We start from the raw sequence: 576,716 nt of genomic DNA on the forward strand, positions 1-576,716 counted from the left end.
TTAGTAGCTGACTTTGAAATTCTCAAGCCTCTAGGTTCGTTTATGTGTTTACTTTGCTCTTTTTTTGTTTTTTTTAATAAATAAGACATAAAAAATTCCTTATAACCTTCTTTTACCTTTTTTTGTCATTGCTATTTTGATATACATTTTAAACTTACAGAAAATTAGCTAGAAGAGTACAAAGAATCTCTGCTGCAGATATAATGCTGCTTTACCCCTAAATATTTTATAGTGTATTCCCTAAGACAAGGATATTTTCTCACATAATCACAGTGAAATGATCAAGACAGATAATTTAACATCAGTACAGTATCATTATTTAATCCACATTAGGTGATTCACAGGATTACTCAGATTTCATCAATTATGCCAAAATGTCCTTGATAGCTGAACTGAATTCAGGATTAAACATTGCCTAAACTGTCATAGCTCTTCAGTTTCCTTAATCTGGAACAGCTTCTCATACTTTTTTGACTTTCATGACATTTGCATTTTTGAAGAGAAATAAATAACAATAGCAGTAGATTATAGATTATATAAACATTATAATTTATAATATAAATATATAATCTGCAACATATCTAACATATATAATATGTACCATATAATGCATAACTGAACATACTCGTGAATTCTTTCATAATCTATAATCTATTGGGAACAGGTCTTCGAGTAAGAGAGAACAACAAGGCCAAAGTCCCAGAGGCAAGAGAGGACATAGTTGGTTGGGAACCCAAAGATACTTTTTGTGTCTGTTCTGTCCAATATGGTAGCCATATTGAATATCTATACATAATAACCTATTGCATAGATGACAGATGATGTAAGAATTCATGAATCCATACTAAGAAATAAATATAAACATAAATAAATAAGAGAACAGGGAAATCTCTTCTTTCTGTAAAATAATAACATACAAATGTAAGAAGGAATTACAGAATTATGAAATTACCATTTTGCAACCATTATAAGTAGTAACAGATTCAGGCAAGAATCATCGATGAACATTAAAACTAGCAGACGAAAGTTTGAAAAGGAAGAAGATATTTATATAGCCTTAAAATATTGCTCCATAAATCATATCTTACTTAGAAAGGAAAAGACAGTAACTTTACAGTGGGTAAACCAAATCGTCGAAGTCAATATCACCAATGATAGAACAAACCATCACCATGTGCCTCTTGATATGATGCATTACGGAAGGCCATAACTTCATGTATGTGATATTTCCTTTAAAAATTAATCCTATTTATGAGAAAGCAGACAAACTCCAAATGACAGCATTTGCTTGTTAAGGACAAGCTTGCGTAACCTGAGAGCTGCATCAAAAGTTGCATTATCAACAAAGACCACTAGATGTCACTGTGGTTCTGCAAGTTGCACAAATTTTATCAGTGTCAGTAAAGAATATAAACGCCTTTGTGGCCTGCCTCCCCGCTTTGACACCGTTGTGGACTGGACACATTTAGCCAATTCCAACACGTCTAGCTTTTGAGAGCCCTACAAGTTAAGTAATGGTACAGCGCTGGAGGAGGAGGTAGCAAGCTTAGGTTAAAGCTTGTCTCTGCCATTACAGGCCGTACTGTCAATTCTTTGGCAAGCCCTGCCCTGTCTCTGGGCCTCATGTAAAACGAGAGGATTCAGATTGCCTGCTCCTAGTCGCCTCTAGTTCCAACAGTCTATGATTTTAAGCTGATATTTTCTTAACTAAAATTATGGCAGAGCCTCATACAGGAATTTTGCCCAACCACATTTGACCCACAATGGTTTTCTTCGTTTTTTCTCCCACACTCTCATCTATCTAATGATTGTCTTTAAGTTGACTGTTTTTTTAAAGCAAGTAAAGAAAATAATTTATAGGCCGATCACAAATAGAAACCAGTTCACTTGCCAAAAATAGGAGGTAACCATAAACATAAGTATGATAAAAACAACACAATGTAATTACATTTGAGTTGGATGCTGTCGTCAACTAAAGGCTCAGAGCCTGTGGCCTGCTCTGTTTTTCCTCTTCAAAGGAAGGTTTGAAGGTATTAAAGATGAAGACAGACTAGCCCAGAGACGTTCCTCTTGATGTAAGTAAAAGAATTGGGACTCCGAAGACCTTTCTCTCTGTGCAGCTTAGTATTATTTATTTCATTCACAAAACCAATGTCAATGTTTCACATATTATCTAAAACCAGCTCCATGCTTTCATAAGCTGTTCTAAGTTATATAATTTGCTTTTCTCCTCCTTTCTTTCTTCTTTCCCTCCCTCCTTCTTTCCTTCCTCCCTCCCACCCTCCTGCCGTCTCCTTTCTCTTTCTTTCTCTTTCTCTCTTTCTCTTGATTCTTCAATATTTCTAATGGATCAGAAAGAGTTTCATTAGAAATAATACATCATTAATTGTCTTCTTCAATCTTGTTTTTAAGCTTTCATTTTATTTTGATATTCCTTTCAGTTTAGTATTGGTTTAGCTTCCCTTTCGTGTTTATTTAGATTTGCTTTTATATTCAGTCTTCTTCCATTTAAAACACTCGATCCCCTTTTAACAGAGATGATATACACCCCTCTGCTGTCAATGTTGAAGCAATTATGTGCCACCAAATGGCTTGTGATTTGGCATCTTCCCCTGATAAAGGCTTATGATAGATAGGATGTGGCAGAGGTCAGGAATTCTGCTGAGTACAACCTGAGGGTATGCTTCCAATTGCTTGAGCTTTATCCAAATCTCCCAGGACACAATCAGAGAACTGGTCCCCTTCAGTTTTGGTGCAGAGGTTTTTTTCTTCATTCTTCACAGAGATTCAGAGTGAAGACGTCCAAGGCTAAGGCACCTAATTGCACTCTTTACTCCCTAACATTAGTGAAGCTCATCCCTGCTTTGTATAATCTGTTATAATTACTAATTTTCTGGCCACAATTAGCATAGGGGGTTTTGTAGGAGCAGAGACAATTTCTTAGCTACCCAATGTTACTAAATAATTTTAAAAGGGGAAGACAAAGAACTTCTGTCAGATGTGTTTTGTTTTCTTAATGCCTGTGTCGCCATTAAGGAAAACCATTACAAGGTAAAGAAATCAGGAAATTCGTAAAGATCAGCACACCAATTATTTTCTGTTTTATAAAAGTTTTTTTTTTCTAATTTTCTCTTCTTAGTGAGATGGATTTAATTTGCTATTAGAAGCCCAAAAGCTGAGAAGTCAGTTTCCATGTTCAACAAAACAGAATGCTTTTTCTCTAGCGCAAAACACTGTTCCTATCTGTTAAAAAAAACTATCCAGAGAGAGACCTTTTCAGAAGAAAATTTCATAAAAAGGTTTATTTTGAATCAGAAACTTTTTTCTATACCAAATTCTGCAAAACTGTACTTTTACCACCCACCCACCCCAATTCAGAGGAGAACCCCCTGTTTTTTTCTTTTCTCAGTGTTTGTCGCTGTAACTCTGCAGAGACTCAAATCAAGGTGAGCAGATATTAAAGATTTCACGAGACATACTAAATATACAGATGAAAATCAACAATGAAGCATGATTTTATGGTGAGAGGCCTACTTGAGATTGACCAAGGGATGCTTCAGGTTTCCTCTAACCTCGTTTGTTTCTGATGCTGATGCATGTTTACGAGTCCATCATCTGCTTCCCGTTTGCAGATTCCTGCCCCACCTCCCCCACCCCCAACACTCACTCCATTGTCTTATGATGTGTTGACATCAGTCTTAATGGACGATGGTACTCTGGCACAATCTCCTTCCAAGGTTTTGAAGATCACTAGTAAGTGTACTTTGAGCCCATTTCTGGAACTATATCCCCAATATATCCCTAGGGCTGCAAATTATACTTTATTTCATTGTTTTAAAGTGTTTAGAGCCAGCATGTCTGCTTGAGATACGGAGCTAAGCGTTGTCTTCCCAGCACATCTATAACTATTGATTCCTATGAGAGAGGCCTAATTATATTTGTGCCTATCTTAGGACCACAGCATCGAAAGAGGCTTTAAAGATCCATTTATCCCATCTGGTACCCGGGTCCTCACCGTATTAGCCTTCTGTAGTGCAAGTAGTAGAAACCGACTCTGGGCACTTTGTACCAAAAATGGTGTTTATTGTATTAATAAAGGGTGGCTCATGGAACAAATAAAAGCAGGCTGGGAAGGGTCAAAACCCATACTGACACTGGGGCTGTAGGTAACAGGTGCTAATTGGCACTGTCTTTAGGAGTTACCCAGTGGTGCCTCCTTTGTTTGAGGGAGATTTAAATTGCCCTCCAGCCCAATTCTTAGTCTGGGCACTTGAGGTTCCTTATGTTTATTCAAAGTGCTATGTCAAAGTAGTTTACCATTGTCCCCCACATCCCACCCTTCACCAGATCGCCACCCTTCTGCACAGAAATGTTAAGGCTGCCATTGAAACAACCACTAGGGGGAGTCAGCTTTTCCTTGTCTCCCGGACTCCACCCTGTACCACCACAGAGAAGGGGGTCCTGGGGGAGAGAGTCCACTGGGCTCATCTTAGGTCATGATGTGACCACCCTTTGTTCAGGGCCATTGTTAGGTCCAGTTTATCACCATAGGGTCAAGAGATCATTCTCCTCCAGGAAAATTAGAGGCTGTTCTGCTAGGAAGGAGGAATGACCAAAAAACATGTGTTCATTAACCCTGTAAGAGAGTGACAATCACTTACAGTGACATGAACTGTGATGACTCCTCATGTACCTCTGATGGGGTTCTTCGAGTTAATATAGGGTTACCAAACCTATCTTCCAAAAAGAGTGGGACATATATATTTTTTTATCTTGAACCATTTTTAAAAGCTTCATCAAAGTATAATTTATATGTAATAAACTCTACATCTATTATTTGGTAACTGTTGACATACATATGTACCTGTGAAACATCATTGTAGCCATGGTAATGATCATATCTATCAATCACCGTATATTTGCCTCATGTCCTTTTATAATCTCTCTCCCTGCCCTCCACAGCCCTCCAAATAACCACTAATTTACTTTCCCTTACAATAGATACCTTTGCATTTTCTAGAATTTACATGATTGGAATCCTAAAATGTTTACTTTTGTTTTCTGAATTCTTTTCTGTTTCATAATTACTTTGAGATTCATTATTGATGTGTGAATAGCTCATCTTTTTTTTCTGAGTAATATTCTTATTCCATTCTATAGAATATTCTTCCTCTATTCTTATTCTTTTCTAACCACTATTAGTTTATCCAGTCATCTGTTTATGGACATTTGAGTTATTTCCCATTTTTGACTGTTGAAAATAAAGCAGGTACAAACATTTGTGTACAATTCTTAACATGGGGAAAAAAAGGCTTTTTTCTTCTGCCTCGAAGGAAATCTTTATTAATCATATATAGTTCACACATGTTCTTTTAAAAAAACAAAAGCTCAGCTTTCTAGGGAAGCACAATTCACAGGAGTGGCTTCAGCTTTGCATCAGGAGTCTTATTTTAAAAGAAAAAATGGTATAATTTGTTTGTACTATGATACTTTCTAGACAAGATCTTTTAAAAATAAAAAGTCTGGTCTTTCCTTAAATGTTACAGTAACAAATAGACAACAAATTATACTTTGTATTTACAGAAAAGCTACAAGTGCAAACAGTTATAGGTTATAAATATATTTTATTCAATCAGTTCAGTATGAAATGGGTTTCCTAGTACATGATTGTGAAAAGGACATCTAAAATATATTCTAAGATTTAACCTGAGTCTTACTTTCCACAAGGGAAACTGGTGATGTCAGTTCATAAGCAGCACACCCACCCAAATGCATTCCTAAAGACCGGGACGCCCCTTCTTCATTTTGTCTCCTTTGTTGGTTCTAACCCTGTGGACATGGTACCCTGTACAGTAAAAGGCAAAGAACCATTTTACTGAAATAGGTGAGGTATTAGAAGTAGTGTTCCTGCAGTTAGTGCACTTTTCCAAGAGTTATTCCAAAAAAGAAGGTAAACAATGACTTTCCCATGGTTTATCATCATTAAAACAATGCCTATTAAAAGATGCTTCTCACCCCTTGTAGCCTCACTTCAGCGTAAAATCTGTCTACTTTAAGTTCTTATGGTGGCAAATCCTGCCCTTCCTCGAGCAGAATCCAGCCTCCCTCCGCTTTCACCTGCTGATCCTTACTCCACCTCTTCGAGTCCATCCAAAGCAGATCCTTCAGATGTTTGATGTCAGCTTGCAAGTCCCTCCCAGGTCACTTTCTCCTCCAGACTTCTGAGTACTGAACTTGTTATTTTCTCTCCCTGAAAGTCACTTACTACAAATCGTTATATGAGACGCCTCTCACTCTCCAGTTTTCAAACGTCATCTCCTCAGAGAGACCTGCTTTGACAAATTTGACTCAAGGCTCTCATCCCTAACACCTCCTTTTATTGTGGGTAGCCCTATTTTTTTATACTCTTTATTGTAACCCTAAATTACTTTTTTTTGGCTTACTTTTTACTCTCTATCTCCCTACAATGCTGTAAGCTCCACGTGAACAGAGACCTTCTCTTTCTATTACTGTATGCTCATTGGAACTGTGCCTTTCAAACTAAAGTTGCCCAATAAATATTTATTGAACAAATTAACAAATTAGTAGTATGAGTTCTGCTATTTCTATTGTGAAATAGTTAACCCTTGAACAACATGGGTTTGAACAGAATGGGTCCACTTAATATGCGGACGTTTTTTCAATAAATATAGTACTTGCATTTTCATTTTACAGATCTTTAAGTGTGGGGAATAGTTTGTGTTCAATTAGAGATCACAATATGTGGAATCGGAAGAACTAGGGTTTGAGTCCTGATTCTATCCCCTTTCAGCTTCATGCCCTTCGGTGAGTCGTTAATCAATTCTTTTGTTTTCGAGGCAGGGATTAAAATACCCCTATTTTTGACAGCGTGGGGTTGTCACCCTAATGCCCGCGCTGTGCAGGAGTCACTTGTAATATACATACAGAAACATGCATACAATTATATATATTGTTTAAGAAACAGCTATAGAGTGAACATTTGTTAACCGCCATCCAAGGCAAGGAATAGAATGGTATTGGCAATTCCGGAAACTATCCCTGGGCTCCGGGTATCCATCTGTAACCACAATGTGTTCCTCCTCCAAAAGGTAACTACTGTTCTCACTTACAATATAATTATTTACTTGCTTTTCTTCATAGTATTACCACTTAGACACTCATCCCTAAACCATGTAGTTTAAGAATTATGGAATTATACTCTATGTAGTCTTCTGCACCTTATTTCACTCCAGGTTATGTTTTTAGTCTTCTAACGTCTGGCATCATGGAGTAAGAAGGTGGACAATGTTTATCCTTGAAAAAATAACTACTGAGTTTAAAAACAGCCAGTTCAGTGCTCTGGAAATTGACCAAAAGAATAACACAATCTGATTGAATCTCCTGACCTTTGGGTAAGAACAGCATGAGTCTTTGGCATTGTTGCCTGGGCTGCTCCCGCTCCCTCCCTATCTGACCCCCAGCTCGGAGATGCTGGTTTACCTGGATTGGGCCAGCAGCCTTGTTGCTGCCACCAGAAGGAGCTCCTTGATTTGGAGCATTGTTCATTAAAGTGGCAACCTCAGTGCCAAACACATAGGAGGAGCCAGCAGCCCACTAGCCTGAGCTTATGGTCCTATATGGGGGTAAGCAATGGACTAGCAGGTTGCCAGGGATTTAACGGGGATGCCCAGACGTGAGATAGCCATAGGCACAGAATATATATTCTTTTCAAGTGCGCATGGAACTTTCTCCAGGATAGATCATATAGTAAATCACAAAACAAATCTCAATACGTTTAAAAAGATTGAAATCGTACGATGTTTGTTTCCTGATTACAAGAGAATTAAATTAGGAATTCACAACAGTAAGAATTCTGGGTAAACTTCAAATATTTGGAGATTAAACAACATACTTCTAAATAACCCCTGGGTCAAAGAATAAATCACAAGGGAAATTAAAATATTTTTTGAAGTGAATGAGAATGAAAACACAATATACCAAAGTTTATGGGATGTATTAAATAAGCTCTTAGTGGGAAATTTTTAGCTGTAAGTGCTTATGTCAGAAAAGAAGAAAAGTCTGCAATCAATAACTTAAGCTTCTTCCTTCAGAAACTATAAGCAGAAGGAGGTAAAGAGTAAAGATTAGAGCAGAAATCAATGGAATAGAACCTCTCTCCCAACAGAGAAAGATCAATGAAACCAAAATTTGGTTCTTTGAAAGTATTAACAGTCGACAAATCCTTAGTGAGTCTGACAAATAAACTAAAGGAGAAGACAGAAACTGCCAGAAATTGGGAATGGAAGAACAGACATCACGACCAACCCTATACAAATCAAAAGGATTCTATGGGAATATTATGAATAACTTTATGCCAACAAATTAGATGACAGATGAAATGAACACATTCCTAGAAAGCCACAAATTGCCATAATTGACTAAAGAAAAAATAGAAAATATGGATAGACCTATTAGAAATAAACAAATTGAACACCCATGTTTATAGCGGCATTATTCACAATTGCCGTAAGGTGGAAGTAACACAAGTGTTCATTGACAAATGAGTGGATAAGCAAAATGTGGTGTATACATTCAATGGAATACAAAATACTCAGCCTCAAAAATGAGGACATTCTGACACGTGTTACAACATGGGTGAACCTTGAGGACATTACGCTAAGTGAAAAAAGTCAATCACAAAAAGGTAAATACTGTGATTCCATTTATATGAGGTGTCTAAAGTAGTCAAATTCATTGGTGTAGAAAGTAGAATGGTGGTTTCCAGTTACTGGGGGAGGAAAGAATGGGAGTTGTTGTTTAATGGATATAGAGTTTCAGTTCTACAAGATGAAAAATGTTCTGGAGATTGGTTGCACAACAGTGTGAATATACTTAACACTACTGCACTGTATACCAAAAAATGATTAAGATGGCAAATTTATGTTATGTATTTTTTGCCACAATTTTTTAAAAAAGGAAAAAGAAGCCTACTTGGAGAGCACAAGACTTCAACTTCTATTTAAAGAAGAAATAATAGCAATCCTTCACAAACTATTTCCAAAAATAAAGGAGAGGGGACACTTCTAAACTCATTCTATGAGGCCAACGTGATCCTGTTACTAAAATTAGACAAAGACCTCACAGGAAAAGAAAAGTACACACCAATTTCCCTTATGAACATAGATACAGAAATTCTTAACAAAGTATTAGCAAATTAAATTGAGCAATATATAAAAAGGATTATACACTATGACCAAGTAGGATTTATCCCTGGAACATTGGGTTGATTTAACATGCATTTCTGTAGAATATATACCTGGGAGTGGAATTTCTGGATAGTATGGTAAAACAGACTGTTTTCCAATGTTGTTGTAATTATTAGTAGTATATGAGAGCTCCTGTAAGTAGTAGGCAGCACTTAGTATGGTCAGCCTTTTAAACTTCTGCCTATTTGATGGGTATAGTAATATCTTATTTGGGTTTTATTTTGTATTTGCCTGAAAGCTAAAAAAGGTGAGTACTTTCTTGTCTGTATATTGGTCTTTTGAATATCTTCTGTGTATGTGTGTGAAAAGCCTGTTAAATTTTATAAATAGTAGTAACAGGTATCATTCTACTGAGTGTTTGCTATGTGCCAGGCACTGTTCTAAGTGCTTGATACAGATTCACTTTATCAGCACAATAACCCTGGGAGGTAGGTACTATTAATTATCTGCATCAAATGCTACTTTCTCTGACATATGATGATAATATGATTTTTCTCTTTTAATCTATTAATGAGGTGATTTATATTACTTCATTTTTGTTATGTTGCATCAACCTCAAAATCTTCCTATATATTGCAAATTCAATTTGTTAATATTTAAAAAATTTTTTAAAAATCTGTGTTCGGGACTTCCCTTGCGGTCCAGTGGTTAAGAATCCGCGCTTCCACTGCAGTGGGTGCAGGTTCCATCCCTGGCCAGGGAAATGAGACCCTGCATGCCGCACAGTGCAGCCAAAAAAAAAAAAAAAAAAAATCCGTATTCATGGATAAGATTAGCCTGTGACCGTCCTTCCTCATACTGTTCTTATTAGTTTTTGGTATGCATATCACTTTTCATCTTGAGTATTCATAATTACTCAGTTCATTTCTGCTGGTTTGGAAGTAACAGTCTAGTTCTACAATTTTTATTGTTACATTATTGATGGGTTGAATTGCGTCCGTGCCTTCCCCCCGCCACAGGATTTATTGAAGACCTAACTCCTGGTACCTGTGAACGTGACCTAATTTGGAAATAGGATGTTGAAGATGTAATCAAATTTAGGTGAGGTTATTAGGGTGGACCCTAATCCAATATGACTGGAGTTCTAAAAAGAGACGATGAAGACACGAAGGCACCCAGGAGGAAGACGGCCCCGAGAACGCAGAGGCAGAGACGGGAGTTACGCCACCACAAGCAAGGGGCTACGAAAGGATGGATTCTTCCCTAGAACCTTCAGAGAGAGCCTGGCCCTGCCAATACCTTAATTGTGGATTTCTAACCTTCAGAACTGTGAGAGGATAAATCGCTGTTGTTTTAAGCCACCTGGTTTGTGGTAGTTCATTATGTCAGTCCTATGAATCTAATACACCTGCATAATGATTTTACCCAGGTCTAGAAGTCATCAGAAATGTTATCTTTTCCTGGACAAATAAGCAACATAAGGAAACTACAAACAAGCACCTTTTCATCATTTCTCCATTTCCTCTCTTTGAACTCCTGTGCTTTTGTTGTCGAACACTTTGTCAATCTCTTTTTTCCCCACTAGAAATTTTCATTATCATTTTATACAGCCAGTGCTTATTTTTTTTAACCACATTCTCTACTTTCTTTGTTCCACAAACTTTCTTGCAACTCGAATCTTCTTTTCCCATACCATCTCTTTCTGCCTGAAGCACATCATCAGAGCTCTGGTAGTGAGAATCTGCTGGTGACAAATTCAGGTTTAGTGTGTCTTTCTCTGGGTGCAGAATTCTGTGGTGGCAATTATTTCCTTCTGATACATTGAAGATACCAGTCCACTGTCTTTTTAAAAAAAAAATTAAAATTTTAATTGAAGTGTAGTTGATTGACAGTATACCATGTTAGTTTCAGTGTACCACTTATGTACCACTCAAGATGGCTGTTCTCTTGCTCTTTGTACATCCCCTGCTTGACCAGTCCCTGCTTTACCTACACCTACTTATGTGAACCTGCTTGCTTCCTGCTCCAGCTAGTGATTGTTATAAGCCCTACTCCAGAACAGCAGTTCCACCTGCTAGGTTTTCTGTTTTTGGCCATGGTGCCCAGCATGTGGGAGTATAGTTCCCAGACCACGGATAAAACCCATGCCCCCTGCATTGGAAACACAGGGTCTCAACCACTGGACCACCAGGGAAGTCCCCACCTGCTAGTTTATTAAAGGGAAACGTTTGCCCCAGTGATCGTTAATCCGAGGGCCTGTGGAGGACACGCCCCAGCTGCTGGTTTCTTTGGTAACTGATGAACCAACCTGACGTCACTTCCGCCTATAAATGGTAGCCTCCTTCCTCCGAGTAGCGAAGATGGCTCAGCTCCTGTGGCTGGCTTGCTGTCTGCCGTTACGTGGTGTAGTGCTGCTCCAGGATCCTTTTGCTTTGGAAGTGTAAGATCCCCTATTGGATCTAGTGGTCCCCAACCTTTTTGGCACCAGGGAACGGTTTCGTGGAAGACGATTTTTCCATGGACTGGGATTGAGGGGATGGTTTAGGGATGATTCAAGTGCATTACATTTATTGTGCATTTTATTTCTATTATTTATCGCATCAGCTGTCTTCCGGCTTTTTCTTTGGTCTCAGAGCTGGGCAAGTACAGGCCTTGCAGGCTTGTGGAGTGCAGCCCACCAACCACATAGTGATTCAATATATTTATAGATTATACTCCATTTAAAGTTATAACAAAATAATGGCTATGTTTCCCTGTGCTGCAAAATATATCCTTGTTGTTTATTTTATATATAATAGTTTGTCTTAATCCTATACCCCCATCTCACCCCTCCCCCTTCCCACTGGTAACCACTAGTTTGTTCTCTGTATCTGTGAGTCTGCTTCTGTTTTGTTACATACATTGATTCATTTTATTTTTTTAGATTCCACATGTTGGAGAGGATGTGGAGCAAAGGAACCCTAGTACACTGTTGGTGGGATTCAAAATTGGTGCAGCCATTATGGAAAACAGTATGGAGTTTCCTTGCAAAACTAAAAATAGAACTACCATTTGACCCAGCAATTCCACTGCTGGGTATATATCCAAAACAAATGAAAACACTAATTTGAAAAGATACATGCACCCTAATGTTCATACTAGCATTATTTACAATAATCAAGATATGGAAGCAACCTAAGTGTCCATCAACAGAGGAATGGATAAAGATGTGGTATGCATATATATCAATACAATGGAATATTACTCAGCTTTAAAAATCATGAAATTCTGCCATTTACAGCAGTGTGGATAGACCTAGAGGGCATTATGCTTAGTGAAATAAATCAGACAGAGAAAAACAGAAAAATGCCTTCCATCATTACTGCTGAGAAAACAGTTGACTGTTGGTTAGAGATCAGTCTAACTGCCATGCCTTTAAAGGTAATTGTCTTTTTTACTCTTAGGATTTTTCTCTTTACCTTTGTTTGTTTGTTTGTTTTTATTTTTTTTGTAATTTTACTATCATGCTAGTTGCAGATTTTTGTTTTATTTATTCCTTCCAGTTTTATTGAGATCTAATTGACATACAACATAATGACTTCACATTCATATATGATGCAAAATGATTACCATAGTGTTTAGTCCATCTCCTCATACAGTTACAATTTTTTTTCACCTTGTGATAACTTTCAGGATCTACTTTCTTAGCAGATTTATTTTTATTTATTTGCATGGGGTTCCTTGGATCTCTTTGATCCATAGATTAATGTGTTTCTTCAGTTTTGGAAAATTCTCAGCCATTTTCTCTTCAAACATTTCTTCTGCCTCATTCTCTCCCTCTAGAACTTGATCAAATGCACGTTAGATCCCTCACTGTACCCTCCTTGTGTCTTACTCTATTTTAAATTATTTTCTACTCCATGTTTCATGCTGGATAGTTTATTCTAATTTATGTTTAACATACATTTATATATTATACATAATTAACATAAAATTAGATAGTTTTATATCTAAAAATATGTCTAATTAATGACTTCATTAATTATTCCTATATTTTATCCAATCTGCTGTTTATCTCATTCACTGAATTTTTTTTATCTTCTCTGCAACCTGCCCCGTCTCTCTGCCCTTAGCTCTAGTAATCTGAGTTCTGGCTCCAGTGCAAACTCATGGATTTATAGGGTCTAATTTAGACTCACAGTTGGTTAGAAAATAGGACCCGTAAACCCAGGCTCATCTTTTCTGAAGAGAGAAATATAATTGTGTGTTGTCGTGTGCACAAAGGTTGGTGTGGGAGTGGGGAGTTGAGTGGAGGGAGGGAAAGGCAGCACATCAAGTACCGGTGGCATTGATGTCAATGTGAATGGCTGTGGTGCTGTAGCTGCCACACAATAGCATTTGGCCTAAGGTTATGTTAATAAAGATATTGTCTCTATACTAGGGAGGTGCTCTACACTGATCATTCATTCAACTGACATTTGCTGTGTGTCAGATATATTACACAGTATTTTTGCATCTAGGAAAACTCAGTGAACTAAAAATAAGCAAACATTGCTGGCTTCGTGGAGCATATGTGCTATTGGTAAGGGGCCGACTGTGTGTTATAAGCATAGTAAGTGAGGGAGGTATTTATGTTAGAAGTTGATAAGTTCTTTGAAGAAGGTGGTTCAGAGTATAGGTGTGTGGGGAGAGGGAAGATGGCTGTTGTGGTCAGTGTGGGCGGCATTGAGAAGGTGACTTTTGAGAAAAAATTGAAGGGCCTGAATTATCCAAGAGGCTGTCTGGGGCATGTTCTTTCCAGGCAGGGAGGACCTCCAGTGCAAACGCCCTAGAGCAGAAATGTGCCTCTGTCCATTCACTGCATGTTTAACATTGGCTATTTTAATACGTTTACAGCATTAAACACATTCGTTCCTTTTTTCAAGTTTGCTATGACAACTTTGATAGTTTCCTATAATATAATCTGTTTGCTACGATATACCTGTTTCGTGCAGGTATTTCCATGTTCGTCATTTAATTCTTCAAGCTTGGTAATGAAGGTGCTGTTTTAGTCTGTTCAATAGTCTCCGTGTCTGAGGAGAGTGGAGCTGTGCTTCTGCTTTTCTGCTTCCTTTTGGTTCTCCTGGATCTCAGAATGCAGGGGTGCTTCTTTCTGTTCCTGCTAACCTTCGACTGCTGGTCTTCGTTGCCTTTGTGGAGTTACTCGTAGGGCGAGCGAGGCCTGGCACAGGGGTGCCTGCCCCCGAGAAGCTTTGGGTTTGCTCTTACAGGGACCTGGGTCACTCCCATTTGGGTATCACCTTCAGCCATTTTCACAATCTGAGATTCCTTAGCCAACTCAGGTTGTGAGGCCCTGGGTGTCAGTCCTCCTGAGGCCCAGGCTGGGCCCAAAAGTTCCCTGGTTTGGGGGGAAAGAGGGACGGGTTTCCAGGAACTTTGCCCTGATGTTGAAAATACAGCTTTTTGAAACCCCAGCTTAAAGTGAGCAGGTTTCCTAAAAATTTGCACCTTGCCTAGGCTGTGTGCCCTGACCTTTGCTGCCCCTCCCCCCACGCAGTCCCTGAGCAGAAGCCCAAGTCAACAATAACCGGAAATGCCTGCAGGCGTCAGCACTTCCAGAGTTCCACTTCTCTCTCTGGTTACGTGTCTTTCTCCAAAAACTGGTCTGGGAACTCCCTGCTGCTGTTTGGGCTCCTCAGTCCTTTTCAGGAAATGTTGAAAGTATTGGAACCGGTGTGTGCGGGGTGTGTGTGCAGCGGGGCGGAGTGAGCTGAATGATGTAGCTGCTGTGATCGGGAACTGGAAGCTCAGTGGTATTGTTTTTAGTCTCTCATATCCTTAAATGTGTCCAAGTTGGCATGGGCTCCTCTGAGTGTAATGGAGTTTGGGTGCTTAAATGCTTGTGCAGTGCTATACACATGGCCGTGGACCAGCACAAGGGAAAATGCACTTTGTTTAGACTTCGTACCTAATTCCAGCTGTTTAAGAATATGGTTTAAGTCTTTACTAGACAACTGCTTGCGTGTCTCAAGGCTGTATGATTTCCATAAGTCTTAATACAAGAAGCTGAGCTTATACAGTCTTTAAGTGTTAACATATTTGTTGGAGAGAAAACAGATTCATCTGTACAAATGATCAGGCTTGCAAAATGCAGCCTTCAGGGACACGCAGTTAAGGAATCAACAATTGCTCTTATTTATTAGGAATACAGGCTGTATTTTATATTTTAAAAAATCAGTTTTCTCATGCTCTTAGGCGAAGTTAATGAGAGAATATTTTCATTAAAATATTTTAAAATAGCTATGTTATTGAAATTAAGACTACTGTGAAGACTAAAAACTATTTAACCCAAATTATAAAGCATTTTGTTCTGAAGACATACGTGTACTCTTATCGTCCTGTGCTTACTTACTATGTTGTAGCGTTTAAAATCCTTGTGAAAATTGCAAGTGTCACGTTTCCTACTGATGTGGCCCACAGATTTCAAAATCGAGCCTTTGTTCTGTTCTACAGTACATGCTTTTTGAAGGGCACAGTCCATCACAGAAGAAAATATTTTCTTTTTCTTACTTCTACAACATGTGTTCATGCCATGCAGTTTTAGAATATAAATAGTGAGTTGATTGTTCTTCAGTCTTTAAAAAGTAAAGCGAGATAATAATGGCCTTCAAGTACATATTATAGGAAAGTTACTTCCTTTCCCCGCGGGTTCCAGCAGTGACAATGAAGTCAGAGCAGGACCACGAGTGAAGGTCGTGGGGGCCTTTCCAGGGCCCAAGGCAGTGGTGTGCAGCAGCAAGGGCTTCTCTCCCTGCGCAAGAAGCCAGGCCAACTCAGCCCTTCCTGCCTCCATAGCTTCTAGGTGACCCACCTCAGGTTCCAGAGGCCTGAGATGCTCCATGACCCTTGAGTAGCTGACTCATGTCACCCTGGGGGATTCTTCCACATTGGATTTTACACATTTCCTCAGAAATTAGAATCTTAAAGGGGAAAGCACATCTGTCTCTTCACAGTCAGAGTTGGGGAGGAGGCAGCGCGGCCTGGGGGTGGGAGACTGGGATGGAATGTTGATTCACCACTTACGGCCTTTGGAACTTAAACAAACGCTCTCTCCCTTCTCTGCCTCAGTTTCCTCACTTGTCAGAGAAGAATGAAGGCTGTTTCCACCTCGTGAACTTGCTCTGAGGAAAAAATGAGGTCATAAGGGGGAGGGATTTAGTCATTGGCATATAAAAAGTGCTCAATAAATGTTTGAAATTAATATTCAGACACGAGAAATGTTTTGCACAGATTTGGTTAACTCACCTGGGGAGAGTAATATTCTTGAGAGAGAGTTTTGAATGTAGTTCAGAAATAATTAAATGCCTTCCTTGATTGAAATAGAAAGGCAATTAAGACAACGAAGCATTTTTCTCTGTGTTATCTAGGACATATTTTTCTCATTTTCTTCTTGTAATGGGAAAATTTGAAACTCACGCAGAATGGTGACAAATTACTCATCCTGAGGTTAATTGTTCCCCAACAAATACATTTCGAGTAGAGAAGGTAGATGAGATGCCAGAGGTTTCAGAATCCAACTCTGGGTCACATGATGCTTGGGACTCACATAGGCCTGAGTTTCTGGTATGGCCGGCAGAGGACTTTCGAAAAGTTTTTTTTAACCTCTTGAGGTCTCAGGCTCCCTGACTATAATTAGGGGTAAAAGTACCAGACTGCAGTGGTGGTATCGGCAGGCCTGTAGGTGATGGGCTATCACATGCTATTATGTTATAGCTGAGCCACAACCAAAAGCTGACTTGGCAGTATGTTCCAGGGGATTATTTATTGTAAGAGGTAGCAACTTGTTCACATAAAATGAACCAATTAACCAAACTCTGTTCACTTTACCCAAGCAAGCTCGCTCCCAAATATGTGTCTCTGGTTATCTGGGATGGGGCACAAACAGGCCAGATATGTGTCTAGGAATAGGGTGATGGGATGGAGAGAGGGGCCAGAGATGACTTAGAATGTCATAGCTGCTGCATCTATTAATTTTCCCATGCACATGGTTATCCATTTGATGGTGTTTTATTTATTTCACTAACATGTATTGGGAAGGCTTTGTGACAGATGAATAACCCACAGTCCCTGTCTTCAAAGGAACATAGGGCAGAAGATGAACTTTGGTGGTTGGGTATGATATCTGTTGGTTTAAAAACTCAGGAGCTTCCCAGGTGATCTCTGAAACTGGCCCCTGTACGCAGAGGGCAAGGAGACACCGAAGAAAGAGACAGACCACTCCAGACAGGCAGGCGCAGGTTTGATAAGCAAGAGAACTTATATACGAGGTTTGTCTTGGGCGGCTGCAAGATGAGTAGATTTGTGCACTTGCCCATCCGAATCTTAAAAGTTTAGGTAGAAACCTTAGTGGGATTCAGTCACGTATCCTGTCCAGATGGTCTCAACAACACATTGCTCTCTCAAGGCCGCGTCCTTGAAAACAGTTCCCACTGTGAACAGAGGGCCAACGTACATTTCAAGGACAGGGGAGGGGGTAAGGAAGCTCCGATTGCCCCGATTCAGCTCGAGGGTAAACAGGTGGTCACGTTTTCCCTATGACCTCCTCCAAAAACGTCAGAGTAGGCCAACACCGACACAACCCTAAAATCTCTTATGAGTTAACATGAGTTTATTTCTTGCTTGTATTAAAGTGTATTTCCTCATGCAGTTTTAGGGACCCAGATTCCTTTGACCCTGTGATTCTGACATCCTAGAGCAGGGGTCCGTAAACTTGGCTCGTGGGTCAAATTTGAATACTGTTTTCATAATTTTTTTGTAAATAAAGTTTTATTGGAACACAGCCACATCTGTTCATATGTATAACCCGTGCTTTGTAGCTGCTCTCACACTACGATCGATGGCAGAGTGAGTGCTTGTGACAGAGGGAGCATAGCCCGTGAACCCTAAAATACTGACTCTCAGCACTTTACAGAAAAAGTCTGTTAAGCCCTGCCCTAGAGCATTGAAATCTTGTCTTGGTTTCTCTGATTCAGCTCACAGAGGGTGGGCAGAAGAGTGAAAGATTCTGTGGGAAGTTTTTATAAACTATATTTGGAAATGGCTTCCATCAATTTCACCTACATTTTATTGGCCAGAGCTCAGTCAGAGCCATACTTAGCTGCTAGGGAAGCTAGGAAATGCAGTCTTAGCAATGCCCCAGGAGGAAACACACAGCAGTTCTCCACAGACTGGTACTGTGCTAGACTCTTCCATTTACTCTATCTTCTTTGTTCCTCAAAACAACTGTTTAATGAGTATAGTACTACTTTGCTGATGAGGTACCTGAGGTTTAGAGAGGTTAAGCAACTGGCCTCAAGGTCACCTAGCATCAAAATAGTGGGAGTGGGGATTTGATAGTCAGGATATGTTGCTCTGAAACTTGCACTATTCTCTCTGAAAAAAAACTTTTTAAAAATTGTGCTAAGATACATATAACATGTACCACTTCAGCCATTTTTAAGTGTACAGTTCAGTGGCATATACAATATGCTTAAGAGAGTGGGGAGTTTCTTAGATTTTGATAGGAATTTAAAAGCTTGGGCTTTCATTTCAATGATAGTATTAAAAAGTTAAGCATGGTCAGATTTATCTGGGTAATTTCCATAAAACTGACATAAAATATCCAGTCTCACCCTTGAGTTTGTGTTTATTGGTGCCAAGAGTGATTCTTAATTGTCCTAAGCTGGTAAGAAAGGGACAGGGGTGGATTTGTTACTGAAATAACTCCTTTTAGCTTTTCCTGTACCACATGAATTAAGGAATGCTTTGTGGTGGTTCAAAAAAAGAGAAAAATGGTAGAAGAATTGAGACATTACACAAGACGTAATTATACAGACATATCAGTCTCAAAGAACCAACTTTATTGAACTCAGAACCATCTTGACATTTGAATGGCAATTTAGTTTCCACCAAACAATGTTTTCCAGCATTTTATTATTGTTCATTCGAAATCTTTGCATTTGTGGTGTTTTTCTTTTTCATTATTTTTGTAATTTGGTTTCATAGTTGTTTGTGCCATATGCATAAAGACTTTATCCCTAGTTTTATGCTTGTGCATATTTAAGTAAGATAGTAAAATTAATTTAAATAAAAACATGAGGGATCCAGGAGAATATTTTCTTTTTAAAAGCTATGTGTCCAGTTGTCCCTTGGTATCGAGGGGGGTTGGTTCCAGGACCCCACAGATACCAAAATCCAAGGATGCTCAAGTCCCTTGTGTAAAATGGTATAGTCCAGTCAGCCATCCTTATCCACGGGTTCCACATCCAGTGGATTCAACCAACCTTGGATCCAGAATGCAGGGATATAGAGGGCTGATGGTATATGACTCAAGTTTACAAAAGTCCACCCTACAGAGATAGTTTTCTTTTACAAAAGACAGATTTGAATTAGGAAACTGTATCAGTCAGGACAGACTAAGCTAAGCTGCAATAACAAGCAAACCCCAAATCCCCAGTGGCTTAAACCACTTGCTTACATTAAATCTGTTGCGTATTGGCAAAGACCTCTGCTCACTGTGATTATGGACAGCAGGACTGCAGCTGATGGATCTACCCTTGGTAACACCTCTGGTTGAGGGGAGTGACTACCCTGGGTCCTCTCACTTCTAAGTAAATGCTCTGGCTCAAGTAGGTCAGATGACCACACCTAACTACAAGGAGAGGACTGTAATTTTTGGGGGGTGCCCAGAGGAGAGAGAAAGCAGGAAACCGCCAACAGCAATAATGTGAATAACAGAAAGCATCCCTCATCCTTCTGTAAGGGAGTACCCTGTGCCCTGGTTTCAACACGTTCTCTTCCCTGGTGGAGTTGCAGACAGCTTTCTTAATGTCATGGGCAGCTGTGGCTTTTGGGTTATAGCCAGACCTAGCTGCTTACACCACGGGGCAAGGGCAAATCTCAACCTCTGCTCCTCCCTTGTGAAATGACGGAGAAATGTCACTTGCATGGTTTGTTGAGAAGAGTCAAGGCAGTAACTCATGTGTAAACTATTATCCAAAGGAAGGTAACGGTACTGCTTCTGGGAATCAGTCTTGCCACACTGAGGATAAAGAATAGATGGTAATGATTTCACCCTACAGCACTTGTTACACGATCAATATTTTCTTAAAAAAATTGCCTGAAAATTCACAAGAAATTTCCTTAGGTGATCTGCTCACCAAACCCGAGGAGAGCAGCTCTCCAATAAAAAAGCAAAACTTTCCTCTTGGCTAGAAAATGACAGAGCATTTTACATAGCCCCAAATCTACATGGTCTAATTTTCTAGCAGATTCCTACATTAAGAAGTGTGAGGTTGAAGAAAAGAAGCACTGTTTATTTTCTTAAGAAGCAGCAGCTTTAAGTTGGGGATCAGTATAAAAAAAATTACAAATGTCTCACAAAATAATGCTGAAGAGAGAAACACCGGAAGATTCTTGTACTACTATAGCATCGATTCCTGAAACTGAAATCATCCAAGTATCTTGGAGTTCTAGTTTAGTAGAACTGGATGGCATCCTAAAGATGATCTTGTCCAGCACTCTTATTTTCCAGATGAAGAAAGTAAGGTCTGGAGAAGTTAACTGATTTGCCCTAGATCCTGTTCCTTAAACACAAGTTGATAAGTCAAGTATTTTTTCCCTTTCCCCAACCTGAAATTATAGACAGGAGAACAATGGAGGAAGAAATGTTTCTCTGTTCCCTCATACAAATGCTAATAAAAATTTCTTCTAATCAGAACCTATAAAACTCCCTTCACTGTATATCTGCAAGTGGACAGAGGGCCCACTGGAAATTCTTGTGAAGGTCCTGCAATGATGTTGAGATTCCTTTTCTCCTCTAAAATTCAATTGTTTTCCCCATTTCAGAATTTTCAAAATGATGTTTCGATCCACAGGAAATGTATGAACTGAGTAAGAAAATGAGATACTGATTTCTAGTTGAATAATTTAATTATCTATTCTATTTAATTAGACGTGGAAGTCTACTTTTCATCCTAGGAGAAGAATTTTCACATTATCCACAAAAAGAAAAAGAAAGATGTTACCTTCCTAGGCATCTTATTTGGGAGAGGCTCAATTATGCTGCATTAAAAAATCTCTGGGACATACAGTAGCAAAGACGATTTCCCGTTCATGGTAAAAGTCCACTGTGGGTTGGAGGGCTCTTCACTCCACATCATCTTTGCAGAGTGGCAGGCGGAGCGAAACTCCATCTGGGGGTGGCCAGCAGCTGTGACACGGGGAAGGCGATTTGGTGAATTGCACACTGGCTCTTACAGCTTCTGCCTATAAATAACACATACTACTTCTTCTAATTCCTCATTTGTCAAAACAAATTACAAGGTCACATCTAAGTGTGGAAGGATCAGAATACTTTAATCTTACTATGCAGCTGGAAGATGAAAAATCATAATTTTGGTGAGCATCTCAAATGACTACCATAGTAGGAATAAAAGAAGAAGAAAATAAACAGAACAGACTCCCCCCCCCCACAACCCAACTATGGAAAAGCCAGTGTCCCACATCATCAATATGAGTCAAATCCCCAATCAGAGGTAATAAAACATCTGTCAGCTATACAACAAACTCTCTTAACACATTAGTTTGCGACAGGTAAAATTTCCTGATTCCATTTCTTCATCTTCATACATTAGTATTACATAGAATGGGAAGCAGTTCCAAACAAATGAAACTAAATGTGGGGATGGGATGAAGTTTCTAGAAATGCATTGTGGGCCAGCTAAATGGGGAGACACATTTATGCCTTTTGTGGATTTTATTAGATTCATTTCTCTGAGGAGAAATCGCTTCTTTATGATATGATTATACCAGTCAATAGAGTCTTTCTAAAATAATTTGACAGCAGGAAAGTTAGAACCTGATCAGTCAGAAAAGTTCATATTCACTTAAATTGCTAATAAAAGTAATTGTTTAACGGATCACTCTGTAAAGAGACCGTGAGCCTTTAAAACTTTAGCCTTTTTGGGAAATGTCTGAAGGTCTGGAATATGTTTAAACAACCCTCATTTGTTTCTTTTACTTGGGTACAGTTATTTGCTTAGATACATATTTTTAAACTTTTAGTGTATTACTAGCAACAAAATGTTTCAAGTGGGGAAAAAAACTAGCTCAGAACGTCCCCTAAATTAAAAAATAGTTTTGTACTTTCCAGAATAATAAGCACTTTTATAGTCTTTCTTTAAATCCTCTTGGTAAAAATCTACAAAGCAAAAGGAAAGGGTGAGAGTCAAAGTCTGCTGATTTACTGTTTAATTATATCTTTCCCCCCTGCCCCTTAAAATTTTATAACAGAGCAGGGTGAACATTAACACCCCAACCACAATAAACCAAACATATTTTATTACATATTTTATATTCAAGATGAAAATGAAGATATAATAGTGAGATAATTTTATACAGAGGTACCATGAATTCTCTGTGACTAGGGGTAAGTTAATTTTGTGTTTTGTGCTTTAGTTTTTTAAACTATCATTACTAGTTATATTAATAGCAAATTTTTATTGAGTATTGACTACAGTATGAGGAACTATATCAAATACTTTACATTTTCCCCTCACTTATTCCTCACAGCAAACCTACTTTTACAAATGAGGAAACTGAGGATGAAATGACTTGACTAAGGTGACCTGCCTAGTTAGCAGTGGAATCCTCTTTTGGGATAAGTCATTGTGGTAACATTTCAACCAAGGTATCTGATAATTGCAGTGTGTTTCTAATTCAACTCTCTTGGAGAGGATAGAATTTAAACTGGCAGTGGTTCCTCTATTCATAAATATATGAATGCCCACTCTGTGCCTAGTCCTGTCTTAAAGGCTGTGGATATAGAGCTGAATAAATTTGCAAGGCACAGAGGTTAAGAAAAGTGGGCTCTGGCATCAGACCAAAAAACTTGGGTTGGGCTTGGCAATGACCTTGGACAGGAACTCTAGCCTTATCTGCAAACTGGGAAATTATACTGATTCTTACTTCGTGGTTTTACTGGGTAAATTAAATGAGATAATGAAAGTCAAGTGTTTAGAACAGTACATTGCTTAAGATGCTCCATGGCATGGGCTTCGTAGGTACTAGGTCTTATTTTTGTTATTGTCTAGGTCTTATTTTTGCTTACTGTGTATAAGCAACAATAGACATTGTCGGGGGAACTCTCTGATTAGGGAGGAGGGGGAGACATTGAAACGATATTTCCTGTCCAATATGACATAAGCATTACGCGAATCAGGGGGAAAGGCGCGAGTGGCTGCCTAGAGAATGGGTTTGGAAAGTTTTCGAGGAAGAGGTGAGCTCCAGACGGTGATTGCAAGAGGAGAGGAGCTTCTCCTGGTGGAGAAGGGTGTAGGCATTCTGATGCTGTACAAAGATGCGGCGGCAAAGGTGTGGTTGGGGAACCTCCAGGCTCTGGCGAAGGGGAACGGTGTAGTGAGGGAAAGAGGAATGAAAAGTGAACGGAAAACCAGTAGTGGGAACTTGGGAGGTCTGGACTGGGAATGACTCTGCGTTGGGAAGCAGTGACGGGATGGAGGCTGGGTGATCGCGAGGTGGCGCTGTGGCTCCACGGAAAGGGAAGGCTCGGGCGCCGGCGGGTCACTGCGCGCCCAGGGCGGCCTTGCAGAGGCGGGGCGGGGCGGTCTCGGTGGGTTTGGCACCATCTTCATACAGCCACCAAATAACGACGGCGGTGAAGATAATAGATGCTTACGCAGATAACCCGAAGCAGTCTCTTTTAGGACACACGGCATCAATAATCAGAAACTGTCCGCGAGGAACAATGAAGCACGCGGAACTGTCCAGCAGGGGTCCGGGTGATTTGTGGGCCCCGGCGGGAACCTGCCTCGCGCGCCCGGAGCGGAGCTGGGCGCTAACCTTCAGCCTCCGGGCGGCTCCTGCGCCACGCAGGCGGCTCCTGCTACCTATGGGTCAAAGGAGCCACAGTTTCCACGCCTGCCGTGGGGCGCTCGATCGGCCCGCATCCTGCCTGCACCTTTCCTTTGATGGGACCTGAGAGTCTTGGGGACGACTTTGCAGGGTTTCCCATGCACATGTGGACACAAGAATCACCTAGGAGCTCAGGCTCAGACACGTATACGATGCTCTTTGCACACACACATTTCTGTACAGGCACACCCCCCTCACACCAAAGAGACACGTCTACAAGTGACACATGCTCACACTACGCACATGCACTCGTGTACTCACGGTTGTGTGCAACAGAACTCCTCAAGCACACGCGCACACATGCACCCAAGAGCGCGATGTAACTCGCTGCCACACACTCGTATTAAACAGGCCCACGGTACGCCACCACTCTTCGTTTGTACAAACATATTTGCACACTCACATCACACACATCCAACAAAGACCTCCAAGCGCGGAGCCCTACGCCAAACGTCTAGTGAATTTCACCCTAACGAAAACACACGCGAGAACTTTCTGTGACTCGGGCATCTCGAACTCGTCTGCTAAACTCCTCCTCCCTTCTCCTACTTTCCTCCATGCAAACAGAGGTTCTCCTCCTTCCCTTCCGCTCCAAATCCTCGAAGGCCTCAGTTTCTTTTTTTTGGATTTGCATTACTGAAAGGATGCTAATTTCCAAGCAGCCCGGCAAACCGGTTCTCCCACCCGGAAGTCTCCTTCCGAGTGGGAGCGAGGACAATTCAGACTCCAGAATCAATCAGCCTGATCAGACTCCAATCCCGCGGGCTGTGGGGAAGGGTCGGGGAGGGGTAAGGTCACGCCCTGGAGCAGCCTTTGACTGGGATCTTTCTGGCAATGCCCCCCAACTGTATTCTCTCTGCACAGAACTTCAGCTTTTAGCTATGGTCATTCCAAGGCTATATGGCCTTCCTCCATTAAAGCACATCCTCAGGCGTCCAGATTTCTGTCCTCTGATGGGCGTCCCGGGCATCCCTGAAAAGTCTTGTATTTAGTCTATTTCAATTAGGCGCCTGGAGCTCTAAAACTTCAGCCAGGGCTGGGGAGAAGGGGCTGACTGGAGGTCATATAGCGAAAGTGGCAGGGCCAGGGCTGGAGCTGGCACGACCCTAGCGCGCCCTGTTGCGGGCGGCCCCGAGAGGCGCGCGCTTCTGTATCTGACCGCAGGAATGCATATCCAGTCCGCGCATTAGGGCTTTTCAGAACCGTTTACCCTTCTCTCTACTCTCTGCTGCCTGCCCTCGGGGGCGCAATTTGCGCCCTCGCTCCTTTGTCAACCAGGATACCTACAGGCTCGAAAGATAAAGGGATCTTCGAGCCAAGGGTGGCAAGCACCAAGGCGAATGCGGCAGATAAGCGCTGGAAGCTGGGTGAGTGGTTTGGAGCCAAGGTTCAGAGCGCGGGCTCTGGAGAAATTTCGGCTCGGCGACTTTATTAGTAATGCGGCCGTGGACACTTTCATTTTAATCACAGAGCGTCAGTTTTCTCACCTGTAGAATAGGGATCTTACCTGCTTTCTTTGTCTGTTGAGGGAATTCAGTGAGTTTATGCCCATAAAACCGTCAACAAATGGGACTCTTCTTATCTGGGGGCCAACCCCGGGGGAAACCCGAGGGTCTGCTGGCTCCATCCAGGAAGTTTGTTCGAACCCTTTGCCTCAAGCCCTCGTCCTAGGCAGCCTACGCGCTCCCCAGCCAGAGCCCCAGCGTTGTTATTTGCCTGATCTCTACCTCCTAGCTCTCTGTGGGTGACTTTGTCCTTCTCTAGGCCTCAGTTTCCCTGTCTGTACCATGGGGAGAGGCACGCTTCCAGGGTCTAGAAGTGTCAGCCAGACTGCGCGAGCACACCGGGCCTTCTCTGCAGCGCTGGGGGTCGAATCAGGGTTCATCGTCCAGGGAAAGGCCCCCTTCCCTTTGCCGCTTGCCTGAGAGGACTGAGAGCAAAGAAGGAGGACAGACGGATTTCCGGTGGAACCCGGGCCTCAGCTCCTACGCATTCCCCGAGGGCAGCGGGCAGAGGTCTTAGGAGGGCAGGGGCAGGGTGTTGCCGCAGGCTGCCGGGATCGCTTGTTTGATCCCCGCTGCCCGCGGTTTGGTGCTGCTCGGGGGCCGCTGCGGAGCTGCGCCCCGCTCAGGTCCTCACTTTCCCAGGGCGCCGGCTCACCACACACTCCTACCCCTCTCTTCTTTCGGGCAGCGCCTTGGCCTCTGCCCACCGCCGCCCGTGACTGCGAGCCGCGGATTGGCGCCTCCGGAGCCTGCCGCCTGCGGCGGGACTTTGCGCCTTTGGCCTTCATTGCCCCAATCTTTCCCTTTCCCTTCTTCCCAGCACCGAAGGAGGCATCTTTCCTCCGGCTTCACTCTGAGTGGTCTCTGGCTAGCGGCGACAGGCAGGGGGCATTTCCCCGACGGGCGGCCCTTCTGGGGACGCGTCTTCGTAAGGGGGACGGAGACGAGGGCGTTTTCTAAATGACAGGTCCCAAGTCTGGCCTCCTGGGGGCGGACGAGCAGAGCAGATTCCCTCTTTGCCTGGGACGTCCCCCTGGTCCTAGCTCGGCAGTGTTTATCTTGTCTCCGCTCTTTTGGGGAGCGGGTGTGTTTCCATCCGCACCCCCCAGAAGTAACCGCAGCAACTGCTGCTCTTCAGGAAACGGAATTGATGTCTCCGTGCCTTAAGCGGTGTTAGGATAGCCAAGAGCCAGAAGGTTTCAAAGTCCAGGGTGGGGAGAAGGGCTCGCTCGCTGGGCCTGAGGTGCCGCCAGCGCGGGGAGACCCCGAGGGCTGGGCAGTCCTGTCTACTGTTGGGAGCAGCTGAGAGGGAGGGGGTGGACGCTAAACCACCCCCACCCCACCGCCCCGAGAAGGTCTGAGGGAGTCTTCACCCCAGAGGAAATATCAGGCCTTTCCAAGTGCTCCTTCCACACATAAACTCAGTATGTGGTATATTTCCCCCTTGTACCTATTCTTTACCCCTCATTTCTTCCTCCTTAATTCTGCAGGTCGGGACAAGGCCTGGAAATCTGCATTTCTAACAAAATTCCTCCTTCCCCCATTTGATTAAGCTGATAACCTGGGTTTGGGAATTATCCTTATAAGTACCCTAAAGTCATATCACAGATATGCTATAAAGCCTGGGTGATGCTATACATACATGTTTGTCTCTCCTCAGGAGATGTGACTATAGTGTAAAAAGGATGAAGACAGTCTCAGTACATACTTTATACTCACCCCTGTACACACACGTTTTGCTTTCTGGAGGTGGTGCACACCTTACGTGAAGAAAGACTGAAAAGCATTTAAGGGATTTTTCAACGTTTAAAACTCCCATTGCTGGTTCAATATTCACCAGAGGAAAAAAGCTACCATTCTGCTGTCCTGGGTGTCATTCCCAGTTTTCTATTACCCTCTTCGTCACTTTTCCACCTTCTCTTTAGCTTCCTTCCTACTTAAACATTTATTACTGGCTGAGAAAGCCAGGTTGAAAGCACAAGGACACCAAGAAGAAAAGCTACGAATATACTCTGCTTGATTAAAATAAAGTCCACTCACCATCCCAGGTGAATTATCTGCTGCCTGTGCATAGCCAAATGGACTTAGTCGTATCAAAATTACCTGCCCCCTTTTATTTTCCCTCTTATGGCCTGGCGGATGTGGAGGTTGCCTTCCCCTTGTTTAGTTCCTGGAGATTACTGGCTCTGGGGCAGGAATTGGGCTGCTGAAGGCTTCTTTCTCTGGGCCAATTTCTCTTTTGGATCAGGCAGCTTCAGCCCCTCCACAAACACATCATTTGCAGAGTGCTTCTAGATTTACTTGACCCCCTAGAAATCCATCTTTTGTGTTACTCTCACTGATCCTGGTCCTCAGAGTGGCTGTGTCTCTCCTTTTCTCTGTCACCTTTGGCAGTGATCTGATCCCTCATTGTGTGTTCCTCATGATTGGGGTGTGTAACTCACCAGATTCAACTTGGAGTCCTGAACACTGTTTACTGGAGAGTAAAATGGAGGCTCAGGTGAGAGGGAGGTCTTGGTCTTACGAAGTGCTATCTGGGACTCTTTGATAGGAGGGTGGCCTCTGCTTCCTGGTCCCCCTTCTTTGAAGCATCCCCTCAGAGAAGGCAGGGGATGGCCCAGGAAGGGGAAGGGATTGGCTCTGGGGACCTTTTGGGCCTTGGAGGTTAAACTTGGAGCTTTGGGAAGTTTTCAGCGGGCCAAGTTACAATCGTGCACTTAAATTCTATAGAGATGGAGAATGTCCAGCTTCCCCTTTCCCCTTTTCACAAACCTATAATCCTTCCAGTGTTTCCACCAACATACCCCTCATGAACATCTACTGTGTGCCAGGAACTCTGGTAGGTGGTGTGGGGATCCTGATGAATCAAATAGATCGCTTCAAGAGCATCTTGGAGGAAACGGCATTAATTATGGTGCCAGGGAAAAAGAGCTCAGCACATTAAGTGGTCCATATTAAATGGTATGAGACTTGGCAGGCTTTGTGCACAAGAGATAAAGTAGTGTTGAAGACAATGGCCACGCATCCTCAGGCCTGAAACACAGTCTTTCAACTAGTTTACGAATCTGGAAGTGGCTCCCACTTTCCTGCTCTGCCAAGAGCACAAAGTTTAACTTCTGCCTGTCTCCTTTCTATTCAACATGGGCATGTGTACTTTTCCATCACTGACCCCATGAGTTTCCTAAATCAAAGGGCCAAAAAAGGCCGGCAGAAATGGGACCTGGATTTCTGGCAGAGAATTTCCCCGAAGGAGCCCTTAGCAGATTTGGCTGCAGTCAGGGAGTTCCTTTGAGGGCAATGAAACAGAAGTTCACCATGTGCTTATTAGAAGTTACAACCTGCTGAAAAATGATGAGGCATGTTACCCAGAAACATCTAGCTATTTCCTTTGCCAGCCACAAGCATATATGTTGAAAAGTCTGGGAGGAGACCATTTTGACTTCCCTTCCTTCCTCCCTTCTCCCCTTTCTCCCTCCCTTCGTTCCCTCCTTCCTTGATCTCTCTCTTTCTTGACAGGTGGCAGAGGCAGAAGTTGGGGGAAGGTTTGTTCAAGTCCCCCATTTTAACAGAAAGAATGAGGAAGAGAGAACCCCTACACCAAGTAACTAATCAGAGACGTTGTTTTTGCTTTGGTAGTTACTCTAAGGAAAAAACTACTTGGGGGGCGGGATGAGGGGGTGGGGGTTGAATCTGAGCAAATTTTAAAACGCAGTCCGGCACAGCTCCAGTGAGAGCATTCGCTCCACCGTTTACCTATCCCGCAGAATGCTCCAGAGAAGTTAGCATTTGAGGACAGTGCCTAATGCCAGCGGTCTCCAGGCTAGCGGCCAAGCGAGAAGTATTTCAGAGGCTTGACTAGGGGCAGAACCCGGGTCCCCCACACCCTGGGGATCTACAGGCTTTGCTTGCCGGGGCCCAGGGTCCACCCCTCCCTCCCAGCGCGGGGGCAGTGCCCTCCGCGAGCTCCCAGCGCCAATCTCACGCACCCATTTTTCCAACCCACCAACCCCTCCTCAAAGCGAAGAGGTGGGCACCTGGGATGCGCGTCCTGCTTTTTCTGCCTGGGCTCTCCCGTCTCCTCCACTTTTGCCCCCGACGTCCCAGAACAGCGGAGCAGGACACGGCCCTGGGAGGGCGCAGCCTGTGCGCCTCGAGCGCGCTCAGGGCGCGGCGAGGATGCTAAACGGACTGCAATGGCCGGGATGCAGACTCCGGCTCAAATCCCTGAGAAGAATATCCTCCTCCCCTTCCTTCTGTCTCCCTTCTCCTGCCCGGCTCTGCCCAGTTCAGCCCCGTTCCTCTCCAGCTCGGACGCTGGTACTCAGCGATCCTTCGCTCGCCACTTTGCGAGGAACTTTGGCCGGCTCCCCTGCGCCACCCGGGGAGGGATGTTAATGAGGGAGCGTGGCCCTGAGCCGAGAGCCCGGAGGCTCCTGCACCGCGATTGGCTGCGGCGAGGCGGAAGGATGACGTTATGCAAATGAAGGGGTGGGCCCTTGAGGCGCGGGCCCCGCCTCCCCCCTTTGGGGTTAGTGTGCTTGTGTTTAGCTCTGGGGAGAGTCAAACTGGATTCCATAGGGAAAGCCTGCAAATCACTTCTATTTTAGCAAGGAGAAAACAGAATCTCCATCCAGCAGGGTCCACCTCTCTCTCTTTCTCCCTTTCCTTTCCTCTCCTCTCCTCTCCTTTCCTTTCCTCTCTCTGTCTTTCCCTTCCCCCCCTCCCCCTTCCCCCCACTCCACTCTCCCTCTCTGGTGTATCTGTCTACGGCAACCAGCGTCCTCCTCATCTATACGCACTGAAAGGAAAGAAACATCTTTGGTTGGGAGAGAAGGAGGAAAAAAAAAAAAAAAAAAGAGAGAGAGAGAGGAAAAACTTGCCTGGTTGTGGAAAATGACACTTGAAGTAGCAAAGCCGGCAGCGCGAGTTGAGTCTATTGTTTCTTAAATTGCCATCAGGGGTTTTTTTTTTTTTTCTTCCTGCTTCTTCAAGTGAACGGTACCTCTACAAAAGGAAACTCCAGCCCCTCCTGTCCTCCACCGGCCTGTGAGCATTACAAAAAAAAAAAAAAAAAAAAGAAAAAAAAAGAAAAAAAAAAAAAGAAAAAAGCACCCAAACCAAAAATTAACCAACCAAACAACCCCCAACAGCCAAGCATACATCTCTATTTTTTTTTTATTTTGGTCTTTTTGTTGGATTTTCCCTTCCTTTTTTCTCTGCTTTTTTTTTTTTTTCGGATTATCGCTCAGTTTTGAGCGAAGGTTTACATTTTAAAAAAATTTGCTTTACAGCACGCCTTGATCTTCTAGCGCGAGTTCATCGACTCAAAAAAAAAAAAATCTCTGGCTGGCGTTTTTCTTTTTTTTTTTTTTTTTTTTTTTTCAAATTTTCAAGGGGGAGGAGATTTTCCACAAGAAAAGGTTGTTTTCATGTTTGGGATTCAGGAAAGCATCCAACGGAGTGGAAGCAGCATGAAGGAAGAGCCGCTGGGCAGCGGCATGAACGCGGTGCGGACGTGGATGCAGGGCGCCGGGGTGCTGGACGCCAACACGGCGGCGCAGAGGTGGGTACCGCTCGGGGACCGCGGCCGGGGAGGCAAGCCACGAGCAGCAGAGCCGGGAGGCGGTAGCGGCAGGGGCCGCCGCGGGGCTGGGCCGCGCTCCTGCGTCTGCCGCTCGGCTCTGCTCGCCTCCGGGGCTCCGCGCTCCCTGGCCGCTCTGTCTTGGTTGCCTGCGGCCGGAGAGTCGGGAGCTGCCTGCGAGGAGCCCACGCTTTACCGGCACTTTTCCCTGCCTGGTCTGTGACTGTTTTCATTTTGTTTTAAGCCAGAAGAGGCGTCTCACCAGCATGATGTTGGATATCTGTGTTTTTCTGTGATTGCTCTTTCTTTTCAGGCCGGCTGTCTTTTCTTTCTTTCCTTTCTTTTTCTTTTTTCTTTTCCTTTCTCTTTCTCTCTCTCTCTTTCCCTTGCCTTTTTTCTTTCTTCTCTATTTCTTTCTTTCCTCCTTCCTTTATCTCCTTTCTTCCTTTCATTCCTCCTTTTTTCTTTTTCCTTCCCCCCTTTTAAAAACTTTATTTCCTTCTCCTTCCTTTCCTCCCTCCCTCTCTTTTCTTCCTTCCTCCTTTCCTTCTTTCTTCTTTCCTTTCTTCCTCCTTTCTTTACTTCCTTTCTATCCCCCTTTCTTCTCCTCAGTCCCATCTTCCTTCTTTCCTTCCTCTTCTTTCTTCACTCTTTCTTCCTCTTTCCTCTTTTTCCTTCTCTTAACTCCTTTTCTCTCCCTTTTTCTCTTTCCATTTCCCCCTAGAATCATCTCTTATTTCTCCTCTCTGGTTCTCACTCCCTCTCTCTTTAGTTTTCAGTTTTTCTTGGTCCACGGGGAGAACAGCAACTCCTAACTTTAATTTTGACATCTCCTAAAAGTCTTCCAAACCATCTATTACCATGGCCCCTTCTAGCCCCTCTGCCACTCTCAGCTCCCGGGATGCTAGACTGTATGGCCTGGAGGCACTGCTCTTGGAGGTTGACCAGGGGAACTTTCCTGGGCACCCTCAGTACCCTTTTTTGGGGACTCCTGGTCCCAAGTGAGAAATGGTCCCCCCCTTTTTTTAGGCCATCAGCTGGGCTTGGGGGAGTGGGAGATCTGGTGGCCTCAGGATCTGTCCGTCCCAGAGAGGGCGGAAGGGGAAGAAGGAAGATGACTAATTACATCATCCTCATCTTCTCCAGGCTGGGGACAAGTGTCCACAACACTGTTCCCATCCCCAATGATAATAAGGATGGGGGTGGTTGGTAGTGAGAGTGAGTTGGGTAACTGGGCTAGAAGCGAAAGTGTGTGTGTGTGTGTGTGTGTGTGTGTGTGTGTGTGTGTGTGTGGCGTGTGCGTGCGCACCCTTGTGTCGGGCAGGTCGGGCTGTCAGTGGCCGCCCTGCGCCCCTGGCGCCCCAGGCTCTAGCCCCGGGGAGGGCGCGCTCAGCCTTCAGCCCTTATCCATACGATTTCTGGAAAGAGTGTGAGGATTTCTGCGGAACAGCGAAACTTTGTCAGGACAGGTCTTAAAAGTAAATCCCCAATTCCCTTTCCCACAGCGACCACCCCTGACTGCTCTGAGTTCCACCCACTGATACTTTTTCTCCACATGCTTTATGGGGGGGGGGGGGCCGGGACACACGGCTTCCCAAGGCCGGGCACCCGCGGCTGGCCGGGGGCGGGGTGCGGGGGCACATGAGGTTTCCCGGAGGATGGCTGCTGCAGCGAGGAGCTGAGCATGTTCCCCATCCATTCTCACCTGCCCACGGGAGACTCGAGGGGGTGGCGAGAACCAACTCCCATGCCCACCCTCCCTCTAAGTTGTAAACGACCGGCTCTATTCCGCGATCCGGGTTCACCTCATCCACCGCTACTTTTCTTCCTCGCCACGCAGCGCGCGTCAGGTCGGAGTAAATGCGTGCAGCATTTTATCTCTTGCGCAAAACCCAAACAAAACTTTCACACCTCTTTGTCGAGCTCTAGGGGCGCGCCGGTGCTTGGGAGGACGGGACAGGCGAGAGCACGCATGTCCCATCGCCGGGTGGGCCCGAGGCGTCGGAGGGGGCATGTAGTGAGAGTGTAGGGCATGTAGGGCGTTTGGGGGGCGGAGAAGGTGGGTGTTTGAGGGTTCGCGCGTGTGTAAGGGGTGACAAGCGGTCTCGGGTTGTTGTCCCGCTTAGCCGTCTAACTCTGCGTCTTTGGCCGCAGCGGGGTGGGTCTGGCCCGGGCTCACTTTGAGAAGCAGCCGCCTTCCAATCTGCGGAAATCCAACTTCTTCCACTTCGTCCTGGCCCTCTACGACAGACAGGGCCAGCCCGTGGAGATCGAGAGGACAGCCTTTGTGGGGTTCGTGGAGAAGGAAAAAGTAAGTGGGCGCAGCGCCGCTGCCCCTCGTCCCCGGCCGGGGAGCAGGCCCAGGCGCTTCGGGAGGCGCGCTCCTCCGCGAGTGCAAAGCATCCACACACACTCCTGCGCGGGCCCCCCCCAAGCCACTTCCCGTTCTGGGCGAACCCGGGCTCCTCGTTCCTGAGGCTCTGCTCCAAAAAAGTTCGTGCTGAGTCCCCAGAGGTGGAGAGAGGCGAGCCCGGCTTCGCACTCCAGAGTCAAGGGCGCGGGGAATGAACCCGCCCTCGACTGCGCGACCACGCGCGGCTGTTGCCTCTGCTGGCCGAGGCTCGAACCCCCAGGCCCTAGGAACGGGATCGCCCGTGCGCGCCCCCATGGAATTTTCTGGAAAGTTAGAGGGAGCAGTAAGGGTCCGGAGGGCGGCAGAGGGATCACAGTTGGTCGCAATTTCTGCTGCTCCCGGGCCTGTCCGGCTCCCCGGCCGGGGGTCCCTGCTTGGGGAAAGTTGCCTCGAAGTCGGTCCACGAGCTCACACCGACCTCTCTCCTGCGTCTCTTGTCTCTTTGCGTCCTGCTGCAACCCAGGAAGCCAACAGCGAAAAGACCAATAACGGGATTCACTACCGGCTCCAGCTCCTCTACAGCAATGGTGAGGCTCCTGTCGGGTCCGCGCCGGCACCCTGGGGCTCCGGGTGAGGGTAGGGGGCGCGAGGAGCTTCAGGTGGACGACAAGCCCGAGCAAAGGTCGGTCGTCCGCCATGTTCAGGATAAAGCGGCCTCTCCTAAGTTTCGCCTGAAGAGGTTTCACCTGAGGAGGCCCTGAGTGGCCCGAGGGCGGCCGCATCCGCTGGCACGTACCTGGGGCCAGGTGTGGCGCCTTGGCTTCCGCTGGGCAGCTTGCTTTCTTCTTCCCCTTCCTAAGGCCGGGTTCCTCCGCTTAGCATAGACTTCCTGCCCAAAGCCCCTTGAATTCGGGGGGCTAGAGCGGCCAGGGCCTCGGTGGCTCCCGGAGAGCGCGCAGAGGGACTCCAGCCGTGGGAAGGGGGCGTACCCAGGTGGGGGTCCGCTTTATGCCCAGCTGCAGGGCTCGGGGGCTGCCTTCCAAATGCGCTCGGGCTAGGCCAGAGGCCCTTCTCTGGGCACTCGGGAAGGGGGTCCTGGACGTGCTCCGGGACAGTCGGAGTTCCAGCAGCCTTGGAGCCCCATTCTTTGTTCGTTTCGTGCGGATCCTCTCTCACTTAATTCTCCTTCGTTCCCCTATCCCCCGCCCTTTCCCCCAGGAATAAGGACGGAGCAGGATTTCTACGTTCGCCTCATTGACTCCATGACAAAACAAGTAAGTGTCTTCATTTCGCGCCGCTGGGGTGACTCTAGGGGCCGCGAAATGTGGGAGAGTCAAGAAGCTGGCTACTCCTTAGCGGGAGGGCTGGGACTCGAACTGTCAATGCCAGGGCAGACCACGCTCTCAGCGCAGCCTTGCAAATGCCCCAAAGCGCGTTGGCTGGCCGCGTGGGGAAGATGGCTCGACGGCTCCTTCTTTACAAGGGAAATTCGGACCTTGTGATTTAAGACTGTGGGGTGCTGAGTGGGGAAAATATGGGCTGAACTTCCTTTGACCCGGCCGGGGAGCCCCAGGGGGCGCAAAAGGTGCCCAGGGACCCTGGTGCAGATTGGGCTGAACTTGTGAAACCCAAACCATCAGGGCCTCCCCGGGGAGAAAAAGGGTAGAGGAAGCGGGTGAGGGGCAAAGGCAGCTTCCCCAGGAATGGTGAGATGGACTGAGAGCGCAGTTGACCCACTGTACACATTAAAAAAAGAGAGAGAGAGAGAGAGAGAGAGAGAGAGAGAGAGAGAGAGAGAGAGAGAGAGATGGTGGTGGTTATAGTGTTGGAAGAGGGAGCGACAATGGTTAGAGGATATTTTGCAAAAATCCTCCCGCTTTTGCCTCCAAGTTTGGCAAGAAGCCAGGGAGCCTGAGCGAGCTTGTGGTCTTAAAGGTACATAGACGGCATTTTCTTAAGCTCCCAACACACGGGTGCCAAGCAGTATACATTAAGATTGAGTTATGGTTTAAAAGATACAATTATGAGCCGAGTCAGAAAAGAGGTCTGACGTTTTAACGAGGGGCAGGAACTTTATTTTTTTAATTTTAAGAAAAAGTTTAGTTTAGGAATTAAATATCTGGTTAGGTAGTTGGAGGATTTAGTAACAAGAAGACAGTTTTATTGGGTGGGGGAAAGAAATCAGAACAAAAAGTTACCCATTGTGTATTAACCACCAATTTAGTGAGAGGGTTAAACTCATTTGCTTGATTGGGATTTTAAAATATTCCTTTTAAAATAAGGGATGTAGTTTTCATAGTTACTAGCTTGGAAGTTTTCAAATTAGGGTATACATGCATATTTTAAAATTGTTTTTAGATACCCATGGCTTAAATATGTTATACAAAATGCGAGTTAATAAGCTGTTGAGTGTTAAAATCTACTCAGCAAGAACCAATTTAATAACAGCTAATTGTAATTATTACCTTCATATTTCACTGTGAACCAAGTAAAAAAACATGAGGGTATGAAATGTATTTTTAAAAAGGATAAATACATATCTCTTGAAATCTATTTCAAGTTATTAGCCTAAAATATTTGACTTTCTTGAAGATCTGTTTTATGTCTTAGAAATAAATGCACATTTCAGAGTAAATGCACATTTATACTTTTACTCTTGGTATTATTGTTTATTATTATTATTACTGTACTGGTTTTGATCATTACATAGGATAATTCCCTTTGATTTGGACACTCTGTATTTTGTTAAATTTTTTTCCTGCCTAGCAAAAAAGCACAAAAGCCTGATTTCAGTAACTTTAAAAAAAATGATATCAAAACAAAAATGTCTTAAGTGGAGTTTTGTTTTAAAAAATTGTCTTTCACACCCTGGATATCTTTTCCTGCCATTCCCATCAGAGGAAAGAAAATATGGGAGGGGGAGAGGGAAAGTATGATTTCTAATACATATTCCTTATGTACTCATTCGAGTTTATTTTTTAAAGGGTAAAACGTCCCCACAAATCAGTATATAAGATCTGTCTCCTTGTGAAACATTGGCTACTTAAATAGTAAATTATAGGCAACTCTGTGAACAGTTGTAAGCAGCACAAAATTAGGACATGTTTGAAGTGATAACTTCCCTTGAAACTTTATTTTAGGCCCCTTAAAAAGTGCTACAAGAATTGATTTTCCCATTATGAAATGAATTGACTATAGACTCTTCTACGGTGGAAGAATAATCTTGATTTTTATAAAGCAATACATCTAATATCATTTTACTAACAAGGTCATAGAGCTTAAGAAAAACTATAGCTTAAGGCATTCTTTGCTTGGTTTCATAAATTCTATCAGCTGTTGGGGTGGGACCAGAATAAGATATAGTGTAGTAATAGCGGGTATAAGAAAGTTACTTGCCATAATATGACGTCTCACTGAAAGTTAAAATTATAAATGTAGGCAATTATATATTTTGGTGGGAAGTGACCTAAAAAAAAGGCTTACTAATTATCTGAATTCAGTCTAAAAATATCAAGACATTTCCAGGCATACCTGTTTGCTTTCATAATAGTTGTCTGATGCCTTCTCTGTAGCTTTTACTTTGAAAGGCAATCCCTGCCCGTTATCCGGTTGCTTGTTCCTTGATTATGTGCTGTAAGAGTTTGGGAAGTAGGTTAGCTTCTTGTGTACACAGCTAATACAATAGTCTTCAAAAAGCAGATCAGCGTGAAGAGCATGACTTTCCTTAGCTGTGACGTAATTATTATGTTTCAGCTTTGGTTAGTAAAACAGTGGATTCTCATCTGGCTTAAAATTATTCTGCGATAATTAAATGCCGTCTGATTTTTAAATTTCTTAAATTTTTGATTTAAGTTAAGTACGCACTGACCCGCTTCAATCAGAAGTTAAGTCTTGACATAAGGTGACCGATTAAGTAGTTCTTTTTATTTTCTCCCCCTGTGAAATTCTTCCAGGTGGGCTCAGGATTTTGATATTTGGAGTGCAGAATGGAATAATTTTGGTGATGTGATTCTAATAACATCATAAATTTCAGAGGGAATAGCTAAGCATAGTTCAAGTGTCTTCTCTTAGCTACTTATTTATCATAACATTTTTCACATCAGAGATGCAGCTTTATGTGTGTGATGTCATATCTTTGACTCACAAGTTGGGGTTAAAACTTGAAGGGACTCTTTGGCAAGCGAAATTCAAAACTAGCTGTGTACTTTATATTTTCATAGAATGTTCCTGATCTTGAGTGGAGTTAGCAGCATTGAGATCAAACAGAAATGTACTCAATCAACCAAGATGTATTGGTATGACACAGTATTTCACACCTTTTCAAAGTGTCTCATTACACTATTGTGGGTAATGACGCTTAATTTTGGACTTTACCAGGAAAGGGGAAGCTTTATTAGAAGTGAATGTGTAAGGATCTGAGCCCTCTTATCCCTATACTTTTCTTATAAAACACAGAGGATATAATTATATTTAAAATATTTGTCCACCAAGTAGAAAATAAGACGCTTGCTTTTGGGAAAGGTTTTTCAAAACCAAGTTTAGCTGGACTAAAAATAGTTTTTTGTTGTTGTTGTTGTCATTGCTGTTTTTGGTATTCCATTAGTGAGCATGCAGGAAGGCCTGTAGGATCCAGAAGTTTATGGCTGTTGCACCCAGAAACAGTATCTACTGCAGAAACTCAAATGAACTCAGTGGGAGAGGTCTGAGGTTTAATGTACCTCAGTTCAGATTTTCCTGTAGTATTTGAAATACGATTGTGTTCTGTGATTGCTTCAGTGAGTTATCTTTAGTTTTTTTTTTTTTTAAAGCCTTTAACTTAACTCACCTCCTACCGTCTTGCTTTGAAAAAAAGTGACATTTTTACAATTCAAAGAAAGAGTACCAAATTCCATAAAGTTATCAAAAACAAAACATTCCCTGCCCCTAAACCAAAGCTCTTTTATGGAAAGGGAAAAATAATAATCACATAATCCTTGTAGGTATGGATTTTAAGGTGATATGGTGAGGGGACCCTTAAAAAGTCCTAGCACAGTGGGAAGTCCAAGATACAATAATCAAAACTGCTGTCATAGTTCTCTTCTCAGCTGATCTTTATATATTTGTTTTGATGTTCCAAATACTTTAAGTTATGGGTGCAAGTGCATTTTTTCCTATTGATTTGTTTCATCATATCCTGCCACTGCTACATAGATTTGATTAACAACCCTTTCTGTGCATGGTTCTTCGTTGGTAGATAAACACATTTTTAGTGTATCAATAAGTTCCCAAGGAATTCAACTAGGCCAGCAGAGAGGTCCTTTCATATATTTGGGGAAACAAACAAACAAAAAAGGACACGGCAAGTTTACAGTTAGGAGCTATATTTTCGCAGCTTTCTCTCTTCTTTGGTAACATGTCAAAAATGCAGGTGATTTAAATTTCCTTGCACATAGAGGAATGAAGAAGTTTGGAATTTTTATGCATGATCAGGACCTGTGTTTGGGAAAATGTAAACTCATCACAGTGGAAAATGTGTTGTTTGGAGTCTGGGGGTGAAAACAAAGCTGATGGTTTTGGAGAGATTGCCGGAGCCAGATGGCCTAGTACTTTCCCAGTCTGGCGGTCCAACTGCTCCCTCCTGGATAATATACAGCCATTTGTTCGGGGATATTTACGCTAGAGCTGTTTCCATGTGAATGTTTGAACAGCACTAAAAACGAATGTATTAGTAGTGATGCATTTATCGAACTTGTATGACTACGAGGACTGTCTGTTCTTATATCTTATATTGCTGAGAGGAATGAAGGAGTGTCTGGATGTTGGTGAATTGTTTATATAGTTGTTGAGCAAGAATGATTTGGTCTTAGTGAGTTATTAAAATATGTAAGCATTTGGAAACTAATTGAAGTAATGGTAGCACCTACCTGGAAGCTCAGTTGTGAAAATTAAATGAATTCGTACATGGAAAGTGCTTAGAACAGTGACTGCAATACATTAAGTGCTTAATAAGTTAGCTGCTTTTACTATTTTATTATTATTATTATCACATTGGGTTGACAAAGCCAGTTGTATCTACTAATATAGATATAAATGTAGTTATCGTATGAGTGAAATATCTTTTATTACTGCTTGAAAAAGAAATATCACATGATATTGTTAGAATGATTCAGTTTTTATCTTGGTGTTTTAATAATATGAGAGATTTTATTTCTTTGAGACACAAAAGATACATTCTGAAGCTAACTGCTTTTGGTACACAGTCTCTTCTTACTCAGGGCTGTGACGTAACTGCACAGCATACTGAATATGATATCATTCCTTTGCAACTTTCCTAATTCAGTTCTGCAAACAGGCCTACTTAGCCGCTGAGCTTAAATTACGTCTTTGTAGTTTGTTCACCAGTAGCCAAGCTGCTAATTGAAACAAAATAATTTTTTAAATTTTATTTCACTATTAATTTTGGATTGCTGTTTGACACAATTATTTATGAAATGTCAAAATTGTAGTGTTTTCTTTGGCACCGTTTAATTTTTAGCTAAGGCTCCCTCACCTTCTGGAACTTTCCCGAACCACATTAGCTAACACTTTTTTTTAAATGACAAGCAATGGAACTTGGTGGTAGAATGTAATGATTAATATTACAGTACGTTGATAGTGTAGGTGTTCATATTATTATTATTTTGATATTATTTTTTGTTTGGTTTCAATTTTTGGTAATTTGCTGCCAAAGTCGTGTTGACAGTCTGTATTTAGAGGACACCTTACTTCTGGTTGAAGGAGATACTTTGTACATTCATAAATATATTCTTTAAGGTGACAAATTAGGTGTGGCCTTTTATTATGTATTTGGAAAAAAGAGTGACATTTTCAAGGTTATTGTTTTGATTTAAATGGAAAATTAGGGGGTTTTGTTATATGTAACCTGTCTACCTGTCTTCCTTCCTTCCTTCCCTCCCTTTCATTCTCTCTTTCTGTCTTTCTAAATTAATAAGTCTCCGATTGTTGGTTTGTAAACGTAGAAAGATTCCTAATGAAAACATTTTGTTCCTGAAACCCTTTAAGATTTTGATGAACCAAAGTCAAAAGTATTCCCTTTACCCACTTTATTTTGGGTTGGAACACAAAGAGTTAAAATTATTAGAAAAGTAAACAAAGAAAACCATGCTCGATTCCCTGTATTTCTTTTGGCATCCTACTGAAGTGTGATCCCTGTGTTAAGTTCACCGTGTATTTTTTGTTTTACTGTGTGGTCTTTACCCATAGTAAGTGTCAATTAACTTTTTAGACCCAGTGATATTTTAGAAAAGCAGAGATGAACCACACTTCACAAGATGCCTTCTAAAACAGTGGCAACAGAGGCCAATTCTCTCTATTGACTGATTTATTTCTTTTCAAAGGTGGTATAAATTAATGTATAATTAGGCATTTGAAACTGATGGCATTTCATCCTATCACAGCAAAACTTCTGGCACTGTTGTGTAAAGATGTGAAAGTTTAACAATTACTATTTTTTCCTTCATTTTTGTTGATTATAAAAAAATAATTCTTGAAAAAACGCTCAATCTGAAAGTCAATGGAGTATTAAAAATAACTGTGATACTTTCATTATGCTCATTAGAAGAGAATATTAAGAAAAGGGAGGCTAGCATACAGAAGAAGAAATCTGCTCCAAATATGTCATTTTGACAACTTATTTATCAATTTCACTAGGTTTTTAAAGTTGACATGAAGTTTGTGCTGTTTATTCTTTTACTTTTTTTTCCTGTACAAGCATTCCTGCCACCTTAAGGGATTTATTTGCATTGGCAGGATTAATGTAAACATTGTTTTCTACTTGATATTGTATCTTTGTTTGTTTGTTTCTTAGGTTAAAACCTCAGCTTGCTTCACCATCAGTTCATTTATTTAAATAATGTATTTCATATGCTTTCTCTCCCCATCCTGCCCATCTCTGTAACAGGCATCCCATCCTTACTCCTGATGAACACATTGATTTATTTAAACCACTGTTGTCTTTGTCACTCTCACAGCAGACTACCTTCCTCCCAGTGAGCAGACGCATGATTTACTACGGAGGATGAAAATAAGCCTTCTTCTTGGTGTTCCATTGTCTAGGTCCTAAACCAGCTGTCTATTAAAATGGTTTCACTTAAAGTAGTCGATGCTGTTTATATGCTTCTGTGATCTCCCAGCTGATCCAGCCTCAACGAACTTTACTTACATCCCACAGAGGCACATATTTAAATTAGGAAGAAAAGCAGAAACTTCTCCCTAGGTTCGCGTTAGAGGATCCCTTTCCTTTTAGGCTTGAAGTCTGGGTTTGCTGAACTGTGAACCAGTCTTGACGTGTGTGCTAAATGTAGAGGGTAGAGATTTGATGTGTGTGAAAGCTAGAGGGAGAACTTGGCATTTTTTAAAAGTCTGTTTTGTTGTTGACACTCTATATCAGAGACATTCATCCTGTTTTCCTGTGTTGGATCTCATCAGAATGTTGATTTCTTGGACCATACTTTCATATGATAGTGTCGGGTGCGCATGTGTCTCTGTGTGTTTTAACAAGCTTTTTCAGTAATAAAAACTGCTTAGGCGAGGTTGGAGGTGGAGCTGCCTTTGACGGAGTTCCACTGTATAGCTAACTCTGTGACACTGAGGTTCTAGATTGCTCTATTTCCAGGATTTTAGTTCTACTTCTTAGGAGAGAGAAAAGACTCTGTTTCACCTGCTTTTATTTCAGAAGTCACAGAAGCAGCAAGCACTTCTTTATCTGTGTTTGTGTGCTGAAAAGTATTATTCTGTTGAGGCCCCAAGGAAAGGGACAGAAGAAACTTCATGCTTCCATCTGTCCCCAGAGTTTAACTATTTCTGAGCAATTGCAAACTCATGCTTTCATTTTTCTATGCTTGATGTAGAGAAAGATTCTCCATTTTGACTCTGCTGCCAGAAGCGAAGTGGCAGGTTGACATTTGGTAGAGATGTATTACAGAGGCCCTGGGCCTTCAACAAATGATGTTCAGTCACCAAAGATAAAAACATGGAATTCCTAGGAGACCATGGATCATCTACTGTTTGGGGGAGTCGTCAGCATGTTTTCATTGCAGCATATCTTTGGGTATCATCATGGGCCCACTGATTTCAGTGGAACCAGCAGCCTCGGTTAAAAAATAATATTGGTATTATCTAGAAAGAATCAAAATGAGAAGGTCTGATGTAATTGATACTTCTTTCTCTCCCCAAACTGAATTTTTTTTTTTTTTAAACAGGAGGGAAAACCCCATTAATACCTGTGAATTTTATTTACCAAGTCACTTGCATTGGTTTAGCATGACAGAAAACTAAAGTTGAAACAGAGGTTTTCGGGGGGTATTAAGAGAACATATAAAACATGGCGTGATAAGATTTTGCAGAAATGCATGATTAGAATTTTTTAGCACCATGTATGAGGTCTAATCAGTTATTTACAATGTGTTTTTGATTTTTTTTTTAAAGCAGTGATTATAGTAAATAAAGCAGGCAGATATGTTTTGGTTTTTAAAACATTTTCAATTTACTTAATGCATTTTCTTGAGTAAAGCAACTTCTTGGGTATTTAAAAGCTCTTTTAAGATTGCAGGAATGCATTATCAGTGCATGCTAAAACTAAGGGGTGAAAATTTAAGTCATAATATGTTAACATAATCTAGATGATTTCCCCAGAAGATAGTTATGAATTACATAAAGTGAAGTAGTAACTTTACAGTACACAAATCAGGCTGTGCTCTCTGGTGGGTGGCAGGCACCCCCTTAACCAAGTGGTCAGAGTTAACTGCCATGAGTGGAACTAGTTGACAGTGTGATGTGATACACTGAGAACTCAGCGTCATGTCTGTGGTATTCCAGCCCTAAATTGCATAACTTTAGTCTAAGTCTGAGGAAACGTTAGACAAACCCAGTTGAGGATGTTCTACAAAACAACTGGCCTATATTCTTCAAAAATGTCAATGTCATGAAATACAAAGACTCAGGAATAGTCCTTATTGAAGGAGATATGGCAGCTGAATGCAGTGATTGGTGTTGGGTTTTTTGTTGTCTTTTTTTGCTATACAGGACATTATTGGGTATTTGGTGAATCTCAGGTGTTTAGATTAGATTATTGTATTGTATCAATGTTAATTTTCTGATTCAGATAGCCATGCTATGGTTATGTAAACAAATTCCTTGTTTTAAGGAAGTACATACTGAAGTGTTTAGGGCATGTCTACAGTTAACTAATAAATGGTTCAGGAGAAGAAAATAGAGAAAGACAGAAGAATAAAGCAAATTTACTGAAATGTAAGCACTTGAGGCATCTGGGTAAAGAGTATCTTGGAATTTATACATTCTTACAACTTTTCTATACATCTAAAATCATGGCAAAATAAAACATTAAAAAATACAGGGTTATAACAGGCTAACCATAAGAAATGCTTTTGATGGGCTAATGGTAAAGAAATGTTTTTTCCTTATGCAGGCAGTGGTTGTCATTTTTCAATTTGTTGCAGTTTTTGTTTTGCAATGGAGTTAGGTAACAAAATCAGAGGCTGCCCTGAGGGTTTGCACACACAGTGTCATAAACTGTCCTCCAACATTTACAGTTCTGAAAGTCCCACGTTCATAAAAAAAGCACATTCCCGCCAACTACAAGTTAGTTACTGCAGTTTCTGTGTGTCCTAAAAAATAGGATAGTCTCTGGTTAATTTGAGTGGTTTCGTCACCAAGAAATTGAGAGTTATCTGAAAGTGTGAAAGTAATTTTCTTAACAATTGGAAGCTGTGTTATATTAGTATTATGCAGTGCTACATTGTTAAGTTAGTTAAAATGTATGCCCACAGCAGAGCAGTGCTCTATCCATAGCTGTGATTTTTTCTTTGGCCCAGGTATTAACATGTAGATCTTCTAGTAAGCAGAGGTCTCAGGGAAACTTCCTGGTGACCTTAAGTAAAATGTTTGTACACATATTACTAAAAACAGACAAAAACATCTTGGCTGGTGAGGTGGTTTGGGACTCCAAATTTTGAGAGTCAGATGTAATTCTTCTTAGTTGAGGGAGATAACTATGGCTTAACTCCACCCCTCCCCCATGCCTGCCCTTCCCCCAGCATATGCAGGTGAGTATTACTGTTTGGGTAGGTATACACCCCAGAGAGCACATGCTTTCAACATGTAGGCGGGAAGGATTTCCCCTGATTGATGAATCATCTCAAAGAAGACAGTGAGTGGACTCATTAAACCATACCCTCACTTGTTTTCTACTACTTACCTCTAGAACATTACATGTTGGAGCTGGAAGTAGTAAAATGAGATGACAGATATGAATCATTTAAAAATAAAATCTATATGTGCTTTTCTAGATTTTAAATCACTGGTATCTCAATCTGCTAAACCTTCTGGGTTTTTCCTTCCCCATTGATTAGATTTATTTTTATTCTGAATCGAAGAGAGAACTGTGGTTGTCTTGACGACAGAAGCCCATCTCATACAAGGATCCACAGATGTGCGTTATAATAAGGTGGTTGACGGGACAAAGGAACATAGCCCCTTCCACTCAGTTTGGGTTGATCCTTAACAACTGTCTTAAAGCAATCAGCCCAGTGAGGCCTTCAGCTCTGAAAGCTAATTGGCCTGCAGCAGTGGTGAATGGTCAAGAACTTGATTGTGGTAGTTTGTTCTCTGCTGTTTGGTTCCATTCTTAGCTCAAATCGTGCCTTTGTTTACAGGCCATAGTATATGAAGGCCAAGACAAGAACCCAGAAATGTGCCGAGTCTTGCTCACACACGAAATCATGTGCAGGTAAGAAATACCTTGTTCTCTCCATTTAATTAGCAAAGATAAGATGAATTTGTATCTGAAATCTGGGTGAATTCAGGTCTCTCTTTGGGTATATGTTTATCTTCTGTTAGACCATCTAAAAACTCTTAGATATGAGTATTTGGTAGTAAAGTGTCAGGCATCACAGTGGTTCTCAGTTATTTATTAGATTTCATCCTAAAAGACAAACACTTCCATTTTGATATCTCACTGTTCAAGGGGCACAAAGCCCCTTTTTCTTTCCATTGAATAAAATACAGTATAACCCTTTTAGTGTTAATATATGTGCTCAACTGCATTGCTAGTAAAATGAGTAAGAGTTCTATTGATGTCAGCAGAAGCGTCTGTTTGGATAAGACTTGAAAGTTATAGTTCCCCTTTTTAATTCCTCCACTTAAAAATATGACCATCCGAACACAGGCATCATTCATCCTTAAACTGTGTGGTTCCCCCCCAGCCCCACCCCCGTCCCACATCTGATCTCTTAATCTTAGTTACATTTATATAACTATGACAATGTAGCTAATATTTCTTAAATGTAGTGAGCTTTTGGAAGGATGGTAAAGGTGAGTCCCTGAAAGGTATAAACATTCATGTTGTCCACAAATGAGTATCTTTATTTTTGTCTGAAGCTACGTTTGAAACCAGGCAAGCAGGCCAGTTTCACTTGCATGGCCTCAGCCAACCCTCCACGTGGGAGAGAGTAAACCAGAGAACAGCCTTTTAACTTGCAGTTTAGTATTCTTATTCTTCATAAAATAACACTGGCACTTTGCTTCCGATGTTCTGAGTAATTGGATAAAGCGTGAGGAAGACACCCGCGTCAGGGAAGGGCTACTAACTGCTGTGTTAGCCACGCAGGCTCTCCTGGCACAAAGCGTGCTTGGCTCCTGACTACTATTGACCAAACCATTTAGGGCTTTCGGCTGCCACTTCGGCATGGGCGGGCTGTATTTGCTGCTCATGGACTTGTGGGGAACGCAGTCGGAAAACTCTACAGGTAGAAATAAAATAGGAAAGAGATTAATGTGTTTCCTTAGTGCAGTCCCAATTAGTAACTTCTTCTATATCTATAATTATGTATGTATATCAAAATTATTTTCTCCTTTTAAAAAACATACTGCTAATATATTATTCTAAAATATACAGGAGTTTCACAAGTTTTCACTTTCATGATTTGTAAAACTTGTTAATTATTCCCAAAACAGGTTGCTTTTCTCTAACTTGAAAGCAGCAACAAAATCCAAAAACATGGTCATGGATTTCTTAGAAAATACTATTAGGTAAAATTGGTGTTATACTGTATATAACAATTGCACAATTAAAGCTGAGCTGCGCTTTTCAGAATAAAATGAGTAAAATCATTTTGAAAAGCATTAAAAAAAGACCTCCTTCATATTACTATTTTTCCAACCATATCTTTACTTTACCTTCCCACAATTAGCATATTGTTAGAATGAATTTTCCATATTCTATTCCGTGTGATTCTAGCAAATAGGAGACAGACAGGAAGATGGATCTCAACCAATAGGCCAACTAATATCTATAAATCATAGATTTGCATCTCATATCTGTAAATGTTTGGACTATGCTAGAATAATTCTATTCTTAAAATACTTAAAGATATATTATGCCTTTCACACACAAGCCTACACTCTATTAATACAGTTTATATTTTTCTTGTTCTTAAAATTCATTGGTCCAGAGTACTTTATTATGCTGGTTGATGTGCTTTACTGCTGATGTTCTTTCTATTTTTTAGAAACATAAAAATAGCAAAAAATAAAATTCTTAAGCCTCTGAAGGCAAATGATGTTTGTATTGCATGGCTAAGAGGGAAGAGCCATATTCAAAATGTCATCCTGCTAATGTTACAGATGATGGTTTTCCTGACTGCCTATAGATGTGTAAGGGGTACTGTTTGTTTACCAGGCTGCCATGACCCTATTACACAAGCCTGTCATCTATTGTGTGGCTAACAGTCTTTTAAATTGCAAATCTGATGCTCTTTAGGGGGCTTTAGGAAAAAAATTCTCACTTTCCAACCATCCTATTTCTCTTGATTTCTTGCCTGTTGTAAGTGGAAGTTGAGATGTGCTGAATTTGCACCAGGGGTGCAAATGCAGGCTCAATTATAAGCATAAAATTAGAGTCTGTTCACCATTAATCAGCCTGGCTAATTGCTATGCACCACCATTAACCATATGGTGTGAAAGACAGCTTGCTCTCCCCAAGATGAAATTTCTTCATTGCAGCCATGAAATAGTGAGGGCCCTGGATTTTAAAATAGCTTGTTTTAGATATTTAATTTGTAAACAACTTTCTGCAGTGCTTTCTGTCAAGGCTAACGGCACAATAAAACTTTGTGTTTATGTCACAAAAGAGGTATATTCATAGTATGTTGGAGCTATGCTAAAGGAGACACAGAGAATTTAGATTGACAGGAAAGGGCTTGGGATGATTCTGTTTTGCTGTCATCAAAGAAAAAAGAAAAAAAAAATCCCAAAACACCAGGGAATTGTGTATTAGGTGGCTGCAAATTTAAAAAATCAGTTTTGTTCTGTTGAGAGGGTAACCCCGTTGCATGAGCTGTCTAAAGGACTTGCTGCCATGGGATTATAATTATTTTCTCTCTTTGAGACAAAACCCCCTTGACTTGATAACATAGAACTCTTTTCCATGGAATTCTGGGAAAGGTTCTGCATTTTTGGTAAACTGGAATATATTATACCAATCATCATAACATTTTGCTAATACTTTGTGATTAAGCTCTTAAAAAGTATGGCCCCACGAAGGATTTTTAAAAGCAGGATTCATTCCACAAAGGATTTGATTATAAATACATCTTTGCATCCTATGTTTAAAATGGGAATGGAAAATAGGAACTCTGCTTGGTAGGTGAGTCCAGTTCCCAGGCCTGCAGGCAGGGCGAAGCAGATTTTCTCCCTTTCCAGTGCGCGGGACAATTGCAGAGGATGGGTGCTGTGTTTAGGAAAGCAATCTTTTCCCATTGTTAGTGCCTAACATCTTGTGGACCATGAGCTCCCTGGGCTAGCCTGGTCCCTTGATATGGCTTGTTCTTCCTTCCTCTTTGCCTGGCTTATTCTTGTTTTTTTCCTTCAGATTTCCACTTAAGCATCCCTGGTCCTTGGCCTGAGCGAGGTCCCCTTATTGTGCATTCCTATGCCATCCTGTGCTTTTCTTTCACAGCACGCAGCACATTGTAATCGTGTGTCCAGGGCCTGTGTTTCTTTGCTGGACTAAGAGCTCCTTGAAGACAAAGAAGTTACCCAGTTTTCCTCTCTGCTTTAGTTACCCATGTGTGAAATGGGGAGAAACTATTACTTCTCTCATAGGGTGGTTGTTAAGATTAATGCTATAATTCCCATAAATGCTTATCCCAGTAACTGACACCTAGTTGAGTGCCGAATGTCTATTTTTATTAATAATAGTAGCAGCAGTAGTATCAGTATTGATAGTAATAGAAGCAGTGGAGGTAGTGGGAGCAGTAGTAGCAATATCTGCAGTGTCTAGCTAAGTACCTGGCACGTAGCTGCTCAAAGGGAAAGATGGTAAGAGAATATTGAAAGGAAGGGAAGTGTCTACTAAAACGTTAACACAGCTTGTGTATTCTAGGTGTGCTGCTTAAGGATATTTTCATTCATTCTTTTAGCACCTACTATGTGCAAAGCACAGTGGAATGCAGTGCCGAAAAGGACTGGCCCCTGTAGTAGGAGAGCTGACAGGTTAGCCTGGGAGAATGAGACCCATAGAACAGATAACTAGACAGCACTGTAGAAAGGGCAGACTGAGATGAGAGCTGAGGCCAAGTACCACGGCTGCTCAGGGAAGGGAGGACATACTTGCAGGTGGGTTGTAGCTGAAGGGATTGGGAGGAAGGTGAGACAGCACAGGGAGTTTAGAGGGTGCATGAAGGAGTGCTTTGGTCCATTTGTTGGCGGTCCAAGCAGGATTTCTCTGAGGAGAGGTCCGCAGGTGGTGGGCCTCTGGCCTGGAGCTGGGCAGAGAGTCAGGGCGAAGGGTAACCAACTTCTGATGTCTTTTCTCAAAGGTGCGAGGTGAAGTTATGGGCTTACATGGGGTTAACAAGGATGGGGAATTAGAGACGAGGCCATGGATACATTCTTGGGGAACAATCTCATTTAGTGTGTTCGAGAATTAGGAAAAAGAACCTTGAGCATACCGGACGTAGAAATAAAAGGAGGGTGTTTCAAAGACAGGGAGCCATCCGTGTAATAAGTGTAAGGAGATCCAGATGGATGTGAAGACTGAGAAGAGCACCAGAAAGTCGCTGGTGAATTTCAGGAGAGGACATTCAAGTTGGTGCTGAGGGCCAGAAGCCAGGTTTTATGGGGTTCAGGTGGCAAGGAGTGATGGGGACTCTGGCAAGGAAATAGTTGGACAGTGAAGAAACCAACTCAAGAGAAAAGAAAAGGAGCGAGTCTTTTTTTTTTTTTTTTTTTTTTAAAGAATGGGAAAACTTGATTATGTAGGTTAACTGAGGGAAAGAATGAACCTATTACTATTAATCAGACTATTCAGAAAATTCATATATCTCATTCTCTAGCCACTTTGGCTAAATGGGTAAGATAAGCTTGCTCTTTGTTGGAAAGCTTAGTGATGGAGGTGATGCTTTCCTCCACTTGAGAGAGCCTCTACTTATGGGAAGAAGTTCCAAGTCCCTAAGATGAGGATCTGCAGATCTCATGACCAGGAAACATGTAAATGTTTCTTGCCCTGATTTATGAAGCCATGTATCGGTGCACTAGAGATGTGCCACTTGTGCCATGCTGCTAAGGAAGAGACTCACAGCTTGCTTTCTCCTGGACTAGCTTGTCTGAAGGATGCACAATCTTGCTGGGGAAAGTGCTGCTGTTTTGAGTCCACAGTGAATGCAGGACACCAGGTGCTGGGTCCCCAATCCTATAATGGGCCACATTGCTCTCCTGCTACTTGGGTTGCAGGTTGAGAGGGATGTGAAGTAGTAGGAAGCCCCCTGACAGATGCCTGCTTTAGGGAGCAAATGCCAGGTTTGTGCCTGGTGCAATGCCTGACACACATAGTAGAAGTCTAAAGAACAGCAGTTGAAGGGATGAAGATCCATCAGTCACACAGTAATGAGGACGTTATTAACACTCTGATTTCTTCTGTTAACATGGTAACTTTTCCCTTGAAGTGCTTTTGTGTCTGTTGTTCCATGTACTGTATTGTTTCAGCCAGAGACCGCTTCTGCCTTAACCACAAGTGAGTCTCTTCTCCCTTCATCCTGTCCTTCTTGGATAATGCCTGCCTTATGTATGGTGGAGGTTGGTACACACCTTTCTTGGTCCTTCTGAGTTCCGTAGAGGGAACTAGGGAGCAGTTCAGCTTAGAGAAGGGAGGAAAGAGAAGGCAAGAAAGACCATCACAGGCAAGGAAAACAGGTCCTTGCTCTGCTTGGCTCTGGGTTAAAACTAGGGACCTTCAGGGGGTTAGATGGCAGCTCAGCATAAAGGAAGACCATCCTTCCCCAATTTGCAGTTGATTTTTAGTTTTTTTAATAGGAAAATAATATTGCAATACAAAGCGGAAGACTGCAGAAGTACAGAAATAAAATATATACCCTCTATTCTTCCCCACTTATTCCACTCCCTATGGGCTCTTTCTTTGAAGTTTCTACTGATTCATTCAAAAAATACTCCCAGAGGGCCTACTGTGTGCTGCACTCTGTTCTAGTTGTTGGGGACATAGGGATGAACAGAAGAGTTTAAGACCCTTGTACTCACAGACAGACAATAAAGAAGAAGACAAGTAAATATAAAATATAATGTGATAAGTGCTAGGAAGAAAAGTGAAGTGGGATGAGGGGCTACAGAACTCTGGGAGCAGTAGTCAGGGAAGGGTTTTTGCAGGCCGACTGTGCAGAAATTTGAGTGAAGTGAGGGTGTGAACTGGCTTGTGACGGTTTATCTCTTCCCCTCCCTCCCTCCCTCTCTCTCACTCTCCTTTTTTCCCTCCCGGAAGTAGGACCATACCATACATACTGTTTTGCAGCTTGGCTTCCCCAGGTCATAATATGATGTAGACTTCTTTCCGTGATGGTGTGTACAAACCCACCTTCGTTCTTTTTAATGCTGCGGACAGTTCCGTATTTACATGTATATATGTACACACACATATATATATATGTGTGTGTGCATATACTTTTAAAGTGGGCTTAAACTGTAGACACTATTTTGTCGCCACCCCAGACGCAGAGCCCAAGAATCATGTTTTGGGAATGATGACTACGTGATGCAGTGACATGACCTGAGAGACGGGAAACCTGTTGGGCTATTTTTCATACTTTGTATAAGGTTTTCTTTACAAATGTTAAGTGACCTCCAGCCCTTTGGTCTGTTTTCCTTTCTTCGTTACCCCTATTTTGTTCCTATTCTATTAGTCCTTCTACGCTTCTGTTCTTCGCATCTGCTGTCTTCCCTGGGCCCCTTGGGGCACAGCAGAGAGGGGGTGGTTCTCCCTTAGGCTGTGCTTCGATTCAGCTGGCTGCACTCAAGGGCATTTTTATTTTAAGGGGATGAAGACGGTGCTTAAGGCACAGGGCGAATCTCAGGCCTCGCGCGGCACTTGCTTGGGGAGGTGGTCTGGCGTGTGGGGTGGGGTAGGGGTGAACGTTGCTTCCTTCAGCAGTGTCTGTGCAGAGGGTCAGCTTGGCTTCCTCCGTCTGTTCCCTCCCTGTTTTCTTGGATTGTATTTCCCCCAGTACATTACATTCGTTGACGAAGTCATCCAATCAACCAACCAATATTTGAGCTTCTCTCTCCTGTCCCAGGCCTTATGCTACTCGTTAGGTAAATGAAATTGACACTGTGTTCCTTTATGAAGAGTAGTGAGGGAGGGGGTGGGAGGAGAAAGATAGTAACAAAAAAATACACAAATATCTATGTAAGAACATAATTTGCTTTGTGTTTAGTGTCCTGAAAGGAAACACCAGGGGGAATCTATCAAGTGTCAGGGCCATCTTCTCTGAGGAAGGAAGGAGCCTAGAGGCTGATGCCTGCAGAGGGGGTGGAGGCTGGCTAACTAGGGAGGGCTTGAAGGAGGAGCAGTCTAGGCCCGGAGGCTTGTCCAGACCTGGGCCTGAGGTCAGACTGAGTGTGGCCTGTTAGAGAGATTGAAATTGGCCAGTGAGGCTGGAGCTTGGCGAGTTGGAGGAGAGTGACAGGAGATTGGGAGGTGGTCTGGCACCATGGACTGCCATAGATGTGTTCTCAGTGCAGTGGGAAGCCTTTAAAAGGTCTTGGGCGGTGAAGTGACACAGTCCCATTGATGTTTTAAAAAGATCACTCTGGGTGTCGCAGGGGTTGAAGACTGGAGGCAGAGAGACCAGGTCTGAAGCCACGGCAAGAGTCCAAGCGAGACGTGAAAGTGACTTGGATAAGGGTGGTGGCAGTGAGGAGGGAGAGAATCGTATCGTCTTGAGATATAGATTCTAGTCTGAGATTATCATCAGGCGAGCTGGAAGCGTGGAAGGCATTCCGTCTGGGCAGGACAATGCTGAGGGTCTGACCGCTGGGGATTTGCCCAGTCGCTGTTTTGAAAAAGGAACAAATGGAAAATAGAAAGGAGAAATACGCCTTCCCATGTATTGCTTTTCTCCCTGGGTAAAGACTTGGGCTCTGCTGATGGGCTGCTTTTGGAGACCTAAGCCCCCACCCTTAGAGGTGGGTACCACAGTCACTCCATTTTACCTATGAGGAAACTGAGACTCCAGGAGGTGGAATACCTTGCTCCAGATGCCACAAGCAGCTTGGATTCCAGAGTCAGTGTTCTTAACCACTGTGCTTTTTGGCAAGCCCTTGAAATGTAGGTGCAGGGGAGTAGAGTTCAGGAATGATGGAGTTTAGTTTTTAAATTATATTTTTTTTTGCATGCATTTCAACTACTGTACTTCTTGTTCCCTTGTTTCTTCATCTGTCTCGTAGGTATTGGGATCCTTTGGGCTTGCTTGCTTTCAATAAATTTATTTATTTATTTATTGGCTACGTTGGGTCTTCGTTGCCGTGCACAGCTTTCTCTAGTTGTGGAGAGTGGGCGGCTGCTCTTTGTTGCGGTGCATGGGCATGGGCTCTATGCGTGTGGTCTTCAGTAGTTGTGGCTCATGGGGTCTAGAGTGCAGGCTCAGTAGTTGTGGCGCATGGGCTTAGTTGCTCTGCAGGATGTGGAATGTGGGGTCTTGCCAGACCAGGGATCAAACCCATGTCCCCTGCCATTGGCAGTTGGATTCTTAACCACTAGGCCACCAGGGAAGTCTGGGGATCCTTGGGGCTTTCTATCTCCAAAGTACTAGTATGGCAGAACTCAGGCCTGGAGGAAATAGTTTCCTCTGAATCAGAAAAGTATCGGCTCTAAGGCAAGTGGTGTGGTTTTTAGCGAGGGCTTTGGCAAAGGAGATACCATTATTGTTGTTGTTTTCTGAAGAGATGAGAGACAACTGGAATGAGCACCAAATTTGGAAGCTGATTCTCTTTTCAGAGATATAGTTACAGCCAGGAGAGAGACTTCCTAACTTTGGTTCAAGACTCCCTTTGCAGGCGTATAGTTCTGGGTCCTGAAAATGAAGTTCAATGTTTGTTTCTCTCTAGCAGCTCTCTAAATTTAGGCTCTATGATTCACTAAGTCGAATGAGTCTGTGTGTGCATGTCTGTTTGCGTGTGTGCATGCGTGCTTGTGTGAGAGAGAGGGAGAAAAGTGCATACTTTATTTGTGGCACAAGGTAATGTATAATGCTTAGATAACTTCCTCACCTCCTTGACTGATCAAATATGTGCTTTTATAGTGTGCCCTTGGGTATAGACTGGCCAGTGGACACATTTCTTATTTGCAAACAAGTCTCAGATGGACAGGTTTCTATTGACCATGGGTAATTTTCAAAAACCCTAATTTTTCACTCTTTAGAAGCATATCAGTTTAAGAAAAAACTAGCAACTTGAAAGTCACATGTGGGGTGGAATTTTGATAGAAGGTGCTTTTCTTGCCCATGTCTGCCCTTTCTCTGACCTAAAGACCGTCCATTGTCAGGCTTTTGCCAGGCTTTGGATCAGCTGTCCATAATGCTTCCAGAAAAGTTACACAGTGACCAGAGCAGGGCACAAAAGCCAGAGGATGTGTGGATCTCTAGTTTCTCTTCTCTTACCTCTTTGTCTCAATTGTTGCACTGTACTTTTATTCTTACATTTTGGACATGGTTCAAAAGCAAACAGTTATAGTTTTAGGATTTTGGGAAGGCTGTGGTTGAAGGAAATGTCTCCCATAAAAGAGAAAGGAGAAGAAAAAGAAATCCATTTAATACAAAATGACTGGAGGGGGAGAAATCACTCATACCTCATTATTGACGCGTTCCACACAATTAGTGTGATCTTGAGGGAAGAGTGTTTAAGCCACCCACAACCCTGAATATTCTCACTGGGTAGATGTAATAATAATGCATTTCCCAGTGAACTCTTCCGATCCCGCGGGCAGTGATGGGGAGACCCCATCTTAAGGCTGTCAGTCCTCGCTCTGTGAGAGTCCCTCTCCCTCCCTCTTTTGTGCAGGGAGAGGTTAAGCCTGGCCATTAACCCATAGGTGACCCAAATAGAATGTTCTGTCCCAGGGATCCGTTGATTGCCAGGTATGGCTTTGTGGTAATTCTAGCATTTGCAACCCAGCAATTTGAACCTTCTGTCTGCCTAAATGATGATTTTACATTGTAATGGTTGTACTAAATCCTCTCGCTTTTGCTCCGTAGCCGCTGTTGTGACAAGAAAAGCTGTGGCAACCGAAATGAGACTCCCTCGGATCCAGTGATAATTGACAGGTAGGGACCACTCTACATTCACTCGGTTCTTTTGCCTCATCATAATGAAACACCTGCCTGGTGTGGCTCATGGGTGAGGGTTGGGAAGGCATGTGGCCGAAATTTGCCTGTTGGTCATGACTTCAGCTGCGCCGAGCTATTGCGATTCCTGGGAAAGCCATATGGAATGTTCTTTGGAGGCCTGTTTTCTTGGATTGCTCCAGTTTTGTGTGTGATTCATGCTCCTAAAGGAATATTTTCTTCTTTTTTGACTTTCTGTGGCTCAATCCTCGTGCTGTGCCAGGAAGCTTCAGAAATAAAATAATAATAATTTGTGATTTATGAAATGCGGTTGGGTGCTTATAAATATTTAAGTTTTATTTGAAAAATGTTTGAATCATTTTCACTTTTAGCTACAGTAGTTCTGTTGGATGTAATCCATCTACATTTTAAGGTTTTATTTATGCATAAAAGCAGTTTTAAAGAGATCTGTGAACCAAGATTTTCTACAGTAATTTCCCGCGTTTGACTGTAGCTCATACTGCATTGTACGTTGATTAATTTATCCTGCTTGTCTTAATTATTGTGTTTTTAAACAGATCCATATTACTAATCTGACATGACCAAGTAAATCACTGTAGAACAATAAATCTGTTTTAGTTGTTCGGTGCAATTTCGAGTCAGTGTGTGCACAGATTATGCAAAGTTGCATTCCAAATATTCGTTTTACATTTTAATTATTGAAATTCATTGTATGGAAACATGTATGATAAACCATTTGTTACATAGTGTTACTCATTGGGAGTTAAATGGCCTGGAAGGTTTATAGATACTGTCAGTTGTCAGCTAGGAAGAGAGCTAGCACCCTCTGCTAGCTGGAAGAGTCTTGCAAGTAAGACTGACTTGATCCCTCATTGAGGAAATCAACAGCTGAACAAAGTCCCTTTTGGGGTTTGGAAATACTGCTTTTTGAGACCCCCCTCCCCTCCCCCCCAACCTATCTGTCTTTCCAATTCTTTACTTTTTGGAGGCTTGCTCTATCATTTTTCAGTTAACTGAGAAAGTGTTTGCTTCATTGTAATTTATGACAAAACATCGGTGGTTGATTTTGACTTATGTGATTCTTCAGGCTTAAACCCAGTTTTGATTACCAAGTAGCTTTATAAAGCTTACATTTCAATCGGATATTTTAACTAAATATCTTTCACTAATATTCACCCAAAACATATATCTTTGCTTGAAAAGTGAGGATTAATGTCTTTGATTCAAAGTTAAAAACATCAGTGGTTTAGTGTGTAATGAAGTTGTGTGCTGCCTATAGAATTAGCATAGCATGTTTATCTACAAAAGCAGACGTGCCATTATGTAATTTCTTTTTTCTGCAATGGCAGATAAATCTTCAAATGAATAAGATAAAAAGTAAACATAACCTTTACGCTGTTTGTTTCACAAATACCTCTCTTCAAAATACCATTTGTTATTTTAAGCAGATTTTACTCTTCTATTAAAAAGAAAGTGTTCTGATCAAAGGACCAGCCCAAATATTCCCCCAAACTTTGAAACTAGCAGCATTTGGTTCTGCCACACGGTTTATTTTGGTTTAGATGATAACAAGAATCTTACTTTGCCACCCGCAATGAAAACACTTCTTTTGCTTTTGAATGGGTTAAGCTTTTAAGTTCTTCGTTTGGTTTTAAGCCGTGACTCTGATATAGAAGGTTGATATGACTGTGGTTTGAATAACATTTGATTTTGACCTGTTTCTGTGGGTTGCAGTGGCATAAGAAACTTGACTCAGCAGCGCTGTAATTAGCCCGGCCTGTGTTTTTGAAACAGGATTGTGTTACCTGGATTGCATTAGTGTGGCTTCTATTGTTGCCGCCTTGCATCTGTCCCAGTAGGGTACTTAAAACCTTTTCTTGGCTGGGATAGTTCAAACAATTTAGGCAAAATAAGGGTGCACTTTATACTGTTGGTGGCTTTAGAGATATTACTCATGACATTTATCCTTTTCATTTTTTTCCTTTTTGGTTTGACAAAGCAAAAATGGTGTTAGCCAATCTTGGTCTGTTAAGAGAGGAGTACCTGAAAAACAGCTGAAACGCAGGGTATCTACACGAGTCCCAACATATGTTTATTTGCTGGCTGTTGCCACTGTCTCCCATGAACTGTCTTTTCAAGCAGCGATGCCAGCTGATATGCAAAACCCCACTTAGCTATTTTTACTTGCATCTGAGTTTTCAGAATTTATTTGCCCTTCAGTCGGCCAAAGGTTTTAAAAGCGCCGGTCCTGTCTGTGCTGATATGTGAAACTTCCATTTTTAACAACAAGAGAAGAGAATAACAACAGGAAAAGAACTTACACAAGGAAGGGCAAAATAGAAAAGATGTTTAATTCCATAAAATTGCTGCAAAGGAAAAAAAATGATGGGAACCGTGTTTGAATTTCATAGTTTCCAATTTGATTCTGTGTTACCGATTGCATAATATCTGCGTTACATGCTTAGGGTTTGATTTGCTTTCAGATTTATGCGAATCCCTGCATATTTTGTAAAAATAGGTTATGGGGCCTGCATTCAGTAGCAATAGTAACTGTTTTTACAAAATTCATGCAATATGCAGTTATAGAGCTGAGGGTACAGGCAATCCTTGTGTTAGGATTTAGCATAGTTTTAACACGCAGTCACCTCTTGGGCACCAATAATTTTTAGCTCCCTTTGCTTGTCCTTTGGATTTTGGAAGAACAGTGCTATTTTTATCACTCAAAAGACTTTTAGCAGTGGTTATTCAGGAAAACTATTTATAGGATTGATAGAAGAGGCTTTCTGGTCATACGGCAATGGTGCAGGATAAGCTATTTCTGTGTTAAATTTTGGCTGTATTATTTGCTGCCAGCAGTTTGGGGACATCAGCTTGGCATATTCTATCAAGAAAGTGGAATTAACAAAATCAGCAGTTAAATACTGTGATTTAGAAAATGTGTTTCTACTTCATTCTTTTATAATGGCATGCAGCAAAGTAAGAAAGATATGACCCCAACTCTTTTTACAATTATGACAATTTGTCAAGTCACTTCAAAAAAGTTTGGAGGAAAATTTCTGTAGATGTACGAATTGTGCATCTGGAGTTGGCTGTCAGGTTATATTTCTGCCTGTTGCCAAATTGTTTGAGAAGTATAAAAACCAGGCTGTGTGCGATGGTCTCATATTTGGGCTGTGTAGACGTGGGAAAAGTCAAATGTGTTATGTTTAATAGCTGGTGACCAGGAACTAATAACAGCAAATTTCATTATCATTGAGGTAAAGGGCTATGTGTGGTAATTATTGTTAAAGTAAAAAGCAAAGAATGACTTGCAGTTATTGGATTAAGGTGGAGATTGATCTAACATATTCATACCGTAACTCATATTTGAATTTAAAAGGTTTGCAATAAAATTCGTGTTTAGAAATTGAATAAATTGTAGTTTTATTACCACATTGGATATCCTTGAGTCCTAACCTTTTTCCTTGGAGTTATCTTAGTTCAATAAATAAAACCTCATTAGACTATTCCCATTTCAACGAGTTTATTAAATTTTGCAGGAGTAATTAGCATAAGCTGTGCTAATTTTTCTGGAAGACTAATGAGGGAGGTTCTTAATTAGGTTTACTTGGTAAGAATCAGAAAAGATGATAATAACACAAGTCACATAGGGTCGTCTGAATTGGGAACCCAGTTTTTCTGGATTCATAAAAAAAAAACCTATTTTCTCTGTGGAAACTTCTTTATAAATGCTTGACTGAATATATGAAGTGTGCAGACTGCTTTTTCTCATCTAGTTAGTTAGGATTACCGTCCATTCTAGATTTGCTTCGCAAAACTCTTAATTTTCCTACCCTGGCTCACTAAACTGCCTTTGAGCAATGACATGGATGAATACAGATGGTCTTACAAAAACATTTGTTTCTCCAAATTATGCTGCAGGATTTCTTTCACATAGAGCCCTAAAGTTTCTGGCCAGATTTGTGTCGCTTACTTCCAGTAGGGCGGGATAGTGGACAGCTCACTGTTTGTTTGGTTGGTTTTTCAATTTAAGGTCAGTGTGATTGATGAAACAGTTGGATCACTAAATAAAGGGAGAAAATAAGAGCCCATTTCTTCATTTCCTGGGACTGTGGATCCTGAGAATTGACAACTGGACTTTCTTCTTTTAATAGATAGAAATAATGAAGGATGAAATTCCTCCTCAAATTACTTCCTCCTGTCTCATGTGAATTTAGATATAGTCCTTTCGGGATACAATGTGACTTGAGGAACTGGCAAGTTTTGAGTTCCTCACAGCCAATAGTAAAAACATGGATTTTTAAAGCCTGCCAACTAATATACCTCTGAAGGTTTTGCGTTTGCTTATTGAAGCTTTAACAGATTTGTCTTTCTTTTCCACTTATAAGAATCTCTGTATCTATGTTTGAGACATAAGCCCTGACATGTAACATTTAAAAAAAAATACATGAATTTGTAACATAAAGAATTTAGCCTCTTTGGAACTAGTTCTTCAGGCCACACTTACCCAAGGGTCTCCTAAAAAAAAAAAAAAAGTGTATATTTGTTTTTATCCAGGATTTTCTAAAGGGCTTTCACATCTAGATCACTTTCACTTAGGTAACACCAAATGGATTTGTTGTTTGATTGTTGTCTGAAATAGAATGTTCAGGAGCGAAAATATTGGAATGGCCATTTTACCTGTTGATTTACATCAGGATTGTTCAGAGAAACAGTTTTACTTAAGATCTGCTCTTCATCCAAGAGATTGAAATGCTGTGATAGGACTTTTCAGAAAAGTGCATTTTGTCTTATCACCAAGCTAATTTCTTGATTGAATTGATCCCCATGTATTTATGTAACATATGTGTTCATCTGTGTAATAGGAAGACAATAGTAAAACTTTAGAATTAGGAGGTAATGGAGTTTTTTTTAAACCATTGAGCAGGGTGGGCTATATTCTAATTCTTATATCTACAATCCTAAGATTGTGAAGGCATCAGGGCCCCTTGACAATAAGTGATTTCCTTGTCTTTTATCATCAGCTTTGATCCAAAAATTCTCTAAAATTTTTTTCTTTATCTTTGGTAAAAAGAAAGTCCTCAGCTAACGCAAACATAAACATATACTTTTGTTAAAGTTGCAGATGAGGCTTTTAGTCAGAGTTTCATGGCTTTTCATTGACCTTTCAACTCTTATTATTTTGGTCTTAAGTTTTTAGAAGGACCAACCACTAAACGTAATCACTCCCCAAGGTGCATAAACAGCTGTCTGAGGCTTGAGGAACCAGAGCTATAAATGCATTTTCAGAGCTCTGATATGCCTTTTATATCATCTGATTTCCTATCTTTGAATGCCCCACTAAAATAAAAGGAGGAGAAATTCACCCTCTAAAATTGCTGCATGCAGAATAATTGCTGTCCTCTTGGTTGGTTTGAGAGGTTTGCGTTTTGCCAAAAGTGAAAAGCCAGCACTGACAATGAGCAGGAATTTATGGTTGTTTATTAATCCTACTGTATTTAAACATTTGTTTTCTCAGTGGGAATTCATGTGATTATTAGCGATGAGACTTATGTGAGAGACTATCATTCTAAATTTTATCACATATCAGATAATACCATTCTGAATATGAGATGAGCCTGTACATTTGTGTGCAGTTTGCTACAGTGATAAGAAAATAACGAATACAACCAGCTAATAGCAGTCTATAATATTCCATTGGCTATCAGCTATTTCCAAATACACACCCAGGATACTTTCAAATGGATTTCAAATATGCTGACAATATATCAGAATGCAAAGTACTTTTACATGGTATAATACTACTGCAGACACTGTATAATGAACAACAGTGGTTTTCCTGTAAAGGAAATAATGGCAGCAACTTCCAAGAAATGTATTTAACGGAGCTTCAGAGAATCAGCAGTGCATATGTGTAACTGGCCTGGGTGTCAGCCCATGGTGTGGGTTTTTAATCCTATGTCTTCATAACTTTATTTTTGTAACAGTTCTGGAAAAATACAGAAAAGCAGTACAAAGTCCCTTGTGTGTCATCTAACAAGTTTGCACAGTCAGTTTGTGATGAGAATATATCACTATATTAAATATGCTTTTACTTTTCTAAAAGAAATTGCTTAGAATGGGAAAAAACCCAAACCCCTCCCCAAGTGCAACTCTCCATTGATAAATTTCCCTTGTTTTTCCTTACTGCCAGCACCTGACCAAACTCTTTAATAAAAATTGACCAGATTTTAAAAACTCCATTTAGAAGCTCCTGCATATGAAGAGGTGGTATTTTGGTCATTTTAATTTGCATCAGGTATTATCTGAAATAGACCATTAATTTTTCCTTCTCTCTTCCCACCGTCTCATCCCTCCCTTTACAAACAGTAATTGTATACCATCCTGGACAATATAAAAGTGACCTAAATACTCCAATTGCAATCAATGAAATATGGTGAACAGTACAGGTTTGTCTTTGGTTGCTTGCTGCCTTTAAAGCTGGGGGTAGATGGAGATAAAAATCCCTCACAAACTCTTTCTCCAGTTACAAGCCTTTGTCCAGAGGTAAATGAAGGTTTTAATGTTACAGTACTTATTGTAATAGAATTTTAATTGCCTTAACCCTGCTAATGTGTGAAGCTGAGTGTGTGTGTGTGTGTGTGTGTGTGTGTGTGTGTGTGTATTTTTCATGAGGAAGAGAATCAAGCCAAAAAAAAAAAAAAACAAAATAACAACCCTGCGTATTTGCGTATTTTTCATGGGGGGGGGGTGCGGCAGGGGGTCACATATGGTAAATGATGCAAACTTAATGAAACTGATTCTGGGGAAGAGAATGCCATTGGCGTTTCATCTGTGTAATGTATATTCACTTTCAGTGGGAACAGAGGGGTCTTCAGTGTGCTTTGGGGATTTTTATTTTTGAAGGTGAAGTGCTTGTTTCCAGTTCCAAACTTGCCTCCAAACCCTACTTGGAAAGGTGTAACTAGACAAGCTGGCAAATCATATAGCTCGATCCCACACAATAACCTCCAAAATGGCACTTGGTAACTATACCATCCTGCTAACTGTTTGAGGCACAATAGTTTTGTAATATAATATAAAGTAATAGTGTTAGCCAACACATCTTTAATAAGATATTGTGCGTGCCTTTGCCATATGCTACCGAGCAGCCTCTCCCTCGGTGGGCCTTTTGATTCCTCTCAATAAGATTATTTCAAATACTCTCATCCTGAATCATTGACATGAATACAAAAGCCTAGTGACATCTAATAGATGCCTCTTAGCTTTGCTTTTCCTCTTGTTCCTTTCCTTTTTCTTCTCTTTTTTACCTGACAAAAAGCTTATAGACACTTGGGCTCTGTCTCTCAGTAGCAGCATGGGGGGCTCCTCATGAAATGTAAAGGAGGAAAAAGGACTGACAGAGGCCCGATAAGCTACAGAGTGAAGGGCCATAAGATTAAAAGTAAATGTCAGTAAATCCTACCCTGTACACTTAACTTGTCCTTTTATTGTTTTCTTTAACACTTTCTGTGCCAGGAGAGGGAGAAAAGAGAACGTAGTAATCACATCGCCTGTGTGCATTTTTAGTCTGGACATGGTCCCTATACATGGCGTATAGGGTTTTGGCAAGATTCTCAAATTTTGGTTCATGTCAAGGTTATGGTGGTTTTAAAAAATGCTCCTTTGGTCAATATCAAGAATCCCTAAAGACCTTTTTTTTTTTTTGCTCATTTGCTGCTTGATTGACCAAATATTGATACTATCTATGTCTGGTGGGAAGGTCAGGAGAGCCCTTCCGTAGGGTATGAACACTCATGATATAGCATGTCCAGGTTGAAGTAACTTTTTTTTTCTTTTTTAATCAATAACTTGCAAATGATCAAAGATTAGGATATCATGTTCCATGATGGTAGCTGCTGCTTTTCCATGTGACCTTGCTTTCTGCTTGTGCCCCGAGGTTGCCTGCGCTGGAAGGTGCCTCCTACGCAGGCTGGAGGTGAGACTGAGGCAGTAGAGTGCAGGCGGATGGCTTGACTAATGATCAGACATTGTTCATCCTCCACCTTCCCAAAACACCCGTGATTTGACTAAAGCTTTTTTTTTTTAAACGCTATCTAAAGGTCAGACTATCATGCTACTTGCGATTTATTTATCATTGTTCAATAGAACATAACTTCCCCCTATTTTGAATATGCTTCCCATTCATTAGTATTCTGATCTGTTAGTAATATATTAAAGCATCATTTTTGATAGTCTTGGATGCACTATTGGTTGAAGTCCCCTCACAAAGCGAAAAATTAGTTTGAAGAACCCTGGACCTGTGTCAGGTTTCGTTCCTCTCGCTTGTACACAGACACACACACACACACATTATGAAGACAAAAACAAAGATAAAAAATGAGGTCTCTTTTTTATTTATTAGGAAGTTCTTTAAAAAAAGAAAGTTGGTTAAGACTTATCTTTGAAGCTATTAGAGTGTTGAAAATCCGTGTTTCGCTACACAATCTTTTTTTCTTAAAGCCAGATTCTAATCTCAGGTGTATGGCGTACATCTCGGAATATCTTTCAAAAAATTGAGTAGTTAATTCTGTGGCTATAGGAGTAGGAGTGTCCTCTTCTGGCTGTCCGGCATATTTTCTTGAAGACCAACATCTGAATCTGGGCCTATGAGCGCCTTAAAACAAAACAAACAAAATCCCTGACCATTGTGAGTTTAATAGTAATTTACATCTGAATGGAATTTGCAAAGTTATCAGTGACCTTTAAGGTGTAGTATTTCAGAGAATTCTCCTTACAGAAATGTTAGGGCACAAATTAACCCCGTTTTACAGATATGTAAACTGAGGCACACAGCTGAAGGAACTTTATTAGTGACAAAACAAGTGATTAGAAACTCCGTGTCCTAGCTCTAAGCCTGATCTTTTCTCTTCTCTATTTCATGTAGCCTCATTTATTTTTCTTGGTGTCCATATTTCATCCTGTCCATGAATTAATCTAAATCTTGTTACCTAAACAGTTTTCTTAGTAGATCTGGCACTTAACTTTTGGGATTAAAAATAATAGTAATAATATAAGTTGTTGTACCCATTGCTAGAGCAATATTTCAGTTCTTGTGTCCTCATTTAATTTGGTGAGTAAACCATTGTGTGTTTCACTCCGGGTGGGGCGATAAAACAGGCACTAATCCAAAGAGAAATGTGGGAGAAGGCAGAGTATAATGGAAAAGGCCTAGAATTTGGGGTCCATTGGTAGACAATCAATCCCCCCACCATCGCTTCCCAATACCTGAGCCTCAGGGGGTTCAATTTTTCATCTTTGAAATGGGAAAATCATCTCAATTTTGAAGAATTGTGTGGGTTAAAATACTTAGCACAGAGTTTGGCACATATTAGGTGCTTGAAACCAGGCAGCTCTTGCAATCTAAGCATAATATATATTCCATATGGATTGTTACTCTTAATATGATGATTGCCATGGTACTGAAGTTTACCATGGTGGCTAAGTCATCTTGGTGAGGAGTTACTCATTTTTTTTTCTTTCCACAAATATTTATTTAGCATCTACTATATGCCATGCACTGTTTTCAGAGTTGGTGATATAACAGTGAGTAAGACACACATCGTTCCTGCCCTCTTGGGACCTCAGAGTTGAAGAAAAAATGGAATAGTAAGTGTAGAAAAGAATGTATTGACTTTTTTTTTTAAATAGGAGAATGTTATTGCAGATAGATAAAGATCATGATGCAAAGGAAAAATATCCCTGGGTTGAAAGTTGCCTGTTAGCTCTTATGCAGTGGTATTGAACTCAGGCAAACTCTGTGGTTTTATTGAGCTCCTCTGAGGCAGTCTACACATTGGTTAAGACCACAGGCCGTGGAGTCAGACCAGCTGGGATCAAATCTGAGCTCTGCCAGTGTTAACTTCGGGCTGTGGACAGATCATCTCACTTCTCTAAGCACCAGTTTCTTCATCTGTAAGACCAGGATAGGAGTAGTAGTTCCTACTTTGTAGTTGTGGTGAGGAGTAAGTAATGCATGGAGAGCACTTAGCACAATGCCTGGCACATAAATCACATTCAATAGAAGGTGGCTGTTATTTTTTTTTAAAAGGGCTGGAATGAAAAGATCTCTAAGATGCTTTCTAGCTGTGAAATTCTAATTTTAGTTCCCGTTGGTATTGGTGAGGCAGATCAGCTCTTTAGGAGGTAGACTGTAAACCCCAGAGGGCAGTTTGAGTGTATTTGGTTGCTGCTGCATCTCCAGGACTCAGCACGGTTGCCCCACTGCTGTGTAGTAGGTGCATAGAATGTGTTTCTGTGAAGTGAAAGAAACAGAGGAGTTAGAAATGGAGTTGCTGAATCTGGTGGTCTCATCTCTCTGCCGAAAGACAGGCTTGTTATAACTACACAATAAAGTGAAAAAGCACCGCCATTAAAGAATGATGAGAAACAGAAAATGTAAGATAAAATATTAAATTTGTTACACTTAAAAATGTTAATCTTCACACGATTACCATGCAAATCTGCTCATTGCCTAACTGTTTAATTGATCAAGTAAATCACAGAGCAGACAAGTAAGTGAAAAACCCTGCTGTTGACATTCGCACAAAGCACATTTTCAAGAATATATTCTGTTAACTAGTATGTCTGTTATACACGATAAATGTGAATTTAACACACACACACATACACACACACAGGGTATCATTTGCAAGCAAGCAGATTTCAGAGAGTTTGGGGGGAAAGCTTTATTTTTGTATAGCAACTTGGTAGTCTTCTATTATCATATCAAATATGAAATCAGTGTTAGGGTAACATATGTTTCAGCAGTGCCTTTGTTTTATATAATGTTAGAAGACCAGAATTCACCGTTTTTTCTTTCAGGCAGGTATAATATTGACGTGCTACTCTGGTGATTGAAGGGTTAATGAATCCCCCAACCCCCCTATCCCCAACCACAATCCCATCATGTGCCTGGTTGACTCTGAAAGAAGAGGCTTGAAGTTGCCTACAGGGCATCCCTTTTCTCAGCCTTCTCCAAGGCCACCTGGGCAGACGGGAGCTTGCCTCCTGTCCTTAAGACACAAAATCCAATCAGGCCCCGTGTGTCTGCGGGTCTCCCTGACCTGCGTGTGAGCCAGCCCAGCCGGGAAGAGGGAGGAGAAGCAGAGGCCTTTCACGTTTGATAGGCTGTATCCTTGTGGCTTTGGGGGCTCCTGTGTGTTCTCCAGGAGGGAAGTTCTCCCTTATTTTCAAGGTAAGATGTCATTCGTGAGAGCAATGTGCTGAACTAATCAGGTTAATTGGGAGACCCCAGATTGTCCTCATTGAGCCCCTCTCTTCTTCCTGTTAAAGGCAGATTGTGCAGACAGATAGATGACATATATTTTAGTTTTCCCCAAGCCCGTGAAATCTGTAGGCGTTCAGGAACGTAGCTTCAGCAGAATGTCATTCAGGCTATGGGAGCATGGGTTCTTATTGAGCAGCACAGTGTTAAAGCAAAACACAAAAAATAGGCTCTTCTTCAAAGGCCTGATATCTTTCTTTTTTGTTTGCTCTTAACATTGAAATAATGTCAATGTTTCAGATCATCTGGAATGACTATTTGTTGAAAAAATCCCAATGGATTCCTCCCCGACTATTTTATTTAAGATTGAAACTTAAAAAAAAAATCTCATTGTGACATGCCGTCATTGACAAGGAGTTTCTTGGGCTGTGTTTTGATTGATTCTTCGGTGTCCAAGCCGGACACTGGGGGCTGTGGCCCTGACTGATGGCATCTCGGCCTCCCCCTGGAGCTGCGGAGTGGAGAGAAAAGAGAGCTGCTTCCACCAAATTCCGTGAAGGGCAGGGATTCCTCCTCCTCTTCCTCCTCCTCCACTCCAGATGATTTGTCATAGTTTAATTTTAAACACTATCATTGACTATTCTTTCTTTCAATCCCACCTCTTTCCTCCTTTTTTTTTTTTTCTTGGAAGTTCCAGGAATGACTTTAATTATCTCCACAATCAAATTCTCATTGCTGCCTCTGTGAAAGTGTGTAGTCATAGATGGCAGGGATTATTTTCTTTAGCACTTGGGGATAGAGAAACCGGTTGTTTCAAAATGAGAACCAGCTGCTTCCACAGAGCCCTATTTAATGGGGAGCCACTTTGTACACAAACCTTCACTCAGGTCGGTCATTACGCCAAGCCCCAAATCAGCCGTGTTTGGTCTATCACCCTTTATTAAATGTTGACCGAGGAGTGATTTAGCCGATAAGATAATAATAATAATAATTTAAAAAACGCACACCCCACATCTTTAATTTTGCTTGTGCTAAACAAACCCTTGGATTTAGAAGGAGCACATCTCAAACTTCCTCCTGTGGTAATTATACTGCAGGCTAGTTTACCACTTCTCCTAGATGCCTTGTGTATGTGTGTGCGCGTAGCTTTAACCCTCTCTAAATCTAGAAAATAAAATTAAGCTCCTCTTTCAACATAATCTCTCATCAGACAGGCACAGTAGATAGATGAAAGGTAGATAGCCAAATTGTGGGTCCCATTAATAGAACCAATTGGAGGGCAGAGATAACCACTATTATCAAACATCTTTTATGCCATCCTGTAAAATAACAATGAGGGTGATATACCATATATATTTTGCTGTCTTTCTAGCTTGTAGAAATTGGTTTGTTGTCATACCATATTAATCTCTAGCAGCACCAAATTCAATTTGAAATAAGGAAAGTACTTTCACTAGTTAACTGTACAAAATACTTTTGAAGCATACAAAGAAGGAAAGAAAAAGCATAAAAGACACATAAAGCCATGATAGATATTCACTTATGGGAATGATTTGTTTTTGAACCCGGGTTGCATTTTTACAAGATAACCTAATTTTGGGGCTGCAACATTTATTAAATCAGGGTTTGAAGGATTAAAAAAAAAAAAGAGCAGCTTCATAAAGATTTTTATAAATCTAGTTTAACCAAATTTTGTCTTACAAAAGTGAGAGATTACTTTGCATTATTAATAAAAAATATGTGGCTACTTTAAAAAATTATAATGCTTTTTTTTACATTAACACAATAAAATAATGTGAAGAAAGGGTAAAAATTTAGAAATTTATTCTCACAGGGAGTTTGATCAGTAAGCTGAACACTGATATACATGCTTTTACTTGTTTATTTTTAGAATTTCCATGTTGAACATGGTTTGTGGAAAATCTTACCTAATGATTTTTTTATTTCTTTGTTTATCAACTACTTTGATTATGTAACCTCTCTTTAGTTCAAACTGTAATTCTATTGTATATTTCCTGTATCTGTATTTTAAAAAAATTCTGTGGGTTTTTTAATATAAAAACAAATAACTGTTATATTTCCAGTCACTCAAATTTGAACTGAATTTTACTTCCTGTTTCAAAGGTCAAGGCAGGCTGACCTCAACAGCAGTGTGGAGGCTGCTGAATTATTCATATCATTGACTTTGTGTCAGCTTCCACATTTGTGGAGAGGGATGTTTTATTCATTTATCTCATTTAGGGTTCTTCTCTGCACCTGTTTCTACCATTAAGTACCCTGTAATTTGCATTTGATGCTAATTTAGTTTCATATCAGCCTGGTCCCCCCTTGTTAATTTAATTTTCTAAGACCCTTTTCATTACAGTAGAACTGTTTTCCTCTTTAAAGCAAACATCTATACAAGTAATTGTATAAACTGCCTTTTAAATAATATCTTTTAGAAGATTCCATCGTTTAATTCCTTAATTCCTATAATTAGCCAAGGTTTGATTAATGTTTCAAAGGGTTAAATTAAAATGCAGAATTACTCAAATGCATACGTGAATAATTTCTTATATACAGCAGTGTTAGTGTTTTGGTGCTCTTCCTGATAATTCTCAGAACTATGTCTTAGCAGTAATTTTCTTTATTTAGAGTTTAGTTTACTAATAGTAGTTTCTTTCAAATCACAGTGCTCTTAACATTTCTTGTGAGATGTTAGTTTTTTCTTTCATCAAATTGCTGATAGACAGTGGCTTAAAAATGTTCCTGCAGCATTAATAATGACATACCCCAAATAATCAGGGTGGAATTAGGTCTGATTCCTTGACATGTCATGGAAGTTTGGTATACTGAATTTCAGGAAACTGTGTTACATTATATGTCTGTTTCTCCTCTTCCCAAGTCTTTTTATTTCTGCCTACTGCTCAGAGTAGATTGCCTGGGAATGTCTGTTTCCCAGACACGGTGGTTTTAGCAAGCTTTTGTTTGTATCTACAAGTACCCACTGGGCTTCATTTGCCACCCTAGATATTGTAGAAATTAGGAGTAAGTTTAGTAAGGAGTAAGCTAGACTGAAATGGCTACTATAGTCCGAGTGGCCTTGTCCCTGGAGTGTCCATTGGGGATTTGGAGGTCATATAAGCCAGGCATGCAGACCCCCAATCTGGGAAGAAGAAACTCTACCTCAGTCCTTTCCCTGTAACTGTCTGGAAGGTCTTTGACATAAACGTGTCCGTATTCCTTATAGGCTCCCTTAGAGGTGGAAATTTAAAACAGGGGTATGAATTACGAAGTCAAATTCTAAGGTACACGGAAATGGCAGAAGAATTTGTGGCAGAAAGTTTGTGTTAGGGGCTGAATGTTACTAAGAAATTAGCCCAAGCTCTGCAGTGGCACTTCTCTCCACTGGGTTGGATTAGTTTTATTTCTTGTTCGTATTCTCCAGGGATACCAAATGGTGTAGCCGCTTTGGGTTTCCAGAAGGATTTCAGGTCTATTGAAACTGGAGTTTGAAGGTGGCTTCTCTTTTTCTTTCAGTTATAAATGATTCCGGGGACTCCCACAAACAACTTAGTAATTGTGGAAAAGTGAAAGGGAATCGGTTTTCTAGCAGACTGTCTGGTTTCAAGGCAGGGCTGTGGGTAAACTGTTTCCCAAGCTGGGGGACATGTTGGGTATGCACCATCACCGTGAGTTTTTTGCATCCTGTGGTGTATTAAGCTTGTTTTGTGTTCTTTCTGTTGATGGGCCTAAAGTAACGTGCGAATTTCCAGCAATGAAATGTAGGATCTTTATTTGTTAGCAAAACATGTAATTGCTGATTTCCTCCCCTCTTCCTCACCTCATTTAGATATCCTTTGTAGTTTGAGCAAGTCTGTGAGCTCTACCAGACACGTCTCCTTGAGGTTTGATTAAACAGCTGGATTTAAAAACAGTAAGGAATATTTGCAGAGCTCTTAAGATGGCAGGCAAGGTTTTCCCACCCAACTCTGGCTGATGGTGGGAATTCTACTGTTAGAGACTCATCCTTTAGCTAAGAGCTTTTGATCTTTACTAAGACATACATAATTTTGGAAAAGCTAACACTTTAATTCTATCACTCATTTACCTCTCTGAGGGAATGAAATAAAAATTTTACATGGGTTTGGCTGTTTTCAGTTTACATTCATACTCTTTGGCCTATATCATTTTAGTTCCCATGGCAACCCTGTGAGAGAAGCAGGGGATTTTGTACCCATTTCCTGGAGATGGGGAATGAATAGTTTAGCTTCATCAAGCTTATCAATAAGCTAGCCAGGTCTCAAGGGCAGGTTTTCTGAGGAATCCAGGTTGTTGGAGGAAGAGACGAGGTTTCTATCAGAGCTGAATGAACTCTCAGAGATTACAGTCCAGTCCCTTCATTTCACAGATGAGAAAGCTGAGGCCAAGAGTAGCTCAGTAATGTTGCCCAAAGATCTAATTAGCCTCAGAGCCAGGACCTTAAGCCAAGTCCCTGGCTCTGATTCCAGTGACTTTTCTGCTACTACCCTGGGCCATCTGGGTCCTGCTCTGCTCTCATTTCACCTTGTGGGAGACCAGCTTCAGGGAAGTGTATAACTTGTATTTTCTGGATTTGGGTCCAAGGAGACCTGTGAGCTCTGTATCTCCAACAAGGCCCAGCCTGGTGCACCATACACACAAGGAGCACGTGTTAAATTGTTTCTAAGAAATTATAGCAGTCATGGGGAGGAGGAAGCACAGAATACCCCATCATATTATATTACTTTATTTTTAAAAGCTCACATATTTCATTCACTTGCAACTGTGCTTGTTCATGCTATGTCATAGCATTATGCAAAAATAGCAATTTCTGCTTGTAGTTCATCCGTAGTCATCTTTCAGCAGGAATTTTAGAAAAGTTCTTTCTATTCTTGATGTCTCATCGTGAGCAGTTGTCTCTATTATCTTTCTCTGGAAGGTGCTGACATACATAAATATAGAACTTGGCAATTTTCAAAGTAAGTCCTAATTTAAAAATTATCTTATATTTAAACCTAGACAAATTTAATAAACTGTCCTTTCCAGAAATAATAATAAAGGAAATGAGGTGTTGTTGTAGAATATAATTCTGAAGAAATCATAGTGAAAGGGGAAAAAAAGTACATTGAACTTCCCCTGCTCAAAACTGCCTTTGTGTACAGTGTTTCCTGAGCACGTGTGTCACACCTTCTGAACCGCCAAGGAGGGACAGAGATCTGGGGTGTGGTGCTGAGAGAGATTATCCCCCTGGCGTAGTCTCAAGCCAGGCTGCAGGAGAGTAATTCCACGAGGCAAAGGGGGATTCGCCTGGTAAACTGGGGGTGGAGGTGGATAATCGGCAGCTTGTGTACTTCTTCAAGATGGGGAAAGGAGGAAGCGACAAATAGCTCAGCCTCTGAATTACATGCCTGTCTGGCCTGCATAAATGGTTGGGCTGATCTGGAAGAATTTTAGTTTTTCTGTCTTGGTTCAGCTATGTGATTGCACGTAGCCAAGAGCTAAGTCTTTCTTTCCTGCATCCACTATCTGGTCATTTAGGGCCAATGCTCTAGTTTAAAAAAGATGAGAAAAGAGATCTCTTCCCTCCCCTCTCCTCCCTTCCCCTCTCTTTTCTTCTTCCCAAAGTATCATAAACAGTTAAAAAAGCTGAATTTGTTTGTACTCCCACATATTTGGATGTTGGAACCCAGAAATAATAATTCTGCTAAACCTATAAAAAATTGTTTCATTGTGGGGTATATTCTTGTTTTTAGTCACAGAGGCGGTAAGGACAAACACCCATTGATTTCATTGACCTCAAATAGGAAAAACGAACCAGCATGTTCATTTGTTTGCTAAATGTTCATGAAGCATCTACGGTATTACATGCATTGTAACCCCCGTCCCTGAGTGCGGACTGCCCTGGAGGTACCATGTGGCACTTCTAGGGCACTCACTTATAAGAGACATTACATTCAGTGTAGAATCCCTTTCTCTTTTCCAAATCACCACCAGTTCCATTGAATCATTCATCTTTCTCCTGCCATCACCTGGCCCCCTGCCCCACTCCCGATATAAGATTTGAAGTAATTCATTATACATCAGATTCAGTGTAGGTTAATGCCCTACTGTGCTAATTTTTGGTCTGCAAGATACCCAAATTCAAGAATGTCCTTCTGTTGTGAGCCAGCATGCTTTGGTTCTGTTATAAGCCTGATATGTTAACTTGCTCATGCTGAAGTTGGGTTTTTCATTTATAATGAAAATGAGAAGCAACTTGGTATAGAATGCTGAACCAGGACACAGGAGACGTGGTTTTAATACTGCTTCTGCCGTTATTTAGATATGTGAGCCTCAGCAAGTCTCTTAACTTCCCTGGGTTTCAGTTTTCCCATTTATAAAATGAGAGAATTGGACACTTAGGATCTTTAAGGTTCCTTCTCTCTCAACGGTTTTAATCCTCTATACTCCTATAAATCTGGTCATTTCTTTCTCATGTGTAACATTGAATAGTAGCCTATTATTAAGCATTTGCTTGGGCAGCACGTACTATACTACAAACAGCAGCCTCACAGTTAGAATTAAACAACCAGCAATATTCTCAACCAACTTTTATTCCTCCTTTATTACCTTGGTCCAGGTATCAGAAGCTAGGTGATAAGAAAGTAAGGCAGTAAGCACAGCCCACATCTATTGCTGAGATTTATATTAAGGCAGACGGCTTTGGGGCAAGGTCTTTAGATGATGTACCTTACAAGGCTAATTGAGTTGGTATATTTAAATTTATTGGTAGCATAACTTGGGCAAGATGGGGAAGGCATCTAGTAAAATGAAAATTGTGGGCTTGTAAAATGTGAGGCACGTGGACAAACACATTCATCTACATGAGGTGGTAACCCAAAAGGGCATCAGCAGAAGCTACCTACATGACATCCCAGAGCTGTCTAACCAGATTCTTCTGGTTTAGACTTGGCTTCCAGGTGAAACCAACTAAATGTTGGTATATGTATGAACCTATGTAATGAGTTGCACATAGCACGTGCTCATGCCATAATTCTTAGTTGTTAGCATATCTACTTTGTATATGTACTTTTGGGGAGAATAATGTTCTTTCAGGCCAAATAACTCTATCTTTAGAATGAAGCTATGAAATTATACGCTCTGCTAGTATCCTGTACTTGTATGTGAGAATACAGTGGATATCCTTTAAGCTTAAAGAGATTAGAATGTCACAAAATCTCAAAAACTTCATTTTTTTCCCATCATTATGTGCAGAGTTAAGAGACTAAGAAACTTTGTCCAGAATAGCAACAAGATTCTATATATCTATATCTATTTTTAAATTTGAAATTCTCGGGTCCTTTCATAGAAACATTGTAATATTTTGACAGCTCCTCAAGGAGACAAACTTGTGAGTCCCATGGATAATGACTTTCTGAGAATTCCAAGTACAGAATAGGCCCTCTAAGGCTTTCCTGTTTTTTTGTTTGCTTTCCTTCATTTCTTATTTTATGTCTAATAAACTTTTACTTTAAGCAAGATCAATTGTTAAAACAAACCAACTACAGAGCTAAAGTATAGAACATTAATTCTATAGTAATGCCCTATAAAAACCAAAAGAAATAAGATTAACTATTAAAAGAAATCCATATGTCTCTGGAATTTTTATTTAAGTTTATATTAGCGATAATGACCTTGGTTCTAGGGAATTCAGAAACAATTAATGACCAGCAAGGGGTCACTGGCCCCATGGTGCTTTGGGCCAACAATCCCTTCCAACATGGACAAGAACTGGTCATTTATCCCAAGGAAGTGGCCCGAGGCGAAGTCCTTATCCTTTGCCATCTGATTATAATTTAACCTCAGCTTTTAAAGGGCCCCAAGGAGCAAAGATACAACGGGGTCCATGCTTTCAGTCTTTTGAAGAGTTTGTTTTTGCCATGCAATTCATAATTGAGTATAATTGAATTGACTTGTCAAAAAAAGTTGATAATTATATTCCTTTCTTGGGTGTGTGTACTCATTTTCTGTATCCATATCTGCTGGCTTTTAATAGTGTAGAAAGCATCTCTGTATATTCTTATATTTGTGTTTGTTTGAGGGAGGGACAGAGAGAGAAAGAGAGAGCTGTTAAAATACTCAGTGAAGTATAAACAGAATAAAATAAAATTTAGATTATAGGAACCTTCAGTCAAATAAGTTTTATTTGCCACTTGGCAAGGATGTAGTTCTGTAATATGTAAAATACGAGACTAGAGGCAGAGTAAAATTAGTCTTTTCCTGGGGTACAGATGACCCATGGCATGGGAACTGACTTTGGCTTTTACGTGTTCTATGTGTTATTGTTGTAATTAGTCTAATTACTGTTGATGATGGTGGATGAAAATAGCTAACATTTATTAAGCCATGAATTTGCTAAGTATTCTCTCATTCAGTCCTTACAGTAACTTTGTTGGGGGTATTCTTATTTCCCCCCATTTTATAGATGAGGAAACTAGGGCTCTGAGAGGTTAAATAACTTGCCCAAGGTCACCAGAGCTATTAAGTGGTAGAGCTGGGATACCAGCCCTGCTGTGTCAGACCCCAAAGATCAGGGTCTTAATCATGACACCATTCTGCCTCTATTTAAAAACTAACATTTCCATTTTCTGAGCACAGCCTTTAATATATTCATTTAGGCAAATTTCCATCCTTTGCTGGCATAATCACTATTCCTTTTGTTGGTCATTGCTCCCCTGGGCTTTCCTCAAACATGGTCAGAGGTGCCCTGGACTTTTTAAAGATGGAAGAAAGGCCACATGGCCCTGCATAATTTGACCAAGACAGCTGTGCAGTTGGTTGTCTCATTTAAATTACAACCACAAAAAAGATGTGCCAAGCTTCATTGACACAAGGCTAAGGGCAGGAACACGAAACAGTTTCCTGAACCTGCCCTGGGTTACTGCCAGAGGTAAGCAGCCACACTCAGCAGGGTCTCATGGACCACTGAAGAGGCAGCGAGCTTCACTAAAACAATTATCCCTCCCTGGGCCTCTTCTGAAGGTTTGCAGCTCCAAATTCTCAGGGTAAAGGATCTGTCCGGTTCTTAATTCGAGCTTGGAATGGCTGACCAGGCAGGAACTTGAATACCATTCATCTGAGAGTTAGGGAGAAAAACAAAAGATGTGAGATTTAAAAGGTTGGTGTGGCAAAGGATCATCCTGATAGGCTGTGGCTCTGATTTAGAGAAACCCCCAAACTGATTTGCTGAAGGCTGAACGCAGAACCTTGTAACCACAGACCACGGAGGCATTCATGAGACCTGACAAGCCTACTTTTAATACAGAATCTGGTACAAAGTTTCATGTGTGTATTTTTGCTGAGGGTTTTTTTTTTCTATATGTCTTTTGGGGTTGAGTCTGATAGTCCAAATGGTGGCTTTCATGTGCAGTATTTCCCCTCCTTGCTTTGAGATAGTTTAGGAGCTTTTCCAGGGATGTGAAGCAATAAACCTACATCTACGGAATATATGATTTCTTCTTTTTTCAGTGGAATTTTTACTTAGTATATTTTTCCCTGTTAAATATTTTTTTTTTTAACATCAGTTACTTTGTTTTCTTTTTCACCTTTCCAAAACTTCATTCATAGAAGATGCTTCCCAAATCAGGTTGGGTTTTATTAAAATTATGTCTTTGGGAAACAAACATATTAAACCTTCCAGAAAAGTTCATTATAGTGATATAATTTTTTTTCTTTTTGCATGTGAGTGTACTATGAGCCCGCGTGCACGTGTGCCATGTAGGTTTCTGTAAACATATGTGTGTAGGATGGCTTTTCCATTGCAGCTATTGATGACAAAGGAACATATTTTGAGACTAGTGATTTTTTTTTTTTTTTTTTTTGAGTTGTGAGTTTAGTTTTATTTGGGGCAAAATGAGGACTGCAGCCCTGGAGACAGCATCCCAGATAGCTCTGAGAAACTGTTCCAAAGAGGTAGGGGGGAAGATCCGTGCATATGTGATTTTGGTGAAAGGGGAAAACAGGCAATCAAGCACAAATTGTTTACAGAAGGTTTCTGGAGACGAGTGAATTTTTAACTCATTATGATAAAAGGGAGGTGGCGGAGATTACCGTTTTTTCCCCTTATAGAGAGAAAAAATTACATCAAAATGAATGAGAACAAACCGCGCGCGTTGTGCTGCTGGGGCCTGGGCACCTCTGCGAACCGGGACGGGCTCGCGGGAGGCCCGGGAGCGGGAGCGCGCAGCCGGCGGCCCCCGCCCGTGCTCTCAGTGGTGGTATTGTGGGGACTCATGAATTACTTCTTACAGTCGGGGCTCCTTGCTATAAATCCAGCCTGGTGCCGAGAGCACTGTGGGCAGCGGAGCACAGAGCAGAGGCCGCGGTGTTTGTGTTGTTGTTAGCGACACGTAGCGAGTTCCTCCGAAACGGAAAGGCCCCGGCTCCAGTTTGTCGCCAGTGAAAGCCGAAACATGAGTCGCACATGTGCGGCGGGAGCCGCAGGCCGCCCGGCGCAGGGGGAGCGCCACCGCCCACCGGGGCGTTTGCTGCGGGGGAGAAGGGGAGGGGAGGGTGGGAGCAAAGAAAAGAGCTCTGGGGGAACCGCGCGAAGGATGCCCTGACCCTTAACTGTTATTGGTCTCCCTATTACTTGTCCGAATACTAGAGAGAATTAAAAAAAAAAAAAAAAAGAAAGAAAAAAAGGTATCCTTTGTGATGTGGCTTTAAAATGGCTTTCTTTTTCAGAATATTCTGTGTCTGTCTTGGGTTGGGTTTTTTATGGATTCCTTGGTTAGGAGATGTCTTCTATCCCTTTAAGAGGTAAAAACATGAAAAAATGTAAATGTAGGGACTTTAACACTTCCCCCCTTCCTAACATTCATATAATTGCTGTTAAGCCACATTGAAAACCCTGGGGCCTGGTGTGCACCAGGGTAAAGTTACATTTCACAAGCAGAAAATTGACTCACCACTTAGGAAAATTGGCTACCAATTATGTGTCAAAGGCTCTAAAGTCAGACCTGAGGTTTTCTTTTTTGCCAGAAAGTGGAATTAAAAAGAGCACAGGCGTCCAGCTTTGTCCCCTCTCCCCTCCTCCCAGAGCGACCTCTTTCTTGTCGCTGAGTTTCTGAATTTCCTTCTGAGGCTTCTGGCCGGGGAGGAGGGCTCCTGGCCCACCGAGGGACAGGCTAGCAGGAAGAACAGAGGCAGGAGGAAAGGAGTCCATCACTGGTTAGAAGTTCATTCATGCACAAGGATTTTTTAAAAATCTTCTTTATGGCACTTGGGGAGAAAGTTGCTTTTGCCCCAGAACAGTTGGTGCAGGGTCTGAAAGCTGTGACCGAGGCTCCTGGGGCCGAGGGGTGCTGGGGGAAGTGATGCTGGGGAAAGGAGGTGTCCTGGGACATCTGCTCTCTCTGGTGACTTGGCATCATGTACAGAGCCCATTCAGGAAGCGCACTGGTCCCTCCTGTTGTAGGAGGAGTCACCTGGGCAGGAGGGGGATGGATCCACGGTTCTGGGGGTAGATATGAGGGGTGGAAGGCTAGAGAGAGAGCAAGAGAGTCAGGGATACAGAGACCACCAATGGAGGGATGGGAGAGAGAGAGGAGGGAGGGGGGCAGAGAGAGAGAGAGAGAGAGAGAGAGAGAGAGAGAGAGAGAGAGAGAGAGAACCTGGGAGAGAGGCGGGGGTATATGTGGAGGAGAGAAAGCAGAAGTAGATGGAGACAGGAGGATGCAAGCCAAGAGAGCTGGTGTTCTGTACATCACCTTTAGTCTCGTCACCCCTCCTCAGCCACTGTCCTTTGTTTCTCCTCTGTACAATTTTCTTGTCACACTCCTTGCCTTCCTTCAAGGCCAGCTTTCTGTTCCTGTTGAAGTGGCTTATCCCAAGTTTTATTCCTAATGCCTTGAAATCAAGCCTTATTTAGTGCTACATTTTCTGCCTCTAGAGGGAGAGAAAGAGAAAGCGTTAGGACTTGCCAAATTGAGTGAATCTGCGGTGGTGTGTTGGAGAGAGTTTTCGAGGACAACCGGGATGCAAATTCGAATTGGAGATGATCCCAAGATAAGCACCCCTCCTGACAACAGGATATGATATGTAATAATTTTAGTGAGAAAAACCATCCTTGTTTTGCCATCTGGGAAATTTTATACTAGCTGTTTCTGTTTGATTCTAGCTTTGGAAAATTTTCAGACTTCTCAAGAACCTTAAATCCTCAATGATTTTGACAGAAAAGACTGTTTTGTCTAAGGGACGGCAATTCTAAGGCTGAGTCTCACTCAAAATATCAAATTTCAATTTAGTACTGGCTTCTTATCTGGAACAAAGAGAGAAAGAATTTATACTTTGCAGAATATTTAGTTCACCTCAGAGTCTTTATTGGGTTAAAAAATATGTGCGTACGTGAATTTTTCTTATGTAGCAGTTCAGAATGCATAAAAGTTTGTTTTTCTAATTAAGACTAAAACATTTTGAGTGTTTTTTTCCCCTCTGCCGTATTACATATTTAAGAGAGCTTTTCTAGCTTTAAGAATCTCACAGGCTCCCTCAAGTGATGCTTAATTAGAGAAGCCTTCTATCCACTAAGTATTTTCTTAAATGTATAATTGATTGTGCAAGGAAGGAAGAGCTGCAGGAGTGGAAATCATACATCATTTCATTATTAATGGCAATTTCTAAATAAAATGCAGACTTTGTCATGCTAATGGATAGCTGAGTATGTTTCAATCAGAAGCTTTTGTTTTTTTTCTTTACTGTTCTGGGATGATTTTAGGAAGTTTAAGTAGCATTTAATATGTTGGCAAATATATTCTAACACATTGGGCCAAGGGTGGAAAAAAGAGCCAAATAAAACTGAAAAATGCAAGGGAATGTTGTGACAAAACCAGTAATTTGGGAAGCCACATACATTACTTCCTATTTACTCTAGTGAAGAAGCTGTATTTTTACCTGGACTTAATTTGCAAGACATGCGGTTAGCACTTACCATGTGCTCTTTTCACTGCAACGTTCCACAGATGTCCTCTTCATAGAACAACAGAACTGGAAGAGTTTCTCAATGGCCCTCACCCTGTTTTCAGTGTGGAATTCATTAGCCAGAGTGGATGTTGGAGTATTTCATGGATACTGAAATCGCTGCTGTTGATCTTATCAAATAGTTTGAACTTCTCCTGAAAGCAAAGGTAGTTGATGTGGGCATGATCCTAGGAAGCAGGGTGTGAGGAGAGGGAGAAGAGGTAAAGAAGAACAACTAAGATAATGGTGCATTATCAAAATCACTGTGTAGGCAATAGGTGTTCGATCCTGTTGGGATCTCCTAAGAGGCAGAGTTAAATATGCCTCCTAGAATTATTGTCCCGAAAGACGAGAGGCTGGGGCATCCATTTCCTGGCTCCTGTCCCCCACTGGTTGAGGGTCGTTCCTGGGTGTGCTGGCACCTTGACAGTTGTAGGCTGTGTTTGTGTTCAGGCCAGGCAGTTCCTTCAGAGTTGGCCTGCCACAGAAGGAAGCCTTCTTGTGATGGCATGAAGTCAGGGTGAGATACGTGGCTGAAGTCAGAATGGACCACAGAGATGGAAGGCAGGTATCAGACACATCTGTTACAGAGGCTGAGTATGAAAGCCTATGAGGAGGGAAGCTTCTGATGCCTAATAGTCCATCCTTTGTTCTTTATTGAGCACCTGCTGTGTGCATGGGCATCGTAGACATTCAGTGATTCTTCGCTGACTCCATCAATGAGCACACAAATTCATATTCAATAAATGTTTGATGAGTACTTATTGTATGTGTGAAAGCCAGTCTGTCTTCTTCCTCTAAGTGTATTCATGTCATCAGACCAGGTGCTGTGATTTTGCTTTGAAAAATATGATATCAGAATATGGAAATATGGTCCCCATCTCTTGACAGGTCCAGGAGATACAAAGATGGATGAGACATGATCTGAGATACATGTCTTCAGCCTGAAATATAGACAGTTCTGGGGTGGGTGACATCTGTTAGATGTTGACCATTTGCCTCTCACCAAGCAGCAAGGATTAGAAAGCAGGTTTTGATGGGCAATTTTGGGGAAAGAATGCAGATTGGCTTCCAGGAGTTTCCTAGAAGTTTTGGGAAGAGGATACTCCTGAGGGAGGGAAATAGCATGGCAACTGGTGGGAAAGAAGACTGGTGAGAAGGTTGGGGTTACTGTGCGAAGGGCCCTAAAAGCTGTGATAAGAGGTATGGGTTTTCTGCTTGTAGAGAGCCACTTTCACCTAAAGAGGGGGCATAAAATCTGTGTCCAAACGTGAACTTCCAATTCTGGTTCCCAAACCACATCACCTTCCTTTTATTATGGATGGATTTCTCTAAGTCTTCAGTTGTAGAAACATGGGAATTATCCTTTGCTGCTGCTTTCTCCCTCATTTTGCATAGCCACACTAGGCATCTCTCACCTCTGTCCTCTCCATACCATCCCCACTCCTGCCATCACTCGCCTCAACTCCTGCCCTGTCGCCAGGTTGGTATCTCTGCATCCATTTGGCCTCTCTAGAATCCATTCCTCTACACAGGAGCCAGAATAAGCTTTTCAGAATTGACATCTGTTAGTGCCCTTCTCAAGCTTAGAACCCATCAGTGATTTCTTATTGCTCTTAGGATAAAGGCCAAATTCCTTATATGCTGTTCCCATGGCTTGTGTCAGGGGCGTTCCCTCCCTTTTCAATAACTTCAGTTCAGCTCATCCATTCGGTTCTAGCTGCCTTTCTTTGTATTCTTAGACTTTTACTGACCTCTCCAGCTGCGTCGGTTCCCAGCATAGCGTCGTGCAAGCTCCATGAGGCCAGGGGCTGTGACGGTTTCACTCCTACCCCGTACAGTGCCTGACACTCGGTAGGTGTCACATTCTACTTCTGTTGTAGAAGCATGTTTAAACTAGCAGGATTCTTGTCGTCACGCACAACTCGGCACAGTTAAATGAATGGCTAAATTCCACAGTATAGCTAATGGGTTCAATACAATGAGGTTCTTGAAGGTCTCTTTTGTGGGAGAGCCTGTTGCTCGTAAGCTAGTGAAACAGAGGCTTTTCCTGCTCTCATGTTGTCTATACCCTTGAGAGGTGTAGATATATGCAAACAGAGAGCTCACCAATGGATGTGTTAGATGGTGTCATGGAGTATCTGGGAGCACTGATATCGGCAACTGATTAATTCTGTGTGGGGCTAGGGAAAGCTAGGAAGAAATGATATTTGAGTTGAGTTTGGAGGGATGAGCGGAGCTGTAGAGAGTGGGGTCCAGAGGCAAGGGGACCAAACTAGGAAGTTACTGTGATAGGAAGGCCCAGAGGTGATGAAGTCTTGGTGGCAGGAGTGGAAGGGAGTGGGCAGTGAACAAAGGGTCAGATTGGCTGTGAGGGGTGAAGGAGGGAGAACCAAGGCAACCCGCCTGGATCACTGTCTCATCCATCGCTTTTTGTGGTAGGAGATGGGAGAATTGAAATGATCTAAATATGGTTTCTTAACGTTCATGTTATCTTGACTAATCTTGATAGGACTTTATGACAACTTTGTCTCAAGCTGCAGCAGTTTCATAGAAATTGGATTGTAGGAGACACAATTTGATTTTGCCAAACAGCTTTGGACTTGCATCCTATTTCATTGTCCCTGAGTTTCATTACTGTCATTGTCTGCAACTTAATTCCATTTCTATTTGGATCACTCATTAAGTACCTTAAAATTATGCACGTAATAAATTCACAAGATAACCTATGCAAATAAGAAGCACCTTTCACCCTAGTCCTAAAGAAACACTGTAGGTTGTTAAATAAATTTGGGAGTTACAGATCATTTCTTTTATGTGATGAAATTGTAGCCTCACACTTCCAATTCAGCTAGGACTGTGTTTTTTTTTTTTATTCCTTTAAATTCAAGGAGAAAAAAGAATATAAATATTTGCCTTTTGAGTCAGCAGGGGAGGGGCATGTAGAGGAGAGAGATGAAGGGGAGGGAGGGAGGGAACATATACAGCTTCTTTTTAGGGTTTTGGCACGAAAGAGTAATTCCCATCAACTCAGCTTGGCTAAGAGAAGCCTTTGGATAAGAATTTTTGAGATCTTTGACTCTTTTCCACATTAAAAAAATTTGAAAAAAATAATAAAAAAAAGAAATTACAAATGATCTAGTCTTGAAGGCTAAAAGTCTAACCTTTGATGTTGGCTTTTCGGAAGTTAAATAATAAACCACAGCTTCTTTTTTTTGTTTCATTTCTTTCGTTTTTTTTTTTTTTTAGAGAGGACTACTTATAAAGCCTATCTTTATAATAAAAAGAATGAAAACATAAATAAAAGACAGTCAAATATTTATACAGTTATTCAAAGGATTAAATGTATTTAGTAAAGTCCTAAGTTTGTTTAGTATTTTCCCCTTCTTTGGAGTCTTTGTTTTTAGCTCTGGTATATTGAGGATATTTTTTTCCCTGTGGTTTTGTTTACAAAAATTAACTAATTCCCTTATGATCCTGGCAGAAATTTAGAAATTTGCAAATGCAAATGAATGAGAGAAAAAGAGAACGTATAGATGAGATAAAGAAATATATATTTTTAAAAATTTATCTTCTTGAAGTGTAGTTGATTTACAATGTTGTATTAATTTCTGCTATACAGAAATTAATTCTGAGCAATGTAACTCAGTTATACATATATATATTCTTTTTTCATATTCTTTTCCATTATAGTTTATTACAGGATGTTGAATATAGTTCACTGTGCTGTACAGTAGGACCTTGTTGCTTATCCGTTCTGTGTATAATAGTTTGCCTCTACCAATCCTACACTCCCAATCCATCCCTCTCCCACCTGCCCTCCCCCTTGGCCACAAGTCTGTTCTCTATGTCTGTGACTCTGTTTCGTAGATAAGTTCATTTGTGCTACAGTTTAAGTTCCACATATAAGTGGTATCATATGGGTATTTGTCTTTCTCTTCCTGACTCACCTCACTTAGTGTGATAACCTCTAGGTTTATCCATGTAGCTGTAAATGGCATTATTTCATTCTTTTTTTTATAGCTAAGTAGTATTCCATTATATATATATATACACACACACCACATTTTCTTTATCTATTCATCTGTCAATAGATCTTTAGGTTGTCTTGGCTGTTGTAAATAGTGTTGCAGTGAACATTAGGGTGCATGTATCTTTTTGAATTATAGTTTTCCTATATAAACCCAGTAGTGGGATTGCTGGATCATATGGAAACTCTATTTTTAGTTTTTTGAGGAACCTCCATACTATTTTCTGTAGTGGCTGCACCAATTTACATTCCTACTGTTGGTGTAGGAGGGTTCCTGAGATAAAGAAATATTTTAGTAATTGCTGTGCTCTTTATATTATACTGTTTAGTTAACACCAAGTGTTATTGAATAAATGACAAAATAAAAAATGAGTAATAAGCTACCTGTTTGACTTGTAGATAAGAACCTCAGGGACCTATACTCTGGATTAATGTAATTTTGCTTTAAATTTTATATTACGTGGATATTCTCTGTGGCAGTGTATATGTTCACATGCATTTTCTCCCACTGAAATTGGGAAAGGAAGGAAATAATTTGTTTATATGTTAAAAATGCAGTGAGTTTCTATTTTTCATGTGTCTGGGCTAGTTCTGGTAACTGCTTTTCTTACACCACTGCTAAGATTTCTCTTGTAAAAAGATCAAATTTTTTTGCAGAGTTTTGGTCTGTTTTATTACCTCCAGGCAGCAGTGTCTGGTGGATTAAAACAACAACAATAACACCGACCGCAATACCTTGATAAACTTACAGCTCTTTGAAAGTCTCAATATAGTAATTTCTTAGCCATTTAGTAAATTGGAGGTTGGAACCAAATATTTTCCACTAAGATCAGCATCACTTCCCACCTAGAATGAATTAAATTTCTTTGAAAAAAACGTGACTGGGTATTCTGTATAATTAAACATTCTGTTTAGTAGATAATTTCATATGGTACATACAGAATATCTCTTTTAGGTATGATAGCACGGATATGATCAATATAGTTTTATTCAACAATTATGTCTTGTATAAAGTCCCTGGGAGAATTGTGTAACATGGTTTCAACTCTCAAAGAACTTCTCACCTAATGTCATTTTTCTGTGATCCAGAGGATACTTTGGTGACTTGCTGTGAATTAGGGTCATAATTATGACCATCATTTATCATTGTACTGTGATTGCACAAGTGCCGGTTAATAGAGGACTCAGAATGGTAGAATGCAGGATAAATCACTTCACCTTTTCCTGGAGCAGTGTCTTGGTGAGCCCAAGCAGCAGCAGAGATATCATTTCCATCTGTGAGCCCTTATGACGTATGAAGTGCCGTGAGACATTTATGGTTTTGTTGCTACCATCAAGACCTTTGGCAAAGTTCTAAACTTATTCTGGTCTCTCTCTCTCTCTTTCTTTCTCTCTTCTTTTTTTTTTTTGGTTAGCTATTTCCAGCTGTTTATTTTTATCTTGCTTTGAGATGTTTAAATGAAAGACATAATTTGAATCTAAATTTTGGTTATCAGATCTGGCTAGAACAAGAAGACAGTGATAGCAATTTGGGTTCTCCTGGCTATGTATTTTGTACTGAATTCCTCACAGCAAAGGTAAGTTTGAAGTAGTGGTTCATTCTTTCATCCATTTAGTGAGCATCTACTATGTGCCAAGCAAAGACTATTGTAGACATTGCATAGACTTTACAGTGTAGTGGGAAAGATAGTTATTCAAAGAATCACATAAACAGCGGTGAGATTACAATTATGTTAGGTGCTATGAAGGCAGGTGCAGGAGGATGATATAAGTGCACACGTAAGTCAGGGAGGAGGAGATCTGACTTACTGAGGGAGTCAGGGAACGTGGCTCCAAGGTTGTGATGATCAGATGGAGAGCATATCTTTATATCCGCCTGCTCAGAATTCCATGTGGCACAGTAGAAATAGCATGGGTGTTGGGATCAGATTGACAAAGGTTTCAAACTTGTCTACTAACTAGCTGTGTGACCTTGGATGAGTAACCTCATCTCTTCGAAACTTAGGCTTTTAAAGCTGCAAAACAGGGAAAATAGCATCTATCCTGCTGGATTGTTCAGCATTGTAGAAATAATATTTTCCTTAAATGCCTGATTCTGTTAGATAGTAGGTGCTAACTACTATTATGCCATCTATGATAAGATGTGAGTTATATAAATAAGGGCTTTTCCTTTCCAGAGAAATGTTTTTAAAGGGACCTTTCCTGAACACCTAACCTAAAGCAATTTCCTATCATGACATTTTGTTTAACTTTTTTTGTACTGTTAATATTTGATAAATAAAAATAATATATGTAACACTTATGCCATGAAGCATAATAATAAATCAAAACCTGAGAACACTTTACTGAACTTAATAACTCAGTCTTTTTGAAATTTAAGCTATTAATACATGTGAGATCTATGGTATAATTTGGTTTAGAAGATGGATTTTCTTTTAAGGAAGGCCAAAACGATGATAATTATTTTAAGCTTCAATACAGCTTCTATTGCTTGGGGACCAAAAAACAAACACATGCAAAAATGTACATACACACAAAGAAAACATTTTTTGTTTTCCTTTGGGAAAACAGTAATATACCTAAGCTGGTTTGGAAGAAGTTGATATTTTTCCCAACCAGAATGACATTTGGGATAACATTTGAATTGGTTAATCATGGTTTGAGGTAAATAAACACTGAAGTAGGATCGGTTTTAGATGTATAGAAGAGGAGGGGCTCTGGGCTAGGGTGCAGGAGGAACACTGACTTCTGGTCCTGGCTTTGCCTTTGCCTTTGCCTGTGTACCTGGGACATGTTTACTTTTGCTTTTCCAGGCTTCAGTTTCCTCACCTCTAAATCCAGTGGATGGAGAGTTTAACAGTCCAGAGTTTCACACTCCCTCAGCCCATGCCTCTGTGATCTGTGTTCTTTCTCAGATCTTTCTATGCTCGGCGAGCAGAAGATGCAGGCAAAGGCCAGGCCCCTGTGAGTGGGAGAGGCCGCAGGTGTGTGTCCCTTAACGCCAGCGTACCGTCTCTGATGGATTGGCGCTGACAGCAAGCTTCTTTGCATGGGAAAAAGTTCCCTTCCAATTACACAGCAGTTTTGTGGTAGCTGAGGGCTATAATGGGAATGCTTTGCAGCCAAAGCACTCTCATTCATAAATTCCACTGTGCCACTCTCTAATTTTTTTTCTCTTTTGGATAGATCAGTGTGTTGTGGTTCTCTCTACCACAGCCATGCAAGCAAATGTGAGTCGTTAAATATTGTCATGGCCTTTAAGTCTCTGCAACAGATGGGCATGACAGTGTCAGTCATAGCAATATTTGGTGCAGTAAATAAAAGTGGACCGACCCTTCCAATGTCTTTTAGAAAGCTGACTTTAAAATGAAGTACAGGAAGAAGCTGCAGATGGGGGCTTGTGTGTTTCTGGTTTATTTCTTTGGAAATACATATTTTATCTTGGTAAAAGCCCTGTGTTCATCACACTCAGCTACATGCATATGCTGATTGTCAACCCTTGTGCAGGTGTGAATATCTATTGTAAATTATGGAAATTTAGCCTGCCTATTTTTTTTTTTAATATTTCCTACATCTGTTTTTGCAATGTGCATTATTCCTGGGTTCCCTTCTTGGAAGTGAATAAAATGCAGAAAGCATATAAAAGGAAATATTGTTCAAGAATATAAATATATAAAATCACACAGAATCCATATGTGACACAGACTATTTTAGTATTTATTTTTTAAACACAAGAAGTATATTCCCTTAAAATCAGGGTATCAGTCCCTTTGGTGGTGGTGATCTGAAAGATTTACACTTCATGAAAAACCCATTCCTTTGAGAATCTATACCCTGTGTTTGTGTGGGCATGTATGTTACACAGAGCATTTAGAAAGTTAACATTTGCCTTCTGCCATGCAGTGTTTGCTATGTTTTCATTGCAGTGAAGAACAAACTTGTGTAATTTCAGAATTACTATTACCTTATTAAAGCATCGAGAATTGGTCCAGCTCGGTTCAGATGACCATAGATGTGTGTGAGGATGGGTACCACACTCAGGTGTAGTGAACTTGTAGATCATAACTCTGCCCAGGGTTTGCCTCTGTATTTCCCCTTGAAAAAGATGACTCTTCCTCTGTAGATATGTAGCACAGAATCTGTTTCTGAACAGCTCCAATAAAATCTGTTTATTGGTGTCTCTTGTCTACATACAGCCACCTGTCTAAAAGCATAAATTCACGTGTATAGAGTGGTCTATTCTCCCCTGCATAAGTATATGTCACCCTCATCGGCATCAATGAAAGCTGTGTGCTTACCAGCAGGAGAATAGATTCATATGCTGTGAAAAGGTATGGAATTCTGATTTATGGCCTGTGTTGCTTTTAATGGATATACCTGCAACAGCCACAGAGCTAAAAACTGTAAGGTGTTAAAATAAAACATTTTACAGTGCAATATATTGCCTGCTTGTTAGTTAAAAGCACTACCAGGGAGCGCATTTTAGCTAAATTTGGTAGTATTAAAAATACATGGGGAGTATCTTTGCTTTCTCTTCTCCACTCTTCCTCCCTGTATTTCTCTGAGCATGCTTTCCCTGTTCAGGGCCTCACTGCCTGTGACCTCTGGGGCACTGAGGGTGGACATTCTGTGCGGCTTGAGACAAAACTAAAATGAAAGATTAAAGCAATTCTGAAAGATATCAAGATAGGCTGCTGCTAACTCGGCTTTAGAAGAAGAAAAAGGGAAAGAAACTAGTTTCTTGAGTCGCCCGTACTGTAGATCATAGATAGCCATTTTGGTGGTATCCTCAATGGATGCAAAGTAGCTAGTGCTTTCAGACTCTTCATGCCAGGGCTCAAAAGCCTTTGCAGAATCATTTATTAAATATTTAAGCATTTCCTCTTTCTGCCTCTCACTCAGCCGCTCAGAGAGCCGGAGAGGAGCATTTCCTAAGTCAGTGAGGTATCAGTGTGCAGCCGTAGTTCCTTTGGTTTATAGGCAAGGGTCAGCTTTGTTTTGGAGGATTATCCCACAGCAAGCACTCCTCACCCATAGCTGAGGGCTCTGTGGTCAAAGATACAGGTGCCAGTGAAAGCACCTGGACCCATGTCTTCTGTGTAGCCTTTAATCGAGGTGGCTTTTTAAAGACATTCATGGCAGTTTAGAGAATGGTTAATACGATGTTTGAGCAGAAAACAATTTCAGGCAGAAAATTTAGGATTACCTCAAGCAAAGCTTTTTGTTTTGTCATCATTTAGAGGTACTCCAGGAAATACTTTAAACTTAACCGTATACACCAAGAACTGGGGGGCCTCATGATTAGAAATGCTGGGCTGTACGTATTCAGTATTTTATGCTTTACATGTTTTGCTCTCTGCCCAATTCTTGCTTTTAGATGAGTAAAAATCAAATCCAAAGGGACGTGTTTAGCTATTTCAAGAGCTCTTACAAAGGAATAATAGTATGAGTTGGTTTTAAGTTTCATGGTAAAACCGCTCTTAATATTTAAATAATTTTTCTTCTGAAGTGGGGGAACTTCAGTAAGAAAGTTATTTAATAGCTAAGTTACTTTCACAACTGGCTTTCTTAAAATCTGGAACAGTGCTAAAATAAAGTGTGATATAATATTTAAAATAAATGTACCTGAGACCTGTGAAAATTCTACTTCACAGCATTTGTAGGGAAATGTAATGCATGCAAGAGTATACAGCAGTTTATATAGTAGTTTTATTTTACCTAGTACAATATAACAACCTGACATGCTGTGAAAAATAAATAACTTTTTGAAAATGCATTTTCCAAGGATGAAAGTCATATTGAAGAACGACTGAGGTAATCACTTTTGTATAGATTCTGAAAGTGGAAGAGGAGGGAAGAATAATTTATGATTTAATGCATAGAGTTATACTAAGGTGTGAAAGATTTTCTTTCCTGTGGGACCAGGAAGAATGTGCCAAGCCATTTTGCAAAAAGATTCAGGGAACACGGCTGACATGTGAGCAAGTGCTTGCAGGAGTCTGGGCCAACTCATGTATACCCCGGACTCTCTTTGTTTTGGTTTTGGCTTAGCAGATTGAGTAAGTGCATTTCTTTTTATTCCTTCATAGGAAAAAAAAAAAAGACTTTTGGCTGTTAAATTACAGTTTTCCAAAGGAAGTAAACATTCCATCTTAGGCTTCTCACACATTCCAATAAACAAGCCACTTTGAATCACATAATGTTTATGCAAAGGAAGTAGCCTCTCCATTTTATGGACGAGGGACAGAGAAGAGGAGACTTGCCCAAGGTCATACAGCTAGCTAGCTTCGGAACCAGAATCTTTCTACCCAGTCCTGTTCGCCTTCCCGGTAAGAGTCACTGTGGAGTGTCTGAGACTTTCACAGGCAACTAGGTGCCCAGGCACTAGATTGAGGGCAGCATTGACAGCGTTGCTGATAGGCTTCATAGTATAATAGGTCAGGCAACACAAAACAAACCAAATATCACTAGGTCATTGGCAACCCTAGGAGTGGCTCTGGGTCTTAGTTCTCCTGCCTTAGTCTCTATCAGCTCCTCCCAGGCCTCCTCAAATAAACATACACTCTAAGTAAAAACTGCTTGCTGTGGAACTTGGCTTCCAGATAGATGAGTTTTTGAACTCTCCTCACCCCATACTCCCCAGCATAATCGTGACTTAAACTCCTCTTCTGTTGTATTCTAGAGCCACCACTGCATTAGATTTTGTTTAAATTGTTTTGACCCTGAGTCTTCATATCTCTCTTTGGTATGATTAGCTAGGTCCATCTTGATTGGAGAACATATACATAAAAAGTTATTTTCGTTGGCCCTAAAAGTGTGAAATATCTGGGCTGTTATACAAGTGTTCAGTAGACAAGGTGGGGGTGAGGGTGAGTGGGTTTCCCTCTGCTGCTTCCTGTCTCTTTTTGACTTTTTTTGTCATGAGGTTTGTAGGTCAAAGGAAGAGGAAGGTGAGTCTACTTTTTTATCTACCAAAAGGGGTGGTGGTGGTGGGCATGGGTCAAGGGAGAGTAGAGTACTCAGATAAGAAAAGATCATGAATCCTTTGCATAGCAAGGAACAAAGAAAGATGGGGGACGAAATAAAAGTTAAGGTACTCTTCCTTTACAGTTTCCCCAAGAACTGTGATAAGTCCTTCAAAAATAGCCTTGGCGGCCAGCATCTCCTGTCACTCTGGCAATGCCCAGGTGAGGGCATTTGCATGGAAATAGTTCTTGCAAATGAACATGGACCCCAGTCCTATTTTGCTAGAAGATCTAAGGTGTGATGTGCTGGGTGGGAAGGTGACAGTGGTTCTCATTGCTAAGGAAGCTTGGGGAGTCCAAGAAGTGAGTTTATCTTCCTTCCTTTCAGAAGCAAGGTATCCAGAAGTGCTGGCGTGTCCCTGATGAGATGGTGGTGCAGTTGAAGCACAATTCTGGAATCCTTTCCTTCTGATCTTTTACCTGCTTTCTTCAGTCTCTTTTCCTGCATCACAAAAAGACTCCATCCTTCATTCTGCACACATGAGCCAATGCGCCCCAGGACCCAAGTCTCTTCTGACCAGATTCTGAATAGAGTGAAATAGTTTCATGTTCTCCACCACCGAGTTGGGGCAGGAAGAGGAGAACTTCCATTTTAGATATTTGGGGAGATCAACCCAAGAACGGAATCTTTAATGGTAAAATTCAAGGTCCTCTAAACCCAAGAGAGAGATTTTAAGGAGTGGTTGGTTATCACAATACTTTTATGTATACATGAAACTGGGAAGATCAATAACCTGGAAGGTAAATTCTGATCCCCTACATCCTTCAGTACCCCCCCCCCACTCATAAAATGAGACTGAAAAAATACTTCTTACCTATGCATGTAAAATAGGGCATCTGGTTAAATAAGGTAGCCAACATAACTTATTACATGTAAGACTATTGTGGTCATCCTTAGGATAGATGAGGAAGATTGAAGCTTAGAGAAGCTAGGTGGCTTGTAAAAGTCTACAGCTAGTTAATAGAAAAACTGATAGAATCCAAGTAGTTTAATTTCAGCATCTGTGTACTAAACCACTAATTTATACAGCATCCTGCAAGTATGTTCTAAGATCTTTCCTTCCTGTGATTTAGAGCATCAAATTTCAGCTGATAATTTAACCTTTGGTATTGTTTAATACCCAGAACCACCAACTGGATTTTCTGACTTGGAACTCTCAGCTTCTTTCTGGCATTTACTTTTTGTTTATTTTGGTGGTTTTTACTGATGCTCTGTACAGCAGAAGTAAAGCTGAGAATTTTTTGATGATTTGGGAATTTTCCCTTTTGAATAAGCTTTCAGTTGCTGGTAGTTGATAAGCCTTTGCTTATCAACCCTTATTGCCCTCTTGATGAAATAGTGCCTAAACTCAGTTGGCTTGGTTCCTCTGTCTCTGTCTCTGTCTCTTTGATGGCTTTAGTGAGCCAGTAATATAATTAAGCACCCGAAATAGGGAATACCTAAGGCTTCTGGTTTGTTTTTTGATTTTCTAGTAGGAAATATCCTCAGTCCTTGATGTTCTCTCATGTGTGCTTTCCAAAAAGCTCCATGTTGAGCCAGGTCTTTGTTTATTAGGGAAATAATTGGGGAAAGGGTACCATCCTGAGTGGATCAGGTAGGTAGGAACCATAGGGCAGGAGGATTCTGTGCTTTGCGCTTGGCTTTTGTTACCTGGAGCTCCATCAGGAGTCTCAGGGTGGGTTGAAATCCTATACTGAGGCCAAAAGTGAAAGGAAAACCAGGACAAAGAAATCTGCAGGGCACAGGGCGGGGCTTGCTTAGCAAGAGAGATGGAAAACAACAACAATGAAGTAGCTTGTAGCGTGCTGCCTAATATGTGTAAAGCCTTGGTACAGGCAAGATGGAGTTAATTCAATAAAATAAATATAAAATACTCTCTCCTCTGTCAGGCCGCGCTGGAAGCGGGTCAGAGGTCACTGAGCCGCTTCACTGGAGCACTAATCGATTTGCTGTCAAGGTGGCCTGCTGGGGTTTCAAGCCGGAGAGGAATTGAGAGGCGCTCTGGCCCAATTTCCATAATTGCTCACTGCCTTTAGTGTACAACCTTTTATGAAACACAAAAAATATATCATGGAATTGTATTGATTAGCCATTGGGCTGAATAATTCACTTAGTATTTATTACCTGACCCCAAGAGGTTAAATAAATCCACTATCTAACTTGGGTTTGTGAGAAATATTACTTATTCATTGAAATGTGGGCTGATTATTGCACAATAGGCCTGTATCTTTGTTTCTTGATTTTGCAATCAAGGTTAACCCTTCTTGCATTCGGGGGGGCCAATAAGTTGGAATGCAAAAAGCATTGTTTGAGTGCTCCCCAAAATAAGCCTAATGAGATCACTGCTGAATATCATTCTGAAGCAGTTTTTTGATCTCGAACTTGAGTCATTTGAGTCAAGTTTCAAAATGGCCCTAAACTTTACGCATAATAATTGAATATATACATAAACCTGGTTTTCATTGCAAATGCTACATTTTATAATAACAGATTTATTAATGATGATGACATCCAAGCTCATTTTTATTACATCATTTTTGGAAGATTGTCCTGTTAGCCTAAACACTCATAAATGAATTGTTTCAGAAAATGAACGGGTGTTGGCAGTGGGTGGGTAGGAAGACTGTCTTAAAGATGAATCAGATGGACAGATGTGATATTCATTCCAAGAAAGATGATTTCAAGTAACTTGAAAATATGATGGAATTTAATCTGTAGGGCATTTTATGAATTTGTAAACTTTGAGGTAATCATTAATTATTTATAGGCATTTACATATTTCTTTTACTCTGACTAAAGTCAAGCGTTTTGATGTGCTATATATCCCAGTCACAACTACATGACATCCAAATCTCATTATGTTCTCAGTTGCCACGAGCTCTCATTGTCAAGAGTCAACTGTTCCTTGCTGCAGCCCTCCCTCCAAAAAAGACATTTTTAACTTTTGTGTAAAGTCTTTCTTCAGTTTCCTGTCCGCATCCTCCAGCATCTCAAAGCATTGTTTTTGAAGTTTAATGGAATTTGTTATAAGTCAAGAAAAGGAAGCCACGTGAAGCATTTTTTTTCTCTCTCCCTTCAATGAAAGGGAAAGGAAAAAAAAATCATTTGAGTGCAGTGCTAACTTTATGTTTGTTGATCGTTTAGCATTTCTGTATCCAGGATCTAACCTTCAGATTAATGGTAGGAAAAGCCTGGGCCCTGGTGTTATACTCAGCATCTGCCTTTCCTGTGCTGTGGAGTGGAAGAAAGAGACGGCTGCAAAGCAGGGCCAATATGTGCAGAGCTTCCTAAAGCATGTTCAGGTGTGCCCCACTTCCCGTCTTCCATGTGGCTGCCCATGTGAAGTTGGGCATTGCATTTAATTTCTGTGTTCCATGTTAAAATGATTTGTTGATTACCACTTTGGGAATTTTCACCTTCAAGTTTGGGTGTTTGGTCTCTATATTTAGTTTGGGGGTGGGGCGGATGTGGGAGGGTAGAGAAGGTAGGGAAGGGAAAGAGAGAGGGAACTGTATATTGGAATTTTTTTTTAAAGTGACATTTTAAGTCTTGCCTTCCTTCCCCTCCCTTCTGTCTGTGTGGGCCTCGGTTAAATGGAGAACATGGTTAACAAAATGACTTGAGAGCTCTTGATAGCCTCTTGAGATAATTTGGTTGTAAGCACTGAACAAAATGCATTCTCTGGATATGCTCATTTCAAGTGCTAATCGTGAATGCTAAATTTTTAAGGAAGCCAGTGTCATAATACTGTTTATAGCAATTTTGAAATAAATATTAGTGAGATACTTTAAAAGGACGGGGTGGTGAGAGAGAGAGAGAGAGAGCGCGTGCGAGAGTTTTTCTCTCCATAGAATTCTTCTGTTATTTAACACAGGCTCTTCCATAAGCCTCAGGCATCGCCTGTATTCAAGAATAATAATATATAGGTGAGAGATTTGTGGAAGAGGTCCGAAATATCACTCTGTTTTATGCCTGCTTTACATAATAGTCCAAGGAAACTAGTTAGGAGCTGGTCAAGGAACCAATGGTATGTTTTGATTTCTAAATATAGCTGTTTTTGGTGGATAAGGGGAATTTGTTCCTATGAAATAAATATAATGGAAAGAGGCTGGACTTTAGAATCAGAGGGTCTTGGGTTTGAATCCTGGCTACCACACGTACTTGGATGAGCTAATTAGCTTACTTTGTTGCTTTAATTCATTCAGTGGGCGTAATAGTACCTACCCTCACAGGGTTGTGAATTGAGGACTGAGGATTATAGGAGATGATTCTGGCACATAATGTATAAATAAGTGGTAGTTGTACTCCTACTATTCTTTAGAAAGTTAAGCAGGGATATTTGTCACTGGTCTTAGTGGAGATTCTAAACCTCAAACAATTACATATTCTAGAGCATTTCAGAATGTATTCACTAGGTAACCTAAAAGGAAAACACAGTTTGACATTTGGGGAAAAAAATCTTTTTTTAACCATTAAAATCTGCCATACTCCTCCTTCAAAGAGGGGAGGAGTATGGCAGATTTTCAACTGAACCCACAAATATGGTGGTTTTGTTTTTTATTTTAACTAAAAGTGGCCAAGATTTCCCAACTGTTCTATTTTTACAAATTTTAAAAGCTTCATCGCTGGGTCAGATTTAGGGCCTGTGTGGGAAACAGCGATCTCTGCCAGCAGCACTGCAAGATTCCTGCTGTGTTGTGGTTTCCATGTATTTTTACATTCCATGCATTGCTGAACTGTGTATAGAAGGGAGCTCTAAATCACCGGTGCCTGATGCGAGTTTGCAACCTTTTGATTTGAGTTTCAGAGTTAATGCATTATTTTAAAACTGGAGATTGTACACGAAATGACTGTGCCCCAGATCACGCCTCCCCCCCTTCTCCCGGCTCCACCCTTCACTTCCCCAGTTGAGGTCGAAGGTAAACTTTAAATAGTACAGGAAACATTTGGGGCTGCTAATAAACACATGTTACAAACGATGAGGCTTTAATTGTTGGATGCATGCATGCATCCTTGGGCTTCGAAGGAAGCCTGGTTACGATGGGGAAGGCGAGGAGGGAGTTACTGTTTCCCTCCAACATACAGATTTCTTAAGGACAGACAATGTGTCTCAGTGGATTCCAGGTGTGTTATTGGGAGAGTTTGGGGCCTGCCCCGGCCCTGCTCTCTACACACTCCACATGTCCTGTCCGCCGTGCACACTACAGCCACATTAGTCCCCATAGAATCCAGGTCTGAACAGGTCACTTCCGCTCACAGACATTCACTGGAGCCCTCTTCCCCTTAAGTCAAGTCTAAATGATTGGCCCCGGGGGCTCAAACCAGCTTTTAGCTACATGTTCCTCGACTGTCCTCCAGGTGCCTCATGCTTCTGCAACCCGATCCTCTTCATTTTCCCAGACCAGTCAGCGCTTGCCCATCTCCAAGGCCTGACTTCCCTTCTTCCTTCTTCCTGCTGCCTTTCCTACCTGGCCCTTCAGTCCCCCAGAAGGAATCTCTCCTGCCTCTCTTTACTGCTTTATTCAGAGTCAGATTAATTTTTAAAAATTATCTATTTATTCAGCCAGTGTTGGTGGAGCATCTCTTCTCTGCCAGCTCCCTTGCTTGATGCTGGGATGCAGATGCAGATGATGGTAACAGTTACAATAACAATAACAACAACAATAAAAGAACCAGTCCCCTGCCTGTCAAGGTTATTGTAGAATAGTTTTTTCTTTAATAAGTTATGAAAGTGATTTAACTACATTACAGAAAAATTAGGGTAGAAATAAAAAGGAGAGAGAGATTCCACCATCCAACCATACTCATCATATTGCACTTTTAATTCATATGTGTTTTTAGAAAGTTATGATGGCATAACTACAGTTTTTTATATTCTTTGTTTTAAACTCCAATTTATATATGTATATAAATATAAAGTGATTATATTATATAAATATAAAATTGTCCATGTCTCTATATGTCCCGTATTTAATGGATAATAACTTGTTTTTCTATTTTTGAAAATTGAGGATTTTTTCCCATTTTTTAATATTGTAAATAATATTGGTGAACCTATTTGTAGTTATAGTTATTTTTATAATTTGGCATTTCCTTAAGATAGTAGCTTTTTTAAAAAAAAAATTAAGTATCAAAAACTCCCTTTTTAAGTAAATTCTGCTACATATTCAAGAACCCGAATATGTATATAAAAGAGAACTGTGCTGGTTGTCATGGGGTAGGGTGTCTAAAGCCTACCCATTCTTCTCCTTTCAAAATCACCAGAGACCTCGAGGCACCTCTGCCAAAACCTGGAGCTTTGCAGGAAATACTTTGAAAGGCTTGTGATAAATCTCAGAGGGAGAATTACTTCTTCAGACCTTATAAACATATTCAGGGCTCTCAGTGCATAATGTCAGGTTGTCTCCCAACAACTTAAGTTTCCAGTGCTCAGCTCTATTGATTATTTGTGAGAGCATCATTTTTCTAGATCTTTGTGAACGTTGTGCATTATCATTAAATTTACTTTTTTGATAACTTAATGGGTGAAAATTGGACTTAATATAGGTATACACTTTTCTTATTACTAGTGTGGTTGGACATTTTTCCACATGTACATTTATCGTCTTCAAGTTGTTTTTTGTGACTTCTTTATTTCCTTTCCATGGAGGATTTCTTTATTGGAATCTTAGTATTTTGATTGTCAGTTGATTTAAATCTTTATATGATAAAGATAATAACTATCTAGAAATAATGTCTTGTATGTATTTTAGGGTTATGAAACACATGTGATTGATTCTTGCATTTTGTTTGCAAAATAAATACCTAAGATTTCATTCTTATAAAACTCTGGCTGAGCCCACTGAGGTAAAGGAGACTGTATTTTCCACAGCAACTGGCATTGAGTCTTTTATGTATCAGAAGTTCTGAAAATGCTGGTTGGATGGAAGAAGTGACTATCACAGCTGCTTACTATTTTCCATCCTTAGTCCTCCTTATGATCCTATGTGTGTTCCCATCTCCAGCCCTTCCCCTGTCCCCATTGTCCTGGGCCACTTCCACCACACCCTGCCCTCACTGGCCACCTTCTGACATGCCAAACCTGTTCATGCCTGAAGAACTTACTGTTCTTTCTTTCTGGAACTTTTCCTGCAGAACATTCGTGACAGCCTCTTTCTTGCTTTTCAGCTCAAATGTCACCTTCTCAGAGAAGCCTTGTTCACTTTTTCTCCCACCTTCCGTTCCATCTTTCCGTTCAGTCATCGAACCATCCAGCCAGCCAGCCAGCCAACCCTCCATTCATCCTTTAACAAATGTTTTTTGCATCCACATTGTGGCGCTTGGTTCAGGGAATATGGTAAACAAAACAGATGAAGTCCCTGCTCTCATTGGAATATCTTGTTTCCTTGTTAATTATATAATCCCTTCACTTTTGCCGTAGAATCCATGTGAACAAGTACTGTATGCTTCTCGCTCATATGACATCCTAGCCCTATATATGCGAAATAAATGTTTGCTGAATAAATAAGTGTTTCACCCCTCCATGCCCCCAATATGGTACTGTTTCAATTGCTTGGAATGTCGATGGCATCTTTTCAGAAGCTTAGACTTTCTTAGCCTTGAAGTCTATTTTAATTGGTTTCACTCTCTCAACTTTGTCACCAGGTTCTTAGACAAAATGAAATTAAGGGGTGTTCTCCCTTTCCCTCACCCCAAGTTTTCCTGTTCCCGTCCTGCCACCAACTAGGTTTGGCCCAGAGGATGTGCTCTTCCTTTAGCACATGAGCCCAGCTCTCATTAGTCTTAATGAGGGTGATGCTCTCTCATCTAGAGCCTGCTGGGATTTTTCAAGCACTAGCCACACACTTAAAATAGAGACACTTCAGAAAGTAGGAGGCAGTTGCGCAGAGCCCCAACTTCAACCTGCTTTTAATAATAGAAACCCTTATTTGCCAAGTCCATGTCAATTTTTCCCTTGCAAGCTTTATTTGGAAAAGGAATGGGCTGAAGTTCACTCTTCCAAAAGAGAGTAAAGGAAAGGTCCCTATGAGCTGGGGAACCCTGGGCATGACAAGCCGGGGATGAAAGTACTTTGTACAACTCAGGAGTGACAAAGATCTGTGCAAGATTCAGAGCTGGTCCGCCCTGCTGAACAACTGCCGTGTAAAGGTGGAAAATTAGGACTAGAGGAGCAGGAACCAGAATCAGAATGTCTTTGTTTTAATTCAGTGTCTATTGAATGCCAGCTACAAGCTGGGCAGGGTGCTGAGAGGTGGGAAAATGACTATGATTAAGACATGGACTAGACCTTCACGGGGCTAACATTTTGGGACAATGTTATTTGATGATCCCCTGTGTGCAATTCACTTTGGTCAAATGAAAAGTCCCAAGCCTCTGCCATAATCAGAATTTCTGGGAATAGACAACTGAGAATTTGCATTTTCAACAAGCTCCCCTTAGACTGTTTCACATGCTAAGGCCTGGAAAACACAGGTCTGGTAGTGTAGGGGAGAAAGACAGTAAATAAATATTGTGTTGAATGTTAAGCCAAGGGAGGGTCTGTCAGGGCAACCTAACCTGTTGTGGGAATGGGGAAGTGATACTTCAGTGGTGACTTGGAGGAGTAGGGTTACCTGGGAGGGGGTGGAGGCTAGTACTGGTTTAGGATAGACCATAGATTAGAGGAGGAATTTAGTACCTCTCTGAGAAGTATTCAGGTCATCAGAGTGAATGGGCATAATGTCCATGTGTTTATCAAGAATAAGGAATAGGAATAGTAGGAATTTCTTATTCATGAAAAAAATTGAACTACATAGACAGTGGCACTGCCCCTCCTGAAAGGCTGGGCATATCCTCTCCTGTTATCTAATGGAGGGACAGATGCATCTGGAGTGGTCATGAAAATATGCTCTAATGGTAGATAGATGCCTGAGGCCAGAAAAGCCAACTGGGTAGAGTTAATGGAAATAAGGCGGGGCCCAAACCAAATGCAATAGACCCTGTCTCTTTTTTCTCTTCACTTTTCATTTTGTTGAATCCCTTTCCCCATCCCCCCCAACCTCCACCACACTGGGAATTTGTGTGTGCTGTAGACAGATGTCTATTCTCCCCTCTTAGCTTAGAGACACAGGGAGGGTGTGGAAGATAAAGGCAGATAACGAGAGGTGTGATGGATAGAAAAAGAAGAAAGTGGCACTGACCCTGTGCTTGTCTATCATGTCATTTTCTTCCCAGATAGAAGTTCTAAAAAATATTTGCTGGTCTGATGTCATCAATGTCAATATCTAAGTTGCATTAAGCTTTGGGAAAGAAAAGTTTGAGAGTATGGATGGCTCCTAAGACTTGTCGTCCTAACTTGTACAGTGCATGGAGAACCATGAGTCAGCTTCCAGGTTTTTTCTCTGCTGGGAAACAAAAGCCTGGAGCATCCTTGGGGAAGCAGGAGCAGTGGCAGCCAGCCTGGGAGTACACATTGATGGAGCACAAGAGCCATGGACTCCATTGGCTGTCATTACAGGTTTTGCCATCTTTGCTGGTGGGAAATGTTATTTTTGCCCCTATAGTTGTTAACTCTTATGTTTGCTTGGTTTGTAAGCACTGTCTGGCTTCCCTCCGTATCTTCCTCTTTCTCCTGTCGTCTCAAATGTTCTTACGCTGATCTGGCCATTTAAAAGTATGAATTTCCTGGTTTGGAGATATTTGTTTTCAACCTGGAATTTTTCTCCCTTAAGTCTCAATTATAAGAAAACTAGTCTTCATTAACACAAGAGCCTGCTCACCAAAATACTTACTAAATCTGGCTGTAGAATTTGACTTCATGACCTTTTAGGGTGGTGAATGTCAAAGACTGAGCCCAGGACAGTGTGAAATAATAAACAACTGCGCTTGTAAGATCCAGCTTGACGGGCATCATCCGAAATCACCTCCCTGAATTTATTAGAGTTAATCAATCCAGGCTGAAAAATGGAGTGAGGAAATCTCACCCACCATGCTCTATTTCATTCACACTTACATCAGGTAATAGATGTTCCTGAGTTTGTTTCACTGGTGGATTTTTGTTGAGGCAATCAAAGGTGTCCCCAAATGGACGTTCCTTGGATGTAACTTGAAAAGTGATAAAATGCCCAAGAAGAAAATCACCAAGTTGTTTCACTTGAATTGCTCAAGGCTTTTTTCCAAAGGTTAAACTTATTCCTCTTCTTCCAAGGTGTATGTTGGCAGTGACTAAAGTTAGCAGGAATCACATCTCATTTCAAACATCCAGACAGACCTGTAGAGATACATTAAGGAGACGACCCGTTGAAAGGGAACTATCTATAGAAAAATCTTTTAGGGTTCAGACTAGGGCAGCTACTCGTGACCTCAAAGATTGGAAATAAAAAGGCCACTATTAGTTCCACGTCGGTTCTCAGAGTGAATGTTGCAGAGTGATAGAGGGTGTTAAGCTGTCAAATACTAGCAAGGGTTAATAAGGTTAAGGAAGAAATAAAAGCTGGTCAACAATAAAGCAGTGTGGATAAATCAGGTCCAGTAAAAAAAAGCATTTCACATCGTGTATACACTGTGTGGGAAAAACAAAAATCATAACTCACATACTTGGGCAATAGATGTGGAATTCTGCGCTGACACATCCCAGATTATTTCCTTGGGCATCTTGCGTGCTCACTTGGAGACCTCAACAGCCCCCTTTCCTGGCTGGAAATCACTTAATCGCTCCCCTTTGTGGGAGAATTCTCTAACATCAATCAGAGTGTAAAATGTAAGAAGAGCAGATTCAGTGTAGCTTAGCACCTGATGTCAAGGAAAGGCAGCTATAAACCACCACACTGAGGAGGTGATTCACTTTAGTCCCCTTCAACCTCAGCCCTGGACAGGGAGGTCAGATGGATACCTTCTGTGTGGGCTGAGTTTGCCCAGCTGACTGGGGAAATACAGTGGCTCAAGGATTTTGCCATGTCTTCTGTACATTTCCTATATGTAGTGCAAAGGCTTGAGGACTGTGTAGCTGAATTGTCTTCACACCCATAGACACTTGTTATTGACCACATCAAAGCCTCTGGAACAGAAATCTCAGAGGCAAGATGGCTCATTTTTACCTATGTTAGTAAGTGCCAGGTTCTGGCTTGGTTTCAAGTGGTTGATAACTGGGCATTCTAGCTGACCCCTCAGCCTCCCTTTTATTACTGCCAGACCCATGAGCTATAGAGAACACTACTGACTAGTAGTCAGTCTCACTTAGAGATGATTCTATAAACCATGAGCACAAAGAGACACATGATGTATTTATTTTTTAAAGAAACATAACCTCACTTACACATCTAAGTGATAATTGCCCTTTTGGGAAGCTATGGGCTTATTTCATCTCTTAACCTTGTGTGTTTGCCCCTCAGCCTATAGCATTTTACTTTGCATATCCTTGAGAGAGTGATAAGTCTTCACTTTGAGTGGCTGTGTTTGGAAAGAGTCAAATGTTAGAAGTCAAAGCAGGTGGTCAACTTGGATGAGTTTTCTTTGTTGCTTTAGACTATAAAGTATGAGTACTGATTTTTTTGTTCGGTTTTGTGTGTAGTAGGACTGTGAAGGAATTTCCAAAGGAGGAATTCCAAAAAAATGTCAAAGGCCATAAAATTGGAAAAACAGCAAAGTTACTCCAAGGTTTAAGTTCGGTAGGCATGTTGGTTAAGCATCAGCCTTACCCTTTTACAGTCCCTGGTTGTCAACTGCAGGTAAAATTTGTGAAGGTGAGGTTTCTGTTCTCATGAAGCATCTTCCAGTGGCAATTGGAAGTCTATGAAAAGTGACTTTAGTGACTTCTCTGCTTGGATCTGTTGAGCCTTTGGAACTCCAGACATTGGCTGAGGAGTATGTTGGTTTCTCAGCATCAGGAGTGGCCCAAGTCATGGAGATTTTGTCTGTATATCATTGGCTTCCCCATTCCAGGAAATAAAATTGTTACCTTCAGCCACTATTTTCACCAACAATTTATCTTTCCTTGCTTGTGTAATCCCAGTAGTAATCCAAAGAAAGAATTTTAATTCCAAAAAAACAAACTCATAAAGCTGTGAATTGTCAAGAAAATATGCATGTTTTTCATGTGCCCATCTCTTCTCTCCCCATTTCCAACTCTTTCCTCAACTCACACTTAACCTCAGAAGGTTTTATTTAGGGAGCAAGACCTGATCATTTTTACACGGATTAACTTTTTATCCTCTGTCGTATTTCACGCTGTCGCATGGTAAGCAGTACTTTTGTGACTGTTCTTTTAGGATGCTTCTGGCTTTCCCTATAAACTTGAACAGAGTGCTAGCATTTCGTTTTTGTGAATAAAAGGCAAAGTTATGTAAAAATTAAACAAACAGTCCTTTCCTATATCACTGCCTGCATGTTCCACTCCATACGGATTTGAAACTTTATAAATATAAGATGGTAGAGGAAGGGCTCCCCTGTTCCAAAGACTTAACTCCTTGAGAATATGTTTTCAGGACCCACAACATAGTGAGCTTCATGACTATCACTCTGAGGTAGAAGGACAATGGGAAGACTGATGGAAAAAAGCATAATTCGGGTATCAGACAGACTGGATTTGAACTTCAGCATTCTCCTTCCCTGTCAGAAGGCTTTACTTGGTTCAGTCTAAGTTTCATTTCCTTATCTATACAATAGACGTACTGCTGGTTTCCTAGGGTTTTTCATACTGTATCTATCATGTAACTATCTTATCACATGATAAGATGAGCACTCAGTGATCTCTTAATTCTCTTCTTTTGCTGAAAGTTATTCGCATAAAGTGAATTGCACAAACTTAGTATGATTTTTTTTTTTTGAGTGAGAAAATTCTGGCGTTGATGTAGAAAATAAATTAATATTTGCTTAAGAGTTCTCTTTTCTACAAGTGAAACATAGCTTTTTATTACTGCAAATAGCCTCAAGCTTTCACAATTCCCAAAGTGAGAAATAAGTCCAGGAACTTTGCTATATTGAAGGAAGAGATGAGAAAGCAAGGGCCGAATTCCCGGCCATTTGGAAGCACAGTCATTTCATTTCACAATTCCTTTTCATATTTTACTTGGTGAATTACAAAATATTTTCAAAAGTCACATGCTAAAAAAGAGAAACCTTTGAATACAAAAGTTCTTGCATATTCTCGAATTTTAATCTGCCGCGCTGTTCAGCTGCATCTCCTTTAATACCACTGAGGTGAGGAATCACTTTGAGAAAGCAATGTTGCGTTGCCCAAGCAGCCTGTACCTTTATCCCCCATGGCCAGTCTTCCGAAAACAGAGAAGACTCTGTCTTCAGTGCCTTTCCTCCTTCCTTATGTACAAACTGCAAGGCAGAAAGCCTTTTTGCCTGTCCCCTAATTCCTCAGCCCATCCTTAATTAGTGTTTTTATGGTTAATCCCTATCATATATCTTTAAGAGTTTCACATGAGTTGGCTCCCTACAAGTTTTATTGCATTCAAAATAGAGGCAAGCTGGCAGTGTGTGGTGGTGGGAATATATACAGTCACCAAGAGGGGCTTGGCTGTTCCTTGTAATTGATTGCCCACTGAAGCCTGCCTGCGCACTTTACCCCCAGGCCTCGCTTTCCTCCATATGCCTAGTGTCAGAACGTGGAAGCCAGCTGGTCAGTCAGCGCACATCCTGTGGGAAGCAGCAGACACAGGCCGCCGGGTAGCCATCAGCCTCCCTGAGCACATTTCCTCTGTGTTTTGATAATAGTTCTGTAAGCTTTAATTATGCTGTGTGACAACACATTCATGAACTATCAAAATAAATCCTTTGAGGAGATGGCTGCTACCAAGTTTTGAAGCAACAGTGCTTGTTGCAAAGAAGTAAGGAGCGAGGCAGTCAGATTTTTTCAGGATCCCCCTTGACGTTGAAACCAGATGAAACGTTCTCTTGCCTCTTTTATCGTGCTGACAAATGCGCCTTTGAAAGCTGTGCCCTTAAGAAGTTAACTGAAGACACTTATTGCAACACTCGAGAGTATCCAACACAAGGGCTTTACAATTAGCAGCGGTAATGCGAGCATAAAAGCTGTGCCCCAATATCGGTATATAATCTGAAGGAACACGGCAGGGTCCATTAAGGCCATTTACAGTTGAGATGGAGACTAATGGTATTAAATTATTACAGCTATTGCTAAAGGGGCATTCTAAGTGAATCCCTTCCAGCTGAGTTGGTTGTATATGCTCTTTGTCAACAGCACAGTCCTTTAAGGATATCCTTATTGTTCACGATCATTTAGACGTGATGCCATGTGCTTTACTGAAGGTATAAATAACACCCAACAAAAAGACTGGGAATTAGTGTCTGATTAAGCTTGGCTTAGAGTAAAGTGGAGCTGGGTAGCTCTTGGGCAAAGCCCTCTTGTCTTTATACACACATACATGGCTCTGGGCTCTCACACCGGATTGTCTGTGTTCATGAACTGCGTGTGACAGCATCCTTTTGCCTGGCTACACGTGCACAGGTAGACCTGTAAGTCAGTTAGAGTTACTTGCATTGTTCAATGCAATGGTTATGTTTGAAACTCGGCAGATTTTAGGGCATTTGAGTGTCAGAAAAGAATTCTGTTTGGGACCTAAATTCTTAAGAAAGGAGAGCAATTTATAATCTTCAGCACACATCAATCTCTTTTCCCCCTATGAATGTGATTGCCCTCTACTGGGGTGAGACATTACATGAATTTCCTTCAAGACTATTTCCTTCAACTGTTAAGATATTTTAGCTCCCCCAACACCCAATGAAACAAGGGGAATTATTTTACGGAATAATTGAACACTAGTCTTTGGTTTCAATTTACTAAAGCAAGGACGTTGTAAAGAGAAATTTGGAAATAAATCCAAGATTGCCACTGAGTTTGAGGAATGAACATGGTGTGAATTGATAACACCAGAGGCACAAAAGAGAGAAGACTGAAGCACACAGAGGCGCCCATCTTCTCAGACAGGAGGCAAAGGTCATTGCAAATACGATCAAATTGGTTGCCACATTAAGTATATTCATATATATTACAGTTGTCCCATGGTATCTGTGGGTGATTGGTTCCAGGACACCTTCCCAATACCAAAATCTGAGGATGCTCAAGTCTCTTGTATATTTGCATATATCCTATGCACATACTCCTAGGAATGGCTAGGTAAACTTTAAATCATCTCTAGATTACTTAGAATACCTAGTGTAAGGTATTCTAAGTGTAGATGTTATATAAATAATTGTAAATAGAATGTAAATGTTGTGAAAGTAGTCACCTCTGTGTGCAGTGAATTCAAGTTTTGTTTTTTGAAATTTTCTGGAATTTTTTTTCTGAATGTTTTTGATCCACAGTTGGTTGAATCTGTAGTTGGGCTCTGAGGACGCCCATGGATAAGATATTGTCCTACCCTTGGGGAACTTAGAACCTGGTGCAGTAATTCTCAATCCGTGCATCTTTCCACTGAACTAAACATTTGTTTGCATCAAGGAACTCATAATCTCTTTGAGGCCCATCAGTTGATTTCTTAATCCAAGGTTAAGAGTTGCTGCCTCATGGGAATTGTGGGCCATGAGTTTAAGGCAGGGCTGATTTGGGGAGTGCTTGGGACTTAAAATCCTGGCACAGGAGTTTGACTGACATGTAAGGCAACAGGGAGCCACTAAGAGACCTCCAGAGAAGGTTAGAAATGGGCCATTGTCCATCCACCTCATTTTCAGATGGGGAAACTGAGAACCAGAGGTGGAGGTTGCTGCCCAAGCTCCACCAGTCACTCCTTAGGGGCTCTTTTTTTTAAAAATAAATTTATTAATTTTATTGGCTGTGTTGGGTCTTTGTTGCTGCACGTGGAATTTCTCTAGTTGCAGCAAGCAGGCTTCAGTTGTTGCAGCACATGGGCTCAATAGTTGTGGCTCACAGACTCTAAAGTGCAGGCTGAATAGTTGTGGCAAACGGGCTTAGTTGCTCCGTGGCATGTGGGATCTTCCTAGAGCAGGGATCAAACCCATGTCCCCTGCATTGGCAGGCGGATTCTTAACCACTGCACCATCTAGGAAGCCCCCCCAGGGGCTCTTTGTCATCCTTAGCTGAATGGATACTGCCTGCCTGGCTCGGGCGCCTTGGGAACTATCAGGGTGGCAGCAAAGGATGCAAGATGAAAAACTGACCCTTGGTTAACATCTCCTTAGTGGAGATACACTGAGAACAATCAGAGATGGTAAGAGTAAAAGAGAATTTAGGAGGATGCTAAGAACAAAGGCTGGAGCCACTGGCATGAAAGAAGCTCGACCAAATATAGTTTTCAGGCACATGCTGTCGGCACATGAGACAGTTTCAGTGAAACACCTCTTCTTGAACTTTGCGACAAAGCAGAGAATCTTTGCAATCTTTGAAACCTTTCACTTTGGAAATATCCACAAAACAAATGTGAAAAACAAACATTAATGAGGCAGATACAAAACACTTTGGAGAAAAATAATTTAGCATTTTTATAGTTGCTATAGAAACACCTCAGCCCTCACTCTTGCTAATTAGTTGGATTTTACACATTTTATATTTGGAAATGCAAATCAGTTTTCATAAATTATTACTTTTTTTTTCGTTTATATTTACAGTACTGTTATGCAGATACACATAGAAAGTCGAGGATATTATTTAGTTATTTAATGTGACATATGTAGTTATATGAGCCTGACGTTTATATCCACAAGACATTTCTTAGTTTAAATAGCCTCCTCTTAAATGTTGTGGGAAATTATACAAAGATTTATAATTCTTACAGAAGAAAATGAGGAAATGTAAATGGTGTGGTGTTTGACTAAAGTGTTTTCTCATGGCATCTTGAGAGAGAAGGGGCGGGGGGGAGGGGTGTCTCCTCCCCAGTGGACTGTCAGTAATAAATACTGAAAACCTTTTCTCCAGTCGTGGGAATTATGGTTGGTTTGGGTGTCTTCTGAACTTTTGGTACTAAACACTCGCCATCTGTAAGTACTTACTGGACCCTCACCGATTGGAGGACACAGAAATGTTTGGAGAAACGGGAAGCAAGGACAGGTCCAAGATATGGAGTGGCTTGTGGTCTTGTGGAGAGGAGGTGAGTGGACGCTCAGAGGCAGTGTATGGAGATCATAGCTGTATACTGTGCTTTCAGTTTGGAGTCAAGATGGCAGGGGTGAAGCTGTAGATTTGGCTTTATTATGGAGAAGGAGGATTCTTGAACAGACCTGGGTTCAACTCCTAGCCCTGCTGCTTACGGTCTGCGAGATTTGGGGCAAGTTATTTGACTACGCCAAGCCTCTTCCTATAAAATGGGGAGAAAAAGAATGATTTCTATCTTATAGAGGTTTTGTGAAGGTTATAATAGAATATTTATAAAGTGTTTGGATTGAGCCCAGCCCACTGTAAGTGCTTAGCCAGTAGTATCTATTATAAAATTATTATCACAATTGATTTTCATGGTACATGCATTTATCCCTTTTGTTCAACTATGTGTGGCTGAACAAAAACAAAAAAGAATGCTGAAAGGAAAAGAACACTGTACATAATATTCTCCATTCCACTCAGTGTACTTGCCTCTGATTGAGCTCTAGATGTAAATTTGCTGATAATCAGGCTTCATATGTATGGATATTAATGTATACGATTGTAAATGCATGTCTGACACCCTCCATGTGTAATTTGTGACTTTCAAGCCTTATTTTGACTTTCTGTAATTTTTGTCTTCTGCATGGTCTTTGGAAGCTAACTCCCCCATCACAGCTGAAGCTGCTGCATTATAATTGTGTTGTTAATGTTATTATTGGCCTGAGGTGAAGGAATCAGTAGGGTAGCTGATAGGATGACTTGAACCTTCAGTTGAGACCTTGAAATAAATCTAGATGTCCCTGGATGATTTTTGATAAGAAGAGAAAACAGGTAGCAGGGAGAAGAGGTAGGAGACTCTTAAATGTCTATGGAGTGTGAGGGAGAGAGAAAAAAGGGGGAGAGGTGCAGGGAGGGGCCATGGCCTCTTGCCAGGAGGTCTTGACAGGGTGGTGGAGAGAGGAAATGAGTCTCAGAGAGGAGACCCAATGGGTGATTAGCCACATGTGGGAAATAAAGAACACAGAGAAAATAATGTTTATCTATGCTAGTATTTTTAGAGAACAAGGTCCTTTTAGTGATGTATTTGAATAACATTAGGTGTTCTAATGCTTCTCAGCCTTTTTAGTCTTATGTCTTCAGTTATTTGAAAAACAGAGTAAACAGGATCACTTCCTTCCCTAGGCTGATTTCCGTCTTCTCCTGAATCAATAAGCAAGGATTTGTTTCTTCTTTGTGTATATGACCCCATTTAAATTCAGGGTTCATGGTAACAAAAATGGCAAGTGGGAGGAAAACAAATAAAGTACAAATACATAAATACATTTCTTTTTCAAAATTCGCCACATTAAACAAGCCAATAGTTTTGATGTTATCTCCATACGATGTGGCGGTGCTCTTTAGTATGCCTACTGGGGTATGGCCAGGCAGGAAATGTAAGGAATTGAAGCAGTGGGGAGTGTGGCAACTGGAAAGCCAATGCTCCTCTTACAGGGAGGTGCTGCAGCTGCTCCTCGGCTCCATCTGCTTGCATTAGAGCATCAGAACATAGGGTTACCAGATAGGACCTTTCAACAGAAGCCAGAAACTGGTATGTTAATGTGAAATCTGATTATAAATGATGACAACTAATTAAAAAATTAAATCACTACCAAAGCCAAAATAAAATTATTCTGTGGGTGGCCTGTTTGTCGCCTTTCTTTTAGAGCTGCACTGTCCAGTCTGGTAGCCACTAGCTAGAAAATGACTATTGAGCATTTGCAAAATGGCTAATTCCAATTGAGACATACAGTAAGTAAAAAAATATGCACAGGAGTTTGAAGACTGTAAAATATATTTGTATTTTAAAAATATTGATTATGTGTTGAAATAATAATGTGGATGTGTTGGATTAAATAAAACATTTATTAAAATTAATTTATCTTGTTATTTTCACTTTTAAAAATTTAAATGACCCATGTGGGGTGCATTTGTGGCTTGCGTCACGTTTCTAGTGGACAGGTTGCTCTAGAGAATTTGAGCTAGGTTCCCTCCCCCTAAGGTAGTCTCTAAGTCTGTTTGTGGTTTTCTGTGGGTAAATGTCCACAAATTTATCCACTTGTGCAGTCCTTTCTTCCTTCTTAGATTGACCTTGAGGTCAAGAAAGGGCTGCCTTTTTGGTGAGTCCTCCAGCCAGGTCAGTTTTGATCCAAGGATGGAGCTAAAAATGAATCTTATGCCTTAGCTTAGGTTTTGGTTTGCTGGCAGGTGTACACCCAGCTGTCCCCACCTGAGCCCCAGAAGTGGGGACCCTGACATCTGGTGTCCTGGTCATGGGGCCCTTGGTACCTGTGTTCTTCAGAAGCAATGGTGAACTCCTGGGAGTCACACTTCTTTTGTTTGCCTTAGTGTTGCCTGAAAGCTTATTTTTATTGAAAAAAGAGCAAACACTTGAAATTTGCCCAAGGTGCTGATCAGTTGTCACCATCACCATGGGAGTCACGTGATGCTCACATTTTAACGGATTCAAATGATTCGGTAACTAACCAAGGGTGGTGGCTGGTCAGTGGGGCCACAGCTAGAAACTCGAGCTTGGGAAGAGGGAAAGCTGCTGGTCAGTTCTTCTCTGCAGTTTTTCAGAGAACAGTGTGTTTGTGGATCTAATTAAGCAAGCACTAGATTCAAATCCGGAAAATATTAATCCACCTGCTAGGTGCTAGGTTCTGTACAGAATGTCTTCACAGACGTTATCTCATTTAATTCTCACCTCACGAAACACAAATAGCAGCTTCTATTGCACTTTTATGTGCTTGATATCAGAGAGAAAGGTAGGAACATGTCAGAGTCTCCACCCATCCCCAGAGTTAAGAGGGCTTTAATACTTTTCTGAAAGACAGGATAGTTTGAATACACAGATATGAGCATATAGACTTTTCCTTAATCCAGCTCAGTGGTTTTCAAATTTTAGTTGGTTTTGTAAATACAAATCCACATCTGTGGTACTTTATGAATAAGTGATTTTCAAGGGTAATTTTGACTGTGTCTGATTTTTGCCTTCCATGCTAACTTTAGGGCTTGACTTCTTGCCTGAGATGTAATTCCTCTAAATGTGTAAAAGTTCTTCCTGCATGATTCCAGGAGGCTGGACACAGAGATGTGGGGGTAAATAGCCTCTGTTTCCAGTGCTTAGAGAATAATGTGTTCATAATATGAGGGTTGTTGGGGGTGGAGAGAAAACCCACGGAAGCTTAGGCAGTCTCCGTATTCCTGAAGCTGGGGAGCGGAGGGCTGACCAGTCTAGGGGAGACATTCTTTGGGAGTAGAGATGGCAGCAGAAGGCAGTCTGGAAGGGGAGCCAGCCAGGTCCTACAGCTGCCTAGGTTCAGGGGCCCACAGACATTACTGACCCTCCAGGTGCTCTGGCTTCACGTAAGCCAAATTCATGTTATCTCTAGAAGGGTGTTCAACATCAGCTCCAAGATGAGCCCCTGCAGCTTCCAGTGGTGTCGGTTAGGGGGTCTACAGCTTAAAGTACAGCCACCTGGATGTTGGAGCTTCTGTGATTGTTATGGAGAATTTGGTGAGATTCATCAACTGTGAGTTTACCGTGAGTTCTGTTGTGCAAGAAATTTGGTGGTGGTAAGCTAACATTCACTGAGGACTTACCATATGCTAAACGTTGCAGTTACAGCATATCTCATCTAATTCACATAATCGTCTGAGGTAGACATTACCCACCCTGTTTTATAGATTGGGAAATTGAGAGAGGTTAAATAATTTGCCCCAAGTATCACACTTTTTTCTACGCGACTGCGTTAGTCATGGTTAGGTTTGGCTGCAAGTAAGGGAAACTGCCCTGATGCTCCAAAAAACCCAAAACAAAACAGTGACCTAAATAAGACAGAAGTCTATTACTGTCACACAAATGAAGTCTGGAGGTAAGCAGTCCAAGGCCTCGGGGGAGGCTCTGCTTTATAACACCCTCAAGCCAGGCTCCTCCACCACGTTCTTCCACTATGTGGAGGGTGGCCTCATCCCTGCTGTCCAGAAGCAGCGTGGGTGTCACAGCAGCATTTCTCGTGGCAGAAGGGAAGAAGGGAGAGGGTGGGGCTGATAGTACATGCAACTTTCTGTTTGCATCTCATTGGCCAGAACTTGGTCACATGGTTACCTAGCTAAAGGGACTCTGGAAATACAGTTTTTATTCTGGGCAGTCATGTGCTCAGGTAAAAATTGAAGATGTTATTCCTTCACCTGTTTTCTCAGATGAAAGAGAAAAATAGATCTTTGGGGTCAGCAATAGACTTTGGTCACCACAGTGACCTTGGTCACATCACTAAGGCTCCTCTTGATTTAATTGTAAAATGAAAATGGTGATGGTAGTAGATTCTAACTCCAGGGATGTTATGTGGGGTAAGTGAGGCTGTTTGGAAAGCATTTAGTATAGTTTCCCATAGCTGGCATCATTCAAAACATCATAGCTATTTTTAATTATAAGATGACCAATCTTTCCTTCTTTCTGTTAGTTTTGTGTATGTGGTAACAGAGTTACTAGAGAAAGATGCTTATTTTCTACATTTTTTCTGCATGTTTTATTATCACTCAAACAACGCTTTTGAATCTTTTGGCTACCCTGTAACCTTAGTTCAGTATCTATTTGCTTGTCAGGCTGAGGTGGTAAGAGTCACCGATCATGAATTCTGAAAGATTTGGAGAAGAAATCATAAACACAATGTCAAGTTGGTTTTCCTTCTCTCTCTATTGATCCTCTCGCAGATGGGCTCTTTTTCTCATGGAACTTACTTTTGCATTGTGTACTTGGAAGCTGAGTGTCAGTAGAGCCATAATTTTAAATAATTTTGGAATTTACTCTTTAAATGAAGGGATTAATTGTGAAATTTCACAGACGGATCTGGATCTGTACTTTTCACTATATTAGATTGGCTTAAAAGAGAGACATACCTCTTAAACCAGAGGCTTCTACTCTTTTTTGGAACGCTGAAGACTGTCATTAAAATTGTTGACCTTTGATTGGGAGGTTTGTGGGCTAGAGATGTGTGCACGGGACAGAGTGTTATACCTTTAGTTTGGACCAGATTTTGACAAGTTATGCAGGAGATAGGGATGCCTCGGGTGCTAAGCGAGACTCCTTCAGTGGTGTCCCTCTTGATGAGTCCTTCTGGATTCAGTCCACAGTGGCGGTGGTCTGGCCCCCCTGCTTCATTGGCCCAGCATTCGCAGCCCTCCAACCACATTCAAGCTCCCTGTTGCCTCAGGGCCCCTCTGCAGTTTGACCCTTTTGCCTGGAGGGCCTGCCTGCCCTCTATGCCTACTTACCTGCTCCTCCTCTTTCATACCCTACTCCAGGAAAGCCTCTCTGAGTTCTCAGGTTGGGTAGGTTGCTTGGTGTTTACTCTCATAACACTGGGCTGCTTTTCTTCAGCGTGCCCATCTCGGGCTGTAATGATGTGCTTCTTAGATGACACGTGATTTGTGACTGCTCCTCCTTTAGTCTGTAAGCTCAGTGAAGGCAGGGGCCAGGTCTGCACTGGTTCAGAGCTGCGACCCCTTTGCTTGGCCTGGTACTCAGCAAATATTTGCAGAAGAAATGAATTTGAAAATCTATGTATTACCATCCTCTGGTAACTTATAAGACCTCTTCATAATCAACATTTTTTTTTAAGCTTGGCAGTTAGTTGGTGAGCATCACGGATTCTAGCTAACATGGAAGTGTAATGTTCTTCACATCGCAAGTCAGCATTTTCTAAGCAGAGACTAGAGTCACTTCAGCCTAGCCTAGCCTGCTTAGAGCAAGGCTAAGTCAGGCAGCTTCTGGATGACATAGCAAGAAAGGCAAAGAATCGGATCGCTAAGGTTATGTAGTCAACATTAAAGAGCAAGATTTATTTTCATTATATTTTTTCTTAACTGAGGGCATCTTATCTAATTAGACAGGCTTCTCTGGAGCCAAATTTTGCTCTTTGTGACATTTGGAATTAATATGAGGAAACACTCTTTGTATTGCTTGGTGTTGAAAATGTCAGTAAACAAACTCAGCAGTCAAAGAAGGGGGGGCCTGGTAACAAAAGACATTGTTTCTTGGTGCAGGAGGTAAACAAGAGAGTTTAGAACAAAGGTTTTCTCAAAATAGGCTTTTTAGCAAACTTTGGAGCCGGGCTCTTGAACCCCACCCGCCTCTATTCTGCTGAAGCGGGGATGCTGATGATAATACTTGTTATTTTAACCAGCCCCCAAAACCTACCAACAAAAACACACTCTTAATGTCTGGGCTGACGGTAGGGCTGGGAAGGTCCTTATAGGATCGCAAAACAACTCAGGCAGTTGAGGGCTTCCGGCAGCCAGCTAACAAAAATATACTCTCAGGATGCGGCTCAGGGAGGCGTGGGACCCGCACAGCAGTGAGCCTGAAAGCCAGCCTTTCCGTTTTTATAGAGCTTCACCCTTCACATCTGGTGGAGCTGTGACAATCAGCGTTAGACCATTTTAGAAATCAGATACCCTGGGTACCAGGAAGTTGATTTGCCTTGCACTTCCTTAAGAAAACACACATTAATATTTAAGCTGGGTTTTCATAAAAGAAGGGTTGTGTGTGAGATGCGAAATAAAGTCACGGGGCTGAGGAAAACTCTCAGATACAGTGACCCTGATGCAATTCAAATCGTCCTCCAGATTTGAAAAGGAAAAAAAGAGGGGCTCACCCACCCCTGAGCTCTTGTGGCATTTAGCATCTATTTTGTGGCGTGTGTCTATAATTTGGAAAGTACTGGACTTGAAGTTGTAACTTCCTACTCTGTTAAACAGAAGTTGGAGATCCATGAAGGTTACCTTCTTAAGTGATCCCAAGAAACAGTGTTTATGGTTTTCTCCTCAGTATTGTTTCTTGGCAGCTTTTTTTTCAGAGAGCTGTGTGGGCACATCATCCCATTCCTGGGCTCATGGTGGCCCTGGAGCTCATGGTCCAGCCTTATTCATTTTCCTGTCCTCCTAGGGGTCTGCTATCTGTAGAGATGACTTTGAGATTGTGTCAGATAAATCAGGCATGACAATCCTGATAGTGCCATCTTGAATGTAGAGTGTGATTTTGCTCTGTCTCTAAAAGAGTTGTGGAGACAAATACAGTTCTTAAAGGGTGAAAGGGATTTTTCAAAGACCAGTATAAATGGTTTACTTTAAAAGTAAACATTTTAAATCACTTTGATCTTGGCCGTCCAAAAGATGCAAACTAGTCATGCTTCTGGGGAGTATTTTCCGGGGTTTTAAACCTAGCATAGACCATTTCCTCTTTGCTTGCAAGAAGATAAATAATTTTTGGAACAATAGAACACATGAAGAAACCGTCATGTAAGTAATAGGCAGGTGAGGATATTGAAGGTGTTGTAAGAGCAGAAGTTGATTTTGCATTGCAAAAAGAGATTTGGTAGCTTCTCTAGGTAAGGTTATTTATCCAGATTTGAATCCTGCAAACTGCATTTCCTCTCTCTGTTTCTATCTACCCACCCGCTCATATCCATTTCATCTGCAGGGATATGACATTTTTTCGGTCAGATACCTTACTGAAAACTTGCTCTTGCTTTGTCTTGGCATATCTTCAGTCTTTTGTTTCAGTAATTAGACTTTACTCTTTTGGACCATATACTTGCCTGCTCACCAGGCATCATCATTTAAATATGACTCCAGCGTTAACTGAATATCTGAATGTACCTGTATTTAGTATTTTGGTACAATGATTAATATTTTGAAGATTGCCTGAATTTTAGATTTTGATTAAGTAATACATGATTGCAGTGGGAGTAAGTTCTGATGTACTTTAAAAACCTAACCACAAATTATTTGAAGATAAAATGAAATGATGTTGAGGTTTCCCACATGTTTCTTTTTCATGTTAAAGCAAGTGTCAGCTGTAGTAATATCACATACTATTTAATGCTTAAATTATCTTTTTTTGCTAGTTTTATATGTACTGCATAAAGCACATGGTTTATACTTGGTTGTCTCATGGATAACAGGAAGCTGTCCTCGGTAGATCAGCCATCTTTTTCATATTTATACTATGAATTTTGTTACTCTAAAGATTAAGGAGACAAGTGATCATTTTCAAGGAAGATGCTTTAAGCCCAAGATAGACATTTTCAACTGACTTCCAATGGCATTTCTTAAACAGGGCTTGCTTCTTTCTTTAAGCATAGTCATGAGGTTTGGGGGAGGGTTCTGTGCAGGAAAATTTGGGTGGTTCATGGTGGGTCTCTTACCACTATGAAGCAATTAGCTGAAAACATGTGCTTCTTCTTGTACAAACAGAACCACATTGTACACAGAGGATAATTTATATCAGGATATTTGAGTTCTAATCTGAGATCTTCCGGTAACAAGCTATGTGATCCTAGACAAGATGCTTAACTTTTCTGGGTGGTGGTTTCCTCATCTATAAATTGAAGGGAGTTTGATTTGACAGAAAATTTAAAATATTTAGAGAATAAATAAGGCAAAGCTGCTGTACTTGAGGAGACTGAGCCTGGGGTAGCATCCCACTGACTGGGTCTCCCCTCTCAGCTGCGCAGTGATCCTGAGACTCCTGGAGCATCCTGAAACCCAGTGTGGAAATCACCTTCTACTGCTAGCATTTTACATTCCTTCTGTCTAAAAGAGATCATGTTAACTAGAGTTTAAACTGATAAAAGCCATTCTGACTTCTTTCAAGTGTCCTTTTGCTGATATTACATGTTGTAGAAAACTTGGAATATATGAGAAAGTTTAAAAAGGAAATCAAAATAATTCATTTGTGCCACTGCCTGCAGATATGCATTTGGAATGTTTCCTTTTTTTCTTTTCCTTTTCTTTCTTGTCTCTCTGCTTCTGTTTCTTAACTAGAATATAGTATGTATATATTATAAAATATAAAGTACATATATATTATAAAATATATGTGTATAAAATATATACCCTTTTGAAAAAGAATTCTGTGATTGTCATGTATCATAAACTGAGGAGTATGATTAACTCCAAACAAATCCTGCAAACAAATAAAACCTGACCATCTGTATTTATTGATTTAAATCCTAAAACTTCTATTCATATGATGTCATGAGAATTTTTCTATGTCATCTAGGCATATTTGGAAAACGTTTCAGTGATGATTTACTATCTCATTAACCATCCCCTCATTATTGGTTATTTAGGTTATTTCCAGTTTTTCATGGCCATAAATGTCACTGTGATGAATATCTTTGCCACTCTGATTTCAGTCTTAGGATAGATTCCCAGACAAAGAATTTCTGGGTCAAAACTTTAACTTCTCATACATCCAGTGGTCTCATTTTATTTTTTGTTGGTCCTCCTTGTTTAAGTAGAAATAATCCCTTGAATTATTATGTGAAATAGTATTCTGAAAAGTAGTGAACAGGAAGCAGTTTTTACAGATTACAGAAGAAAATATGTCTCCTGTGTCATTATTAAAGAGATCGTTGTCCTCATTGAATGTTGTGACAGAGAGCTGCTTTCCAGTTTGGAGAAAGTGACCTGCAAAATCAATGCCAATATTTGTCATTAACTGGGATCTATCTGATTGCTAAAGTTTTTCTTTTCTTAACATCTTATGATACTTACCATTGGCTTAAACAAACAGCAGTTATGTTGTTTCCAACTCCCTCATTTCTGAACTCCTATTTCTGAAAAAAAAATTGAAACTGTGCATTTTGGGGGGAGCATAAGTGCACATTTAAGGTATGAATGCTTCTTTCAGGAATTGATCTGCATCTTGGCTGGCAAACCTCTCAGGTGCACACAGGGGCCCTGGCTACTTGGTCATTCGTGGAGGAATATATTTTAAAAATACTTTCTTGACCTTCTTCTAACTTGGAGACAAGCACATTCCTCACTTTTTCCCAACCAAAGCGAACAAAATTTTCATGTGCAGAGAGTGTGTTTTCAGTGGATTAAACCCAAAGCTATGTTGTTCTAGAGGTCTTAGGACTGCTTATGTAGTGCACAATAAGCTTTGTAGCACAATTTAAATGTTGATTTTAACATATAAACAGTCATCCAAAAGCATTTCAGAAAAGCTCTTTTTAGGAATTGGCTTAAAAGTATATTGGATAATGATTTTCGAAGCATGTTTATTTATTTGGTGTCTTTATTTAGGCATATAAAGTTTTTCCTCTTACTTGGACCCCATAAAGAAGTTCTGGGTCTGCTTTCTCTTTCTCTCTCTGTGCTCCCTCCCTTCCTTTTCCAGCTATTTCTGTTATTCATCTGAGACGTTAGATGACATTCTTTATTTTACCAGACAATGACTTATTTATACCTAATTGCTTGGGTTCTTGGATTGTTAGGAAACTGTATTGACAATGATAATTTTCAGTTGTCTTACAGTGAGGGCACATGAATTAACATAGATCCCAATCAAAACACGGCAAGCAGAAACAAAGCCCCCACCAATGGCATGTTTCTGACATTGCCTTTGTTAAGGGTTGCATTAATAGGAAGGTGACATTCTTTTGAGAGGTAAAGCATATGTAAATAGGAAGAGTTTTTAAAAATAGAATTCTGCAAGTCAGACTCAGTTTTTACTGCTTTATAAGGCAGAGAACAAGTTAAACAGAAACCTTCTATTTAATAGAGAATAGAAATTGGAGTTGTTTTCCTGCTTCATTTAGAAGCCAAACTTTCTTATGGGTTGGGCATAGCTGGGTATGGTTGGGCGTAAGTCTGACAAATCGGTTCTGTGTTTGAAGTCATCACCAGTGAGAACCCAAGATGGGCCTTTTTGGGCATGACTGTGATTGTATGAGTTTGTGAAATTGCAAACCTAACTTCTGGGCAGCATTAGAAGTGGTTTTACTTAAATGGAGTCCCTGGTTGCTTTGTGATTTGATGATTATGGCTCTTGATGCATTTCTCTCTCTAAGAGGGGAATAAAAGTGCTGTACCACTAATGACTGGATTGGTTGGTTCCACTTATATGCCCCATACAGCCTCTATGCCATTCAGCCTTTTCCAAGTTAATCTATTGTAAAATTAGACTGTAAAAATGGACACAGTTGCCACCACCCTGAAACAATGGTGAAGGACTCACGATGTCAGCCCTACTAAACTCCCCAGTGGAAGTCATTACACAATTCATTTGTGGTGTCACCCAGCTCCCCAGAGAGCTTGGCTTCCTTTTCAGCCTCAGTTATCTCTTGGAAGTGTGACCCTTCCGGTTTGATTGCCCTGAGAATGTCCTGTTTTCTCTTGATGCTCAAGCCCCCTCTCTCAAAGTCCGCGTCTTAAGTGGCAGAGATGCAAAAGCAGCTCTCTCTATAGTGTTAATTCAATTCTCCTTTATACTATCATGCATAAACTGAGTAATGCATCCAGTGGAGAAGACAGGAAGAGAGGGGTCAGGAGGTGTGGGTTCCAGTAAAATTTAAATAGCCACTGCAGCTTGCAATGTTAAACCGTGAATGCCGTCGACGACTGTTAGCACACAGGACAAGTCAGTTAGATGAACTGATTTTTCATGGTGTTGGGGATTGTAATTCAGGGATTCTTATCCTATAGGCAATTCAAGACTAGATTTTGAGGGGAGGCAGTGAAACTTTTAAAATGGATGGAACATTTTTTAATTAAGTAATAGACATTTTTCTAGAGAGAAGCTTTTATCAAAAATCTCACAAAGGTCCACAGCCCATAAAAGGTTAAGGAATTGATTGGTGCCTTCCATCTTCATAATTTTTTAATGTTTTATTTTAAAAGTTGATGTTTTATTTCCTTTTATGCAGAAGAGACAAAAGGAGGCACAACTCTGATATTCCTTGATCTTTAATTTCTTCTCTCTCGTGGATGCCCAATAATAAATGTACAGGAAAGAAATGTAAAACCCTATCCAAACTCAGTTAATATCTCCGAGAAATGCACATTGAGAGTGCTTTAAAATCTGGTTACAAATATAATTTTCAATTTGCTGGGGAGAAAAGAGGAAGGAAGAATCCCTTGGAATACAGAATAAATTCATCGTATGTACATTATCAGTGTTGGTTTATTATATTCTTTGTTGGCCCACAACTCAACACGTCTTTAAGAAGCAAAAAGTGCACACACTGTTCCTTTTGATAATATTTAGGGGAAGGCACACGCTTTGTGAACTACTGTGAATTGAGTTCTTGAAGTCAAAGAGGCAGTAGATGAAGTTTCATTCTCTGGCATCATAAAATTTTAAAGATGAGCAGTGTTATCAGTTAGGGACCCTTATGAGATTGGAGATATTTACTGCTCTTGTGGATTATTTCCTCCCTGGTGAAGTATCCTGCATGAGTGTCAAGGCCTTGCCCTGAGAGATTCCAGAAAATACATCCATCTTAATTTGCTGTAAAACCTGCAAGCCCTTGTATTGCAGTCTCTGGGTTCCTGTGACCTGTAAATCCTGGAGTTTGTAGGAGGGCGTTTTTCCCTCTTTCAAATCCCCCATTTCCCACAGCTGACTTTTATTATTGTGTGACATGCTGAAAATGTTGTGGCATTTAAGAAGTATAGGCAGATACATTGCTGACTGGCTACTTACTGGAAGAGTTTCACATTATGTTGAATCTAGCTACTGATTGTAAGCAGCTTTGCTACTTTCACCTCAAACTTCTCAGGACTCTTACTTAGCCTTCCCTCCTCCAGAAAAATCCAGGATCAACTGAAGCCATTGAGATAATATGACAGACAATGTATCTGGAGAATTCCAAAGCACTTGGTTGCTAGTAGGGAAACATGGTATTTATTATATAACAAGGTAAGCAGTTGCAAAATGAAATGTGGCAACAACTACTTTTCCATTCAGTGACTTTGATAGGCTTCAGTGATTTATTTATTTTCTTTTGCTACTTTGTAGCAAAATGATAGACAGGAAAGACCCAACTTCCAGTCTCAGCTCTTCTAGTCATGGCTCTTGAACCTTATGACAGTGCTTTGGCTCCTCTGGACTTTCTTTTCCTCATCCATAAAATGAGCATAATATTATCTGCTCTACCAACTTAGGTTAGGGTGGTTAGGGTGAGGAGGAAATGAGAAATCAAATGGCTACCACTTTATAAAGCATTTTAAAGCCAAGCAGAGATTGTTCTTTCCTTGATAGAAACTCTCCCAACATTTCAGACTTAATCAGTAGACACATATCTTAGTGGCTCACAGTTCTGGCTCTGGAGTCAGACAGGGCTGAGTGAGCATCCTGGCTGTCCCACTTACTCATATGTGACCTTGAATAAGATATTTGCGTAATTGCTGCCTCCGTCTACATCATCATTAAAATGGAAGTAGTGGTAGTTGAGATCTAACAGAGTTGGAATGTGGATTGAAGGAGATTACTGTGTCTAGTCCTATGCCTAGCGTGGTGATGAATGGTTAATAATGATGAGCTCGTGTTAGGGTTTAGGTCCCTTTACCTACATCGTTAAGAATGAGAACTTCCTGAAAACAGAGCCCTGCACACGTGCACTAAGAATGCACGATACACAGGCAAGCTGTCATCTTAAGAGAAATCACCCAAAGTCTGCTGGTTAGTTCTCAATAATCACCTTCTATTACGATCAGAGTGGATCTCCAAGTGGTGGCAGAAGGTCAGCTTTTCTACAGTTCTCAGTTCCCTGTGCCTTCCAGTGGTATTCAAAATACTTCACAATTTGACTCAAGAAATTTAGCACATCTTACGAATAAATTATTATTGTCATTAGCACATAACCACCCAAGAAAATCTGTACAGGAACAGAATGCCCAGAGTGAAATGCTGCGTGTTCATCGGCTTGTGAGCACCACATGTACAAGGATGTTTTTGTTTCGGTTGCTGCTTTTTGTACACCAGAGCTAAAAGTAAGACACACCCGATGGTGTTTGTTGATTTTGTGCCTAACGGAGTTAGCAAAGATCCAGTTAGGACAGTTCAGACAGACAGAAAGATAAGAATGCCAGTGCTGAGAAGAGTCACAAAGGCAATGCCTCCTGATAAAAGGGCAAAGGTGACCAAGAGGAAAACATCTTACCTTTCTTCAGCTTATACTTGTAAACGTGACTGACAATGAAAGCATTCCTAACCTGCATCATGAGTACAGAAATTGAAAGGAAGATCTATTTTGGTAATTTCCATGAGACTTCCTTTTGATGTGGGCAGACGTTAATCAACTTTCCTATCCAGCTGTAAATTAGTCCTCTATCCATCCAGTTCACTGCTTTCTTTCCTGATGATTCTTGTTATGTGCATTTCAGCACCTGACAGATAACTTTTACTTTACAGGTTTCCAAAGGTGATAATTTCTTGCGTTTTACATGACTATATATACTAAGATAAAGTTTTGCTTTAAAGGAAGTATAGTTTTAGACACCCGGATTGCTTCATCCTTTTGAATGGCATTCCTTCCTCCTTTTATGTATATATAAGTATCGTGTGTGTGTGTGTGTGTGTGTGTGTGTGTGTGTGTGTGTGTGTGTGTGTGTGAGAATATAAAGTATTTCAATCCTGAACCCAAACTAAAATTTCTTCCATTAAAGGGTATGTTCATTATTTACTTTGAGACAAATGCCTTATGGATTCTTAAACCTAAGCCCGGAAAATAGGAAATAATTCACTCTGGCTTGAAAAGGGTGGGGATTTCTTTGTTTCTTTTTATATTTATTCAGGAAAAGCTGACAATCGTCCCACATTAATGAACTACACCATCAATCATAGTGTTGACAATGAGCGGAAGAGCGAGGTATATGTCAGGCTGACGGCATATTGCCTTTTTCAGCGAGGGCATGGCTGTTTATAGCACTTTCGTTGGCAATTCCTTTTGCACTGGCACAGGAATAGAAAGAAGAATTAGAAAGGCAGCCGGTGGAAAAGAGCTTTATGTTTTCAAATTATGGAAAAAAAGTCATAGGGGAAAATTGAGAAATGATTGTTTTTGTAGTTTGTGTACCTATCCCATAGGACTTAAATGGAAAATGAGAAAAGAAAAAGGAGTTTCTTTCATCTGTCATCTCATTCTGTAGGGCTAGTGGTTTTTTCCTAAGACTGTGGCAAAAAGTTTCAAAAATGATATACGTCAACTGCATTTGAGCCCTGAAACTGTCACAAAACTGAATTGGTAGTACTGTAATTGGTTTACTCGACTCGAGCATCCACCTTGGGTTAAACGGGTGTACACACACCCACACACACGAGCTGGTGACTGATAATGAAGATGACTTTGGTGGCCTCAGGAGGTGATAGAATCTTCTCCCTTGCCTGGCTCCTACTCTCCTAGCACCAGCCAGTTAGAAGCTGAGCCCCGGTAGAATCACTCTGTCAAGCAATATTGTGGCAAATTGTGGCTCAGACCCAACAGCCTTGTGGCCTTATAATCCACGAGGGGAGGCCAGCCTCCTCTCTCTTTTGGGGGGCAATTTCTCCCCTCTTTCAAAATCTGAACAGCTTTCATCAGTGTCAACTTCATAAGTTGGCCAAAAAAAACAAGACGAAGGTGATAGCAGCAGCTAATAATTATGAAGAATGCATGATATGTGAAGGGCAAATAGCCATGACTTCATGGAATTCTCATAACAGCCCTGTGAGGGGAGGAACACTGTTATTGTCACAGATAAAGAAACTGAGGTTCAGAGAGACTAAATGACTTTTGCAAAGGGCCATGCAGTCAACGCATGGCTGAATTGTAACGTGTGAGCCTCTCTTAACTACAGATTCCAGTTTCTTCTAAGCTACGCCAGTGCTTCTCCAACTGTAAGGACCTTATACTCTTAAAACTTCTTGAGACTCCAAAGAACTTTAGTTTACGTGGCTTACATCTGTCCATATTTGCTGTATTGTAAATGAAAATGAGAACTTGAAAAAAATGTTTATCATTCATTTTAAAATAATAGTAGCCAACCCGTGTTTGCTATTAACATAAGTTAATACATTTTAACATAAGTTACGTTAACATAAGCAATGTATTGTAAAATGGGAAAAACTCTATTTTCTGAAACAAAAATATTTGTGAGAAAATTGAAATTATTTTACATTTTTAACAGTCTTTAAAAAATTTGTGGCTTAATAGAAGGCAGGATTCTCGGATTTGCTTCAGTGCTAGGTTGCTATATGTTATTTTGGGTAGAACGTATGAAGAAAATTCAGCTTTATCAGTGCATGTAGTTGGAAAAAAGAGGACAATTTTAATAGTTTAAAATAATTGTGAATATTCTTTTTTGATATTACACCAAAATTTGACAAGTGGTAGTTTTTAAAAAGTTAGTTGTAGTGTTCAATCTGAAACCATATCAACGAACGTTTTATTGTCTTTATATTAAAGTCCGTTTGTATATCTTTCACTTTGAATGGAACATTTATCCCCTATGACTTTGTCACATTCACGCATTGGTTATTTGGAAAATATTGGTCCCCTGAATTATGTTCACTGAGCTGAATGACATTTTATTATACAATATTAAAAATTCATAGTCATTAATATCAGAATCAATCTCAGCAGAGAAGTTATCAGGAAGCTCTCGAGTTCATAGTGGGGGATGCAAGTTTCCCAAAATTCTAATATTCACTTGAAAGCTTGAATTTTATCATTAGCAACACATGACTGTCCGTTGTTTTCCTTGAAGTGACAGTTCCCCTTTGCTCATTTTTAAGATGTTTGCCAGGTGCCCAAGCCTGAATAACCATTGTCTGTCAGTTGTACTCACTAGTAAAAATGGTGTTCTGCACACCCCCCCCCCCCCAAATTGACCTGTTTAGCTCACAATTCAAACAATTGCACACATACTTTACCTTAACATTATACTTCGGCATGCAGCTTTCAGAAAGCTTTATTTGTATTTCCCATTTTATCTCACAGACTGTTAAGAAGATGTAAAAAGGGTTGAGATTTAATACAATTTAATATTGTAATAAAGTTCAGTAAAATTAATAATTTTTGCTACTTCGTCAAGAACATTTTCAGTGAAATGGTTTTGATGTTTTGCATGTGTGTACGTGTGTGTGTACTGGATGGTGACGGATACAATGGCTGTGGAGTACGGTTTGGTGGCACTGCCTCGACTTTTGTTAAGGCATCGTCATTGCTTTATCTATCATTGCTTTTACAATTCTGTACAAATGTCAGTACAGTGGTATTATTAGGAGAATAGTTTTGACCTCATGGACCTCCTAAAAGAGACTCAGAGACCTTCAGGGTTCCATGGGACCGCCTTTGAGAACAGCTGCTTTACACAATACTGTCTCTTAAAAATGCTGGTGATGTAAGAACAACTTCCTGTAGCAGGAAAAGAAAACAGTAGGACAACAAGACAGAAAATAGTTTATTATTATTCTTATAATAAAATTTTAATGTATATTTTCATACACATGTTTCTATAATGATATAAAATGCTGGCAGGTTTTTATTTGTTATTAAATCATTTCAAATAAGGAAGAAAAAAATATTTTCTAGGGATCAGTGGAGAGCATACTTTTGAAGCTATCAGCCACTGCTGAACTTAGTTTTCACTTTTACCATGTCAACATTGGAACATACTGATTCTCTGTTTATAATTCTGAAGACTAGCTATTTGGAATAGATTTAAAACACTTGTGTATAGTTATAGCATTTTAAGAGGCAAAAAACCACCAATTTCTCACAAATGCTTGGAAAATATTCTTTTCTGTAACTAAAAACATCTCATGTTCCCTCTTAGCCAAGAGAGAGAAAATTTGAGGACTCATCCTTTGACTAGATGTAAGGAATTTTCTAAAAAACTAAGCTTAGCAACTAATTTTGAAAGACTTTTAAAGAAGAGTCCTGACTGTTGACGTGAAGAAAATTTGGAATTTTTATGGAAACTGATCATAATTACTACTATTTTTTAAAGTTATCCGCCATCGTTTGAAATGACTATTGGCTGTATTTCCTATTCTGGGACAATTCACAGACTCAGAAACTGTGTCTTAGGCTGCAACAGATAAATCTCAGAATTGAGTCTTTGGGTAAGAGCTGTCAATATGGGTCTTTCATTATGTTTCTTTTTCTGTGAGATTTTCTTTTTTTTTTATTTCAGAGAAAATGAAACAGAAAAACTCTTGTGTGTGCTTGAGGTTCATTCATTGCAATCTGAGAAGCGTGGTGTTTGGGCTGAGCCTTTGAAGCTTCCATGACAGAGAGAAGGTTAGGGTATAAGGCACTAAATTTTTCAGGTTGCGGATATTTTTCAGCAGTAGGTGAGAAGCATGCATGATATACTTTGTGATCTGGCACAGTCTGGGAATTAAAGGTCCTTTTGATCAAGGCAACAGCATTTCCCAAAGTGTGGTAAGTTACCAGTCTAAGTACCAGTGTTGGCCTGTGAGATAATTTTAGGAGACCCACAGACATTTTCCATTTAATCATTCTATACCTATTTTTATGATTATCTTCAATTTACTGGTTTTCTATGTATAGTTTCCTTTGAAAATAATTTTACTTAAATGAAAGAGTGAATCATTTTAAAGTAAAATTATTAAGTAAATAATAACAGTGGTGGGTGGATTGGCAAAAGATATACAAATGATTGAAGTTTGAGGAAGCTGAGATAGTTCAGATATGTTTAGTGCGTTCATTTACTTATTCAACACTATTTATTGAATGCCTGCCTATTCTAGGTACTGTGGACTCAGCAGTCATTAAAATAAACAAAGTCCCTTCCCTTGTGGAATTCACATCCTAGATGGGGAAAATAAGTAAATATCTAATATAATGTCAGGTAGTTAATGTTATAAAGAAAAATAAAGTAGGGCTAGGGGCTGGAGCTTGAAAAGGGTGCTATTTTAGAGAAAGTCGGGGGAAAGCCTTGTTGAGAAGGTTGCACTTGAGAAGAGACCACTGTGGGTTGAGTTTAATTCCCTTTAGCAAGTACGTATTGGGTATTTGGCTCTGTAATACAAATATACGTAGCACTGGTCAGAGGATCCGAATGGGGGGTACAGAGCTAATAATTTAATAGAGCTAATAGTTTAATGAAATAGAGTGCACTATAGCGATATAAGGCAGATACTTTGGGAGCACACAGGAGGGGCATGGCTATCCCCAAGCAATGGGAAATGAGGTCCCAGGAGGTATCCTAGCAGAGGTAGTTGCCCTGAATCGAATCTTTCAGAATGAAGAGGCGTTAGCAAGGGAAGGAGACAGTGGGAGGGTGGGGCCATTTATAGCAGAGGGAACAGCATATGGAAAGGGGAAAAACAGTCCTAGTAGGTGAAATATGGATTGGGGGTGGGGGTGGGGGTTGAGAAGTAGATGGAGGGTGCGTAATTCTAGGAATGTGTGTTTGCGATTTTTGGAAAATTGGAAACTGTAAAATACTTAGTACTAAATTATAGAGAATGCCCAGTGTTTCCATTTATTCAGAATGTGGTTGAATGTTCTGTATCATTCTCTTCAGAGGGCCCCAGCCTGGCCCCCAGCCTAACCCTCCTGTGGATGAGACCTGGACCATTGGGAACCTGCCCACCCTCTAGATCACACTCAGAATTCTTGGCACCTGGGAATTTGAGCCCCCAAAGGCCCTGAGCCCAATTGCAAAGGGCCTCCTGGGTCTCTCACCCAGGTCTACCCTCCCAGGGTGTGTGCCTCCTAATCTTGGGGTGCGGGAGGTGGGGGACAGAGGGCTGCTTGTAGAGGATGGAGAGGGAGATTAGATGTGGGGGCTGGAGTATACATACGGATGCATGAACCCCCTTGAGATGCGGATCTGAGCCAGAGGTGGAAGGAGAAGAGGACTGATGTGATGGGCTGGTCTCTCTGTGTCACCAAGCTCTTGAGTGGAACTTTGAAGAGTTCAAGAATTCTAAAGTCAAATCTGGCCTTCCAGGTCATTATGAAGGAATATTCATCAAGAGAGGAGGTATAACACATTTCACTTAAAGTCTGTTTTATGGCTTTGTAATATTTAGTCAAGAGGTATGTGAATCTCTTTTTATTAGGGATGGGCCTGAGTATCATAATTCTTTACATTTGTTGCCTTTAAGCTAGAAATACAGTAATAATTGATAGAGGTGTCCAGTTCCTGTAAGACTACTTAAAGCAGGCTTTGACGAAATATGCAGGGGTGTTTTTTTTTGAGAAATTACATCGTTTGCCTTACTTTCCATCATTCTTCCGTGACTTGGACCTCCTCATTACCTCATAAATTCACATCCAGAATTGGATTAAATAGTTAAAAATAAGGTCACATTGTAAAATCACTTTTAGAAAGCAGATTTGGAGAAAGTAAGAGAAACCAGCCCCCCCCACCACAACTATTTTTGGGTAAAAGACAGGAATCACAGTGTTCCACATCCAATATCTAAACTACAATCTTTGTGATTAACCTATAGAGTGAAAGTTAATTGAAATGTTTCATAAAAATTAGGAAAAATTTTACCAAAACCACCACTAATTTACCAAGAAAGTATATTAAGAAATTATATGCTTACAAGTTTTTAAATAAAATTCTTTCTTGATTTGATTAAAAATACTAAGTACTTCCAGAAAAATTCCTTTCTAGATAAAAAGATCCAAGAAATCAGCATGATCATCAGATTTATCCAATAAAAGAAAGGGCGTAGGAAAGACTGAATTCCAGATAAGTCCTGTGTAATGCTCCTGAAAGCCATGAGGTCACCAGTAAATTAAAGTTGGATTTGGGGCCCAGAATCTGTTAGGGCCATTTATATTCTCGACGGCTGGAGGCCAGACTGCTAGAAGCAGGGCTGAGATCCTCAGGGAGGCTGAATCCTCTTTGTTGCAGAGCTTGACCCATCATTGCACCCCTGGAATCAGTAGGTTTGAGCTCACACGTTTTGGGAGTCTCTGTGCATCATGCCGGAAAATTGCATTGCGTGTCTCTGACCAGAGATGAGATCATTTTTCTTAGCTCATAGTTTCAGGCCAGGACCACCCTACCCATAGGTGGAGCAGGACAGAATGTCTGTGTGTTGTGATGTGAAGCAGGAGGGAGCTCAGATTTTATCACTCAGCTACCCTGTGCCAGGCAGAGCGCTGGGTTCTTTCTTTAACTGTTCAGTTAATCCTCACAACAGCCCTGCAAGAAGGACAGAGAGGTTGAGGAATATATCCTAGCTCACAGAGCTTCACGGATGGCAGATCCTGGGGTCATAGTGCTGTCCACGTGATGCCTGTTCTAGGCTCTTTCTTCGGCACCATGCTGAGGGACGTTGAAAGCGTCCTCTGCCCTGGGATATGGTTCTGCCTCCCAGACTCAGAGGGACTTGGAGTTGATACAGTCACAGAATTCTTCTGATGCCTGCGTGCCCACTGCCACATTCTCAAGTCCAAGCCTATCCGGGGTCCTCCCATCATTGATCTGCCACTCTGCCTAGAAACTCCCCTTCAATGACTATGCCGCATTGAATCTTAGTCTCCTGTTAAATACAATATGACTCCAGGAAGATGCCATTAATAACTAGGTTCAGATTATGTTACACCATTTGTATGCAAGTATCCAAGGAAGATAGGATATTGGGGAGAAGTAGAAGAGGGAAAATCTGGTCTCTGGGGAAGGACCTGGCATAGCCTTACTTGAATTTCATGCCACTTTCTCCCATTCCTCTACTTCTCCCATCAAGGAAGAGAGGATTTCCAAGACAGAAGCTGACTTTTTTCCAAAGCTTGGCCAGGATATTGGGGTTGGGGGGGGGGGGGTGGGAGTGAGGGAGGGATGCCTGTCAGACAATGCAGAAGGATAGCCAACTAGAATGTCCTCACTTCTCTCAGACCATGGCTCTTCACCCATGAGAGGGCTTTGTCCACTCCGAGTGTGTTGCTAGAGACCAGAGCAGGCCTCTCATGTAACTGATGTATTTTTGAAATGTTAAATCCAGAATGCACTTCCAAAAATCAAAATATGCTATAAGAGCTCACTTTCTAGTTAAGATCTTTACATGATGAGGAAAAAAACCAACCCTAAGTTTTCTGCATTGTTAGTTTGTATGTTCAAAAGTCAAAATGAACTGGCAAACTGACTCATTTAGCACTGCCTAGAGTGAAGAATTCTAACCTAATGAAAAAAGTCATTCATGAATTTTCTGCTTTACTAGTTTGAGCAAAACTGTGTTTTTTTTTGTTTTGTTTTTTTTGTTTTGCCTTACTGGGTCTTTTAATGTAATGGTATGTTTGAGATTTGAGATAGAAATGAGTTTCTGATAAAGTAACCATTCAAATGATGAAATGTAAAATGGTAATGCAAGATCAGTCATTCTCGTTATGAGGCATCAAGTTAATATGATATAAATGTTAAAGTCAGACAAAATTTTAGACTTAGAGTTCCAGGAAATATAGTACTTTACTCAAAAAGGAGTCCAAGTGATGTTTCCAGGGTTGTCACCAGCAGAGCAGACCCTGATGTCAGGGGACATGCTCCACACTGTGCTACTTTCTTGCCTGTGCTTGTGTTAGCACAGCCGCCTACAGCAAGGCACGTTCACGTTCTTTTTATGGTGGACTTTGTGAGTTGAAAGTTCCTTTGTCTCTAAGGGCAGGAGTTCAAAGAGGCTTACTTGCTGGAATTGGGTGAAGCCAGTCTACAACAATCACCAAGCCATAGTGGGAATCAGATTGTTCATTGTGCCTATAGAAAATTGGGTTGTGCTTTAGTCTATTCCTGTAGTTAGAATTTCCCATTCGTTTCTCATTGGTGGGGAAATTAAAGATGAGTCTCACAGTCACTTAATTTGGTGGTCTCAAGAGATGAGAGATGTCCCTCATGTTGTCCCCCCTCTGAGGGACACCCCCCTGCAGGCTGGATAAACCCATCCCACCAAGAGTTTGAGGGGCTTTCCTAATGCCTGCTCTTTGCCACTTCTTCCTGGGAAGTGGGGGAGCCAGCATTAGAGTGAGAGATGAGAACCAAACTAACTGACTCCACCTTCCCATCTTCCTTCACAGCAAATTGGGATCGTTTGTCTCCAATGATGAAAGTGGAGGGTGATGTTCAGAGGGTCTTTCATGTGCCTGCTGGTTGACCTAGGTCAGCCTTATTTCCTTGACGGACCTTTTTCCTCCCCATTGGGCTGGAATTTGAGATTTTCAGTCTGGTTTTTTAGTCCCTTGCTTCTGGCCACAATCTAAGTTTGTTCCTTGGTTTTACTTTTGCTGGTTTGTGATTGTGGTTCTGGATTTAGGCTTGATGGAATCAGAGACAGGGGCAATAATGGTTACTTTGCACATTGCAAGGCTTTCTCTCATTTCATTTTAAATTCAGAGCAATCCTTTGAGGCTCATAGAATAAGTATTATTAGTCCCATTTTACAGATAAGAAAAAAGGCTTGGAGTGATCGAAGGCCTTGTCCAAGGCCATGCTGCTAGTTGGTGTCTGCTTCCAAATATTTGTTCCACTGTTTTCCTCACTAACCATGGTACTTCCCATTATCACTGTTATTTCTGTGAGTAGACGTTTTATTTCTGCTTTTCAGCCAGAAAATATGGAAACTTTAAGAAATCTCTTTTCCCCTTGATAATCCATCGATTTAATAGCTGAGCCGGATACCAAGTCCAGACCTCCTTGTAGGCCATGCTCAATCCCTAACAAGTCTGAAGAAAATGCTCTTACTATACCCCTTAGTGGTGATAAATCCTATAAAATTACATCTCAGCAGCGAAATAGACAAGCACAGCCATTTTGGTGTGAAATGTGCAGAGTCTTATTTACAGAACATCTCATGATGCTGTTCCCAGATGTCTTTTTAAAGGAATTTTTAGTTACATGCAAAGGAACTGAAAACCAGGAATATAATTGGTAAGAAACATAAATCTGTCCAAAAAAAACAATTACAACAACTTGATGAGATATATATTTTCTCAGCATCAGCATAAAAGAAAGAACATTCTGATCCAGAAATGGTATGTAAGTAAATAAACTTTAATTGGTTTGACAATGCCCCTTTTCCTGGCAGTGCCAAGAATCCCAGCATTATAATTACACAGTTCTGGGCAGACATGTGGTTTCCATTAAGAAAGACTTGTGATTGACTGAGTTCATGAGGCATGTCAGAAAAAACACATCAATGTCTTTATAAGAAGGGAAGAGAAATGGATCTAAATGTATTTATAACTTCACAAGATACACATTCATAAATTGTTCCAAAAGGGCATCCATTTCTTTAATTCTGATGACAAAAAAATCATTAAGGAAAGCCATTGGGAGCATTTTGGCCCCCACTTCTATATGAACTCAGCAACTACTTGCATGTAGGCAAGAGGGGCACCGTTTTGCCCTTACAAGCATTTCTTTAAGGATTCTGTAAGGAAAATGTTGAGGAAAGTCTTAGTTGAATGAGCTTTTTTTTGTGGGTTTAAATGCTCCCCTCGCCTTTTCTCCCCCCTTTAAATAGCCTTACCATTAACAAAAAGATTTTTCAGATCCATTCTGTCTTAGCCCCAGGTGGGAAGCTTGGGGCTTATATTCTCCCTCAACCCTACCCCCACCCCAACTTTTTAAAAGAAGAGGAAACTGAGACTTGGGAGTTAGTAAGTTGCTCAAGGTCCCAGAGCTAGTAAATGCCTTTAATTTAAAAAGTGTTGCAAAAACGTTGTAGGGGGGTGGATTGGGTAGGGGGTGGATTGGATAGGCGGTGAGGGGCATTTTTAGCCCTTGCATTGTACAAGCGCCCAAAGACTCCACAGGTAACACAGATAAAACTTAGGAAACAGTTTTAAATTTTATAGGCAGGAGGATAAAACTAGCTAGGTTGGAGAAGGGTGAATTTCGTGCAAGAACATTTTAAACCAAAACCTAATGACTTGCCTGAATCACCTAAAGTGACTAAAATATTGAATAGTTTATTTTCTGCTTTTGCATACATATTTTTAACATGACAAACATTTTTAGGCTTGCCAAATACTGTCATCTTTTGGCAATGTTAACATCTCAGGCTTGATCTGTTTTCTTGACAACAGGATAATTGCGTGTGTGTGTGTGTGTGCGCGCGCACGCTTGTGCCTTTTCTTTTCTTGAAAAATATTTTGTCAAGAAATAGTCGCAAAACATGTGGTAGTGTTTTTAAAAAGACTATCTCTACAAAGGCATCTCTTACATAAAATATGAGATTTTTCAACTTAAATAATAAACCAGTGACTTATTCAGTGGAATGTCTCAAGCTGTTTTTATAAGCGATTCAAATATTTTTAAGCAGCCATCTGGTATGCTAGAGTGGATATGCAAAATATTGTAGTTTGAAATTAATGAAACAATGCCTGTGATGTAAGCAATAAAAAATAACAATGAACAACAGCTACTATTTATCAAGTGCTTGCTCTAAGCCAGGTGCCATGCTCTGTGATACATATTTATTTAATACTTTCATTAGTTTAGGTGATAGAGATTATTAACCCTATTTTACAGATTGAAAAATTAAGGCTCAGTATTAAATTGCTGAAAGTTGCACAGACAGTAAACAGCAGGACTGAGATTTCCTGATTCTCTCTCCCACCCCTGACATTATTTCTCTGTTGCTCTTTTTGTAGTGACTGGGACACTGAGGCATATGGCAGGTCCGTGGCTAAGGTTCAGTGTTGGGATCCATTAATGGAGTTCTCACATGTCATTGGCTCTTATCACTTGACTCACCAGTGCTCAGGAGGATGGAATGTGTCAGGTTTCATTGAGATTAGCCTATGGCTAGTGTTGGATTATCTCTGACATAGAAGCCAGGAAGATACAAAGCCTTGAAGGACCACCTTAGGGAAAATAGTATAATTCTGTTGTTAGCCTGTGTTTTTATAATTGCTGCAAAAAAGTGAGAGAACACTCACATCTGCCCATCCTAACCATAATCCCCTTAGGAGTAACTACAGACAGTGACAGACAAGGAGACCAAGGCACAGGGAGGTGAAAGTCACATGGCTAGCTTTTGCTGGAGTTGGGGCTAGCGAACCTGGAGCACAATTCTGGGTGGCATCAAAGCCAAGCCCTGTGGTTTATTTTTCAGGTTTGAACTAGTGACATTTCAGGGAGAGCCAGTCTTCATGTGGCTACCCTTTGGTTTCACCACCATAGCTCAGGCCTGTCTCATTACGCTTCTAACTTGTCTCCCTGCCTAAAAGTTTCCTCCTCTGATGTGTTTCTCCACACTGCAGCCAGGGAAGCCTTCTTTGTGTGCACTTCTGATTATGCCTCTTTCCAAGGAAGGGACTTCAGCAAGCTTCATAGAACCCTGGCTGCTAATGTTGGCTCACAGCCTTCCTGATAGGAACCCAGGGCCTGGTGTACCTGGAGGGTCCCCCCAGTGTGCTCCACTCCAGCAGAAGAGCACCGTTGTGCTGTTGTGGTGGTATTTTTCTGAGTATGTACTTTATACTGTCCAACTTACCCTTTGACGGCACCCTCACCACGCTTCCCCACCCCACTCCTGTGTTTTGAATCCTTCGCATCCTGTGCCAGCAGGTTCACGTGCTGCTTCCTCCTTGAAGCTTCCTCATCTGCTTCTTAATAACCCTCCCCAACAGCTCCTCGGCCATCTGGTGTTTTTTGTTGGGATCTCTCATGTCACTTGTCACTTTCCACCTTGCATTCTCATTTTTTTTTTCATGTTAAATCTTCCTGCTAAGACCAGAAGCTCCTCATGGGCTGTGCTGTCTAGAGCTTTGCACAGAAATGATGTACCTTATAGCATTCAGCACAGCAACTCAGGTGGTCAACAGGTGTTGTCTTGAATGGAGGAAGGAGTGAGTTATAGCACATTGTGGATGCTGTTATAATCAATTAATGCGTCCGGAATGAGCGAGCACATGAATGAGTGGCTGTGATGGGCACTTGACCTCTCACAGGCCCTGGCAGCATCTTGAGTGGAAGTCTTGAAGTCGTTCTGCTGTCCTCTCTTCTTGATGCTCACGGCCACTCTGCTCTCACGGTCATGAGCTGGATTTGAAGCTGCACACAAAGAGAGGAAGACATTTGTGAGCAGGGCTGTACCTGCACTGCCCTTCAAGTTCCTGTCTGCCTCCATCCCAGGGATGTCCGCGTTTGACTTTAATTGGTGGTGGATTGCAGTGATCACTGTGACTAAGCACTTTGAGGCTTTCCAGGAGCCTCCCGGCCATTTGTATAGATCATTTGACATGAAGATGGTTGTGTCTGCTCTCCATTCTGACAAAAAATTGCCCATCGTTTGGCATCAGAGCAGTGATCTCTCATCCCAGCAACCTGCATTCAGGCCCAGTTGAGCATTTTATTAAAAACCAAGAAGCCCAGCTCTCTGACCTGGGAATTGAAGAGGAGGCTTTGCAGAAAGTCCTCCTTCCCCAGTCTGTTCTTTCCTGTTTCTTGCTGGAGCAGAAGGTGCAGACTACAGCTGTCCAGCTACTGTGATGCTGGAGGCTTGTGGCTCGCTTAGGTGTCGAGATAGGCGGGAGGATTTACCGCGTCTTGGAGAGCCGAGAAGTCAGCAGTCTCCTGGTGTTGCCTCAGAGGCCGGTGAGCAGTGCTTGCATCACAAGCAGGACATTTCAACAGTGTTTCTCCTGGGCAGAGGAAAGGGCTTCAGCCTGTGGTGGGCAAGACCAGTGGCTACCAGTGGGTTTTCTGCTGCAATTGGGTAGGAGCTGGTTCATCTGGAGACACCAGCTCTGAGTGAGGGGAAAGGAGAGACCCCTTTGCGAATTTCCCTCCCTTTCTCTGTGTGTCACTCCATTGACTCTATTTTGCCTAATTCTGAGCCAGAACGAGAGAAATGGAGCAAAATATTTAAAGCAGGTGTCTCTCCCCTGCATCAGCTAGGGACAACCCTAATTGGCTGTGCCCTTCTCTATATTTATATTATTGATATGTTCTGGGAGGCAGACACAGGAGAACAATGGGACCTATTTAAAGCCTCTTGGAATTGCATCAGCTGGTACAATAGTAACCCTATCCACTCAACTGCTCACTTCTAAGGCACATGACCCTTTGGTTACAAGCAGTAGATGGTGACTCTTGACAACTTAAGCAAAGCAATAGGGATTTATTGGAGAAATAACTGGTAAGCTTAAAAGTCAGAAGCAGAGTTGAGTAATTAGGTGTTGCGAAGATGAGTATGTAAGGCAGCCTTAGGGATTTGGGTCATAAGATATAATGGTCTCCCAGGATGCCACCAGCCAAAGGCCTGGACTCCTACCATTTCCTCCCCTGTGATCCACTCTTTTCAAGATTCAGCATCTCAGGAGAGAGAATTGGATTGGCCTGATGTGGCTATCAGTTCCTCTAAGATCACAAAGAATGGACCACAGGCAGTTCACCAAAGGAAAAACACAATTACAAAGAGACGATGGCAGGATTGGGCAGGTAAAATAACGGACATCTGCCGGAATGGGCCAGGTCCACTGCAGATGGGCCCACAGCTTCTTCCATCTTTCTGGGCAGAGGTATTCATTCATTCATTCATTCATTCAGTCAGTCAGTCAGTCCACCTACTATGAGCACCTACTATGGGGCAGATAATGTGCTCCATGATGGAAATACCGTATTTAATAATTCAGTTGTCCAGATTGTAAGATGTGCTCCAGAGACAGGAGTTGGGGAGAATAATGTGCTTTCCCCACAGTGCTGCTCCAGTCAGTCCATAGGACACCATCCCTAATTCTGGTAGGTTTGTGACATGCATAGAAGGGGCCCCAGGTGCCTTCCTGTCCTCCAGGAATTTCTTCATGTGTCCCTATTCCAGCTTCTTCTCATGTTAGTCATTTCTTCTAGTAATTTCCTTCTGTAAGTATTTATCCACATAATTTTCAGTATATTAACTCCAATTCATTTACTTTTTTTCAGAAGTGCTCTTACATTTTTTTTCCTAGACAGTTAGTTGTATTACAACCCCCATTAATTTTCCAGGCACCCAAAGACACATATAACGTTTCTTCTTTCAGTGGTCTTCCCTGCCTAGTTCCTCCTTGAATGGCTAGTGATTGAAGAAAGCTCAGGGTTATTATGGAGCCTGTGTCTAGCTGTGTGACTTTGGAAGTCTAACGAACCTCTCTGTGCCTTCTTCAGTCTCTCATCTGCCAAATGAGGTAACCCGTGTCTCACCTACCCCATCAGGTCCTTGGGAGGATAAGATGAAATAATGAATGTTAATTTAAAAGGCTTTAGAAAGTTAAAAGTGTTCTTAAAGCCCAAGGGAGTATTAGGATTCTGTAGCTTTAGGGTAGAAGGCTGAATATAAGGAGTGATGACTTACAGAAAAGAAAATAAAAGTAATAGCAATAGTAGCCCAACTTTATCCGGTGTTTATTATCCTCCAGGCACTATGCTAAGCCTTGTTGTGGGTTATCTCATGTCATGCCCACCCCGCAGCTTGTATGGACAATAGTAATGCTGTCTCCATTTCACAGGCGAAATGGAGGCTCGGAAAAGTGGAGCCGTTTACCCAAAGGCACATAGTTGGTTTACATGGGAAGCCTGGATTTTACAAAAAATCTGTCTGCTTTGTTTCCCCAACTAGACCAATGTTTCTCTTGATATCTCTTAGTTCTAGGATGGGACTGTTCATTGTTAACACAGAGTTAGAAATGCGGGTGCTGGGATCAGACAGCCTCAGCTTTCAGTGTGTCTAACACTGCGTGTGTGTGATCTGAGTTTCTTAGTCTCTCTGAGCCTCAGCTTCCTTATGGTGAAATGGTGATGATACAGTACCTTATTCATAGGAGTGTTTAGTAGACGTACACACAAAAAACTATAAAAACAATAATAATAATCATTATTAATTGGATGATGAATGGTTGAATTGCTAAGCTGGGGTCCAGACAAGAGTCTTATAAGTCTGGAAAATCCAGTGAATTGAGAGAGATTAAATTCTCAGGAATTTCCTCTCTCCTTCCCCCAACCACCTAGCTTTACAGACGTCCCCAAGTGTGTGGTTCCCTGACTGAATTAAGCCCTCAGATGCTTTTGGTTTAGTCTGCAGAATAATTTTTTTAAAATTTTGAATTAGATGCTAATATCCTAAAATCAGAAGATTTCACATTCAAATCTTTGTATCTGGCTTTTCTTATGAAATTGGAGCATATATAACCAGGGGTTCACATGCCTGCCTGGAAACCCCCAGCTTTCCTGATTATAGCTCCTCTCTTTACATGGGAGTATACCCTTCTTGTGTGTTCCTGTAGGCTCTTGAGGTTGAGTACCCTGCCTGGGAATCATCTTGGGAAAGCTAGGGGACAAGATAAAAGTGACCCTTTCTAATAAAAAAAAAAAGGGGGGGGGGAGCAATCTAGTCCTGGAATCTAGTATTCTTCAGGGTTTGTCATTAGCACTCTTGCACCTGTCATACCCTGAAGTAGAAAGCAGCCCCCCACTGCAGACCAAGGAAGAGGAGATGAAAGGGAAAGCCAGAGAGAGAGGTTTCTTAATTAAGCTGGGGAAGGAGACAGGAGCTGGGAGAGACAGCACAGCTTGCGGCTCAGCATTTATCACGCCGCTGCCCCCTGACCCGAGGGCCGTGCTGGACGGAAGAGCCAGGCTGCTCGGAATGGCTTTGCTGATATGCCATTCCTGGGTTAAGTGGTTATTGATGAAGGGGCTTAAGTGGCATATGGAGAAGGCCAGCCCTACATCTGATGTTCCAGGCTTCTGCAGGATCTACATTTCCTGGAGGATTTGCCCCGCAGGCCTACCTGCGCTTGGATTCAAGAGCTGAACTTCATGGGTTCCTTGGCCTCCAGGTTAAGAAATCATGCCTTTCTCCTGCTCTCCTCCAAGACACTAGACTGAGAGTTAGTAATCTTGACTGTCTGCCCAGAAGTCCAGAGTTTGACTCTGACACCTCTGGTTTAGTGTCTTTATCATTGATCAGAGGGACGGCAAAACAGCTCATCAGTAGCTTTTGTGGATAATGGTGGTTTGGGACGTGTCGTATCAGCAAAATTTAGAAAGCATATTTGGATCTAGAACTTTGAAAGAAAGAGAGGGAAGGTTTGAAAAAAAGATAAAGTAAAAGCAGGGAGAAAACAGACTTTTGCATTTCTTATATCCTTTTTAGTGGCTTATTAGGATTAAGAAGATTTTAACAGTCATCTCCCTCAGAGTTTCTCAGCCCTGGCCAGATATTAGAATTTCCTGAGAATCTTCAGAACAATTACTGATGTCTCGTCCCTGTCTCCAGACATTCTGAATTAACTTGTCTGGGGTAGAGCCCAGGAAGCAGCATTTTATAAAAGATCCCCAGGTGATCATAGTGGACAGTCAGGTTAAAAACACTGATCTAACCCTTTCACTTCATGGTCAAGGTAAGTGATGTTCAATGACTTCAGAATGGTCGCAAAGCTGATTAGTGGCAGAACTACCATGAAAAACATAGGCTGTCAGTTTCTCAGCTCTGGGTGCTTTCTCTTATGCCAGGGTTTCCTTGCAAACATCATTCTCTTACCTCTTCCGTGATTTTTACCATATCCTTGTACCATCTGTACTATTAAAAAAACAAATATATTTACATCAACTCACTCTTTAAACTTGAATTTATTTGAAAAGAAGACTTTATGTACTGCAGTAAGTGCTAGTTTGGCCTCACCTGCAGTAAATGGAAGGTAACCACAGGATACCTGTAAGGGGAAGACAGTAGTATTGTGATCTTGTAGCTGGACACTGCTGCCTGCCAGTGGCACGGCTGAACATGGAGGCTGGCAAGCATGAGGTGTTCAAGAAATGCTAGCACCCAGTGGATACTCTCTCATTGACTTTAGAACAATAAAGAGAAAACTGAAAAGCGGCAGACTTTCTCACTGTGTGATTCGGGGTTATTTAATACTCATGTTCTTGCATCACTAAAATTGCCCTGAATACATTATTAGTACCTCTTTCTTTGCCTTAAAAAGGTGATGGTGGTACCTATAAGAAAAATACTCTAAAAAAAGGTCAAGTACCCACAAAATAGAAGGATGAAGTTTGAACATCAGGTCATCAGACAAGAGACTTGAGAAGCCTAGAAAATAGAAGTTAGAAAGCTGGAGTAGATCTTGGACAGGATCATAGAAATCAGTTTTCAAACCAAGTGAGACTATTAACATTTATGACTTTGGCTACCGTGGATATATTATTATTAGCACACTTTGTAGGCAGTGGTCTCCACTAAAGTGATAAGCTGAATTCGGAAGAGCTCCAGGCCCTAAAGGGTTCCTTTAGATATTTTATTCCTTCTTTTGCGATTCTGAGTTTGACTTGGACATTTATGAGATTCATGGGAAATCAGCTGCTAACTAAAGGCCCAAATTTCATAACAATAGTTGAAAGTTTAATTCTATTTTTTGTTACTGAATTTCTACTCTAAGAGACAGTTCTCGCTGTTTTTCTTTTTTTTTTAATTAATTAATTAATTAATTAATTTTATTGGCTGTGTTGGGTCTTCGTTGCTGCACACGGGCTTTCTCTAGTTGCGGCGAGCGGGGACTACTCTTCATTGTGGTGCGCGGGCTTCTCATTGCAGTGGCTTCTCTTGTTGCAGAGCATGGGCTCTAGGCATGAGGGCTTCAGTAGTTGTGGCACATGGGCTCAATAGTTGTGGCTCACAGGCTCTAGAGCGCAGGCTCAATAGTTGTGGCGCATGGGCTTAGTTGCTCCGCGGCATGTGGTAGCTTCCTGGGGCAGGGATCGAACCTGTGTCCCCTGCATTGGCAGGTGGATTCTTACCCATTGTGCCACCTAGGAAGTCCTCTATTTTTCTTTATTTGGTCACACACATAAACTTATAGGATGAGATTCTGCCCAGATAAAATACTAAAATGCTCTCAGATATTATTAAAATGGCCTATCCTAGGCTTGGAACCTGTTTCTTCTAGGTTTTGGTTGAGTACATTACCTCTGGTTTGAGTTTGGTCACCACCTCCCCTTTCCATGCTCCCACATCCACCCATGTGGCAGCATTCACTTTCCAAATTGAAATATTTGCCTCTTATTCTCTTTGATTTCCCAAAAACATTAGAGCCGATAGGGAGCCTTAGTCATTTGGTCAATGCTCTTTGATGCATTTACCTAAACGGCATGTTCTTCCCCGTGTTGTTGCATCCACGCAATAATTAAATGTACCTTCAAACAGTATTGAAGGTAGGTAGTCTTTGAGCTTATTGCTTAATTAGTTCAAGTTTGTCCTATCGTTTCCCATCACTGTACAATCAATACTACTCTAGAGCACATTCCACCAACATCGGAAAAAGATGCCTCCTGTGTCCACGAGTGGATGCAGCGGACTTCAGATCGTGTTGTAAATTAGTCGTATTGGAAATATCAAGTCAGTCATACTTTCAGAGAGCTTGCTGAGTGAATATACCTGTTCAAAACAACTTATACACACACAAAAACCCCTACATGCTTCCTTGGGGCCCATTGTTCCTTTCTTCTTTCATGTTTTCACGTTACTAAGAATTTCAACCAAATGAAAGATATGATTTTTTTCAAGGCTTGCTGCCAAAGGGGAACGCTTGTGCTATTTTACCACCTTCTGGGCCGTCACAGTAATTTGATTGAAAAGAAAAGCTGGTATTTTCCTGACAGGAGCTCTGTCGTGGGGCTCAGGGAGTCCGGGGCCTCCATGATGTGTATCCAGGGCCTCTTAGATGACATGTGGATGATGGGTCATGTGAAGGTTCAGCCTCATGAGGTGACAAAACAGTGATTCTGAGCATTTCTTTGTGTTGAATTTCCTTCCGGGATAATTAAATGAAGAGTTTCATACATAGGATGCTTGGTGGAAGTTTAGCCCTATTTAGACCACAGTATTTATTCTTTCACCTTGAATACCAGCTAGATTATATTCTCTGAACCAAGGAATCACAGCTATTTTATTCAATTGCTTTTAGCTAGGGAGGAATTTTCAAAAAGAGCCAGCTAGATTTGTGATAGAAAAATCCAAGTATGGCAAAAGTAATTATACTGTGAATGCCTTGTCAACAGGGATTTTTGTTTGATTATTAATTCATTTATTCAACGAATATTTATCAAGTGTCTACAATGTGTCAGGCACTATGTTCGGAACTGGAGATACAGCAGTAAATAAGGAAGGCGAAGTTATGGCCCTCAGGCAGCTTAATCTTGTCAATCTTTGCATCCTCATTGCCTAACACAGGTCTGACCTACAAGAAATAGTTGCTCCATAAATGACGATTAACTTGAGGGGAAAGTATGCCCAAGTGCATCCCCTCCATCTGGGTTTTTAAGCTTTCGTCAATCTTCACCTTTGATTGAGCCTTACTGTGCAAATAATACTATTAGTAACAACTGTAGTGGCTAATATTTGTTTAATAAATGTCAAGCGATTTGCATTCATTAGTTCCTTGCCTCAGGGCACTTAACTATTTAACCTAGGATTTCTAAAGACATTTCTAGGCATGTTCTAAAACCTATCTACCCTTTACTACAGAGTTTCAATTAGTTTGTGGTTTGATCTAGGCTGCTAGTAGCTTATTTTGAATCCTCTTCCCCAAGCCATACATTGACAATTAAATCCCACACGTGTAGCTCATGTTAGGTGCATAGTAGGCACTCAGATAGATTCTGCTTGAGTGAGTTGGATGCGATTTAAAATGATGTACTTCAGGAGCCTTGCTGAGATTAATCTTCAATCAGGTCCCTCAGATCTTTACAGTAATGACTTACAGTTATTATTCAATCCTGTTTTGCTATAAATGTCTAGTGGATCTTTTTTTTTTTTTTTTTTGAAAGATTCTAGCAACACTGTTTGGATGAAAAATTTTAAAACAGAACAGTAGCAATTTTTCTAAGTCCATCAGTGCAGTTCTGCAAAGTAATCTTAGCTTCTTGCACTATTTTGCTAGGAGTTTAGGGATTACATCATGTGTGCAACAACAACATAAAACCTTTAAAAATACAGAACTCAGAGTACTTGAACATTTGTAAAGTATTTTAAATTAATTTTTAATGAGTTTTAATATTTTAATATTGTACTGGATTTTAAGTAAGAAAGTTGTTCTCATATTAGATGGTGGTGTACAATATTACTTCGTGGGATAACATTTAATTAAAATATACTAATTTATGTATTTGTTTATTAGCTTTATCCCTAAAGCAGAGAGAACCTCTGCATGATTTTATGAAAAATGTAAATGAGGGTTTTGGCATCACTAATAAAGTTAAATTAGCATAGGTAAAAATGTATGCTTTCACTTTCATAACTTTATAAAATAGATCTTTAAGATGTTGAGTTGACATATAATAAAGATCACTTTTCGGTGAAAAGATTAAACTCCCATGAAAACAACCTTCTATTTTTCTAATTTCCTTTTGGCTTTATTAGGTTTTACCTTATTTGTTCTTGTCTCAAAACATTTTCCCCTTTTTTCCTGTAATTGCAGGAGTCATTTTGATGCAATGATATTGTAGTAAGATTTTCTTTTTTTAACATTTGGAAGTAGTTAGCTACTCTCACTCAATATGGTCCACTTTGAGTATTGATGTAACAAATGAGAAACACCTTATTGAATAGTATATATATTCTTTGCTGATTTTGCTTACCCCTAACTTAGATTTTACGATTCTCAAGATTGGGGCCTGGTTTTTGTGAACTTTTGCTGCGGTTTCGACCTTCTTCATATTTTATAAATAAGCAATTTTATTATAGCCATAACTTTATAATTATGGAACTTATTAGCTTATTTTCCCTTTTTAAAAAAGTTGTTTAAATCTCTTGACACAAACAAGGAGAAAAAATAAGATGAAATAGCATAGCCAAGTTTTTCTGAGTTTTATTTAAGTGTTCTAGATATCAATACACAACACCTATTGTTTTTACTGTCCTGGGTGCCATGGATATACCTTCAGGAGCATCATGTTTACAGCAGAAAAGAAAACAGATTCGAAATACATTAAAAGGGAACAGCCCTGAGATATTTTCTCTCCATTCTTCCTTTGTTAGTTATTTATATTCACACTTCTTCACTTCACTACATTCCTTAGTAAACAGCTTGCAGGGGGGTTGATGTTTGTTAATGAACTGTCAATAAACACATGCTCGCCCCGACTTCTTAAAAAAAGACTATTTTGGGGGTGAGCGTGCGGGTTTCCAATTCCTGTTCACGCCGTGGAGACAGAGAAGGAATCTTGGCTGAGGACCCGGCCTCAGAGCTGGGCACGGCTTGCCGTCACGTGGTGGGAGCTCAGCCTTTGTGCCGGGAGGAGAGCGGCAGATTTTGATAGAGAGTGTGCTAGCAGATATAGGAAGAAGTCAGGAAGTGTTTGGAAACAGGGCTGCTAGCCTTCCCAACAAAGCTGGAGAAGTCTCTCCAAAGAACAAAAGGCAAACACACACTTAGTGAGGACTTGCATCTCTGTTGACATTCGAGTGAGTCAGAGGCTGACCCATGTTTGGAGAGAGAGGACAAATAATAACATCTTTGTCCAGGGAAATGGGTTCCAGTCGTTTTCTCTGCTTTCTCCTGTCCTTACGCTCTCTCTTTGGCTCCTCTTTGCTCTCAAGAGCTAAAATCTCCACTGAAGTGTCTAATGAAGTCATTATGACTATAAAATACCAACGGAGAGGAACCTCAGTCATTTGAAAAAATAACACGTTCTTGTCCACTGTGGTCCACCCCAATGACTTGTGGGCAGAGAGAAAAGAATGATGCTGCAGCCGGAGGCAGGACACAGAGGAGACGCCAGAAGTATGCCCTTTCATTGCTACACTACAAATTAAACGAAAGAAACTTAGAACAGCCTTTAAAGAAAACTATTTATAATTTCATTAGTATTATTACTGCCTTCTATTCAGTTTGAAATAAATTGTCCCAAGAGCAACAATTCTGGAAATTTGTGCTTTGGAAAAAAAAAAATGTTGAATTTCCCAGTATCCTTGTCTGGTGGGTTTTTTTTTTTTTTTTTTTTCCTTAAAAATTTCATGCATTGTTAGGGAAGAAAAGTGTAGTCTAACTCACAAATGCATCCTTATTCTCATGTATATTTGATACCGGCCCCAGTCTAATCTGATAAAGTGCACTTTGCCTGTGGTGTCTTACAATAAGCTGGCTGCATTAGTGCCGGGAAAAATCAATACCGATTTATAATTTACCATCGAAAAAACCTATCACTTTTTATGACCCTCCATCCTGGCTCATTAATATTACATTAAAACACACACACCCACTGCAACAGGGGGAAATTGTAGCTTGTCAGGTTTACAGCCATAAAGAAACCTTTAATTGGGCTTAGTTTGGGAATTCAGGCACAGATTTTGTTTATTTGTTTTCTTTTTAATATATAATATTTACCTTGGTGAATTTTGAGATGATGCATAATACACCTTTTTTTATGGAAAGAAAGAAGTAAAGCATGTCGCAGAAAGTCTGGAATACATTTGTACATAGTTCTCATAATACACATTTTAATTGTACAATAGTATCTTTCTCTGTTTTTCTATGGTCTCCACACCCTTTTCACTTGCTTTTTTCTTTTTTGTGTGAGTGTGGAATTTCTTCCCTCGTGCGGCAGCATTTCACCTGGTGGTATTTCTCTTATCTTTTTGGCTTGTCATAGTTGATATTTATTTCCCCCCCCTGCTCAGATCACGAAGCAGCTAAATGCCATCTTTTGCATTGTCTGTCTCCCAAGGAAAGGATGCATATTTGATATTTCTTCTGCACTGAATGGAGAATATGACGCTGACCCTGCTCGGAAACGGAGCGATTCTTGCAGTGCTTGCTCTAGTTCCCCAGCAGAAAACTGTAGTGTGTGTGTGTATGTGTGTGTGTGTGTCCTCCATTCTTTCACCTTAAACCCCCAAAGAAAAATTAAACAATACTCTTCCCTTAACCAAGTCTATTAAGCAGCTTTGCCCTCATGTGTTTTTAGACGTAAAAGTCTTATATCTAAATTCTTTCCAGATAATGTCAAAAAAAAAATGATGTCACTGTTTATGTTGGCAGCCACAAGGGGCTCTATTTATTTCATACTATTCAAATAGTTTCCAGGGAATTTTTCCTGTGAATATCATGAAGAACCAACCTTACCATACGGCTTGCTCCCTCTCCCTCACTGCCTGAAAGGTTAAGGTCTTTCTTCCACCTCCCCCACCCCAAAAGAGGTAAAATGAAGTGTAAAGCAGAGCCAAAAAAATAAATAAATAAAGGGAAGGGGAAATTCAGTGTGTTCTCAAGTGTGCAGTAGATCCGCACCATGCAGCAAATACATGTCGTGATTGGGTTTTTAAAAGACGTCCGCCTCGCCCCTGACTGACAGGGCCTATTGATTTTTTAGGTTTCTGCCGTCATCGGTTTCCAGCCTCACAGCGGCCGCGTGTCGGGGGTCAGGGCGCACCGGGGCGCAGTGAGCCAGCCCTCGCCACTTCCCAAAGTGAAGGGCCGCTGAAAGAAAATCAATCATGTCATAAGTGAGAAGCATCAAAAATTTTCCCCCTGTATGGCCAAGACCCATCAGCCTGTCTCCACTCAGTAGCTAAGGTTAGGCATCTGTCAAGTCAGACTAGGTGAAAAGTATTAGAAATGCCAGTTAACCCATGGGTAGACTGTGTAGGTGCAGTGCTGCCTCTTCCCTTTGTCTGGCCATCCCTGGATGACAAGGTTGGCGTTCTCACTTAATTCTGGAGCTGGGCGTCACCCATTTTCCATCCCCTTCGCCTCTGTGTCTCTCTCTCTCTCCTCTCTCTCTGCTCCCTCTTCCCCAAGGCGGGGTGGATTGGAGCCTGCTACCCTGTTTACTTAAGAACTGGGGAAGAGTCCTAATAGAGGCTTTCCCTCAGCAGCCCACTGGGAGGGCAGTCATATGGGGTTTTTACCAAGTCACAGACTGTATCTCCCTAAACGAAGCAGATTTTCTCCACCCGATTCGTATCTAGCTTTGGAAATGCACACTACACAGATAAGTTTAATTGTAAAATTAACTGTGCACATCACACGGTAGAAATTTTTATTTGACCACTGTGCTGTTTCTGAACTGATAGGACACTAAGTTTTTCTCCTGTTCAACTAATTGGGAGAAAATATATTTTCACTTCTAAGAGAAATGATCGGGAATGTGCCGTTCATTTTAAAATGCCTTTTTATATTTCTTATGTTCCAAATCTACATAATTCTATCGTACAGTTTGGAGAAAGAAACAATATTAAGTGTCTAGCTTGGAGAAACCCTTTTACATGTCCCTTCTAATTCTGCATTTGGTAATTGGCTAGAATGTGATGATAGGTACCTTTCAAGATGTAAATTATAGATGATGTATTCTGTGGGAAAAAACTAGGTTTTGATTCACAGATTTTAGATTGTGTTTATTTTAATCACTCAAGTTAAAATGAATAGTTTTGTTTGCTTGTCTGTTTGGCTGGATGGGAAGGGTGGGTGGGAGAACCTGTCAAGCTGGCCTCACTTCATGCTTTCCATCCACCCAGTGCTTCTCTTTTCAGGCTTGTCTCTGTTGGTTGACACTGGTCCACGATAGTCACTGTCAATTTGAGACCAGTTTCAAAGCTCCCAAGAAGAGCTTCTTTCTGGAAAATCTGCAGGTGGAATTCATTTGGGTGCAGGGACAGATTCTAAGATCTCCTCCTCTGCTTGGGATGACCACCTGAGGAGCACTAGAGGATCCTGAAAATGGATCGAATGGAGGGCTGTGTTGTAACTTTCCACCCCTAAATTGACATTCACTGCCTGAACCAAGATGTATACTCACTAATAAATATTTTAGCTCTCTATGCTTCAGTGATTATGCTGGCCATTCCATACAGATAAAAAGACAAAATGTTTCTTTAATCAGTACTGTGATGTGAGACCGTTAAGGTAATAGTGCTTGAAATTATTAGAATCGCGAAGATATTGACTGGCTTGCTTTTGGCATGGCAATTATAATTACATTTTTAGGTTACATTTTATGGGTTTATACTAGTTATTCTAACATAAAAGATATTTGCTGTCCAGAATTTTAACAGAGGGGAGAATGATCTAGCTTGAAATCCTCAGCCGTCCAGGCATCAGGGGCTGCTAATATATGATCTAATTGTGATCAATACTTTTCTAGCTTCTGTAATGACAAGGCCTTTGCAATAAAAACACTACCATCTTTTTGAAATCCGCAGAATGATAAATGACCCAGGCCAACATGGGGGGGAAGGTGTAGTGTATTTTACATTCCTAGTGATTTATTATGGGCTTGTGAACATAGCTGGTGTGAAATCAAGCTTAGGAAAAAAAGAGGAAAAGTACCCAACAAAGCAATCCATTCTGTCTAAAATGCTAGGTTTAAGTCCCATTACCATTGATGAGCGCTAAATACTCTCATCGCGGGCTTAGGAGCCCTTGAGTATTTAGATTCCTTTTGTTACATTACAGGAAAGGGAATGAAGCCAACACAATGAAGCAGTACTTTGCTGTGTAGGAACGGCTAGGTCAGCCTAACTCATGAGTTACATAAAAAGTACCAATTTGATTCTGTCCTGACAATAAATGAAAGCTTGGCTTTGAAGGTACTCTTAGCTGGGGCTATTTGCTTTCAGAGATAGTGTATTGGGCAGACTCTGGGGGCAGGTTATTTCAGGTGTAAGAAGGGAAATCTGCTCGTTTCATTAACTATTAGGGACTGAACTTCCTTTGGTATAAAGCCGAGTCCAATCATCCCTGACCTCGTTTCGCCTGTATGGGGGTGCACTGCTCTCCTAATCAAACCCAGCTGGTCCTTCAGACCCAACAGGTAAGGTTTTTGAGGAAGCCCAGTAGAGATTTGTGAACTCTATAGTATAAAAAAGTAAAAAATGTGTCAACTCTAGCCCCCTGTCAGCCTCCACCCCAATTGTTTATATCCAGTGGTGTTTCTCATGTGGTTCTAGTTAAGTTTCTCCATCTTTCCATTTTTGACTTCTGTTTATAGGTTACCTGTGATATTTTGCTTCAGGCCAGCACTTAGTATATAATATCACTGATGTCTTTCAGTCTTGCTTCCTCTTCTTTTTTGATCTTTTTCTCTCCTCTCTCTTTTGTTCCATCCCCCAACTCTTTTTTTTTTTTCTTATAAAAACCAAAACTGTTTTGTTAAAAAAGAGTTGACAAAAAATATGAAGGCACTATGTAGCATTCACAACTTTGGGGCAGAACCAATGTGTTTTCTCCTAATAACCAGACAGACCCTTGCATCACTTAAGAAAATTTCCAGAGGATCATTGAAGCGAATGCATATTTTTCCTATTAACCAGAAAGTGCCCTGTTTTTCCTGTCTTGGTAAACACAGCACACAGTCAGTACTAAGTACAAGGGCTAAGAGCTCTTTATTAAACCTATTTTCCTTGCTTAGGACTGCGGAAGGGGATACAGAAGGTGTAGGAGACTAGGTTTTTACATGTGATTATTAATCATCTCTTTTCTCTTGAATCAGGCTTGAGATGAGAGGGGTAAAGAGTGTTTTCTCCTCAAATATCCAATTCATCCTATCAGATTTCCCACAGTGACTTTCTCCACCAAGGTCTCAATGCACTACTATTAGAATGTCTCATCAGTGACCAGAGCTGATGGGGTCTTTGAACATTAGACAGTACCCATTAGTCAAGGTCCCTGGGCTAACTTCTTCTGGATGGCATTTTCTTCTAAGTGTGCCATTAGTTAGTATAATGGACTGGTGTCTGTCAGCCTTTGGAGCAGGACAGAGGAGCATCTAAGACCCTTAGTCAGAAGAATGGTCTGTGTTTTTTCTCTAACCTGGAAACATGTTCCCAGCAACATTTTTAGCCCTTGAGAGACAATAAATGTTAATGGCTTTGTGAAGCCTTTATGATCTCCCAGGTCAGAAATCTTTTTTTTCCCCTTAAAGTCTTAGATGTGGGTTTACAAAATACTCTTCAGAACCATTATAGTCTTTTGGGTAAATAGTTTTCACTTTAAAACATTTTTATAATACACACATTTTAAAAAGTGTTCTAAATATGTATTTTTACGATTGATCATGACAGCTCCTTAAAGAACCATTATTGCCTATCAGGGAGATAATGTGTGTGTGTGTATTCAAGAAATTGTCTCCAAAAAAACTCCATATCAAAGCTGTGTATATTTCCAATGAGAATTTTTTTCTTACCAATAAACTTGAAAAAATTATGTAAAACAATTGAAATTTAGACAGATCATTACAGTGAGAGTTCAGAACTGAGGATTTTTGAAATGCTTCTCAAATGGCAATTGAGAAACTCTAGGCTGTGAAAGATCAGAACTGCTGGCTACCCTTTCTTGAGACTGTGAACATAGGTTACAAAAGATTTGGGTGATTTGCCGACTTTCTTCCTCAAGCCTGCATTCTTTTGGAAGTTAAGAGAAAAGGCATTGATTTTGCTGGGGGTCTCTGAATCACAGATTGTTATCTAATCACAGAGGCCTTGAAATCGGTCAGGACAGCGTAACTGCTTGTTTGTTCCTTCAGACTTTTATTGAATATGTCACTGTGCTAGGAATTAGAGATATGAAGAGAATAAGCTGCATTTATGACCTTGGGGACCATATAGACCTATAGACATTCAGAATGGTAAATTCAACAGTGGAGCCGTGAATGAATGGGAGCACCTGCAAAGTGCACTAGGAATAAGAAGGGGGTTGCAGTTTGTAAGATCTGGGTGTCTGTAGGTTTCTTCAGGGTGCAAGGTGGGGCAAATAATTGAGGGTCCTGGGTCAGATGGGGTGAGATGGCAGGAATCAAAAGGTGACATTGTATATGATAACAGTAACAACGCCCAGTTTCTACTCCTATTACTGTTAAGAGTTATCAGGCTTTCATGCAACCCTTAGCTAAGAATAGTAAATGAATTAATGTTTGCTTCAGAGGATAAACATGTAGTTTGTTCAGCCAACAAGGATTGCTTATCTTCTGTGTGCTAGTAATTTGAAGTGTAATAATAATAGATAGGGTTCTGTCCTCGTGGGATTGGGGGGCCTGGAACTCAAACATTAACTTAAAAAATCACTCACATAAATGAGAAATCTGGAATGGGATAAGTTAATAAGGGAGAGGACACTCGGGAATTCTGTGGTGGTCCAGTGGTGCTTTCACTGCCGGGTTCAAGCCCTGGTCGGGGAACTAAGATCTCGCAAACCACATGGGCTCAGCCAAAAAAAAAAAAAAAAAAAAAAGAAAGCAAAGAGGATGTTAAATATTTGGTTGATTTGCTGGGTTGGCTTAGTGGAGATAGAAGAATGTGTGTTTGGTGATTTGACGTGGTTAGAGAGGCCAGGGAGATGCTTGAGAAGGTGGTGAAGGGAGATTGAGGGTTAAGGGGGTGAAGGAAGTGGGATTGGAGTGGCAGGGTACAGAAGAATATTCTAGAGACCAGAGGTGGCAGGGAAGCGGGAAAGAAATGAATGGCAAGAGGAGAAATGAAAGCTAGGGTAGCAATAACATCCTTCCTCTCTTCCTTTCCTGTCCTCCTTCATTCTTTTATTCTTTCAATAAATATTTATTGAGTACTTCCTAGGATCCAGGCACTGGTCAAGGCACTGGGGATTCAATGTGAATGAAAGAGTGGGAAAAAAAATCTCTGCCCTCTTAGAACTTATGTTTTAGCTGTGGGGAGACAGACAGACAAACAAAATACATCGAACGTCAAACGGTAATAAATTCTGCTGAGGAAAATGATTGAGGAAATGGGGAAAAGGGAGTGTTTGGGGTGGGGTTAGAATTGTTATTGAAATACAGTGACCAGAAGAAGCCCCATGGATATGTTGGTAAATGAGAAAAGATCTGAAGGAGTAGAGGGTGTGAGCCTGGCCAGGGGAAAGGAAGACAGGGTGGACAAAGCAGTGTGGAGCGAGGCCCTGAGAGAAGAGTGTGCCTAACAGATTTGAGGAAGAGCCAGGAGGACAGTGTGGCTGGAACAGTACAAGCAAGGAGGGGAGTAGTAGGCGATGCTGTCAGAGGCATAATGGGACCATTGTGGGTGGGGGGCGGGGTAGGGGGGAGGGCTGTGGGCCACATGAAGGTCTTGGGCCTTTACTCTGCGTGAGATGGGAAGTTATTGGAGGTAGAGGACAGATAGACTAGAAGGTTTTCAGACAACGAGGGAGGTGTCTACCCAGTCTTTAATAAGCACCTAAATCCTCAACTAAAGGGAAGCATTTCCAGCAACGGGTATTGAGTATTCGAGGTCTCCTGGCATTTCCTGAGTGAAACCCTAGCTAAAACCACTGCAACTTAAGATTAATTTTTTTTTTTTTTTGTAAGAATGGCTTCTGTGTCAGGTCCTCTAACAAGATTTTTAAGCTGACCTTGATTCATAAAAATGTATTTTGGAACATATCCTTTGCCCCCATTAAAGATCTGCTTTGATAACCCCATTGCTAAAATTCTGTCTAAACTGTCTAGTGATGTGACAGTTGTGTACCCAAATATGCAGTGCGTGTGCTCTCTGGGTGAGGTGAATGAAATAAACTCAGCTGGGGCCTGAGTGACAAGGTATCCAGCTGGGAGGTGAAAGAGAGGGGAGGGAGGAAGCGCAGCTGGGAATGCAGATTGAGGGGGGCAGGCAGGACCGCGGCCTGTCCTGATAAGCACCTTTCCGCAAAGGTCATCAGTCAGTCATGGAGACGCAGCCCGGACACCTTGGCTTTTGTGTAAACTGAAGTTTCATTCTCTAGAGGAACCAGTGCAATCTCTGAAAAGAAGGTTAAAAATGACTGTCAATTAGCAAGAGGATCAAGAAAAAGAAATATATAGGTTGCTATCGATATCCAAATACTTGTTTACCTATGCATAAGGGTTCCTATTCTGTTTCCCTTTTTTTTTAGCTATATTTCCTTGATGTTCATCTTTGATCTTAATCTCACAACACTAGGAAGGAATTCCTAAGTTACAGACTCCGGGTTCCAGGCACTTTTCCAAGGTGGAGGAGAGAGAGCATCAACAGAGCCTCAGCTCTTGAAGGAAATACTGAATAGGTGTTGGGTCACTGGTCTTTAGAGACTACAACAAAAATCTTCTGATATTTATATCTCTTCAGGCTTTGTTACCATTTGTGATGTCTGTGCTTGAGGTCTTTTGGTCATCTTCTGTGGCATTTGTTCTAGAAAACAAGAAGGTTCTTATGAGGCTTGCAGCAAGCTCTCCAATGAATATTCATCAGTACAGTCAGCCAGCTTCTTTCTGCCTTGACCTGAGGTGGGAAGTGTGTGGCAACCCACACTGAAGCCAAGAAGACCCTAAGAAGGGAACCATTGAGAGCTAGTACTGCTAGTATCTGGGCTTGATGCTGAAAAGTGATTCCATTGATGTTTGCTTGTTCAAGTCCATGTTTGCTTTTCTTACAGGTCCAGCTCCCAAATCTAGCTGACTTTTTACAATTGCTTTTTGGCCACAGAGAACCAGAATTCACAGGCTGACTGATCAGGCTATTTTCCAGGACCAATGGGAAGAAGAACAAATATCACTCACTCAGTGATTTTTATCATCAAAGTACTTTCTAAATATGAACTAGTTCTTCTTGCAAGAATCAGGTTAAGCATTGTTATCCCCACTTTATAGATGGGTGTGCCCAGATTTTATTATTCTGAAGGTAGATTCTGAGTCCACGATACGTGTACTTAGCATTATAGTCAATCGAAGATGAAAAGACCTACTAGGTCCCAGGAGTGCTCCTCCCTCTCCACCTCCACACGACCAGAGGGGAAGCTCCCTGCTATCTACTTTCTAGTGCTTTGGCCAGGCTTGGCTTAAACGTCCCAGGGGAACCTCCCTATACGTCTAACCTTAGAGAAAGAATCTCCTTCTAAAAGCTGCTTTTGTGTCCTCAGGGCTGTGACCACCCCCCTCTGCTGAAAGGCTCTTGGAAAGTGAGAGGAATATGATTGGAAGTCTTTTTTCCTTTCTCTTTTAGGAGAACTGCAAATTCCAAGAGTCGCATGTGTATCTTTTCCTTTCAGAGTGGATTTTTATATGCCTTTCTAGGTTTGCTAACAGACATACAGGATTTTGAGTTACAGTTGGGACATGAGCTCATGAAATTAGTATTAACTGCTTTAACCCGTGGGTGCTCGTGTTTATGGAATAAGCAAGTCATAATCACTGACCACAGCCATTAAAATCTGATGTGAGTCAACTTTGAGTACAAAGACTTTCTATAAGCCAGCCCTCTTGAAGCAGAAATGATCACAATTTACTATAATGAGAATAATTAATAAGGAGTGTGCCAGTGACCTTGAATATTAATATTGTTTCCTTTTCCTGTAAACAAACCGGGCTATTTTATTATTATTTTAGCGTGTAATTTGGCATAAACACTCCTTTTCACATAATTTCCCCAGGTGACTTTTGTCTCCTTGGCAATTTCCGGCTTTAATAAAGAAAACCTAATTAAGAAGGAGCTGTTGATTGGTTTGCTCGTGTAATTAACACAGGTGATGCTAATGAGTTTCTATGAAACCGATGGCTTATGGGAAAAATAAACAGACCGCTGTTGCGTATGGTCCAACTGATATCTGCACTCTGGAAGAAACGATGATTTCCCGGTCTCCTGTGAGTGGTTTGTGGGCATGGAATAGGCAGATAAAATATTTTATAAGATTCATTAGTGGAACTAGACCAAATCGGGAGCAAAAGTCTCAGTGTTAGGCGATATTAAAAAATCTGATCTCTGGTTGTACTTGTTAGGGCTGTCGTTCACATGCCTAAATGGGGCAGGTTTCTTTTGTTTGAGGTGTATTTTTCTGCCTTTATTGTAGGCATTTGAAGTTGGCAAAGCCCCCAGAATACTTTTTAGAAACATTTTAATGTTCATTCTCTTCTCCTTGACTTTGCCCATTAACCCTTGAGGGTGAGTTGACCAGGAGAGCACATGGAATTCCTACAAAAATTAAGACCCCGAGAGCCTGCTTTCTTGGTCTACAACTGCTTCCTTGAGGAACTCTTGGTATTTATATTTTCAGTGGCATCCGTGCTAGTCTGGTCTACCCACAGTTACTTAGAAGTAGCTGATTTTCTCTTTTTTTCCTTTCTTTGCTGGTTTGGGAGGGGAAGTGGGGACTGTGGTTCGGGTTTCATTTAACAACACTTTATAAGCCGAACAAGATTCATGGCGTCAGTGCAAATTTTCTCATTGTAAATTTTATGCAGCGTACCTGGCAGTTATTTTTGATAATTTATAAATACCTGGCTCAATTTCAAAATAGATTTTTGATGTCATTGACATAAAAGACTGGTATATAAAAGACCTTTGATGTTTATGTAGTTTTTCTGGACCTCTTCCCTTTCTCATTGGTGTGTTCTTCAAATTGGTTTCTGAAACATGTGTTTTCTCTTAATTTTCATCTCATTTTTATCATCAGCTAGTTAATTCTTTTTTTTTTTTTCCCGCCTCCAAAAATTCCTGTTCTACTTTGTCTCTCGTCTATTGCTCTGTGACAGAAAAGCCAGAGACATTCTGTGTCTAGCAGTGCACCTCCAGGGACATCTTTTGAACTCTCATAATTTGTATTTATTGCCACCCACTTTGTAAGTTCACAGTTTAATTTGCCAGCAGTGGCAGTGTTAGGCCGACACAGTAAAACAAGATAACGTTAAAATGTCAGAATGAGAGGGGGCATGAATGATGCATTACCCCTACTAGGACTTGCACTTGTCATTCCTTTCCACCAAAGTGATGTTAACTACCTTTTGAGAGCTTTATCTGACTGGTATTACTCAGAAATAGGATCATTAGTTCACTGTTCTGATTAGGAAGCTGCTCTGCTTGATTAACTCTTCTTGGACTAGGATCTCAGTGGAAGCATTAAATGAATCGTACTGACTTCGACATCGAGAACTAATTTATAATTATTTTTTTGCAATTATTGGTAGTTGTTGACATGTGTTTTTCTATGATGTGGTACTTAACAGGGATGAGTTAAGCCTATTGGAGAACAGACAAGCATGTATGAGTTGCACTTAAGCTCCACGTTTCAGAGAGGGTCTTCCAGATTTTTAAATATTTTCCCTCAAGGACAGATGCTAAGCCATCGTTCTTAAGCGTATCCATGTACGATTCATTCACAAACCCTTTTAAATTCCTGAGTTTTGGAAATTGGCCCTTTTGGAGTTTTCTCAGAATCATTGTCCTAGGAAGAGACTAGGTGAATTCATGTCTATTCATGGTGGTGACTTCATGTGCAAGAAGCAGGGTTAAGGTGTGTCTTGAGGAAGCTTCCCAAGTGATAAATCTAAGGTACTGGGACAGGAAACACCTCTTCCCTTTCTCATTCCCCAAAACCACCTACACCTTTCTTTCCCTACCTAAATTTTCTTTTTCCCAATCTCGCTGCTGTGTGAAATTCTAGCATATTGATTTTTTGGCTTCTGACCAAGTACATAGTTCTCTTTCCCCTTCCAAACACACACCTGATACTTACACTTTAGTGTGAGAATCTTTTCAGAGCAGGTTTGTTAGGCAAAGTATTGAAAGGCTAGGAGGTGGATACAGGCATGACACTGAAGATGAGATTTGTCCTAGAACAAGGATCTTGATGGTTGAGGCCTTAATTTGTGTCTCATAGAAAAGGGCTTCATTTTACAATAAGATGTATATTGATCATGTTCCACATTTCAAGAAAGCTGTATTTGAATTCAGCCTTTTTGAAATAAGATTGGTTTTCATTCTTGTATTTCCCAACAGAATTAGAGCTATATGGACCAGCCTGAGAGAGGTCTGTGTAACTCTTGCACCTCTGGATACACAGTGCCTCATTCTTCTAGGGGCTTAATATGCATTTGTTAAATTGAATGGATGAAGCTATCACTAAAGAGCAGTGCTCCCCAGCCCCCCTCACGTACTACTCTCTAAATGTCTTATTTCCTGAAAGGGCTTTTTATCTGTGTAGATCCAGAAACTTGGGCTGTTATTGCAGATGCTGCTGATCAACCTGGGGTTACCCTGAGCATATTAACAGCACCATCCCATTATGTTCCTCTATCATATAGTTGACATCTGCTCTAAGTTACTGTCCTTCACTGTCTCCTCAAGTCAGCTATGCTCTCTTTGGAGATTTTTTGCTATAGGTACAAATGAATTGGCTTTTGGCTGTTTGTATAAAAATGTAACTATGATTTGCTAGTCCAACAAGATGATTCACAATTGGTTTCAAGGCCAAGCCAGGTGTCTGTCTTTGGTGGAACAAGTTTCACTGGATATAGTGTAAGAATTCAAAGGAGGACTTTGGTTTCAGGGTAATGATGATAAAACTCTAAGTACAGAAAAGAGAGTATATGTTTGGTTTGAGCTTCTTGGGTTTATTAATTGCCTTCTAAGTCAGGGTGAATCATTTATAGTGAATTCCAGTTTATTGATATTTTCCTCTGTGAGCCTATTTTTCAGTGGTTTTGCCCTGTATTTCCCAGAGAACTGATACTCTCTGAGATTTGGCTATAATGCTGCTTTCGTAGGGAGGAAAAATGAAGGCGGAGAAAAATAAGTAGTTTTCTATAAGCTTATGTGGAAAGGTAGTCATCAAGTTGGAAAGAATTTTTTCCCCTCTCATACCTCTCTGGAGGAACCTTTTGATCAGTATGGGTCAGGCTGGACCAAAATTAACTTTATTTTAAAATTGCTCTCACTTGAAAGTTCCCTTCCTATACCCTTTCTTAGAAGGGGAGGTTGGGAATAGAGTTCTAAAAGAGAAGTTGTTTGGCCAAGAAAACAGGAAAAATTTTCCCCATATCAAAGTTGAATGTACACTAGCGTGTGCTTCAGGGAATCAGCAAATGTGACTTGCCCTAGAAATAATTGTTGTAACTGAATTGTGATTACTTTCCTAAATCTGCCCCTCTGCATTATTCAAGGTTTCCCGTGTCCTGCATTGTCCCAGATAGAGAACAAAATGAAACTCTCACCAATTTCGTCTACCTTTTTTGCTCTAAGCCAAGGCTTTGCAGCACCATTAGGATGTAGATTATCATATTTAAAACCTGTGATGACACCGTTGTACCCATCTGAATGATTAATCTGCTCATTAAAAGAGTGCCGATGGGCTAGTCTAATTGGAACATGGATCTTCTTAAAGGACGTTACAGGGTCGGGAATAGGAAATATTACTCATAACATAAAGTAGGGATTAATTATGCTACTAAATACTACTGTGTGAAATTTACATATGGGTCTGGTTAGAGACAAGGATTAGAAAAAGTGTAGCATCCCATTTTACAACTTTTATGTCAACTTTAAGACAGGTGGTGTGTTCCTACTTTAATCCCCAAATCTTAAATCAACATTTGCAAAAGCTGTTATAAACTCAAATGCCACAGAAGGCTTAGAGGTTGGGATAAACACAGAATTTGCATCTGTGAGTCACTGATTTAACCGTATGGATTTTTAAAACAATTGCAAGGATCCAAAGCTGCAGAGCCATCTTCACTCTCTGTTAAACCCTAACTTCTGGATGATATTAATCTTCTTAGAGGAGAATGAGAGATGAATTGGGATCTTTAAGAAAATATGCAAATCCATTGAGCACAAATTTACATGGTTTTTTTTTTTTTTTAAATAACCTTCCTTTAAACAAATAATATGTATAAAATACATAGGAGGATTACTGTAGTTGCAAAGGGTTCTGGAGATTCGAAGCTCTACTTCAGAGCTTCTGTGTCATAGGGATCTTCTGGCCCCACAGTTAAAATACCTTATAAGGTAGAGGTGATCTTAGAATCTTTGAGTTGAAAAGAATCTTGAGGGTTTTTTTATCCTATCTTCCTCATTTTAAGGCAAAGAAACACAAAGCTTACACAAGTAGTGGCAAGCCAGAGCTGAAAACCAAAGTTTCTGACTCCATTCAGAATAGTCCAGTGCTATTTTTGGTAAACAACAGGGCATCTCTAGTCTGGTTCCTAAGTATCTTGACACATGGGATTATTTGTTTGACGTGTAGTGTCTTAAGAAATCTCTGTTTACTGAAGTCAGTCTGTTTGACAAATGTGAAGTATATTCTTACACATCTTGAGGATTTGCTGCGTTTCCACTACTTGAAAATTCATATTCCTTTTTACTTGTAGACAGATGTCATGTCGTATGTGTAGTAAAAATGGAAAGTTGCTACTCCAGAGTAAATGCTCTACCATGCTGGCTGGTAGCCAAAAAAGAAGTGACAGTTGGGGCACTTGGTTATCAGTGGGTCCCCACCTATTTGAAGGACTGAAAGGACTACATATCAGTTTTTAGGGTGTTGCCAAGCTTCCTTGGGTGTCGGTGATCATGTGATATTGATGTTTCTGGGATTGCGGAAGCCTTAGGCTGGGAATGCTGAGCTTAAAGGTACCCTCATAGGTTATCAGTTCAAGAGTCTGCATGCCTCTGGACCCTCTTGGCCATCTCTCACGTTGTTTTCCCCTCTCCATCCCATTGCACTTGTCTGACTGAATTGACTTCACCATCACCTCTCACCCAGATCACTACCAGAACTTCCTAGCTACCTCTCGGCCTCCAGTCTTGACTCTGCTCCATCTGCTGTCTGCACAACAGCTGGAAAGATCCTTCTAAAATCCTTCTGAATTACTCTCTTGCTTACAACTGGCCATGACTTGGACGGCCTGCCCCCTCACTGTCCCAGAGAGAAGAGTCCTGGCTTCTTAGCTCTGCATACAGCATCCCTCCTGGCTTCATTTCTCACTGCTCTTCACCTTACACTGGGCCACTTTGTGCTGACTCAGACTCGCCATGCACTCTGAGGTGGCGTTTGTCTTGGCACCTGTTTTTTTCCCAGGAACTGGTATGTCCTTCTTGGCTTTCTCCTTGCCCCAGCTTTCATCTGGCTGTCTTGGAACCTCAGGACTACATTTTGCATCAGCTGCTCAGAGAGGCCGTCTTGGACCCGCTGATCTGGGACAGTGTGCACCCCATCCTCTCTTCTAGCACTTTCTTACCATGTGGTGACGCCTGGCCACACAGCTCCCCCCACCAGCGAGCCCCTCAAAGGTAGGGAACATGTAGTGTTGTTTATTGTGTTCCCATTCCTAAGTACCACGTCTGGTTCAGAGCAGGAAACCAATAAAGAAGGAAGGAAGGAAAGAAAGGAACTCTGACTAGTTTTCAGTCTTGTAAGTCGTGCAGAGAGAAATGTTCTCACGTTCTTTGGTTCCCTATTCCATCGTATGTGGTCTTTCGTTAATAGCTGGATAGTGCCTTTTTACATCAAGCTTTAATGTCTTGGTTCCATAGGTTTGTGTTTTTTACAAAACAAAATTACCCGGATACAGTAGAAATCACTTGACCACCACCTTTAAAAACACTGGTTCTCTGGAGTTGTTCATGGTGAGTTCACGTCTTTGAGGTATGTTTTGCATGGAGGCAGAAGCCTGTAATCAAAGAAGAGGTTGGAGAGTTGTTTTCAGTTGGAGAGAAAAACCTTTGTCATGGCTTTTGGAGTATTCTTTAAGCTTGAGTTGTGGCTTGTCTTGGAGGCCAGTTCTAAAGATATTCTTGCTGTAATCTGATGTAAGAGATGAAAATTTCAAAGAAGCCTGTATTGTCATTCTGTGAAAGTTAACAGCAAGTATCATTGCAGATCTGTTGGAAAATGTTTGTTTTCTGTGGTCAACCTCTGAACATTTTTTAAGACTCAAAAGTGGTATGCAGAGAACCTTTCTTTACAAATTCAAATCTGGTGGAATACCATAATTGTCCAGTGGTGGAACAGACGTTTGAGTATAATATTCTTCAGTGAATATCATTCATTCCTGGACCTCCACAGTCTGCAAGTGAAAACACAAACTATAGGCCACCAAGAAGTTAAAGAGACACATTATTATAGTCAAACCTTGTTGGCCAAAATGCCAGGGAAATGGAGCAGTTTGTGAATTTTTTCCAGCCTTGCTTGGTAGAAAAGTATTTCTTTGTCTTCCTTAGTAACTAATGGTCTGACTATGGAGATGTGATGTAGGAGGCATAGGAAGTTGGGCTAGATGTGAACTAACTATTGGTATCCCTGACTTGTTTTCCTAAGTTACAGAATTTTGGGCCTTTTGAGTCAGCAGGGAACTTACCCACAATCTGATAAAACCTCATCCTTAAGGAAGTGGAAACAGAGATCGCAAAGATGAACCAACTGGCCCAAAGTCCCAGAGCTAGGTGGTCCCACAGATGGGACTTATACTTGGTCCTCAGACTTCTAATTCATTGTTCTTTACCCTTCAGTGTGAATCCCTTCATGGGCTTTAAAAAGTGTTTGCCTTTTTTTTTTCTTCTCCTGATTATAAGCTCAGTACAGAAAGCAATGCTAGTTAACTGAGGAGAGTGACTAGGATGTGGTAAGTTGTAGTCTGATAAAACAACACTTTACTGTAGTGACACGCTGGTTTATACCACTGAGGTCTTCATGATTCTGTAAAGTCATAACAAAACATTTTCCCAGGGAGTGTGCAGACTCAAAGTTGCAGACTGGCAGCTATAATCATATTTGGCTTGGGGAAGCATTTTGTCTGGGCGGTGCAGTGCTCTTGCCTTTCAGATGGGATGTACGGTCTGTGGGTTGCCCCAATCCCCACTGCTCCCAGCAGCATCTCTCTGTTAGATTACTGGCCTGGTCTCAGACACTTTTGAACCAGGAGCTCTGTGTTTCGTGAGATGGCTTGTTTTGTTTGGGGCTTACAGGATAGTAAGCTGGAGATGCCCGTTTAATTTTCAAAACATCTGAGAAGGGGGCTCCATGTATGGGATGGGCTGGTTGTTGACAATGTGGATTACATATTTGGGAGCATACCGCCCCTCAAGCTGCCACTGGCTTTATCAAATCACTTAAACTGAGTCCCGCGCTCCCATCAACATTAGTCCGAATCTGTCACAACTGGCAACCTTCAGCCTTTGTCGGGGCATTGGCACAGATGCAAGGCATGAGCAAGTAAGATTAGTGCATTTGTGCCACTAACTAGTCAAGTTTATAGGAAAGTTTTCCAGATATCAAGCTTTTCCTGTTTTATCTGGAAAAAGACTTTCTAGGATTTAGAGTTTTCATTTTTCTTTCTTCTTAAAAATGTCTTTTCTCTCTTTCTCTCTCTCTCAGAAACTTAGACAAAAAAAAATATTTTTAAAATAGAGATGACTTCCACACATGGGAGTTATACTGGTTGGTGGGTGGTAAGTGTGTCATTTATCTCTTGCTTCTAAAATGCAACAGACCTCCCTCATTTAAAGCCTCTACCAACTTAGTAAGTTAAAATGATTTTAAATTAAAAAATGTTTTTAAATTAAAAGAATAACATGTTCTTTCTCAAAATTTTGAGAGAATACAGACAAGTAAACGATAATTATTTTTTATCCAGACTTGAAAAAAAAAAATCTCTCTTAACAGTTTCTGCAATTTGTTTCAGAATATTTTATATGTACTGATAAAATTGAATTACATATACTGTTTTGTATCTTGCTTTTTTTCATTTGTGATTATTTTCATGTATCTCATAATTTAAAAAAATAATTGCACAGCATTACGTCCTATAGATATCACTTATTTGACCATCCCCCTTTTGTGGAATATTTAGGCTGTTCTCAGTTTTTTTGAGATTGTTAATGGAGCAACCTTGTGTATAAATCTTTGGGTTGCAATTTGATTGTTTTGTTTAGGTTAAATTCCTAAAGTGTTATCTTTAAAATCAAGGATATGGATATTTTTAAGCCTTCTGGTACATGTTACTCAATTCCCCTCCAGGAAGACTATACCTATTTATACTCCCACCATCATTTTAAGAGATTTCACTTTACTGGCACTCTTAACAGACCTCCCTCACTTAAAAGCCTCTGCCAACTTAGTAAGTTGAAATATGTTATTTACTCCTATTTTAACTGGCATCTTGTACTTATTCCTGAAGCTGAATATTTTTCTTTGTGTGTTTTTTTTCATATATATATTTTATTTTTTGTGAATGGACTATTCATTTCTTTCTTTTTTTCTTCTCTTTTTCTCATGGATTTTTAGCTAGGTTTAAAGCAATAAACATTTGTTATTCATAGGAATTCAAGACCAGCCGTAGTCATCTGAAGGCTTGATGGGCGCTGGGGGAACTGCTTCCAAGATGACACACTCACAAGGCTGTTGGCAGGAGGCCTCAGTTTCTTACTACACGGGCTTTCTAGGGCTGCTGGAGTGTCCCCATGCCATGGCGACTGGCATCCCCATATTGAGTGACCTGAGAAAGAGCAAACAGGAGGCTTTAATGCCTTTTATGACCTAATCTTGGAAGTCACACATCACACTTCTGCCATATTCTGTTTAGAAACAGATGTTTCTGTTAGAAACAGATCACTGACTTCAACCCACATTCAGGGTAGGAGAGCTAAATCTCATCTCTTGAAGCAGCACCTCTTAAAGAATTGGAGGACATATTTTAAAACCACCACAGAGCCTATCTTTAAAAAGATTTTTTTGCAATGTTTCTTTAAAATATTTTCCCCTGGTTTGTTATTGGTCTTCCTTTTTTTCATATTCAGAGATTAAAGTTGCAATGAACTTAAGTCTATTAATGATTTCCTTATCCCAATCTTAAAATTGTTCCGTGCTGGTTGGTCAGTACTGCTGCTCTGAGCCTCCCATCCCTTCCTTACCCCTCAGTTCAGACCCTTCTTTATCGATTAAAAGGGTTTCTCCTGGCACATTGAAGAAGGTGGGTGTGATGCCGCCCGGACTGAACCTGTGGTGTCAATGCAGGTGTTAGTCCTGCTGTTTTGAATATCAACCCTCACTAAAGACGTGTCGGCACATGGCTTCGTATTCTGTTCCATTGATTTGTCTGTTCAGTCTGATTTCATTAGTGTACAATTTTAATTTCTATAGCTATATAAAATGTTTTTTAATATTATAATCCCCTTCCATTTTCATAACTAGTACTGCTTATGTATTCTTATATATACACTATAGAATCTTTCTTTAGGTTAAAATAATTTCTTTATGATATTGAGCAAAATTTCATTGAAATCTGGGGATGTTGACATCTATACTATGTTGAGTCTTCCAACCTTGAATAAGTATACATACCCATTTATTCAGGTCTTTAATATCCTTCAGTAGAATTTTTCTTTTTCTTTTTGGTTGGGCCTATTCCTGTTTATTTTAACATTTTTTTCTTGCTTTTGGGAATAGCATTTTCTGAAATATAAGCAAAATGGTTTTCATGGTTCTTTATTGTTCATGTATGCTAATTGTTCTGGGGTTCTTTAAGACAGCAGTTTTCCAAGTTTCCAAGAAAATGAAAATTTGCTCAAGTCCTTTAAATACCTCCTTCTCTCTTTCGGATTTCAAACAAATTCTGGTCACTAACTATATAACCAGTTCAGAAGGACTTCAGGACAGCTTGAGTGACATGGGAATCACATAGGCTAGATTACAGTTGATATCCAATACACCAGCCTTTGGATTTCCTGTTTCTGAATGTTTCTGCTTGAAATTACTCCTGGTTTAAAATGCGAATGGACGTGGCATTGAACCTGGGGAATGTTTGTAAGTTTTGAATGGTGTGGTTTGAAAACAGCATTTCTGGTTTTGTAAGATTCTCTCATCTGGATGGGAAGCTTGTTCCAGGGAATACCAGGCCTTTACCCCCCAATGTTATAAAAATGATTGGGTGACTGTTAGCAAAGCAATAATACCAGTGGGATGTGTATATTAACCTGTCCGTGGGGGGAAAATGCTGAGAGCAACGGGCCTATAATTTAGGTAATAGTGTTAGTCTATGAAAAACTTGCTGCTTTTGCCTTGATGCTAATCAGGAACCCATCAGACAGTCTTCCCTCACTGAGCAAGGGCAGGACTTAAAGGAAGTCAGCTGTCATCATGTTTTTGAAGAAGAAAAAAATGAGAGGTGAACTGAACTCTGTGATAGGAACCTCACTCTTAAGCTGCTTCCTGAATTTAAAGGTGTGGTGGTCCAATCAGTAGCACAAATTGGAGGCATCTGATTTGCATAGATTAACAGAAGTGGGTCACAACCTTCTGACAGGTCAATGGCACCACTGGGGATTGGAAGAAAACTTTGATTCTTCCTCTTTTCCCTTCTACCATGAAGCAATCATGCTGTTCTATTGTAAAAGAGGATCCCTTACTTTTAAAGCCAAGCTTGTCATTTAAATTCACCCAAGTTAGGACACCACGGAGCTCTGTCAGATGTCAGTCTCAATACAGCAGGAGAATGTTTTTCAACAGCTTTCTAACCCCTTTGCCGGGAAACACAGAGGCCGGGATAAAGGGGGAGGGGCAGCTGACTGGGGCTTGGAGGGTTTTTACAAAGGCAAGATTGGAATTTTTCATTTAAGGCAGGTTTTCTTTTTCTTTGCTGCTTCTTCTTATTTTTCCCTTTTTTCTTTAAGCCTTGTGTAAAAGATATTTCCACAAAAGGGGAGTGAAAAAAAATCAGATTGGTTGTAAAGACTCCTTCATTCCAGGGTCTCCTTGAAGGCATTTAAGCCTGGGAGTGATGTTGGTATTTTTCTGCATCAGAGGTGATGGCTGTTGGCCAGTCACTTCCCTTGAAAGAGATTGTTTGGCTTTAAGGTAACTATGAAATGTTTGGCAGAGGAGCCATCCATGGCAGAACATGGACAAAGAGAAATGGAGATTTTCTGATTAAGCTCTAGGCTCCCGGTGCCCTAATCCAATCAAAATAAGAGGTGCACGCCATCAAAGTGGGACTCAGCCTGTACTGAAGCACCTTGGGTCAGGGGGCTTCAAAATGGTAGTTGCAGAATCAGGACCATTTTTCTTTAACCTCATTTAACCAAATGCTCAGGAGATAGGTTCCAGGAATTCTAAAATACTCGTTTGACACTTACTATTTTCTACATTTCTTAACAGTTGTTCACTCAGCATATCCTATAGGTCAAATACTGTGCCAGGCCATCGGGACCCAAGTTGCCACAAGATGGACTTGGCTCTTGCCCTCTTAGGACTTCCTCTTCAGGTCTGTCTCATCCATTTGGTTTCATGTGTCTTGATCTTTGCAATTTGTGTTCCTGGTCCTTGATGGAAAGGATCAATATTTCTTACCTTCTTGCATCCACCACTATGCTTAGCTTTGCAATACCTTACAGATAGGTTTGGTAAATACTTTTCCTATTGTTTGATTGGCTCTTTGTGTAATGTTTAAACTTTTGACGCCTCAGTTTTCTCATCTGTAAAACAGAATAATAATACCTATCCTAGAGGGTGCTTGTGAATAGTAAATGATGTAATGCACATAAAGCACTCAGCAGAGAGCATGGCACAAGGGGCTCAGGTGGTAATTGGAAGCTATAGGTTCCATTAGTGTAGAAGCAGGGGAGGTATTAGAGGGAGTGGCAGTGGTAGTGCACGCTTAACACCTAGAACCTCTGTTCTTGTTAATTCCATTGGAATCTTTCCACAAGATTTTGCACGCTTCTTTTAGTAAGCCTTGTCAGTTTCAAAGAATCAATGATTATTTGGACCCTTGGCAATAACTTGGAAGACACTAAAGTCATGATTTGAAGCAAGTTCTTAATGGTTGTCGCAGACAGAATAACTGCAGGAGTGTGTGTGTGTGTGTGTGTGTGTGTGTATTTTAAGATGAGTCCTGCAGTTAAGCTTCCAGTTAAATTTCCAGTTTTGGATTCCAGTAGCCAAATGCCTTTTGATCTTTCTCATTTCTTCTCTTCCTTTCCATGGCACAGTTGTCCCTTCAGAGGTGATGTTGTCATTCTCTTCCTGGTGAAATGTTCAGGGACTTTTAGGCTGCATCTCAGTGAAAGGAAACTGCAGCATAGGATTCCACCTGTGAAGACCTTTGACATGCCGCTGACATGTCCTGCAAAATTACAGTTTTGTTGAAATAATAGTATTGTGGATTGAAGCATGTGTACTAGAGTTCCAGTTGGGTTCAAATCTTGGCTTTGCCATTTATTACCTTTGTGACTTGGGGCATGGTTCTCAATCTTAAAAACACACAAATCCACACATATTTATATTTTTATTAACTTAATGCAGTGTCCGGTACATTCAAGCCGGAGCTTGTAAGAAATCAATGTTTGTGACATGAATGAATGAACGACCACTGAGACTATACTTACTCTTCCTTTGCTAATGTCATTGCCAAATGTGTTTTTGCAGGTCCTCTTCCTCTCAGTTGCTTGTTGAACTTGTAGCACCCTCTTAGGACTATCCTCAGTAGTAGTACTCTTCCACTTTTTGAGCACTGATCTGAATTTTGGAAACAGCCAGCAGTCATTTGGTGCCAAGGCTGGTGTAAAGCATCAGCCTAGTAAAGACCGTTTTGGATCAGAAATGCTGCGTGCCTGTAAGGGAGCTCCAGTGAGGTGAACTCAGAGCTCTGAGCTGCAGATGTTCTCCAGCACAGTCTCCTAAAGAAATGGACTGGGATGGGGTTGAATTCATCTTGATGTGCAATTCAAATTTAAAAAGCAGTCACATGTAAAGTCTCACTCTGGCCTCTGTGCTTTGGAAGGAGGGGAAATGAGATTCAGTTCTTGGTGAAATGAAAAACAGAGGGCTACGATCCCAGGCTGTTGAGTTAGTCCTGGGTTTGAATCCCGCCTCTGCCATGTACTAGCTATAGGACTGAAGGCTTCTTAAATCATCTGCTCTGTAGTTACTTCTTTGTAAATTTTCCCCCCTGAGGATTGCAGAAAAAAAAAAAAAAATGTGCTTGGCACCTAATACTCCATGGTAAGATTCAAGATAATTGCCCATTTTACATTATTTTAGGTTCCTTTTCACATATATACAAGGCTCTAACGTTCCTTGGTTCCTGAAGTCCTAGAAAATAAATTCACATGAAGTGTTACTGCCCTGATCCCTTACTGTTTTTATCTTTCCCACGAGTATGTATACTTAAAAGATGGTGTCTAGAAAGGGCAGTGCCTCATCTAGAAGAATATGTTTCTAATTTTAGCATCTCAGGCCTAGTGAAGCTGGCATCTGAGGTCAGAGAGGCCACAGGACCACACCACCTACCACACTGCTACCAGATTCCACTAGGCTGACAGAAAAGTTAAGCTTTACTGGACTCTGTCCCCCCACTGCTCACCCCCTACTTAGCTTAGTAGCCAGTACCTATGGGGCTTCTGTCACATACGGAGGCGTTATTAAGTAGGGGCGCCCCGAAGAACATTTCATTGCAGATGGATGGCACCTTTGTTCTCATGTCAGGACTTTCAAAAGCAAATTAATTATAAACGGGTTGCGATTTAATTCAGTTTGTCTGGATTATGTGTGTGCAAGGCCTGTGAGTGCGTTCGGCACCGTCGCTGGCCCGTTTGGATGTTAATGCCTTTGACAAGCCACAGCTTCCACGGCCCGGGTGAGTTGCCTGCTGCCACACTGTCGTCTCACGAGAGTGTGCCGGAGTGACTCTTTAGCCTCCGGGAGGGTCTGCCGCTTGCACCCCCCACCCCCACCACTATTAGCCGGGTATCGATCTGAACATTTACCGAGCAGCTGGAAACTGCAAGCTGTGTGAGGACACCCTGAGAACACGATGGTTAATCGCGTAGAAAAGTTTAACTATTTTGCATCAGTACAATAATACATAGGCACATAAGACTTTCAGTTCCCCAAACCCAAGAGGTGGTTTAACAATGTTGTGTGAAGTTTAACATCCTGCTATACATATACATGTAAAAGGCAAATTGGGAAAAATAGAGTAAAATCCCCCCTTTTGTGTCGAACACTGTGCATATTTTTTCCCTAATTATGGAAAGTGCCTTTTGTTTTTTTAAGCCCATGTTTTTAGCATGCTTATGAAACTCAGTTGTAGAACCAGGGGTTGAAAATCTGGCAAGGCCACGAGCTACACTCTCCTTTGACTTTTGGGCTTCTCGATATTTCTAAGCCTCTGCCACTGGCTCATCCACTCCCCCACCGCCGTGGAGCTCCCCACCCCATACGTCTCAAGTTATGGTGGACTCTACTGTCAGAGGGGTAGCAGACTAACTAAGGAAAAAGAAAGAAACCCTTGGGTGGCATCTCATCTTCCCACACTGTGATTTAGCCTTTCCGCCCAAATCTTCCTCTCCCTCTTCTTCTAAAACAATCTGTATAATTCGCAGTTTTCTGAGTTTGGGAGACAGCCTTCCTGAGATCTGAACTTGTGGCTCAAGGCACTGACTTTTTTTTTTTTTTAATTTTATTTATTTATTTATTATTTTTTTGGGGGTACACCAAGTTCAATCATCTGTTTTTATACACATATCCCCGTATTCCCTCCCTTCCTTGACTCCCCCCCGTCGTGTCCCCCCCACCCTCCCCGCCCCAGTCCTCTAAGGCATCTTCCGTCCTCGAGTTGGACTCCCTTTGTTATACAACAACTTCCCACTGACTATCTGTTTCACAGTTGGTAGTATATATATGTCTGTGCTACTCTCTCGCTTCGTCTCAGCTTCCCCTTCACCCCCCGCCCCCTCCCATACCTCGAGTTCTCCAGTCCATTCTCTGTATCTGCTTCCTTGTTCTTGTCACTGAGCAAACACATGAAAAGATGCTCAACATCACTAAGCATCAGAGAAATGCAAGTCAAAGCCACAATGAGGTATCACCTCACACCGACCAGAATGGCCATCATCACAAAATCTGGACACAACAAATGTTGGAGAGGGTGTGGAGAAAAGGGAACTCTCTTGCACTGTTGGTGGGAATGTAAGCTGGTACAGCCACTATGGAAAACAATTTGGAGGTTCCTTAAAAAACTACAAATAGAACTACCATATGATCCAGTAATCCCACTCCTGGGCATATACCCAAAGAAAACCATAATCCCAAAAGAAACATGTACCATAATGTTTATTGCAGCACTATTTACAATAGCCAGGGCATGGAAGCAACCTAAATGCCCATCAACAAATGAATGGATACAGAAGATGTGGCATATATATACAATGGAATATTACTCAGCTATAAAAAGGCACTGACTTTTGTGTAAGAGGCCTGAGCTCTTCAGACCAGATAGGTTAAAGCCCTCCCAGTCTCTGTGTTTCTGCTGCCTCTTCCCTAGCAGGATGATCGCTGGCATCTATTTACCTATGGGGCTTGCAAAATCATAGTCTGTCATAATGGTAAATAAAACGTGTTGAGTTAATATGAAGAAGAAAGGAGCAATTACAACTGCTTAAAACAGTCTTAAAATATACTTAAGCGGAGGTTTGCCACGTAAACACACAATTAAAGCAGGAATTTGTGATGGATGCAAGGAAATGACGGTCCTAGACATACTGTTTAACTGGTGTAGTTAGCAGATGGATAAGTCAACTGATCCCAGATGTGCAGCTTATAAATATAAACGCAGCGTCTTAGTCGTGATGTATGTCTGCAAGTAGCAATGTATTACTTTCTCTTTAGCTCTTGACTATTTGCTGGGGGTGACTGCAATATCCACTAGCTTAAAAAATAAAAGGATTTTTAACGGGTTTCCTCTTTCAGAAGTAGTAACCAAATATCTAGAAAAGGGTACTTTTGTGCAGGAGTTCTTCTAAAGGGTAGGTTTAAATAGGTTTACCTTTTTCTTTTAGGCTGAGTTATGTAAGCCTTATATCCCTAGCCACAGTTTTCAGATATTTGCAGCTAATTAATTCTTAGGAAATCTAATCTACATTGAATTAATTTTTCCTTTTAGGGCACATGAAGCAACTTTTAGGTAAGAAAAAAAGGAAAACAACTTTTGTTGCACATAATTCTTGCAACTAATGAAAAGTAATATTGCTGTTCCTTTCAAATAATGCAGTAACAAAACACTGACTGAAAGCATTGCATTGTATTGTTATATTTGCTGTTTAAATAATTTAGCTGCAAAAATCTGAAGGCTGCTTTAGCTGTAATTAATTATTCATTAATGACATGCTAATTGCACAGTATCTTTGAATATTTAACAAAATGCAAAAGCCAGGCTCTGAAGTTATGTTTTTAGTGCAAGGGAGGAAAAATCCTTTAGTCCATCACTGCATCAGGAGGACAAAAAAAGTCCTTTCTCAGATGTGAGGTAAAGTAGTAGTAGTGGCCTACTTTCCATTCTCTCTCTTAGTCCCCCTTTGTGCAGGGGAATATAATGTCCTTATCTAGACTTAACAATTGACAGGGTGGTAAATCCCTTGACTTTTGTCCAAATGATTTCTCTACAAAAATGGGTTAATTATCGCCTTTCCCTAGCTTTTTGACTAACAAAAGGCCCTGGATCTCTTTTTTCCTTTCTTTCCTATTTACTGTAAGGAGCCCTTTGAAATGTGATCGTTTAATCGGCAACACCTTCTACAGGGGGAACACTGAGAAGCCGGCCTGGCTCTTGCCTGGAGCTCAGGTTGCTGTGTGAACACTACGGTGGTTAGGAGATATGACCTTTATTATGCCAAAGCCATCCTGGACTTTCAGGATGAAAAACTCCTGAGTGCTCCGTAGTTGACTTCGTTTGTTTCTGCTAATAAAAGCTGGCGGGTTTTTAACAGTGTCTTTTAGTGGGTGGGATGACTAAAGGCCAGCGGTGTTGAACTGGCTGAGTTGTGTTTCATTAATTCCCGTGTAAGGCTGGGAGTTTGCATCTTTCTGCACCCTGTCTCCGTTTTCTGGCTTCAGAGCGCCTCATTGTCTCTGACCTGTAAGTCAAGGGTAGTCTCGGTAGTGGGTAAGCAGGGAACAGGGACTGGCTTTTCTCCTTCTTCTTTGTCATTATCACCATCTTGGTCCCAATCAGAGAATCCCCGCCCCTAATTTAGTACAAGGCAGTGAGCTGTGTGCAGCTTGTCCTTGTGGCTGAGAATATATTTCATGCACTGGGGCCTACTTACTGAGTGATATTTTGCATTTGACTCCCATTACTATTAATGGCATGTATGAACGCACGTTGGCGGGAAGAAGTCCCCATTGAATCTGTGCATTATCAGAGAAATGGGGAATTAGTGTAGCCTCGTGTCTGGTCCTTGATGGATTTTACTCTGCCGTGGAAATACTTAGCAATTACATGAGAAATCACTACTGCAAACATGCACCTCCCAGGAAGAAAAGAGAATGGAGAAGAGAAGGAGGAGCATTCACTCAAGTTGATGCCAAGTTCCCTCTTTTGCTTTGCCTTCTTTCGTTTGGGAAATGTTACATCTGCTAGGAGCCATTGTTCAACATGGCAGTATATAATACAATCCCTGTTTAGTGAATGCATGGCATCGCAGACCCACCCAGTCGAAAGTGTGTCAGGGTCAAAAGTGTTTATAGTCTATTTGCGAAGTCACAGCCCGCTAAGTGAAAAGTGAAATAATGCAAAAGGGTGTATGCTTCAGCACCCCATGAATCAAAGAGTGGAGGGATTGCAAAATGATAAACTATACATTGAGTCCAGCCCACAGTCAGATGTGTTTTGTTTGACTTACATTTATCTCTTTTTAACTTTGAACTAATATTTTTACTGAGAGATTTATATAAAAATCCAAATTTCCATCTTCTCTTGAAAAGTCAGAAGGTCTAGCAACACGGGGCTTCCATTCCCACATGGCAACAGTTGGCTGGAGCTATGTACCCTGGCCTTGCTGTCCTCAGTTGGACACCACCTCTGCCTGGTTTCCACCTTGGGATAGGGGGATTCAGGTGGAAGTGACGCTGGGTTAGGTGGGTCAGGGATGGCTGACTTTTATACAAATTTCATCCGTTAACTCTGCACACTGCCACAGTATTCAGCCATGATGAGAGCTCAGATGGCTCACATCCGTCATTTGCAGCCTTTTCCTTTCTCAGATTCCAAGATGTCACACCTAAAGGGTGTCTGCCAGGTCACTGAGGAAATACCTCCGTTGCTTTCTGCATGGTCTTCAGATCAATCCCTGTTTCACCAACATCTGAATTTCTTAAGATACCTTGTATTTCCTTTAAATTTCAAAATAACTTTCATTAAGCACCTCCTTTTTTGCAAGACAAGAGGCTGGGCACTTTTCACATGAATCAGCTCCTTTTTGGTTCCATAAAGACTGGACTACAGCAGAGGTTAATGGAAAATATTGGACCGCTGTGGTGGAACAGTTGCCTGGACTGAAGTTTGGTTGAGAGATGGCAGTGTGAGGGACAGGGTTCTCTTCTTCACTGGCTGCTGACTCCGGACCTTTCGTCTGCCCTGAGCACCTTTTCTTGACTGCATTCACTAAGGATTAATGAATGAGGTTGTTACATAAAACCTTGCTTCTTCTCAAGTCCTGACATGAATGACATCCAAGGGAAGTAGCCAGGAGTGCCAGGAGAAGCCAGTTTCATGAGTGTTAATTAGAAACTTTTGGGCCCAGAAATAGAAAGGCATTGATAATCCATTTCTCCTTAGTCCACTGCCTCTGTGAAGGTAGCCCAAAACCTTTCATTTTACTTAGCAGTATTAGGAAAACATCTGTGACCAGGCACCACCATACACCTCTGGAAATTGCTTAAAAGTGATACAACATTAATCCATCACGTGGAAAATACTGCTGTGGGGAGCATGACTTATAAACCATGTGGACACATGAACTCTTCATCCTCGAGGTTTGGATTGAGCTGGAGAAGGGTAGTTACCAGAATTTGCTCTCTGTGTGAATTTGGGGATGAGTATTCAACATGTGACAACTAGAGCATGGGGGTTCTTGGTTAAATACGGGTAGGGTGCATTAGAGTCTGAGCACATTCATGGTTGGGAGACTCATTCAGTGAACACTTATTGAACATGTTCAGTGGGGAAAGCCTGTATTCGTTGCATACACAGCCATCTGAACGGAAGTCCCAGATTGGCCGGCTGTACCCAAAATGGGCATGAGTCACTTTTTTTGTCTTCTACAAAATTATCTTGTTGAAGTGGCCTCTTTTGGGAAAAGCCTGAATATAATTTCTCTCCTGTGATCTGTGCTTTTACTGATGAAAATGTTTTAAAAGAGCAAGAAGAATGATAAATGGGCACACCATCACAGTATAGGAACTATGGTAACGCAAAAACTAAATCTGCTCAAATGCCTTTGTGGATTAATAAGAGACAAGTGATTATGAATCAGGATATTAAGATTCATCCATAAATTGAGGAAAAGTAGGAAAAGATAGAGGAGATGTAACTTAACTATTCTCCTATACACATGGATGAAATCACAAATGTCTGGCATTTCCAGAAGATATTCCATGACCTACTCCTGTTGCAAATGTGCCTTTTACCATTGCAGGGTGATAAAATGCCACAATCCAGCTCCGGAGTACAATTAGGGGCTTGTGTGATACAGCAGGCAGCCCTTCCATACTTGAGAGTTTTCATTGTATAATTAAAACAAACCGAGGGGCAGGAGACAGGAAATGAAGTTGAGGGAGCAAGGTCCAGCTGAAGCATATTGAGACATGACATTTTCTGATGTCGATAACCATCAAGAGCTTGGCTTCTCCGCCCAGGAAGACAAGAATGTCACATGTCAGTCAAAGACAGAGCTGCCGAGCTGGGCTTGAGGCTGCAGGAAGCCACGTCGGGTCCATCTGGCTCTGGCGGAGCTCAGACTGGCCTCCTCTCAGGCTTTAATTGTGCTTTCTTTGTGTCAGGGGTGTCCACATCCAGATTTCTGATGAGTACTGATGAGTACGGAGAGATAGCAGGTAATGCAAAATTTGCTCTTCCCTTTCAAGCTGAGATTCTAGGCCATGCTTAATCCCAGTGGAATAGATAAAAATAACACACCCAAGAAGCAGTCTCAGAAAGACTTGTATTTTTAAGAGTCATTTTAAGCAGTTTTGGCCCTTATTCAGTATACTTGTGTAATACCTCTGCTCCAATGGCATACTTCTTTTTTTTAAAATCATTTCAACGTACATTTTGTTGCTCTACTTATATCTTGTAGTAAACCAGCATCCTATTCTTTGGCTGAACAGAAGCTGCCATTGGTCTGCCCTCAGGCCTCCCCTGATATCACAGAGACAAGCAGACATGTGAGAACCCAGATCACCCTAAGCAGAGAAGGGAGGGAGCGTCCCACCCTTGGAGAATGTTGGGGATGTTTTGACGCCGCCCTGCATCCCCCTTCCTGTCGCCAGCACAGGAAAAACTGGAACGTCTGCTCCCCATGGTAGTCTGTCACTTTTGGGTCCTGAATAGTTCTTAGGAAGTAAGTATACCCACCCTCTAGGAATGAAGGATTTATTGCTTTTACAGATCATTACAAGGTCTTCAGTACATGTTAATGTTTTTCATGGGGCAATTTTAGAGAAAAATATGGAGAGGATTAGGGTTTTACAGGCCCAGGTTGGATTTTAGTGGAGTAAGGATGCTTACTTAGCTCTTTAGGGAGGGATGGTTAAAACAAGCTGCTCCACGTTGCTACTGTTCACCCCTCGTTTCTACCTGTGAGGGAAATGATTTTCATCCCAAGTGTATTTCAGGTGTAGCTTCACTTTGACATGATTACTCATCCTTTACAATTTCTGTTGGCTGCCATCCCTCTGCTTACCTCCCAAACTCTTGAGTTGTTGGTTGCCATGACATAGATTAGAAAGGACCTTAGTAACTGATGAACTTAAAATACACTTGTCTCTCCTCCTCACGTAATTCCATTGCTAATGGCTGCCTGGAGTGCTTTTTTGAGGAGCATAGGAAGGAAAGAATGCTATTGATAAAGCAGTGACATCTTTCCCTGTCCAACTATGCAGCAGAGTGGAGGTGACCGTGAGGTATTTTTTAATCACTGATTTCACCTAATCTTATTTTCTATAGATCACGAGAGGTGAGTCTCAGCGACTTGATGGGCCATGACTTATACCGTGTGCTGTGTAGAGCATTCCAGTGCTCCCCCTACCCCATCCCACGCTCTTTTCTGCCTTCCCTTTCTACTTTCCATTTCAGCTGAGATTTCAGGGATGGTTCAAAGTTTTCCCAGGCATACAGGCTGCTCAGAACAGGCGTGAGCATGCTCTTAGTAAAATCTACCCAGCTTCTGACTCTAGAAGCCACACTGATTCTGAAATCAATAGGAGGTTTTACATTCGAATCCAGTAAAGGACCTGTCATATTTAGAAGCCTTTCCATAGGGACGGATCTGATCAGGGTGCCACTTACAACACATGGCATAATTGGAATTAATGACTTATTTCTGAATTTAATTGTTTTATAGCTATCTCTATGGTAGATCATAGGCTCCAAAAGAGCAGTTTTGCTGTCTCCATTTCAGTTTCCTCAGAGCCTAGCGTGTGGTGGGTATGCAATAAATACTTGCTAAATAAATTGAATGTAGGGTCATCAGAAAACTTTTGGACTTTGGAGGCCAGCCCTGCAGGATCCCTAAAGACTGTCTGGTTAGAGCGATGACTTGCCAGTGTGTCATTCTGGCCACTCTTTGCATTAATGTCATAAGATAGGAGATTCACTTTGTTCAGATGACTGCCCTCGCTTGTCTGTGACTCATGATTACTCATTCTACTCAGTCACCTGGAACAGTCGTCCCTCCCTCCCTCCCTTTCTTTTTCTCACCCCCTCTCTCCCCCTCTCTTTTCTCCTCTTCTCTCCCTTCCCTTCTTCCTCCTCTTCCTTCTTTAAAAATATTCTTGGTAAAGGCCCTTTCCTTGCCTTGCCTTTACCTTTCTCCCATCCTCATCCAGAGATGTATGGGGTTAGGCTTGGATCATCGTAGAGACTTTCTAGACGGCCACTGCACTCAGCATTTCTCCCTCATAGGATATTAAACCCTATGGGTCAATGCTTTCTTAAAGGCCTCCTTATCATACCACTCCTCCTTCAAAAACCTTCATTGCTTCCCTATTTCCTTGTGTGTGAAATTAAAACCCCTGTATGAAATTCATGATAACTGGTGACCTGCTCCCGTTTATCCAGTCTTAGTGTCCACTGAAACTTAATAACCATCCACTCTCATTTACTCAGGGCTCACCATGTTTCAGACACTGTGGTAAGTGCCTGTCCACTGTGGGGTTCTAGGTATTGCTGTTATCCCCAATTCATAAATGAAGTTACTGAGGTTTAAAGACTTTGACTGTAGGTGGTTCTGTCTCATTGATTGATTGCCCAAGATTCCATCACTAGTCAGTGGTAGAGTCAGGATTTTTTTTTTATATAAGTTTATTTATTATTTATTTATTGGCTGTGTTGGGTCTTCATTGCTGCACACAGGCTTTCTCTAGTTGCAGCGAGCGGGGGCTACTCTTCATTGTGGTGTGTGGACTCCTCATTGCCATGGCTTCTCTTGTGAAGCACGGGCTCTAGGTGTGCAGGCTTCAGTAGTTGTGACTTGCTGTCTCTAGAGCACAGGCTCAGTACTTGTGGCACATGGGCTTAGTTGCTCCGTAGCATGTGGGATCTTCCTGGACCAGGGATGGAACCCGTGTCCCCTGCCTTGGCAGGCAGATTCCTAACCACTGTACCACGTGGGAAGCCCTAGAGTCAGGATTTGAATGCAGGTGGTCTGATTGCAGAGCTAGAGCCCTTGACAACTAGTTCATGATTTTAGGCTTACGGTACCTTGTGTGGTACCACATAGGGGTTTCATAAATACAGTGACACCGGCTAAATCTGCTGATATCTAAGGACACTGCTTCACAAAGGTAAGAAAGCATTTTATACACACACACACACACACACACACACGTATATATTATTTTATAGAGCAAAGTTTCTCAGTGCAATCCCTTAAATGATCTATGTGTTAATATCTGAATTTTTACCCACTTCTTCCTTTCTTGTTTTCAATATTGGTAGTAAAAACATATTTCATTTTTATAAAATGCATCTTTTCTCTAATAGTCACATGCTTTTTGTTACCTCAAAAAGTACTAAAGAAAATATCAGCTGGAAACTATTTGCAAATATACCAAGGCTCCCAGACTTTTAGAGTATCCTTGGATACTTGGGAGGAGAAGCTGAGTTTGAATAATTCAGTGGAAACCCCTGGTGATGTATGTGTGCACGAGTGTGTTTCTGTACCCACAGTGTGTGTATGTGTGTGCCATTGGGGGAAGAGGAAGAGGGCAGAGAGACAAGATGGATGGACAGTGTTATTAAACTTTGACTATAGGCGATTGTTTCATTGGTTGCTTTGTCTCCGGGTTGCCAAATTCCTGCCTCAAGAAGTCATTTTCTAGAAGAGGTTTGCTGCATTTAGACATGTTCCTGATGTGACCCATCCAGTCTTCTTTTCATTCCTGCATGTGGGCTTTCTCTAGTTGTGGCGAGTGGGGCTTGTTGCGGTGCACAGGCTTCTCATTGTGGTGGCTTCTCTTGTTGTGGAGCACGGGCTCCAGGCGCAGACTTCAGTAGTTGTGGCATGCGGGCTCAGTAGTTGTGGCTCATGGGCTCTAGAGTGCAGGTTCATTAGTTGTGGCTCATGGGCTTGGTTGCTCCGCAGCATGTGGGATCTTCCCGGACCAGGGATCGAACCCGTGTCCCCTGCATTGGCAGGCAGATGCTTAACCACTGTGCCACCAGGGAAGTCCCCATCCAGTCTTGATTGCATGGATCCAAACGCTCACAAATGTATGTGTCTGGAATGAGTATCTCGTTCGCTCACAGCAAACCTGAGGATTTGGTGCTTGAATGGCTCGCAGAAAAGCCCCATGTGCCACATGCTGCTCCCCTGCATTTTCTGTCCACCCTGGCGCAGCTGCTTATAAGCAGCAACAGATGATTGTTTTCCCTTTTGTCTTCTCCTGAGGCCAAGAGCTTCACCCTAATGATCTTCAAGGTGATTGACATTTTCAATTAAACTCTGCTCAGTCAGACAGACATCACTTCTCATAAGAACCTGTCAGGAGCTGTCTCCTGCCCAAATGTTACACAGGTAATGATTATGATAATAATCAGCTTCAGCTCATCCGCGGGCCGTTCTTTCGTCTGGGGTGGTTTTAGACCAGGGATGGTCCACAGGGAAGAGCCCTTGATTGGGGATTCACCTCCTGTTAAAGCCCACCCCCCATTTGACCAGTGGCGGGGCAGAAGACTAGCTGCGGGGGGCGGGGCGGGGGGGGAGAGCCCATTCCATCTCCTGCCTTTATGGAAGGCTGGGGAAAAGGTGCCTTCTTCATAAACAGCCCGTCCTCTCTGTCTCCCCAAGACTATTCCAAGAAATAGAGCAACCAAATGGCTCAGCAAAATAGTTGAGAGCCTGGGCCCTGGGGTTAGATAAACCTAGGTTCACACATCAGCGCCACTGCTTGCCAGCTGTCTGGCCTTGGGGAAGTCATTTTACCTGTCTCAGCTTTTGCTTCCTGGCCTCTCACCTTCGGCTCATAACGCGAATGTGGTGAAGTGGCCTAGAATCCTATAGTTCTGCAAATGGCAGTAGAGGCTGTTGTACTCATGACTCCTCCCTAGACTCACCCGCATCCGATGTGGGACCTCTCATTCTTTGGCGCATCCTACCCTTTTTGTTTCAGCAGGTGTGTGGGCTGAGTACACCTCCTGGGCACAGTCTCCAAGCCATGGTCTCCTCTCCCAGGTGAAGCAATTTGCAGGTGCCGGTCGCTATGCCACTTTGTAGCTAGTTGCTTTGTGGTTTTTCTCGCCAGCAAGGGCTGCAGCTGACACTTCTGCTGAATAGAAGTGGGGGCAAGGGAACCCCCCACTGATGCACCAGGGTGAGGTCAGGTGTGCAGCTGCCCACCTGGTAAATGAAACAGGAGCGCTGGAGTTGGAAGGGGTCTCACGAAACCCCTGGGCAAAGTCCTTAGTGAGGAGAGCCATAAGAGGGCATGTAAATGTACTGCCTGGGATGGTTCATAATTCTGAATTAGCATGTTCGGACTCCATAACCCAGGGCTTTTGTTAGTTTGGTTGCTGTATTCCTTTATGGGATCCTGGGGTCCATAGGTCTAACAAGGATGGATTTCCATGATGGCCGTTGGATAGACGATTTCTGAGGTGAGGGGTCATTTCATAGCCACCCAGCTCCCCTTGAGGAGGCAGATGTGGTTGACCCTCTGAGAATACTGGCTACTCACTGGTTGGTTGCTTGAAAAGTGGCAGGCTGTAGGTTTCCTTACAAATTATAGCTCAAATGTCCACTTCCTACCAAGTCATACCACAGAGCAAAGTCTGATTGTGTCGCTCCCTTGTGTACATAATAAAGTCTAAACTTGATATTCAAGAGACTTTGTGATCAGGATAGCTTCCTTACAGTTCAATTTCAGTTTAATTCTATTCTTGAGCCAATGATGCTAGACATTTTCAGCTTCTGTGCGTTTGCTTACTCTGGTCTCTCTATCTGGTATTCATGCTTTCTGGGTGTCATCTCCACATCTCATATTCTACCAGCCTGATCTAGGAAGTCTTCCCAACTCCATTTCCCCACCCAGCTAGAAATATGTGTCCTGCCTCTGAATTTCCATAGCGCTATGTCTGACAGACGCTTTTGGCTTTGTACCTGGGGGTACAGGTTATTTATATGTGTCTCTTGTCTCCCTTCCTAGTCTGTAAGTCCTTGAGGATGAGTTTCTATTCACCTTTGTATTTTCCAGAAGACCTGGCGCTTGTCCTATGCATGTTAAACACTCAGGTATGCGTTGAATCTGTGAGGTGCAGAGTACTCACGGAGCCCTTTTAATGTCATGCTTCCTGATTCATTTACTTGTGTGTGCCAGGTCTCAAAGTTACAGCAGAGAGTGAGATGGCCGTAGCTCCTGTCCTCTTGTGGACTGGTGGACAAGCAGGACAAGCTAACACATGTTGTATTAAGTGATTCCACAAAGCTAAGCCTGGGATTCTCAGATGCTGATCGGAGGGGCCCTAGCCCTTTGCCAGATCAGGAAAGACTTCCCAAAGCTAACATTTAAGGCTAGGACCTGAAGGAAGAGAATCAGTGGAGTGTTGTGGACGGAATGTCCCCCTCCCCAATTCACATGTTGAAACCCTGACTCCCAGTGTGATGGTATTAGGAAGTGGGGCCTTTGGGAGGAGATTGGGTTTAGATGAGGTCACGAGGGTAAAGGCCCTGTGATGGGAATAGTGCCCTTACAGAAAAGGGACAAGGGAACAGAGCGCGCTCTCTGTACCAGGTGAGGATAAACAGGAAGGAAGGCAGCCAGTCTCCACACCAGGAAGGGGCCCTCACCAGAACTTGACCATGCTGCACGCTGGTCTTGGACGCCCCAGGCTCCAGAACGGTGAGGATTACATCTCTGTTGTTTAAGCCACCTTAAACTATGGCATTGTGCTGTGACAGCCTTGGCAGACGAATGCAGTAATGACGGTAGGGAGAGCATGAGAGTATCTGGGACAAAAGTAGCAGCCAGGGACAAGTCCTAGAGGAGGAGGGAACACAGGCTGTTTGAGAGACCCTAACAGGGGTGTCATGCTGGAGGGGAAGGGTGTGGACGGTAAGTCTGCAGAGGTCCTTGTGGGCACTACAGTGTGTGTTAGAAATATTGGACTCTCCTCTGAAAGTGAAAGGGAGCCATTTGATTGATTCAGAGAATATATTAAAATATCTCCATTTCATATTGGCCACTGAGGATCCCATCGTAGGGATAAAGAGTGTCTTCTGAGCTGAAAGTGTCCCTCACAAAACAAAACAAAAATAGCCCAGTTCCAGGAGCCAGGACTAAGGCACTTGAGCCAGAGCTAAAATTCCTCTCTCAAAGCTGCGTTTTGCCTTCAAGTGGGAACACGCCGGGTCCACGGCGAGACATTATCCTCACGGCCCTCGCTGGCAGCAAGGAGCCGTGGAGGGTCTCTTGAAGTGAATGGGAATGTTTCTTGCGTGGTGTATTGAGAAAGCACAATGGCCGAGGGGGTGGGGTGCCGGGGGTGCAGTGCTTTCGGCCCTCGCCAGTGGGTGCCTGATGAAATACGGCTCGACGTGTCATTGAAGTGCGGAGCCCGCGGCCCCATGAGGTCACCTATCCCGCCCCCCCCGCGTGGACAGATTGTTCCTCACTCTCTTTCTCTGCTCTTTGTCCAGCGGCTTTATGCACCTCAAGCGATGGGGCTTCCACCGCCTCCCTTGGGAAGCCGGTCTGCACTCGGTTTGAGCCCGCTTGTAAGAAGGTTGCCCTGATCGGCAGCCCAAGTTTTCCTTTCTGTAATTACATCCCATTCCTCTCTGCTCTACCCCTCCGCGTGACCCCGAGCAATTCTTTCCCTTCATCGGTGTGCCTACACCCTTGCTCAGGGAGCGTATTTGATCCTCAGTCCTTTTTGTCATCCCTGAGCTTTGCTTATTCCTGGCTGGTGCCGCAGGAACCCTTATAAGTAGCTCCTGCTGCTGTTCCCTTTAATCCTTGTGGCTTCCCTTCTTTGATTTCTGTCCAATTTGCCTATTTCTTTCAGGGGACTGAAGGGCCCAGAATGAACCCTAGGCTTTCGAAGCATAATATTTATTAATCTTTTATGTGGCAGGCTTTCTCAATGATGCTAAACCGGGCTGCGTGGAAAATAAAAATCATTTAGAAAGACAGAACTGACGTGAGGCCCCTATGATAGGACTCTGGGCACTTCAGAGAAACATGAGTTTGGCTCCAGGGACCAACCCCCCACCCAACCTCAGTCCTCTGATCGTCCTGTACCTGCGCTTCATTGTACGACTGAGGGCAGAGGGGGCGTGAATTTAGGCCATGGAGGGACGGGAGTGACCCTCCCCAACACGTCTCACTAAATCCAGCCTATTCTCCAAGGCCAAGCTTTCGGATTTGCTCTTCCACCACCCATTCTTTGATCACCCCAACCCCGACTTTGGTATGACCAGATGACAGTAATCGCTCCTTCCTATGAATTTCTGTGACGCTTTTGTAGTGCTTGTTTTTGTGGTACTTTCTGTTCTCTATTTCACTCATATATCCATTCAGCACATTTTAATCTAGCACCTTCTCTGTTCCTGCTAGTATAACACGCGCTGGGGGGAATGGAAGGCCATCAAAATTAAAACCCCGAGACAGAATTCTTGCCCTCAAGGAGCTTCCTGTGCAGAGGAGGAAGCCAGTGCACAGTCAGATGCTGGATGGAGGTGGGCTGGGAGGACTGTGGAATGGGGAGGACATAGAAGAGATTGCCCTTCCCATCGTGGGTCATGAGTTCACGCTTGTGGAAAGGATGCATGCGTCAGAAGACGTTCAGTGCATCTTGGTACCCTTCATGCTGCCTTCAGTGTAGTAGGTGCCCAGGAATTCCCTTGTGGAGCACTGAGACGTGCCAGGCAGTGTGCTAAGCACGTTTTATGTGTGTCTCATGAACTCATGAACACCTTTAGGTATTTTTATTATTTCCATTCACCAAGGAGGAAAGCAGTTCTCAAGGATATAAAGCAACTCACCACATAGGTGGTAAGTGGTAGAGCTGAGGTTGCACTGAGATGCTTCATCTCCAGTGTTTGTTCTCCTGTCTGCTCTGTGTGTTGATCAGCCATTCGTGCCTGGCTGAGATGAGAAACCGAGGCAGGAAGGAGAGTTCACGAGGTAGGGAATCACAGACCATTTTCCTTTCAGGCCTGATATCACCTTCCCTGTGTTGGTGTTGACAAACAGCAAGAGTGGGATCAGCAAGGCATTTTGTACAGTCAGGCATCCTGGGAGCACACACAGATATTTATTTATCATTGGTGGTGTCAGACAGAGGATGAAAAAACCAAGCTTCTCCTTTTTATTTTTAAAGAATCCAGTAGCATCGTGTACATTCGGCTGGTCCATCTACTAGACCAAATCCTCCTAGGGCGGGGCGGGGGGTGGGAGGCGGAGAGGAAAATAGCCGTCTAGTGCAAAGATAGCTGACCAAAAGTGAAACATGAGTCATCTGCATATTTGGAAAACCTCTGGGTATTTAGCAGATTTTTGGTGTCATGTTGATATTGTCTTGTGTACTCAGCACATAGTAGGTGTTCATAACACATTTGTTTTAATGAATACATGGCCATCACTTCTGTTCTGGTATATTTTATACTCTCTGGGGTGAGAGTTAGTCTGTTGTTTAAGTGTGCTCCAACCAAGAAATGGCTTATTATAGTGATGGGATAGCATGGTCATTTTTTAACAGAGTCGCTGAAAGGAAGAAAATTATAGTGTTACTTTGCCTTTTTGTATGTGCTGCCCCCTTATTAAAAGACTTTTAGGGGGATGGATCCAGTTTTTCTCCTGCTTACTCTTTTTTGTCTAACTGAGAGAGAATGTGTGTGTGTGTGTGTGTGTGTGTGTGTGTGTGTGTGTGTGTGTGTGTATGTATGTATCTGGGTGCAGCGAGAGCATGCAGCAGTGGACACTGGATGTTCCACCAGCTGGCCTGGCCTGGGTTCACTAATGCTAACCTGGGAGTGAACAGCAGCACCTGTGCCCGTGACTCCTGGGAGGCTCAGTGGGCAAGGGGGGTGGCTGTGCTGTAGCAAGCACATCTGTGTCATGTCTCTGGAATGTTCCTCAGGCTCCTTGGTACCCAGGGGCTGTGCTTTCTGAGTTCATCTTAACTGTGTCCTTGGAGCACAGCTTCTGACCAGCTGCTGCCTCCAAGATGCCACTCGCAGGTCCTTCCTTCTCATCTTCCCTTGGGCAGAGGCGTGGGATGAGAGTCAGGGAGCTGGATGAAGGCCATGTGCCTGCCCAGGCACCTTCCTTGAGGCCAGGTGAAAACTGGGCCCATCAGTTCTCAAGACAAACACTACTGTCTGCTTTCCTTTTTAATAGATTATCTAGATTTCAACCCTCATAGATTAAAAATGTATAGTGTAGCCATTAACAGCTCTATTTGAAGCCAAACTTCCGGGGTTTCACCTTAGTTCTGTCACTTTCTTGATGAGTCTTGGCCAAATTAACCTCTGTGAGTCTGCTTCCTCTTCTGTAAAATGGGGATAATAATAGCATCTACCTTGTAGACTTGTGAATACAATCACATACATACTGCATTTAGCTCAGGACCAGGCTATAAATGTTACTTCTGCTTCTTTAGCGATGACATATAGTGGATACCATGTGCCAGGCACTGCGCTAAACACTCCACATGCATTATGTCCTTTGATATACAACAGCCTACTAGGGACAGCGGGGCTCTGAGAGATTGAATAACTTGCAGGGATTCGAATGCAACTTTGATGCCAGAATCTGCACTCTTGCCCAGTGTATGACACTGCCCATTGCAAGGCCTGAGAGTCGACATTTGAATGGCTCATTTGGACTGTGAAAGACCTTTGAACTTGAGAGTTGGGGAGAGAGGAAGGGAAAGCAGAGTCCCAGATCTTTCACCCCGGAAGCTTCTATTTCCCTCTGTCTTCCAAATAACCTCTCCTCCTAGCGCTACAGGGTAGCATGGCATCTAATCTTCCAGGTAACTTTAAGGCAGTCTGGCAGGGGTGAGGTTGCTCCTGTGTGTGTGAGCGTGTGCGCACGTGCACGTGTGTGTGCAGTGCACTATACTGTGCTGCATTGTAGAGGCTAAATGAAGAAAGGAGCCAGTGTGCACGTAAATGATACATGGCTCTAAAGTGTGAGTCAGCTTCCACCAGCATTCAGGGGGGTCTGTGTCAAAGCCACCGCTTTGAGGACGTCCTGTGGCTCCATAGTATGTTTCTCATCTGTACTTTAGACACTGAACAGGGAGTTTTTTCTGTGATTCAATGAAAGAGCAAAACGGAAAAAGAGTCATTAAAATGCTGTCATGTTACTACAGATCATCATTCCATGGGTGGGTGTAAAGCAAAGGAGATGCCTGTTGAGAGGTCTGTGCTTCACATGTATTCACTAGAGTTCTTTCCTTCTGGGGTATGAGGCGATCCAATTTATTTGTTTTTGTGTGTTTACTTCAGAGTGAACAAAAACACCCGTAAAGGTATTGAGCACCTACTATTTCTCCAGCATTGTGTTAGGTTACTTAACTTTTCAACCCCCTTTGAGAAAAGCCATGCACAGGTTAGAATCCATTGGCTCAGAGAGGTTCCATCACTTTCCGAAAGTGACAGGTAAGCAAGAGGACAAAGATGCAAACCTGGGTCTCTTTATTCTCAGCTGTGTTTCTTCTTCCTCACGGCTCTGAAAAAGTTAAAACATACAGCAAGCAAACAATCCATGAATCCTTTGGTGAAGAGTTTAAATTTATTTTATTTACTCTCCAGGTGGGAGAAATCTATATTATTTTCTGAGCACCCCCTAAACCCACATAAATCTGGTTGTGTTAAGAATGTGATTGGGAAATGGTCGGCAAACAATATATTGATCTCCTCATCTGCAGCTGACAAGGTGCTTGTTGGGCACTTCTTTCCCTGTCTTCATTTTTGTTGTAATTATGTTATCCTTCAGAAGGATGACGGTTGCCTGTTGTGGTAAATTTTCGCCTTGTAGCTAGATTCTCCCCTCTTTCCTCTAGTGGCAAGACATTTTCAAACGTTCCTTTGGGAAACAATCTTGGTAAAAAAAAATTTAATTAGACATCAAAACATTTTCCCTTCTGTGCCTTGAATTTTTATTTTTCAAAATTTAAATAATACATAATGTGTATTGATATGTATATAGACAGTTTCTCACTGGTGAAGATGAACAGCCGCAACAACACAGCCAAAAAATTAAGCCTTGGCTACACTTGTCCTTAGCCCAGTGCAGACTTCTTTAACCTCACTGGGGAGTGGCTTCAGAAGTTCTGAGGACTCAGAGACGAGTGTCCATCACTGGCAATAACCTATAATGGAAAAGAATCTGAAAAAAATGTGTGTGTGTGTGTGTACATACACATTCATATATATATCTGAATCATTTTGCTGCACACTTGAAACTAACACAACATTGTAAATTAACTATACCTCAATTTTTAAAAAAGGGAAAAAAAGTGTCCATCACTGTAAAAGGAGAAAATGAAACCTTTAAGGAAAATATCCGCTCATGAGAATCCCAGATAGTGCTATCAGACAATTTAGAACATCAAATGTTGCCCTCTTTCCCTTGTACACATCTGTAGGAAACTTTGTACAAATGTAGATTACTACTCTGGTTATGAAATGTGAAGGCATCTTTTAAAGGCGTGTTCTGGGAGTACTGTGCTGAGAGCCTCATAATAGCAGTTCCCAGCATTTCAGTATTCTCTGAGCTTCATGGGGCTGAACAGTTATGCAGTTAATAGAGAAAAAAATATTTAGACTGATTGTGTTATAAGTGATATAATACTGTAATTTATAATTTATATAATAAACTATGTAAAATTCCTAATACCATGGGTGCATTCAGACAAGGATTATCAAATTCTACTTTTAATATTTTTAAGTGACTAATTTTTTTTTACAAAGTATACAACATATACAGACAAATTACTTTTTCATTCTGTTTTCCAGAGATAGCTGTTGTTTGCATTCTGATATTTGTTTTCTACTCATTTTTAGTGCTTACATAAATAGATGTGTTGAAAGCTATGAATATGAGGCATACCATATATATATAACGCTTTATGTCTTTAGCTCTCTTCTTTGCGGCTGTTATATTTATTAAGACGTGTTCCTTGAACATGTTTTTTAATGACTGCATAATATTACATCATGTGGATAGATCATCATTTATTTAACCAATCTGCCAATGTTACACATTTAAGATTTTAATTCTTCATTATTATAAATAATGCTTTGATAAGCATCTCTGATTTCCTTATGATGGATTCCTAGAAGTGCAATTATGGGATCAAAGGATGTGAATGTTTTTAAACTCTAGATGCAATACCAAAGGGCTTTCCGGAGAGGCTGTGCCAGCTAATACCACCCCCACGCCTCCTGGGAGAAAGTGCTCACCTACCACACCCTCACTGGCACTGAATATGAGCATTTATTTACATCTTTGCTGTTCTTTTGAGGAGCATCTGGGTGATTGCTAAAGTTAAGGTGGAGAAACCACAAAGAGAAGCAGTAGTTTAAATTCCAGATAATAAACCTAAATTGGCAAAGGCATTCTGGTTCTTCTAGAAACATCCTTCCCTTAATCTGAAGATGAGGATCTCCTGCTTCCGTGAAGCTGCCTCAACACTTCATAGTCTCCTGGAGTATTAGGTGCCCCTCATCCTCTCGATGTCTGTTCTCGTGTTTCATTAATGCACGTTAGATAGGGATTTAGAGCTTTTACCACCTTGTTAATACTTCTGAGCCGTTCTAATGTTTTTCCTATGCTCAACCCTCCAATAAAAAGCTGCTGACCTCTTGTACTTTCATGTCATACCGGAGCTTTTTGAACTTCCTTTGCAGCTAACTGGTTGAAAAATGGCAAATTAAGTCAAAGTTTGATTTGCTACACAATACTGAATCTTTAATTTTCCTGATATGTTTTAGGGAATTGGTTAATAATTTTGGTGGAGGCAGTCTTTGTGACATTCTATGAGGTCACCTAATCCAGCCTCCTGCCCCAGAATCAAAGGATCCCAACCCAGGGGTAAGGTGAGGAACGAAAAAACAAGTTTAAGTTCTCAGTCACAGTAGTTAAATAGGTATCTTAAAAACGTCCGCCAAACTTCTCTTTGTCCTGATCTGTGTCTGGGCAGTTAAAAAGTGCAGAATCTGTTTAGTTTGCTGTGAATTCACAGCATTAATTCTGTTGTGAAAGAATCATTACTGCTCTAAGTTAGGAAACATGGTCAGAATGGGTTTCCTTTGGCATTAAAAACAAATAAACTCTGGACCTGGGAAGATTTGTATAGGAGATAATCACTGTTGTCTAAATCCAGGTAAGATATGAGACTTGCTACCTCGATGAAGGGTTTGTGATTAGTGCCAATCTCATTAAAAGAGAAACAGAAACCTTGTAGAACTTTTGAATTTGTGCAAGATATGAACACGGGCTATTAATGAACTTAAGAAAATTGAGTGCATATTGGAATTGCAGAGGTGGTATAACTTGGTGAGAAGAAGAGGAACAGGGATTATCCCTGTCTCCTCTTCCTCTGACCAGGGGTGAATTACCTTTGCTCATTGTTTCCTATCTGTAGAATGGAGTCATTTTACTGCTTCCCCCTTTAGACCTCTCAGAAATGTGAAAAATCATTTTCAGTTCTTAGGAAGTGTGGAAATCCACAATGTGATAATTAATTTCCCAGAGTGGGTCATACAACCAAATCGTACGTGGGAGGCTGAAACCATTTTAGAGGAAGACGTATCCAACACGTCCTCATTCTTTTTCAAATCAAATGCTGAATGACACCGCGCTGCAGCCTCTGCTGTGGGTGGTGGAGCTACCGAGGCAGCCAGGGTAGCAGCATCAGTGACACAATGGCCAAGCTCAGAGGAACATCTTTTCACCCCTCATCTCTCCCTTTGATTCCAGCTTTCCTTGATTAGTCATTTGCATGCTCATTTTTGTTCTGTTTCTCCCTGGCAGGGTCTGTTAATTACTAAACAGGGGAGACTTAAAAAAAAGAAAACAAATCAGAGTGAGTCTTCCTTGCTGAAGTTTTGTTTTAGGTCCAATAATTTGAATTAGCAGCAAAAGAGAAAAAACATGCAACAGATACACCTGACTAACTTGCATTTCATATTTCTAACACTCAAAAGTACAATGCTTATGGTAATGAATTTTATCTATTACGAGGGAAAACAATCACCTTTGATGACATTATAGAATAAACACATTTAACAGCATGCTGAATTGCTGAAGTATCATTTTCAACGACCTCATTAGTGTCACTTAATTAAAACTTCCTGCTCTTGACTTTGATGCTGGTACAGGCAAAAACACAGAGGGAATTGAACAAACAACAACAAAAAAGGGGGGGGGTGCATTTTCTAGTGATAAATCGCAGAGGTTGCTAATGAAACCAAATTATGTACTTTTTTCCTGCAACTCCGATAAAATAATATGAAACACACAGCAACTTTGCATCAAACAAATTAATCAGCTGTCAGCAGATTTGCCTTATAATAATCTCTTGCACTTATTGATCATTTAAAAAGGGGGGAGCCTTTTTTTTTCTCTGTACACAAGCATTAGGTTGGTGATAATTAAAGCTTCAGCTTCAGAAATGCCATAATAACCGTTAATTAGCAGGATGCTATTTTCAACATAATTTGCTAATTAGGCAGTGAGCTGGTATAGTGTATATACCTAATTATGAAGGGTCTTGTGCTGTAGACACATGTGACTGGAGTGTAAATGACACCATTATAGGGGTCCTAACGAATTTTTTGAAAATATAGTTTGTTCAGAAGTGCCTAGTTCTTTAGAGACTTCTTGGTACAGGGACTATTACCTTTGGCTGTTTTGCATGAGATTTAGAAAAAGAAACATTATAGAAATGTACCGTCTCTTTTATCTAGACAGTGGAGAGACAGGATTACTAACTCTAAAGGGGCTTTGTTACCCAGTGCCTAATGCAAGGGCTGATAATTTAGGCACTGAAGTTGTGCTTTCTCTACCAGTAGAGAATTATTCCCTATTTGTCTGCCACACACAATTCATCTGTGCATCAAGATGCTGTAAATCTTTTAATACTGTATGCCTACCGTACCTTGATTTTTCTGCCACACACTGATAACCTATAATATGTGTCTCCCTGCCTGTTGGTCTCCTCTCTGTCCTGTGTTTCCCTCTGTGCCATAAAGAAAGCCTAGACTTCTCAAAAATGTATGTTTATTTCTGCCTGGATTTTCTCCAGCCCATTTCCTAACTGTCTTGGATTAAAAAAAATTTTATTTTAAAAGAGCGGAATGATAAAGTATGAAAAGTAAAGATGAGCTCTTGTGCAAAAGTCTCATATGTATATTAGTTATATTTGTGAGTTTAAATTTGGCTTTTCAGCAGAGCATAAGCAGAGTGAGATCATTTGCAGATATATAAACTGGCTTCTTGGATCATAATAGCAGATTTCTTTGAAATGTTTTACCTTGTTTCAAATAAAACTATATTTCTTTATTCCCTTTAAACGAAATGAAAACTTAATTCAATAATAAATGAGCTTCAGAGCAGCACAAGAGTCACTTAACTTAAATCTTTTTGTAGAGGTTCCCACTTAAGCAGCTTGAAAGACAGTAAATCACGCTGGAGAACGGACATCCCAATTTCATTGCCGCGCTGTAGAGAGCTGAATTAATGGCCTTCTCTTTAGAATGTATGGATGTGCTTTCCAGCTGCTGAGCCTGACAGTGTTATAGCTCAATTAATGTGATTTTGATGTAATTGCAGATAGGGAACGTCGTGCTGAAAAAATTATCTTTTTTCCTAAGAATTACATTTTATCATCCAGATGTGAGGAGGAGGGCTTCAAGGCTGAATATGATAAGCAACAGGGCCTCTGTTTTTATGTTTAAATAATGGATCTCTGAAGGAGGGAGAGGATCATGTCAACAGAGTTATTTGTTGAGCACTTACTATGTGCCCTGCCGTGTGCTAAGTGAAGTCACTCCAACGTATCATTTAATATTCACAAGCCTGTGAGACAGGCCCCATTGTCATCCCCATTTTACAGATGAGAAAAGTGAGTCAAAGAGAGATCAAGCTAGTAAGGGGCAGACCTGGGATTCGAACCTCTGTACATCAACATCCTGAGATCGTAACCATTGTATTGGTTGCCTCTGTAAACTGTCATCGGAGGCTTCTGACAGAAGATGGTGGGAATCTATGAATGTTGAAATGCTTAGACCGACTGCCCAGAACATCACAATATAGTGTGTGAGAAATAGGTTTTAGTCAGACTGCCTGGGTATGAAGCCAAGATCTGCAATTTTCTAATTGTGTTTGACTTTAGGCAAACTATTCAGATTCTCTGAGCCTGAGTCTCCACAACTGTAAAGAGAGAATAATAATGGAGACTCTCATATATAATTTGTCAGAAGAATTAAATGAGAGACTGTGTACAGAGTGCTCAGAACAGTGCCTGGAACATAGTAAGTGATCAGTAAGTGATAGCCATGTGCTTACTGTTAGCTCCGTGCAAGCCAGCAGGGTCATCTGTCTCGTCCACTGCAGTTTGCTTTGCCTCATGTTATCTGTTGGGTGCAGGCTGCCTCTGGAAACTTGGCTGCTGCCAGTGTTTTCTGGGAAGAACCTGGAGTGGCATTTCGCATAATATGGGCTGTGCCTGGTATTGAGGTAAGAAGGCATTGCTTTCTTGTTTGGAAGCCATTGTAATTCCTGTGTTATTAGGACAGATAATGAGGCTAACTCAGAAAATGATAGGCTGGGTACCAGTTGGTGTATATAGGTTATTCTTCAGCCCAAGCGCAGCTCACATCCACGAGGAAAGCATTGCTTCGAGGCAGCATTCGGGACTCTAGGAGACAAAGAAGGACAAAATGATAGATTTGTGAACTCAGACAAATTCAGAAGATCTGTTGAGTTCACTATAGGAAATCCAGTTAAGGAAAGAGCATAGAGGAGGATGATGGTGATGATGACATCATTGATGGTAACTGCATGTAATGAGTACTTACTATTTGCCAGACACTGCAAAATTATCCCATTCACTGCTCCCAATATCTCTACAGATAAGAACTAGTGGATCCCTATTTACAGTGGAGGAGGATGAAAGATCAAAGGAGTTAAGTAACTTGCCCAAGGTAATATAGCTGTAAATCTTTGTCTCCATCCTCTCATCTCAGCCACTGACCTCTACTGCATAGATGGAGAGTATCCTCCTGAAATTAACCCCGAGGTGTGGGTGGAGGGAGACATGAAGAGATCTGGATTACTTTTATTTCTCATCATTTCTTGCATCAACAAAGAAACCTTGCTTCTCTACTGGCTCATCACTTTGTAAATAATAATGTCCTCTATTTGTGGTTATATTGATTGAGTTGCAATTAATAAATTACTAAAGTCACTGTGGACGAATTTGTTAAACAATCTATTATATACAAATAATGTATAATAAGTCCTGGGCATTTTCATTGCTGTGGGTCAATAATTTAACTATGATAGCCACTTCTAATAATACACAGGCTTGGGACATTTTCATATATTATAATAATCCTAATTTGTATGGTGATGTCATTATTTCTTATTGTTACTTTCAGAATCAATATGTAAAGATTAATATTAAATTTCGACACCACGTAGATGCATTTATGTACGGAAAGCACCATCATTTGCTTATAGGTGGGTGGACCTGAATAAAAATGAGCTAGAGTCCTTGGTATAATTGTTGAAATACAGACAATATGCATAGGTAGGCTTCATTGTTTCTGCTGAAAGGTAGTTCTGGAAAGGATTTTTTTTATTGTTAGAAATGTAACTCATGTATTAGAGGCACATATTAATGGTGGAAGTGTGAATACAATATATCAGATAAATACTATTTGCTTTCATGATTTTGCTTTCTAGTAAGCCTCCAACTTTGAGGCTTATTAAATGAAATTCCTTTTGTACCATTTGGGTCCATTTTCTTATTTCTCTATCCCACCAAATTTAGTTCCTGGACAGGTGAGTACTGGGAACAGCATCCTGGACTGTTTCTGCTCACGTGTATTGACATATTGATTCCCTGCTGTGAGCATCATTGTCTCCTGCTTTGCAGAAGTCTCCTTTTGCAAAGTCTCCTGTCCCCACAAAGTGGGATAATTAATTAGGACTAAGTAAGTTTCCACCCACCACACCCTCATCAAATAACAGTAGTTTAAGATAGAAGTTTATTTTTTTTCTCCTATCTAGGAACTCTGGAGATAGTTTAGGGGTAGGTGGTGCCCCATGGTGTCGGGTCCCTGGCTTCTATTCTGTTGCTTTGCTATGCATGGCTTCAATTCTCAAGGTCACCTAATGGTTAAAGATGGCTGATGGAACTCCAGTCTTTGCCTCCACATCATAGCCAGAGGAAGGGGAGAAGAAGGGCGGGACCCTTTCCTCTGAAGATAATTGAGGAAGTTATGCTTACCACTTCTCCACACATCCCATTGGTCAGAATTTGTCATATGGCCATGGGGAGTCAGGAAAGATAGGGCAGCTCTGTGATCAGCTGATAATTAGGGGTTCTACTACTAATAGGCTCTGCCACACTATGTCTTATCTTTCAGGAGTCATAAAGCCTTTGGGAATCTGATGAAAACTGAAACCTCTTACCTGCAAAATATACATAGTGTATTTTACAAATAATTTGAGAGAGTTTAAGGACTTCTTAAAGCCTAGGTGCCCATGACTCTCAGTTAAGGACCCCTTGTTTTAAAACACTTTTTTACTCTTTCATTAATTTTTTCAATTATGTATCATTTCTTAACAGACATTTATTGTGTACTCACTATATGTTTGCTTTATTTCTGGCAATAGAAAGTTGAACAAGATCGGCAAGTTCCCTGTTCTGATAGCTCTTTCATTCCAGGGGGAGCTAGACTTTGAACAAGATAAAAGTGATACACGCTATAAGGAAAACAAAGCATATTGATGTAATAGAGAGTTGAGTAGTGGCCCAGAGTGGCAGTTACTTTGGATTGACACAGTCAGAGTTATCTCTTCTGGAAAGACGACCTTTGAGCTGAATGAAGTCTGACTGATGAGACAGAGCTGGTCATGTGATGAGCTAGGGGATGAGAGGAGTATTTTAAGCAGTGAGAACAGCATGTGCAAAGGCCCTGAGGAGAGAAGTTTAGTATATTTCAGGAACAGAAAGAAAGCTAGGCAGGAATGGGATGATGTGGGCTCAGAGAAGTAGGCAGGGACTAGGCAATGGTGAGGGCTTTTGATTTCATTCTAAGAGCAGTGGAAACTGTTTGGAGGGGATAGGAGGAAGGGTGTGTTTGTGTATGCGATTAGGTTGGTCATTTTTTAAGAGATCATTCTGGTTGCTACAAGGAGAATGGCAAATGAAACTAACCATAGTGCTGGACCATTCTGCTGCAGCCTGTGTAAGGAGAGAGGGATTTACCCTCAGCTCCTCTTCTCTGTGTTGAGCGAATGAAGGGGATTTTCTGCCCAGTGGCATCCAGAGATTTCTCACCTGCCAGGGCTTTCTGATGTGGCTTTAGCAAAACTTGAAAGACTTGCATGTTTAGGGACATGAGACAAACCACATTTAAAACCACCTTTCTCTCTGCACTGCCCCTGTGTGAGAGAGGGAGTGAGTTCACAGTGAAAAGGCAGGAAAATTACTGGCAAAACGAAGCTATGGTTCATCAAATAAGCTGTCTTCTCCACCAATTGTTTGTTCACCCATCATGGGGCAGAGCAGATGTTAATAGGCTACTGGGGACCGGGGTGAACTCAGGAGGGGAATGTTGGAGGATAAAAAGTTAGATAACTAAGAACATATGATTTTATCTTGTAATTCTCACAAGGGACAGTGTTTTTGTGAATGATACATCTGGGCTGTAGGGAAAGTCTCCAGTGTTTAAAACAACAAGTGATTAAAACAGCACAAATCTGTGTGAACTTAGTTTCAAGTATGATCATGAAAATGATGCCGAAGCCAAAAGGGCTAAAAGAAAGAGGCGAGGATGATAAGCCATTGCCCAGGCTTGGCTTTGCGCTCAGAGGCTGTGGCTCTTGAATCTTCCTTCACTTGCCAGAAGGCAAGGCTTGACTGGTTTATCACCAGTTCATGCTTCATGAAGTGTGTGTTTAAGATTCAGAATCATGGCGATTTGGATCTGAAAGGGACCTGAACTAGGCCAGTCCTTGGTTTTACACATGGGGCAAATCTGAAGCCCAGGAAAGGTGTGACTTGTGCACTGTTTCTTGATTTAATGCTGTGTCCTCTAGAGCTGACTTAAAGGAGCTAATAGTATATCCCTTTGGTATAATGTGGCTATTTTCAAGTCCTGCCCATTCCCCAAACACTTTTATTTCTTGCCCAGGATTGCAGAAGCTCAGCATAGCGACACAGTTTAATCAAAACGAAATTTCCTGTTTTGAAATCAAATTGGCTGAGTGATCTGAGAGCCACCCTCCAAAGCAAGGGAAATTTCCTTAAAATATTTTGAAAGCTGCAATCTTTTCTCTCAGGAATAACTGAAAGATGGATTCATTTTCAACATTAAATATGGACTGAATTTTTAATGTATAATTTTATGAGAAAACAAAAGAGGAGGAGGAGATTTTTATGGATAAGGCAAGGTTGGACATTTACTTCATGTAGAATGTGATGGTTTACAGGCACCTGTCAAAATCTTTAAAAAAATCCACCCTGCACCCCACCCCCCGCCCCCGTTGGGAGGGTGATCTGAGGCTGTGCTTATTACCTGAACCTGGAGAATTTTAGAGCAATGGGGAAAAACTGACAAAAAGAATTCTCACAATCTGAGCAGCCTTGCTCTGCTTTGAGGAAGAGGCTCCTAGCCCTCTTCCTGGGGTTTCTGGAGTCTGTTGGAAAGGCCTCCGGACTCCATGGAGAGGCTTTCTGCATTCAAATCGCCCCTCCCCCAATAGACAACCTAATTGGTTAATTGTAGGCTCAGCCGTTCACTTGGGCTGCAATTAGCCACTTCTTACTTTGCAAATAGAAGTGGCCACTTGAATCCTCCAAAAGTCCACTGTGAATTCAGTTATTTGTGTGTCCAATTTCACCTGGACAGAAAGTAGTTAGGAAAAAAAGTGAAATAAAATAAATGATAGTCCTTGAAATAAAATCTCTCTGAAATATGGCTCAGGCTTTCTCACTCCTGAAAGTGACAATAACAGAAAGAGATAGTTCACTTTTTTTCAAAAAAATGTATATGAAACCTAACACACACACAAATATCTCATTAACTGGAGACTTTTTTTCTCCGTGTCCCTTATGTAGAACAGGGTGTACCCACCTGCTAGTTTTCAGCTTCATAACTTTCCGTAAGTCTGCTTTTCCAATCCTCTTGATTTACTGTGTATAACTTAATTTAGTTGCCTACTGTACCTTTCTGTGTAAAGTGAATGGGCTAACTTCTAGAGTGATGCATTCATTCTCTTTGTTATCCTCAAAATGCAGGAGAACTGGAAGATCCATTTTGAATGTCTGCCCCTAACTGGCTCTGTCTTACAGCAAAGTGGAAGAGCTATTGTTTTCCTACACCCTTTTGATGTGGTTGGTTATTGTTATGTTGGGTCCAGGAGACCTACCTGGGAGATGACAGATGCAGACACTCTGCCCCCAGTTTTCTTTAGACGTGCACAATAGCGTTGAGAGGATACGGGGTTGCAAGTTGCATTTGGGGAGAATTCCAGGAAAGAGAAGATTGTGACCTCTGTTACTGCACAGTGTCAAGGACAGATGGGAAGAAGGTATGAATCAATATATGTCAGCTGCACAGATGGTATAGCCATACAGTGTCCACATCCTGATTTTCTAGCCACTGAAACTGAAATTAATAATGCCTTCATTATAGGCAGTAGCTGCCAAGCAGCTGAGAGGACCCAGTGCAACTCAGGGCACTGCTCTGAGCAAAGTGTTTGAAACAAGATTCTCTCTGTCTCTGTCTGTCTGTCTGTCTGTCTGTCTGTCTCTCAAAGTTAGCAATGCTTTAGATCATATAGGGCAGAAAGAATCACCTTTTGATGCTGAGTTACAGATTAAACAAACCAAAGACAGGGCGACTGTGGTTGCTTCCTGCACTGCAATATTTTTATGCCAGTGCATCTTTTCCCAGGTCCTGTCTGTGCCATAGGTTAACTTTAGTGTGCCAATTATTGAGCTTGGGGTGTTGAAGATCTCAGACCAGGGTTGGAAGTGGAGTGTAAAATAAAAATAAGCAACCACAAACCGCCAAAACAAGTATTGGCACATCTCTACAAGCTCCGGCCAGTAAAGATGAATTCAGTATTCATCACATGGACTAATTAATGCACGCTAACACATCCCAGTGCAATTTGCAAGTCACAGATTGCATTAGGTGATACAAATGACTCATTTGTGAACCTGAAGGATGACCTTTGGCAGGACTATCTGCTGACCTCAAAAATATTAAAGAAAGGTTATTTCACCTTGCCATTGTCTCCAAATGCCAAAATAGCCCAATTAAAAACCTTGACTTGGAACCATAGGAGCAGATGCGAGTCCTAAAGGGCATTAATTATTTTCAGTGTCAGCTGGTTGTATAACTGAGGCCAAATGAGAGTTTGGAAACCTGTTAAGGCACTGTACTACATGCACTGGGTCTAAGATTTGAATTCAGAGTAAGGCTCCGTGTCGTCTGTTTAGGCAAGCTGTATAGAATTTGTGCTGGCCTTTCTGTGAAGAATTAAGGGCTAACGTAGGTGAGATGAAGCTCATCACCCTTGTTTGGGGTTCTCTCCTCTGCAGTCATCCATTTCTTTCCCCAAGTCTGCTTGCAGAAGCATCGTTAGTTACCATATTGTGAGGTCAAAAGCATAAACATGTGTTCAGTATTAGTTTGCTTCCAAGTGGACTTTTCTCCCTCTCTACAAGCTTAAACACTACAATGATTCTGCAGTGTTTTCCCCCCAAATGTGGTGACAGATGAAGATATGTACCCGAGTTAGGTTCCCATATGGCTAATTTCTACATTTGTTTTAACAACACACAGATTTTTAGGGAAATTAAAATACAAGGACCTTGGTATTCGTGCCATTCTCTCCAGTTCTGTCATTTCTTTCCCCAGGTGGGTGGTACTGAGTCAGACTAGTGCAGTGGCCTGCATTCAAAGGTGAAGGGGCAAGTCCACAAGATGGAATTGGCTCGCAGGAGTTCCGCTGGCTTTGGGAAAGGGTTTGCCTGCTGCTCGTGGCTTTCGTGTCACCAACTTTCACAGTGAACAGTGACTGTCCAGGCCTCCCGTGTGTTCAGGTGGCAAAAAATGCAAGTGCTTAAAGGCATGGAGTAACGGATTCTTTTTAGCCTCTTTATAGTTGAAGCTTAAGATTATGGTTTACCATCATCTCCAGTTGAAAGGAATGGAAGAGGAAGATTTTACTCTTAGGAAAAGACAGAACCGTGTGGTTGAAAGCCCAGGGCATGGGGGATCAGATAGATCTGGGGGAAGATCCCAGTTTGATTAGGTGTTGTGTAAACTTGAGCTTGCAATTGAACTCCTCTTGGTTTCAGCATCCTCATCTGTGACTTAACAATAATACCTGACAGGATGGTTGAGAAGATCAAATGAAGTCATATATGTATGGCATAAGAGCTGCTAGGAAATTGTGGCTATCATTTTTTTCATTGTGGGGAATTTAGGAGAATGTTTTCAAAGACGTCCGTTTTTTCCTCTAGATTTTTCTTTCTGCACTTTTGTGGGGCTGTGTGCAGTGTATATGGCAGAAAACACAGCTTAGGTATCAGGGTCCGGTTTTCAAATACCTCAGCAGTCGGGAAATTGCTTAATCCTGATACATTTCATAGGCCTATCTATAAACTGAGATAATAATACCTACTGCAGTGTGGTTTTGTGAGGATTAAATTGGATGATGGATGCGTGGGGTGCTTAGCGTTTGGTAGGTGTTTGTTATATGAACGAAACCCTATTACCCTTGTTTTCAGGACATTTCTGTGCTTTGTCCCCACATATGCTACTAATGAGCCTTTGGTTGAGAGAAGATGTAGTTCTGTTTCAAGTTTTCTTCCCAAGCCAGTTCACTGGTGTTTTATTCTGGAAATGAGCACCATTGTTGGAATACATCTTTTCTAAGCATTGGGGTAACTTCTCATTCTCAAGGTTGAGGGCAGATCTGCTTCCCCATTTGGTGTTTTTGTTTGTCCATTAGTTGCCAGCACATTGTTTGGTGATGTCCTGTGTTACAGATTCACGTGTGGCAGGCACTGAGCTTGGTCTCACTGGCCCCTCAGGTGTGGCTGATCTAATCTACGCTATAAGAATCCTCTCAAGGGTTCCCCCTCTGGCTACTTAGACCACATGTTACCCCAAGTAACGTGACTACCATTTTCCCTACAAGGTTGCTATTATTTTAAACTGCCATTAAGAAAATTCTCATTTAATTATAAGATCCTCATAAATGCCAGCAGTTAATGAAAGCAGGTTTATTTCTTGCTCTTTGGGAGGGGACCACCCATGTCAGCCTTGGAGGGTGTCTGCACATCCTTGCTGGCCCAAGTGGTAAACAGATGGAGTCTGAATGCAGAGCTGCGTTACCACGAAAAGAATTCTGTTCTTTCACCAAATAAGTTTTTTAACATCCGTTTGCAGCGAGCTCTAGGCCATGGTATATTGGGAGTGTTGGCTCCATTGATCATTAATGCACGGGCTGAAAGGCTGCACAGACATTATCAGTAGCTAATTTCTATATACAAGCCCCTCCTTAAATTTGGAGAAAGCATGCATTTTCAAATGCGTGTGCTGACTTTGTACTAGAGTGAAACTTGCTGTTGAGCAGTGGCTTATCTTTACTTTGGTATACATGCCTCGCCCAGCAGGCAAGATGCTCTTCTGGGTTTCTGGTGATTAAGTCATAATGTCATGGTTATACCATCCTCTTCAGAAAGGAACTCAGTTTAAAGGACTGGTTAAGTGCCAGGGTGGGTGGGGATGCATGGGTGAGAGGTGGGTTTAGTTATATAAGTACTAAGGTAACTTTATCATAAGGTGGCTTAACCATAAAGGCAGTATTCCACAGAGGGATCAGAAAGTTATTAAATCTCAGTTTCTCAGCTTTCTCCCTTGGTCACAATCTCTTTTTCTCTCACTAATGTTTTTTCTTTCAGTCTCTCTCTCTTAGCCCTGCTGGTAATCCATCATTCTATCCTAGTGATTCTCAGGTCTCAGCTCAGGGTATAATCACCTAGGAAGCTACTTAAACATGCAAATTATGGGACTTCACTCTTAGCAAGTTTATTTCTATAAACAGACTGGAGGGGGTCCAGGAATTTGCATTTTAACAGATTATCCCACCCCACCCCACCCCAGGAGATTCTAGCACAATTAGTCCTTGAGCCATATTTTGGGAGCAGCTGGACCATGCTGATGGAGACCAGTTTGCTTCCCCATGAGCAAGGCCGAGTGGTACAACAAGACTGAATCCAGGAGCATCCAGGAGTTGGAAGACTATTTATCATTGCATCAGTGGAATACTTTAAAAAATCTTATGTAAAACTTCTTCAAATGAAATCAGTCACAGAGCCCCCAAACTGAACCTAAGCCGAGGTGTTCTGGCTGAAGAAGAGGACTGGAGAACACTGCTACTTGCTCTCTCGCCTCTCGTCTTTAAGTGCCCCAGGGCAGTTCTGCAGCCTTTTTGGGGTTCACTCTCCCCTCTTGTCCCAAGTGAACCAGATGAAGGCCTGACTCCCTGGGTAGGGGAAAGAGCAGCTCCCTAGGACATCCGAGTTCCAGCTACAGCCTTGCCTCTACTCTGCTGCATGGCCTGCATCTCTCTGTGCTCCACAAAAGAGGGGTTTGAGCTAGATCAGTTTTTCTGGAAGTTCCACGGTTCACAGAATATCCTCGTGACACTTGCCATAAATGAGCAGCACCTAGAGTATTATTTACTCTATGTTTGTCTTTATAATAAAAAATTCTCTTCATTATTTCTTACCTAAATATTCACTTAGGTTTGGAGCTAGGCAGTGCTATCTGCGAAATCAAAAATTTGATGTCTGCTTATGGTTTTTCTTTGCTAATAACACTTAAAAATAACTATATAACCACCAAAAAAAGTATATCACCTAAAACCAGTGGTGGCATACAACCCTTGAGAAACATTAGCTGGGAGATCTCTAAACGACCTTCCTGCTCTAATATTCAGAGGAGTTAGTATCCAGATAGGTCTCTGCAAATTCCCAAATTACCTTGGGGATTTGCAGATGGGGGTAAGTTATAGGGAAAAACAAAGAAATCCTCTGGGAACCAGAAGCATATGAAAGACTAGTAGGGGTGGAGAGGAAAAAAATTGCTTGCGCTGCTGGGAAGAATGAGGGCGCTTGAGGCTTGGAGTGTATGTACAAAGGATTTAAATGGCTCAAAGAGAGTTTTTAATATTAATTTTGTGGAGACATAGGGCCACCAGCTGCTTAATTTTATTTAGGTCTAATAGGGAGCTTAATAACCAAGAACATCATTGGTTTCTTGTTTGTTTCTTTTATTGAGTGTCAAAGAGCTAACAGCTTTTATTACAGATCTCCCAAGGCCGAAATTGGCTAGTTAGGACAGTGGCAGCACAGGGCTGTAGGGCAGAGTCCAAGGAATGAGCCTTACCTGGTACCTGTCGTGCTTTGAAAACTGAGCTTTAAATATATGGATTCCAAGAGACACTTTGTGGGAGGCAGAGGATGCTAAAGGGTTGCTTTTGGCACACATTGTATAATGAAAGACAGTGTTTATGACCTGCGTGTTCCATGCGAGGGGGACAGTGACTCCAACTGTATAACCGCTGAGCTGGCTTGGAAATGGCACAGACAACTTAGCAGTCATGGTGGTCCAGAGCAAGGAAAGGAAAATGTCATTGTAAAGTGAGGGGAACTATAGCATAATTAAATATGCCCAGCATCTAAGCACACTCTTATAAAATGGAAATCGGCCTAGAATACATATTAGGTTAACAGCTTAGGCTCCGAAGACAGGCAGCCCCAGAGTTCAAACCCTGACTCTGCCAATTCCTGCTTGTGATTCCTTCCTTGGGCAAGGTACCTAATCTTTCTGAGCCTTGGTTTATTCACCTGTCGAATGGATGTAATATGTACTTTCAGGGTTACCTTAAGTGTTTAATGACTTAACCTTGTACAATGTCTGGCATTTAGAATATTTTAAAAGATAAATTGTAGGTGCTTTTTAAAAAAGTCCCCACCACCATCATTGTTATGTGATAGGTTTATTTTATTTAGTTTTTATATCAAATCAAATGTGCTGAGTGGTGTAGGTGGCCCACAGGGACAAAATTGAGTTTGCTAAGTCTCTGGTGTTTTCCCAGAAGTGCTCATTTTGTGCCCTTTACTGTTACACTCTTATGACTAAATATTATTCTTGAAAAATTATTCCTTGATGATCTTGAGTTACCACGACTGTATCACCACATGAATTCTGACTAAGGTTTCAAAGCCAAGAGGTCTTTTGGATAGATAACTCTCATCCTTGCTGTTAAAGCACTTCTCAATGAATGTAGGAGAACCAGATAGAAATAAAGAACTATGACTTGCCTCTATTCTGCCAACATCAACCAAATTTGGAGCCTCCTTTTCAGCAAGGAGGTCACTGGTAGCTGTTGGGGGCCATAGGTGTGGAAGACATGAAAGAGCAAGGTCTGACAGGCTGTGAGTTGAGAAAACCAAACTCTTGCTCTTCAGAGACTCCCAGGAGGAGGTTCACAATATACTTTCTCACGGGCCAGTGAGTGTGAAAGCCCCCAAATGCAGACCCAGTCTTCATACAAGTGGCACTTTTGCGTTGAGCTTTGGAATCAATTTCTGGAAAAGAGAATTTGTTTTATAGCTCCTTTCCTTGTATTTACTTATTCCGTCTTCATGTTAATTAACAACAGCAACAAGAATGCCAGCATTCTCTTGAAACATTAGCCCTCTTCTCCACCTCTTTTCCTCCTCAGTGAGAATGCGCTGGGCACCTATTTCTTTAGGGTCATTCTGTGCTCTTGTTGTTGGTGCCATAACTAAGAGTTGCGTGTGTGTCTCCAAAGAGTCCCCCTCCCCCAGTTGCTTTATATGAATGTCCAATTAATACCAGTTAAAAAGTTCTCGTTCCTGGTCTATCTGAAGGAAGAAACGATGACGGGAAGTGGAGACGGCCCCACTGGTATGGCTGCATCCTTCGTCTGTGATGCATTACCATGCACTACATTCCACATGTTTTTGCATTGTCTCTTCTTACATTTATCCTCTGACTATTGTTTCCTTTTGTTCCAGCCACAGCTGGAAATGGTAAATTTGTGTTTTGAGCCAATGTTTTCCTTCGCCCTGGCATTTCTAAACGCTTTATTTTCCTGGGAGCCAAAAATACCAGCAAAGGATGCATTCTGAAAGATCTTCATCTCACGTTGCCCATCGCCCTCCGATGCTGTCCCTTTAAATGAGGCCCCCAGAGTTCACTTTCTGAAGTTCATTAGCTTGTGTTATCAATAATTTAGGATAATACTCCGGTGGAGCCTGAGTGCCTGGCCCGCCCCATTTTCTCTGTCAGTTTTCTCATACCCTAGCAGTCCAGTGAACTTGATAAGTGTCCCATCATCCTGTTAATCAAATTACTTATGAACTAAAATTGACAGTTTTCATTAATTATAAAGGATTATTCTAATTGCAATTCAAATTTATTCATTTAGAACAGACGGCATTCAGTAATATTTCAGGAAATTTGCATATTAAATGGAGAGGGTCGTCCATTAAGTATGGTAATGTATGCATATTTCCTTATTTTTAACTTCTAGGCCATATGCACTGCTGCTACTTCAGCAGGTGAAAAACCAGAACGTGCTTAATTTGTTCAACAAACACAGGGGCCAGAGCACATCTTTTGGCACTCGGCACTGGCATCCTTCTACCTTTACTCCTTCTGCTCTTCCTTTCCCCACCTCCCACGTCCCTGCTCACAGCCAAAACCACGGTTGATCTTTCGAAGAAACTTTTTTGATGAACCTGGGCATTTCCTCCCCCCACCCTTCCCTTTTTCTTAAATGTAGGCACAGCTGGTAAGGGTTGATTGAAATGTTTTGCCATAGAAGCTGTGTTCATTAATTTCTTCAAGATGCTGAAGTAGGCATTAAGGTTGCCGGCTGGAGTCCTTCCCTGTGACATGTGGAACAGCAAGGGGCCTAATAGTCAGCCTTGTAACATCAACTGGTTACCCCCCTCGTGCGGCATGAACCTTTCCCCTCCAGTGAAAAATGAACCTGTCTGAGACAAAAGCACAAACCACGCATGCGATGAGACAGTGCCATTATTCACACCCATATAGGCTGTTTGCAGAGATCATTAAAAATCATATCTCCATGATATTAATAAGCACCTTCCCTGATCCGGGTCTTGGGTAACAGGAAGGTAATTTAGAGCCGCCCCCACCACCTACCTAATCTGAGATCCTGAATCTGGGAGGAAAAAAAAAATGCACGTAAGATAAAGGCTAACAAGCTGGTGTGCTAGGAGCCACTTGGCTCTTTAAGCAGCTGGTGTGTCCGAGCGTTCCTTGCACCAGTCCTAGTGGGGAAAGAAAGGGTGTGGGGCCCTAGCCGCATCACGTTGTTGCTGGTGAGTTTTGCCTCCATTCCTTAGGAATTATTGATAGCTGGTCTTAATGATTTGAATAAAGCATCTGCCAGTTCATTCATCTCCAAAAACTCCCATCGAATAACTGGTTGCTCATCTAGCCTGGTTTCAAGTAGACTTGTTTTTCATTTTCTGCAGTTAAACTAAAAGCTTTGTTGTTTCCCATACAGATATTTTATTTGCTGAGCATATTTATTTCAGTCTGTTTGTATAGCACTAGCGCTTTCGTGGCCATATGTTATTGATTGAAAAGCCTCCACAGACTCGAATCCTGAATAGGCGCTGTGTCCTTGGGAGGCGTCCGAGAGGCAGAGACAGAGGGCCTGCCCACTGCCTTGCCAAACCCATCCTGAGCTCCCTTTCCACCGCTCTCCCTCCTCCCAGGCAGTACATAAACCAGAACTGGGGTAAGGTCTGATTCTCACTCTTTAGATGTTCCCACAGCCTCTCCCCAAATCTCAGTGGGAGCACACAGAACCACGTTTCCCCTTGTTGGGGTAGAGCCACTTCTGCTAGAATTAGTAGGAATGACACCGAGAGAACAGACCACTGAAGGCTATTTGAGAAAACACTGATGGAAAATTCTCAGAACTCATTCGAGTCCACTGGCGTGTGTTGAGTCAAGGGAAATTTCCCCCCTGTGTAACATCTTTTCCTCCACTTAGTTCAGCTTTAGAACCATGAAAGCCCTGGTCTTAATCCTTTTTCTGATGAGAGTTAATTTTCAAGGCAAGTTTTAAAAAAATTTAATTGTCACTGATTACTGACATGCAATAGTAAAATAATATAAAAGAATGCTGCAAATGATTAAAGTAAAACTTAAGAACGTATGCATTAAAAAATCCCATAACTCTACTTTTGTTTTGGGAAATATTAAGTTGCATAATGTGACTCAGTGGTATAGGATAATTGCTTAAGAATCTGGATTATACAGATATTTTGTATATTATATCCTCATGTGCAGTATTTCTGGTGATTAATTCCTCAGCAGAGGGAGGCTCTATTGAGTGGATGTTGATTATATCAGAGCGTGGACACAAAGTGGTGCCAGGAGTGGAGAGTGGGCACGAGTATGCCAGGCATCCTCTGGAAATATTGGAGAGAATTTCTCAGGAATGGCTCTGCAGTCAGCACCCCTGCTATCTTCATGAATAACTACTAGGTCACCTACAGAGTGCTGTGTATAACTTGGTGGAGGCCGATAGAGAAACGGAAGGATAGGAATACAAGTGATGCATAAACAGGATATAGAGCTGATGAGGCAGAATTAAGCATGGTGGAGGGAACTAACCTCTCTGAGCTCCATTTTCTAAAATCTGTAAGATGGAAGTAACATTTGCTCTGCCTTTTTCATCTGTCTGTTTTCCAAATTCCCCAGTTCATCAGAATCACCTGAGAGCAGTCAAAAATACACATTTCCAGGCCCTTCTACCAAGAGATTCCAACTGTGTAGGTCTGGGATGGGGCTTGAGAATCTGTATACTTAGATATTTCTGGTGATTTTTTGTGATTCAGCCAATTTGGAAGGTATATACTGTGTGTTAAGTGCCCTGTAAAACACAGTACTCTTAAGGAGACAAGACTTGCAAAGTAATTAAAAAGTAGTTCAAGACTGTAACTTTACATAGCATGAAATTTTAATGGGAAAAACTCTAGATTATGGGAATTTCAAGCATTAATTAAACTCTGGAATTTGAATTCTGGCCAGGTAAGTCACTGGGATCTGTTGATTAAAAACAATGGCTGTCTGAAATTTGCAGTGTCTGTGCAGAAATGGGATCTCTATGTATCCATCCAGAAGCATCCATGAGGAAGAGCACTTACACCCCCTCCTCCGCCTGCCTCCCAATAAGGCACATACCACCCAGACTAGGGCAGTGAGCCCTCAGTCAACAGCAGGTGCTTTTGAAACAAATATCTGGGTCATTCTGTGAATGTTCTTTATAGTCAAATAGACTCTGGAGGTGAAACTGTCGTTACCCACTAAAGAAATGAACTAGGAGAAATGGAAGAGAGAGCCGTTTCCTGTCTGTGAAAGCATATGGAAATGGTGATATTGTTCAGGTACGGCTGTATTTATTAACCATTATTGATGCAGAACCACTTTGTACCATATCAGAGTAGAATAAATTGGATAACAATGGGATGACAGCATCATCTAATTTAATATCAGTGTTGCTTAATAGTTACATTTTAGCTGCCAAGTTGGGCACGTGGAGTGGGTACTGAGATTCTCAGCTCCCAGTAGTCCCAGGTAAGGATTAAAGCACAAATAGTAGGTATCCTGTCCTGCTTGAGGCACACACAGGCCTGGGCAAAGTGGGGTGGGCTGAATGATGTGATTGGCTATCATAGCTGGAAATGCCCTGTTTCTTTGGGTTGCAGTAGTTATGGATTGTAGGTTGGTTTTAGGAGAGAGAGAAAAAAAGATGGGTCTTCTTTTCTTCTTTCCGTTTCCACCCCGGAGATTATGGCGATTTAATAAAATCCCTATCTTAATCAAGCACTTTTTGTTCCTTATTTTATTGTAACTAGTGGACTGCCACGCTGGTTAGAGACGGAATTAAATGGTTGTGTCTCTGACCTCTGGGAGCTGACAGCTTTAGTTAGTCATACTGAGTTAGGCATGAAACACAGAAAGATAAATGAGTAAGATTGAACACTAAAAGAGTAAATTGAAGAAGGTCCAGGCATTTTGTATAAAATGGATGTTACATTTAGTTTTAGTATTCAATACTTTAATGAAAGGAAGGAGGTTTGTAGAGACTCCCTGTTCAGATGGGTGACTCATTGAGGAGAAAGTTTTCTGATACTTGCTGCAATTTCAGGATGTACTTTTGATGACGGAAGATAGAAAGGAGACTGTCATACTTAGGAGAAGGAAATTCTCTCTACTGAGCTGTGAGCACCTGCTCCAGCTTCCCCAGAAGTAGAAGCTAATTGGAAATAGAATTTTGTAGATTATATAAGGACAGCAGTGCTTCCTTCTGGGGTTGCAACTTGGACTTTACAATTTCATATTGAATCATTGCAGCAAGCTTCAGCCAGCCTTCGTTTGGGGGCATTCCAGTACTTTGCAAGATCCTGAACAAATTGCTGGGGTGTACATCTAGAGAAGAGGGGACTCACAGTCTCCAGGCCTTTCCATAAACCATAAAGGCCATTTGTTTTGAGAAATACTTAAAGACTGGAAAAAAGATTACCAGGTATTTCTGAGATTAGTCTGAGGGCATGCATCAATTAATTTTTCATTGAGCAAAGGAAATCACATCTAAATAAAATATATGGTTTAAAAAATCATCTTTGCTGCAGAGATTAAGCATACTCTTTCTTTAGTATAGGATCTGATCTCGCCAAAGTAATTGAAGCTTACAGGTCTCCTTAAAACATTTTTCAAGCAAGAAGTGTGTTTAGGATTTATTGGTTCCTCATCTCCCTCCACGTATCCCTATGCTCGTTTAGTTCCATGAATTTCTAAGTACTGTTAATGGAAATGAAATGTGTCTTTTTCTAAGAGAAATATTGACAGAAGATTATGCTTGTGTGAAAGATAGGAAGATAGGTCAACATGTAAAAGGCATTTTTATTAAACTGTCATTACACTGGATGCCAGAATAGTCCTTTTCATCTTTGGAAGGACCATTGCTTGGTGGGTGGCCTGTTTCTGCTTGGAATGGTGAATATTTATTTCCATTTTACAGATTAGGACACTGAGACCAAAGGAGGACAAATTGTTTCTGGCTAGTGTTAAGAGTTGGTGATAAAATATCAGACTTACAGCTCAATTAGGTTAGTAATGCCTCTTCATTTCAAACATATGCAATTGGGAAATCAGGAAATACACATCTGATTATATTAGAAACCCTTAAATTTGGTCTTGTGGTTCAGGCTCTGGTCTTTCCCTTGCTTCTTGCCTGATCTGTAACTGCAAAACCCCTCTTAATTACTAGTGCCATTCATCCTAAAGAACAGGGTACCAGAAGAGGGCTGGATTCTTCCTGACCCTACCAATGATCAGAGTGTGCCTGAAACATGAGTTTTGATTACTCTTAATTTAGTATGCATAACTTCAAATGGTCCTAATGGTCATAAAATTATCTGGTCCTCTTTAATATGTAACCAGGGTTCTTGGTGCTCTAGTAAGTTGGGTTATTTTTTCACATAAGCCCTTGTTTGGCACTTGTTCCTAAAAACACAAGAAAACAAATTTAAAAAATTAAAAAAAACGCCCACTACAACCCTAACCTGCGCATATTTTGAGGTTCCATCAGAGAGGAAATTCAAATATTCGGTGTAGTTTAAGACACGTCCATACATTTCCCATCTCACATTTCCGTTGTTCTTTTTCTGCTGTTGCCTATGAGTTTCATTTTCCCATGTGCCATAATATTAATGTATTTTCCCTGCTGACTTCCCAGCCTGGGGGTCACAGCTCGTGTTTCACAACACAAGACACCCAACCATAAATCTCCTTTAAATAATACAGACGGCAGGAGGGTCACTGTCGGGAGAGCCAGTCAGTCTGAACAAAGTGGCATTGATGCATGGCAGGCGGAACAGCTTGACCACGGCCCCGCCGGACAGGTAGAGTGTGGTGCAGCCTTTAGTTAAGGGGAGGGAGGCATGCACTCTGCACGGTTCCAAAGAGCCAACCAGTTCTGGTTCTCAGTAGGAGTTGGCTGCCAATCATGGCGGCTCCCTGAAAATAATCACACTACCTCTTCCTGGCTCCAGCTGGAACACCTTATTAGCATAATTTGTGTTTGGAGGTGCAAACACATCTCTTTGGGTATAAATTTGCATTTCTTGAGGCCTCTTAGCTGTATTTAAAACAAAGTTGGGAGCTGCCAAGGTGAAAGTAACAACGTACACCTGATCAGAATACACACTGTGCTTGTGGGGAAGCTGTTTCCCTATTTCAGGACTCAGCATGGTTAATTTAAGGGGACTGGAAATGGCTCAGTGAAACTCGAACCTCATAGCTCGTGTTGAGTTAATGGAAGCCTCAACTTTCGGACGAGCTGGATAAGATGGGGAAGGAAAGAGCTGAGAGTTTAGCTAGGGATTTGTTTTGTAGACAAAAGTTATAATGTATGGACATACAGACCAAGGTATCATGTTAAGATAATATATCTGTGACTACACCTTTTGTGAGCATAGATAATATATGTGCAAATCTGTATAGACACAGAGGGAATATGGATAATGTGTACAAAGATAATTCACTTGTGCATAAAGGTATACAGTGCATGTACGTGCATGTGTCACACCCCAGTAGTTTGGGAAATAATTGGCAAGCATACAAGGTAATGTGTGTTATAAGTACAGATGGGGCTGGGAGAGAACCCGCAAAGTTCTCCCTGACATGCTTTTTCAGGATTTATGTGTTGTTCATCAGTTGCCAAACTCTAGCTCAGTAACTTTCATCTGCCAAAACTTCCTGGTGGGGTGTTGGGGGGAAGATTAGCATCTTATTTTGTTAATTTTTTTTTTTTGGACTCCTTTTTCTGCAAATATTTAGTCACAGTTTTGAAAAAAGTCAGTGTGGCTTCAAATTCCTCAATTACTTAACTCATTATAGTGGTATGGGGCAGGATTTCCATAGATGTGATTTCTAGAATCTACTGCCTACCTGATAAATGCACTAAGAACAGAAGAGTATATATCAATTCAGGGGATGATTATGCTGGTTTTGGTTGGTTACACCCCTGAGCATTTGTTATTTTTTATATTGTTGACATTAATTGCTGCTGTGATGTCGTAATTGCTCAAAAAATACATTTTGGGTATTGGTAGTGGTGGTGGAGGAGAACTGATTCTGTTCGTACTCATTTAAAATGACAAATGATATTGATTACTCAACAATTCATCTAACGGAACCAGGAGACTCATGAAAATGGAAAGGTTTGGGTAACATTAACATGAATTCTTGCTTATGTTCAGAACATTTTGCTTTTTCAATTTACTCAGTTTTACACAGGACATCTCAGAGAAGAGTAAATGTGTTACAAAATGACTCTAAATATCAGTTGACCATTTAATAATAGTCTAAAACACACAAGCATTTTCTGACATTTGCAATCTGTGTGCATAATTTCAGCCTCATCTTTTAAAAACTTCATTAATAAATGTATATTTGCAATTCTTTGAAAAAGCTACATTTTTTTTTGTTTTGTTTCTGATTTTGTTTATTTGGAAGACTTTTTAGACCTAAGAGAAGCGTATGGATAACATCCTGTGTGTCTGTGGTGCTGCCCTGCACCACCTGGTCTCCTTTACCTCAATCTGTATCTGTCTGAATCCCCCTTAGACAGACTGCTGACTGAAGGCAGGGCTGATGACTGTCTAGTTCACTATTGTACTTCTGGTTTCTAGCCACAGCTACTTTTAGGGTGACCAGCTGCCCAGATTGCCTAGGGCTTTTTTGGTTTTCTCACCAAGAGTCCTGACTCCAGGGAGTCCCCTAGTCCCAGGCAATCTTGGCCCTTAGGCACTCATCAATATCTGAATAAACGAGATATCTGTAGGACTAAACCATCCTCCAGAAGTTACAGAGTTATGTGAGAGAAAAGTGCTCTCCACTCCTGTTTGAAATTAGCATCCTATATCTATACATCATCTCCCCTGCTGATGGATAGGAATAAGAGGGCAGGGACTGTGTCTCTTCTATTTTTTGAATTTCCCACGGTGCTCTGGAAGCCCTTTCACGTTATAACTCAATCAGGTGCTAAACAAAACATGATTAAATAGCAAATTGTTCTGTAGCATCAACTCAAACTCTGTTCCTTCCTGGCTCTCCGAGGTTTGGCAGGCTATCTGCTCTGTCATCTTTCTCCATTCTCCTCACTTGTAAAATGGGGATGGATGATAACAGTACCTTCCTCACAGGGCTGGTGCCAGGATTCACAGAGACAAAGGACAGATCACAGTGTCTGCTCTACGGCAGGTCTGAGGTGTGTGCAGACCCTTTCTCCTCCTCCTCTGCGCCCCTCTCCTCCTCCTCCAATATGTGACAAATACTGAGTGTATTCAGGTAGGCGACAGAGTCTTTTTGGTGGCACGTCTTGTTAGACTGAATTTGGAGTTATTTCTGTGTAGAATGGTGGCCTGGAAAAAGACCACTTTTCTGTGTGTATAATTGGTTTCTAAAATGCCGCATCTATTTTACCCAGAGTCTACGTGATTTCTTTCCACACAGCTGGGGTTGGATAGACAGGCAGCCAGGCAAGCGAGCTGTTACAGGTGGGACAGGATGAGCACGAAACAACACCCAGACTGGCCAAGAGGGAAGCTTTGGGTAGAGTCATATTAATTCTCCCTTTACCCCTCTCTCCTCACCGAATCACCCTCCCTGCGGTGGCAAAGCTGGGACCTGGTATGTTGGAGGCAAAGTTTCTGTGCAGCTATCCTTAAAGAGACTAAAAGTATACTTGAATGAAATGAAAAAGTAAATCAAGAGCGATTTACAAATAGCTCCTGTTAATGAAGGTATGTATTTCATGGAAATAATCTCATAAACATGATTGCTTTATTTTTCTCCCCTCCTCTGTGTACCCATATCCTTCCTGCTACCCACTAAATGGGGAAAGGGCAAAGGTTTCCTTACAGGCTCCTTGTTTTCTTAATTTTTCCGGTGGCACACAGTAGAACAGAGAGGAAGTGTCACTGCAATGCCTTTAGAACTTGAGTCATTAAATCCCCTTTGCCCCAGCACTGGCGACCTGACGCATATTTCAATAATGAGTGAGAAAAATTGTTTTATGATAGTTTAATAAAAGCAGAAGACAAATGTTGCTCCTGTGCAAAGGAACTGCATTACATACTGCAAGAACCAAATTAGTACCACAACATTTGGCTTTGTTCAAAAGGTGATACGCATTTATGGGCCCATTTTTCAGCAAGATAAATATGACACGTGCCAAGATTTCCCTGAAGTAAATATTGTAAATAATAAAACACTCAGCCAGGGAAAACTGAGAAATGACTCCATCTTCACCCAGTTAGACTGCAGTGCCAAGATGCCACTGTCCGAACTCCCCAAAAAACTGCCCATTTAATCGACTCATTTCATGATTAAGAGAGTACAAGGCCCTTTAATTTTCCAATAATAGTCAATATTCCTCAATTCTGGCTTAACTAAAATATTCACATAGGAGCTAGGGCGTTTTATGGCATAAGCAAATTTGATTACCAAGAAACAAAATATATTTGGCGGGCAGTTTGGAGTCACACGGCAGAAATGTTTGTGTGAATAGGTGCAAATTGGGAGATTTTTACAGAAAGTAAAAGCTTTCGCTTTAGGCCTAACTCTGTGATCCTTGTTTAGTCTCAGCTTATTCTGGTTTGAGTCCAGTCACAGTTTTCTACTTGCAAAATGGGCTGAATGTATTTCTTTCCCTCCATGGAGATTTGCTTGTGAGAAGCTGGGGTGATAAAGAGGATGCATTGAAACGCCGTGGTTCATTTGAGAATTCACAGTGCCGGCAAGTGCAAGTCATCCATCCGGCTCTAGGCCATGTTAAAGCAGTTCTTGTAGCAGGGCCCTCTGTTGTCAGTGCTGGAGAACAGGCAAATGTAATTGCTGCCTGAGCCAGGCAGTCATATAAAGGAGTTGAATAGTGAGGCTTACAAAAGGCATTAGGGAGTGGTGGGGACTGGGGTGCACTGGGGAGCGTGTGCACTCTCTAAAGGTGTCTCTGCTGCACCCCCGCTAAGTGTTGCCATGTAGGAATGTGGACCTAGTATTGTTGGACTGTTTCATTTTCCAAGAAGTTTGGGAAATCTTGATTTTTCTATGCAAACTCCCAATTTTCAAGTGCTGGTCCATAAAAAAAGCAAAAAAGAGAAAAGCCCTGTATCCCAAATAAAATGAAGGCTGTGCTCTCAGAGTCTGTGACATCCGCTTTGCAGCTTAGGGCCTGAAGCAGGACAAAGCAACAGGCCGTGATGGACAGTGTTTAGGACTGTGGCAGAGATGTAGGTAGCGGCTCGTGTTGTTGAGGCCAAGCTGCGTGCCAGGCCCTGTCCTTAGCCGCGTGTGCTTTACCGCGTTGGTTCCTCCTACCCCTCTCAAGAGGGCACTGTAAGTAGGTAGTAGTATATCTCCTGTTTTGCAGACATGGAAACTGGAGCCCCAAGGAACAGAGGTGGGATCTGAACTCAGACCAGCTCTGTGAGCTCCACACTGCAGTGCCTTCACCTTGATCTGTCGGTGCAGGCCAACAGGAAGGAAAATGGTTTGAGAGTCAGGGACTTGGGTTTTGGTGTTGTGGTGGCCCCCTTCCTGGGAGAGTGAGTCCCTTTCAGACGTTCTGAGCTTGCATGTCTCACCGTAGCAGGTGGAGGTAATACCACCTGCCCAATTTGCCTCACAGGGTGTGGGGAAGGATTATACCAGGAATAAGTGCAGAAGAGCGTGGAAAATTATGAAGTGCTCTGTCAACACAAGCGGGGGAATAGTGCTCATAATTAATCAGAGGATACAGAGAGGTGAGATTGTAAAGCCGCTGATTGTCTTTGGATCAAATACAATTAAAAAACAATCCCTTCTTGACTCTTCAACTCAATAAAGTGTCTATTTGTCGAAATGGCTTAAAACTGAACTCACTTTGAAAATTAATCACCCACTGCTAATGGCTGGAAAGTGAGCAGACTGCATTTATTTTAAGTGAAAAAGAGCAGGAAAGAAAGAGATCTGCCAGCCGAACAGGAGTTAACAGCCCAAACCCTGCCCGTTGTCTGCCAGGCTCGTGACAGGGAGGATGGAGCATGAAGGCTCCCTGCTGCCAGGGCCTTCTATGTTCCCCAATCAAGGGACTCCCCTTCAGAGAAGCCAGGGAGAGAGGCCCGCACTGGCCTGACTTGGAACTGATAATTGATGCCAGCTTGGTAGGGAAAACTCATCGTGACCCAGACATAGTGAGCATTTAAAGAGGAAGACAGAAGAGAGACCATCCACGCAGGAAAGGTGCAGGGAAATACCCCAAGGATGATGCAGAAAGCTGTTTATGCATGTAGGCAGTGAGTAATCTTCTTATTTATAAATGAATGAGCTGGCCTGAGGAAGGGGAGCTTTGCAGATTATCAGCACAGTCCCACGTGACAGGCTTCCTCACTGAAGGGGCTCTTTCCTCACTGACAGCCAAGGCCATGCAATGTTTTCCTCTTCACCTCCAGATCTCCACCTAACTGTGGTGCTAATTTGTCCCTTGAACTTTCATTAACTGAAGATCCCAGGTCTTTGAACTTACAAGATCCACTTTGTTTCAGGAAGATTTCTTCAGTATGTTCTAGGTGTCCATGTTTTCCTTCTCCTCTTTCCCTTTCACTCCAGCCTGGCAGAATCTCCCATTCCCCATCCCGTAGAACCTATCCCATCTCTAGGGTTTGGGTCATAATATCTCCCCTAGTAGGAACCCTTGCCTTGCTCTTCTCCGTGAACAACTGCGTCTTTGGGGACCATGCTGAAATCTGCTTTGCTCCTAAAAGAAGCCTTTTTTGGCCTCACCCTACCCTGATCACTCCATTTCTCAAGTAAGTGTAGGATTTGGGCAGAGTCCCATGAATACCTTTGCTCTGTGATTGCTCTGTAATTCTTTCAGAGGCGGAGTTTTGATTGCATTGTGTGATTGTCTCTCTAATTTGTGAGAGGCCTTCATGTTAGCTTCCTACGATTTTTTTCACCTTTCCTATAGCAAAACCAACCAACTAACCAAAAAACGCACAAACTGGCACTCCTTTACTGTCAGTCAATGGTGGGCAGTATATCGTAGGGGTAAGAGCATGGGTTTCAGAATCAGAAAACTTGGTTTTGAGTTACCTCTTTAACTTAATGTTGGTGTAAACCTGGGAAGTTACTACCCTCTTAAACCTCCACTTTCATATCTCGAGAAAGGGAGTTAAGAGAATACCTTCATCATATCCCTAGCATGTATCTTGGTAAAGTTCCCAACATATAGCTTGGTAAGTTCTTGTTGACTGAATTTATCACCTAACGCTTTTCCTGGCATGCAATTGGTGGATGTGCTCAGTGCTAGAAGTTGAATGAGTGAATAGAACAACAAATGATTGAATGGATTCATGAGTTTACTTGAGCCGGAAGACACAGATATATCCACCCATTTATTGTTGACTACTTATCGAGAGGCAGCTGGGAGTACAGCCGTGAATAAGGCAAACAATATCCCTGCTCTCATGAGCTTAAATCATAGCAGGGGCAGGTAGATAATAGCAAGTTGCATAAATAACCAAGGTGATTTTTCAGACGATAAATTTTAGTGGTCCTAGGTGAATACGAGGAGTATTAGCGAGAGCTAGTTGAGTATACCCAACCCAGGAGAGACCAGAGAATGGGTTCAACGGTGGGCCCAGTGAGGTGCGTGAGAGACATTATTCTGTGTTACTCCCAAGAGCAAGAACCAGATCCAAATGGTGGACTTGAACAAAGAAATTGAATTTGGCTCTGATTAATTGAGACACCTCTGGTTCAATAGTCTAGGAGCGGCACGAACTGCCTAGAGGTCAGCGAGAATGTCATTGGAAGAGGAGTACAAGCAGAATCTAAGGGACCTTCTGGTACCGTTTGTAGGGTTGTTTTGGATAACCTCTAAGGTTCTTTCCAGTTTAAAGGTTCTCAGATTTTCCATTATCCAGTTGACAGATGAGGATGTCTCTTGACTTCTTTTTGATAAACTTTTAAGTGGTGTCTGAGGAAGGAAGGGGTTGTGGTAGAAGAAAAAGAAAACAGGCTCTGGGATCAGATAGACCATGGTTCAAATCCCAGGTCTTCTACTTACTGTTTGTAGGAACTTACTTCTCTCAACTTTACTTCCCTTCTCTATAGAATGGGCCGATTCATAGGAATGATGTGAGGATTACATGAACTAAGGCATGTAAAGTACCTTGCATAGTGCCTGGTGTCTAATCGATGACAAGTTGCTGTTGCGTTTGATATTTCTGTGATTATCGCCAAAACTTGGAAGCAGTCACCTTAGCGCTTTGCTTCAGGGGACCAGTCCTGCCAAGGCAGTGACTGGGGAATAAGTCAAGGGAGTGGTTAGAGGTAGGTGAGGAACAGGTGGTAGCTGTCATGTTGAAAAAAATTAAGAGTCGTATACATGCTACCAGTTCCCAAGCCCAGTGCTCATGTTATCACCAAATCAGAACTTCCCAGAGAGTTCTCTCTCATCCCAGGCGACAGACAGTTCTTTTCTCAATTTTTCCCCTTCTGAGCTGCCCTTAGTGTTAATTAAAGTTTGATTTGAGTAGGACAGAAAATGTTGGGGTAGAAAGTGATGGAGGAGTAAGGACACAGTGTGATTTGTTTCTGCAGCCTCACTCAGCCCCCCAGCTCAGCACCCAGGCCTGCAGGGAGGCGGCTCTGATACTATATTCATATATGCCATTGGATCGCGACATCTTTGAGCAAAATATAACCCCAGTGGGAAAAGCATAAGATCCGTCTCTCAGATAAGAACCTGCCAGTTCTTCTGGTCCAAAATGACTTTGTGTAAAATTGCCCTGCAGAGGAAGGAGGATGCTCCCAAACAGAAGAAGCATGAGACACATCTGGAGGGAACCCAAGCTGGGAACCTGAGGGCCTGACCATCTGCCAGAGGGCCAGATGCTGCTGCTGGAAGCCTCTCGCCTCCCAGCTTGTCATCTGGGTCCGATGATGCCATCCAAAAGGAGGACCACAGAGTGGGAGGGCAATGAGCAATCCATCTTCTCCCACCCACAGTTTTGTATTGTGTGACATGGCCCGGAGGGCATGGGGAAGGGGTTTAAAACAATTTGCCCACAAAACCGCACCTTCCTCATGGAAAAGGCTGTTCTAAAACACATGTCTCTGACCACCCAGAATGTATAGAAAATTATTCCATTAAATATTCCTTTCTTATTCTTTAGTCTAAATAGAACAGACAGAGCAGTTTAGCTGTATAGTTGTCAGTGGGAACTGCCATCTTCTGTCAACTTGGGGGTGTATTGAGACTGTCTAACCAACTGCATTGGTTGTTACATTATAGGATTTCCCGTAATGCAAGTGTTCTTCCTATTAACAGCTTTGGTGTCTGATTTTGGCCAAAGCAGATCATTGGGATTCAGAGGGACATCCTCTTCTTTTTCCATTGCAGAAGCAATCAAGAGTCTGTGCATACGGCTCTCATAAAAGGAGAATGATCAAAATCACACACACACACACACAAAGGACTATTAAACTGTGGATGAGATTACTGCTTCATGTGATTCCCACCATTCAGGAATGTCTTTCTGCCTCATAATTGCTCACTGATAGACAGACTTCCACGAGCAACACGGTAAACATAGTAGGATTCTCTCTTACCCTGTCGTATATGTTTTATGCCAGATCAGTAGGCACCTAGGACAGTTTTAGCAATGGTATGTTTTCAGTGCCAGGAGATGGTTGTGTATTATATTTTTTATACTAGTGCATGTGCTTTAACTTACAGAGAATTGCAGTATTTTCTGGGTATCTGCAAGGCAGAGATTGTTTTAATGTTATTATTTTATTTATTTAAGAAAATATTTACTTATTTATTTGGCTGCTCCGGGTCTTAGTTGTGGCACATGGGACCTTCATTGTGGCATGCGGGATCTAGTTCCTGACCAGGGATTGAACCCGGGCCCCCTGCATTGGGAGCATGGAGTCTTAACCGCTGGACTACCACAGAAGTCCCTGTTTTAATTTTAAAGAGGCACCTGTTGGAATAGTTTAACCTGTAATTTTTAATCACATGTAATTATCCTGATACATGATTATATAACAAGAATTGAGAAGGTATCTGTATACAACAATATCAGGAGAATTTTAATGTTTAAGTCTAAAACCTTAGGCTGCTGGTTGCTCTGCATTCATTAGGAGAATGGGGTATCTTGTGCTGAAACTTATCCCTCTTCATTGTGAGCAGGTTGGGGTGTCACTGTGTAGAGAGTGGCTGTTGTAAGCTTCATCTCAAGAGTTTTCTGTTCCCAGGGCTGCTAGGACAACCCCCTTAGACAGTCCTTCACTGCCCTGCGACGTGGGTCCTTCCTCAGGCTTCATTGTCTTAGTGTGTAGCAAGTTCTGCTGATTAGAGTTGCTTCTGGAACCGAAAAGCTAGGTTCCTGAGAGATTAAAAAGATAATCCGATGCTTAATGTGGGGATTCAGCCTCACTGAATGCAGGGCAGCTAGTGGAAAGTCTGAGGTTTTGAAAATAGCAGAAGTGGGGAAAATGAAAATGTGATGTCAATTTATATTCAAAATTGTCTGCTATCCTTTTAAAGCTGACAAATGTCCCAGCTAGAAAAACCTCTGGTATTGGGTTGTTTGAAAAACTGAAAGCTACGTTGTGAAAATTAAATATCTTACTCTAAGACTGGGCAAATGCCTCAAGGCTCCATGGTGGGAAGAACTTCTGATTCTGGCTGGTGATTCACCTCATGTGCTTCGAGGCCTTGAGCACATTTGACTACAATGAGTAATTTCTGAGAAAGTATAGTGAGGGGCAGGAACTTTTCTGCCAGTGTCAGAAATTCTTAATTCTGATGTCAGATGTTTAGTAATGATGTGGAACAGTTGCCAATGCAAATATTGGTAAAAGGAGAGCACCTAGGATTATCAAAAAAGACCAGGGGCCGTTCAGACCCAAGATGGATGTTGCTGGTGTTTAGTATCTAATGACATACTTTCTCTCTCTCTCTTTTTTTTTTTTCTGTACTCTGTTACATTAGAATCCATTGGTCTATCTTACGTTTGAATGGACTTTTATTTTTATTTTAAGCTCTTTATTGGAGTATAATTGCTTTACACTATTGTGACAGTTTTTGCTGTACACCAAAGTGAATCAGCTGTATTTTTACATATATCCCCATATCCCCTCCCTCCCACCCTCCCTGTCCCAGCCCTCTAAGTCATCACCCATCATCAAGTTGATCTCCCTGTGTTATGCAGCAGCTTCCCACTAGCTATCTATTTTACATTTGGTAGTGTATATATGTCAATGCTACTCTCTCACTTCATCCCAGCTTCCCCTTCACCCCCCACCCCACCCCCTGTCCTCAAGTCCATTCTCTACATCTGCATCTTTATTCTTGCCCTGTCACTGGGTTCATCGGTACCATTTTTTCAGGTTCCATATATATGAGTTAGCATACAGTATTTGTTTTTCTCTTTCTGGCTTACTTCGCTCTGTATGATAGTCTCTAGGTCCATCCACTTCACTACAAATATCTCAATTTCATTCCTTTTTATGGCTGAGTAGTATTCCATTGTATATATGTACCATATCTTCTTTATCCATTTATCTGTTGATGGGCGTTTAGGTTGCTTCCATGTCCTGGCTATTGTAAGTAGTGCTGCAATGAACATTGTGGTACATATTTCTTTTTGGATTATGGTTTTCTCTGGGTATATGCCCAGTAGTGGGATTGCTGGGTCATATGGTAGTTTGAATGGACTTTTACATATGATTTTATAGCACCATGTATTGGTCACTTGGAAAACAATGGTTCAATGAATTATGTAGGTCTTGCAAATGTTGATATATTTCATTATACTACGTCAAAACATCACATTAATTATCACCACTCAAGTCAGAAAAGTCGTTAACTATTACAGTATTGGGAAACTGTCAGGCTCATGATGGTACATACAAGTGTCCCAAAATTCCAATTTTCACTTGAAAGCTCGAATTTTATCCTTGGCAACAAATATTATCTGTTGCTATCCTTGAAGTAACAGGTTCATTTTCAAGAAAATACCTGCCAAAGTCTGAATAACCATCGTTGGCTTGATGACATATTTTCTATAATAACACCATTTTTAATATTGTTTTAATGTTTTGAAGACCAAGTTTAAACTTAAAAGTCATGCTTAGAGGGCTGGGACGGGGTGGGGGGGAGTCATGGGAGGGAGGGGATATGGGGATATGTCTATAAATACAGCTGATTGACTTTGGTGTACCTCAAAAGCTGGTACAAGAGTGTAAAGCAATTATATTCCAAAAAAGAGCTTAAAAAAAAAAAGTCACAGTCCTTAAATAGCAAGAGATTAGAGGCTTCTGGTGAACTGGACTCTGGCAAAACATTTCCTTTCACACGGTTTCGGAATTGGCAATGACCTTACAATGGCAAATTGAAGTGGGTAGTGTTTGTCAATCACTCTAGACACCTTGCCTGTCGACTTTGTATATCGTCTCATTTCCTCCTCCCTACAGCCCAGTGGAGATACTATTAATATCCCCAGTTTCCATTGTTGAACTCACTCCACTCTTCACTGGTTGAGATGAGACATTTTTCTACTTTCCCAAGCTCATCATCTTGATCTTGTAAGAGGAAGGTGAAAGTGTCTTGGCCAAAACAGCCCTGGAGACAGTGACAGACTTGGACATGAAGCTAAGTCTTGTGGCTCTAGGCCAGTGCTATCTCTGTTGCATGGTGGCTCTTCTGAAGTTTCGTTGCGTTGATGAGTATTGTCAACTTGAGAAGTTCATTTACTAATTTCATGTGTCTAAGAGCTCGTCTCTTGAACTAGATGAGAATAAGAACAATTTTAGTTGTCTTACAGTAGTACCGAGTGGCTAGTAGATCCTTAATAAATACAAACCAACAGCTCAAAATGTCTCTTGAGTTAAATGTGCATTGGGCTGAAGTCAAGGGACACAAATTCTAGCCCAACCTCCATTACTATCTGACTGTATGATCTTGAGCACATCTCTGGCTCTATTTGAGCTACCTGCTTAGGCTGGGTAGAGGGGAAGACATCCAGGTTTCTCCTGATTCCCCAAGGAGAGAAATGAGATATCAAAAGTGGAAAGCCTTTGGGTTTTTCCTTCAAAAGGTTTTGAAAAGCTTATTAGAGTTATTTGGCTATAGTTTTGATGCTGTCATGAAAGAAGGTGATGAGATAATGGAAAACAAAGCAGCCATCAATGTGAATGAACCCTATGTGTGTAAATATGTACAACACATAGGCACAACATCAGAGAAGCAAGAACTTTGAAATCACACAGTTTAAGTCCCAGCTTCTGCCACATAGCTGTGTGGTCATGAGCGAATTACTCAAGCTTCTTAAGCTTTGATTTCTTCGTCAGGAAATGGTGGCTAATAACACTCCCTTGAAACAAGATTAAATGAGAGAATTAGGAAAAAGCAATCAGCACATGGGACATTATGAGTCATCAAAAATGGTGGCTGTGACTATTATTATGGAATGAAATATTTACTGGGTTATTCAGTCTTTCAGAAAAGCGTGTAAAGACTAGGGAGATACAATAAAATGTGGGGCAGAGCTGCTGCCCTCTGGACACTTCCTATCTAATCTGTAATAGATGAAGGAAGAAACCAAACCTACTTACTATCAGTGTAGCAAATAGTATTGTAAGGTAGATAAATGAATAATGTAATCCTCTACATAGGATCACACCATAGTCCTCAAAAGCTCTTTATCCTCAAATGATTAAGGAACATTTCATTTTGATTGCAAGTGATTTGAACTTGCCTTCTGTGAAGAAGGGTAAAAAATTCATATTATTTTCTTCTTTTATTGTCTTTGTATCTAAATTATCTTTCCTTGTTCAGCCCACCTTTGCCCTTAATTTTTCTTTCATTTGTTATCTGTTGTGTGGAATACTTGGAATTTCTCTCTTTTTTTCCCATCTTCTTTGAATCTCCTCCTCTTCCTTGCCTCTCTCTCTCTCTCTTTTTTTTTTTTTTTTTTTTTTTACTGCATCAAGAACGCATTTCAGGAGAAGAAATGCTTGTATGCAACCATAGTTCCAAAAGTATAACGTGGCTGATCTTGGGAGTTTTATTTTTAGAACTTGGAAATTGCATGTCAACAGCTGGTTGGGGAACTTAGACTTCAGATATGTTTACAAGCTAGGAGAGGTTTCCACCTCTGCCTCAAGGGATACTACATGTTGGGTAGTTAAGGCTAAAACAGACTTCAGAACCTCCCTTGGCTAGATCACTCTTTCCCATTCGAATTGCTTACTTATTGGTGGTCCACCACTAGAATGGTCACATTGTCTTCAGTTCCTGACCTGGGCATTTGAATTCCATTCTTTAAGCCTCAGTCTCTGCATCTGCAGATTGGGCATAACACTCATGATAGTTGTGAGTGTTAAATGAGATAATGCATGTGAAATGCTTAGAATCCATCATAAGCACTCAGTAAATGTTAATTGAAGTTATTATGTTGTCGTTATTATTGTAAAACACCTCCACAATATTATTTTTTACTGCTTTTGTATACTTTCAAAATGCTGTGCAGAGTATTTTACTCATAGGGAACACTCAGTGAATAATGTTGGTGATCAACATTTCCTACTGACTTATTACTGATGTTATTTTATTTTATTTTTTTATTGGATTACTGATGTTTAGAGTCCTATAAAGGAAAATGAGAATCCATTTTCTTCAAATGAGGGAATTTGCACAAGATTCTTATAGACAGCAATAGATTTTGGTACTCATCATGATTTTCTTTATTACATTTAATGTTCACATTCATACGTTTCACTGATGGAGTATTACATACCATACAGTTTGTGTAGTATATGTGCTGTATTACCTTTCTAAAATCTAAAGAATTCTGAATTGTGAAACATATGGCTTCTTAAAGGGGTTCGGATGGGGGACTGTGGATTTAGAGATGGGGAGAAATTTGTCGCTTGTCATCCTTTTGTATACATTAGCCCATCTTGTTGCAAAAGTCTGTTGAAATGGGTAAGGTAGGCACAAGCTCTGTTTCACACATGAGGGAACAAAAATTTCGGGAAGTTATATGACCTGCCCCTCTGACATTGTGAATGGCTGAGTTCCCATGTTCTTTCTGCCACATTCTCTGCTCTTCTCTGTGAAGCTGAAAGAACAACTAATCTGCCAGTAAGACCGTGGAGGAGGTGATGTCAGGTTTGAGCTTTAAAGGGTGGATCACTCTGTAGATCCACAAATAACTAGAAAGGGAGGGACTGATGATTCTTGCTTTGGGATCTTCTTAATGTCACAGAGAATAATCTGCCTTTTGACTTAACCCAGGACAGTTTCAAGAGGTATGAGCAAAAAAGGGGAGAAAAAAGATCTGCAAGGGATAAAGATGTATTTTGGTATTAGGAGGATTTTACTTTTTTTATTTCTCTGCCCTCTGTCCTTTTTCTCATGTTTGTGAATATAGATGATTTTCAAAACCAAAGGAAAAAACCCTCAATACCCTTTCCCCTAACTCAAGCTTGGAAAAAGAACAGAAATCAGATTTGATTTGATTCAACTAATACCTGTTCTCCCTGCATTATATTTTTGCATCAGAATTGTATGGGGAAATTTTAAGATTGTTTCATTATGCAGTAAATACTCTGTGGATCCTATCACTTTTGCCTGGAACTTGGAAGTGGCATTTTAGACAGCATGTTAATTTTTTAGTAGTGACTTTATTCCTTTGGTCATTTGCGGGACTTTTAATATTTTGGCTAGAACTGCATAAAATACATTTTAAATGAAGCTTCTCAATTCTTCCTCCTTTTTAAAATGACATAAGCTTCAATTATTTTAAATGTTTTAACAGAGCTCTTTGAAGAACACCACATCTCTGCCACATTTCTCAGATAATATTGTCCTACACCTGGAACACAAGCCCCATTTTAAAGCGGTAATTTGGTCCCTGAAGGGCGCTTCGGGCTCTGTCCTGCTGCCTGCCCTGGCTGCACTGTCTAGGAGTAAAGCCCAAGACAAATGTGGCTGGATTTATGCAGAGTAATTTAAAGCCTCCTGCCTATTCTTGCCTCTCTTTAGAGAATATACTTGGAAATTCATTTTTAAGTCCGAAGCATTCTTTGGACACCTGATTTTGTGATTTTGTTTTCTTCTTCCCCTTCATAGAACCTTTATTAGAATGCTGACGAACCTTGGCCTCAGCAAAGGATTAAGTGAGCAGATTCTTCTAGTAATAAATCTAAAGACATATTAAAAGCAAGGAAAAGGGATTTCCCCAGTGTTTTGGGGGGATTTATAAGTGCCAAAGGCTAAACAACTTACAAGAGAAGTAAGATTGCTCCTTTTTCCAACCCGGACATGTTCTAATATTGTGACACAGGGTAGAATTAAGCTGGCTTACTAAGTAGAAACATGTAACATAATTGAACATGCACAATACAGAGAGGAATTCTCAATACAGCGATGTCCTGTTGTAAAGATTACACTGATTTATAAGGAATGCTTTAACTCGTAATCCCAGCCATGCAAGACCACAGAGTCGAGTCTTTTATAACCAGGGAAAGAGAAAAAAAGGCTTAATAATATATATTCCCAAAATTGAATATAAATTTAGAATTGGTGGTTGAGCAGGCCATTCATTTTTTCTAAAACAATGTAGCAGTGAAAACATTTTTATTATGTTTTGACATGTGGATTTTCAAAGAAGTTCAGGCATTCTCTATTTCAGAAGTGATGGGTATAGCCAAATCATGGAAGAGTAATGAAAATGAATGGTGTGTAGGGGAGAAGAATAAATATTGTGGGACATAAGCTGTTCAGAAAAGATCAGCAAAGAAGAAAAGTGTCAGGCTGGTGGAAATAAAAACTAAGGAATAACCTTATGTATAAAGTAAGGGTTAGAAAAAATTGAGGTAAAAGGGGACCTTGGAATTCATGCTGAGGGAGCAAAATCATTATGGCTTGAAATCAGGGATAGTAAAGACTAGAAACTGAGTGCCCCATTCCTATTTTTCTTTTTCTTTTTCTTTTTGTAAAGCATGATATCAGGAAAAGTCATATCATCAACTCTGATCAGCACAGGGAATTTTGAGAGCTTGTTTATGTACCAAAGAAACAGATTCCAACCTTGGCCAAATTCTGAGAGGTCTGTTGATCCTTCCACCCTATCTTTTTTCCTTCTTACCTGTGAAATGGGAAAATAATGTTTATCATTCATGCTGAATTAGATGGCATACAGGTGGAAGAAGGAAATATTGTTGAACAGAATATTAAATGTAGCAGGAAGAACTGTGTGTGTGTGTGTGTGTGTGTGTGTGTGTAGGAATAAATTTGGGGGGAAGATCTTTGGAAGATAATATTACCCACGTATGCTGCACAATCACAGGAACTGTGAATAAAATCAGTAAAGACTATGTTGACTGTATATACAGAACGAGGGGAGCTTTTGATTAAATAGTATCCAGTTGGCAAAAATAAACAAATGGATAAACAAACAAACAAATATTTAAAAGTAAAATAAAAATAAAACTAATATTGACCTTTGCTTCACTTGTTTTTTAGTGAGATGAGAAGAATGAAAAATAAAATCTCCCCAAATACTCCTAGTCCATAAGAATTGGAAAGCTATAGAGTAAGAGAAAGTTGACTATTCAAGACATTTCCAAGGAGAATTTACTGAGCCAAGAGTAGCGAATTACTGGGTAAAGGCAAATATACAGTGTATACATACATGCACATAAATACACACATGTAAGCACACACATACGCATGTGTATTCATACACGGACTCAGATATATAAACACACACACACACACACACACAAATGCACAGTGTAGCTGCCTGAAGAAGGAAAAATACCCGAGAAAAAGATCAGCCTAAAGATGAGACTTGGGAAAGTGGTGGCTCTGACAATGGCAAGGCTCTAGCACTGAGTCTGCTTTGATTCCAAAGGAAAAATAACAAGGGAGAGCTTCTGGGAGATTTATTTTTTGTTTCCAGAGAATGAGCATTAGGGGGAAAATACACACATAGGCATCAATAAGAAAGGAAGAGGATTTTGCTGCCGCAGGAGAAGGATGAGCTCCTTCCCACAGTTACAGGGACGTAATTCCTATTGAAATCCATTTTCATTGCACTGAGTTTTCTAACTTCAGAAGTTGGCAAAAGACAGGAATGGGGTCTTAAAAAGCCTAAATAAAGCAGTGGCAAGAGGGAGACATGGATTTAAAACATGCCACTCCACTCCCCCCAAATCAGAAACCGTTGTTGTGTTCAGACAAAGACAAGCACAAACCCAAAACTGAGTGTGAGCAGTGAGAAATGATGAGCTTTAATGTCCCTTGACTTCGGAGTAGTTTGTGATTCTTTTGTGGAGAAGAGACTATACTGTACTAGTTTGTTTTGCAGATTATTAGCTTCCTGAATGGACAGAAAGTCTGTCTTGTACTCCAAATTTGAGGTATTTTATTTGTCTTTAACATGTTAACATTTCAGTCAGGGGGAGGAAAATGAATAGTGGCCCTTTGAATGCCCGTAATGAGATAGGCACTAGCCCAGGATGCAGAGAAAGAGCAGTGACACTAAGTGGCAGTAAATCATGTCAGGAAGACTTGGCTAAAAGGAGGGCAGAACGAACACCATCAAAGCTTATTAAGTTTTATTTAAAAATGTTAAATAGAAAACCTACACCTTCAAGAGAGATCCATCCCCAAGTCAAGAGAAAATGGCATAATCTCAGCTGCAGAATATAAAACTCTCATCTGTTTGACGCCAGACTCAACAGCAGGGTGGTGGGGGCAGAATGAGGGACCACAAACAAAGGCAGGAGACAAAACGAAAAGTATAAATAGAAGTATTGAATATACAGTAACCTGGAGGAAATTACTGTAACGCTGCTTTCAGTTTTTGTCTCCATTTGTAACAATGAGAAAGAAATGAGTGAGGTATGTAAGATAATGCTATAGGAGTCCCAGGCTTACACAGGAAAAAGGCCTGTGTCTTTTTTTTTTTTTTTTAAATAACTTTTAATTTTATATTGGAGTACAGTTGATTAACAATGTTGTGTTAGTTTCAGGTGTACAGCAAAGTGATTCATTTTCAAATTCTTTTCCCATTTAGGTTGTTACATAATATTGGGCAGAGTTTTCTGTGCTGTACAGTAGATCCTTGTTGTTTATCCAAAAATAAAATAAAATAAAATAAAATAAAATAAAATAAAATAAAATAAAATATAGTAGTGTGTACATGTCAATCACAAACTCCCTAACTAACCCCTCCTCCCGTAACCATGAGTTTGTTCTCTAAGTGTGAGTCTGTTTCTGTTTTCTAAATAAGTTCATTTTTATCATTCTTTAAGAATCTACATATAAGTGATATTCGATATTTCTCTTACTTCACTCAGTATGACAATCTCTAGGCCCATCCATGGTGCTGCAAATGGCATTATTTTGTTCTTTTTTTATGGCTGAGTAGTATTCCGTTGTGTATATAGTACTACATCTTCTATATCCATTTCTCTGTCAATGGACATTTAGGTTGCTTCCATGTCTTGGCTATTGTAAACAGTGCTGCAATGAACATTGGGGCTCTTGTATCCTTTCAGACCATGTTTTTCTCTGGATATATGCCCAGGAGTAGGATTGAAGGATCATATGGCAGCTTTGTTTTCCTGTGTCTTTAGAAAAGAAAAATAAAGTAATAGGGACTTGTTGGGAAGTTTGCATGGTTCTGAGAGGCATGAAGAAGTGGCTGGTGGCTATTTGTTTTGGTGTCGCATATGGGATAAGGGCTTTTAAATGAATGAGCAAATGGAGATATCTTTGACTTTCTTTGTAGGAAAAGCATAATTATTACAAAGAGTAAAGGCCTTGTGGCCTGAACAACAGGGACTAAACAATTCGAAAATTATATAAGCACATCATTTAGGGAAAAAATCCGATATTGATTGACTCCTTATAATGAAAGTTTTTGCTTTGCAATGTTCTTTTGCATCTAACATATATATATATATTTCCATTCTACTCATTCTCACAACAACCTGGAGGATTAGAAGGGTGACTATTATGTTATCCAATTAACAGGAGAAGAAGAGTAGAAAAAGTGAGTAGATAAGACCTAGATTTTGTTTTGGCTGTGCCAATAGCTCGCTCTGTCTTTTCACAAATTCCTTTTATCCTTTGGTGTCTTGGATCTGCAAATTGAGAGTGTTAGAGCAAGTAACTGATGAGGCCATTCAGCTCTAAGTTCTAGGAATCATTTGTTGTCAACTAGCCTTAATGAGTTAGGGATAGCAGAGGTTAAAATTCTGTTTTCTTGGTTCAGCATCATAATTGCCTTAGATGCATTCATTCTCAAGCTTTTCACTCATCTTTGCCAACATTTTTGAGGGTTCACTCCCCCCTTCTGGTATACATCAGGCAATAGAGCAATTACTAAGACTTGAACAAATTCACTTTAAAATTTTAACCTTAAAAAAATCAAAGTAGAATGACCATATGAACACCTTTGGCTGTTTCAACTGAAAAGCTAAGCTTAAATACTATCTTTAGCAGAATTTTCTAGACTCCTTCTTTTCAGCCTGTTGCTGTTTGCAAATACTACCCCCACTAACCATCTGTTGATTTGGATATTAGTGGTTCATTCAGCAAGTATTTATTGAATGCCTTCCATGGGCAGGCAGGCATATTGTATTAAGCGTTTGAATTAGCATTACAGAAAGCTGGTCATTTTCTGAAAGGTGAGGTTTGAGGTCCTGGAAATCAGGATAGTTTTTGGTAGCGATGCGATCAGATCTTGCCCGGTAAGGTACATACTTGGAGAAAGGCTCTAACACAGTCATTGGGAATTTGATGACTTGAGACATTGGTGAGATAAGGGCAGCAAAGGAAGAGAATTATTCAATGTACTGGTGGGAGAATAGAAGAAAGAAAATTCTACTTGTGTTGATTAGGAGAAGGACACATCTATGCAGGGTAGGGCAGCAGGGTGAAAATCTGGTGGGATGGTGGAGATTAAGAAGAAGAAAGAGACTCAGGTCCATAGGTGGAGGTGGTGGTGAGTATTCCTGGGGTGGGTGAGGCGTGAGGAGAGTTTGATTGTGGGAGAAGTGAAGGGAGACCAGCAGAAATACACTGGAGCAAATCCATATAGAGACAGAAATAAAGCCTTTTTGGTTACTATTTTTTTCCAGCTGCAAACTTCTCTATTCAAAAATGCATCAGTACTAGTTCCATGGTCTTTAATATAATTTGTCAATTTTTATTGGGATCTGGTGGAGGTATAAATTTTAAATTGAGAAGATATAGTCATAGAAAATGTTTTCTGCCAACTCACTGAACAAATTTAGCACATTAGGTATGAATGCTTGTGGTAGCTATGCACATTTATTAGCTTCATGACTCTAGACTTGGTGCACGGTCTTGCCCTTTAGGAATGTACAGAACTTTTTCTGAGAACAATTAGGCCCACTTACATTTTATTTGCCATAATACACGCGAGCCATAGTCAGTACTATGATATTTTGATTTTAACTCGGACATTGATTCCACATTCTACATACACAGCATGCACACGTACACAGAAGAAAAAAAAAAAGTGAATTTTAAGAGCCTCTTTTATTTCTTCACCAGGAGAGAAAAATGGAAAAAAAACAACAACCTAGAAGTATTAACTGTCAATATATGTTGTCTTTTGTGGCTCTCTTTCAGATCAAAAAAATAATTTGTAAGGTTTTGAGGACAAAAGGGTGTGGCTTCTGCCAAGCCCTTACCTGCCAGCACCCCTCCATGTGGTCTGATTTAGACATTTAAATGGAGAAGTCATTCTTTCTCCCCTTTCCCCTGGAAACGGAGAACCCAGTAGTAAGGTTAAGCATTTGAATTTTGCACTTCACATTGAGGCAAAACAGAAATAATTCTTCACCTTGGACCTTGGAAATTTGTTGACAAACTTTTTAGAGCTCAAGGTTAGACTTTTCTTCCCCCTTTGAATCATAAATATGAAATGCTTTAAATATATTATTTCATAACTCGATCTCCCACCAAAGTGAATCTCACTAGGCGATATAAAATGGAGTGAAAATCACTTCTAGCGTACCAGGTTAGAGTGAAAACAAAAGGAGTGTAAAAGGAGCTTCCGACCACAGAGAAGCTGGTTGGAATGATAGTAGAATCTGCCCATGAAGGTGGTTATTCAAAGTGGTAATTTCCCTGTAAGCTTTTCTTTAGAATTGTCTCAAAAAATTTATAAGGATAGTGATCTATGTTATCACATGTGAAAATTAGGTTAAAACCGTTTCTGATCCACAGGACGTTCCAGAGATGAGCCTGAGCGTAGAGCTCACTAACTCTGCAACATTACAAGTATACTTTAATAGGTACAATGGCTGGTTCTGAAGGAACTATGTATAAATTGAAATCTATTTTTTTTAAGTCTAGGGAAATTATACTATGGTAAATTTTGATTTATACGTGGTTGATAGAGGCTGCATCTTTGGCCTGACCATTATCACTTAGCAGAAATCCATGTACCTGCTAACTTTGTTGGTCATAGTGTTCATATCAAAATGAGCACCTGTGGTCTTATAAATCCACAAAAGTTATCACGAGAACAGAACAGAAGACCTTCATTTGCTCAGTCATTGAAAAAAATGTTTATTAAGTACCAGCTTGTTTTTGCCAGCCAGTGTCCCAGAAAGAGGCTATTTGAAATCGGGATCTTCGAAAAATCTGGGTTTCTTCATTGATGATGTCTCCTTCTGAAATGTAAAGTCCTCTTTTGTAAAGAGAATATCCCATCCTCTCTATATTTTGGAATTCAAACTATTCATTTTCCCAAAGTGGCTATATTTAATCTCCTAGTGGTTAAGCAGTGCTACCTCATAAAGATGTTTGGTAATGGTTAAATCTTTTTTATTTTGAAAGAGAAACAGAAACATCATTTACTTGAATTTAGTTTCAGATAGAAATAGGCTCTGGGATTGGAGTTCCCCTTGGCAAACACTCTGCTTTATCCCCAGATAGGAGCAGAAATGCTTCAATCTGAGGAATATGTCTGTGAATCTTTTGGACTTAAAAGCCCCAATGCAAAGCAAATGCCCATCCATCTAACTTGGAATGTTATACTTCAGAAAATAGCATGGAATTTGTCAGTTATTGATGAGTATTGCTGGAAGACACAGAGCGTCTGGCTTCAGACCAGCACTTGATTTGCCAATGCAACGCACGTCTGTTAGGTTTCTAAAATGTATGGTTTCACAACTGGTCCCTACTGCTTTTTTAGTGCCACAAGCTGATGACCGAAGTACCTCAAATTATGACTTTTCTTCTAAGAGGTTGCATAGATAACAGCTATATCCTTGCAGGTAATCTGAAAGGCAGGCTTGGTGGGTCTCGTTTAAGGATCAAGACGGGAGAGCTGGGCACGGGCAGCAGCACACTTTTCTGTTCACACTGAGCATTGCAGCCAGGCCAGCTTCCTCAGCCTGTTTCCTTTCTTCCTCCTGCCTTAGAACAACCTCCTTCAAACTGTGTGTGGAGTGGGGGCTGGGGAGTCATGGGGAGGGCACAGGTGGAGAAGTACTTCCATAGGTACTTTGCATAGTAGACCCACCATATTCAATCACACATTTGCTGACATTTTACTATGCTAGGAAGAGAAAAATAAAAAAGATATAGAACATCATGAACAGCAGAGAGTAATGATTACGAACACAGACTTTGGAGCTTGGCACACCTGGGTTTGAGTCCCAGTGCTGCCACTCAGTAGTGTGGCATGTAAGGGATGTGCCCAGACTTCTTGGACCTTGTTTCCTTGTCTATAAAGGAGCCAGTATCTTGCTCACAGAGGAGTCAGAAGGATTTTATGAGCAGATGTGGGCAATATGCTAGCCGAGTGTCTGGCCCATAGCAAGTGCTCGATAAACCTCTAATAGCATGGTCGTAGTAGCTGTTGGATGTGCCATTTCTGCTCTTCCAACTCCCCCGGAGCCTGGGTGTTACTAGCTGACCTTCTCCCTATCACACACCCAAAAGAAGCACTGTCCACCAGCTGGATCAGCCCCAAATGTGGATGTCACTTCATTCACCGTATTTGGCAAGGTTGACTCACAATAATTGAAATGAATGAGACTTGATTTAGTATCACTGCAGCTATTCCCTTCCATGAACCAAAAATGCTTCTGAAAATACTGGAGCAGTGACGTAAGCATTCAAGGGAGAAAACGTTAACAAATGTTGTGTACCTGTTGTGACAGGTTTGTCCTGGAGGAAGGTGGGACGTGGGTATGTGCTGGAGCGCACAGCCTCCAGGAAGGCCCCTCTGCTCCCAGTCAGTGCCAAGCTCACCACATGCCCCCTAACTTCACCCTGCTGAGATGAGGTTGGTTCGTTTCTGCCTCGTTAGGTCATTGTGTATGTGGCATTTCTGCTAGACTGTGAGCTCCTCCAGGACAGGGCCCATGTCTTCATTATTGTAGTGTCCTCCCTGGTTCCTTACACAGTGCCACAGGGGCTACCAGGTTTTGGAGGCAGGTGGAACTCAGGCTCTGCAGCTTATCAGCTGTGTTACTTGAGCAAGCTACATCACCTGCCCAGACTCAGCCTCCCCACTCGTAAACTGGGGCTAATTAGTCTTGTGGGATTGTTATGAGGATTGAATGCAGTAAATTTTTAAGACAATGAGCACAGTTCCTTGTACTGATTCAAGGCTACCATTTACGGAATACTTATCAAGTGGCGGAACACAGTACCTTTTCTATAGGAGAGGCTCAGTAGGGCTTGCTGGATGTTTTTTAATTAGCCATATAGCTTGGGCATGCATTTGTCTACAGTGATGTGTGTGTATCTGTGTGTGTGTGTGTGTGTGTATAAATATAAAAGTGAAGTGTATATAAATGTAAAAGTGAAGTGAATATAAATATAAAAGTATGTATATAAATATAAAAGTATACCTGTATGTACATATATACACACATACATGTATACCTTCTGTAAATGAGGGTCCCTCTATTTTGCAATGGCCTCCATTCACTTTTTCCAACATCACATTTTTTGAAGAAAAACAGATTGATAGGATCAATGTTAGCGGCTGCAGGCATTTTATGAGCCTGCCGATTGTCTTCTCCTCTGTAAAGCAATAATAAAACAGAAAGAATGAAGGAGAGAACAAAAAAAGATTGAAGAATGGAAACAGTCATTTTGCCCACCTCCTTTTTTCCCAAGGCCTGAGTCCTTACCCACAGAGAGGTAACTTTCCAACACTGTCATGCAGATACATGATGAACAGCAAGGCTATGTGACATCTCGGGGTGTGCGTGCAGTGCTGGGTACTCGACAGCGTGCCACATGATCGTGTGTATTGCTCCTTGAATATCCCTGTGTTAGTGGAACCTCCTCTTGGAGAAGATACGTCAAAAGACCCCTATCTTTGTAGTCCAGAATCAATTGCATCTCTATGAGTTATTGAGTTGTTTGCCACAACTGTCCTGTCCTTTCTTATTATAAGGGCTCATAGTTGTGATAAGGTGGGATGAGAATTTTTTTTTCCTTCAAGAAACGTGGTATGTTTTTGCCTTATGTATTGTCACAAAATAATTAGGCCTGTCCACCTTCCTCCACACCTCTCTTTCCCAGCTTGAGCATTTAAATGTTTCAGTACTTGGATTTAGCCCTTTGCTGGTTGAGCACCAAGATTCTAGCACGTGGCAACCCAGAGATATGGCAGGCTCTGGGGACTCCAACTCATTTTAAGGAGAAAGCAGTCATTTTTCCTGTGACAATGAGCGTGACATTCCCATGCTTGCATCCAGTACCATCTTGCGGCTTTTATACCAAACGGAGAGACATTACTAAATGAACATTTCTTGCTCTTGTGTAAATAGATAGATTAATGGCGTTAAGTGAAAGCCAAGGCTGCCTGAAATGTTAACTTCCTTATGGGGTTTTGAGTTTCTCTTATTTTTGATAAATGGACCAATCTGGCAGTAAAATCCTTGCACAGTAGGTTAATAATGTCATAGCTGAACTGTGAAATAGTAATGTGTGTACCATCTCTCAGCAAACAATAATCCTTGAAGCCTGATAAATCTATTTCCAACCCAATTGCTGTTCATTGTTACCCACGACTCCTTCTTTGCAAATACAAAGCAGTTTTGTCACATGCATTTTTAAGCAGAGGCAACTGGGAAGGCAAAGCCACATAGACCTATGAAGGCAGGGGGGACAGATTCCTTTTCAGCTCTGCTGAGCCCCTGCTGCCCTCAGTGTCTAAAGACCCTCCTCAGGATTCCTGCATTGCTGGTATGGGGGCGCTGTGTAACCTTCCAGTCCTTCCGGTGCCCAAAGCACTGATGTGCTGCTGGAGGCAGAGAAGGATTGGGACTGGAAGCAAAAATCTCCCCAGGCCCTTCAGTTTTCATTGATCACTTAGTAGCAGGCAAGGTTTGGTGCTATTTACCCCAAATCCCTGATGACAAGAGAGGCGATAGAGGGACTTCTCTACACTGACTTCCTGTAGAGCTGGGAATACAGAATCTGGCAAATGTCTGCAGGCTTCAGACAGCCCGCAGCACACACAGACTGTGTGCAGAACACTTCAGCGCTGCGGATTCTAAACAAAAGACAGCCAAATGCCCTCCTAGTTCTAAAATGAGGGGGAAATGTGCCCCCTCCCCCATCTTTGGCCAGTGGCAGGCAACTCCAGGGTACAATTTATACTGTGCTGGTGAAAAAGAGAACTGTATCCAAAATCATGGCTGGTTTTGAGGGAATTATTTAAGCGTCAGAATCTAAGTAGCTCGGGGCAGTGCACATAAACTTGACAAACAGGCTACTTTAGTCCTGTCTGACTGTATCAGCATAATAGGGCAATGAAGCTTTTATTCATTCAAAGAAAGGTTGAGTTTGATTGGCAGGGCAGGCTGCCTGCACGCAAGTGGCTCTTTTCCCCAACACTTCACTGCTATCAATTACCGTTTTGAATACGAAGTGTTTCTAATGTAAAATAATGCCAACCTCTGCCTCTATCCTCAGGCCAGAAAGCTTCTTTGTGTTATTTATTCCCAAGTCTGTGACTGCTCTGAACCTTCCTCTCTCTGCTGCTTTCCCGCCAGCCTCTTCTTCTTTCCTTTCAGTATCTAAAAGATGCAACATTGCCAGTAGAAGTAAGGTTCATGCAGAAAACATTCCTGTTCTTCATTTTAATCAATAACCTCCTGGGTGAATGACATTTCCACCTTAGTGATTTAAAATCAGAAGACCTGGGGATGTCCGTGCTTGTGAATCACCCCCAGGTTCCAGGAATAAAGGAGGCATTTTTGTTTTTTGTAATTTCCCCTTCATACTACAAACAACTGGGCTCTGAAGTTGATTTCATTTAGCAGTCAACTTCTGTCTAGAAAAATGTGAGCAACTGAGCTGAATGCTGTTCTTATTTAAATCGGCAAGTGATTTGCTTTAGCTGCCATCTGTTGGCCGGTTAGCTATTTTAATTTGATGCCGGGGACATTACCTGACTTTGTATATTGCATTTTGATCTGCGTCATGTTTGAGAAATGTCTGAAAATGACTCTAAGGGAGAGGACTTTGAAGAATTCTGTTGAACAAATATGTACATATGTTAATACAGCACTGGGCATACAAATGCGGCAATATACAAGCGTGTATATATACATACAGCACGTGTTACGTCTTACCTAATCATCTTATGGCCAGATTGATAATACATCCTCCAAACTTTTCTTTCCTCCATATTTCCAAGTAGCCCTCCTCATTTAATGATTATTAACTTTGAGCTTTCACGGTATCCTTACCCGTTTTTCTAGAGCTGCAGTTTCTCTTGTTTGAAAGCCTGTTGAGCAAGGCTCGGATGGCGGGAACAATGTGATGGAGGACCTCTGTACCCCTGAGGTACGACACCCTCTCTCCTGTCCTTTCGCAGAGCCCCCAGAGCATGGTAGTCTTTAGCCAGAGCCTCCTAAAAGAGGCAGCAGGGCAGTTTGAAAAACGTGCAGGGTAAGGAGTCAACAGGCTTGGATTCCTTTTGTTGGCTGAGCTTCCTGCCACTAGTTAGTTGTGTGATTTGGGGCCAGTCATTGAACTCATCCACACCCCCATATCCTCGTGTGTAAAAGGAGGTGATCGTATTGTGGAATCTCTAGCTGCCCTTCCTGCCCTAATGTTCCAGGGAGCCTGGTTCAGGAGAGAGAGAGAAAGAGGGCATGTGGCCCAGTCTTTGCCCTCAAGTGTTTCACAATCTTACTGAGACTGTAGGAATTATTCATATTCTCAACTCACTGTAGAACCACTGGGGCTGATCAAGTGCTAGATTGTCCCTTTCTCTATTTTTTCACTCTCTTTATTAATAAAGTCAAACTTCCTGCAACTTTTGAATGTGATTTTATTTTTCTCAGCCTTGCCTTTCACGTGATGTGCTTTTCTACGTAAACTTCTTGTTGAGTCTGCATAATATTTCCTCCGTGCCTTTCTTTTCTCCCATTCATTAACACTCAGGTAGAAAGTACACAAGCGCATTTCCACTTGAACTTGCCTCTCTCGGGACAGCTTCTTTGCCAAACTCACCTTGATGCGTGCAACTCTCCCTTTGGTGTACGTACTTACAAACACTATGTAAGACAATATTTTTTGAGCACGCTGAGGACATGAAGTGCCTCCAGTTTGTACGTTCACCATGATGACCACTGATATCATTTAAGGGCCTGGTTTCATACTGTACAGACCAAACATCCTAGTTAGACGTTTACACACAAAACATTCGGGCAACAGAAGGGACATATCTGATCATAACAAGGCAGAAAGGAAAGAGTGGATCATGGAATATAGACTGGACAGAACAAACTATTTTAGTTTCAAATTTGGAATGATGGGAAACCAAGTTTTTCTTCCATTTATTGGATTTTTGGAGTATGGGAAGCTGGCTAATCATAGTAGAAATGGGTGTTCTTGGGCAAATTATTTAACTTGTCTGAGCTTCCATTTCCTCATTGAAAAATGAAGGCAATAATAGTATATACCTACATTATAGGGTTGTTGTGGGCATGAAATGAGATAATGAGATAAAATGAGATAAAGCATATGTAACAGGACACTTGGCCCACAGTAAGGATGCAGTAAATATTTTCTCTTGTTGCAATTGTTATGTGGAAGTCACAACACCAGAAACTAGCATCTTAATTGGAGATATTCTCTTAGAGAATTGGGGTGCCAGCCAAGACTCGGGAGGCTCTATAATCAGAAATCACTCCAATCTATTCAATAAACCTCGCTCTCTCGGCCCTCTCTCTGCCCCTGTCAGTTTCTCATGCTCATTTACAGGTTTTGTTTTCTTTTTTTTCTGATAGTCGTACATACAGATCTGTCCCCACCTGATAGCAGGTCAATATTCTACTGCTTTTAGTTGGAAAATTGCAGGTGATTTATTATTAGTGAAAATACTTTTTGGATTCTGCATTTGCATACTCAATTTATTAGTATTTTCTGGGTCGTTTTCTGCTTGCAAATTATTTAAACTTCTTCCAGGAGCAGCAGCAAGCTCCCTCTGGAAGGGAGAGGCTGACAGGGTTGCACTTGGTTTTGGTTCCATACAGCAGCCACGTGGGGTTATGTTCTTTTCCATCGTGACTCAGGGGTTGGCATTTGAGTTCTATTTCTTGCTGGTTTTACAGGCATCAGAAGCTATTATTTCCATAGCAAGATATGACAAGTGGAAACGACTTCTTTTCTAGTTATTCTAATGAGACTTCCTGAGCATTACTGGAAAGGAGATCCATGGAAAGAGTGCATCATCACCCAAACTTTGTGCTTACAGCATAGAGTTAGGTCTAACAATGTCTTCAGAATAAAATATCAATTAAAAAGGGTGTGTGTGCACATGTGTTTGTAGTATTTGGTTATCATCATAACTCAGGGTCACCAAAATGCCTCTTTAAAGGGAGAATAGCCTAGTTGGAATGAAATTATTTAGTCTCTGTTTCTTATGAAGCTATAATAATATTTTTGAACAGTCAGCTGAATGCCTCCTAAGTTGCCTGAGTGACTAAAGGGCTTAAAAAGTTCTTCCATGGAGATAAATAAGCTGTCAATTCATGATGAAGAAAATCAAACTCATGGTGTTGATCTTGGCGGAGGTGCCTGTACAAGTATGAAAGAAATTTTTGCCGAGATGTAGCAGAGCCCATGTGTTAGCAGTTAGCACTGCTGTGCCATACTGCGCCGCAGCTAGCCTTTTCAAAAGATAAACATGGTTGTCAAAATAAGGAAAAGAAAAGATTAACCCATTCAGGTGCATGTAAATAATAGATGCCACTCCCGCTGCCGAGAATCTATAGGGAGAAAAGAGGCAAGGGTCCAGAGAGTGGTTTTTAGTCAGTTACTTGGATTTCCTTTTCAGAACATCGTCTCAGACTTGGGCTGGGAAATGCGGAATGGAAGCTCTGTAGTGAAATCTGGGTGCAGTGGGAAAAGGAGGTGGCACAGGGAGACACTTAAAGGAAGTATGTGCCAAAAGCCAATCGTTTGCTTAATTCCTTACACTCTTACAACATAATGGGGTATTTCTCTGAACTGTGGTCTAGAGCCAGACATATTTTGGAGTGAGCACCTAAAAGAAAATAGCAAACAGGATAATTCTGTTTATACCAGATTAGTGCAGTAGTGCAAAAAGACCTGCATGTGTTATCCTCCTGATACTAAAATCCAGAACTGGGCATGAGCAGGGACAGAGGGAGAATCATACTATTTTTATTTCCTTTGCATTCATAAAACCCAAAGAGGGCTATTAAAACACAATGCTAGCCTGCCCATCAGCTGCTGCCGTGGGTGGTGTCTCAATTTGTTGCTTTAGGCTTTATAGATTCTCAAGGTATTTTTATGCCTCAGATACAACACGAGGGGCACAGCCATTGGAGCAGTGGCTCAGAACTTTAAAACTGAATAATAGGGGAATGCCAAACATTTCATGGAAAGGTATTGTTTTTCTTGACATACTTGTAGTGCAAGTTATAGGAGCTTCCTTTTTTTTTTTTTTTTTTTTTTGCCTTCAGAGGTCCTACAAAGCAGCAGTTACAGTAAGATGGAACACGTTGTGTCTTACACTTAGGAAGCTTCCGGTAAAAATCAATGGTTCTATGTCCTAAAGTTTCTCATAGCTGAGGCTTATGAAGAGTACAGCAGATGGGAGGGGTCATGGGATTGAGGGTAGAAGATACTTTAACCTCTCGAAGCCTCTGTTTCCTCATCTTTAAATTGAGACAGTAATGGTACCTACCCATTAGAGGTATTGAGAAACTAAAGGAGACAGAACCTGCAAAGTGCAGTGCCTGCCTTGTTGCCAGCTCTCTGTAAATATCTGAAGTTGTTACTGATTCTTATTGTTGCTAATATTATTATATATTATTATTGGTCCTAGTGTTCCAACTAGTTGTGTGATACTGAAGATGCTGTAGAACATCTTTTAGCCACTAAACTTTTCTCATCTGCAAAGGGAAGGAGTTGGACCAGTTGATCTCTAAGGTTCTTTCCTATAGTAAGGTCCTAGAGTTCTCAATGTCCATTGTTTTTGTTGTAATCAGATGAAAAATGCCCACATTCATACCAAAAGTATCTTAAATCTAGAGCTCTTCTGTGAAGGAACTGGGAAAAGCCTGGAAAGTTTTAGGTTGTAATTAAGAAAGTGGATTATGCAAAATTGACTCGAGGAAGGCAGTAGTGTTTCTCTAACCACATGGATACTATCTGGGTATGTGTAAATAAGAAACGGGTGAAAAAGATGAATACTAATCTCTGCAAAATTCAAATGAATATTAATTCACTCAAATAGTACAAGTACATTGCACAGAGAAATCAGGACATGAATTCTTATGATTTCATTTTTTTCAGCCTTGCACATCCTTTGGTTACAGAAGCAGCACAGGACTTGTGGTTTTGCTCATTTCCTAGTAAAGTATGACATCTGGGCGTCTTCTTTAAATATAGTACCATGTTTGCTCAGGCTTATGCCTCAGTAGTATTTGTTTTTTTTATAAATGTAGCGAAAGCAGGGATTACAGGTATTCCTCAAGGAATAATTAGAAATAAAAGCTTATTTATATCAGGGAAGTTTTCAAGTCGGATGTGTTCTTGCTTGAGTCACAAAGAAGTGATACTGGTTTCAGTTTCAATTTTGATGCACTGGAACTCTATACTTTCCGTAGAGTCCATTTGGAGAGGTTAAAAAAAAATCACTCAGAATTCTCTGCACAAGTTCAGGTTAAAAATGGCTTGTCCTTCCTCTATTTCAAGCTCTTCTGCCCTATTGGCAAGTCTGCTTCTCCATTCCTCTGTGTTTGGATTTTAAGAAATAAATTTGAGAAAGGAAAAATATATGACTATGGGCACTGTTTCTGTAAAGTAAAGGTGTGCCAGGGATCAAAGAGAAGCCTTGTCTTGGAGTACAATTTGGCCACAACTGCCTGATGTGTGTGTGTGCGCGCGCGCACGTGTGTGTGTGTGTGTGTGTGTGTGTGTGTGTGTGTGTGTGTGTGTGTTCATCTCTCCATGATTCATTCTGAGGGCTGTTTTAGCCTTCATAAAATATTCATGCTAGTTGTGCATGGTTCTATAATTGCCATCTCAGGCCTTGAATTATTTATAGGTTGTACTGTTCACATAGTCTCATTTACTGATAGAGAAGATAACACCATACGAGAGGATCCCAAACACTCTGAGGCCTGTTACTTTGCATTAAGTAGTGGAATTATATTACTGTAGGTGTAAAACGCTGGCCTTTTTTTCCTCCTCTCCCTTTAATATATCATTTTTGTATTTATAATATGCTAATTGTCAGGATGCTGTTAAGCCTCATAATTCCTGCCGAGTTTTACAGAAATCAAGATGTGGCTGAAATGATTTAGCTCTTGATCCCAGAATGATTGTTCTACAAAAACCTGTCTTTTCACACAGCATAATTTATTGAAATGATGTATGACTCTACATGCATACCTGAGCCCTTTTGTTTTGTACTATTGATCAGTTTGTATGTCTCTGTGTTAACCAACACGTGGTTGGTTTAGGTAGACATTTGCAAGGAGGCTTTCAAGCTTGCTGTCCCTAATTAAATACCGAGTCTCAATTTGGTTGTGTGACAGTTTCTCTGCACCTATTTATTTTACCTTCCTGATGCTCCTTTCCCTTTTCTGCCAGCTTGATCTCTACTCCACATACATCATACTCTTTTGAAATTTATTCTGGGGTGGGAAGATGCAGTGGTTGTATCTCTTCTCTCTTTCTTTCTTTGCCTTATTTAGTTTCAAAAGTACATGCTAATGTTAATCCGTATCAAAAGCCAGATCCACCACAGAGTGCACTGTTCTAGGATTTCACTATCATGTGCCATGTTTAAAGAGGAAAAACAGATAGAGAAATTCATGGCAGCTCTTAACCTACCACTGATATATTTTTGTTTTTTTCTGCACCAGGGAAAACTCATGAATTTTCTGCTGGTTTGGGAACTTTCAACTCTATACAAATCATTTAGCAAAACTTCCTCCATCTCCTCTCCCACAACTGATCAATCTTTTCCCTCCAGCCTTCTTTCTATCACACAGTTTGCCCCCTTTCTATGTGTGATGTACAATTTCCCACACCTATATCAGCCAACTCACTGTTTCTCAAGTATACCTGCGTGCTACTGCTGATACATGGGATGATTTTAAGTTGGCAGCCAGTTGATTTTTAAGTGGTACCCAAATGTAGCTTGTAATAACACTAAATCGTGTAGGGAGGAAATGATTCCATGTAAAATTCCTTTTAGTCCTTTTAACTAGGCCAAGGTATCAGTTTGGTGCTAATATGTCTCTAACACCTCTCTCACATGTGCTTCATCTCCCTTTTTGATAAATATGCTTTGGCAGGAAACAGTATCTAGCCAAAGTTTGGCTAATATTTTTTGTTTTGTTTTCATTGACTTTTATTTGTATTACTTCCCTTTATCTAAGGCAAGTGTCATTGGTTTTCATTCATAATGGTAATGAAAAGTGTCATTTAAAAATAAATCTATTGGGAGTAAAAAAAGAGGTGAGTCAAGATCCATAAAATATTAAATAAATACTATTATAGGTAATATGTAAAAATGGCAAAAAATATGAAAGCGCTTTTATGAATGATGGAAGTTTAGAGGACAGTATGAGCATGTCAAGGCAGTGATGAACCATTCCAGACAGCTGGGGATTCAGTAGAGCCAAAGAGAAAGGTAAGGTTGAGTGATGGGCAAAAAGAGAAATTGATATGATGGTGGGATGAAGGCATGTATTTTTGTGCAATTCGGCTATCTTTGTTTTTAGACAGTAGAGGTTCTACTAACTAAATAGGGTGCTATTCAATTTTCTTTTCTTTGTTACTGAGGATCCACCTGTACTGATGAAAATGTTTTCTAACGGTGCAGGAGTCCCCTTTTCAACATAGTAAGACAGTGCTGGTGTGAAATGGACTATCATTAATGAATGAGGGCTTTTAGGGCTCAGAGAGGTGGTTGTAAACCACAGTGGATCTTATAGATTAACACTGGTAGGAGTGTAGGAAATCAGTGTAATTCTCTATAGAAGCACCCTTGGACAAGCTACATTTCTCAGTAAAGCCAGAATATTAGCTTGTTTTCTTACCTAAAGAGAATGTGCTCTGAAAGACTTCTGGCCTGTGCCCAGGGATAGCGCCTGGCATGTCTAATAGCTTAGCACATATCCATTGTGTTTGAATTAGTGCTAGATAGCAGGGCTCTGATTAACTAATATTTCCTTAAAATTTACACACAGAAAAGTGAAGTATGATTGAAGATGAAATTAGATTACTGTTTCATCTACTCAGTGTATCCTGTGGAGTAAATGCCTGTGTCTGTACCCTGGGGGGTGGGGGGGAGTGGCTGAGGAATAAATTACCTAGTTCTTTAGGAGCTCGTGACAACTCACTTGACAAGACTGAATTGTATGCTAAGCAGGTTTTAAAATTAAAATTCAGATGTGAATGTCTTCTTATTTCTTTCCATCCTACCACCCGAATCACAAGAGACCGAAATCTTTCTATTTGGGTAGATGGGGGAATCTTGTTTAAAGGCAGAAGGCTTAAGGCTATCTTGGGGCTGGGATGACTCTCCCTCCTGGCTACTGGTTAGTGTCTGTTTTGGCAACAGAATTGAGTGGTGAAGCATTTTTAAAGCTTTCTCAGCCAAGGTTCTGTGTTTTGGAAAGCCACAGCTGCAGTTCCACCAAGTACCTCTGCACCTGCTCTGGTAACTGTCTGTCTTCTTTTAGGCTTTTATCCCATTGGTTCTGACTCTTCCAAGCTCAGGCTTTGTGATTCCTTGAAGTTCAGTTTTAAAAGGATGAATATGGTGCATTGTTGTAGAAAAATGTCCTGGACCTCAAGGCCAGGTCTGAGGGAGGTTGTGGCCCCAACTCTGCCACTATTGAACCATGTGTCATTCAGTAAGTCCATCAAGCAGTCTGTTTAAAGACATGATTGAATTCAAGGTTCTCTCTTATGGTTGCATCATTCACTGTTCACACCTATGGTGATGGAATTCAGATCCTTGGCCCCCTTAGAAAGTCAGAACATCATCTGTCATAACTTCAACAAGACTGCTTGTTGAACACTTTTAATTTCTGCTTCCATAGACATGTGACTATATTAAGAAGGACTCTCTATTTCCTCCCTATTCTGATTGTTCTGTATATTATATTCTGTTATGTAACTATTTCTGTTAGCAACAGTTGTGTTAATGCAGTTGAATGGCATTTTTCCAAAACAGTCAAAGTATATCTAGAACATTATTTAATAAAAAAGGGGAGGAAGGTCATGAAGAATAGTTTGTTTTTTCAAAGTCTCTGATATTTGAATCTGATATCTTAACCCGTTTTCTGCAGCCATCTGCATGTCAGAGGTTAAAACTCCCTAAGCTTCTGCTGGTTTTAGACTCATATGAGTTGAAGTGAAATTAATGACTAGCTTGATGAGCCCCTCACTTCCCTGGTATTTCTGTCAAGTGGTGTCTGGTCTTTTCTTGAATATGTGCAGTGATGGGGAACTCATCATCTCATAAGGCAGACCATCTACCCTTAGAGTGTTCTTTCCTTCTGTGGAGGAGAAATCTGCTTGGTGAAATGTTCACTCTTTGGTCCTCGTTCTTTCTTATGGACTTTTAAAGAATAGATCTGCTGCTTCAACCACAGAGCAAATAGTTCACATATTTAGAAACAGCTTTCTTGTCTCACTGAGGCGTCTCTCTTTTAGACTAAGTGTCTAATATCTTTCAGATATTCTCCCTGTGACATTGAATTGAGTCCTCTGACCTCTTGACCACTCTCTGCTAAATATACACGAGTGCAAAGAGTGAGAACATTAGGTCAACCAGATGTCAGTTTAGATTCCAGATAAGCTACTTACCTTGCTGTGGGGCCGTGGCTCTGTGGTTAAGCCTCAGATTTCTCATAATTAAAATGGTGATAATATTTGAAACTATCTACCATCATCCAGGGTCTATAGTAGGTACTAAATGAAATTTTATTGCTTCTAATTGTTAACTTTTTTCTTTGTCTATATCTTAAATTATGAGTCGAGCAGAATCTTTGTATTACTTCGGCTCTGAACACCATATTTCTAGTAATACGGCCAAATGTTACTTCATCTTTAGCTGGAGTGGAGGACATGTGCATTTCTGTTTCAGGCGCTCTATATCTAGCCCTTGCCAAGGTGCTTTGGCAAAAAAACTTTGTGTTGGCACCGGGTGAACTGCTTGTTGATAAACAGTAGCAGCTTTGGAGCATGAAATTCTGCTCTTTATGAATATTTGGCATTTTGTGGAAACAGAATTTTGCATTCTCTGGATTTTCTTGGCTTTCTTTAATAGCCTCCTTACCTGGTCCCCAAAACAAGATAGCAGGAATAAATATCACCCTCAGACATGCCTCTTTCAAATTCAAAAGAAAGGCCAGCAAAATAGGTGTCCCCTAGAGCAGCAGAGAATAGACCCTCCACTCATCTTCATGAAAGAGTGAAGACAATTTTCTCACGTTCACAAGATGAAGAACTGAATTTCTCATGCACGAGTCCAGGTCACTGGCCTGGATGAAAAGGCAGGATAGTGAAGCAAAGGGAAGGGGAATTTTGCAGTTAGGCGGGTCCCCAAAGATAAAAACAAAATAACGAAAATTAGGAGGAGGAGGGAGTATAGGAAGTGCCTATGAGGACCTGTACCAAAGTTGGAAAAAAAAAAAAGAGGCCACCACCCACCACCAGTATAGAAAAACAACTGCTTTGGAGAAGAGGAAACATGAGGGTCTTGTAGATTTCCTGTGGCAAAGTAATGCTGAAAGGGGGGGATGCTCTCTCCTCTGCCCCCACAGACTGAACATCAATGCCCTTCTCTGCAATAGGCTGGACTCAGAACTGTGAATTTTTCTCTAAGGGGATCCGATCCCTTGGGTCCCCAGATAAGCAAGAGCATATTGTTATGCAAATTGTCCCTATTCCCTGTGGGATTTTGCTGTGCCTGGTGAAGACCTCTGCTGGGAAAAGCGCTTTTCAGCTGTCTCCTCCTGGGTTGATATCTTTATAGAGCGGCCAGAGCAGACAGTGTTCTGCATTTCTTTCTACACAGTGCCTAAAATTCTAGTGTCTTCTATTTCTGCCTCACTTCTGTGCACACACACCCACACCCACACCAAGTGCCTTTTCCTTCTGACACACCCCAGAAGACACCAGCCCTGGAAGGAGAAAAAGTTGAATGCCTCACTCTTTAGGCTTCCCAAGGAAGAATATACATCATCCTTCTTTTCTTTCCCCAAAATTCTCTTCGTCAAGGGAACATAAAACCTCTTTTGGTTGCTGTGAGTTGGTTTTATGAAGTCATTTTGAATTTTTTCAAGAGTAGGTTACAAGTGAATGCTTTCAACATCGCACGTGTTGCAAATGTCTCCAGTTTTTTGCTCATGCCATCCCCATTGCTTGCCCCCAACAAGGTACTGCCATGGCTCTTGTCTGCTGTGCAGCATTTTTGCCATCTTTACTGCCCAAAAGTTGTGCAAACATCGTGAGACTGGGGCACCAAGTCATCACCCAGATTACTGAGCACTAGTCCTTCCACTTGGCTGCGTTGTATGTGACTCCAGAATGTACTTTGAAAGCATTTTCTTGAGCACCAGACATTGCTCAATTTAAAAATAACAAAAGAGCAATGCCATTGTATCACTGTCTGTTTCTCTCCACTCGTTTAGGGTATGTGAAGGGTGTTAGTACTTGAACTAGACAGTCCCAGATTCTGGGAAGACAAATTGGCCAATGTGGTCCCCACCAGACCAAGTGCAACTCTCTTTTCTAATAAACATGTAATGAAGACGTGTTTGCAGTGCTTATCTTAGTTTCCTTTACATTTCTGATTGATATTTTTAAGAAAAAAAAAAGCATCATGTTTAGCTCTCTAATGTTTCTTGAATATAGTTTAAGAGGACTAAACTCTCAGCCACACACAAAATTAAAGTCTTTATAAACTTTGAGCTTATAAAATATGAATCTTTGTCTTGACATTTAAGTTAAAACTCTTATTACCATTAATTTAATGGTAGAATGGGGAATATGGCAAAACATTTATGGAAGACATTTTTGTTGTTTATTTGCTTCTTGAACAACTTTACTGTAAATGTTGACCACTGTATTTGAGCTAAATCTTTGGGACAAAACCACATAGAGAATTCCCAGATATAAATGTACAGATATAAATGTATCTTCAGGGAAAAATTTAAAAAAGTTTTTGTAGGCTTTGTATAGTCAGATGTAATGGTATCTTCTGAATCTTGTAAGCATGTAGAAAAAAATAAGTGAAAATGGGTTCTGAGAGTTAATGGTTTGGAAACATGTGAAAGAGGAAGCATAGTAAGGACCCTATAGGATCCACTCCAAACTATCAAGTACATAATCTTTCAAATTTTGTTAATTTTAAAATCTATTATAACAATTAGTTTCTGAGGTTAAGATGGAATGTCATAGAGAAAGAATAAGAAATCTAACCATATGAAAGTTTTGGTACTCTTCAAAAAATGGAGAGTTAGGTTTTTCCAAAATCAAGGCAGGTGGAGGGAGATGTTGTCTACACCAAAACTCAACCCCCAGAGCTGTAGACTTGAATGTAGACTGACTCTCATCGAAACCCCTGGTCTTCTTTGCCCTGGAGTTTTGTCATTGTATATAGTGCTCAGCCCACGTGTATGAGGATCTGGACTCTTCCCTCAGTGCCAGAGCTGCCTCAGATATGGGCAAAGTAATGACAAAGGGACACCAGTTAAAGAAATGTTGTCTCTCTTCTTGAATCTTGAATTAGATGATAATGTGAAGGTCGGTTACACCCAAATTATATACTAATGATTTTGTGAAATATGAAGTCATGGCTTAGAAGGAGATTATAAATTATTCAGGTCTGTTCAGAAGCAAATAAGTTCCTTCCTCCACCCCAACACCAAATGACCAGCAATTTTGCCATAAAAATGCAGACCCTTCTTCTAACTGCTGGTATTTTTGGCATCATGTTAACCCTCCCCTTTTCATCAACACCACTGGGGTTTCATTATTAGTTAGGATGTCAGGTTGTCCTGAAACCTGGCCAGGAGTGATAGACCAGAACTTACAACGAATTTGAAATTGACACTGACCACATTTATGGAACGGTCATGGTTCCCAGTGCTGCGTGTTTAATCTTTTGGAGAAGAAAGAACAGGGGTTATTACACAGCTCCTCATCGCAAATTGTGCGTTGTATTTATTCCACATTTGTGCTTGTGTGTGTGTTAGTCTGCTTGGTTAGTGTGTGTGGGTATGTCTGCATGTGCTTAGGTGTATGTAATATGTGGCTATATATATATTTATATTACTGGAGTCCCCAGTGTATAGTTTATAGTTTGGAAAGAAATCATCTTCCATCATTCGTCACTGCCTAGCTGTTGTAGACTGGCCCAGAACATCATTTGTTAACTGCGACAAAGCCGCTCTCATAAACGCCGACATGTTACATTAATTTATAGGCACTGAGTGACTTATTAAAAGTGACGTGTGAAATATAACAGGGCCCGGTATGGATGATTAGGTTTCGGGCTTTGAATTGTTGACAAGGCAGGGGTAATGAATTGCGGGACACCAGCTCCTGCGTTTCCCCCTCATTAGTCAGTATTAGCTGCATTAATAGTAATAATTGGATATATTCATCATTTAAAATGTTTTAATAAATGTTTGGACAGTACCCTATCAGAGCTGTCAAATATTATGCTGGAAGGGTTGTGACAAGAGAAAAATGATGATGTTCCTTAGGTGTGAGAGATATGCAGCTTTGGAGGATGCCAGCCTTGACTTTCTACTCCCTAAGGAACCCTGAGTTCCAATGAGCTAGGGATACACACCATGGAAACAGGGAAACCCAACTCTGCTCTGCCTTGTAGGACATTTCTGCTAGAAGGCTTTGAAGGAGGACAGAGGACCTGTCCAGGATTCGGGTCTGTGATTAGTTTGCTCAGGATGGTTTTCCTGGTAGAGATTACTGAAGAGTCCCATTGTTGAGCCAAGGTGGCTGTGTGGCTCTAGGCCAGTCCGTCCACCTTTCTGAGTCTCTATTTCTGTGCCTATGATATGTTTCATTTGGGTCCCTTTGAGAGCAAATATGGTCCTGTAAGTCTAGGCAGACCTTTCATTGACTTCCCCCTTCCTTCACACTTACCAGTATTTATTGAAGACTCATATGTGGGCTTTGATGAAGGCTGAAAAGATAGATGAGCCTCTTCTCTAGTCCTGGGAAGGTGATCCCCAAACACTGTCCAGTATACGCAGCATAATCTGTGTCATGTGGACGGGGTTGTATTTCCCATGGCAACTGGGATCTAGAAGCACCCCAATCTCATGCTTTAGCTCGTTTTGGATCTTTCTCTGTTACTGTGATCAGATTAGGGCTATTGTATTGTATGTAAAAGACACAGCGGGAAAAGGTCCAGTCTGCATTTACATGGCTTCTAACCCCCAGCCCATTCTCTGGACCCCTAATGAAAACACAACAAAACAAAGCAGAACAAAAACAAATGTATATTTAACTTGCATTTGAACAAATACAGGTTTTAGACCAAGATGGAGAATGACTTAGGTCCCATAATAATAATAATAATAATAATAATAATAATAATAATAATAATTAGTAATAATAATAGTAAACTTTACTTAGCATTTGCTACATGCCATTCATGGCCCTTTGGGCTTTACATATGTATATTCTCTTATTTAATTGTCACAATAATCCTCCCAGGTAGATGTGTTAATTCCCATTTCGTACATAAGAAGACAGAGGCTTAGAGAGGTTAAATGATTTGCTCAAGGTCACATGGCTGATAAGTGGTAGAGCCCAGACTGGAACCTAGTTTGTCTGACTTTGTATCTTAGCCAACCTGCTTACTGCCCCTAACATTTTGGGGGCCTGCTCACTTCTGATGGTATAATTCAGAAGGGGTGTTGTCTAATGAGAGAGTATTTGGAAAAGGATGAACAGGATGGTGAAGCATTTGGAATCTTGTCCTAAGCTGGTAGAAGAATAAGGTTTGTTAATCCTGGAAAAGAGGCCTGGATGATAAGTGGCCAGGGGAAATTATTTAAGGGCTATCTTGAGGAAGAAGGCGGGGTGTGGATAACCTGTGGATAAGCACTATAGTCACTGTGTTCTCTGGGTCTAAGCTAAAGCTGAAGGTAAATGACAGGAGAATTCAATTCTTAGCAAGAGGGAGCCTCCTGGCAGAGCTGTCCAGCATGGATGGGAAGGCCAGCCTCCTCCTATTGAGATGCTTTCTGCCACAACTTGAAAGATCCTACCCTCTCTGGGACATTTCTTATCACTTTCTGACTAGCTTACTATTCTTCGGTGGCCTTTGCACTTGCGAGAATGCTCTTCCCCTAGAATTTGGCATGGCTGGCTCACCCTCATCCTTCAGGTCTCAGCCAAAATATCATTTCTAAGACCTTCGCTGACCACTTTCTTTAAAGTTCCCTCTTTTCTACCAGTAATCACTTCTCATCTTTCTCTTCCAATAGCGCTAATCAGTAACTGACATTATCTTGTTTACTTGTGGGTGTTTTTAATAACTTGCATTTTGTATGTCTTCCACACTAGAATAGCAAGTCCATGAGGGGAGGGAGGCTTCCCGTCTCTGCGCTCCACCTCCAGTTCCCAGGACAGCCATAGCGCTGCCAGAGCGTCATTTGGCTGGGACTTTGGAGAAGGGATTCCTTCTTTGGGCAGGAAGCTGTACTAGATAACTCCTGTATTTCTTGCTCATTCTTGTAGCCTGTGAGCATCTCACTGTCACAGTAGCTCCCCTTCTTTCTTTGCCTTATCAAAAAGACAAGAGAGTGTTTGAGATTTTATAAGAGCTCAGTATCAGTTCTTGGTCGGTTTATAACCAGTACTCTCTTCGTATCTAAGATAACCCCCAAGTTAATGGGTTTGATTTGCTCCCTCAGTAACTCTGTGGGAATTCTCTACATTTACTGCCATTCAACTTCGGGTTCATGTGTATCAGCATGAGATTTTGGCATCACTTATGTAAAGTATGTTCAGAATGCACCAAAGAGCAAGTTTGGATTATACCAGTGACACTTTGCAGAGTTTGTGTTTATTACAGATGATATTCCCCATTTCATGAGGATTAAGATTATTGCCACATAGTCTAAAACTATGGATGTTTTTCATTAGTGCAATTTGATTTTGCAAACATCCCAGCATGTGGTTCTTTACAGTAAGCCATGATGCTCTGTATGCACGGGTCACAGCTAGAATGTTTTGGGGTCCTCAGTTCATTTATTCTGGTTTCTTCGTTTTTTTCCGGGTGTAGGTAGCTTTTTCTCATGCTCCCTCCATTATTCTCTCGTGCTACCTACGTGCTTGTTGTTCTTTCAGAATTAAGCAGATATTCATACTCTATCCCAGATCCTGAGGATACAGAGATGAAAAGACGTGGTTCTTATCTTCAAGGATATTACTCTGTAGTTGGGGAGGTCAGCAAGTAGGTAGAGAGTCACAGAGTCATGTGATAGATGTGGTTCTGGAGGAATGTGTGCCTGCGAACCCTGAGGTGGGAGACTGCATTTCTGCCTGGAGGAACTTGGGAAGGCTTCTCAGATAGAGAGGTAGATTCTTGAACTAGAGGATTCTTCTACATCAGGAGTGGGCTGGAAGGGGTGGAGGGGGTCCACGTCAGGAGGAAGAAATAGCATTTAAGGAGGCCTGAGGAAACTCAGAGGGTTTAGGAAACATCCAGTTTTGTAGCATAGAGGAACGTAAGGGACGAGGACATAGAGCTCACCAGCTTGCTGGAGGCCAGGTCATAAATGGTGCCTTTGTCCCATGCAACAGTGAGAAGGGATCATAATATCAGTTATATTTGAGGCTGATGTCTCAGATAAACAAAATATCTCCAGAAATCAGAGGCAGGGTCTTGTTGGGGAATGTTAGTCTAACAAATGACTGCTGTTCCTGATGGGATGGTCTTGTTGAACAGTCTTCCAGGTGTGATTTTAAGAAAATGATAACCATGTTGTAGCTCGCTTCCTTTGAATTCTCCCTAAAGCCTAAACTCACAATAGGATGCCTTCTCTACAAAGGATGCAATTTCTCAGGGAGGATATGACTCCATTCAGTTTTTAAGCGGAGATCTCTTAACATGGGCTTTCTCTCACGCACTCTTGGACGTGGCGTCTTGGTGGGAGCATGGGCCTGGTGGAAACTGACCATGTCCCTGTGTGAACTTGCTTTGCTTTAGTTGAATCCGCTTCTCAGCCCTGCAGCAGCTCAGTGAGACCAGCGTGAGCACTGGTGGCAGATACAGAGCTTCTCTTCAGCTGCCTCTGTTTGTGGTTCATTATAACTCCAGGTGATGTCTGTGTTGTCCAGGGTATCCACACGTTCTATGACTGTGGGTGAAACAGGTTGGACCTGTGGATGTGAAATATAGTCACTGTGTTTAGGTAGGTAGTTTGTCATAGATAAGGATGCCCAGGGACCCCTGTACCATTGCGCACAGCAAGGGCCACTTCTTAGAGTTTCTCCAACCTGGTTTGGCTGAATCTCAATTTACTTGACTCATGTCAACGTTGTCAAATGAAACCACTTTCAAACAATACGCCACTTTGACTCAGCAGTTCTTGTCCTAGGAAACTACAAGGAAATATTAAACTATGTGGGTAAAATTTTATGTACAAGGATGTTCATCAAAGTATTTATAATAGCAACAACTTGAAAGTAATCAAATAACAGACTTGTTGAATATCTGCTATATACAATGAAATGTTATAGAGTGAGAAAAATCACATTTTGAAGATTACTTGACACCAAAAAAGGATATAAAATCTGTATATCATAAAATTTGTTTATACATGAAAAGATTGGGAGAAGGTAAGACTGAGGTGGTTTTAATTTTTTATTTTGAGTATTTAAACTTCTTTTCTTAGCAATAACTCAATTTTTATAATCAGGAAAAAGCTAGATACTATTTTAAAATATATTAAACTGGAATTTTTAAGAGGAATCTACATTTCAGATGCCATATAACCAAAAAAAAGTGTGATGCCTGATGGCAAGACAGTGGGAATTTCTAAGGTCAAACTAAAACTGCTTTGTCCCCAGCGTCTTGTTAAGCACCAGAGTGGCATTTATTTAAGGCAGCATTTGACTAAGCTAAGTCCGGACGTTTCTCTCCACTCCTGTGCAGTTGGTTTTAAGTTGCAGAGGAGCTTTCTGACTCAGGCCAGTTGAGGGAGTATACATAAACATGGAGTTTATTTTGTCAGGGATGTTCTTGAGAGGCTCAGTTCTTTACTGATCTTTTTTGTTCTTTGTGGCCATTTATTTACTTTTGAAAATACCCCCGCAGATCCTCACTTGAGTGAAAAGGAGATCTGTGCTCATGGCAGGACTCAGTTGCCGATCAACAAGGCTCTAAGAATTGAGTCTAAATTCGGTTGCCTCTGTTTTTAACATTCCAGCAGATTGGCTTCCTTTCTATAAATGAGTGATGTTGCTTCACATATTTTCAGAAAATCCCACCCCTGTTTCATATTCTGTGCTTACCATGTAAAAGAAGGCATTAATAATGTTTCTCCCTGCCCCTCCAGTTTCTTTCTTTCTTTTCTTTTTTGCATTGCCTTTAACTGAGGCTCACGATGATGAAAGTTCTTACCCGTTACCTTGAATCCTCCAGGAAATGTAAGAGACAGGTGACTAGAAAAGGTCTGAATTGATTCTACTCATCCCTTTAGTGAGTGCATGAGAAGAGAGGAGATTTACAGTTAAGGTCCTAAATCAGAGCTGGCTGTTAAAGTTTTTGTTGAGGATTTAGGGAGGCTAAAGCTAAAACTGAGTGTCATCTTGGAGGTTAATCCACCCAGCTATGGAATGCGTATCCCGCTGCCTGCAGTACTGACGTGGTAGAACAGCTGAGGCTGAGAGGCCCCGAGTTCGCCTCTGTGCGGGGTGTTGGAGGTGGATGTAATGATGCCAATGCCAGGGTCTGAGGCCAAGGTGTTTATTCCCTGAGACAGAAGATGCTCCACGAGTTAGGGCTGAAGGGGGTCGGGAACAGGTGACTCTGAGCAGTCAGGAATGTCATATGTCTATCTTGCAAAGCATTAAGCAATAGCCCTTTTAAAGTTCAAGCTGACCATGTGGACTGAGGAAAGTATGGCAGCAATGGAGTCAAGAGGCTGAGAGGGCTTTCTTGTCCTTCTAAAGGTGAAAAACACACAATTGCACCAAAGAGAACCACACCAACATGGCGCCCAAGTCCATCGCTGGTGGAAACCAGGAGAGGTGGCTCCCTTCTACATGATGGTACCTTGTCTCCAAACTCTGAATGGGGCCACTTTTATACTCCAAATCCCCATTGCTATACCTAAGAGCCAGGGTGAGTAGGCAGGCAATTGAGCTAAACACCCTTCACAAGCATCTTGAATACATTCCAAATAGTGATCAGCTGGATATGAATTGTGTAGTGAGCAAGAATATGATTTTTGACCTTAGGCGGACCTGGATTTGAATCCAAGCTCTCTCACTTACTAGATTTGTGACAGACAAATGGACTACTAATACCGTCTATCGTAATAGTTGCTGCCTTAGGGTTGTTGTGGAAATTAAAGGAGATAATATTAGTAAAGTGCTCAGCAAATTACCTTGCACGTAGTAAGCACTCAAATAATGGTAATTCTAATAAGATCACAAGTAATAGTAATCATGATGATTTTATCATGGTAGTAGCAGAAGTGCAAGTATTATTGCCAGTACTGTAGTAGTTTATTTATCAATACTGGTCATTTCTTTGGCGATCCTAAAGTAAATATTCAGTCAATGTCCAGTTCACTCAGTGTACAGTGGTTGCTGATGAGGCACAAAGGAGATTCCACTGAGCACTCTGGAGGGTAAGGGAGTGTAGGAAATATGATCCCTCTGCTTAGATGCTTATGATCTAGTTGGGTAAATAAAAAATGTACATGCAGATAAGCTAAGGGACCAGTGTGGTATAAACAAAGGCTGTGGTAACTTAGTGCTATTTGGGCCAGTGTGATTAAGGAGGCTTTGGCACTGGCCTTGAAGGATGGATTTGATTTCCTTTCAGTAGACAGAATTCCATGCAATGGGAACGGTATGTGCAGGGGCTTGGAGGTGGGAAATAGCAAACCTTCAGGGAATGTTGGGACGCTTGACCAAAGGTTAAGTGAAGGGCAGTTTTTTGGGGAAAAAATGAATGTTTCAGTAAGGCATGGCCCCAAGTGTGGTCACTGAGATTAGGCAAAGTCTCAGCGCTCATAACCCTCCTGGATATTCATAGCCAAGTGAGCCAATCAGATTCATGCATAGAAACCTAAATATAAAATGACCTTGGGAAGAGCCCTAAGAAAGATTCTTACAGATGTTGGATGCCTTAGGTGTACAGAGAAGCGACGCACTAACTCCAAATTGGGAGAGTCTGGGCAGTCTTACTGAAAGGGGAAGAATCTTAACAAGACCTGGAAGGATGCTGGGACTTGAAGAGGGAGAGAAAGGCATTCCAGATCAGAGGAACAATTGAGCTAAAGCTTGGAGGCTGGAGAAGACTCTTTTATTTCTCAGCGAACATGACCATATCATGTTTGTGAGCTCACAAGGTTATTCTACTTTGGGATAAAGACCACTATCGTTTTTCTCATGTTACTTGGTTAAAATGAAGGACAGATGAGAAAGACCTCTCATCTGTTATTTCTTCACATTCCAACCAAGATGGATCTCTTGTAGGGACAGTGAATTGGGGCCGATTCTTCCCTTGATAAACAAACAAGGGGGATGATGATTGCTGTGGGCGTCTCAAGTTACCGATGTGTCCCAGGCAGGAGAAGTCTGCCTGTATCCTCTATGCCTGGAACTCCCCATCTAGGGAACCAGGACAACTGTCCATTTTATCTGTTGTCTCCCGTCACTCACCCGGCCCTATCCTTGACCTCATTAGGAAGGCATTACCTTCCATTAGAAATGAACCAACTGCTTCAACACCACAAGATCTGTTCAAGGCAAAGATCCTCTCCTTTCCTCTGAGCCCCCATCTTCCTGAACAGGCTGTAGGCTGTCTCAATGTGAAATACAGAGGCACAATTTTTTATGTGTTTCAGAAAAAGAGGAGCAGGAGTTCAGCCTCTACTGAATGTTTTGTCATTTAAACTTTGATTTCTCTCTGACTTTGCTGCATAAAAAAACATCAGGAGAGAGAAAGAGCAAGCTCAGTGTCTTCCAGATTTATTTGATGATGAGTTTGTTATCTAATGGTGACTTTATGTTGGGGGGGGTGTGTGTGTGTTCCTCCCATCCTCTTCATTCTCTTGAGCCAACAGGTCTTGAAGAAGGCAGCATGTATCAGGCGGGTCTGCTGTTCTCTTTAGAGAATTGAGGTGTCTCAGCTTCTGAATTTCTTAGGCACCTGAACTAATGCTAGTTTACTGCTAGAAAGCACCGAGTGTAATGCGAGTGTCATATTACAATTAACAGTAATTCTGGTGGCTGTCATCACTTACTCTGAACAGAGGATCTCCACACAAGTATGATACCATTACGGCTGCTAATTCAAAGGCATTGTGTGAACTATGGGAGACCCTGGTGCACCTTTTATGCTTATTCAAAGGAATAAAGTCTAGCAGTTTAAATGGAATGGAGGGAGAAAAAGTTTTAACACATTTCTGTAGATGAGCCTGGGAAGGGTCAACTTGGAAAAACAAATTGTGTTAAGGAAAGTAATTAAACAGAGCCAGAGAGATTGAATATTAGTGCTTTTACAGAGTAAATGAGGATAAATTCTGTTAATTATGTGACTTTTTCCAGTACTAATGTGATAATAAAGTACTCTAATTCTAGAGAGGCTTGTCACAATCCTAGCTAAAGCAGTGACCCTTCTACTAGGTGAGACCAAGCAGTGACTTATAAAGCTTTCTAGCAAAAAGCAAGAAATCAGAGTTAAATGGATTTTTTTCTACACTCTGTGTTTAGTTTTTTCTATACTCTCTGTGTTTAGTATAGAAAACTGCTACCCAACACCGACACGAGACTGTTGGTGAATGGACTGTCTTACTTGAGGCACAAAGCACTTGTACACGCTTTTATGTTTAGTTCCTAAGGGAAGAAATGTGAGCAATTCTGAGTATAAATAGCCCAGTGCCGGATTCTAGTTCAACGATTAACAGCATCAAAATTATTATACTTAGGATGTTGGTGAAATTTCAGTCTTTGGGACTTGAATCTTATAAAAATTGATGTCATGGTGAATGAGTGGGAACTTGTGTTAGGACAGCAGAGAAATGAAAGTTGATTGTTTGCAACATTATAATTATGGTGGGAGCACAGAGGAGAGAGTTTGGGGATATTGGTTTGGGAGGGTCAGGGCAGTGCTCTAATGCATGTGACGTTTGAACTTGGTCTTGACTGATGACTGGTTGTTCAGGTGAGAGGGGATGGGAGAGGGAAAGAGGAAGTGTGCTAGGAGGAGCCATAGCTTGTGCAAAGGTGCAGAGTTGGCAAAGCAGAGAGAGTGAAGAATGGAAGGAGAAGTGGTCCATAAAAGCTTGAAGGTGCAAGATGGGAGGAAGATTACAGGGGTAAGTTTGGTCCAGATTGTGGAGGAGAGGGGTGCTTCAACAACAGAAGGAAGCTTACAATTTTTTTTAAAAAATAGATAGGCATTTGTACAGATTTTAGCACATAGTGCCTATGAACTGAGAGAGATACAGTAGCTGTCAGTGCATGTTGACTGCTGTGTCCTCCAGGAGCACAGAGAGCCTATGTGCCTGGACAGCTCTGTTCCAGCTCTTAGAGCACAGGCTACCTAGTGAGCCCCTGCGTCCAAATCTTGTCTACAGTTGCCGTGAGCTGTCTGTTGGTAGACAAGTTAATCTCTGTCATTCAGCTGTTTTCTTCCCCAGAGAGTTGGGGCATGGGTGGAGGGTGGATGGGTAGATGGAAGAGTGTCAGGTTGCTGTGAGAATTAAAATAAAGTGTGTACTGCCCTATATTCATAGCAGCACTATTCACAGTAGCCAAGACATGGAAACAACTTAAATGTCCATCAACAGATGAGTGGATAAAGAAAATGTGGTATATATGTACAATGGAATACTACTCAGCCATAAAAAGTAATGAAATAATGCCATTTGCAGCAACATGGAGGGAACTAGAGATTATCATCCTAAGCAAAATAAGTCAGAAAGAGAAAGACAAATATCATATGATATCACTTATATATGGAATCTAAAATATGACGCAAATGAACTTATCTATGGAACAGAAACAGACTCACAAGCATAGCAAACAGATTTGTGGTTGCCAAGGGGGAGGGGGTGTGGGGGAAGAAAGGAGTGGGAGTCTGGGATTATCCAATGCAAACTATTATATATAGGATGGATAAACAACAAGGTCTTATTGCATAGCAACTATATTCAATATCCTGTGATGAACTATAGTGGAAAAGAGCATGAAAAAGAATATATATGTATAACTGAATTACTTTGCTGTACAACAGAAATTAACACATAAATTCAACTATACTTCCATCAGATTTAAAAGTGAATAAAATAAAGTGTGTCCTAAGCACAGTATCGGCACATAGTAACTACTCAAGAAGTATCAGCTATGCTTTTACTTATTATTGTTTTTCTAAAACCTAACACTTGGTAAAATATTCAGTTAGGCTACTTTGGAACAGTCTTTCCCTTAAAATCAGCCATGATCAGAAGGAAATTGGTATTCTGAGGCATCCTGGTTAAGAACCATCACACTAGAAAGTGCATGCACACTTGACCCTGTCGTTCAAGGAAGTTTCCCAGACTGTTCCCTTTGAGAACAACTTATCATCACCACTATCTTTGTAAGAGAAGAGCCCTCTTTTTAAAAAGTAAGACTCAAAACTCTCTATGGGTTCAGGGAAATGTTCTGGAAGTGGACTGTTTGGTTGGGAGAGAACACACACAGGGTTCAAGCAGACCCACTGCTCTCCACAGCTCCTGGCCTGAGTTCGGGTGGGGGATTCCATCAGGTTTCAGTCAGTTTCTTTGTTATACATGGTAGCCATGGCAGGAACAACCCAGAGGGAGATGAAGGCTCACCAGAGAAACAGGGACCTCAGTTGTAACCTTTCACACCCACCTGCAACTTCTCTGCTTAACTCTGAGAATGTTATGCTTTCCATTAGTAAGGAAAACTATTCATTTATCACCATTTTACTTATCTCACCCATGTTGTTTGGGTCTTTCCACCAGAATTAAGAATCTAGCCTTGAGTCAACTGGGAAAGGCATTTAAGATCAAGTGTATGCATTTGGGGTGGGGCTGGGGTCCCGTCATGGTCACATTTCAGCTGATGGTCCTTAAATATCTCTGGGGCAGGATTCATTTTCATCTGTTGCTCTACAAGGGGGTCTAACAGGAAGTGCTGGGGAGAAAATCCTTTTGTTTAGTCACTATTAAAAGTTAGGAAAATCAGAAAATTGGGAATCCCACCAGCATTTATTCATCCATTTACTTGTTTATTCGTTCAGCAAATATTTTACTGCCAAATGTCAAGCCCTATCCTAGGCTCTGGTTAAATAAGACAGTGATGGGGACTAAAGGGGGCCACTGAGGTAGGATACGGGGAAGGTGTCCCTGGGAAGGTGATGTCTAAGGAAGAACTAAAGGATGAGAAAGAACTGGGCCAGATCATTCCAGGGCCCAGAGTAAGGAAAAACTTATCATGTTTGTGGAAGTAAAAGGAAGCCCCCAAGGCTGCAGTTGGAACAGAGGCTGCCACTAAGCAACTGGGTGACTTTGTCCATACCTCTTAACCTCTTTGAGCCTCAGTAGATTAATCCATCAAAGATGGGCAACTCTACCCATCCCAACACATCCTTCAAGAGTCTTTTTGAAGAGCAATTAAAAAAAATTAGAAAAAAAATGATTTTTCAAGTGAAGCATAGTTTAAAAAGTATGCCATTATTTTTATTATTGATTTAGCAAAGAATTATTGCTAATAGAACTTAGCACAAGTTTGAATACTTGTTTTCCACCTAAGAAGATTTATCCCCTGAAATAACAGAAGCCGACTCTTATCACATAGTTTCACTTTTAACTTGGTCTAACAATAGGCAGTGAGCCCTACACTATAGTCTTGCTCTCTGTTATGAACTATATAACCTGGCCTCAGGTTCCGGTTCTGCTACTTATGGCCTGGATGAGACGTCGGGCTCTTTTACCAACATCTCTGGCCTCAGTATATCCACCTGTGAAATGGGGCTATTAGTAGGACCTAACTATCAGGGGTGTTGGGATTCATTGGACACATTCATTGGAATGATCCCTGTGCCTGGCACCTGCTGAATGAAATGGGGGCTCTCGGTGAAATCACTAGTGATTCCCATGCCAGTGAGACCCAGCCAGATTCATGTGTCTTCTCATTAAATGTAAGATGTGGGAAAACTTGCTTGTACCTGATTGTGCTGGGCTGGTGATACCTTCTTCCATAGACATTGTTCCAAATTACTGACTTTATAGGCCACAGACTCTTCAGAAGCCGGGAGGAAGGCACCGAGTCAGGTGTTTTGTTTCCTGCATGGTTAATTGGTTGTAAAATGCTACTAAAACTTACTGCTTCTGAGTGAATTAAGTGCCCTAGGAAACCCAGCTGTGAACAGGTGGGCATGGACGATGTTCCCTGTGTCTGTATTCACGCCCGTGGACAGCCTCATGCTGGTAAATGTGCTTCTGGGTGCAGATGCTTTCCCTAACTTCTGCCTTCATCCAACTTGTCAGCTGCCAAAAGTCTGGGAGAAAATCAAGCTTGAGTACATCTGGATTTCAGGTGACAAGGATTCTCAAAAATAAAACATGCCATTACCTCAAATGCAGAAACCACTTTTTTTTTTTTACTATGAAAGGAGTCCCATTTAGTGGAGCCACAGGGCTCCTTTTTAAAAATTTTTTTTTAAATTTAAAAATGGGCCCAAAGAAGCCCTGCCCTAGCCTCACAGATAAATGACTTGCTGCTAGTTTGGTTATTATAGTTTAGAGCAAGAGGTGCAAACTGGGACTCCATTCCCAGATCTGTTATATCTGGCCCTTATTTTTTCTGGGAGATTGGCAGACTTCACACTTAATATATAATTCCAGCTTTTCTCGAAATGGGAAGCTCTGGCAACACTCTCCCCTGGAGTCAGTTAGCTGGAGAAGAGTCAGGCTGCCCTGTGTGGACCAGACATCCTCTCCTCACTTCCTACAGGTCCTAGTACTGTCTCAGGTGTTATATATATGTAGCCTAGTTCACTCATTGTTGTTACCTGCTCAGAGAGACTTATTTGTCAATCTATCTATCAATCGACAGATTGATTGATCTATGAATCTGTCTGTCGATCTATCTGTCTGTCTATCTTTCTATCTGGACAGTGAGTTGAGAGGAGGCCATAAGACATTGAAATTGTACAGCCTGAAATTTACCAGGGCTCACTAGAATAGAATATTCTCTCTCTTTCACATACACTTTTTTGGGGACCCTCCCTTCTGCTACCTTCTCAGCCTCATCATTGTGTCAACAACTCCCTCTCCACTTGCCTCCTGCTTCCCTAGAGGGCATTGTATGGTGTGAGCTTCTCTACCTTCTCTCCTCTCCACCTAGCAGAGTTTCCTTGTCCTGTGATCTCTATTAGTAGATTATATTCTATAATGGATTCATCTCTAAGAATAGAATTTTCCAGCAAACTCAGCCTCACATTTTTTCAGGTTCAAGTAGAATGGAGCCCACCTCTGTTTGGAGCCACTCAAACAAAAGTCCTGCAACTAGCTTGGATTGGTCAGATTGGCTTGACTTGGATCACATGCTCATCTCTAAAGCAATCATATAGTTGAGGGGTGTCATGTCATGACTGGTCAGGCCTGGATCTCAGGCACTGCTGTGGCCCAGGCATGAAATAACTTCATACCGCTGAAATGCAGGACTGTTGGGTGAAAACAAGCAAGTTCTTCAAAAGAAGGATGGAGGACTGTTATATCAAAAATAGGGGAAAATGGGTTCTGGACAGTTGACTCACTGATTCCACCCACAATCTTGTGAAAACTCTGGACCCATTCTAAAGAAAAAAGTGTGGATAAAACTTTGGATACAATATTGAGGTATTCAAGGACCCCATGTAGACCATACATTGACTTCAGGTTAAGAATATCTGGACTAGATGATTTCTAAATTCTATCCCATTTTACTAAATGATCAACCAATTTTTTGTGATAAAATAAAAGCTTCTTTGGAGTTTTGTTTGCAGTGTTTCTGGTTTAAACTGAAGCTGTTTAACAGTGACTTTTTGAGAGGGGAGGGCAAGGGAGTGTGACCTGTGAGCTGCAAAGCACCCTCAGAAAGTCTCAATTATGTCACTGTCCATCTACAATATTGCTTTAGTTTCATATTCCATCAGCATCCTTATGATATCATGAGAAATAGTGCTTAATAACATGTCAGACTCTATTTTGCATTATGGTTTTAAGATGATAAATTTCTTCTTATATTTTTATGAACTAGAACACACAGACTTATTGGATCGCTCATAATATAAACTGGAATAATTTGGGGCTCATGAGATTATTGTCAGTGCTCTCTGGGCACAAGGCTCACTGGTCATTTTTATTCAGAGACTGATCCTGAGCTTTAAATCCAGATTAAGGAGTCACTTGTTTTCTGTGTGAACTTCGTTTGTGTGGCGTGTTGGAATGCAGTGAGTTTTTTCAATAAAAGCCATTGCTCAAATTGAATTTACTATCACCAGTGGTGTGTGAGCCTGGAGGACAGGAGGCAGCACAGAACAATGCTGAGACTGGGACAAGGAAGGATGTGTCCAGAGAAGTGAACAGACAAAGGGAGTGAGATTTTTTTTTTAAAGGGGTGTTGATGGTTTAAATAGATTTCAAAATAATTTTCATCCTAGCAAGACTTCTTGCTTTTCTCTTGGGGAACAGCTTCAGCTGATGCCCTTATCTTTTCTTTCCTTTTTGGTAGAAAAAGGAAATGAGTTTATTTCTTTTCCTTGAAGCAGACATTTGTCAAGTATCAGCTTTCTCTGGCAACCAGGAACTCCTTTCTTTCTCCGTGGCTTATGTTGGGCAGGAGGTGGGGCAGGGGAATGAATTTAATTTTTCTTTTTACTCAGAGGTGATTTGACGTAAGTCTTTACACCAAGTTTCAATGACACATGATGAGATGTCCATCCCTTCTGTGCAGTTCCCTGTTTCTGGTGTATAACTTTGCATTTGTCACATGGTATTGATGTGACTTTTGACTTTAAAAAATAAATTAGATACCAAGTCTCAAGATTCAGTGTACATCTGAATTCTTTGAGTACCTTACCCCCTAGGTTACTCCCACCAGGGCACGTTTCCCAGACAATTCTGATATAGGTGGCCTGAGAACTGCATTTTGATGAGCTTCCATAAGGGTAGGGATAAAGTTGTCTTCTGTGCTTGAGCTGGGCACATAGTAGGTGCTTAGTGAGTACTTAATGAAGAAGGGACTGAATAATTTAATGGATGACCTAAAGAAATAGGCTGAACCAAGAAATAGCAAATCACCAAGAGCTTTAACCACTGGGTTTCAACAAAGTCATCAGAAGAGTGAGTAGAATTTTGGAGAGAGGTGATCAATTTCATGATATTAGTTACATGACCTTTTGTCCCTTTGGGTTATGCTTAAATGCTTTAAGAACAATGGCAAGCTTAACTTAAATAAAATATTTTAAACTTTGATATTGAGGAATTTTAAAGTAGGAAATTGAAGACACCAATGGTGTGGAATCTGCCCAGTTGATGATACTCTTTTATGAATTATGCATACGGGAAGCTAATAAATGGTCTACATCTTACAACGTGTGAGATAGATGGCTCTTAAGTGTTCTCATTTGAATTAACTGGCAAACCTTAGATCATAAAGACGTTGCCAAAGACACTCATCATTTTTAGTTCCTAATTTATCCATTGCAAAATGGGGGCAGCATTCCCTAGGTACTATACTGAATGATATTCACTTCAATTTTTATAAAAATTAAGTTGTCTTTTCTTAAAGTAATGCCCATTCAGAGAAAATGCAGAAAATAGAGAAAAAAATGGAAAGAAGAAGGAAGTAATCTTTGTGCTATAATTCAAAGTTAACTGCCATTAATATTAATAGTAAATCAAGTCGAATATTTACTTACTGTTTTCCAAATACAGCTGTACCTGGTGCTGTGGGGAATATAGAGGCATTCTAAAGGTGTCTGTAGTGCTATGGAGGGGGCAGATGGTTACTCAAGTAACTGGAGTCAAGTAACTCAAGTAACAAAATGTCAAGACCAAGTGTGAACTGCTGTGACGGAGGGGAGGAGGAAATGATTAGTTCTAGCTGGGGTTCTTGGGAACGTTGCTGGGGTTCTTAGGCTCAGTGCATTTAAGCTGCACCTGGAAGATAAGTAGGATTATGGGAAGGTGAGATGGTGTGGGGTGGGGAAGGCAGGAAGGAAGCTTCATGTTCAGGGCACAGGGTGTGACTGAAGCAGAGAATGCAGGAAGGTGAGGAGTAGGGGACCAATGTGCCTCGAAAGGTAAAATCTTGACATTATTAGGGACTTTGAAAGATCCCCCGATCGAGCCCTGGCTGGAACACTCACAACAGATGAATACTTTATGAGTATTCAACCTTTCTTGGTAATTACTCAAAAACCCTATCACCTGCAGAGTCCATTTTTTTCCTGGAAGGTCTATTTTAAGTTGTTTCCTTAAAAGCAAAAGGTTTTTTTTGTGTGTGTTTTTTTTTTCTCCCTTTGGAGAAAAACTTGAACCAAAGTCATTGTTTTCTTAGTAAGTTGATGTTAAGGGAAAAGAATCGGTACGTTAGGCTCTCTGGGAATATTTATTGGTCGAGTAAATGAATGACACTGAACGTTTATATACTTTACAAAGTCTTGGAAAAGAGATAGTGAGTTGGGTGTTCAAAAAACCCCATGTGTTTCAGTTACTATGGATTTGAACATCTTGATCTTTCTCTGGTATTGGTCACCTCCATGGGGGAAATTAATATCGAAACTCTTTGAGTCCTTAGGAGAAAAAGTGAAATTATAACACTGGATTCTAAATGAGTCTACTTTAAAATTTTATACACATGGGTATTAAACAGAGGGGTACTAAAAGCCTTTCAGTTTCAACCTGTGGCTTTCTGTCTGCAAGAAAGACATTCAAAGATAGTGACTTGTGGAACTGGTAACCACAGATAGTGTAACTAAACCCTTAAGGTGATGTTCACTGACTTCTCCCAAGAGACCCAGCTTACACTGATTTTACTTGGACCGTCATTCTCTGAACTTGATTTGGCTCTATAAGCAGACCTGCTGGTCTTTCATTATGGTTAAAATACATTTGAAATAGGTGAGGGTGTTCATAAGCAAAATTGAAACATTAACATTTATAATTGGGGATATTCTAGTGACAATACCAGAAATTTGTATGCTAACTTCAGCTCTAATCTTGAATGAATTTGATGATTCTGATAAGAGCATAGCTAGATATAGTCCATGATCTGTACTCCCATAATATCTATCATATATATAACATACAAAGGAATGTAATTTCATGGATGTGGATTTTGGAGCCAAACTGCCTACATGCAAATCCCAGCTCTACCACTTACTAGATAGGAAACCTTGGGTGAATCACATAACGCCTCAGTACTGCTATCTATAAAATGAGAATCGAGATAGTACTTCACAGGGTTGTTGGGAAGAGTAAATGAATTAATACATGTAAAGCACACAGAACAGTGCCTTGCACGTAGTATACTTATGTCTGCTGTAGCACCTGCTAAGTGGAGGTGTTGAGGCTTCTCCTACTTCACCTTTTATGCCTGGCTTTGTGGGATGGGTCATTGTTATTGAAACAAAGTTGCCGCTGCACTTGCATCTTTTCCAGCCTGGGGAAGGATCTGTACCAGTAACCCAGAATTCCAAGTCCCGATACCTGTCTCAGATCCTACCCCTGGGTCTGTAGGAACTCTGTGCTGCCTGATTCATTGCAGATCATGACCCTTGTAATGGAAACAGTTTAAGACAAATACATTCTCAGTCTGTGCCCAGCCCTGAGAGGAACAAACACTTGGGTTTGTTTTTTGTTTTGTTTTATTTTTTAATTAATTTTTATTGGAGTATAGTTGATTTACAATGTTGTGTTAGTTTCAGGTGTACAGCAAAGTGAATCAGTTATGCATATACATATATCCACTCTTTTTTTTTATTCTTTTCCTGTATAGGTCATTACAGAGTATTGAGTAGTGTTCCCTGTGCTGTACAGCAGGTCCTTATTAGTTATCTATTATATATATAGTAGTGTGTATATGTCAATCCCAACCTCTTAATTTATACCCCCCTTCCCTTCTTGGTAACCATAAGTTTGTTTTCTACATCTGTGACTCTCTTTCTGTTTTGTAAATAAGTTCATATGTATCATTTTTTTTTAGATTCCACATAGAAGCAGTATCATATGATACTTGTCTTTCTCTGATTTACATCACTCAGTATGACAATCTCTAGGTCCATCCACGTCACTGCAAATGACATTATTTCATTCTTTTCTATGGCTGAGTACTATTCCATTGTATATATGTACCACATCTTCTTTATCCATTCCTCTATCTATGGACAACACTTGGGTCTGTTATCTGCCTCATTCCTGCTGCAAATAAAACTACTGAGGTGATTCAAAAGGTCTACCAGGGCCAGGGTTTGTACCTTAATACAGTTAGGCAAGAAACACTTGGCATTTGAGTAATCTTTGTAAAAGAGTATACCTGAAGATGAATGCCTTCTCTGCAAGACCCAATTCTACAATTCTTTGGATGTGTGATGCTTCCTCCTTTAATTTCCGGTCTAACCTTGCAGCAGTTGATGTAAACTACAGCACCCTTACTCTGGCTTCCCTTCTCCATGTCATTTCTAAATAACTGTGATTTATTCTTTCCCCATTGGCCACTGGTTATTGGTCCTCCCCTCTCCCCTTTCACTATCCTGGTGCTTTTTCCCACCTTTCAGATTTGACGTCTAGCATCAGATCTGAGAGGTGGGGGTCCTTTTAGTGAAAACTATTTTTAAGTTCTTTAGTCTGCTGCTATGCTATCCCAATACCTTTTTTTTTCTTCTGGTAAGTCCTTGACACTAACTGTGTCCTTCCATCATGGTCCAGCTCTAGGCTCTGAGGTCATGGGTGCTTTTCAAGTTGATCATTTTCGTCCCTTCAGGCTGAGAACACTTTCCAGAAATGCCTAAGATCTGAGGGACCTTGGCCAGGGGAAAGGTAAAATCCTTGAAGTCAGTGGCCAAGAATAGGGGCAGCCACACATATATATACAATGGAATATTACTCAGCTATAAAAAGGAATGAGATGGAGCTATATGTAATGAGGTGGATAGACCTAGAGCCTGTCATACAGAGTGAAGTAAGTCAGAAAGAGAAAGACAAATATTGTATGCTAACTCATGTATACGGAATCTAAAAATGGTACTGATGAACTCAGTGACAAGACAAGAATAAGGATGCAGATGCAGAGAATGGACTAGAGAGCTCGAGGTTTAGGGGGGCCGGGGGTGAAGGGGAAGCTGAGACGAAGTGAGAGAGTAGCATAGACATATATATACTACTAACTGTAAAATAGCCAGTGGGAAGTTGCTGTATAACAAAGGAAGTTCAACTCAAGGATAGATGATGCCTTGGAGGACTGGGACGGGGAGGGAGGGCGGGAGACAAGGGAGGGAGGGGATATGGGGATATATGTATAAATACAGATGATTGACCTTGGTGTACCTCAGAAACTGGTACAAGAGTATAAAGCAATTATATTCCAATAAATAAATAAATAAATAAATAGAATAGGGGCAGCCACATGTTCTCTCTCTGGAATCCCTAAGATAGAGCCACAGCTTGGTATCCTTCCACCTCCCACTGTGGGAAGCGAGGAGAGGATGTGTTTCATCTGTGTAGAAGCCCCTCCGTGATCCTATTTCTCCCTTTCCTGCCTTCCTCATCTCTCAGATGGAACTGTGGGAGTTTGAGTCAAGGCAGGTCCTCTCTCAGCAGCACACCTGAATATCAGAAAAGGAGAGGAGGTCAGCCGGACAGTGAGAAACCTTTGCCCTCACACAGGTTCACCCTCCTCAGCCTGCCCTGGTGGCATCCCTGGGATTTTGGCAGATGTAGGGGTATCATATTTTCACATGGATGAACTGTACTCTACAACTTCTTCTGTGTCCTAGGAACCCCAAAGTGTTGACATTGAAAATAAAGTTTTCTCTTTCTGGCTGTTCTGGTCCCCTGTTTTGATGGGAGCTCTGTTTTTCGTGGCAGTGGCCATAGACTCATGTTTACCTCTTCACGGAGGGCTCCCGTGGAGTAGTGCTGGCATTTCTGAAACAGTCCCTGGCATCTCAGGCGATCTGGATAGGGAGAGGGACTTTCTGGTTAAATATTTTTAATTTGAGAGAATCCTTGTACTCCTGGAAAGTCTTCCTTGGTTACACCTGGGCGGTAGATTTGGTCCTAGAGGCAGACAGTTCTGTGCTTCGTTGTCAAAGCAAAGAGGATGGTGCAGTCTACGGCTAGGACTCCTCCAAAGAGCCCCTTTGAATCACAAGGCATTTCCCTCTCTACCCTCCAGCGAGTGTGTGTGGGAGCAGCTTGACTTTCACACAGAAGGGACCCCACAGTTGTTTCCACACAGCTGTTTCCTTCATTGGGCCAGAGTGAGTCTCCGTGTCTTGAATATCTTTGAGAAACATCGTCTGCCACGTAACCATCTGTGGGCATAAGTCAGAGGAACTTTCAGGGAGGCTTAGGACTGCAAATGGGGCTTTTATGTCTTGGGTTAGGTGTGCCTTGATGCTTTTCCTTTCCAGCCTGGACATTATAAGAGCAGCTGAAAACATCCAAACGTGATTTTTCAGAATTTGGGTGTGTGTGTGTGTGTGTGTGTGTGTGTGTGTGTGAAAACTCAACCTGCTCAGCCCAGATCTATTGCAATGCTTTGCATAATAATTAATGATGTACTAGCTGTTGCCTAATGGATGGTTTTAGTGTGTGCACCCTTCAGTTGTGACTAGCTGCAGTCCTCCGTGATTTAAGCTGCTGCTGCTCTCCTTTATGTCTTGGCCTTTGGGTAGAGCTGCTGTAGTCTTTATTATCTCTTTTTTGGTTTCTTCTATTTTCTTTTTGTAGGTTACTCAATGAAACCTATAGTTTTCGTTAGTTACAAAGGCTTGGCTTCTTTTCTTAACCTTAACATTCAAAGAGAGAAGAATACTTTCTATATCTGAAAAATCTCAATATCTCTTAGTGTTAGGCAGGGAGCAGTGGCCAGGGATAAATAATGATGAAAATAATTATGCCTTCTTCTGTGCTGCATACTGTTTAAATTATTACTCATTTAATTCTCAATAACCCTCTGAAGTAGTTTCTTTTATTGTCCCCATTTTACAGGTGAGAAAGTTGAGGCACAGAGAGGTTAAATAACTTTTCTAAAGTCACACAGTTAATTAAAGAGTAATGCTAGAATTATGATGAAAGCCACACCATGTTGCTAGGAGGGAGGTACTGTTATTTCCATGTTTTATTGAGGCCACTGAGGTTCAAAGACTTGTAGAAATGTACCCAGCCTTGTCTTATCTTTAACCCAGGCTCCTGTCCAGTATACTGTACTGCTGTCTTCATTTTAGAATATTCCCATTTCTACCCTTGGGAGGTTCTGCATTCTGTTTAGTTGTATAAATATTTACTGAAAACCCGTTGGTTCTGAGTCCTGTGCCATGTGCTGGGTATACAGAGATAATTTTTTGTTATTTTACATCCTCCTATGGATGGGTCATATCCTGTTGGCTAATTCCATCAACTCTCCTTTTGTGAGAGCCTAGCGGTACCTTTGGTGTCCAGTACTGAATTTGTCATATGGAAGCTACTCCTTATACTGAATATCTGTTGGTTGGTAAAATTTGATACAAGGAAACCATTGAATAAACAATTATGTTCTACAAATGTGTGTGGTCAGTTCAGTTAATGTTCAACGATGGATAATGTCCTACATTAGCCTCCTTGGTGAACCTAAACACACTTTTAATAGGATGTCACTTTTGGTTTTATGACTGTCACTTTCCTAATTGAGATAGTAGACTAGTGCAGTAGCTCCAGTGCTGAGCTCTTATTGGGTTGGCTTTTGAAAAGCTAACACTGTATTGGCAAAATCATGCAACTAGAAGTCAGGACATGTGGATTATAATTTTAGCTCTCAGAATGATTATAACTGTGTAGGTATTGTCATGTCTCCCGATATCTTAATTTTCCCATATGCACAACGAAGAAGGTAGACTCAGTACTGGTTTAGGTTACTTATAAAGTCCTGTATTTCACGGAGAAAACTCATACCATAATGAGTCCCTTGGGCCAGTATAGGGTGTTAGTTTAGTTTCAACTGTAGGTAAATATCTTAATTTTGTCGCGTCTTAGTTTTTTTGCCTTTCAAATGGGTTGATCATTCCTGGCCTGCCTAATTTGTAGGACTTTTGTGAGGACTCGGTGAGATTCTAGGGCTGTAAGTGCTTTGGATAATATGACACTGTATGAACATGAGATATTATTTATGTTGAAAGTTAACGGAAAGGTATCAGGTTTCCCGCCACTCCTCCCCCCACCAAAAAAAAAAAAAAAAAAAGAGACTGGAGTTTGGTCCTGGTTGGGCTGTTTCCTGTAGTTTATGGAACTCTTTGGAACGCTAAAGGGTCAATAGGGGCTTTGTCCTGCCTTAGGCCAGTTTCCCACGGTTGGGGTAAGGCTTCACACTCTTTCTCCCAACAACAACTTTATCAAGCACACTCCCCACACAAAGTGTGGTAATTTGTTAGACAAAAGTGAGGTTTTGAGTTACACTAACCTCCTCTTTGTTCAAAGTCCTCCTTGGAATCTGAGATCTTCTCCGTAGGCCGGCAGACCTGCACGTGTCCCCAGGTTTACAGATGCCTTAAAAACAGGCTGATAAATCATCCCCCAAATTTGTGTGCCACGTCTCACTCCATCTCTTGGTGGGGATATTTTTAACTCCTGCTTCTAACTCCTCTCAGTTCCTTTAAGGAAGTGTCATCCGAAAGGGTCAGACATTTGGCATTTACTTGGGGGAAAACTTTGAAAGAATTCCTGACGCTCCCCCTGGGGTAGGGCTGGCTTCCTCCACAAGAACTGGCCCTTCAGAGTGTCTTTGCCACATAAGGGCTTGTGTGAGGCCCCAGGCACCAGTTGACACCGTCTCTTCCCCATGACAGATGGTCAAGCCTTCAATTTCAGCTAGGGATCTGCTGTCGAGAGGGTGGGCAGGGGACTCTGCCAGCATGCCAAGTGACAGGGCAGCTTAGGGTAACAGGGATCCGGTGTGTGCCCGGCATAGCTTTTGTGCTAACCATGTGCTGGTGACAGGCACCCCACCCCAGCTCATCATGGAGACAGAAGATCCCCTGCTCCCTTGATTCTGTTTCTCTCTGGCAGAGCTAGCGTCCTGTTTGCCTGTCTTTCAAAATCCATTTTGGCACCAGATGGACCCCCTCATGGTGGCTAGCAGTTGTCTGACTTGAAAATGTCAGAGGGTGTGCTGACAGCTCCTTCTAACACAACCTGAATCTGGCTGTCGGGTCTGGGCTCAAATGGCTTAAACACACACAGGCGGCAAATATTATCAATCCTGGGGAACCAGAGGTGGAAGCTGGGTGCCCACTGGATGGAGAAAAGCAGCGACACCTCCCTCCACAATATTCATGCTGCTGGTGTGGAAATAATTGTACTAATAATTAGTCTTACTAATGATTACTCTTGTGCAATTGCTGGTATAGTACGGTTGCTGTCAATGGTACAATTAGTATTAATATCAATGCAGCACTACTTCTGTTATTATTAAAACTACTATAACATAATGGTTAAAAGCACAGGCTCTGTGCAGATTTGAGTTGATTCACATTTAATAAGCTTTGGGCAACTTATTTAACTTCTCTGAACCTCAGTTTCCTCATCAATAAGATGGGATTAATAGCAGAGGTTATTTAGGAAGCTTGAGTGGGAAAATGCTTTTGAAGTTCTTAGCATTCTGAGCACAAAGTAAGCACCTAATACATAAAAGGCACTATTATTATTACTGCCACCATCACCATGCTTACCCTGTTCCAGACATTACACATCATTGCAGTTAATTTTCACATTTGCCTAATATGGTAGGGACTCATGTTATACCCAGTTTATAGATAAGGAAAGGGTGGTGCAGAGGAGTTCAGCCTGTTTATCAGAGTCACACAGCAGTACCTGTCAGAGTTTGGAGAAGAATCCCATTCTGGGTATTTCTAAGGGTTGTGGCTCTTCTATCATACCAAGCTGACTCTTACTGTTAACTTAGTGATTATCAGCCCTATCCTGGGGTTTGGGTGGCTTTTAAATATTCCCTTCCAACCAGCTGTGCTTGAAAGAAGCAGCCAGTTTTCACATTTCAGGTGTCTTTGGATGTAGGCTCGAACCCCAGCAAGATGGAAGACTCACTATCCCTGAGCTCCTCCACATTACACAGTGTCTGACAGCAATGTGTGATCACTGGCACTGCCCAGCATTTGCCTTCTGAGGGTTCAGAGGAAAGGGACAGTGCAAAGGCACTTAGGATCGTAACCATTCTCTCAGATCCCCTTCCTGTCCCCCAGACTGCCCTGCTGAAAGTCAGGAGTCAGCCCTGGCCACTTGGGCTAGGGCATGACAGTGCCGCTCTTTAGCTGGATTTTGTTTTACACAGTTGGGCTTCAGCACTGTTCCATCAGTCATTTATCTTGTTCAGAAGGTTGATAAACTTTGGCCTCTGTGAAGAGAACCTGGAAGTAGGGATGAAGGATTGTTCAGAAGCCAGCTTTTATCGATGGGCAGTTGAATGTTGCATGATGTGGAAAGAGCCATTTCAGGAAGATGTTTACATTTTAAAATGTTATTTTTGGGCTGACAAAGTCATTGTCTCTCTTCAAAGAGTTATTCCCACACCATACTTCCATCTTGGCAGATTTTAAGAGACCAGGGAGGAGAGAGATTCTGCTGCGGCATCTCTCAGTTTGCTTTTCAGAAACTGGCTGAGTTTGGTGCCTCTTTGTGCTATGCTCTCATTACAGAGGTATTATTTGGTTGAAAGACTTTGTACTCAGAGCTGAATCTGGACTGAGGCATCCTGGCATGATAATTCTTCACAAATTATGAAGATAAAATGGGGATTTTATTCCAGTGTAGAGTTGAAGTGGGGAAAAGGTAAAGACAAGAAAATTCCTATGAGAATTTAACTGACCAACATTTTAATGCAGTGTAATATTTTGGGGAAAATATTTGGCCCTGAAATCCAAAACGCTAAAAGTGAAAAGGAATGAAGAACTTTTGGCAGCTATTAAAATGCTTCTTTCCCCAAACATAGGCAGGTGGAGAGGTTTAATTATAGGTGGCCAACGAGAATGCCCTAACCAGACACTTTTGATCCTTGCTGCCTTTCTGTGATAAAACTTTAACAACTGCCAGCTTAGAAATATAGAAATAACTCATCTAATTTATAGAAATGTAGAAATAACTCGTCTAATTTATAATCACCCAGACCAGGACACTTTTGAAACTTTAAGTGGTTACTATTCATACTTACACTAATACGACTGATATAAACTAGAATCGTTCCTGGCAAATTGGGACCTTTGGGCAGCCTTGCCAATAAAACCCACGGATCTCACTCTAGAATCAGTTCAGAGATCGAGGTGGCAGTGAGGCAGGAAATTCCTTCTTGCATCAGAAATAGCTTTCGTCTATAGCAGGCACCTAAGGAAAACATATGGAATATGTTCATGAAGTCAGAGGACTTTAGTCAGAATGTGAACCTTACCTATTTCTCGTAAGTGCTCCTAATTAGGATATTTTATTTGGAGATGCTAAGATTAAAAAGTGTTTACCGTCTCCTTATATTCATCCAGCATGTATTTTGCTGGTTCATCATCTGTGAATTTACGGGGCTTAAATTACATGTTGTTGTTGGGGACCATGAATAATTCTCAGGCAATTATCTCCAATTGGAACCTGACTTAAATTATGGAGAAGACTTACCCTCTCTATGAGTGAAAATACTTCCTTGGGGGCTTAATTCTTTTGTGAGATCTGTTGGCAGCACAGAGAGTGTTTCCTGCATAAAGAAGGTCTAACTTGGATGCAAAACAAAGACTAAAGCTTTAAACACAAATACTGGCTCTAACATCATTCTGAATATTTCGGAAAACGCCCAGAGAATAGAATGCACGACCCAGACGTGACTTACTAGTTTTTTCCCTTCTGTGTCAGGACTGAAATGCTAACTGTGATCATTTGTTTCTTCACAGGTTCTTCTTGAAATTTTTCCTCAAATGTAACCAAAATTGCCTAAAGAATGCGGGAAACCCACGTGACATGCGGAGATTCCAGGTGGGTCTCTCTTGTCTTTCTTATACCTCAATAATGACATGAATATCAGGAAAGGGTAAAAAAGTCTTAGGCGGAGAAGATACAGAGTATCATTGTTTTCCCAGAGGTGAAGAGCAGGTGAGACTTTGGGTCCCCAGGTCTCTGTTCTCTTGAAGTTGTTGTTTTTATTAGAGAAGAATTAGGACTGAGGCACCTGCGTTCACTGGTTGAGGCAGTGGTACCCTTTGGGCCTAGTTTGGCTTCCCAAATGGACTCATAAGCTTAAACCACTGCAGGTTAAGTGCAGTACATACAAATGATGTGTCCTTTGCCTACAGTTGTACAGGTAGAAAATTGGTAAGTAGGAGCTTTGTGCTCTTTTGGAATTATGTCACCTTCCTCCTTCCTGTCTCTCTGTTTTCCTTTTCCAATCTTGGAAATTGCTGTCAGTAATTATCTATTAAAAATGGACCCCTGAAGAAGCAGGGCATATCTAAGGCGATATGGGTGACACTCCAGTCTGCTTCGGAAATGTCCTTGTACAACACATGTAAATGTTTTCAAGCACCAGTCAAGTCTGCCACCATTTAAAGTGTGAGTGGTATGTTAACCTCATATAATTATACATTTACTAAAGGAAAACTATGTGAAAATACATGTGTTAACTTCCAAGGCAGTTGGGTTTTAGGAAAGGTTGCTAAGTTCTTAGATACATGCTTCTCAAACCCTAAAGTGCTGAGAATCCTCTGGGGATCTTGTTAAAGTGCTAACTGAGGCCTGGGATGGGCCTGAAATTCTCCGTTTCTAACAAGCTCCCCAGTGATGGCAAAACCATGGACCATACTTTGAGTAGCAAAGTTCTAGACCCTTGTGTTGCTCTCCATCTAATTTTGTGACTGACTCATTTGCATGGTCAATGTGAGTTCTCCACCAGAGTAATGATTCAGCTATGGATGCCCAGGGGGTCTGTCTGTGAAAACAGCATGGTGTTTAAGATATGTTCTTAGGTATAGTTAGTCCGCTTTAAGTGTAGATTGAAATGGATGATCTCTGAGAGGATCTTGACAAATTTTAGCTGCACGTTCTCCAGTGGGAGAAAGAGAAGAGATGATTCTGAGCATTGATTTTTGGACGTCAAGATCTCTTAGTCTCCATGATGAATTATTTTTTAATAGGTGAGACTTAATAGTCTCATGAAAGAACAAACTCAGTAGAAAGAAGATATTCTCCCCTGAGATTCTGAAGCAGTTCTGGAAGTCATTTGGTCTTGCCACCTTTTATCCTGACGGATGAATGGGGAGAATCCCTAGATTCCTAGTTTCCTGGAAAATGTTTCTCCTGGGGAGCTTCTGACCAAGTGGGTAGACTTGGGTGCTCTTATTCCCACCCAGGACATTTTGTGTTGAATTGGAGTCAGCTTTGCTGGTGAAACATGTGATGCTATGTGTATGTGAAGTATGTGTTGCTAAGTGTCTTAGAACATGAAGTTGGGTTTCAGTATGAAATGTGTTGTCAGTTACCTTGGCCTTGAAATGGGCTGTAGATCTCCTTTGACCAAGCTTGGGTTAGGAACAAGGCATATCCAGGCATGAACCAATTCATGTCTAATAAACATGTCTCTAGTAGACATGTGTGATGCCTTATGAATCCTGGGATCAACTTTGCTGTGCTTCTTAGGGCAGCAGAGTTAGAGATGGACTTTGGTGACATTGGGAATCTAAAAGAATATGTGTAAGAAGTAAGACTTTTGGGGCCTTGTTTTCCCTCACAGGACCTGCTAATGAAATGTCTGAAAGCTTTGAATTATAGGAGTGTAGCTCTTGGATGAGATGAGAACCAACTCAGTCTGTTATTTTTGAGAGTGTGTAGAAAGCTTTTTTTTTTTTGCAGACAAAATAGTTATTCTTTGTTTAGTAGAAGGGCTACTGAGACAAGGAGGCATGAGTTAGATTTCTGCAAAACCTCAATTTCCTCAACTGTAAAATGGAGTAAAAATAATGATTCTGCTTATTTCACAAAGGACAGTATTTTGCAAACATAACTAGTTTGCACATGATAAAATATAAATGTAAGCTTCTGGAGAAAATACTTGCTATAAACTAAACCTGGGTTATTGGTTCAGTACAAGGTTTCTCAGCCTGGGCACAAATGACATTTTAGACTGAATAATCCTTTTGCTTGGGGGCAAAGGTGGATTTGTCCTGTGCATCACAGGATGTTTAGCAGTTGTCACTGGCCTTTGCCCATTAGATACCAGTAGAGAAACCATCCCCCCCACTGCAGTCATGACAGACCAAAATGTCTCCAGACATTGACAGATGTCCCCTTGTGGGGGTGGGGGTGCAGAATTGCCCCTGATTGGGAATCACTGGTTTAGTCCTATACCTGATGACCTCTGACAGTCTCTCCCTGGTGACAGTGCTACTATCCCAAAGCGTGCGTTCTTTGATTAGACTTGAGAGCTGCCCAATACAAGGTCCAACCTTGACAATGCTCTGTCTTAGGACTCTCCAACTGACCCTAAAGTAGCTGGACCTTTCTTAATAGGGGCTGCTACCTTGACCACCACAGAGCCGGTCTTTGCATTGAAGAAGAGTTCTGTCTCCATCAGCAAGGACAGATTCCTTACTGGAGCTGAAATTTAACCTGCTCTGTTCCCATCACCTACTTCTTACTCCCTGGGAGAGGAAAGAGGGAGCCTGTGGCAGAATGAACACGGACATTGTGTTTCGTATCTGTGTGCGTTTACACATTCCATTAATTATCATCTTTACACAGTTAGCACATGGTCTTATACATTGCTGGAAATACCTAGCAACTTAAACTCAATGAGCCCTAAACTCCATTGTCAGCCTCATTTTTGTGTGTGTGCTGGCTTCTCTTCCTATGTTCCCTGTCTTGGTTCATCCCTAACTGCGCTAAGTGCTGGGGAGATGACTGTTTATATTTGTATCTGCATTCAGTGTGTTCCATAGACATATGTATAAATATATGTGTCCGTGTGTGTACCTTGATGTATGACTGTGGACGTTATCCATAAAGATGGTGATGAACCTAACATTTATTGGGTGCTCACTATGTGAGAGGTATTGTGCTGAGTATTTCATATGACTTATCATATGTATCTTCACAATACATGCAAATAAGGGTTAGGAATGTGCACAGGGGGATTATGCCCATTTTACAGATGAGGAAACTGAAGTCTAGAGAAGTTAAGCAATTTGCCCAAAGTCACCCATCTACTAAGAAGTGAGGCAGTGATTCAAACCAGTCAGTCTGACTCAGGTGTTCTCTAATGTCGTGGGACAGTAAAGAACTTGTCCAGAGCCTGTGGGCAGATACTTAGTGAGGCAGTAAGGAGGTCTCTCTCAACATAAGAGCCCCAGTGGCTACCCGTGAATATGTGTTAGGATCCCAGGAAAGCTGAGGAGCATTTTCAAAAGGGGTGTTTGCCCTGAGTAGAATGTAAGGGTACTGTCTGCATGAATAACAAAGCTCATCAAAGAGTGCGTGGAGTTGGGCGGAAGGGGAAGAACTTGAGCACTGTTTCTGATCAGAGCCACAGGGTTTGTCCCTGTTTACTCAAATGAACTTTAGAGAAAGAAGCTATTGCTCAGAAGACTGCCTAAGTTTCACCTAATCAATAGAGGTTTTGGCCAGTTCTCCAGGGCAGGAAAGACCCCTCACCAAATAAAGCCTGAGTCCAGTGGCCCCTGACAGCTCAGAGTACTCTGTTTGGAAATCATATTGAAGTTCCCAACTCTTAGGACTAAACCAAGAAGGGGAAGATTAGTCTTCCCTGCAGCTACCCTGGCTGACAGAGGTGTGTCCTAGAAACACTGATGGAAGGTTTCCTATGAATAAACATATGATTTCCATCATTTTTCTTATAGTATGCTAATTGGGAAGCTGGTTTCAAATATTTTGATGTTACTGTTTGCCTCTGAGGGGTGTAAGAGAGTGTCATTTTGGCATGAGAAGACTGCGTTCTACTCTTGACATCTCTATGTGGCTTTTCCCAGTTATACTGAAAACCCAAGGCCTGGAGACATGTTAGTGAAAATGTGCTCTCCTGCCTGTTCAGTGGGCTCCCCCCACCTGTCTTGGGTGCCTCTTTTCCTCCCACCCCGTTTTGTATGCTCACCAGGCCAGGCTGATCTTCATGCAGCCATGCCAGAGCGTGTCTCCTCTGAACAGCAACCAGGGGCCTGTGTAGGTGACTGAGGAGGACATAAGAAAGGTTGTTGATCTCTTGACATGTAAAGACATTCTGTCAAGCAAACTCAGCCTCACAGCGCCTGAGCTTCTGGTGTGTAAACAGAGACTGCTTAATTACACAGGTCATGTCAATTAGCGTGACCTTAGCGTTTTCAAGAAATTAATCACTTTCTGCAGAGCTTGGCTGTGTTATTCATACTTTAAGGCAGTATGGAATAAACCTTATAGAGAATCTGGTACACTTTTTTTTTTTTTTAAATTTATAATGGATGTTTTCTTTTGAAATCCACAGGCTGTGGTTAGGGTAACAAACTTGCTTAAATACAACAGTGGATATAGGCTTCATTCATTTCTGGTGGGTGTAGGGACATGGGGAGGAAGAGAGAAGGAGGGAGAGCTATGGATGGAGACAGCTCATGACAGGGAGAATTTCACTGTGACTAAATGAGCCTGTTTCTTCATCTTGACACTAAAAAGATGCTAATGTCAAAGGACTGTGTTAAAACCATGTCACGGGTCTGGTTTTTAACTGACGGGAGCTAGACAATTCAAAGTTAAGCTTTAAATCCTTATCAATAGCTTTCCTTGTTGGGGCTGGTGGAGCGAGGGTGGTGAGGGAAGGAACAAGAATTGGGTACAAGCTGTCATCACAGTAGATACCATAATACCTGGAGACTGGGAAGTAAATTTCCAGATGATCTTATCTCTTTAACAAAGTTTTCTGTAGGCTATAAATCTCTATCTGTGTATAAATGTTAGATCTGTAACTCATACGAATGTAAATGTAAGATATGTTTGTTCATGCATGCACACCTGCACTCAGTAGCATTTGTTGATATGGGAGGTGGTGAGTGTATCATGATGAACAAGAAAGACCCAGTGTCTTCCCAAATGAAAGTTATATGCTAGTCAGGGCCTATTAGTTAAGATAATACTAGCTGCTGTAACAAATAGACCAACGAATATATACTGGCTTGCATACAAGAGAAGGTTATTTCTTGCCAACATAACGGTACAAGGCACATGTTCCTTGTTGGTGAGCAGATCTTGTACATGAAGTAGTTTGGGGACCTGTGTCTCCACCATTGCCTAGAATCTCGTTGTCTCCATCCATCCAGTTGAAGGGTAAAGAGTGCTTGGAGGGGGCACGTGGACTTCTTAAAAACCTGATCTTCAAAGTGATCCTTGTCAAATCTGCCCACATTATGCTGGCTAGAAGTCTGCCACACAGCCATGTGTCAGCACAGAGGGACCTGAGAGTGTCTAGTTGTACCACCTAAGAAGAATAGAAAATGGATATATGAGGAATCAACTTCATCAACTGCTATACTGTGTACAAATAATTACCCATCATTAAAATGTTAATTGCTATAAAGGAAATGAAACAGGATATTACGAGAGAGAATACCAGTGTGCTATTGGGAATGGGAACCTACTTTAAAGCAGGTGACCAGGGAAAACTTCTGAGGAGGGGACTTTTAAGCTCAGAGCTAATGGATAAGAGTAAGTCATCCTGAGAAGAGCCAAAAGAATTTTCTGAGCAGAGAAAAAAGCAAGCCCCCAATTCATGTTTATCTCACGTTTATCTGAGGAGATGAACAGTCTTCTTTCACTTACTAGTGATTTGGAGTGAGGGGGTAGGAAATATGAAGAGAAACTAGCAGATTATTCTTCACAAATTCCCACCAAAAACGTGTGGTCTTTCAAAAATGATGACATGGTAAATGACATTAAAAGGCAACCATCCCCTTTTTTTGGTGAATTCTATAAATTTTGGAGAATCCTTGTTATTTATTCAGAAGCCCACAGGGTATGATTAGAGGATTCTTAAAATACATGCCCAACCCCTGCAGCTTTGCTCTGCTTTTAAAGGCACTTAAATAAAGAAGGAAATATTCTCAGTGCTTTTATTTCTCTCCCACTGTTCTCCACTCCCTGTCTTATATTGTTTTGACAAACAGCACATCTTGCAATTAAATTCTTTACCAACAGAATGCTAGGGGCCCGAACTGCAATCACTCTCTTCCTACAGAATAATTTCAAGATGCACCGTGTTGATTAATTATACTGAAAGCAGCTCTAATGATAGTTTCAGAATACAGGATTAATTCACATAACATGGTAAATACAAATGGTGGATTTTCAACCTGATATATTAAACCATTACGGCTTATTGGGCAAATATGTATCTTGGCATGAGCCTTATGCTGGGCCTTGGCAGAAAGTATGCATCACTGAGAAGGAATCCTTATGAACAGGATTTGATGAGTGGTAGCTCTGCACTTAGAGGAAATAAATTCCTACATTAAGTACAGTTGCTATTGAAAAAAAATGTAAAATACATTAAAGGATGGATGTAAAAATGTTTGGTTTGATCATTGTTGCCAATGGATATCGATTCTGAGGATGCCTATACTTATTGAGACTTAACAGAAGGTATTCTTATACGCTTCCGCTCTTTAGGTTGTAACTTATAGAGCTCTCATTATGTGTGAGACCCTGTACTAAGTGTTTTTCATGTATAATTTTATTTATTTTTCTACCCTCTTTCCCTTGTTTACTTTCCTCCAAACGAGTATGTTGGCCTTCTTTCTCTTCCATCATTTCTCTTCCCCAAATATGCTAAACTCATTCCTGCCTCAGGATTTTTGTGCCTTGCTGTTTTGTCCCCCTGGAAATTCTTCCACCACATCATTGAGTGGCTGGATACTTCTTATTACTCAGATTTCAGCTAAAATGCCACCTCCGTAGAGAGGCCTTCCTAACCATCTACTCAAAAGTGGCTCTCACCTAGGCATCACCCCCTCCCCCATTTTATTTCCTTCTTGGGACTTTTCACATTCCAAAATTTGCTTTCATTGCTTATTTTTTTATTGTCTGAAAACCCTTTTTTTTGTTCCCAATAGCAACTGAGCTCTTAATGGGCAAATACTTTGTCTTGTTCACTGCTACTTCTCCAGTACATAGTATAATGCCTGGCACTTATTCCTATGATTAAATGACTTATCTAAGGTTACAGACTAGTAGGTGATGGTGCAGGGTTCAGACTCCGCACTATCTGACCCTGGAATCTGAGCTGATGACTGATATGCTCTTTTCTTGCTGCCGGTTTCCACATCTGTGAGCCACGGTCCCACCGGCAGAGAGCACACATAGCAGTTCTGTATATTGGGGCTCATTGCTACTTAACATGGCCAGTGGGAACATGTAAGTGGAGAGCACCGCTTAAATGCCAACGGCACCATCAAGAGACATTGGAAGTATCCTGATCCACACAGAGAGAAACTAGGGTCAGATCGATGATGAGATTTTTCTGTCTATGATGTGTCACAGTTCAGAAGACAGAAGATGAGACTAGTTTCCAATAGTCCAAATTAGTGTAGCAGAAGCATCTGAGGATTTAGAAGTGTCTGTTCTTGTCTTACTGTTAAGAGAGATTTTTGCCTTGAGCCTTAAAGGTGAATTTAATTCAGCCATGCACTCCCTCATTTCTGCAGTTCCACTCTGTTACGTCCTGTAGGTTCATGCGTCCTCCATAATTTTTAATGAGTTATTTGGGATCTTCCAACCAGATAGAAACTAGCAATCGGGCTGGTTTCAGAGAAAATCTCATTTCGTATCAGTCAAGGATATTTTAAAGGACAAAGTTAATGAAGACCCAACTGCTGCAGACCATTTTTATGTAAATAATACCTAAAGTATAGTAAGTCAGATAGACACAGTGACGTGTGCTGGAAGAGACCAGAGAGTCAGGGGAGAGAGGACTTACGGCAGGAGTTTGTACTGAGAGGCCAACAGCTGTTGTGGGTGAGAGAAGTGGACCTGGAGTCTGAAGTTTCCCTTCAGGTTTGCCTCTGCTCTTAATTTGTCCTGCAGCCTTGAGGATGTTTTTAAGTCTCTCGGACCTCAGTTTTCCAAGCTGTAAAAGGAGGCATTGGACAAATTTGCAGTATCATAACTACTGAGGACTCCTTTTGTGATTTTTCACCTTCGAACTTCTTGTGGTGACATCTTTTTCAACCTAATTGCACTTATTGAGTAAGAATCACCCTATTTTAAAATTAGTCAAAGCCATGTGAAACTGCCAGTTGAGAGCTTCTTGTGTGCATGAGATAACCGTGTTTCCACATGGAATTGGCATGATCCCATATCAGTAAAAGAAAGTTACTGAACATTTTAGTATGCATCCCTACAATGGATGCATTTAGGATGCCCTCTCTGCAATGTTGTCCCCAGCACTACATTTGAAGACTTGTGCTTGGAAGTCACTAGACTGGCTGATCTCTTGGGTCCCTTGGGACTTGTTGGAGGAGACTGTGAAGAGTGGTTCAGCAGACAGGTTGGGTATAGAACGTAGGCTGTGTGAAGTAGAGGGTAGAAGTTTGATCAGTAGACTATTTTGTAGAGCAGTTTTAGGTTTACAGAAAAATGAGGGGAAAGTGCAGTGAGTTCGCATTTATTCCCTTAATACCCCCTTCCCAGTTTCCCTTATTAGTAACATTTTGCATGGGTGTGATATGTGTGTTATAATTGATGTGTCAAATTGATACATTAGTTAATGTCCATAGTTTACAGTAGGACTCACTGTGTTGTACATTCTTTGAGTTTGTACAAATTCATGTTATGTATCTACCATTACAGTATTATATAGAATGATTTCATTCCTCTACCCCTACCCCAAATCCTCTGTGTTCTACCTTTTCATCCCTCTCTGCCTCCCTCTTCCCAAACTCCTGGCAACCTCTGATCTTTTTACTATCTCTATAGTTTTCCCTTTTCCAAAATGTCACGTAGTTGGAATCATACAGTATATAATCTTTTTTCATTTAGCAATTTGCATTTAAGTTTCCTCCATGTCTTTTTGTGCCTCGATAGCTCATTTTTTTTAATTGCTACGTCATCCTCCATTCTATACATTACCAGTTTGTTTATTCATTCACCTACTGAAGGACGTTCTGGTTGCTGGTGCCTTTTATTTAGTCGAATTTTTTATTGATATAATGGTAGATTCACGTGCAGTTATACAAAATTATACAGAGGGATCCTGTGTATCCTTCAGTCTCTCCTAATAGTAATATTTTGCAAAACTATTGAGCAATATTACATTGTGCTATACAGTATTCATACAAGATATAAACATGGATACAATCCATCCATGTTATTCACATGTCCCTAGTTTTACTTGTACTGATCTGTATATGTGTTTAGTGCTATAAAATTTTATCATGTGTGGGTCTATGTATCTATCACCACGGTCAAGATATCGGACATTTCCGTCCCCACAAGGATCCCTCCTGTTGTCCTTCTATAGTAGCCACATCCACCTTCCCTTTGTCCCTAATCCCTGGCAACCACTACTCTGTTCCTCATTTCTAAACTTTTGTTATTTCAAGGGTAAATAAATAGAATCATGCAGTGTACTAGCTTGCTGTGACTGCTATAGCAACATATCACAGACCAGGTGGCTTAAAAACAGGAACGTATTTTCTCAACGTTCTAGAGGCTGGAAATCCCAGCTCAAGGTATCGGCAGGTTTGATCTCCTCTGAGGCTTCTCCTTGGCTTGCAGATGGCCACCTCCTCGCTGTGTCCTCACGTGGTCTTTTCTCGTTGCATGAACACCCTTGTGTGTCCAGATTTCCTCTTATAAGGACACCAATCAGATTAGATGAAGGCCCACCCAAACAGCCTCATTTTAACTTAATTACCCCTTCAAAGGCCCTATCTCTGAATACAGTCACATTCTGAGCTTTTGGAGGTAGGACTTCAACATAAGAATTTTGAGGGGGGACGTAGTACAGCCTGCATGACATGCAGTATGTAGCCTTTTGGTATTGGCTTTTTTTCACTCGACACAATTTTCTGGAGATTCATCCAGATGTATCAATAGTTTGTTCCTTTTTATTGCTGAGTATTATTCTGTGGAATGCTACTTAATGTCTTTGTATTTCATGTACTTCAGGCTAAAGTATTTCATGCCCCATTTTGAGGGCTCTGAATGAATGCAAACATAGAGTAAGCTAAACCCGGACATAAGGAAGCCATGTAATAGACCAACTTTAGCACTAATTTCCTGACACTGAATTATCAAATGTGAGCATTGAAAACCAAGATTTATAATTTTTAAATCATTATTCAAAATTAAATTGCTAAAGTGGTTATATTTTGGAGACAGGTACTTCCTACCAAAATATTCTAAATTTAAGCAGTGAAAATATTTGTATGATTTAATCTTCCCCCGGTTCTATATTTGTTCTAGAAATATTTTAAAGATACAAATTTCAACTCTTTTGGTTGCTTTTGTCCTAACCCCTTCCACATGAGCTGCTACTTTTGTTAATGTGATCTGCCACTCATGACTGAATTTAGCTGCTTGTGTCTTTTTGAAAATCTGCTCATGAGACAGAGATTATGCTTCATGAATCTGAGATAATATAGTTGGGACATAACAAGGTCTCCTGCTTGATAGGAAGGGAAGAGGGACAGCCTAAGGAATGCTAGCAAGGAAATAATAACCAATAACAAAACTCCCAGAGAATCACTCATTCACATGAAGTATTGGGAAAATGAGAACACATTGATAAGATGCAGAAAATTTACAGACTATTTTCAAAGCAGTAAGGTTTCATTTCATTCCAAGCCTAGAATATAAAAAACTAATAGACAGATGGTTTATAGAAAGCAAAATTACATAAACCATTGAAACTTGCAATTCACTAGAGGCCTAAATTATATAATTATGTGCTGTGAACACAAAGGTCTTTAAATTTGTAAGATTTCATTGTTAAACTGATAAAGTGGTGAATGTAGAAGAAATAATTTCTGTAGCCTTGGATTTAAAATAACAATTTATGCTGGGTCCTCTTTATGGCAATTAAGATGCTTCAGATTATCAGCCCAACACAGGCTCTTGAAGTTTTGACGAGATCACCAACAAAGCAACAATTATGCTACCACTGTAACATTTACTCTATAAGAACTGGGAACCATGCTAACCACTTTAAATAATGTAAGCCTCACAGTAACCTAACAGAGTTAGGTACTATTATCATTTCCATTTGAGAGTCAGGGACACTGGGACTTAGAGAGGTTACCTGGCCAAAGTCACATCAGCTAGGAAAGCTTGAGAGTCAAAAGTCATAAATTTTGTGCTGAATTCTTTCTAATTCTAAATAGATGGGGGTAGATAGTAAAAATAATAACCTTTAGGGATGTTTAGATCCTGATATAATAGAGCAAATTCTGAACCACTGACATGAGCTGAGAAATCGAAAACTTCATTGTAGGATCTCCAAAGTCCATGGGTAGCTGTGGACTTCCCTTTTGTCCTTTTTATTCCCTCACTTAGAGGGTTGGACGCAAACAGAAGATACCATGGAGCACATTGGGTATTCATTAGCATACCTCTGGATTGCTATACTAAAAAGCCATGTCTCTCCCCCAAATAGAAATTTACTTCCAAAAAATATATATGTATACAACCCTAAATGTGCCCACCTAGCTTAATACTTATTTCAGGAGAAATAAATTGGGTATCCTCATGAATAAGTTGGAACAATTTATTTCAAAACCATTCCACAGCAGCACTGTCCAGCAGAATATTCTGCAATGATAAGAATATTCTATAACGGCCCTGTCTGTTATAGTAGCCTCCAGACACATGTGGCTACTGACCACTTGAAATGTAGCTATGGAAACTCAGGAAAAATGGAATTTTAAATTTTACTTAATTAGTTTAAATTTGAATAGCCACATGTGTGGTTACTGTATTAGTACAATTCTAGAGAGTAAAGGTTTAATTATAACAGGTATCATAAAGTTCCAAATATACCTGTTCCTCATCTCACCCTGGGTCAGGGAGTGAGGAAGGAGGTTGAAAGGGAAGGGGTGGTTGAGTCCAAATGTAAAATCATTTTCCATGTTTATCTGTCCCAAATTCAAGCTGGGTTTTGTTGACAAAATTTGGGAAGGTTGACGATTTGGCAGGCCTGTCTGTCCCCTTGCCTGCATGAATGTGTCAGCACCTCATTAATCTTCTGTTCAAACTGTAAAGGCCCTTTTCCCTCCCACTATAGGCTTATTTTTAAAGGACTTTTCAGCGCTCCCTTTGCATCTCACCATTAGACACACACACACACACACACACACACACACACACACACACACACGTATATACATTTCTTAATTTACAAGTTGCTCTGTGGATTAACTGCAGCATTTATTTTTATTTAATTATATCCTGATCATTTCCAAATTTGAATGAGAAATTGTTTTGGGGTAGGGAAGTTAAAATGTTTTGTGTTATAAGTTTTTGAGGAACATATTAGGTGTTTATTTTCTAGAAACTAAAGGCACAAGGGTTCTCTGTATCATCTTTCTCCTATTGTAATTGGTCTTTCAATGAAATGATCCCATCACACACGTGGTCTTGGTGATCTTTCTCTTGCCAAGAAAAGAAAAACATATTGTGTGTATTTTTTTTTCCTTAAGTGTTTCGACATTTTTGTTCAATGTAAGAATTAGATGACAATGTCTATAAACGATACTGAATATTTTAAGCCTGTAACACTCTGTTTTACAGGTGCACGGGGGATTGTCATTGCCTTTTTTTTTTTTTTTTTTCCCTTAAGACAGACGTCTAGAATAACCACTTTCTGTATTTCCTGACGCTGGAAACAGATACCGTTTGCCATTCCTTTTATAGTTTCTTCAGCTAACGACTCCAGTGACCACTCAATTGTGGTCTTGTAGTAAATCAAAATTTCTTTGAAAGACTCAGCTCTGTTACATAATTGTAAATGTCCCACGAAGTCATCTCCTGAACTAAAAAAAAAAAAATGAGTTTCTGTTGCTTTGAATAATGTGGACTCTGCCACTGCTCACAGTATTTTTTGAAAATAAAAGAATGGAGAAATTTCTTCTCCTCTCCTCTCCCTCCTCCTCCTCCTTCTTTTACATTAACCTACAATGGATGCGACATACACAGAAGCTTCAGGCTGTGACCACATCTGGTTGGTCAATCATGAAGAAAGAGAAAAACCACTTTGCAAACTACTGCTTTGAACTTACTGTGTCCTTCCACGAATGACTTGCCCTGGCTGGAATTTTGGGTTTCACGATGACTAAAGTCCCTGAATGGACTCTCTTAATTGTTTACTTTGCATTTTAACAAAACAGACTTAAAAAATAAAATCAGGGGCGGGTCCAGGTCCTGCTGGGGGTGGGAGTCAAGGTGAGGACCCCGAGGGAGGGTGGAGGGGACCCCACGGAAGCCCTCCCCAGCCAGTCATCCCAGGCACCCCAGGGCCAGATGACCGCAGGGTGGCTTCCTGGGTTTGAGAAAGACTAGAGCCTTGGTAACAGGAGCAGGGCCTCGGTTCTGCAGCGGGGAGGGCCTAGAAGGGGAACAACAACAAAACATTTGGTTGCCATCTTGGAGGCAAGGGGGAAGGGAATCTGCCATAGTTTGCCAGGATGCCTTTAGGTCAAAGAGGGGGACAGTGGCACTTTTAGGTATGGCAGACATTGGTGGGGGGGTGGTCGACGGGGTTGGAGGGCTACTTTGTCAGGCAGGGCTTACAGTTTGCAGGCCGAGAGTTTTCCCCTCTGCCCAACTCAGATGATGAAATCATAGCATTGCACAAGACTCTAGAAGTCAGGGTCGCTTTTCCCCAACTTGGAGAAAAGGATTCCCTGGAAACTGGGGCTTCAGGATGTGCCAATCCTTGTAAAGCATTTCACCTCTTCAGGGGCTAAATGCCTCTCAAAACCAAGAACAATTAAAGCGCGAGTCTTCCCAAGCAACCCGGGGATTGAGCAAAAATAAATCAGAAATCCTCAGCCTTGGCTCTGGAGGTTCGCCTCATTATGAGAGCGGATCTATTAGCCCTCTTGCCATTGTCTTTCATTTCTCAAGTGAGGTGAATCTAATTAAATTAATCTGCATGTCAATCTATCGGTGATCAATCAAAGAGCCTGAGGTCCCCCCTATGCTTCAGGGTGCTTGCGGCTGACAGGGGCTGATAATGGAGGAAGAAATAAACTGTTGAGCAAAGTTAATTAGTCAACATAATAGGTGGATTAAACGGGAGCTGGCTGATTGCTGTTTCCCATGTCAAAGCATGAGGTGGGAGCTGCAGCTGCAATTACAGACAATTATTATATTTGGTTGTAAGAGGTCGCATGAATAAACATATCTCTGTGGGTTACAGTTTTAAGCCTCTTCCCCATTTAATATAAGGAGAAGTGTAGGTCATTTTGTCTCATTGTTTTAGTCAGAGTTCTCTGAGAAAACACCTTTGCCTGTGTCCCTTCTGACAACTCTCCGTTCAGTCAGTTTATGAGAGCGCCAGGGTATCTGTACCTTGGGCCAGGGCTACCCCCTTTTTTTTTTTGGCTTTGAAACACAGCTCTAAGACCCTTAATTAGTAAGGAGTTTTGGCTGGTGATGGTGGTGATGGTGGTGAGGGGGGCTTTGGTCTGATATCTGATGAACTAAACTAATGTGGGAAGAAAAGAGTACAAGAACCCCCAAAAAAGACACCCAGGAGAGAAAGCTCCATCCCAGCTCTCACTGAAACCTCTTTTTTTCATTTCTCTATCCTCTTAACCCTGACGCAGTGGCGGGGCGGCGGGGTGGGGGGGGGTGGGGGGGATATTTTAAAGATTCAAAAGATTTTTATTTGCATGATCAACTGTGATATCTGCTTCAGTGTCTAAACTGAAGGGTAATTTAGGTGAAACACAACCACCCTTGTTTAAAAAAAATATGCTAATAAAGATCCTCTTGTTAAAATTATGGTTAACAGTGTACCTTCTGCTGTGTAACTGTAAACTGTGCAATTTTACTTCAAACTGCATCAAAAGCGTTGCATGCCAAAGACCCACTCATCAATAGCTCCTCTTGTTAGACGTGTACAGCATAAGCACCAGTTATTATGTGAAATAGCTATGTAATTTTCTTCAGCTCCCAGCTGTTATTTATTTAACTTGAGTTTATCACCCTCCATGCTTTTATATCAAAATGTTCATTCATTTCTCTCTTCTGTCTCCAGGTCGTGGTGTCTACGACAGTCAACGTGGATGGCCATGTCCTGGCAGTCTCTGATAATATGTTTGTCCATAATAACTCCAAGCATGGGCGGAGGGCTCGGAGGCTTGACCCCTCGGAAGGTACGCCCTCTTATCTGGAACATGGTAGGCGAATCATTTTCATTGGTTGGCATTGCTACGTTAACTGTGCATTTATTTGGTTTCTTTCTTCCAACTCCACTACATGTCCTACCCCTTTTCAAGTTTCAAATATCCTGTTGAACAGTATTGATGCTGCGTGTTTGAAGACAGGAAGAGATCTTTGAGGCCCAGCCTTTCTTGTTGCACAGCTCCCTACCCTGGAAATGGCTGATACATCCTTCCTTTCAGCTGAAAGACAGGGAGAGACTGGGCCACTGCTTTATTTTAAGCTCCCACTTGATTAAAAAATAACAAAAGGCGAAAGCAGGGCAACAGAACTCATGACGTATTTTAAGTTTATGGTTGACCTGGTTGTATAATGAACTTCACTGTCTTTACCATTCTGCTAGTGTAGCTCGATTACTATGTACTTTACTTCATTTGGAGATAAGGTCCAAAGTCTAGGTTGGAGGTGTTTTCTGAATAGAAAGTCCAGACTAAATGTCCCTCCCATGCCCTGTGTACACCCCTCCCCTCATTACCACATGATACAGCCTGCTTTATCTAGGTAGAATTTGGTGCAGAGAAATCCCATTTGTCTTGATTTTATGGCTAATGAGTTGTACCTTTGAGAGGACTGGAGGAAACCAGACAAAAATTTGAACCAAGGAAAGTCAGTGCCACTCAAAGGAACCATAGGCTGGATTGAGCATATGTCCAAATGTTTCTGTGCTACATGTATATACAATCTGTTTGTCCATCCCTCTATCCATCCATCCATCTTTCATCCATCTGCCATCCATCTAGCTATCCTTCCATCCATCCACCCAAGAAACAGTGACTGAGATGCTACTGGATATCAATCAACATGCTAGATTTTCTCCAGTCTCCTCAAATTAAACTCTTAACTCATTTCCCCACTTCACTTTCCACTTTGCTAGGTCATCCGGATTCTTTTAAAAACACTACCACATGAATTACCACCTAATTCCCTGATTTTTTGATGGGCCATGGGCTGTCTGTGATATAGTTCATAAGGCAGAAAACTCCTTTCTCTGTCGGCATCCCAATTTAATAAACACAACACTGTTATCATTTTGCCTGATTTTTTTTTTCTTACACTTAGGGAATACACAAACTGTACTTTTTTATTAATTAGCCAGATGGAATACTCTTAGAAGGGATTCTTTACCACATCCAATTTTACCATCTTCTTAAAGTAAACCATCATCTTTCAAAAGCTGCTTCTTTTTGGTTTCATTAGTGCTGAGATGGATGGATATTACTTTTTGCAGGAGGCCATTTGAAACACCTGCTCATGATTACATTCCTAGTTCCATTTCTGTACTTAAAATTATTCTGATCCTCACTTTACAGCAATGTTGCCTTTTTAATACCCTTGCAGTCACTTCAGGCATTGTATGATTAGAGGTATGATTAGAGATATTCAGGTGAAAGGAAGAAGGAAAAAATTTGGTAAATACTCAGTGGGTACAATTTGGACAGCAGTGGCTTAAAAGCTGAAGTCTTGTTTTCAACTGTGACGCGTTAGTTACTGTCCTGTCTGGGAATAGACTTGACTGTCAGTTTGGTATCTGACAATCATGGGTTCACAGTTTCAAAATGTGCTCCAGTGCAGACCACACCCAGCTCCCATTCCTGCCCTTGGAAAGCTGGTGGGAGAGCACATGGCGCCTTGCAAATCATCCCTCCACCAAAAAAAAAAAAAAAATCCCAACACAAACCAGTAAAAACAACCTACTAGCCAGGACACCTCTAGGGCTTGGAGGTCAGAAACATTATTTTACATCGTGATGCGGAGGAAAAAGAGCCTTGAACTAGGAGCTGGGAAACCTAAATTCCGTTCTGAGCTTCACTTGTATCCTTAGTTTCCTTCTTTGCAAAATGAAAGGGATGATCTGTGGGGGGGGGGGGGTAAAAAAAAAATGTGTGCCTTGGGTGGGGGCAGGTCACACACAGGGGAAGTGGGCTGGGTGGAGACTGCGGAAGAAGGGCACGTTCATGCTCTGCCGACCCCAGCCCCAGGCAGTTGTCACCAAGGGCAGGGAGAGCCCGGTAGGGCCAGATGTTCCAGTTTGACCAGAAGTAAACTCTCATATTTTTTAATTGCTGGTAACTAATTACAGTTGTTTTAGCACTAGAAAGTGGGGGGTGGGGGGTGGGCACGGGGAAGTCACAGAGGTAGAGGACAGCCATAGGCTGACAGTTTGAGATCTCTGGATCAAAACATCTCTAAGCTGCCTCCCAGCTCAAATATTCTCCCTTCTAGGTGAACTTATTCCTATTTCAGTTGGGCTAGCATTTTATTCTAAGTATTAAAGATAGCATCTTATTCCTCTGCTGCAGATGACCAGTCCACAAAAGGCCATTTTCTTCTTAGTTTATTATTCAAGAAAATGATGACATTTCACTGTTTATTCATGGTTAACCATCACTAGGGACCTGGGTGTGTCCTATCTCCTTTAGCTAGGGGGCCTCCCTCTCACCAAAACCTGACTTCACTTCTCTCTAGAAGAATAAAAAGGCAGACACTTTGAGGTTCTCAGTAATGACAATAACGTGGAAATCTGCTTCTCTGCAGAATGAATCAACCAACCACACATAACCACCCACTCATTTAGACACTTCAAGCTGATATGTGAATATCTACTCAGCAGAGAGTGACTGTGGGCTCTTCGTTGGTGATGTGTGGGAGCGGACCTAGATGCTAATTCACGTCAATTTGGGGGCATGGTAATACTTTATCTTGCCATTGAAGAATCCTATTTGAAACTGCCCTGTTTAAGACTCACTGAGCCATGCCCGCTCCTCAGCCCTTCCCTTCCTCACCCCCACCTCACACAGCTGCCCCACAGTGAGACTGCGTGAGGGCAGTATTTTCACCTCTTAGGTGACCTGGAGGAGTCCTATTTTCCCTCATTCTGGGCTTCCTACCATCTCATTTACAGGTAGCCTGACTTTTTTTGAGCTGTTCTGCACGTCTCTATTTATATCCCGCTTGTCAGAAGGTTGGAGGAAAGTTCTCTTCGGTGGCTCATCTTTCTGCGTGTAAGAGAATCAGTGGCCACGCTTTACATTCGTGCCTTCTTCCCTGTGTGACCCACAGACTCACAAACCTCTGTGCTCGAATAACTGTCCCGGTATTTCAAGTAGGAGAGTTGACAGAGGCAAATTTACTTCATAGACTCTTGTGTGGTCCAGAGAGGGGGAATCCTGGCACGCTGTAGCTCATGGTAATTGCTCTCCCTCCTATTTTTTTCTTCATTCATAAACACTGAGATTTTCTTTGGCTGGATATTTATGAGAGAGTTTAGACCAGTAAGGTTTGCTTTTTAAGCAATACCTTTCTGGAAGATGTACAGTTGTGGAGAGAGGTGGCCTGAGAACCTAACTGCTCTTAGGATTCTGATTTTTGAAAAAGCATAGGCTTGAGGCCGGCGATACTGAGCGGACCCCACTGAGGGTCATATGAGGCTCTGGCTTGTGTACCCCCCACCCCACCCCACATCTGTCTTCCCCATCACTTGGGCAAATTCCCGGGGCCCTTGTGCTGGGGATCTTCAAAGGGCTGTGCAGTGGATTGTCATTGTTCTTCTGAGTTTCAGGTTGCGCTTCCTTGAATGTAAGGCCAAGCATGGCATCCGTTTCTCTATTTTTTCCCCCTGTGGCAAAAAGCGGTGCCCTCACAAAGCTATAGTGCAGGGCCCCTGTCAGCCTGCATGCACTAACACTTTATTATCTAATGATCTAATATGCAACAAGGCAGAGTGCCGGCGCTCATCATCCTGACACAGAATGCCGGGAGAAGTGACTAAATTACTTTATGTACCATTAGCGCTAGCAGCTATGGTGAACTCACCGGCAGCATTTATGCAAATGCCTGTGAATACACTACTGGCTTTGTCAGGGAGCCGGCTGACAAGCAGTTTAAATGCTCATTTTTTTTTTTTTTAGGGGACATTTTTTTTTTTTGGCGTGCATGTGTTTTTCTCCCTTCCTCCCTCCACTCTCTCCCCTTTCTGCTGTGCTGGGGGATGTGCCTCCTCCAGGATCGTTGTGGGAATCTGAGCGGGTCCGGAGCCCCAGCCAGCACTTTTCCTGGGAGTGGGGTTAAGGTCCCAATCTGGTGTTCTTCAGGTTAAGGTTTTTTTTTTTAATTGTTATGAATTTGTACAAACCTTTGTATTTATTTGAAAAATCAGTAGAACTATATTAATCAAGAGTTTTTAGAAGATGAACATTTTACTGATTATGAGTTCTGAGCTGAGGACTTAGTTTCTTGGCTCAAACACAGATGTTTTAAAACACCCTGCTTTTTAAAAAGGCAAGTGATTGAAATTTAGTTTTGTGGGTGTCAGATATTGAGTGAATTAAATCTCCCTTCACAGTAATTACAGATATTGAGATATGAAGTATAATGGTGCCAGGATCCCAAAGTAAAACAAAAGTGGAGTTTGGTCACACTAAAAATCTTCTGTAGAATAAAGAGTGGTGTTAGGCTTGCTGGACCCATCTCCTGGCTGTAAGTACAGCAGTAGAGAAAGAGAATCAGATTTTCCCCACCACCAGTCAGTTCTGACCTTTCCATTGTGGTGGCCCCTTCCAGCTGCCCCTGACAATATGGTGTTATTCTTGCTCTTTAGCATTTGACCTTCTTTAATCCTTTTGCTCCAAACAGAAGCAGTTTTAGCTTCTGTTGGTTGCCCCTGGGTATCCAGCCCCATTGACTCCCAGCTGCACTTAAAGTTGTTTTCGGGACATGTGGAGAAAGATGGTTCAGGCTTGGGGCGATTACTCCAAATTGAGAGACAGCATGGAGCTTCCAAAGAAATAAGAGGCCCCCCTCGCCAACCCTCTGTGTCATGACACCCTAAGAAGTGGCTAGTGAGTGTTGGTTGGATCTAATTGGTGGAGGATCGGCTGACTAGAGAGCTGGATGCCAGTCCTGACTCTGCCATTAACTAGCTGTTTGACTCCGGGAAGGTCTCTTTGCTCTCTGGCCTCAGTTTTGTATGTTTCCTCCGAGTTGGGTGGGGCTGTCTCTAGACCTTTTAGCATGCACTAGTTTTTGGTGCTCTGGACTGAAGCCATTGACACAGGCCTTCACTCATCTGATACCTCCTGGGGTGCCTTTGGAGAAGCAGGTCTTCAGGAGAACAGAGAAATCCACTGGCTGTTTCTAGTACAGCCCTTTCTTTGGTGTCAGTAAGGGTGACCTCACATCATTCCTTCCTCCATTCCTTTCCACTGAGCATCCACCATGTGCCAGACGGGGAGCTGGGTGCAGGAGCCCAGGCAGATACAGTCCCTGTCTTCACAGAATTATGATGTAAATAGAGAAGAAAGATGCTTGAACAATTTACAACTAACTCGTTAGACTTGTGCATAAAAGGGGGACCATAAAAGGAGTGAGGGGGAGTGAGGTGTCAGGAAAGGCTTCTCTGAGGAAATCTCATTTATGCTAGAACCTAAGAGATGAGTAAGTTTTCCCCAGACAAGGGGACAGAAACAAATTTTCAGGCAGATGCAACAGCGTGTGCAAAGGCCATTTTGCTCAGGTGAGCTCAAGGAACTGGAAGCTGCCTGCGGTGGCTCCTGTTGCCCCGGCCGCTGGGAGTGGCAGGAGACGAGGCTGGGGAAGCTGCTGAGGGTCAGATCACGCAGGCCCCTGTGGGCGCTCAGGCCATGGCCAGTGACAGTTGTCAAATGATGTGGGGGCTACGCAAGGCTTTGAAGAGCTCAGTGCCAATCACATGGGCTCCTAGTGTGTTGTAAAAGCCCAGGGCAAGATTGCTCTGAGAGGCTTATACCCTTGCTCTTCCTTGCTGGCCTTTGGGAGCTCACCAGGGAGTTGGCTGTGCCTTGGAGCTGTCCCCCTGATCACTTCTCATTCTATTAATAGTGCATGTGTTCAAAATAAGAAAGTCCAACATTTGGAGAATTCTTCTTCCAGATGGTTTTGGCTTATTGATTTTCTTTTTTCATAAGTAGCTTAGAAGGAGTTTGCTTTCTGAACTGGTAGATACTTACCTGGATGAGTGGAAATAAATGAAACAACAAAGAGAAACCTACTGCCCCACGTCTCTCGCTCCCCTCCCACCACGGTCAGTGACTGAACACACAGCTTACGCTGAGAGAGGAGCCACTGAAGTATGGATGGTCATCTGACACCCCCCCCCCCCCCGCCCCCTTCCAGAGAAGGAAACTGAGACCTGGAGAGGGCATGTAACTGGCTTACTTTCACATTGCTAGTTCCCATCAAACCCCATTTAGTGCTCTTTGCACTTGCCCGTAGTTTGCTGGCTGGCAAGTATGGATTTCAGGAGTCGCACAGATGTCAGAGGACATGGGGTCCACCCCTGATGGCTTTCCAATTCTGGTCGGCCTAGGCTTGCAGGGGTCTCTCTGGGATTCCAACGTTCATGAGAAGATGTCTGTAAAATCTCACCAACTTCCTGATGGAAATGCGATGCACCTTCAAAACACAAGGGCAGAGGATGAATGCTGAGAGCTTTACACTTGGACAATGGCCCTTTATGGGACTGGTTTTGGTGCAGAACTCCAACCAGGCACACTTGGCGAGAGTATTTTGGTGAAAGGTCTAGTTTAGCAGAAAAATATGGGCATCATCTTTTGTTACTGAGGGTGGCATGTTACATCTTATCAATTGATTTTCCTACTTGAAAAAGCAAGACAGATGCAAGGACAGAACATTAGGGTTAAGAATATCCAGATGTGTCATAAAATAGAGGATGGAGGCCCCAGATTTTCAAGCATCAAATCAGGCCTTTTTCTTTGAGCAGCAGGGAACGCATGTCTTTCGTCTTCCCTGGCGATAGAGAGGACCCGGCAAGAAGTCAGGATAATGAACAAGGACGTAAGTGAAGACTGATTTTCAAAGTATATCTTCAGTAATCCATAAAGCAGGTAACACCAGAAATCATAACACTGGAGACTTGGTAGCCAGCAAGCAATCGGCGACAGGCAGATTAAAGAGTTCATGAGCCACAGGTCACTGCTAAGCAGGTGATCTACTTTATCTGTATTTGAATATGACACCACCAACAGCATTGCTGACAAAGGAGAAACAGCGCTCAACCTTTGCTGCCCTGCTTCATAGTGACCTGGCCAGGGACTAATAATGTGTTCTTTTTCTTCTTCTTCTTGCTGTTGTTGATAGTTTTGGATTATTTTCAGCTAACATTTGTGGAGCATTTACTATGTGCCAGCACTGTGCTAATCATTTTATTTATATTGTGTCATCAAATCCTCCAACAAGCCTGATAAGCTGTAACAATTGTTATCCTCATCTTACAGATGGGAAAACTGGGATTTAGAGAGGTTAATAACTTACCCAAAGCAACAATTGGAGTTGAACCTGGGCCTCAACCCCAGGTCTACCTAACCACAGAGCTCTGTGTAATATTGGTATTGAGAATAATGACACAAACACTCACTGAGTCCTGACTATACTGGGCACATAGTTCTGTGGGCACCCTGCTATAAAAATGAGTAAAACGAGACTAAAGGGAAGTTAAGTAACTTGGTCAGAGTTGCACAGCAAATAAGTAATAGATCTAGGATTCAAACCCAGAGAGCCTGGCTTCAGTCAGTCCTTTAACTGCTTGCTCTATACATTATGCTGATATTCTTTCCATCTCTTATCCTACTTTTCTTATTTTTTCTCAAAACGAGTAAGGCAATCATGCTGGTATCTTAAACAGACCTTTCAAAAGTTAGCCTAGATATATCTTTTTGTTTGTTTGTTTCTAGTGGATGTATTGTATATGTTTACCTTAGAGTTCATTTTCCTTCAATAGCTTATTTTTCTCATGGCTATAGTCCAATAAAGAAAATGATGGTTTTATTTGTTGACTGGTATGTTTTCCATGGGGCTGGCAAGATAAGAGGGAGGCTGGTAATATTTTATTCATTTGCAAGGATGTTCTAATTCATCTAGAAGTCATTTGCTGACCATGTGGACTCCTTGGCAAGTATGCAAGGTACAGAAAAAGGAGACCATGAGACATTGTGAGTTAGATGACAGTCAGGATACCAAGTCTCCTTGTTAGGGTACTGGAGGGTTATTAAACCTCGTGACACAAGGACCTTGGGAAACTGAGATGGATTCGGGGAGGCAGTTTTCTTATATGAATTTCTTGACGAACCTGTCAACTGTGGGAAACTTCTAGTATTTGGTATTTTGTGTGACCTAATAAAGAGTGAACCACACCTAACTTATTTTAATAAGCACAGTGTCAGGGGAGTGGGGTGGGGAGGCAGAATGGTGCTTTCTGCCTATATTTTGGACTAAAATGACAGAACATTTTTTTAAGCCTAAGTTTTTGTCTTTTATTTGGTTACAAAAGCATAATAATTCCAGTTGTGTTTATCTGCATAATTGATTGTTTCAAACCAAGGGCCTCTTCCTAAATACTTTCTGCTTACTTGAGAATATCAAAGGATTCAGGTGATGTGAGTGTGGAAATGAGAGCTTCTATGTACTGGTCATAAATCTTATTAAGATGAGATATTTAGGGGCACTGACCAGGAGTGGGTTTGAAATAATTTTTTGTTTGGACATTTTCATTCATACATTCAGAAATAAATGAAAACAGAGTACTGTCCCTACCTTGCCACGTGACCTCCACTATGTACTGTGATTTCTTTGGGCCTCAGTGTCCTTATCTATTAAGGGGACGGGGCAGGGGGTGGTGGTGGTGAGCCCTTTAAGCCCCATGATTTGTTGTTTGAACCCAGCTGATCTCCTGAGCTGCTATACACACGCTGCTTTGGTGAGTGGCCACCAAAATACCAAGGTGATAGTATTCCACAGGACAGATCTGAGGCCAACTTGGGCATTTCTTCAGGAGATTGACAGTGGGCTCCAGGAGGCCTGGAAAAGCACATGGTGCGGCACACACAGCCAGTGGTGCCTTGGGTAGCTCTCACCCAGCGTTCTTCTCTCTGAATCCCTTCAGCTGAGATGGTACAGTGTTGAATTCGCTTGATGGTTAGCAGTGAGCCTTCAGACTAGGATTCCCATGCAGTTTGTGTATAATTTTAGGTGATGGGGGAAAAAAACATTAAAAAAAAGTTTTTTAAAATAGTATGTCTATCTTAATGCATAAGCAAAAAAACAAAACAAAACAAAAAACCAACCAAACAAACAAAAAAAACAACAAACCACCCCCACAAAAGCCAAAAAACAAACAAACAAAAACAACCGAATTAAAACCACCCCCAAAACAAAGCACTCCCAAGTTGTGATCTTACAGTTATTCTTGCTTAGGGCAAGATTGAATTTAAAGAAAAAGTAAGTCAATGTAAACAAAAATAGTAACTATCATGTTAATTAAGCCATAGAGTAAGTCCTAGTGGATGGAGCAAAATCAGGACTGAAGTTTGGGAAACACTGTTTTGGAGGGCTTAGGGCTTGGGGGAAGTAATAATTCTTTCATGTCACCAGGAAACAGTGTAGGACCCTGGGAAACACTTTTTTTTTTATGAGTCAAATATTGTTTTTTAATAGAAAACCTTTTTAGCTCAGTTTACCATGAGAATAGACTTAATGTCCTCATAGGATTTTGAAAATCAAAATGTCTCCCAAGCTGTTAACTCTGTTTTTATTTTTAAACAAGTAGCGTCTGCATGTCAGAGAGCAGAAATTAGTGTGGAAAGGAGGATTTGAGTCGAGGGAGAGCATCAGCCAGGGTCCACCCAGGCAACGCATTATGGTAATATATACGAAGCCAGCTGGACACTGAGCAAAGCTGACATTGTGTTGTCAGGGGCAGAATCGCCCATCAATTTCCAAGATAGGATTTGAGTTCAAATGACAGAAAGAGCAGCAACTGTGTTGAAACTGATGTATGGGGGAGGGGCGGGGCAGGCAGGAACCAGCCAGGCCTAAAGACAGGAAGTGCTGGTACCTCCGGAAGGGGGTGGCTCTGTTTTCTCATCTGGCTGCTACCCTTCCTTCTAACCTTAACATCTGTCAGCAAGATCCACCTGGGCCCTTGCATGATTAGCACCAGTGCAGGGGGAGCTTACTGGTGCTAATTTTAACCCCCATGAGAATGGAGTGCCTGCTGCTGGAAGGAGGACCAGATCAGCCTAGGAAACCTGATTCCACAGAGCCACAGTCTTATCCAGTGGGGAAGCCCAGTGAGGCTGGAGTGGCGCTTAATAACAACTGGGAGACGTCTCAACTTTCTTTAAGCTAGTCTGATTAGAGCCTTAATAGCTTAGCAACTCTGATGATTCTTCTTTAGTTCCTTTGCTTCTTCGTTCAGCAATCACTCTTCTACTTACATTTATTTGTTGACTGCCTACTCTGTTAGACAGTAGAGATGCAGAGGTGAACAAGGCGGGCACAGTTGTTGACCTTATGAGGTGTAGTCATGTGTGTGTGCATATTTATGTGTCGATATAAAGCAAATAATTGCACGTAGAATTACTTAAGTGGAAATGGTGGTAAGCACTATATAGGAGAAGTACAGACTGCTAGGGAGCTTTAAACAAGGGGACTCGGCCAAACCTGAAGAATCAAGGACACTTCAAATTTAAAATAAGGAGCAGCATTTCATCAAGCAAGGTGGAAGGAGCTTTTTAGGCAGAGGGGAAAGCATGTCCAAAATTCCACGTGGGAACAAAATATTAGAAGCTTGGGGGAGAGCTAATTGGGAATGTGGCTTAGGTCTGAGATCCATTTTTAAGAAAATAAATTTGGAAATTTCCCATAGGTTGCTTTCTCTTTGACCTGGAGAAGTGGGTCCAATGTATTTTCGTAATCACAGGCTAACAAAACTCTTTGCCCAGGAAAATGCTAGCTTTTAGATCCGTGTTTCGCGTGATGGTGATTTTGATGTTATGATAGCAGCCTTTGAGCATTTACTACCCATCAAGGTTTAATGCTGAGCACTTTATATCATCTCTTTTAATGCTCTTCACCACCATAGGAGGGCACTACTATTATTCTCTCCGTTTAGCAAATGAGGGACACTGAAGCCATCTTTCAAGAATTTGGTTGTGGCCAAAAGGAAAAAAAGAGTCAGATTTTTGTGTCTGCAGCCTTTGGACCTCCAAGTAGGTGACGCAGGCGGCCATCACCACTGTTCTTTCCTACTCTTTAGTCGTTGCTGATTCCCTCACATTGGACTTCAGAGGTGGAGAGAAATTCTCCTGCCATTTGATCACGTAATATAATTCCTGCTTCAATTGAAGCAAATTGACGACGTTACTCAAAGGCAAATTGAAAAGCCAGATCTGTGCTAAATCCCCAGGGTGCGTTAGTTGGCATGTGCAGTGATATATGGGAAGGTGCTTTTCTGGGTTAAGATAAAAAATCCTGGTATCACGTCACGCTATCGGGCACCCCATCTCAACCATTCTGAGCCAGCCCTGCAACTTGAACTACTCAGTGGACAGAAATGAAACTTTATAGAAATTAGGTGATCATCATCCTTATCAGATGAATACGATGCCATCAGCATGATTCTAGCGTCCTCAGAAAAAAAGAGATTTACCTGGAGAGGAGCAAGAGAAAGTCTAAGGCATGGATTGTAGGGCTTTTCTACCAGCCTGCCTTGGGCAGGTTGGCTGGGCGATGCCCTAGTAATTAAAATCCTGCTTAAACGTATGCTGCTGGTCAGTCATAACGAAGGCACCAGCATGGGAAACCAGACGGTAACCAGAGAAGGAAAAGAAAAGTGAAACACAAAAGTAACACTGTCGAGCCCGCAGGGCACAGAAATAGAACTGAACTGACTGAATACTTATCTGACACTAAGCATGAAAGCGGAACCCAAGTATTAATATCTTTTTATCCCAATCCGTGAACTTAATATTTTATATGTGAACATATGCTCCTGTGTTGTGGGCTTATTTAATTGACAGTTGCCATCAGCAGGGCACCAGTTGTTCAGACCTACATTCTCCCCCTGTAGCTCTGGGGCGACGTGCAGCAGGAGAACACGGGGGATAGAGGCGTGGACAGGGCCAGGTATGCAGCTCCTTCTCAAGACATCAGTTTCTTTCATCCACCTTGGGGCACAGCAATAAAAATGTCAAGAGACGTACAAATAGCAGTAGACGCTGGCTGTTATTTAGAAGAATGATTAAAATTAATGTGGTTGGTACACATTGAGAACTTTCATTCCTTATTATTCTTTGGCTACTTCTCTTTTGAGCCCAGTTGGGAAGGCAGCAGGTAATGAGCACCTACTACGCGCTGGGCCAGCAGCAGATGCTTTGTGTTAGGTATGTTATGTGTGGGGCTGTGGATGAGGGAAACGTGTCCCTGCGGTTCCAGTGTGTTTTGTCATTTCTTAGTAGAGCAGGAAAACAGAGTTTGGGTCATTCTTTGCTAAAATCTTCTGGCTGAATCACCAAACCAGCTGTGCTCTTCCAGTAACTATTATGTGCAACAAATCTATAAAGTCGGACCTCAGATTCCTCTACCTTTCAACTTTGGCAGAATCCCGGAAACTCTTCTTGATTTGGTTAGCTAAATCCTGTGGAATCCAATCCTTGCTGCTCAAAATAAAAAAAAAAGACACGTTGGGGAAAATGTTATTAAGGTACTGTTTTAAGGTAACCTATTTAATCGGTAAACTTTTATTATTTTCTTTATATGTGCAAAATTCTAAAACACCATTCAGATGGATAATGTCCAGGTTGAAAATGAAAGTTAGGGGGAACTGCCCTATGCTTTAAAAATATAAGTTCTCTAGTAATAAAAATAGAAGTTCTCATAGTGCTGCTGTCACTTATATTCGATGTTCGGACTTTGACCGTGTGTTTAGCAGCCCAACTTACAACAATAGGAAAGCTTCTAAGCCTCCAAGTCTGGCAGTATTTTCAGTGTTCATGTGTTTAAATTGGCACTTACAGTATTATATTAGGATGCCATTTTTTGAACTTGGAAACAGAAGAAGGTAAAGAGAGATTTTACTGTAATTCATATGCGGGGCTGAGTCTTAGAGGGAAAATAACTTTACTTGGAAATAGAGTAGTAATATTCTGTAAAGTTAATAAATATCCACCCTCTGTCTTGGGAATAAGGAATTTCACAACTAACATTTTATGGGACTTTGGCTGTGTTTACGTGATTGAAGTGAATATTTTAGCCAAACTGAGCAGAAATTTCAGATAAATACCAAAATTGAAGGGTAGTTTGGGTATTTTAAATATCTGACTTTATCAACTGATATGGATTCTCAAATTCTCAAGTTCAAGTGCGTCTACAAGATTCAGTTACCTCATTTGTAAAGTGGAATTTAACATCTCCTTGCCCACCACTTGCGGTTGATATCGAGATAATATATGGGCGACTCCTTTGAAAACTTGACAGTGCTAGTTAATTGTCAGGTATTGGTTAAGTGCAGAGTACTGACTATCCAGTTTGTGAATGAATGAGGTCCCTGCCTTCAAGGGATGTGTTGATGGCTGGGTTGATTTGCATACATATACACATGCCCGGCTGTACACACACACACACACACACACACACACCCCCTCACCCCTCCGTGTATGTATATAAAGATAAAAGATCAAGAAAAAATACAGTAGTGACAAATGAATGGGAAAGATGTGAAGGAGTTCACTGAAGGGTTAGTGTTTTGTAGACTGGGATAGAAACAGCTTCCCACAGAAGACCCGTCTTTTAGCAAAGTACCATTTGGGTGGATAACCTCCTTGAAAAGAAATGGTGGAAATGTGCGAAGCATCTTTGGAGGCAGTGGATTTGGAGAGCCAGCCATCATCATCTTTATTTTCTTCTTCCCCATCTTCCTCCACCACCTCTTGCAACTGCTCCTCATCTTCTTCATTCTGTCTCACTTTTATTCATTGTTTCCTCTGTGCTGAGCTCTGTACATTTAGATTAACTCATTACAACCTCATGAGGTGGGTGTTCTTACAGTTATTATCTGCCGTTAGAGTGGTAGAAACTGAGGCTTAAGAAAAGTAAAGTTAAGTTGCCCAGGCTGGTAAGAGGAGAAGCTGGAATGTGAGCTGAGGCCCCCTGAATCCAGAGCCAGTGGTCCTGACTGCTGCTGAGCCCTTCCTCTAGTTTGAGAGAGGTGAGGGATGAGGTTGGAAGGGGAGAATCAGCCAGACTCATAAAGGTGGACTTGATCCTGTAGGCTAAGGGGAAACAACAGAAAGCTTCTAAGCAGGGCAGTATCATTTTGAAAGTGGGCATCAGAGGAGGGTTCATCTGGGTTTTGGTATGTAGACAGGACTTAGCACCTAATTAATAATCTGATAGTAGACATGAATCACAAACAGGCAAGTGTGAGTATTTGCTCTTTGCATTCCAGATAGAACAGCCCAGGCTCCAAAGAGTAATTTTTGAGGAGGCTGAGTCAGTCCAACATGGAGTTCAAATGGAAGTGGACTTCCCACTCTTCTTTGCTCCTCTGTCTGGATGAGTTTGATGATACACATCCCCGTGCGTGTGACGTCACTGATCATCACCACGGAAACATCTGTGCTATGACAAACACTGGAGTGCAGCATCACCGAATGTGTCAGGGAGGAGAGGAAACTGGCTCAAAACGATAAGGTCCTCAATAATAAAAGTTCACTCAAATATGTTAGCAGAGGCAGCCTCGGTCATGGAGGGAAATGTAAGCAGTACTGTTCTGAAAAGCACAAAGCAAGAGCTGTACATTACTAAAGGCTGGGCAAGGTGGATTTTGAGATGCTGCTCACATTCAAAGCATGGTTTCCTTAAAAAGTCACCATCTATGCTGTCTTGCGTGATGGCAGTAGAAATCCTTCAGGAGCACGGAGCTCGTCTCCCAAACTGCTTATAGAAAATCTTCTGCACAGCAGAGGAGGCCTAGCTGGGGACTTCTGTGTTGTTCTAGGAGAGAGTCTGAACAATCAGAGACAGAGTTGGCAGTGGTTGTGGTTTGTGTTTGTTCTCTGATGAGTCAGTGGCAGTGTTAGTTGTGCAGTTTCAGAAATTAATAACTAAAAGTTGATTAGCCCTCCAAAGATTTATAGAAGTTGCACACTGACAGGTCAGATCATGGACTGAATCCAGCTCTAAGTCATATTTAGGTTTGGTTTGCATGGTGCTTTAAGAAACTGTATTTGATGCTTTACAATGAAAAATGAAGACGTTTTATATGAAAATCTGGATGGTACCCCTTTTGGGTAGGGCATGTACTCTCCAGTTGGCCACACTCCCCACCTCTCCCATGGTGTTGCCCCTAGCCCATTTTATGTGCTTACCTTCCTGTCTTGCTCTGTGAGCACTTGATTTTGTGATCACTGTTGGAGAGATTAGAGATTAATTGTTCCTGGCACAGTTCCTGGCATGTGGCAGGCACCCCATAAATGGGAGCTCTGATTACTCTCTGTCAATGACAGGCTCAATTATTTACACTTGAACCATAAATCAGCAATGTTCCATAGAACTTCCTGTGATGATGGAAATGTTCTATCTCTGTATTGTCCTCTGTGATAGTCACTAGTCACGTGTAGCTCTTGACCAATGTGGCTAGTTTGACCAAGAAAATAATTTCTGTTTTTATTTAATTTTTGTTAATTAAAAATTAAATTTCAGTAGCCACCTATGGCCGGTGGCTGCCATATTGGGCGAAGCAGATTTAAGTAATGAGATTGAATATCCAGTGCAGTGTCCTTGTTTAGGATAAAAATGTGGAGAATAGATACTAGGGCTGTGTGTGGTCAGCGTGTTTATTTTGTAAGAGATTACTTACAATGGGTTCCATCAGTTAGGATCACCTACTTTGGACCACCCCTTATCACCTGACTAGAATTCTTGTCAATTTAGGGAGCCAAATACATATGTTCCACGAGATGTTATATGTGTGTTCACATCAGCAAGCCTGAATCATCTTAGGCTCGAATGGAAACTTTCGCTGCTCTCTGCCCCCCGACTGTTCAGTTAAGGGTACTGTGTAATTATAATAACTAGACCTATGTGTAGAAAAGCCTACCTTTTTGATGAGCTGCTTGCCGCTGCCATTCGTGATGGCATAGAGCAGTGGTCCCCAACCTTTTTGGCACCAGAGACCGGTTTCATGAAAGACAGTTTTTCCATAGACTGGGGGGAGGGGTGCGGATGGTTCAGGCGTTGATGTGAGCAGCGGGGAGCAGCAGATGAAGCTCCGCTTCCTTGCGTGCTGTGCAGGCCGGTTCCTAACAGTCCGCGGACGGGTACTGGTCCACGGACCGGGGGTTGGGGACCCTGGCATAGAGCCAGGAACTAGGGCTACCAAGGGGCCTGTGGAAAGCAGATGGAGCCCTGCTAGACTGCTAGAGGGATCCTTTCTTAGGATGGGGGCTCCCCAGGCTGCCGGCTCTTGCGTTTCCATCACCAGCATGAATCCAACACATCTAATGACCACATTGCCAACAAATAGCCACAGAGTTGGATTCTAAAAGATCCCTCTTTCATGCAACTTATTTATTCGTTTGCACCTTGGTTTGCTTCACTGAGCCCAGCAGTCAGAGCCCTCCCCTTTCCTCTGTCACAGGACTGGAAACCCCAGAAGCATCTACCAGGCTCTTGCCCATTGGCAACTTAACACTCTCTGTCCTACAACTTGCCTCAAGCCAACTTCTCCAACTGAGAAATGAGTAACTTCACTGCTTCTAGAGATAGATGCACAAGAGGGCAAAGCAAACATCAACCTGTTTCATCGAAGAGGGAGCTCTGAGTTACAAACCCCCTCCCCTGAGAAAGCCTCCTTAAAAACAGAAAACCTAATGAACACGATAGAAACAGCTGTTGTAGCTAATTTTATTAAATGGTGACCAATACTAATCCTCTTGAAGTGGAGAAAAAGAACAAAACACACATGAATATGTTCTGCTTGGATCATTCATCCAGGTGGAATTATATGTCATCTCTTCTAATAGTCAGATCTACAGAGAGGATACAGGTCTTCCTTTTCTATCTTTATGTGCAAACATCAATGTAAACCTCTATTAGGACGGTGAATGGAATGAGTCCTAGAATTCAGTAGGAGGAGAAAGACAAAGCCCTCTAACAAAAAAAGTAGATTCTCCATACTTTTAAATTCCTTCTTAGGAAAATTCTTCGCAAAAATGTTTACTAGAAAAAGACCAAGCTGAGGGCAATAGAGACTAACTAGTGAAATGTTAAATTATCTGCATGCATTTCTGTTTTGAATGCTGAATTCAGTCTGACTCCCAGACACAAGGAGGCTAAAAATTCATGTTCAGATAAGGAAAGGCAAACCTTGGAGAACAGATGGAGCAGAGTTCAGCATAAAGGTTTAATCCTATCAGGCCGATTCCTGTATGACCATCTGGATAATCCTGCACACACATTCAAGGCCTGTTAAAAATACGGCTCCAGCCAAGATTAGCGTCACACATTTTCCACTAGACTTGCTCATATTTGACTTTATGATTTTCCAGGCCCAGGAAGATTGCTTGCAAATAAAGACTTGAGGATTCCATGAAGAATCCGTGACATGTTTTGGTTTTTTTTTTTCAACCTGAAAATTGTTTCCTCTTTTCACAATATTGGGTGACCATTTTGGGAACTTATTTTCATTCCCCTTTCTTCCCTGACTTTCATATCTAGAACTTTTCTTATAACAGGATAATAAGGAGAATTGGGCTAAAAATAATTTTGTACATGAAAGTTCTCCTCGCCAGGAAGAAAAGGGTTATTTACTTATTGTATAATCAGAGGCAAGTGAATTTACTATTGTTGCAACAAATATCACAATTGGATCCATGAATTATTCATTTTGAGGATTCTCCCACCCTCCATGATAATTTTTCTCTGTTGCTTTGCAGAGGGGTGGCTGACAATCATAGAACAAGGGAGAAAAAAAAAGAAAAAAGAAGGAGAAAAACTGATGGCATTATTTGCTGTGAACTGCTCTAGGATTAATATTTTGTACATTTTAATTTTGGACTTGGCAGATCAAACTCGAGGTGGAAAACAGTACATTCTTACCTCTTTGAGTTAAAAAATTGTGAGCTCCCAAAGTGTTTTTAACAAACAGTTTTTGCATATTATGAAACAATGCTGTGTTGAGTGTCATCAAATCAAAAAGCCTTCAACAAGTCTTTCAAGTGCAATTTAGAAGTTATAGGTACATCAAAATGTCAAGATTTTTCACTGCTAAATTGTTAAATAACCCTGTGTAGTGAACCTGCACAGAGTTCTGGATCACAAATAGACAAACTCAGAAATCCAAAAGTGCTTGTCCTGGAATATTCGGATGACAGTTATTGCACCAGGATTTCTCTACCAGGATTTCTGTCCTTCCCTTATTCAGATCTACGTCCACTGATTGTTGAGGAATTTTGCTAATTCAGAACAGAATAAGAAATCTGCAAAATAAACAGGAAGTAGATGTAATTTGGCCTTGCTCTGTAATTAGCAAATGGCATAGTTTGGAACTTAGTTATTCTACTAAGTTTAGATACACCCAGATAGCCCCGCTAGGTTTGCTCTGCCTTGATATAGATGGATATTGGATCTGTGTTTCCATCTAGCGACTATGAATTTTTCCTTTACTCATTTTCTGAGAGAGCCATTAATGTTGTCAAAGCAAAGGGCTTTCTTGCCAAATGAAGTCACTTTGGAATAAAAACACTTAAAATTCTCTATCTCCTCATTTAATATTTAATAGATTTAATTGCATCTGGTTTTGAGAAATATCTATATCGTGGCTTACATTTCTCTTCAGAGTGACAAACACACCATCACACACAAACACACATACACGGGGTGGACGGTGGGGAGAAGGAGGGAGGCTCTTTTGCATATATAATATATGATTCTTTGCCAAGGAATATCTAGGTGTGCTAGTGGATGTGACAATAAATACAGGCCAATAACAAAACCAAACCAAATAAAAACCCTAATAAACAATAAAATGCTTAACTGCATAAAGCAATTACTAAAGAAAATAAAGGAAGGCAGAAATAAATCTGGTTACTGAAGTTAACATAAGAGCATAAGTGTTACAAAGACTGCTCCATCTTGAGTGAGGAAACTGTTTGTTTACCTGTTTATTAGTTGACGAGGAGTCTGTGGTGAGGTTAGCATTCTGAAAGTGAAATTTGCACCCTCTTGTGGCTAGGGTTCAGGTCAGGCATTATAATTGCTACTGGTTTCTAAGGCTTCCAGTTGGAGGGTGGGTGAACCCAGAATAGATTTGCTCCTTGTATATGGTGAAAATACACTGGGCCAGGCTTCCCAGGAGGGTCAAACCCTCTGTTTGCACCTCTCCCTGGCCAGCAGCTACTGGTTGGCAGGATCAAAGAATGCAGGTGTCGCTGCTGATGTGCTGTGAGCAGTCAGGAAAGTCATCATTTCACTTTAAAAAAGACCAGGAAAAACAATAGTTCCAGTTAAACAGGAAGGGCAGATATGTATGCACTGAGTCCAAGTGGGGTACTTTGTGTCCCCATCCATCTCTGGAACAGGCTTGCTCCGAAGCACAACCTCACCAAAATCAAGAAGATACAAGAGAGAAAGGCCTGAGATTTTATGAGGTCACAAGTGTCCCGTAGACATGAGCTGAGCTCATGGTTTTCGCAACATTTTCTGCCAAGTCTCAAGAATTTGGGACAATAACATTAAAGTTAATTCCTCATTTCTGAAAAGATTGCCATTAATATTCATTCCAGGCAAATGAGAGCCTTAAAAAAAACATTCTAGTTTGTAAGTACTGATGCCAAATCCACCTCCTAAGTAAACGTTGCTACGTTAGCAAGTCACTGGGTTGGAAGTTCCTAGGAAAGTTTTCCGATACACTACATAATCTGCAATGGTGAGACTATGGTGTATTCTAGTGAATAAACTCTGGTACGTGGGGAACTGATGATGACAGTAGTTATTATATTATTGATAGCAACTAGCATCCTATGTGCCTGGAACATAGTAAAATAGCAACGCCCAAGCAGGCACTTTCTGCATTTTGCCAGGAGTCTGTGAGGTCGGTACCACTGCTGCTTAGAGCGGGTGACTTAGAGAGGGTAAGTGACTGCTTCAAGGTCACACTGAGTGGTAGATGTGGCATTTGAACAGCTGGAGCTCTGGCCCATTTTCAGATGCTATAATGGCCTGAATGTTAAAATCAACTTAGAATAATTGCATCTTTCTATCTTTACTCAGAAGCCATTAAGGGCTGGTGCCGGCATCTTCACCTCCATTGTAAGCATCAGTATCTGCTTTGTAGAAATACTTATCAGTAGTAGAGAGTCTTGTTAATAGAATGCTGGAAAAGGAGGGTTTCCATTTTTCTTTATATACTATACACAAAGGAAATGGAAAATAACCTTACATCCACTTCAGTGGAACTTTACTTTGAGGTTTGGAATGGGATTAGTGCATTTCTAAATTTGTACCTTTTACCAGCTGATGGAGTGTTGTTTCCCCGTGGTGTTTAAATACAGGGGTGGAGAAGAGAGCCAAGCAACCCATCTCTAATGAGGCTTCTTTAATGGGACATCAACTGTCGCAGAAGCCTCATTTTGGGGATAAGAGATGGTAAATGCTGCACCCGGGTCATCTATACAGCTACCCCAAACAAGTGAGGTATTGATCACAGTACAAAGAGATTTCAGAGGCAAAAGTAAGAGCAGCCCCAGGACCCTGCTGATAGCTGCACACACCACTAATTCACCTCAATGGGCAGGCACCTCTGAGCTCAATTAACCCTTATTCCCAAGGCCACCCATAAACCCCGAGGTAAACATGGTTCTCCTGGCCCTAGCTTTCTATCAATGAAATAGATCATTTCTATTGGAGGCTGAGGGGCGATTCCAGCTTATAAATTCACCTCTCTAATAAAGAGCCTGATACCGCCAGTGTGGGTGAGCAGGCATTCGAATCTTGTAATACTGATTCTGTAAATCAGAAAATTTTAAACTGCTGAGGCCATCCGTGATTTCTTCTGCCTTCCGTGGCTATTGGAAGGAAATATAAACACTCTGGAGGTAGAGCAGGTGACAGCAAATGTCCCCTGGTGCAATTGTCTGCACACAGAACATTAGTTGTTAAATATGTACTGGAGGCTGAACGATTTCTTTCTTTCATGGTTTTTTTTTTTTTTTTTTCTCATTCCTCCCTCTCTTTTCCTTCTCACCACAACCATTCTTCAGAAGCAAATTGGAAATCTGGTAATTAGGCCCTGACTCACGGTGTAGTATTAGAGTCCCGAGCCAAAGTTCAACACCCTGAAATGAAATTTAAACCAATTAATCTGTTAGATTTTTATCGCTTGTCCGTGTTTTCTCAGCAATTCCCCCAGCACGTGGCCTTTGATCAACTCTCATACAAACGCTAAAATGTGTGCCTGCTGCTAGCAAGATGGGAATGACATTAACATGGTACTCATAAAACAATCAGAGCAGAGAAGCCCTCAAACAGGCAGGGCATAGTAATATTTAATAAAAGCGCACACACGATCTTCAGAATTAGCATTTTGTGCCTTGCAGTACCTTTGGGAGAAGAGCTTTTATTTGTGGAGTGATCATTATTATAACAAAGAAGAGCTACCTAATAATTTCCACTTTAACTCTGCAATGTGCCAGGAGCATTTCAGAGCCATTATGCTAAACTGTGGTGGTGTAATCATGTTATTGTCATAGTTTGAAGGAAGGAAAATCTCCTTTACTTGGGTGGCTGTTGGGGGTGGGAGGAGAGGTTTAAAAAAAAACCTACACAAACTTTTATTTTTAATGAGATTTAGAACCAGGAATTGGCTTACTGTCCTTGTGGATACCCAGAGTGTGAAAATTCATTGGTGAGGAAGAGAGAATCTCTCAGTAATTAAGTCAAGATTTGGCCAGTAAAAGTGGTTTTGTATTCAAATCCACCCCCTCCCCCATTCCATAATGTTTTCTTGGAGATAGAATTGTATTGATTATTATACTCCTGGGCTGGACTGAACTCTTTCATGAGTCTTTTCACCTTCAGATTTCACGGAACACACCCCCTGTGACTCTGATAAACTATCTTCCCTCTGTATCTCTCTGGCTGTCCTGAGTGAAAGGAAGACACCTCCTTGGCGGCTGCAGATGTTCTCCGAGCTTTCTCAGAGAAAACGTACCCAAAGAGAAGAGGGGAGGGGGGGCTCAGGGTCTGTCACTCAGCATATCTGGGCTTTAAAAAAAAATAGTATCGATTTGCTCTAAAAGGTACAGCCTTTATCTCTCACAGAATCAATGCTCTGCTGTTTTTTTTTTAAATTAAAACATTTACCTTAGTATGTGCTCACTGAAAACATTCAAACCATACAGCTATCTATAGAGTAGAATTTAATAGTCTCCCTTCTCTAGTCACTTTCCTTTTTCATATGGACCCACTGGGGGCAGTTGGTGTACATCCTTCCAGACTTTCGTCTGTCATACCTGTTCATACATACCTACACAAGCTCATGATGTGGGCAGATATGTATAATTTTTTTTTAATTATCAGAATTACGCTATTCATCAGGCTACACATTGATTTTTTTTTTTTACTTACTAAAGTATTTTGACATTTTTCCATGTCATCTTATATAATTTTTTTTCATCCATTCTGATGCCACTTCACATATCCTATGGTATGGATGTACCATAATTTATTTAATCACTCCCTTATTGGGAGGCACCTAGACTCTTAAACTTTTTACTGTCAATACTGCAGTGAACATTCGGGTACCTGTAGTTTTAGGCACATTTGCAAGTATTTCCTGGGCTGCTTTTAGTCTGGCAAGTTTGTTTGTGACTCGGGTAAAAATGTAAGATGGCAGCCTATGAGCTGACTTTAAGTCTGTAAACATTTTGTTTAGCCTACACATTAAAAAAAAAAAATTGAATTAGTTGCTAGCATTTAAAGATTGGGAAATTTCACATAAAAATCTGGGTTCCTGGCTTCTTTAGAAAGAGCAGAAGACCAGGTCACACCAGGACTGCATCTGTGTGAGGGGACCTATGGCTGGAGCTTCCCCAATTCAGTGTCAGCAGCCATCCATCTCACGCTTGTTCTAAGACCCTGAGCTGCTGTGTTGGTTTGTGTTTCTTGCCTTGGCCTTTGTAGATCTGTGAATGCTTAACAACTGCTCTTGAGCCTGATACATTTAGCCAGCGACAGTGTTTTCTACCTTGCGCTATTGACATCCTAGCGTTCTTCATTTGGGGGACTGTCTCATGCATTGCTGAATGCTTAGCATCCTTGCCTCCCAGGTACTAAATGCCAGTAACATCTCTTTCCTCACAGCACTCTCTCAGTGGCTCAGCCCATGATTCCTTTACACATTTTCCGATCTTCCCAGTCTCTCAAGACTGCTATGACACAGATGTATAGGAACACCTTTGGAACCCTTTAAGTTCTCAACTTAGAAAGGGCTGTCGGACTGACTTGTTCTGAGAATGGCACCCTAAGCAAGGATAGCAGATTGTATTGCCACTGTTTTCCTTTAGCACTTTCTCCAAGGCTTTTTTTTTTCCCTCCCCTCCAGAACTAAGACGATGGTATCATATATTGTTTCCTTACCAGGCTTTATCTGAAAACTTGATGCTCATTTACCTCTGACTGGTTGACATGTAACTTTGTTTCTGGATGGTTGAAAACATTATCAGTTTCCTTAGAAAATGTTTGAACGCACACACACACATCTATGCATATATGTGCTTACATGCCTTCTGTATCCTACAAATAGCAAATGGAAAAAAGAGAGCTGGGGTCAAATGTAAAATCAGCAATTCTTGGCCATGTCATTATAACTTCTTTACGATAGCAAAGCCTCTCAAAGATACACCAAAATGCCCTTGTGCCTCCTTTTGTAAAGTAATGATAAGAAAGCCTAGAGGAGCCCATACTTAACAGAAGGAACAGCTTGTGTGATTAAAAAATAAAATTTTAATAATTAAAAGAAATCCTGAAGCTAATACGGATAATGAACACCAAGACTATTTTGTAGTTTATGAGGGCAATCACAGGGTCAGTGTTTAATGATACCATCGAATTCCACACTTTGCCATCAGGCAGGATTCTTTCAAGACCAGTTCAGTTCAACCAATATTCTGTTCTTCTCAGAAGTATCCAGGGATATAGTAACACCTTTTCTATTCCACTCTAGCAACTAAGTACTTATACTGAGTTAGAAATTAAGAATTGAGATTTTGAGACATTAACTAGAATGCTTATATTTTAAGAATTTTATATAGTTGTTAAATGTAGTTTATTTCTCTTATAAATTGCTTGGATTCATACATCATAGTCTATCATTGGTTTGGGAGTACTCAGTTATGCATTTAAACGTGATTACTCTTAAAGGAAAAATTTAAGATTAAGTCCTATACCTGTGGAACATTGATCACAACCTTTATGGGTGTTAAAAATTGAACAAGAATTTTCAAGCCATGAATCTTTTACATTTCCTTGATTAATTATTTTGTTTTTGGGGAAAGTGGAGGAGAGAAAAGGCATCTGAACTGCCCAGTTTTAGTTGTAAATGCATTGCTATGAGTTCAGCCAACATGAAATGTTTAGTTTGGATATTTCAAAATTTCTCTGTGCAATTTTATAAGATTAATTTGACTCAAAATCAAACCCATTCTACTTGTTTGTGTGGTGGCACGTGAGCAGTGGTCCCAGCGGGCTGGGCTTCATATTTTCTTTTCTTCTTGCAAAAGTTAAAGCGTGACATTTTGCCAAATTTGACAAAGTCCAATAATTTTTTTTTGCCAACATTTTCCCGTTAAAATTAACTGGTGCTCTTGTTGGCTTCAATACTTGGAAAGTCAGTCTGGGGTACTTAATAAACTTTTTATTAAAGAGGAGGGTCTCATTTTCTCTCCTTACACAATATCTCCTTTGCTTTAGAATTTTGCTTTGTTCCTGTTCATAAAAGTGATCATGAAAACAGCAGCATGGCATTGTGGAGTTAAAAATCCTCGGTGGCATGAAAGTACTCTGAGAGATTTCATTTGTGCCTGGTAATTCTGTTGAAAGCACGCCATGCTCATCATGCAAACCACCTCCAGTCTGTTTGGAATCACAGTATTTGCAAACTAATTCCCATCTCCAAGGGCCATTTATAATGGAAAGAAAGGAGATAGGAAGTTTTGAAAAAGCCAGTTCTTGGGTTTTATGCCTGAGCATGGCAACCAAGCCAAGGTCATGGGACTTTCTGTGGTTCAGCCCTGACTCAGCTATTTGGTTATGTAATTCACCCTGAGTGACCTGCATGCTTTGCATCTATAAAGTGGGACCCATGACATTTACTGAAAAAAACTGAGTGATTTTTATTCAGGAATATTGCTCTGTTAGTGGTATAGACAGAGGGCATGGAACAAGAATGACATTCTGCTCCAGCCTCCTCTCTTTCTTCCCTTCCCATTGGTCAGTTATGTTTATCTAAAAATCTATGAGTTTTCTTTTCAGGAGATATTTTAATTATGAAGCAATTCTATAAGGTTTCCACTGTATTCCAAAACAACCCATTAAAAAAAATCTTCAGCATTTCATAAATTAAATTTTGCTTCGATGTTTTATTTCATGAGATTTCAGGTTTGGAAAAGATTTGGGTAATATATATGTATCTTAATAGAAACAATGAAAAGCATGCTTTTAAAAACTGAAATTGCACCCTGAGGTTTCAGGTCCTAATGTGACAAGGAAATGCTGAGATCTTGAGGGACTTTCTGTTCGTGAAAAGATAAAAGATTTTTTTTTTCTTTTTCTCAAGTCTCCCATCATTAAAGTTTGGTTCTAACAGCAGACTCCTTCTCTTTTTCATGTGTGTTGAAAAGCAGCTACTCCCTGTATCAAAGCCATCAGCCCGAGTGAAGGATGGACGACGGGAGGTGCGACTGTGATCATCATAGGGGACAATTTCTTTGATGGGTTACAGGTCATATTCGGTACCATGCTGGTCTGGAGTGAGGTAGGTGTTGTCTGAACATTAATATCTAATAGCTTGGTCTAGTTGAGGATACTGTCTACACTTGAATTTCTAATAGAGTGTGTAGAATTTAGTGGTGCCAGTCTGGGTGGGCCAGCTCCAGTCTACAGAGCTCTGGAAACTAGGAAAGATAGGTTGGGTTTACCAGGACGCATCACTTTCTACTGGAATGACGTTCATCCACTGGCCCATCAGCACCAGGAGAGCTTCTGTTTTGTCATTTGTCCTCCTGGGCTAGCTGTGGTGTGGAGGTCCTATTATATATTGGGAATTGGAAAGGAGATGCAAAGTCACAAAATACGTAGGCAAAGCCCTGTTCAAACTTTAACAAGGTAATGATCTGTGAATATTTGTAAATGGAGTCTATTGTAGGCTCATCTTCAAGGATCTCCATTCACATGACAGTAATAATCTAGGTGTAGTGGTTCTTGACTTATTCAATGACTCTTCACCAGAGAGCGAGTGGTTTGCCAGGAGAACCGAAGGACCCAGGGCTCTTTCCAGCCCTAGGAGTTTATACCTCCCAGACATCTCAGTGTGGGACTTCAACTGTATGAAAATGACTATGCTCTATTTTTGCAGGACCTTTCCAGCACTGTGGTCATGATTTTAATCAGCCAGTTAATTTGTCTGGCAATAATCAACATTAGCTCAGATTACAAAACACAAGTATCACCGTTCTATAGAAGCCATGGCAGACTTGCCTTTGCTTTCTAAATTCTGAGCCTTGATTTCTTAGCCAGGATGCCCAGAGCCCCTTTTCTTTCATCTCCCCAAAGTGTAGAGTAAAAACAGTGTTAGGGCTGAAAGCTACCATTGAGCTCACTTATCTCACACACTTTACAAGTGGTCACAGAACCCGCCGCTAAGCTTTATTGAGACTTCCTATACACTGGGCACTGTGCTGAGTTCTTCACATAGGTCATCTTAATCTTCCCTCTAGGTAGGTAGATATTCTTAGCAGGTGTCTTTTCTTGATAAGGATACTGAGGCTTAGACATATATAATTACACAACCCCCAAAGCAGCCACCCAGAGCCCATGGAGTGTGAGTGATAGGTTCGTGGCCACACAAAGAAGTCGAACGGGAGCTAGAACTCAGAGTTTCTATTTTCATTCCTGGGTGTCCTCCCATGACACCACTGTTTAGCCCATGCGGACATTTTGATTATGTTTTCTCTTTAGAGGGGCCACAGAGATAAGCAGAAAGTTAAGTCATAGTATGTGATAGTTGAGTATGTTTATCTTTCCGAAGCACAGCCTGCCTTTCTTTTTAAGCTTTTTATGTGCACATCTTACTGCCAGTAACCCACTCCAGCAAGCCCCTTGCCAGCCCATTCTGCCGCTGCCTTTGTATTTCCCATGCAGCCAGCAAGCGGCATACACTTGGCCAGGGAATCAAGGCTGAATCAGAGATGGACCTCTCAGTCCACCAAACCCATTGTTGGGCAAGTTGGAACATCCTAGACATGGAGGTGGACTGAACTCCCCCGGCCGACTGCACCCCATTCTTTGTTGGAAACACTGGGTTGTGACATTAGAAGCATCACGTACATGGCATGCGTTGCTTCCAAGCCAGTGTCTTCATCGCTGCTGTAGCAGCAGTGCTCACAGGGACAGCCTTTCCCAGATCCTGTGGGCTGTGTCTTCATCCCTTCCTATTCCTCATTCTGTTGCCTGTCCTGGACCTTGAGAGAGGGGAAGAATAAAGAGAATATAAACTTTTTATCCTGGTCATAGCAGTCACAGTGAGGCCCGAGAAGTGGGGCTCAGAATCGGCCGTCTTATTGACCCCTGAGGATAAGTGGGGTTAGTGTGACGCTTCCTTTACAACCTTGTGCCTGTCTTAGGCCAGGAGCACCACGTTGGATGTGGAATAAAGGATTTCAGCACATCAGGAAATTGTTAATTTTTCCCTCCACCTTGTCAAGGTCCCCCAGTTTCCTCTCGGTTCCCCCACTTTCTTGCCCTTTTTTGGGAACAGGTAAGGGAGGTAAATTCTGACTTAGGTGTATCTAAATTGCTGTAAAGGATCTGTTTCCATACAAGAAAATCAATGCAAGTCACGAGTAGGAAAATTCTTTGAGGTGATACCCTTGTCCTCCTCCCTCCTCTGTCCGTCCACGACTCCTGCCTTGCGTGTACCAGAAGCCCCTCACGATGGATCTGGGAGGTCCAGCTGGGGCTGAGAGTGGGGTGCATGCTCCTTCGCCCAGACTGCTCTCACTTGTGGCTGTATCATAAGTCCGCTGTGACTCTTTCCTGGTGAAAGCCCACTAGGTAGTTTCCCAAAATGTTTGAGCAGATATTCTTTTAAAATAAATCAATCCCCTGCAGCATTAGCAGTTCGGTGTCTGGATGGAGAACTTTAATGTGGGCTGTTGTCATCATGGTGATCCTGACATTTAGAAAAATGAGTCTTGCAGAGGTGAACTTTTGGTAAATATTCTAAACTATTTATAAATTTACATTTTCATACAGGCTATTTGACAGATGTGATGTTCTCTCTTTTTTAGCGCAGGGAGAGAATCCGGTACTACTCCAAATCTCCAAATCCATTGTATACTGATAAGAAATTGAGAAATAGCTCACATTTACTAAGGGTTTTCACATGTAGGCACACAAAGGGTGTTATTTTATTTGATTCTCGTTATAGCCCCATGTTAGATACATATAAGTAAACCAAGTATCAGAGGTTCAGAGACCCACCATCACACTGCAGGTAGGGCTAGAGATGGAATTTGAACCACAATGTATATTTTTACAAAGGAAATACAAGCCCAAGTTAATGAGAGAGCAAATGGGTAGAATCTTGAGGGTGAGGAAGGACAAGAAGAGAGGAAAAAAAGATGCGCACCGGAATACAGGTGGTACAGTAGCAGGACTAGTCATAGCAACAGTAGTAGTAACTGTTTTGGTCAAAATTAAATCAAGTGCCTTTTATTTTGGTAGGGGCAAAAGAAACTGGGGGCCATTTCACCAGGCTTTCCCTGGATAGAATCAGAACTTGATAACTGAACATTAAGAGACGACGTTTATGAAAGTAGACTAAGATTAGCTAACATTCATTGAGCACTTAGTCCCCGTCAGGTACTACGCCAAGTGTTTGCTGTGGCACTCATGTGAACCTGGTGACATCTTGCGTGTATAGCATGCATAGTGTGTTGTTCTCATTTTACTGATGGGGAAATTGAGCTTAGGGAAGTTAAATAAGCTGTTCAGTTATCAAGTGGTGGAGATGGGATGTGAGCCCAGACAGTCCAAATCCAGGGCTCACCTTCTTAACCATCCACGATGTAGCCTGTGCCAAAATTTTTACCCAAGGGTTTTACCATATCAGACCAGGGTGGAATTGCCATTGATGCCTTATACTGGATGGTACCTGAAGAGTTACTATCACCTCCCAAAGTAAGCTAGACTTGTCATGCAGAGAATCAGAAGTAAGAGCAGTCCCTTCATTTTCTAGTTGTGTAAGTTTTTGAGTGGAGCCATTGGCTTATCGGAAGAATTTACCCTATGAAGACGATACGCTTTGTGTTAGAGGCAGAAGACAACCTATTGCTTTTTCTGTATGAGTGACTAAGTTACTTGTATCTTTAGGACAGTTAACCTCTTTGAGCCTCTCCTCTAGAGTAGGACCCCAGTCTATCCAAAGTCTTTGTCCCTGGCCACATTTTCTCTTGAGGTTATGCCACCTCTGAGCTCTAGTACTTTTAATTTTAAATAGACTTTTATCTCTTCTTTATGTCCTCAGTCTTTAGCCCAGAGCACTCAGGAAGCAGGCTGGTGGGCCAGGACAAGGAGATAACATTTTAGATTAGTAGCTGATGCTATTATTTGGAGTCTTTTTTTTTTAGCTAAAAAATTTTAAAAAGAGCCAGAGAAAATAGGGCTGGCTTAATTTACCCTCCTCTGTGCCCTTCCCCTGCCAGCCCCATCTTTTGCAAATGAGTCGTTCAGTGTAGCTCACTGATTGCCCCCTGAGGGCTGGGAAGAAGAAAGGTGGCACTCTACTGCTTCTAATTCAGGGCTGCCTTCTGTGAGCTCCCAAGTTTGGGGTGAACCACACAGCTTTCTTGTGAATTTGGTTCACCATCTTTTTTTACTCTTCCTTATTGCTTCTTGCCCTTTTTCCTCTCTTTTTTACAAAGCAAATGATACTTTACAAAGCAAAGTTACTGACACTCTTGTCCCCCTTAACATGTTTTACCCAAGAAGATTAAAAAAAAAAAAATCTTTGCAGTGTTTTATATATAAACCCAGAAAAACCAGCAAGGTTGATGTGTGCTAATGTTTAAGGTGGGTTGAGTTTTTTCTTCAATGCAAATGTACTTCGTTTTTGCCTTTCTACCAACCTGTGATATGGAGGAGGGTGGGGCTCCTGCCACTGGTTTGTAGAGTTAATTGTTATTTTAATATCTCCTTCGGAATTCCTCTGATTTCTAAACAATGAGTACTGTTTGGCATACCAGTTAGGGTAGGTGCTATCCGTGATTAAAGTTGGACTTTGTGAGATCTGGTGTTTTATTCAGAAAAACAGCTTGCTCCCATGTAGCCAATTAGAGAGTTACATGATATATTTATGCAATCTAGAGTTAAATTTGTGGTTTAAAATTCCAGGCATTGTTCTAGAAGGCAGGGAGAATAGTGTAGTCAGAAGTAGACTGTTCAAATAACCAGTCAGATTTCTATTATGTCCAGGTGGATCTCTGTGCTGGACATTTTAGGCTCTCACAACCCTTTTAATTAGTCACTGAAATATGTGAGAGAATTTATACAGCTTAAAGTGTTTAAGCGGTCTGTAAAAAAATGTCCACTGGTGGGATTGGCGAGGAGCAGAGGTTGGCGGGAACTGAAGACAACCATCTGAGCAAGGATTTAGATTTCCCTGGGTGTCAGTGGGCTGGGAGCCGGTCAGGAGACCCGGTAGTGATTATAGTCTTTACATTGTCCAGTCAGAGCACCTATATTTTAGTCATTGTTGGTCACTGGACCTCCATCTCTACATCTGAAAATGAGGGTCTTAGACTAAATCCTCTTTGAAACCAGCTACAATTCTATTCATTACTTTTATCTAGAGTTCAACTCCCTTGAGAATCCCTCAACAGTAAGAAACGTGGGGAGTGAGGATGGATGGGAAGTAACTTCTTCCACTATTGTTCTTCACTTTGAGAACACATTTGCAGTATACAGTGTCAGGTTTATTTGCAGAAGGATTCTTTGAAGTTCATCAAAATGATTTAATTAGCCTCCAGACTGGATCTCCCTATCGATATCTCTTCAGTCCATATTTTTACTCTCTACACTTCAGATTCTGGTATCTGATCTAAACCTGAGACTTATACCACAAGGTTGCTCTGATTCATCTTCCAGGTAGTTCTATGGAATATACCAATTCTTTGGGATCTTAATAGGTACCCCATGGGAGATGGGGGAGGGAGGTTTTCCCCAGTAAATTTGGGAAATGCTGAGTCAAATAAATTCAACTGGTCCCCTTCTAGAGCTTTTGAGGTACTTACATGCACTTTGACTATCTAAGACATCCCAAACTTTGTGACCACAGACCTGTTTTTCTCAGGGATCACCTTACAGGAAGGTATATTGACAATGGCTGAAGTACATTTAGATTTCATGTGAATGAAGTAAAGTCATGAAACCCAATTATGAAGTGATTGGCCTGGGTTAGATGTAAGAAAATCTGAAATATTTACAGAGTGTTATTCAGATTAGACCAGCAGTGTTTGGAGCCATTACTGTTTGATAGCTGCTGCAAGGCTCTGAACAGAATTTCTCTCGTATTTTGCATCTGGTGTTAGTCTGTGCACACTTGGCGTTAGATGCCATGTGATTTTGTAGGACAGCTATATTTAAAGATTGCCAGGACCACTTAGCTCAAATGAGAGAAGCCAGAGTTACATCACTGTATGAACCAGTTAGCCTCACCCAGGGGCCATACATTGTCCGTTTCATCCAGATGAATGTTTTCTTCAACTGCATTCCCAGGGACAGGGAGAAGGCAAAAGAAGCCACTGCAGGGGAGACCTATGCGTGACCTTAGTTAGGTAAATGGCAGTTTGTGGGGCTGAGAAGCAGTTTTGCTGCTTGAATCCAAAAGTTGGAAAACAAGGTTTTAAATGCACTTCTTGATTTCTTTCCTTCTACCTTTCCATATCTACTTTCTCTTCTCATTTGTGCACATAGCTCAGAGGAAGGATTGTAAAAAAAAAAAAAAAAGTATTTGCTCCTCTGTGACATCAAAAAATGAGTGACTACAACTCATACATTCTCCCACTGTGAGTTTCTCAGGCCTTATATCTGGCCTTGAATTTACTGAACCACATGTAGAGTCACAAAATTTTGAGGACTTTGAGGAGTCTTTCGAATCACCAAGTGCAGCTGTTTTATTTTGAAAGTGAGGAAAAAAGAGGTCCCAAAGTCCACTGGTGCAGTGACTTGCCCTGGGAACGCATTAGCTACTTAGTACTGGGATTTTAGCCCAATTCTCTGGACACCAACCTCACTCCGCATTCAGCTTTCTCTTGTACCAGGATTTCTCATGACATTTCCCTAGTTTTTTTTAACATACTTCCTTATATTTACCAAACCCACCCAAGTTTTATACATGATGGCATCACCACTCTAATGACGATTATGTATAACAGATTTATATGAGATACAATTCCACTAAAATCGAAAAGAAAATTAAGAAAGGTGGAGAAAAACATTGTCTCAAATATCACCTCTTTCAAAAATTTATAATACAAGTTGGGTACGATGTAAATAGCTGTGTCATTTATTTTACATATATTGAAGCCTACAGGTGTAAGTTTAATTCAAAGTTGGTTAAATGCAAAAAGTTTTAAATAATTCCTAGCTGCCTACTTTTTCATTAATAAAATGTAAGCTGCCAAGTCTACAGTCAACCTTTATTATTGATCATCTATTAGGAGGAAGATGCTTAATGCAAAATTTTGAACTTCATTTATAAAGAATAAAAAGAGCATCAAACTTTGAATATGACTTTGAAGAACACCTTTCAAGTCCAAGTTATTTTATAGGAAATGATTTCTAAATGAGCCAGCCTATTTAAAAAACAGATTTAAAATAGTCTAATGGACTTTTTAATATAGTTATATAGTTTCCACCATGCTCACCTTATTCTTTAAAATGCTCTAGTCTGTATTGTTTTTTCTAATGATTAAGGCACTTTACATCTATCCTCTATGTTGATAATGATGGGATAGGTAAAAACACCTTTAGGTAGACATTTTCAGCTATTTGTTTACAGTGCATTCTGGAGGTACACATATGTGCCTATAACTTGAAAATGGAAAAACCATAAAAATGTGATGCGTTTCTAATTTTAACATGATTCAAAGACAGAATTCACACCTGGCTGCAGTCACATGATTTTAATGAAGAAAATCGATATTTACATAGTGCTGTGCTCATTTCATCCATGCGCTCAATGCTTATTGCCGGAAGGGCTCCCTGATGATCTGAACGAAAAGCTTCCTCCTCCGTACATGACCTTACTGGCTTCCTCTTTTCTAAAGCCACAGCTCCATAGTTTGGGATTTAAGTGCAGCCCTGTAAGACTCTGACGTTTCTTTTCAACATCTGTAGCCACCATTCATCTTACCTTCTGCTCCAATCACTGTGAGTTGTTCACTGCTCTCTCTGTCTGTGTGACTGATTTTTCACCTCTGCACTCGTGTCTTGCTTATGCTGTTCCTCCTTCCCCAATGCTTTTCCCTTCTTTCTGTGCCCAAATCCTTCTGCCCTTTAAGATCCAGAGAAAAAAATCATTTTTGTCTGTGAAATCTTCCCTCACAGCTCCGGATATTGAATATTTTCTCTTCTTTCTAAGTTCCTAATGGTGTTACCTGTACCGTCTCATGTTCCTTATCACTTTCTGTCTTTAATTATTGTGACTTCAGGGGCTGCTGTCTCCCTTGAAGGCAGGATCCATGCTAAATTCAGCTTAGTCTTCTGCAGTGTCTAACACAGAGCCTTGCACATCAGAGGCATTAATTTATACAAAAATGTTTAATGACACTACTTCTCTCATTCCTTCATTCAATCAAATAAGTGCTACTTTTTAGCAACTATTGTATTCAATGCTGCATCACAGTATCAGTACCAGGTAGACTGCAGTTTAGTTTTTGTTAATGCATGTATAATTAGATAGTTTATATTTAGGTATATTTCTTGTGCAATAAGGATGCGTGTAAATACCTTAGTGTAAATCTTTTGGTTATGGTGAGGATTAAGTGGTAATAAAACTAACACTTTTTAAGTGATTGATAGCAGTGAGGCCTTCTCCTAAACTCATTATAGGCATTAAGTCAATTAATCCTATAATAATACTAGTTAGATAGCTAGCCCCTCCCCCTTCCCAGACAATGAAATCGAAGGCCAGAGAGATTGAGTGACTTTCCAAAGGTCCCACAGCTGGTAATTTGCAAAACTTGGTCTTGAACCAAAATCCATCTGACACCAGAGCCATCTTTTAACCATCCAAAAAGAATGTAGTGTTATCCAGAGAACAGTGTTATATAGTCACTGCAACTCTCCAAAATTCAGCATGAAACCAGACATAAGCAAAAAAAAAAAAAAAAAAAATTAAATACATAAAATAACAGACTTTGAGGTAACCATTTTCAAACAAACTATGTTATGTGTTTTTCCAGGTCATAGCAAATTAGAAGGAGCAAACTAGAGGAAAAGGTTGTTAGAAGCAGGCTCAGTGACAGCAGAAGTGACAGCTTAATGTCAAGGGAAGGAAAGGAAAACCTAAAAAGCAGATGCAGAACTATATTACTGTGCAGCATGTTAATGACTGTTCGTAATGACAGTGGCCCTGAGTAATCAAGAAAGAGATGGCAATTATATCCAATATCTTCTGTCTGAAACAGCATGATGTGTGTAATGCATCCTCGAAAGACTTCAGTGAAAGCAGTCGTGGTGGCACAGTATTTAAAGGGGGTTGACTTCAGTTTTCTGCAGAACTCACTTCCTGGAGGGACGTTAAATCAGGAATTACTGAATATATGTGCAAAGATCTCTGTGGATAGGATGCAAATAGGAACTAGACCACCAAAGAATGTTAGAATGAGTCACTGTTAAGCATCTTACAGCGTTGATATCCTTTTCTTAGAGTTCTGAAAGAACCTAAAAGACTTTTTGGTGAAAGGTGAATTCATTCCCTGCTACTCCACCTTTTGGTTCCTATGTTTTTCATTCCTGATTCTTAATCTCTGCAGGCAAGATTCTGCCCTGCAAACCGCCAACTTTGATGACAAACATTCAGCCCATTCCAAAAATGTATCTGGCCTTCCTTCTTTTTCTTTTATATTTTAATTTTCAAACAAACAAAGCAGCAACCCATGACCCTAAGCCAGGCCCAGCTAGGGAATGATGTTCCTTCTTGACTGAAGGTAGAAAAACAAGGCTCGAGAAAGAGCCCATTGTGCAGTTTCAAACCACAGGGGCTGGCGTTACTGGTGTCCAGTCCTCTCCGTCTGGAATACTCTGGACCTCAGGAACTCACCAGCGCTTTTCCAGCTCCCAGATGGTCAGGATGGGATCCAGTCTTTAATGGGGCCCAATTGGCACAAGATTTACATCCTGAGAAGAGAGCTGGAGAAAGTTTATTTTAAAAATAAATTACTGAAAAATAAATAAATCAATCAACCCACAAAACCAAAGGTAGTTGAAGAATAATGTATTTATTTTAGCCTTTTTCTCTCCGATCTGTTATTTTGAAAGATGATCTTATTGCTGTTTTGTTTTGTACAATTAACTGCATTGATTTAGGGCCCTGGTTAGTTTCTTGGTCAGAAGAATTGGGCACTATATTTTTGTGAATGTTTAATGAGGCTACCAGGAAGTCTGTGGGGGCAAAGTTAAAAAATTTTTTTTTCTTCAGTAAAAGGATTTTTTGAATGGGGTGGTATTGATGATATCTTTTTGGTAGATTCGTAAGGGATGTTATTGAATCTTTATCCTAATTATTAGTGGCAGTTAATGGTGTCATGGTATTTACTCAATGTTCATCAAGTATTTATTGAATGTCTACTAGTTCCCAGGCTCTCTTAAAACTGGAAACAGCAGTGAAATCAAGAAAGACCAAGTTCATATCCTCATGGGGTTTATGTTCTAGCTGGGGGAATGCAGACAATCACTAGGAAAATAGATCTGTATCTCTCTTCCATGTATCTGTGTCTATGTCGATACCTGTGTGAGAGACATTTCAGACCCTGTTAGGAGATACTGCTGACTGTTAAAAGCTAGATTTTAAATCCCCTTTTAACTCAATTCCTGAGACTTTAGTTTCAAACATCTCCTCTGATATTCATACATAAAGTTTATCTTTGGGAATTCATGTGACCCAACATATTTTGCTAAACATTGGTTTCGTTATTTTCTTGAAAGGACAAAAGGAAACCAGAATGTTTGTGAAACAGTAAATGCTTCCACGGGCTTTCTCTCACGTTCCCTGAGAAATCATATACTGCCTTTGAGACAGGCAATTCTTGGGAATGAAAAAATCTGTGTTACGAAACCCAGAGAACCCTGATTAGGGAATAAACCAGAATACACTGAGGAACTCGGGAGAAGAGCTGGCATCCCCTGATTTATGTTGTATTCACTTCAGGGGAATAGAGATTAAATATGTAGGTTCAGCCAGCACAGTCCCCAAGAATATACACTGATCATATTTCAACTTTCTTTAAGAACTCCAGAAAACAGTATTTTTTAAACACCATGTGTTAACTACAGGGAGATGAATGCCTCAGAGTGGAAGGAAAATCAGGTTGCTTGTGTGGTCACCACCACTGTGGTGTCTCTTTAAAAATCCTTAGTTGATTTGGTTTTGAAGCTTTAATGAGGCTTTTATGTTATAGTTTCCTTAGTTAAGTGTCTGTTTTATGTCCATCACTCAGCACCCCCTGCCTATCTCAAAAGAGATGGATATTATTATTATCCTCATTGAGGAGAAGGGAGAATGCTGTGAGAATTATTAATACATAAATTAAAAAATTAATCTGAAAAGTGCTTTAGGGTCCCTAGGGAAGCTCTACCCAAGCACAAAGCATATTTAACATCATTATTCACAGAGCAGGAGCCAGTGAAGGATAAGACGGTAAACTGAGGCACAGGGGGTGACACTGGGTGAACAGGCCAGTGCACCTTAGGACCCAGACTCTTGGAGGGGTAGCACCTGAAAAACCACTGTACCGGTGCCCACCTGAGGCTTTTTCTAGTCATAACTGTTGATTTTTTTTTTCCAGAGAAGAAACTTTTCCTTCCTTTTAGCCCTTCTCTTTAAGTCTTTGCTTGTTTTGGAGTTTTTTGTTTGTTTGTTTGTTTGTTTGTTACTTTGTAGGGTTGAAAGTGATTAAGGCTAAAATATTAAGTCCTAAGGATGGTAATGAAAAAGCACCGGTGCGCTTTCTAGTAATCCCAGTTATTTTTTGGCGTTGTGGCTTGGAACTTCAAATTGCATTTATTTCATATAGTTCCATTGGTCAGAAATCATGCATAAAGGCTTATCTTGGAACTGCTTTTTTGTTTTGCTGGGACATAATCCTCAGCCAGCCTCTTACCAATGAAAAAGGTTATTTTGAGGACCTACTATGTTCCCAGAACCTTTATGGATGCAGGAGAGGATGAGGACCCATTCCACCCTGTTAACAGGAGAGGTTGGATGCAAAGTACAAGTGCCAGGAATTATGGAAAAACAATCAACAGTAGCAGGGAGGCACAGCCGCGTCGTATAATGGTGGTCATCGGTCAGGCAGACTTGATGCTTCTTATTCTTAACTTTCCTGAAATTCATTTTTCACATCTGTGAACCACCTAATACTCATGCCTGTCCCTAATACTATAGGACAGAAATCATTGAAGGAGCTTCTCACAGTACTTGGCACATAGCTAGCAGACAATGAAAAGTCATTGCTGCTGAAGTCACCATCAAGGTCATCACCGCCATCCATTTAGTGTGAGCTAGAGGGATACAGATAGTAAGTGCTGCTGGCTCTCAGAGAAGAAGGTGATTCCCAAGACTTGCCCTTTTCCCCCAGAATTCTCCAACAAGTCTCCATTAATATTTTAAAATATTAGATATTCTCATTCACCCACCATGTGGGTCTCACTTTTGATCCTGCTAGAGACTTTTATAAAAACCACTTGGAGACATACCAGGCCTCCAAAGAAAAATATTAGAAAGATAGTTACTACCTGATTGCCTAATATCACCATGTCTTTCATTTTCAAATACAGTTAGTCCTGCTTCTCCTGGAAAAACAAGCAAACAAACAAAAAAACAACCACTTGGAGAATTATCCTCTCCCATGCTCCTCTTCTGGACTCCCCGAATTTGCAGACTGCCTCTTTTGGGTTTTGCTTCCACTCCCATGCATCTTCCATGATCCTCTGTGTATCCACGGAGGGAGGTGTCCCTCTCTCCTGTTTCCCACTTCTGTCAAGGCCCCACCCACCACCCCCATGTCTGCATCCTGTCTCTCATGGTCACAGCAGCTTCACTTTGTACCCAGAGGCCACAACAAGCGTGCCTCTCCTGGCTGACCACGCGGAACTCTTTTGCTCTTATGCTCTGAGTCTGGAGAAGAGGAAATGCTCATACAGGCAGTTTGAAGGGAGCATAATTGCTGTTGCCGGCAGGCTCTTGGTGTGCTGGCAGCCTCTCCTGGGGCCTTGCAGAGACCATGTGTGTTTCTTTCATTGTCATACCACACTTAAAAATGATTTCTTCTGATTATAATATTAATGCATTCTTATTGTTGAGAAGCTTGAGAATTCAGGGAGGTATGCGGAGGAAATATAATTACCTGTAACTTTACCATCTAGTGGTAACTTCTCTTGACACTTTGATGGTTTTCCTTTTAGTTTTTCTTCCATGCAAATATATATCTAATTCTTATGTAATGACATGCAGTATGTATTACACAGAACTGATAGTATTCTACTTTTGGTTTTAGTAATATTTTCATCGCAATAAAAGTAATACCTGTAAATGTATGAACTTATTTATTCCAGAATTATTTATATGATTATTATTTCCCGTGCAAGCACATGCATACCCTCACATACATACACAGATAAACACAGAAGTACACACACACAAGGAAGAATCGGGAGAGACAGGAGGTGTATCACATCTGGTGTCATCAGTCTAGAAATAAACACTGCATTTGGAGCATTGATCTTTTGTGGCCCACTTTTTTAGTATTGCTTAACCATGTTTTTCTTTGCTTTGCCTTATCCTTTCTCACTGGAGTGAGTCACAGACCTTTAGACATCTTCTTTTTTACCGCTTAGATATATCCGAGCAGTAGTCTCATGCAGGGGCCTGAGTGCTTGGCCAGTTGGATAATTAATTTTATGAGCAACTGAGGGAATGAGAGTTAAATATTATTAGGTTAAGAACAGTGGGCTCTTATGGATAGGGATTACTTTGCTTAATGCAGTCAAACATCTAATAGAATTCTGGCCTAATTTACGCAAGTATTTATTTCAGAAATATTTCCTGTGTATAAGGCAGTCAGTTAAATACTTTAGAGGATACAGATATGAATTGAACCCTATAGCTAATCTTAGGGACCATCTAATGGGAGAAAGATGTGTAAGAAATCTTTATGGCATAAAGTAAAATAGGATGCTAAGTTCTATAGTACACATCACATAATTATATAAATTCTTACAAAGGTGCTGGTCACTGTAGATCAGGTAAAACTTATTGGAAGGGAGAGTGTCTGGTGAGGGTCTTAAAGAACAAGAAGAATATCATTAGGGGAATGTTTAGGCAAGAAATGGCATGAAAAAAGCAAGGATGTTAGGTGAGGCTGTGGTGTTGTCATGCATCCACATTGCCTTCAGAGTATGGAAGGGCAGACTGGGGAGGGTGACTAGCAAGGCTGGTCAGCTGTCAGGCCTTGGAGCACCTGGCTGCCGTGCCAAGGAGTCTGGACCATATACCATACACAAAAGGGGCAGGTGAGGTTTTGAGTCAGGGCATGGCATGATGAGGTTGATTCGAAGAAGATAATTCTGGTGGAGAAAGTAGAAGTAGAGAGAGACTATTTAGGAGGCAGTTAGAATATTGCAGTCTTCTGAGTAAGAAATGGTGACAAACTGAACAGGATACAGAAGACAGACAAGGGACCAGTGGAATTCAGTGGAGGGTAAAATCAACATGACTAAAAGAAAATTTGAAGGGAGGAAAAAGTAAGATGATCCCAAGTTTTCTATTTTGGGTGATTCAGAGGAGAGTGTTTCCTTAGTGTTCCCTTAGAGGGAACACAGGAGCAAGACATACATTTATAGGCAGTAAGATGATAAATTTATCTTGGGTCCTGTTGAGATTGAGGTGGCAATAAGACATATTCGGGGAGATTCTGTAACTCTGTTGCTAATAAAAATGTGATGTTTGGCCAAAGAGACCAAAGTTACAGGTGTAGATTTGCAAGTCATTTTAGCTGAAGTGGTTGAGCCGATGAGTGAATTCAAGAAATGTTAGGCAAGTGAAGAAGAGAAAAATCTAGAACAAGACTTGTGAAATTTCTACAGTTAACAAGTTGGCAGAAAGAAATAGTTGGCACATGAAGAGAACAGGAACCAATGAATAAGAGAGGAGCTCTGGAAAACACTTATTTACAGGTGTGAGAGGTGGGTTTTCTTCCTACTGTTTCCAATAATGCTTCAAATAATGTTGCCCAACCCTCAACTTTTCTCATCTGGAATATATATCCTGTAAGGATGGGTTTTAAAAGATGGTGAAGGTGAAAGTGCTTTGATAAACTTTCAGACGCTCTGCAAGTCTTAGGTCTTATAATTAGTGTCACAGAAGTGAAGAAAGTATAGACTTCCAAAAAGGAAGAAAGTAGTGTCAGATGCTACAGGGTTTCAGAAGAATATTTATTTTTAGCTCGTTTGGTTTGTGATTTAAGGAAGTTAAGTCAAAAGAGTGAATCTGTTCTCTAATCACTTAGAATAGAATTTCCCAAAGTGTGGGGCATGGGCCCCTGGTTGTACAGGAGACTATTTTGGATTCGACTCAGATATTAAGTAGAACTGAGTCACATCGTGAGAAAGTGATTTTCCTTTTATTTCTCTTTTAATCCTTTTGATTTATATTAAGGGAAAAAGTCTCAGTTAGGGCAAACAAGTCTAACATCCAGCACTGGCTCAATTCCCTTTTCAATAAACCCATTCAGGTTGTCAACATTATCTAGCTAGAATTTAACAACATCAAATTAACTTTAAGATTACCACCCATGGTACCTTCTTATTTTGGCAGGGGATACCAGTTGAGATAGTAATATAGTTTCCTTTTAAAATAAGCTGTTTTAAACAAAAAGTTAACCAATTAAAAAATTTTAAGTACAGAACTGTATAGATGGTTTATAGATATGGCAAAACTAAGAAAGTGGTATTCCAGTGATGGAAGTTTGGAAAATTTAGACTTACTAGAGCCCTTCCTCTTTCTGTAACTTAGAGGGGCTACCTTACTTCAGCCAGGTTGGAACAATGTGGGAAATTATCGTGAGATGGGGGGTGGGGGTTAGGGGTGGGTCTTGTGTTCTAGACTTCCAAATCTAGACCCTATCTTTTCCCTAAGATGTTAGGTCAATTTTTGAAGCCACTAGACTTTTCTAGACTTTTGTGTTCTTTGCTATTAAAATTAGAGTGTTAGTTTTAAATGATTACTAGCATTCTTTCCCACAATACTGTAATTCTTTGAGTGATTAGTAACTAAGCTTCTGCTTGCAATTGATAGAAGTTAGATACAATTTTTTCCTTCTGTAAGCCATCAGTATCACGTGTCAGTGCTAGAGCCTGTTCCCAGACTAACATCCACAGCAAGAAAAACATCAACAAATTCATTCTCTAATGATGATTCATATTCTACCTCATTTGCAAAGGATAGTTATTTCAAGAACGAATCTCTGCTGTAGTTAGAGTGATTGATTAAAATTGAAAATAAAATTGTAAATGAAAATCTGTTTCAGTTTCCTAAGCCTAATACTTTATACCAACACCCAACTTTTGGTAGTTTATTTGCAGTAATGTCTAATCAATTTATAAAGCCCATGAATTTTGTTTCTTAGTGTATCAACTCATAGGTAATAAATTCTTGTACTTTAAAAGATGTCTCCATTATCTACTGATACCTTTTCATCTTTTAAAATGTATTTCCCCTGAGAATAGGGAGGGCAGGTGAAGTATTTTCTAACTAGCTGAAAGTTCTCCTAAATATTATCGTGAATTAATGTTACTGTACAGCCCAAGTAGTTCTTAAAATAGAAGCATACCACTTATCTGGAGTATAACTACATAACAACTTCCACCATCAAAAACATAGCCAAGGACCAGGCAGTAAATGAAAAGTGGATATAGCATGTGAATTAAAACACACACAAAGTCTTGGGATCTGAAAATTTTGAGTTTGATACTACCTTTTAAAACTTTAAAGGTATGAATATAAACAATTTCTTTTTTATGATTAGATAGAACGAATTTGTCCCTGTCATTTTTTGAGCTGCATCGGGGTCACTTTTTGCTGCTATTTGCTCTAATGAGGGTGATTTTGTGCAAGCAGTTTAACAATTTTTGATTCTGTTTTCACATCTGAAAAAAAGGGATAAAAATACTTACATAAGGTTGTTCTGACCAAAGTAATGTTTGCAAGTAAAATCCGCAGCAATGTAGTAGATAACCTCCTAGGTACTCAACAAGTGTTAATCCCAGCACTGCAAAAACACTGATCAGTTGAGGTTCAACATGCACTTGATTTTGGAAGTTCATCTTTTACTGCTCTTCAGAGCCTCTTTCCTTCTCCTATTCTCTATATGATAGTAAACTTGATTTCCTAATTTCGATGCTTAAAGATTAGAAAAGCAGTATGGAAGGTGCAAAGGATACCAGGAGGAAAAAAAGAAAAAGAAAATGAATAAAATAGAAATAATTTAAAACTCATAGGTATCCAGGGCCATTTAGTGCAGGGGAAGATAGTCCCTCGTACCTCAGTGGTCACTTAGGGCTTACCTATGTTATAGAAGATATGTGGATCTAAGACAAATAGAGCTAGGATACCAGATATAAGAAGGGGTATTCCAAACGAAAGTCTTGATTTATCAAGGGTAAATTAAATTATATATACTTCGGTTATTTTAGAAAACACACAATGCATTTTGGAAGAATTTCAGTATGAAAAGATCCAAATCTTAAATAAATATTTTTTGTGCTTTTATGGGTAACGCTTAACTGTCTGAAAAACTTAGCCATGGCGAACTCAGTCTGCAGGCGTTCCACATAAGCATGATATTACTGAAGTATCTTTTGTGTATTTCCAGCAAATAAACTAAGGGTCCACACAGTCTATGGAAGAGGATAGGCATTTCTAATTACTAAGTTAAAATGATTTTTATGCAGATGACCTTTATGTTTCAAGAAAGAGCATTTGACAGAAATTGCTTGTGGATTTTTGCAGTAAGCAACTTTGTTTTCTTTCTGCCAGGATTTTATGGTAGGATAATCGACCCAGGCAGGACCCAGGGGCTGGCATGTGTGGGTATCACCTTGATTCTCATGGTGTCACCTGTGATTCTCTGGGCAAAACATTTGAATGTGCATATTGAACAAAAGCCCGTTCTAAGTTATAAGAACAGCACAGACACGAGTTAGTACAAACTCCAGTGATCACCCATTGCATACTGACTCAGTAACGCAGCACTGAGCTAAATGAGTCTGAAAGGAGTCAAGGAAGGGGCAGTTGCACACACCATAGAGAGAGCAGGCAGAGTCCGGCCCCATCGAGGTCAGCCAGTCAAATACCAGGGCTGGGGTTTTCAAAGAACCAGATAATGCCAGTTTTATGGCCATTAATAACATTTTAGTTATATAAACAAAGATAAGAATACTAAAAAAATACATGCTGCTTTGCAGGGTACTGTGATTGCCAACAGGGTTCAGAAGTGAACTTTCTCATTGTGCACGTGGCACTGTGTGATGGACCGCTGATCGTCCGCAGCCCCTCCCCAGCCTTCCATTTCCCTTTTATGGACAGTCCGTAGTTCTGCCAGATCCCTCAGCTATTCCAGGGAGGCAGATTCTTGGGTTTCCCCTTTAAAGCTCTTTGATTGTGCCTCTGGTAGTTAACGCACCAAATGGTCTTCAGGGGCATTTCCTATGTGTGCTCTGCAGCTAATCAGAGCGCCTTGGCCCGCTGATTTCCTACCTCTGTGTCTTGCACATGTTTAAGGGCTCAGTTCAAACACCAGGCCCACCACCTTCTGGAGAGGCATGGCAGAGCTCAGCTCTGATTTGGGTGTCTGCTTCAAACAGAGATTTTCCAAAGGATATCCTGTAGTAGATAAATCATTTCATTCGGCCAGGTTGGCTTTTCAAACCAGGAAGCAGAGTGCCTGCCGCGTAGGAAAACTCAGATAAAGTTGTTATGGCTGTGCTCAGAGCACTTGTAAATATTGTTGTCAGTGTCTTTTATACAGGTTCCATCACGACTGTATTTAAACATTGACAGGTTAATTATGTGTTTGAAGGCTATGTTTATTGAGCACTGATAACAAAGCTGTGAAATGAGTCCTTTACATATTGCAGTGACAATGTTTTTTCCCAATTGTCTCTCCCTAGTTGATTACTCCTCATGCCATCCGTGTGCAGACTCCTCCACGGCACATCCCTGGTGTTGTAGAGGTCACATTGTCCTACAAATCCAAGCAGTTCTGCAAAGGGACACCGGGAAGATTCATTTATACAGGTAAGAACGACTGCACATGGTGGACAGAGCTGCCTTGGCCTTGTGGGTCTTTGACTCGATCTTGCCTGTATAAGTATGTATTTTATTCTGAAATCTGTTTTCTCTTAAGACCCACTTACTTTCTCCATTTCACCGTATGTATGGCTAAATGAGTTGCTGCTGCTGCTGCTACTTCTACTACGATTATTGTTATTTAAGAATTCATCTGGGTGTCCACGTTGAATGACAGGATCTGTTGAAATCATGGGTTGGATACCTAAAGCAGCAACATGAGAAATAAGGGAAGGGGGAAAGAGTGCTAGACAATCCTGAGTCTCTCTGGATGTTAAGCCTTCTGTGTAGAGGTTTATTTGCTTTATGGAGTAGGGATGTGCTTTCGTGCACAGTACAACTTTCTTCTGGCCTGGTCATGGCATTTGTATTAAAGACAATTGGTAATTTTCATATTTAGTTCTGGGTTGGTGCTTTCTTTCCCTGTAAGCTGCATTTTGCTCCCGCTCCCCTCCCCCAAAGACTGCCCCTGCCACCCCAAACAGCCTTGGCATGTGGACCTGCCTTGCAGTAAGAAGCTAGAGTTATAGGGCGAGTGTGAATTTCCACCCGTCGCATGGAGAGAACCAGTCAGGTTCTCTATGGAAATACATCAGGTGCACAGTCGGAGTGCCCAGTGTGTATTAGAAGAGATCCTCAGATTGTTGTGTGCAAACCAAACATCCAGGGATCTTTTTTGCAATCCAGATTCTGATTCATTAGCTCTGGGTGGGACCTGAGACTCTGCATTTCTAACAGGTTCCCAATGTAAGGCTGATGATTCTGGTCCAAGGACCACACTGGGAGTGGTGACGTTCTAGGTCCTCTGCTAAGTAGCAGTCATCGCTGGGAAGCTGTCCCCAGAAACTGGCCCCATGTTTCCTTCTCCATTCAATAAAGGACCAGAAGGCCACATTAAGTACAGAGCTTTCACACAAAGAGACTCCAGAGCATGAAGGAATAATTGTGTTAACACATCCTAATTATAACCATACAATTAAATGGACAAATTTTACTTTGCTGTGACATTTTACCTCAAAGCATCTTTCCTTTTGTATTTTTAATACTAGGAACAAAACCAACTGTGCTTCTTAGTGACTCTCTCACCCCCCTGCCTCTCAAAATTATAAAAACAATTAATGCATCCTGACCCTTGGAAATGCCTCCCAGCCCTTTAAACAAAATGCAGGCTTGGTGCCTGCCTGACGATTAGTTTTAGTTAATTGAAAATTATAGGATTGACCCAAGAGGAAAATTTTGTTTGCACTCCAATCACTTTTACAAATTAAGGAAAATTACCACAATTTTGTTTAGCTAAGGTTTCACACTGAGTTCAAGAAATTAGCTCAGCCATCCCAACAAAGTCAGCACTTTGTTAGTGAGCACTTGAAAAAATAATAGTCTATCTGGAGTTTTGTGGGGTATACAAACGAAGCATAGAGAAAGCTATGATGCTTTATAGAAGTAGGCCAAGTGTTTTTAATTAGGCTCATTGGTTCAGCATAAGTTTTGAAGAACAATCAAACTAGCAGATTAGCTGTTTCTTTTAAAGCTAGGATTTCTTGCCATTCATTTTTCCCATGAGAACTTCCACATAGCGCTATTTTTTTTTTTTTTTTTTTACAAGCCTCATTATGGGTCTGCAGGAAAAGGACCAATTGAAACTTCTGATACTGTAACATTCCCCACCATCATTCCGATGGATGGGAGTTTTTCACAATGTTCTTCACTGAACTCGGTGTTCTGGAACATATTACAAAACCACAGAGGCCAAATGTTTTCTCTGAGGAGTTTGGACTCTGTTTTTGGCCGAAAATATTTAGGCCTCGCCGGCTGCTTATTTACTCTGCCATTAAGAACGAGAAAAGGAGAAGAAAAAGAAGAAGAAAACGCTCGTGTGGTGGGAGGAACGAGAGGCGGTCGGGCATGATTCCGCTTTGGTGACAGCGTCCCTGCCCATTAATGGTTCCATTCTGTGGTCAGGTCTCATTTAGAAGAAATTATTTTTAATCAGTGTTCAACAAAATATCCCCTTGAGCCACCTGGCCATAAAAGTTAAAAAAAAAAGGAAAAGAAATCATCCCCATTAAATTACTTAAGTTCTCAAAATAGCTAGGGGACCCATCATTATTGGGAATTTTTTTAACCATTAAAAAAATTGCCATCAATTTAAGAAATCACATCTTGGAAAACCTGTATCAGACAGGAATTAAGATCAAAGATAAAAGTGGCCGATTTGCAAGTCTAGCAAAGTGGTTAAGGATAAGAGGGAGAAATCCTGGGTGTGCATGCACGTGTGTAAGTGTGCGGGAAATTTAAAGAAAGAGAAAAGGCTTCAGCTGATCTTCCTGTCTTCGGCAATAGACAGGAAGACTTAGTTTTTTAAGTATTCTAAGAGAGACTCTCACCTCTCCCTGCATTGGAAAAATAAAATTTTCGAAGAAACTGGTACAAAAACTTCCCCATTGACATAGCTGGCTGTTCACAGTCACTGTGACATTACATCATTTCTAAGTAAAAGGAGGGGAGCCTCTGTTAATTGGTGGACTACACCTGGGACTCTTGATCATTATTCAGTGTCCCTACCAAGGGTCACACGTTCATGGCTGGTACTGCCAAGCCTCTGATTTGCTCAGTTTACCTCTCTGCTTGTCACCACTTTCTAGCAAAGGCACAGTGATGGGTCGCAAATCCTCTCTGTTCTTTATATCCAAAGAACTGCTCAGCTCATTGGAAACCTGCAGCCCTCCCCTTCCATCCATCCACAGAAGCTCACACTTCTTTAACATCCACAGCATTTCAAGATGTGAGGCTTGGTTTTCTGGATGGGGTGAGCCAACACTTGTTTTTTAGTAGAATATCACTTGGATATTTTCCCGTATTAAAAAAAAATGTCCCAGGACTGAAAAACAACAGCCCACACTAACACACTGTTGTTTCCTGAGTGGGTTTGGGTGTGTGTATGTGCACGTCTGTAAAAAATCCATAATCGATGAAAAAAAAAAAACCCCACCCATCAGAGACAGGAACAGCCTGGCCTAATCTATGCAAACAAATGCAGACTTTTGGGGGTGGGAGGGAAGAACTTGACTAAACACAGATTGCCTGCAAGGTGGCCCCACTTGCAGGGACGGGAGCACAGCTCTCCATCTTTGGTGCTTCAGAGCAGGGACGCGTGAGGGTTTCTCAGCTGCCAGCTGTGCCGTTCGCTGGTGTTTGCCCAAGCAGAGTGAGGGAGCAAAGGGGATCCCAGCTTGATCAGAGCAGAAAAGCTCAATAATGCTTCCCTGATCTGATTTACTGTGGCCAGTTGTTCTTATGTAAATGCAGAGCAAGGCTGACTTTAAATTTTAAAGTATGCTTTCTAATAGGAGGAAACAAAAACCCTTTCTAAGGACAGGACTGTTTTCAAAGCCCTCTCCAATCACGTGTCTGGTCCATCAGTCCAGTGGAAAGTAAATCCCCACAAACATCCAGTGCCCTGGAGGGCCTCTCCCCAATATCTTTGTTCTTCTCATAGCTTGCTTTCCTACGCCTTTAAGTGACTTGGATCTTTTAGAATTGTGGTCTCTCCTGCTGAACTTTAAGTAACCTGAGGAGCTGATAAAAGACTCTCAGGAGGCTTTAGCTGCTTCTTCAGAGTTCTTAGAATTGGTTTTTCCTCGTAAGAGGTAGCCAAATCCAAATGCACTTTTTAACTTCAGTCCAGTTATTCCTCCACTGGAGGGGCTGCTGTCTTTGGGAAAAAATATGACTGGAGAAATGGACCAGCCAAGAGCCATATACAGCCTGCTGCCTGAAAGCTGGTGAAAGCACCCGATGGGTAACCAGATCTAACAGCTCAGATGTTTGGTTAGGTCCCATCTCAGATCCCTTCTACCACTGGGTTCTCCCATTCTTAACATTTTCCACCACGCTTCCTGCTCCTGTGGAAGGACTACACAAAATCCTTGTATGTTAGTCTCAGAATCTACTTTGAAATAAATATTCTTCCTGGAAATGCTTCCTGTTTGTACCTCTTGCCCCAAATTACTTTGCCTGTAGAAGGGGTCATGTGGGCTGAATATGTTCCATGAACCTTGATGAGATGTACCATGTCTTTCAGGTTTTCCTTTTTTTCTCCCCATTCCTCTTATGTTCTCCCTCTGCCCCACTCTCTTCTTTCTTCCCTTCTCCCTCTTTTCATTCCTTCCCCATAGTCTTTCGTGCCTCACTTCCAAGGAGATGATGCAGCACAGTGATTGAGTCCTTGGGTTTAAGAGACGATGGGTGTAGATTGAACTGTCAGCTCTACCACTTACCAGAGAGGTTCTTTCTGGGACATCGTATGATGGCTCTGAGCCACCATCGCCTCATCTTTACGTTATTACAGGGAATAATAAGTTGCTGGGGTTGTTCTTAGTATCAGGGAAATGTATAGAAAACACCTAGGTGAGCTAGCATGAGCACTTCGTCAGATGTTAGTCGTTTCCCTTAGTAACTGATGACCATTATTATTCATTCATTCATTCATTTGTTGCTGAGTCCCTATCATGGTGTAAATATTTTACACGTGTTGTTTATTGTCTACACCATGTTCCTAGAGGTCTAAGAAATGTGCTTTAGGGATTTTAGTAACAAAACCGTAGTCATCAGTAAATTAAAGAAACAAGTGACTCCAACCAACTGCAAATAAAAAGAGCACAGTATAAATAAGGTAGCAAGAAGAAAATTTATAAATGTGAAGATAATTTTGATGTAAAATATTTTCTTAGAAATCACCTCAAACAGTGTGTATTTTAATAAGGCAGCCCGGATTTATAAAGTTCTCAGGTGTTGATTTTTCTGGAACAACACACACCTGTTCTCTTCCATCCCAAATTTCAGCCCCTCTGGAGGCCATAGTCACACGGGTACCGTCTGTCACCAGCCCCCTTCAAAGGTGTTTAGGTTATAATCAGCTTCAACTCCCTGTTCAAGAGGTTTCAGGAAGAAAGCTCTGATTTTAGTTCTTGCAAACCTCCTGCACAAATGAAGGCTGCCATCCTGGGGATAAACAAAGTCATCAGTTTTAGAGGAAAAGTGGAGAGTTTGCACTTGATGAACCTGCTGATCTTTAGCCTCTTCTTACACTAATTCACTGCAAAGTTAAGCTTCCGAAAAGCCACTTGCATAACATGTTCCTGCAGAGAAACCTTGCCTATTTGCTCCCCACGTGTGAGATAGAGCCCAGCCCCCTGGGCTTGGGGTTCACAGCTCACTATGCCCTGGGCCCAGTGCTTCCTCGGCTCCGCTCAGACCAGTCTCCTCGCTGTGCCTCAAGCTCAGTTCGTGTTTAGCAACTTTGGACATGGTGATTCCGCTGTAAAATCCAGCTCAGACGCTATTTCTCCTCTGAGGTGTCCTCTGGCCACTGTAGCAGGTGGCCAGGGCACTGGGCTGAGATCAGGGAGGTCTGCGATCTGGTCCCAGCCCTGCAGCTAACTGGCCGTGAGACAGGACAAGTTGCTGACACACTCCAGGCTCTAGTCTCTTCATAGTAAAATGAGCCAGTTGGACTCGGTGACTTTGATGTTCCCTGTGGCTCATCTTGATTAACTGGAGGAGTCTCTGTCCTTGGATCTTTTTTGTCACATGTGCTTAGATGGCTCATTCATCATTCACTTCCTTACACTGTTATCTCTCTTCTGTTCTTAGGTAGACACATCTCAAAAAAGTCCACCAGCTGCATGAGGGAAGAGTGCACCTTCCCTGATCTTATACTGTTGTGCCCACTGTGTTGAAGCACCTTGACTCAGTGTCTTACTTGCAATAGGTGTTCTCTAATAATTGACTGACATTGCCCAGAATCAATGGGTCCTCATTGATTTTTGTGCTCTGGAGGACAGGGAATGTAAATAAGAGCTGTTAATTAAGAATCTATCCCTTATAACTTGAACTTACATGTAGAGAACACAGCAGTTGGGGTTTTTGTTAAAGAAAAAACTGGGGTTGGATCTATATTATATATACTTTTCATTTTTTTTTTCATCTGTAAAAGGAGGGTATTTTAACAGTATCTCCTGCATCTAAGAAGTCAATAGGTCAGTGTACATAATGTACTCCTGGCAGTGCTGGTGAAGTATGAGTGCTCCCTGAAAGTAAATGCAAAAAGAGAGAAGCAGACAATGGGAATGTTTCTCTTCAAAGAATTGGCTGTTAGAGCACATTTTGTTTGGTGTTGTATATGTGCCAGCTTTCCTCTGATTAAGGAAATTGTTTCTTTCTAGGCATTAGAGTCAGAATCAAAAGATCTAGGTTCTGATTCTGATTTTATGACTTTCTTTTGTTACTTCATTCACTCATCTAACAAATATTTGTGGATTGCCTGTTCTATTCTAGGCAGTGTTCTAAAACTGTGTGGAGCAAAACCACACACAGTCCCTGTTCTCATGGGTCTTGCAGTCTAAGAGGGAACATGAAAATCCATAAGTTTACAATTTCAAACCTGCTGAGTGCCCGGAAAAACAGGAACAGAGTTTCAGACAAGAATATAACCAAAGACCCCCCATCGGTCAGTTAGAGATATTTTCTCTCAGATCAAGATGCATGAGCTGAGATTTGAAGGATGAGTAAGAGTTAACCTGGCAATTCATGAAGGATGGAGATCGGGTGGGGCTGAGGAAAGAAAATGAGTGTTCCAGCAGAGAGACGCATGTAAGAAGGCTCTAAATGGGAGGAAACGCGGCATCTTGGAAGGCTGTAAAAATTCCAGTGAGGCTGAAAAATCAAGAGAGGGGAGAAGAATGGTGAGAGAGAAGGCTGGAGGAGTGGGCGGAGACAAGCCTATGAAGCCTTGTCGCCACAGGGAGTTTAGTTGTCATCTCAAGAGCAATGGGCAATCCTTAAAGTGGATGGGTGGACATAACCAGGCTTTCATTTTGGGAAAACAAAAACAAAAAACCTCTGGCTGGCTGGAGCACTGGAAGCCAGAGTGGATGTTGGAAGACCCGTTAGGAGGCCATTGCAGTAGTCTGGGAAATAGATTTTCTTTACTTTGGGTGGCAGTGGGTGGGGATGGAATCTAGGGAGAGGACTCAAGAGGAGTATTTAAAAGGAACAGTGGACAGAACCTGGAGACGGGCTGGATGTGGGGGTGAGGGGACGGAGGGCTCAGGCCCAGAGTTTTGGCTTCCTCCCACTTAATAGATGGTAGAGCCATTCGTCCCCCGGGCGTCCAAAGGGTCTCGTGAGTATCAGTGAACGGACGGGCATGAAAATGTTCTGCAAAGGGTAATATTCTACACATATGTTAACTGTTACAATGACGGGCCCAAGCAGACTCAAAGAATTGGGGAAAGGAAGGCAAGAATGTGTTTTCTTTTATATCAGATTGTTTTCTCTTAGGATTCAGCTGAAGGAGGGCTGTGTAATGAACCCTTGACTAGCAGTTTTGCCTTAGCCGTGTCCTAATTGGAAAAGACCCAAGAAGAAAGAAAAATGAACAGGCTGCTCCTGTCCACGTCTCAAATATTACTCCAAATGAGCCATTTACACACAAAGAAAAGAATTTGAGACAGAGGGAATGTTTATTCTTTTTGCTTTTGTGATCCAAAACTAAGTCCCAAGCCTCTTCTCCTCTGCCAAAGGGAATTTTTTTCGTAGAACATGATTGCTCCTGAGCTGATGTATGTTGATGTGATTGGTGGTCCTGAACCCACTGGCATTTGTCAGCTTGAACACTGTTGGTGCCATAACAGGGACAACAGCAGCAAGAATCACTAAAGGCACCCATTGTACTCCTGCGACACCTAGAAAGTGAAAGCCGTTTCTGCAAAGAATAGAGCGGGTCTGAAGGAAGCATATTATTTTGCATACTTTATGTATGCACTTTCCAAGAAATACGACCTTTATTTCCTATTTGGAGTGGAGTGTAATCAGGACTTGAGTAGCTAGTGTAACAGGATCATTAAAAGGGATATTTTCACTGACATTAGAGGTCTAAATGGCCACTAGGCCTTATATACAACCTCGGCTTTTTCCTGTCTACCCAGAGTTAGTAAGTGATAAGGCCAGGAGAGAGATAAATCACAGAAATCCCTGTCCAAAGAAAACATATTGACTACAGCCAAGCAAATAACAGACCATAACCAGTGGTCCCATTCATCATTCATGTAATAGGGATATAAAGTATTTCCTACCAATGAAACCGAATAGAAGGAAAAGGCAGATAAGCTTCCCCAATCTAAGGCATGTGATTTGGTTATTAAGGGACATGAACTCTTTGTCACATGGCTTTAATCTTTAAGATGTGTTGCCATTTCTCACCTATAAATTTCTAGTCAGGGATTAGAAAGCTATTAACAATACAGGTAGGAACTGAGCTTTGTATGCATTCTTGCCAGCGTAATGCAGTACTATAAAGTCCTGAACCTCCAATCTATTTAGTGTGATATAACATGATTCAGTTTTCAAAGCCAATAAACTATTTGGAGGTTTTCAAGGCTGTTGTTTTTGTTTTCCACCCAGCATCATGATAAATTAACCCTTCAGTTTTTAAACTACGTACCTTGAAACTTTCTCTAATATCCCGAGGGCAGTGGGTGGTAGGGGGACAAAAATAAATTTCTTTCTTTTTCTCCTTTCCTAAGATTTACTCCAAATGTTTGGTGGAGAATTATTTTCTGTTTTATTTGTCCACGGTTACAATGGGAGGGATGCCTGTCTTTCTGTTCATTGTTAACTAAGTGGTGTGGCACCCACTAGGTTAGTAACACTTGTTTTTCTTTCTTTATCGCAAAGTTGCCCACACTGACTTCAGATAATTTAGGAAGCACCAACAGAAAATAATTAAAATAGTATTAAAATTGCCCACATTTCTCCCAGCTCTTTATACATAAACAATACATGTTAGCTGTTCATGTTATTTTTAGTGGCATATGTGTTACCTTTTTCCTTTGCGGATATCTGTATCGTTATCAAAATAGAGTGATACCTTACATAATTTGTTCTTTCACTTAACTATGTATCATAAACATCAGGGCATTATGAAATTGAAACAGTTTTTAGTCTCTCATAATCATTTCACACTTCAGTAGAATCTCATCATGAGATATACCTTCAGCTTCTTGTTACAGCATAGACACATTGAATCTGGGTTCTCATCTCTTTTTGTTCCTGAAGAACCTATAGCACAGGGTCATTGGTCCTATACCCATGTTCTTGGCAGCCTTATTGGTTGGGATTCATCAGCTACCCCAACTGACTGAGTGTAAGTAGCTCCAAAGGCCTCCTGTCTCAGATGGCCTAAGTCTCAGAGGTTGGGACCAGCCCCCTGACACACAGCTGCTGGTTCTGCCTGAGCCACCTTCGGGGGTCAATGAATTCTGTAAGTTCTCCCCCACTATGTGAAGCAGTACCGTACTTTCCATAAGCAAAAATGAGAACTCATCTAAAACACTTATATCTGATTATATCTGAAACTTAAGTCCAAAATTATAACAATAGGTGGGTCAACGCAGGCCCTCCCCACACTGTCTTGCCCAGGATAGCAAAGTTTCCCACTAGAGTTTTGACCTCCGCTTTTCTTTCCTCTCTCTATTCTGTGGGCTTCCAACAGCCTTTCTTTACTTCCATCCTATTGTTCCCTCCTATTGCACACTTTTTTCCCCACCCTATCTTCTTTCTTCACCTTCTTCCTGTCTGCATGAGTGGAACGTATGACATTTTTTTTCTCCCCAGAGAATGTGTGTAAGGCCGACTCTATTACTGGCCCATTTTAAAGATAAAAACACTTAGAAAGGTGAAGTGCCTTCCCCAGGGTTCTGTAGTGAATCAATGGAGGAGCCAGGATTTGGACCCTGGTCGAAGGATACCATCGCCTGCACAGCCATTAGCCCCCTGGGGTATTGCTTGCAATTACTTTTTTTGGAATTATGTGATTCCCTAAATTAGATTGTTGGTGATGGGAGAGTGTAGGTGTTTCTAGGACAGGCGAAGTCTGACAGAATGGGAGCCCTACGTATTTCAAACAGATCATATCATTTGAACATTATACACACTTGTATAGGATAGAAAATATAAGAAACATGACAAGTATGAAGAGATCCTTTATCCCATCCCTCTGTTAATATTTTTTAGTCTTCTAATATTTTTTCTTTGTAAACTCTTGTGCATTTTTATCTGAGTGAATCACAGGATATGTATATGATTTTGTATCCTGCTTTGCGATTTGAATTGTAAAGTAAATGTTTCATCTATTAGTTTAAATTCTTCCTAAATGCATTTTAGCGGGTACGTAAGTCCATTTTGTGGCCACATCTTAATTTACCTAATTGTTCCCCTCTCATTGGATAGCCTCGTCTTTTCTTTCACAGAACTTTTAGCATCGTATATGCCAGAATAGAGCGTGACTTTGAATATAAGGTGTTTCCTCATTTTCCTAACAAAAAGTTTTCTATGTTTTAGGACCACATTGGCCATATACATATGTATAGATACCAGTGAATTATCAATTGTCTATTTATCATATTTCACATGTTAATTTAATTAAGTATACATATTTACAATCACATACATGATTTGCAGCATTTACAAATATAACTTTTTCCACCTTTAGGGTTTATACTTCTATTCAAGTGCATTACAGCCATCTTTAACATCAGTGCTTTTTGTTTTTTTGTTAGCAAAGATGGAGCAATTTTTAATCCCATCATGTTTTCTTCTATCTCAGTTGTTTGAGATCTTCTTTTTGAATCTGTACACGATGCTTTCACTGGAAATTTTATCAAAGCCATAATAAACCATTTGCTATATTTAAATCTCCAAACATAACCACTTCAGCAATATTCTTAAGACTGGTCTTTGAAAGTCTTGTTTTGAGAAACATTTGTAATGGTGAGAGATGCAGGAAAAACTGCTACATTTATGTATGTTTTCTAATCTTCCTTGTTGTTTTTATTACCTTCTTCAGGTGACTTCTTAAGCATCACCAAACCACCATGGGTTATAGTTGGTTCATGCCCCAAACAGTGCTTAGTTTAAAAATAAAGTAATTGGGAAAGCACTTTGTCTTAAGAGAGACTTTAAAATTATTCACATGTATAACAAGGGGACTTTCTTTAGAAGGGTATTCTTTCCGTATATGTCAGACATTGATCCATCTTTCCTATTGGTGGGCCATATGGCATATGTGATCCTTGGTATGAACTGAATACTGTACCACAAAGTATTTTTGATTCAAATAAAGTGGATCTTACGTGGATCTTCTGTTATTCAGGGCACTAAAGGTGCAGGTGGAAACCATCCCATTAATGTCAGATGAGAGAATTTCTGCTCAACCTCTCAATGGTGAGGGGGTAGACAGAAGCTGGCACTCCCTACATAGTGGGCAGAAACAACAACACAAGAGCAGACTCCCCACTACTCAGTGCTCTTTGACCTCCAAGTGTAATTGTTCATCTTTTTCCTGTTAACATCAACTGTGGCTCACTTCTTTATATCAGGGTGGAAGGCCTGACCTGCTGGGCAGAGCCACCTGGGATCAGCCTCGGTGGTTAGCGTCAGGAAGTCTCAACTCTCAGAGAATATGGAGTTAATTTAGGCCTTTGTTTAGTGCCAAGAATATATTCATGTTAAATATCTGCACAGAATAAGGCCTTCCCAGTCATTCTCCATATGTACATAGTTTCCTTGTAGTGTTAACTGATGTTCTAAATACTCACTGAGGCCAGGCCTACCATTTGAGGTTATTGGGAGGTTTGGTGGGGAAAGTGTCCCTGGAGAATCAGTTCTGAGCAAGCTTGTATGTCTTGTTCATCCCCAGTTTGTTCGAGACTAGAAAAATGAAACATGCACACTGATTAGCTCAGAAGGTGTAGAAGGATCATCTAAATACTTGGAAATTTTGCTTAATAAAATTATTGGCATCAAAGCTAAAAAATTATTGTGAGTTGTCAGAACTATGTCAGGGACCAAAGTACAGGCTTGACTGTTGAGCCTCTGTGTCTCATCTTTGTCTTATGTCTGTGTAATTAAGTAAATTTACCTCAATGCAATCTGTACAGTTGACCAAGCCACTCCCATTCAGTTCTTTTCTGTAAGGTAAGAAGCACAAGTATTTTTAGCCCCATTTTCAGGTATGAACAGTGAGGTTTAGAGAGAGGTAAAGTGCTTCATTTAAAGTCATTTAGGTCACCTAGTGGTAGGTCTGATATCAGATCTATAGCATTCCAAGTAACTGACTAGACTTTTTGGTATTTCATATTTTTACATCTACAAATGGATTTAAACTACTTGTACTTGATTTTTCTAGTTTTCCACAACTAGGATTCACTAGTTAGATTGCAGGCTTCGAGTCTTAGGCTGCCTCTCTAGCATTGCACTTTCATTACATGCAGCAGTTTTATTTTATTTGTGGCACTTACCACAGTTGAAATGATCTGGATTATTTGTTTGCTTGAGCACAGTCTGTGTCTCTCACTAGACTATAAGCTCCATGAAGGCAGGGTTCTTGTCTGTCTTGTTCACCTCTGTATTCTTAGCGTCTAGTACAATGCCTAGCACAGAGTGGAAACAGTAAATATTAGTCAAATTAATAAATGGAAGAATGTATGAAGATATGATTGAAAAATCTGGCTGTAAATTTATGAAACATGAGCCCTAAAGATAACCTAGTTACCCAAATTGTTGATTTCTTTATAGAAGATGAAAACTAGGCTTATGGAATTTAAAAGACTTGGCTAAAGTCACTCAGCTGGTGGTAGATTTATATACCAGAGCCCTTTTCTTTGGCTTGTCTCCACATTGTGTGTATCCCCTTGGGCTCATTTGGTTATAAAGAAACTGTATGACTGTAGATCTCTGGAGTCAAGACAGACCCCACTTTGAATCTAGCTGTTTTCTTAACCAATCTGAGATTCCATCTCCTCATCTTTATTTTTATTTTTTAAAATTTTATTTATTTATTTTTGGCTGCATTGGGTCTTTGTTGCTGCACGTGGGCTTTCTCTAGTTGCAGCGAGCAGGGGCTACTCTTCATTGTGGTGTGTGGGCTTCTCCTTGCAGTGGCTTCTCTTGTTGCAGAGCATGGGCTCTAGGCACATGGGCTTCAGTAGTTGTGGTGCACAGGCTTAGTTACTCCGTGACATATGGGATCTTCCCAGACTAGGGCTTGAACCCATGTCCCCTGCATTGGCAGGCGGGTTCTTAACCACTGCGCCACCAGGGAAGTCCTGTTTCCTCATCTTTAAAATGTGGATGATAATATCTCACATGATTGCTGTGAGGATTCGATTAGATAATGCATGTGAAAAGCTTAGCACAGTGCATGGCATGTAGTAAGTGCTCCCTTAGTGGTATCTCTTATCAAAACAGGGTTTAAGAAAAACAGACTCTTATAAATCTGAAGTTTAGAGCTGGAAAGGCACTCGGAGATATCCTGAACCAATCTGCCCATTTTTTAGAGGAGGCAACTGAGGCTCCTGTAGGAAGAGCCTTTCCCAAACTGTATAACTGATTTGCATATAGAAGCTGAACAAATCATACATAAATGGACTTTATTTTGTAAATGGAATTCCATACATATGACTATGTAAAGACATCACATTTTGCATGGATATAAAAATCATTCCATGAACATCACCATAGTATTTAGCTGGCTCTTTTTGAATTCTTTAATATCATCAATCTCTGACCTTTCGAGGAAAGGGTGAGATAGTATAGCATGTCAGATTCCTTGGGCCTCCAATATGTGATCTGTTTTAAAAAAGTGTCACAAACACCATTATTCTAATCTGTTTACATTCTTGACTTTTTGTTGACAAGAGAAGAAGGAGCTTTTCTTCACCTCTGAGTAAATCAAAGTCTGAGAGGAAAGTCAAGTGCCATTTTACCATTGGTGAAGTGGAGCCTTGCAATCTAAGGGCCTTTTCCTCATCCTATCTTTTTGTGAAAGCCCAGCTTAAGAACAGGGCATCTATTGGTCACCAGAAAGTGTTGGGAAACCTCGTCGGACTGGAGGGTCATTTTCCCAAGATCCAGATCAGGGAGGGACTTGATGGGGTCCCCTTGAACATCCTGTCCCCTCCGCACTCTGGTGTCTGGTGTCTGTGGGAACTTACGAGGACATTGCCTTAGCCTTAGGACACCTGTGGACTCTCCACTCTGCCTTTGAATCTCAGTTCTCTGGAAGTCCTTGAGAAGATAAGATGTGTCAGGCTTTGCTGCATTTAGTGATCTTAGGCTTCGTGGGTTTGGAGGCAAAACCATCATCCCTAGGGGCAACGAGAGGGAAAAACTTGCAAGATGACGGTAGCCAGGGACAGGGTTAACGTCAGCCTGGGGAGAGGTGTCTGCTGTGTGCCTGGCACACTGAGGTGTTTCAGTCACTGCTGCCTGACTGGCTGACGACGAATGAACATGTGCGTTGTTGTCGGCCTGTCCCGTAGTCATCAGGGAAGGGGAGTATCACTGTATCAGTGGCATATCCTAGTTCATTAAAAAAACCTAGGTTGTATAAGGGGGTTCTGCTGTAAGCCTTGCTTGGGGCTTATGTTAGAATTTAAATAAACAAGTTTTGGGGGTTTTTTGTTTTGTTTTGTTTTCTTCCCCTGACCTTCCTAAAAAGGCACTTGATTGTTGGTGAAAAGCAAAAAAGGACGAGTTGTCCGTTGATGCTAAATGTAATGAGTAGAGTAAAAAGTAAAACATATTAATTCCACTTTCCTAACTGCAGCTAATTAAGGGTGGGTCGTTTTTCGCAGACCTAATTTAATCCACTAATATACGTATTCAATTAAAGCTGCTCCCACTGCTTTCTTCTCCTCAGAATACTTTTTCGTATACTTATGTATGAGGCATTCGTGGTGTGAATCCTTCTGAGGGTCCAGGTTGTAATGGAAAAGTGGTTTCAGGACTTGATAATTGCCCCAATTAAATAACATATATGTAAGTGGAGATTTGAGTGTAAATTGTGCACCGCAATACTGCAAGGAGTTGAGTCCCTTTATCCTGATACCTTTCGGCCAATCAGAATAAAGTGCTTCCCCTTTTATTCTATACCATTTAGAATAGTTTATTGCATTATTAAGTACATATTACAAGAAGCACATTGTTGTTTAAGACTCATTGATTTAAGCAGAAGTATTCTTATAAAGTTTCGTAGGCTTTTACATAAAAAGAGAAGAGGCCATATAAAATTATAAAACCTTAATGTAATATAACAGCCTATAATATAATATAATATAATATCCTCCCATTTTCTAAAGAAGCCACCAAAAATTTTTAATGAGTTTATTAGAAGTACTGTTTGTGAATTCTGGGATGTCATGTCTAATTAGACTTAATGGATTTAAGTATTTCTTTAATGAAATCTGTAGCTTAACTTACCACGGTTAAATTCCTTGTCCTCCTGCCCTTAAAATGATTTTACTTTATTTTTATTTTGGGTGGCATTAAAAAGAAATGAAAGACTATGATTCTGCCTCATCCTCAGATGGATATAGTGAAAAATACAGTGCTTATTATGAAGTTAATGTGAATTACCATGTAATTACCACTGGCTGCACTGTAATGATTATTTAGTTACCACTGAGCATCTCTGCCAAATAACACACATTATTTCATAGGAAGCATAGAATTAACTCAAGTCATCCCGGAACTCACAGAGGGAGTATATTCCCGATCTCTTCCCTTACGTGTGGGCGCTGCTAATGTTAACATCTAAATAATCAAGCTCAGAGCGAACTGACAGCAGAAGAGGGTATGAGTTTACATGATTTGATTTGCTGATGTTTTAAACACTTAGCAGGAGACAGCTATAGAAGCCAATTAAATCTCTCTAAGGTGCATAGAGTTATCCCCTGTGTGAGAAACAATATAAGGGAATTGCATTGGCCCTTAAACTGGAGGGGAGAAGAAGCATCAGGAATGAAATTTCAGATGCAAAGTGCTGATCAATCGTGCCTCCTGTGTTTTTCAGCTTTGTGTTGTTTGGGCTGCTGCTATTTTAAAGGATTTGCACTTTCATTTTGTGAGCACAGAGTTATGTTAAACTTTTCCCTGTGAAAATGTTCCTTTGGCTATTGATTATGACGCGCCTTTAAACAAGGCATTGTGTCTAAAAGAGTAAAACAAAAACAAAAACAAAAACATGTCAGTGCATTCCATCCCTTTCAAATACTGCATCTTATTTAGTGTACCGGAATCTCCAGTTTAAAGTAATCACAAAATTTATGGAGAAACGGATAAAAAAGGTTGTAAAATATTGATTTGAGGAAAATAATAACACAACTCATCTATAATAAGAAGAAAAATGAAGCAATAATTCAGGGGGTATCGAGCGGTTTGCTGCTGGGTGTATTGATCCAGTCCTTACGGTATAAGATCGCACCTGAGATTGCTCTGAAAGAAAGAACAGCATTCCTGAGCTCATTATTTCTCAGATACTATCGCCTTGTTACATGGGCCCTGCAGAGTTGGGATTGTTGCAGTTGGGACAGTGGGACCCGCAATAATAATAATAAATAAATAAATAGCTCAGAAATCTATATTGCCTTACAGCCACAGTGCCTGGTCTTGATAATACATTGGCTCTGATTTTATAAGTTCTTCATTGCCTTATAGTAGCTAATGACAATTCCGATGCCATGTGGTTCATTTAGGGACCAAAGAGGTCTTCATCTTCTGTAATGGGTTCTCGTACTTGGAAAGAAATCTTGTCTTGTCTGAAGACATTTGCATCTGTTGTGTTTCTTCATAAGTCACTAAGTTGAAAGCAGTACATTTATGCCACTTTGCTTTGACATGGCATTATTTTATATTTTAAGGGAATTTTTGGACTAGGCCGTAGAATTATTATCTGAGTGAAATCTTTAATATGGCCTGAAACTTTGACATTCATATTCACCAATCGTGAATTTATAAATTTATCCATAATGTTTAAGATGTTAACACATTAACTTGACAATATACCATCATCATAGTAAAGCCTTAAAATGGTAGAATGTATTTCATTGCTAAAGGAAGTGTAGGTTCTTTCTAGACTTTTAAAATTATCCTACCAGTAGTAAATATTTTGCCCTCGCTTTATTTTATTTCATTTTATATTTTTGGAGGAGAGGGTGCAATAACATTCAGATTCCAATTTAATAAAAAGGTTTTGATACCAATTACCTTCCAGGCATCTTCTAGGTTCTGTGACCCAGAAAAGTGAGGTTCTTGCCTTCAAGACGCTTATATTCTAGTAAGAGAAGGAAGGCAATACAGAAGTTAAGAAGTAAGTAACATAATTGTGAGACTGGTAAAAGTGTTAGGAAAGAAGTAAGAAATGTGATCTGGTAGAGCATAATTGGGGCAGGAGGGCTTCTTTAAACAGCAATTAGTACAGTAGAGTTAGAACAGTATATAAATGGATATCACGTCAAGCCTGCACAGCATCACCCAGACACACTTTTGTTTCTAAGTATCTGTGGATTTTCCCCAGTGCTAAAGCCATGCTCTCGTTTGCCCAGAAGCTTCGCTTTCCCTACCCCGTTCCCCAGCCACTCTGTGATCATTATCTAGAAATATGAGCCATACCAGCTGACTGTGTTCTTAGCAGATCAAGCTTCCTGAAATTTCAATAAGCATTGATCCGTGTCATGGCACCAGATCCTTGAAATTGTTGTTTCTATAATGCTTGTCTCTCCATTTCTGGCTCTAAAAGGAAAAAAAAAAGTTCCATGGAACAAGAGGCTGATGCCTTGTGTCAATAAAGGCGGATGGAAAGGGAAGGATGGAAAAGCAGAAAGAATAAAACATCTAACCATCAAGACTAACTCCCAAAATAGCTTTCAATAAACTGCAAAGCATACCCCTCCTTCTTTCTCCGCAAAGTAAGATTGAAAGTCCTCACTGAGTCTTAAACCGTGAATATTGAAATTGCGACATGTATGGTACATTTAGTGGAGACGTTGGTGAAGTGCAGAAGTCATTTTAACTTTTGTCTTTTAATTTTAAAGATTTATTGGCTGCAAGGAAAGAGAATATTTATAAGCGTTCTTAGGTATTCACAAAACACGTAGTTGCCAAACAGTGCAAAGAATGGAAAGAAATCATCATTACGAATCTGGATGATTCAGGAAATGTGGTGATAAATATGGGAGTGACAGCATATTATCTCAGCCCTTTCCAGCTCTACATTTTTGACTCATGAACATCAAGTGTGTCACTACAGGGAGTATGCTAAGTCAGTTTGGAGCTAAAGGAATTTTAGTCTTAGAAGAATAATCAGGCAGTGTTTGGCAAGTACAAATACAATAAATGATGTCAAGTCATCTCAGCTTGAATAAATATATATTGTATAATTGCTTCTACCTTCTAATTTCTTGTAATGAAAGGAAAGTGGAAAGCAACAAGAAAGCAATTAATTGCAACAATGATTACTTAGCTTCTCTAGTGCCTGAATTAAAAAGAACACTATGATTACTTTTTCTAATAGATCATACTTTTAAAAAATCATCGATGCTTTTAAATGGCAGGTGCATTTTAATCGTTTTAAAACTATTTATTTGCTTGTTGGCAAACAGATTGTCAGAATGAACCTTTGGTTGTTTAGTGTTTCTGTCCCAAATTCATGGAGATAAATGTCATATCTTAGCTCATCTATTCTAATCCTTTTCTGCTGTGTGCTTCTTTTAACTTGAGACGGGCCGATTCTGAAAAACAAACTTGTGGCTGTCACTGTGATTTTCTTGTGTGTACTAGTCCTCTCTTGTCAACGCAGAGCCTTGAGTGCAGCGGTACCCAGTGGCTGTTGAATGAATGAGTGGCCGAGAGCCCTGCTCTTTGGCTCTTGACAGGATACTTCACTACTTAAAATTCTATTTTCTTATCTTGAATAATGGGGGAAATAAGTATATCTTCTTCACTAGTTTGTTGTAATGATGAAAATAGATAATATGAGTAAGGCACTTAGCAGATTATAAATGGTACACTTTGAGGACTCAAGAAATGGGAGTTCTAAGAAAAAAAGAGAAAGAAAGAAATGGGAGTTCTTATAATTGATGAGCTTAAGTTGTTCTTAGTCTGTGAATTGATTACCTGATGGTCTATTTCTATTGGGTTCGCCAGAGTATTTGCAGTGCCTAGTACTATGTCTGGCCCAGAGTAGATGCTCAAAAAACATGTGTTGACTGAGTGAATCCCCCAATTCTCATTAACAAGTAACAACAGCTATTGCTACTGACATGTAAAAGACACTACTTGCCACTCACTGTTTTGAGCATATGACCTATTTTTAGACATCTGTTCTTAAAAGAACCTAATGCCATGAGACAAGTACTATTATAGTCCCCACCTTACATGTGAAGAACCTGAGTCAAAGAGGACTTAAGAATTTGCTCAAGGTCATGCAACTAGAAGATGACAGAACCAGATTTGCGTACAGGCAGACTGGCCTCAGAGTCCCGTGCATACAGCATTATCACCAGTTTTAGCCACAAGGGTAACGTGAAATATGGCACTGTGCCCTGATCATTCATTCATTCATTCATTCAACAGATATTTTAAAATCACCATCCATGTGTTACTTACTGGAGATACCGTGTATCAGATGGGCACAGGCCCTGCCCTCATGGACATTATAGTCTAAAGGCTCTGATTTTCTCCAATTCCAATTCCTCCCGTACTTTCCTCAGTGACTATTAGAATGAGAGACACTGAGAGCTCTTCCTTGGTGCAGTGAAGAAAGACTGTACGTGTGCAGAAATGAGAGGGTGAGGGTAAGCCTGAATGGGAGACAGTTAGGGTGGCAATAATGATGATTATTATGGGTTACCCAGCACACATCCCGCCTTCTCTTTAGAGAGTATAGGGTGCGTGCCTTCCGAAGCCCTAGGTGCTGCTGAGGCCCCTTCCTGCTTTCCAGTTCTGTGAGCAGATGTGTGGCCTTGCCATCTGCACCACGCCAACCTCTGGGTCAGAGCTGAGCAAAGCATTGCTTCAGACTAACCATGAGAAGGCAAGCCTCTGGCTCAGCCCATGCAGGAGGGTGATGGGGTATCTGGGAAGAGCCCATTTTATTTTCTTTTCTGAGCATCTGGGTCAGAAGTCATCATTTTTACAGAAAAGTCCCACCAACTGGTTTTGTTTTGTTTTTTTTCATGTCCAGAACCTCAACCTCAAAGCCACAGGAATTAGTGGCCAATAAATGCTCACATTTTAAATCTGTGGCAAAATTCCCTAAGAATTTGTATGAGTGTTCAAACAATGTCACAGGCGTAAATTTCACTCTCCTCTGCTTGTTTCTTCTATCTGAACTTGCCCTCTTCATAACTTATTCCATGCGTTCCTTGTTTTCTGTATTTACCAAAAATTTATTGAGGAATGAAAAAATATACAGCTGGAAGGATAGAGTTTGCATTTTGGATCATCTCAAGCACAATGCCTGGCGGAGAGTGAAAAGTTCAGTAATGGTGGTTGAATGGATGGATTGATGGATGGGGGAATAAAAAGAAAATTAGAAAACCATTATGTTTATACTTGAAGAGATTATTTTTAATTAGGAATGGGTTCAAGCAAAATATTCAAAGTAACTTTTGAAGAGGAATAAGTCATTCAATAAAAAAATGGGCAAAAAAAATTTAAAAAAAGGAAAACCAAATCAAATTTGTCCCAATAGAGCTGAGTGATTTTTGCAAAACAAATGCATTGATTTAGGTCTCCCAGTTTTGCCTGCTTCTGCCTGGGGTCACCAGTCAAGATGACTGATTATCCTGGGAAAGGCTCTGTAGCCTATCTCATAAACAGAAAAAAAACTATCTCACACTTGGTCAGAAGGCAGCCCAAACACTTCGTCTCCAGAGGCTGGGAAAGTTTAGCTGTGGTTGAGATTTGGCTGAAGGGAAAGAGCCTGCTGGAATGAAAGCTTGGATCTGAGAGGCTCAACCATGACCTGACGGTGTGAACCACCTCCAGGACACAGCACACTTGGTAAGTTAGGACTCTGGGCCAACTCCAAAACTCCCTAAGGTTTGCTCCTAAGTTTTCTAAGCTGTTAAAGTACCATAGACATTTTGGCCAGGTGAGAAATTTCAGGAAAAGAACCTTAAAAATAAAAACTGATTTCACACTTTGCTTTTTTCAATAGAAAAACCACCAGCTGTCTTGATCTATACTCTTTCACTTAGAATCTTAGGTGACTGTCAGGTGATCTTTCACCAAACTATGGTTTGAGTGTACAGGTAGTAGTGTTCTCACCTACTGGCAGACTCTGTTCTAGGCTCCCTCATCAGTCTCCTCAGAGTCTCCAGACATCCCCATGACAACTATTTCCCAGGAAGTCTTTCCCCTCCTCCTCCCTTCCCTTGCGATGTGCATATGCTCAGCTGACAACCGCACACTTGCTTTGTGCCAGGCGTCACACTAGGTCCCTGGTAAGTCTCAGACTTTTAAATCTGTGAGAATTCCGGGTCCATCAAATACCTCCATATGCCCTCTCAGTTCCTATCCTTTCTCTTGCCCTTAGGCCTTCAGCTAACTAATCCCAAGAAGGGTTTAAGAGTTTAAAAATAAAATGAACTTCCTAAAGCAGAGGCAAGTCTCTTGTTCCCTTGAGTTTCAGTCTGTGCCTTTTATTGAATGCCAACTATGTGCAAAGTATGGTGCAAAGGCCCAGGGATACAAATACGGCTCCAGTGCACAGCAAAAATAAATACAGGGCCGGCTGTGTTGGCATGTGATGCTAATCAAACTGAGAAAATGCTCTGGTAGAAATCTGGGGAAATGGCTGGGACTTGCGGGGGGTGGGGGTGGGGAAGGGAGAGCAGCCCAGCCTGGGAGTCCAGGGAACCCGGGACTGAGCAAAGGTTTTGCCTGGGGAACTGAGGGTGTAGGATTCCTTTCAATTCTAGTCTCCTGCCTTCTCCTCTCGTTACTGAGTTCCAGCACGTCAAAAATGGGCGGTCTTTCTATATGAAAATTGTATATTATGAGAAACCATAGGAGAAATTCTGCCCCACCCATCTCCCTCTCTCTATTTTTACCTATTAGAATATGGTCTACACTCTTCCAGAATTTATATAAAAATGATTTCCCAAGCTCATCGTTCGTATGGCTCCTCCCTGCCCTCTTATTCCATGCCTCTCCCCCCCCCCCAAGAGATCTGAAGGCATTTAGGGTATTTTTATTTTATTCATCTTGTTAAGGAAAATCCTGACCGCTCACTAGTATTCAATTTTGAGTAAGAACAATTACCTGCATTGAAGTGAGTATAGTTTCCTATCTTCTTCCACTGTCATGCAGACACTTTTTTCTTTTGTTTGTTAAATGGGAGGAGTGATAAAGACTTTTTTAAAGAGGTGCAGTTGACAAACAACATTGTGTGTGTGTGTGTGTGTGTGTTCCACACCGCGGAGCATGTGGAATCTTAGTTCCCTGACCAGGGATCGAACCTGCACTGGAAGCATGGAGTCTTAACTACTAGACTGCCAGTGTTTAAGTCCAGGGAAGTCCCTGGACACTTTTCTTAGAGAGAAATAAGAGCCAAATACTTGGGGATCCTTGTCGGGTAAAATGGATGGTGTCTTTGATACGGTGTCATAGATGTGGAAACAAGGCTGAAGTGAGAGGCATAGGTGAGGGTGTTCTTACGGATTAATATTTGGAAGAATAAATGAGTGAGTGAAGAACGCCTCGGCCTTGGTTTGTGAGTAAGCCTTCTCAATGCTCCTCTCTCAAGATGCCCTTCTGTGGATTCCCCTCAAAAACGTTACTGCAGTTTTTGAGCATTTTGCTGTGAAATCCTCCCATTTTACTACATCATCATTTAGATCAGACTAGATCATCAGTCAGACACTGGGGATTGAGATACACTTGAGGTCTGTGCTCAGTGAAAAGTCATTGCCTGAGGGTTACGTAACTGGATTGCTACAGGTGGGGAGTAGACTCTTTGCCAACACATAGATTTATTGACTTCTGGATGGGAAAATTCAGCTTTTATATTTCAAGAGAGTATATCATCTCTTGTTAATCATGATGCCTTCAAAGGACATTTTGGATGGTAAACTTCTGCTAGAGCTTTGTGCAGTAATATGTAAAATATGCAGTTGACCAGAAGTTTGCAGTTTTGACTAATAGGATTATTAGTCAATGAGTAATACTTCACATTTGCCAAGTCCCAGTTTATAGCTGGACCTTCATAAGTCAGAACTTGCTGTTCTAACAATCAGAGACACTCTATACTTGGAACTTTAATCCCAGATAGAAAATTTTTTAGCAAATACTACATTTTGGCCTAGAGAGAAAACCTAGGGGTACAACACTATACCGAGTGTTAAGGCTTGATTTGCTTTGTTTATAGGATACGAATGAAGCACAGGTGATCTTTGGTTGTCACAATATGAAAGTAAACATTTTTGGAAATAGAAATTGGAGGAAGCCATGGTGGTGCTATTACATGAGGTGGGCCCTAGAGCAATTTGATCAATGAAGATTGACAGTTGTGATGCAATAGTGTATTATCTGAATCATTTAGTTTGCTTTATACTTAGATGTAGTCTGCATTGTGGATAAGACAAAAGTAGTGGTCAGTTTAAGGAATAAAAGAATATGTTCAACCCAATGTTTGGCACAAAGGAGGAGAAAGCAGCTGATGATTTCATTGCTTGCCTTCCAGCTGGTGGTTTTGCTGTGGTCAGACACACATCATGGGTTTCCTGTCTTTAACATGCTAGTTGTTGTCCACTACCTTGAATAGAGAAAGCACTTTGGCCTAACTCTAAGATTCTAGCCAGAACCCGGCAGATGGCTGGAATTTCTTTCCACTAAAAATCTCCTTCCTGTCTTTTGTTCTCTTTCTAAGGTGTGCATTTCAATGATTTCGCTAATAATTGTTTTTAATAGTTCTGTAGTCAGTGGCACTTTTGGAGAGAATAGGACGGGGATGTGCACAGCCTTTTCTTATTAAGAGATTTCCTGTTATACAATGCATTATGGTTGTCGGCTTCTACCCTGTTTCCTTTCATTCTTTCTTTCTTCCCTTTTTAACTTTAGCTTGTTTCACCAGCAGGAGAAAGACTAGCTCAATTGTATTATCCTGTTAGGTTGCTTAAGCTATGTTTAGATAAAAAATTACTCTATGCTTTTCTTACTACAGTTCATGATTTCCATTTTGTAAGGCATCTTTTCTAAATTTTGTCCTTTATTATTCTTGCGGTGTTGAGCGAGCGAAAACAAACTCCAGTTCATAATTCACTTTAAAGAACATACCCTTTCTTTCTATTTTCTTGTTAAAACCAAATTGTGTGCAATTTGTAGAAAATTGGAACCACATTTTTCACTTAACTTTCCAAAATTAAAATTTATGGGGAAAAAGAAGCAATAAAACAGTTACAATCTGGTCATCTATAATTATCTGTGTGGTTTGAGCAGTTCCACATTTGAAAAAAGTGACACTGAGAACTTATCAAGATTTTACAGCCATGGGACCTTTCACTTCTCTTTTGCTGCTTTAGAGCCAAGACCTCCACAAAATGCTCAAAGTTACACTCTGAGTTTAGAAATTAGATGTGTGAAGAGTAACTTTGAAAATGCATACAAAACAATGGACAGTGTCTAAAAATAGTTGTTTTCTTCTCTCACTCAATAATGAAATTTATTACAGTAAAATTGACCGTCCTGTACCATTATTTCAAGTGTTGTCTGTGATTTCAGTTGCTTTGACATTCTCTTGTCATGCATTAACCTGGTAGGGAAAAAAACCCCCACAGAACCAGTGAGACACGCTGTCTCTACTCATTGGTGCTGCCGTGGCTGTCTTGGTAGACCCACTTCCATTGTTCCCTCCACCCTTAGGGACCCCCCAGGAAAAGGGTCCTGGAAGACATTTGACTACTCAGCTACAACATTTTTCTCAGAATAAACAGTTTTTTCATCACCCCACTCTTTTGATAATGCCACCTCATTGTCTCCACATTATAACAGTAAAAATAAGCTTTAGATCCTAAGAAATTTACCACTTCAACTCTAGTTCTTAGTATTTCCCTTTGTGGAAAAATGCCCATATTTGAACAACTCAGTGCAGCCAAGGTGAAGTACTTCATTCATTGGCTTTTTCACTCAGTACCTATTTATTTTATACCTATTTAGTTCTGAGTCTTATGTTAGAGTCTAAGATTTGAGCTGCAAACAAAGCATTACAGACAATACTGGCACATAGTCAGTATTCCATTGATCCTTAGCATCATCACCGACATTCTAGAAACGGATGATGGACAGGTCTCTGGCAAGTATGAAAAAGCCATTTAAAACTGTTATAGTGGGGCTTCCTAGGTGGCGCAGTGGTTAAGAATCCGCCTGCCAATGCAGAGGTCACGGGTTCGATCCCAGCTCCAGGAAGATCCCACATGCCGCGGAGCAACTAAGCCCGTGTGCCCAAAAAAAAAAAAAAAAAAAAAAAAACTGTTATAGTCCTGAGTACTGGCTTAAATTCAACAGGACATTACACTCCTGTCCCGGATGAGCTTATCAAAACTCACATGTTTTACATGTGTTTTGTCCATTTCTTCATTTATAACTTTATTCTGATTAATACAAGTCAAAATTTTATTTTGCTTATTTTATTTAACAAATAAGTGTTTACGTGTCACACTGTTCTAAGCATTTTAAAGCTATTAACGCACTTAAACTCTAACATCTCTCTAAGGTAGGTACTTTACAGTCCTGATTTTACAGATAGAGCACTGAGGCATGGAGCAATTAAGTCATCTTCCGGAGTTCCTCAAGCGGTAAGTGGAGGAACTGTAGTCAAGACCCAGGCAGTCTGGCTCCAGAATCCATCCTCTTAACTGCTCTACTATGCTGTGTTTCAGAAGGACTTCAACATCTATGTAACTGTATTCTTTCTTTAAAAATGTGATGATTCCTGAGTGTTCGATACTTAGGCACATCTGGTAGGGCTCTGCAGAAAACTCACCCATAAATGGGCAGGTTTTCAAAAAGGAGCCAGAACAGAAGCCCCTGGCACGTGAGGGCTCCCAGGCAATCTTGAGCCAGGAGTAAACAAAATGTGTGTCAAACCTTCCATCTGTCCATCTCTCTATTACTTGTTTAGTAATTACATTATATATTTATGTAATTTCAGCAATTACATCATAGTATACATTATATAGAAATAATCTAAGCTAATTGTAGAAAATTTAGGGAGTAACAGGATAGAGTAAGAGAAATGAACATCACCCAATCCCCATCACCCAGAGATAACCACTGCTAACGTTTTCATATGTTTCTTTCATATTTTTCTATGTGTAACAAATATACATAAACATTTTTTTCATATTTGTGGTTATACTGTGTATGTGTACACACACACACAGTTTTATATCCTGTTTTTTTCACATAGCCTACTAAGCATTTTCCCACGCATTAAAACTTCTTCATAAACAAAGTGTTAAAAGGCTGCATAATCTCCCACAGTGCAGATTTACTAAATTTATTTATTCATTCCTCTGTTGCTGGATATTTAAGTTGTTTTATATATACTTTAAAAATGATACATTCCTTGTTCTCTTTTCTATTCTTTGATGTTTTAAAAACCATTGTTATTTCTGGCAATTAAATTTTCTAACCCCTTTCAAATATTTAAAAACATTGTCTAAGTGGTTCCTTTTTGTAGAAGGTAGAGTTTAAGACATATTTGAAATTATTTTGTTTTTATTATTTTAGCCTTTGCCCTATATGATAATGCTATAAAACATAGAATAGTGGAAATAAAATATGTCTTCCTGTACAAATGAACTTGCGATTAGCCTAGGAAACTATATCTAGCCATAAAGTGAGCATATTAAAGGTCTTGTATATATTAATACAATCAGCCATACTTTTTAATGCGTAAGTGTTTAATCTATCAGTGTCCTTTCTCTTTTTTTATCACCCAGCTGCAAACTGGATTCATTTGGGATAATTACCTTTGGTATTAAATGTATATTATCTGCTCAGTTAAGAAAGAGATTGGAGGGAATTCAGAAATCAATAGTAATAAAGTAAACAGAGAGAATGGAATCTATTTCCTCTCTTAGAATTTATCTGGATCCACTTTACTGAAGACAGGGACCCTGTCTAATGGACTTTGGACAGAGGACTGCAAGTAAGCCCCACTGGGACCAGCAATCCTTTAAGAATTGATCTGATATTTCAGTAGCCTATCCTATTGTCTGAATATTAAAATGTAGGTCTTGAATGACCCCAAGGAAGCTTTGACTACTGTTGTTTACAGAATTTATGTTAGTTTCTCTTTCAGTGTTCATATGTCTCCAGTTGGGTGTGCCTCTGGTATGCCCACCCTCCCTCTGGCCCTCATAAAACTATTTTTGACAGAGGATTGGTGTTGGAGTCACTGTTATACTAACCACAATCATATTGTCCAAAGGGAAATAAAATCCAGTGCCCCATATTGCTGACTATAAAATAGGCTCTCTATGAAGTTTCAATGTTGGTGTCATCATGAGGAAAGATAATTTAATACTCAGATTGGATCAAGCCAGTGCCACCTCGCCTTCAGCACAAACGTGGGAGAGTGAGTTTTACCTTGCCTAGACCTCTACATATTCTGGCAGCCACATGAAACTCAGAGAACTGGCATGCCCAGCCTCCCTTGTTGACATTCTAAATCCCAAAGCCAAGAAAATATTCCTGCCGTGTAAAGGAAACTCATCACTGCTGTTATTCAGTGTGTGTTTATCTCCTTCATGTAATACTGTTATCTTGTTTTCTCCAAATGCTAAACTCTTTGGGAGCTTATGGGCTTATGTCACAACTAATGGCATTACTAGCAGGTGTACTAGAATGCTACTTTCACATCATTTCCTATCGAGTGTGGATTTCATTGTAGGGTGGTTGGTCTGGGATTCAAATGACCTGATTTGGTACCCTCAATACCAAAGCCCAAGGTCAGGGCTGTGGCAAGTCAGGAGTCTCCTTTCTGTATTCATGGAATTATAGTCACAGTTGATTTTAGAATCTTGACCAAGGGGGACACAGTCAAATTCTGAGTTTACTGTGTTTCAAAAGTAAAAGCGGCGGGAGGAAGGGAATATGGGAATATGTGTATAAATACAGCTGATTGACTTTGGTGTACCTCAAAAACTGGTACAAGAGTGTAAAGCAATTATATTCCAATAAAGAGCTTAAAAAAACAAGTGAAAGCGGGCTGTCTAAAAAGATAATGTTGCATATTTTGGGAAATGGATCTTCCTGGTAGTTTCTGGTAATTTCGTGACATTTAAAACAAAATGTTAATAAAGCCCAAATAGTTCCCCATGCAGTAAGAATTATGCTTATATCTCTAATTATAAATGTCTTCATCATCAGAGACATAATCTTACACCCTTCCGACTTCAACAGTTTGCATGCTCAGTAAGAGATCCAGCTGGCGTAATTCTCCCTCAAAAGCCCAGCCGCCTCTGGCACAGAAGGGCAGTTAATCCAAGGGCTCTTCCATGGGGACTTGCCGTGCTATGGGGAGCAACCTAACAAGACTCTTTTGGGGACACACCTCAAAACCTTGCTTAGATCTTCCTGTTCTGGAGAGAGAAAGAAAAGTGGAATTTTGAAACAGGCCAGATATTTCAGGAGAGAAATGTGCAGTTAGTTTTAATTCCTTCCTTCCTTTTATCATGAATACCATCTTTTTATGTCCACACGACCATTGGCAAGCCTCGTCTTCCCTCGGTAGGCACATTTGAAGCCTGCTTAACTGGCATCCCGAGACTGGCAGAATGGCATGGTTTGTGATTCCCTTGCAGTTGACACAGAGCCGTGATGGAAGGGTGTCAGTTTTGCAAGGGCAGCGTTATCCGCTGTTCCCCCTGCTCAGCCGCAGAACGCTCCTTTGCTGGTGAAAACGAGCGCCTGATGCTCTCCCTTTGCTCTGCGGTCCTCTCCCCATTCCTGCCAAATCTCACATTCCTCCAAGCACAGCCCTGAGAGTGCCAGCCTCTCAACAAGCCAGAAAGAAGAGAAGATGCTCTGTGAAAATGGGGCATGAATGGTTTGTGAATCCGGAGATAGTTAACTGATGTGTGCATTCAATTAAGATGAGTTTTTCGGTGAAAAGACTCCCCAGGAGGAGAGAATTCATCCTCATTTCTGGGGTTTAAGCAGTTAATGAAGGAAGCATATCAGAATCTACCCGTGTTACCCAGAGCTGCCTCGAGATTCCATACAATTTTCAAACTCCTTGATTAAGGAAAACTTGCCAGGTGAGATTAAACAAGCTGGAAGGTGATGAGGGAGATGCGTGTGTCATATCTCATCTCTCTTATGGGTGACATCATCACCATACACCTCACAGAAAATGGTTTGGGCTTAGGTGTGATCCATTTTGGAAAGTTTCCCTTTTTAAACTTATGTCTTCCTGGAGTCAAATCTTTATGTAACATATGTGGTTATTAGTTTTGTATTTTCAGGTCAAAGCCAGATAGTTTTGCTTGAGACGTCTTTTATTGTTTGTTTTCTTCCATGTTGCCCTGAGGTGAAAGGTAACATCATCCCTTCCGATGTGTTAGTTAAATGCTTCCACAGGGGCAGTCCAGTGTAAAGGGTGAATAAGTGGGTGGGCGCTGGAGACTGCCTAGTTTTGGGTCCTGGTTCTGATCTTACTGCTGTAAAACTTGGGCAGGATCCGTCACATCTCTGTCATCCTCAGGGTCTTCCTGTATCTGTAAAAATGGTGATGGTAACAGAACAGACTTCATAAGGATGGCTAAGAATTAATGATATATAACATAATGCTTGGCACAGCTTCTGGTACATTCTAACTATGCATCATTTCCTACGGGCTACAATTATTATCACATTTCCATTACAAGAATTTAGGTCACGTCAGAGCACGTTGTTTTTAATCCCAGGGGCCTTTGTGAAATGGACTTTGAGATTGGCAATGGTTAAAAAAATGTGGACACCTCGTAGAATGCTCTGTGATACTGGCAAGACCTTGGGAGCCTTCGTTGGTCATCCTTGCAGTTAGTGTTCATTTTACAAAATGGCAGGGCCATTTGGCTTAGAAATAGCCAGTAGTTATAGGAGATGGATCTTTTAATGAGGATGTTGTCTAAAGTGCAGGTTTGATGTCTTTTTCCATGGATACAATCCAGTCACACTTCTTTTCATTGCCTACCCACCCCATCTTTGAAAAAGGAATGCATAGCTTTGGGGCCAATGAAGAAAAACAATAAGTTAACAAATTTTAAATGCCCGGTACCGCTTCTCAGCAAATGATGCTTTTAATTTTAAATCAGGTTTACATGGAGGACTGATGTGGGATCTGGTGTGAATTGATTCCAACATTTGAGTTTTTTCTTTCTGATTCAGCTGTTCACTAGCTCTTGGATCTTGCATGGATCAGTTAGGGTCTCCAAGCTTGGTTGTGTTTTCTGTAAAAGGAAGGATCTTTGCAGAAATAAAGTTCTGAGGTTGATTAAATGAATGTGCTTTTGCCCCTCTACCTGACTGCATCAAGATCAAGTTGTTGATTCCAGACTTAGAAAGGACACTTGGAAGAATGTATTCTTTCCTAAAAGTTGTTTTGGTAGCTTTTGAAAAATGCAATCTAGTATGTTTGATTTTGTTCTTAAAGGGTCACCGTACCTACTGTCCCAATATAATCATAAAAATTTTCCACCTGGGAATAGGTCAGCAATTTATCAAGCCTAGTCTCTGCCCCTGCAGATATGCCCCAGCCCTCTGAAAAACCTAGCAACAATATCTGACACAGTGTCCTCAGGCAAAGTGAATTCCACAGATGGTGTTAAATATGTATTTTCATTTCCTCTAAATTCACCAGCCTCCAATGGGACAGGCAGATTGTAGAGAGTGAATATGGAAGGAAGGTCAGTTCTTTTCCCTTGTTCTCATTTGTTATTCATTTTAAGCCACTCCATCGCACCCATCAATTTAGACAGAATTGGAAGATTCAGTTCGGAGAATTTCATTCTCTATTTCCAGTTTGAAGAAAGAGGAGGGTCCAGGGGAGTCAGAGCAAGAACAGTGTCTTCTTGAAACACAAGATGGCATTTCTGAAGGCTGACAAGGTTGGTGTGATGCGTGTGGGCCTGTGTCCACTTGGAAAAATAGTGTTGTTAGAAGTGGTTTGTGTGGCCACCAGGCCTCATTTTGGAGATGCCTTTAAACTCATGATGATTTAGTCTCTGAACTTAACCTTTCAAACCTCTCCACCCACAGATAGCCAATTTGCCCTGCAAAAATCTTGTGCCTATTTCTAACCAACCATCAATGTACAACAGTACTTGCATTTCCGTGCGAGTTGCTGTCATTGAGAATTTAATCTACAGGAGTCATTTTCATTAGTAAAAATTAGTCTCCTGTTGCTTTACCAGTGGGCTAATGTTGTCTTTAGCATCCTGTCAGAATGTCAGTTCATAATACACGAACCTTAGGAGAACCATTTGCAACTCTTAGAATGGCTTAGCAAAGATATTAACTAAATGTTTTCCCAAGCGCTGGAAATAATCAAAGGCAGCAAGTGAAAACAATCATGGTATCTTTACACATGGACTGTGCCATGCCATCCTTAAAAGTTCTTGTCATGACTGTGGCTAAGGCTCTTCTCCGCCTTGGTATTTCATGTGGGTCGAGGAAGCCTCTCAAGCGTTTGGGATGAGATGTGAAAGATCACAGCCTGAAAGTGGAGGCCGATTTGTTTCTTCTGTTCACGTCAGTGAGTTACCAGTGTTTGTTCACAGATCAACACCAATAGCCAGAATTTCCTTCATTTCCTGGGAAGTGAGGTCCATGTTCCAGGGAGCAGCACCCCCAACGCCCCACCCCGTCTACATTTAGAGAACGAATTATACCAGCATGGTGATTACTCTCCCATGAAGTTTGTAAATCCCTCTTCTTGAGGGCCTAGATTCAGATGGGAACCTGAAAGCCTTGGGGTGAGTAATTTAGTGACGGGTACATTCTCTTTAGCTCTTGAGAACTGACATACCGTTTCTGGGGTCCATTCAGTAAAGTGCTTTTAAGCAGAGACTTGGTAAAGATATGCAACACAAATATTCTTCTGTGCACTTGGCTTCGGTGGGCGGGGTCAAGCCTTTTGCTCGCTGAAGGTCAGAACCGGTGTCAGATTTACAGCAAACCCACTTATGATGCTGGCTGCTCCCTTTGGTTTTTTATCGTCACAGTAGGTTTAACCTGACCAAGAAGTAATTACACCATTATTTTTTATGTGGCACTTTATGACTTGCTTTTCAAAATTGGTTTCCAGCATCTCCTGAGCTATTAGCAACAAATGTGTGATTGTAACATTCCTTCCGTCAGGAGATGCGGGGTTATTGCGGAAGTGGCCACATACCCATTGCCCACACAGTAACTGTTGCTCCAAAACAAGTGAATTGCTTAACTAAACATCTATTGATTGTAAGTCCTCAGGGACCAATATTAAGACCACCGACATCCAAAGGAGAAGGTTAAATTCTGGTTACATATACAAATGTATTTTGTCAATATTTTGTGGCAAGGAGAACCAGTCCTCAGGGTTCACAAGTCCAGATCTAGAGTGGATTAGAAGCAGTAGAGCCTCACTGGGGTGCTGTGAGGGATCAGCTGGGTTCCATCCACTTCTTAAAAGACAGGTGTCAAGATTGGGAGCAGAAAAACTCAGGAGCCATGGAAACTCCCATCATCCTCACACCTCCTACTGTACTAACAGACATTGGCCAAAGCTAGAGGTGAACTTGACATCATAGTTTTATCTCAGGGCACCTGGAGTTCTGCACGTTCCTTTAGGACTGAGGTGACTCCAATCAGTGTCCTCTCCTCTCTCTTAACGCCTCTTGTGATTAGCTGTGCTTCAGTTGAGCAGACAGGTTTTGCCATCATCCCTTACTTACTTGGTGGGTTCATATCTTTGTATTTGGGAATTATCGAGTGAGACGAAAGAAAACCAGAGCCTCTGGGTTAAAGTATCCTCGAGCCTTCATCTTGGAGTGGATTCCTTTGACAGCTTCTCCCCAGACCTCTCTTGATTGATTACCCAGCTACACTAGGTAGTGTGGACAATTTTAAGCTCCTCATTTGACTCCAGTGACATTTTTCTCTCCTGATATTCTTCCTACTTTTTTGATCTCCCTTTGTTTTTTTTTTGTCTCTGAATCTTTCTCAAACTATTCCTTAACCGTTAGCGTTCTCCATAGTGCTGTCTGTCCTTGGTTCTCTTCTCACATTGATGGTTTCAGCTATTACCTATATCTCAGTGTTATAACTCCATCCTTGATCTTTTTCCTGAATATCAGTTCTTTATTTCCAACTGTCTACTAAACATTTTCACATGGATATCTTATTGGTACCTGAAATTCAGCACGTCTGAAGTTGAACTCATGGTTTTTCCTTCCATATACAGTTTTTTCTTCTTTTATTCTTTATCCTGATAAATGGACACTCTATTCACCTAGTCAGATAAATTAGAAATGTCAGATTCATCCATTTTTTCTAATCCCTCATATTTACCATGTTAGTAAAGTCATGTAAATTCTGTTCTAAAATATGTCTGAAATCTACCTTTTTCTCATGACCACTTCATTATTAGTTGGTCTTTGATTTTACATTTGGATTACTGCGATAGTTCTGACTTTAAAATCCATATTTTTAAATCCATCTTAAAATCCATCCTATGGTTATGTCTTTGAAATACAGATCTGATTGTGTCTCTTCTATGATATGAAACACCTTTAATAGTCCCTCATTACCTACCAGGTAATTTTCTTAGCAAGGCATGGTTACTCTGCAACACCCTAGTCCCAATACATAAGCTATGTTCTTTCCAAACTGGAATATCTAATCTTATCTGAACGCATTATGTCCTTTTATATCTCTGTGCTTTTGCTCTTGCTGTTTCTTTTGCCTCAAATTCTTTTCCCATTCCTTTCAGTAGAAAATCCTACTTATCCTTATCCATCCAGCTCAGATATGACCTCTTTGGTATATGTTTCCTTGACTCCAGGATAGATAATTATTTTTTCCTTCTTCTGTGCAATGTGCTATGACTACATTAGTAATGCTACAGTTTTGTATCTTTTTGAGTGGGTGATTATAGGCCTGTCTTCCCTGGATTATCAACTCCCCAAGGTCCAGTGATTAGTACTCCGTGCTTCCACTGCAGGGGACGTGGGTTTGATCCCTGGTCAGGGAACTAAAAGCCCGCAAGCTGCAGTGTGGCCAATAAATAAATAAGTAAATAAATAAACTCTGCAAGGGCACATCACAGTATGTGGGAGAGTTTTCAGATGGAACCATCTCCATCTGGAGATGCATAGAAAACTGGACCTGTGTTGCACTTCTTTTTTTTTCTTTTTTTCACTTTTTTTTTTAGCACCTGGCCTTGTATATAGCAAGCATCCAATCTTATTGAATTAATTAAGCAATGTAAAACATCTGAAGTCTGGGGAAAAAAATCCCAGTTTAATTAGGTGTCTCCCACCTACATTTTGTTCCCATTTTGTCACAAAATTTATATTGTTTTAAAACAATTATGTCCTGCTCCAGAAAGAGCTCTGTTTCAGAGTAACATTTGAGAATCAGAGGTGGGTGAATTCCTTGAACTGTAATTTCCAGTTAGTGCGAGTAGAGGAGGAAAGGCTGAACCCCAAGGGCAAGTGAAGCATACCCAATGTTCCCCTATAATACAGCATCCTCATATTGTATTTATCACATTGTTGTAGAAATCTGTTTCTGTCTTTCTGCCCCTCTAGACTCTGGAGTTTCTTGACAGTGGGAATATGTCAATATGTCTAATCAATCCTGTATTCCTCACATCTCCCCTATTTCTAGCATATGTCAGGTATTTTCTATTAGTGGTAGTAACAATTGCCTGTTGAGGATTTATTGTGTGCAAAGCATCATACAAATAGTATCACATCACATCATATCTTCACATTACATATTAGGAGACTTAAAGAATGTGACCTTTCCAAAAAGCACATACCTGGTCAGTGACATAGCCTTGGATGTTAATCTAGCTCTGTCTTACTCCAAAAGGGTTGGGACAGAGGCAAGAAGTGTGCTGTTAGAGAAATGGAAGTCAGTGAGGGCTGGAATAGGACATAAGTTGGGACAAAGAAAAGGATTAGAATAGACGTACATAGAGGTGTATATTGGGAGTAAGAAAAACATTAGAAGAGTGCTGCAGGTCAAAATTGTTAGAGGCCTATCCTGCAGGCCTCTTGGTTGTCCTAACCATCAAAGAGGTTAAGAGCAGGGCTTGGGAGGCCGACTTCCTGGGCTTGAATCTCTAGCCTTTCACTCATTAGCTCTGTGGATTGAGGCAAGATGTTTAACTCCTCTAGGCCTCAGTTTCCTTCTCTGTTTAATGGAAACAACAGTAATACTTCCCTAAGGGTTTTGGTAAAGAGCAGATAGGTTAATCCATGTAAAGTGCGTGGCACACAGTAAGTCCTTAGGAAGTGTTAGCTGATGCTCTAATTATATCAACAATTACAAGAAAAGAGACAATGAATGAATGCAATGGATTCTCATAGCATCTTAGCATTTAATTGATTTTACACTTCTGAGTAGATCCATGTTTCCTAAACTTATGCACCAAGGTGTCCCTACAGACATACAGGGGTGATGTGGGATATTTTAAATTTGAGGGAAACAAGTGATACTTTGTCAGGTACCAGACAAACTGCTAGTTCGAGGTAGTTCATAGCTCAACATTATATTGCACTGCCTTCCTTTCGATGGTGTCATAGCTCTGCAAGGCTGAGTTTTTAGCAGTTGCTGTGATCCAAGGAAGTGTCCTGTGAAAATCAATGTGGAATAGAAAAGAGGGCGTTGATGTCCTATCTTACTCCAAGCTCTGAGAAGTTGTGCTGTACTCAACAGCACACATCCCATGAGTAAGTTCTCGTGATTAATTTAGGATGAATTAAAAGTATTATTGTATTTTTTTTTCCATTTCTTTGTGATTTTTTCAAACAGCTGTGAAGTTGTTAGGATATAAATATTAAGATGTTAGGATATAAATAATATTAAGCTGTTTGGACCTAAGTAGTTAAACAGAATTGCTGGGCATTTCTTTTGGCTTGAAGGCTGTGTGACAAGATTACGGAGGCACCCAAGGTACTGTAAACAGAGAAAGTTCAAGAAGCTCTGGAGCAGGCAATGAACAGGGACCCAATCATAATGTGTGTTAAGGCTAAAAGGGAAAGGTTCCAGCCTCTAACATTCCGGCAGGGGAGACGATCTGGCTGAGTGGAAGGCTAATGATATGCAGTAATAATAATCACTTAGGTTGGGTCAATACTGAAGAAGGCTGACTTCAATTATTTTATATCAAATGCTATTTAGGTTGGAGTTCAGGCTGACAAAACCCGCTAGGCGTATCTGCAAGGCCATTGTTAACTCTCCACATAGCATACTTGTTATATGTTCTCTTTGAGTCCATTGAAATATAACCAAATAAGCACTTAATCCTCTAATATCTGCCAGTTACAAGTACTCTCCTGTCTTGTTAGAATTAATGGATTATTTGGAATCACTTTTACATCATTTTTCTGGGTATTTTTCCCCCTCCCAGTCTATCTGCAGAACTCTGCTGTAACATCATCATCCAGCTCTTCTGAAACCTGCCCACTGGTTTAGAGGAGACGACTCGGGGGCAGTGGCCGTAGGTTTTCGAGTTGTCTCGTAAGACCGTGATATTAACAATCACCAGTGGGACCTCGGTCAGCACGAGGCACAGAGAAGCGTTTCTGAGCTTCGGAGCCTGACTTGGTGCTCTTCCCTGCTGAGAGCCATAAGATGCTGGTGGCTTGTTCTAGGAGAGTAATAAGTATTGTTGTTTAACAATTGTGTTGTTGAAATTCAGCTCCACTGTGTCTGACAGTATTTATCTAAAATACTTTCCCTGGTGCGTGTTCAAGTTCCAGTAAACCGTGTCTTATTGTGCGACCTTTTCATTTTCCAGTGAAAAGGGATCAGCTCGTCAGATAAAAGCTACAAGCCGAAGTACAGGAAAAATGCGTGCTCAGAAAATCCAAGCATGATTGAAAACAAGATGTGTTAAATCAATGCGGTTTATCGCCTGCCTATTCCTGGCAATTGCTGTTCTAAGCTCGTTCTGAACACACACTGGATGATAGAAGTACAGTGTCAAACACTCGCTAGGGTGGGAACACGAGAAAACATGTTTATCAGACAGGCTGGGTGATTTTACCCCCTTGATAAGTTATTGTCAAAACTCTTTGGAAAGAAATCTGAAGAACAATCATAGAAAGAATATGACTCTTGTTATATCAGAAGATATGTCAGTAGGGAAGAAAATGATGGATTTATCTTTAAACATTAAAGAAGAAAGACAGAGTGTGTTGGCCTCTAATACTTAAAACACCATCATCATCCATTATATAGCGACAATCATCCTCTTCTCAATCAATTGAGCAAATCTGGCTTTGAAACCTATTCATAAATGATAAAATTAAAACAAACCAACCAACCTCCCAAACAAAAAAGATTGAAAAGCAAAAAAAATAAATAAAATAAAATACCTAGAGATCTTCAAGCTTCTCTTTGCTTGAGGGATTTAATTTTAGTTTTAGACTTGCATCACATTTGGAAATCTAAATTAAGGCTCCTGGAAGGCCAAGCTGTTCAGAGCACATCATATGCAGTAACAGGAGCAACTTTTCTCATCACCTGTATCACAATTAGAGAGCAGTACAGTTTTCCCTAGTTATTGTACTGTCACCTGCTTCCCATTTTAGATAGAGTATAACCCTCCAGGGCAAGACGGTAGTCTGTGTAACAGATGCTCCGCTTCTGCCAGTGACTTCTCACCAAAGATCTTCTAGAAAACACCAACTGGTTGTGGTATGAAATAAGTTGGTTTAAGGTCTCTCAACAGCTTTATGTGTCTCTTTTTCTCAAAAGACACATCAATTTTTAAGAGTCCAGCTCAGACCCGTAAGGGGAACTTGATGAGACAGAAAGCACAGTTTCTTGATCATTTGTGGGGTGAGTTTAAATTCCAGGGTGGCCTATCCAGTAGCTTTGTGCTTGTCGACATGGAGAGCTTTAAGAAATCAGGAAGCGATTGTTCACCTGTATGAAGTCGGGAGCCTGGCACAAGGATTCCTTCTAGTGCTGGATTTCTGTTTCACAGATGTTTAGTAAAAGAAAAAGGTGCCATTTAACTTATTTGGTAGCCGGACGTAATATGCTGCAAACTGAGATGTATCAATATGAAAATAAAATAGTCATCTTGGCATAGTAAGTAAAGCACTGAGGCTTTTGTTCCGATTCCTGAAACCAGCTCTTTCTGTGCCTCAGTTTCTCACCTTCAAATTGGGCGTCATAAATTTTGACAATTATGTCAAGGGCATATTGAAGGAATCAATGAGGTAATGTCTGTAAAGCACTTTGATATTACCGGGAAAAGGCTCTCATATGACCTTGGGGTATGTTTGAAATCACACTTCTCCAGGTAATCACTGTGACCGTTAACACCTATTAGAGACGTTCAGAGGTCCTTATAACTTAGAGAATAGTTGAGTTCAGGGTGCACAATCTTAAAAATTCCTGTTCTTTTGCAGATGCCTTTAAAAGTAACCTGTCGACATGTAAATTGGTATAAATTTTATGAAGGATAGTTAGAAAATATATGTATCAAAAGTCTTGAAGTGTACATATTCTTTTATCCAAGAATTTCTCCTGAATGATGTTCATTACAAACACTTCTTAAACAGTGAAAATTTGGGGGAAAAATACATCCCTATTATGAGGGGATTTGTTGCATAAGTTATGGCCATCCATATAATACGCCCATTAGAAAGAATGAGATGGATGTAAATATGTATATAATCTATATTTATATAAAACAGTATTGTCAGAATGCCTGAAAGCCTATATACTAATATAAATAGTGATTGTATATGAGTATATATATTACGAGGCTTTTTTCCTCACTTCTGTATTTCTTTTGTCTTTTTTATACAATAAGAATATATTCCTCTTAGACTCAGAAAAACAGTAAAGCTATTTCCATTTTGAAAAACAAAAGCGAGTCACTCTTAATTCTTGCTTCCTGCTCTTGATTGCTTTTGCTTCTGGAAGAGTTATTAATTTCCAAACATACGCAAGTCCTTTGCATTCCAAGTGACAGTCCTCAGGGTCTCCCATCTCTTTCTCCCAGAGCCCCTGCATTTCTTCATCCCTAGCTCTCATCCACTTTGCAGCTCCCTTTCTCTCTTCAGTCTTTACCTTGCAGGCTCTGGCTCCAGTCTCTGTAAAGAGGACGCAGCCGCACAAGTCAGTAGCACCTCTGATGGTACCTTGGGTAGAGAGAGGTGTTACTTCCTTTGCTTGATTTTTGAATCTCCGTGTTGTTGCTCCACATCAAAAGGTTTGAAGACTACAAATAAGAAATCAGAGCATGTTCAAAGCCAGTTTGGAAAATTTCCTTTGGCTCCTATGTTGGTAAATTCTGCCCATGTTGGCTTCATCCTGACACCCTTCTGGTTCAGTTACAGCTTTCTGCAGTTCAGTGAGCCTCTTCCCAAAGCTCTCCTGAATCTCACTGGCTCCCTGAGGCAGGGCGCCAGGCTGTGAAAGCATTTCACACCGAAAGCAGGGGCTCTGCTTGCAAGGGATTTGGTGTTAGGTTTCTTAGGGAGTGTATCCCTTCCAGGAAGAGACAACCCGGAATACCATGTGTGCACTAAACATCTAGGCTAGGAATGAAACATCCAAACTGCTGGCAATGCAACAAATTTCTTCATTCACCATATTTCTGGCTCTTGTTTAGGTTTCTGGTTGATTTTGCAGTTTATATCTTTTAAAGTCAGTCTTAAAGATAGGTTCGTGAAGATAACTTGCTGTTTTATTGTTTACCTCTGGTTGTTAATTTAGTGACTGAGGGAAAAATAGGGCCATTATGGAACAAAAAGACTCTGCCTAACACATATGTAATAACTCTTATGCCCAGAATGGATCTGCCTTGAAGGGAAATGCTCTGCTGTTATTCCTTTAGTTCAAATATAGAGTAGTCACCAGGGAAGCGTGGAGACCCAGGTGCTGGTTTTATCATTGCCTCTGCTATGAGGCTTTATTTATTACTTGGCATAGATTCTAGATATTTGTTTGGACATTAAATGGCAATAGAATATAAATATTACCTTTCTAATATCTGCATTTCTTTTTATTTCCAGTCAAAATGACATCATGTCACACAACCATTAAAAAAAGGAAATTAAAACCCCAGAAATATGTTAAAGCTCTGCAGTGAGTCGCTGAGCTATAAAAGCAGGGGAACTCTGCGCGCTCACGTTGGAATGGCACCCAAAGCACTTTCCCCCTGATGTTTGGGAACACAACTCTGCCGCCTTTCATTTCCATTGTTTCCAGGGATAAGTATTCCAGAAGTTAAGGAGGACCGAGGAGTGTTTTCTCTAAAAGGCAACTCTGAAAAGAATGAGATCAGTTCTCATAACTGAGAATGCATGTGTCTTAACTGCGTGATTTTAATTTGCAAATAAATCCCCTTAAAGAGATTTTTCTTTATTTGATCTGTTTGTGAAGTGGATTTAAAAAAAAAAAAAAAAGAAAATGACTAAAGGCATGAAAAGGCCACAATCCACATATATATTTGGTTAGGATTTACTCATTACCAGATGTTTTGAATGAATTTTGTAATCTTGTCATTATTAATAGTACATAAAATCTAGTTGTATTATTCTAAATTTTCTCTGCATATATAGCATTTCATGCTTCATGAACATTTGGACACTGTAAATAGCTTTGTATAACCAGAGCTCTTCTGTCTTGACCAGAACCTTGGTTGAAGCCCAAAGGGGAAGGGCTCTGCATGGACTTGTTCTATATGGGAAGTTGCTGGTTTCCTTTAGGGGAGTCTGAGATTGTGAGACTGGAAAGGAGCCCAAAGCCATTTATAAGCCAACCTCACACAAGGCCACACGAAGGGGTTTGATATTTTTTTAAACTATTTAATTAACTTTTCCTTTTTGAAAAGTCACGACTTGGGTGCAGCTGAACCTGCCCCATGCGCGGACCCCTTACGTCCTCCCAATACCCGTTCCCCGGTATCCTAGCCTTCTGAAATCTCAGCTGATACATCTGCCCTGTAAGCTGGCTCTCCTGTGTAGAAGCATTTGATCTTGCTTTCTGTGCGTTTCTAAGAAAGTTTCAGACTTCTGTAGTATATGTTCTCAGCTCCGTGAGGTCCTACTAAGCTTACTCAGCTAACATGTATTGACACCTACCCCTAAGTTTGCACAGGATGGCGGAAGACATCTTCAATGCAGATATTTGTGGCTCCCCAGTAGCTTGATCATGCTTTAAATCCACGTGGCCCTGAGACGTGTAGCGTGATCCTGGTGTCAGAAAGAGGAGCAGAGGTGGTGACCCACCGGCTGACCATCAGGGATGCGAGAGAATGGATTGCTGAGCAGGAAGAAAGCCTGGCTGTGGGGACTGGAGCTGGGTTCCAGCTCTACAATCTTAGTAGTTCATCTCTCTTTGGGGTTAGATTACGTTTACCTCGCATACGGTTTATTTTTAAGGGCTCATGTGACATAAAACAGTTAATTCCTACCAGTGCCGTCTGAACACATGGTAGGCACTAGAAATGATTATTTAATCAATGGACAATTTGTTATCTTGTGGAATTTTTTAAATGCCCTTATTGGTCCCATTTTATTATGCCGATTTAAAAATTGAGGCTTTTCTTCTTTGGGATTATGGGTTTTTCTCAACCTCTGAGCCGCCCTTATTCCATTACCACTTCTAACTGGTTTAGGAGAACACCCTCTCAAACTCTATTCAGAGTGTGGACTAGGTGCTTGGAAATGGGGTGACACAAGAAGCTCTCATCATTGCATTCCTTTTGCAGTTTACAGCTTCATCTGTTTTTTCTTTATACAACCTAAGATGCTCATACTTTATTTGTGGTTAATTACGCCCAATTACATTTTTTTCTTTCTCTGCTGGATTCTCAGAATTGTCTCAAGTTTTAGGGGAAAAAAATTGACTAGTCCCATTTCTTCTGGTGCCCCCGAGCCCTGTGCTTGAATACAATGAGGTCACTTTGTTGAAGGATTAACTTTATATTACATTCTTGCAGAGTATATGTGTGTCCCTAAGGTACAACTACCCCCACTGATGAAAATAAATCTACCATTCTTTATGATTCGTCCCCGTTACCCTCTCTGTTGATTTTCAGAGAGTTTATGAATAGTCACATATTTATACAACTGGCCAAAAGTATACTACTTATTTTTCTTATGGTCTGTAATAACCTAGGCAAGGTTATTAAAGGGTATACAGACCCCTTTTAAGGCAAAGTTTCTTATGTCATTACTTTATACAAGCAGGTCAGATTCCATCTCGGGAACAATCTCTTGCTCTTAACCTTTTTCTCTGATTATAAAAGTAATATATGTTCATTGTGGAAAATGTAGACAATGCACAGCACAAAGAGAAGGAAGAAAAGCACTTTAACACTCACTTAGAAATAACTACTGTTAGGCAGTTTATACACAGAAACCTTTATTCTCTGTATATGTTCATTTAAAAATAAGTAACCATATTGCATTAATCTGCTCCTTGACATAGCAATATATTTTATGCCAGTAAATATTTTCTCCTATTTTTTTTCCAAAAGCATTGCTTTTAAGGACTGCATCATATTCCTATGGGTGTGCTGTAATTTAACCGTCCCCCTTCCTAGACAGTTAATCTGTTTTCAGGCTTTTTTGTTTTTTGTTTTTTAAATAGCAGTCTTTATCAAGTGGTCCCTCTCACTCAATAATTGGTTTAATTTTTTTCTTTAGTCAGTGCAATCAGAGAAATCATAGGCACCTTTGAATTTAAGACAGCGAGCTTTGCTTGCATTTGTTTAGTGTTATTGATTACAACACTGGACAATGCCATCGTGATATTCAATACCTAAACTGAGGGCAGGTTAATATATTAAAAAATAAGAGTGTAAAGCAAATCATAAAGGCATGGGAAATAAGTTAAAAGCCTTTGTCCCTCTGAAATATTTCCTCTTGGATAGCATACTTCCATAGACTAGATGCTTATTTTTCTTTGAATAATGAGTTTAATATATCTAATTCAATTACTCTTTGTGGCAGCAGAATGACTTCTCCTCAGCTCTTTAGCTATTAGTTCCATATGATATTTGAATCAGTTCTTTTAATTGCAGATACTAAATGTCAGTCATTCTGCTGCAAGTTGTTCCTATGGTCAGAGAAATACATACCCCCACCCCCGATACATCAGACAGCCATTCAATTAACAACCATGGGTTTCTTGACACAGTAGGAATTAATTCATTATGCAACAACTGAAGGGGAGGGTCAACAAGTCAAGTTTTATTGGTGGCTTACACTGAAAAATAAAAACAAAAGTTAGAATTTTCAGGATGCTGAATTATATCTTCAGGTATTAAAATGATACATTTAATTGCCTAAAGCTATTTTTATGGCTAAACATCTCTGTTGGCAATTAGCATTATGGGTGGGAGATAGATGTGATATACAGCTTAACCTAGGTGCTCATTCCTGTCGCTCTCCTGCATTTCTTGATTAAATACTGGGGATTTTACGAGTCACAGCTTCCCCGCATAAAGAATTCTATGGCTTTTTCTCTACAAGTCTAATTTGAAAAGAGAATTCTTCTCAAGGGTTTAGAAAGTAATTCATAAAATGGGAAGAATAATAAATATTGTGCCTTAACTCATATACTAGTATAGAGAGATTCGGTGCACCTGGGTGTAATTTTAGTTAATTTCCACAAGAGACAGGTTGAAAGTTTACAGTTTGGAAGGAGTGGGGGAAGAAGGTGGAGGAAATGGCTAAATCTCATATTTGCAAAAATGATTATATTATCTTAAATGAAAATGCTACTCTGTTAACAACTTCAATCAGCATTGCATTTGGGGAAAAAAAATCTTCTTAATAAAAAGTTACCTGACGTTTACTCCAACTTAAAATATACAAGTGAGGAAAAAGTACTTACTCTGATTTATATGTCTTTTGGAGGTGTAATTATTGGCTTTTTACTCACCTATGTAAAACAATGTACTTTTGTAAATGGATTTCTGGCCACTTTATGCAGCCTTTTTTTTCTCCTTTTTTTTTTCTTACATAAAAAGTAAGCACTGTCAATCAAGGAATTTTAAGGTTTATTTCCTCTTTAGAAATGATTGATAGCCTTTTAGATTTACAAGTTGACAAGTTAAAGGGTTCTATTGGTATAATTATGTACTAAATTCACAGTCTTTCAATTTAAATGTCCTTTTAAAACCACAAGATTATCATACCTGTATTTTGAAAAGTGGGCCAGTCAGTTTGGGTTGGTATACAAATTGCTTCCATTAGCCTTGGGACCTATTTGAATTTAATACAGTTTTTTAAAGTTAGCAGTAGTATGAATCTTACTTTTAAAATTTAGGTTAATGGAAATGCATTTTAAGTAAAGCACGTGGCAACTTGTTTTCTAAATGTATAGCTGAATGTCAGAACTACAAAGACTATTTTTTTTATTCAATATGGGAGAAAATATATGGTTGAATACTTTGGTTACACTAAAAAAGAAAAGAAGAAACAAACCCCACCCACCCACCCATGACGTAGAGGAGATGGGGGATGTGGGTGGAGGATGGAGCCGCCATCTCTTCCTGGTCAGGCGAGGAGAGGAAGGCTGGAGATATTTCATATCCTGGGGAGGAGTTTCAAAAACGATACACCAGAGTCCACTTTGTGTCGAGTTGAATTTAAGGATGCTTTGAAGAAGGTGTAGTCAGTCTGGGTAAAAGAAGGTCCACTGTCTCCAAATATTATTATAGGTGTGCTCTTCTTTTAGTCTTTTAAAAAATTCTCTTGGAGAACCAGCTGTTCTGAGCTAGTTGCTCCATAGAGGTTAGCCTTTTCCTGAAATAATATTGATGTGGATGAATCAGTGTGTCATCTTAGATGTGAGGGTGTTGTATCAAGGACATTTTCAACACCTGACTCTTTTCAGACTTTTCCATGGGTAGACTGGGCTTTCTATGCCAGAAAGATCCAGTCTCCACTGTCCCTCACCACACTCTTGCAGGCTTAACTGCCACTGATGGCATTGAGATACTATGTCAGCTGAGGTCTACTTGAGATTTTGTAGCTAAGCAAGTACTTTTAATTCTGCTGTTTATAACTGTAGACACCCTTGGAGAAGCCCTCTGGTGTTTTAACCCAAGCTTCTAACTAAAGGGAATCTTAAAACCTCACATCAAGTTCCATTTTGCTTTCTATTTTCCACAATGTAAGGAACGTAGAATTTTGCCAGAAGAGCAGAGTTCAGAACCTGCTAGTCATGTTCTTTTGAGTGAGTCAGTGCCCACCATGGGAAGCAGCAGAAGTCAATGGTGGAAATGTTCACCAAAAGGGATCAATTGTCCAATCATTTTGTGATCTAATTCAGAAGTATCAATGAAACTTTGGATTTCCCAGTTATTTCCATACCATAAGTGTCGCAAATCATGTGCTGCTTTATTTCCTGAAGTTGTTCTCACTATATGACTTCTTCATTGCAGCGCTCAATGAACCCACCATCGATTATGGTTTCCAGAGGTTACAGAAGGTTATTCCCCGGCACCCTGGCGACCCTGAGCGTTTGCCAAAGGTAGGATACCTCCTCTTTGGGTTATGGTCTCTGGAAATGAAGGCTTGAGTGATTGGCAGAAAACTTTGCCGTTGATACAAGTTCGTTCGTAGATAAGCAACTCAGTATTTTTGTGCTTTGTGTATTTAGTATTATGGTAAGCAGTAATCAAAGTAGCAAACACTTATGTGCCAGGTAATGTTGTACTTATTTTTACTTATATCATGTCATTTCTTCCTCTCAAAACACTCTGAGGTTGGTGCTATTACCACCTCTATTTTAGAGAAGAAAATAAGCAGACAGAGAGAGGTTAAATCATTTGCCCAAAGTCACACAGCATGTAACTTGCTAAACCGAGATTCAGACCTGTAAAGCCTGGCTCCAAAGTCCAGGTTATTAATCATTACATCATATCAGTTCTCAAGAGGAAAAAGAACATTGCTTTTCTACCCCCATGAGGATCTTTACTTATTCCTGGTGAGGGGAGAACAGTGAGAGCTCAAAAGAAAACATATTGGTGGACCTTGCAGCTGGGCAACTAAGATATGAGCCTCTTCCCTCCAGAGGCATCCCACCTAGTAGGAAAGTAAGGCACAAGCAGGAGAAATTAGACACAAATTCAAGGCAGAGCAATGTATGTCATACAGCAGTATGTTATTAATTCAAAGCCAATGCAGGAAAATAATGCACATTTATTGGTTTCTATTCTGTGCCTATTGTCAACGTTGGGATATTCCCACCTCCGTCCCCAAGGAACTGGGGTCCTGTGTGGGAGAGATTGCCATATACAACACCACAGATAACAGAAAACTATAGGTATGTTTACAAAAGTACAACCAAAGTTCTGGGAGAACTCAGAGGGAAAAGAGTTAAATACTAAAGAAGGTCAAAGAACAGAATTAGTCAAGCTACCATTCACTGTTTACTGACAGCAAAATGAAATTTCATTTACTATACAAGTGAAAACTAGTATAAATTGAATGAGCAGAGGAGAGGTCCTCTCTGTGCCACAGTAAGTCAAGAGATATGTCATTTCCAGGTCTGTTTCTCCTCATAAAACGCTTATAAGAATGAAGTTGGCATCCTTCCTAGCTCCGTGAGCCTCTTTGGGGGTCAGTTCATCATCGTGTCTTACGGTGGGCCTGCTGCACCGGGGGGCCTGTCAGAACAGGCCTTGTCCAGGAGAACGCTGCCTGCCCCTGCCCCAAACCTGAGACACAGATGTGAGGGGCTGCTGGGATGGGGGAGGGGCACTGGCTGCCTGCAGAGCGGAAGAACCGTGGCAGGCAGGGTCTGTCCTCTCCTAAGCCCCAGGGGAAGAGCCACGTAGCCTTCAGCCTCAACCCTGAGTTCCCACAGCAGCCTCACTTCCCCTGAGCACTGTTCACCTTGGAAAAACTTCTTGAGAGCATTTCACCGTAGAAAGATATCATATGATGTGTTGGTCTGTTCACATCCTTGTCCTTGAAAGGGGTCTCCCTCTTGCACCTCCTTCCCTTTCACCCAGACTTATTCTCGGTGAGCAATTACAGAATCTCACGGTAAGAGCGAACAGTCCTCTGCTTCCACAGCATAGGTGTGCCACGGAGAGAACTACCTTGAGGTTCCCTTGTCCGGAAAGAACCCAGCTCCCATGCATTTCCTATGGGAAAATAATCGGTAATTTTATAGCATGAAGATGTAAACGGTGTGTGTCCACCCAGTGGCCAGTGCCTGAGGGGTCTTAGTGGTAAACAGAAGCCATGAGTGCATTGCAGATTCTTCCCATTGTTTCCATTTGGGGACCATTTTCACTTTTATTTGGCATTTGATGTCTCTAGAGTCTGCTGAAGGGACTGGAGAGTCAGATTGGGTGAGGTGGAACTCGGAGCCGCGGTATCTACCAGCTCTGCAGTCTGGGTCAAAAAATCCTCCCCCCGCCCCCCACCCCCGACTCTTTACCTCTCTGTGCCCCAGTTTCCTTCTCTGTCAAATGGAGGTGGTAATAGTTCCTACTTTTGGGGGTTGCTTTCATTTTTATTTAGCACTCAACAAAAGGTAGCTGTGATTATTTGCCAGTTGAGTGAGAGAGGGACCTGGCTACTGAGAGCTCTCCTACCCAATTCTGCAGAGTGGGAAATCCTAATCTAGGTCAGCAGGGGAGTGTACATTTTGTCTCCTGTGCCTTGGTTTCTTTATCTGTAAAATGGGGGTGAAATAATCGTGCCAACTTCACTAGGCTCACGTAAGGATAAAAAGAAGTAATCCCGTGGGTGTCTGGTGGATGGAGCCAGCCTGGGCATAGTTTCTGGCCCACAATTGCCACTTTATAAATATTTATTGAAAAACAGGAGGCAAATTTGGTTTAATGGTTGAGGTCTAGAGCAACCAAGCAGTACTTTTCTTATTCGTAAAGAGAGAAACAGGAATATATGATTGAGTTTCGTGTATGTACTTTTAAAAACATTTTCACGGTTGCACATCACGTTCAGAAATGTTGAACAAATAGCACAGGCACGTGTCACTTCGTCCCCAGTGGCCTGATGGTGAAATTCCCAGCCCCGTTTTCCTGGGTTTGGGAAGAGTAATCAGGGACACAATGGGTTTGTGTGTTAAGGAAACACTCCACAGCTTGCATCCAGCCACTGGCCCGTGCGAGGACTTTGGCCGGAGCCCATCCCAGGAAGCTCTCTGTGTGACTCAGATCACAGCGGTGTCCTCTTGGCTCTGAATGTGAAGGTGGAGTGAGAGTTCAAGAGCAGGGTCAGGAAGTGGCGGATGGAGCCAGCACGAGGTATTCCTGTGGACCTGGGAGATTTATCGTCCCGCTGTCCATTGTGAGGGGGATGAAGACGGGCTCCGCCTTTCTTAGAATCATGGTCAGTGTTTGTCAAACAGGAGTGTTTCAGTGAGCCGTGGACCACACACCTTAAAAAACAAACTCCACTTTATTAAATCCATGTGTTTGTGAATAGACAAAGCTAGATTCATACAACCACCCACATATTCTGTCAAATGAAACTGCTCCAAAGACCAAGCAGACAGCTTTCCATAATAATATGCCTTTGTATACTGGCTTGTGCTTTTTCAAAGAACTTGTACATGCTTTGTTTTATTGGAGCCCCTCTTGTGAGAGAAGTCAGGAAAGCAGACATCATTCCCATTTACCAAATGAGAAAACAGGAGCAAGCCGAATCCTTCTCTGTAAATTATTTTGTCCCTGAAAGCCACCATCAGTGATAGCTGCTGTACACACAAATTTCAAACACTCTAATTATGCTAACCCCAGATGCGCTTCGGTTTCCTTTTTCATGTGCACGTGGAGAAGGGCAGCCTAAGGTTTTTCAGCTGCAGCGTTCTATTCTGTGTCACACAGACGTGCCTTCCTCTCTGGATCCTGGCAGGAGGGAGAGGAACATGTGACCGACTTTGGGGCAAAGGTTGACTTTTCTTATAATGTAGAGGTGAGGGGGAGGGGGACTGCGGTCCGTCAGAAACGCCGAGATGCCGAAATGCATGAGGCCGTCCAGAAACATTGAGCAAGGACCTGTCTCTGTTTTGAAGGCCAGAGGTGTCTCTGTCCCCTTACAATTTGTTAGCTGCCTTCCTGAGTGGTCAGTGAGCCTTAGCACAAAGGCACCGAGTTTGGCCGGCATTCCGTGTGTTTGCAGAGAATCCCACGGAGCAGGTGACGTTTGTGTCATGCCCACGGTGTGCCTGGCACGGCTTAATCGAGGTTTTTGAAGGGTATAGAGGCCGAGAGAGTGGGCTCTCAGGTCAGGTGGACAAGGATTTTGAAAACCACTTGTGCTGCTCCATGCACGGCACTCACCCTTGCCAGCCTCAGCTTTCTGCTTTGTAAAGCAGCCGCCCAACAGCATGGCTATTGGGCCTTAATGAGATAATTTATGCAAAGAGGTCTCTCTGGCATTTAGTGAGACTTCAGTAAACGGGGGCTACTACTCCCTGCAAGGTGGGTACTTCCCATTTCACAGGGTCAGAGTTCCCAGAGGGCTGGTGGCGTGCTACCACTCACAGCAAGCACCTGGGAGACCGAGATTCACACCCAGGGCCTCCAGCCTCACTGCATCCAGTTCCCCTTTCCACCCAGGTCTGGAAACCCAAATACTTCTGCCTTGAGGCGACTGGCTCCTCTCTGCTGTCCCTCACCTAACCTCAGCCCCATCCTACTTAAACACGCACCAGCTTTCTCTCATTTCCCCACCCAGAGGGGTTGGCCTGGGGACCTCCACAGGGCAAATGTGGTTTTTTTCTCCGAGAGCCAGTCCCTCTTTTAGAGAAAATGAAGCAGTTTGAGAAAAGCAACAAAGGCAGCATTTGTGTATTTTGCTTTATGGAGCTGAAAATATCTGGTAAATTGATCCAGTGGGAGTGATAAATACACATTACTTTATCTTGTTCTTCATGTCCTATACCCCTGAGCCTTGATAGAGCAACACCACTTAATAGACTTAAAAAAGAGTAATTACACTCATTGGTTGTGTGATTTTTCAGCCCTCCCAGCCCTGCCTGACCTTCTAATTTAGCTCACCGTGTCTAACTAATGCATTTATATTCATCTTTTATGAAGCATGTATAGTACAGAATTGACTTTAGAGCCTTTTCCAAGCTGTCCTCCCCAGTTTCCAATCTGGTGAGCAGTAAGGAGGGTGGGAACCACCCGTCTCCACAGATCCGCACCTATGGAGAACACACACACGTGACTCACAGCACTTTTTTTTATCCTTTATGAAACATAATAAAAAGTATTTATTACATTTTTACTGTAAAGCTTTTATACATTCTAGCATTATTTACAGCTAAACATGCAGGCGAAAGATGCCAGTGTTTTTAAAATGATTACTGTTAATGTTTCTGCTTGTCAGAAGTGCTTAAATTTTCCTGCACTTTGTCTAAAAACTTAGTACTGTTGCCTTTTAAGAACAACACATTTAAGAGATCTTGCAAGTCAGATTTGCAAACACTGCTGACAGTTTGTGATGAATGATATTGCAAAATTTGCAAGATGTTTGTCATTTTGCACAGCCGACATACTAAGGAACAGATTAAGAAATGCGAAACCCCTATGGAAAACAACCATCCCAAACAAAAACCCAAACAAACCTCAACCAAACCTTGAACCCAGAGAGCACACACACCAGAATCTCTCACCCGGATTTTCTCTCCCAACTTCCCACTCAGCCAGTGGAACCCAATTGTTCTCAGTGCATTTTCTCTCACCATATGGTCTCCTCATTACCATACACTAAGAGTCCATATGGGAAACTTGTGAAATGAACTGTATTCATTTTAACTGCCAGATGAGCAGCCTTTTGCTTTGCAAGCTTAGCTTAAGTCATCTGCTGTCTTCGTGTTGTTATGGCAACACGGCACCAATAAAAAATTCTAATCTACTGTAAGTGATCACAGTATTTTAAGTGCTTGCCTATAACTGCCCTCAAAGGGGAGGAAGGAGGAGGAGGTTATCTTTGTCCAAGGAGCAGAGGGTTGTTCTTCATTCCAGCAGGTGTCAGTAAAGAAGCTGGTGCGATGGAGAGTGAGGTGCCAGGGTGGCTGTGTAGTAGCTCTAGTAGATGCGGATGGTAAGGGAGGTGGATTGCAGAGGCATGGATGGTAGTGAGGATGGATTGTAGACCCTTTGGGTGGGTCAAGAAAAAACAGGGAATGTCAGAAACCCTAGTTCTCCCAGCAGACACATGACTCTGCTGGAGCAGTGCAGCCCGCCATGAATAAAACTCAAGGTTCTGCACAACGACACAGGCAGCAGATCCTCATGGTAGCTTCTCCTTCACTGGCGTGCAAAAAAAAAAAGAAAAAAAAAAAAAATCCCGGCCTCCTCTTCCTGTAGATGGGAATTAGTCATTTCCAACACCATGCTAATTAAGAGTACCTTGAAGTGATGGAAGTCGGCAGCAACATCCTTAAATATAAATCATTTTCACCTCCGCAGGCCACATGATATGTTTCATCTCTGTCGCTCTGTCTGTATTGAAAGTGAATGTTTATAGTCTGAGTTCATCAGTTCACATTAGCCTCATGCTGAATATTTAAACACAGAACAATTTGAACACACCATGAAGGAAGACAGTGACTGCACTTTCATTTGGAACAGCAAGGGCTCATCTAATAATAATTTAGTAAATCAGCCATTTAGTGGCTCGGTTGTGCACTGCATTGTGCCAAATATTATTCAGTTCCACTGTACACTTGCAGAATTGAAATTCAGACTCTAGTCGCAGGCACTGTTTTTGCTCAATGGAGAGACGAGACCCAAAATCACCCTCCCTAAAGAGCGGTCGTGTTTAGTGATTTATCATAAATAGAGAGCTGGGGCAAAATAAAACTGGAGTCGGCTGTATACCATGTATTCTAATTATGCTTTTATTGTTTTAGTCTTTATGCAAAGACTATCTGTAATTCAAAACCTGCAGTTGCATCAGTGAAAATACAAATAAGAAATCTTTGCATAACCACGTTGCCTGTTAGCAGGAAAGGGGATGACTAAGGGTTTCAGAAAAGGATAAAGAAAAAGTCTACATCTTTATTTTCCACACGGTGACACTGGCCATGCTCTCTCGTTTTATTCATTTATTTATTTTTTTAATTTCAAGAAACATTATATCCAGGAACCAAAATGACTCAAACGAAAAAGGTATAGCAACAAAAGCAACTCATACAGTGTATTCTGCTCTCCGGAAAAGCATGCTTGAGTTTGATTCCAAAAATCATTTTGTCTTTGCATTCTCTTGTCAAAAACACAAACTATGGAATGCAGTTCTTTCTCCCCCCTCTCTCCTCTAGATCTGCCAGAAAACTCACAGGCAAATTCCACTTCCCCATTGTGAAGATATGCTCAGTTTAGGGGCTTGGTGTCCCCTCCATCTTAAGCTTCTTTTATCAGGGGAGTTTAGCCTCGTTCTGTGCGCCCTTGAAAGTGTGTATAGGATTGTGTGTGTGTGTGTACGTGTGTGGTGAGTGCACGCACGCATGCACGCACATATGCACATGTGATTTTTCTGGGGAGGGAGGGTGTAGCTTCTTTAAAAAGGTCGTGACCCCCACAAAAGTTTTCATTCTCACTTTTTTAGATTATTTGTTTTATCTTTGACTGACACTGCAGTAAGTTACTCTGTCATTATGGATCATGCCCAATTTAGAGATGAGGAAACTGAGGCTCAGAGAGGACAGCTCACGCAGCTGTCAGCAGAGGTTTTCTGCCTCACCAGACTTCCTCACCATTAGTCTGTTCAGAATCTTCCGCAGTGTTTTGCAGATAGGATTGCACCTCAAGCAGCGCTTGAGGCACATAATGCATATTGACTCTAAGAATGGATACCATTTGCCCAAGTTCTCTGGAAAGTAAGTGAGGGTTATCAATGTTATTGCTGCCTCTTGCTCAGTAAGCACTCACTGTATGTCTGCTGAGCCAGGGGCTGGTCTGAACCGTACGTTACAGATGAGGAAACAGAGGCATGTGTTTACAACGCTGAAAAATGGCAGAGCAGGGATTTGAGCCAACTCTGTTGGACTCCAGAGCCAGTATCTCTAAGCACTGCTTCCTGCAATTAAGAAAAGGGAATTTTAAGAAAAAAGGCAATTTTGTAAGCTACTTTTTAAAAATCCCTCAGGCTTGGCTGGGGGAGAAGGAGAGGGTGGTAGCATAGACTGAGGGTAGCTCACTGATGGCTTAGGCAGCGGAGAGTGGCAGCAGGAATGACAAACGCACACATACAGACCTGGGAGATAATTCTCCTTCTCTTTAGCCCCGGAGTCACTGCGGTAGGGGCTTGTAATAGGTTACTCCAATGGCTGAATTCTGGAACCTCCTTCAAGTTCTTTTTCAGCACTGAGCCCTTGATGAGGGGGGATTAAGTTTAACCTTCACATCACACCCTGTGTACAGGGGCTTTGAATATAATTACTCATTAGTTGAAGGAGAAGTCACAGGAGGAACAAGAGGCTCATTTCTACCTCCTAACCACCCAACATCCTCCTCTTAAAGACCAAAGCCCTTAGAAACAGAGACACTTAGGAGGTCTCTGGCCGTGCTTGCTACTTTCAGCCTTGAGTAACACTTCAATTAAGCACTGGAATAATAGAACTGAGCCCCAGCAGTCTTGAGGCAGTGGATTTTAATTGCAGTTATAGTCAGAACCATCTGTAAAGCCTTGGGAGTCATCATTTACAGATAACGCTCTTCTGGAGGTACATATAATAACTGATGATGTTCAACAATTTAAGAAGCCAAAACCAACTCTGTTTATGCCTCCCTTACATATCCTTAAAGTCCAGTATAGTTCCATCCTGCACCTATCACTTACTCAAGTTTGACTACACGTACTTGGCCACAAATATAAATATACACATACATTTGTATACACACGCACCAAACACACATAAACAGACATACACGGACATACATACGACAGTAAATCTCTTTGTTTACTCAGCCATCCTTTTACTTTCAAACTAGATATTTATTCTCCTTCGCCCTAGGAAAAGGGAAGGCACGGCTAAAAGACAAAGAGAAACACAAGTAGTTAATTTCTGGCTTTTGTGTTTCTAAGAGCGCAGGCCTTGGCAACTTAAAAGAGTTTCAAGGGTAATTTTGACTCTAGGCAGTTTTTGTTTCATGTGCTGACTTTACAACCTAGCCCTGAAAAAGACACCTCTGTCCACAGCCTTCTCTTTCAGCAGAGACTTTCATCCTGATCAGAAAGTCGATTTCCAAGGCCACTCAGCAGGACCTAACCCAGAGCGTTGGTCTTAAACCAGTACAATGAATTGGAATAAGAAGAGCCAGCCAGAGGTTACCAAGTTCAGCTCTGTACCTCCAAGCAGGTCATATTCACAAGGGTGCAGACACCATTTTTCACTGTATTTGTGGCGGGAAGCACCCCAGGCTCCCATTCACCAATTACCATGACACCATTTAGAAGAGAATGCCAGGAGACCAAAAAGAGGGGGGAAAGCCATTGTCATCACTCTTCTCAGGAATACCTGGTTTCACAATTTATACTTAACTGCTGACACTTGAAAAGTCGAACATTTTGGTAAAATGAATCAAGCTGTAATGTTTCTTTTATGAGATCCCCTTGCAGGAAAGGGAGGTTTGGCACCTCCTGGAGACCAAGCTTAGTTATCCATCATAGTAAAGTCAGCTGTCCTAGCCAGCTTCTCAGAGGTCACACGATCGAACCAGCAGCTCTTACAACTATATTATTGCTTACGGAACAGTAATTGAGGCACCAGATAAAAATTACCTGGTCTAATAGGCAGCGAACAATTTTCACTCAATAAAATTATAAGCCAAATCATTCATTTCATAACACTCTGGCTAATTTATTTGTTGACCTTTTAATATCCATAGCTCTTCAGTGGTATTAACTGCAACTCAGACAAAATCTCTTGTTCATTTCACTTTCATTGATTTTTTTTTCCACTGAGGCAATAACAGCTGCCTGAAAACAGCCTTTTTCTTTCCACTGTAAAAGTCAATCATGTAAGTTAGTATGTCTTACGTTGATATAGCTGCGTTAGCTTACAACCTACCTTAATTTCATGTAATTCAGAAGTCTTCTATACCATGTTTGTAACAAAGGCAAAGCTTTCTGGCGTGCCTCCAGCCATGTGGCACAATGATACATAATCATATGTTTGAGAAGTAAGAGGGGTGTCCTCTCATCTGAACACAAAATCAGCCTTAAAATTAGAAGAGGTTCCGAAGCTGCCCCGCCTCGCTTCAAGCCCCTGCATTTTCCTTAGACTAGAACGCTTTTGATGCCTCTTGTGTGAATAGGAGTAGACCCTTTCAAAATATAATTCTTTTATTTTGAAAATTTCTGCAGCTTTTGATTATGGTTTGAATTTTATTTTTCTTTAAAGACTGTGGGCAATGAGTGTGTGCTAGAATGTTCGGTAAGCTTCAGATGAAGCTTCTTCTATAATAAAATGCGATGAAGTCCTTAGAATGCAGAGTTGTAAAATATAATTGTTACACATTTGGCATTTTATGCCTCCTCCCTCAGAATAACCACTTGCTACCTACACCTCATCTATGCTCCTCCTTTCCATTTCAATTTACTCTAAAGTGGTCCTTGGCCATAATGAGAATGCCCCTTTCAACAGAAACATGTTTAATTATATCCATGCTAAGTGTAAGTGACTCTTCTCAGTCATAGGGCTTCTGAGTAAAGAGTGTTTAAAGTGTGACACTAAAGGTTTCTAATGATCTGCAGTAAGCGCTATTTCGAGAAGTTCATATTACCAGAAAAAATGAAAAATTTAAGGAATGTCTCAGAGGACCGGAAACTAAAGAGTGCTTAAGGATTATTTTGGTTTGTTTTACTCCTTCCCTCACTGCCCTCATTATATGATTTTTTTAGGATGCAAAGTCTACCATTGTGGAATTTTCCATTTGGCTGAATAAACACAAAGGAAGTTGGGATATAAAACTACCCTCCACAGAAATACCTTTCAGTACAACTAGGGTTTATTGCGTTGTACATCCAGCTCTGCAGGAAATGGGCTGCCAGAAACTTCCAATCAATTTTTCAGCTTTTAGACTTTCCAATCAGTAGTGTCACCCACACTTTCAGATGCAAGTGGGGAAAGAGCTAGAACTTAAAGGCTAGTAAGCTGAATATACTGTTTAAAATTTGGACCCAGTAGTAAACTCCGGAGTGAGGAGGTGAGTGGATTCAGTGCTGATTTCATTGACAGGTGCTTATCGACTTTAAATCAGGAGTGATTTTGCCACTCCACTTCATTTTATTTTTTTGATATTTGAACCCACTGTTTCTAGAAGCCGCTGATAAGGCAAAGTAGATCGGAGATAAATGGGTGTCAGGGAAATGTGCAGTGACAGGAGCGTATTATACTTCTTTCTTGGGAATCACCCAAGTCAACTTGACTTTGATAACTGATGCTTACATTTAGCTTCTGTCTTCTACATCCCTCAAAACGTATTTTCTACTTGAGGGAGCATAAAGCCAGCACAGGTTGTCTTCCCATATTACCGGAGCACATCCCTAGGCTTTCATTTTATGAGGGACTTCCCAGAGTCTCAAAATCTAATTCTGAGATTTGAAATTAATGTTGTGTTGGTAAATGGGTACCCATCTGGCTTTAGGAGTTGGTCTATATGTGCTCTGAACGAAAGAAAGTTTAGGCCATCTCCCCCGCTGGGTTTGAATTACTCAGAACATTGAACTGGGTTTATAAATGGACTCAGCATTGGCTGGTTAGACACCCTTCCTGTTCTCCCTGGAAGGCTAGGTGAGCCCAGTGACTATGAGCTTATTAGCAACACATTTGAGATCGGATGCTGAAGAGAAGATTCTCATGGAAGGTGAATAATTCTCAGAGATTTTATTGTCATGAAACGGAAGGAAAAATGAATTAGCCATGTCTGCGTATCAGACATGATATGCCTGGTTCCCAAGAGTGTGACAATACCTAAGTATTTCTAAGCGCCTAGGAGTATGGTTAATAAAAGGCTGATGTACATCAAGACGAACCTCCTGTTGCTAGCAGCCTATGACTGGAGATAATGTCTGTACCCGATGTGATTCATTATATTAACCACAAAGTTAAAATGTAAGTACAAGCCAGCAGGAGTGAAGGAGCAAATTCACTCTTAAAAAAAGAGGTATAATGCCCCCCTCCCCTCCCCAGTGATCTAGACTTGACCTTTGGGAATTTATACATTGGATTAAAAGGTCTAGAGCCAAATGAAGCACCAAATTTAAGTCTTCTGCTTTTATAAGCTATACCAAATATACGACTTGGTCATTTCCTCATATAAATTAAGCACACACTTTTAAAAATCAGTAACTATCTTAGAATGAACTCTTCAACAAGAATTTATTAAGGGCTGTGGTTTGCTGAACATAGTGCTAGGGGCTTAGAGAAGGAGATTAAGGCATACCCATGGCCTTAAAGAGCCTACAGTCTAGGTGTGGAGATTGAAGACTCGCACACTTAAGGCCAGAGCAAAATGACCCCAGAGGGTCCACTTCTGTGCAGTGCTGGGTGGTGCGGTCAGTGCTATCTTTCAGAGGAATGGGAGAGCTTAGGAGCTGGCATCTCAGTGAAGGCAGAATTCGTTCTGATAGGATAGTGTAATTATGAAGAGCTCAGGCTCTGATGCCTAACAGGCCTGAGACTGAATTCCTGTTCAGCCATTCATTAGTTGTGTGACCTCAGGGCAAGTTGGCGAACCTCGCTGAGTCTGAGTCCCCTCACCTGCCAAATGGTGACACAGAGTCTCGCCATGAAGACCGAATGAGTTAACGTTTCCCTTTCCATAAACAAACAGCTCTCTTTTCCGTTACTCTACCACCACCACCAGCACCACCTTCATTACCAGGCTCTAGAGGATGGGAAGGCATTGTAAATGGGCACAGACTGAAGCCAGCATTCCAAATGAAGGAAATGCAAAATGAGTGAAGGTTTGGAGATAGGAAGGAGCCCAACATGCTACTTCTAGGCTGGGGAGGACTGGCTAGCCCAGAATAGAGTGTAGTTCTTCAGATGTACAGGGAGAGGAGATTGGATAAAGAGGGTAGGACCAGATGGTGGTGGAAGTCTTTTGCAATCCCCATAGAACCTCGTACCTTAATTCTGGGAAGATAGGGTGCCTTGAAAGGTACTGGAGAGTAATACTGGTATGTGACTACCGGGGCAACAGGAAGCTCAAAAATTATTTGCTGATTGATTGGGTTGCAACGTAGGAAGTAAAGCCAAATCTTCTCTCTGTATTTGTAGCCCACTCAGTGTTTTTATTATAAAGGTTCCAAAACATAGTAAAACTTGTAACAATTATATTTGAACTGTTTCTCGAACCCCACTCATCCTTGAATCTTCCCAGTGTTTCTACTAACTCTAAACAGATTTAGTAAGGTTTATCCTTTTTTTTTTTTTCCTCTCCAGACACCCATACACATAATCATCAATCGGTGATCATAGCAAGGCAGGTAAAGACAGGTTTTAATAGTGAAAGGAAATAGATCAGCAAAGAGTTGTTGTTTTTAAAGAGTAAACATTTTCTGTTTCTTTAAAAGAGAAGAAATTCAAAGCCATGGAAAGAAAAACAGTCTGACTCAGGACGTAGGTTGGAGAACAAGCATTAACTCTATAGAGACACTCCAGGGCTTTTCAATATTTAGGGTACTAGTATTTGTCTTCTTAATTCCCCAACGGGATATGTATTTTTTTAATCCAAGGGTAGGATTAATTATCTTGGAAGAGTCTCATCCCTACCCTCATGTTTTAAACTGCAAGCAGAGAGACGTTTTAAACATTATGAAAAGAAGAGAAAATCTCTCCTGACAAATAAATGCTTTGAAAAATTAGATATTAATACTAGTCAAGTGCTCTTGCTTTTCAGAAATATTAAAATTGCATATTAGAGTGGAAGGATCCTTATACTAGGCTCCTTCCTAATGTCACAAAAAATAAGACTTTAGGAACAATTTCGGAGACAAAAGATTATATGAAACATCCAGTCTTCCCCTTATGGGAAATTTCTCTTTTTTTTAACATCCCAGGCTCAATCATTTCCTAATGTGAAATTACAGATTTTTCAAATTACCATATAAAACTGCAAAAAAATTACACTTGTGACCACCGAAGAGATAGCATATACTATCAATTTGATTTTAAATGGCATACATCTTTTATACTACCTGTCATTTTTATAATGCCTTTTACAAATTTAATCAATACATTTTAACATTCTATATACTTTAAGTGCAATATACAATAAATATTCAAGTTTCATCTTAAACATGTTTTAGCCTTTAAATTGTTAAAACTGCAGTGCCCTTTCAATCTACTTACATAATGTCATAAAATATACATTTCAAGGTAAATGAAGTCAGCTACTTCAATTTAGTCCCTCAAACTGGTAGTAAATGAGAGGTTAACACTATGGTGCCAAACCCATTATTGAGTAAATTTAGCACCTTGGACAGCTCTGTAAAATCTTTATTGCTTTCCTGACCTGCTCGTCATGTTCTGTCTGTGTGTTCAGTGGCTCTCAGCTCTGATTGAAAGGCAATATATTAGATCCCCAACACAAACACGCTTGGGGGCTAGTTCACTGGGAGCATAATGACATGGAGGTGAGAGCAATTTTCTGGTCACCGAAATCCAAGCACCTTGCAGGTCTGCTGCACTAACTCAGAGGGGACCCAGAAATTTCCTTTCTGCTTCCCATTTGCAGAAATAGCTAATAGAAGCTGAATCACATTGGCAGAACTGAGCCAAAAGTGGGATCCCCCTTAAACCCCAAAGCTGATACCAGGCTGAAGGACAGCCTGGTATCAACTTAAAATAGGCAAGCTGTCATTTAAGGGAGTCCCTTCCAGGACACAAAATCAGGTTCACTGTCCTCAAGACTGCTGGTTTGAAGCAATGCCAGGCTGCTGACCCACCTACAGCAGCATGCCTAGGGGAGAGCATGTCCCAGCTCCGTGGAAAGAAGGAGGAGGCAACTCTAGGAAGTGAGATTCACATGTTTCATCTTCAAAGGATTGGATGATGATGAGAGCTCTGGGTATGGAACAAGGAGAAAGAGGAACAAGTGGATTATGTTATCACCAAAAATACATCAGTTTAAAATATGCAGCCTACACTGATAGTTGGAATGTTTCAGGTACGAAAACCTCAAAGATCTTGGAGTTTATTTTGAACGTCCCTCCACCCTGGTTCTGTGAAATTAATTAAAATAGGAAGCTCTAAATCCTCAGTGATACTGCTCCAAGATTGAAGCTCACAAGTGCAGTTTCTAACTGCACCTCATCTTGCTTTTGACAGAGACTTGTATTTTTTTTTTCCTAAAATGAAAAGAAAGAAAAATACCTTCTCTGCCAAGCCCAAACACTGGCATAAATATTTATTTGAAGAAATAAATGAATATAGACCCAGAGAAATCAAATTTTAGTAAATAAACTAACTTAATCCTGTTTTGTTTTACTCTTTCCTAAGAGCCAGATAAAGCCATGAGGTTCTAGTGAAAGCAGCACAAGCTGAATTTGATCTGGTGATCGGGTTTACTGTGCCGATACCATAGTAAATTATTAACTGCTGTGGTCAGACAGCACTGCAAACAAAAAGTGGTAGATTATCTTGTAGCTTGCGTTAAAAAAAAGAAATTATTTCAGATGTATTGATTCAAACTCCATTGATTATATAATGCTTTTCACTCCTTACATGAAAAATAACAGAACTGTTTTATAAATGGGATCTAGCAGCTTAAGGCAAGCATAAATGTTTATTGAGAACTGAAAACTCCTCTATCTCATTTTTGAATTTAGGACATTATATATGTCATAAGTAGTTACTGCAGTATGACAACTATTTTAGCTTATATTATAGAGAATTTAAAATTGAAAAATGCTAATATGTATCTAAAAGCGTGTCATTTCAAGAGTTGTTCAAGAATTTTTGAAGAGGCTATGGTGACAGCAAAATGAATGCAATTATATCCCTATTTTCTGATCAGCGTCTGCAGTATGTGAAAATTGAACAGCACTGCTTCTCCATGCAGAAATCTATTGTGTAAAATGTTTAACGTTAAACTTCTTTTTGAAACTTTACCCACAGCAAAAAATTATACACATATTTTCTTGCATATCACCTCTGATAACCACACCACACCTTTATGTTTGGTTCTCCATTTTATTTGTATCAAGCTTAACTCTCCTTTTCACATTCCAGTATAAATGAATCTGCAGAAAATTAGGGCTGAATGAAGAGGGAATGATTTCTTATGGTGAGAATGAAAAAAAAATTACCATCACACACATTTTTGTAGAGTGCCCTATATTATTAGAAACAAGCATGCTAGCTAAATATGGAAGCCCACCTAAATGAAAAGGAGACATTTTTTCTTCAACTGGAGTGAATATGGAGCGTATATCTAGGAGGAGAATGAATGAGCAAATGGGGAAAAATGACAAACAATACTGAAATAGCAAAGAATTGCTGTAAAAGAAACAGACTCTGCCAATCATGAAAACTGGTGCAGAGGGAGCTTCCAGGGGCAGGAGAATTCTTTTGTAAGCACCTCTGACAAAACAGTGCATTGCCCCAGTGTGTGGGTTTACTACATCACCCCCTTATATCATGACTGTGCCACACAAGGGAGATAAACAAAAGAAGTTTAATGCTACATGCTTCTAGTAGCTGAAGATTGATTGGAAATCTCTTGAAAATGACCTGTCTGATAAGGTCATGGTTCCTGGAATAAGCAATTAAGTGCAAAATAAACACATCTTAGGCATTCATAACATGCACCAACTGACATCGATCGTAGTAATCTAGTAAATGACCTCGCAATTGTATTCAGCAATAAACATATGAGTGCTTTATCATGCTCATGGCAGACTACTGAGTGATGTATTTTATCTTGCAGTACCAATGATGCTCACCTTTTGACTTGATTAAGTGTGTATGTGAACAGGGATAAATTGGTGATTTAACGCCATTCTGGGGTTCCTTTAAAGCAGTGTGTTGGCAAAGGATGGCCAGAGGAAAGTGGAACGTGATCATGTGAAAAGATAACGCCATCCTGCCTTCACTCAGAGGGTTGTATCTGTTTTACTCCTTGACAGGAAGTGATACTCAAAAGAGCTGCAGATCTGGTGGAAGCGCTGTATGGGATGCCACACAACAACCAGGCGAGTATACTGGGTCTCGAACCTTCCACATTCAATGGAAGCTCCTGGAGTTTCATTTTTATTACAAAGTATGAAAAATATAAAAGCTCTTGCACGAGTTCAGCGCGTAAGTCATTCGGACCTAACATGTTGGAAGGCCGTTCGATTCTTCTCTCTTCTTTTGTAAATCTTTAATTGCCTCTTCTAGGGAATAATTTTTCTTATGAGAAAAGGTACTTTATTTAAAAGGAATCTTCTGTGGGAATGTAGTTGAGCGTTACCAGTGCTTGATTTTATTCCTCTCAGGTTTTCAAGAAAATTTAGGAGGGAGAGGGGGTTTAATTTCTTCTCCTTAAAAGTATAATGAGGCCTGAATATTGTCTGCTTCTATTTCGTACAGCAACTCCATGTATCTGATTCAACTTGCTCAGGAAACTACGAGTCTGAGAAATCCTCCTTCCTTTCTTGTGTCACTTTAATCAATGTCCAAGGGACACAGTCCCATTAATACTCAAGGACACAGGTCATCATGTAAACTTGCCCTTAACTTCATTTGGGGAGATGAGTTGCAGGCCGTGTGAGAGAGAGAGAGAGAGAGAGAGAGAGACCCCAGAGTTCTCTGTGTTACTGGTGGGAAAGGAACGCCCCAGGTGGCTGTCCTGTACTGCAAGGTAGTGTGGGGGACTGGCTGAGGTAATGGGCTTTCAAAGTCAGACGAACAGGGTTACGCAGCCCATCTCTGTCCTTAAATAGGTAAGTGTCCTGAAGTGAGGTCTTCCCCTCTCTGAGCCTCAGTTGCCCCATCTGTGGTATGGGCGTGCTGATGATGAGACTGAGCACACAGGTGTGCTGAGAGGGTTGCAGACGTTAGTGCAGTTGACCATGGAAAACCCTGGGCCCGGCCTGTGGTAAACACTTGGAACATGGTATTCCTGGGAATGTGATTGGGCAGCTAACGGGGATGTTCCTGTTACTCTTCAGGAGATTATTCTGAAGAGAGCGGCTGACATCGCAGAGGCCCTGTACAGTGTCCCTCGCAACCACAGCCAGCTCCCGGCCCTCACTAACACCTCGGTCCACGCGGGAATGATGGGCGTGAACTCCTTCAGTGGACAACTGGCCGTGAATGTCTCCGAGGCGTCGCAGGCGACCAATCAGGGTCAGGAGCCCCCACTCTTCCTCCTCCCCGTTCCCCTGCCCGTTCTCAACCTCAAGCTACCCCACCCCATTTATTTGGCACAAAACAATGTTTATTTTTAAAAATTCTTTTTTTTTCCCCAAAAGGGGAGATTCCTCGTCTGTGTGTGTCAGCTATTATTGTAGCATTTTGGTTCTAGTCATCATGTCTGGTACTCTGGTGGAGGGGCTAGAGAGGATGCACACATTTAGCCATCTCTCCATCTGACTTTTCACTGTAAACCATGAAGGACAGATCACAAGGAGGGTTGGAATTAAAGTTCTGGAGGGGCCAAAGTACATCATCCTTGCCCAGGGAGTAGGAACTGGGTACCTCCAGGGTACATCTCTTCGATTGGGATTTATTTCTGTTCCAGAATGATAGTTTATAGGCCCTGCATTGCCACTGCTCACAGGCCCGCTAAGTATTTATGGTCTCCTAAGAAATGTGTCTTTCGCTGGCTTCCCATTTTAATCACGGAGCTAGCACCACCAACCCACCCATGAATCACCCGGCTCCTTCTGGGATGTGGTGAGGGGGCAAGAAACAGAGATCTTCCTTTCCCGGAGCCTTCCGCATCCGCCACCCACGAGAATGCCACCCTCATGCTTGGTTCTGCCCCACCCCTCAGGTTTCACCCGCAACTCAAGCAGCGTGTCACCACATGGGTATGTGCCGAGCACCACGCCCCAGCAGACCAACTATAACTCGGTCACCACGAGCATGAACGGGTACGGCACTGCCGCCATGTCCAATTTGGGCGGCTCCCCGACCTTCCTCAACGGCTCCGCTGCCAACTCGCCCTATGCCAGTAAGTAGAGATGTGTGTCCTGTGTCTCTGCACATTTTTGCTCCAAGAACTGGGCCTTGTGCTGCGTGGCCCACGGTGCAGGTCTCCTCGGTCTGAGAGCCTCCGCCCTGCCAGGTGTGGACCCAGGTGATGGGATCAAAGGCAGCATTGTCTCCAGCAGGAATCTCTGCCCTTCCTGCTCACCGTCCTCCCCCGTCTCCCTAACAGAACTTGGCTGCGACCAAAACAGCAGTGTGATGTCATTGCAAGAACCCAAGTTTCCAGTCAGATGGAGTTGGGTTTGACTCTTTCTTCTACCAGGTACTGACTGGTGGCCCTGGGCAGGTTCATCTCCTCTCTAAACCTCAGTGTTCTTATCTGTAAAATGGGGAAGGAACCAGCACTTGCTCCCATACGGTTGTTGTGAGACTTGGATAAAATAATGCATGAAATGAGCTTGTCCTGATGCTTGGCCCATGGGAGATGCATTCAATAAATCTAGGTACTAATCATAATGGTAGAATATTGATAATATTAAGTGGTGCTGGTACTATAGCATAGTAACAACTATCCAAAACTTAAAATCTCCCCTTTATTTTTTTAATGCTTGGAATTTGTCCCCCTTTTTGTTTGATGTGTACAAAGAAAAAACCAAAACTGAATATTTAAATAAAAAAATACACTTTATTTTTTCCAAAAATTTGGCATGGTGAAAAAAAAAAATACACAAGAATTTGTTCTTTGGTGCCTTGTCCCTGTCTTAAAGAAGCTTAGCTTAAAGGATTTTTTTGTGCAGTGTTTAGATTGCATCTCAAGAACCTCAGGGAACTGGCATCTTTACATATAGAATGTCATAGCTGTGTTTCCACAATCTCTTGATTGCCCTCTGAGGACTTTTACATGGAAAACCAAGTTCATCTTGGACAGTGTGGGTGGCTCTTCCGGTGTATAAAATATGTAAACTCTTAGAATTTTGTGGGATGATAGAAGCTGTATTGTTAAAGAACGGTCATGATTTTTAAAAGGAGAGTCTCGGCTAAAAACACTAAAAACGATGCCTTCTCTGATACGGGAAATGTGCAGTGTGCTAGGCTGCTGAAAGATCATCCTCAGCCTTTGCGAGAAGTTGTTTCTGAAAGTAATACTTAGGGCCGTTGACCTTCTGGGTAGATTTGTAGGCTCAGCGTGTGCTAAATCTCCATATTTCTTTATTTTTACTTGATCTGTTTGGAATCAGCAGCTTGTCGAACATTTAAAATTCCCCCTAATAATAATTACGTCTGTCTGCTCAAGCATCAGTGTTTGGGGACAGTGTCCCATTAAATTTTGATTCATCAAAAAATTGTTTCTCACAGATCTATCATTTCAGTGTTCTCCCTTCTACTCAATCAGAAAATGTTTCAATCATGACCTGAAAATTAAAAGGTGGCATTCTTAATTAAATCAATAACCTAATTGCTATATGGTAGCAATTCAATTTAGGGGCTTGGATTGCTCTGTCTTCCCAAGCCTGTGCCGCCCAGTGACTTGAGCCTGAGATTGCATTTGTCAGACTGAGAAACTTCGAACATTTAATTTCCATTAATTGATTTCCTCAGTGCTCACAAATATAGTATTAAATTCTCAAATAGGCTCTCAGATGGGACGGTTTTATCTGCATAAATGCAAATAAAACAATAAACACAAAGCCCAGCTGATTTGAATTTTTGCCTCCATAATATTTAATTATTCATAAACCACTCGTGTTGAAAAATTCCAAACAGAATAAAAAATAAAATAAGACATTCCACTGGTGAACACACTTTCTGGTGTGGTGGCTGATAACTAATAATGTTATAACAAATGGAACTGCTTGACTATATTTCACCCCTTTCTCTGTTAACGCCCCCCCCCCCCCCCCCGACTCCCCACCTCTAAATACACATAATGATCGCATTTGCCAACGAGATTAATTGCCTTCCTCAGTGAACCAGCAGGATTTCAAGTCTACGAATATTTAAAAATCAAACCTCCAGTGCAGGAGTTTTGCAATTTAAATGGGTGTTATTCTTGAGTGTATTTTCACATTTACAAATCCTAAGAGATGTATAAAAATGCTGGTCTCATTAAAAGAAAAACTACAGTTTAGAAAACGTTTGTGAAAATTCTGAGGGTGGCGGCTCTGTGTTCTGCTCCATAAAGCATCCAGTGCATGTGGACTGTGCCGTGCTGAGGGCTGGTTACAAGGGGTCATTTCCCCCGATGGCAGTTGCTGTCTGTGACCGATTGGATAACCACTTCGCTAACTTTCCAAAGCCAGCAGGCCGAGGGGGAGGCCACCTAATCGGCACTTTGGACTCTGGTGTGCTCATGGGTAGGGGCCTGTGCCCTGACAATCTGTTTGCTTCGCAGGGGAGCCTAGTAGGAAGAGCACTGCATTTGGGTTTGGTTCCTGGCCTCACTCACCTTCCGGCTATGGCCCCGGGGCAAGTCACGGGACTGTTTTCTGAGTCTCAGCTTGCTTGGTTTGCTCAGGTGTCAAAAGGATGTAATAGGTCCCAATTTAAGCTCGCATGGCCAATGACATAGATGAAAAAGATGTGAAGATTCTTGCAGGTTAAAGCAATATATAATGTCTATTATATAATGTGAAAACTAATACACAAGCAGGAAGTGCCTAGAATTTGAATTAAGTGCTTGAAAATCATTGGACAGGATTCATACTTTTCCCCAGGAGATGGAGGAAATGGGAGGTGAGTGTGTGATGGCACCAGTCCTGAGTGTAGAGAGCTTTCATGTGCGCAAAATCTGTCTCCTAAAGTGACCTGAGATTATTAGCAACTAGCGAGAGAGATGAAAGGCCAGGCGGAGAGGACTGCGGTTGGTAGAGAACGTGCATCGACCAAACTCTTTCATGTCCCTAAGCAGCTAGGTTTTCTCTCTCTCTGAACCACCAGAGATCTCCCATCGTTGATAATCTACGTCCCCACCACTCCCAGACTGTGAGTATTTACATAAGGCCCGATCCTGCTGCTTATGAGTTCACACACATCTCCGTACAGCTCCGCGGGGGATAGCGAGAATTTGGAACTTCGACTTGTAGTCCCGCATTATTCACACATGTTTCACGTGGCAGACTGTTGATCACCTGGCCCCCTACCTACCTCTGTTTATGTTGCGGGGCATTAATATCCTTCAGGAGGCTGTAGCTTCAGGGGGAGACAGGGGACACATAGACACCAACATCTGCCAGTGCCTTAAGCTGGAATCCTGGTATTGCTTTTGACTCACTCTCCTTCCTCAGACCTCTCCTTCCACTGGTTACCATACCCTCTCAGGCTGGCCTCCTCCTGTCTCGTGTACCCCCAGACCCTTTGCTAGAACCTTAGTTTAGGCCCTACCTGGAATGCTTCCCCTGACACCTCCTCCATGAAGCCTTCTTTGGTTTCCCTTCTTTGCCTCCCCACAGTTGGCCATACTCACCGTTGAGTGCCCCTCTACCCCTTTTAAGAGCACTCTTGTTTCCTGGCATGGGATGCTCTAGTACACCGTCAGCCTACAACAAAAGGAAATACATGCCAAGTTCCAAATGATGACAGCAGGCAAGACCCTGAGAGTCCAGGGAAGGCCTGTGCTAGAAGGGTAGCCTGAGCAGGGTGGGCATCAGGGTCGGAGCTGGCCTGCTTTGTGTCAGGATGCCAGGAGAGGCGCTGATTCTCTTTTCCCATTGTCCCTCAGTTGTGCCATCCAGCCCCACCATGGCCTCCTCCACAAGCCTCCCCTCCAACTGCAGCAGCTCCTCCGGCATCTTCTCCTTCTCACCAGCCAACATGGTCTCAGCCGTGAAACAGAAGAGTGCTTTTGCACCTGTCGTCAGACCCCAGACCTCCCCGCCTCCCACCTGCACCAGCACCAACGGGAACAGCCTGCAAGGTAAGCCCCAGGCCGCACCCGGGCCAACCAGACGCCCTGACTCACCTTCCCAGGGCCTGAAGCAGATGCACCACTGTTGCGAGGGGATCGGCCCCGGGCCTGCCTGCTTCTGTCCAGCCTCATGTCTTCTGTTCCTTTGTGTCGGCCCTGGCCCCTGACCCCTGGCCCGCCGCATCCCTCCTCTGCTGGAGTTGCCTGAGCAGTTCTCTTTCCACCTCCAGTAATTCTGCTCAGGCCTGGGATTTGCTTGAGAATACTGTTTCCACTGACTAATGCCATCGTTTCTCTCTCCTCTCTCATTCCCTGTGGTCGCCATAATCAGATCAGTCTTTTGTGGACTCTAGCAAGTTCTCCACTGCAGGGTCTCTCCCGGGACTGGCCTTCTCCTGAAGTAGGTTCCCTTCCTGTTGCCTGTGTCAGCATGAACATTCTGTGGGGCTGATAATGGGGAGGGGGTGCGTTGGCCCAGCCAGAGCCCTGAGGTTATAGCATCTTAGACCAAAGACCCCAGGCTTGCTACTGGGAACCAGAAACCCCAAAGTGCCACTAGAGGACTCTGGTTCATGTTAAAATTGTTTGATTTCCTCCTCTCATGGGATATGGAAAATAACAGAGTCACCAAGATTTAAGGTGACTGTTCTATTCACTGAGAAAAAACCCAACCTTTTAAAAGGGGCCCACCATCTCTTACACTTGCCTTAGGCGCTGGCCCTGTGTTGTGATGTTGACCTGCACGACCTCCTTCCTTCCCCACAGCGGGATGGTGTGATCGGCACTCAGAGCCCCTACATTACAGACGAGAAAGCGAAAGATGAGCTAGGTTGTGGGATGGCTTGACTTCCGACAGCGGTGTGTGGCAGAGGCAGGCTTCAAACTCAGGCTCGAAAATTCATCTCCTTCCTCTATCTTCCAAGCACTTCACTATTCAGAGCAGGTAAACAGGATGTATCCAGGATTCCTAAGGCAGCTGGCAGGGAAGTAAGATCAATAAAATCCTCAGCTGGCACCCCTGGAGCCCTGGCAGTGCTAAGCACCGAGCCTGCTTTACCTTATTTAATCCTCACAAATTTCCTGAAGACACGAGGACAGTGATGATCTCCATTGCACAGAGGATAAAACTGAGGCATAAGCAGAGTAAACACCTGCCCCTAGGCATAGCCAGAAACCGTGGGGATGCATATAAACCCTCAGGGCCTGTGCCCTAACCCCTAGCCTACCCAGCGCCCCATGGAGCCCTCCTGCAGCGGCCAGTTTGCCCATCTTCACTGATGGAGCTCAGTCATGGAGGTCGAGGAGTCAGGAGGGCAGCCCTGTTTCTTATATTTGTGTCTATTTATACTTCTATACACATACTCTGTACAGGACACGTTACACTGATGTAACCTTACATCCATTCTCCCGAAGACCCTGTGAGGTTGGTACTGTTCCCATTATATAGATGGGGAAATTAAGGCCCAGTTTGCTCAGGGTCACATATCTGGTAGTGATGGAGCCAACACTGAACCACATCTGTGTGATTGACTCCTGAAGCTGAGCTCCTACTTCCTATGCCTTTCTGACTCCATAAGGGCTGAGCAAAGCACTGCTCAGAGACCTGCTGGCCAGTCTGCCCGGCACAGCCAAGGTCAGTGCACCTGCCCCTCCCTGAAACGTACACCAGCAAAGCCATCTTCGAGCCAAGAGGAAGATAACGGGACTGTGGAACAATATTTCACGCAATATTATTTGTGATAGGAAATGCCCATTCCATAAAGGGGAGCCACGCATTCACGCAAGTCTCTTTTTCAGCTAAAAATAATGCTTTGTCACCCTCACTAGACCTCCAGCCGGCAAACCGAGGACATAAGGCTTAAGAGAACGTAACTTACAATGGGTTTAAATGAGGATGAAACATATGGAAAGGAGAAATCTACCATTGTCGAGCTGCCAATCACAACCCTTGTTAAACATAGACTTGACGTCAGGAAGAAGGTGTAACGGGGTTTGTAATCAGCCGTGGAGGGGTGGCGCTTGAGAAGAAGAGACCCACGGCTCTTGGAGGGTCAGCAGGTGCACCACTGGTCAGCAGTGACTGAAGTGGGCAGCCCTTCTGCGAGGCCGAGTGGACCAAGGAGGGAGCAGGAAGGGACTGAAAATAGGGACTCAGCCCGCATTTTAGAACCTCCTGGATTTAGGGAACTTCTGGTGGTGTAGGCTTGTGCGTGTGTGTGTACGCTTAAGTAATGATGAAATGGCATCAAGACAGGGACATACAGAAAGTTTGTGCATTTGTCACCCCCAGGGCGTTTCTAACCCAAGTCTGGGCAGATTCTACAAGTCCAGAGACTGCTGCCCGCTTCTGATCAGCAGCCCACATCCCCATTACGTTTCTAACGCACAGCGCACAGTGGGGGAGGGTCTGGGGTGTGACTCAGGGACACGCTTGGTGCTGCATTTACTGTTGTGGATGACACTGCCCTTTCCTTCTAGTTGAGCATGTGTCCTGGAGGTGCTTTCCGGTGGTGTTTGTTTTGCCGGTACTGTCGTGTAGAAAACGTCCCTAGTTCTGGGGGGGGGTGGCAGCACAGGGGGTGTGAGTAGAAAAAGTCACGTTAACTGACACCATCTTGGAAGCTGTCCTCCTTCCTGCCCACTCCACTCCCCACCATCCACTCCCCAGGCAGGGCCCATACACCTGGGACCACACATCTGTCCTCTGCACGCTGTTCCTGCAGACTTGGGTCCGGTGTACCATGGTGTTCAGGGAGTTCTTGCTTGGGGCCTAAGTGACATTCTGACAGCAGCTCCTAGACCCGTAACTGAAGAATGACTTCTTCAGCGTTCTAAATCCCACTTCTATAAAAAAAAAGAATGACGGGTGGGTTATAGAATCGAGGGGGAGAATCTCTGAAGTGTTGGGTTCCTCCTCCTCCTCCTCCTCTTCACTGTTACAGTAACACCTGCTTCACTGGACCCACCTCGTTCAGAAGTGTGATCATTAAGACAGGGCAAGTGATGAAGGAAGAGTTGGTTAAGCAAATTGACCATATAAACAAGATTAGAGGTGACACATTTAGGCTGTTTTAAGTGTTTTAAAGGTCTATTTACCTCCAACTACTCCCACTCTGCTAATTGTCCATCATTCTTTTTTTTTTTTTTTAGCCAACTCCTTAGAGGCCCTTGTCCCCAGCAGCCCTTTCTCAGCCTCCTCTGGTGACAGCACACATTTATTCTCCAAAAGATACTCACTGCAGTCTCACGGGATGATGACAGTGGTCACAGCTGCTAACATGGGAGGGGTGGCTTCTTCCCAGCCTGGCTGCTGCGTTGTCTCACGTGTTCCTTCCAACCAGCCTTAGATGTAGGTTGTTTGTTGTCCCCATTGTACAGATGCAGAAACTGAGGCAGAGCCAAGATGGCTCATCCAGAGTTACATAGCTAGCACATTGAGGGAGCCTGGTTAAATCCCAGGCTGACTGACTACTATGTAGGCCCCTATGCTAAACTGAATGGTCACATTCAAGCCACTGGGCTAGGACCATGTGAACCAGAAAATGCTGACCTTAAAAGCTTTTCCTGTGTTAGGGGAAACACAACACCACAGGAAAGAAAACAGATCTGTCGGGGAGAGGCTGGGTACCCAGCTGTGGAAGTTCAGAGGAGGGAAAGTTTAGGGAGAATTCAGAACAGCCTAGTGGAGAAGGTTGCCTTTGGACTGGACCTGGATGAAGGGCAAGTAGGATTTGGGCCCAGGGAGATGAGGAAGGGGCATTTTAAGCAGAAGGATTAAGGATAACCTGAGCCTGAGTCATATGTGGTAGCCAGTAAGCCGCTGGGAGCAGGTTGAAGAAGGAAGTGCTTACCTGGGAGTCAGAAGCTACATTCTTTCTACTTTAAGATTCGCAGTTTCTACTGTGATTCCAACTGGTTTTCTCTCCCAGGTAGATAAAATCTTTGACAATTTACCATTCGTCTGAGAAATTTTTTAGGACAAAGCAACCCTATCTCAGTACTTCTACAGTCCCTTAGATGTTCTGTTAAAAAAAAAATGAAAATGTTATGGTCAAACAAACATAGAAAATGGTGCTTACTGCATCACTGTCTGGGAGTCACAATGCGCTCCAGTTTAACTAAAGGCTCTGAGACACCCTGCGGTTAAGAAAAAAAGAGGCTCCCATTTAGTTTTGTACACTTGTTTGCCCAAAGAACACTTTTCAGAACATTAAGACCAATGAACATCTCATGAAAATCTTAGGAAAATGCAGATATATTTTGGATTTAAAGATTAGAAAGAGAAAAAAAGATTAAAAACAGAAATCTCCTTCCATTCTTACCTAGATAACGTCACTGATCAGTCTTGATCTTAGACTCCCCAAGTGTATCTGTTTTCCGAGCCCAAAGACCCGAGTCACCTTGTACACTCAGCTATTGTCCTGGAGACATCCTTTCCTTTCTCCTAAAGCTGTGCCCCTACAGCATGGATTCCATGACACTTCAGGTCTCAAAGTACTTCATTCATCAAGAGACAGGCAGCCCCAAGAATGCTGTCACCATGCCATTAGACCTGCCCCCACTGTGGGGATTTTAAACTCTAAACATGTTCCAGACAGTCTCTGCCATGAAGTATGAAAAGCAAAAGGCCAGAGTGATTTTTTAGTTTCCCCACCTCGTTGAAGCGCAGCCTGGCCAGCCCCACCCAACTCTCCAGAGTCTGGTAGCAAATCTCCTGGAATTGTCTTTTGCTCGATGCACGTGTCCAGTCTGTGCAAGCTCTTCCCCCCATTCTGTTCCTGATTAGCTCTTCATTCTCACACATATGGTGGTTCGAGGAAGACCACATTCCACCCTCCTGCTCCAGACTCTCTCAGCTCGGCAAAACTTTCCATTTTGTCTTTGTTCTTATCAAACCAAAAAACCACATTGCCTCTCAAGCCACTAGTTTTCTGAGCTTTGGTCAGGGAACGTGCTCACCCGGCTGCCAGGGGAGTGGCAGAGCCACCTTGGTCTCGTGATGCCTTGTGATGTCCTGGCACACGTTACTCTCCGAGATTGTCCCGTGTCCGCATGGAAATCTTCACGGGCCTCACTTGGCCAAGTCTGTGTGCCAGTAGCATTCCTGGAACATTCTAAACCTCAAACACCCATCCCTCTCACCCACATAAGTAATCTTCAGGATTACAGCACGGATACGAGAAAAACAGCTTCTGACATTCTGGGAGGTTCCCTGCAGTCATGCAATGAGGTTTCTTTATTAGATGGCCATTTCAGAGGTGCCTAAACTCAGAGGCCACCGACAGGGCTCCTTCCCCAAAATCTACTTATCAGTAAGGGTTCTGCATCTGGTGTTTAGGAAGTGACAGATGAGACTTAGGGAGCTGTACCCAACTGATGTTATGTGCAAAATTCTGGGTGTAAGTACCTCTGGGCCTTCTTTGGGAGAGAGGTTCCCTGGTTTCCGTTAGACCCTCAGAGGAATCTGAGAGCCAACAAAAGAAAGGTAGGAAAGTGGGGGCCGACCACAGCCAGCCCTAGACACCCCCAGATATGTATGTTTGTTTATTTGGTTTTAATTTTAACTTTTTGCTAACACATATAAGCTGGACTATTTTATCTCAAAAAATTCACCTCTCCACCTTCTCTGGAAGTAATTCAAAAGATGTGAGCAGGCATTCCCCACACGGCAGCATTGGGAGAGCGTTTAGAGTGCCACCCACCCTACAGAAGGCAGACCTGGCCAAGCACCTGAGTCCCCACGGAGGGCACCTTGCTCACTTATGATTCCAGCCTGGGTTTTCGAGGTGCTAGTTTTTACCTCCTGTGTTCCAGACTAGGAGGTGGTTACTCTAGACTAGCAGCACATCAGTTAGCTTTGCTTTATAGCTTTTAATGTAGCCCAATAGAATTGTAATCTAATTGATCTAACATACTATTCAGGTACCAGAACACTGAGTAGATCTTTTTTTAAAAAAAAAAATTCTGATCATCTAGAATTAAAAAAAAAAAAAAAAATCCTGATTTTTTTTTTAGGGCCTAGTTGATAAATTTTGGCTGGGTCCACGGACCGAATTAGCAGGAAATTTGTCCGTTTTCTGCTTTGCTTTCTATCATATTGACACTGCCTGATGATCAGCCCAGGAGACTGCCCTCTAATGCCAGGCACACAGAGATTTTGGCGGAAGGCATAAGGAGACACACTTCTTTTGTCAGAGGCTTAGCACTCCCACAGAAAGGCCTGGACCCACCTCCAGCCTGGAGGAGAAGATCCTTAGGGAGGCAGAACCATGCTGAGCTGTCACACTGCAGAGACCCTCTTACCCCCGCCCCCAGCCCATCCCTTGCCTTTGGAGCTACAGCATCTTGCATTCTCAAGGCTTGGCTTGAAATACCCAGCCCCCCATTTCGGTCAAATCTAGGGCTCCCTTGCCTCTTAGGGGGACTGCATTTCCAATGGATCCCAAATCTTTGGGGGTTTAAGTTGGTCTGCATTTGGCAAGAGACACTTCCTGTTTCTAAGAAAAATGGCTTATGAGGGCTTACGAAAAAGACTCCAGGAGCTTTTGGACTGCAAAACGGCTCTTGCAAAACAACATTTGGATGATTTACGTGTAAATGAATCAGAAACATGTGGATTAAATTTCCTTGTGAATACAGATGGGTTTAAAAATTAACGGAAAAAGTGTTTGGCAAAATACTTTTTTTTTAATTGAATCTGAAATGTCGGGGGTGGGGGAGGGGAAGCAGAGGAATGTGGGGCCCACAGGGCTCAGAGCCTCACCTGGCCTTCCTGTGTCTATGGCAGGATTTGTGGTAGCTGGGGCTCGCTTAAAGAAAAAAAAGGCACATTCTTGCAGACATGAGAATTGGGAAATTTAGAGGGTCACTTCCTAGATGCAGTCACCACTGACAAGGACATTAATTTAAATTTAGAATTGCCAACAAAAAGAAAGCAATGACTTCCTCTCTCTGCCTCACAGGATGCTAAGCCATCATTTGGAGCCAAAGATGGCTGCCTCTTGCTTCTAATGTAAGCACTGTTCTCATCTCCACATATTTCAAAGCTGCCATCCTGAATGCTGCGCTCATCCCTTTATTCCTCATACCCCACCGTGTAAAGTGTTCCATATCAGATGGTACCTAGTTGATATAAGGAAACACAAACCCAGAGAAGTTAAGCAGTTCGCACCAGGCCACACCGCTTAGATGTAGCAGCAGAAGTTAAAAATCACAGCAGCCCACCTCTATTAGGTCTTTACTAGGAGCTGATCCGGGCTAAGCACGTCACGTTGGTTGTTTTATTTAACTCTCCAACAGCCCTAACAATACCACGGCCCTTGCAAATACCGATACACCGCATTTCTAGCTGAGGAGGCACACAGGGTCAGGGAGACAAGTAACCATCTCTGGGGGACTTACTCAGCCAGCAGAAAAGCCAGAAGCAGAACGCTGTCGGAGCCCATGCTCTTCTGAATGCAACTGCGTGCAGGCTCCTGACAACGCTTTGCAAGCGCTCTCTCCAGCTTTCCTAGGCTACAATTTTCTAGGGACTTGGTCAGACCATTCCAGAAACCTTGAGGGAGGCAGTGGCATAGAAGACATCCTGCCTCCTCATCCTCCAGTGAGCAGTGCCTCCTGGAGTTAGTCTCCCCTTCTCCCAGGCCCAAGGACCGACGTGGAGGCCCTCAGATTGCTGCTCTGATCCTCCCTCCTTGTGCTCTTACACAGCACAGGAAGAGCCATGGTTTTTGGTAGAACCTGCTGGCTGTGACGGTAGGCCAGTTTTGTATTTTATGTTTTGGAAGTGAAGGGGAGGGAAAGAAAGATGGACAAATTGAAAATTCTCACTGTTTTGCAAGCTCTGGGGCTGCAACTTTCCCAGCAGTATTCAAACTATGTGACTTTCCAGTTATGTTTTAAAATTGAAATCAGATTTGGAGGGATGTTTAGGATCTTCTGTTCTATTAAAGACACATACACACGCTGATATACTATCATCCTTAATAAAGTACATGTATATTTTATAAGAAAAACGCCTTCCAGGGAAGATGAGAAAGCACATTTGTGGCTAATATTCAACCAACATAGTGGTGTGTGGGTGTTTTTTCCCATCTTTTTTTTTTTTTTTTTTCCCTCCTCTTTCAGTGAGACGTTTGGATGCAAAACCATTGACTCTTGTCTTCTCTTTCCACAGCTATATCTGGCATGATTGTTCCTCCGATGTGAAAGAATTGCCTTCAAGAATTTTATTAATGAAGAGGTTGGATTCTGCTACAGAAAGTAATCTGATACAAGTCCCAGAGTGGAACTTTTAACTCAGGCCTTTTTAAGAGGAATGACAATAACTGCAGATTTTTAAACAAACAATATCACCAACCTTGCAAATACTGAAATTGGAAGGGACCTGCTCACGCAGGGTGTTGCTTACAGTTGTACCTCCCAAATCCTTGGGCGGATATATTTATTCTGTGTTGAGAAAAGCAAATCTGCATTTTCTTTCTCTCTCTTTCTTTCTCTCTCTTTTTTTAAGCTTAACTCTGCAGTCATTTGTCTTTTATAAACCGTAAAGCTGTAAACAAGGGACACTATAAATAAGACTCCATGTTTTAATTTATGATGTTTTTAAAGCTGTGTAAAAGGAGAATGAAGTGGTGATATTTACAAAAAAGTTAAAAAAGAAAAAAGAGGAAAAAAAAAAAAAAGCTTGTATGGGACAGAATAGGAATGCCAGTTAGATTTTTTAGAAAACTAAGGGTCGGCTTTTGCGCCTTAAAGCATATCAAGTGGTAGTTACTCGGACAGTGCATTTCCAATATCTAACTTAACATGCCACCCCTTAGCAGTGCAAACTTATTTCTCTCTTTTGTATTGTTGTCTTAAGTAACTGTGTAAATAAATGCAGCCTGGAAAGTTAAAAAGTGATGTAAGTGATCACATGTTCCCCTTCTACTCAAAAATCCAGTGCCTCTAGACAGATGTTAAAACTGCGTACTTAAACCTGATAGCACTCTCTCTTTTGCTTATGTCAACTTCTTCTGAAGCCGATGGCCTCTCGAGAGCTTGGTGGCTCACGTGCTGTGTGAGAATCTCCTTTGAGACGTCAGTGGAACAGGGTCAGGCACAGAATTCCACATTATGCCCTCCAGTTATCAAGCCAAAATCCCACTTCTGCTCTGCCATTTACAAGGCTAAAGTTTACTCATCCTAAATGCTGACTTCAAACCAATCCTTCAAAAGCTGACAAAAGCAACGTGGCAGGTATTTCAGATTTCCCATCTGAGATAGCGCCTCTATCAGTCGACCCTTACCATTTGTAACATAGTAGATTGAAACGACAGGTTAAGTGCTTTGGAATTAAGAATAAAAGGAAACTGGGAGAAAGGAGAAGAAGGTTGAGACCTCCAAAACATAGTTTTCTGTTCGATGGGAATTTTTGCCCTTGTTATCTGGGAAGTGTTCTTAAAAATAGGAATTAATAGCAAAGATGCAGCAAAGCTCTGAGGATGCATTTGCCTGATATTTTTTTCCTTTGCTTTTGTGTTTTTGTATGTAGTTATAAATACTGTAGATTTTTTGTGATTTTTTGCCAAAGTTGTTGTTCTATTTATACATTTTAATGTCTTAAGACGGTTTTTCAATATCACAAAAGATTTTACTGCATATTTTGCAAAGAAAAAAAAGCTCACTACCTTTAGCTTGCACATACTTGCAAAGTTAACTAAAAGGCTTTTTGTTTTAAAGGGGATTTTGTAAGATATCCATATAAATAATGTATTTATCTTTGGAATTTGTACATTGCTTTCCCCTTCCTCCTTTTCCTCCGACTCCCAGTTTATTTTATTGTGTATGTTTGCTATGTGAAAAGTGCGTATTTGTTTGGTCACCTATAGGTATATTAGCTGTTTCAATGTGATTTTTAAACATTTCATTTATAGTTATTTTTAGTATTGTTTTCAACCATGCTTCATTTTTTTTTTTTAATTTTCACCCAAAAGCCATTGTCTATTTTTGTATTATTTGTAAGTTAAGAAGTTTTTCCAATATATGGCAAAAAATAGTAGCATATTATTCTTGTAGCATTTAGTTCTGTAGATTAAAAAAAATGTATCCTTTGCTTTGGAAGCTTACAGAAGAAAACCCTAATGCTGTTTTACTCTATTAATATGCATGGAACCTCTCCCTTTGGAGTGATGCATTTTGTGCATTAAATTCCGGGGAGAAACTTCATAGAAATCAATGAACATACTTTCTTTCCTAAGTCTGCTTGTATATTTCCTCTGTCTTTCACATAAATATAAACCAGCAGATTGGATGCCTTAACAATGCAAATCATATTCATTTCACTTGTACATTGTAACTGTGCACTAGAACTGTCAGTCATCACTAACATTCTAAGAAAAAAGAAAAAGAAAAAAAGAAAAAAAAACAAAGAAATTGAAAAGCACAAAAGAACTGTTTTGTTACCTTAAGACAATGTACCTTTTCTAGTAGAGCAAGAAACTTACAACAATGCTGCAACTGTGCATGCCCCCATATGGATTTTGCCATGGTTTTCACTAGACTGTCAGAGTGCGATTTTTATGGGTTGGGCCGGGTGGGGGAGGGGTGTTGTGGGAGGGAAGGGAGGGGAGGAAAGCTGACTTTTCTTGGTGAGAAATAATAATAATGATGAATAATAATAATAAAACTGGAAAATGTAAGCAAAGTGGACGCATTGCTTCTCGGTACTCAGAAAGGTGGTCTGAATTCGTGTGGTAAGCGCTGGCCTGAAGATGTGTACAATTTAAAGCCATATTTTGTCTGGTGAGCCCCTTAACTGTTTGTGAAGGACCCCGGTCAGCCGGTGAGGTGTCCGGCTCAGACCCTGACAACAAACGCCACCCATTGTCAGCCATGTGTAGTGGTTACAATTTTTCTTGAAAGTCCAAAGAGCCTTTAAAATGTGTATAATTTGTGTTTTGTTGCCTCTTTTTATATTGATTAGATGAAAAGACGTTCAGGCCCTCTGACCCTCTTTCCTCTACACACAACATTTACAAGTAAAAGATGTTCCCCTAATTACAGAATATGGCTTTAAGAAGACGACAAAATAGAGAATTCAATTAAGATTTCAGTTTGGGGGGGAAAATACAGCTTCTGGATGACTGGATTGCAGAACATGCCCTGGCCTCACATTGTACTAGGATGCAGCTTAACGAAGTCATCTCTAAACCTAACCTTTCACCTTCCTATCAAACTTTTGGAATAGACACACACTGTACAGTTCAATTGTTAGAGAACCTAACTACTGTAGAGATTGTTATAATTTTTTTTTTTTTTTGCAAACATTCAAGCTGTAAAAACTTTTCAACTTTCACAATATTTAATTAAAGTTACTTCCTGTCTGTGATGGCAGCTCCTCGTTGTGTGTTCATTTCTCTATGGCGGATGAGCCCGAATCCCACATAATGTAAAAGGTCTGTGTTTGCAAGTACTCAGGCCAGTGTTGACACCCACAGAAAAGCAGCAAGAGTAGTCCTGGGACACCCACTTTCCCTCTTTGTCAGTCCTTGGGGATTTGCTAATCTGGGATGCAAATTAAACACACACAGCGTACTGCTGCCCTCTGCTGGCAGCAGCCAGACGCACAGTGCCCATACTGGCCCAAGGAAGAGCCAAGAGCCCCTAAGATTACACTAGGCAAGAAATGAGATCCCCCCCTGAAGTGATTGAACTATGAATCCAGGATCTGGCCACTCTGGAAAACCATCCTCCTCCGTGGTGCAAGTCTGAACCAAGCTCTTCACATACAGCTGCTAATTAATCCCAGTGAGACTTCTGGTCAATTAATTATGTGCCCTGGCTCGTTGATGAGGAGGCATGTGTGAACACAGAACCTTCTGTGATCTATAGTTTTAAATCCCATGTGGATAAGACACTTTTCCTGTTGGCTAAAACCAAATTTATCTGGAGTCAAACATTCCACAAACAGCCAGTAGGTAGCTACTCCTGTAAAACTGTTTCCCTTTAAGTTCCATCATCATCATAAGTCTTTGCAATTGCACATTCAATGCTTTCCCTACTTTTGCAATTATTGGACATGATAAGGTTAATGAGGCTTGTAAAATGCCTTGAGAACTCAGCAAATCGGCCGTGGACCAACAGAAACTTGATGACCAGAACTAATAGTTTGTCCTACAACCACCATCATGATCATTTGTGGTGGGCATTGCTGATACACTTTTGCTCTGGAATACAGCCCAATCTGAGGTAATGAAAGAGTGCAATGAATAAGTTAATAAGGGGAGAGGCTACCATCTTCTTCTTAAAGAGAAGTCTATGTTGATTAGTTTGGTCATTCAATATACATTTTTGGAATTCTGTATTACATGCGGGTCTCTGTATTAGATGCAGGAGATAAAAAAAAATGAGCATGGAGCCACTGCCCTCAGGACACTCATAATCTCAGACAAGACAACTCTATACTCAAGCAGTTTAGAATGTTTAGGGCAAGACCGTCATGTCACAATGCTCCACAGAATAAGATAGACATCCACACCTCTACATGCTGGTTTCTACTTTCCTTAAGGCCTGTTTCCTGGAAGCGTTCATTCATTCATGTCGACCTGGAGGGTTTATTGTGCATCCGGCACCAGGTGAGGCCTGGCGCATGCTCTAATAAGTACTGCAGCACTGGTCCTGCCCTTATGGATATTACAGTTGAGTGAGGCAAGGCGACATTAAGTAACCGTACCAGTCGACATTGACATACCGATAATGGCGATGAAGAAGAAGTCTAGGATGCTCTGAAAGTGTATCACAGTGGGATCTGATTTAACCTGACGGGTTGGGGAAGGTTTCCAGAGAAAGTGACACTTCAGCTGAGGTGTGAAGGATGAGGTAAGCAGGCAGGGTAGGCACCTTAAGCAGAGAGAAAGAGGGCAGATGTAAGGATCTGGGCTTTGGGCGTGGATATGGCCCCCTCAAGAACAGAAAGGCTGCGTCTGTAGAGTATGCAGATATGCAAGATGGCCCTGTGGAGCTTGGGAAGTTCAACTCAGAACACGTACTGGGGACCTGCTATGTGCTTGGCACTGTGCTAGATGCTAGGAAGCACTAGACAAACCAGTCATAGTTCCAGCCTTAGGGTCTCAAGCACAGCTCATAAACTCAATGCCCCCTATTTGTCCACAGGGACTGTGCTGGTAAACCTTGAAGTGGGTGAGCCAGGGTAAAAACAGACAAGGAACACCTCGCTTGCTCCAGGTGGTTGTTCCCACGTGGGAATGTGGCCTCAATGATGCCCATCTTTCATTTTTCAAGAATGTCAGATATATTATCAATTTTTTTTTTAGTGTGAAGTTCTCATTTTTAAAATGTTGTCATCTAATCCAAAAATAGTGCTTTCAAAACATTGCATTGGGAAAAAAAAAAAAAAAACTGAACAGAAAAAAAAAGGTTCATGAGCCTCTAAGAATGTCAGTTTGGAACTTCTGGCCAAAAGACAAGTTACTAAAGAAGATGTTCACCCAGCTTGATTTGAGGGTCCTAGTGCTAGGTCAGGAAGGCTGCAAAGAAGGGCCTGCCTGAGTGGTGCAAATAGATGCTCTCCAGGCAGATAAGGGAGAGCAGGGTATGGAAGGCCATGCTCAATGCCTCTGGAGCTGGCTATATGAGAAAAACAACATTAAATTAATTGAAAGGAATAGGTGTATGGGGAAATGGAATATATAATTGTGAAAAAACTATATCCTACAGTAGCCATGTTCAATGTTAAATATACAGATGAGTTTTTTAAAAAGGTCTCCTTTTGCCTTGCCAAAACACCCTCATCAAAAAGTTCATTTTAAAATACACGTCCAGAGAAGTAAACTCTTTCCAGCACACCGTGCTTGTGGCCATGCCTGCCCTAGTAGGCTCCAAATCACTCACCTTCTCAAGAATGTTGCTCCTGAATTACCATCCTCTCCCTCCAACATCTCAATTTCTTCTTCCTCAATATTACTATCTAACCGGCCTACACATATTATCCCCTCTTAGAGAAAAAAAAAATCTCTTTGACCTCACTTTGCTTTCAGTCTGCCCATCATCTTTCTGCTCCGTTTTGTAGCAAGTCCTCTCTAAATATGCGTCTGTGTCTGTCTTTTCTTTTTCATCTCTATTCTCTTATTATCCATATTACAATATGGATATTGTATTATAAAAGATGTTTGCTGCAGTGTTGAATAGTAGGGAGTCTTAAGCATTGTAAACAAGGGATCAAACATATATTTTACAAGTGTCCTGTTAGTTACCTAGAGAATGAATTGGAGAGAGGCACAGGGGAAAGAGAACAATTAGGAGGCCATTGCCATAGCTGGAGGCAAAAAACGTGTAGCTTGGACTAGAAGAATGGAAAGGAGGAAAATGGGTAGGATTAGACATATTTAGCATTGTGATTATAGTCAACAATACTGTACTGTATACTTCAAAGTTGCTAAGAGACTAGGTCTTAAATGTTCTCACCACAAAATAAAATGATTACGTGATGTGATGGAGGTGTTAGCTAGTGCTATGTTGATAACCATATTGCAATTACCATGTTGCACACCTTAAACTTACAGAATGGTAAATGTCAAGTACATCCCAAAAGAAAAAATATTTAGTAGATAGAAGCACTAGGATTTGGTGATTGATGCAATGTGGGGATTGAGGCAGAGGAAGAAGTCAAGATAAAACTCAGTTTTCTGACTGAGGCAACTGCTATTAAAGAAATGGCTGATTTCTCTATTTGGGCTGTTTTCCTGCTATTTAGCTATGGAACTTGATGGTGAAATCCCTTTCTACTGCTCCCTTTGCTTTCCTTCCCTCTTCCAAGTATGATCCTCTTCTCCAGAGGCTTCTATATTTGCATCAGGAATGAAATTCAGTTTCTGGAACTGGAAATATTTTGCTACTTTTTTTTTTTTAACTTAAGCATCAAGCAGTTTTATCTCTTCTCTCTGGAGAGTTATGCTACAGTGGGACTGATTTTTATCTACTTGGCATACTTTTTTCCCACTGATTGTAGAATTTCCACATTCTATATTAAGAAGGAACATTCCAAGCTCTGGAGAGAACCACAAGCCCGAGAGTTGACTCTCTGCAGGAAATATCTTGCACAGGGAATTATGCTATAAAGAGAATCCAGTACTCTACAAAAGAGTTGACAAAATGTCAACAAAAAGGAGGGAGTCCCATTGAAGCTGATTCATTCAATAACATAGATTTGGGTGGGATTCTGCCAGGAAAGTCATCGCCATAAAATGAGGGAGAGCAAGGAGAAATGAATTAGAACCAATACCCACGCCTTCTCTCACACATGTCTATTCAATATATTCTTACCATGGACCTTCTCTGTGGTAAGGGCTGGGGCTTGATTATATCTTTTTTTTTTAAGCTCTTTATTGGAATATAATTGTTTTACACTCTTGTACCAGCTTTTGAGGTACACCAAAGTGTATCAGCTGTATTTATACATATATCCCCATATCCCCTCCCTCCCATGACTCCCTGTCCTGGCCCTCTAAGGCATCACTCATCATCGAGTTGATCTCCCTTTGTTATACAGCAACTTCCCACTAGCTGTCTATTTTACAGTTGGTAGTGTGTCTATGTCTATGCTACTCTCTCACTTCGTCCCAGCTTCCCCTTCGCCCCCCACACCCCCAACCCTGTGTCCTCCAGTCCATTCTGTGCACTTGCATCCTTATTCTTGCCTTGTCACTGAGTTCATCAGTACCATTTATTTATTTATTTTTTTAGATTCCATGTATATGAATTAGCATACAGTATTTGTTTTTCTCCTTCTGGCTTACTTCACTCTGTATGACAGACTCTAGGTCTATCCACCTCATTACATATAGCTCCATTTCATTCCTTTTTTATGGCTGAGTAGTATTCCATTGTATATATATGTCACATCTTCTTTATCCGTTCATCTGTTGATGGGCATTTAGGTTGCTTCCATGTCCTGGCTATTGTAAATAGTGCTGCAATGAACATTACAGTACATGTTTCTTTTTGGATTATGGTTTTCTCTGGGTATATGCCCAGGAGTGGGATTACTGGATCATATGGTAGTTCTATTTGTAGTTTTTTAAGGAACCTCCAAACTGTTTTCCATAGTGGCTGTACCAGCTTACATTCCCACCAACAGTACAGGGGAGTTCCCTTTTCTCCACACCCTCTCCAACATTTATTGTCTCTAGATGTTTTGATGATGGCCATTCTGACCGGTATGAGGTGATACCTCATTGTGGCTGTGACTTGCATTTCTCTAATGATTAGTGATGTTGAGCATATTTTCATGTGATTATATCTTAAATAGACCCATTTCTTTCACCCGTTACTGCCTAAAGAGGATACAGGTATGAATTAAAGTATCACAGGAACATCATTTCACACTGTGATAAATGCTGCCGTAACCCTAATATATCTGAGCAAGCACGGGGCTCTATCTCTGCACACATTCAAGCCTACTTCAACACCCACATTTAATTAAAAAGAAATGGATTCCTTATTCAAATCCCTTAAAAGCCATTAAAAAGAACCTAAATGTAAAGGCCGCAGCAATACTAACACTCTCTTTCTTCTGCCATCCTTTTCCCTACTCCTCACCTTACTCAGACACTACTTTTCTCAATCTGTCTGACAAAAGCCTATTCTGAAATTGTATGATTTTTCTTTTTACCTTCTCACTTTTCCCATCTCTCTCAATGCATTATTTTCTTTCTCTCATTGCATTGTCTTCCTTCCAACAAGAAAATCTTTCCTCTTTAGCAGTGCTTGGGAAAGGGGAGGTATTGGACTGGCCAAACATGATTCCCTTTGGCAAGCTGGGGGAGGGGAAAGTCCATAAACACTTCCTTGATAATAACGTTCGATGTGTTATACTTTGAGGGGCAAGAATAGGGAGGCTGCTCATATTTGAGAGAAGATCTGAAGGAGCAGGAGTCAGTAGGGCAAAGCCAGGGGGTGTGGAGACAGCACTCCTAACGGAAGCAGCAGGTAACCTAGAATGGGGGACTAGTGCCATTCCTACAGAAGGCTCCTCCTTCTCAGTTCATCTCCTCCTCTGTCAGGTCCCTTTTTTCTCTGCCTTCCAACATGGTTTCCTTCATCTCTATCTGTGCAACAGTCCTGACCAGCATTCGTCCACCGGCAGCTTTTCGAGCAGAGCTGTGCCTCTGTTATTCCAGTGCGCCTCCGGGGAGACCCTGTCTTTCTCCTTACCCTTACCCCTGCCTGTCCCATGGATTTATGGCATGGGATTCCAGGGATGCGGTTAACTTTTCTTTAATCCTTTTAAAAGCAGCTGAAACCAGATGAAAGGTTAGGGATCCCCAATATTGCTCTTTATAACTCAAAGGCAAACATTCCTACCCTACACTTTATGCCCTGGAAACCACCATGGCCCAAAGTGCTCAACTGAAAAGGCCAACACTGAGCTCCCACTTTTTCCCACAAGCACAGAACGCTATGGAATACCCCCATGTTCAGGAAAACCAAGGAGATGGTACCAAGGCACCTGACATTCCCTTGCTGGGGGCTTACTTTTACAAGAGGTGGTATTCCATTAACTGTATAAACATATGTTTGCTAAATTCTATAATGGTCATGAAACAGGAGTGTAATTGTCCTTAACTAAAACTGAACTGCCTACCAACTTTGCGTGAGGACAGAGGGTCCCCACTGGACCTTGAAGGCCATCTATTTAAGATGTATGGGCACAACAGTTAGTCTATCTAGGTAATGAATTAATCCAATAATCAGTATATACTGAAAATGACTTCAAAAAAAAGAAGTCACTCAAAATTTCTAATCCTCAGCTTCTCATCTATTAAAAAGACTTGGCAATAAGAGTATCTATCTTCAAAGGTATCTAAGAAGATGATGTTAAATAAGCTACATAATGAGTTATCATTCAGTGCCTGGAACATATTAGCCACTCTGTCACTATTAGACATTGTGATTCCAGTGTGTGTGTGTGTGTGTGTGTGTGTGTGTGTGTGTGGATGGATGGGTAGATAGATAGATAGATAGATAGATAGATAGATAGATAGATAGATAGATAGACAGATAGATAGATAGGTAGATGGATGGATGATAGAGACACATAGGTGATAGATATAGATAGATATATCATAATATGTGTAACTGATCTCAAACTGATAAACATTAGGTTGTTTCCTCTTTCTTGATATTATATGCAACATTATGATGGATATGCTTGATTTAAAAAGAATTCTTACGAGTCCTTCCTACTTCTTAAAAGCTAACATTATAGTATCCCTGTCATCCAAAGGGCCACCTCAAAGAAAGGGTTCCTCCTTTAACAAGAGAAAACTATCCCAACAGCTCCCAAATCAAACCGAAGGATGATTTGTGGCTGATGTTTGTCATAAGCACAAGCAAAACGAAGATCCCACTAATCATTATACTTTGGTACCACAGTAGGTACCAGTGAGCTCCAGACAGAAAAGAAGAAGAATCATTCTGAATATTGTCATATGTCAAAGGAAGGAGACTCTGGGCAAGAAATCTGCAGGGCAAGGACTTAGCCCTGACGCTTAGGATGGGACAAGACAAAGGTTGAGATGGGTAACTTGAAGACACAAGGAAGAGAGTAAAGAAATAGTTCTTATATGTTGGCATCCATAGATCATTTCATGATGTGTGATCCTGCTAAGCCCTTTCATAGTTCAAAAAAGATAACTGAAACAGGTTTAGGTGAAATGAGATTAGATGAAATTTGACGTGATTAACACAGTTATGGAATGGATTTATAGGAGCCTATTTGCACTCAGAACAAGAAATCTCTGGAAATCACTTATCCCTTCTTTATTCAATCATGCAAATATACAAGTGCCTAGTACATGCCAGTCATTATCCTAGGAATTGAGCATAAAAGCAGTTGGACGTGGGCAATAATTCAGCACAAAAAAAGCAAATTAATAAGCAAACATATAATTACATGTTGAGAAGAGCCCTGTGAGGGAAATTGGTAGGATGCTGTCAGCCTCATCATCTTACTGATGTTGGGCTTGGACATGTGACTTGCTGTGGTCCATGAAACATGACATGATACAGGCAGAGGCCATAGATGTGACTGTGAATGCTGACTAGGTTCTTACACTCCAGAGATCTGCCAGGAGGAGAGCTTCCCCCAGAAAGCTGTTGAAATGTCAACCTGGATCCTGAAGTGTCCACACACAGAACATACCAGAGGCCACTGACATCTCAGAGCTGAGTTGTACTGACCCTCGGCCTGAAGCAGTCACCCAGCCATGCTGACAATATCAGCTGTTCCTTGGATCTACTGCCCTGAAAATCTGTAAGGGTGAGAATTAAAACTTGCTGTGGTTGTAAACACTTGAGCCTTGGAGTGATCTGTTATGTGACATTATTGTGGCAATAGCTGATTGACACTGAACTAGAAGCCTAGAAGTGGGTGCAATTATAAGAAAAAACTGAAAAAAGAGTATTTTACAACTCAGTGATGGGTGGGGAGGAACTAATAGGAGGTTGGAAGAATCATGACCTGTGTTATGCAACAGAGAAAACATTTAGTAGGCATTTAGTAAAACATGTAATAAAAGTAGTACCTGAGATAATCTAGGCAGGCAGACAGATAATCTAGGTAAGGAGATTTGGAAATGAAATATTGAAAGTCTGAGCTGGCTGCAGGTAGCCACACTTGATAAGGTGGTACACAAAAGAGAAGAGCTCAGAAAAAAATGGTCCAGTTTACAAACACAACTAAGAAAGAATACAGAGAGCTCAGAAAACTGGGCACATGATATGTTGGAAAATGATACTGTTTTTCAACTCTAGACTCTCCATCTAGTAAAGTATCCTCAAAGTAAAATACAGCCTAAGGGAAAAGACCAAAACAAGGACATAGCCATTAAGATACAGCCCAGGAGCATAGTCTAAATCAATAATGTGGCCAACATAACCTTTGTTAAGACCTCTGAAAAGATTAAGCAGATTCCTTCAGCTAGACAAAGAGGCTCCCAGAAAGATCACACAGAAGCCCGAGGAGCTGAAATTAATAACCACAGTTACCTCTAAAAAGAAAGGCATTTTTGACAAAAATTATGAGCATGGCTTCAGTGCATAAAATTCAATGGAATTAAATACGTAAACAGTCCACTCAGTTTTTGAGACAGTTGTATTGGCAATTAGGTAGCCATGCTGGATTAGAAGAGATTGTGGCTATTAGAGGCATAAAAAGATATCTGGGTCACCCACATTTCTAATGGGCAGGAAGCAGGCTGAGAAAGTTCCTCAGCTGCTGAAAAGGAAAAACCCTTTCCTTGCCCTTTCAGAAATGACTAAGGAATAAAATGGAAAAGAAAGGGTGTCCTGAAGGCAGAGCCAAGAGTTGTGGAAAACAATCGTCTAAGAATCTACTTCAAGGAGGCAGAATGTGCATGGAGTATAGTTCTCCAATCCATTGATGTTGGGTTAGCCATACGACTTGCTTGGACCAATGGGATGTCAATGGATATGATGTAAATGGAAGCCATGGGGCTTGCCCAGATGGCTCTGGTCTGGCAGCATTCTTGTGGCAACAGCTGACACAGTAATTCCTGCTCCTGCATAGAACTTGGACCATGTGAACCTAAAAGACCCTGAACACCCAATTAAAGCAGCTTCTTTTAGTCATCTTCTCTGACATCGCCATTTATTAATTTCTTCATAGCCCCTTTCTCCTTCTGGAATTATCTCATTTATGTAATTGTCTATCTGTAAACATTCTTATTTACTGCCTCAGATTCGAGTGCCTAGAACTGTTCCTGACACACAGTAATGATGAATAGATGTCCTTTGATACAAAGTTCCCTTTTCTCTCAGAGTCTATAACTCTCACAAGCTTAGAGTGCATTGGGGATATTACAAAGACATTGGTTTTTGCCTTTAGTAACACTTCAAAATACTGGCATCATTAATATAAAGGGCATCTTTGATAAGAGATAGTTATAACTCATTGGGAATACCCATATCATATGGGCTTTGATTTAGTGATTTCTTGACAAAAGCAGCAAGTGGAATCATTTCTAAGTAATGATTCAGGAGAACAAGTAATCTGGGAGACAGTCTTCTTGCCTGACTTGTGATGAGCAGAAGACCATGGTCTTAATTCCAGTATACCATCTTAAATGTTCCCATTGCTGATAAAGTTGTCTACATAGAGCAAAGTGATAATTATTGGAGATAATGGTGGAAACTGACAAGTCAAAACTAGGCACCACAAAATAAACCTTAACTATAAGGAATAAAACCCAAGAAATGCCAAGCTATCTTTCTCAATAGCCATCAATGTACCCCTACATTTTTTGTCCATGGAGATCTCTCAAGATTGAACTGGCTTCTTTATTTATTCACCTGGCAGTATGCCAGGTGCTGGGAAAACCATGGTGAGCTAAGCCAGAAATGGTCTTTGCTTTAAGGAGCTTTCCATTTAGTAAGAGAGGTAGACCTTAGTAAGATATACATGTGACTAAATGCAGTATGTTAAACCCTTCTAAGGGCTATGTAGGAGGACAGGAAACCAAGAGATCATCGAAAGACTGACTTTCTTTGGACCATCAAGGAAAGCTTCCTCTGAAAAAAACGGTGTTCGAACTGAGACCTGAAGGATGAATAAGGCAAGAACGAACATTAAAGAGAGAACGAATATCGTGTGCAAAGAACCTGAGAAAGATCACTGTGGTTGGAACAAGGGAAAGGCAGGTGAAAGATGAGGCTGTGCAGATGGCAAGACCCAGACCACGCAGAGCCAGGTTGTAAGGAGTTTGATTTTTGTCTAAAGAGTTAGGGGAAAAAAGCCATTGAAAGCTTGACTGAGAAATTTATCAGCCAGCTTCCAAAAGGCCTAGGCAGACACTGCTGACAAATATTGGGGGGGGGGGGGGCGCTTGGAAGACAGTTCTCAAATAACTCTCCTCCACTAGTGAGCGCCTCTGGACTGGAACGCAAGGAAGAGTTCTGTTTGCCGCCTCTTGCCCAGGATGCTATCTGTCAACTTGTAATGGTTGGTTCACCTTTACCTTTCCATGAAGCCCATTATGTTTTAAATAATACCCATCAGATCTTGTAAGGCTTGATATTTATTTTATTTCAACTATCACTCTTTTTTGTCAAGTGTAGTCTCATGCACAGCAGGTGAACCTTAATGGCTTAAGGAATAAATAGAAAGCTGACGGGCTCACACCCATTAGCGAATGGATTACTAAGCAAAAGGGACTAGGTTCCACCCTGGTGCACTTAGCCCAGGGTTGCTAGGAATCTTAAAGGCTCCAAGCTAACGCTTCACGGGCCCAGGGGAAAGGAGCTCAGACTCAAGTATGGCTCCTTTGACAGACAGGTGAATGAACGTGGCTATCATTATGTAATCACACAACTTAGGAGTTATTTATTATCGGCTGCACAACACATTCTAGAAACGTACTGGAGACACTTGGCCTGCCAGCTTGGTACATGTGTTAGCTCTAACCTGGCAGACAGAAGGATCCTGACGGGAGAATCCCTCGGCCCTCTCGTTCATACTCGCTCCATCGGTGTTCCAATATTTCGTGGGAAAACATGGAAGGAAAAGCCGGCTGTTTTAAACACACCTCTCTGAAGTAAAGGTGCCTGACATTCTGTTACCTGGAATGTTCCCCACCTTTGTAAACTAGCCACCTCTCATGTTGTGTCCAGAACTTCTTTCCACAGTCTTTAATCAGTTGTTTCAGATACATGTCTCATTAGCATCCAAGCAATGCAATCACTTTTTTAAATCCCAAATCTCACGATTTTATTGGGCTATTAAGAGCCTGATTTGTGGGCAGTGCAAATAACAAGAGAACTCATGTCATTGATGACATTTTCCAGCAGAATGAAGAAACCAGCTAGTAGAGCCCCAGAAACCCATGCAGAGGTGGTGATGGGGAGCTCAGAAGCTCACACATCAGCCAAAGCAAAGACTGTCACTCATGCAACCACCCTTGAACACCTTCATTTGGTGGATTAGGGGGTGGGAAGGAAGGCACTGAGAATTAATTGCTTCCAAAGGAGATTCTGGACGTCTTAAAACAGAAAATGGGGCTTCAAAAAAAGGGTCCAAAAAAACATAGTAAGAGAACCACTAAGCTATTTCCTACTTGTCTCACACACAGAAAAATCAGTAGCTGATGATCAATCTCGATCTTTGCTCTGATCCAAGGCCAAAGAATCATAGACCCTTATGAGCTGAAGGAATAGCCCTAGCGATTACTTTTCTAATGCTCTTACAAGATGAAGAGACTCAGGAAGGGGCAGTCTAAAGTCATATAGCAAGGGCGGAGCTGGCACCAGACCCCCCATCTCCACCCTAGTATAAGAGTTGTTGCTCTCACTCTCTTTTTGTGCTTCCCTAGTTTCTGAGGCAGTGAAAACAAAGATTTGTCACGGGAATTTTTAAAGCTGAAGAGCTGAATAAAAAAAGTCCTCTTCTCATTGAGAGTTTTCATAAAATAATATCTGAGAAATAATAAAGTAGGTCATTTTTAGAAAGCCCATGTAATTCCTAATTTTTGAAGTCACCCAATAAATAATACATAGACAGAATTCCCTGGAGGGATCAGGAGACATTAATTAGCAAACAGGCAACTCTAGGCTCCTCCTTCCCAGCACTGGGTCCATCTATGAGAGAAGCTGTCCTGGAGGAGTCTGGACACTAGGAAATGCTTGCATCTATTCAGGCAAGAGATGTTGGTCCTTCCTGACTGCCTCTCTACATCTCTTCTTACTCTGTTTCCCATTAATAGCACGTGTGGTCTGCTTAAATCCCAAATCACACCATGTAATTCTCCATTTTAAAACCTTTCAGTAGCGTCCCACCACACTTTGAAGGAAACACCTGCCTCTTCTCATGGCCACTGAGCCTTATAGGATAGGAGCCTTGTTTATCTCTCCAAACACATCTCGTACAGGTCTCCCCTTTCCTCGTTACGCTCTATCAATACGCTGTGCTCTCTCACTACAGGACCTTTTTTTTTTATATAAATTTATTTATTTATTGGCTACGTTGTGTCTTCGTTGCTGCACGTGGGCTTTTCTCTAGTTGTGGAGGGCAGGGGCTACTCTTCGTTGTGGTGCAAGGGCTTCTCATTGTGAGGTCGTCTCCTGTTGCAGAGCACAGGCTCCAGGCAAGTGGGCTTCAGTAGTTGTGGCATGTGGGCTCAACAGTTGTGGCTCGTGGACTCTAGAGCGCAGGCTCAATAGTTGTGGTGCACGGGCTTAGTTGCTCCTCGGCATGTGGGACCTTCCTGGACCAGGGATTGAACCTGTGTCCCCTGCATTGACAGGTGGATTCTTAACCACTGCACCATCAGGGAAGTCCCAGGATCTTTGAACTTGCTCTTTCCTCTGTCTGGAAGGATTTTTTTTTCCTTCTCTTTACGTGTCTGATAACTTCCTATCCTTTAGGTCTTGTTTCACATGTCACTTTCTCAAATGGAATATCCCTGAATCTCCCATATCTCAATCCTTTTCCAATCCAGATGGTCCCTACCTCAAGCCCTGTGTTACAGTCTTCTAGTATTTATCCCAAGCTTTGATGATTTTGTCTATTTACTTGTTTGCTTGTCTTTCCCATTAGAATGTAGGTACCACAAGGGCAGGAGCCACGTTTGTCGCATTCACTATTTCATCCTCAGTGTATATTACAGTTCCTGCTACAACATAGGTGTTAGGAAGTATTTTAGGGGGAACAGAAAAAAACTTACCCTGGGAATAGAAAAGGACAGGGGTTATGACTACTATTTTTCCATAGAGAAATTGAGGCCTAGCACTTGCCTAAGTGGATCAAGAGTTAAAACTTAATTTCCCAGGATTTACTGGTACTGTATGATGATTGGAAGCAGTTTCCCAGGGGCTGCACCTCTAAGCAAAGATGCTGGAAAGGGCTCCTGTGGAGTTCACGAAGCAAGATAGAGCCCTCCAAAGCTTTGGGAGACTTTCTGAGGCTCTGCCTGGGTCTCCTCCTCCTTCTCCTTCTTCTTTTTATTTTGTTTGTTTTTTATTTTAATTTTATATGCTTAGCTTCTAAACACATTTGTTTCTTTAAAATTAATTAATTTATTTTTTAATTTATTGGCTGCATTGGGTCTTCGTTGCTGCATGCAGGGTTTCTCTAGTTGCAGTGCGTGGGGGCTAGTCTTCGTTGTGGTGCGCAGGCTTCTCATTGCAGCAGCTTCTCTTGTTACGGAGCACGGGCTGTAGCTGAGGGGGCTTCGGTGATTCTTAACCACTGTGCCAGCCGGGAAGTCCCTCTTTTTATTTTAAATAGCTCTAGATCTAAGGAGATTTTTTTCTGAGTCAGCTTCCATTCATTTTAGAGAGAGAAATTTAATTCTGTAATCACTCTTCTATGTGTCTCCCTATTCAGCTTCCTTTAATCTCTCCAGTCCACAAACTGACATCATAAAAATAAGGTCAAGATGAGGAAGAAATTTTCATTTCCCTTATACCACTCATGACAGTTTTTATATGCCTCTCCCTTCTAATAATGTAGACTATGTAATGTGTTTCCCTTTTTACTTTGGCTTCTCGGGAGCTCAGGAGAAAATTTAAAGTTCCACTACAAACTTTTATGAACAGCATCCTGTACTCAATGTGCATTCTTATCATTCCCAATTTTAAATATATGGGATATAAATTAAAGAAAAATTAACTTAGAAAATTGATCTACTGTTCTTCCTTTCAATCATTCTATTCATCCAGTGAGATGATGAGAAGAATTTCTCTCTCTCTGCCACCCTTTAATTTTGGCTATAAATTACCACCTTCAATCCAATTCACTTCATTTTCTGAGCAGTTATGCTACAGATCTGCTCTCATAAGAAGAAATCTGTTCTAGTGGCAGTGCATAGACATAGAAGATGAATAATAAAACAAGTAAAGGAAAATAAATATTTAGGATGTGCTAGGTGTTGTGCATACCTTAGTTCACCGACATTACCTAATAACACGAATGTAGTTCACCCAAGGACCTGGGAACTTAGAGAAGTTCTTTAATTTGCATAAGGCCACTAAGCTGTTAGGTAAGTACAGAACTGGGTTTGATTCCAAAGCTCATGTTCTTAATCACAGTGCTAATTCAAAGACTATAACCTGATCTGAAAGCCTGTTAAAAGGAACAACTGCTTAGTAAGATGATCCTGGTCACCAGCATTAACTATGTACGCTATTGTCATTGGCTTTTGGTATGGTACAAAAGTTATTTATGTGGTCTGTAAGCAAAGAACAGGTTAATTAAACTGGTTAATGAGCTGCAGTGAATACTAAAAAAGGGAGGAGAGCTGATTGATTGTGGCCACACATCCTTCTCTTCTTCCAGATTTCCCCTTCTGCATGTCACGCCCCCCTCCCCCCCGCCTCCCCAACCGTCCAAGGCACAAGTTCTTAAAATGGCTGTGACGGGATACAAAACAAAGAAAAAAAAAGAAGTTTCAGGGTTTTGTGCTTCAAAAGCCCTTACAAAGCGGGTTCTAGGCATTCACATGTCTGGGAAAGCCATCATCAGTAAAGTAAGAGGCTCCAGAAGAACTGGGTTTCCTCTGAAGACCAGAAAGCACCTTCGGTCTTGAGGAAAGGGAGAAGTGGAAGTGATATATTGAGGCAGAAATGTGGGGGGTCCCAGAGAAGGGCTCTGTCCTCTGCTTCCTCGGGGTGCCCCAAGACCCCTGGAGACAGAATGGCCAGTGGGAAATAAGACAGACAGGCCTATACAGCCTGGTGGGGATTTCCATACCTGAGTGAGAAACCTGATCACTGAACAGTACTCCTGCCCTCAGGAGCATACCAGTGAGTTGCCAGGGCTGAGGGATGACATGGAATAAAATAAAGGATGCCTTAGTAGCAACCAGCCAGGATTACAAGTGAGGACCACATAGGCCACAGCAGCTCAGAAAAGATGCGAAGAATGATGCTGAGCTGACCTTCCTAAGTTCTGGGAACCATGCTGATCCTGGGGGGAGAGGGGCTGAGGAAACCCCAGCTTGACAGAGATCAGGTTTCTGCCTCATCGGTAGAATAGTCTGTGAGACCAAAACTTAATTTAGAAAAAGGAAAAGTTCTGTTTCTTGCACATCTGAGGGTATGGATGTCAAGCTGCATCTGCTCTGCCCATTTCCATAGGGCCTCTGATCCTCTGTGGCATTGGAGACCCAGCATCTCAACACGGACACTGAGCTAAGCATCCACCGGGTGGGGAAGGAAAAACGTAGCATCCTCCTCTACTCTCACAGTTGGCAAGGGGTACAGTCTTCACATCAATATACACAAAAGCTCCCGGCTGCAGACATCAGAGCTTGCTAGCCCACATAATCAGACTGCAGCCCCGACAGCATCGATGCTCGATCAGACTTGTGTGGGTGCACAGCTGTCATTTCCATCAGCAAAGCCTCTCCATCCAATTTAAACCGAGTTTCAAGTTGATTTTGGAGAAAATTTATACAGTTTACAGGTTTAAAGCCTTTGCTTCATCCCAGAGGAAAAGCAGGCAAGGGGAAGGGAGTGAGGAACTGCTAACATTATTGAGAGGAGAGAGAAGTAAGGCATCCCCAGGAGACAGGGAGGAATGAGACCGGAGATGCAAAGAGGGCAGATGACAATTGTCAGATGAATTTCATCACTCTACTTTCCTCTACCTGCTCCCAACTTCTCGGAAAAATTGTCCTTTGGGGCCCAAACTTTCCCTGTTTAGTCTCAGCCCAAAGGTGAGTGAGTAGAAAGTTTGAGCAAAATTGTTTCAGGCATCTTGGAGTTATGCACGCAGGCAATGAAATGACATTGTTTCCGCTTTCAAAAGAAATAGAAGAGTTTTTGGTCACGGAGAGCTCAGGAATGAGAAGTGAGAAATGGCTGAACCTTCAGACTCCTGGAATCCCACATCCCTTGTAAGCAAACAAATCTCAGAGACTTGGGAGAAAATAATCTGTGTAAAGAAGATGCAGGAGTTTGATGGGGGCAGGGAGGTAAAGCAGATTCTGTTAGCAAAGTGAAACGTTTTTAGTTTAGAGTGCATAATTACTGGGGGGAATGGAAACCACAGGCCAGTTCTTATACTCTTATTCTCATACTCTTCTGTTCAACCACCGAAGAGAACAAAATTCCCCTTGGTAGGCCTCCAGTTCTTTATAATTTTCCAGATTAACTGTATGGTTCCAAAAGGACAAAGCTTTGTGCTTCTCCTTCTGGTTTCCTTACTTTCACAAAGAGATGGCTATTTTAAACACAGGGTCTTTAAACACAAACAACCAATAAATATCTCTGAATCTGGGAAAATAGCAATTGCAAAAAAGATGCACAAAATAGTTTGTGTATACAATGCAGAGGCTGAGAAATTAGTGCAAGGCACATTTTCTACTGATATTTTTAATTAGTAAGTGCCTCTTAAGTCCAAGGTGGCAACATTTCGTGCAGGTTATATAGCTGCGATGGTGTCTCTTCTGGTCTCAATATTCCTTATCGATTTAGCAAATATGTAGTCTGGAAAATGGGTTATCTAATACCTATTTCCCACTCCGTGCCCACGCGTCACCATCACTAACTTTAAAGCACGCCTTACCTCTTTCATGCCGCCCTGCAGACCAGCTATAAAATGGTAGAGAGGCAGGCACATGTGCATTCACGAGAAATGCGCTGTAAACATCTTAATCTATTACCTGTCTGGGTCTGGCAGGAGGCAAGCATCTCGACTGCTCTGTGGAAGCATCCCTCCCGCCATCCCTCCTTTGATATGCAACGAGCTGAGGCCAAATCAGCCACTCTATCATTTCAATTGTAGGCATCTTTGGAGCTGAGTGCTTTGGCAGAGAGGTGCTGGGGCCCCCAATTGGACTCCATAATGAAGCCCTCAAAGCTGAGAGATTTTGCAGAATTTAATGGGCTTTGGGGGACAATTCTACAGGCTGATTTCCAGGAGTACAAATATTCAAATTGCTCAGCCCCTATTTGAAGGCACATCTGAAGGTGCACCCTACAACCTGTGTGTAGCAGGCTCTTTTGAATCTTGTCCTTGAAACAAAAAAAGGGAAAAAAGAAAGAAAGAGACACGGGGCCCCCTGGGACTTTGCCAGCAGAGACTCTGGGTAAGTGCAGAGTGACTGCAAAGCCCTGCCAGGAGGCCTTGGGGCTGGAGGGAGGAAGTGGATGAGAGAGACCGGAGATGAGAAGGGCCTTCAGCAGCCATCGGGGAGGTGGTGGCGGGGGAGAAGAAAGGGAGACACGCACTAAAAACAACAGAAACACAGGTGGAAATGGCCTTGTGGGAAATCAGCCTGTCAACAAACAAAGCTGGAGGCTAGAAACCGCTGCCTCACCAGCCCGGCTCCTAGGCAAGGAGGTTGTTCTGTAAATAAATTAGCGGTGGCTTTGACTGCTTGGAAATTAATACTGACACCATGAAAGCTGCAAATGACTTTCTTTTATCAGGAGCAGAAGCGCTACACTTCGCAAAGGGATCTTTTTGCCATTCCGCCTTTTATTTTGCTTTGTTTTCTCGGGGAAAGTAAATTAGAGCCACTTACATCAGCAGCTCAGGTTAAAGAAAGGGGAAGAAGAGAGAGAAAAAAAAAATAGTTTCATTTCATGTACCAGTGGTTTAGAACTTCATTTAGAGCTAATCACACCCCCATCTTCCTCGGAGCCATTTCTGACGGCAACACAGCCTGCATTGCCAATTGGAAGACGCAGGCACCCTGAGCTTTGCTGGAAATGCACCAAAGGGCTAGGCAGAGGATCCTGAGGTTTCTGTCAATGGTCAGGGAAGTTTAGTCTCTGGAAAGAGAAATTAACTTGTAAGCTAGGAACTAATTGTTAAGACCTGCCTGGTGTGGGCTTTTCCAGAGGATCTCAGGCATGTCCTTCAACTCTGGCTCCTCCTCCAGAAAGACGGCTGGATTTTCCCCATTAGCAGATAGGAGAGGAAAAGCCCCAAGTTTATTCAGTGGAATAACTGCCTTTATGAATGTGATCCAAATAGGCAAAGCAAAGGACCTGAAATTGTAATCTTTACGCTCTGGTGAGAAATCACAATTTCTTTCTTTCTTCCCCAGTTCTACTCTGCTAACCACCCCCACCCCCTGCCCCCAACAAAACAGACTAGAGATCTTAAAGAATTAGACACTTTTAGGAAAATTAGCACTTTCCAAATTCTCTCATCCAATATCCTATTAGTTATAACTCTCCCTTAACAATTTCCATTCTTTTATGGTTAACTCAAAATTGATGGACGTTAAAAGGATTTTGAAGTCTCATAAATTCTAAAAGTATGTTCTGGACTATCAAAGGTACAATTATTTGATCTAATTCTAGAGGAAATCACATGTTGTCTCTTTATGCCCTGGAAAAACGATAATCCACGTAAAATGGTTATGATGACTATATTATAGCCAGAATTCTAGCTTAGCTAGCATGACTCCACCACCACCAGAGCAGAGGCTTTACTGCAGGTTAATTCTTTACCTGGTACAGAGACACCCTTACTAGGACTCCTGTGGCTACTTTGTTACAGGTACAAATTCCCAAGTAGAAAAGAAACAAATAAAAGTCAAAAGAAAACTCAGCCCTTGGACATTCAGGAAATAAAAAGGATTTTGATGGACACAATGGGGATCACCCTCAAAGCCTCATTACAAGTTGGCTGGTTGAAGTGAAATAAAGGAGCTCTGACTAGCTGTAGAGGCCCCTCAACAGCTACTTTGAGAACTGAGAAGCACCTGGCAGTAACTGGTGCTGCAAGTGACACAAGGAAAGCAGAGGAAAGAAAGTGGACCTGTGTCACGGATGTTGGGCACATTAGTGATGAGCCATAGCGGTGACAGAGGAACCCATGCTGCAGCAACAGAGATGGCACAGCTCGTCCTGCTGTCTCCCTCACCCCCACACCGCAGAACAGCCCCCTTACTAGGAAGGGCCTTGTTTTCACATGACTGTACTAGGATGGCATCAAGGGGCCGCTGGGAAGCTCTCTGGACAGTTGCTTCACGGGAAACAGACCAATTTGCTAAACGAGCAACTCTGAATTAACCAGTTTGTCAAACTGTAAAGTTTGTAGAATTCATAATGCATGAGCCAGTATCTACAGGCTTTGAGGACTTTCTTCCCCAAAGTTGTAGTTTCAGCAATTAGGAAAGTTGTCAAAGATTGGTGAAAATTAGCATGCGTATAAAGCCACCATTTGGAAAACAAATCAAGACCAAAAAAAAAAAAAAAAAAAAAAGATGCAAATTAGCATAGAACTGCATTTAAAAGGCATTGATATCCTTTGTGTCTGAATGGTTGAGACTTTTGAAATTTGAATTCCACACAAAATACACATTTAATTAAGCTAGCTTAACAAATCATCGAACTAAAAGATGATGGAAACTCAGTAGACTGGACTCAAATAAAGCTTTAGAAGAGAATCTCATTCTTTTCTATAAATCTGGACTCACAACATGCACACTGCTCCTAATTTAGAATATAAAAGAAGTTTTCATTTTGAAAATTCAGAGGCTCCAACGAGCAGGACAACATAGGCTATACTGAACTTTGGCTGGTGTCTGCCGAATACCTGTGGCAAAATGGCCCGGCTGACTCTTCTAGACCTGGTTGAAGGTATTTGTCTGAGAGCTTTTGGTGACTTGCTAACTTGTCAGCTTGGTTATTTGGTGAATCTGTTTTTGGAAAATAGACTTAGCGTCTGCTCAGTGGTCCTCAAATGCACAAGTGGACCATGTTGAATGTAGCTGGCTGGCAGAGAGTGAGGGTGACAAGGAATAGCTCATTTAAAGGTGTACAAACAGCAAGACGCTTTTGCATTTTAGAAGTCACTCTCACTACGAGGTTTCATGGCTAAGCAAAGAATTCCAAAGTTGTCCTAAATTTAAAAGAAGGAGAAATGCGCCTGTGGACACAACCTGTAAATCCTGAAAATGTTAATGAATAAGATAATACATGAAACCTGCTCATCTGTGATATAAGATAGCAATTTAGGCCCAGATGATCACACACTGTCCCTGATCTTCTAAGTTTTCTGGGGAACAACACGACAGTTGGGAAATATCCTCTGTGCACAAAGGCAAAGAGCTGCTTTCTATTTTCTTCATGCCCTGTGACAAACCTGCAGAGTCTAGACTACTACCCTTCGGAAATGAGTCCCAGATTCTGGCCACTCAACAAGCAAAGACTGCCAATTGCCAATAGAATACCTTGGTGCAAATTAGACAATGACACCTCTTCCTTCAAGATATCTTATTTCCATGGGTCAGAAAATGACTATAATGTGCTAATTTTGCTCCCAGTGGATACTTTACTGCCATCTGCAGAAAAACCGTCGTAATAGTTTTACCAATCTGTGACATCAGCTATGTAAATTGTGTTCCCTTAGATACGACATCGCATGCAGTGTGCAATCTGCACAACTATACTGGGGGCATTGGACCTGGGGGCAAAATATGGGTGGGAAGATGAGACACAGACCTTGGAAGATTAGCTGTAATGGAGGAGAAGATGACGTATAATTGGTCTGAGGTCAAAGAAGGGGCACCAGCTTAAGAGGATATGGATTTCTGTAACCATACAAGTGCTTTCCCAATGACCACTGCTAGCCTAAGACAGAGTTCCAACCTACCTCATTCCCTTTCAGTCCTCTCCAGGAATATTGTTGTTCTGATTTCCTAATACTACTAATATTCCAGAGTCTGTTTTGACTTCCATTTTTCATCATTTAAGCCTGATACTTCTACCCCCAAATGATCATCTTCCCTTCTAAGTTATCTACAACATTTATCATGCATGAGATATGTGTTGGCATTATTGCAGTAGTTTGCTGGCATCCACAGAGTTAGCATTCTGGTTCAATCATTTGCTAACTTCCTAAAATGCCCAATTCAGAATTACTGGTCATCTGGTTGAGGCAGAGATTTTAAACTGGTGTTACTCTTGTGTGGGAGCCCTTCTAATCAGATTTTGCTCGGGCATGTTCTGACCCCATGCATCTTATGACAAAATTTTACATGTTGGGGGACTCACATATGTCTCTGGACTTACCCCTTTTGCATATTAAGTGTCTATTCTATATTCAGTTTGGTAGTTGACAACATATCTTACACTGTACAACATTCACTTGTGTGAGTCTTACCTTCCCCTTGAGGGCAGGAATTATGTTATATATATTTTCTCTTTTTTCCAATACTTATCTTAATTCAGGGCATATAAGAAATTATTCTCAGGACTTCCCTGATTGCTCAGTGCAGGGGACACGGGTTCCAGCCCTGGTCCGGGAAGATCCCACATGTCACGGAGCAACTAAGCCCATGCACCACAACTACTGAGCCTGTGCTCTAAAGCCCATGAGCTGCAACTATTGAGCCCATCTGCCACAACTACTGAAGCCTGTGCACCTAGAGCCTGTGCTGAGCAACAAGAGAAACCACAGCAATGAGAAGCCCACACACTGCCTTAAAGAGTAGCTTGCTGCAACTAGAGAAAGCCTGAGCACAGCAACAAAGACCCAGTGCAGCCAATAAATAAATAAATTTATATTAAAAAATTATTCTCAATAAGCACTTACTAAGGTTAAGAATTCACTCTCTGACAACATTCTAAGCACCCCTCACCACAACATGAGAGAGAATAGTGCCAAAACATCTGTGGCAGATCTCACAGCTGATTTTGTCCCTTCAGTTGTTTGTGACTCATAGGTGAGAGGAAGAAGAACTGAATTTCTTCAGAATGCTTCAATATACTTTTTTAGATCTACTTGTATAGACAGTGAGGTTTAAGGGTTCCACAAATTCTTACCCTCCAGACTATGCCCTCACCTTTTCATATTTTTAGATGAAGTTCAGGGGAATTTAGTGGAATCCAAACAAAGTAAGCAGTTACGAGGCTGGTGAGCAGTTATGAGGCTATGAATCAGGGGACTTAATTTTTGTTCCACTCATGTCCTCCATGAAACATTTTGGGGAATCCTGGAGGGTCAAATCACAGCCTTTCCAGAAGGAAGAGAGGTCAGAATGTAAGGATGAAATCAAAGGAATGATGACACTGGCTATATAGCTCCCAAAAGACACCTCCCAAGTCGTATTTCATGGGTCATTATTTTCAGGAGATGGTCAGACCTGCTGCACTTTCCCATCAGTTCAGGAAGCACACAGAGTAACCTGTTTGTAGAGTAATAATGTACTTGACATAATGAAAGCTTCATTTGGTCTCATCTGGCCTTTTCTAAATATATTTGTACAAGGAACCCCAACCCCTTTTTGGCAACACTTATTAGCATCTTTCAGAACTAGTGCTGCATGGAGTGTGCATTGGGGAATGAAGCTTTAGAAAAGGGAGGAAAGACAGCTAGGGAAGTCTTTACTGTATTTAATTACTAATGATGATAAATTAATGTGCTAAACAATATATACGTGGATACAATATTTATATATAGTTGGCTGAGAAAAATTTGCAATATATAGGGTATAACCTGCAAATAAATAATAAGGCAGCTTGAAGATAAGAATATCTTAAGCCTAATGTACAACAACTAAACTTCCTTACCATTTAAGGGATAGGAAGCAAATATCTTCATAAAAACCTACCAGTGATACTTTTAGTAAAACCCACAGCTGGTCCACTGCTTTCCTCTTCTGTAACGTAACCAGGATTCCCCAAATGATCCCAATTATTGATCAGGAGACCACCCATAAAATCAGGCAAATTACTTGGAAAGACAAACATTCTATGATTTGCCTCAAACCTCAACCTCAGATGTATAATATATATATATACACACAATGTAATTTGTGTTGAAAGAAGGTGGATGTTTAATATATGGGAGAATTAACAAGAGATCTGCAGACAAAGTATGACTAGAATGATAGAAAAGTCCAAAGCACAAGGTCAATGGCTCCTTTAGAGTTCTTGAACAATTGTATTGACAGAGCAACTTCCAAACAATATCAGAACAAGGGATAACATTTCTAGGGCAACTTCCTTCTACACTGGAAAGTCTTTAATATGATGTACTTAGAAATCTCTATTTTTCGGAATCTGGGACAGATTCACCTCTTCACCAAGTGAGAAAAAGGAAAACCTTTGACTGTGAAAGACAAGGAGTTAGGTGAGTCTAGAGATGAGACAAACATTAAATCTATTCCACTGAAACAGAAACACATAATTTCTCTCCAGAGAATACCAAAGATTGACAAAATAAACAAAGAAATAACATGTTTCTTAACTTGTGAAATGTGACAGTCAATGGCATATAGCAAAACAAAATGCAAGGAAAGAATGTTATAAGTTTTCCAATGTTAGTAGCTAAGGAGGAGGTGGAAGGCATGTCTCTCCTCTTTCAAAGTAAGTGCTAAAAAGAAGTTTCTTTCAAAAGTCCCTTTATAAGAGAGCTCTTCTTCTTTTTACCATAGGCAGTACTTTGCAGTTTGGGGACAGGAAAGCAAGATTGCCCATGTCAACTGTTCAGAATTTTCTAGAGTATCTGCTTTGCTTGCAAACATCCTCCTCCTGATAACAAAACTGTCAACAGGACTGACATTGCTTTCACTCTCAGGCCATGTCACGGGCACATGACACAGACCTGACCACTGGGTGTACCCCTTTCTTTGCTAGCCACAGTAATTGATTCAGGGATGTGGATGGGACCTTTGACGGGCTGACGAGAATCATATATGGGGCATTTGCCATAGATAGCGGGAGAGAGGAGCTCTTATTTCCTGGGGAGATTGCTAACCTAGGAGGCTAAAAGCCCAGAGCAGCAGATACCACCTTTTGCTACTATTTGATGAGGTCTTGTGTGAAAGAAAAACCAAGGGTAAGAAAATAGGGCTAAAAACCTATAAAGAGATAGATTCTTGGTATCGTGTGTTTGCATGGGTCTGACCAGGATGAACTTTTCATCTACCTGCATAAATAAACCACCTTTGATGCTTATCCAGTTTGAAGGGTTTTTTTTTCTTTCTTTTCTTTTTCCTTCCTCCCCCCACCCACCTTCCTTCCCCTCTCCTCCTTACCCTTAGCTTTCCTCCTCCTCCTCCTCCTTTTCTCTTAGCAACCTAACAGTAAAGAAGCTGAGCCTAGATGGTTACATTACTTGATTTGAACAAAGAGCTGGTGACTATGATTCGTGAGCAACAAATAAGAAAGCTGTGCACAGAACAATCACAATCACTTTTCAGGCTGAGCTCAAACAAACATTCTCCTAGGTCTGATGAATACCTGAAGGTCAACAGAGTCATTATGCTATGTGGTAATTAGTTACGGATTCTAAGTAGTTTGTAGACTTTGTTCTATGTACTTCATATACATTATGAAGAACCCGGCATATGGCTAGCATTCCACTTGTGAAGGAAATAAACAACAGGACTTCCTATATTTGCTTTGGCATGTTCAAATTTACCTATACTCACATCCTAGGAATGCTGCTAATAGTTTATTATTTCTCAGGCAGAAGGACAGAGATCAGTTGAAACATACTTTGATGTATGTATTGGGAAACAAAGCGTTAATATCCTAAACAGATAAAGACAGAAGGGACTAAGGAGTCAGCAATCAACTTGGAATGCTGATCTGCAACATCTTGTTTCAAGGATGTTAAATGTTAAATCTTCAGCGAGAACTTCTTCTTTGAATTTTAGGGTTTGTTAAGATTTTGTCTTAAAATTTCTCTTCCTCAGTCCTTGAAAAAAAAGCTAACACTTTCTACAATACGCCAGCCCTAGAAAGGATTATTCAGCAAATGAAGAGAAATGGTTATTTACTGGAAAACAAAAAGCCATATTCTTATCTTACTCCATACACACGGTAAACTACAGACAGATGAAATGTGAAAAATAAAATTAAGAAAAAAATGATTAAATAAATAATTTATAGGAAAATTGTGACAAACTTGGCTTGTACCCCCAAAATGGTATAAAGAAACCAACAAGCAGACAACAAACTGGGAAATAATATTTGAAATACGAAGTGGACAAAGGGTTGATATTCTAAACATGTATAAAGTACATAACACGTAATTCACAAAAGAAGAAAGATAAATGGCTGATGCGTATATGCAAACAATGTTCAATTCTTGCAGGAATAAAAATTACAAAATTACAAAAATAATACATCAAGATATAATTTCTTTGGCACAGTAAAATGGAAATATGAGCAAGAATCATAATCCCCAATCTTGGCAAAGGAATGGGTCCTTCCATAAAATTTGGAGTATAGTTTTGGTATTTTTTGGAAGATGATTTTAAAACATGTACTAAAGGCTTTTTAAAGAGTTTAAAATTGCATTCCTCTTTGCCAGAAATTCTATTCTTATGTTAAAAAATAATAGAGATGAGTACAATGACTCATCAATGACATATTTTAACATTTCATCTAAAAGTTCAAGTCTAGGAACAACCACCATGCCCAACAATAGGGAACTGGTTAAGTAAGATTAGATATGTTCCATCAATAACATTATACATTGACATTGGAAGATAGTTGCAGCATATTATTGAGAAAAAATCAGATTATAAAGTAGGGAATATAGTACAATACAATTTTTGTACAGAAAAATATATGTACTCAAACATGCATAAACATAAAGTGGAAAAGCATAATCTAACATATTAACCATAATTATTTGGGGTTAATGGGTTCATGGGACTATGAATATTCATTCCTTTGCCTTTTTCTTTGTATTCAAAGATCTTTGAATGGAGTATGTATTCATAACACACATACAGAAAAGGACACACATCATATGTGTATAGCTTGATACATTTTCAGGAAGTACACAAACATATACAAGTCAAGAAACAGAATAGTTTGGTGCCTCCAGAATTCCTCTTTTCCCCCTTTCTAATCACTGATGATTCTCCCAATTGTATTATTATGACTTCTAGAGGCATAGAATGGTTTTGCTTGTTTTGAATTTTATGTAAATGACATCATACAATATGAAGTCTTTTGTATCTAGCTTCTCTCATGCAACACCATGTTTATAAGATACATCCAATTTGCTGTATTTATTTCAAGTTTGCGCATTCTCATTGTTGTAGAATATTCCATTGTATGCATATACAGCAATTTATTTATGCATTACACTTTTAATGGGATCTGTATAGTTCTCATTTGGGGTTACTATAAATGGGTCTGCTACAAATATTTGAGAACGTGTCTTTGTGTGAATATACATACACCTATTTGTTGGATATGTACTTGGAATGGAATTGCTCTGTCATAAACATGGTACAATCAGCTTTAATAGGTACCTCCAAACAGTTTTCTAAAGTGATGGTACCAATTTACTGTTCCGCCATCAGAATTTGAGAGCTAGACCCTATTGTTTACTCCGTTATCCAACTCTTCAGGCAGTTGTGATGTTAATCAGTTGACTCTATTTCTTTTATACACATGCCCCCTGGGAAAAGGTTTTTCACATGACAAGCACCGTGTCAAGTTAAAAAAAAGACAGCCTCCCAAGTGAGGTCTTCAAGGAACCATCGTGTAGAAGAAAGACTGGGAATGAGGTTTGAAGGAGCTCCAACACCATATTTCCCCTTTAAGTTTCTGCCTGGCTGATGGTTGTCACCATTCTAACGGGCTGTGGGTTTTCAAGGTGGGTGGGAGTGATATGGAAATAGGGCAACCCAAAATGCCACAAAGCCTCTGTGCTTACTGAGATGCAATGACAATTCTTTAAAAAATGCTCCTTGGATTATTATAAGCCTTTGATTAATTTCCAAGTTCTAAAAAATTGATTCTGACAATTTTTGCCCATTTTCTCATTGCTTTCGTGGAGGAGATAATTTTTGGAAGCCTAAGACTTGTTTATTACTCCATCATTGCTGATGTCAACTAAACATGCCTTCTGAGAATTTAATCCTCACCCCAGTCCTATGAGACAGTTACGATGGTCGGACCATTTCACAGGTTATGAAACTAAGACTGAAGGAGATTAGGTAATACCCTCAGGGGCACAGTTAGTAAGTGTCATTGGGGCTTAAACCCTGGTTTATTGAATTTCCCTGCTTGAATCTTAGCACCACATTTGCTACAGAAAAGTGAAGGTGGCAGCAAAGAAATGCCTCCAGCTTTGGCCCTCTTCCTCTCAGACCCATTTCAGGAAGTGTAGTGGTGTTTGGAGAGTCCCTGGCATTATTTTCCTTAGCCTAGGAATTCAAAGATTCTGCAAACAGAAATAATGTGCTGTGAGGTCCTGGAAAATTGATGTTATATAAGAGGCAGTACACTAGAAACTAATATCTTACAGCACTCTCAGAAAAATACCAAACCCGCCTAAACTATCATGTCCTTCCTGGGGGGGCTTCCTTCGTGAGCGGGAAGGGCCCCTTGCTGTGTGGGCTGAGTGCCATGCGTCAAGCTTTTCAGCTTACATGGCTGTCAAATCAGAGTTTGGGCCATTTGTCCTCTCTCAACTTCATGATTAAATGGAAACACTAGCCAGGACTGCACCAACTTGAGGAATAATGTTCTTCCCTGCGTGTTCAACCTGCAGAAGGATTGTTTTGTTACTTCTGTCACCAGAGTCTGTGGAAACAGGGAGCTCCATTTTTCAAGTAAGGGATGGAAATAGGACTCACAAGTGGTCCCAGATTCACTCATATGAAAACAATAACACATTCTGTGACTTGGAGGTCTGGAGGTTTATGTTGGCACCAATTGGAATGCTAATGTGCAAAGAATCTGGTCTCTCCTCTCAAACACTAACAAACACCAGTCATTTCCTACTGATTGGTTTCAACCTAACAAGCATTTTGTTGAGCCCAAAAGAATATTTCATTTTAGAGTATTTAGATTATGCTGATTACTCACTTATGAGCTATAAGTTGGTCAATGAAGAACAGATTGCTTCAACTTGGTATCCACCACCCACTCACCACCACCACCACCACCACCACCACCCAGAATTAATACTCATAAACAGAACAAGTTATCACAGGAAAAGGGATCTAGAGCTTTCTTAAATTCTTCATGAACTTTGGGGTCTCAGGGACCCCTCTGAGCATATGATAAAAGCTGTGAGCATCTTCTCCTGTGAAATGGCCCTACTTACAGAATTGCACATTTATCTCACACCTCATGGGCTCTCCAAAAGCTCATTCCTCCTTGACAACCTCGTTCTATGGCGGGTCTTTGTCCAGGGCCACTAACGCCTTGGTCATACAGGTTTCAGAGTGCATATCAAAGAACAAATCTGGGTTCTCCATCTGCCAAGTTAGAATTCTGCTTTGACTTCAGAATTGGGTATATACAAATGAACACGGACTGCTATCAATTGTGTGAGCAGATTGTGACAGAGCATAAATTGCCATGGGACAAACTGAGACCCCAGCAATGTCATGGAATAGCATGGACTACTTAGGTACATGTGCGATTGCTATTTCTCAAAGAGGTGGGGTTTTTTTGTTTTGTTTTGTTTTGTATTTGTTGTTGTTGTTTGTTTTGGTTTTTTGTTTGGTGTTTTTTTTTTTTAACGATAGATAGCCCTTCATTTCCTATTAGCATGTATGGGAGATATTAGTGCAGGTATCAAGAAATAGGAAAACAGAAAATAAGCAACTTTCAGGTCAGTAAAAGTATGAGTAAGTGAAGTAAAATTGTAACTAGATGACTATTTTAGTTTTCACTTTTCTGCACTGCCGAGTACAGAAATATGATTACTTGTAAGCACAACTGCCTTCTTTGCATTTAACTAGCTTCAATTCAATAGGCACTACTGAGTAGTAGGGAGGGGCAGGCCACGTGACGTGATGGGCAATGGGCTCAAGATGGATGAGGTTCTTGAGGAGCTTATGGTCTTGTGGGGAGAACAGACATGCAACACATAGCTCCATACATGTACCAGGGTTGATATGGGTGATACTGGTGCCCAAGAGGGCTCTGGCAGCACAAAGATGGCAGTTCATCTGGGCAGAGAGAAGCGGACCTGAAAGAACAGACTCTCGAATGAAGAACAGAGGACCAAACATTCCAAGGGAAGAGGACAGGATTCTAAAAGGCATGAAGCAGCAGGTGTGGGGGGGTCACAGTGAGTTGTACAGTTTGACTTGAGTGTGTGTAGTTGGGGACATGAGAAGAACAGACCTGAAGAGGTAGGTAGGATGGCTGGTCTTGGATACCTTTATAGGAATAAGTCTTTATCCAAGAAGCCCCGGGAAGTTGTGTGAACAGGATAGTGATGTGGTCAGGCCATGTTTTGGATGGTAGAGTCTGGTTGTAACAGGGAGGACAGATTTAGGGCAGAAATAAAAAGACCAGGAGGGAGACTGTTGTACCTGTCAGGGTGAGAGGTGGTGAAGGCCTGCCTTGGGGAAACGGTGTTCAGGGCAGAGAGAAAGGCACCAGCTCAAGGAAAAGTTCAGAGAAAGAATTGCTAGGATTGGTGATTGATCAGATGTCAGAGTGAGTTAGATGGTGCAGAAGGATGGACAATGCAGTACTGTGACCTAAGAGATTATATGGGACAAGGAACCTCTGGTGTAGTAAGGAGAAAAAGCCACATCGAGTTTGAGGTGCAGATGGAGACACGCATCCGTATCTGAGAGTAACACTAAGGATGGTGGTTGAAACTGTGGGAGTGACAGATCACCCAGTAGAAAGCAGTAGAAAATTAGAGTCCTTGATATTTTGGAGTCATAAACTCCCAGAAAGATATGAAGAAAAAACTGACTTCCTTGCCACAAAAGTGCCCCAGGGCACACAGACACACATGATTTTACTATCACTTCAGGGGGTCAGAGCATTCAAGTTCAAATGTATGAAGAGAGGAGCATCCTAGGATGGGAGGTGAGGAGTGCTGGATTCAAATATCTGGCTCATGTGTCAAACAAGCATCATTTCTCCCTGACGAGGGCCCTGGCAAGGCCACCTGAGCTTGGAATGGGGCGAGAGAAACGAGGAAGGCTCAGAGATGATGGTACTCCCTCAGTTTGGGGGCCGAGTGCAGCTCTGGAGAGTCAAGAATTGCTGACCTGAAGAGATGCCTCTTCTTTCCTCTCCCCAACAGTCTGATTTTTCTGCCTCCCTCCTCACACTTCTGCCTCTCCCACCTTCGCACTCATAATGTGCAATGAAAAACTCATCCTCCAAATGTGTGTGTGTGTGTGTGTGTGTGTGTGTATGTGTGAGAGAGAGAGAGATCAGAAGGTGTCTGAGTTCTTGCCCAACATGACAGTACAGAATAATTTTTCCAAGGAATTTTTATACCCAATATTTCTACTACTTCTATTACATGCCCATAAATTTTCGGTCTTGCAATTTATGGGAGGATCTCAGGGAGAGAAGAGGCAATGAATGTGCCTAAGATCACAAAATAATTCAAGGAGGGAGGTCGAGTCACCGGCAGGCCCATTTTCTAGCTATAAGACTTACTTATATCTAAAGATCCATGGAAACATGTTAAAAGAGAACTAAAAGTGAAGTATAATTTTCTTATTAAAATTTCCTTCAAGTAACAAACCACCACAACATTAGTATAACAACCAATCACTTCCAGGTGAAAAAGAAAGATCAAGAAATAAATGTTCCTATGAGTTTATGGTTAACCAAGTTTGGCTTTTATTTATTTTGTTATTTTTGTTGGTTTCTCTGTGCTTTGCTTTCAGAAGGCACAGGTGCTTGAAATGTATATTAATGTTACTAAAAAAAATCCATAGGGTTAAAGGAGAGACTGAATTGATTGAACCTCTACTATACACCAAGGATAGTTCTATACATACATAAACATTTACAGCAAATTTTTAAATGTCATTGTCCACATTTTATAGATGATAAAAGATAAGATCAGTGAGTTAAGATCTCACCCATGGTCACATGGCTTATATTCATCACAATGAGAACCGATATCTGTCCAGTTTCAAAACAAAAGTTTTCCCCACTGCACCATCCTGTCCACTTTGCACGTGACAATGCTCAGGAAGCTCAGTGTTGACCCTCACCAAGCAAGGGTAAACGTTGGCACAGTCCCCTTATGTGTCACAGAAGGCAAATGCTGCCCCCTCCCTCTACTATGGGCATATTTCTCTTTTCCTTTCTCTTCTTATACCTCTGCTCCCTTTCTCTGCATTATTTACCTTCTCTCCATTTTGCTTCTTGAGTCTTCTAAAAGAACTAAAAGCTAAAGACTCAAGCCTTCACAGACTCGCTCACATTCATTCTTTCAATCGCAATGTCTGTAACCTCCATGGTATCGAGGGAACTGAGTGTGGCTGTTAAGGGTGAGGGTCCTGCAGACAGATTTCTCTGGTTCAAATGCCGTCCCTGACACTTACTAGCTCTGTGGCCCCACACCAAGCCTGTAACCTCTGCTTGTTTTTTCTGTCTCTCTGTCTCTGTCTGTCTCTCCACCACATGAGAACACAGCGGGAAGGCAACCATCTGGAAGAAAGGAAGAGAGCCCTCACCAGAACCCGACCATGTTGACATCCTTATCTCAGACTTACAGCCTCCAGATCTGTGGGAAAATAAATTTATGGGCTTTTTTATGGCATCCTGAGATAAGACACACAATTTGGGGACTGCTGTTTTAGACGGGATAGTCTGAGAGGGCCTCTCTAAAAAGCTGACATTTGAGGTAAGTCCTGAATATTGATTAAAAGGCAATCAATTGAAGACCTGGGGTAAAGGAGTAAATTTGTAGTAAGAGGGGTGTGTGAGGAAGACTGGGCCTTTGTATAATTATGGCAGAGACAAAACTGGACATCAATTCGCCTTCTCTCTTCTCCCCTCCCCTTCCACAGGGTCTACCAGTAATGCCTTATGCTCGGGAACTCAGTGTCCTTAACTGGTACCCTCAGTCCCTCTGGAAACGTCCATGGTCCCACCCTTCTCAGAAAAACTTCTGAGCTTGTTATTTTCCTGATTTTCTTTCTTCATCAAAACTTGCCTTTCCCGTGTCCCATTTCCTCAGTCACACATATGTGCTAACATGAGTAAGGGACCTATATTACTCTTCCAGATGCCATCTGCATTTCACAGGGACCTACTAAAGGCAACTTGACTGCAGACAAATGGCAGAGATGAGGGGATCCAGGCATCATGGGGGCCTGTGAGGGTGTATTTTAGAGCAGACGGGTCTTATGGTACCTATACTACCCAGCATAGGAAGTTCCATATTCCCTTTCAGGCTGGCTTCTCCCCTGTGCAGAAATTACTGACTGCCTAGAATATACTCCAAACTGACACTTAAGAATAAAGATTTCTATTTCAATTCCAAACACAACTGAAAATAGAGCTACGTTGCTATTTAGGGCAAATATTGACAATGTCTCCAATAGATTGTATCCCAGGACATTTATATAAGTTCTAGATTGAGTAATGCCTTGTGAAAGGATTTTAGATGAGTATCTGAGTTTTAAATGTTGAACCACAAAGGAGCTGCTGAAACCTCCTTAAGCAGCTAAAATCTAGTTTTCAAATCGCAAGAAATTTGGCCAAGGGAGATATTAAATAGAGTGGTGTCACTAGTCAGAGCTGATGAAATGCAAGTACTGAGATGGTACCTATCAAAAGGGAAATTAGAATAAATGAATATTAAAATATTTAAATCTATAATAATGTGTTCAAAACACAGTTCTAAAGAACATTATCATTGGAAGTGAGAAACCAGTGTGAAGTCACTTACAATCTTTTCTAAGCAACCTTCTTCCCCTATTTCAACTCATTAGGATAATATTAGTTTCAAGTATAATGGTGCAATTTTAACTGTACTGTACACAAATGACTCTGGTTCTCCCTCTGACAAGGTTTAGCAAAAATCCCTCTTGGCAGACCTTTAGCAATTGCTACAATGCTGGAAACACAAAAAGGAATGAGGCATTGAGAAATTAAAAAATATACAGTCAAGACAGACAGTAGATTATATTTATCTAGAGAGGAGGGGAATGCTTCTAAGTTCTGTGGTTAAGTGGCCACCTTTTTAAGAGTTAAAAAAGAAAGAAAGAAAAAGAATGAAAAAGCCAGAGATTTTGCCATTTCTGAAATACGCTGGACACCACAATACCTTATAGAGTACAACGTCATATGACACAGCACCAATCTATACATCTCGCATGTTTACTGTTAATCATCTGAAGGATAGACTTCTAACACTAACCTGAACACACACACACAGAGATGCTTCTTTAAAGTTCTAAAGGTCAAGTTAATTTCTGCCAAATGGCATACAGCAAATACATCTTTTTAAAGCTCAACGACCATTATCCAGTTTTCCTAGTTAGAAAAATGGAGAGGGTAGTACCTACCTTCAAGGTTTCTATGAAGGTTAAATAAGGTAGTGATGGTAAAGGACTTACTACAGTGCCTGTTACATAGTAAGGACTTAGTAGAAGGCAGCTGTCATTATTACTATTGTAATTACTATCAGCCACATGGTAAATAAAATGACTCACATATGAAAGAGAATTGAGGATCCCAAAGCACTTCCATATACATTATTACATGTGAACCCCAAAACCGTCTGGTGAGACAGGCAGACAGCAACCCTCATTCTTGAAGATGAGAATGTTAAAACTTAGGAGAATAAGCTACTTACTGAAGATCACATAACTGGAATACAACCTAGATCTCCTATACACAAGTGACCCACAAAGCCTCTCCTTGCTTTTCTTAACTCTTAATACCCTGGACTTGCATCAGAGAGAGGACTATGCGGGGACACAGCCAGAAGGTGGCCACCTGCAAGCCAAGGAGTGAGGTCTCAAAAGAAACCAAGTCTGCTGACACCTGATCTTGAACTTCTAGCCTTCAGAACTGTAAACATATAAATTTCTGTTATTTAAGCCACAGCATCTGTGATATTTTATTATGGTATCCCTAGCAAACTAATACATCTAAAAAGAGAAGTTGATAAATACACAGAAAAAAAGTAGTAGAGAACACTAAGGGTGATCAGTAGCTTTGAAAGAGCACATTGCAATATTCAGTAGCGTCTTCAATTGAGAAGATTTGAGCAAAGGCTTGACGACAGAAAGGGAATTAGCTGTGGAGATATTTGAGAGAAGGGTTTTCCAGGTAGAGGGGACAGTTAGTAAAAAGGCCTTAGGGTGGGAGTGTTCCAGGTATGTTGAGCAACAACTGTTGAGAAGAATGTGGCTGGAGAAGAATGAGTGGGGAGCAGCAGGTGAGGTCAGGGAAGCAGGGGATGGACAGGTCAGGCAAGACCTCATAAGCCATTGGAGGAACTTTGATTTCTGATCTGTAAGAAATGCAGTTGCTAGATCCTGCATGGAGTGACATTAGCCCATATATATTAAAGGAATCAATTTGGCTTTTGTGTTAAGAATCACTATGCTGTACACCTGAAACTGACACATTATAAATCAACTATACTTCAAACATAAATAAATAAAACTGCTAAGCACTTTTAAAAAAAGAATAGACTTAGGCTATTGCAGTAATTCACCATCAAGAGATGATGGTAAGCTCAAACTAGAACAGTAGGCATGGAAGTGGTAATAAATGGTCAGGTTCTGAATCTCCTGTGAAGGCGAAGCCAACAGGATTTCCTGAGAGATTGGGCATGAGATATGAAAGAAAGAGGCCAGTTAAGAACGACTCCAAAGTTTCTGGCCTGAGCAAATGAAAGGATGTCTATATCCCTTCTGACATGGGAAAGGCTGCAAGGAGAAGTGAAAGGAAGTGCAGTCATTTAATTTTTGCTGCATTGAGTTTGGCACATCAGACATCCAAATGGAGAGATTAAATTAGCAGTCTAACACTGGAGTTTGAAGTTTAGAAGAGAGCACTGTGCTAGAGATGGCAGAGCATGAGTGTAAATAGAGACAAAACCAAAACCCAAACCCTGGGAACCCTAGAAGGAAGATATCAGAGAGAAGAGGAAGAATCAGCAAAGGAGACTAGAAGGAGCAACAGTGTCTTGTGTTGCCCTAGAAACCAAGTGGAGAGAATGCTTTTGGAAGGAAAGCTTGCTCAGCTGTGTCAAATGCTGCCATTAAGTCAAGTAAGATGAGTTCTAAGAAGTGACTTTTGGATTTAGCATGGAAGTCACTGGTGACCTGATGAAAGAAATGTCTGTGCAAGGGCAGGGGAGAGAGCTTGGTTGGAGTGGATTTATGGGGATGAGAGGAGAGGAACTGGAGACAATAAGTATGAGTAACTTCTTCTAGGAGCTTTGCTGTAAAGGGGAGCAACAAAATGAGGCAATACTGGTGGGGGAAAGTGGGACTCAAAAGGAGATTTGACATTTTCTGGAGGAATTTTTCTTTTAAGAGAACAATAGGAGAAATAACAGAATGTTTGTATTCCTATAAGAATGATCCAGCAGAGAGAGAAAAGATGAAAAGGACAGAGAGGAGAGACTAGCTGGGGTGATACCCTTGAGGAAGACCAGCAGGATGGCATGTAGTACATCAAACTGGCTTTCACTAGAAAGGTGCATAGTCAGTTTATGTTCCTGTATAGCTGAGTATATGTGGGGGTGAGAGCTTCGGATAGCTTCTGTTTTTCTCAGTGATGGATAAAGCAAAATCATCGTGGACAGTGAGGATGGGGAAGAGATGTTGAATATTTGAGGTTAGAGAAGATGCGACAGAATGACATATCTGTTTGCATAACAAAGTACCAAAAACTGGGTGGCTTAAACAGCCGTAATTTACTGTCTCACAGTTCTGGACGCTAGAAGTCCAAGATCAGGGTGTCAGCAGGTTTGTTTTTTCTGAGGGCTATGAGGGAGAACCTGTTTCAGGTTTCTCTCCTAGTTAGTTTCTACCAATCTCTGGTGTTCCTTGGCTTGTAGAAGTATCACCCTGATCTCTAAACTTCATCTTCACCTGAAGTTCCCCCGTGTATGTGTCTGTGTCCAAATTTTCTTTTTTTTACAAGGATATCTATCACATTGGATTAGGGCACACCCTCATGACCTGATCACAGCTTACTAATAATGTCTGCAATAATATTCCCAGATAAGGTCATATTCTTAGGTACTGGGGATCAGGACTTCAACATATGAATAGGGGTTGGGGGTGGGGGAGGAGGACACAATTCAATCCCACTGGGAGCAGGATAGGCTAGAGGTATACTGTGCTTGCCTGGCAGCAGAAGGAGCTGCATAACATTTGTGGTCATAACTCCAAAGTGAGTCCATTCAGCATGGGGAGACCATTTTCTCCACCCATATGTAGCAGCATGAGTGAAAGTACAGAGTAGAAAGAGAATGAGATTTAACCAAGTCTGTGGTTTTACCTGATAAGTTCCGCAAGGAATTCAAGGATGTATGCCAGTAGTAATTGTTCCGATTTACTACACAGTTGATGCTGGGGTGGGAGGCAAGAGAGGACTTGAAGGTGGTAAGGGATTGAGACCCTTACCGCCCCACCCCTTTGTGGGGTAGAAAGATGAAGTTGGGGCACTCGAGGAAGTAAGCAGGAAAATCACAAAGTGGTAAGAAAAGAGTAAAGCATGTGAAGTTGAAATAAGATGGTGTTTGGTTACTGCAAATTACAAAGTCTCACGTATAACAAGGGAGTGGTTGAGGCGGCGGAATGGACAGGATTGTTGGAGGAGTGGAGGCCCTAGTTATTGAGAATCCAGTATCTTGGAAGCTTCATCTATGTATATGTTGAAATTATAAAATTTCCATTCATTCATTCATCTCTTCATTCAAATATTTATGTGCTGGCCATAAGGGAAAATGGAGTTCTGCTGAGAGCAAGGCTCATGAAACTCAACAAGAGAGCCTGTCTAGCCCAGCTCTCCCTGCCTGAGCTTAGAAGATGCTTTTAGATTGTCCTACATTGAGTGATAATGGGAGCAGAAAAAGAAAAAAAAAAAAAAACTTGTTAAAGTTAATTTTGAAATTCCTTTGATGTCCAAATAAACAATTAACCCAGAGGAAAATAAAATTCTCATGCTCTAAACATCCTTCACTGCTTGTGTTTAAAAATTATTATTATTATTTGGGCTCCTCAGTAAGCTTACATTCATTGTGTTGATGTGTGTGTTTCCTGGGGATTCTACACACTCCAAAATCTGAAGAGTAAGCAAAAATAGTGCTTCTGCTTAAACCCTTCACAGTTTATAGCCACATTTACATAACATTAAATAAGTCAACAAAGGCATCATTAGCTCCCATTAAAATATGAGCAAAGAAATTTAAACGAACAAGACAGGCTAATTGGTAAGTAATGTTGTGTATCAAAAATTATGACTGTAAGATACCCCAGTTAATGAGAAGCCCTACAATCATGTTTACTACATATTTAAAAATTAAATGAAGGTGAATAAAAGTTAACAGAAAAGATTCTCCCTTTCATGGATGCTATTGTATCTGTTTTTCAAAGTTAAAAGTAATAAGGATTATTTTAGTCATCTACCTTGACAAAAGATCTCCTATAATTCATGCGATTTTTACCTTTTTTGTTCTACTTGGGTCATAAACAGGGAGCCATAGCCCAGGTAGAGGGCAAAGGCAGAACTCATGAATTACACGAGTTGATCTGGTCTCATCTCAGGCCTTGGTTGTTGCAGGAACTCCCTCCTCTTCCTTTCTCTGTGGGGGCCTGGGCCGAATCCTAGGCAAAGTGTGCCCTGCAAGTCAGCCTCAGGAGGAAAGCAGTGTGGTCACCACTGCAGGCCAGAGTGACACTTGTTCCTAACATGCCTGGGCTCCACTCCAGACCACTTAAATCGGAATATTGGGAAGGGGGGCCCAGGCACCTGTATTTTAGAAAAGCTTCCCCATTGATTCTAAAGACCAGCCAAGGTTGACAACCACTCTCCTAGTCCTCTCATTACTCAAATAACAGCTCCCATTTACTGAGCGACCTCGATATACAAGGCTCTCCCACAGAAACTTAAGCAGGTTCTTTTCTTTTCTTTTCCTCAAAAATTTATTATGACAATTTTCATACAGCAAAGTTGAAATAATTTTACAGTGAACACCTATGTAAAGATCACCTAGATTATACCATTAATGTTTTACTTATTTGGGGTTTTTGGTCATATATCTATTCATCAATTCATCTATTTTTTAAAAAATATTTCAGAGTAAATTACAATGTGCAACTTCCTTTAAATAGTTCGCATGCATACCATTAACTAAAGTATGGTGTATGTTTACTTTTTCTTTCAATGTAAACTTTCCAAAAAACAAAATGCTCAAATCTTAAGTGAATATTCACTGTCTTTGAGCGGAGGCATGTATCTGTGTTAACTCAAACTGCTGTCAAGATACAGAATATTAGGCAGGTTATTTTATACTTGATCGGATGTAATTTAAGCCTTTGCTATTTAAAGAGATTACACAGAAAGGGCTGCACTTTATCCCAAAGAAAGATCAACTAACAGAGGAATTTCAGACACTGAGTCATTAAGCAGAAAGCTATCTGGGAAGGGAGAAAACAAAAGGAATATCTGCCTGGCATCCCTCAAGAGACTCAGACATGGATACGTCGAGCCCGGATCACAGTGTGTGAGGTAGGCATCTGTCTTGCGGATGGCATATGCAGCGTGGAAGCCAACTTTTAACACAGACTCTGTGTGTGTGTGTGTGTGTGTGTGTGTGTACATGCACGTGTGCGTGTATATTGAGAGATGTGTTTTTGACACTTTGTTTAGCTCAAGACACTAATACTTCTTTGAAAGTAGATGACTTTTTTGGACTTCCCTGGTGGTGCAGTGGTTAAGAATCCGCATGCCAAAGCAGGGGACACGGGTTTGGTCCCTGCTCCAGGAAGATCCCACATGCCGTGGAGCAACTAAGCCTGTGTGTCACAACTACTAAGCCTGCACTCTAGAGCCCGTGAGCCACAATTATTGAGCCCACGTGGCACAACTATTGAAGCCCGTGTGCTTAGAGCCTGTGCTGCACAACAAGCCACTGCACTGAGAAGCCCCAGGCACCACAACGAAAAGCAGCCCCTGCTTGCCGCAACTAGAGAAAGCCTGCACGCAGCAATGAAGACCCATCACAGCCAATAAATAAATGACTAAATAAATACATTAAAAAAATAAAAACAAATAAAAATAAAAATATGTTAAAGAAAAGGATTCGATGTATAAAAAAAGAAGTAGATGACTTTCTTTATATATGTCTCCTCCTGGCTGGCACAAGTGTATAATAAGAGATAAGACAGCTGGCCCTTCCAAAAGACCTGAGAGAAGCTGCATCACAGGCGGCATCATCTGCCCTCTGCCCCCACCCCACCGCATCCAGAGCTACCCAGGTGCTCAGAGCCTCCATGTTTGGTATTGTCTGTGGGGAGAGGTTTCTAGAAAGCAGACCATTACAGGAATCAAGGCCTTTAAATGCTAACAGCAAGAGAAAATGCTCTTGCTTCTAAGCTTTGAAAATTGGAGTTGATTTGGTAAACCATGAAGAGTTTTCAACAACGCATCCAACTTTCAGTAAAAAGACACAACCTGTATGACCATGCCAGGGTTCTCCACGTCTTCCCTGCCATTTGGAAAGCTGTGCTCCTGGGCACAGGGGTGCCTACACACGTATAAGCTCAAATGATTACTTTTCATTTTGTGGCCTCTGAGTTACAAGTCCTCTGCCTAGAAATCTGAATTTGACCTTCTTCCTATCCTGGAATGGTCTTCACCCTACATCTCTCTCACCTCCTTTAAAGTGCTTCAGAAATCCCAAATCCTTCTAAAGACTTAGTTCATTCATTGGGTCATTCAATGATACTGAATGATAGTGACTGACAACCTACTCTTTGCTACACAGAGGGCCTGGTGCTGGGAATGCAGCTGTGAACAGAGCAATCGTCCTCTTTGTTCTTATGGAGTTCTTGTCTCACAAGGAAAGAGGATAGCAGATTGTCAAGTAAACAATTACTTTCTTGCAATTGATAATGTTTTAAATATGTAACAGAAGGGCCTGACCTAGTCTGTGAGGTCCAGTGGGGTTGACGGAAAGGGTTTCCTAAGGAAGTGCAGCTTAGATAAGATCTCAAGAATGAACTGAACATAGAGCAGAAGTGAGAGCATTTACAGCGGAGGTCACAGACCTGCAAACATGCTGAGGCAGTGAAGAACAAAGCAATTGCCATGAACTGAAAACAAGGAGGTAGGCCATTGTGGCTGGAGCAGAATGAGCCACAGAGACAGAAGATGAAAGGTAGGAAGGCACACATGCAAGGCTGGTGGCCATAATTAGGAGCATGTGTTTTATTCTAATTACAGATGTTCTTATAAGAATACAAGTGAAGACAGTGAAGATATTCTTATAAGCAAGTGGGTGACATAATCAGATATGCTTTATTTATTTATTTTTTTTAATGTACTCTGGCTGTGTGTGGAGGTCAGATGGTAGAGAACTAACATTGGTATCCAGATTGACTATTCTGGAGACACAGTTATCCATTGATGCAGATGACAGCCTGGGCTGGGGTGGGGACCTTGAGTGTCTGAGGTTAATAGCAGCTCATCTGCCCCTGCAGGTTCTTGTTTACCATGTCCACTTGACAGTGGGAATTCCAGTCCACTGACTCACAAGGCAGATACAGGCCTTACCAATAAATAAATAGAAATTGGCATGCCTGGGAATTGTATATGGCCTGAAAGACCACGAGAAAAGATTCTTTTACATTAGCCAGCTGCATGTTGGAATAATGCACAGACCTCTGTGAATCGTTTCAAGGCTTATGAAACAAAATTCTCTCTGCAATTGGCAAGTTAGGAAAATAAACGTCCATGTTTGTTTTCACTTTCTATTTCCTTGGTTTCTTCAGAGACTGATAGCTCACATCTTAGGGCTGTCCTTGGAGACCCAGGAAGCAGACTTAGATCCCCAAATCTGAATGTCCCAGTGAAATCAGTCACAGATCGTCATTAACCCCTGTGAGAACAAAGAGGAACTCCTGATGGTGCTCCGTCATCAGGGCGGGCACATGGGCTGCCTGCCAGGGCTGGCAGGTACGAGCCTCTTACTATATGTTACTGCTTCAGATCCCTCGGACCATCTGCTCTTCCCAACCAAGAGAAGGCTGTGAAGGATCCACGGGCAGAAGAGTTTTGCCTTTTCTGAGAAGTGATACGCTACCAGTATTTACCTGTAATCTCATTCAAGAGGTGTGTGTGTGGCAGGGGGTGGTGGTGGTGTGGTGGTGGATTTAGTTGGCTTAATCCTATTTGGGTGCCTAGTTTCTAAAGAGGACAGAACACCTGAGTGTGCACCAGAATTACTCAGCGGATTTGTCAAAACACGGGGTGCTGGTCCCCACGCCCAGAGTTTCTGAGTCAGGTCTGGGGTCGAGTCTGAGCATCTGCATTTCTAACAAGTTTCTGGATGATGTTGAAGCTGCTAGGCTGGGGACCACACTTTGAGAACCACTGGCCTATGTGACACAGCCCCACAGATCAGCTGTATTAGGTGAACATGTCAGTTATCACATGCCTTCTGTGCCTGGCCCTGTACCTGCCTCCGGATCTTTGAACATGCAGTCTCTACGGCTTGGAAATTTTCTGGAGCTTTCCTTACCTATAAGGCTGAGTTCATCTGGGCTGCTGGGGCCTCACCCATGCCTTCTTCACCATGAGTTTATCTATCACTTTGCCCTCTCTTGGTGGCAGTGTCATTGTCATTCTTCTTTGTGTTGTACTTGGCACATAGTAAAGGTTAATCTAAGCAAAATCATCAACTTTGGTAAATGAATGAATGAGTGGTTCAGAATGGATCTTTGAACCAGGACATCTTGGCAGCATCTAGAATATTTACCTGGAACTGAATCATATTTCTATTGACTTCATCATTTAATACCATATTTAGGGCCTCTAATATGTGCTCTGCTTTATACTAGGTAAGGCATTATCTCTGTGGGCAAGGATTTTAAAATCCAATTATAGCAAAGAAAACAGTCAAATATAAAATTACAATATGAGGATAACCTTTACTGTTGATTGACATATCTAAAGTCACTAAGCACTTTAGGCACTGGGAAGAAAAGGTCATTTTTGCTGTGCACATATTAGGTAAGTCTTTGATCTGATATGTTTATGAAATCTGTGAACACATTCATTTATTCATTTACCGAAATTCTTATTAAAGGACTGCGATGTGTTAGGTCAGGCCCAGGAGAATCTCAGCATTGTAAGAAGAATTAGGGTTAATTTAGTATACCCCATTTCCAGATACTAGAGTCCCCTCAAAGCTTACCCATCCTGGATGGCTAGCCAATACTACTTGAATACTTCTAGCAACAGAAGACTCACTACCTCACGTGGTAGCCAGTCCTTGAATTACTGCTGACTGTTAACCTTTCTTAGATGGAGATGAAATCTCTCTCCATGAAGTTTCTACTACTGGCCCTATTTTCACTTCCTGGAGTAACAGAGGATGTTTAATTTCTCTTCCCTCAAAAACCCATTAGATAATGGAAGTGGATTTGGCACAGTGAGGCCCAACATGGACACGGGACCTGGATGGCCCAGCTTTGAATTTCAGTTCCCAAATTTACTAGCTGTGTGACTTTGGACAAGTTCTTAACCTCCCCGTGACCCAATTTCCTTATCTGTAAAAAATGATGATAATCTTCTGCTTCAAATATTTTGTTTTTGTTTTGAAGGTTAAAAAATTTAGTGCTTACAATGAATTTAGAGCAGGGTCTGGCATATGATCAATGATCAATAATGCTCATTGTTACTGTTACTCTTATTCTTTGTCAAGCGGTCTCTTGTCTTCTCAATTTTAGACAAAGTATCCTTTCATCAGACAACAATGATAAGGCACTGGCAGCACTGGCAGCTCTCATCTCCTTGGTCTTTTCCGTAACCGAGGGTGTTAGATTCCTCTTATGAGGCTAATTAGGGCAAAGCCCCAAACTAGGGGTTGTTTGAACAGCACAGGATTCAGCTTTGTGATAGGAGGGGTTTTAACAATAACAAAACATACATTAATTGCCTATTATATGGAAATATTTTGCTGCCCTCTTTACATGCATCATTTCTCATTCTTATGACAACTGAGAGGTTGGACAGGGACATATCACTAAGGGAGAGAGGAGCAAGGATCCAAACAGATCCTGGGGCTTCAGAAGGGGCTCTCTTGCCACCTCCATATGCCACCTCACTGTACACAGTGAATTCCAAGAAATGACAGGGCTCCTGACTTACGCAGGCAGGGCGACGTTGTAAACGCAGTTGCAAGCCCTGCAGCACCGGTTACAGAGAGTGTTCAGATTACAGGTTTATTTATCCATTGCTGCAACAGTTCTACTCTCTCTGAGTTTCTCACCCAGTCTCTTGAGTTTGGCAAAGAAAACACTCTTGGACAGAATATAATAAAACCCTGAAGCCACTCAGAGGACCAAATCTGTTGCATTTCAAATACCAATAAGTGGGAAAGTTAACATAAAAGAGTGCAGCACATTGGGCATTACCTTCTCGTGTCATCCAGGCATGCCTGGAGCCACAGTCATTAGCAGAGACTGTTCAGTGGATTAAAAGCAGCACAGATGAAAAATCCACAAACAATAAATGCTGGAGAGGGTGTGGAGAGAAGGGAACCCTCCTACACTGTTGGCGGCAGTGTAAATTGGTGCAGCCATTATGGACAACAGTATGGAGGTTGCTTAAGAAACTAAATATAGAACCTCCATATCATCCTGCAATCCCACTCCTGGGCATGTATCTGGAAAAAAAACATGATCTGAAAGGATACATGTACCCACAATGTTCATTGCAGTGCTGTGACATCACAGCCAAGACATGGAAACAAACTAAATGTCTATCAACAGAGGAATGGATAAACAAGATGTGGTACATATATACAATAGAATATTAATCAGCCATTAAAAAGAATGAAATGATGCCATTTTTGGCAACATGGATGGACCTAGAAATTGTCATACTGAGTGAAGTAAGTCAGACAGAGAAAAAGAAATATCGTATGATATCACTTAAATGCAGAATCTTAAAAAAATGGTATAAGTGAACTTATTTACAAAACAGAAACAGATTCACAGGCTTAGAGAATGAACTTATGGTTACCTGGGGGAGGGTGGTGGGGAGGGATATTTAGGGAGTTTTGGATTGACATGTACACACTACTATATTAAAAGTGGATAACCAGGACTTCCTAGGTGGTGCAGTGGTTAAGAATCTGCCTGCCAATGCAGGGAACACGGGTTCGAGCCCTGCTCTGGGAAGATTCCACATGCCATGGACCAACTAAGCCTGTGCGCCACAACTATTGAGCTTATGCTCTAGAGCCCGTGAGCCACAACTATTGAGCCCATGTGCCACAACTATTGAAGCCCACATGCCTAGAGCCCGTGCTCCGCAGCAAAAGAAGCCATTACAACAGGGAGCCCATGCACCACAATGAAGAGTAGCCCCCGCTCTCAGCAACTAGAGAAAGCCCGTGTGCAGCAACGAAGACCCAATGCAGCCAATAAATCAATAAGATAAATAAATTAATTAATTTTAAAAAAATGGATAACCAAAAAGGACCTACTGTATAGCACAGGGGACTCTATTCAATATCACGTAACAACCTAAATGGGAAAATAATTTGAAAAAGAATAGATACATGTATACGTATAACTGAATCGCTTTGATGTAATCTGAAACTAACACATTGTTCATCAACTCCAATACAAAATAAAAAGTTAAAAAAAAAAAAAAAGCACAGCTGACCTTCACCTAGCACTCAGTCCTCTGTGCCAGGCTCTCTGCTAAGTGCTGCAAGGTCGTTCTCTCACAGTGACCACCTGTGCTAACCCAGGGAGTGAGCCACTGTGCTATCTCCACTTCCCAGATGAGGAAGCTGAGATTCAGGCTGGTTACGGTTAAACTCCAGGCTGTGTGACCTCCTTTGCAGCCACAGTTCCATCTCGGAGCTGTTCCTATGTGGTTCGCGTTTTTCTCTGACTATGTGTCCGGGAGTCACGTCCCCTCCAAACACCCATACTACTGCCCCCACCATGACGAAGGAGGGGCCAGATGGAAGACAGGGGGACTCTGGCAGGGCCCGGGAGGGTGTGGGCCTTCCAGCGGGGGAAGACACAACCGCTACCCCCTTAGCCACATACGAGGCTCACAGACAGTTCTCAAGGAAGAACTTGGCTCCCCCAGAGTAGAAGGATGCCAAATATAAGTAAACACAACTCCTCAGTCACAGAAAGTATATGCTTTACAAGGCATCGCCATGGATATTAAATTATTAAATCCTCACAATGTGAGGAGGGTAGAGTTATCATCACTGTTTTATAAGTGGATCTGAAGATGTGAGAACAGGTTCCTCAGCCAGAATGAGGTAGGAGCAGGACCTGAGCTTTGGAATCCCGATGTATTTTTTTTCCTTTGCTATCTTACTTTTTTAGCTTTTAATTTTAAATGGAAATACATGTACACTTGAACATTCTAGGGGGGAAAAAAAGGAAACTATAAATAAGCAAAGAAAAAAAAATGTAAAACCACCCAAATCTCCCATTTTAAGACAATCTCTGTAAACATTTTGGTCTCCTACCATCCAAACATACCTTTTTTTTTCAAAACACATACATTTTGCATCTTTTTAAAGAAAGAGATATACACATTAGTTCCTGGCCCATTTTTATTTCCCCCACTATATATCAATACTGCATATGTGTTTGCATGTTAGCATTTATGAGGCTGTATACATAACCACAATTCATGATCCATTCTATCCCACTCTTCAGTCTCCTAAAGTTAAACAAGCAGCCCTTATTCTTCTAGTTCTATGTCCAAGGCCATTCAGGGGGTGATAGGCCAAAGAAAATGCAACAAAATAAAAAGCAAAACTTTCCCTTCCCAACAGTTTTATAGCAGGAATCTTAAATCTCTACCCTGCCCCTGCCCTAAATCCCACTCCAACATAAGCCAGCCTAGAGTGTAGGGTAGCTCCAAACTGGAATGTACCCTGAATTCAGAGAAGCATCTTAAACACCATCCAAGCCTGGAAATCACAAAGGGTTTCCTATTGCCTTCTTTGGGACAGGGTTTTGTGTTTGGTAAGAGAAAGAAAGGGCTCAGGTTACTGTATTCTGACCACTCTGATAAGGGTGAGGTCTGCAATCTTAGCTAATGCCCCTAAACCTTTGTAGTGGGCAAGGAGAGAATCCCACCTGCTGACTCGGACTCTCCCCAGAAGAGAAAGTGCACCGGCCATTGATGGAAGACCTTTCCCAAGCTCTCCCCTTACCAGGCATTGTCCCAGTTATAACTAGATAACTCTCTCTGTGTGGACATCCAGGCCCCACTTGCTGCCCGAGGATAACATTTGTCATTAGAATACAAATTACCTACTTTGGAGGTTTGTCATTCTCTGCCAGATCAGATGAAGTTTTCTCTTTAAAGAAGAAAAAAGAAGAAAGAAAGAAAATAAGAAACAGAAAAAAAAAAAAAAGAGGCTGGAGAGAAGAGATCAGTGGGGTTAAATATGTATGGGGAATGTTTTAAATGAATAAGCCATGGATACTCGCTTAGTGGTGGATTGAGGCTTCCATTTCTAGGCATCTAGGTTATCCTCCATCCTTCTTTGCATGTGCGAAAGAGAATTTCTGAGTGAAGTAGCCTTCCATGCTTTGAATCCATGCCAACAATCAAAGGTATACAACAGGACTGCTGAAAGCAAGAGAAGGGCTGGTGGAATCTTAATAGCTCTGGGAACTCACTCGCTCCTTCCTCTCCTTGGAGCCCTATTAATAGTACAGTTGGTAACATCAAATGATTTTGATTCCCTTTTCCACAACTGCTATTTTGGCTCCTTTGCCATCTTCAAACTATATTTCCCGTGGTAATTATTACATTTCCTTTATTTCCAGTGTCAGCTGATTTTTCAAAGGAAAAAAAAAAAATCATACCACATGGCTAAAGGAGCCAAAATAGAACAATTTGTTACATTAAGCACATATTTATTTGCATAATTGTGACTCCCACTTCTGTATTAGCACAGCAGCAAAACCAACAGTCTTCAATTCAGAAGGACACAGTATTCAAGACCTTATGTCTTATTGAAGAACAGCCAGTGGGGTAAATAGCAATTATCGTTTCCTCCAAGGCCAATGTCCACTTGCCCATTAGAAATTTTCTCTATCATCCCACCAGCTGCCCCTTACCTAACTCCTTCAGGGAAAATTTTTGACATGTTTTGTAGATTATATTCTATCCTATATTACATTTAAGATGAAAATTTGGTATAAGGTTTAAAACAAACTGGAAACCAGAATGTGAGAACTTTGTGTTTTTCTGGAAAATGGGTCTCCAAAAATAGCCTCAACTTATTTTAAGAGAGATTAACTCTCTCTCCTAATAATTCCTGAAATAAAGCAGGTAAATCCAAAGAATTCTGTTTGTTTGTTATGTTATCGCCTGAGCCTTGCTATTGCACAGATTTATGCAGGTCCTCTGTCCTAGGTTTCTTGAAATGGGAGTTGATAGTAAGACAGCTTCAAAGCATGAAGTCTAAAGGTATGTATATTAATTTACATGAAGCTGAATAACCTTTATAGTTAAAATGTATAAAACATGTATTATATGTTGACTCAATGTGCTGCCACAGATAATACAATAAGGGGTGATTTTGTTTTTATACAGAAAATAATTTTCAAGATCATTTCATGTTAGTGAGCACATGAAAAACCATACCACTTAAGCTGAGAACCAGTCTTTTCTCAGTTGCATAATCTATAGCTTTCTGATCTAGGTTCCTGGTCATTTAGGGAAAAATATCTAATATCAGAGGTGACCCTAGGATTGGATCTTTCAAGATTCAAGCACCCAACTCTGTAATTTGAAGAGCTTAGTTGTTTACAACAGGAGCTGTGAAGTCAGATATGGGGAAATAGCAACCCTGGCACTTAGAGCTGTGTGACACTGGGCATGTAACCTGACCTCTGGACGCATCATTTTCCTCACCTGCAAAAGGAGATCAGGAAATGCCCATCACCTGGGGTTGCTGTGACTTTTAAAGAGATAAGATATATGTGAAGTGCTTAGTAAGGTTCCCAGCACGTGTGTCAACCAACAGTATTCCCTGTTCATGTGTGTGCTAAAGCTGTTAAGAAAAACAAAAAACAAAATCAGAAAACCTTTACTTCTCAGCTCAGTATTTGGGAAAGCCACATCATAAATGAGATATCCAGGCACCGGGTGGAAGGAGGGAGGTGCTAGGTAAGGTGTGGGAGGGGTTGGTGGTGCAGAAATCCATTTTAATTGCAATTTGACACTAGAATCTTGACCTCCCAAAGTGGCAGCATGATCTTTTGTCATCAGAGCCTCCATTAGTCAGAAGTGGGGACTTGAAAGTAAGGTAGTTTCTTTCAACTTATTCACTAGCATACCACAAGGATCTTTTTCTCCTCCTCTAGAATCTTCTGCTAAGGTTACAGAGTTTATGGTTCCCATAATGCACATGTACAGTATCTATTTCATTTACTTTGCTATTAACACTTACAGTTTCACTTACTTCAACACAGCTGGATAAAAAGAATTGAAATAAACCATCTATGGTAGAATTGGAATGCAGCTATTAGCAGTTTCATTTGCAAACCCACCATACTCTCACCTTACTTGTGTCATGGCACAAATTCCATTCAATACATAATTATTATTAAACACAGACTTCTGCCAAGCACAGCCACTATGCCTTCCCCTGCAACACCATGTCTTACACCGGCTCTGCTGCACCTCAGTGTCACCCAAGAGTGTAAAAGACTTTTGTAAAAATAAACCAAGTAAACAATTAAAAAAAAATCCCCACCACTGTAGGTAAAAGTTTAAAATCTATACAAGAAGGACCGGTATGAGTTCTAGTCGCAGAAAGGCACCAACCTAACTAGCTTAAATAAAGGAGAGTGACCTATTTCTGGGTCTTAGATAGACTAGAAATGGAAAACTATCCATTTTTCAGCCATCTATGCTTAACATGTTTCTCTTTCTGGGAACACGTCATCTTATGTCCTTTTCTCTGTGCAATTGATCAAACTTTCCACTTCTCTGGGCAGATTGACTTTGTCTGTTAATCCTGCAGCTTGCAACAGGTGGGCTGAAAAAGCCTCCCCACTCCCCTTTCCCATTTGAATGTGACCTTTCAGTTTAGGAACCTGCCATTGTCTGATCTCAGGCACTGGGTCTCTTAGTTCAAATTTTCAAAAGAAAGAGAGAATTGGATTAGTCATCACTTAATCCATGGACTGGCTCCCCTGGGCCATGAGCCTACCCCTGATCTAACCATCTGTGATGGGGGAGACATAACATGGTACAAGCCTGCTGGCCTAGACTCAGCACTTACAAACATGTCATAATGAAGCCATTGAATCAAATTTCTCACTTTCTCTCTCAACAGAAAGAGTACCCGCTGGTAGTGAGAACACATGATGTAACTCTTCAAACGACTTTCAAAATTAAAACCCAAATAACCTGATGCTTCTTCAGAAGGCTTGTGTTTCAAATGCACTTAAAATTCTCCCATTTCTCCCCATTCTGATTCTTTCTAAATTAAGTTGCTTTAAATGGGTATCTTCTATTGGTTTCTTTAGATTGTTCACTTGTGTCAGAGGACAGAACGTAATGACGTCAGTAGTCACATGGAAAAACAAATTTTCTTCCACATGACTGGAAATCCTCATTTGAATCTAGTTTTATTTTGTACACAAGAAAATTGTGGACAAGCTAATAAACATACAGTTTATATAACTGTTAAATCACTTTGAGTAAAAATTGCCCACACACAATATCCCATTGTTTAGCATTAATTCTGAAAATTGTTCCAGAAATAATATTTTCAGGACTCTCCCTCTGAGATGGGGCCCAAAACCTCTTGTACATCTTTCAACGTATAGCTACCTGCCAAGGGCTATATCAAGCTCATTGTTTACTCGGACAAAGCCTTTCACTTCCATAACTCTCCTTCCCTGCACAGGAGGGAAAAACTGGGGGTGAGGGGTGGGGGTGGGATGGGCTGGGACACAAGGCTCATTTTGAAATGTATGAGAGTTGGATACTCCCAAAATTCCAGCAAGATTACACACACACTAAACTCTCATCTGGTAAATATTACATTCTGTTTTTGTCTTTGCTTTAGTTTTTACACAACTTGACAGTTTGTGGTATTGTGCCACATTTCGGAGCTAAGGTTTACAAACATCTGGCTCATGGGCAACATTCCATTCCCCAAAGCCCCCAGCATCTCCAGGATAAAGTGTTTGCAAAATAACAACTGAGGTGGAAAACAAGAGTTTTCCTAGAGAACAATGAGGGTAAGCAAGGCATTCTGCTTCACAAGTTTCCCCTGAAGGAGACTTTGGGCCTTTGGAAAAGTTAACCCACTTGCTGCCACCAAGATGAACTTTGGGGAGTTAGGAATTCTTGGACCCCTCTGCTGAGTGGCCAGTTAAGTGGATCCCTTTAAGTCCCTGGAGATATAAAAAACTTACATAATAAGGTATCATAACAATGAAGTAATACAAACTCTTCCGTCATTTTAATGGAGGCTTTTAAATCCTCCTTCACCCTGGATTCTGTCCATCTAGGAATAAGAAAATATTTTCCTTTCCTGGGGTAGATTTCATGGAGGAAGAGGTCACAAGATCATATATCAATATATTAGTTAAAGCACATGGAATAATGCCTGGTACTTTGTAAGAGCTGGTTGAGTTTTTTCTTTCAACAATGCTATCATTTCTATGTTGAGCTTCAATGTATACAGAGGAAAATTAACTGTAAATGGTCAGATTTTTGATGTTTAATTATAACAGATGATATGCCATCTCTCTCTGTCTCTTTTTATCTTTTCTTCTCTTCTTGTTTAAATGCTGCAAAAGGATATTGGTATATTGTCCAGAGCAAGAAATTCTAGTGTTATTGTAACACTTTTTTAATGAAAACGTCAAAACTGGAGACTGTTGTTTGAAATGCTTCCTAACAACTCTAGTTCCTAAGACATAAACACCAAGTGTTCGATATCATATAAGATACCCCAAAAAGGGTTGTTATTTTTCTCTGAGGGCATCACCTCATCAAGTCTCCAGAACGTGTGGCATTATTAACCTGCATGGGGGGAGGTGCACAGATTCTTGGGAGGGTCCATTTGGTCCCTGCAACTGTATACAAACTCATGTGTATGCATGGGCTTGCATTTTCCTAGGAAGAGGGCCAATAGCTTGTATTAGATCATGATATATGAAAGGTTAATAACTAGTTATATCAGGGGAGGGAAGATAGAGTGAGGAAGATTCTAAGCATAATTACGAGGGAGCAAAGTCTCTCTCCTTTAAGCATACCCTTTCCTCATCCCCATACTGGCCTTTATCCTTCCTCAGACACCAAGCATCCAAACACAATCTTTTGCAACTTCCATTTGGAAAACTTAATCTTGATTTCTAATTTACTCTGAAAAATGTACACCACAGAAAATGTTTATAAAAGGTTTCTTTTTGGAGACTGAAGTCTTCATCTAATGGGAAGAACTAAGGAACTAGACTCTCAGACTCCATCAGCTGGTGCGTGCTTTGCACTTATGTAGTTTCTCTTTGCAACCATGCCATCCCAGAGTCACTAGAGAGATGTGAAAATGATCTCCCTCAAGGCAAATGTGAGAGATGATTCCACTGGGATCCTAGAGCCTTCAGTTAAGTCATCCACAAATAGCCTGTGACCATCAACTCTGTGTAACACAGTACTGGTGGCCATGGGGGGAGAAGAAGGTGGCTCTGGCCAGCAAGAATCTAGAACCCACAATGGAACAACATGAGTTGGTATCGCCACACAATGGGAAAGGAGTACACGGTTATTCTGCACTTAGTGGTACCAAGCACGGTGCCAGACACACAGATGGGATAGAGCCTGGGCTTTGTATCAGGCAGAATAGGGGTCAAAATTCTCACTCTGCCACTTGATGAAAGGAGAACCTTGGGCATGTTACATAACAGCCCAAAGCCTTACAGTCCTCATTTATAAAAAATTGTAGTACTTTTCTCATAGGATCATGGTCAGGATTACACAGGAAAACATGCATATCAAGGGCATGGTATGGTCTTTGGTACATAATAAGAACTGAATAAATTTTAGCTATAACTGATTCTCTCACTGAAACTTCCCAACTTTAGACGGCAGGTAGAAGCCTTCCTATTTTGCGGAGGGAGAGACTGATGTTGAGAAAGGAAAAAGCATGACTGAAGCCACGTGGCTTTTAAGTGGCAGCGCTGGCATCTTTTTAGTATATAAGAAATTTCCTCAATATAGTATGCATATCACTGATCTAACGGGAGGTTAATGTGAATGGGTAAATGGGGAAATAGTTACGCACTTACACTAATGCATACAGAAAAACTACTACTGATCTCATATCTCATATGCTTAGGATGAAACTAAGTATAAAAAATTAAGTTGATTTAAAATCACTAATAATATAGATGAGATGGTGAAATGGCTAAAATGATGAGTGTGATTTACAGAAACAGTTGGAGAGAACTATCTTCTCATTAATGTAGAACAGGAAAAAGATCAAGAAAAGGGTACCAGGTTGAGATTCAGACATATGGGCTGGAATATATATATTTTAAATTCATCCTAGAATTTCAGTATAACTTGCCAACACATCCTTGCTGCAGCTGTTAGAGATCTGATGATGGCATTTGCCTGTGACTCAAGCAGTTAGTTCCTTCCAGAGAATGTTGGCACTCCACATCACCTAACTATTAACCCAGTGAGGAGGCCACTGATGATTCTGATGACATGAACCTTATCAAAAGGAGGCTGGGCCCAGGAGGGCCTGTGTGAGACACAAGGTAGAGACCCTATGGAAATAAAAGAAATGGTGCACCCCATTTTAATCACAATGTTCCCTTTAGCAAATCCATCAAACCCCCATAAAGCAGCACCTGGTACCAATTTCAATGCTATGAAATATTATTGGCTGATGATGAGGTTTCCAACTCGTTTTACTGTTGCTTTCTTATAAAATATCTTTCTCCTCCTTCTTCCAGTATTTTGTCATGCAGCATTAAGCTTTGGTGCTGGAGAAACAGAAAAGTAGGACAGTTGTTGATTTTCCCTCTCTTACTTGTCTTGCTCTCTCACTTTCCATAAAAGGAGCTATTTATACTTTCAAGAGAGGAATGAGGGGGAAAGCCTTTATAGAGAAGCCCAGTTAAGCCAGTGAAGATTGGGAAAAGCAATGCCATAAACATGGAGGCCTCGTGTAGTAAAAGGAGGCTGCATCTGAGAACCAAATGGCAGCAGGTTCAAGTCTTATCTATATGTTCAGGCTGAGTCACCCTGAACAAGTCATTTAAGTTTTCTGAGCTTAAATTTCTTCATTTAAAAAATAAGTATACCATTAAATACCCCAATGTTGTCATGAAGATTAAATAAACACCAGGTAAGCAAAGAACCTAGCATATAGTGCTCAACAAGATTTAGGATGTTTATCCTTTCTCCCTCTTGTCATGTCAGTGTCTTGTACCATAAGAATTGCTATCCTGTGTCCATTTCTCGGTAGGAAATGGAGATGTTATAATCTAATTCCAAATGTTTTCTTCTTGCATCAGGCACTCTGGCTAAAGACCCATTTTCCAAACCTCTGTCTCTGAAAATTTTCTATCTAAAAACTGTCAACATAGGCCTGTGAAATGTTAGCCAAAATCTGCTTTAATGCAAGAGCAAAGTCTTGCCATATCCAGGGAGATGAGCTTTTCCACTGGAGGTGCCAAAAGGCTGTGCACCTCCCATAAAGCTCACCCATTCTGAGAAAAGTCAAGATTAACACACTTCCTTGGAGCACTTTTATTCTCATTGCATGACAACAGAATGTATAATTTCTTTCAATATTCTTTTCCTTCTCTTCCCCTGAATATGCATACTTTTTTTTTTTTTTTTTTTTTTTTACTTCTCAGCACTACCAGATGATTCCATGCATCTAAGCAAATAATTTCTGAACATTTGAGCATCAATTGGTGGCCTGTCCCTCCCATTAGGAGGCCTGGTAATATTTAGATTCTAGTAGAGGGTTTACAAAAGTAAGCCACTCCGTCACCTTGGACAAAGGCAGAGCTGGTATTCCAAGGGGAGAAGATATCAGGTAACATGAGAAGGATCTAATCTGTATTTATCACCATCTCTACCTAAACCATTGTAATCCAAGCTACCTTCGTCTTTTACCTTGATCATTAAAATGGTCACTTAAGCAGTCTAGTCGTATTTATTTTCGGGCACCTCTCTAATTCATCTTCTAAAGTGCAGCCAGAACACTAGTTTCAAACACAAATCAAACACCAGGTCCCCTCCTGTACAAAATCCTTCAATGAATTTCTATTCCTAAATGGATAAAGACTAAAACCTTTAACTTGAAAGACCCTTTACAGCTCTTCTGTTTCACTCTTTCCTGGCCTACCACTCTCTATCTCCACTTGTGCAACCTTGGTACATGCTTACAGATTATGTAGAATATAAACCTAATGCTTGCAGATTATGTAGAGCACAAATTTACTGCTTGTAGATTAGGTAGAAGATAAACCTAATACTCAAGTTCAGGACAGATTCCTTTGTGACTATGCCCTCACACTCCTTTCCAATATATGCTTATCCTAACTTATAATTACTGTATACAATCATTAGCATCTTTATTAATTTCTCTTATTGGACTGTAGGCAAGAACATTAACAAATTTTTTTCATCATTGTAATTCCAAGAGCCTTGTTCAGGGCCAGAGACATAATAATAATACTAACAACAACCATCATTACCCAGTTCTAAGCATTTTAGATGTTGTCTTAATTTTCACAAGGTACTATTGTCCTTCTTTGATTAATGGAGAAACTGTGGTACTGAGAGGTTAAATAAACTGCCCAAAGTTCAACAGCTATTAAGAGGGACATTCTGGGTCTTGAACCCATGTAATTTGGTTTCATAATCCATGCTCTGAACCATTACACAATCTCCTTCTAAAGTAGTAGGGGGGACTCAAGTCATAGTAACTACTTAATACATATTTGTTAATTCAATAATGAATAATGAATGGATGGTTGCTTAAATGACCCACGGGGAAGCCCAAAGCCCTTGAGTCTGTTGAAGATTGAAGAGAAAGTCATCGAAATGGCATAAGATCAGCATCATCTGGCAAACCAGTGCAGTAGTGAATACCAAAGAAGCAGCCCTCATGAGCTGTGCTTGTTATATTGGAAGCTGCTGTGTCTTTCTTGCTTTTTGGAAATGCTGGCAGGCAACATCTCCACTCCTGACTAAGCAAGAGCAAGTTTAAATATAGATGAGGGCTCTAAAAATGCTGCTGTTGAAGCTGTAACAGGTGATGGTATACATTTTTTTTTTGTAGGTAAGCACATTACAAAGCCTTTGAAAGTTGAGCCTGAACCATGACTACCCTTGAGCGTTTATCCCCAAGAGTTTTTAATGTGATGCTGGGGACCATTGTCATTTACTGAAGGATTTGTCTATTTGCTGCGAATGTCAAGAGACTGAGAACTTGTCTATTTACCATGAATGTCAAGAGACTGACATTCATAAAGATGAACAAATACCTTTTACCTACAGAGGCTGTGACTTCGAGGAGGTCATCTGGGGCTGATGGCAAGTGAACAGCATAGAAGAAATTCTAGGGGGATTCTTTTGTCCTCAAAGAACAAGGAAAATGGCAAAATAAGGATTTCGCTGACCTCTTAAAAGGATTTAACATTTGGAGAGTTACTTGCTCAACACTTGGTCAACAATATGGACAGGGGACATTTACACAGACCAGGGCAGACCATGGGTCAGCAGGAGTGATAAACAAGGAGGAGAAGATGCGGTCCCTGTCCTTGGAGAGCTGATACTTTAGTTAGGAAGGTCAAACACTCAAATAATGTCTCAGCAATGCTTCCAAAACAACTAACACACCAGGGCAAGGGAAGTGTGCAAACTGAGTGGGGCAATGCAAAAAGGATAGTGGGCAAATTTCACTGCAACCAGTTTAGACATTCACTGGCCAATGCGTATGCTACGTTAGAGATGAGACAGAAACACAAATATGATGTTCCTGGTCCTCAAGGGGCTTAAAATTGGATGTGGTAATAGACACATAAACCCAGACGTGATAAATGCTAAAACAGAGGTACCCAGAATTTCAGAAGTCCAGAAGAGAGGGACTAACTTGAAGTGAGATGGGTCAGAGAAGGCTTCCCAGTGTTGAGCCTTACAGCATAAGAAAGGCATCATTTGTGCTAGTGGGAAGAGGTGTAAAGTGAAGAAGATATATTTCACGTCACACAGCAAACCATTGGTAATGCTCGGATTTGAACCCAGGTCTATCTAGCTCCAAATCCCCTATACTTGCTACTACACTAAGCAGTCTTCGAAGTCATTAAATATTGACTTAGTATTTCCTATGTGCAGATACTATGCCATAAGGTTTGGCTCCTACTCCTTAAATGTACTAATCTTGACCCTTAATTACATAAAAGCTTAAATGATTGAACAAATATGATAACTTCAAGTGCTTCTGCTTGTTGCTGAAGCCTAAAATCTGGCATAAATAAGCACTCAATAAATATTTGATGAGTATACTAAATGGACAAATAAATGAGTGTATACCTCCATGCACAGGTGATGAGAATGTAGAGACAGATGGACTGAAGGATGAAGGACATGGAAGAGTTAGTCTGGAATAGAGTTTTGAGGGAAAGGAGGGCCATGAAGGTGCAAGGGTAAATCAAGAAGAGCGAATACAAGGGCAAGGAGGAAACTGACTAGGGTAGGCACGGTGCTCTCATAGTTTCAGTCATAGTTTCAGCCATATTATCAGCGTCACTGCCAGGCCCAATGTGGTTTGCTAAACATCTACTATGTGCCAGATTTCATATTATGCCTTTTTGTGCATATGGTTAATCCTTACTACAGACCTGCAAGTCAGGTGGTATGATTTCTATTGCATAACTGATGATACAGCTTAAGAAATATTGGTAAGCTGGCATAGCAAAAATTGGAGACGGAATTAAAACTCAGGTTCCTTGACGTAAAGAACCCATGTTTTGTTTTGTTGTTTTCAATATTCTCCCTTTCAAGGAGCTACTAACTGTACGTATCAACCACATGCTGTACACTCAACCCCTGTCTGAGTTTACAAGTATGGCCAGAGGCCTAGAATCTTTTTCCGTATGTTCCAATCTAGATATGATACAGACATTCATCTGTTCATCTGTCTGGGAATTTAACGTATTGGGCCTTGATTGTATCATTTCAAGTAGCAAAAATTCCATCCTTCACTCACTCCTAATTATTTATTGACCACATATTATATGCCTGGTAGTTTTCTAGGTGATGGAATTACTAGTTAGGCCAAGTATGTGCCTTCAGGAATCTTATATACTAGACGAAGATGGCCAGAGAAACAAACAAGTAACATAAGAATTTCCAATTATACTAAGCCTATGAAGAGAATGAAAGCAAGTCCTGGGAGAGCTCATGACTGTGGGGAGGGAGGGGCTACTAAGGATAAGACCACCAGTGGCCTGAATGATGAGATGAGAAGGGGTGAGCACATCTGGGGGAAGTGTGTTCTTTGAGAAGAGAGTAAGTACAAGGGCCCTGCGATGGGAATAAACAGAAAGACCCCAGCATGACTTGATCCTAGAATGAGGGTGAGAAGGGTAGGAGGAGGAGTTGATACCTGTAGGCAGGTAGTCAGGGGACACACCACATATGATCTTGTAGCCATGGTAAGAATTCAATTTTGGTTGAAATAAGAATCCATTAGAGAGAGTTGTATGACCGTAGGAAAGAGTCTCTTAAGCTCTTGATAGAATATAGATTTTAGAGGACAAGGTAGAAGCAGGGAGACCAGTGAAGGTCTGCTGCCTCTGTCCAGGTACAAGGTGATGGTGGCATGGACTAAGATGGGAGAAGTAGGATAGCGAGAAGTGATAAAATTTTGGCATATATTTTAGAGGTGAAGATGATAGGACTTGCTAACAGAGTGACTGTGGTACCAAAAAAAAAAAAAAGACTATTCTAGTATAACTCCTAGGTTTTTGATTCAAACAACTGCATGAATTAAGTGCCATTTCCTGAGATGGGAGGGAGATAAGAAAGGCATAACTTAGGTTTGAGGGGAAATGAAGATCTGTTTAATTCATGCTGTGTATGAGGTGCTGTGTATTAGATACATAAGTAGAAATGTCACATAAGCAGTAGGACTCAAGAATGTGGGGCTCCAAGGGGAAGTCAGGGCTGGAAATAATAGTGAAGACATCATCACAATACTGAGAGTTAAAGCCTTGGGTCCAGGAAAGATCCCCGATGGAGTGTGTGAATAAAAAGGAGAGGAGGTCTGAAGACTGAACCTTGGGATAAACCATCATGTGGAGGCCAACTGAGAAGGAAGGACTAGCAGAGGTAATAGGAAGAAAAGTGGAGTGTGAGGTCATGTCAGCCTGGGGAGGAAAGTGTTTCAAGAAGAAAGCAAAGGTTAATTGGTATAAAATACAACTGTGAGGCCAAATAAAATGAGCAAAGAGAATCTGCCATCATATATAGCACCAAAGTGACTGGAGGTTTGTAGATTGCATCCTGTATCAGGACTGTGGCTGCAGGGGTGAGATCCAGCCCCTGCATCCATGCAGCAACACCCGTGGCTCCTTCCCACTTCAGGTACTTCATACCTGCTGTTTCCTCTACCTGGAACACTCTCCCATCATTTTCCTCTTCCTTGCAGCCTTTCTCTAAATCTAATTAATTTCTTCTCACTCCTTTAAGTCTCAGCTTAAACAGCTTTGCTTCTTCCTGGAAGCCTTTCCTGACTCCCCAAACTTCTGTACATATTCCTTATTAATAACAGCAGAAATGGAATGAGATCATTTACTGGATAATTAATCCTCCCTGACTTGTCTTTCCTGCTACCATGTAAGTTCTAGGTAGGCAGGACCATGTCTGGATTGTTTACCTCATGATCTCCAGGGCCTGGCATGGTGACTGACACACAAAAGGCTCTCAATATCTCTTCGTTGAATGAATGAATGAATGAATGAGTAAAGGAAGGAAGGAGTGCATGAATGAATTATGAGGCTTATTGAAGTCTACCTTGCTCCCTTCAGAATTGGATTGCTGGACCTAGAATCCTGCCTCCCATGCTCTTCAGCATCAGTTAGAATGATGTGAATATTGGCAACTTCTGACTCACAGTCCTGACCCTCCATCTCCCTCACCTCCATCTTTGGCTCCAGCCTGCAGGTCTATCACCTCTTTGGTATGGCAATGGTTCTAGATTGTAACACTTGGGACTCTTTCTACTCCTGTGTCTTTTTGTCATCTGTTATCATAGTGTTAAGGTCCATCATTTGTATTTTCATGTTGCCTGGCAACACTGCCATGTCCACAGTGGGAACATACCGATCACTCAGAATAAGTTATGATTCCTGTTAACAGCTATTGAAATTCAAGGGGAGAGAAGTGGCAATTGGTCTCATGGGGCAGTGGATCTCAGCCTTCTTTCCTCTCACTATATCCATGATGTCCACACTCATCACATTTTCCCTAGGGCTAGCCATATTTTGACCCTCAAAAGCCTCGCCACCCCACAAAATAAAGGAGTGTGAGGAAACAGAGGCATTTAAATAGACACAATTCAACAGATGGATCAGTAAAAGTCATAAACACAGTAGGCTGAGGGTTAGTGTAATTCTTGGTATAAACTAGAAGCAATTCCACACTTTTCTATTCAAAAAAATATAGTATTGTACATGAAGGAAAGTGATAGAGTTATCATAATAGCTTTGAACTGGTTGTAATCAACATAAGACTGTCTATAACAAACACAAAAAAATCTTGGTTTTTAGCACGGTAGAAATAAATAGGTCTTTATTTTTCCTCAACTTGAAGATTCATATTTTGACAACTACTTATATATTTCATGAACTTTAATTTTCAATGATACCAAAAGCTACAGTAGTAAGTACTGTTGAGAATGAATCATGTAGTTCTGGCTTCAATATTCAAATAAATAAAAACAGTGGCTCCTGTGATGGTGAACTTTATGAATCAGTTTGACTAGCCCATGGGGTACCTAGGCATTCGGTCCAACATTATTTTGAGGGTGTCTGTGAGGGTGTTTTGAAAGAGATTAACATTTGGATCCATAGACAAAACAGATTGACCCCTCTAACGTGGATAGGCTTCATCCAACCAATTGAATACCTGAATAGAACAAAAAGGTCCCTTGAGTGCGAGGGACATTCTTCTGCCTGTTTGAGCTGGTCATTGGTCTTCTCTTGCACTTGGACTGAACTTACGCCAGTTGGCTCTCCTGGTTCTCAGACCTTTGGACCCAGGTTGGAATTATACTATTTGCTCTCCTGGGTCTCCAGCTTGCCAACTGCAGATCTTGGGACATCTCAGCCTCCATAATTGCACAAGCCAATTCCTTATAACAAAGTTTTACTAATAAGTATATATCCTACTGGTTTAATAATGAACATTAATAAATATTCTATTGGTTCTGTTTCTCTGAATAATTCCAATACAACTCCTTATATTCTTGAGTTGCACCATGGTAATTCCAAGCATTTTCAATAAAATTTAGTCTGGTGGGTTTTGTATGATGATATTGATTTAGTGGCTCAAAAAAATCAAAAGGTGGTAATTTGAGTAACATGAGGGAAAGCATGAGAGCAGCTCTTCCTTTCATGCTCTAAACAGTGATTTTCAATGTGCCATCCCGATTAGCAGCAATAGCATCTATCTGTGTTTTTTTTTATTATTATTTTTATTTATTGTCTATATTGGGTCTTCGTTGCTGCGCGTAGGCTTTCTATAGTTGCAGAGTGGGAGGCTACTCTTCATTGTAGTACTCGGGCTTCTTATTGCAGTGGCTTCTCTTGTTGTGGAGCACGGGCTCTAGGTGTGCAGGCTTCAGTAGTTGCAGTGCGTGGGCTCAGGAGTTGTGGCACATGGGCTTCATTGCTCTGCGGCATGTGGGATCCTCCTGGACCAGGGCTTGAACCTATGTCCCCTGCATTGGCAGGTGGATTCTTAACGACTGTGCCACCAGGGAAGCCCAACAGCAATAGCATCTATTTGAAATGTATTAAAAACACCAGTTATTAGGACACACCCCAGATACTGAATCAGAAACTCTGGGGTGGGACCCAGCAACTTGTGTCTTAATAAGGCTTTCAGGTGATTTTGATGTATTCTACAATTTGAGGACCACTAATCTAGAATCTCAACATGATTGTTCACTAAGGAGAGAAGTAATAGATTTAAAATAGGGAGCCAAGTTCAAAAAGAAAAAGCAGGATTCGTAATCCTCAATCCACCAAAACACCAAAAAAAATGTAGCAATCCACCAAAACACCAAAAAAAATGTAGCCACTAAAAACAGTGGTCAAAAATCAGTTGGTGGCTGCAAGATTAAGCAGACTGCAAGACTTTCCTTCTAAAGCCAAGGATGCAATTTCTCCAAATAAGATAGAAGCAAATTAAAAGTCAAACTACAAAATATGAAATATAATAAAGGAAAATTGGCTTCTACACAGAGTGTAACTAAATCTATTCAAAACATAGTTTTGAAAATTGGCAGCTGGCACTGAAGTCATCAGAAGATGTCTGCCATAAGATTCCCACCAATGTCCTAGTTCAAAATTACATATAATATACTCATATATAAACTTGTTACTGAGAAGCGTGAGAACATCAAGTAGAGCATAGTTTTTGAATCCTCCCCCAAGAAGACTGGGCAGCTCAGAAGAGCTGAGATGGTTCCCAGAAAGATGAGGACATAGGGAGAAATCCCTTGATCTTAAGCCCCACTCCATCCCTCCCCACATGGCAGCACAGGCTGAAGACAGATCCCTGAACCAAACTATCAGAGCATTCAGAAGAAGCAGAATGCTTGACACCTCGTCCTAGAGAACATGCAGTGAAATGGAAGAAATTAGCCCAATATTTTCAAAACCTCCCGAGGGCAAATAACCTGAATTCATTGGGACACTAAGGCAGCAAGTAACAAGAACTAATTCCTAGCCAGTTTCGGCAAAAAAAAGATAATTCACTGTGAGATATAATGGTGTCTCATAGAAAACGAGGGCAAGAATTGCTTAGACCTCAGAATACAGAACTAGGAAGCTGAAAGGAACTCTCTCCCATCTCTCGCTTTCTCTCAGCTTTGTCTCTATTTTGTCCTTTACCATCTCTGCATCTCTGGTACATGTGGCTGAATTTGGCCACCCCCAATTTGAGTCTACATGTTGATGTCTAGTCACATAGACAAGCTGACTCTATTTTCTCTTGGTCCTAGTTATAGACCTACAAGAAACAGAATTGCATGACCCTGCTTGTGTCATGGCCAGCTTTGGCCCAGTTTGCCAATGGGGGTATAGTCATTCATTACAGAAATGGCTGCTGGGGTCCATGCCTACTGAGGAAGGAAAGGAACGGGAACTTTCCAGAATAACACGGGAGTAGATGGCTCTGTGGCTAGCAAGATAGCTCAGGATGATAACTGCCCTACCAGAGAAGTGTATCACCAAAGACAAACCAATTAGCTCTCGCTATCTGAAAACCTCTCAGGGAAGTGGTGGTTAATGGAGCTAATCTGGAAAGGCTGCATGGAGGCAGTGTTTGTAGCATCTGACAGCACTAGTTCTCAATACAATGGTATATTGGGATGAACTGAGAAGCAAATAAATGGTCACTTACCAAAGTTTGCAACTTTCGACTTACCTTAATTACCAAACTATTACCATCATACACAATCCATATGGTGAAATTTTATAGGAAATCTTTGGAAAGTATCATAACAACTCAAGAAACAATGTAACACTGTTTTCATTAATTTGAGTATTAAAAACAGAACTACGCAATTCATTCCTACTTTTTACTACAGTATTTGATATCCTTAAAAAATATAACAAGATTGCTGTTGAAATGAGTTTTTCTTACTAAGGAAAAAAGATTTTTTCCCCCTCTCATGATAAAACCAAGATTTTTTGATAGGTTGGTGGGATTCAATATAAACAAGATTGAGAGCCACTAACTTGCACTACATTGGATGGATAACTAAAATTTGCCTGGATTTTCCCACTATTATCAGGAAGAGGGAAAATCATGAATGTAGTTTTGTTGAAGCAAAAAGTATTTATATAAATTTTAAGATTCTTTCCTATCTTATTAAGTAATGAATCCTGTCTACTATCTGTTGTTGAAAGAAAATATTTTAAAGTATGTATATAGAATTCACCGTCCTTTAACATCTCACAAAGATCTTCTGGCTAAGTAAGTCCCTTTATATTTTCTTAATCATGTACATGACCTGAGTAATTCTAGATTTTTCTCTCTTGTGACTCAGTTTTTTTGTTCTATGCTTGATGAATATGTCTATATAAAGGGATTTAAATTGTTTCACTGTATAGCATAACCAATCACTCCCACAAACTCTCTTATAAAATAGTACCCTGAACTAAGATTAGGAACTAATCCCTCCTTTCAAAGTTTAGATTCAAAGAAAGAAGTCAGTTGGCCTGTAGACACACAGAGGTACTTCCATCCCCCAACATAGTCCCCTTTGATTCTATAATAGACTCTGAGATGTCTGAATACAAATCAAGCTGGGAAAAATAAAATTATCTGCATTAGGTGGCAAATTAAACCATTCTAAGTCAACAGCATTTTAGTCTCAATTACTTTGTTATTTTAATGGAGCCAAAACCAGAGCTTTAAGGGAACGCGATGCAGATCTGGTAAGCTAGAATTTGGAGACTTCATAAGACTTGAAAAAAAATACAGAACAGGGAATTGAGACACTTGTCTACTCAACTCTTGTATAAAAACCCTAGGGCTCATTCTATTGTGCATTTCCTCATCAACAAATTTAGTCAGCAAATATGAATTAAGCATATACTACAGATGTAATATTATTCCAGGCAGTGGGAAAAGAGAAGCAAACTGAGCTTGGTGGCTGAGAGTAACATACATTTCCTAATTTAAAATCAAGAATAATCCCAACTGGGTTACATTGCCCCTTGGTCCAGAGAAGATTATGTCATAAACCAAAACAAAGAACCTCATTACTATCAAAGTTTCTTTGAATTTATAGGAGCCTATCAATGAAGTGTTTAACACTTAGGTGCTGGTTTATTTTGGATGATGGGCTCGATGTGATGGCTTTTCTTGAGGAATCTTGGATACCAGCTGTTGGGATCAAATCCATAGAGATAAGAGGCGCAAACTTCCCTCTTCCTCTCTCTCTTCCTGACTGAAGGACTTTATGTGACCTTGGTAAGAGGAGAGGAGGTTGGGGAGATAGAATCATGGGGGCTCAGAAAACTCAGCAACAGTCTCCAATGCTTTTCCTGTTTGTTGGTCTCAAACTGCGACTTGGATTACCATGGTTTGGGAATTGAAATTCTGACATGAACAATTAAATTCTGTATTTATACTCCTAGCAATTTCATCTTGTCATTTGTGGTTTTCTTCAAATTACAAAACAATTAAATGAAGAATTTGGCAAAGAAATTGAACCAGATGCAAGTTTCTTGTCCTCCCTCCTCCCCCCATTCCCTTTTAATGGCAGGAAAAAGAATGTAATTTAAGTCTTCCCAGCTCTTCAGCTGTGGAACAGCTGAACAGGCATCTTGAAGGAGAAAGTGTCTCTTTCACTAAAGAGTGCGATGTAGTGTTTTATCTGCAATGTTGAAGAGGAAAGCCCTTGAAGTACAGAATTCCCTAAGAGAAATGAAACACACATATTCCAACCACAGCATTTATTATCCTGACATTGCAATTTAGTAAACAAAAGACATGAAAAGTGTCATTCTGGTCTACCTTTTGGTAAACAATATATATGAGGGATCCCTTAAAAATGTAATAAAGCTGAAAGCTTATTCCTAAATATAAATTAAGATCTAACATCTAAACTTGTCTAACAGACATCAAATGATATTGTCATATCTGTTTAGAGGAATACTCAGAATTTTAATTCTTTTCTCCAGGTGGATGGTGCATAAGAGCAAATGCATTTCATACACCTCTCACATTCTCTATATCCATTTCATCAGAGAGGTAGAGAATTTATTTTTGGATTTAGATTTACCACCTGCATAAACTCATTGCACCTCTTAAAGATCCTTCTGTTTATTGCACAAGCAAGGAATCTGATAAATAGGTCCAGGATGCTCTTACAGATATTTGGAGGATGAACTCCATGGCATTTGAGAGCAGAGCATCTCCAACCAGAGCATCTCCAATTGCAGACAATTTGGAAGACAATATATATCAACAAACCCAGAAAGTTTGGCTGTACACTTTTCAAAGTTAAACCCAAAGTGTCACGTTACATTTTATTCTGAAAGAGGCAACAGACCCTCTGCATAATGATTTCCTATGCTGAAGTAGACAGAGAGAGAACTTCCCCATTTTTCCTGACCCGTAACTCACTATCAGGCAAAAAGGCTATTAGGTGGAGGAAATGCTATTTGCTTGAGTGGTTCCATTTTTTGTCACCATCACCTCCCTCCACCCCCAAACATACACACTGACTGAAAACAAAGAAAAGTAACCTTTTTGAGTTTTGCGTCTCCTTCTAAGGAAGAAGACAAGGTGGGGAAAGAAATCTTTTGAATCAGACAAAAGTGGATTTTACTAACACTGGCTGTGAAATGTACTAGCCATGGGATCTAGGACAAGTTATTTTCTCTGTTCTATGATGAGACTGATTATGAAATATTTTCTCTGTTCTAAATAGTTTTCTCATCTTAAAATAAAATGGAGAAATACCATCACTTACATCATGAAGTTATTGTGAGGTAATGTATGGAAAATCCTAAGGAAGCAGTTCTCAGCAGAGGACAAGCATTGCCTGAATGCTATCTACCATCACTGATGTCAGAATTCAAGCTCAGCTGAAGTTCCACCACCTCCGGTGACTTCTTAGTATTCGCTCCCTCTTTGTGCTCACAAGATTTAATGTCACTATTTCATGCCAGGCACTTAGTTATCCCCCGGAATTTGAATTCCTGTTTTTATATTGATATTTTGTCTTTCCTAAACTGAATGACTCTTATTTTAAAAAAAAAAACAATTTTTTTCCATAGTACGAAAACAACAAATGTTCCAGATGACAAAGTTAGCAAATTCAGGTAAGAAAAGTAAATAAAAACCATCACCGTCTCATGCCTAGATGGTAACATTTTGGTGCATATCCTTCCAGGGTTTGTTTGTTTGTTTGTTTGTTGTTTTTTTGCTATGTATACATATCCAGCTATCATAGTATAAAATATGTTTTTTTCACCTATTTTCTCCCAACAAATATAGAGAACATTTTACATGTTATTAAAATATGCTTATGAAACATTGTTTCTAATGACTGCTAGCATATGGCTGTATGGATCTAAGGTAATTTAATCAAACTGTCCCCTATTGTTGGAATTTTAGGCTATATCCAAATCGTTGCTTTAATAAACCAAAAATTTTTAATGCAAGATTTTTAAGAGGAGGATATATCCTTTTTCAATCTGAACACCCTATTTGTCTAGCATATAGCGATGGATCAGCACAATAAACATCTGTGGATCTTAAAGACAGATGTGTTTGGGATTCAGAAGTATCGATGAGACGGGACCTCAGAGATTGGGTTGTACCAGAGGCTCAGTGTGGAGGGCAGACAGGGCAGCCTCATTCCTATCTACCCTAGAGAGCCATATATTTGTTGTAAAGACTACTCCATCTCTGCGTTTCTCTTTCCATCTGCCTCTTCCTGGTAGATCTTCTTGAAGCCTTCCTTGTCTCAGTAGACTTCCAAAATACATGACTATCTTACCTCAGTAGCCAACCTTTGGCTGTGTGTATGTGTGTTAATCTTTTTATTGAAGTAAAACATACATAGGAAAAATGTACATGTAAGTGCAGTTCAATGAATTTTTGTAAACTGAACACACCCATGTAACCAGCACTCAGATCAAGAAACAAAGCATTTCCGGAACCCCAGAAGCACCCCCACTTATGCTCCCTTCTAACCACTATCCTAACTTCTAACACCATAGGCTAGTTTGCCTGATTTTGTACTTTGTATAAGTGGAGTCATACAGTTCATACTCTCTTTTGCCTGGCCTCTTTTCTCAATACTGTGCTTTAAAATTCACCCAGGTTGCTGTGTGCAGTTGTGGATTGAACCATTCTATGGTCGGTCGACTGTTCCATGTGTGACTTGAAAGTGGTTTCTCAACTTTTACCTTTTTCAGCAATACAAACTTTCTTTGACCTGAAACCTCATGCGGAATTCCACCATATGAACACCAAATAGGAGAGAAACTGTGCCAGTAGGAGCAGGGCTGGAAGGCCTAGATCACTGTCTATTACCTCCCTTTGACCCACTCTCTATTGTCTCCAATGCACACTCACTGCTACCATTATGACTGATTTTTATTTCTACTCTATAATTTTCTCTATTTCCCAAAGGAGTTACATACATACATATGTATGTGTGTGCATGTGTACATCTATGTCACCTTTACCCTGTGAATATGCCATGTGTTTAAAAGCTACGATGCACAAGTCTCTCAAAATGATATACTTCTCACTTCAGCCAGTGGAGCCATGACAGTAATGACAAAATCACATCCAGGTCTGGGATCAGAAAAAGTCTAGGGTGAAATGTTTACAGAGAGGAGAAATCAGCTAAGATATCAATGTGGTGATTCTGAGTGTCTATGGGCCAGCATAGGATGCCTCCTTAAAAAGTGCAGGGAGGGGAATGGTTTCCAAAGGCAACCACGGTTGACTTCACCATTTTACCAGCTGTCTGCCTTTATTGGAGTCACAAGGAACAGATTTGTCCTGTAGAAGGAGAGTTCTTGCACGGGGATGTGAGGAAAACAACCAAAGTGCGGGGACTGTCATCCCTTATAACCAAGTCAGCAATTGCAATGGTCAAACTGGATGTGTTTTTCTTGGCATGGCCAAGCTAAACTTTTGCCATTCACTAAGTAGACATCCACCAAATTAGAAACATTGGGACAGGCAATTTCTCTGATGTTTTGGTTTCAACGGTACTGATCTGTAATTATTTCTCCAAACAAAAAGAAAGTGTTTGACAGAGACATTTAAAGACCTAAAACAACTTTCTTATAGGAAACACATGCTTCTTCTCCAAATTAAAACACACTATTATGCTAATAGGAGGACACTTAGCAAGTGGAATTTGCTAGGGATTTGTTGTGGGGAGGGGGAGAACTGAGGGGGCGATGAGAAGGTAAGAGACAACTGACTCTTGTTAGCTGTCCTGAACAGATGCCAAAAGAGTGAAGTCCAACAAATGTGTCCTTAAAATGACCCTATTATACACACTGGGCAAGTATCTTTGTACTTTTCATGGGACTGTACAAAGCTGAGCTTCAGAAAACACATGGAGAATGAACCTCTGGTTTGTATTAGTGCCTTCTCACCTAGTCCCTATATTGGACTATATGGCTCTTTAGGCTCAAAGGCAAATAGGTTTGTACACAGGTATGGGGGGTCTTTTGTAACTTCTGTGGTACAACCTGATGTGAGAACATAAACTCAGCCCTTTCTCAGAAAACACTTCATCTTCTCTCTCCTTTTCCCTCTATCTTCAAAACCCACCACCATCTCAGCGATAATCAGAAAGAAGCGACACGTCCACATTAACGCACTTAGAGATACTTGAATTTGGAAATGAGGCATTTATAAAGCACAGTAATAGTCTGGAGGAAACTTTTACAATTGAGTACTTTTGGTGATTAGCAACACCAAGCTTAATAAAAAACAAGGAATTCTAGGATGTTTCAGTAAACCACCCTGCCCTGAAGGGGTGGATTCATTTGTGTGATGGTGAGTAGCCAGGAACACAAAGAGAAAAGCGCAGGGAGGAAAGTTTTGCCAAAGTCACGCTTTCTTGACTTATTTATTTAATAAAAATTAAGAAGAATACTGCCAATTTTTTTTTGATTTTTCATTAACTCATACATTTCCTATCATCATCCTTAGTCTTAGGAATCTCCCTCCACATCTTATTTGACTCTATCCAAGCTCCTTTTGCTCCAGTGCTGGTCATGGCAAAAATCCCAAGGTCATCAGAGACCCAGAACTTCTTTTGCTTTGTTTGGGTTTATTTGTTTGTTGCCAAGGTGTACTTCGCTTTGCTTTTGTTTGCTAAAAAGAACATTCCTTGCCAGGTCCAACCCCCAATAGCTTTCAGTTTGTTTACAAAAAAAAATTCAGGTTCCATTTCTATAAGTATCATCTCCATGTTACTCACGCTTGCACTTAGCACATTACAGCCCCACATCAAAATGTAAATGGTATCAGGAAGGGACGTCACTTTAACTGCTTATCAATGATCACTACTCCAGTATGAACCAGACTATCTGCTTATTTCTAGAAAAATTAATCACTCCCTCCTCAGACAGTTGTCATACAGCCCAGGTTTTCCAAGCACTTTCCCATTTCATGTAATTACCCCTTTCAAAAGGATGACTCAAACTTTTGCCTACTTATCATTTGATTTGTATACACTCATACTATTTTACATAAATTGAAATGTCAACCAAAAAAAAAAAAAAAAAAAAACTCTTGTGCCAAAGCACGTGTCCTGCATTTTCATTCTGCAAGTACAGTGTAGGCCTGGGGAGTCTGCATGTCCCCAGCTTCCACAGTCACTGGGAGGCGTCACAGGGGTTTGCCTACGCGGCCCAACCTCCTCCCCAGATGATGCCTCCCCAAAGGCAAAGTCCATTACTGGTGCCCAGGAAATGTTTCCCCATAATTAGTGGAGAGCAGGATTCTAAGTGGGCCACTACGTTTGGATTTAAGAAATAAATGAACCCAACAACTAGTGCACTGGTCTGGGCAAACGTGATCTGACGTAGAGAATTACTGGAGAAAAAGTGGTCCCAATCAACACATGACAGCACGAGACTTTTAAAACAGAGGTTCTCAACCAGGGATGATTCTGCTCCTCACGGAATCCTTGGCAATGTCTGGAGACGTGTTATAGTTGTCACAACTGAGGGGATGGTAGTGGCATTGAGTGGGTAGAGTCCGTGAGTGCTGCTAAACATCCTACAATACACAGAACAACCCCCACAGATCAGAATTACCTGACGCCAAATGCCACTAGTATGGAGGTTGAGAGAACCTTCTCTAGGGCATTAAGTCAGTGGATTTGGGTAGGAGAGGTGAGGGGTGGGGCTGAAACCAAAAAAAATAATAATATAACATGCATAGATTATCTCCTTTAATACTAGCAACAATTCCTTGAGGTAGAAATTATTATCATCATACTTTACAGATGAAGAAACTGAGGTAAAGGACCTTACTCAAGGTCATACAAGTATTATACAGTAGAATTAGCATTTGAACTCAGGATCTCTTAATCTCTTAACCACCCCCACAAACTTTGCCTCTACTGGGGTAATTTATTAGATTCTTATTTCCAATTAATAAAATTAAAGACATCATGCAAAATGTAATAGCTTGTTAAAATGCAGTAAGAGTAAAACAAACAGAAAAGCATCATGGCAAGAAAAGAAAGAATTATAAAATGCCAGAAGTGAAAAGCACACATAGGTATACAATGACTAAAGTTGCCTTCAGAGCTGGCTTTGACTTTCCAAGTGGACAAAGCATGGAACTGCAATCAGTCACACAATGCGTATTGTCCATAAGGTAAAAAGCCCACCAGTCTTACCAAACTAAACATACTCTTACCAGAGGATCCAGCAATTGAACTCCTTGGTATTTACCCTCCAAAGTCGAAAACATATCCACACAAACACCTGCACACAGATATTTATAGCAGATTTATCTGTAATTGCCAAAACTTAGAAGTAACCAAGATGACCTTCAGTAGGTCAATGGATAAATAAACTGCAATAAATTCAGCACTAAAGAGGAATGAATTATCAAGATATGAAAAGACACAGAGGAAATTTAAATCCATATTACTAAGTGATATAAGCCAATCTGAAGAGGCTACGTACTATGTGATCCCAACTACATGACATTCTGAAAAAAACAAAACTATAGAGACAGTGAAAAGATCAGTGGTTCTTAGGGGCTGGGGGTGGGGGGGGGGCAGGTGGGAGGAAGAGGGATGAATAGGTGGAGCAAAAATTTTTAGTGCAGTGAAACTACTCTGTATGATACCATAAAGGTGGATATATGTCATTATACATTTGTTTAAACCCAAAGAATGTACAATACCAAAGGTGAACCCCAATGTAAATATGGACCCTGGATGATATCGATGTGTCAACGTAGGATCGTCAGTTGTAACAAATGTACCAGTCAGGTGGGAGATGCTGACAGTGGGGAAAGCAATCCATGCACAGGGGCAGGAACTACATGAGAACTCTCTATACCGTCCTCTCAATTTTGCTGTGAACCTAAAACTTCCTTAAAAAGCAAGTCCATTTAAAAATAAAACAACCCCTCACCCCCCCCCCCAAAAAAAAAACCTACCAAAAAACCCAAAACAAAACCCTACTTAGTTACTCAGGAGGAATCAAAGTTTCCCAACTCAGAGCACTGAGAAATCTCTCTCAGAGTCTTCCTAAGCAGGCCATTACTTGTAGACTGAAGGATATCTTGATAATAAATAAAATAGTTTTGTTTGGCCATTTTTCTCAGCATCCCTCAGAATCCAAAATGATTTGTTCAAAGTGATGGGTTATACATGGATCAAAAGGGTCCAAAGGTGCAAATCTTTCATGGTCTGATTGAGATCAGGTACCCAGACCAGAAGGATGGCTGGGCTGCAACACCACACCTCAGTCCTTTTGGGATCCTCACTTTACCTTTTTAGAACTCAGTTTCCACGTACGTAAAATAGGAATGTTAAGAATGTGTACCTTGTTAGGCAATGGTTTATCATTTTTTAATCCACTCAACAAATGCTAATTGGTTGCCTACTTAATGTTTGCCACTGTTCAGGGCCTGCACCTGGGTTACAGAGACGAACAGGACAGTTATCATTGCTGCTGTCACAGAGTTACAGCTTAATGGTAGAGAAAGAGATTCACCGACACATACAACAAAAAAATCATACATCCAACAAATGTTTACTGAGCATCTAGAATGGGTTAGGCACTGGATTGCAATGGATACATCTACCATTTTGTTGTTGCTTTAAAAGTGATCACTGTAAACAATCTTCTCTTTTTGGATTCTTGCACTGAGAGGCGACCAAGTGAAATGGCTAAGTGACTAAGTGGAGCAGATCTGAATGAGGAGAACCTGTAGAGATGCTCCTATTCTTGTAAAGGTCTAGCATCTTTACTGGAGGGGGCAACATCCATACTGCAGCCTAAGTGACCGAGGTCGTCCTGAAGGTGTGTAGTGCCCAACCTGCACTACTTGACTCTCTGGCACTTGAGTCCGACTATCCACCCATCTAACTCTAGGCTACAAAAATCACTAAAGTTGGTCCCGAGAAAACCAATAGCAAGCTTCAACAATATAGGATCAGATAAACATGCACTTTACAAAATCATGGTATTGCTTTGTATGTGCAGTGTTGAATCTATCAGTTCCATGAATCCAATTTGCTCAGTCAATATTACTAATATCCTCCAACGTTCAGCTCTGGCAGAAGGTACTCTTTTCCTCCCTGATCACTGGGACATGAGAGATTCATTTCCCTTCTGAAAGGAAGCTCTACCAAGAGAAAAGGGAACGAGAATGTGTTTTGTCACCTCTGAGCTAAAACCACTGTATTTCTCTAAAAGCAATCATCTTCAGACATTACAATGGCATGTGCAGGGCACCGCATAGCGTTTGTTTTAATCTGTGTGCTTTGTCAGTTCCACCCCAGACTGGATTCATTCTTCTCCAGAAATCTCACCAAATCGAGTTTGATTTTTCCTATGAAATAACATTTGGCTGCACAAACACACTCAACTGTATTGAAGTGCACAGTCAAGAACATCAGCATCTCAGTGATACAAACCCAGCCCGGATGAGAAACATCAGAAGCCTTCAAACTCCCTACGCTTTTCCCCCCGAAGAGTTCAAAAGGTCTAATTCTTTCCCACTTAGCTCTTGTCCATTCCCAGATCTGAGATGGGAAAGGAGAATGCAAGAGTTTATTTTAAATTATAGTTGGCTTTAAAAACTCACTGTGTTTTCAATTCTGAGAATGAACAAAGGAGAACTGTAGTTATCTGAAAAGACAGAGAAAAGGCTGTGCTCTCTAAATCATGCTATAATCTGCAACTGTTTTGTTATTACTACTAACTCTACCTAGTGTACTGTTAGACAAGATATATTATCTAGAAAGCTTACTTAACCCAGAGGGAATTGCTACTCTAAAACAGCAAATATCGATGTGGATTTAATTGATGTTGAAATGAAGTTCAACCTCTCAGAGATAAGATGTTTAAAGATATAAAACTAACCTGTTAAAGGTAGATACAGTTGACAATATGTTAAAAGATTCACTAATTTTATTGATAACATATTTTCAGAACTAAACATAAAGTTAGAGCTTGTTTTTTGACCAAAGACTGATAATTAAAAAGATGTTTCTAATTTTTATAGTAAGCTTAAACTTCAGAGATTTTATATTTCTCACCCAGCAAACAAGTTCTCTTAACGCTTTCAAGAAGCAAAATTTCTAATTAAGAGAGGCAAGGCTTTGATAAAAACCCTTAAAAATGGAAGGGCCAGAACTTCCTAGGTGGCGCAGTGGTAAAGAATCCGCCTGCCAATGCAGGGGACATGGGTTTGAGCCCTGCTCTGGGAAGATTCCACATGCCACGGGACAACAAAGCCCATGCACCACAACTATTGAGCCTGTGCTCTAGAGCCCGTGAGCCACAACTATTGAGCATGTGTGCCACAACTATTGAAGCCCACGCGCCTAGGGCCTGTGCTCCACAACAAGAGAAGCCACTACAATGAGGAACCTGCGCACCACAATAAACAGTAGCCCCCGTTCTCAGCAACTAGAGAAGGCCTGTGTGCAGCAATGAAGACCCAATGCAGACCAATAAATAAATACAATAAATAAATTAATTAATTAAAAAAAAACACGTTGAACTGAAATAAAGCAAAAGATTTGATATTTAAAAAAAAAATGGAAAGGCCAATAGTTGCACAATTAATTAAATTGATTATTCCTTTTGTGCCATGATGAATAAATGCTAGTTGTAACATTAATTATGATAATGATATGACAGTTACTGCCTAAGATATGAGATTATCTAGGCTATGTTTTGTGTCTTTCTTTAAAGAGGCATAAGATGAATATGACAAGGAGCTATTAATTACTATTCACTTAATCAAGAAAAGATTCATTAAGAAGAAAAGTAGGCCTTTAGGTTGTGTTCTTTCATCTATACCTACTTTAGAAACTAATATGAAAGGAATTAAACTTAGTATTTTGTTTTGGTTGCATAGTCAGTTGTCCTATCACACCATGTAATGGGCATTAAGAGCTTTCTCTTGAGCAATACCTTCCAGAACAAGACCAGCAAATGGCCTCTGAAAAAGAGATGTGATGCTTCATCTGTCCACATTATTTTTCTTTCAATGTTGGCACTGAACTAACACCTAGAGATACTTTTCCCCATATTTTAATAAGAGCATATTTTTAATTGTATAAAAAGCTTCAGAGTAGTACCTGAAAATAGAATATCCCTAAGCTAGGGTATATTTCATATCAAATGACAGTTATTTATTTATGGCATCAATTTATTTTTCACTTTGCAATTACGTAAAAATAGCAATAACATGGCAAGGGAGATGATGCGATTGATCCGTGTGCTGAATTATTCATTTGATTTCAGTTGTTGACTTCACATCAGACATCTCCCAATGTGGAGAGCATAAATCATGATGAATCTCTTTGCCACAACCACTCAAAGAACCTATCTCATCCTTTTTGTATCCATTTATGCACACAGCCTGGAATTCCTGGTATCCCCTTAACTAGGTCCAAAGTGATACCATACATCAAATGCCAAAGGGTGGGGCTCCAGCAAATGGTCTCCCGGAAGTGGCATTCTCTTCTGAGGAAGGTCAGTTAGTGGACTGACCACACAAGGATGTCATTGTCTAGATTCACTATGTAATCATATTCATAGCACCAAAATCTCAGCAAGGTACAAAATGCCCCTGGTGCAGGATGATGATTTTGAACAGTTGGAATACAAATCCTAACCTGCTGTGGTTGCTCGAATGGTCTCCACCATGGACCAGACTGAACCCCTTCTCTCCACATTGTGTGAGCTTAAAGGGTACTTGATTATGGAAGGCTTCTCTCATTATCTAGGGTAAGTTAGGGACCTTGTTATGTGATCTCATAGCATCTGTATTTCCCTTTACGGCATGCACCCATGATACTTAACTGAGTATTATTACTGGCTTAAGGTCATTTGTCCCCCAGACTAAACCCCTCCATACATCTACTTTCCAGTTTCCTCACCTAATTACTGGTACATAAAAGACATGGTTAAAAAAAAATATTGACTAAATAAGTAAAAACCATTCTCATCACTCAGCAATAACTATAGCTCTCTTGAACACAAGAATTCTCTTCGTTGATGAAAAGGTATTTGTTAACCTTTAAACAAATATGCTTTTAAAGCATCAAATAAAACACCGTTATCTCATCCCCTATCATCTTCTAATCCTCTCATTCCCTATTGGTTTGGCAAAAATACTAAATTAACTTAAAGGTTTCACCCAGGATAGAAACCACCATTTCCTAAAGAATCCTTCCATGACAATACTATGACTCTGTCTTTGTTCCAGAAAGCTGAATTTGCAATATAATATCTCCTAGCTTAATATAAAAATAAAGACATATTTTCATGTTCTAAAATCCCCCATTCTATGCCCAAAATGTTAAGAGTGGTTTTGGGGGGTTGTAAGGTGATAGGTGATTTTTAAAAATGTTTCCCATGTTTTCCAAATGAATTTAAGAATAGGTATTTTTTACTTTTGGAAGTAGAGGGGAAAAATTAACTATTAAAGACCTATTTCCAGACAAAGGAACTACTATATTAGCAAAGTGAGCAATATTTACATTCTGGACTTGGTAATAGATGATATAATCATATCTATTCAATAAGGTAAACCTCAGTCTATGAGTTTCTCCTAAGTGCCTGTAGCAGCAGTGGCAGTTACAAAGTCACAGATTTAGATGCAGATAAATTTCTATCATTTGTCTGAATAGTGGATTTTAATATTCTTGTTTACTGCTTTCCTTCTCGCACTACAGATCTGGCACATAGCAGGGACTCAATGAACATTTGTTAACATACTACATGAGTGAACAAATTTCTTCATCAGAAAGCCTGAGTTCTGATGGGCTGAATTACTCAAAGAGGTATCATAACTCACAGTGCACTGTCGGACGTTCCCTTGGCCGTCTTGCCTTTGTGCCCAAGTGTGCCCCTGTCCTTACTCACTGAAACTCTTGGTTTTCTATGGTGTACGGGAGATATATGACATCAGAGCATTGCTGTCGGATACGGCAAACTCATTCCCTCAGCCTGTCTCACCTTCACTCCTGGCCAAGCACTGGGCTCCAGATACTGGGCAAAGGGAAGGGGATTCTTGCCAAGTACTAAGGGAAGCCTGCTTTGCCTGGCTGCCAACGCCTGGGATTTGGCATGCTAAGGCATCTGTTGTGGTTGTGGATTTGAGTTGAGTGATCCCTGCTGAAAACACTGTGAATAATTCTAACAATGTCACTGCATGCTGTTGCCCTGCTCTTTCTCCTCTCTGGGTCATGTTTCTAGCCACAGATAATTAGTAATAAACACTAATCAGTAAACTGGTCAGAAAAACAATGCCAAAGTCTGCCAAAAGTGTGCTCAGAGGATACCAGGTTCTGATTTTGTTTTTAAGTGGGTTTGGGGGGAGGGGGTGAAGGACTGAAAAAGAAAAGCAGGGAACTGATCCTCTGGCAGATTAAGCATCATCAATCTTTCTTGTTTTCTGAAGCTAGAAAATAAAGTCTTAGAAAGTTTGTGCCACATTATTTTTTCCACATGTAGGTATGTGATAGAGGTTGGGTCTCCCAGAAGGCTCAAATTAGGGTCTTGTTTCCTCTTGCTTAGTAGCTTTCCATGTCTGTTTGTTGACTATGTATATATATATAAATGTGTGTATATATATACATATATATGTGCTTTCAAAACATTGTCAGTCTAAAAATACACCCATACCTAATGGAAAACTTTCTCAGATACATCCCCCATCTTTCCTAGACATCAGGAGCAGAAACTGCTTTTGGGGGTTAACGTAGCGAGTGAGAAGGCTGCCGTGTTTATGCTCAGCCCCATCTAAACGTCATCTTATAAAAGGATCATTAAAATGAGTAACTTTAGCTCTTTATTTTTTAATCCTATAGTATTCAAACAAGAATATTTCTCAATGCCACTGACTCTCTTACCCCACACTCTTTGTCCACAAAACCCACTGCATATATACTTAATATGTGTTTGGGGCATATTTCATCTTAAGAAATGTCCAGCCGTCCAACATCCAAATTTATATTTCTTCTCCATGCAGGAGAATCATCATTATAATCACCATCAACATCAACATCATCATCAATGTTAGCATCCTCTTTAACACTGAGTTCTTACTATAATGCCAGGCACTAGACTAAATAATCTACACACATCATTTAATCCTCACAAAAGGTCTATGAGGTAGGTGCTAGCATTACTTCCATTTTACAAACGAGGAAATCAAAGCTCAGAGAGGTTAAATAGCTTGCTCAACACCACACAGCTTATGACAAGTAAAGCTAAATACTAATGCAGGTATCTGATCTAGAGCTCATGCTTGTAAACGCTAAGATAGAATTAGAAGCTTGAGAAATCACAGCAGCTCAAAGGAAGAGGGAATTTAAAGCTCATCTGTTCCTGAGATTCTTAACCTAAGTGGTGTATGAAACATGTAGAAAACTTTTTAAAAACTGGTGCTCTAGTCCCATTTGAATTAGAATCTCAGGCAGCGGGACATGGTTATTAGTAACTTATGAAAGATCCTCAGATGATTCTAATGGAAGATTGGGATTGAAATTTGGTTCCCTAATTTCACCAAAGATAGTGTCATCTGAATTTTTTTTAATATAATACCTTTTTTTGAGATGTAATTCACATATAATACAGTTCATCCATTAAAAAGTATTCAATTTGATGGTTTCTAGAATACTCAAAGTTGTACAACTGTTACTGCAATCAATTTAGAACATTTTCATAACCCCAAGGAAATCACATATCCACTAGCAGTCACTCCCCATCACCCCTCAATACCTCCTAGCCCTAGGCAACCACTAATCTACTTTCTGTCTCTACAGATCCACCAAATATTTTGGCCATTTCATATAAATAGGATCACACAATATGTGGTCTCTGTGACTGATTCTTTCACTTATCAAATGTTTCCAGGGTTCATCAGTTTTGCAGCATGTACTTCATTCTTTCTTATGGCTGAATAATATTCCCTTTTATTTATTTATTTATTTATTTATTTATTTATTTATTTATTTATCCTGCATTGCATTTTGAAGATGTATGTTCCTTCAACCTACTCTTTTAGATTCTTTGGGTTGGGGCACAGGTTTCCAATGAGCATTCAAATTTGGGCATTGGTGAATTCAGACTCATCCACTTACCACATTTCTACATCCCTCCAAATATTGTGCTTGAATATCCTCCCTGAAAAACCTATTGCTGGTTGTTGACTATTCCATCTGCAACCAACACTGACAGAAAATTCTCCCTTAGCTTTAATCTTAAAATCTTTTCCTTATTTTTTTCCTGTTGGTCCAAGTTTTCCTTGCAGAACCACATAAATATTATACATCATCTTTCACGGGATATTTTAAGAGAGTTCTGATGATGCTCCTAAGACTTCTTTTCTTTAAGCTGAACGTTCCTGACTCCTTCGAACGATACTAAAATGAAGTGGTTTTGAGCTCTTTCATCTTCCTGGTTTCATTCAAGTTGAACTAAGCGCCAATACAGGTCTCTTGAATCATAGTGCCATGAATGTTAACCCTAACATTCTGAATATGACCCAGGCTCACTTACAGGGTGAGTGAAATCTAGCATATGTGTTCCCCAAGTAAGGGGCATATAACTGGTCAAGTCCATGTGCAGAATCATATGCCAAGCAACACAGGCCAGCAGAAAAATCCAGGGAAATAATTTAATCTTTAATGACTCTCAAGGACAGGAAGAGACGTACATTTGTCTGCCATACATGCTGAAAATATTCTCTCCTCACCTATGTCATTCTATGTCCTGCACACTGATGACCTCTAATCTTCCCCAAACTCGCTCCCATTCTCAACTCCCAACCAAGTTCTTTTTTTATACACAGCTGTGAGTGTAAAGATTGGGTGGGCCTTCATCCCTTCCCCACCATGCTTCTCTTCTCTTTTTTCTGTTGTCCCTTGATTGAATCTTGTATCTTTCCAAACAAGACCTCATTCCTAGCTTTTCCATTTTTTCCTTCTCTCTCCTCTGCACTGTTTAGGCAACACAATAGCTGCAGCTAATAATCTTGGAGTCCTTAGAGAGCAAGGTGAGAGCGCCCCTGAGGTGCAAAAACAGAATGCTTCTTAATGAGTGAAAAAAATGGAAGGTTATAAACAAATACTGTTAGGCTCGTGTCACCCAAAAGTGGGAAGTAGTCTGATGTAAGTTCAAATACACCAGACATGTCTATCCTCTCAGAATCTACTAAGTTCCAGGTTCCCCAAAGCATTCAGACCGAACCCAATGTCCTGTGCCTCCAATGATGTTCTAAGGATTTTTCTCTTTCCAGACTCCTGACTCTCATTAAAACTGTGTCTTTCCCATCTGAGATGGTTCAATTTCAACCACATTTGAAAATTCTTTACCTTTGGGATACAAGACTCGTGCCTAATGGAAGCTCTTAATAGTAGAGTTGTGTGACTCCAAGACAAATATAAAAAAGATCCCCTGAACATGTATTAAAAGAAAACTAAATGAGTCCCCAGCAGGTATGCAACGCAGAAGTATTTAAATTTTGTTTGCTGTAATAAATAGAAAAGGTGACCCACCGTCTTACCCAAATTCTGAGCTTACCAAATGGATTTATGAATCATTTAACTAGGAGATGAATTAATCTGGCAAGAGGTTGCCACCTGAAAACTCAGAGGGCGTCTTGAAATGAGTTTTTGCAGTGTTTTATAAAGCCTTGGGCCTTCTGCACATTTTCTGTGTGTGAGGTGTTTTTAATTCAGTTTTAGAGAGTTGAATATTAGCATCTGGATCTGCAAGTCTTTAATAAAGCATGCTGGACTGAAGCAACTCCTCTGATCATTTTTGATCAACAGACATATAACTAATGTGACTTTTCTTAATAGGAAGACAGAGACAACTCAGACAAGTTGCAATGGCTTCTTGAATTTGGGGACAAACAGAACTCTAAGAATGAATGAGTGAAGGCAACATGCACTTGAGTATACACAACAGTATTTACTCAGGCCTCATGCTGGAGGGGGACTACTGAAGAAAGGTTTTCCGCAGGAAAACAGGGATTCAAAACCAGCTGAAGCACCAGGATCTCCTTTGGGAAACCACGATGTTAAACCCTTTCCCTTCACTATCTCATTAGTCCCTACAGCAGCCCTATTAGGAAGATAAATCAGTGTATTTCCTAATCCTCATCCTGCCACTTACTAACCATGTGAATGTGAGCATATTATTCAATTTGCCTGTGCCTCTGTTTCCTCACTGTGAAATGGGCATAATAAGAGCACCTACTATTGTCTGGACTTAATGAATTAATTTATGGATGTCTGTGGGGACAGTTAATTTAATTGATATATTAAGCGCTCAATTATCATTTCAGGATGGATAGGTAGAGAAAGCAGTCAGGTAAAAAAGTATAAAAATGGTATAACCCAAAACAGGAAAAAAAAAAAGCACTGTGAAGGAAAGAAAGATATCCTAAGTGAACAGCCTTATGTCATAGCTAGTAAGTGAAGCAGGGATTCAATCCCAGACCTGTCTGAGTGCATCTAACCATGACAGTACAGGGACTCTTAAAGCCCGAGGCCCCCAAAACATACAAGCAGCTCATAAAGCTTAATACCAAAAAAGCAAATAACCCAATCCACAAATGGGTGGAAGACCTAAATAGACATTTCTCCAAAGAAGACATACAGATGGCCAACACACACATGAAAAGATGCTCAACATCACGCATCATCGGAGAAATGCAAGTCAAAGCCACAATGAGGTATCACCTCACACTGATCAGAATGGCCATCATCACAAAGTCTGGAAACCACAAATGTTGGAGAGGGTGTGGAGAAAAGGGAACTCTCCTGTACTGTTGGTGGGACTGTAAGTTGGTACAGCCACTATGGAAAACAATTTGGAGGTTCCTTAAAAAACTACAAATAGAACTACCATATGATCCAGTAATCCCACTCCTGGGCATATACCCAAAGAAAACCATAATCCCAAAAGAAACTTGTACCATAATGTTTATTGCAGCACTCTTTACAATAGCCAGGACATGGAAGCAACCTAAATGCCCATCAACAAATGAATGGATAAAGAAGATGTGGCATATATACACAATGGAATATTACTCAGCTATAAAAAGGGATGAGATGGAGCTATATGTAATGAGGTGGATAGAACTACAATCTGTCATACATAGTGAAGTAAGTCAGAAAGAGAAGGACAAATATTGTATGCTAACTCACATATACGGAATCTAAAAATGGTACTGATGAACTCAGTGACAAGAACAAGGACGCAGATACAGAGAATGGACTGGAGAACTCGAGGTATGGGAGGGGGCGGGGGGTGAAGGGGAAACTGAGATGAAGCGAGAGAGTAGCACAGACATATATATACTACCAACTGTAAAACAGATAGTCAGTGGGAAGTTGTTGTATAACAAAGGGAGTCCAACTCGAGGATGGAAGATGCCTTAGAGGACTGGGGCGGGGAGGGTGGGGGGGACTCAAGGGGGAGGGAGTCAAGGAAGGGAGGGAATACGGGGATATGTGTATAAAAACAGATGATTGAACTTGGTGTACCCCCCAAAAAATAAAATAAAATAAAATTAAAAAAAAAGCCCGAGGCCCGTGGAAGAGAGGTTCTTCAACCTTTGTGCACATTAGAGTCACCTGGTGAATTTTCAAAAGGATAAAAGGATACCTGGGTTCTATCCTCAGGGACCCTGATTTGATTGGTCAGTCTGGGGCCTGAGCATGAGTATTTGTTAAATGCATCTTAGGTGATTCCAATGTGCAACATATTTGAGGTCTGATACAGTAAGGAGAAAGGATTCAGTCTCTCTCTGAACTTAACAATGGCCATCAGTAACCTGGTTAGCACTCTAATGTGGAGCTGGAAAAAAATCAAAGTGCTGCATTTTGATAGTTTCTGTCATGAGAAAGAATAAAACACAAAAACATAAACGCGCAACCCCTTGCCCTCAAGAAGGCACACTTGCCTTCAATATCCCCAATCTTCCAGAGCATCATGGCAGCCAAGAATAGTGATAAGACAAAGACTTCCTTAATTTCATTGTGAAATGGTAAAACAAATGAGCCGCCTCCAAGTGCTTCAATTTTTGTGAAGAAATGTGCTCATGCAATGGGTCTTTTCTCTTTCTCCTAATTTCTGTGTTTAAATAGAGAGGTATTAAGTAGTTTTCCTAATCCTTTTTTCCAAATAACTAGGGATAAAAATGCACTTCAGGATTTGAATTTCATCCTTAAGTGGCTTACGAGGGTAGCAGATCTTCAGAAATCAGTAGGAAACTTATGGAGAGCTAAACACAATTATAACAAAACAAAGTGAAGGTGGCAATAGCTTTGTTGTTGAAGTCACTCTCCAAAAGACATAGTTCTCAATCAGAACAATAAGGCAGTTTGACAGCCACTAAAGAAGCACACCACAAAAACACACAAGTTGCAGAACAATAAATAGCATTAAATATTAGTGGGGCTTGAAAAGTCAGGTTAGCCTTTAAGTAGCAGGTGTGTTTCACACACAAGCAAAGACAGGAAGTGAGCAGAGTGTGAGGATGTGACTGTGATTGGGAAGGACAACACCGGAGGGGAAGGAACTGAAAATGATCATATCCCCATTCATACATCTATCTATATCTATGTCTATATATATATAAACTCTTCCTGGAAAGAAAAGAAAAAACTTTCCATGGAAATTGACTATTGCCTGCCTGTAACCCTAAGCCTTGGTTCTGAAACTAATCGGTAAGGCAATTGCATAAAACAGGACAGATTTTTCAGTGTGTCAGACACTACTACTGACAGTACATGAAAAAATTTTAGGGGATTCATGGATGGGTTTTTAAATTTTGGATAGTTTTATGTTTATTGAAATGTGCTTTAGAAAAATATACCGTAACACTGACAAGTCTTGCTACTTAGAATGAGAATAAATATTTAAATAAAGCTGATAAGTGTATTACCATAAAATCTTGAAGGATGACGGAACACTAGCATAGGATTAAAAAGCTAAGTTCCTGCTTGACCTTTTATAGCTGAGTGACTTTGGATGAGTCATTTAACCTCTCTGAGCTTCAGTTTCTTCATGTGTAGCATAAGGTGGTCTGTTAAACTCTTGGAAGCCAGAGAGGATGAAAAATGCTGATCTTACAAAGCTGCAAAGATGTTCTCCCAGGACCAAATTTCTGAGCCCAGATTGGTTGTTATTTATAAAGCACTGAGGCATAATGTCATAAGTGAAAGCACAGTCACAAAAGTTAGTTTGTCAGTTTGTGGTCACTTTATTAAGAAGCCAGAAGAATTTAATATTGACTCATTACTATGGGATGGAGTGGGAGGATACATATTCCTTGGGCCTTTTACATTGTGCTCCACATTCTTTATCATGAGATAATCCTGATAGGGGGCCATAGTCACAGATAAGCATATATTAGCTTGGGGCAGATTATTTCCCAAAGCAGGACATTTTAGACCAGGATAGCAGTTAAGGACATAGGTTATGGAAACAGATTTGGGTTTGAATCTTTCTTTTTTTTTTTTAATAAATAAATAAATAAATAAATTTATATATTTATTTATGGCTGTGTTGGGTCTTCATTACTGTGCATGGGCTTTCTCCAGTTGCAGCGAGCAGGGGCTACTCTTCATTTCATTCCCCGTCTTCTCAGTGCAGTGGCTTCTCTTGTTGCAGAGCATGGGCTCTAGGCGTGCAGGCTTCAGTAGTTGTGGCTTGCGGGCTTAGTTGCTCCATGGCACGTGGGATCTTCCCGGACCAGAGATTGAACCCATGTCCCTGCATTGGCAGGCAGATTCTTAACCACTGTGCCACCAGGGAAGTCCCTGGATCTCTGTTTTTCAATTAGTAATTATAACACTGTAGGGCACTGAAATAACTCTAGGAAGCCTCTATTATCCCCTGTGCAAAATGTAGATGTAACACACACCCTATAGTATATTCCCTTCCTAAACTGTGAATGAGACCACCTTTGTTTTTGCTCATCATGGTAGGACCACAACAAATGAATGAATAAATGAATGAATAAGAGGTTGAGGGGGATAATGTTAGGTAGTGCCTGATACAGAGCTCTGAACACACGGCAATAGTAATGAGTGTTCATGTTTACCGTGGATATCTATTTTGGTAACTCCTAACCCATGCGCTTCTGGAGAGAAAGACATATGCCAAGAATAGGTCATCACTTTGTCACATCTGCACCCCTGATTATAGTGATTGGTTTGGAGATGGGCCAATGACCCAATCACAGTAGTGAGACATTGGTTAGGAGTCCTGCAAAGAGATCATCAATTTTTCTTTCTAGGAAATGAGTCAGAGCAAAAGTAGGATCTCAGACTGCTGCAGCCATTCTGTGAGTATGTGGAACCTAACAAAAGAGCAAGCACTGAGGGACAGGTCACTGGGAAATGGCAGGAAACAGGGTCCTGGTGACATTACTTGAGCCATACAATAAGCAATAGGTAGAGTCATATCTACCCTTGTCTATTTGATTCCTTAAACTTTATTGAAAGATTCTTGTTTGTTTCACTTCTTGCAGCAATATGACATGCCAGTTGCAACAAAAAAATCTGGATGTGGCAACATTATTACCATCATCATAAATAAAATAACAAAAACTAGGATCAAGTGTCTGCAATTCAACAGCTTAACATTTGTAGTTTTGCTTGGGCAAAATTTGAGAGAGGACTTAGCTTCAAGTTTCTTCCACTTAAGACAGAACACAGCCACTTCCTTCTTGATTGGCTCATTACTGGTTCTTTCCTGATGTCCGGAGAGATGGGGATCTGGCTAACACAGTGTTTAGAAAGGGAAGTGTGCACAAACTGTGCTTTTCTCTTAAATCCTGTAAAACATCCTGCCTCCCTGGTAGAGAAATAGTTCAGCCATCCTTTTCCCTGGCAGTGACTGTTTTCAACATATCACTATAATTTTCTCCTTCCCAATTGATCTGTGTGGGACCACCTCCTCAAATCACAGACAAATTACTCCTAAAAGTAACATCTGGGCCCACAATTAAATTCGTTCACACATCAGAGACTGCCCATTACTGGACACTGGACACATGGTATGATTTGAGAGTTAATCAACCGCTACCTTGGAAATGAAGTTTGAGGCATCAAGAGGAAAGACAACTCCAAGTTTTCCTTTTCTCCACTTGAGAGGTTTGGGTTCAGATAATGTTCTATGATCTAGGAACTTGAGAAATTTTTTCGTGGTTTCCATTTGCATCCCCCAAAAGAATAGAAGTAACTTGTTTTTAAAACTCATTTGCAATAATGATATCATACAATCAACAATGATGGGTGCTATAAAATCACTCAATGAGTTTAACAAGCTTTTTCTTTTCTTTCTTCCTTTTTTTTTTTTTTTTTTTTTTTTTGAGAATTCAATGTGTGAGGCACACAAAAAAGGGGAAGGAAGATACAAAGATGGATGAGATGTGGTGTCTGCCTTCAAGGAATTTACAGTCTAGGTGAATAAAACTCAGCACTGGGAAGGCCACTTGAACCACAGGGTGGGTACATACCTATTCCTGATAAAAGTTTAAAGAGAGGTTCTGTAACAGTTAAGTTCATGACCTCTGGAATCCAGCAAGTATGGGTTTGAGATCCAGCTTTTCCACTTGCTCAGGGCAATACATTTAATTCATTCTTCAACCTCAGTTTTCTCATGCATAGGATGGGTTAGCAGTAAACACCAAATGCAAGTGGCTGCTCTCCAAAGATTAAAATAGCTCAAACATGGAGAGCACTTACTCTCATGCTTGGCATAAAGAGAGCACTCAATATATTTCAGCTCCTATGATTTATAACAACATTCAGCATTACTACAATAGTTGAGCTCTGGATAGTTGAATAAAAAAGGGCAAAACAGCTATAGTTTAAGTAAATACATTACACCAACTTCAGGGTGCATCAAAACACAAATTCCAGTAATAATTTGATAAACTGTGAAGCCTGAATAATGACATTTATAGGAAAAGCACAGTACTCTAGTAGACACATCATCTCTGGATAAAGGAGAAGTTGTGTCTGAGAAGCACAGAAGAAACAAAGGTAGTTTAAAAGAAAAGTTTCTTTATCCACTAAAGGAACACTTCTAGAGATTACCTTGTATTTCAGGTGTCACCCAAAGAGAAGCTGGAAAATAAACTTCAACATAAAGTCTTAATTTGTCAGAATTATGTTCTATTCAACAATTTTTTTGAAAGTTAATAGTAAAAATAACAGCAGCTAAGAGTTACTAGGCATTCACTATGTGCTAGGCTTGTTGCTGTGCATCTGGTCTATATTAATTAGCAATAATAATATTGATACCTGCTAACATTTGAGGTTTACTATATACACAGGCACATACTTTATCCCATTTAAACCTCACAACAACTCTCTATGCTAGATCTTATTATTTTTCTAATCTTCACATCAGAAGTCTAAGATTTCCTCAAAGTTAGAGAGCTTTGTCCAAGTCCACATAGCTGGTAGATGGCAGCTGGAATTTCCTAGACCTAGGTCTTGTTTGCTATAAGATACTCATTGGAACTAAAGGGACGGAATGCACATGTCTTGTATGATGATTCCTAGTCTTTAAAAATCACTTTAAACATGAGATATTCAACTATCGCTTTCATAGGCATATGTAGGCACAATGGTTGAACCTCACCCTAGAAAGTTCATTACAATAGACATGAGAGTGACTGTTGTCTCAGGAGGTCTGTAATTCCAGTTCAGTTTATAAAGACAAAATCATCCACCAGTGCCGTACATTGTGTTTAGCGACATATGACTGGTGGCGCCATGTGCAAACATGTGCCATGACCCATTGTTGAGAGCCGCTGGTCCACACTGAAGACTGAAGGGCATCACAGGAGCGTGAAGCCACCTCTTGCAGGCCCTCTATCCTGTCACCTCCATCCAGCTGCCTCCTTAAGAGGCTACACCCCTTGCTGGGCAGAGTCACTCTTCATGACTGGAAGTAGAATGGGATTGGTATATCAAGTCCTCTTTGAGGAAATAGCAATAACGAGTGAGTGGGGATACACTTAAAAGAGGTGGACAAGTGTTCCTGAAGTGACACACACTAGCTAAAAATAATACAACAAGGAATCCCATCTAGAATATGGGAAGATTTTAGACTTAGTGGACACTCTGTGGACCCACGCGGTCATGGCTCTCTCCCCGACTTCTCCCCAGGGAAACCTATCTTTGGAGAATCGCTATTCTATTACAATAAAGCACATTTGGGAAGGGAGAGGAAATACAAAATGAATCACATGTACTCCAACCAACCCATTATTTATTTTATGGCTACACTTTAGTGGGACGAAAATGAGCAACCCAGGACTGGAAGGCCTCATCTCATTTCTCAACTCCCTCGTTTCCATTCTGGAGGGTTTTATTATCTTAAGAGTTTAATGTTTGTTCTTAAATTTAAATGGGGAGGGCTGGGTAACTCACTCAGCATAATGCTTTTATAATTTCAGTTATAAAGTGATATGACAATTGAAAACCAGACATGTTTCAGTTTCCTAAGAATGTGATCCCCCACCCAAATTTTTTCTTAATATAATATCAGAGGAATATGTTACATGTAGATTCACCCTAGAAGTTATCCTTCTATAGGTGGTCAACTCGAGTGTTCAGGAGTCTGAACCAAACCCTCGTACATAAGAATCAAAAATATGGAAGATGAACAGACCTACACTTCAAATAAAAGGATATAGGAAACTATCTTCCCATGTCCCGGTTAAAACTTTGAAAATAATTCTATGCAAACTCTATAATATACATTCAACCAACATTTGTCTATTGACTATTCATAGAATGATACCAGGCACTCAGGGAGAATTCAAAAGACATGGAAAGCATAGTTCATTTCCTCAAAGAACATTCACTCTAATTGGAGAGAAGAGACATGGAGACAGCACTCATTAGGCAGGTAGGTAAGCTGCTTCCAGTTAAGTAGCGATCAGGTAATAGTGAGAAGTCAGAAAAGGGAGCTCTCTGTGTAGGCTAGAAGGAGGAAGAAAGTGCCCACTGGAAGGGAAATGTGCAGGGTTTTGAAAGAAACAAAGGATGGTCACCAAAAAGAGTCTTCAGGTCAAGAATAAACAGTCTCATATTATCAAGCAATCCTTTATGAAGTACTCAATCTCCTCCAACCTGTCCAACAGGTGCTAGGGGCTAGAGTGGAGCAGAAAAGAACCATCTTGCCCATTTTAAAGAAATGGCTGAGAAATCAAGTGATTTCCTCAGAGTTCCATACCCAATTAAATACATTCCCTGAGCTCAACCGCCTTGTGAACTCCTCTTAAGCCACCAGCTTAGACAAATTGAAGGAAATTTTTTACTTCTCTGGGCAGGACACATGCTGAGAGCTGGTAAATGCCAGAAATTGAAGGTACTATGTTTCATAAAAAATAATAGTTCATTTTTATGCGCACTTCTAATTATTATTATCTTGATTTTACAAATGAGAAAATGGGGCTTAAGGAGACGGGTTCCCTTGTCTGTGGGTTATCCAGCCCTAAAGTCCAGATTCCTCATCGCTCTCCATCAGGCTCTCCAAGTTGGGGCTTGGAATACCAGCATCCCATGGGGATGCAAAGTCCCAGGCCCACCCTAGAAACTCCAGGGATGGGGCCCAGAAATCTACGTTTTTAAAAGCTTCCTAGGTGATTCTGATGTCTCTGACTACTGAGTTTAAATGGGGTTTAGTGTAAGCTGGGGGAGCAAGGAAGTAAGTCTTTTAAACTAAGCATCCAGGGGAGGACCAGAAGTTTTCGAACATCTCTGAACAGCTGATGAGTCGACACCTGCCAACCATCCTGTAAATGGACCTGTTATCTGTGAACGAAGGCACAGGCTGGACACAGGGACCAACTCCCGTGACGATGCACTCCAGGGTAACTGCTGCCAGGCAGAGGTTACAAGCCTAGCTCTGCTATCAACCGGCACTGTGACCTTGGCTGAGTCCTTTAACCTCTCTGGGCCCTAATTTCCTTATCTGTTGCAGAAGGCCACTACGTTACATGATTAACATTGTTCCTTCCTGCTCTAAAGCCCCTTGTCCTAATGGCATCATTGCAGGGTCAGGGCAGAATCTGGTGATATATTCAGTGGCAGGCTAAGAAGCTGGGAAGAGAAGATGACCCAGAGGCTTAAAAGATTCAGGATGGTTTATTATTAAAGGAGGTAGGGGTTGAAGCTAAGAAGGGTCCAGACTGGAGGAGAGAGGCAGGGAGGGAAAAAAGTACATTCCAGATGTGGGAGCCAAAGATCAGGGACACGGGTGAGGTGAGCCAGATGTGCTTGTGAGACCAACCTACGCAGATGAGTTTGGGTGCTGTGGAGACAAGAGAGCAAAACTCCCTTGACCGAGCAGTGGAGCCATTAAATGCACTGGTTATTGTTTTTCCATTAACCTAGCGTAGCGATTTTCAATCAGGGGCAATTTTGCCCCTCAAGAGACATTTGGCAATGTCTATAGATGTTTCTGTTTGTCACAACTGGGTGTGTGTGTGTTGGAGGGGTTCTCCTGGCACTCAGTGGGTAGAGAACCGGGATGTTGGGATGAGGCTAAACATGCTACAATTCACAGGACACCCACCATCCCACAACAAAGGATTAAATGGCCCAAAATGTCAACAGTGCCTTGGCGGAAAATCCCTGACCCAGTGGATGAGCCCTAGCCTGATACCTAAGAACAAGTTTAGAAGCAGCAGTTAACCACTACCTTGTCACATAGGGTTCTAAGCACTCTGAAGCCTCTGCAACGCTTAGCGCTTACACTGTTTGCGGAAGAGACTTTATTTTTTAGAGCAGTTTTAGGTTCACAGCAAAGCTGAGCAGAAAGTACAGAGATTTCCCACATGCCCCCTGTCTCCACAAACCCACAGCCTCCTTCCCTATCTGTGCTTATTTTCAGTAGCTGTTTTCTTTCTTTCTTTCTTTTTAACGTGTAAGAAAACTGAGACTTATAGAGGCTCCAACACTCAGCAAGTAAGGTGTGGCCCTGGAATCTGGACTAGAGTCAGCAGAATGTGAAAGCCAATGCTTTAGTGCATTACCTAGTTCCTTCCACAGCCCTGCTGCCTTCCCTACTGAGTTAACCTGTCAGATCTGTTGTGAGCACTCTAGGCAGAAAGGAGGCCAAGTCTGCTTCTGAGAACCCAGGAGCCTTTAATTCAGAGCCCCTCAACGACTCAGACTTTCACTATCATTGCACAGGATGAATCGAGAAGAAGCTAAGGCAATGGAAGCAAAGAGACCTACATGAAATGAGAGTCTACACGAAATGATTGTCCTCCTGGCATTTAAATGCCTTTGCGGCCATTCCTCATTCTTTCCAGAGGAGTCCTGGGTGTCAGCTGATGGAAGAGGTGAACCATGAAAAATGCTGGGTTCCAGTCAAAGTAATTCCATTAGGGGTAGAAATGGCTTGCTGAAACATAAGGAAGGGAAATCATTTGCAGCATACCAACAGCTGGGCCCAAATGACATCACTCGCCAAAATCAAAGGAAATGAGCTAATCAGATATGCACAAAAGCCCTTTCTGTTTGCTTGCTTAGAAAGTTACAATTTGCTTTCAAGCTAGAGGTGAAAAAAAATATCTCTTTGAAAAATTTTGGCCCTGATATTTTGCTGCTTTAAATTGTTTTCAGTGATTGGAGCAGACATGAAAATAAAATGCTTGAAATGCTCTCAGGTCGCTGAATATTAGGAGGAATTACCACAGGAATGTTTTTTTCACAGGTTCCTGCCAGACATCTGATGGTCCTCACCCCAAAGAAGTTATCCATTGGTCTTTGTACACTACATCCCTTCACATTTTGAACTTCCCTTTCTGTTTCATGGCGAGTTCATCCAGTCGTGTGGTTGAGTAAATGCATATTAAATTAAGGGTAGAAGTCTGTGGGTAAAATAGAATTAAGTGGCATGAAATAAAAGAAGCCAAAGGCAAGGAATTCCAAGTGACCCACCTGGTAAGGGCAAAGAGGGAAGCTCACATCATTCCCCAAGGATGGAGGCAGGAGATGGGGCCAGGCAGGCCTTGGGTTCTGGAACACCAGTACAAGCAGCAAGAGAATGAAAGGAATGGAAGACACTGGGTTCTAGCAAAATCCACCTGCTGCTTCTCCTTGCCTCTTACCACAAAATTGAGCTGGTAAAACACAGCAGAATTTTATTGTCACATGCAGTGACCCAGCCCAGTCCTCACTTAGGAGCTCTCTGAAGGCTCTCAAAAAGGAAGGCTCTCAGGGCCGATGCTCTAAGGTGATAAGGTGCAATGAGGGAGTCATTGTTTGAGGTTATGGAGTGGGTGGGGTGAGGTCCAGCTAATTGTGAGGCATGCTCTTCCCTTGAAGTCATCCTGAGACAAACTGGGTTAGCCAGATTCACGACAGTCCAGCTGCCAGGCAGGATAGGCAACCCCGCCCCCCTTTATAACGGGGCCTGAATGGCCACCTGAAAATGTCAGGGCCCAAGAGGCAGAGGTCCTTCCTATACTCCCTCACCCAAGGCCTCTATTTAAGCTAATCCTAGGGAAAGGGAGATTTTATGGCAGCTGATGGTAAAAATAGCCTCATGGTTCCTTTAAGAATGTTGCTTTTACTTATTTATTTTTCTGAAGAAAAAAAAAGCTTCTCCATAAAATGAGTCTCCGGACATTTTATGAAACACCTTTTTCTATGACTGAATAAGGACAACAGAAAACAAACTTATTAAAAAGTAGACAAAACTTGTATACACATTTCTCCAAAGAAAATATACAAATGGCCAATAAGCACATGAAAAGGTGCTCCATGTTAATAATCATTTGGGACATGCAGATGAAAACCACAGTGAGATAGCACTTCATTTATTAATAGGATGGCTACCATCAAACCAACAGAACATAACAAGTGTAGGCGAGAACATGGAGAAATGAGAATCCTTGTGCTCTGCTGATAAGAATGTAAAATGGTGCAGCTACCGTGGAAAAGAGTACAGCAGTTCCTCAAAAAATTGAAAATAGAATTACCATATGATCCAGCAATTCTACTTCTCGGTATATATCCAAAATAACTGAAAACAGGGTCTCAAGGAGATATTTGTACATCTGTGCTCACAGCAGCGTTATTTACAACAGCTAAAACCTGGAAGCAACCTAAGTGTCTGTTGACTGATGAATGGATAAACAAAATTTAGTAAAGATATACAATGGAATAGTATTCAGTCTTAAAAAGAAAGGAGATTCTGACACATGCTACAATGTGGATGAAACTTGAGGACATTATGCTACACTTAGCATAAGCCAGTCACAAAAAGACACATGCTATAGGATCCCACTTATCTGAGATATCTAGAAGAGTCAAATTTCATAGAGACAGAAAGTAGAATGGTGGCTGTCAGGGGCTGAGGGCAGGGAGGGAAATTAGTTATTGTTTAATGGTTACAGAGTTTCAGTTTTGCAAGATGAAAAGAGTTCTAGAGATGTATGGTGGTGATGACTGCATAACAACGTGGGTGCACTTAATGCCACTGAACTGTATACTTAGCAACGGCTAAGATGGTAAATTTCATGTAATATGTATTTTAGCACAATTAAAATTAAAAAATCATTCTCATGAGGTGTGGCTGTGGAGGTGGCAGCTATCTGTGATCTGGAAAAGTCTGATAATAATAGTATTACAATCTATTGAGTATTGACTATATGTCAGGAACTGTACACAAATCTCATTTAACCCTCACTATAACTCTGTAAAATGGGCTTTACTGTTTCTTTGTTTCAGATGAAGGAACTGGGGTTCAGAAAGGGTATATGTCTTTTCTACTATCACGTAGGTACTAAGTGGCAGAAGGTATGAACCCAGAACTGCATGGCTCTGACCACAAGCTGCCTCATGCAGGTTCCTTTCATTACATTCCTCCTAAGTAGGCATTATCATCCTCCCATTTTTAATAAAATGAGGAAACTGAGGCTCAGAGAAGTTACATGGTTGACAGCTCTAGAAAGAGGCAGAGCTGGCATGCAAAGTCACGTTTGTCTGATTCTAAAATCCTATCTTTGGTCCACTACATAACACTCAATTGGTTTTATTCATTTTAAAACCAAATGTGTATCTTGCCCAATGACTTTCATCTTGACTGCATCTTCCCATTTGAAGGCATAGGAGATAACATTCATTAAACTCTGAATATATGCCAGGAGCCCATATTTCTAAGTAATTTACATGGATTCACCAGTTTAACCCTCACAACCACTCCAGGAGGAAGATTCCATTATTGTCCCCATTTTAGAGATGGGGAAACTGATGCACAGAGAGGTGAAGTGAACTTGCCTCAGACATAAAGCTAGTGGTTGATGGGGTGAGGATTCAAAGCCAAGCGGGCGGGCTCCAGAGGGGTCATGCTCTATAACCATTCAGCCATATGATGAAATTAGAATTAACCTTGAGGATTTAGTGGAAAATCTACAGTGGAAAACTCCGATTAAATAAAATACTTAGTGATGAAATGAGATGATATTCAGGAAGGTTAGTTTTCTAGAAACAGAAAAGCCTATCTGCTATTTATTTAGTTGGATTTGTTCTCAGACAGTTCAGCTGAACTTACTTGTATTTCTTTTAAAAAGTTGTTAAATACTCAGGCTGCTATGTTCAATGGCTCTAGAAGTTATTTGAATCATTTAGAGTAAAAGTTGAATGTTGATAAAAGATGCCACTCTAATGCAGACGTAGAGAATGGACTTGAGGACACAGGGCAGGGCAGGGAAGCTGGAACGTAGTGAGAGTAGCACTGACATATACTCACTACCAAATGTAAAATAGATAGCTAGTGGGAAGCTGCTACAGGGCATAGGGAGTTCAGCTTGATGCTCTGTGAAGACCTAGAGGGGTGGGATAGAGAGGGTGGGAGGGAGGCTCAAGAGGGAGGGGACATGGGGATATATGTATACATATAGCTGATTCACTTAGTTATACAGCAGAAACTAGCACAATACTGTAAAGCAATTATACTCCAATAAAGATGAAAAAAAAGATGCTACTCTATGTGCCCCAGCAACGTACTTCAGGGCAGTTTTGAGGTTCTCTTTAGGGTCCAGAAAATTTTGACTTAAGATGAGGCCTTCCCTGTGCTGCTGTCATCCCTTGATGAAAAACTGTGGTGTAAATATGACACCTCACTGGGCCAGGCCCTGGACCGGTATCTCCCAGAGTCAGTGTAAAGGACCCTAGAGAAGGAGGTGGTTGGGGCATTTTAAAAACCTCTAAGTGCTGGACCACTGAACCAGTTCTTACCTGGGTGGTCTAAAGTCTACAGGGGAGGCAGAGCCTTCAGTGTCCACCACGTTCAGGAGAGACCCTTTGGCTTAGTGCATTCAATTCCCTATGGTACTAGTATTATATACCAATACTATCTGTAAAGCTACATCAATTATCTATAGGATATAGTATTCTCTACAGTATCTCTAAAGCATGCTAGAGTTGGGGACCAATTGCTCTATACTGAAAGAAAGAACAAAAGGAAAGTCTATACACAGATGTCTGGGTGTCAAACATTCCACCTTTAGGGCAAACTTCAAATCCTTGGCTACAATGAGTGAAGAATTCTGGTGTTCTTGATTGCCTTACGATATAATTTTGTTCCACTCTGTTTTAATATTCCACATGTATAACTTTAATTTATAGTAACAGATTTGTTTGTGCATGAGTTGTACCACATAAGTGTCTGTGTGCACGTGCACATGCTAGCACACGTGTCGTTTGGAGGAGGGTATGTGCTTAGGTTGTCTAGTGAGCTGCTAAGTCATGGGTTCACTTCCCACTCTGCTTAGATGAATAGAGGCTGTCAGGCAAGGGGTCCAGTGAAGGGCAAACAAATACAGTTCAACAACAAAAATTAACCGATGTGACACGAATTCTTCATTTGTCAGAGTAGAGGTTCTACCTGATATACAACTGCCATAGAGTAGTAGTAGGAGTGACCCAGAATGCCTGGGTATAAATCCTAGTTACGCCACTTACTAGTAGGGTACCTTTGAACAAACCATTTAATGTGGGCAAAATAAAGATTAATTTAGGATAAAACAGATAAACTCACAGGGTTTGGAGAACTGAAATGAAGGGAAATGGAAGAAAGGTGCTTAGGACAGTTCCTGGAACATGGTAAGTGATTGTTAAATCTTAATTCAAGAACTTTAAAATCTTATTTCCTCTGGTTCTCTGCAAGCTGCCCAGCACTCCTTCTAAACCTTACTCCCAACTCTTCCCCTAGTCATACGACTCTCCCCCTCTTGCTGCTCCTGTATCTTCAAAAGCTGAAAGAACCACTGTAAAGAGGAAAGGCCAGGAAGAAATTGAATGGATAAAACCAGAACTGAGATTGAGTGGGAAGATGTCTAGGAAAACCTACACTTTCTTTTCATACACACATAAGGCATTGCTATCATCTTATTATCTTCACCATTGTTGGAAGCAAGTTCCAAAGAGCAATTAACAACAGGAGCTTTGAAATCAAAGACCTCTGGGTATGAATCCTTACTTTGCTAAGACCATAGCAAGGATCTGAAGTTGACAGATTCTCAGTTTCCTTTTCTATAAAGTATAACTGGTGATACTGACCTTATTCGGTTATGATGAATTTCCAGGTCGTTAATACTATAATGTGCTGGCAGGTAGTAAGTGCCCAGTAATCAGGAGTCATTGTTATTATGTTTTTCTAGCTCTACAAAAACAGGAGGCAGGATGGGAAGAGAACATTAGAGACTGTCAGAAAACAGGAAACCTATTTTCAGCTTTGCCCCTAATACCACAGCTCCTAGAACTTCAATCTGAAGCTTACTGGTTCTTGCTGTCTCACTCGGAGTCAAGAAAGCTGCCTCCTTGCAAAGAATCCACCCTTTTTCTAAAAGTTGCCTTAAAAAGAGGGGGAAAAAAAAAGCCTAAGAGTTTCCCAGGTTGCCACTCTGAGCATAATAAAAGCCACTTGGAGGGCCTATGAGCAGATGACAGGGAATGGGGGGGGGGGGGCTCAGGAGTGTAGAGGAGGGGGTTTGGGTCCCCAAGCCCCAAGCAGCAGGCTGTCTTCCAGGTCTAATTGCAGCACATTCCTGAGATCTGTCGTCATTCACGAAGCCATGATGCGAATGCCTCAGCATTATGGGTGGAGAGGAGTTAGAATATCTATGAAAGACACATAAAAACATATGCTGACCCCTTCAAACCTATGACCATATTCTAAGTGGAGCCAAACTAAATGAAATCAAGGTCTCTGTCCAGCATTTGAGAGCCAGTGAAAATAGGAACTCAGTGTTTCTCTAAATTCACAGAGTATATTACCTTAGTCATAAAATTGGGGACTTTCAAATCTAATTTGTTCAGCGCTAGTGCTGTTGAAGGCTGGGCAGGGTTCCAAAGGAAATCACCTCCACGCAAACAGAGATTAGCAGCTCTCCACTGGAGACATATGGGAATGATTCCCTATAATCTCCAGTAATTGTGGCTGTATTACATTCAAATCCTGTTTTCAATTTTCTTAAACTTCTAGACTGATTGTGTTATTAAATCATGCTGGCTGATGTGTTTAATAAGGACCTATTAAATGTTTATAAAATTAGGGAAATAAATATGGGCTTTTAGTCAGATTGCCCGATGGATCTGGTAACCTATTGTTAAAATAACAGCCCTGCTGTTAAATCTGGGTTCCCTGACTACATATGCTGGTACTCACTTTAAAACGCTATCCCGACATTCAAGTAGAGCTCTTTATTCTAACACTTTATTCGCTAAAGAATTTGGCTCCCCACTTTCCACTCCACAAAGAAAGAAATACATTCAAAGAAGACTAACTGGAAGATGTAATGTCTTGGCTGACAAGAAATGTCACGCCTGCTTCCAATGAAGTTGTGACAACACCAATTTCCAGAGAAGACCCAGAGAGACCAGTTTTTTGTTGTTGTTGTTCTTGTTATTGTTATTGTTGAACTATTCACCTGGCTTAATTCCAAACTGGAAATTGCACCAAAGTTCTCCAAGGCCTTCAGTAGGAAGGTATGATCAGTCTTTAGAGGGGGAAGGAATATTTGGCTAGGATTTATACAGCAGGGAGAGAGAATAAAACCCATTCTTCAAACAGAGGGGCTTACTTAGGAATGATTTCTCTATTAAATCTTGGTGATCATGGATGATGTGAGACGTACCGTTCTCAGAGACATTGCTCAGACTAGTTCAGTAGCTTTTGCTTCCTTGGCATTTGAAACCAAAAACTGGCAATCCTTGCAGAAGAGATCCAGGCATGGATGGCTAATGCCATCTTAAACCAGAAGGCGCATAGGGCCAGGAGTGTGGGTTGCCAGGGCAGAGGGATTTGCATCCAGCTCCATATTCAGTCGCGACTTAACCTGGGAAAGGTGTTTCCTTATCTCTGAGATGGAGATGTTAATAATATCCACCCCCATGGGTTTGTTCTAAGGATTAAATAGGATTATGATACGTCAACCGTGATGTCTGGCACATGGTAAGGGCCCAAAAATGGTTGTTAAAAAAAATGAGAAGTGAAGGAGTAGAGATCAAGGTCCAAATCTATGACTTCTTTTAAAGGGTTAACAATAATTATAAGTATGTTAAAAATAGATACTAACACGACATAAACTGTCTGAGCAGGCGCCTAAGTGTGGCATTAAATGCAGGACTGCGTGATTCTCGTCCAAAGCAATTCCCTGACACAGACACAAAACCATAACTTCAGTCCTCCCTGCCAAAACACTCTCGGCCACCTGGCCCTAAACCACAGTTTTCCTATACCCTCAACCACAGCTCAAGTAATTCTGTTATCTGCAGGGCAAATGCAAACCCCACTTTCTTGGACAAATTAACCTTTGAGTTTCCCCTAAGGACGGGGAGGGCAATTAAACAATCTTTCTGGCACTTAAAAAAAAAAAAAAAACCTACAACAACAAACCACATCATTATCTCGGGATAAACACACCCCCTTAAGATATTTCTAACAAGTGTGTATCAGCTCCCCCCACTCACCCACTGCTGCCACCCCCATTCCAGAATATTGTAAAGTGATGTGGGAGCTGGCCTGGTTTACATTAGGGGCTCTGAAAGGTTGGAGGAGAATTGGATATAAGGTTAATATTTGGCAGAACCTTGTAAATGACCTGATTGTTATTTTATATTGCCTACAGTCTCCAAATCACTGCTGCTTGCCAGAAGGGCCCCACGTGTGGCCAGGTAGTTACACACAGCAGTGTCACAAGTCACCTCCACGGAGGCACGCGCTTACTCTGCGTGTTTGTGCGTGTGTTTTCCGTGAGTGTGGGCACCGGCACCGGGACGTCTTTGCTTACGCCCAAACAAAATACAGCAGAAACCCAGCACGGCAATTATTTTTAAGGATTTTTTTTTTTGTCTGCCCTCAAGGGATCTTCTCCCAGTTTAATTGTCTAAGGGGATTGTTTCCTTGTGGGATTTTATTTCAAAGTGTTTCTGTTAAAATTTCTTTCTGAGGGGGAAGGAAAGGGAAGATGGAATTTTTAAAAAAAAATCTCTTTAAACATACAAACCCACAATCACATAAAAATTCACCAAACTGTGTATCCTGAAATTAATAGAGGTGTTTTGTGATGCATAGATTTTTAAATTATTTGTCTAAAGATATGTTTAGAATTGATTATATTAAAGGTGTATAAATCTTGGGTTCCCTGCCCCCACTCCAATGCCTTGGAAATGAATTCAAGCAAACCAACTGAATTTTAAGTTAAGACAAACAGGGGGAGAGATCATTTGTCTCCAGTTATACATGAAATAGCTTCTAATAGCGGATGCTGAGTTCATGAAGTATATGTTCGACCCCCTTTGATATAAATTCCATCATCAGCTCACAAAAAATTGTATTTATGCATAAGACAGTGCTCTCTAACATGAACTCCTATAAATTATGAGAACAGAAAATCCAAATTTATATGATGCCATTTCTGGATTTATTTTTAATGTTCTCTCCCACATATTACCAAACAAATGCCACATTAGCAGAGCATGAAACCTTTTTACTGGCATAAGCTACAGCTGTGAAATTCATAGTACAGGCTGGGCAGGGGGGTTAGGTGCAGATGAAGAAGCAAAGAGAAAGTGTGAGAGGGACCAGGGCTTCGGAGTGCTTGGGAGGTCCCAGAGCCTGGTGTTTGCTTTAGTGTAGACAAGCTGGTCATTTCCCTTTGCAGGAAGGCACATTTCTTGATCCATTAAAGATAGCAAACACAGGTGATTATTTTTATTTCCTAAGAAATATGCATTTGTGTTTCCCCTTCTAAACCCCACACAGTAGCAGCAGACCCAATTCTCCTCTGCATCTTCCACTAATTCACTCAATAATTCACGTGTTTGTTCATTCATTCATTCATCAACTACTTATCAATTGCTTACCATGTGTCAACCATTCAGCTGAGGAACTGAGGACACAGATTCTAATAAGAAAAATAATATAGTGTAGTAGTAAGAACATAAGCTCTGGAGCCAGCCTGCCTGAGTTACACACAAAGAAATAATAATAATAATAATAACAACAACTAACATTTATTGAATGCTTACTTGATGCCACGTATTGTTCTGTTTTCCCATGTGTTAACTCATTTAATCTCAGATTCCTATGAGGTTAGATACTATTATTTGCTTATTTAAACAATGAGAAAACTGAAGTTAAAAGTAAGGTTTCATAGTGAGTAAGAAGTAGAACTAATATTTAAATCCATGGCTTCAAGGCCAGAAGATTTAACCACTATCCTGAAAGGAGTAGATGCTCCTAAGTCAATCAATCAATCAATCAATCAATCAATCAATCAATCAATCATCCATCTTCCAGCTCGGCCCTTCATTGACTGTAACCTTGGACAAGTTAGTCAACTACTTAGTGCCTCAGTTTTCCCATTTATAAAATGAGGATAATAATAATGCCTGCTTCATATCAAGGAGATGTTCAAAGGGAAAGTCCTGCCTGTGCAGCACTTAGAACAGTCTCTGGCATAGGAATGGACTCAGTGTCTGCTCTTAGTGTCTATTATGATCATCATTACTTGCTAAATCTCTTCTCTCTTTCATTACAGATAAAGGAGGCATTAGGACATCAGGATTTAATTCCCTTACAGAATCTTGTTAAGGAAGGGCCAGATTCAAATACAGTTATCAACCAGCAGATACCAAGAAGGTCTTAGCTCATCAAAGTGACCTGACTGGTCCAAACCAAGTCACCAGAACAGTCTAGAAGAAATTGCTGTCACCATTTTGTAGTTCAAGGAAAGTTTGGGGGTTATGCATGGGAGGGATGCAGCGGCAAGCTCTCTGAGTCTTCACTCTTTAATCCAAGTCCCCAGGTAAGGCACGACGTCCCCTGTGCTCTCCCAATTATCAGTCTCTCTTCAGGAAAGGCTTAAGGCAGTACCTCTGAGCACTTAAGACTTTTGATTGTTTCTTCTTTTTAAAAAACCCAAAGGCCATGATGGCAGGCTGCAAAAATATCAAAATGCACAAGAACATTCAAATGGCAACTACTCAGTAAGAGCTCATTCTGTCCAAGGTGGGGGTACCAACCCCTCTCAGTCTGTCTTCAGAAATTAGCTGTTGTTTATTCAATGTCTTATCTTCTGTCTCAGGCAACGTTCTTGGTGGCAAGCAACAGATACTGAATGGGGGTGACTTACGCAGAAAAATAATTTATCAAAAGGATATAGGGGAAAACACTAGTGGGAACCAAGCACAGAAACTATGAGCCTGGAAAGTGACCCTGGCCTGTCACAAAATGATGTGAGGAGGATAGTGCTTCCTCCAGTGCTGAGCACTCAGCTCTGAAACGTGTATCTCTGGACCAGGCTGTCTTGGGGATCATCCTTCCCCTGCTTTCCTGGAAACTACATATTACTATTTCCACCATCACTGCCAAAGAACTTTCCATAGGCCCTGCTTCTTTGCAGCTCTATCTTCAGATACAAAACTAGGAACAGATACACATGACTGGCCCAGGCTAGGTGCATACCCTCTCTGTCAGGGGAGTCTTGAAAGCAAGTATCTGGCATTTCCAGATTCTGCAGAAGGAGATAGACTCTGCCTGTCTCCGTATCTCATACAGTGGGGGATTCCAAATTAACAGGGAAAAGGTTCAGCTGCTACCAGGCAAAAAGAAATGACAAAAGTCCAATATACCTTTCCGGTTTGAACCGTGATTCTGTGGGTATGATTTTGCCTGCCCCGACTCAGCAACATTTACGACGTATGGGAACATTTTTGGTTGTCACAACCAGAAGAGGTGTTACTATCATCTAGCAGGTAGAGGGCAGGGATGCTGCTAAATCCCCTATAATGCAGAGGACAGCCCCCCACAACACAGGATTAAGTGGTCCAAAATGTGAATAGTGCCAAGACGGGGACACCCTGTGTCAGACGGAAAGCTACATGTGGACAGGGATCCCCTCTGGTTTTTCTCACAGTTACGCCCTGACAGCCATCAAGGGAAGGACTCTATGTGTTGACCAGATAAATAAAAGGAAGGGTGCATTAATAGATGTCCTTGATGGTCCACTAGTCTCAACAGCCAAGGGATCAACAGATTGTTATTTCTTTTTGTTTCTAACTTCTTCCTGGCCATTGTGGCTTCTAAAACATGGCTATCCATGAAACAGAAACCTAATACCTACACATCAAATGAGTAAACTAAGAGTAAAATCCAGAGTCTAATCAATGTCTGTAAAGCCCTGAATGATCTGGCCTTCCCTTTAGTTCTCAACCTCCTCTTCTACTATTTTGCCCCTTACTCACCCTGCTCCAACTACACTGGCTTCCTTGTTATTCCTCACGCATCACCCATGGTCCTGATCCCCTGCATGGAATGTTCTCTGTCCTCTCCACTTCCCAGGTAGCTGCACGGCTCACTCGCTTACCTCCTGCAAGTCTTTGATGTAATGATCTCTTTCCAGGTATGCTTTCCCTGAGCACCCTGAGAAGATACGCTTGCCACCCCAACCTTGACATACTTGATAACTTTACACTGCTCCTTGTTTTTTTAAACAGTTTTCTATACAAATGATTCATATTTATTATGTATAAATTTAATATACAATAGAAAACTCACATATAATTGATATATGAAGCACTGTGCATAATGAATGTGTACAACTTGATGAGTTTGGACATATGCAAACACCCACGACACCTCCCCCACAATCAGGGTAATAGACATGTCCATCACCTCCAATAGTTTGCTTGTATCCCTTTGCTTTTTGTTTGCTGGTTTTTGTTTTTGGCTTCTATGACAAGAACACTTAGCATGAGATCCACCTCCTTAACAGATTTTGAAGTGCACAGCACTGTATTGCTAACTGTGGGCACCCTGCTGTACTGCAGGTCTCTAGAACTCAGTCATCTTGCATAACTGAAACCATACACCCATTACACCCATTAAACAACTACACTGCTCTTTTATTCCCCACTTTCTCACATACTCCAGAATTTACTAATACATTGTGTTTATGCTTTATTACCTGTCTTCCCCACTAGAGCGGTATTTTTGATTTATCTTATTTACGATGTATCCCAGTGCCTATAATGGTGTCTGGCACACAGTAGGTGCTCACTAAATGTTTGCAGCATGAACTAACAACTAAATCAACCCCAAGACATGGGATAGACTGAAAATACCAACAGTACCCTCAAAAGATGCTTTAACACTCACAGAATGGCAGATCCACAATGGTGCAGCAGATGCACAGGACTTCTGAGTGTCTGGCAATGTTTGGGGCTGATGCTGGAAGCAAAGCACTGGCCCTGCCAAATGCAGGCTCCCAAGGCCTCCTGGGTATCAGACAGGGGCCCAGGGGGTTCCAAAATAGCTTCTCCTTCTCACAAGTCTGTAAAGGAAATATTAGTATCTGAATTTTACAAATGAGGAAACTGAGGCTCAGGAACATTATGTAGCTTTCCCAAGGGCAACAGAGCTAGAAAGCAACAAAGCTGGGATAATGATCTGGTACCCAAACCTTGTGACACTGAATCCTACCTGGAAGGGCTGTGAGCTTGGTGGGGCAATTCTCATGGTTCTAGATCTGTGGAGCCTGCACCAAGTGACCACATGGAGGTGAAGAATTTCCAGATTAACAGGCAAAGAAGGAAGCAAAGTCATAGTGTCACCACATAAGAGACCTTGCCAAACCACCATTTAATTTTCTGGCTGCCTAATAATAATATAATAATATATTGTGTACACATAATGATTGCATATTAACCATCTGATTAGCACCTATAAAACCCAATGATTATTCAGACCAGAAGATTTGTCCCTATTTTACAGATAAGGAAACAGAGGCGTGGAATGATATAGTGTCTTGTACCAATACAGGCAGGAGTGGAATTCGGTGTTCTTTCTGTTTTTCTACCTGCTGCTCAGTATAAAGTAGATAAAGAGCCATTCTCGTAAGCAAAAATATATGTGTGTACACATGTGTGCGTATGTGTAAATCTAAGTGTGTGTGTATATGTGTGTGTGTGTGTGTGCAAGCCCTGGATGCTAACCTCAAGAGCAATACTTGTTACCCATCCCAACCCTTAGGTTCTCTGTAAGCTCCAGACACTTCCGGAATTCAAGTGATGGGAGGGTGCGGGGAAACATCCTGGATGAGATATGAGTCAAGACCTCTGGTCTCTAGAAGTGACCGTCTCGCTTTCCTCACTTTTCAAAAAAAGAGCTTGGTCATGTGATCCCCAAATTAGAATGATTCCTTGATCCTAACGTGAGCCTCTGACTTTCTGCCCATGCTGTTCTCCTCCCACAGTATGTTTCTTCTCTCACTTTGTCCAATTAATTCCTATTCATATTTCACATCCTAGCTTGAACTTTACTTCCTCTGGAGAGTTACACTCTCTTGTAGAGCCCTGCACTTTCCTTTAATGGAATTTCACATTGCAGTTTGAAACCACCCTTTTATTTGCATATCATTTGATCAAAGCCTGCTAGGCTATAACTTGCAAGAAAATTCGAGTCTTGTGACTTTTCCTTGCCGCCATGTGCCCAGGGCTGAGCGCTGAAACATGGTAGGTGCTCCATCACCCTGTGCCAATTGAATGAATGCAGGGCAGGACCGAGGCTTGAGTTCAGTTTCCACTAATACGAAGTTGGGTGAGGAGTAGTACCTCCTAAAGGTTGGTAAACCAGCAAATGCTCTCTCTCCATAGCAGCATTTTAAGATTAATCATATTTAGGACATTTTGACTTTTGACTATTTCAACTCTTGTAGCAGATTGAAAAAAAATTTATCAGTAAGCTTTTGATGAATCTATGACATAAATGTCAAACCACTAGGACTTCTTTATTCTACTGCAGCCTTGCTTTTCTCCCATACCTGAGCTATATAAGATGTAGCCAAAAGCTCTTGGGGTGATTCTAAAAATGAAGAATGCTTATCCAAAAAAATCCAGGGAAACTTCACTTGGTAAGATTTCTTGGGACTGTCTATTTGTAAATCCACTTTAGCTAACCACACAGGAAGCTTCGTCTCATGACCTTATGATTCCACACTGTTTTAAACCAAAGTATTCTGCCCAGCTTGGTCACTTTCTTTCTTCATTACACTGAATGCCAAGTAACTTTTGGTTCATTCTGAAAGTTAAATCTGTGCAGCAGGGATGAAGACTGACCACCATCAGAGCTAATCAAAATACCCTTAGGACTTGGGTGTTCTTGTAATGGCAGCCTCCCTGGGATAAATATACAGCCTCTTAGGGTGACCACTTCGAACAAAAAGAGTGTTTATGTGGTTTGTTTTTTAAGACAGCAAAATTACTTGATATAGTCACAGCTCAAAATTTCTTAAAGTTAGATGATTAAGATAAAACCAGTTTTTACAGAGCTACCCTTATAGTATTTGATTTAGACCTCTTGATATTATTCATGGGAGATGAAGCAGTAAATAATGCTATTTACTGATATATTCCTTTAGCCCATGAGGCTGTAATGTCAGAAGGATTTAGATCATGTCTCTCATATGGCCATTATATCCCCAACCACAAGCGCAGCGCCTAGAGGCACTGCAAGATGGTGCTCACACGTTCTCGTTTGCCCAACACAGTCTCTGTTTACTCTGTGTTGTTCTGGTATAATTTTTAATAGCATCCTCTTCTACTCTTGAAAATGTCCTAGTTGGGGAGATAAATTATGTAGCAATAAACGTTTTTGACTGTGTCACAGACGAAAGAATGGATGACTAACTAAACAAATGAGTCACACATCTCTCACCCGTCTGAGATGTGTGACGAACAGATAAGCTGGCTTTCTGAAAACAAAACCAAAAAAAGCTCTGATCTGTAGAACTTGCTGATTTCTGCATGTACACGTTCCCACTATGGCTGATTCTAAGGGACCAATGTTGCATCACTGAACGTGGAGTCAGGAAGAATGGTGTGAGCTGGAATGAGCTGCCTAGAACTGCTCCAGTAGTTCTCAGTTATACATATGTGAGACACCAAATAGAAAATGGGCATGTGGTTTGTTCCAGGAATGATAGTAAACAAAGTTTAACAACTGATATGACATGGGTACCAGTCCATCAGAGTGGATGCTGGTCTAACTGCAGACATGAACTGTAAATGGCAAGTACAAGAAAACAGAGCATCCTGACCCTGTGGGGATTAAGCCACCACTCTGACCTCATCTGTCCTGCAAACTCTCTTCCCAAACTTACTTAGTTGTCAAAGGCAGGGTAAGGACAATAGCAATATGACTTCCAGGTCCCGTAGCAATCTTTTGGTGTTTCCTGGAATTTTGTACAGGAGCAGACTCATCCTCCCCTGTGTGTGGTGTACTCTCCAAAGCTGCCAGTGGATCACAGAGCATCACAGATCCATGCTGGGAACTCCTGCTGGCCTGCCCTACTGGAGAATATCCCACAGTTTCTCTGTTACCTTGATGTGGAATTGAACTGTAGAGGAGTTAGACAACATAAGCTAAAAGTATTCTCAACTTCCCTTTGATTTAGGTAGGGAAAAAAAAATTTTTTTAAGATAAAATAAAATATACTCCCAGACCACCAAGACCACAGTTCTTAGAAGATGTGGGCAAACTTTCAACTCTGTCAAGAAATAGATAAGTGCTCTACTAGACAAACTGTTAAAGGAAAATGAGGACAAATCAGAACTCTTCCTTGACATCTGTTTTAGTCCATCCGGGCTGCTGTAACAGAATGCTGTAGATCGAGTGGCTTATAAACAACAGAAACTTACTTCTCATTGTTCTGGAGGCACCAGCAGGGTCGGTGTCTGGTTAGGACCAGACTTCTGGTTCATGGACGGCTGTCTTCTCTCTGTGTCCTCATAAGCGGCGAGGGAGCTCTTGGGGGTATCTTTTATAAGGGCACTCATCCCCTTCATGAGGGCTCTACCTTTATGACCTAATCACCTCCCAAAGGCCTCACTTCTAAATATGATCACGTTGGGGATTAACTTTCAACATATTAATTTGGGGGGTGGGGGGACACAAGCAACCTATAGCAGCATCTGGAAAGGCGGCCAGAGAGAAGCTGCTGCTTCGATGCTGGAATGCACCCCACTTTCTCTGCAGAGGATAAAGATGAGCAGGCAACATTCCTGAAGGTTGTCAGACTCCTTAGGTAATTGATTCCTGGATGTCACTGTCTTCATACGATGGCAAGGACATGCTTCGTAGATAGAATGATGGAGATCAAGGTGTTGCCAGTTTGGAGAGGCTCTATACATAACCAGAATCGACTGCCACGCACATTGCAGGATTTTAAAACATTGAGAACCCCCATATCACAAATAAGGGCTGACTCCATGGGTGTGCAACCCACACCCACAGGGTTACACAGGGTCCCATACTTAAAAGGGCCTCACCCTTGGTTTTATGCTCTGCTATTGCCACCTTGAAATTCTCAATAACTTCTGAACAAGAGATCCAGAATTTTCATTTTGCGCCAAGTGCTGCAAATTGGTTTGTGTCTTTCAAAAGGGCCATTAAAGGAATTAAGGTTTGAATTTTTCAAACTGTCTATCCTGATGACTTAGAGCTGCCATCAATGTGTATCATGAATTACCAAGAAATGAAGGGAAGACCAATAGAAGTATGTATTACATTAATCAGGAAGGAGCACAGATTTCTTCATGTGTTAGCGAAGATTTATCTTATCTGAACAATTAACCCATTATAACCAATCTGAAGACATAGTTGGGGGAAGCAACTGTGGGGCACAGAAGAAGTGGGGTAGCACAGAGAGGGTAACTAGAATAAAAAGCAATTTATGGAGGGAAGCCCAAAATATAAAATAGAGAGGCAAACACCAATTTCCCAAATTTGCAGATGTTACTTCTATATTGCCACCCCAAATCCCCTAAATTTGCTTCCTTTTCTTTCTCCTTTCCCCTCCTCCTCCATCCCTCTATTCTTTCATATAATCATCAATAAAACTTTATAGTAGACAATGAAAAATGTAACGAGAGAGAGAATGGTAAAGTGATTTGAGCATTCAGAAGAGGGAGACATCACTCCTAGCTGGTGGGAAGATGCATTTGGAGGAGTCGGCATTGTAACTGGTCCTTGGGAGCTGGGAGTGTGTTGGATGCAAGGTGATAGAAAGGTTTTCTAAGGAGAGAGGACAGTGGGAACAAAGGCATGAAATGAGAAAGCCTGGGGGTGATTGTAAAGAACAGTGCATTGCTTTGTTCGGCTGGAGCACAAGGTTCATGACGAGGAGCAGTGGGAGGTAGAGCTTTCATTTCTCCCTCTATTGATTCTTTTCCTAAATATTTCAGGTGAACAGAAGCCACGTTTAGAGAAGGGGATGCTTAGCCAAGTAACTGGTCCTTAGCGACCAGGCTCATCTCTACCTTGTGCTGTGACATACTGCAAATTCCCAATTTGGAAAATGTATCAGTCAGGACAGGCTCGGTTGTATTGTAGCAATAAACAAAGCCCAAATATCAGTGGCTTAAAATGTTAGCAAAGGTTTCTTTCTTGTTCACGCTCAGCTGGAGACTCTGCTCTGCTCCATGCTGTCTTCAGGCAGAGATTGAGGCGGAAGAAGGGCCTCCTGCCTGGAGCTTTGCTTGTTGCTGTGGAAGGGACCAGGAAGAGCAAGCCATACACTGGCCCTTAAGAGATTTTGCCCAAAGCGGCCCCTTTCACCTCCATTCGCATGTCATTGGCCAATGCAAGTCTATGACCACACCCAATTTCAAAAAGCCAGAGAAGATGCAATCCTACCATGTACCTAGCAGAAGAAATATCGGAAATTTTTGATGGATGGCACTAATAAATACCACAGAGACTCTCAAGGTGATTTGTTCCAATATACCCAAACACTTGCTTCAGTCTATGTATAATATGATTGGATGAGTAGTTTTTTGCAGTTTCATATTTTGGTGCTTTGGCAATTTAAATTGATAGATTTATTTATACATCTGAATAGAAATTTTTAAACAAATGTTTTAATTGTTACTTTTTTTTTTTCCAAATTCAAATTACCTGGGAAGTATAAACATGCGCGTCTTCCCAGCCCTCCTTTATTTCTCACCATTTCACACAGATGTCTGCAGCCTGAACCATATGATCAAATATTACTTACATATTAACCTGGAGTTTTCTCTTTCAGGGATAAAAGATGCATCAGCACTTTCTCCTCTCTTGCCCAATACAACCATCACTAATCAATCATGGTCCTCTTTTTCCACCGAATCCAATTTGAATTCTTCTCAATAGCGTGTTCCAACTAGCCACTGCCAATTGATCACAATTTTTAAGTGAGATAAAATCAATTTATCACCTCTTATAACAGGGAAAAAGTACTACCTAAAACCCAGGCTAATTTCTAAAAAAATCAATAGCATATTAATGGAAAGGACTTTGGCTTTTCCCATATTTATTGATTTGTTGATTCTTTCATTTATTCAACAAGTATTTACTGAGAACCCACTCTGTGCCAGGTCCTGTTCCAGGCACTGGGGATGCTGTTGGGCATGACAAGCATGGTCCCTTCCCCCCATGGAACCAACATTCTAATGTTGTTAAGTACGTTGATGAATTTGTGTGTGGAAGTTCGGGAGCAAGAGACAGACGTAAACAAGGGACAGCAGAGAAATTTGAAGTTAGAGTAAATAAATGAATTTTGACAGGCAGAAGAGGAGCTGAGAGCCTGAACACTCCAGGGGGTAAAACCAGAGAGAAGAAATAAATGTTATTAGTAGCAGTAACAAAAACTGTCCTCATTCACTCTGAAGCTCCAATCAATTGATTGCTACTTACTTATATATTTGCTAAGACGTGATTGGCTATCCTTCCTAGAGGTAACTGTTTTTATGGATACATTCATTTGCTTGTTCATTTTATGTAGTGATGATTTACCAAGCATTTACTATGTGTCAGATGATACAACCCAATTTGTACAACCCTACCTTCAAAGAGTGCCCAGGCTGGGGTTTGGGGGGGCTGGGCAGGGAAGGGGAGACCAAATGAGAAGCAAATAATGACAAGACAGAGCAGTACTAGAGGCGATGGTGCCACAGAAGGAGTGATCTTTGTTGGTAGCACAAGGAAGGCTTTGAAAAGGGCTGGAGGAAAGTGAGTGGATTTTTCCATGAGGAAGAGGTGCTCAAGGACTTTGGGGGCAAATAGTAGGGTACAGCAGGACAGAAAGTGGCAGACTGGAGTGAGCCTGGGAAATCTGACCCTAATCACCAGCTTTGGAATGCTGAATGCAGGAATGTTGAGTTCAAGAAGATGGGTTTGGAAAGATTTATAAAGATTTAAGCCAAGGGAATAAATGAAATTCTTAGGACTGGGTTGCAGGGCTAAGCAGGAGGAGACTGTGAAGTTCTCCTGACACCAATGAAATCAGCACTCAGGATGCTGCCCACTCTGTCTGCATGTGGAACTACCCTGATGCTAATGGTGTACTTGTCTTCACTCCTCTGCCCTTGGATTCAGGTTTCCTCCCTGCTCTGCAGCCCTTTGTCTGAAATGCAAAATAATATGACCTTTGCAAGAGGACAGTATGCTCTTTAAAAAAAAAAAAAAAAAAGATCATGACTGCATCGAAGGGTACTCTCTCAGCTGGTGGTATGAAAATTTTCATCTTTTTAAACCTGAGGCAACAGACCTCCACAGCACCAGAACACCTGTATTCTCAGGGTCATTTATGGTTAGAAGCCCAGAGTTGTAAGTATGTAGAACTTCACCTTTTCATTACCGTGAGGAATTGGACTTGACCTTGAGCCATGTTATCGTCAAGTCTTTTAAGTGTCTCTGTGCAGTGGATGCTAAAGGCTGGATTTGTACGCTACTCTGTTTTTAAGTACAGAGACCCCTTGAATTACCTGAGGCCACAATGGAAATTCACTACAGGGGTGCTATTTTTAGCCTGTGCCTACTTCATTTCCTCCTCTCCTTAGGGTCTGACTTTCTTTGTTTGCAGGTTCACCTAGGTGGTGACACTATGCTATGTGCTCACTCTAACGTTTCCCCTTCCTTGATGCACAGAGACTCCATTGCCTTGCCTCTCATGTAGTTATGTTTGGACCATCTCAATTAATCCAGGCCAATGGAATGCAAATGGAAATGATGTAAGTCTTGACCCTTAAAAATATCCCTTGTGACCCTCCACCTCTCTCTTCTCCTGCCACTGCAACCTGAAGGCTGCTCACATGGCACTCCTACATGCATGAATAAGATATACACTCTTACAGTGTTAAGCCATTGAGATTCAGGGTTTGTCTGTTGTGATAGGTGGCACTAATTTCCCTAATACTCCCTGGGGGAAAACCTGATTTTCCTCAGCTAGTAGGGTTCTCTTTCCTCTTTTCAAGAGATCGGCCCTAGATCTGAATAGACATTTCTCCAAAGAACACATACAGATGGTCAATTGGCACATGAAAAGATGCTCAACGTCACTAATTGTTAGAGAAATGAAAATTAAAACTACAGTGAGGTACCACCTCACACTGGGCAGAACGGTCATCATTAAAAAGTCTATAAATAATAAATGCTGGAGAGGGTGTGGAGAAAAGGGAACCCTCTTACAGTGTTGGTGGGAATGTAAATTGGTGCAGCCACTATGGAAAACAGTATGGAGGTTCCTCAAAAAAATAAAAATCAAGTTGCCATATGATCCAGCAATCCCACTCCTAGGCACATACCCAGACAAAACTATAATTTGCAGATACATGCACCCCTATCTTCATAGCAGCACTATTTACAATAGCCAAGAAATGAAACAACCTAAATGTCAATCAACAGATAAATGGATAAAGCAGATATGGTGTATATATATATACAGTGGAGTATTACTAAGTCACTAAAAAGAATGAAATAATGCCATTTGCAGCAACATGGATGGACCTAGAGATTATCATACTAAGCACAGTAAGTCAAAAAGAGAAAGACAAATAATGTATGATATAACTTATATGTGGAATCTAAACTACCACACGAACATATCTGCGAAACAGACTCACAGACCTAGAGAGAAGTATCGGGAGTTTGGGATTAGCAGATGCAAACTATTATATATAGAAAGGATAAATAACAAGGTCCTACTGTATAGCACAGGGAGCTATATTCAATATTCTGTGACAAACTAAAATGGAAAAGAATATGAAAAAGAATATATGTACAACTGAGTCACTTTGCTGACAGTAGAAATTAATACAACATTATAAATCAATTGTACTTCAATAAAAGTTAAAAAAGAAAGAGAGAGACTGGCCCCACTGAGACCTTAATCTCGGTTCTACATTCCTAGGGGAGGAAGTCTGATTGGTCTTCCATTAGCTGAAGCCATGGCACAGAGCCCATGGCAGAAATACAGTTTCTCCCACAGGATGCATGTGGACTGAGGGCGTGAGAGAGTCAGTTCTTAGAAAACAGAAGATACATTCTACATAGGTGGACCTGACAAACAACTCGATAGATATCTAGACTCTTCCCAGTTATCTTCCCCAAGCATTAGTAAGAGAGAGTGACCTACATTGAATATCTTTGGAAGGTTCTAAGCTCCACTCTTGCCAGTTTTTGCCTCTTGGATGTAAGCATAGTTTAAAAGGGCCACCCCTTTCTGAAGGTCCTTCATCCCATCCCAGTATCCCTGTCATGGTTGCCAAAGAGGCTTGCTTCTCTGAATGGCCAAACTGGGAATCCAACCATGAAGCTGCAAGTCATTTTCCATAAACCACTGAACAGATGTCAGATGTTAGTGAACTTGACTCAGTACCACCCAGGAGCTGGATTTTGTGGACAAGAAGTTAAAAGTTTCCAAGTCTATGACACAGATGGTCACACCCTCTGTTCCTCAGAGAGGAGGTTCATCTTCCAAGGGAAGATGAGGTTTTTTCACCCGAGCATCCTTGGTCTCTAGAGTAGATGCAGCCCCTGTCCAATCCCCAGCGCTTTTCTGTAAAAGCCTCCTGCCCACGGGGCTGTGATGCTTTGTAAAGACAAACGAGCATTTGTGGCATCACCCTCCACTGACAGCTGTCTACAGAGGCAGGCAGGTCTGATCTGCAAGTGGCTCATTTAACATGTACGAGAACCCTTCAAACATTTTCAAACCCTCTGGCCTTCAATGCCAACCATAGGGAGGGTGGCAGGAGTGGATGGTAGCTTGAAAAAATTTTATGTAAGAAGGAGGAGGAGGTAGCTGGCAAGACTAGCAAAGCTCCTTAATAAATCTATGAACATTCCAGGAAGGGAGAGGCAGAAGAGTTTGGAATATGAAGCTTTGCTTGAGGGAGTGAAGAGAATCTCTGCTGGGAGGACAAGGACAGATGACAGGACAGCACAGAGTCTGACAGGAACCATGGGAGACGGGTAGTTGACAATAACCCTGCTATTTCTACCTCCGGAATACAGCTTGAATCCATCCAGTCCCCACCTCCATCGCCAACTACTGCAACAACCTCCTGACTCGTCTCCCAACTTTCACTCTCGTCCACGTCAATCTGTCCTCACCAGCAGCCCAAGTTATCTATTTAAAATTGAAGCATGAGTCTCCCTTGCCTAAAATTCTCCCGAGACTTAGAAGAAAGCCAGTTCCCTACTGTGGTCACGACTGGGCTGACCCTTGCTTGCCTCCCTGCCCTCATCTCATTCCACCCTCTCTCATGAACCGCCCTGCAACCTCGCTGGCCTCCCTCAGTTTCTTGAAGCCACCAAATGCATTCCCTCTGTTGGGCTGAAGCACAGGCAGGCTGTGCTTCATCTTGCACTGCGGTCCTGGTTCCTCACGCTTCTCCTCTTCAGCGCCAATATCGCCTTCTCAGAGAGGTCTTCCCTGACTCTGCTGAAGCAGAAGCCCCTTCTCGCATTCATCACTACACTCTGCTTGTTTCCTTATAATACACATAGTCACACATTCATGCAGTTGTTTCCTTTTTATCACCTGTACCTCCTGCTAGACTATACATGCCACAAAGGCAAGGACCATGCTATCTCCTTTGCCAGAGGACTACCCAGTATGCAACATAGCTGTTGGTGCTCAAAAACATTTGTTGATGAAATGACTGGCTTAGCCTTGGAGCAGAGAGATTGCAACCACAGGGTCTGGAGTAAGGTAGACCAGGTTTGGTTCCTACTTCTGTCCCTTGCCAGCACTGAGGCCTTAGACAGGCGCCCCTCCTCCAAGCCCCTGTTTCCTTTTGTGTTGTGGAGATGAGAATGACCTCCTTGGGACTTCCCTGGCTGTCCAGTGGTTAAGATTCCATGCTTCCCGTGCAGTTGCTGCAGGTTCGATCCCTGGTTGGGGAACTAAAACTCCACATGCTACGTGGTGCAGCCAAATTAAAAAAATAAATAAAATCAATTAAAAAAAAGAATGACCTTCTTATGCTTGGTGAGAGGGTGACAAGGTGCATCAGAAAGTTCTCAGTGGTGTGAGCACATAAGAAGTGCTCAAAAAACGTTAGTTGCTATTATTATTACTATTAATATTTACAGTATTGCTATGGTTATTATTATTACTTCGCTCATTTAGGCATGACTCCACAGCCTGACTACAGAAGAGTAAACAGGCCTTTCTCCTGATACGTGTGTGCATTTTTTTTTTTTATTGTCATGGTGGTACATAACCCCAGCCTTCTGTTCTGTTCGTTTTATACCAGACAGCATTTTACCACAAAGAGCGGCTGCTGTTTCTCTAACGGCAGTCACACACTTAATGCTTCAATTTCCACATTTTATTTTATATGTAATTTAAAGCCCATGGTGCCTTAATTGTAAAATAGGCCTTATTAAAATAATAGCTTGAAAACCAGTGGGGCTCCCTGTGCCGAGCAATGAGGGTTTTTAGCTTAACGGCTGTTTACTAGGATTTAAAAAGAGACACAACCCAAATAAAGCTGTAAAGACATTTCCAGCATGAGTGATGGGCCAAGGACCAGCTGATAATTAAGGCCCCCCCACCCCCAAATGGTTTTTTTCTTTTGGTGCTGTCTGGAGCTTTCCTTAGAAATCCAAAGCACACCCTTTGCTGCTTTTATGATTGATGAGGCGGTGAGGATACTTCAGTACAAGTAAGCAACGTGGTGCTTTGATTAATGATGCTGGTGGGGCTCCCAGAAGACTGAAGAGAATAACACTGTTATCAGGAAACAACTGAAGCTGCTGAGAGGGACAGCAGCTCCCAGGCTCGTGCAGACCTCAAGCCATCCATGGGTAGGGTCGGTAGGATCTTTGATGCAGCCCGAACCCAACCTCTCCTCCGAAGGGCCAGAAGCCCACAGAGAGGGGACCAAATGGCATTATTTTCCACTGAATCCAGAAAACTGGCACTGAGCACAGTGAGGTTTCCTGGAAATCTCAGAGGATGAAACACACATGAGCTGTAGGAGTCTCAGGCTCTATCACTTCATGATGGTTTTTTTTTCAGGGTGATCTTTCTCAGACAGTAACAGTCAGATGAAGAGATTTTTATAGTATAAGAAAAATAATAGCTTCTATCCATTGAACACTGATTTTATGTGCACTTACACTGAATTCTCATAATAACCATGAGGTGGGTATTACTATTATTCTTCTTACTTTACGACTAAGGAAACCTGGACTCATAAAGACTCTGCATAGTACAGGTCCACATAGCTCTTGAGCTGTCACTATGCCTCAGATCCAAGATGGCCTCATGTCTAAGCCTATGCTCTTGGCCACTTCCCAATCTTGGGCTTCCAAGAGGAGAGTTGGGGGGTTCATAGGAAGAATCCGACCATGTTTCAGAACACCTGGGTTTTAGGTTCTGCCTCTGCCGCTTGCTGTGTGACCTTGGGTGAGATGCTTACCTCTCTGTGTCTCAGTGTTCTTGAATAGGAAATCAGATACATCCTCTCTACCTCACAAAACTTTTGCGAGGATCAAACAAATTAACATTTACAAATGCTGTTTGCAAGGTAAGAACCCCAGTGGACTATTCATTATAGCAAACCTGTCAAGGGAACCCACAAAGAAAAGCATTTATAAAGCAAATCAACACTGAAAGAGCCAAGCAAATTAAGATTCCTGGTTCCAGAGGAACCCAATATAATTTCTAACTCCTAGATGTATGACTCTGGGTAGATCACATGATCTCTCTGCATCTCAATTTTCAGCCCTGTAAAATCAAATAATACCCATCTCTCAGCATTGCTGTGAGAATGCCATGATATTTGCCCACAGAGCAGCCTAAATACTGGCTGGCACATGTGCCCCCTGGATGTTAGCTACTGTTATTACCTCGTTCATTTCTTTCCCTTCAAGCCACAGTCCCCTCCTCATTACCTACTCAGGCACGGCTGTGCCTGACTTTCTGGCTGTCTCTCTGAACCTTTGTGGCATTATAGACTGAAAAAGGAAATATGAGTCAAAGAGTGCCCCGAGGCTCCAATACTGTGGTTTTGAAAGTCAATACTCCTGTCAATAGCAGGACTCCTGGCCTCTCCAGGGACCACCCATGGCGGTATTGCTGAGTTTTGCAAGCCACCCTGCACGGAGGAGCTTCCTGGTGATGGGAAGTGCTGCCCTGAGCAAGGGCTGTGTCATTGTCAGGCCAGATCATCTGCAGCCTCCCTTGTGAACAAGGATTTGAGCATAAGGCAAGCCAGTCCGCCCACAGACTTTTCCTTCTCTAAGAAAGTAGCTTAAGCACAGCAGTTCAGAAGATAGCTCTGATATCAGAATGCCAGGGTTCAAGTTCAGGGTGTGATACATCCTAACTGTCTTCTCAGAAAATTTACTGATTTCATTACTTGTAGAATGAGAATGAGAGGGCTGCCGAGAGGATGAAATGAAATTAAAAATATAGAGTCTTTACCGTAGTAGCAAGCACTAAATAAATGTGGGCTGCTGTGTTTGTTGGGGTGGATCAAGCTCTGCTCCAGACAAAAATAAACCTTGACACTTCAGTGGATTAACACAATAAAAGTTTATTTCTCACTCATGTGAATGAAAGGATTTATTCTCTATCAGGCAACTCAGGGATCTGGGATCCTTTCCTCTTTGACACTACCCCATCACCCTGTGGCTTTCAAATTCCCCGTGGCTGAGAAAAAGAAGATGAAGGAGGCTCCACAACACCTGTCTTTCTCTGGGCAGGTGCAGACGTGCCCCATGGCATTCCCACTCCCAGTCCTGCAGCCAGAGCTGGTTCTATCTCCTTAGTCTCACTGCATGGAAGCGGTTGTTACCAAAAATTAGGCTAAGTACCTACATCTCACTGTTGTTGTGAAAGATTAAATGAGCATGTGTATGGAATGCTTAGCACGATTCCTGGCACACAGTTAGTGCCTATTGTGTGCTGTGATGATAGTTGCTACTTTTGACTCTGTGCCTGTTTGACTTGTTTCAATGCAATTCTGACTCAGATCAAACCACTGATCTCTCCCAACCATAGTCCATGGTAGGTCCCAGGCACTCTTAGTAGCCATATTTGCCCGTCATCTTTATCAATGTGGTTTATCTTTTTCTTCTTCCAGTGCCCCAGGGGTGCCTGGCACCTCCAGGTGAATTCCCAATAATAATTGCTTCTGGCTTGCAGTCCACCATGTAACAGCTTCAGTGTTACATGATAATTTTTGATGTTCAAAGTGCTCAAAATAATAATAATAATGAAAATAAATTTAAAAAAAATACAAAACCCCCAAAGTGCTCACACGTGTCTCTTGTGACACTACTGATTCATTCAGGAAGCTCTGACTGAGTGCCCACCACGTGCCAGGAACCGGACCAGATATTGATGCTCATAGTAACCCTGGGAGGTCCCTCAGGATTCTCAGGCTTTTTTTTCACATGAGCAGACTGAGGTCAGAGAGGTTAGAGGACCGCCTCAGACCACATAGCCTGTCTGAGATGAGGGCAGACACAACTCCGGATGACTCTCGAAAAGAGCCCTTTCTACTCTCCTCCTTGGCCTCTGCTGTTGACTTCTGTCTCTTCTCTTAAGTAGTTACACACATTATGGACCTTTCCTAAGCCTTATTTATACCTCTTTCCATCAGTGATTTAAACTTGGTAAATTTATTAATTCAAACTATCCACCTACAGAAAACAATGGCTGAACAAGTTATTTCTGTCTGGAACATTCTCTGGCTGAAGATCACCATCTTAACCACTAAAGTTGGATATCAAGCACTCACTCAGCTACTGTAGATGCCATTTGCAGTCAGGATAGATATTGGGGAGTGTTCTTGAGTCATAGCACATAAGTAACAGATTTCCACACAAATGAAAAGGTCCATCTTTCCAGCCTCAGTGGCAATATCCAAAGAACAAAGACTCAAATGAACAGTGAACTCAAGGAACTTATACGCTATGTGGGGATTCAGGACCAACACACACAAAGAAGCTGCCACATGGATTTCCTCACACAAATATTATTTTTTATGCTTTGTAGCTACCAATCACTGAATGCAGATGCCTGAGCCAGGTATGTTGGAAATATTATTTAAATCCTCACAACCAACCAACATGTGATGTCAGGATTATGTATCCATATTTTCCCCTGCAGAGGAGAACACTGAGGTTCAGAGAGGTTACAGTGACTGGCCCAAGCCACACAGCAAATGTCAGAGGTGGAATTTAACCCCCAGGTTCATCACTTTCCATACTAACATCCCACAGCAGGATGCCACAGAGGGGACTGGCCTTGAATGTAGCTAAGAGGTGGGTTGCTCTTCTCACAGAAGTTCCCAGGGCCCTGGCATACGAATATAGCATCTGAGGCAAATGGAGAGAGATAAGGATGAGGCCAGCCAGGCAGGACTCTGCTTCCACCAGAGAAACTTCACTTTTGTATTTTCCACACTGGGTCTTCTCATAAATATTTTGTTTGAAAAATATGTTCTATTGCACAAGGTAGAGAGAAAGAAAGTAAAAATGAAAATCAAAAAAGAGAACTAAAAACTACAGTTTTAGTATCCTGGTCTCAATTTTAGGAACTAGACATTAAAGCTCAAGAGGTGAACAGATTTGCCTAATGATCAGACAAAGAGTTGTAGGTGCCAGATTGTGGTTTAGAAAAGGCTCGGCAACCCTTTTCTGTAAAAGGCAAGACAGTGAATACTTGAAGCTTTGCTGGCCACGTAGTCTGTGTCACAACGACTCAACTCTGCCACAGACAATACACAAATGAATGAATGTGTCTGTGTTCCAATAAACTTTATTCACAGAACAGGCTGAGGGCTGGGTTTGGCCCTTGGGCTCTAGCTTGTAGACCTCTGGTTTAGAACAAAGTATTCTTTATTTATTTAGCACTTTTTATGTAAAAACAAAGCTTCCTCCTTAAGGACAGATGAATTGTGCAGTCCTGTTATTTTCTTGAAGTTCAGGAAAAATGGAAGATCAAAGTTGGAGAGTGTGTGAGGGTTTTATAAAACAAAGCATGGATAAAGAATGAGATAGACATTAGACATGTTAGCATGGTTGCGGCGGGGGGTGGGGGGATGGCGGTAGGCAGAGCTCCTGGGATGGAGAATAAAAGGGAATCATAAATGAGTGATTTAAAGAAAGGGTCCTGCCCAGATAATGATGTTAATGTGCCATGAACTGAGAAGTGTGACTAACTCGAATCTCTGTACCCAAGGTCTAAAATAAATCAATCCATTTTAGAACTAGATAGAAGTGCTGGTTGCACAATACTGTGAATGTACTAAACGCCACTAGATTGTATACTTTAAAGTGGTTACTTTTATGTTATGTGAATTTCACCTCAAGAAAAAAAATTTAAAAATGAAATTATTAAATTAAAGAACAAAAATTTGAAAATGAAATGGTATAGTTCTATATAGGTGATCTTTCATCTTGCTTCACACCCCAGAACTGCTAATGGTTTCCTTGGATGAGGGAGGAAATCAGTCTGCTGTCTCAGGTGGCAGTGTGGCGTGATTTTTTTTTCCCTGCTTTGGTGTCACATATGTCTGTTTTTGATTCCTAGCTTCTCTGGGCCTCAGTTTCCTCACAAGTAAAATATTGGTCATCACAGGTACCATTTAGGATTTATGGGGCCATTAAATAAGATTCTGGTATAAACACTTAAATCTAAGAAGTGTTCAATAAAAGTAGCTTTTAATATCTTTATTTCTGGAAAGTCCATGGCTTTTATTCCTTAACTCATTCATTCCTTTACTGAGGGAATGCATTCATCTACTGAGCTCTTCTATGTTTTTGAAAGTATAACTATATTCATTTCTATTGCTGTGTAAAAAACCATCCTCAAGATTTAGTAGCTTAAAGCAACAAATATTTATTACCTCACAATTCCTGTAGGTTAGAGATTTAAGGAATTAGCTGTGTGGTTTTGGCTCGGGATCCCTGATGAAGTTGCTGTTAAGACGTGGACTAGGGCTGCCACCTGAAGGCTTGACTGGGTCTCATGGACCTGCTTCCAAGATAGTTTACTGATGTAGCTGTGGGCAAGAGGCCTTGGTCCCTTGCTAAGTGGGCCTCGCTCTATGGTGCCTTCATGAGGAAATCACTGGCTTCTCCCAGAGTAAGTGATCAGAGAGAGAGAGAATGAGAGAGCAGAGTTAATCCCCTAAATAAAATATTGTTAGTTCCACCTTATTCTACTTATCCTATTTGTTAGCAACAAGTCACTAAGTCAAGCCCATACTTAAGGGGAAGGTATTACATAAAAGCATGCATACCAGGAGTTAGAATGTGGGCCTTCTTGAAGGCTGTCACAGTGCCTTAGCATAAGCTCTGAGGATACAGAGATGAGCTAAAGAGCCATCTAACTTAAAGTCTAGTAGCAGAGACAGACATATATCAAGCTCTCATGCACATGACATGGTAACTAATTAGAATAAGACAATGAAAGAAAAGACAGTAAGTTATATGAGGCACGTAACTAGAGCACATGACTCAGGAGGGAAGGTACACTTTTGTTGAGGTTTGAAGAATGAGTAGTAGCTAATGTTAGGTCAAAAACACAATGGTTGTCTCAAAATGTTAAACACAGAGTTACCATATGGCCCAGAAATTCTACTCCTAGGTATATACCCAAGAGAAAGGAAACATATAACCACACAAAAACTTGTATGTGAATGTTGATAACAGTGTTATTGGTAATAACTAAAATTGTAAACAACATAAATCTCCATCAACTGACAAGTGGAAAAACAAACTGTGGTAAATTCATATAATGGAATACTACTTAACCATAAGAAAGAACAAAATACTGATACATGGTACAATGTGGATGAACCTCGAAAATATTATGATAGGTAAAAGAAGTTAGACACAAAATACAACATATTGTATAATTCCATTTATATGAAATATCCACCCTAGGAGATAGAAAAGTGACACAAAGGAGATTGGTGATTGCCTTAGGCTGGAGGTGGGAAGGGGCTATGGGAAGTAACTCTTAATGGGCAAAGGGTTTCTTTTGGGGGGGGTGATAAAAATGTTTTAAAATATATTGTGGGCTAACCTCATATTCAATGGTGAAAGGCTGAAAGCATTTCCTCTAAAATCAGGAACAAGACAAGGATGTCCACTTTCACCACTTTTATTCAACATAGTTTGGGAAGTCCTAGCCATGGCAATCAGAGAAGGAAATAAATAAATAAATAAATAAATAAATAAATAAATAAAAGGAATCCAAATTGGAAAAGAAGAAGTAAAACTGTCACTGTTTGCAGACAACACAATACTGTACATAGAAAACCCTAAAGATGCTATCAGAAAACTACTAGAGCTCATCAATGAATCCAGTAAAGTTGCAGGATACAAAATTAATACACAGAAATCTCTTGTATTCCTATACACTAACAACAAAAGATCAGAAAGAGAAATTAAGGAAATTTACCCATTTACCATAAATCCCATTTACCATCACATCAAAAAGAATAAGATATCTAGGAATAAACCTACCTAAGGAGAAAAAAGACCTGTACTCTGAGCACTATAAGACACTGATGAAAGAAACTGAAGAGGACACAAACAGATGGAAATATATACCATGTTCTTGGATTGGAAGAATTAATATTGTCAAAATGACTATATTACCCAAAGCAATCTACAGATTCAATCCAATCCCTAACAAATTACTAATGGCATTTTTCACAGAACTAGAACAATTTTTTAAAAAAAATTTTATGCAAATACAAAAGACTCCAAATAGTCAAAGCAATTCTAAGAAAAATGGAGCTGGAGGTATTAGGCTCCTTGACTTCAGACTATACTACAAAGCTACAGTCATCAAAACTGTATGATACTGGCATAAAAACAGAAATATAGATCAATATATCTATTGATCTATAGGATCAGGATGGAACGCCCAGAAATAAACCCATGCACCTATGATGAATTAATCTATGGCAAGAATATACAATGGAGAAAAGTCTCTTCAATAAGTGATGCTGGGGAAACTGGACAGCTACATGTAAAAGAATGAAATTAGAACATTCTCTAACACCATACACAAAAATAAACTCAAAATGGATTAAAGATCTAAATGTAATACTGGATACTATAAAACTCTTAGAGGGAAAACAGGCAGAATACTTTTTGACATAAATTGCAGCAATATCTTTTTGGATCCACCTCCTAGAGTAATGAAAATTAAAAACAAAAATAAACCAAAGGGACCTAATTAAACTTAAAAGCTTTTGCATAGCAAAGGAAACCACAAACAACATGAAAAGACAACCCACAGAATAGGAGAAAATAATTGCAAAATGAAGCAACCAACAAGGGATTAATCTTCAAAATATACAAATAGCTCACGCAGCTCGATATCAAAAAACAAACAACCCAACCAAAAAATGGTCAAAAGATCTAAACAGACATTTCTCCAAAGAAGATATACAGATGGCCAAAAAGCACATGAAAAGATGTTCAACATCACTAATTATTAGAGAAATGCAAATCAAAATTACAATGAGGTATCACCTCACACTAATCAGAATGGCCATCATCAAAAAGTCTACAGAAAATAAATGCTGGAGAGGGTTAGAGAGAAGGGAACCCTCTTGCACTGTGGTGGAAATGTAAATTGGCATAACCACTATGGAGAACAGTATGGAGGTTCCTTAAAAAACTAAAAATAGAACTACCATATAATCCAGCAATCCCACTCCTGGGCATATACCTGGAGAAAATAATAATTCGAACAGATACATGCACCCCAATGTTCATTGTAGCACTACTTACAATAGCCAAGACATGGAAGCAACCTAAATGTCCATCGATGGAGGACTGGATAAAGACATGGTACATATATACAATGGAATATTACTCAGCTATAAAAAAAGAATGAAATACTGCCATTTGCAGCAATATGGATGGACCTAGAGATTATCATACAAAGTGAAGTCAGACAGAGAAAGATAAACATCACGTGATACCACTTATATGTGGAATCTTTTAAAAAAAAGATACAAATGAACTTGTTTACAAAACAGAAACAGACTCACAGACTTAGAAAACAAACTTATGGTTCAAAAGGAGAAAGGTGCAGGGGAGGGATAGATTGGAAGTTTGGGATTGCCATATACACACCACTATATTTAAAATAGATAACCAACAAGGACCTACTGTATAGTACAAAGAACTCTGCTTAATATTCTGTAATAACCTAAATGGGAAAATAATCTGAAAAATAATAGATACATGTATATGTATAACTGAATCACTTTGCTCACATCTGAAACTAATATAACATTGTAAATCAACTATGCTCCAATATAAAATAAAAATTAAATTAAAAATAAATAAATAATATATATTGTGGTGATGCTTGCAAAACTTTGTGAATATACTAGCCATGGTTGAATTGTACACTTTAAATGAGTGAATTGTATGGTATGTAAATTATTTCTTAATAAACATGTTTAATAGGAAAGGAATGGTTGGAAGAGCACTCCACAGAGGGAGTATCTTGAAGTTGAAGAGAACATGACATGGGGTACAAACTCAGTGTGTCTGGAGCGTGGAGATGGAGGGAAGAAGTGGTATCAGATGTGGCAGGGACTATATCCTACAGGCCTTGGTGACCCAAAGAAGGATGTCGGTCTTTATCATTAAGGTAGTGGGAAGCCCCTGAAGGATTTTAAGCAGGCAGTCACATGATCCCATCGAAGTTTTTCAAATTTTATATAGTAAGTGCTCAATAAATTAGAGCTAATTTTATATCATGAATAGATTAAGATGGCAGGCCAAGTATGGAAAACCTTAGTTTTAATCATTTTCCTGAGGAATGCAGGCCCCAAAGCTTTGGTGTCGTGTTTGCACCCTTTGTCCTATGAGTGGCCAGCTTGGTTCTGTGTGCTTCTCATCCACCATCTTGTGTCCTAAATGCTTAATGGGGGGACAAGCTGGATGCGGTCACCCTCAGGTGCTGACCCCACGCTCCCATGTTGCAGAGTCCTTGGGAGTCGGGCCTTCACTGAGCTCTTTATCCTTCCCCAGATGGCAGAGCAAAAGAAATAACTGGTGAAATGTTCATTCCACCTCATTTAATGTGGTTTACATAGGTGTGGTGCAGTTGAGGCCTCGACAGGAAAAGCTGATTTCAAGTTCTGGCACAATGATTAGCTGATTCACAAAAGATGTGAGTCTCCATTTCTTCCTTGCACATCTGTCCTGTCTGCTTTTAATTTGGAAGCACCAGTTTTAATTTAGCAGCAGGACTGTAAACTCCATTTCTGTGAACACAGAATGACATACTTTGTGGAACGGGGGCCTCTGGCCAAGATCTGACTCTTAAGTAATTGATGGCTAGTGACTAGCTGAGAAACGCTCCAATGCGAACACTTTCCATGGCAAAACCCCTGTCATATCAGCCGGATTGCTAGCGAGGCTTCTGGGCCACTGCCCATCTAAATACAGGCCATGTCTTTAAGCACAGCCTCCAGAGCCCAAAGGGCGCCTCCAGCTTCATTCTAAACATCAAGGGTCTTTCCAATTCATAGCTTCCCTTTGTCTTTTGCACTGGGTTGGAGGCTGTGGCCCAATGCACAGATTTCCTCATCTTTGGAAATCAACCCTATCAGGAAGGAGGCTTCAGCATTAGGGGTTGTTTTGTTCTGGTAAAAAGGACACTCTTTTCATCACATTTGAAAACCAATTTTTTAAAATCTCACTCATATCCAATATTTTGTGTGTGTAAGAGAGAAAAAGCAGGCCTAGAGTTACATCACTCCTGTGGTTTAAGAAATCTTTTTCACAATATGTAGGCTGTTTTTGGGACTGAGATTTTTGGAGAGGGGGGAAGGTGCAGAGCAAGAGGGGCAGAGAAATAAGAAAACAAATCACCCTCCAAGTAAGAAGCAATGGATAAGCAAAGAGAATAAAATGGACAAAACTTCCATGAGTCTGGAATCTTTTAGATGCAGAGATAGCTGGTATGCCTTTTAATTAATAAATTTTATTTGAATCCATCTGTCTTAGATCACCACTGAATATCACCTAACATCGTGCCTGCCATAAAGTAGGTTTAAATACATATTTCTGAATACTTAAATGAGGAAATGAGTAATTATTGGTGCTTACCATGTGCCCAGCACTACTGTAGGTCAGAGGCATGGGAAACTTAGCTGGTGAACTTATGGGCTGCGTCATGCAGAATAATAATGAGAGCCAGAGGCATTAGAGTTAGCCTGGTTCTGGCTTTAAGTCCTGTTGCCGCCACTTAGGAGTTGTGTGGCCTTAGGGGGAGTTATTTAAGTTGCCTAATTTTCAGTTTCCTCAGATTGACATGTGGACAATAATAGGATCCATCTCATATGGTTGCTGGGAGGATTAATTGAGACAAAGGTAGAGAGTACTTAGAAAAATGCCAGAAGCATAGGAAACACTCAGGAATGGTGGCAGTTATCACACAGTTTGGAAATGGCACATGGCAGCCTCACGCAACACTCCTTGCCAGGGCTCTCCCCAAAACATCCTTGGATTCACCTCCACCTTTGTTTTATAACCACTCGGTTGCCAATTTCTTTCCCAAGCCATAGTGAGACCAACATTGCACGTCCCTGTTGCTTTTACTTAAGTGTGAAGAGTCCCATTGTCCTGAAACTAACGAGGGTCTTGTGAAAATCATTTCTCTGTGGAGGACAGTGGCACTCAGCTCCAGGGCAAACAAGAGAACATCCCAGATGCTTTACAAAGTATTTTAGTTTTTGCCAAACATGTTTTCCTCTAATTTTAAATTCCCTGTGTATATTAAGTGAAATGTAATCCACATGTCCCTGGTCAAGTAACTACTGGAGAAGGAAGTGGGGAAAGAAGATGGGAGAATCCCAACATCAGGAATTACAGAGGTGGCAACATCTCAGGGGTGTGAGTACATGTGCGTACTAACGAAGTGGGCTCTGGACTAGGAGGACAGAGGAAAGTGATCTCCGGACTCTCCTCTCCCACCTGTCACTCACTCACTTGCCTACTCCCTGTTTATTGGGCCCTCACCAACCCCCACACTGTACTGGGCCCTGTGGGTCACATGTGATCCCTGTCCTAAATGAGTTAGATTAGGTGTCAGCAAGCTCTTTGTGTAAACACCCAGATAATAAATGTTTTCGGCTCTGCGGGTTGTATGGTCTCTTGCAGTTAGTCAACTCTGCTGTTGTAGCACGAAACGAGCCATAGACAATGCGTAAACAAAAGGGCAGGGTTATGTTCCAATAAAACTTTCATTATGTATCTATAAGACAGTGGGGCCAAATGTGACCTATGGGTCCCAGATAGTTTGTTGAGCCCTGGATTAGATTCATGGAAGACCAAACCATCACAGAGAAAACTCAGGAAGTAGGTAACTCAGCACTAATCAGTAGAGAGGCTGGCCCTGACTAAACGGGAATTCAGTGGCAGGATAGCAAGGGTACAATGTACCTTTCAGGAAGAAGTGGATTCAAATCCCACTCCCATCAATTATTAGCTGTGTGACTTAAGATAAGCTACTGAATCTCTGTAAGCCTTGGCTTGCTCATCTGCAAAATGGATGCAATAACATTATTAGTTGTGTGTAGTATTATAGTAACATTATGAATAAAAATGATTCATTACTCTTATTTAATCTCCGGATTACATAAGGCATTGTGTATAAAGATTCTGTGAAATGTCTGGCATTTAGTAGAAAGCTAGTATTCAGAGTGGGTAAAACACAGCTTTTGGAGTCAGTGGTCCTGGACTGGACCTGAGTCATCCAGACCAGGTCTTAGCAAACTTTTTCTGTAAAGCGCTGATAGCAAACATTTCGGCTTTGTAGGCCACACTGGTTTTTTAAATTTTACCACCTTTTAAAAACATAAAAATCTTTCTAGCATTCTTAGCTCATAAGCTGTGTAAAACCAGGCTGTGGGCCTCACTTGTAGACCTCTGCCCTCGACCAGAACTGTCCAATAGAAACAGAGTAAGCCATACCTGTGCAGCACGGAAGTAATTTAAAATTTTCTAGCAACGACATTAGAAAAAGTTAAAAAAAAAAAAAAAGAGTAACGCTTAATAATATATTTTGTTTTATCTAATATATTTAAAATATTATCATTTTAATAAGTAATTATTACAAATTTATTAATAAGATATTTTCCTTTTTTCCTTTTTCCTTTTTGTACTGTCTTCAAAATCCTGTGTCTATTTTACATTTACAGCATATCTCACGTGCTTAAAAGCCACATGTGGCCAGTGGCTACTGTGTTGCCCAGGGCGGCCCTGGAGTTCAATAATTCTTCCTAAAATGAGCATAATGATAGCACTTTGTGTTTAGGGCCATTGGGAAGATTTAATGAGATAGTGCATGGAAGGTGCTGAGCATACTGCCTGGCACAAAGTCATCTTTAAATGCTAGGGGATCTTTGCTAACAAGAATCACCGTGCATTATAATATTGGTAATGATTATTTGGGGACAAGTCTGTATGTCTTTATTCCTTCTGGGAAAAAAAAAACAAAACAAAAAACTCCGCCGGTGATCAGAGGCCTTTCACAGGACCCCCAGCTTCCTTTATCATTTCTCCCAGGAGCCCAAAAAGATTGTGCCTCCTTCTCTGAAATCACAGCTATCCCGAGACCCAGAACACAGGTATGAGCCTTGGAAATCGAACGTGGATTTTAAGGAATGAGCCTCAGCCCACAACCTTGAAGGTCAGCACCACCCACTCTTTTTGAACATGTGCTCCTAGGCCAGTGTTCCGGGAGAGCTTCTTTGGTCCTAACAAGTGGGTTGGGGTGTGTGTGTGGGTGTGTGTGTGTGTTTTCCCTCTATCCTATACCATTTCTAATTTTAATTCCCTTTTCCCCATGTAGATGCCTGGCCATCATTCCCAACAGTTTGGCAGGATGAACAGACACATAGACTTGCAGACAGTTTTTTTGAGAGGCTTGGGAAGCCTTGTATTTAAGTTGGAGACACTGGGGCTGTGCCCTGTCCCTTGAAAATCTGGGAATTGCTAAACATCCTCAGGTGACCTGACCTCTTCTATAGTCAAAAGCAGAGCAATGCTGTGTGTGATTCTAATGTTAGGTTGTAAGACTGTTAGTGGGAAAGGATCACCATACACCAAAAAGCAGCCTAGGTTTCTGGGAAAAGTCAAATTAGATGGACAGAGAGAATGCGTCTATATCTAATACAGCAAAAGTTCTTCTTGCTTAAGGTTGATAGTACAACCTCCTTGAAGAGGGGGTTTTAATATTGAACAACTCCAGTTCAGAGTTCAAATGACATCACCCACTCAGGAAACTCAATCCTTCCCCAAAAGTCCCTCACTTAGCATTTAAAAGAACAAAGTCTCTGGAGCCTGATTAGGCTCTTGCTCTGCCACTCAGCAGCTGTGTAACCTCGGGCCAATTACTTAACCTCTCTGAGCCTTGGTTTCTTCATCTTTAAATGTGGATACTGACACATTTGAATTATGGGTAGAACTCAATTAACTGCTATAAGTTATGGGGCAGATTTAATTAGCATGGCACCTAGCATACAAAAGACACAAATTAAATGGTAATTAGTTATTGCTCTCTTTTCTGGAGTGAGGTGGTGGGCTACTCTGACCAAATCCCTTTCCTTTCTTTCCAATGTTTTGCCTTAGGCTCCCTCTTACACCGAGCAAGATTCAAGAGGCTGCCATGTGAACACAGGCTCACTGGCCCGGAGCCATCACTTAAGGTGCGTGGAGACACGCAGCCCAAGGGGCTTGGCTGGGAAGCAGTGGAAAAAACCGAATCACCCTCCTTGCCACATAATTTATTCTCCCAACAGTACAGCCCCCCAAATAAGCCAGCAAGTCTCTGACAGTAGCATTTACATGTTGAGATACCGCATTTTGCTACTCCTGCCTGGAAATACCTTAGCACTTAAGCAGGTGTAATAGTACTGATCTCCAGGACACAAGATGATTCCCCAATCTTTGAGACCCACGGATCACTGTTATGTGAAATTGAATCACTTGGGGAAAGGAAGTTACAAACTGTCTGTGTCATTCACACATTTGATTTAATCTGATGCAAGGAGTTGCAGCTTATTTCTATGAATGCAAATTTTATCACAGCAATCCCAGGAAAGACTCTTTCTGTTACTCCATCAAAAAAGGGAGTGTTTTGTCACAATTATTACTATTTTAATTTCTATTAAAAATGAGAGTAAAAACTTAGTACTAATGAACTGATATATTAACTTCCATGCTATATTAAGGCTTTCATAAAGACAAGCCCATGTATCCTTGAGTCAACAGAAAGCCAAACTTTGAATTAACAAACACTTTAAAACGAATTTCAAGAATGCAATACTAACTCCTGTCTACCTCTAAAATTCCCACTCTAGTCTAAGAGTCAGCAAATTTTTCTTGGGTAAAATGCCAGATTATAATTATTTTAGGTTTTGCAGGGTATCTTGTCTCTGACATGGCTGCTGAACTTTGTCACTGTGGCACCAAAGCCATCTTAGATGATATGTAAATTAATAAGTGTGGCTGCGTTCCAATAAAACTTTATTTATAAAAACATAAGGCAGGCTGGATCTGGCTTGTGGGGCCATCGTTGGCCGCCAAACAAACAAATAACCAAAAAATAAAATCTTCGCAAAATTCCCAACAAATTTATTTCCCCAGTCTCTGCATTAGGTAAACTCATGAAAATAACGTGGGAAGAACACAGAGGTGGATGTTAAAAGATTAAATAGCCCTTCTGTGAATGAGCCACTATTTCACTTATTTTAGGGAACACAAATACAAATGGTTCCAGACCCTAAGCATGGGAGAAATAAGGAAGGCATGTGATTGAACTGAAAAAAAAAAAAAAAAAAGACAGAAAAGTGGTGTTTGTGTATTTACTCATTCATTACAAATTTATTAGAAACCTGTGGCATGCCAGACATAAAAAGTATAGTTTTAGTCATCAGTGAGCAGGTTATGGGAGAGTTTTTTGTTTTTGTTTTCTTTTGTTCTGTTTAAGACATTCCCAATACTCCTAAAATTTTTTCATACTTTGAAAAATTCCCTGTCCTGTTTAGGCAAAAAACATAGTAGCAATTCTAATCCTGGCTTTCCATAATGAGAGTCCTGAGGTATATAAGGGAATAATTAAAACCAAAAAAATTAAAAATAATAAAAAAGCTGGCCCTATTAGTGTTGTAACTGGGCACTGACACCATATGACATAATTGGCACTTGCCTCCAAGCTTCATCTGAATCCAGCATTCTAAAGCCCTTTCGTAACAGCCAAGAACATCTGCTCTAAAAAGGAGCTCTACACCCAGGCAAGAAGAATAGTACAGAAGGGTGTGTTTTCCTTAAAGTGCAATAATATGTTATTAAAGTGTCAAATACTTACATTTGCAACAATAATTATATAAACACAGGCTAGAAGTCTGTGGGAAAAAAAGATATACCAATTAAAAAAAAAACACCACAGGAGAGGTAGCATTAGATATTGGGATAAAGGGCTCAGTAACTTTTCCTGGGTTGTAGTTAAACACATCTGAAAGGAATGAAGATGATCCTAGTAGTGTTTTTATTATTATTTATTCTTTCAAGACTTCGAAAAAAATTATTTATTAACAAGAGGAGATCATTACTTTGGGATTTTACTTAGCATATTATATGGGAAAAAAATAGGCTCCCAAGCTGACTGCATGTCAGCATGTGCTTTCCCTACTTCTTCTAAATTGAGCTCATCTATAAATTTTTAGAAGCAGTATTTTTAAAACCCACCAACAAATTTTCCATGCCACAGAATGCCCTTGTTGTTCTGACACAACTGTTTGAAGATTTTTTCTACTTCTTTTTCAATTGGGAGAGAGCGGGGGTAAAAAAGAGAGAAAGAAAGAAATAGAAAATAGAAAAAGAGTGAGAAAACACTTTGATCACAGGGGATTCGCTTACCCACAATTTCTTTAAAATTGTAATTGTTTGTGGATTCATAGGGTCTCTAGAGGATGAAGCAAGATGTATTTCATCAAAGTGTTGAAGCCCATTCTGAATGAGGCTGATGTACTACATGTGTGTGTCCGAACGTGCCAGGTCAATCACTGTGTGCTGGGTTCCCTTCCAAGGTTAATGAGACAAACGAGACTCTTGAGGAGGGGGTTGTCTCTTTAGCATAGTCAACACTGCCAATGTTTAATGCTGAAAAGTTCAGAAGATTTCAGTTGGATTCCAGTGCCTAGATTCTCTCAATGGATGGCTTTATCAGCGGAAAGTAAGATGGCAGCTGAAAGTTCCAATATTCTTCCCTCCCCCTCGCCCCCTCCCCACCACAGGGCTTCCTTGTAAGGATTATTCAAGAATGGTGAGGGATGAACCAAAGGGACATTAAAAAGTGTTAACTATCTCAATGGCAAACACACTAGGTCTTGGCTTACGTATCACACTGACGAGTGTATACATTTCCAAACTTCAAACATGTTCGTCTCACTTTCACAATTTTTGTTAAATTCACGTATCGCTTGACTATTATATACTTAACATTTTTCTTTAAAATGCCTTTTTTCCCCACTTAGATAAAGTTGCATAGAAATAAAACTTTATATTACTGTTATTAATGGAAAAACATTACCACTTGCCATTAAGGAGTTTACTACAAAAATACACGAGCAGGGAAAACTGAACCATGTTAATACAATCTAGCTAAATTATGTGCCTGTTCTAGGCTCTGTGCCTGAGGGCTGCTCTCCCTTTAAGGAAAGGGAGATTAGCGAGTGTTAAAGATGTGCTGGAGACATTCTAGCACTAAAGCAAGAGGTGCTCTTTGTAGGAATTAGAAAGGGTGACTGAGAATTTAAAAAGGGTTAACTTTCTCACTGTGTAGTTCATCACAGTTTAATGCCCACCGCCTAAAGTGAAACCCTGAACACTGTAGTATGTCTCTCATCTCACCAGCAATGCATCCCACAGTTTAGGAAATCTTGTTCGCACTCTCTTGTCTTTTAACACCTTTTCAGACTTCAGAAAGGGCTTCCATATATAATGTTCTATTTGGTTCTCATTATAACTCTGGTGATGGAGAGGGGCATAATTATTACTCTTATTCTACTGGAAATGAAAGTGCAAAACAAAATATTTTAAGCTCACAGCAAGTCAGTAGCAAAGTTCTCTCTAGAATATGGAAATTTTTTTTTTTTTGAAAAATACTGTTTGAAGCAATCTCCATTATGTCTTGTATAATAAACTCTGAGGCTCCTATCAAGTTTTCATTTGTCTAAAGATTCATCTTTCCCTTCAAACAAGATATTTAAAAGCTAGCTTCATTTACTGATGACTCCACACTCAATCTTCTGTGTTCATCAATGCAAAGATTATGATGACCCACCATATTCCCTTCATACTAGCATTTTTTACAGAAATGTAAACAGAAAATTGAGTAAATAGAAAAAAATGAGGTTTTCAAGGGCAACTTTTATAAATGGTGGTATTTCTCATCTATGTATCACAGAAAACTAGCTCTTTCCACCAAGAAAGGCTGAAACATAAGGGTCTTTGGTGTACGGTGTGTATTACCAGACAATCATCTGGTTGCAGAGTAGGATTTTATGAAATTCCCTGAGGTCTCTAAGCTTTGATTCACATTGTGCCTCTACTGTAATAACAATTCCACCACTTGGAGCCTACTTGGTTTTATTTACTGGAATGAGTGCTGAACAAACTGATCGATCACCAATCCAATTTGGTTATCTTGGATTACTGAAATAATTCTGCCAAGCAAAATAGCCAGTCGAAGTTACGACGACGGTAGAATTGGAGTGCCTACAGACCAGAGGAGATGAACCGTTAACTTGATCAGCTGTATAAACAAAGTTTCTGACCAGTGGAAAATGTTAGCCAATATCCAAGGCAAGGAAAGAGCTTTAGATGAAAAATCAGAGAGGCTGCTAATGGAATACAGCATGTCCCCAGACCCAGAGGGGAAAACAGAAGCCTCCTTCCCACAGTCAGTTGAAGGATCAGTAAAAAGACTTTAAGTTTGACGTGGCATCAGGCTGAAACACAATGCAGGGCAGGCATCAGTGAGGCGTTTTCTCATCTATCTCTCCTGCTCCTGAAATTGTGTTGATTCTGAGTCTGAGTCATCACATTAGAAAGATGTGTTGTTCATTGCTGGAGCCATATCAGATTTAGCGAGGAAAGTACAGAATGTAATAAACATGTAATAAACATCTTCTGAATCATGTTATTTTAGAGATGTCCAAAAATTGTGAGGACTGGAATCATTCTAACATAGTTATTCACATTATATACACCAATCTAATTCAGCTGGAAAATTCTACAAATCTTCATGATTCTGCACAAGTCTATGTAGAATTTTTGAATACGTTCTATTGTTATGACAATACCAGGTTCATTTGACAATACACATTTAGCTTATGTGCGGGTTACCATATGTACATATCAACAAATTACTTACAGAGAAGACTGTAAGCTCTTCGAAAGTAGAGGCCGGGTCTTCCTCTCCTTTTTGTCATCAGAATATCGCACAGCACCATCACACAATAGTCCTTAATGAATCTGTATTTCATGAATGATATGGTGGATTGTGTATTGACTGACAAATCTTTCTTTAGCCCTCTTATCCGAAACACCAAATTAAGAGAGGAAATAGATGTAAGATAACAGTAGGTGTGAAGATAAGCCTGACAGGGAAGTCCCTACAGTCACTTCCAAGTGTAGCCCATGAATCAGCCCTAAGCCCAGATGGTTCAGTCTTGGCTGAACTTGTATTATTTAAATTAAAAAAAAAATCCTCAATTCTGTAGCTAAACTTTAAACAACTTCTATTTTTTACTCTCAATAGTCTTAATATGTGATGAAATACCTAAAAATACTTTTAAAACTAAAAAATTAAATTTAAAAGTATTTTTAAAATTAAAAATAGTTTTGATCATCAACAGTGTACTCCACACGTGTGGCAGCTCTTCCCCCAAATCTCGCTCTCCTTTTCTTCTTCTAGGCATTTTCACGGATACATGGTCAATGTTTTCCTTCTATGCCCTACCCACTCTTGCTCTTTATTATATAGTTTAAATTAGCTCTTTCTTTGCTTTTACTAACTAGATTCTCAACAACAAAAACAGATTCTGGAAGCTAACTTAGCAAGAAAAATTCCTTTCCTGCTCAGAAAAAGTGGGGAAGAGGCAAAACTGTGTGTTCTCATGCATAAATAATTTTTGTCCTTGTAACACAAGTAAATATGCTTAATTGCATCCTGGGGGGTTTTTTGGACCCAAAATAACATTTATGCCACACAGGTTTCAGCAAGTCATGACAAGTACACACATGCACACCGCTAAGTCACCAAGTCACAACTTCCTGTTTTGATATAGGAAATACAGGAAGAAGAAGAGATGGGAGGACCAGAAGCAGAAAAAAAGACTTAGAGAAATGTCTATGGAAATGGAGGGTGTGGGGGGGAGCTGCCTCTGTACTACATAATCCTTTCCTGAATCCCCCCAAAAGAGCTTACATGAAGCTAGAGTAGAGATGCTTTTGGCATATGCTTTCTCATCCTGTTTATCTCATTCTAATTTTGAACTCTTAGCACATTCACTCTGGCTCATTCCCTAGCATGGAAAAAACAAAGAACAGAAATTAGTAGAGCTATTGCTATGAGAGATTTAAACATCATTAGTCTACATTTTCATCTCTTAGCTTAAAGTCACCATTTGCTATATAGTCTTAGGGACTCATGAAACAAAGCAAACTACAGCATTATTTTGGCTTCCCTTGACTCTCCTTTTCCTTTGACAATAAATCTAGGTGCAACTGAAGCCTGCTGTGAGTTCTGCTTGCTTTTAACTCCGGCTGGGTACAGATGATGCCAAGCTATATAGAATCAGTTTCTTTAAGAACAATAGTTCTTAGCCAGGGGTGGTGTCCCCTACCCCCATCACCCCCACCCAGGGAACATTTGGTACTGTCTGGAGACACATTTGGTTGTCACAACTGGGCAGCAATGCTACCGGCATCTAGTGGGTAGACGCCAAGGATGCTGCTAAATATCCTGCACTGCACAGGACCACCCCCCACAACAAAGAAGGATCCCACCCCAAATGTCAATCATGACAAAAGGTTGAGAAATCCTGCTCTAAAAATATTTGGTTCAGTAGCATCATGCATACATTCTCTGAGCTCTGGGTTGCAGCCATGATGTGTTACAGGTAGGAATAGGTTGTATTTTCAGCTATTATAGAGGGGTTACCTCTAATAAGCAGATTCTTCTTAAAGTTTATAAATCAGTCAAAGTTTCTCTCATCTACTATCAGTGTCTGAAATTTCCACTCTTGGTCACTCCTTTCATATGTGAAACAGCTTATAAAATTCCAGTAGGTCATTCATTTATCTATACATTTATAGTATAAACGTATAAATGTATAGTATAGCATTTATTAAATATCTACTCTGTGTTGATCAGGAGGGATCAACTATCTTAATGCGAACTCTTATGCCTCATTAACCATTGTTAAGTCAACAGTCGCTGGAGCTAAACAACTTAGGGCATCCTATGTAGAGCTGCCCATGTGAGAAGCAGATTGGTAGCAAGCACATGGGTGTAACAGGGACTATTTGTCCTTTAGGTTAGTGCACCATTAGATTTGGGCAAGAAGAATCCTGCCCTGGGCCCTGAGCTTCAGAGGTACCCCTGTCCCCAGACTTGGTCCACGGAGCCACAGGGATGTGCCATCTGAAGCCCATGCAGCACCTCCTTCTAGACCGTACTCTGGGAACCAGGACCTTGGAATTTTCTGCCAAATGACCCAGCCCACTTTCAGAACCTGAATAGTCTTGTTCTAGTCTGCTGTCCTGTGGGAAGATATGCACAACCATATGCATCACAAGGCCTGAACAGGGGCAGCTGTTGAGGTATTGGACTAAACCCATGATATCCGACAGTGTACATGAGGACCCTCCTGATGTGGGACAGCATTGGGCATGTGACAAGAAGAGAGGGGCACTGCAGACCAGGTACCACAGCTCAAGTCTCCTTGCTTTTCCATATTCTGATGCTAATTCCAAGGAGTCCAAGAATTCTAAATCAGAAGATAGTTTTATAGGATATTATGAAGATCTGTTTGTCAAATTGGGAGGCAAAGGCATTTTATATAATGGTTAGCTGTTATAACTTACATTTTTGGACAGATGGAACATGGGTCTCTATTTTTACACTTGTCCCAATCAAGGATTTACTTGATTTGAGGGGAACAAAAGCACTGTTTGGTTTCTCTGTGCAGAACACCTCAGGATTCAACGCATACCTCTCCCCAGTGGAATCACACAGACCACTCTCCAAGAAGACTGCCAAGCTCTTGAAGATTTTATTTTATGTAGCCTCAACAATAAGTCAGCCCATCTTAAACTTATTGGCATTTTTGTGGGATGGGGCAACAGATAAACAAATAGAAAATTGTGTTTCCATAATTAGTTGGCTGAGTCAGAGCTAACAGAAGGAAAGAACCAGAGGGCAGGTAAAAAGTTTGCATGTGACAAAGGAATAGGGAGAGGAGAGAAGTCCAGAGAAAAGATGCTACTTTGGGAAGGGAATGCTCGGAACAGCTTGGGTGACAGGTAGTGAAAGGGGAAAGGAAGGAGTGGGAGGGCCTGAAAGGAGGAACAGCACCAATAAAAAAGAAAAATAAGAAAAAAAAAAAGGAAAAAAGCCAAACTACCTTCTTTTCCTCCCACTCCATTCATTGTTTCAGAAGGCTGTAAAAAGAGAACATAACTTCTGGTTCCATTTAGTAGCAATTGTGACATTATGCAGGCCCCTTAACGTCCAGTCTGAGAAATGGGGTTCTCCTCCTCAACCCAATTCTATCCTGAGGTCCTGAAAAGGGGGGAGAACCTAGGAGGATGCTAGACTTGCATCCTATATGGCAAATCTCCCTGGGACATCTCTCATTTCTTTCCTCTTGGGAGGAGACACTGGCCTAGTGCCAGGAAGAGGGTTCCAAAGGGTAGTTCCCACAGACACTGTACTCTGTCTCTCAGATGAAGGTTCAGACCAGAGAGCCAAGAAGGGAAAGGTGGGAGTGAGGGCCTCTGTTTAAAATGAACAAAGGCCCAGTTTCAAGATACTTGGGGACCTCTTCTCCAGGAACGAGGCAACGCCCAGAGGCTAGCGATTATTGGAGCAGCCTCTGAGCCACGGACACTCATGGGCTCACACACTCGGGGCTCCCAGCTCCCAGTGAAGTCCTGGGAGCCAACACCGCAGCCCAGCCAAAGGCGAGACTTGGCTGCCTCTGAGATTAATTGCCTTTGTTTCCTCACAAAGGGAGTGATCTCGCTGACAATCAGGGTAGGAGGAGGGGAGGGGAGGGGCCTCAACAGGGAGGTTCCCCTTCCTCCCTCAAGTCCAGGGTGTGCCTGGGAAAGGGCTTCTGTGCTTAGCTCCCAAAAAAGGTATCTTTCCAAGAGAAAATTATGCAGCTCGAAAAGTTAGTCATTAATGTAATGGTCTGAATCTACAATGAGAAAAAGATTGAAGCTGACATGATTTTTATCTTTGATATTATAGCTTCTGAAGTCGAGAAGTAATTACATATGTTAATATTACATCCATTCGATAGTCAGTGAATTTTTTTTTACAACTCTTAATTAATCTTCCCTTTTCCCCCTCTCTGTTCACAGCACAGGCAAATAGCCCTGTAACTGATCAGGGGTAATTTGAAAAGAATGCAGTTAAGAATCAGAAAGATCTGGGTTTGAATTTAGACTCATGCTTGACTTCCGACATTTAGCAAATAAACAACATACATAATAACTAACGCCTGTTGAAAATGTGATGTTGTATCAAGCGCTATGATAAGGTTTCATACACATTATTCCACTGAAACCTCGTGAAACTTTTCGGGATGTGAACTACTCTTATGTCCATTTCAGAGATGAAGAAACTGAGGCTCTCAATGTAGATGCTGAGCTCCCCAGCCAGGGCTGCTTGTGCACAGCAGACTAGCCTCTGAGGACACTGTTCCCTTTCATTTCTGTACTTGGGGAGCTTGTGGTGAAGATGGAGCAGAGGTACCTGACTGGGGGGTGGGAGTAATAACTTTTACTGCTTCACAAATCATACTACTTTCTCTATCACACACCTTATGTCTTAATAGGCTAGGGCTACTGCATATCCCATGCTTCTTCCCTACGTATAACCCCCCAAGGACCAAGTAACTGAAAGCATCAGAAAAGCAATAACAAATCTCTCTCTGCTCTTCCCTCCTCAGCAGAATCCAGCAGACCCAGAGTGCTGGAGAGAATTACAAAAGTAAGAAAGCCACAGTCACTGGCCTTCATCTCAAAATACAGACACACTGGAGAGACACTACATACAAATCACAAAGAGTCAGGCCAATGTCCTCACTGTTTCAATTCCCTGGCAAACCTGGGGCTCTGAGATGCAGATTGCTGAATTGCTGCATTCGTGGAGGATCTCTGAGTGTCTGTCCTTTGATATTTGATAACAGCAACAGAGTTATAAAGATCAAGTAAGTTTACACATATAAACTTACATTACAGGGTCGAGAAGGTATTTAATATCATCAACATTATCCCTATCAATGTTACTGCATTTTGAGGCTGAGGAAGATTTGGATAAATGAAGAAGACTTTTCAGGGAGATAGAGCAGAGAAAATAAAGACTTATAAGCATTTGTTATAAGATACCTATAGTAATCGATTAATTCAATTACTTAATTTACCATTTTATCCAACACACATTTATTGAGCATCTACTATACTCCAGACACTGTGCTAAGCACTGAACAAGGAGATAAAATAATTCAGAATCCTACACTCAAAGAGCTTAATAATCTTGGGAAAACTGGTGTTAAATAAATTCAATAGACAAATTAATATGTGATTACAAATTGTGATTGATAACCACTGTGAAGGGAAATAACGGGTTTATGAGAAAAAAATAACAAGAGAGCAAACTTATAACGGATGAGCCTTCAGATAGGTCAAGGCTAAGCAGAAGGCTTAGGGGTTGAAACCTGAAGGGCAAGCAGGAGTGTGAGACAGTGAACTAGGGGAAGAGTATTTGATGCTTAAGGGACAGTCTGTGCAAAGTTGCCGGGTCAGGAAGGCAGAATCACTGGAAGGTGAGAAAGGAGGAGGCAAGCCTCTACTTGACTCTCAGCAGGCCTGCCATCTTGCCCTCATACACCAAGGCTCTGTGGATTTGGTCTTCTCTCCTCTCCAAATAACAAGCACCAGAAGAGGCTGTGGTCTTTCACATTCTTAGAGGGCCAGCCAGAACACAAACTCCCTAAGACAGCTGCTGATTGCTCTACTGACTTTGAATGTATAATTGCAAACTTCAAAAAGCACTGTGCACGGGGTGTTCCCATCAGATTTCTGCTGACCCTTTCCTAGTTCTCACTGACTTGGCTTGGCACGGAATGTTTATCTGCATTTGGTATTGATCTTTAATTGCCAGCACTGACCAATACTGCCTCCCAGTCTCCTTCCTGTGCATGGTGACGCAAGCAGATGCGTCCCTGGATAAGGGAGTCAAATAGTTAATGTTTCGATAGATTCTCGACTGTCCATACAAAGACACAGTCACTTTCCAAATGATCTATTTGTAAATCTGGATTTTCTTTACAATTTGGAGACAATCTCTCTTCCTCATTCTCTCTCTCCCACTTTTTAGAAAACACTTTAAAGGATTATAAAACTCCCAAATCCTTACAATCAATGGGTAGCCAGAAGCCTGAGTGACAGTCTCTTATGAACTTGAAAGAAAGAAGGATTTGTAACAAGTAGCAGAGTGGTAAAGGGTGGCTGTTTTGCCTTTTTAAAAAGTAGATAATATGTTTTTTTTAAATTGAGATATAATTGACACATAAAGAAGGGGTGGCTATTTTATTTTGCAATATGGTATGTGGAGTGGTTCAGTGGGGAGGCCTGCAGCGTATGGGAAACCTCTGGATCCCAAATAGCAACAATACCACAACCTTGAACTTTGGACCACTTAAACACATCTTTGTTCTCTCTCTCTCTCTCTCTCTCTCTCTTTTCTATTGCACAAGTAATGTGTGTCTACATTATTGTTTTAAAAGATTCAGACAATCTTGGAGTAACCAGAGTAAAATGTGAAATTAGCTCCTTTCCTGTTCCATCTCCATCATTCCCACTGCTCATTTGGAGTGGGAACTCCTTTTTATGCATTTTCATACCTACACATATACATGTACATCATGAATAAAAATGCACCTTTCACATTTGTTATGTCTGAGAGAGTTTACCTCCAAGTACATAGAGATTTATCACGTTTGTAACAGTGGCATAAAATAGAGGTAGATACAAGTGCTGAATACAGTCCTGGGACTGGACCCAGGCAGTGACAATAACAGAGCCAGAGGGATTGGAAAGGGCTTGGCCAGTGAGTGACAAGAATTCATGTTCTTTACATTTTTTTTCCCATCTTTATTAGACCAAGTTGTATTAGAATAATAATAGCTCCATTTTAGTCAGTGAGCCAACACAGAATGCTAAGAACTTTGCATATTCACTACTCTTTAAACATTTACAACCACTCTAAAAGGTAGGTGCTATTATTATTCCCATTTTGTAGATGGTGAAACTGAGGCTCATTTTAGGAATTAACTTGCTGGAAGTCACACAGCAAGGAAGTGATGCAGACAGTCTCAGGTAAGTCTTCCTAACTCCTATATCCATGCTCTTCACCACTATATGTCACCTCTTCTGTATAATCATATCCAGGCCATTGGGACTTTATAAAAAAGTGGCTTTTCAGTTTAGTCTCCAAAGACTACTTCAGCAGGTGAAGCTACCCACCTGACTGGTTTATTCCCTTGCCAGCATGGCCCACAGTCCTTTGCATTCTGCACACACCAGCATCCCCATAGCTGTCCTTACGGTCCCCCATCCCCGGTGACTCTGCAAGGAGATGCCCCGTCAGCTTGTAAGCACCAGGCAGGCGGCCTCATAGCTGGGAAAGGTGATCTGAGATGAGGTGGTGGCGGTCAGCATGTGGCTGAAAAGGTAACACACGGGCCAAATGCAGTTATTGAGAACGGCACTCATTAGAGTACTGTAATTTGTTCCCGCAGGGCATTCGAGGTTAGTGACACAGAGGAGACAGAAGAGGTGGGGCTGAGGGGGAGTGCCCTGTAGGGATTTTGTTTCTTTTCTACCTTTTCTCCTCCAGGAGAGGGCTTCAACCAGCCTGGCTCACAGTGGGGCTGGGGAGTGCTGCCTAGGTGCACGGCAGAGCTGGAGTCTTCTGACCTGCACTCCCCATCCCCCTTCCTGCTCTGCTTCCCTAGCAGAGCTCTCTTTCTCTCCTCCACCCTTCTTAGGGAGCCTGTGGGCCTCGTGTCACCTCCTCTGCCAGAGACAAAAGCGACTGATTGGCAGACTGAAGGAAAAGGGTTGCAACTTGACGTGTATCGCTCCCCGCCCCCGCCGCCCCAACTGAAAGTGGCAAATAGGACTCTTCAAAGACCCCAGGCAAAGGGCAATGCTTAGCCCATAGTCTTATGACCTGAAAGGGGGACCTGCAGGCATCAGTGACATTCCAAGTCACCATCTAAATAACATATAACACTTTGCTACCCGCATGTAAGCCTGGACATGGCAATCAGGGTGCCAGGGTGTTCCCGATTTGTAGCATGAAGAAAGGAAGGGAGGCAACTCCCTACCCCATGGGGTTGAATTCTCTTTCCGAACAGTCTTACCATTAGGAGGTCAACACAAAATATGACCTCCTGATACCAAATTCAGCATTCCCAGTAGGCTCTACCCTGCCTTTCTAAAAACTTGGTAAAGGGCATTATGAATTTCTTACTCAGAAGTCAGGAAGATTCTGGGGAGCTGGATATGTTCTGTATCTTGATCTGGGTGTGATTCCATGGTTTTAATTAAGCACAGTAAAAATTTATCTAGCCATGCACTTAAGTCTGGTGCATGTTGTGCTTCATAGATATCTCAGTTTTAGAAAGTAAAAATTATTTTGTCGATGGTCAAAAACATTGGTCTTCAAAATTTTATCTGTAGATCATTATTTTCTGGAAGGTCTCTCTGTTCACTGACTATGGCCTGCTTCTCTCTAACTAGCCAAATCCTGTGCTTTATTAAGGGCTAGGTGAAGACAAACTTAAAAAACAAAAAAACAAAAAAACAAAAAAAAACCTACCTTGATGGTCCAAACTAGATCAATACTTTCTGAACCCCTTACAGGACCTGCTGTCAGAACCAGAGGCAGGTCCAGAGTTATGGGATTTGAGGCATACACACACATGGAATCCTTTATAAAATAAAGAATTCAAAATTATGAATACAAAGTTAGGTTACAAAAAGGAGACTGGAGATTTCAGTCCCTTTTTCATCCTGCGATCTCTTTGAGAAATCAATCAGCTATGTTCATATAAAACAGCTACCTGTTATCAACTCAGCTTCTCCTCTGCACCGAGAACTCTCATCAGCTCCCAAACCCCCACCCCCACCCCACCACCCCTCCCTGGAAAGCATGCAGGTCAGGCAAGTGAGAGGAGCTTGCTGAAGCTTAAACTTCGTTGTCTTTGAGTAAATCTGTTTCAGTTCAGCACATACATGTGAGCATTTCAGTTCAGCCTAGTTTGTGTTGAAATTTCTCTGTTTCATGCACACATAGCAGCTACCCCAGGTGGACTATGAAATCCTGAGGTGCAAAACCACATTGCTTTCCTGCCTCTTAGAGCACACACTTCAGTGTCCTTTATAGGACAGGCTCTCCACACTGCTGACATCAATGTTTTGGGGGGAGGGAAAGGGAGTCCCAAAGACAGGTGGTATTGATAATGGGGAATGATAAGTCATTAGTTGGATTAAGTAGATTCTTTCCATGCTCCCACTATCCAGGCCCTGAATATTAACCCAGCCGGACACTGAGCCAAACATTTTTAAAAAATGGGTTCGACTGAAAATTAACCTCAGGCCATATGGAAAGTTAGAGATGGTCTGGCTTGACTCAGACAGGTCAGGTCAGTTCCCTAGACTGGCTTCTCTTCTGCATGACATGACGGATTCCACAGAAAAGAACGAAGAAAAGAAATAACAGAGAGAGAGAAGGAAAAGAAAGAGGAAGAGAGAAGACGAGGAAGAAAGGAAGGGTCTTAGAAAAACAAAAAAGTAGGAGATTAATGGAAAAAGAATACTTAATAAAGCTCTCTTGAGCTCACACTTTTTTCTCTTTTTCTTTTTTTTTCTTTCTTTCTTTTTTTTTTTTTTTGAGACTGCTGTATTAAATTAAAGTCATACATAGGTTTCAAAGGAAATCACATTTCTGCAGTCTGGTGAGCCCACCTGACAATGCACGCTAACAGAATTGTAAATGTAAAGGGTAATGCTTGTCAGTGTCTGACAGTTCTAAATGGCCTTTTAGTTCAGTACGCAGAGCTGTCATAAAAAAACATAAAAATGCATATGCAGACAGCTGAAACTGCTATGCACATCATTATCTGCAAATGGTATAAGTATCCTGAACAAAAGGCCTTACAGTTTAAGGACATGCATAAGACATTTCTCTGCCTCCAGCTTTAAAACAAAGTGCTGTCAAGAAAACAAGATTCCCGGTGCCAGAACTGAGGTTTTTCTGTCAATCAGCGAGGTGCTACATTTGTACATATTTTTCTGACCCTGCATATGAGAAGAGCATTCTTAACAGATGTGTATTTAACTTGTGGCAGCTACATCTGTTTCTTCTGCATTTTCCTTCTTATTTCTTTATCATTGTTCTAACAGACCACGGCTGAGGGGTGTTTTATTGTGTTCTTATTTCTCCTACTTTATCTTTGCTTTTTCCTCCCATTTCCTCTATCTCCTCTTTTCTCTAAAATCTTTCTTTCTTTCTTGTTTCTTCAGGAAGGCCAAAGCGGCCCACGTTTGGACCTATGGTGATCAAACTGGTGGAGATGTTTGTCTTTCCTTCTTTAGGCAGTGACATGTCTGCCCTTTAAGTCTGAAAGTTGCTTGAGAGCAAAAGCAATTTTTACAACATAATCGTTCTGAAACCTAGTTGCATGTAAGAATCACATGAAGAACTTTGTAAAATTCTCATCTCCTGGAATTCCCCAAAATGATCCTCTCAACCAGGGTTGGGGCTAGGGCATTTGCAGGTTTAACAAACACCCTGGTAGTTACCAGGTTTTGTTTTGTTTTTTTTAAGTTTTTTAAAAATTAAATTAACTTCATTTATTACTATTATTATTTTTCATTTATTATTATTATTTTTTTGGCCGTGCTGTGTGGCTTGTGGGATCTTAGTTCCCTGACCAAGGATCAAACCCAGGCCCTCGGTAGTGAGAGCACAGAGTCCTAACCCCTGGACCACCAGGGAATTCCCAGCAGTTTTTCATTCATTCAAGCATGCATCAGACCAATATTTACTGGGCATCTACCCTGTGGCAGTCACTATTCTAAGCACATGATATAGATGTGAACAAAAAGACAAACTCCCCAACCTCAAACAACTTGCATTCTATTCAGTGAATCAGGCCAGTAAGTATATAAACAAATGTATAAATACATCAGGTACAGAGAGTGACAAATATCTGAAAAACATAAAACAGGGCTGTGGAGCAGAGAGTGGTGTGACCAGAGTGAATACTTCATGTGTGGAGGTCCGCAAAGTTCCTTCTGAGGAGCTGATACATGAATCTAAGGCCTGAATAACGAGGAGTCAGCCATGAGAAGATCCAGGGAAGAATATTACCTCATTTTAGTCTTTCAACAGAATGGATATTATTATCATGAACTTAAGAATGAGGAAAATGGATGCTTAGAGAAATCAATAACTTGCCCCAAATCCCATAGCTAGGAAGTAACCAAACTGAGATTCATACCCAAGTAAGATACAGGTGAATCAACTCCGAGTCTCACTCTTGTTTGCACACCTCTCCAAATCCTGCCCAAACTTTGGGGTCAACCTGAAGCACAGTCACTCCTTCCATCACCTAAGGCGCATCCACGCATGGATCCACTGTCTGTTCACCCAGCACCTATGAAGGCTGTACTCCAGCAGCGGTCTATGCAGGACATTCTATAACAATTTCCCTAGTAAAGCTCACCTTCAACTCCATTATTTCTGAATTCTCAAGATTTGGACCACAAAAACTGATCTCCAATCATGTTACATAGGTAGAGATACCTAAATAAGATGTTAAGTTTCTTAGGGCGGGGGCCCTATTTTACAACTGTTTCTTGACCATTGAGGACATTTTTCAGTCTTTTTCATGAGTTTTTTGAGTTTTGAGTTGAAGTCTTAAAACCTCCAAATGAATTTCAAAGAGAGATAATGACCTTTAATAATGATTTTCCTCCAATGACTATTTCATTGTTGGAGGTAAACTGGAGCACAGGACTTAGAAGAAAATATAGCCAATTGGCTGAAAAAGTGGGCCCTGGACTCAGAGATCTACTAGCTGTGATAGTGGACAAACCATGAAGCCTTGGTCCACTCCACTTACAAATGGGTATAATAATAAGACTTACATGAGAGGATTAAATGAGATAAAGCATGTATGATGCTTAATACACTGTAGAATACAATAGGCACTTAATAAATGCTATCAATTGTTATTATGATGATTATTACCTTTCATTTCACTATTAGAGTAAGGCACTGCCATGGGAAAAACAGGACCAGTCACCAAAGCTCTGACCATCACTGTTTCCTCTTACCTTGAGAGACACAGAAAGAACAACCCCACAGTAAAAATGCCTGGTTACCCTCTGGAGCCCTTTCTAAGGAAGGTATCATTTTTTATATTATGCTTTCCTATTGTATTTTCTTCTAAGAGAACTTAGGTCTTCTAGCTACCATAAAAAAATAATGCTCTCCTGCTCTATCTCCTGGGTTTCACTCTTGCCAAGAGCAATTGCTTTTTATTGAATGTGCAATTTTGTTGCTATGGAAAATATATTGTGATTAATGAGACCCTGGGACCAAGGTTACTTGGGATAAGCTTGGACTGGTTAGCATCATGTCCTTACTTTGCACAGTGCCAAAGTTGACTGTAGTAGGAACTGCATTGTCAACCCCATTACGTACTTTTGCAGGGCATACGGTTAATAAAATGAATGACCTTGGTATGTAGAATTACAAAAAAAAATAGGAATGAAGTAACCTAAGAGATCTCGTGTGATGGAATATATAACGTACATAATTTTTAATTGCAGAAAGGAAAGAAAAATTAACAAGATGAATAGAAATTTATAAAATTTACCATACAGGTGGGATGGGTTCCTATGAAGATTTTTAGAATTTTAACTTTGTGAAAAAATATGCTTGAATTATGTATAATGTAAAGTATATACATATGTGTGTATGTATATGTACATTATATGTATAATTTAAGCACATATATAGAGAGTCAAAAGGGGTATCAGAAGTCATCAGTATAATCTTTGCAGGGAGAAACCCATCCCATGGTATTTCCATAGTTGGTCTGAATTAATTACCTCATATGATGGGAGACTCGCTAGCCTCAGAGGCAGCTCTATTGAAAAAGTTCTACATTTAATCTGACATCTAAATCTGCCTCTTGGTACCTTTTGCCCTGGTCTTTTAGAACATGAAGAATGAGACTATCCCATTTTTTAATAAAACGTTAGAATTGAAAAGAGGCTTAGTGTCGCAGGATACAAAATTAATGCACAGAAATCTCTTGCATTACTATACACTAACAACGAAAAGCAAAAGGAGAAATTAAGGAAACTCTCCCATTTACCGTTGCAACAAAAAGAATTAAATACCTAGGAATAAACCTGCCTAAGGAGGCAAGAGACCTGTATGCAGAAAACTAAAAGACACTGATGAAAGAAATCAAAGACGATACAAACAGATGGAGAGACATATCATGTTCTCAGATTAGAAGAATCAACATTGTGAAAATGACTATACTAACCAAAGCAATTTACAGATTCAACGCAATCCCTATCAAATTACCAATGGCATTTTTCACAGAACTAGAACAAGAAATCTTACGATTTGTATGGAAACGCAAAAGATCCCGATTAGCCAAAGCAATCTTGAGAAGGAAAGACGGGGTTGGTGGAATTAGGCTTCCTGACTTCAAACTATACTACAAGGCCACAGTGATCAAGACAGTATGGTACTGGCACAAAAATAGAAAGGAAGATCAATGGAACAGAATAGAGAACCCAGAGGTAAACCCAAGCACATATGGGCACCTTATCTTTGACAAAAGAGTCAAGAACACACAATGGAGAAAAGACAGCCTCTTCCATAAGTGGTGCTGGGAAAATTGGACAGCTACATGTAAAAGAATGAAATTAGAACACTTCCTAACACCATACACAAAAATAAACTCAAAATGGATTAAAGACCTAAATGTAAGGCCAGACACTATAAAACTCCTAGAGGAAAACATAGGCAGAATACTCAATGACATCCATCAAAGCAAGATCCTTTGTGACCCACCTCCTAGAATAATGGAAATAAAATCAAGAATAAACAAATGGGACCTAATGCACAGCAAAAGAAACCATAAACAAGACAAGAAGACAACCCTCAGAATGGGAGAAAATACTTGTCAATGAAGCAACGGACAAAGGATTAATCTTCAAAGTATACAAGCTGCTCATGCAGTTTAATACCAAAAAAGCAAATAACCCATTCCACAAACAGGCAGAAGACCTAAATAGACATTTCTCCAAAGAAGACATACAGATGGGCAACAAACACATGAAAAGATGCTCAACATCACTCATCATCAGAGAAATGCAAGTCAAAGCCACAATGAGGTATCACCTCACACCAGTCAGAATGGCCCTCATCAAAAACTCTAGAAACAATTAATGTTGGAGAGGGGGTGGAGTAAAGGGAACTCTCCTGCACTGTTGGTGGGAAGGTAAGTTGGTACAGCTGCTTTGGAAAACAGTTTGGAGGTTCCTTAAAAAACTAAAAATAGAACTACCATATGATCTAGTAATCCCACTTCTGGGCATAGACCCAGAGAAAACCATAATCCAAAAAGAAACTTGTACCATAATGTTCATTGCAGCACTATTTACAATAGCCAGGACATGGAAGCAACCTAAATGTCCATCAATAAATGAATGGATAAAGAAGATGTGGCATATATATACAATGGAATATTACTCAGCTATAAAAAGGAATGAGATGGAGCTATATGTAAGGAGGTGGATAGACCTAGAGTCTGTCATACAGAGTGAAGTAAGCCAGAAAGAGAAAAACAAATACTGTATGCTAATTCATATATATGGAATCTAAAAAAAAAAAAAAAAATGGTACTGATGAACCCAGTGACAGGGCAAGAATAAGGATGCAGATGCAGAGAATGGACTGGAGAACATGGGGTTGGGGGGGCAGGGGGGCAAAGGGGAAGCTGGGATGAAGTGAGAGAGTAGCACAGACATATTTACACTACCAACTGTAAAATAGATAGCTAGTGGGAAGTTGCTGTATAACGAAGAGAGATCAACTCGTTGATGGATGATGCCTTAGAGGGCCAGGACAGGGAGGGTGGGAGGGAGTCGCAGGAGGGAGGGGATATGGGAATATATGTATAAATACAGCTGATTCACTTTGGTGTACCTCAAAAGCTGGTACAAGAGTGTAAAGCAATTATATTCCAATAAAGAGCTTAAAAAAAGAAGAGGCTTAGTGATCTCATTACTGAGGTTTCTCATTTTGCAGTTAAGAAAACTGAGTGCTTCTTTTTCTATAAGGCTTGCTCTCCGAGTATGTGAAGAAATATTGTTTTCCTTACTGCAAAAGTTGAGCTTAAAGTGGTTGTGAATGTCAAGTATCCAGTTGTCAGTTAGAGTTTCAAGCTGGAACTCAAAAGAGAGGTTTGGAACAGAGGCAACAGGATCAATAGTCAGTCATCGGTATGTTTCTTGGTAGCTAAACTCATGGAAATTAGGAAGATTTTCCAAGAAGAGAAAACAATGGGGCAGAATAAAATCCTGAGGTTCTTCCATTTCTACATCACCATGAAAGTGAGTTTTGTTCCCTATCATAATACTGTAGATTAGTTGTAACTGAGACCCCGCCCCCACCACCATGTCCCAGGCTGTCCTGTGTAATATTCAAAGATATAACTGTTAAACACCAAAAATCTTGAAAAATAATGTAAAATTCCTCCTGTGAGTTTCTTTAAAGGGGGTAGTGTGGAAAATGCCTCTCAAAGGTTCTGTTGGTTAATCTCTTCCTTTCCAAAAAATCTGACTCAGCATAGCTGCTAAAGTCTCTCCTCCTTTCTGACTTCTTACACTCTTTCCCTCTCTATAATTCTTTTCACCACTCTCTTGCTTTCTCCACAAATATCTTTCCTCTTTTCCCAAAATCATGCTGCTGCTCTTAGGCTGAGAGTCCCTACTGAGCTTTCTGCTTCAAGCCATACTGGGCTTGCTAAGAATGGCTAGATGGTTTGAAAACTCCATAACACCCATCTTCCTTTACCATACACGGGAAAACGCATGGGAAGTCCCAGCTCCTCCACCTTCCCCCAGACATGTATTTCTTTTCATTTTTTTCACTTGTTTTCTTATTTAAAATTCTTATGAGTAATTTCTGATAAATCAATTCTTCTGATCTAAAAATTTTATAAGCACATATTTATGTAAATATTTGCTAACGATTTCACTGGACGGGGTCAAAGATAGACTCAAGTGGCAAGCCAAGAGAGACCCTGCTCTAGGCTAAGATCATTTTCACCTGAATAGTACTGGAGTGACTACACTAAGTGACCACACATACTGAACTTCACAACTGGTGTAGGTGTAGTGAGCTGTCCAAAGCCCAACATGAGCTGGAATTCAATACCATGGTCACTGATTCAGTTAAGACCATTTACTATCCAAGTTTAAAATGTATCAGAATTAATATTTGGTATGCAGCCCACTAATTTTTCCAAAAGGAAATTCTGACAAAAGCTTTACTGAAGTTAAGCTCATCTTGATTTATGTCCCATTATCTCTCCATGAGGTCACACTTCTTTTTTTTTTTTTTTTAAAGGAAATAACTTAGTCTTCCCTGCATCGTTTGTAGTGAACCGATGTTTGTCCTCACAATTCGCCACATTCTTTGCTCAGGTTCCAAAGCTTCTCTAGTCAACAGCCTGTCCTAGAATTTTGGTCAACTGCAGTTAAAATTAAGGTCCTGTCTAAAGTTCCCAGAATTTGCTGTTAAAAAAAAAATCATTAAAATGTTTATTTGCCTCGAGCATTCTGGCATGGAGCTCATTCCTGAAACAGTCTCAAAGATTACAAACAGCTTTGCTTAACAACATAATATGGGACCCATGTCCACACCCACACCCATGTTGTTATCCTGCCCGCCCCTGCCTCCCCAGCGGTCTGGGGAGAAATAAATTTCTCTTTCCGCACAGAACACTGCAGCTCATCTGTCATTTTCCTTTTCACCTGCTGAAATGAAGCAGCTCCCTTCCTTTTCATGCCCCAAATGTGAGCCTGAAGACAGGTCCTCTTGTTTCTTGAAGAGTCAGCTACCAGGTAGACTCCGCCATAAGGCCAGCCCCCATCCAGTTTTGAAAGACAAAGTATGAGATGCAAAGACAAGGATTCCTGCAGAGAGTCCTGAGTTCTGGTCTCAGCTGTGCTATACGTTATACTCTGACCCTTAGGCAGCTATTAAACCATTTTCTGCTGCTGTTAATCTAAAAACTACAGCTAATACTAACTTCCCCACTGAATTCACAAGATGGCTGAGAAAATCAAGAGAAGACAATGCTAAAAACATAAAACGCGGCCTTGAGGTATAAGGTAAGACTAATTCAGACTCAGAGTTCAGGCCTTGGGTCTGGGCTGTGCCCACTGGCGCCCCTCATTCTCTGTCTTGACTGCGGTGTTGCCTTCATTCGGCTCTCCCAGCTATTTCCAACCTCAATCTGTTCCCACCCTCAGTCCCGAACTTCCCCAATTACTGGTCCTCATCCCGACACACTGCCTTGTACCTTCTTAGCAAGATGATTACTCACTAATTAGAAAAACAATCCAAACTTGTGAGGGAATGGGTCATAATGTGTTCCCTCTCCAGGCAACAAACTGCAATCCCTGGACCACCATGGAAGTTATGTTCCTGAAAATTACCAGAGTTGACAAAACCATGCTTAGCAGTGTCAAGGTCTTCCGACAAAGAGGAGATTGGAGGGAAGTGGCATTACAAATAAACGCTTTAATACACATTTTTTAAACACAAAAAGAAAACGATTCTAGACGGCATCTACTTCCAGATTAGATTCACCTATGTTTAAAATCTGCTTCCAATATCTTCTTACTTAAGTGTTTATAAAACATTGCTGTCAACTACTAAGGCAGATTCTTCCTCTAGTTTTCTATTATCCAAAACCTCGATTTTCTAAAATTATGATCACAAACTGAAAGCCTGTCTATTGAATCTGGCCCAAGAGACTTTTTCTTCTCACCCAGTATATAAAAAAAAAAATTTTTTTTTTAAATTTGAATGCCTTTAGACAGGGCATGTTCTTTCCTAGTTGCCGCAGCCTACACGACTCTCTACTATTCACCCTTGGTGATGTATACATTAGCATAAAGAACACAAACTAATAATCAGAAATTCTAGGTGCTAGTTCAACTAAGACATAAATTAGAGGTTAAATGTTGTTTCCGCTCTCCCATGCGTTACCATTACGATCTTGTTCTCATCCCTTCTCTCTAAGGCTCACTTCCTTCTTCTGTATAATGTAGGGATCACCATCTTCTCTGCAGAATTGACGTGAGGGTCACATAAAATAATGCCCATGAATGCAATTCATATACTGTAAAATATACTATAAATGCAGAGTGTTTTAAAGTACCAGCTCCCATCCAGTACAAGATAACTCTTCCCTCTATAGACACTTATTCGAATATCCTGCATCCTATCACCACCTGCCAACCAAACTTTGTAAGTTGAAGAAATACAGGAGCAGAAGACAAAGGGTCATTTACCTTGGTAATTAATGTCCTATATGGATTCTGTTTATATGGGACCGTCTACAGTTTTTCAGTCTGAAAATTACTCCGCACAGTTGCTTAATGGCCCTTTTATTTTCTCTTTAATCACATGTAGGACTTCTCACCATTCCCCCATTAGAGTTCCCGTTTGTCTCTTTGATCATTCTACTGATCCTTATTTGTATGCAGAGCTGTATGTGACACATACTATGTTTCTGGGCTGGCTGATAGCAATTGAGGCCAAATGTACGAAACAGCCAAGCCAACGGTAGAAAAACCATATTATCCTAACTACATAAAACATGTATATATGTTTGAGCATATATATATACATATACATATTTAGACAGGCATAGAACAACAGTAAAAATGGCACATTCACTAGTATGTTGGAGGTGCTTTCATTAAAGCAGTGGCTGTCAATCTGGCTTAAGAAGCTTAATAAAATATATACAGATACTTGGACTTTAACACCAGAGATTCTGATGTAATTTGTCAGGGTGATGCCTAGACACTGGTTTGTTTCATAAAGCTCCTCTCCCCCAAGCTCCCCTAGCGAGCAGCTAGTACTGAGAACAACAGGAATAAATTGTGGAGCTAGTCTTGTCTTACATGCAACTGAGTCTTGCTGTGTGTTGCTCAATGAAAATTCTTCTTTTTCTTAATAAATGTATTTCCCCTTGAAATTACAGATATTAATAATCTGCTTCCTCTACACATTCTGCTCCCAGGAATCAGTCAGAGAAACACAACTCTAATGTGCAAAGACAGAGATTCGAGGTGACACTGTGAGTAACAGGGGATACTGGAAGCGATCCAAAAATGCTCATCCATAGAGGCTCAATCAAAACATAATCAGGCACAGGGACTTGCCTGGCAGTCCAATGGTTAGGGCTCTGCTCTTCCCTGCCAGGGGCCTGGGTTCAGTCCCTGGTCAGGGAACTAAGAAGCCACAAGCTGTGTGGTACAGCCAAATACCACCACCACCACCACCTACTATTAAGGCACAGCCAATACAATGGAACACTACACAGCCCTTACAAAGAATAGCCTAATTCTGGAAGTCTACTCTGACAAAAATGTACCCAGAATATATTTTTAAGTCAAGATATAGGATAATAGCACACAAGAATCTCTCACCCTCAAATGAGATGACTAACACAAATTGTAGCATCTCAATCAATGGTTCTTCAATTAGTAGAAAATATTCTACACAGACAAATGTCAAGCTATTTAAGGAGTTAAACTTAGATGAGATGGGGAAAGGAAGACATCTACTTTCCACTTTACATTCTTTATTAGTTAAATGTTTATAAACAGAATATATTATGTTTATAAGTTTTAAAAGAGAGTAAAAATATTCACCAGTCACAATCCCTCCCCTCACATACACTGTCTTCCAACCCAAATGTTAATCTGGCTGTTTTAAAAAAGAAAATGATGGACGCTATACTGGCTGGGTTTCTCTGCAGATCAAAAACACCCTGCCTCTTTTCCATTCAGCATTCCATCAAAGTGTAATAGAGCCAAGTCCTGTGTGTGGGAAAGTGTGTCTTTCTGTGTGTGGATCCAGTTGTAGTTACAACGGCCCCTCCCTTTGGTAACAATTTAACACCCACATGCATCCTCAGGAAGGTCAAAAGGGAAAGGCAAGAATAAAAAAAACATGTTTAAGAAATGTTAACTAGCTCCCACTTCCAAAATTCTTTTCCCTCACATTAAAAAACGACATCATGCATGTTTCCATGAGTGTCTGGTGGCTTTAATAAAACGAAGGGTGATATCGTACACAGAAAAAGTGGGAAGCTGGCAGCATGCTTTCCGTCGGAAATGAGGCACTGTGCTGGGAATAACATTGGATTTTACAACATAAATTTAAAAGTCATCATGCTTAATTCTGTATCCTTTTCATAATTCCTACAGGAGCCTTGTGGCCATTTTGAAATGTTAGAGCCCTAGAAAAAGAAAAATATGGAATTTCCATATTCATGGAAAACCAGCACCTTCTCAGATGATTAAAAAATCAAAATTCCATTCACAAAAGAGAAAGTAGGTAATTTCCTGTAATTTTATATTTGAAACTTCAACTTGCATCTCCAGTAGATTTTACTGGCAAAGAACAAGTTCTAATCACCAGCATGTTTTAAGGTGTTTCAAGTGAAAGAAATATGCTTGGAGGACTCGTGACATTATTTGGGAGGCATTTCTGAATGTGCTGTGGTACAATGCTTTTAGTTAGCCTGTTTTGATCATCTCTTTCCCTCTGAAGGAATGAACAAGTAAGTAAAATACAATTGTGTAAAATAAAGAGTTTAACTTTGGAATCCTTAGACATTTTAGCACTAGCTTTACCCTCAGGACCCCGTGTATTCTCAAGCATGTTACTAAAACTTTGTGTCATAGTCTTGTGATCCTCTAAAACATGAATAAAAATACCTGCCCATCTGGTAGAGTTGTTATGGGGATAAATGAAAAGATATACAAAAAAGCATTTTTAAAGTTGAAGGACTACTAACAGAGGCAGCATAGTATAAATGAAAATGATACAAAGTAAAACTCAACTATGTTGGGTAATGCCCACAAGCTTGTTTCTTCATCTGTGAAATGGAATGATGAACTAATAATTAAATCAACAAATATTTAATGTACTCAACTTGCCAGCCACTGTTTTAGCTGCTGAGAGGATAATTGTTCTGTTCTGCCTACTCACAGGGATATTATGGTATCAGTAATGCAACATCCGTAAAATACTTTGGAAACCATGAAGTGCTGTGCCCTCGTACAAGATTATTATTCACATTTTTTTTCATTTTTTTTCACTCATTTAAAAATAAATTTATTCAGCACTAGCTAGTTAAAAGCAACAAATCAGACAATTCTGCTCTGAGACCTTAAAGTCTACTGTGGTGGCAGAACAGAGAGTGACAACCTGCTTCCTGGGTGACTGTAGAGAAATGTGCATCTCAGGAAGGATTCCTGCAGGAGACTGGTTTAGTCTGACCTGATGCTGCTGCAGAGATACCTATCAACCTACCCGTACTGCATCCACTCAACAGATACCTACCGAGCACTTACTCTGTGCCAGCCCCTGAGCTACCTGCTGTCATGGCATAAATTCTCCAAGAAAACACACATGGTTTTTGTCCACATGGAATTTAAACCATACATTTTCTCCCAGTGCTCCAAGCACAGGCTTTTTATCTGGATTATAAAATACTACTCCTTTAGGTGGGCTAGAGCCTGTGATGTGCCGATAAACCGGCTCTGAGGGGAAAGGGAAAGAAGAAGCCCTGATTTGTAACACTAGCCGATTTCCATGATGTAAGTACTCCCACTATAGGTCATTTCAAGCTACCAATGGTTTGACAGGAGGCTCGAAACATTCCTGAATACTTAATCACTGGTTTTCACAAGCTGCTATGAGCCAGCTCTAGCATACTATTGGAGACCAAAGGGTTTTTGTGGCCTATTTAGCCCAAGAAATGGCAACATTTGTGAGATTCCTGATGAGCATCCACCAGATTCCACCTAATTCCAGTCTAGATTTTTCCTCAGGAAACTACAAAGACCTTTCAGCATGTTCTTCAAAATCCACAGGGCAATAGCCAGGATGATTCCCGACTGGCCCTTCATCTTGCAAACAGAAATGCCCAACTAGGCTAAAGAGTGTTCTTTGTAATGCTGAAATACCATCTTACAAAACAAAAACAAACAAAAAATCTGCACATAACCCTTTCAACCTTATGGCGTGATATCTAAGTTAAAAAAAAAACACAAAACTCAAGTGGTTAGGAAATAATTAATGTCATAGTAGGAAAGAAAAAAAACAAACGAGGTCAAAAGAGAGAGGGATCCGGTCCATAAATCCACTTTGTAAACAGCTCTCACCACACCGAAGACATGCTAGTTCAAGGAACAAACTTTCCATACAAGTGTTGGGTGGCGCCCAAAGGTCCTTACCCAAATAGAAGCTATTAGCTATTTTACAACATATTCCAGACAAAAGTACATGCTTCATTAAACTTTACTTAACACCAAGTGCAATTGATAAATATTTGTGGAGAAGCTACATAGGCAAGACAGTGCCCTTGAGAGGTATGAAATACATTCCCTACCCTCCAGAAATTTGCAGCCTAGTCGGACTGAGTTTATGTGCACTTGCAAAAGGATGGCTTGAGGGGGCAAAATTAGGCATTCCCCAGACTGGTGGTTTTCATGGGAAAGGCCAATGAATTCTAAACCCCTCCAGGCTGTTTTCCAGGCTCTTCATGGGTCTGGTCTACCTACACCCTCTGCTAATCTCTTCCTTACACTTTCCACTACTTTCATGGGTCTGGTCTACCTACACCCTCTGCTAATCTCTTCCTTACACTTTCCACTACTTTCCACTAGAGTCACAATAAATTTCTCTCAGTTCCTCAAGCAAGACATGCTCTCCCCTCTCTTTGGGGCTTCACATAGCCTGCTCCTTCTTCCTGGAACAGGCCCAACCACCACCATTGCTTCTTTTCCACACCCCCTGCACATGGCTAACTTGGAGTCAGACTTCAGATCTCAACCGAGCACTGCTTTGTTTTGCTTTGTTTTGTTTTGTTTCTTCCAAAAAGCCTTTCCTGACCAGACAGTCTGTGTCTCGTGTTCCTCCTTTGGACCACAAAGTTCTGTGTGAATTCTACCATCGCTGGCTATGTATCACACCTAATTCTAATTTCCTATTTACTCACTTGTCATCTGTGAGAGCTCACTTGTACCATATACTGTGAAATATTTTACATGCGTTATTTCATTTGAGGCAAGCCTTTATTATATACCATTTTGCAGAAGAGGAAATTGGGGCTCAAAGACGTTAAATAGTCTATGGTAACAGTTTTAGCTTATCAGTCAAGATCTTTGGTTGCAGAACACAGTTGGTTCAAGCAGGAAAAGTTTATTAAAATATACTATGTAGCTTACAGAAGCTGCTAGAGGGCCAGAGAACTGGGTTTGGGTACTACTAGCCAAGTATATGGACCCATCCAAGAGAAAGGCTGACTTACACCACTGACTCCATTGGCCATCAATCAGCATGTCTGACTCTAGGGACTGGAGACTGGAAATGGTGCTGCAGCTGTATGGGCTGGACAGAAGCCTCCTTCACAATGAAGATCGGCTCTTGCTGTCCACAGCTACCACCTCCCATTGCTCAAGGCTGCCTCCAACCTTGTGTGGATGCCCTAACTGTAATGGAGTCTGGGCAATGCCACTGTTAGCTTCCCAGTCTCTATAATAAGAATGTCAAACTTGGGACTTCCCTGGTGGCGCAGTGGTTAAGAATCAGCCTGCCAATGCAGGGGACATGGGTTCAATCCCTGGTCTGGGAAGATCCCACATGCCATGGAGCAATTAAGCCTGTGCGCCACAACTACTAAGCCAGGGCACTAGAGCCCGCGAGCCACAACCACTGAAACCTGCACACCTATAGCCTGTGATCCACAACAAGAGAAGCCACCGCAATGAGAAACCAACACACTGCAATGAAGAGTAGCCCCTGCTCGCTGCAAATAGAGAAAGCCTGCATGCAGCAATGAAGACCCAACACAGCCAATAAATAAATATTGGGGGGAAAAAAGAATGTCAACCTAGCAGGGCAATAAAATGAGCACTGGGTGCACTGTCTTATAGTAACAGCCATTTGCTTCACCAAGAGCATTCAAAGAGCTGCAATTTAAATCCTGACTTCAAAGTTCACAAATTGGTTGCTACCCTAATCCACACTGGTAGATGTCTGTGTGGGACGCTGTGTCTCCCAGTCTATTCAGGCCCACAAATCTTGGGTTGTGTGGTTCTTCCAGGCTTATTAGCAGAGGAACACCTAAGCTTTAGATCTCTGGACTCCTCATAGCCCTCTTTCACCTCATCCTGGGGATGAACACAAAACCTCTACTGAGTAACACAAGGTCAGGAGGAAGAAACCATCATCTTGGGCTCAGGTTGCCAGAAATGGCTTTGAGGAGGCAATAGGGCATGATCTAGAAAAGTGATTAGAATGAAAATGAACAAAGGTCAATGACCGTGGCTACCATTCATTGGTTAGGCATCTGACAAGTATTAACCCTGATTGTCTCATCAACCCTGCAAGGGAAACAGTATTACCCCCATTTTATAGATGAGGGAGACATCTGATCAAGGTCACACAATCAGTAACTGCCAGAGGCAAGACTGGAAGATAGCTTTCTCTGCTTCCAAGACAGTGCCTTCCTAGGTGTTGATAACCACAGAGTCTAGAGTCAGACTCAAGGATGCAAATCCCAGTTTATAAGCTGTGTGGCCTTGGTTAATTCATTTAAGCTTGCTGGGCCTCAATCACCTCACCCATAAAATAGCAATATTTCTATCTATCTGATGGGGTTATTGAGACAATCAAAACAGATCATCTTATGTGAAGCGTCTGGCCTATAATCAGTGCTGAATAAGACATTAGCTGCCAGTACTACTATTGCTGCTATGCTATCCTTATTACTATTATTATTACCCTGTGCTGCTGCCTCCCTGAAAAAAAACAATATCCTAGGAGGACAAATTGTATGTTGAATAAAAATGCTAGAGATGCGCATTTGCGTGGCACATTCTTGGGGCCATGAGATCCTCCCTCTTCCTGGAGTGGAGAGTTCCTGCAAGGGAGTAGTGGGTGATAAGGCTGCAGACGGATGCCGAGCTGCATTGCACTGAAAGCTTTGAATTCCCTGGGAGATGGGCTCATTTGGGCCCTGGCAGAGACCTGCCTTGGGGGTGGTAGTCACAGAACTGTTCCCAGCCGCTGTGCTTCACATCCTCGCCCCAACACAAAAGGGAAGGATGAGTGACATCTCAAACAACTTTGGAGAGTCTAACAACAATTTTCAACTTCAAACAGGCCACACATAAAAGTTGAAGACTTTTGCTACAAACCCAACCACTGGGAAATCACTGCCTGGCTGACATTAATTCCCCCGTCACTGTGAAGCTGTTACTGAAAATGCAACTTTTTTTATTCTAAGTCTTTTAACATTTCAATCTAGGGCATGGGCAATGTGGAACAAATCCAGGTCAGGTCCTGCTTTCATCCCCAAACTGGAGTGTTAACTCCACAAGGAATTAAGGCCCAGAGGTGAGGGCAGGGAGAGAGGAAGGGCAATAGGAAATTATTTAAATCCTACTAGAACTTGCTTTTTCTATGTTAGCATCAATAAACAGCGGGTCACTATTATCATCATTGGTAATGGGTTTTTTAAAATTTTTAATCCCACATTACATTTTTATAGCATTCTTAGAATCTATAAAGCTGATCCATGTATGTTATCTTCTTTAATTTCATTTGATTTGGGAGGTTTAAACAAGTTCAGTTTCAGAATGACAAGGTTAGGAACAGAAGGAAGCTTCGAGATCATTCTAGTTTTGTTTTAGGATGAGCCATTTCAGGAGAAGGTGTTGATCACGGCCTCAATGCCAGGCAATGCCAGAATGTGGAATAGCTTCCAGATCACCAAACTTCTTGATTCAAAAACTGAAACCATTCACTGAGGATCAGTTATCGCAAAGGTATGTGGCATTGGGGATGGGAGTAAAGGCAGAATCTTGCTTTTAAAGGAGATTTCAGTCCAGTGGGGAAATAATCAGCCTCCTAGGTAATTACGGTACTAGAGAACACATGAGGTATACAGTTCAGTGCAGACTGAGATAGAAATATCTGTGCTCAGGGCTTCAAACTGGTACAAAAAATTTCAGGGAGCATACAGTTTTAGTGTTTTAGATAAATATGGCATAAGCCCATTGTTTAAAAAAATTCACATAAGGCAGAAAATTACCAAAAGAAAGTGGAATTTACTCAGATGCCACTACTTAAAGATAAAACAATGTTAAAATCTCATTTAGCATCTTTCCAGACATCTGTCTGTAGCCACCTGATTTTTCATAGCTATGAAGTATGGATACAGCTGTGGGTACACATATGCACATATGCCATCACACTACACATGCTGATCTGTAAACTCATTTTTTATTTTGCAGTGTGACGTGGACAAATGTTAATATTGTTAATGAGTTAGCACATCATTTTTAGAGGCTGAATATTATTGCCTGTTATGGATGTACCATATTTAATTAGTACCCTTTTGAAGGCCATCTAGGTGCTTTGTACTTCTTTGCCATTATAAACAATGATGTGATGTGGACCATTACATGTGCATCTTGCATACTTAGGTGAACGTTTCCTTCGGATAAATTCCTAGAAACAGGATTGCTCTGCATGATCCACACTGCTGATACGCTACAAATTGCTGAATTGCCTGAAGGGTTACTTTTCAAATTTTAAGTCCCAGACACCCAGGTGTGATGGAGCCCTACCTGCCTTTTTAGCTCACTGTTCACTCCCCTGATTCTGCAAGGATGACTAGGGTAGGGAGAATGTGGAATGGGAAGCACATCCTCATCTTGTGAGAGCCACACATCATTCTTCAGAAGTTGGTATCAACCTGCTCGCTTTCTATATGAAGACCTGGAAGCTCAGAAGCTGGGTACGTATCTCCAAGAAAGAGAGAAGTCCAGCATTGAAACTTGGGCGTTTGTGGGGCCACAAAATGTCCTGAACACCTGGAGGATGAGAAATGAAAGTGGAGAGAAGAGGACACGCTTCATCTACTTTGAACGTTTGCCCTCAACTCCACCAGCCTTTTGTTCTATTCCTAGTAGCACCCATTAGAAACCAGTACTAAGGATGGGGGCTGTCCCAACCCTCCCCCCATAAACATCAGCTGCTGCCTGGGGCTCCTAAGTTTGACCTTTATCTTCCCCACGGGGCTTTTTCATGAGAAACAAGTGAGTTTCCTACTTCACCAAGATCTTAAAATAGGAAGGATTAGCCAGAAGCTCTGAGGCGAAGCTAGCCAAAGTGTATGTTTGCTGGAAACAAAACTAGCAGGCCCTCTACGGCCAAGGGGAATAGACTTGGGGGCATTTCTTCACCATCTGTTTTAGCCCCCAAAGTGCCTTGATAGATGGTTTTTGCTTATTACCCATGACTCACCTCATCTCTCTCCCTGGACTCTGTTCCGTGAAATATGGTTCTTTCATTTGAATAGCAATGACTAAATGCATTGGAACTTACTTAAATACATTCTAAAAGCATTAAATTGGGAACACACAATTCAGCAATGTACCAATTGCCAAACTCTAGTAAAAGTTGAAGTGATTAAAACAATTTAATGCATGAAACACGCATTCAGGAAGGCAGAGAGTAAGTTTTTCCAGTGCAACGTCAGCCCAGTGGTTGATATTTCAGAAGAAGTGGGTGGAGGCCATTGCCAAAAGAAAGTGAAATAATTGATGAAGACCCAAAGGAAAATGCCCTTGATCTTGAAGTTATTACTTCATTTCATGAAATACCTTAAAAGTCAAGGACAGACTATAAAGTCAGAAAGTCAATTGTTTTTTTTTTTCACCCCTTTGGATACAATTCCAATATGTGCATATAAACATGTCAGACAGTCCTCTAGGAAAAAAAAAAAAAACAAAACTATAGCTTGGGGTCTGGGTCATGTTTTCAAACAGCCTTATTATTCCTGTTATGAAGTGGACACTCAGGTATTTGGCCCAGGACTTTTATCCACACCCAAGTGACTGGGTGATTTATAACTTGCTGTCTACATTCTCATAGCTGTTTGGTCAATTTTAAAGCCTCAAACTAGGCTTGATGTTTACTTTATCAGGAAAACACACACACACACACACACACACGCAGAGCAAATTCATGTCATACACTAACCACCATCTCAAAGTGCCTTTGTCCTGGAACTAGATTCTACTTATAGCGCCCTCCCTCTCTTTCTTCTTTTCTTCTGCCTTTCCTTCTTCCCTCTCTTTTCCCTCCTTCCCTTTCCATCTTTCTTCTTTACTTCCTTCCTTCTCTTATTTTTCTTCTGCTCCTTCTTACTCTTTCTTTTTCTTGCCC

The 576,716-nt window shown here is 41.1% G+C and overlaps 1 protein-coding gene across 8 annotated transcripts; it reads left to right on the forward strand.

The window, feature by feature from the left end:
* The first annotated feature begins 30,211 nt into the window (after nt 1-30,211).
* On the forward strand, nt 30,212-413,804 carry EBF1 (EBF transcription factor 1). 8 transcript variants are annotated; one of them, XR_009052895.1, is made up of 17 exons: nt 30,212-31,226; nt 33,399-33,555; nt 34,121-34,184; nt 34,816-34,871; nt 45,309-45,382; nt 55,191-55,259; nt 274,059-274,140; nt 289,391-289,532; nt 315,306-315,439; nt 334,135-334,261; nt 379,839-379,927; nt 396,526-396,591; nt 397,552-397,729; nt 398,379-398,558; nt 402,255-402,449; nt 410,617-411,680; nt 413,407-413,804. XR_009052895.1 is itself a non-coding variant. In XM_057729995.1 (16 exons), the coding sequence occupies exons 1-16, from the start codon at nt 31,093-31,095 to the stop codon at nt 410,646-410,648; spliced, it is 1,776 nt and encodes a 591-aa protein (XP_057585978.1). In that variant the 5' UTR covers nt 30,212-31,092; the 3' UTR covers nt 410,649-413,044. The 8 variants fall into 8 exon arrangements, 7 of the variants coding, with proteins under 7 accessions (XP_057585978.1, XP_057585969.1, XP_057585989.1 ...); XM_057729995.1 differs by lacking the exon at nt 413,407-413,804 and having other exon boundaries at nt 315,309-315,439; nt 410,617-413,044; XM_057729986.1 differs by lacking the exon at nt 413,407-413,804 and having other exon boundaries at nt 410,617-413,007.
* Nucleotides 413,805-576,716: the final 162,912 nt, after the last annotated feature.

Source organism: Hippopotamus amphibius, chromosome 1, assembly GCF_030028045.1.
Source record: "Hippopotamus amphibius kiboko isolate mHipAmp2 chromosome 1, mHipAmp2.hap2, whole genome shotgun sequence".
In the NCBI taxonomy this organism is placed as follows: Eukaryota; Metazoa; Chordata; class Mammalia; order Artiodactyla; family Hippopotamidae; genus Hippopotamus; species Hippopotamus amphibius.

What these genes read in the sequence shown, in the direction of transcription:
- EBF1 (XM_057730020.1), top strand. Translation starts at nt 31,093, where the DNA reads ATGTTTGGGATTCAGGAAAGCATCCAACGGAGTGGAAGCAGCATGAAG. An exon ending in CCAGCTCCTCTACAGCAATG is followed by an intron (nt 34,185 to 34,815) that starts GTGAGGCTCCTG and finishes CCTTTCCCCCAG; the next exon opens with GAATAAGGACGGAGCAGGAT. An exon ending in GCCCTCTTATCTGGAACATG is followed by an intron (nt 289,533 to 315,305) that starts GTAGGCGAATCA and finishes TGTGTTGAAAAG; the next exon opens with CAGCTACTCCCTGTATCAAA.